At 42.2% G+C, this 555,037-nt stretch overlaps 3 protein-coding genes, 2 long non-coding RNA genes, 110 other non-coding genes and 11 pseudogenes across 115 annotated transcripts; 86 read left to right on the top strand and 40 right to left on the bottom strand.

Annotated features, from left to right (window-relative positions):
* Positions 1-19,572: 19,572 nt before the first annotated feature.
* LOC142391261 (caspase-1-A-like) lies at positions 19,573-29,049 on the bottom strand. The gene is made up of 3 exons (XM_075477032.1): positions 28,881-29,049; positions 25,012-25,082; positions 19,573-19,913 (listed from the first exon to the last, which is right to left on the bottom strand). Exons 1-3 carry the CDS (start codon positions 28,946-28,948, stop codon positions 19,573-19,575), a joined length of 480 nt encoding a protein of 159 aa, XP_075333147.1. The 5' UTR covers positions 28,949-29,049.
* Positions 29,050-79,162: 50,113 nt separating this feature from the next.
* On the bottom strand, positions 79,163-82,650 carry LOC142391260 (uncharacterized). The gene is made up of 3 exons (XM_075477031.1): positions 81,984-82,650; positions 81,496-81,845; positions 79,163-81,395 (listed from the first exon to the last, which is right to left on the bottom strand). Exons 1-3 carry the CDS (start codon positions 82,648-82,650, stop codon positions 79,200-79,202), a joined length of 3,213 nt encoding a protein of 1,070 aa, XP_075333146.1. The 3' UTR covers positions 79,163-79,199.
* A 10,008-nt stretch (positions 82,651-92,658) lies between these two features.
* On the top strand, positions 92,659-92,777 carry LOC142393432 (5S ribosomal RNA). The gene has a single exon (XR_012772037.1). It is a non-coding gene; the product is annotated as a 5S ribosomal RNA (ribosomal RNA).
* A 298-nt stretch (positions 92,778-93,075) lies between these two features.
* LOC142393548 (5S ribosomal RNA) lies at positions 93,076-93,194 on the bottom strand (annotated as a pseudogene).
* Positions 93,195-93,552: 358 nt separating this feature from the next.
* On the top strand, positions 93,553-93,671 carry LOC142392374 (5S ribosomal RNA). The gene has a single exon (XR_012771029.1). It is a non-coding gene; the product is annotated as a 5S ribosomal RNA (ribosomal RNA).
* Positions 93,672-93,969: 298 nt separating this feature from the next.
* LOC142392614 (5S ribosomal RNA) lies at positions 93,970-94,088 on the bottom strand. Its single transcript, XR_012771257.1, has one exon. It is a non-coding gene; the product is annotated as a 5S ribosomal RNA (ribosomal RNA).
* Positions 94,089-94,442: 354 nt separating this feature from the next.
* On the top strand, positions 94,443-94,561 carry LOC142392977 (5S ribosomal RNA). Its single transcript, XR_012771603.1, has one exon. It is a non-coding gene; the product is annotated as a 5S ribosomal RNA (ribosomal RNA).
* Positions 94,562-94,859: 298 nt separating this feature from the next.
* Positions 94,860-94,968, bottom strand: LOC142393618 (5S ribosomal RNA; annotated as a pseudogene).
* Positions 94,969-95,326: 358 nt separating this feature from the next.
* LOC142393559 (5S ribosomal RNA) lies at positions 95,327-95,445 on the top strand (annotated as a pseudogene).
* Positions 95,446-95,743: 298 nt separating this feature from the next.
* Positions 95,744-95,862, bottom strand: LOC142393468 (5S ribosomal RNA). The gene has a single exon (XR_012772072.1). It is a non-coding gene; the product is annotated as a 5S ribosomal RNA (ribosomal RNA).
* A 357-nt stretch (positions 95,863-96,219) lies between these two features.
* On the top strand, positions 96,220-96,338 carry LOC142393561 (5S ribosomal RNA; annotated as a pseudogene).
* Positions 96,339-96,636: 298 nt separating this feature from the next.
* Positions 96,637-96,755, bottom strand: LOC142393064 (5S ribosomal RNA). The gene has a single exon (XR_012771686.1). It is a non-coding gene; the product is annotated as a 5S ribosomal RNA (ribosomal RNA).
* A 357-nt stretch (positions 96,756-97,112) lies between these two features.
* On the top strand, positions 97,113-97,231 carry LOC142392975 (5S ribosomal RNA). Its single transcript, XR_012771601.1, has one exon. It is a non-coding gene; the product is annotated as a 5S ribosomal RNA (ribosomal RNA).
* A 298-nt stretch (positions 97,232-97,529) lies between these two features.
* Positions 97,530-97,648, bottom strand: LOC142393750 (5S ribosomal RNA). Its single transcript, XR_012772162.1, has one exon. It is a non-coding gene; the product is annotated as a 5S ribosomal RNA (ribosomal RNA).
* A 358-nt stretch (positions 97,649-98,006) lies between these two features.
* LOC142392976 (5S ribosomal RNA) lies at positions 98,007-98,125 on the top strand. The gene has a single exon (XR_012771602.1). It is a non-coding gene; the product is annotated as a 5S ribosomal RNA (ribosomal RNA).
* A 298-nt stretch (positions 98,126-98,423) lies between these two features.
* On the bottom strand, positions 98,424-98,542 carry LOC142392116 (5S ribosomal RNA). The gene has a single exon (XR_012770785.1). It is a non-coding gene; the product is annotated as a 5S ribosomal RNA (ribosomal RNA).
* A 358-nt stretch (positions 98,543-98,900) lies between these two features.
* Positions 98,901-99,019, top strand: LOC142393558 (5S ribosomal RNA; annotated as a pseudogene).
* A 298-nt stretch (positions 99,020-99,317) lies between these two features.
* On the bottom strand, positions 99,318-99,436 carry LOC142393063 (5S ribosomal RNA). Its single transcript, XR_012771685.1, has one exon. It is a non-coding gene; the product is annotated as a 5S ribosomal RNA (ribosomal RNA).
* Positions 99,437-99,793: 357 nt separating this feature from the next.
* On the top strand, positions 99,794-99,912 carry LOC142392974 (5S ribosomal RNA). The gene has a single exon (XR_012771600.1). It is a non-coding gene; the product is annotated as a 5S ribosomal RNA (ribosomal RNA).
* Positions 99,913-100,210: 298 nt separating this feature from the next.
* LOC142393746 (5S ribosomal RNA) lies at positions 100,211-100,329 on the bottom strand. Its single transcript, XR_012772161.1, has one exon. It is a non-coding gene; the product is annotated as a 5S ribosomal RNA (ribosomal RNA).
* Positions 100,330-107,180: 6,851 nt separating this feature from the next.
* LOC142393049 (5S ribosomal RNA) lies at positions 107,181-107,299 on the bottom strand. Its single transcript, XR_012771671.1, has one exon. It is a non-coding gene; the product is annotated as a 5S ribosomal RNA (ribosomal RNA).
* A 357-nt stretch (positions 107,300-107,656) lies between these two features.
* Positions 107,657-107,775, top strand: LOC142393530 (5S ribosomal RNA). The gene has a single exon (XR_012772128.1). It is a non-coding gene; the product is annotated as a 5S ribosomal RNA (ribosomal RNA).
* A 5,923-nt stretch (positions 107,776-113,698) lies between these two features.
* Positions 113,699-113,771, bottom strand: trnak-uuu (transfer RNA lysine (anticodon UUU)). The gene has a single exon. It is a non-coding gene; the product is annotated as a tRNA-Lys (tRNA).
* An 8,247-nt stretch (positions 113,772-122,018) lies between these two features.
* Positions 122,019-122,100, top strand: trnas-aga (transfer RNA serine (anticodon AGA)). Its single transcript has one exon. It is a non-coding gene; the product is annotated as a tRNA-Ser (tRNA).
* Positions 122,101-122,402: 302 nt separating this feature from the next.
* Positions 122,403-122,484, top strand: trnas-aga (transfer RNA serine (anticodon AGA)). Its single transcript has one exon. It is a non-coding gene; the product is annotated as a tRNA-Ser (tRNA).
* A 302-nt stretch (positions 122,485-122,786) lies between these two features.
* trnas-aga (transfer RNA serine (anticodon AGA)) lies at positions 122,787-122,868 on the top strand. The gene has a single exon. It is a non-coding gene; the product is annotated as a tRNA-Ser (tRNA).
* A 303-nt stretch (positions 122,869-123,171) lies between these two features.
* trnas-aga (transfer RNA serine (anticodon AGA)) lies at positions 123,172-123,253 on the top strand. The gene has a single exon. It is a non-coding gene; the product is annotated as a tRNA-Ser (tRNA).
* Positions 123,254-123,555: 302 nt separating this feature from the next.
* trnas-aga (transfer RNA serine (anticodon AGA)) lies at positions 123,556-123,637 on the top strand. Its single transcript has one exon. It is a non-coding gene; the product is annotated as a tRNA-Ser (tRNA).
* Positions 123,638-123,940: 303 nt separating this feature from the next.
* On the top strand, positions 123,941-124,022 carry trnas-aga (transfer RNA serine (anticodon AGA)). Its single transcript has one exon. It is a non-coding gene; the product is annotated as a tRNA-Ser (tRNA).
* Positions 124,023-124,325: 303 nt separating this feature from the next.
* On the top strand, positions 124,326-124,407 carry trnas-aga (transfer RNA serine (anticodon AGA)). The gene has a single exon. It is a non-coding gene; the product is annotated as a tRNA-Ser (tRNA).
* A 303-nt stretch (positions 124,408-124,710) lies between these two features.
* trnas-aga (transfer RNA serine (anticodon AGA)) lies at positions 124,711-124,792 on the top strand. The gene has a single exon. It is a non-coding gene; the product is annotated as a tRNA-Ser (tRNA).
* A 300-nt stretch (positions 124,793-125,092) lies between these two features.
* On the top strand, positions 125,093-125,174 carry trnas-aga (transfer RNA serine (anticodon AGA)). The gene has a single exon. It is a non-coding gene; the product is annotated as a tRNA-Ser (tRNA).
* A 302-nt stretch (positions 125,175-125,476) lies between these two features.
* trnas-aga (transfer RNA serine (anticodon AGA)) lies at positions 125,477-125,558 on the top strand. The gene has a single exon. It is a non-coding gene; the product is annotated as a tRNA-Ser (tRNA).
* Positions 125,559-125,861: 303 nt separating this feature from the next.
* On the top strand, positions 125,862-125,943 carry trnas-aga (transfer RNA serine (anticodon AGA)). Its single transcript has one exon. It is a non-coding gene; the product is annotated as a tRNA-Ser (tRNA).
* Positions 125,944-126,241: 298 nt separating this feature from the next.
* On the top strand, positions 126,242-126,323 carry trnas-aga (transfer RNA serine (anticodon AGA)). Its single transcript has one exon. It is a non-coding gene; the product is annotated as a tRNA-Ser (tRNA).
* A 1,325-nt stretch (positions 126,324-127,648) lies between these two features.
* Positions 127,649-129,468, top strand: LOC142391444 (uncharacterized). Its single transcript, XR_012770569.1, has 3 exons — positions 127,649-127,776; positions 128,679-128,902; positions 129,095-129,468. It is a non-coding gene; the product is annotated as an uncharacterized LOC142391444 (long non-coding RNA).
* A 1,323-nt stretch (positions 129,469-130,791) lies between these two features.
* Positions 130,792-130,873, top strand: trnas-aga (transfer RNA serine (anticodon AGA)). The gene has a single exon. It is a non-coding gene; the product is annotated as a tRNA-Ser (tRNA).
* A 302-nt stretch (positions 130,874-131,175) lies between these two features.
* trnas-aga (transfer RNA serine (anticodon AGA)) lies at positions 131,176-131,257 on the top strand. The gene has a single exon. It is a non-coding gene; the product is annotated as a tRNA-Ser (tRNA).
* Positions 131,258-131,558: 301 nt separating this feature from the next.
* trnas-aga (transfer RNA serine (anticodon AGA)) lies at positions 131,559-131,640 on the top strand. The gene has a single exon. It is a non-coding gene; the product is annotated as a tRNA-Ser (tRNA).
* A 15,951-nt stretch (positions 131,641-147,591) lies between these two features.
* LOC142392982 (5S ribosomal RNA) lies at positions 147,592-147,710 on the bottom strand. The gene has a single exon (XR_012771608.1). It is a non-coding gene; the product is annotated as a 5S ribosomal RNA (ribosomal RNA).
* Positions 147,711-148,068: 358 nt separating this feature from the next.
* LOC142393465 (5S ribosomal RNA) lies at positions 148,069-148,187 on the top strand. The gene has a single exon (XR_012772069.1). It is a non-coding gene; the product is annotated as a 5S ribosomal RNA (ribosomal RNA).
* A 2,040-nt stretch (positions 148,188-150,227) lies between these two features.
* Positions 150,228-150,300, bottom strand: trnak-uuu (transfer RNA lysine (anticodon UUU)). Its single transcript has one exon. It is a non-coding gene; the product is annotated as a tRNA-Lys (tRNA).
* An 11,595-nt stretch (positions 150,301-161,895) lies between these two features.
* Positions 161,896-161,969, top strand: trnat-agu (transfer RNA threonine (anticodon AGU)). Its single transcript has one exon. It is a non-coding gene; the product is annotated as a tRNA-Thr (tRNA).
* A 303-nt stretch (positions 161,970-162,272) lies between these two features.
* Positions 162,273-162,347, top strand: trnat-ugu (transfer RNA threonine (anticodon UGU)). The gene has a single exon. It is a non-coding gene; the product is annotated as a tRNA-Thr (tRNA).
* Positions 162,348-164,562: 2,215 nt separating this feature from the next.
* trnai-aau (transfer RNA isoleucine (anticodon AAU)) lies at positions 164,563-164,635 on the bottom strand. The gene has a single exon. It is a non-coding gene; the product is annotated as a tRNA-Ile (tRNA).
* Positions 164,636-166,407: 1,772 nt separating this feature from the next.
* trnai-aau (transfer RNA isoleucine (anticodon AAU)) lies at positions 166,408-166,480 on the bottom strand. Its single transcript has one exon. It is a non-coding gene; the product is annotated as a tRNA-Ile (tRNA).
* A 344-nt stretch (positions 166,481-166,824) lies between these two features.
* trnaq-uug (transfer RNA glutamine (anticodon UUG)) lies at positions 166,825-166,896 on the bottom strand. Its single transcript has one exon. It is a non-coding gene; the product is annotated as a tRNA-Gln (tRNA).
* Positions 166,897-168,947: 2,051 nt separating this feature from the next.
* trnav-aac (transfer RNA valine (anticodon AAC)) lies at positions 168,948-169,020 on the bottom strand. The gene has a single exon. It is a non-coding gene; the product is annotated as a tRNA-Val (tRNA).
* A 1,692-nt stretch (positions 169,021-170,712) lies between these two features.
* Positions 170,713-170,785, bottom strand: trnav-cac (transfer RNA valine (anticodon CAC)). The gene has a single exon. It is a non-coding gene; the product is annotated as a tRNA-Val (tRNA).
* An 851-nt stretch (positions 170,786-171,636) lies between these two features.
* On the bottom strand, positions 171,637-171,709 carry trnav-cac (transfer RNA valine (anticodon CAC)). The gene has a single exon. It is a non-coding gene; the product is annotated as a tRNA-Val (tRNA).
* Positions 171,710-172,559: 850 nt separating this feature from the next.
* On the bottom strand, positions 172,560-172,631 carry trnav-cac (transfer RNA valine (anticodon CAC)). The gene has a single exon. It is a non-coding gene; the product is annotated as a tRNA-Val (tRNA).
* A 4,769-nt stretch (positions 172,632-177,400) lies between these two features.
* On the bottom strand, positions 177,401-177,482 carry trnas-aga (transfer RNA serine (anticodon AGA)). The gene has a single exon. It is a non-coding gene; the product is annotated as a tRNA-Ser (tRNA).
* Positions 177,483-182,233: 4,751 nt separating this feature from the next.
* trnat-cgu (transfer RNA threonine (anticodon CGU)) lies at positions 182,234-182,307 on the bottom strand. The gene has a single exon. It is a non-coding gene; the product is annotated as a tRNA-Thr (tRNA).
* Positions 182,308-199,193: 16,886 nt separating this feature from the next.
* Positions 199,194-199,312, bottom strand: LOC142393360 (5S ribosomal RNA). Its single transcript, XR_012771968.1, has one exon. It is a non-coding gene; the product is annotated as a 5S ribosomal RNA (ribosomal RNA).
* Positions 199,313-199,669: 357 nt separating this feature from the next.
* On the top strand, positions 199,670-199,788 carry LOC142393161 (5S ribosomal RNA). Its single transcript, XR_012771780.1, has one exon. It is a non-coding gene; the product is annotated as a 5S ribosomal RNA (ribosomal RNA).
* A 189-nt stretch (positions 199,789-199,977) lies between these two features.
* On the bottom strand, positions 199,978-200,096 carry LOC142393601 (5S ribosomal RNA; annotated as a pseudogene).
* A 358-nt stretch (positions 200,097-200,454) lies between these two features.
* On the top strand, positions 200,455-200,573 carry LOC142393047 (5S ribosomal RNA). Its single transcript, XR_012771669.1, has one exon. It is a non-coding gene; the product is annotated as a 5S ribosomal RNA (ribosomal RNA).
* Positions 200,574-200,762: 189 nt separating this feature from the next.
* LOC142393637 (5S ribosomal RNA) lies at positions 200,763-200,881 on the bottom strand (annotated as a pseudogene).
* Positions 200,882-201,238: 357 nt separating this feature from the next.
* LOC142393560 (5S ribosomal RNA) lies at positions 201,239-201,357 on the top strand (annotated as a pseudogene).
* A 189-nt stretch (positions 201,358-201,546) lies between these two features.
* LOC142393528 (5S ribosomal RNA) lies at positions 201,547-201,665 on the bottom strand. The gene has a single exon (XR_012772126.1). It is a non-coding gene; the product is annotated as a 5S ribosomal RNA (ribosomal RNA).
* Positions 201,666-202,022: 357 nt separating this feature from the next.
* Positions 202,023-202,141, top strand: LOC142393046 (5S ribosomal RNA). The gene has a single exon (XR_012771668.1). It is a non-coding gene; the product is annotated as a 5S ribosomal RNA (ribosomal RNA).
* Positions 202,142-202,330: 189 nt separating this feature from the next.
* Positions 202,331-202,449, bottom strand: LOC142393553 (5S ribosomal RNA; annotated as a pseudogene).
* A 357-nt stretch (positions 202,450-202,806) lies between these two features.
* LOC142393480 (5S ribosomal RNA) lies at positions 202,807-202,925 on the top strand. Its single transcript, XR_012772081.1, has one exon. It is a non-coding gene; the product is annotated as a 5S ribosomal RNA (ribosomal RNA).
* Positions 202,926-203,114: 189 nt separating this feature from the next.
* On the bottom strand, positions 203,115-203,233 carry LOC142393622 (5S ribosomal RNA; annotated as a pseudogene).
* A 357-nt stretch (positions 203,234-203,590) lies between these two features.
* LOC142393512 (5S ribosomal RNA) lies at positions 203,591-203,709 on the top strand. Its single transcript, XR_012772111.1, has one exon. It is a non-coding gene; the product is annotated as a 5S ribosomal RNA (ribosomal RNA).
* Positions 203,710-203,898: 189 nt separating this feature from the next.
* LOC142393462 (5S ribosomal RNA) lies at positions 203,899-204,017 on the bottom strand. The gene has a single exon (XR_012772066.1). It is a non-coding gene; the product is annotated as a 5S ribosomal RNA (ribosomal RNA).
* Positions 204,018-204,374: 357 nt separating this feature from the next.
* LOC142393045 (5S ribosomal RNA) lies at positions 204,375-204,493 on the top strand. The gene has a single exon (XR_012771667.1). It is a non-coding gene; the product is annotated as a 5S ribosomal RNA (ribosomal RNA).
* Positions 204,494-204,682: 189 nt separating this feature from the next.
* Positions 204,683-204,801, bottom strand: LOC142393461 (5S ribosomal RNA). Its single transcript, XR_012772065.1, has one exon. It is a non-coding gene; the product is annotated as a 5S ribosomal RNA (ribosomal RNA).
* Positions 204,802-206,936: 2,135 nt separating this feature from the next.
* LOC142393044 (5S ribosomal RNA) lies at positions 206,937-207,055 on the top strand. The gene has a single exon (XR_012771666.1). It is a non-coding gene; the product is annotated as a 5S ribosomal RNA (ribosomal RNA).
* Positions 207,056-207,244: 189 nt separating this feature from the next.
* LOC142393460 (5S ribosomal RNA) lies at positions 207,245-207,363 on the bottom strand. The gene has a single exon (XR_012772064.1). It is a non-coding gene; the product is annotated as a 5S ribosomal RNA (ribosomal RNA).
* Positions 207,364-207,720: 357 nt separating this feature from the next.
* LOC142393043 (5S ribosomal RNA) lies at positions 207,721-207,839 on the top strand. The gene has a single exon (XR_012771665.1). It is a non-coding gene; the product is annotated as a 5S ribosomal RNA (ribosomal RNA).
* Positions 207,840-214,685: 6,846 nt separating this feature from the next.
* On the top strand, positions 214,686-214,804 carry LOC142393628 (5S ribosomal RNA; annotated as a pseudogene).
* A 298-nt stretch (positions 214,805-215,102) lies between these two features.
* On the bottom strand, positions 215,103-215,221 carry LOC142392985 (5S ribosomal RNA). The gene has a single exon (XR_012771611.1). It is a non-coding gene; the product is annotated as a 5S ribosomal RNA (ribosomal RNA).
* A 358-nt stretch (positions 215,222-215,579) lies between these two features.
* LOC142393724 (5S ribosomal RNA) lies at positions 215,580-215,698 on the top strand. The gene has a single exon (XR_012772159.1). It is a non-coding gene; the product is annotated as a 5S ribosomal RNA (ribosomal RNA).
* A 6,410-nt stretch (positions 215,699-222,108) lies between these two features.
* trnak-uuu (transfer RNA lysine (anticodon UUU)) lies at positions 222,109-222,182 on the bottom strand. The gene has a single exon. It is a non-coding gene; the product is annotated as a tRNA-Lys (tRNA).
* Positions 222,183-256,081: 33,899 nt separating this feature from the next.
* Positions 256,082-256,155, top strand: trnat-agu (transfer RNA threonine (anticodon AGU)). The gene has a single exon. It is a non-coding gene; the product is annotated as a tRNA-Thr (tRNA).
* A 259-nt stretch (positions 256,156-256,414) lies between these two features.
* Positions 256,415-256,488, top strand: trnat-agu (transfer RNA threonine (anticodon AGU)). The gene has a single exon. It is a non-coding gene; the product is annotated as a tRNA-Thr (tRNA).
* A 589-nt stretch (positions 256,489-257,077) lies between these two features.
* Positions 257,078-257,151, top strand: trnat-agu (transfer RNA threonine (anticodon AGU)). The gene has a single exon. It is a non-coding gene; the product is annotated as a tRNA-Thr (tRNA).
* A 4,364-nt stretch (positions 257,152-261,515) lies between these two features.
* Positions 261,516-261,597, top strand: trnas-gga (transfer RNA serine (anticodon GGA)). The gene has a single exon. It is a non-coding gene; the product is annotated as a tRNA-Ser (tRNA).
* Positions 261,598-262,268: 671 nt separating this feature from the next.
* On the top strand, positions 262,269-262,350 carry trnas-aga (transfer RNA serine (anticodon AGA)). The gene has a single exon. It is a non-coding gene; the product is annotated as a tRNA-Ser (tRNA).
* Positions 262,351-262,654: 304 nt separating this feature from the next.
* trnas-aga (transfer RNA serine (anticodon AGA)) lies at positions 262,655-262,736 on the top strand. The gene has a single exon. It is a non-coding gene; the product is annotated as a tRNA-Ser (tRNA).
* A 305-nt stretch (positions 262,737-263,041) lies between these two features.
* Positions 263,042-263,123, top strand: trnas-aga (transfer RNA serine (anticodon AGA)). The gene has a single exon. It is a non-coding gene; the product is annotated as a tRNA-Ser (tRNA).
* A 304-nt stretch (positions 263,124-263,427) lies between these two features.
* On the top strand, positions 263,428-263,509 carry trnas-aga (transfer RNA serine (anticodon AGA)). The gene has a single exon. It is a non-coding gene; the product is annotated as a tRNA-Ser (tRNA).
* A 305-nt stretch (positions 263,510-263,814) lies between these two features.
* trnas-aga (transfer RNA serine (anticodon AGA)) lies at positions 263,815-263,896 on the top strand. Its single transcript has one exon. It is a non-coding gene; the product is annotated as a tRNA-Ser (tRNA).
* Positions 263,897-264,581: 685 nt separating this feature from the next.
* On the top strand, positions 264,582-264,663 carry trnas-aga (transfer RNA serine (anticodon AGA)). The gene has a single exon. It is a non-coding gene; the product is annotated as a tRNA-Ser (tRNA).
* A 9,561-nt stretch (positions 264,664-274,224) lies between these two features.
* trnak-cuu (transfer RNA lysine (anticodon CUU)) lies at positions 274,225-274,297 on the top strand. Its single transcript has one exon. It is a non-coding gene; the product is annotated as a tRNA-Lys (tRNA).
* A 529-nt stretch (positions 274,298-274,826) lies between these two features.
* On the top strand, positions 274,827-274,937 carry trnal-caa (transfer RNA leucine (anticodon CAA)). The gene is made up of 2 exons: positions 274,827-274,864; positions 274,892-274,937. It is a non-coding gene; the product is annotated as a tRNA-Leu (tRNA).
* A 714-nt stretch (positions 274,938-275,651) lies between these two features.
* trnak-cuu (transfer RNA lysine (anticodon CUU)) lies at positions 275,652-275,724 on the top strand. The gene has a single exon. It is a non-coding gene; the product is annotated as a tRNA-Lys (tRNA).
* Positions 275,725-276,251: 527 nt separating this feature from the next.
* On the top strand, positions 276,252-276,362 carry trnal-caa (transfer RNA leucine (anticodon CAA)). Its single transcript has 2 exons — positions 276,252-276,289; positions 276,317-276,362. It is a non-coding gene; the product is annotated as a tRNA-Leu (tRNA).
* A 5,957-nt stretch (positions 276,363-282,319) lies between these two features.
* trnat-ugu (transfer RNA threonine (anticodon UGU)) lies at positions 282,320-282,393 on the bottom strand. The gene has a single exon. It is a non-coding gene; the product is annotated as a tRNA-Thr (tRNA).
* A 2,191-nt stretch (positions 282,394-284,584) lies between these two features.
* On the top strand, positions 284,585-284,656 carry trnaq-cug (transfer RNA glutamine (anticodon CUG)). Its single transcript has one exon. It is a non-coding gene; the product is annotated as a tRNA-Gln (tRNA).
* Positions 284,657-285,298: 642 nt separating this feature from the next.
* Positions 285,299-285,370, top strand: trnaq-cug (transfer RNA glutamine (anticodon CUG)). The gene has a single exon. It is a non-coding gene; the product is annotated as a tRNA-Gln (tRNA).
* A 336-nt stretch (positions 285,371-285,706) lies between these two features.
* Positions 285,707-285,779, top strand: trnav-uac (transfer RNA valine (anticodon UAC)). The gene has a single exon. It is a non-coding gene; the product is annotated as a tRNA-Val (tRNA).
* A 441-nt stretch (positions 285,780-286,220) lies between these two features.
* Positions 286,221-286,292, top strand: trnaq-cug (transfer RNA glutamine (anticodon CUG)). Its single transcript has one exon. It is a non-coding gene; the product is annotated as a tRNA-Gln (tRNA).
* Positions 286,293-286,628: 336 nt separating this feature from the next.
* trnav-cac (transfer RNA valine (anticodon CAC)) lies at positions 286,629-286,701 on the top strand. The gene has a single exon. It is a non-coding gene; the product is annotated as a tRNA-Val (tRNA).
* A 2,722-nt stretch (positions 286,702-289,423) lies between these two features.
* Positions 289,424-290,031, bottom strand: LOC142391443 (uncharacterized). Its single transcript, XR_012770568.1, has 3 exons — positions 289,891-290,031; positions 289,714-289,802; positions 289,424-289,620 (listed from the first exon to the last, which is right to left on the bottom strand). It is a non-coding gene; the product is annotated as an uncharacterized LOC142391443 (long non-coding RNA).
* A 10,488-nt stretch (positions 290,032-300,519) lies between these two features.
* On the top strand, positions 300,520-300,592 carry trnak-uuu (transfer RNA lysine (anticodon UUU)). Its single transcript has one exon. It is a non-coding gene; the product is annotated as a tRNA-Lys (tRNA).
* Positions 300,593-306,850: 6,258 nt separating this feature from the next.
* On the top strand, positions 306,851-306,932 carry trnas-aga (transfer RNA serine (anticodon AGA)). Its single transcript has one exon. It is a non-coding gene; the product is annotated as a tRNA-Ser (tRNA).
* A 690-nt stretch (positions 306,933-307,622) lies between these two features.
* Positions 307,623-307,704, top strand: trnas-uga (transfer RNA serine (anticodon UGA)). Its single transcript has one exon. It is a non-coding gene; the product is annotated as a tRNA-Ser (tRNA).
* Positions 307,705-309,936: 2,232 nt separating this feature from the next.
* On the top strand, positions 309,937-310,018 carry trnas-uga (transfer RNA serine (anticodon UGA)). Its single transcript has one exon. It is a non-coding gene; the product is annotated as a tRNA-Ser (tRNA).
* Positions 310,019-311,867: 1,849 nt separating this feature from the next.
* On the top strand, positions 311,868-311,949 carry trnas-uga (transfer RNA serine (anticodon UGA)). The gene has a single exon. It is a non-coding gene; the product is annotated as a tRNA-Ser (tRNA).
* A 1,847-nt stretch (positions 311,950-313,796) lies between these two features.
* trnas-uga (transfer RNA serine (anticodon UGA)) lies at positions 313,797-313,878 on the top strand. The gene has a single exon. It is a non-coding gene; the product is annotated as a tRNA-Ser (tRNA).
* Positions 313,879-315,727: 1,849 nt separating this feature from the next.
* Positions 315,728-315,809, top strand: trnas-uga (transfer RNA serine (anticodon UGA)). The gene has a single exon. It is a non-coding gene; the product is annotated as a tRNA-Ser (tRNA).
* A 1,075-nt stretch (positions 315,810-316,884) lies between these two features.
* On the top strand, positions 316,885-316,966 carry trnas-uga (transfer RNA serine (anticodon UGA)). Its single transcript has one exon. It is a non-coding gene; the product is annotated as a tRNA-Ser (tRNA).
* Positions 316,967-317,270: 304 nt separating this feature from the next.
* Positions 317,271-317,352, top strand: trnas-uga (transfer RNA serine (anticodon UGA)). Its single transcript has one exon. It is a non-coding gene; the product is annotated as a tRNA-Ser (tRNA).
* A 1,849-nt stretch (positions 317,353-319,201) lies between these two features.
* On the top strand, positions 319,202-319,283 carry trnas-uga (transfer RNA serine (anticodon UGA)). The gene has a single exon. It is a non-coding gene; the product is annotated as a tRNA-Ser (tRNA).
* A 689-nt stretch (positions 319,284-319,972) lies between these two features.
* trnas-aga (transfer RNA serine (anticodon AGA)) lies at positions 319,973-320,054 on the top strand. Its single transcript has one exon. It is a non-coding gene; the product is annotated as a tRNA-Ser (tRNA).
* A 691-nt stretch (positions 320,055-320,745) lies between these two features.
* On the top strand, positions 320,746-320,827 carry trnas-aga (transfer RNA serine (anticodon AGA)). Its single transcript has one exon. It is a non-coding gene; the product is annotated as a tRNA-Ser (tRNA).
* Positions 320,828-321,517: 690 nt separating this feature from the next.
* trnas-aga (transfer RNA serine (anticodon AGA)) lies at positions 321,518-321,599 on the top strand. Its single transcript has one exon. It is a non-coding gene; the product is annotated as a tRNA-Ser (tRNA).
* A 304-nt stretch (positions 321,600-321,903) lies between these two features.
* trnas-uga (transfer RNA serine (anticodon UGA)) lies at positions 321,904-321,985 on the top strand. The gene has a single exon. It is a non-coding gene; the product is annotated as a tRNA-Ser (tRNA).
* A 690-nt stretch (positions 321,986-322,675) lies between these two features.
* trnas-aga (transfer RNA serine (anticodon AGA)) lies at positions 322,676-322,757 on the top strand. Its single transcript has one exon. It is a non-coding gene; the product is annotated as a tRNA-Ser (tRNA).
* A 304-nt stretch (positions 322,758-323,061) lies between these two features.
* On the top strand, positions 323,062-323,143 carry trnas-aga (transfer RNA serine (anticodon AGA)). The gene has a single exon. It is a non-coding gene; the product is annotated as a tRNA-Ser (tRNA).
* Positions 323,144-323,834: 691 nt separating this feature from the next.
* trnas-uga (transfer RNA serine (anticodon UGA)) lies at positions 323,835-323,916 on the top strand. The gene has a single exon. It is a non-coding gene; the product is annotated as a tRNA-Ser (tRNA).
* Positions 323,917-324,992: 1,076 nt separating this feature from the next.
* Positions 324,993-325,074, top strand: trnas-aga (transfer RNA serine (anticodon AGA)). Its single transcript has one exon. It is a non-coding gene; the product is annotated as a tRNA-Ser (tRNA).
* A 304-nt stretch (positions 325,075-325,378) lies between these two features.
* Positions 325,379-325,460, top strand: trnas-aga (transfer RNA serine (anticodon AGA)). The gene has a single exon. It is a non-coding gene; the product is annotated as a tRNA-Ser (tRNA).
* A 13,125-nt stretch (positions 325,461-338,585) lies between these two features.
* Positions 338,586-338,659, top strand: trnat-cgu (transfer RNA threonine (anticodon CGU)). Its single transcript has one exon. It is a non-coding gene; the product is annotated as a tRNA-Thr (tRNA).
* A 262-nt stretch (positions 338,660-338,921) lies between these two features.
* Positions 338,922-338,995, top strand: trnat-agu (transfer RNA threonine (anticodon AGU)). Its single transcript has one exon. It is a non-coding gene; the product is annotated as a tRNA-Thr (tRNA).
* Positions 338,996-342,212: 3,217 nt separating this feature from the next.
* Positions 342,213-342,294, top strand: trnas-aga (transfer RNA serine (anticodon AGA)). Its single transcript has one exon. It is a non-coding gene; the product is annotated as a tRNA-Ser (tRNA).
* Positions 342,295-353,934: 11,640 nt separating this feature from the next.
* trnaw-cca (transfer RNA tryptophan (anticodon CCA)) lies at positions 353,935-354,006 on the top strand. Its single transcript has one exon. It is a non-coding gene; the product is annotated as a tRNA-Trp (tRNA).
* Positions 354,007-354,342: 336 nt separating this feature from the next.
* Positions 354,343-354,415, top strand: trnav-cac (transfer RNA valine (anticodon CAC)). Its single transcript has one exon. It is a non-coding gene; the product is annotated as a tRNA-Val (tRNA).
* A 441-nt stretch (positions 354,416-354,856) lies between these two features.
* Positions 354,857-354,928, top strand: trnaq-cug (transfer RNA glutamine (anticodon CUG)). Its single transcript has one exon. It is a non-coding gene; the product is annotated as a tRNA-Gln (tRNA).
* A 2,257-nt stretch (positions 354,929-357,185) lies between these two features.
* Positions 357,186-357,259, bottom strand: trnat-cgu (transfer RNA threonine (anticodon CGU)). Its single transcript has one exon. It is a non-coding gene; the product is annotated as a tRNA-Thr (tRNA).
* Positions 357,260-362,762: 5,503 nt separating this feature from the next.
* Positions 362,763-362,836, bottom strand: trnat-agu (transfer RNA threonine (anticodon AGU)). The gene has a single exon. It is a non-coding gene; the product is annotated as a tRNA-Thr (tRNA).
* A 9,281-nt stretch (positions 362,837-372,117) lies between these two features.
* On the top strand, positions 372,118-372,191 carry trnat-cgu (transfer RNA threonine (anticodon CGU)). Its single transcript has one exon. It is a non-coding gene; the product is annotated as a tRNA-Thr (tRNA).
* Positions 372,192-405,594: 33,403 nt separating this feature from the next.
* LOC142391259 (NLR family CARD domain-containing protein 3-like) lies at positions 405,595-420,317 on the top strand. Its single transcript, XM_075477029.1, has 10 exons — positions 405,595-405,708; positions 405,796-406,015; positions 406,436-406,588; positions 406,672-406,781; positions 407,193-407,292; positions 412,480-414,274; positions 414,496-414,669; positions 419,965-419,978; positions 420,048-420,141; positions 420,302-420,317. The coding sequence occupies exons 1-10, from the start codon at positions 405,646-405,648 to the stop codon at positions 420,315-420,317; spliced, it is 2,739 nt and encodes a 912-aa protein (XP_075333144.1). The 5' UTR covers positions 405,595-405,645.
* Positions 420,318-487,551: 67,234 nt separating this feature from the next.
* trnat-ugu (transfer RNA threonine (anticodon UGU)) lies at positions 487,552-487,625 on the bottom strand. The gene has a single exon. It is a non-coding gene; the product is annotated as a tRNA-Thr (tRNA).
* Positions 487,626-555,037: the final 67,412 nt, after the last annotated feature.

The raw sequence follows: 555,037 nt of genomic DNA, 5'->3' as shown, positions 1-555,037 counted from the left end.
ACTTCTTGGATCTCCTAAAATCCACAATAAGTTCCTTATTCTTGGAAGTGTTTAGGCCCAGATTGTTGTGGAGACACCGGTGGGTCAGGTGCTGGACCTCCTCCCTGTTGGCCGGCTCGTCATCGTTTGTCCTACAGCGGTGGTGTCGTCAGCTAACTGGGTGGGTGGGTTTACTTCAGAACTAGTTGCCACACAGTTAAAATGCAAAGAGGTCTTTAACTTGGCGCTTTAGTCCCTGGGCTACAATAAAGCACTGGTTTGAAAGTTGGACGAGCTTCCAGTGGCCTGATAGTGTAACCATGGCTAATGGTGAACATGCTTCTTTCCCTTTTCTGACTCTTTCTACATTAAAGTCAACATTTGAAGTTGGTCAGAGAAACACTGTCAAGTTATTTCTGTCACATTTTAGAGAAACAAAATCCAAACTTTTCTGGAAAATGAAATCTAATGAAAACATTATTCCATTCTGGTTAAATGTGATGATTAAAAAGGTCAAACTTCCTCAGTACTGACTCAACTTGCTGCACTCTGACCTGTTATTGTGCAGCTGAATCATGGATTTTCTGTCAGTTATGGCTGACAATCTGACATTTTTAACATTGATCGGAACAATCTTTGAGTTTGGTTTTAATGTCAGAAATAAACAACAATGCATCACTTCTGCCAGACCACATTTAAATGATTTACAGTGTTTTTCTTTTTAATCTGGGACATCTGGAAATTCATCAGTGAATGGGTGGAGCCTTTCTGTTCGGAACTTCAGATGAAATGTTGAACAGAACCTGCTTCAGAGCAGGTCATGTGATCACCATCTGTTACCACGGTGATCTGACACTGAAAACTCTGACTGACTTTAGGCCCAACAGTCCTCGGTAAGCCATCAATCTGACCTCGCAGCACAGCCCTCTGAAGAGGTGGCCCCATCTCTCTGTGCTGGCAGGGCTCTGCTGCACATCTGTTACTTCTGGATTTTTACATTTTTAAACACAAATCAAAAAGCTTCTTCTTCTTTGGTGTAATTCTGAATTCCACTCTGGTTTCTGCACTTTTTTATAGATTCTTTTAGCATGTGATCCTCTCAACTTTGGTGATTTTTCATCCTTCATGTTTAAAATAAAGTGCTGAGTCAGTGCTTTGCCATTTCCTCCAGTCTGTCACTAATTACTGGGTGATGGCTAAAACCCAAAGGAGACTGAGTCATTGTAGTTAAAGTGACTGAACTCTGCACATTTGTCATGTTCAAATGAGCAGCAGAACCAGCAGATCTGTCAGTTTGTGTTGCAGTTTAATCTTCATCCAGCTTTCCAAACTTTATTGATCAAACATCTCTCAGATGGACCCAGAAAGGTGAGTCAAAGCTACATTTCAGCTGCTCCATTTTTACTTCTGATCTAAAGTGTTTTCTCTCCTTTAATGACTTAAGAAAAAGGTTTTTTACCAGAATGATTTTCTAAGGAACAGCTCTGCTTCAGTCTATGAAAGTGAGAAAAGAATTGCTTTGGCAGGTGAAAAAGATGTAAGGGAAGATTAATTCAGACATGTGGAAACACTGAATATTTGGATATTTCCACGCATCACTAAATCATTTCAACTCAAACAAAAGAACGAAAAGAGAGATGATTTTAGTTTGAAGCTAACTTTGATTTGATATCAAATCTTCTCTTTTCTGTTATTCTTCATATTTTAGTGGCTGGCCTTGTCTTCTATGCGGTGGTGTGCTGGGAGGCAACTTTAAGAGGAGAGATGTCAGCAGACTGGACAGGCTGCTGAGGAAAGCTGGCTCTGTGGCTGCTGCAGAGCTGGAGTCCTTAACATCAGATGCAGGGAAAAAGGACTCTGAACAAGCTGCTGTCCATCATGGACGATGAGCATTTGTGCTGAGTGCTGACAGAAACAGCTGACATTAACAAAGTGTGTCAGTGCTGCAGGTTATTTTCACCAGCACTCATGGAAATATAGTGAGGAGGAGGAGTCTAAGAAAGGATTGCAGTTCCCATAGTCCCTGAAGGCAGCATGATGGGGGTCCCTTCAGCCTCCTCTGTTATTCTGTCAGTCAGGATTTAACACCCCTGTCAGCTGACGTCCTGGCTCTCAAAGCAGGTCAGCAGCAAAAGTTTGAAAGTGAAAAAACGGATCAGAAGGTGGAAAAAAGTTCAGAATCTGACATAAAGTTTGAATCTGAAAACAGAAAACATCTCAAATATGAAATGAGACTAAAGTGGAAATAAAAAAGCTGCTCACACACACTCACAACCTCCTTCCATCTGCTGTTACCTAGCAACAAGTTAGCTCACAGCTTTTCTTCCATCCATCGTCCAATCATGTTATTTTTCTTCTGATAAACTCTTCTTTGTATTTTCCTCACAGTCACTAAATGTCAGCTTCACTTTCAGTTGGACTTGGCATTGTGTAACAGAGGGAATTATTGATAGAATTCATGAAATAAAGCTCAACTGGACGTGATTTCCTCTCAGTTATTAGTGGGAGAAGGTTTTTGGCTGGATTTTGTCATCATGAATGACTCTGACTGAAGATAACTGCTGCTGTGATGAAAGCTGTTTTCTAACCAAGTCAAAGATTGTTCATTTCCAACAGAGTTGGAGGGGAGTTTGTTAGTATCAGCTGATTAACGGGCTTTTGGAGTTTTGCTGCTCCAAACTGTTGTTATTGTTTCAGCCAGAAATATTCACCAACTCTGGAGCTCTGGAAGCATCAGCCAGTGATTCTAGATTTGTTTCTGTCTGACAGATTCACTGTGTTTTCTCATTATTTAATGAATCATCATTTCATCAACTGAACTACTGAAGAAGAACACAGACTTTACCATGAAGACCAGCACAACTTTCACATCATATTAATCTGAACAAACAACTAAAACATGGTGTCTGACCTCAGAGTCTTCAGTCCACAGTGAGGACTCTGCAGAAAGCTGCACAGCTCCTTCTCTGCAGAGTCACTGATGCTGTTGAAGCTCAGGTCCAGTTCTGTCAGATGGGAGGGGTTGGACTTCAGAGCAGAGACCAGAGAAGCACAGCTGATCTTTGACAACCTGCAGTTCCACAATCTGAATAAAGAATAAAACATGTGAGCTGAAGCCAACAGGATGCAGGTTAAAACAGTCCAACAGAACAAGTGAAAAAGAGCTCTCATTAATATTAATGACAACATGCTGCTGCTTCAGTAAAGACGGAGTGACTTCAGCTCTTAAACTCTGCCAGCTCCACCAGTGGCTCCATCCATACAAACTCATGTTGTGCAGCCAAATGATTCAAGTTTCAAAGAAAACAAACATGTCAGGAGGAACTTTGGAGCAAATGGGAACAAACTGATAGAAATGGAGATCATGTTCACTGTTTTATTGAAGGTTAAAGGCACAAAAACATGGTGCAGTGATGTTTAATGTGATCATGGAATCAAACTTCTTTAAAGAGTCGACAGCAGCAGAACTTGTTACTGTGACTTGTTGTGTTTGAATATTTCAGTCAGTCCAAACATTACAGAGCCTTAGAAAAGTGTTGGAAGCATCCAGAGGTGGACTGATTGATCAGTTTGGCTGATTAATGGATGCTGATGGACGCTTTGACTAACTATCAGAATCAGTGGAGTTTGAGGCTGATGGTTGGGAGACCTCCCCCATCTCCAGCAGGAAGCTACAAAGCTGAAGCTACAGATCTGTTCTTCTTCAACTTAAATCTGAGTTTCTGCTCTCTGATAAACTGCTGAGCGTACAAATGTCTCCTTCATTCAGCCTCTGTGGAAACTGAGAAATGGATAAGGAGTTGGAGGAAAACATGAGGGAGAAGCACAGCTGAACCGGATACAAACGTGAAGCAAGTTCTCCCAAATAAAATAGGAAGTAAAGCTAACAAGATCCAGAAGAGGAGCTGATTTAATTGGAAACATGACTGGAATACAGAACATGGAAGTAGAGCAAAAACTGAGTCAACACAAAACAACAACTTTACAAAAGTAAAAGAAAGACAAACCAAACAGAAGCAGAAGATCTTAAAACCACAGAAACCACTAACCATGACACTGACGATGGAAAAGAAGATATTTGATAAAATTGTTTTCCTTCTTTTCCTTTAAAATCATTAACCTGGAGGAAGCTAATGTGGGACAATATTTGCATCAGGGTGTGCCTTGCAGCATCTGTTGGGGCAGCAGCATCAGAGCCAGAGAGACAAACAAACTGCTCTGGAGCCCCAGGAGCAGAGTATGGAAAGAAGAATGTTGCTGAGGCTGCTCAATAACCCGGAAAACACTTAACACACTCCACATAACACTGTGAACAAATCAGTTTTAATACACTATGTGCATTTCCAAAAGTCATATTTGAATCCAGCTCTGTCACTAGTGTGTCACTCACTTCTGCCACTTGTACGGTCACTTTATATTTTTAAATACTTTTTAGTTGTATAAATCATTTTATTGTTATGTTTTGCTACTGGATTTAAGGTAAACACAAGAAACTTGCGCTAAAGAAAAATGAACAACTCAGTGAATAATTCCCTATACTCCCTAGATCAGTGATCTATCAACTCCTTAACCAATTTCTCTAACGGCTTTTTGCCATCTAGACTAAACTAAATGTACTCTTTCAACTCTCTATCTTGTACCCCAAATCTTTCTACACCATAGGAGTAAATTATATATCCCATCTTCTCTAGCCTATCGCTTGTATTTCCTCCTAATCTATCTAATATTATCGACAAATCTTTATTGACTGCCTCCAATTCTTTGTTGCTATTTGCCCTAGGCCACAACTCTAGCTTTCCGCTCCATATTTCTCTCTATAACTGGCCTATTCCCCTCAGTATCAGCTGCATCCCTTCTTAGAACCTCCTCCTCCACCATCAGGATGCTCTCTATGGTGGTCCTGTAGAGGTTAACCAGCAGGTGATGAGGGAGGTGGGCATGGTTTAACTTCCTGAGGAAGTAAAGGCGCTGCCCTGCTTTCCACCTGCCAGGAGATGTTGGTGGACCAGGTCAGGTTAGCCCAGATGTGGACTCCCAGGAACTTAAAGCTCTCCACAGTCTTGACTTCCTCTCCCTTGATGGAGGGAGGGGAGCAGGGACTTCTTGGATCTCCTAAAATCCACAATAAGTTCCTTATTCTTGGAAGTGTTTAGGCCCAGATTGTTGTGGAGACACCGGTGGGTCAGGTGCTGGACCTCCTCCCTGTTGGCCGGCTCGTCATCGTTTGTCCTACAGCGGTGGTGTCGTCAGCTAACTGGGTGGGTGGGTTTACTTCAGAACTAGTTGCCACACAGTTAAAATGCAAAGAGGTCTTTAACTTGGCGCTTTAGTCCCTGGGCTACAATAAAGCACTGGTTTGAAAGTTGGACGAGCTTCCAGTGGCCTGATAGTGTAACCATGGCTAATGGTGAACATGCTTCTTTCCCTTTTCTGACTCTTTCTACATTAAAGTCAACATTTGAAGTTGGTCAGAGAAACACTGTCAAGTTATTTCTGTCACATTTTAGAGAAAAAATCCAAACTTTTCTGGAAAATGAAATCTAATGAAAACATTATTCCATTCTGGTTAAATGTGATCATTAAAAAGGTCAAACTTCCTCAGTACTGACTCAACTTGCTGCACTCTGACCTGTTATTGTGCAGCTGAATCATGGATTCTCTGTCAGTTATGGCTGACAATCTGACATTTTCAATATTGATCGGAACAATCTTTGAGTTTGGTTTTAATGTCAGAAATAAACAACAATGCATCACTTCTGCCAGACCACATTTAAATGATTTACAGTGTTTTTCTTTTTAATCTGGGACATCTGGAAATTCATCAGTGAATGGGTGGAGCCTTTCTGTTCGGAACTTCAGATGAAATGTTGAACAGAACCTGCTTCAGAGCAGGTCATGTGATCACCACCTGTTACCACGGTGATCTGACACTGAAAACTGACTGACTTTAGGCCCAACAGTCCTCGGTAAGCCATCAATCTGTCCTCGCAGCACAGCCCTCTGAAGAGGTGGCACCATCTCTCTGTGCTGGCAGGGCTCTGCTGCACATCTGTTACTTCTGGATTTTTACATTTTGAAACACAAATAAAACAGCTTCTTCTTCTTTGGTGTAATTCTGAATTCCACTCTAGATTTGTTTCTGTCTGACAGATTCACTGTGTTTTCTTATTATTTAATGAATCATCATTTCATCAACTAAACCACTGAAGAAGAAAACAGACTTTACCATGAAGACCAGCACAACCTTCACATCATATTAATCTGAACAAACAACTAACACATGGTGTCTGACCTCAGAGTCTTCAGTCCACAGTGAGGACTCTGCAGAAAGCTGCACAGCTCCTTCGCTGCAGAGTAACTGATGGTGTTCCCGCTCAGGTCCAGTTCTGTCAGATGGGAGGGGTTGGACTTCAGAGCAGAGACCAGAGAAGCACAGCTGATCTCTGACAACCTGCAGCCCCTCAATCTGAATAAAGAATAAAACATGTGAGCCGAAGCCAACAGGATGCAGGTTAAAACAGTCCAACAGAACAAGTGAAAAAGAGCTCTCATTAATATTAATGACAACATGCTGCTGCTTCAATAAAGACGGAGTGACTTCAGCTCTTAAACTCTGCCAGCTCCACCAGTGGCTCCATCCATACAAACTCATGTTGTGCAGCCAAATGATTCAAGTTTCAAAGAAAACAAACATGTCAGGAGGAACTTTGGAGCAAATGGGAACAAACTGATAGAAATGGAGATCAGGTTCACTGTTTTATTGAAGGTTAAAGGCACAAAAACATGGTGCAGTGATGTTTAATGGAATCATGGAATCAAACTTCTGTAAAGAGTCGACAGCAGCAGAACTTGTTACTGTGACTTGTTGTGTTTGAATATTTCAGTCAGTCCAAACATTACAGAGCCTTAGAAAAGTGTTGGAACCATCCAGAGGTGGACTGATTGATCAGTTTGGCTGATTAATGGATGCTGATGGACGCTTTGACTAACTATCAGAATCAGTGGAGTTTGAGGCTGATGGTTGGGAGACCTCCCCCATCTCCAGCAGGAAGCTACAAAGCTGAAGTCAAGGAGGAGTCAGAGTGTTAAGTTCAGTGTTTCCATTCAGTCTTTAAACATCACAGCTTCCATCAGTCACATGATTTAGAAGCAGACAGAAACACAGCCGGCAGCAGCTCCACTGAGAGACTCATCTTCAGGAAATCCAAACACTGGACTAATGAGCAGATCGGTACAGATGCTCGCTGCCAAAGCAGAAACTAAAAGATGAATCTTCTGCTGTTATCGGCTCATCCTGTTTTGTTACTGATGATAACACCAGCAGGGGGGGGGGGCTCTGTCACGCCTATGGACTCTTGTTTTTAGTTTCATGTTTTAAATCACGTTTTTGAGTTTGAGTCCATGTTTAGTTTTCAGTTCATTTCTTGGTTTTGAGTTTTTAGTTTTGCCATTGTAGTTTCCCTGCACTCTGTTAATTAAGTCCATTCATTTCACCTGTGTCTTTTCCCTCAGCTGCACTCACTCTCCAATAATTCTCACTCCCTATTTAGTTTTCTGCCTCCCCTGTCAGTTTTCCGGATCTTTGTTGAATGTCAAGTTTGTAAACCCCTGCTATGATTCCTGCGTCCGATGATTTCCACGTTTTGAAAGCTAAGTATTTATTCCATGACATGTTTTGTTTATAGTTACGTTCTTCTCCGGCTCTGCCGCGTTTTATGTTGTTACTTTGTTTTTTGTTAATAAATCTACCTTGTTTTTGGAAAGTCCGCATCCGTGTCCTCCCTTCCCCAAACCACCCTGACACACATTATCATTACTACTTCTGTGTAACTGCTTATGTTGACGCATGCATGAGACTGATAGCTGCACTCGGGAGATCACCACTGTCCGCTCTAAGAACTGAGTGTCCCACAGCCTGGGCGGTATCAACACCACTATCTGCTCCCAGCTGGACAGAAGGAAATGTCTCATGCATAGGCGCAAGCATCCGCCTTCTCTGCCCTATAAAAGCTTCCTGAGAACTCTGCATCTCTGAGCATTTGCATCACAGCTTCTGTATGTAAACGTTCCCTTGCTGCAGGATAGTTAATGTCCTCTGCTTTTGAATTGCAGACAGTATTCCTGAGTATTCTTCTTCATTTTCCTTACATACTGCAAACATGCAGTCATCATGAGTCTGAGGAGTCTGGGGAGGAAATATCTGATTAAAAACAGCAACATTTCTGTGGACTGTGTGGAGCTGCTTTTGGACAGCTTCTAGATTTAGTCTGATAAAAAGATGTAAAATATCCTTTTTTGTTCCATTTTAATATTAGGACTCAGAGAGGGAAATAAGGCGGGAACAGGAAGAATCTTGAACAGGTGGTGGAATGCTGGTTTTTCCAAGGCTCCGTGAAGTCATCTTTGCAGTAAGACGTGTTGCATCACTTCCTGTTACCTTGCTTGTGCACTGTGGAATTTCTTGCTCCGCTTGGAGTACTGATAATCACTTTATTTCTATCTATAACTTACAAAATTTTGCATTGTTAAACTCTGTAGATTACCGTTCTGTTCTAACACACTCCTACAGATCTTCAATCTTTATTCTCACTTTTTAACGGTGTGTCTGGTTCTCTAGCGTAGCATGGCTACCGGTTGTCTTCCTCCTTCTCCTGCTTTCACCTGCTCCGTGTGCCAGATGTTTAGTTACTCCTCTGCCTCCTTTAGCGATAATGGTACATGTAACAAATGTAGTCTTTTTGTAGTTTTGGAGGCGAGGTTATCTGAATTGGAAGCTCGGCTCTGCACTGTTGAAAATCTACCGATAGCGAGCCAGGCCCCTTTAGCCAGTGTGGAGCCACCTAGTGTAGCTAGCTCAATTAGCCTCCCCCTAGCAGAATCTGAGCAGCCAGGATTACAACGTGGCTGGGTGACTGTCAGGAAGAGGCATAGCTCTAAAGTCAAGCCCATTGTTCTAGCCTGATAAACCACCCTAAATGGATTGGATGTCTAATTTAGTCTGGCACCGATCAATGGATACAACGGAACATTGTTGATGAGCACAACCCGTTGTCTTTCAAACCGCGTCTGTGCCTATAGGCCAACGCTCTGACCAATCAGCGCAACTGACTGTGACGTAGTAAGCGCGACAGAAAGCTTTGGTGGGAGGGGACTCTTCCAAAACTGATGCCAAGCACAGATTCTATAATATGACAGATACGCCACTCACGGTGCATTTCCGGTTTCCAACGAGGCGATTTTGGTTGCAGTTCCATCCTCTTTCCACGTGGGGCGCCCAATTTTGGAGACCAGAATGAATGGAGTCCTATGGAGCTATACGCCCTTTCGTGCCCTTATCTCAAGATATAATTTTTTCTCTAGTAATTCGAATGTTGTTTTCGAAAAAGGGTGTTTAGAAAATACCCATGGCTGAGTTTTAGATTTTTAGAGCCACTCATTTGCTTAAAAAAAGGATTTGAAGTGTATATGACGTCATACATAGCGGGTCGACCAGCTGTCATTAGCACAATGCTAGCGCGTTGTGGACAACAAGAAGCCAACCAGTAAGAAATCAAAGGGATATATGTACTCGTTCAGTAGATTTTTTACTTGAAACCCATGTTGAGCTCTCAGAAACTACATTCAAATCTGAGCGCTCTTGAGGAGACTTAGGTGAAACTGACCATTTGTAGCATCTAGCTCCATAGGGCCCCATTCATTCTGGTCTCCACCGACGCTCCCAGTGGAATTCTGGTGGAACTGCAGCCAAAAAGCCGGTACAATGGGGCTTAATACAGAGTGGCAAGGCTGTTCGTTATAATGGCTGTGTGCCAAGGCTGAATCAAACGAGCACTGTTCCATTGCCGCCGCCATCTTTCTTGTTGTGCTTTCGCTTGTCTATGTTCGCTTCCACTGCCCAACGTCGCACTGCTCTGTCATCACTCTCTCAAAACCCCGCACCAGAACCCTCTGGCCCGCCCGCGTTGATTCAAAACACATCTCTGCGTTGTGATTGGTTTAGTTGCCATCTGCCAGATTCAGGGCAGTATTTTCAAAATGACAAGTGGATCGAGGCCAGACCCAACCGCAGGGAAAACATTTTGCCGTCCAGCAGTTGGCGCTGGTTTTCCAGGCTACCGTTGTTCACCATCGACCTGTCCACGCTTCTAACAGATTTTCCCCACTCAGTGACACACCCGCTGAGGACAAAACCCTGGTAATTGGCAGCTCTATAGTCAGAAACGTGGCATTAGAGACACCAGCGGCCATAGTTAAATGCATTCCAGGGGCCAGAGCGGGCGACGTAGATTCCTATTTAAAACTGCTGGCTAAGGATAAACGTAAATATGGTAAAATAGTTATTCACGTCGGCGTTAATGACACCCAGTTACGCCAGTCGGAGGTCACTAAAATTAATGTTGCATCGGTGTGTGATTTTGCCAAAACAATGTCGGACTCCGTAGTTTTCTCTGGACCCCTGCCAAATCTGACCAGTGATGACATGTTTAGCCGCATGTCGTCCTACAATCGCTGGTTGTCTAGATGGTGTCCAGCAAACAACGTGGGCTACATAGATAATTGGCAATCTTTCTGGAGAAAACCTGGTCTGATGAGGAGAGACGGCATCCATCCCACTTTGGAAGGAGCTGCTCTCATTTCTAGAAATATGGATGAATTTATTTGCCACCCTAAAACATGACAACCCAGGGCTCAGACCAGGATGCAGAGTTGTAGTCTTACACACTTCTCTGCAGTTTCCCACCTGCTGCTACCCCCCCAATCGATTAACACAAAAGGAGCAAATCCTCTTGTGCAAAAAGAAATTATTAAAACAAAAACTTTAACTGAACAAAAACATCAAACTATTAAATGTGGTTTGCTGAATATCAGATCTCTCCTTTCCAAGTCTCTGTTAGTGAATGAGTTGATTTGTGATCATCATATTGATATATTTTGTCTTACAGAAACCTGGCTGCAGCAGGAGGATCATGTTAGCATTAATGAAGCAACTCCCTGTGACTGTTTGAATGTTCACGTTCCTCGAACCACAGGCAGAGGAGGAGGAGTGGCAGCTATTTTCAGATCAGGGTTACTCATCAGTCCCAGACCCAAGATTAGTTTGAGCTCTTTTGAATCTCTGATTCTCAGTTTTTCCCACGCAAAGTGGAAATCCCAGAAACCTCTTGTGTTTGTTGTTGTGTATCGTCCACCTGGCCCTTATTCTGAGTTTCTGTCTGAATTCTCAGAGTTTTTATCCCAGTTAGTGCTGAGTACAGATAAAGTCATTGTAGTGGGTGACTTTAATATTCATGTAGATGTTGAAAATGATAGCCTGAATATGAACTTTAATTCTATATTGGACTCTATTGGATTTTCTCAGAGTGTTCACAGACCGACTCACTGCCTTAATCACACCCTTGATCTTTTGCTGACTTATGGCATTGAGAGTGAACAGTTAACAGTGTTCCCTCATAACCCTGTCTTTTCTGACCATTTTCTGATAACCTTTGAGTTTACATTACTTGACTATACAGTTTCTGAGAAGAAATTTACATATAGAAGGTGCCTAACAGAGGATGCTGTAACCAGATTTAAAGAATTAATTCCATCATCCTTTTCTTCACTGCCATGTGCAGATATGACAGAGGACGACTACCTAAACTTTACTCCAGCAACACTTGACTCTCTTGTTGACAGCACTATAGTTTCAATGCGTACAGCACTGGACAATGTTGCCCCTCTGAAAAGGAAGGTAATCAGTCAGAAGAGGTTGGCTCCTTGGTATAATTCACAGCTGCGTGCTTTAAAGCAGACTGCAAGAAAGCTGGAGAGACAGTGGCGTTCCTCTAATTTAGAAGAGTCTCAGTTAGTCTGGAAAGATAGTTTAACAATGTATAAGAAAGCCCTTCGTAAAGGTAGAACTGCTTATTATTCATCATTGATAGAAGAGAATAAGAACAATCCCAGGTTTCTTTTCAGCACTGTAGCCAGTCTGACTAAAGCCCTATTCGGACGGGACTAGTTCAATGGGGGGACGTATGGTAATGTTGGTTAACCAGACGACGCCAGGGAGAAGAAATGACCAATACGGACGGGACAAGAAATCCCTGTAATATTCATCTAACATGGGAGGAGTTTTCTTGAATATAAAGCATTCTGCTTCAAAATTATTGTATACAAACGCAGAAGACTTTTTTGTTTGTTTACCTGAATGATAAGTATTACTAAAACATATTGTACAGTATAACAGAACAGAAGATTTATTCATTTTTTACCTTCATGTAAAGTACTGTTCACCAAAAGTTTTGCTCAGGATACTTATTTTACCTGAATGTAAAGTATAGTTTAAAAAAAGGATTGCGCAACGAAACTTAAGTGTCATTTTCTATTTTACACCTAATTGTTTCTCTCTTTAAAAGGATGTGACGACATATTCCGTACTTATTACCGAAGGTCGCATTCGCACGGGATTAGTATTACCTATGGTAGATACTTCGGACCGTTTCACAGGAGGTAGAATTCTCGGCAAAGTTTACCGACATACTCCGCTATCTTTACTGACATGGTGCGTTCGGACGGGACTAGATTTCCCGGTTATTATTACTTTACCCCAGGTCCCCCCATTAAACTAGTCCCGTCCGAATAGGGCTTAAGAGTCCGAGCTCTGCTGAGCCAGTTATTCCTTTAACTCTCAGTAGTGATGATTTCATGAGCTTATTTATAAATAAAATTGTTTCTATCAGAGAGAAGATTGATGGAGTCCTTCCCACTATTATCAGTGATGTATCATCAAGTACAGCAGCTTTAGAAGTATCTTTAGAACCTTATTTATATTTAGACGGCTTCTGTCCAGTTGATCTCTCTGAACTAACGACAGCAATAGTCTCTTCTAAACCATCAACTTGTGTTTTAGACACAATCCCAACCAGACTGTTCAAGGAAGTTTTCCCCTTAATCTACACTTCCATATTGGATTTGATCAATCTGTCTTTGTTGACAGGATATGTACCTCAGACTTTTAAGGTTGCTGTAATTAAACCTTTACTTAAAAAACCTACTCTTGATTCAGAAGTGTTGGCTCATTATAGACCTGTATCCAATCTCTCTTTTATGTCTAAAGTTCTTGAAAAAATAGTTGCAGCTCAGCTTTGTGATCACTTACACAGAAATAATCTGTTTGAAGAGTTTCAGTCAGGATTCAGAGTGCATCATAGCACAGAAACAGCACTGCTGAAAGTTACCAATGATCTCCTCTTAGCCTCTGATAGCGGACTTGTGTCTGTGCTTGTCCTGTTGGATCTCAGTGCTGCATTTGATACGGTCGATCACAGTATCTTATTACACAGACTTGAACATGTTATTGGGATTAAAGGAACTGCATTAGGCTGGTTTAAGTCATATTTATCTGATAGATTTCAGTTTGTTCTTGTAAATGAAGAATCTTCCTCACACACCAGAGTAAGTCATGGAGTTCCCCAGGGTTCTGTGCTTGGACCGATTCTTTTCACTTTATACATGCTTCCATTAGGTAACATTATTAGACAGCATGGCATAAATTTCCATTGCTATGCTGATGATACTCAGCTGTACTTATCTATAAAACCAGATGAACCCAATAGGTTGGTCAGACTACAAGCATGTCTTAAAGACATAAAGACCTGGATGACTCAGAACTGTCTGCTTCTAAATTCAGACAAAACTGAAGTTGTTATCTTTGGACCTGAGCGTTTCAGGGAGAAATTGTCTAGCTACATAGTTACTCTAGATGGTATTTCCTTGGCAGAAATACAGAGTGATGCAGAAAAACTGCTCCATTCATTTGTTACTTCAAGATTGGACTACTGTAATTCTTTATTATTGGGCTGTCCCACATATTCTCTGAAAAGCCTTCAGTTGATCCAAAATGCTGCAGCCAGAGTTTTGATGAGAACTAACAGGAGAGATCATATTTCTCCAGTTTTAGCTTCTCTTCGTTGGCTCCCTGTTAAATTCAGAATAGAATTTAAGATTCTTCTCCTTACATATAAAGCTCTTAATGACCGAGCTCCATCATATCTTAAAGATCTCATTGTAAGATATTTTCCTAACAGAGCACTTTGTTCCCAAACTGCAGGTTTATTTGAGGTTCCCAGAGTTTCTAAAAGTAGAATGGAAGGCAGAGCCTTCAGTTATCAGGCCCCTCTCTTGTGGAATAAGCTGCCAGTAAATGTCCGGGAAGCAGACACCCTTTCCACTTTTAAGACCAGGCTTAAAACTTTCCTTTTTTATAAAGCTTATAGTTAGGTCTGTTGAATCTGATGGTGTATCTGCTAGTGTGTCTTGTTCTGCCTCCACCTCTGGCACCCTCTATACTTTCATTACCCCCTACCCGAACCAGGGTTTGAATCCCATTCCCGCCTATCTTACCTCTTTTATTTCTCCCCCTACCCGAACCAGGGTTTGCATCCCCACCCTGCTGTGACTGGTGTGCAGTTGGTGAGAGTGAGTTGTATGGCTTTGTTTTGCTGGTATTTTTAGTGAATATAGGACTGTTTAGGTGAATTTGTCTGCTGTATCTGCTAGTGTGTCTTGTCCTGCCTCCACCTCTGGCACCTTCTATACTTTCATTACCCCCTACCCGAACCAGAGTTTGAATCCCATTCCCGCTTATCTTACCTCTTTTATTTCTCCCACTGCCCGAACCAGGGTTTGCATCCCCACCCCGCTGTGACTGGTGTGCAGTTGGTGAGAGGCTGAGGTAGCTTGTGGCTGTAAAAAGATGGTTGTTGTGGTGTGAGGAGCAGATCTATATAGGGAGTATAGGGAATTACTCACTGAGTCTGGTCCTTTATTTATTTATTTTTTTGTTAGCACAAGTTTCTTGTGTTTACCTTGAATAGGGATGGCTCAGGTAATCCTGAAACATCCCATAGTTAAGCTGCTATATGCCTAGACTGCTGGGGGGCCTCATCTGTCACACCTTTCCTCACTTTACTCTCTTTATGTATATGTGATATTATTGTGGTCATTAACTCGTGTTTCCCTGTTCCAACAGATATCCTTTGAATGGTGTTACAGTGCCGCCGCCGCCGCTACGGCCCTCCCCCCCTTCTGTCTTCTCAAACCCCAGCTGGTGGAGGCGGATGGCCACCCTTCCTGAGTCTGGTTCTGCCTGAGGTTTCTTCCTGTTAAAAGGGAGTCGTTTCTCTCCACAGTCGCCTCAGGCACGCCGCTCAGGCCGGGAGATTGGACCGAAAAACAAAAAGTTTTCAGTGCAATCTGTTGGTTTTCTTAGCTAGGAAATTGTTTTTGAATTGGCTCTATATGAACGAATTGGATTATTTTATGAATTATGATTATTATTAATTAATTGAATTCCAATTGGCTTGAATTGGACTTACTATCTAAGTGCCTTGAGATGACATTTGTTGTATTTGGCGCTATATAAATAAAAATGAATTGAATTGAATTGAATTGGTGAGCAGCTAGGACTTGCAGATCCTGATTGTAGTCATCTACAGGCATCTGTTTATAAAAGTCACTTGGACATGATTTTTTTCCCCAGTGTGTTCAAACATGTCTTATTCACTTCCAGTAACACTTAGAAGGATTCTGTGTGTTTGGGAAATACATTCAGCTTCTGATTCACTAAAGGATTATGTGGCTTTGTTGCCCGTTAAATGGCAGCAAACCAGAGGCTGCACATCTGTCTAATTCACAGTCGCCTTCACAAAGGGTCAGGTTCACCTCAAACCAAATAACCATACAGATATCATCACTCTGCTCCAGTGCAGTGTGTCCACATTTAAAGGAGGTTTGATGCTCACATTTAGAGGAAAAAACAGCTCATATTTCTGTAAAGTAGTTTACTTTGGGTATGTGATGGATCTGTGTTTTAGGACAAACCTAAAGGAATGCAAAGGAGTTCAAGTAAAAGAGTACTTTGGTATTTCTTTAAGCTGTGTGTGTTATATTTCATTATTAGAGTTATTTAAGCCAGATAATCAAAAGGCAGAACAGATCAACCCGTTTCATTGATCAAGGTACCTGGAAGCTGTTTTTAATCCATTTAAGCCAGAATTATATCAGTTCTCAGCTGAAAAGGTCATGAATCCTTACCTGAGTTTTTTCAGTCTGCAGTTTGGACTCTTCAGTCCAGCAGAAAGCTGCTTCACTCCTGAATCCTGCAGGTTGTTGTTACTCAGATCCAGTTCTGTCAGGCAGGAGGACTGGGAGCTGAGAACTGAGGACAGAGCTTCACATCCTTCATCTGAGAGGTTACAGTCACTCAGTCTGAGGAGGAAATGAGATGGAAGGAAATAACTTGATCGACAAATCAATCAAACTACATTTGAATTTCATTAGTGGAAGAATTCTGTTTCCCTGTTTGTTTCTGTTTATATGTCCATGGAAATAAAGTAACATAAAATAAAAGAAGCTAAATAGAGTTTTTTTCTCTGTTAATAAGTAAAGAATGTATTTAAAAAGAAATATATCTATGTTGTACGTACAGAGCTTTGTTGGAGGCTTTGACCACTGGCAGCAGCCTCAGAAGAGCCTCCTCTGAAGCAGAGTATTTCTTCAGGTCAAACACATCCAGATCTTTTCCTGATGACAGTAAGATGAATACCAGAGCTGACCACTGAGCAGGAGACAGATTATCTGTGGAGAGACTTCCTGAACTCAGGGCCTGTTGGATCTCCTCCACCAGAGAACGATCATTCAGTTCATTCAGACAGTGGAACAGATTGATGCTTCTCTCTGCAGACAGATTCTCACTGATCTTCTTCTTGATGTAATCGACTGTTTCCTGATTGGTCTCTGAGCTACTTCCTGTCTGTATCAGCAGGTCTTGTAGGTCACTCTGATTGGTCTGCAGGGAAAGACCCAGGAGGAAGCGGAGGAACAGGTCCAGGTGTCCATTTGGACTCTTTAAGGCCTTGTTCACAGCACTCTGATGGAGATGTTTTAGACCTTGTTTATTGAACCATTTAAGCCACCAATGCTTCAGCAGGTTGACTCCAGAGTTGATGAAGGTCAGATGGACATGAAGAGCAGCCAGAAACTCCTGAACGCTCAGATGGATGAAGCAGAACACCTTCTTCTGCTTCAGCACTCTCTCCTCTCTAAAGATCTGTGTGAACACTCCTGAGTACAGTGAGGCTGCTGAGATATCGATGCCACACTCTGTCAGGTCTGATTTATAGAAGATCAGGTTTCCTTTCTGCAGCTGCTTAAAAGCCAGTTTTCCCAGAGACTCAATCATCTTCCTGCTCTCTGGACTCCAGTGTGGATCTGTCGCAGCTCCTCCATCATACTTGACCTTCTTCACTTCGACCTGAACCACCAGGAATTGAAGGTACATCTCAGTCAGGGTCTTGGGCAGCTCTCCTCCCTCTCTGGTTTTCAACACATCCTCCAGAACTGTAGCAGTGATCCAGCAGAAGACCGGGATGTGGCACATGATGTGGAGGCTTCGGGATGTCTGGATGTGGGAGATGATCCTGCTGGCCTGCTCCTCATCTCTGAATCTCTTCCTGAAGTACTCCTCCTTCTGTGGGTCAGTGAAACCTCTAACCTCTGTCACCATACCGACAGAGCCAGCAGGGATCTGATTGGCTGCTGCAGGTCGTGTGGTTATCCAGAGGCGAGCAGAGGGAAGCAGCTTCCCCCTGATGAGGTTTGTCAGCAGCACATCCACTGAGGTGGGCTCTGTAGCATCAGTCAGGGGCTCCTTGCTGTGGAAGTCCAGAGGAAGTCGACACTCATCCAGACCGTCAAAGATGAACACAACCTGGAACTCTTCAAAGCTGCAGATTCCTGCTTTTTTAACTTCATTAAAGAAGTGATGAACAAGTTCCACCAAGCTGAACTTTCTCTCTTTCAGCAGATTCAGATCTCTGAAAGTGAATGGAAACATGAAGTGGATGTCCTGGTTGGCTTTGCCTTCAGCCCAGTCCAGAGTGAACTTCTGTGTTAAGACTGTTTTCCCAATGCCAGCCACTCCCTTTGTCATCACTGTTCTGATTGGTTCTTTTCTTCCAGGTGGGACTTTAAAGATGTCTTCTTGTCTGATGGTTGTTTCTGCTCTGCCTGCTTTCCTGGATGCTGCTTCAATCTGTCTGACCTCATGTTCATCATTGACCTCTCCGCTCCCTCCCTCTGTGATGTAGAGCTCTGTGTAGATCTGATTCAGAAGGGTTGGCCTTCCTGCTTCAGGAATCCCCTCAAACACACACTGGAACTTGTTCTTCAGATTAGACTTGAGTTTGGTTTGACAACTGTTAAGAACCCCTTAATGACAAAATGGAAGATAAGAAGATTTCCTGTTACTGAGCAGCGTATGGAGCATAAATATAAAGAAAATAAAGTCTGAAATCACGTGCCTTTAAAGCTAGATTTCCCTCAATCTCTGATGAGACACTTATCTTAGTTACAGTCATGAATATAATCTATTATTGCAAATGAAAGACACAAATAATTTCGATGTTTTTGTCCCTATCAATTCATTCACTCAGTGTAGATGGGGAGGATCACATGTCTGCAAAGCCTATAACAAAACAACTTGTAACAGTTTGGTGTAAAACATTTGGAGTTGTGAATCACACACCCAATTCAAAGCTCTCAGTAAGGGAAGCAACTCAAGAACTTTCTCAGAAAAACCAGAACACAACTTTTCCACAAACTACCAACCATAACAACCATAAGAACAACACAAACCAAGAAAAACAAGAAGATAATCCCACTAAAAACACTCCAAGTGAAAAAAATAAATACATCAAACAATTTTGAGCAACTGCAGAAGATCCTCGACACCAAACTTTTCTGCAAACCCAACATTCACCTGCTGCTGCACAGGTGGAGCTTCCTTCTGAAACACACATCCAAACGCATCTTGAAATCACAGATTCTTTGCTACAAACACATTAGCAACCATAACCCTGTTCAAAGCCCTCAGAAAACAGACTACTCCAGACATTTCCTAACATAAACCAAGAGGTACACCCTCAGAAAATACCACTGAAGAGCATCTCCCAAACACGTCTTTCTCCCACTTCTACCGAGGTTAAAGATGGACTCCACTGTATCTATCATGCCTCACAGATGCAGCTACTACACAAACTAATGTGCAACTGAACTGGTGTTGGTTCAAGTCTGTAAAAATGACACTGCTCCCCTACTAATGGCCCTCTCTGACCTCATGAGAATCCCACCGCTTCACTCTGTAACCCATTCATTTCAACAGCTTGCGTCGTGTAATGATGGTTTATCGCTGTGCAGGAAAAGTGCACGTCAAGGCAAAAATGGAGGACAAGTTGGTTGTGTGGGTGAATTATTCGTGATGATCCCTCCTGCACCCACAGAATCACTGTCAGTGCAGCAGTGCATTGCAACATAGATGGGAACAGGACAGATTAACCCTCCTTATTGAGTACAAATAGCCTACAATACATAACACCCAATAGCTTCCTGCCTGCCTGCCAACAACAAAATAATGTGTCTATTTTGCTCTGTAATTTGCGACCAGTGTGCTGAACTAAGGCTAAGCACATGTCACACTTGGTCTTAAAGGGCCATAAGGGATGTCAGCTCTTTAAGAGAAGTTTAAATTATTAGTCCAAAAGACTAATTTGGTCAATATAACTGAATATAAAAATATAAGCCCTTATAACAGAAATATGTGGCCTTACCTTTTTGTGCTGATGGGCCAGACAACAAACCCAGCTGAGAGGAAAGTGTACAGTCTAATTTTTGAAGATGTTCCATCATCTTCCTGCTGGCTTCCTCTCCTTTTCTTCTTACATCATCGATGAGTCTTCGTGCCTGATCTGCTCTGATCTGGTTCTCCTCGATCATTGCTTCTTTCTCCAAATCACTGAAGACACCATCTTCTAAGAGGGCATCAAACAGCTGCTTGAGGATTTCTGCTGGCACCCTCTTCACAAACTCCGTCCGTATTCTGTTGAGTTCGCTCTCTGCAAGGTGTCATAGACATGAACACAAATCTCACTTTTCAGTAAATGTTGTTGAAATGTAAAACTAATGCGTGTGAATCATGACTACTTCAGGGGTCCATGTACATTTTGAAAGCTGACAGTCAGTGATGAATGATGTCTTGAACATAGCTTTCATTGTGCTTTTGTTGATCATATGGCTGTGAGGCTCAGGGAAGTGTGGAAGATTTCCCAAAAAGTGTTTCTTCCTAATATCACACACCCAAACCAAATGAGAAAATGGGACCAGGGTGTTAAACAATATTTTAATGACATAAAAGGTTGAAAGTCAAGGTATTCCAAAAATTGGGGTAAATCACAAGAAGAGTGCTTGTGATTTTATGAACCTTCCAGGCTGTCAGAGTCATTGCTGTTGTCCCTGTTTCAGAACAAAGATAACTTGATCAGAAATGGTTTGTTCTATATTTAACCAGATGGTTTTTGATGGGTGGATCTGTTTGAAGATAAATTAAAGCTATTGCTAAAAAAGTAGTGATGAAAATCTGAAGCATTTTCAAAATAAAGACAATTAGAACTAAAACATTTTTAGACTTTTGTTTCCAAAACCAAAATGAAAACTTGTATAATTTGTGCAAAGTTTATATCTATCTGCCATTAATATCCTGACAGCTGCACATAAAGTTCTGAACTTAATAAGCAGCGGAGTTCGTTCTGACAGTGACCAAAAATAATGTAGAGATTCAATGACCAAATCAAAATTAATTTTAATCTGATGTATACTCTCTGATATGAAGGCTGATGTGTTGGATCAGATATCAGCGGGATAGAACAGGCTTCTATATACTTGTTTCTGGTTATTCTGGAGAAGACATTACCTAAAAACTCATTCTACATTCTGTTTAATGATGGCCTCAAACCGATGCCAGGCTGCAGAGATCTTTAAATTAAAGGAATTTAAATCACACATGACTGTTAGGCGCTTATCAACATGGTAACTGGTGTTTTTCCTCACATATCAGAGTTGTGACTGACAGGTGAATGTGGGGTGTTGTACCCTGCCTCCTGCCCACTGCTGCACAGCCGCGGCCGCTGTATTTGGGCAGGATGGGTAGAGCCCCGCCTTCCACACCCCCAATCTTTCTTTTATTGATAAAATATAGATAATTATAAATTATAGATAAAATATTTATTTCAACCTCAATCACAGTGGGAATCGTATTACACCATATTGTGACTTGTGACGGACTTTGCGAGTGGAATCTGTTTTTATTTTTGCTGATATTTAGCCTACCCCCAGTGTGGCTGCTTAACGTTAGATCTACGGCCACTGGCCAGGGCAGATGCCTGGCTGCACTCAGCTAAGCCCGGCCCCGCCGCTCCTTCTTAGAACTCTCAGGCACATTCTACCTATCAGAATCACTGTAGGCCCCTACGTAGCATAATATCATGTAACATTTAGCGCGCCTGTATAGATGCTATTGGGGCAGGTGTATGATCTGCTCTGGACATGGAAAGGACTCAAAGGGTTTGAGAAATATATTACTCCGCCCATCTAGCCAGTGGGAACTTCAGTGCCGCCAAAATCCCCCTACAAACTTGTTGGATAAAACGGATAACTATGTCGGATTTGATGATGGATATTGGCTGTTTAATCCGGATTCACGTTTGTGGTAGGTAAATATTTTACTTTATAGTTGCTATCTTACAAAGTTTAAGTGATTGTGAACAAAGTCTTTGCAAAATGGGAAACTGTGAGTGATTTAATGAAATATCTTAGCTTGATGAGCAAAACAATGTTGAGACTGTAAACAATGTGTTGACAGCTTTGTACATGTTACTTGTTACTTCGTTGACATGCTGCCGTAGTCCAAACCGAGGTGGACCGCCCCCGCAACAGCACGGGAGAGGCAGTCTGCAACCTGGTTGTGCTTCCCAGAAAGGTGTGCAATGAACTCTGAGATGTAGGTCAGCTGCCGCTGTTGCCTGCTGGACCATGGCTGAGTGACTTTGGACATGGCGAAGGTCAGAGGCTTGTGGTCCACAAAAACGGTGAACTGGCGTCCTTCCAGCAGTGAACGAAAGTGTCGGATGGCGAGGTACACTCCAAGTAGCTCCCGGTCGAAAGTGCTATACTTCCATTCACTGGGACGTAACTGCCTACTGAAAAAGGCGAGAGGCTGCCAAGCATTACGCACCCACTGCTCGTAAACCGCACTGACCGCGTAGTCCGAGGCGTCCGTGGTAAGTGCGATTGGGCCAGAGGAGGCGGGATGGGCCAACATGGCAGCCTTAGCCAGGGCTGTCTTAGCGTCCACAAAAGCCTTGTCTCTTTCCGGGTTCCAGTCCACAGTGTGCTTAGGCTTGGCACCTTTCAGAGCCTCGTACAGGGGCCGCATGGTTTGGGCAGCCCTGGGGAGAAAATGGTGGTAAAAGTTAACCATGCCAAGGAACTCCTGTAAGGCTCTGACAGTGACTGGGCGTGGAAAAGTGGTGATGGCCTCCACTTTTGACGGAAGGGGAACAACCCCGTCCTTCGTGACTCTGTGCCCCAGAAAGTCTATGGTGGACCGACCAAACTCGCACTTGGCTGGATTGATGATGAGCCCCTGCTCGGTAAGTCGCTCGAACAGAGTGCGAAGGTGCGAAAGGTGCTCTGGAGGTGATGAACTGGCCACGAGGATGTCGTCAAGGTACACAAACAGAAAAGGCAGATCCCGTAACACAGAGTCCATAAGCCGCTGGAACGTTTGAGCAGCATTTTTTAGCCCAAATGGTGTGCGCAGGAACTCAAACAAACCAAACGGTGTGATTACAGCTGTTTTTGGAATGTCGCGAGGGTGTACGGGCACTTGACGGTATCCTCTGATCAGGTCCACCTTCGAAAACATGACCTTACCAGCCAGGTGCGCTGAAAAATCCTGGATGTGCGGCACTGGGTAGCGGTCAGGCGTTGTCGCGTCGTTGAGCCGTCGGTAGTCCCCGCAAGGACGCCAGCCCCCCCCTGGTTTGGGGACGAGGTGTAGGGGAGAGGCCCAAGGACTGTTGGAGCGTCAAACAATCCCCAGGCGCTCCATGGACTCAAACTCTGTCTTGGCTACGGCAAGCTTGTTCGGCTCGAGGCGTCAAGCGCGGGCGTACACAGGTGGGCCAGTGGTGTCGATGTGGTGCTCTACACCGTGCTTGGCTGTAGAAGAGGAGAAAGTGGGCTGGGTGAGTGCTGGAAACTCGGCGAGCAGCCGTTGGAAACTGTCCGTGACAGAGAGCAGGCTGGAGAGGTGTTCTGCGCCAGAGTCGCTGAGCGCGCAGGCATAAGAACAGAAAGTGACGGCGTCGATCAAGCGCTGATTTTTAACGTCCACTAACAGTCCAAATGCACACAAAAAATCTGATCCTAAGAGGGGAACAGCGACTTTGGCAGTCACAAAGTCCCAGCCGAAGCATTGGCCGTCAAAACACAGTTCAACATGCCTTGTGCCGTATGTACGGATAGGGCTTCCACTGGCGGCTTCCATGGGGGGGCCGTGGGTGTCAGCCACCACGTCCACCTGTGAAGCAGGAAGTAGACTCCGCTGTGCCCCTGTGTCGCAGAGGAATCGCCGGCCGGAGATGGAGTCGTGGATGAAAAGCAGCCCGCCGGCATGGCCGACGCTCACGGCCACGATTGAGCGCCGGCCTTGGCGTTTCCCGCTCCACTGAAGCTGCATGGAGAGCAGCATCGTTTGGCCTTGGGGCCAAACCTGGCATGGTAGTAGCACACACCTGAAGATTGCTGCCGACGTGGGGCTGCTGCTGCGATGAGCATGTGATCATCGGATATTTCTGATACAGCAACAGCACCAGCAGGAAGAAGGGCAGCTGCGCAGGGCTGTTGACTAGCCAGGAAACACTTGTCAGCCTCTACAATCAGTGCTGGCAGTGTTGGCCAAAGCAGCTCTCACATGAGCAGGCAGTTGGCGCAGGAAAAGGTGGAGGAAAAGGAAATCTGGCTTGTTGTCACCGAGCAGATCGAGCATTCGGTCCATTAGCTCTGAGGGCTTGCTGTCACCGAGCCCTTGAAGAGAGAAAAGCCTGCTAGCCCTCTCTGTGTCAGATAGTTTGAATGTTTTCAGTAAGTATTCTTTCAGAGTTTCATACTTTCTCGTCAGAGGAGGACGTTTAAGAAGGCTCACTACTCTCGATGCTGTAGAACTTCCGAGAGCAGATACCACATAGTAGTATTTCGTTTCGTCGGCCATTATCTGACGCAAGGCAAACTGTGCCTCAGTCGAACCAGGCAGAAGAAGACGATTCCCAGAATTCGGGGAGCTTGAGAGACACAGCGTTTGCGGTCATGGCGATCTGGATACATCCAGTAAACAAACGTCGGGGTCACCAGTGTGGAAGTTGTCTTTAGGCGAAAAGATGAGCCGAAAACTTCTCACATTAAGACTCTGTGAGTCGCGTTTATTAACTAACAAAAACTGACAACTGACAAAAACTGACAGTTCCAACTGACAAAAACTGACAGTTCCAACTGACAAAAACTGACAGTTCCAACTGACAGCTCGGTGCATCAACAGAACAGCTGTTATCATGAAACGTCACCGGATCTCTTAAAGAGACTGCAACTATTAAATGCATCATAACATTAAAGACGATGAACCACACAACATTAAAGACGATGAACCAACAACATAACAGAACACATATAAGAAAGTGAATTATGCCGTCAGTGTTGAGAGCACTACAGTAGTATTAATTCCTTTCACAAACTTTCTCTTCGCTCATTTTCACAGGGCTTTTGTGTTTGTTGTATGGCAGACTTTTATGCGAGTGCGCACATCACCCCCCCCCCCCCCCCCCCCCCCGTGTGGTTGCATAGACTATTGGCCTATTGCGTATGCTCCATAAAAGCTTTCATTTTGATAACGCAGATCATCTGCCCCACCTATTTTCCAGACCACGAGCCGCTACTGCTGCTGCAGTTGTATTAAGGGTTTATAACGTAGTTAAAGAGTCTAACGGTCACTGCTAACTGAAGGCTGAAGGAACCACACGGAAACAACCGGAGCTGTGATTGGTCAGTTTGAGCATCATGTGTCTTACTGGTGTCTCCATGCAGAAACTGTTGGACTCCTACCTGCTGAAGGGGGTGGAGCTGCCTGGGGTGGAGGGTCCTCCAGGTGCTCCACAGGTGTCTCCATCTTTGCTCTAAAAGAGAAAAAGAAGCCAGAAAGTTCTCTATAATGCAACGAAAACTAATAAAACTGATGCAAAAGTAAATTACTAAGTACGTAAGAAGAGTGTGTGTGAAGGTTTGAAATATTTCACCATGAAGCTAATCTGAGTAACTTTCAGCTTCAGTTTACTTCAGAGGCTGTCTTTCAAGAGCTGAATGCGGTCCAGACTCTAGTCTTGGCTCGACTGGTGGTTCATATTCAGGTTGAAGTCTGGATGTGACTGCTGGTGCTGGTTCACATACTTTGGGCTCATATTTAGCACAAGCTTCCGGATGTGAGGGAGGTTTAGGTTCAGAGGATGCTTCAGAAGGTGTTGTGTATCCTCCACCTGGCCCTTATTCTGAGTTTCTGTCTGAATTCTCAGAGTTTTTATCCCAGTTAGTGCTGAGTACAGACAAAGTCATTGTAGTGGGTGACTTTAATATTCATGTATATGTTGAAAATGACAGCCTGAATATGAACTTTAATTCTATATTAGACTCTATTGGATTTTCTCAGAGTGTTCACAGACCGACTCACTGCCTTAATCACACCCTTGATCTTGTTCTGACTTATGGCATTGAGAGTGAACAGTTAACAGTGTTCCCTCTTAACTCTGTCTTATCTGACCATTTTCTGATAACCTTTGAGTTTACATTACTTGACTATACAGTTTCTGAGAAGAAATTTACATATAGAAGGTGCCTATCAGAGGATGCTGTAACCAGATTTAAAGAATTAATTCCATCATCCTTTTCTTCACTGCCATGTGCAGATTTGACAGAAGACGACTTCCTAAATTTTACTCCAGCAACACTTGACTCCATTGTTGACAGCACTATTGTTTCAATGCGTACAGCACTGGACAATGTTGCCCCTCTGAAAAGGAAGGTAATCAGTCAGAAGAGGTTTGCTCCTTGGTATAATTCAATTCAATTCAATTCAATTCTATTCATTTTTATTTATATAGCGCCAAATACAACAAATGTCATCTCAAGGCACTTAGATAATAATGTCCAATTCAAGCCAATTGGAATTCAATTCATTGTAATCATAATAATTCATAAAATAATCCAATTCGTTCATATAGAGCCAATTCAAAAACAATTTCCTAGCTAAGGAAACCAACAGATTGCACTGAAAACTTTTTCTTTTTCGGTCCAATCTCCCGTCCTGAGCGTGCCTGAGGCGACTGTGGAGAGAAACTCCCTTTTAACAGGAAGAAACCTCTGGCAGAACCAGACTCAGGAAGGGTGGCCATCCGCCTCGATCAGCTGGGGTTTGAGAAGACAGAAAGGGGGGGAGGGAGGGAGGTTCACAGCTGCGTGCTTTAAAGCAGACTGCAAGAAAGCTGGAGAGACAGTGGCGTTCCTCTAATTTAGAAGAGTCTCAGTTAGTCTGGAAAGATAGTTTAATAACGTATAAGAAAGCCCTTCGTAAAGCTAGAACTGCTTATTATTCATCATTGATAGAAGAGAATAAGAACAATCCCAGGTTTCTTTTCAGCACTGTAGCCATTCTGACTAAGAGTCCGAGCTCTGCTGAGCCAGTTATTCCTTTAACTCTCAGCAGTGATGATTTCATGAGCTTCTTTATCAATAAATTTGTTTCTATCAGAGAGAAGATTGATGGAGTCCTTCCCACTATTATCAGTGATGTATCATCAAGTACAGTAGCTTTAGAAGTATCTTTAGAACCTGATTTGTATTTAGACGGCTTCTGTCCAGTTGATCTCTCTGAACTAACGACAGCAATAGTCTCCTCTAAACCATCAACTTGTGTTTTAGACACAATCCCAACCAGACTGTTCAAGGAGGTTTTCCCCTTAATTGGCAATTGATCAATCTGTCTTTGTTGACAGGATATGTACCTCAGACTTTTAAGGTTGCTGTAATTAAACCTTTACTTAAAAAACCTACTCTTGATTCAGAAGTGTTGGCTCATTATAGACCTATATCCAATCTCCCTTTTATGTCTAAAGTTCTTGAAAAAATAGTTGCAGCTCAGCTTTGTGATCACTTACACAGAAATAATCTGTTTGAAGAGTTTCAGTCGGGATTCAGAGTGCATCATAGCACAGAAACAGCACTGCTGAAAGTTACCAATGATCTCCTCTTAGCCTCTGATAGCGGACTTGTGTCTGTGCTTGTCCTGTTGGATCTCAGTGCTGCATTTGATACGGTCGATCACAGTATCTTATTACACAGACTTGAACATGTTATTGGGATTAAAGGAACTGCATTAGGCTGGTTTAAGTCATATTTATCTGATAGATTTCAGTTTGTTCTTGTAAATGAAGAATCTTCCTCACACACCAGAGTAAGTCATGGAGTTCCCCAGGGTTCTGTGCTTGGACCGATTCTTTTCACTTTATACATGCTTCCATTAGGTAACATTATTAGACAGCATGGCATAAATTTCCATTGCTATGCTGATGATACTCAGCTGTACTTATCTATAAAACCAGATGAACCCAATAGGTTGGTAAGACTACAAGCATGTCTTAAAGACATAAAGACCTGGATGACTCAGAACTGTCTGCTTCTAAATTCAGACAAAACTGAAGTTGTTATCTTTGGACCTGAGCGTTTCAGGGAGAAATTGTCTAGCTATATAGTTACTCTAGATGGTATTTCCTTGGCTTCTAGTTCTACAGTGAGGAACCTTGGAGTTATTTTTGACCAGAATTTATCATTTGACTTTATATAAAACGGGTTTCTAGGACTGCCTTCTTTCATCTTCGTATTATTGTTAAAATCAGGAACATCCTGTCTCAGAGTGATGCAGAAAAACTAGTCCATGCATTTGTTACTTCAAGATTGGACAACTGTAATTCTTTATTAATGGGCTGTCCCACATATTCTCTGAAAAGCCTTCAATTGATCTAAAATGCTGCAGCCAGAGTTTTGATGAGAACTAACAGGAGAGATCATATTTCTCCAGTTTTAGCTTCTCTTCATTGGCTCCCTGTTAAATTCAGAATAGAATTTAAGATTCTTCTCCTTACATATAAAGCTCTTAATGACCGAGCTCCATCACATCTCAAGATCTCATTGTAAGATATTTTCCTAACAGAGCACTTCGTTCCCAAACTGCAGGTTTACTTGAGGTTCCCAGAGTTTCTAAAAGTAGAATGGGAGGCAGAGCCTTCAGTTATCAGGCCCCTCTCTTGTGGAATAAGCTGCCAGTAAATGTCCGGGAAGCAGACACCCTTTCCACTTTTAAGACCAGGCTTAAAACTTTCCTTTTTGATAAAGCTTATAGTTAGGGATGGCTCAGGTGATCCTGAAACATCCCATAGTTAAACTGTTATAGGCCCAGACTGCTGGGGGGCCTCATCTGTCACACCTTTCTTCACTTTACTCTCTTTTTCCCCTGTTCAATTTCTCAAATAACATTATGATGTGACATTATTGTGGTCATTAACTCGTCTTCCCTGACCAAAAAAGAAAAAAGTTTTCAGTGTAATCTGTTGGTTTTCTTAGCTAGGAAATTGTTTTTGAATTGGCTCTATATGAACGAATTGGATTATTTTATGAATAATTATGATTACAATTAATTGAATTCCAATTTGCTTGAATTGGACTTTATTATAAGTGCCTTGAGATGACATTTGTTTTATTTGGCGCTATATAAATAAAAATTAATTGAATTGAATTGAAGGTCAATAATCAGGTTTGCTTTTAGGAACTGGTTCTTCAGGTTCATTTACAGGTGTAGTGAACAGCAATGTGAGTGCTGAGCTCTGACATGGAGAAGAGTCATGGACAGTTAGAGATGGTCCTCTCACCTCTGAGCTTTGCTCTGGCTCTCATGTTCCCCACACAGAGAGGTTTTAGTGTCCTCACACTGATCCATGCTGCTGAATTCACATCAGCTCACACACACTTTCTACCTTCATCTGCAGAGGAAACACAAATCATTCATCTGCACATCAACTCACATCCTCCTTTCCATCATTTGGGCTGTAAAAAGATCAGCTGCTGTTCTTCCATCAGTCCACTACATGGAGGAATGGAGCAGCACAGACATCATGATCCTGATGATGATGATGATGATGATGATGATGATGAAACATTTCCATTCACTGACACACACTGATGATCTGAACCTGCAGCATGATGATAAATCTGCTCTGAAACTCTCTGATGGGCTGAATGCAGGACTGAACTGTACATGAAGAGCTACACTGCAGATAAGTAGCAGCAGGACTCCAGAAATCCATCCTGCAGGATCACTGCAGACTGACAGGAACCACCAGGGGGCGCTCACTGCTCTCTCTTAAATATTATTTAACAATATTATCTATATTATTATATGAACCCACTGATGAGTCCACATGGTCACACCCAGAGGCTCCAGACACACCTGAATTATGATCCTTCATTAAACACGTTGAGTATCAGAGTCCAACAGGATCAGAGTCCAGGATTAAATTGGATCTCATATCAGGACTCCGAGTTTTACTGTGAGTGTGTTCAGAGAGCAGTGATGAACAGAGTGTGAGTGAACAGCACATTCCAGTAAGAGTTCTGTTGGAGGAGAAAACAGCAGCAGACTGAGTGGGAAACATTTCATTTTGCTAACAAGCTGCAGCTCCTACAGTACAATACAATCTCATTCATTGTCATTACACCTTACAGCATAACGAAATTTGGTTCCAGTACACCTATCCGGACAGACAACATGAAAAACAGACAGGGGAGACAGGTAACCATGGCCGTGCGCTCAATGCAGTGCGCTGCCAGAAGGAGAGGGCACGCAGCTCATTGATAAAAGAAAAAAAAAGGTACCACATTAGGTGAGAGGAGGAGAAAAAAAACATACTTCACACTTTACCCTTTATCAGGATACAGTTTGACATCGCAAAAAAAAAAAATCCTCATCAGCACACTGATTGTTGCTGTTTACTCTCGGCTTACATGACTTGTCTCTCATCAGCAGAGGAAATCTCTCTCTGCTCGGAGACTTTGTTAAATGAATCAAAGTGTCACTTACTCAGCTTCTTCCATGAACTTCTTCCCACTGCAGCTCTCTGCTGTCTGCACCAGGTCTGTGTAGAAGAAGAGGAAATCCTCTGCTCCTTCTCTGACACCAGTCCTCTGTGTCTGCAGGCTGCTGTCCCTCTGAAACTCTGCACACCGTAAAAGAGTCTTAAAGTGATCAGAGGTCAGCTGCTGCAGCTTTGTATGACGTTAATTCATCAATAAGTAACCTTCTGCTTAGTTACAGGGCCCGTTGGCCGAAGTCTGTGTTTGTTTTGATAGTCTGTCCGGACTAACAACTGCAGTTGCAGTTGCACTTTTCCCCTTTTTCTGTTGTTCAGATCATTTTCACTGTTCTTTCTTACAAACAGTACAGTAGCGTAATTAATTAACAGTAATTAATTCATGAATAAATCCATAATTTCGAATCGGATCATAATGATATGGAAACATGAAATTAAATGTGTTCATCAAAAAAAGGACAGCTTATTAAACATGACGCTGGAATAGATCTTACTTAATGTGTTGGATGGTGGGTGGTCCGTGGGGGGCATAGAATGCATTCCGTTTTTTGTCCCCACCACTTCTAAAACCAAACTGATGCCCTTGGCAGGAGCTCTGTAGCTTTAGTGCTGCTCCAGATGCACCAGATGTGTGCAGGTAGGCTAAAAACATCTGTCATCACTCTCTGGTCTGCACAGCAATCAGAGTCATCCTGGATGCAGCTGTCTGTGTGTAAAACTGATACTAATAAACTGTTAAAAGTCCTCTCTCCTGTGTTCATATATCAGCTCCAACAGTGCTGTTGTCATGGTGATGATGGGATGAGACATGAGTACCACAGTTTGTCATATTTACAGTAAACTGGAGTGGATTTATATTGATTTATCTATTGTCAGGAACAACAAAATAAAACCAGTTACAAAAATAAGATGATAAAGCAATAATTGGAGCCACAGCTGACATCATAAGTGCAGTGTCAGCAACACACTGACAGCAGCTCCTCTCCTCATCATGTGAGCTTCAGGGGATTCTCACTATCTTGTGTCAGAATACAGATAACAAGTTGGTCTGATTTGTTTTAAAGCACCAACAGTTTTCATTTGAAGGCTTGGCCGTGGCGGCGTGGTGAAGTCAGACACAGCGCCGTTACCATACGTTTGGCTCTAAATTCTACAGTTTTGAGCCGAGATGCACCAAACTCACTGGGGTCAATTCTAATCCACCCCCCAACAGGTGTGCAGTCCAATATTGGATGGGCGTGGCCTAATGCCTCCACAGCGCTCCCTAGAACATCTAAAAAAAAAAATAATCAGCCCCAAGCCATGCTTTCACCGACAATCATGAAACTCAGCACACCTGTGCGTCTTTTCAGGATCTACAAAATAGTGTGGGCGTGGCAGAATGGCAAATTCCAATCCCTCGCCGTTTGCATACGTTCGGCTCTAAATCTCACACGCATCATCCGATTTGCACCAAACTAGATAAGAATGACAATTGTTAACCTCTAAAGAGCCCAATAGGATTATATTGGACTATGACTCCAGTGCGCCCCCTAGATCATTTAAACAGCTATATCTCCCTGAGACATCATCCGATTTGCACCATATTTTTGTGCATCATTACGGAGCAGCGCTTGACACATTGGTGTTGTACATTTTTGATGTCACTAAACCCCGCCCCGACAAAACAGGAAGTGACGGTAACTCCTGTCTGGAGGGTGAGATATCGCTTCAACTTTGAACACGTGCCACTAGTGTCGTACTGACGTGGACTGAAGGCGATTTGGGAGATTCGTCATGTGCTCCGCTTGGTGGACGGGTGCAAGAGACGCGTGAGGGCGTTAATGACTGCGTTGGGGCGGCGGTGCCGGCACTCACGCGGTCGCAAGGCCGCAGCGGCTCTAGGCTGCGAGGGCCGATATCACTGCTCGCAGTTTTAATTCTATTTCTATTTCTATTTTATTTCATGCATTCTAAGAATTTGGTTAGATTTTCATCACCAGGGCAGCTCTTTACAGAGTTTTTATGAATGCAGCCCCGGATCTTAAACATCTCCTCTAAACTGACCTTTAAGCATCACCAGCAGGGGATGCATTTCTCCGCATAGCACCGCAAAGCACTCCAGCGGGTGGTAAAGACTGCCCAACGCATCACAGGCGCCCAGTTACCCACCATCCAGGATATTTAGCACAAACGCTGCCTGGGCAGGTTGAGAAACATCATCAGGGATGTTTCTCACCAAAGCCATGGTCTTTTCACCCTTCTCCCAGCTGGCAGACGTTACAGGAGTCTCCGCTCCCACATTAGCAGACTCAGGAAGAGCTTTTTTCCTGAAGCTGAGACCCTGCTGAATTCTGCACCGTCACTTTAACTGATACCATCATACTGTCACTTTACTGCATCCTTCTGCACTGCTTATGTGTCTTACTCAGGCCTTACGCCTATGTACATATTATTCATACCACATGCAGCTCTTAGCACATGTAATCTGCATTTTCCACTCACTGCGTGTGCATACCTCACATATATGCACTCTCTTAACAATGTACATATATTTAATATAGATATTTATTTCTATAAGATTTCCACTGCACTTTATGTAAATGATTCTGTATATCGCACTTCTGGTTAGATGCTAACTGCATTTCATTGGCTCTGCACCTATACTCAGCACATTGACAATAAAGTTGAATCTAATTTAATCTAATCTAAATCCCACAGCCAGATAAACTAAACACTGTCAGCGTTCATAGGTCGCCTTTATTTCTGTGTTATCTTTGGAGGAAGCAGAATTTCATTTATTACATGTAATACTGGCCTGCTGTGGGAGGACAAGGTGTCTGTAAAGTGGCACAGATATCTGTAACCGTGTTTTTTTTTTTTAAAGCTCTGACAGGAAGCTGCTCTTTCTGACTTTAAAGGTGGAGACGACACTTTGATTTCAGGAAATAAAAACATGAAGCAGTTTGTTTGTGAAGGAAACAAAAAAAAAAACATCAGCCGAACATCATGTTGATTTATTTCCAGTTAATCAATAATCTGATAATCATGTAGATTTGTCTGGCCTGCTGTGGGAGGACAAGGCGTCTGTAAAGTGGCACAGATATCTGTTATGGTGAATGATGTATAATTAGCCGTAATAATAAAAGGTGGCTTTAAAAGTCCTGAATTTGAGGAGCTGAAGGGGTGAATAGCTCTGTATTCACAAGTTTTCTTTTTCGGTATTATTTCTCATTTGTTTCACAATAAGAAATATTTACATCTTCAAGCTTTTTTGGGCATGTTATGTAAATTATGCTGATCTGAATACTGTGTCGTGCCAAACACATTCACTTTTCCAAGGGAAGTGCTCACATTTCTGTCAACACATTTTCCCAGAATCCTTCCTGCAGCCGACAGCTTCACACAGTTAAACACGGTGATGGGTGAGAACTGACCTCCTGCTCTGAATCTGCTGTGTGCACACTTCACTTTCATCATGTCATTAGTTACTGGCTCTTCCTGCTCAGTCTCTTCTTCTCTCTTTAGTTACTTTGCTGAGTCCCGTTACTGTCCCATCCATGTAGGCAGAACTCAGTCCTGATGTTGGGAAGGCTCACAGTGATGGAACAGAATAGGTCTGTTCGCTGATAATCAGCATCAAATATACCAAAACCAGGGTTTAAACTGGGATTTGTTCTGTGCAGGAGCTCTGGAGCTTTAGTGCTGCTCCAGATGCACCAGATGTGTGCAGGTAGGCTAAGAGACATGAGTACCACAGTTTGTCAGTTTGTCATATTTACAGTAAACTGGAGTGGATTTATCTATTGTCAGGAACAACAAAATAAAACCAGTTGCAAAAATAAGATTATAAAGCAATAATTGGAGCCACAGCTGACATCATAAGTGCAGTGTCAGCAACACACTGACAGCAGCTCCTCTCCTCATCATGGGAGCTTCAGGGGATTCTCACTTTGCCTTGTTATCCAGTGTACCTGCACACAAACAGAACAAGCAAAGACGGGCATGTCCACACATGGGAGGTCGGTTCAGTATAGAGCTGGTGACCTGCAGAGGGCACATCTCCAATGTGCAGCACGCAGAGATGAAAAGGAGATTTTCAGTGAGGGAAGTTCTGGATCATATTTTGGGTGAAAATGAGGGAGAGCACACAGAGCAGCGTGGAGATACGGATGAGCAGGTTTCTGAGGAGGAAGACCAAGTGCAATATCATCTGATGATTCTGATGAGGAGGTCACCGGTGCTGAAGCTGCTCCCGCTGAAAGGCCAAACATGGTCAGATCTGCTGGAGCTCAGGAGCTCCTGATGTACATGACGGCAGGGCAGCGGCTGCACACGCCGTCAGAATGACTCCTGGAATCACAAGGTGTGCTGTGACCAGAACCAGTCACATCAGCACATCTGAGCTGTTTATGCCATTGACACTAAAAAGAGTCATCGTTACTGTGACAAACCTTTAAGGGAAAAAGGTCCATGGCAGCATGTGGAAAGACATTAATGAGGAATACCTGGATGCTTATATTGGTGTTCTTCTTCTTTTTGCTGGAGTGTACAGATCCTGCAATGAGGCCACTGATCGTCTCTGGGAAGCTTCGACATGCAGAAACATTTTACGAGCAACGACGTCACTTCAGACCTTTCAAATGATATCAAGAGTCCTCAGACTCTACAACAGAGATACCAGAGCGAGATCTGACAGGCCTGCTCCCATCAGGGATGTCTGGGGCAGATGGGTGCAGCTACTTCCCCTGATGTTCAACCCGTGCAGAAGGTCACAGCGGATGAACATCTTCTCCCTTTCAGAGGAAAATGCCCTTTCTGGCAACACAAACCCAGTAAGCCAGGGAAGCACGGCACAGAAATCTGGGCAGCCTGTGATGCAACAACCAGCTACGCCTGGAATCTGCAGATTTACAGGCAAAGCTGCGAGTGGATCCCTGAGGGAAACCAAGGAGAACGCGTGGTCCTCCATATGACTGCTGGACTTCAGGCTCACAATATCACTTGTGACTATTTCTTTACCAGCTGTGGCCTCAGACAAGAACTTCTCAGGAGGAGACTTACCATGGTGGGCACAGTGAAGAAAAATAAAGCTGAGCTGAGGACAGGGCTCCTCTGACACTTTCCTCAGAGTTTGCTTTTACAGACACCACCACTGTTGTCTCATGTTTCTATTTAAGTTCTATTGCTGAAAAATACCTTTTTAGCCTTTTTCTAGCAGTAAATATATATAACAGCATAGATGTTATTATAGTTAATAATATTAAAATGAAAAAATGAATAAAGCAAATGTATTTTACAGATGTGTTCTAATACCCCTCAGTAATAGTCAGGTAACACAACAACCTTTTAATTCTTTATAGAATTCTCTTGAGCTTCATTTTATCTTTTTTTTTTTAATTGAAATTGAGGGGTAAATAAAAAAGGCTGAGAGGCCCACACCTATAATATTAAAACCAAAATGTTCATGGATAAGGAAGCCTAACAAGGGAACCAAGAGATGAGAATCAAACTGGATGATGGATAATTGTTTTTACTGTATTTTACAGCTGATTTAAGACATGAGTCAAAACCGGCCCATGAACATAAGAGGTGGTAACAGAAAGCTAACACAAGAGGAAGGTTAAAGGAAAATATTGTGAATGTTCATTAGAAAATAAGAGTAAAAAAGATGAAGAAACTAACAGAGTGAAGTTTAGTTTCAATGTGAGACGAGGCCCAAAAGAAAGCAGCTAATTCATCTTCATTAGTTCACGTTATAGCTGGGAGTTGATCTGATTAGCACACATCACATCATTACATGATGGGATGCTGAGAGGTTTAAAGCTAATCTGCCTCATAGGTTAGTTTGAGCTTGAATTCAGCAGCTAGATTCATGTAACAGTAAATAGAGGAAAGTTACAGAATAACTGAAGTTACATCATGATTTTGTAAAGTCTAAACATTGTTTAAGATGGATATAAACTGCTCTGATAAAGTATTTTTCCATCCAGCTCTCCCTCTGTCTGTCTCATGAGGGACGGGAGATTGCTGAGCAAAATGCTCTCTGTGATGGACAATCCATCCCATCATCTCCATGAAACTCTGCAGACTCAGCGGAGGTCACTCTCCAACAGGCTGATTCAATTCAATTCAATTCATTTTTATTTATATAGCGCCAAATACAACAAATGTCATCTCAAGGCACTTAGATAGTAAGTCCAATTCAAGCCAATTGGAATTCAATTAATTAATAATAATCATAATTCATAAAATAATCCAATTCGTTCATATAGAGCCAATTCAAAAACAATTTCCTAGCTAAGAAAACCAACAGATTGCACTGAAAACTTTTTGTTTTTCGGTCCAATCTCCCGGCCTGAGCGTGCCTGAGGCGACTGTGGAGAGAAACGACTCCCTTTTAACAGGAAGAAACCTCTGGCAGAACCAGACTCAGGAAGGGTGGCCATCCGCCTCAACCAGCTGGGGTTTGAGAAGACAGAAAGGGGGGGAGGGGGCTGCGGCGGCGGCGGCGGCACTGTAACACCATTCAAAGGATATCTGTTGGAACAGGGAAACACGAGTTAATGACCACAATAATGTCACATATACCTAAAGAGAGTAAAGTGAGGAAAGGTGTGACAGATGAGGCCCCCCAGCAGTCTAGGCCTATAACAGCTTAACTATGGGATGTTTCAGGATCACCTGAGCCATCCCTATTCAAGGTAAACACAAGAAACTTGTGCTAACGAAAAAATAAATAAATAAAGGACCAGACTCAGTGAGTAATTCCCTATACTCCCTATATAGATCTGCTCCTCACACCACAACAACCAATTCAGCTCTGCTTCTACAATGAACGCTTCAGGAAAACATTCCTAACATTCAGCATCTCTCTGTTCAACAGCTCACCTCTGCAACAGGTCAACTCACCACTGCAGTCCACATCTGTTTATATTGTTAACACACTCTTAATAACTTTGTCAGTCTTATTGTACCGCCATATTTATATAACTTTTAAATCTTGGGACACTCTGTAGATAAAGTTCTATATTTTTATGATATATTTTAACCTGTTCTGTCATTATTTATTATTATTGGTTATTTTATGTTTTGTATGTACTATTTTAACTTTTGCATTGTGTCTGCCTTGCTGCTTGCTGCCGTCATTGTCATGTGGACTGTAACTAAGATCATCACTGCCCTCCAGTGGCCACGGTCAGTAACTACAACTCCTCACATACAGTAACACTGATGCTCTCACCAACATTACTCCTCTTACTGCAGTATTTTGGCACTAATGTTCATCAGTCTGATTCTTCCTTCCACTTATCCTCTCTCCATCCTTCCCCCTTCTTTAATCCTTCTTTATCCCATCATCTTTTTTCCCTTCTTCACTCATTGCTCAAAGTTCAAAGTTCAAAGTTGCTTTATTGTCAATTTCTTCACATGCCGAAACATACAAAGGAATCGAGAGGTTCAGCTTCCAGTCAGTCTGGAGGATCTGGCTGGGGGGAGTGATGGGAGAGAGTTCAGTTTCCTGACAGCTTCATGTATGAAGCTGTTCCTGAGTCTGGCAGTGCGGCAACGGAGGCTTCTGTATCTTCTTCCAGAGGGAAGGAGGCTGAACAGACCGTGTGCACAGTGACTGGTGTCGTTCGCAATTGAGATTGCTTTCCGGGTGAGGCGGGTGGTGTATGTGTCTTGCAGGGAGGGGAGTGGGGCACCAATGATCTTTCCCGCTGTGTTCACAATGCGTTACAGTGTTTTCATGCTGTATGCAGTGCAGCTACCGCCCCACACAGTGATGCTGCTGGTCAGGATGCTTTCAATGGTGCCCCGGTAGAAAGTGTTCAGATATTTATTTATAATTTAGCTATTTCAAGCAACAAATAAAATATCAGTAACAAAACATGGTCATGGTTATCTTCATTTCACTTTGTGTTATTCAGTCATTTGAGTCCTCAGCCAGCTGCTGCTCTTCATCATCTTCATCATCATCATCAGTGTGGGGTCGAGTCACCAAAGAAATTATGAAACGCTTATCCGGAATAGATGAGGACTTTGATGCAGAGCGTGAAAAGTGCAAACTCTGTGGGCTACATGCTCATGACTATGCCCACTCCATATATGGCACTGCTTCTCAGTCAGCTAGCAGTCACCTCTCTGAAGCAACAGTCATGGCTGCAAAGAGGGCAGAAGCAGCCGCAGAGCTCGCTGCAAAGGAGGCTCAATGTAAACCAATGGAGGAAGAAAGGAAGCAGAAAGAAAAAAAAATCAGGATGATGGAGTCTGAATTAGAGCTTTTGCAAGCAGAAAGGGACATAGAGGTGGCACGTGTCAGACTGGAAAGCTACGACAGAGAAATCAGGCCGGAAACTGACAGTCAGGCCTTACAGCAACTAGAGAGCAGATACAACAGGCTGAACCCTGCCATCCCCTTTGTGTCCCACCAAAACCCTTCCATCGTCCCACCAAATCCCTCCGCTGACATCTCCTCTCGAGCCCAAGCGATACACGACGGCATAAGCATGAACAGACTCCCCATGCCAATGCCCACTCTGTTTGGGCGACACCAGAGCCGCACAAAGCAGAGCCACACCGCTGCAGCCTGGGGGTCCATTCCATGAGCAGGTGGGCCCTTTGCAGCATTGCTGAGCCCGTAAGATGTGTGAGGGACTCAGCTTTGTCACTTGCAAAACCAATAATTCACATTTAATATTTGAAAAGAAACTATCCATCTTCTGTTTCCCTCTAAGACGCTATATCAAGGGAGCAAAGAGGCACCGTATGAATGATAGAATATCTTCTCCTACTAAGCACATATCTATTCTAGGTTGTTTTCGTTCTCCGGTTACTATTTGCCTTCTTTAACATTCTTTCTTATTCATCTTTAACATTCTCCATGCATCTATTAAGTTTCCCCCTTTAATAATATCTATTAGGGCTGTACGGCGAGCATCATTTTTAAAAACATTTGCAGCAGAAACATCCATCTCACAGAGTGCCACATTTAAATCTCCTATAATAAAATTATTTGATGTTTTCCATTTATTCCATTCATATTCCAGGGAACAAACCTCCCTGTTCCCCCTCCTCCTCAGGCTCACTACATTCAGGGAATATAAAAGCAAAGGGAGAAGCAGGAAGATGTGCAGTCTGCTCATCTGTCCATCCCCTTTACTCTTGTTCTTGGTTCAGATTTCTGTGTGTGCCTTTCCTGACTGACCCTCTTTCTGACCTGGACCACCTGGAACTGCATTTCAGAGTGGGATCCCAGGAAGCATGTCCATGGTGCACGGAGCTGTGATCAGGCGAGCCTTCATCATTCAGAGGGGGCTTATCTGCTGCCGTCGGCTGCTTTCCTTTTTGCTCATTCACATTGTGAGACGCAGCTGATTTCACACGTTTCCACCTCTGCCTCTTCTTCTGCCCCCTCTTTATCCTGGGCCAGCTCTGCAGCTTGGGCTTTTTCTCAGGAGCAGGAGCCCTTGTGTGTCTCCCCTCCCTCGGATCTGCGGTGGAGCCCCTTTTTTGAGCCCTCCGCTTCTCCGAAGCCTGACCGGCAGTGCTTTTTATCACTGTGGGCTCCGGGGTAAGACCCGTTTTTCGAGCCTCCCCCATTCCCTGCTCCTCATCTCATCAGAGATCCTCTGGTGGGTCAGACAGGAAAAGTCCCACACCTCGCTGTCTGAACTCATATCTTTCCAAAAGCACCTGGAGGACAGACTGCAGCAAACTGCACACCTTTTCTCCCCACATACACTCTCTGCTGACCACATTTATGGCATTAATAGTCTGGGCTCTCTGGGATGATGTTCCCCGGCTGCAAACTGATCCTACAAACCTTTATCTGTCCATCATGAACCACTAAAAAACTGTGTTCCTGCAGCTGTGTTGAATCTAACCGAGTAGCAGAGAGACTGCAGCGTATCAGTACCCTGACACACCTGGTCCCATCGGTGATTGGAGCTCCTTCTACTCCCCATCCACGCAGCTCATCCAGGATTTCCTCATCGGTGATATAGACAGGTAGAGTCAGAAAAGAAGCTACGAGCTCATCATTTACAAGCCTCCGCCCAATTACCCTCGTGCTCCCAATTTTAAAGCCGTCCATTAATTAGAACGTCCTCTTTTCGTGTGTTGTGTAATCGGATGGATAACTTGGCAAATGAAAACATGGAACGACAGATGACAACGGCACTGAACAATGGAGAACGGCTGACTGATGACAGGCGAGTGAATGATGGTGAGAAAGAGAGAGAGAAAGGGAGAATGAATGGAGAAGTGAATGCGGAAATGCGGAAGGGAGAAAGTAGGAATGCGAGTTTGAATGAAGAGAATATGAAGAATATGAAGAATGAAAAGGAAAATGGGAAAGAAGGCGGCTTCAAAAAGGAGCTGACAGTGATTGTGGAGCTTGCGGGGGACGACAAAGTGACACTAATGGAGTTGCTGAGAGGCATAAAAGAAAGCTGTGGAATAGTTCTTGCCTGCAGAATAAAGGCAAAGAGCACATATATAATAACTATGCAGGACGGGAAAGGCAAGGCGCGCCTCATGGACGGCTTTTTTTAAAAAGGAGTGCGGATAATGGCCAAAGAAGTAAGAAGCAACGAACTGATTGTATCCTTTCTAAACTTGCCCCCGTACATCACTGACGAGGACATCTGCCATAAATTAGGAACCTGGGGGGTGATGTCATGTCTGTGGGTTTTTGCCACGTTTTTAGTTTCTGTTTAAGTTCTTAGTTTTACCATGTTTCAGTTTTTCATGTCTTAGTTTTGTGAAGTTTTAGGTTCAGGTCTTGTTTTTAGTTTTGGCCATGTTGTGCCACCTCAGTCTTTCTCCTGCCCTGCCATCAGCTTCCCTTCCCTCACCTGTGTTTTTCCCCATCAGCTTCCCTTCCCTCACCTGTGTTTTTCCCATCAGCTTCCCTTCCCTCACCTGTGTTTTCCCCATCAGCTTCCCTTCCCTCACCTGTGTTTTTCCCATCAGCTTCCCTTCCCTCACCTGTGTTTTCCCCATCAGCTTCCCTTCCCTCACCTGTGTTTTCCCCATCAGCTTCCCTTCCCTCACCTGTGTTTTCCCCATCAGCTTCCCTTCCCTCACCTGTGTTTTCCCCATCAGCTTCCCTTCCCTCACCTGTGTTTTCCCCATCAGCTTCCCTTCCCTCACCTGTGTTTTCCCCATCAGCTTCCCTTCCCTCACCTGTGTTTTCCCCATCAGCTTCCCTTCCCTCACCTGTGTTTTCCCCATCAGCTTCCCTTCCCTCACCTGTGTTTTCCCCATCAGCTTCCCTTCCCTCACCTGTGTTTTTCCCATCAGCTTCCCTTCCCTCACCTGTGTTTTCCCCATCAGCTTCCCTTCCCTCACCTGTGTTTTTCCCATCAGCTTCCCTTCCCTCACCTGTGTTTTCCCCATCAGCTTCCCTTCCCTCACCTGTGTTTTCCCCATCAGCTGCACTCACTCACCAATCACCCTCCTCAGTATTTAGTTTCCAGGTTTCCCCATGCACGGGGTCAGATCCTTGCACCTTCAGGCCACGTCTTCATGCCAAGGCTAAGTATTTTCATGTCAAGTCTTTTGGTTTTTTTTGTCACAGTCATGTTTAGTTTTCACAGTCTCCGGCTCAGCCGCGCTTTGTGTTAACTTTGTTTTTTTTAAATAATAAATCAGTTTTGCTTTCACTTCTGAAGTCCGCATCCTTCCTCGCACCCACCCTACCTGACAGCCAATTAAAAACAAGGAAATGGCCTGGAACAGACGTGGCTGACGGCACGCGATTCTGCAAAGTACAATTTAAAGACAAAGTACAATCGCTGCCGTATTCAACGAAGTTTGAAACCCTGGAGGGGGGAGAATACTTCAGAGTAATACACGACAGACAAGTGAAAGTGTGCCGGCTATGCATCCAGCCGGGACACATTCTGAGAGGATGTCCTGAATTTAAATGCCATAAGTGCCCAAAACAGGGGCATTACGCACAAGAGTGCAATAATGGGACAGACAAGGAGCAGCAAAAGGGAGAACAGGAGGAGCAGAGCGGAGGTGGAGCAGAGAGTCAGGAGCTCGTTGGTGGAGAGGAGGAGCAGAGCGGATGTGAAGGAGAGAACCTGGAGCTCGTTGACGGAGAGGTGGAGCAGATGGAGGAGGGAGGCGAGCGAGACGGAGAGGAGGAGGACCTGACGGTGGTGGAGGAGACACCAACGCAGATGAGAGGGGAGAAGGAGAGAGATGGCCACAACGGCAGCGAGCAAGGAGAGGACAGAGGAGGCAGCGGGGAGGGGGAGTAGGGGGGTCAAGGGAGGACTTGCGGGCAGGGCAGGAATGTGAATGGGCAATGGGAGAAGTAACAGACAGCAGTGGGGATAACATGGAGGAGGTGATGGCAACCAGAAAAAGGCCTTTGGGGAAAAGAGAAGTGAAAAGGATTGGGAAGGTGAAAAAGAGTTTAAAATGAAGAGAAAGATAATTGTGTATATAATACTATTTATGTTAAAAATTACATCTTTTAATGTAAATGGGATGCGTGACAAAAATAGAAGGCAACAGGCTTGGCAGGTGTGTGACGGGGATATTATGTGTGTGCAAGAGACACATTGGGATGAGGAGTGCATGAGAGAAGTAAAGAAGGAATGGATGGGAGAAATGTATGTGAACAACAGTGGGGCAAAGTCCAGAGGGGTGGCTATTCTAGTGAAGAGGGGAGTAGTCGGAAATATAAAGAAGTGTGTGGATGATGGGGAGGGACGAATGATAGGGGTCCTTGTTCCTTCCCTGTGATATGCAGTATGAAGGGATAATGAATAGCATAAAAAAACACTGGAGTTTTGGAAGAAGAGAGGGCTTACATTGCGGGGGAAGGTGGTGGTGGTGAATGCGTTAATAGTGAGTAAGATTGGTTATGTGATGAATGTGTTGGATGTGCCTGAGAGAGTGTTGAAGGAGATGGAGAGAATGGTGAATGAGTTTTTATGGGATGGGAAAGGAGTTAGGATAGCTAGGGAGGTGTTGGAGAATGAGTATGAGGATGGTGGGTTAAAACTAATAAATTTAGAAAGGAAAAAGAAAGCTATGAGAGTGAAAATGATGGTAAGATATTTAAAAAATAAAAAAGATCAAGTGTGGAAGGTGTTTCTAGGGAGGGCAATAGATGAATGTGGTGGATGTGGTGGGAGTGCGGTGTACATGGAGTTGAAGGAAGGTATGTTGAGCGGAGTGTCTGAGTTTCATAAGGAGGTGCTGGGAGCGTGGGGGGAGTTTGTGAAAAATGTGGAGTATGAATGTAAGAATGTGAGGCAGGTGTGGGAGCAGCCAGTGTTTTTAAACCCAAAAATCACCTTTCTGGGGAGCACAATATATAATAGGCTGATGTGGAGGGCAGGGATCAGGAAAGTGAGGAAAAACCTAAGGGTTAAATTTAACACCCCTGAATGCGAGAACTTTGATTTTATGTTGAGGCACAACAGAATTTTTAAGAATTTAGTAATAAGTAGATTTGATGTGAATGTAAGGAAAGAATGTGATGTGTGCGGTGTGGGGGTGGAAACGTGTATGCATGAGTTTGTGGAATGTGGGGAACTGGTAGAGTATTTTAAGAAAATGAGAAAACTCATAAATAGATGTTGGGATAAAGAAGTGTGGGGGGAAACGGGCTGGAGAGAGGTGTGGTTGTTTGGAGTGAGGGGAAGGATGGAAGGGAAGAATGCAAATTTGATAAATTATGTTTTAAGTCACGCCAGGTACGCGGTTAAAATGAGGAGGGACATAGCACATTATGAAAGAAAGAAAGTGGAGGTGTGGAGTATTTTTAAAAGCATCACGAAAAGGGACGTGCACAGGGTTTTAACACACTTGGGGGCAGAAGAGTTCACCGAGGGTTTTGTGGAGGGGAGCACGTTCATACAGATTGGGGATGGGGGCGTGAAGTTAGACTTTGGGTAGAGCAAGGGTGGCTTTTAATGTTTTTATTTATTTCAATGGTTTGGTGAGGGGGCCTGTGGGCGAGAGGAGAAGGAGAAGACCTACAGGCTGTCTCACTTGTCTAGTTTTGTCAAGTCGGTGTTTCTGTTAAAAGTTATATTTTTATTTTTTATTTTTATTTCTATGGTTTGGTGAGGGGGCCTGTGGGCGAGAGGAGAAGGAGGAGACCTACAGGCTGTCTCACTTGTTTTAGTTTTAGTTTTAGTTTTGTCAAGTTGTTTTTTCTGTTAATAGTTATATTTTTATTTTTTAAATTTTATTTTTATTTCTATGGTTTGGTGAGGGGGCCTGTGGGCGAGAGGGAAGTGAAGAACCACGGGCTGTCTCACTAATTTTTTGTTCTGTCATAACGGATTTCTGTCTTTTGGTTCCATTTATATGGTTTGGTGAGAAGGTCTGTGGGATGGAAGAGAGGGAGAAGACCCAATGATAGCCTCACAAATTTGTGTTTTTGCTTTGACTGTATTGTAAATAATATATGTGTATATAAGGTTCAAATGAGTATACATGTAAATATGTGATTTGATGTATGGTGAAATTTGTACTTTTTGATAATAAAAGAGAAAAAAAAAAAAAAACACGCCTGATCTCGTCAGATCTCAGAAGCCAAGCAGAGTCGGGCCTGGTTAGTACTTGGATGGGAGACCGCCTGGGAATACCAGGTGCTGTAAGCCTTTTGGCTTCTCCAGGCGCATGCAGTTTGGCTACGTCAAATGCAAAAGCAGTCCCTGTTTGACTTTTTGGAACTTGTCCTTTCTCAGGACAAAGTTAAATGTATGAGGATCAAAGCCAACAATGGCCTGGGACATCTCAGCAGATCCAGGATCAGCAACATGGAGACTGAGAGCCAAACAGAAACAGAGGTGTCTGCCAACCAATCAGCAGTGTGGGAGAAGGATGTCATGACATTCTCATGACTTCTGGCCTAGTTATATTGTGTGCCTTGCTGACTGGTTCAGAATATTGTTGATAGTTAGAATGAGTTGTTTAACATTAGGCACCTCCAGAGAGTGCCACGTACGCTTGTTTTGATAAGGACCAGCATAAAGATAGATCACAGAAGGAAGACGGCGGACATTTTGTACATTCTGAATGCACGTTTTGCTGTGACGGTTTGTTCAATAAACTCCCCAATGGACGGCTGACCAACGCGGGATTCGACTCTAATTTCTCCACAACATAATGGTGACCCCGAATTCGTGAGAGTTTGCATCTGGATCCCGGCGGAGCGTGTCCTCTGTGCCCCGACAACCGACATCAGCTGTAACAAGCCGGCAGGTGGGATTTTGTTCCTACCATTACGCAGTTAATCTCGGTTAGTGGAGCACAGCTGACGGCTTCTTCCGGCTTCCCCAAATTTAAAAGAACACAGGAGAGAGGCGGATCCTGCACACGGTAAGCTCTTCCATTGTTACCTCTGCGCAGGGGGGCTGCTGAAATTGTTGAAATTGTGGGCCAAGGGGAGCCAAGTGTTTTAATTGAGATAAAAATTGGGTAAACAGCAGCTTATGTGAGACGTGTTTTGTGAAGCAGACAGCTGTGAGCAGCTGGTCGGGCTATTGTGTTGTTGTATTTTTTTTGTTGGTAATTAAGAAGGACTATAGTCGCTGCGCTCCGGCCAATTGTGAATCGGATGAATTCAAACTGGATTAATTAATAGCTGTAAAGAAGCGGGTAGGCCGTTGAGCGACCACCAATAGTACCTCTTGCGTTCTATCAGCCATCCTTCAATGCATTGGGGGGAGGAACACTGACGGGAGTACGGGGTACACTAGACGCATTAAACATACGTGAAAATTATTTTCACTAGTCAAGGAGTAAAACGAATACTGATAATTGATTGACTGGCGAACATTAAAGTTCAACGATTGAATCAATCAGGCTTTCAAAAAAAACTCTGAAATGAAAAAATCCAGTTCTATGAGGAGCACATTTTAAGTATATATGTTTATATCATTTTATATATCTGCGTAGAACTCTTTGGAGTTATCCGAGACCTCAGTATAAAGACATTTTGAGAAGAAAATTCAAATTCGTTTATGAAATTGGCCACAGGAGATTATTATTGAGAGGTCACAGCGAAGCTGGTAAAGTACACGTCAGCATCTGTTGCTTTGGTCAGAGACCATATCACAAGGCTTGTAGGGAAAACACATTTTGTATTCCATATATTGCCGACACCAACATCTCCTGAAAAATTAAAAGTCTAAATGAAAGAAATTGATAATTTAAAAATGTGAAGATTTGAACGGTGACTGACAAAACTTTTGACCGACTTGGTGTGAGTGCGTGGGACCGGTCTCTGTTGTCTGTCAATGTGTGTGTGAAATCTGATGTTTGTGTGAATCAAGAAAGAGAAGAAAAGAGAAAAGGTTCTGACTCATATCATCCCTTGACTTTTGAGTATTCGTAGTATTTTAAGTTAAACTCAGATTTGCTTCATTTCGTTGAGTGCATCTTGTTATTATTGAATTATTGAATACTGCTGTGATTGGTGTTAAGTTTCTAAAGTTCTATTCTCAACAGGCGAGTGAAGGTGTTTTGGCTTTCAGGGGGACAGAGGGTGCTGCGCGTTCACGAGGCTGGTGCTCTGTCCTTGAGAGTTTCCTGCTGCTGCAAATGTTCGTGTGTGATCACATTTTCTTTCCTTGTGTCTTCCAGGGGCAATTTATGGTTGAACTGTAATAATTATTAGTTTTCTTTCGGTAATGTGCTAATTGCGGAGTTGTTATCAGTCGAGTAATGAGGGTTTCGCAATTCTAGAGGAGAGGTTGCTGTCTCTAGTCAGGTTGAATGTGACATTCCTGATAAAGAAAGTTTTTCGCTTATGCATTGTTTCTGTATCTTTTGATTTGTAGTTTCCCTGTCCACAGCGTGTTAAATTGTATTTCTCTCTCTTTCTTAACAAATGCCATTTCGAGGTGAAGAATAGTGCAACTGTTATTTCTGTGTTAAATTGTATTTCTTCTCTGTCCAGCTGAAAGTTTGTATTTCCTCCTTTTTCTCAACTTGTAATATAAGTGTGACAAACGCCATTTTGAGTTGGGGTGTGGTTCAATTGTTATGTCTGGTTCAATTGTTATGCTTGGGAGGAGTTAATAACAGTCTAGGAAGCAGATGTAATGATGTGTTCAGATTTGGTTGGTTAGAAATTCACGTGGTTCATTGGAGGCAGGCTTAGAGGTGTGTTCATATTTCATTGGTTAGAAGTTACTGTCGTAGACGTGTTTCATTGGAGTTAGATTTAGAGGTGTGTTCAGATTTCATTGGTCAAAAAATATTTTTATTTCATTGGTCAGAATTGACGTAGCTGTGACGTACATTAGATCATCTGGATTGGTGGAGGACATTGTGTGTGGATTGGATCGGAAGCATCCGGATGTGAGCAAAAGTTGGGGCAACGCCTTTAGCCTGAGTCACTTCAAACAGAGTAAGCATTAACTGAGCTTTCGATTAGCAATAAATTAACATTGGGTAGCATTAGCAATACAGCAAGTATTGATTAGCAATAATTAGTATTGATTAGCAATAACTAGCATTGTTTAGCATTGATTAGCATTGATTAGCAATCAATAGTATTGATTAGCAATAACTAGCATTGATTAGCAATCACTAGCGTTGAATAGCATAATTAGCATTCAATTAGCATTGGTCAACAAGGAAGCTAGTATTGATTAGCAATAAGTAGCATTGATTAGCAATAGTTAGCATTGGTTAGCAGTAGTAGCATTTGTTAGCATTTCGTTAGCCATAATTAGCATTGATCAGAAATACAATTAGCATTGATTAGCAATAGTTAGCATTGGTTAGCATTAGTAGCATTTGTTAGCATTTCATTAGCCATAATTAGCATTGATCAGAAAGACAATTAGCATTGATTAGCAATAGCAATAAGGCAAATATTGGTTTAAATCTTAATTAGCAATAGGTTAGCATTTATTAGCAACAGCTAGGAAGCTAACGTCAATTGGCATTGGTTGGCAAACATTAACATTAGCAATAATAGTAACCGAACTCCAAACCGGAAGTCAAAAAGCTAAATTAGCCTAACATTGAATTAACATTGGTTTAATTAAAAAAAAAAAAAAAAAAAAAAAAAAAAACCTAGAGCATAAGCTCTCAAAGCTAACGTAGGCTAACCTTAACATTAGCATTGACAACATCCAATCCAATAATTAGCTGCATCTAAGCTAAATTTAGCCGAGCATTAAATTAGCATTGATTAGAGTTAAAGGCATGGTTGGTAATCCTGTTCAGAAACACATTTTGTAATACTGGGTGAAATGGTCCGTCTGTCCTGAGAGAAATCTATACAAGATGTATTTAGAAAAAGGGACGAAAATAATCAGACCTCTGTGGCAGCTGCAGGACTGAGAAAAAGCTGACCAATCCGAGATCAGCGTCCCGCTGATCTCGGATTGGAGCGCCTACAAAAACCAATCAGATGCCTCTGCTTTCTGCCTACGCCCCCCTCTGTCGGCTCCCTGCTCCGTGTGCGCATGCGGTTCTACCGGCTTTGGATGAAGCACTGACGGAATGGGGAGGGGGGGGTGGAGCTTAGAGGAGGGGACACTTTCGAATCTTGCTAGCTCTCTTGCTAGCTCTCTAGGATTACCTACCATAGCTTTAAATAATTAGTGCATTTAAATTGACTTTCAAAAAAAAAAAAAAAAAAGGGGGAATACGAATAATAAATAAGGGAAATTTAGAAAATAGATAAGTAAATAAAAAGAAAAAGTCAAAAGACAATAGAAGGGAACTAACTAGGTGAAACAATGGATGTAACACCAACAATAATCATCAGCGCCAAACATCCTGAACATTCCAAAGATATTAAAAAGATATCTCTGAAATGGGAAAAACGAACAAAAAATAACGTCTCACCCTGGCCAAAAGGTGGCACTTTCAATGTAACTACCTGTAAGATTATGGAACAAAGGATTAAAGCTTACAAACCAAAGGACAAAAGCAAAAAGAGACAGGAAAAAAGAGAGCTTGAATTAAAAGTTTTACATTTCTTTGAAAATGCAGGGCTATTTCCAACACTGCCAGGAGCAGCAAACATAAAAGGAGATTCCGAAATAAAAGATCATAAAATATCTCATGAACGTTCAGAACTACAAATAGCTACATCAAGCAGTCATGGAGCTCCTGAGCCAGACGCCGTCTGTAATTCAGATCAGGCAAGGGGACAGCTCCCACAATACCAAAAATCACCAGAACTGGCACCTCCAGTTCAAAAGGCATCTTCTGAAGAACACAAGAGTCCAACAGCGTCAGCACCGAGTTTGATAGAAATGACGCAGGGATAGTATGTGCCGTGGCAGACGCTCGACCTAGGGGGGCTGGTTGCTCGATTGCCGGACATTCACAGAGGTGCAAGTAGATGGATAAGAGCTTTTGAACAAGAGACTGTGCATAAACTGTTGACTGTTGGACACATGAAGGCAGTGTGGGCACTGTGTTTGGGAACTTCTACCATGGAGGGCATTCTGAGACACAGTGAGAATGGCTGGATGTTGAGCCACCGAGCTGATGGAACTGATTTTAATGCATATCGAGCTGCACTCTGGAGAGCGTTACGAGCTGAGTTTCCTGTAGGAGTGGACCTCGAAGCATTAAAGGGGGAGCCACTGTCAGGAACAGAGAGTCCAGCTGTGTACATTGCACAACAATTGAAGAAATGGAGACAAGAGTCTGAGGGAGAAATCGAGAAGAGCCCAGCTTGGGTGACATTGTTCAGAGTTTCCATCAAAGAGGCTCTGCCTGCCCCAGTTCAGGGGAGGCTGGAGGAGGTGGTGGGGCTGAATTCAATGTCACATGGACAATTCCGAGACCACGTGGTGCATGCAGTAAACAAATACAGAAAAGAACTGAAACGGAATGAGCAGGAGAAGGATATGCAAAGGGAACTTGCACGGTTGCAGTTAGAAGAACTGCAAGCGAAGCAAGAAGTACGAGATGAGGCCATAACAGCGGGGGCCGCTGAACTGCCATCACAGGGGCAAGTCCATCGTCGACCCTGTCAAAGGTCAAGAAGAGGTGCACCTGGAGGACGAAGGTCCTCGGGGGCATGTTGGGCCTGTGGCGAGAGGGGACATTTTGTTTACAGCTGTCCGAGAGCACCGAGAAACCCGAGTGTTCGGCAGGACCGTGGCCAGTCCCTGCGGGGCGGAGCAAGTGGCCCGGCAGGTCCATGGCGTTCCTCTGGCAGAGGAATCCCAGTATTGGTTTACATTGACATATAGAGGTAAGAAGTACACTTACACCGGACGTACTCAAAAGGGTTTAAAAACCGCCCTCAGGTGTGTCATCAATACAAAACAAAACAAAGTTTTTAAGTTAAATGTATCACGACTACTAAGTTTCTAAAACTTGAATTTAAATATGTTACTATTACAAAACTATGACTAAGTTTCTAAAACTTGAATTTAAATAGGTCACTGTTACTAGGACAGAACAAAACAAAGTTTCTGAATTTAAACTATTACGAAGTTCTAAAATTTGAACGGAACAAAGTTTCTAATTTAAATTTTAGCATTGATAGTCTGAATTAGAGTATCTATTTAGCCCATAGGGAATTACTGATATCTCTCCATCCCACTTGGAGGGAGTAAGAAAAGCGCCATGTCCAAAATAAATAAATAAATAACTAATGAATAATAAGTAAAATTAAAATACAACAAGTATGATCTTCTTTTGGGAGGATTATGCAATAAAATGCGCTTCCTCTGGAAGGAATCATGAAAAATCCAAAGATCAAAGGTTGAAAGCACAGCTGGAGAGGACAACCGAGGCTAAGTTAGCCTTTGGAAATTTGAAACGAAATTGGCAAAAGTCATCCAAAACAGCCAACACTAGTCTATGAGAAGCCATTTTTCTTATATGTCTCCAATAAAAACCATAAGATTTCAGAACTAATAAATCAGAGTAGGTATGTTGTGACTCGGACAGGATGTTTGCAGGTTGTGCATCTTTTGACACATCCAGATGTGAGAATACAGAAGTGTACTACATCGGATCCTGCGGATGTCCTTTCACGTGAGTTTGAAGGAGAACCACATGAGCGTGTGTCAGAAGCTGTGAGATACTTTAAACTGTGACCTGACTTAGGAGCAACTCCACTTGTGCAGGCTGAGGTCACTTATGTTGTGCATGGTTCATGTTGTGAGATCATTTGGGTGATCATGAGGTTTTGCAGTTGTGAAACAGGAAGGTGGAGAACTTTGTGACGGTGAAAGCTGAGAAGTGTGAACGGCCATGTTCGGCACAGTTGGCTGAACTGAAGGCATTAATGGAAGCATGTTGACTGGTGGAAGGTAAGGTTACGAATGTGTACACAGATTCTGCATATGCTCATGATATTTGCTATTTGTTTGAAGCAGTTGTGAAGCAGAGAGGGTTCAGGAGGTCAGACGGAAGTCCAGCGCGACAGGAGGTCCAAATGAAGGAGCGGATTGCAGTCATGAAAATTGTAAATTGGCAGTGATACAGTGTCAAATAATCGTAAAGGTAACAAAATGGTTGGTAAAGTTAATATCGCGGCTGATGAAGCAGCGAAAGTAGCATCAAAGTGCCAGCTTTCTGTTTTGGCACCAATGGTGTTACTGGAGCCAGATGTCGCGCCATCACAAGGATATTGGTCATACATATTGGATAAATAGTCGTAAATTTTTTTTGATAAGAGAATTGATTCATCTGTTTGTCTTTCCATCAGAGATTAGCTCAAATAATGGTTAAAGGATAAGACCGGTTTTTTGACATTGGGCCCTTGATTTCACATTATAACATGATGTTCTACTCACCCCTGCTTGTTGTTGGTCATTTGGAGCTGTCCGAAGATATTCGCAAGGCGTCTGGCTGCTCTCTTGAGATATTCGGCCATGAATCGGTTTCCTATGGGCAAGTTTATACAGACACAAACTATGCTGTTTATAATTTATTAATTACTGTACACTAGCACTGATAACGTGGAGGTGCGTCGCTTACTTAAAAAAATCCGGGTTACTAATTTTGAATTTTAGCCGAATGAATAAATAGGCAGCAGGTCTGTGGGCTGTCTGTGGTAGTAGCACGACGATGACGTCAGTAACACCCACTTTACGACAAAAATTCAAAATTACAGTAACCCGGATTTTTTTAAGTAAGCGACGCACCTCCACGTTATCAGTGCTAGTGTAGAGTAATTAATAAATTATAAACAGCATAGTTTGTGCCTGGATAAACTTGCCCATAGGAAACCGTTTCATGGCCGAATATCTCAAGAGAGCAGCCAGACGCCTCTCGAATATCTTCGGAACAGCTCCAAATGACCAACAACAAGCAGGGGTGAGTAGAACATCATGTTATAATGTGAAATCAAGGGCCCAATGTCAAAAAACCGGTCTTATCCTTTAAGTGTTTGTTTATAAAGGTGCAAGAGGCATTCTGCAGCAGCTGCGAATCAAGCAGCGCTGTGGGGCCGTTTATCGTCCACAGAGTCAGGGGATGGTTGAGAGAATCAATGGAACCTGGAAAGTGAAATTGAATTGAATCTGTGCTTCAACTAAACTAACTAGATGCTCTGCCGCTTGCACTAATGAGCTTTCGTATGCAGACTCATAGAGTCATGCACTAACACCGCATTAAATGCTAACGGGTCGACCCATGCCGGCACCTCAGTTCCCACTTGAGCAGGTGCGAACAGAGTGGACAGCTTACATGAGGCAACTAACTGCAATCCACAGAACAATCTATCCACAGGAGGAGTTCAGAGACTCGAGTCTCAAACAGCTGGTTGAGAGACCAGTGGTGCCAGGCGACCAGGTGTACATCAAAGTGTTCCGGAGGAAGTGGCACGAGCCAAGACGGAAAGGACCGTACACAATGGTGCGAGCAACATCAACAGCAGTTCAAGTGGAAGGTAGCAACACATGGTACCATTTGAATCACTGCACTAAGGTTCGGACTAAAGACACAGACGGAGTTGAGTCCGAGGGAAAGGATGAACAAAAGGAAGAGGTTAAGATTTCTGGCACTGTGAGCATCCAGGTGTGGGTGTTGGCCGACAGCAGGGGCTCAGGAGAACAAAGCCTGGAGATGTTGGACAGGATCCCGCAGACTGGAGAGGCTGGAAGGGTCCCGTGATGAAGCCACCCCGCAGGGAAGTAGCCAGCCTGGGTCAGATGAGTATGATGCAACAATACACACCCACTCAGACCATGCCACGCCACAAACTTTGCCAGCAATACACACTAGAGCTAGTCGTGAAGAGGTATCTGCTAAGCTTGAATTTAAGTTCATGGAATAAACGATTTGAGGAGGGGTGGATCATGGGTCCGGTGGAGGAGACGACCAAATCACCCCCTCTGGACACCACGACAAAGGGGCAATCTGGTAAGATCATGTCAGATTGGGTCAGAAGTAGTTGTTCACAATGGTTGTAAGAATAGAAAGATTTTTCGGGGAAGACTAGGGGGACTTGATACCATTAGCACTACAGGATAGAATAATCATGTTAATCCAAGAACAGATGGAGTGTACATGCACAGGTGGAGTCGGGAAAACAGTGTAACGGTGGAAAATGGGTTAAGGCAGCACAGGATATGTGGTATAGATGGGCATGGTACACTACGAGAGAACTGACAGCGACGGAGTGTCTCATATGTGCAGACGCTCCGGGGGCATTGCCTGTTGTTGTTCCAGAGCCACACACCTTCAGGGACTGCAGTGGTCCAGCAACGGGAATGCAGAGAAGGTAGATTCACATCGGCAGAGGATAAATGGTTATTGTTTCCCATGTGTGGTAGTAAGTGCAGATTGATGTTTGGGCCAAATAAATTACATAGTTATTTTCAAAATAAGGGAGGGCCACAAATTGGAGTCTTCTTGTGCTGAATTTAATCTGGGTACATCACAGGATGGGCCTCCGACTGATGATAGAGTAGATTACGATGGTGAGTTTGGATGCTTTTGGAACTCGCGTAGGTAGTACTACTGTTAAATGAAAACAAGATTTATTGGGATTTATTTATTTGGATCAAAATGTGAAAATATAGAAATGATCATTTTAACTCTATATCTTTTTGGGGATCAGACACACCCAGTAGCTGAGAGTTACTGGATGTGTGGAGATGATGTTTTGTTAAATGTGCTACCCAACAGGGGGAGATAGGTCTTTGGGCACTGGTGAGGAGGAACACATCAGTTGTGTTAGTGTATGACAAGGTAAACGAGATGCGAGGTTTGGTTGTGGAAAAGGGAGAGTGAAAAGATCTAGTGATGGCTACATCAGGGATAAGCACGTTTACGTGGATGCAATAGGGCAGCCGAGAGGGATTCCTTTTGAGCTCAAAGCACGCAGGGAGATTGCAGCTGGATTTGAGGCTGGTTTGCAGGGAATCATATTTAACAAAATGGGGAATGGACTAATTACATATAAGACAACCAACAGGGAATTCTTAGCTACACGAGTGAAGGGTTTGCAGGCTTTGGAGAACAACTACATGAGACGAATATGATGGCTTGGTAGAACAGACAAGTTTTAGAATGGATATGAGAAGGGAAAATGGTGTGTGCCAGATGGTTGGGGAAATGTTGTACATTTATACCCGGGAACACTGCAGCTGATAGAACGTTTACAACGGCCGTGAAGGAGTTCAGAGAACGGAGAGAGGAGCTGACGTGTGATGCTGGTGGAGGTGAACGGTGGTGGACTGGTCTGTATGGGATTTTGGGAGAAGGGGAGCGATGGCAGTTAAGGCGGGAATAGCAATATTGTTGATAGTGAGGATGGTTTCCCTATTGGGGTGTTGCATTATACCCATTCTGAGAAGGTGGTTGCTGCAAGTGATGTTCAAACGAAGTATGGAACAAACCAGGAGGCAGATGACCATGCGAGACCAGGTCTGAGAACCAATGCATGGGAAGAGCGGGTCAACGAATGAAGGTTATCAACGGACGGTTCACAAGTTTCTTTCTTCGAGGGTGGAACCAAGTTTAGTCTGACAGGGAGAAGAGATGCTGAAGATCTCTTTGGTTGGGAGTGACGTACTGGCGACCTCTCCTCCCAGAGTTAGCTTAGCAGTTCCAGACCCAGCCGGACGGATGTTCGGCCAGAAGCAGATGACACCAGAGCACAGGAGATGGGACGGGACTGGAGGAGCTGCATTACATTGCATTTTATTACTATTGTTGTGTGATAATCCATAATTTTATGTATTGTACGTGATACAAAACGGTGATTAACTGATTTGAAGGTGGTGTATTCAGTTTATGTGTATTATCAATCAAAACTGATCACTGATATGTCCATTGCCAATTGTGTCAGTCAACTGTTCGGAGTGCGACCTTGGTAAAGTGGTCGGTCGCCAGTGGGGGGGGCCGTAGGTGAATTTTCCCAAGATAAGAACATGAGTTACGGAAGTAGCAGCCGGTGGGTTTTTCGCACCTATGCACTGCGAACAGTGGACAAGTGTGATGGCAATGTAAAACTTGTAGTGTTGTTGAAATCAATATCGTGTAATTTAAGTTAATCATTTAATATGATTCGAGTAGACACATATATATATTCCTTTTCATGTATTCAAAATGGTCCCGTTGATTGATATTGTAGAATTATTAGAATAATTTAGTGTTCATTATGTTAATTAATTCTTAATTAACTATGTGGGATGATTTTCTTTTATTTTAGATTATTTCTTTATTAAATCACTGATAAGTGATTTCAGGGGGGACTATGTGGGAGAAGGATGTCATGACATGTTCATGACTTCTGGCCTAGTTACATCCTGTGCCTTGCTGACTGGTTCATATGAATATTGTTGATAGTTAGAATGAGTTGTTTAACATTAGGCACCTCCAGAGAGTGCCACGTACGCTTGTTTTGATAAGGACCAGCGTAAAGATAGATCACAGAAGGAAGACGACGGACATTTTGTACATTCTGAATGCACGTTTTGCTGTGACGGTTTGTTCAATAAACTCCCCAATGGACGGCTGACCAACGCGGGATTCGACTCTAATTTCTCCACGACAAAGAAGGGATCCGTACCGGTTTACTTTTCTTGGAATGGGTACAAACTACCTGCGCCCAGACCAAGTGTCTGGGAACGGCGTCCGCGGGCTGAGAGTCCTGCCCCAGAGTCTGACTCGGACTCGGAGATGGAGACCGAAATGGCTCCAGATCACGATTACTGTGTAGTCCCTCAAACAGGAGCGAGGGCGAGTAATTTAGCCGATGAGAACGAAGCTCTACGTTGTCAGGTTAGGGAGTTACAGCAGCAATTAAAAGTCCTCAAACATCGTCAGCATTTTGGCATCGAGCGTCTGTCTGCATCAGATGATGACGTGCGGTTTTATACCAGGTTTGCGTCCTACAGGAGTTTCATGGCATTCTGGACATTAATCGAACCTGCCGTGACCCACAAGATGGTGCGCATAACTAGCGCCAAGACAGCCTCTGCCAGCAGCAGCACAGTCCATCACCCAGCAACGGTAGGTGATGACGTAACGTGACGTGATATTAAAAGGTGTAGGCCTTTTTTGTTCATATATTTTTTATTGCTTTCACATAAAAAAAAACAAATTACTCACCAAACATCAATGCATAATGTGAAACGTTACTGAAAACAAACAAACAAACAAAACAACAACACACAAAAACAAAACAAAACAAAACAAAACAAAAGTTTTCTGATTTATGCTTTGTAATAATAATGCCAATGTCAAGGTAACTAAACAGAGGCCTTTTGTTTTTATATCTCAACAGAAACTGAGTTTCTTCTTTTCCTGATGTACCTGTCAGTGGGTTTTCCTCCCAGGGATCTTGCAGAGGTTCAGCATTCACCGCACTGCTGCAAGTGGAATCATCTCCACATGGACTCATTTCCTGTACTGCCTGTTAGGAAGCCAGCGCCTTTGGATTCCTCCAGCGACAGTGAGAGCTCACCTGCCAGTTGAGTTTGCAGCTTTTTCTGACACACAGGCGGTCCTTTATTGTACGGAGATATTTTGTCAGGCGCCATCCTCTCTGCTCCTTCAGAGTGAGGTTTTTTCCACATACAAATCTCACACTACATTCAAGGCCTTGATTGGCATGGCACCCCACGGTGCTGTCACCTTTGTGTCCGGACTGTATGCAGGCTCTATGAGTGGCTGCCAGCCATTTTCAGTGCAGAGAGACCCATACTGCCAAGTGTTTTACAGTATTTTGACTGATTTTCCAAGACCCATAGAAAAGTGTGTCTTATGACTATGTACACACCGAAATTACCAAACGAAAGAGTAGACTCTCTTCTTTCATCAGGAAAAAAAAGTTTGTTTCTACCATTTTCAGTCCTTTAGTAATAGACAGTAGAACATAGGTTGGTTTCACGAAAAAAAAGAAAACAAAAGGGAAAACAAGCTTTTTTTTTGTGCAAAGTGGCACTGCTGCCACCTTGCGGGTAATTTTGCCAGTATATTCTCTGTTTAGTGTTTACAAGCCTAAGATTTAGTGACAAACTCTGCTAGATTGTCCCCCAGCCCGCTCCGTTAAAAAACGCAATTAACGTCTATAGACGTCTTTGGCAGTCAACGTTTTTTTTTTTAAATTGACGTCTATAGACGTCAGTGGCAGCCAATGAGTTAAGCAGTCCGGGATTGTAAAGCTGCTGGAGCCAGGAATGGCCATCATGGTGGACAAAGGGTTTGTTGTGGACAACCTTGCTCCTTGTAAGGTGTACCGGCCTGCCTTTTTCAGCAACAAACAACAAATGAGTCGAGAGGATGTCAGACAGACGCAGTCATTTGCATGGCTGAGAGTGCACGTGGAGAGGTGCATAAGGAGAGTGAAAGAGAACAAACTCTTCGACAAGGAGATACCACTGTCTATATGTGGTAACATTGACAAATTGTTCAGTGTGGCCTGCTTCCTGGTCAATTATCAGAATGGGCCATTAGTGAAGGCATGGGCAACTGAGCAAGGAATTGGGAGCACTTTCAATCAGTTCAATCAGCAGTTCTTTCAATCAGTTCAATCAGCAGTTCTTTCAATCAGTTCAACTGATCAGTTCTTTCAGTCAGTTCAAATGATCAGTTCTTTCAGTCAGTTCAAATGATCAGTTCTTTCAGTCAGTTAAAATGATCAGTTCTTTCAATCAGTTCAAATGATCAGTTCTTTCAGTCAGTTCAAATGATCAGTTCTTTCAGTCAGTTCAAATGATCAGTTCTTTCAGTCAGTTCAAATGATCAGTTCTTTCAGTCAGTTCAAACCATCAGTTCTTCCAATCAGTTATTGTTCATTTTTAGAAATCTATACAAAACCTGAACTGATCTTTATTGTTTGTTTGTGCAAATCTCTACCAGTGTAGAGGTTGTATTGTTCATTGTTGTAATGAGATGTGTGCATCTTTTGAATATGTAATAATAAATTATTAAAGCTGCAGTCGGCAGGTTTTCAAAATTCCGAGTCTAAAGTCGAAAAACTGATACAACTTTCAGGTCCCTCCCCCAACCTCTAACAAGCTCCGAATCGCCCCCCAAACCCCTCCCCCTCTGTGGACGAGGTTGTGCACGTGAGTTCACACCAGTGTGAGCGCACACAAGCTGGGGCAGACTCACGCTCAGCAGCGTGTGCACAAGCTGTGATTGACAGGTAGGATTCCTCCACCCTAACTTGATTGGTTAAAAACAGCCGGGAGCGCTCGGTTTTTGCAAGCATGATTACAGGCTTCAGAGGGAGCTACAGATTTCATTATTTTTTCTAAACAGCCTATTTAATATTCTACTTCCAGAATCCCATGATAGTTCAAGCTAATATGACAAAAAAAAGTTGCCGACTGCCGCTTTAATTCAAAAACAGTCTTGGTGTCATTGTCATCGTTACATTAGCTTTGGGTTTTTCCTGACTTGAAATTAAAATGAAAACGCACAGAGATGACATTACAACATGTAGAATTTACTAAGTAAATATTGAAAAACACTTATTCAATAATCCAATATCAACAATCCACATAGATTTTTACACTCGGGCTCTCATTTCAATGAGTACAAAAGGTATGGTCTCAGGTCAGTTGTAAGCCTTCATTGGTGACCATTATCACTTCAGGTTTTGTATAGATTTGTAAAGATGAACACCATCACAACCAAACTAGACTGTGCTTGTATAGCTGTGTAAACCTGATTGAATCGTTACCTCTAGTTCTGAAAAGTTTGTACTTTTCAGGGTGCTGAAAATCTACAAATCTAATCTACAGGACAACTGTCCTAAATGTTATCTACACACAGTACATAGTCACTACTATAAATATCAGAGAGACAGAGAGAGAGAGAGAGAGAGAGAGATCTAGCTATTACTTCTGGCTACTGCTAGCTAGTTAGCGATAGCACCGGAAGGAGTGGATCACACACTCCAGAGAGAGAGCGGAAGTAGAATGGGAGTAGAGTCTTGCACAGAGCGAATTATTCACAGAGCGAATTGGCTAACAGACGAGCCTGGGACGCAGTGCACGTGAGCAACATGTTTAGTGACAGCAAGTGGACAGTGACAACGGTGAGTTCATACACTAAGAGTGACTTTAGTTTTCTCTTCTGACCATCATGCAGCTATTCATGTAGTCATAGAGAGAAGTTAGTTGCATAGTTGAGCATCTAGTGCTAACTAATAGGCTACTAGACGAGCCTGGTGCTCACGGCGGCTGCGTGGGCCGGAGGACAGAGGGCAGCCGCGGCTGTCCTCCTCTGTTCTCCTGCCGACAACGATAACATTATTGACTCAGGGTTGCTAAAAGTTAACTTAGAAAGAATCATGCATGGGTTCGAATCCCATTCTCGTCAAGTTGTGTGCTGGTGTGTTGTTTGTAATTCTGATTCCACTTCTTACAAGAAGGCTTTTCAAACAATGCTTTTGTCGCAATATTTTTATTTGCTTGCACTAGGTTCATTTGGGCGATTGAATCTATCATGAAGAATTTTGAGTGTGACTTCAGGCTAATGTGAAAGAGCTGTCTTTCTTTCAGTTTGCACCCACCTTTGCTACGTCCAGCTGTTAATCATTTCCTCCACAGAGAACAAGAGAAAGACGACTGGAGAATGCGGGCGTCGATCCCGCTACCTCTCACATGCGAAGCGAGCACTCTATCATTTGAGCTAATTCCCCTTCGATTGATGTATTCTTAGAGCTTCCAAATTAACGAACCATTTCTGACCAAACGATCCATTGCTTGATGCATCAAAAGGAATAGATCTCACAACTGAAGCTTGTTGGTTTTTCTCAGAGTGTTTTTCAGTGGTTGAATGTATCAAGTCTATCGAGTCTTGCGTTGGATAACTGAGACATGGAAAATCCGTAGTGTTTCATGGTTTTGCAGATTCTTTTTTCTTTCCGTTTTAAAACATTAGTTGGTTTGTCTTTATAAGATGATCATTAAGGCCTCTCACCAGAAGAGCACCTAAAAAATTTCTGAGGAGTGCTGACATCAATCCCGCCACATTTCTCCTGGAAAGCAAGCCCTTTATAATTTGACATAGTTTGTCTTCCATATTTGGATATATTCTGAAGAGATTGTAATAACCCCAACCCTGAATTTGACTTATCCTAAGTGCAATTGCTTTTGTTTCGCCCAATTTTAAATCAAACAACCTCAAACATCCCTACATGGTACCACATTTAGATAATAATGATTCTATTTTTGTGAAAGGAGGATAAATTCATATCCTCTGCACGCAAGGCCATTGTATCTGATGAGGCTCCAATTTTGAGATCAAAATTATACCAGCTGTAGTTTAAGACGGAAATTTTTATGGTCAAAGGACGAGGTGGCCGAGAGGTTAAGGCGATGGACTGCATAATTTATATATATATAAATTATGATAGGCTACAAAAAAGTGATCGCAGCCAAATATGACAAAAGATTAGGCTAGCCTTTCATTTCTGACAGCTGAACATTGCACATCTACTAACCTTATAACAAAATAAACGAGAGCAACAACCGTCTTTTTTTTTCTTCTTAAAAGATGTTTTATATTATTTTCATATAATTTGCTGATGGCAATTATAGAATGTGAGTGCTTGTGTTATATTGAAAGCGAGACTGGGTGTGTCTATGAATATAGAGAACAGTGAGGGTTTTTTTTAGGTGCTGTACAAGCAAATCATAGTGTCTCTGTACAATGACAGAAGACTTTAGGTAACACTTCACAATACTGACTGTGTATTAGAGCAGGGGTCTTCAACGTTTTTCAGGCCAGGGATCCCCAAACTGATGGAGAGTTGGAGCAGGGACCCCCCTACTATTTATATGGCATACAATTGTGTTTTCTATTTAACGGGGCCTAGTGCCGTGTATAAACATAGCTACTCTGTTATTGTACATTAAATACTAAGCTATTCAAATAATACACAGGTTAATATATTCATGTTTTTATTTTAAACATGTGCAAGGTACAGGGTGGCCGTGCCACTGCCATTTATAAACAAACATCTTGCATACAACACTGAGCTATTCAAATAATCCACAGATTTTAACTTTAAACATGCATGTAGGTGGGACAATGAATCCTCAAAGCATCTGTGGATGGCACACGTTTGCACACAATTTGTGAGAAAAAACTGTTTGAAATTTTTTATTTATTTATTTTTTTGTTTTTTTAAATCGTCTAATCAACCAAAGATTTCGCGACCCCCCTGCAGTACCTCCGCGAACAGGTCTTCAACAGGGGGTCGCGGACCCCCTGTTGAAGACCTCTGTATTAGAGTGTACATTCCGTTCACTTATTTCCTACTTTGCCCGGACTTCCAGTGTAGCCTAACTCCTGGCCAATTCCCACCTTCTCCAGTCTTACAGCATAACTCGCCGCGACACTTACCATGTAATACACAAAACTACCCCAACTTTTGCTCTTTGCTCATGGCGGTTGTGTATGTATACATGTCAGCGGACAAGCTTCACCCTTATTCCAGGGATTTATTATGTTTGTCTTACAGCCTTGTATGATTGGGAATAAGAATATGTTGAGAAATGGACAAAACAAAGTGTCCCTGACATAAAATAACAGAGTTGCACTGATTTTTCTTATTCATGTTGTTCCTTCATTTAGCTAATACTACTACTGCTTTGATTACCCACTGAAGCCTCTTCCTGTCTGCCTCAGTGAAAGTCCCAGCGGGCTCTCAATACAAGGTCTTCAGCAGTTTGGTGTGTAGATTGTTCAATCTGGACAATGTGGTGGTCCTCCTCACTGTTGGGCCCATGTCAGGATTGCTGGAGATTACAGTAAAATACACCCTGACATAGCCTACAGTTAAGAGTGAACATGTCAGACCCTGTAATGTGACCTTGCATTTTGCTCCTTTGAGGCCAAAATGTTGCAGGTGTGCGGACAAAGTGGAGTACAATTTTAATGGTTTGAATGTGTTAAAACAAAACAACTCATGTCTGTGTGGCATGTGTTTAACTAATAGAACTAGCACTTGAACCCAAATGCACAACTCAGGAACCAAAGGAGTACCCAGTCAACAAAATAGTACAAACAACAACAAACATTTTTTTCAAAACACATTCTCAACAGAACTATATAACACGCACACACACTGGTAGCAATTCAAACATTCCCTTTCATAACTATAACTAACTTAACTAACTAACTAAGAGAATAACTACAAAAAGAAACCATTAACAATTATGAACCAAAAAAGAAAATATTTTCAGTTAACTAATCACGTCATCATGTGATTGGCTGTTGCAGAATCAAATGTCTTCAGGCTGCTCTGATTGGCTGTCGGGTCCGGGTACCAAAGTATAATCCCTTTTTCTGTCAAAACGAAAAAACGGAAATAGCTGTCCTTTTTCCATTTTTCGTTTTAAACCAAAAACGGATTTTTCTGCCTTCCTAAAAAAATCGAAAAACCCAAAGCAAATAACGGACAAAATTTGTTTTTGGAAATTACTTTTTTCATTTTTCGTTTCTTACATTCGAACATGACGGCGGGCAGACCGGAAGCGGAAGTAACGCCAAAATAAAAGTAGCGTGCTAATTTAATATCAAACATATTTTCCGCTTTTTATACACCCATTGTAGGTAGTAGACTGCATTTATTTTAGTTAAGTGAAACTATAACAGCTGGTTGTTTGGGAGAACGTCATAGGCTATATAAATTATGATAGGCTACAAAAAAGTGATCACAGCCAAATATGACAAAAGATTAGGCTAGCCTTTCATTTCTGACAGCTGAACATTGCACATCTACTAACCTTATAACAAAATAAACGAGAGCAACAAATTTGTCCTCTAATTTTTCCAGTCTGGGACATTGGACAAAGAGGTGGTAGACTGTCTCTGACCGAGGGCAGAACGGACAAGAGACATCCAGTGGAGGATCGTACATGGGGCCATAGCTACAAACAGGTATCTGGTGCACCTCGATCCTGGCACAGGGGATGGCTGTCCGTTCTGCCCTCGGTCAGAGACAGTCTACCACCTCTTTGTCCAATGTCCCAGACTGGAGGTGCTGTTCAGACAGCTGCAGAGGTGGTTTCAGGGGTTAAGTGAGGGTTTCTCCTCCAGCCTGTTCATCTTTGGGCCACATTATTGTGCAAGGAGGAAGGCTGTACTTCAGTTGATTAAAGGGATAATCCGGAGTAAAATGCACTTTAGCTCCATTTACGGGATGTTGGGAGTACATATGTTGAGTTGACATCAAAATCATGTCATTCGGATGTGTTCTGAGAATTTCGATTTGACCGTTTTTAGCCAAAAGTCGTTAGCCTGGAAGTGAGAGAGGCCCATCATGTCACCGCTACAAAACTCTATTTTTATACCTCTTCTACAGCTCCAAACAACATAACACTTACGTGGTAGTGAGTAGAGGGTCCCTAAAGCCAAACCGAAGTGTCCCGAGGTCTTCATGTGGTCGGATATAGAGTCCAGAATTAATTTAATCAAGCCAGTACCTTTCCGGAAATGTTGCTGCTGCAGCTGCTGCTGAAGACCGTGGTGAAGTTGGTTTGATATTGGATATTGGACAGATATTCAAAATAAGGAAATAAGGTGTCTTTTTTTTTCAAACCTGCTTTTACAGTTTTTCTCAGTCGCTTTTGGACAATTCTCAGATCAGAGTTGCAATTCTCAAAACTACGTGTTCAATTATCACATCATTGTGTCACTTGTGCACATCAAACAAGCAGTTTCTCTTTTCTTTTAGCAAGTTGCCAATGCTTTGGCACATCCATGCACATGATTATGTACAATTCTCTGCTGTTTCCTACATTATCAATTGGTTTTGTCATGTTGATCAAAATGTATTGTACAGGTCTCTGTTGAATAGTCTCACCCCCCACAACAATAAGGCATTAGTTCATAATATAGGTCTTTACATGCAAAATGGTTGAACAAGTTGTCATAATATGTCAAGCATATTTCTATACATTTCCATTAGACTTTTGTTCAAAATCTGTCCTGAATTGGTAAATTGCTCCCAGGTGAATGTTGACTTTCTCTAACGACCAATCAACTGACAAATATATATATAGCTGGAGCACAACTCAATGTTTCAATGTCTGACAATGGAAGGAATTAGACGGGGCCAACAGCCACAGAGAAGAGGAAGAGGAAGAGGAAGAGGAAGAGGAAGAGGAAGAGGAAGAGGAAGAGGAAGAGGAAGATGTAAGATGTAAGTCGCTTTGGATAAAAAGCGTCAGCTAAGTGTAATGTAATGTAATATAATGTAAAAGGAAGAGAAAGAGGAGTGAGGTTGCATGGCGGAGGAGTTGGGAGGCAGAACAGAGGAAGAGGCAGAAGAGGCCAAGGACATATGCGCGTTCCAGATGAGATCAGAGCCACCCTTGTGGACCATGTTCTCAATCATGGGCTTACAATGGCAGAGGCTGGTCGAAGGGTGCAGCCAAATGTTGGCAGAACAACTGTGTCCTCAATCGTTCAGACTTTTCGTCGAGAGAACAGGTATGTAATCCAACAATAGGCACTGTTCTCTAATGCTTCATACAATGTAACAGTATTCCACATTACAATATAAGTAAGTATACTTCATACAGTGACATTTTATCTTACTCAATTTTGTGTTTTGCATTGCTATATTGTTTCCACATAGGACTGCAAGACAACTTCACAGGGGTGGCAGAGGGCCCCTTTTCACACCTGAACAGGAGGAGGCCATTTGCACCATGGTTATAGAGAACAATGCCATAAGACTTAGGGAGATACAGAGTGCCATTATAGAGGACAACAACATCTCTGCAAACATCCAAACAGTCAGCATCTCAAACATTGACAGGGTACTGAAAAGACACCAAATGCATATGAAACAGCTGTACACTGTTCCCTTTGAAAGAAATGAAGAAAGAGTGAAGGAGCTGCGCTACCATTATGTACAGGTAAAACCTGTATGAGCCGTACTTCACAGTAAACAGTGCAACATTGCATAGTGATACACAGTACAGTAAGTGTGACCTTTACACATTTGCTATGGCTGTAGAAAAGAAGATATATAGAAGATAGAATATGTGCTGTATACATTTGATGTAACCTTATCAAAATGAAATTCTGGATATAACGTATAATGGAACTGGAAGCAAGCGAGCCACCGCACAGCTTCATCTACATGGATGAGGCTGGCTTCAACCTCACAAAACGCAGAAGGCGTGGGCGAAATATCATCGGGCACAGAGCAACAGTTGATGTGCCAGGCCAACAGGGCGGGAACATAACAATGGGTGCTGCCATCTCAGAAAATGGTGTGCTAACGCATATTCCCCTTATTGGTCCATATAACACAGAGCGTCTAGTCACCTTTTTAGACGCTCTTTACAGGGATCTCATGCCTGAACATGAGAGAGGTCAGATTGGAGATGACTTGCCAAAGCATGTGGTAATTTGTGACAATGTCAGCTTCCATCGCTCAAACATCGTCAGGCAATGGTTTGCAGCTCACAATATGCTGATGGAGTTCCTCCCACCCTACTCCCCATTCCTTAACCCCATTGAAGAGTTTTTCTCTGCGTGGCGTTGGAAAGTGTATGATCGCCAGCCACATACACAAATGACCCTTCTGGCTGCCATGGATGCGGCGTGTGAGGACATCACAGCAGATGCCTGCAGAGGCTGGATAAGACACTCAAGAAGATTCTTTCCACGCTGCATCGCAAGAGATAATATTCAATGTGACGTGGATGAGAATATGTGGTCCAACAGACAGGAACGTCAACAGGTCTAGGAAGACTGTCTGCACTGTAACTCCTACAGAACTGTATGTACAGTTTTCCCTTACTATATTGTAGGTTCACATTTCTACTTTTTCTTTGTGCTATGCAGTGCTGTCTTTTCTTTTTTGTACAAATTACAAACAGTAAAAGGGTAATTGTGAATCTTGTCTCTTGTAATCAATCTCACACATACACTAAGGTGTAAATTACAATACAGTTTTTCTCAGTCGCTTTTGGACAATTCTCAGATCAGAGTTGTAATTCTCAAAACTACGTGTTCAATTGTCACATCATTGTGTCACTTGTGCACATCAAACAAGCAGTTTCTCATTTCTTTCAGCAAGTTGCCAATGATTTGGCACATCCATGCACATGATTATGTACAATTCTCTGCTGTTCCCTACATTATCAATTGCTTTTGTCATGTTGATCAAAATGTATTGTACAGGTCTCTGTTGAATAGTCTCACCCCCCACAACATTAAGGCATTAGTTCATCGTATAGGTCTTTACATGCAAAATGGTTGAACAAGTTGTCATAATATGTCAAGCATATTTCTATACATTTCCATTAGACTTTTGTTCAAAATCTGTCCGAAATATCATCGGGCACAGAGCGACAGTTGATGTGCCAGGCCAACGGGGCGGGAACATAACAATGGGTGCTGCCATCTCAGAAAATGGTGTGCTAACGCATATTCCCCTTATTGGTCCATATAACACAGAGCGTCTAGTCACCTTTTTAGACGCTCTTTACGGGGATCTCATCCCTGAACATGAGAGGTCAGATTGGAGATGACTTGCCAAAGCATGTGGTAATTTGTGACAATGTCAGCTTCCATCGCTCAAACATCGTCAGGCAATGGTTTGCAGCTCACAACAGGATGCTGATGGAGTTCCTCCCACCCTACTCCCCATTCCTTAACCCCATTGAAGAGTTTTTCTCTGCGTGGCGTTGGAAAGTGTATGATCGCTAGCCACATACACAAATTACCCTTCTGGCTGCCATGGATGCGGCGTATGAGGACATCACAGCAGAGGCCTGCAGAGGCTGGATAAGACACTCAAGAAGATTCTTTCCACGCTGCATCGCAAGAGATAATAATCAATGTGACGTGGATGAGAATATGTGGTCCAACAGACAGGAACGTCAACAGGTCTAGGAAGACTGTCTGCACTGTAATTCCTACAGCACTGTATGTACAGTTTTCCCTTACTAGATTGTAGGTTCACATTTCTACTTTTTCTTTGTGCTATGCAGTGCTGTCTTTTCTTTTTTGTACAAATTACAAACAGTAAAAGGTTCATTGTGAATCTTGTCTCTTGTAATCAATCTCACATATACACTAAGGTGTAAATTACAATAATTGTCATCAAAACTTAGCCATAGTTTACATCAGAACATCCCTCCAGAGTACACTGTTATATTGACAACATGACTAAGCAATTTGACTGTCTTATCCGTACACAATGACACAAGGACTTGACATTCTGATGGCACTGACATGTTCATTGACACAGATATTTAGTTTTGAGAGATGAACTAAGGATTTTGAGCAAGAGAGTGGCTTTTGCAGGTCATCCATGGTGTTTTGCTATTTGTCCAAACAGTTTTGAGAAATGGCGTACTGTTTTGCAAATGGCGAGGATGATTCGAGAATTGTACCAAAGCGACTGAGAAAAACTGTAATTGTCATCAAAACTTAGCCATAGTTTACATCAGAACATCCCTCCAGAGTACACTGTTATATTGACAACATGACTAAGCAATTTGACTGTCTTATCCGTACACAATGACACAAGGACTTGACATTCTGATGGCACTGACATGTTCATTGACACAGATATTTAGTTTTGAGAGATGAACTAAGGATTTTGAGCAAGAGAGTGGCTTTTGAAGGTCATCCATGGTGTTTTGCTATTTGTCCAAATAGTTTTGAGAAATGGCGTACTGTTTTGCAAATGGTGAGGATGATTCGAGAATTGTACCAAAGCGACTGAGAAAAACTGTAAACATGTATAGCACTTTGTGCTACATGTTAATGTATGAAAAGTGCTTTATAAATAAAGTTTGATTTGATTTTGACCAGAGGCCCTACGGGTGGGGCGAGAAGCCTGTCTGCGTCTGCTTCTTCTAGAATAGAAAAATACTTTATCCATCCCCCAATGGGGGAAATTTAAATGAGTCAAGTAGCTCAAAAAGAAATGATTAATATTTACAATGATTGTATATCAAAATATTATATATAATACTAGATTCTCCGAAATGTTGGGTATGCATCATGAGGTTACTACTCATATTCAAACTACCCAAGATGCAACGTAACGTGACGTCGCTGATCGGTCTCACTTAGCATGTAGCAGTAGCATCAACAGATCCCTGATCAGGGTTTTGTGAGTCCGGGACTGCAGAGCTGTAGCTTCAGCTTCAGACATTCAGGCAGGTTTACTCTGCAAAGATTCCCTTTCTTTCCTTCAGCTGCTTTGATGTTTTAAATCATCAGGCTTTTTCTCTTAACGATTCCCTGTTATATTTTGGTGGGATAGCAGCACACCCACTATGCGCTTGGTCATCACAAAGAGTGACGCCACACTTGTGCTGACATAGGAAGTGTGCTTATGGAAGATGAGCCAGATGCAGACAGATGTTTTCTACCTGTGGACAGAACCAGAATTTATTGCCAAGTAGGTTTGCACTGACAAGGAATCTGACTTGGTGTCGTTGGTGCAGACGATATAGATATATATACAGAATCTATCTATCTATCTATCTATCTATCTATCTATCTATCTATCTATCTATCTATCTATCTATCTATATATCTAGATCTATATAAAAGTTTGGACCTCCCAAAACCTGCTCTCCAGTCATCGACCCACACAAACCCCTGATCAAGGATCTGTTGATGCTACTGCTACATGCTAAGTCATGGACAGAAACTGAGACATTTTTCAGTAAAACTGATCAACATGAATAACGGATTCATTCTCTGGAAAATCAATAACGGAGTGAAATAACGTTTTCAGTTCCACAATTGTGTGATGACAACAGCACAGAAATGTTATGACATCACAAAAGAAATATTCACAAGATGGAATGTCATAGATGACATCACAGCAATGTCATCAGTGACATCACCGTGATGTTATCATAGATGACATCACAGCGATGTTATCATAAGCCGCTTTCGGACAGACCGTTCTAAGAAAGTAGTTATCAGAACTACCCTCCTCGAATTTCGTTCTGATAACTATCCTTCCCCAGCGGAACTGTTTCAGTCTGCATTCGCACATGAGTCGGGACCTGATAGGGACTGATGCGCCACGCGCAGCCGTCTGCTTCAGTGACGTGTTAGCCGTTAGCCGTTTAGCGCTACATTCAAACACAAAACAAAACGGTAAAAGTAAGGAGAGTAGAAAAAACACCACCAAGAAGCTAATATGGAGAGTGGGGAGGCCAACGTGTTTATGGTCTGCATGATGGTGATATTAATCATGGACAATCACATCAGGCGTCTAATATCGAGGCTGGAAAAGCTCACAGAGAGAGTCAGGAGATACTTTTTTATTTCATGCAGGAAGAAAGGAGAGCAGAGCGCTGCAGACAAATGAGACAAAGTGTAAGTTAACTTATTAAACACCCACCGGTTGTGTCTGTGTCATATGAGGAGACATTTCAGCCGTGATAGAATTACATGGGGCGTGGCTACCGACCACCACACACCTCCGTCAGATTAGTTCTATAGAACTATGAAAAGACCCGACCTCGGAGAAGGAGCTAAATAGTTATAGGAACTAAGGGAGAAAGCCCCGAGTTCCTGTATGTCCGAACACGGGAGAAAACGGCCCCGCGGATTAAAAGGTTATTAGAACTGCCAAAGGTTCCTACAGTCCGAAAGCGGCCATTGATGACATCATCATGATGTTATCATAGATGACATCACAGCGATGTTATCATAGATGACATCACCGTGATGTTATCATAGATGACATCACAAAATGATATCTCCAGAGTTTATAAATAGAACCCCCTCCTCAAGATGTATACTAGCTTGCCTGCTTGCTTGCCCGCTTGTTCGCCCGCTTAGTTGTAGCTTGCTCGCACGCTTGAGCTCGCCCGCTTGCTCGCCCGCTTGCTCGCCCGCTTGCTCGCCCGCTTGCTCGCCCGCATGGTCGCCCGCTTGAGCTCGCCCGCTTGGTTGCCCGCTTGCTCGCCCGCTTGTTCGCCTGCTTGAGCTTGCACGCTTTGCCGCTTGTTCGCCCGCTTGCTCGCTCGCTCGCTCACTACTTGTTAGTTATTTGTCCTAACAAGTAGACGTTACGTGATCGAGATTCATGCTGCACAATCTTTCCAACAGTCATGGTATCTCTTTTGTTAGTAACAGTTAGTAAGATGGCGCCAGTGTGTGAGGCGCTCTGTCAGCCGTTCCGACTTTTGTGTCTTTTTATACTGTTTGTACTATGTGTTGCACATCATGTTGACTGCCTGACGGTGTATAGTCGCCAAACGTTGCTTGAACTAAGAATTTCCGCCAAAGATTGGCGCAATTCAGATCGCGATGGCCATCAAAATCTGCCTCCTTTCCATTCCATTAAAAAGCAGGCAGCATAAAGTTAAACCAGAGCCCTGGTTGAATGAAACAACTCGCACTGCGAGACAGGTGTGTCGCAGAGCTGAGCGCAAGTGGAATAAGGATAAACTGGAAGTGTCTCTGCAAATATTGGGTGACTGTTGGCGTCGATATCAGTCCTCTGTGAAATAGGCCAAAAGAAAATATTTCTCTGATCTTATTGCTTCAAATTCCCACAAACCTCCTGTGTTTTTTAAAGTTTTAAATTTTGAGTTTTGTGGGTGTTTTATTTGACATTTTGTACTGGATGTTCGTTGATACTACTCCGCCACCGCTAAGAAAATAGTGCGAGCGTGAACGAGCTGCCAAATAAAACACGACAGAAGCAACTTTTCGCAACGAAATTTGATTTGGATTACCAGTGCACACCAGTAACCACTCCGGTGAGTTGATTATTTTGAAAACGGACGTTTATGGCAAACAGTCAAGACAGCCCCTCAGGCATCGCCAACATTACAGGTACGACTACAGGAGAGGACAACCTCAGAAATGGACATGAAGAAACCATTGAAGGACCGAAAGGATCCTTCTGCTGAAGGATTGGCAGATACTTCTGACCAAAAGGATCCTTTTCTCTCTATATCCTCAGCATTAAAGTTGGGAACCTGCGCACCCTGCTAGGTTTAAAGGCATCAAAGTGGAAGGAGTTTTTTGGCATGGGACCTTCCCCTGAAGGCTGTTGGCGGTCCCTGTACAAACCTCCTGTTGACAAACGGACAGGAGACATCCAGTGGAGGATCGTACATGGGGCCATAGCTACAAACAGGTATCTGGTGCACCTCGATCCTGGCACAGGGGATGGCTGTCCGTTCTGCCCTCGGTCAGAGACAGTCTACCACCTCTTTGTCCAATGTCCCAGACTGGAGGTGCTGTTCAGACAGCTGCAGAGGTGGTTTCAGGGGTTAAGTGAGGGTTTCTCCTCCAGCCTGTTCATCTTTGGGCCACATTATTGTGCAAGGAGGAAGGCTGTACTTCAGTTGATTAAAGGGATAATCCGGAGTAAAATGCACTTTAGATCCATTTACGGGATGTTGGGAGTACATATGGTGAGTTGACATCAAAATCATGTCATTCGGATGTGTTCTGAGAATTTCGATTTGACCGTTTTTAGCCAAAAGTGGTTAGCCTGGAAGTGAGAGAGGCATATCATGTCACCGCTACAAAACGCTATTTTTATACCTCTTCTACAGCTCCAAACAACATAACACTTACGTGGTAGTGAGTAGAGGGTCCCTAAAGCCAAACCGAAGTGTCCCGAGGTCTTCATGTGGTCGGATATAGAGTCCAGAATGAATTTAATCAAGCCAGTACCTTTCCGGAAATGTTGCTGCTGCAGCTGCTGCTGAAGACCGTGGTGAAGTTGGTTTGATATTGGATATTGGACAGATATTCAAAATAAGGAAATAAGGTGTCTTTTTTTTTCAAACCTGCTTTTAAACATGTATAGCACTTTGTGCTACATGTTAATGTATGAAAAGTGCTTTATAAATAAAGTTTGATTTGATTTTGACCAGAGGCCCTACGTGTGGGGCGAGAAGCCTGTCTGCGTCTGCTTCTTCTAGAATAGAAAAATACTTTATCCATCCCCCAATGGGGGAAATTTAAATGAGTCAAGTAGCTCAAAAAGAAATGATTAATATTTACAATGATTGTATATCAAAATATTATCTATAATACTAGATTCTCCGAAATGTTGGGTATGCATCATGAGGTTACTACTCATATTCAAACTACCCAAGATGCAACGTAACGTGACGTCGCTGATCGGTCTCACTTAGCATGTAGCAGTAGCATCAACAGATCCCTGATCAGGGTTTTGTGAGTCCGGGACTGCAGAGCTGTAGCTTCAGCTTCAGACATTCAGGCAGGTTTACTCTGCAAAGATTCCCTTTCTTTCCTTCAGCTGCTTTGATGTTTTAAATCATCAGGCTTTTTCTCTTAACGATTCCCTGTTATATTTTGGTGGGATAGCAGCACACCCACTATGCGCTTGGTCATCACAAAGAGTGACGCCACACTTGTGCTGACATAGGAAGTGTGCTTATGGAAGATGAGCCAGATGCAGACAGATGTTTTCTACCTGTGGACACGTAATCAGAACCAGAATTTATTGCCAAGTAGGTTTGCACTTACAAGGAATCTGACTTGGTGTCGTTGGTGCAGACGATATAGATATATATACAGAATCTATCTATCTATCTATCTATCTATCTATCTATCTATCTATCTATCTATCTATCTATCTATCTATCTATCTATCTATCTATCTATCTATCTATATATCTATATCTATATAAAAGTTTGCACCTCCCAAAACCTGCTCTCCAGTCATCGACCCACTCAAACCCCTGATCAAGGATCTGTTGATGCTACTGCTACATGCTAAGTCATGGACAGAAACTGAGACATTTTTCAGTAAAACTGATCAACATGAATAACGGATTCATTCTCTGGAAAATCAATAACGGAGTGAAATAACGTTTTCAGTTCCACAATTGTGTGATGACAACAGCACAGAAATGTTATGACATCAGAAAAGCAATATTCACAAGATGGAATGTCATAGATGACATCACAGCGATGTCATCAGTGACATCACCGTGATGTTATCATAGATGACATCACAGCGATGTTATCATAGATGACATCATCGTGAGGTTATCATAGATGACATCACCGTGATGTTATCATAGATGACATCACAAAATGATATCTCCAGAGTTTATAAATAGAACCCCCTCCTCAAGATGTATACTAGCTTGCCTGCTTGCTTGCCCGCTTGTTCGCCCGCTTAGTTGTAGCTTGCTCGCACGCTTGAGCTCGCCCGCTTGCTCGCCCGCATGCTCGCCCGCTTGAGCTCGCCCGCTTGGTTGCCCGCTTGCTCGCCCGCATGGTCGCCCGCTTGAGCTCGCCCGCTTGGTTGCCCGCTTGCTCGCCCGCTTGTTCGCCTGCTTGAGCTTGCACGCTTTGACGCTTGTTCGCCCGCTTGCTCGCTCGCTCGCTCACTGCTTGTTAGTTATTTGTCCTAACAAGTAGACGTTACGTGATCGAGATTCATGCTGCACAATCTTTCCAACAGTCATGGTATCTCTTTTGTTAGTAACAGTTAGTAAGATGGCGCCAGTGTGTGAGGCGCTCTGTCAGCCGTTCCGACTTTTGTGTCTTTTTATACTGTTTGTACTATGTGTTGCACATCATGTTGACTGCCTGACGGTGTATAGTCGCCAAACGTTGCTTGAACTAAGAATTTCCGCCAAAGATTGGCGCAATTCAGATCGCGATGGCCATCAAAATCTGCCTCCTTTCCATTCCATTAAAAAGCAGGCAGCATAAAGTTAAACCAGAGCCCTGGTTGAATGAAACAACTCGCACTGCGAGACAGGTGTGTCGCAGAGCTGAGCGCAAGTGGAATAAGGATAAACTGGAAGTGTCTCTGCAAATATTGGGTGACTGTTGGCGTCGATATCAGTCCTCTGTGAAAAAGGCCAAAAGAAAACATTTCTCTGATCTTATTGCTTCAAATTCCCACAAACCTCCTGTGTTTTTTAAAGTTTTAAATTTTGAGTTTTGTGGGTGTTTTATTTGACATTTTGTACTGGATGTTCGTTGATACTACTCCGCCACCGCTAAGAAAATAGTGCGAGCGTGAACGAGCTGCCAAATAAAACACGACAGAAGCAACTTTTCGCAACGAAATTTGATTTGGATTACCAGTGCACACCAGTAACCACTCCGGTGAGTTGATTATTTTGAAAACGGACGTTTATGGCAAACAGTCAAGACAGCCCCTCAGGCATCGCCAACATTACAGGCACGACTACAGGAGAAGACAAACTCAGAAATGGACATGAAGAAACCATTGAAGGACCGAAAGGATCCTTCTGCTGAAGGACTGGCAGATACTTCTGACCAAAAGGATCCATTTCTCTCTATCTCCTCAGCATTAAAGTTGGGAACCTGCGCACCCTGGTAGGTTTAAAGGCATCAAAGTGGAAGGAGTTTTTTGGCATGGGACTTTCCCCTGAAGGCTGTTGGCGGTCCCTGTACAAACCTCCTGTTGACAAACGGACAGGAGACATCCAGTGGAGGATCGTACATGGGGCCATAGCTACAAACAGGTATCTGGTGCACCTCGATCCTGGCACAGGGGATGGCGGTCCGTTCTGCCCTCGGTCAGAGACAGTCTACCACCTCTTTGTCCAATGTCCCAGACTGGAGGCTCTGTTCAGACAGCTGCAGAGGTGGTTTCAGGGGTTAAGTGAGGGTTTCTCCTCCAGCCTGTTCATCTTTGGGCCACATTATTGTGCAAGGAGGAAGGCTGTACTTCAGTTGATTAAAGGGATAATCCGGAGTAAAATGCACTTTAGATCCATTTACGGGATGTTGGGAGTACATATGGTGAGTTGACATCAAAATCATGTCATTTGGATGTGTTCTGAGAATTTCGATTTGACCGTTTTTAGCCAAAAGTCGTTAGCCTGGAAGAGAGAGAGGCATATCATGTCACCGCTACAAAACGGTATTTTTATACCTCTTCTACAGCTCCAAACAACATAACAGGCTGCTCTGATTGGCTGTCGCAGGATGAAACATCTTCAGGCTGCTCTGATTGGCTTTCGCAGGATTAAAGGTCTTCAGGCTGCTCTGATTGGCTGTCGCAGGATCAAAGGTCTTCAGGCTGCTCTGATTGGCTGTCGCAGGATCTAACATCTTCAGGCTGCTCTGATTGGCTGTCGCAGGATCAAAGGTCTTCTGGCTGCTATGATTGGCTGTCGCAGGATCAAAGGTCTTCAGGCTGATCTGATTGGCTGTCGCAGGATCAAAAGTCTTCAGTCTACTCTGATTGGCTGTCGCAGGATCAAAGTTCTTCAGGCTACTCTGATTGGCTGTCGGGTCCGGGTACCAAAGTATAATCCGTTTTTCCGTCAAAACGATAAAATGAAAAAACGGAAATAGCTGTCCTTTTTCCATTTTTCGTTTTAAACCAAAAACGGATTTTTCTGTCTTCCTAAAAAAACGGAAAACCAAAATCAAATAACGGACAAAATTTGGTTTTTGGAAATTACTTTTTTCACTTTTCGTTTCTTACATTCGAACATGACTGCGGGCAGACCGGAAGCGGAAGTAACGCCAAAATAAAAGTAGCGTGCTAATTTAATATCAAACATATTTTCCGCTTTTTATACACCCATTGTAGGTAGTAGACTGCATTTATTTTAGTTAAGTGAAACAACAACAGCTGGTTGTTTGGGAAAACGTCATAGGCTATATAAATTATGATAGGCTACAAAAAAGTGATCACAGCCAAATATGACAAAAGATTAGGCTAGCCTTTCATTTCTGACAGCTGAACATTGCACATCTACTAACCTTATAACAAAATAAACGAGAGCAACAACCGTCTTTTTTTTCTTCTTAAAAGATGTTTTATATTATTTTCATATAATTTGCTGATGGCAATTATAGAATGTGAGTGCTTGTGTTATACTGAAAGCGAGGCTGGGTGTGTCTATGAATATAGACAACAGTGAGCTTTTTTTTTAGGTGCTGTACAAGCAAATCATAGCGTCTCTGTACAATGACAGAGACCTTTCGGTAACACTTCACAATACTGACTGTGTATTAGAGTGTACATTCCGTTCACTTATTTCCTACTTTGCCCGGACTTCCAGTGTAGCCTAACTCCTGGCCAATTCCCACCTTCTCCAGTCTTACAGCATAACTCGCCGCGACACTTACCATGTAATACTCGAAACTACCCCAACTTTTTGCACATGGCGGTTGTGTATGTATACATATCAGCGGACAAGCTTCACCCTTATTCCAGGGATTTATTATGTTTGTCTTACAGCCTTGTATGATTGGGAATAAGAATATGTTGAGAAATGGACAAAACAAAGTGTCCCTGATATAAAATAACAGAGTTCCACTGATTTTTCTTATTCACGTTAAAGTTCATGTTGTTCCTTCATTTAGCTAATACTACTACTGCTTTGATTACCCACTGAAGCCTCTTCCTGTCTGCCTCAGTGAAAGTCCCAGCGGGCTCTCAATAGAAGGTGCTCAGCAGTTTGGTGTGTAGATTGTTCAATCTGGACAATGTGGTGGTCCTCCTCACTGTTGGGCCCATGTCAGGATTGCTGGAGATTACAGTAAAATACACCCTGACATAGCCTACAGTTAAGAGTGAACATGTCAGACCCTGTAATTTTTTCAAAACACGTTCTCAACAGAACTATATAACACGCTCACACACTGGTACCAATTCAAACATTCCCTTTCACAACTATAACTAACTTAACTAACTAACTAACTAACAGAATAACCACAAAAAGAAACCATTAACAATTATGAACCAAAAAATAAAATATTTTCAGTTAATTAATCACGTCATCTTGTGATTGGCTGTTGCAGAATAAAACGTCTTCAGGCTGCTCTGATTGGCTGTCGCAGGATCAAACATCTTCCGACTGCTCTGATTGGCTGTCGCAGAATCAAACATCTTCAGGCTGCTCTGATTGGCTGTCGCAGGATCAAACATCTTCCGACTGCTCTGATTGGCTGTCGCAGGATCAAAGGTCATCAGGCTGCTCTGATTGGCTGTCGCAGGATCAAAGGTCTTCAGGCTGCTCTGATTGGCTGTCGCAGGATCAAAGGTCTTCAGGCTGCTCGGTCTGTGTATCATCCGATCATTCAACTATTCCATTGAATCTGGCAAACGAAAAACTAAATAACGACTCCATATTTTGTTTTCCCGTTTTTCTGTATGACCAAAAAAAGGGAATTGGTGTTTGTTCTCCCTTTTTCCAACACAAAAAAAAACATTTAATAAACAGGAAAACTAAAACGAAATAATAAATCTAATTTACGTTCTTAGGTTATTGGTTTCCCGGTCATCCGCTCCACTCAGTGCAATCTGGCTGGCTGGTGCAATGAAGTGCCAGCTCATCAATCATAACTCGCTTGAATACAAAACGAAAGTTACGTATGTAACTACGGTTCTATGAATCCTGGATGACCGCCAGAGGCGGTGCTTTCAAGCACTGGATGATACATCTTGCGCATGCGCAGGTCGAGTGTTAATACCAACAACGTCACTCGTGACCCCCTGCTGACCCCGGAGAGCCTATATACTTCCGGCAACATCAGCAGGTCAGTCCTTACAGAATCTTCTCGCGAGTATACGAGGATTCTGAGTGACAGAACGCTCTGGCGGTCATCCAGGATTCATAGAACCTTAGTTACATACGTAACTTTCGTTCTATTTCATCCTTACTGACCGCCAGAGGTGGTGCTTTCAACCACTGGATGACTAATACCAGAAGAGTCACGAGGAATCCGGCACTTACTCACTTTATTGAGAGGAAGCAGCAGAGTCGGGCAGCAGGACCACAGCCAACGGGTTGGGAGTGGCAACATTCACCCGATAGAACCTGGAGAAGGTACTCGGTGACGCCCATGACGCTGCCTCACAGATGTCTTCCAGGGGAACGCCCCGTAGGGCTGCCCATGAGGTCGAGACAGCTCTGGTGGAGTGGCAGCTCACCCCAGCTGGCTGGGGGAGCCCACTTCCCTCATATGCCTGGGTGATGGCGTCCACCACCCAGTGAGACAGTCGCTGTTTAGAGAGCGCACAGCAGTAGAGGAAGAGCTGGTCCGACTGCCTGATACCGGCAGTCGCGGCCACGTAGGCTCTCAGAGCCCACACAGGGCACAGTAGGCGTAACCTGTCCTCCCCCTCCGGGGGAACAAACTGTGCCAGGTGGATAGGTCTGTTAGATGAAGACAGCACCTTCGGGAGAAAAGCGGGGTTCGGCCATAGGGAAACCCCTGAGCCATCCGAGTTCCACCTCATGCAGGAGTCGCTCACCGACAGAGCATGCAGCTCCCCGACGCGCTTCGCTGACGCGATAGCGAGTAGAAAGGCGGTCTTAGCGGAGACCCACCTCAGCCCTGCCTGAGCAAGGGGTTCAAAGGGAGGCGCGCACAGGGCACCGAGCACCAGGTGCAGATCCCATGGCGGGGTGCGCCGCACTCGTGGGGGGCGCAGCCGCCGCGCACCTTTCAGGAAAAGGGACACCAACCTGTGGCTTCCCACCATGCCGTTATCCGCTCGAGCATGCCGAGAGGAAATGGCCGCCACATACACCCTCAGGGTAGCGGGGGACCGGCCGTCATCCAGGAGTGACTGGAGGAACTCCAGAATCCTAGGGACAGGACAGTGCACAGGGTCCTCACCCCTGTCCAAGCACCATGTAGTGAACAGCCGCCACCACTGTTTATAAAGCGCCCGGGTAGAAGGCGCCCTCGCGTTTAGGATGGTATGGCATACCTCGCCAGAGCACTCAGTCAGCATCGGGTCGGGCCCTGCAGTGGCCAGACCCACAGCTGCAGGCGGGACGGGTCGGGATGCCAGATCCGACCCTGCCACTGAGACAGGAGATCCCTCCTGTCGGGGAGGCGCCATGGGGAACCGCTGCAGAGCCTGTGCAGCAGTGGAAACCACGTCCTCCCTGGCCAAAAGGGGGCTACCAACAGCAGCCTGTGGCCCTGCTGGAGGACCCTCTGTAGCGTAGGGACTATCAGAGGGATCGGCGGGAAAGCATAGAGGAGAACCTCTGGCCAGTCGTGGGCCAGAGCATCCTGTCCCAGGGGACTGCTCTCCTCTGTCAGGGAGAACCAGAGGGGGCAATGGGTCGACTCTTCTGAGGCAAAGAGGTCCACGTTTGCTCTGCCGAAGGTGGCCCAGATATTGAGCACCACCTCCGGATGGAGCTGCCAATCCCCCGGTGGAGGCTTGCCACGGGAGAGCAAGTCCGCCGTCTGGTTGCGTTCCCCGGGCAAATACATTGCCCTTAGGCTGGCTAAGCGTGGTGCTGCCCACAGCAGGAGGTCCCGGGATGCCTGCAGTAGTAGTGCAGACCTGGTGCCACCTTGGTGGTTTATGTGGGAGACGGCCGAAACATTGTCCGACCGCACGAGTACATGTCGGCCCCTCAAGAAAGGGAGGAAAGCCTGCAACGCTCTGTGTACAGCCCGCAGCTCTAGTGCGTTGATGTGCTGTGAGCGGTCCCGCGCCGGCCACAGCCCCTGAGTTGTCCGGTTCTGCCACACGGCGCCCCACCCCGAGAGGGAGGCGTCCGTCGTGACTGCCTCGCGACGGGATGCAATGGAGCCCATGGGCATGCCCTGGAGGAGAAACGAGCGCTTCTTCCACGGGGCCAGGGCAAGAAGGCAACGGTGGGACACCGCGAGCCTCCTGTGCCGGTGTCTCTTGGCGTCCAGGTGAAAGCTGTGCAACCACCTCTGGAGGGGACGCAGCGACAGCAATCCTAAGGGGACCACAGTAGCCGCAGCTGTCAGTTTCCCCAGGACGCGTAGGAACTCCACGTAGTGGAACCGCCTGCCTTCCCGAAACGGGAGGAGGTGGCGGAGGATGTCGTCTACCCGCCGCGGCGACGGGCAGGCCATCATGGTGACCGCATCGAGGGTCACCCCAAGAAAAACTGTGCTCTGTGATGGGACAAGGCCACTCTTTGTAAAATTCACCCTGAGGCCCAAACGGGCCACATGGGAAAGAAGACACGTCGTGTCGAGGGCCGCCTGAGACTGGGACGGCGCACAGACGAGCCAGTCGTCCAGATACGGCAAGATCTTCATGCCCCGCGACTGTAGGCGCGAGAGGGCTGCCGTCACACACCTGGTGAACACCCGTGGGGAGAGGGAGAGACCAAACGGGAGCACCCTGAACTGGAAATGACGCCCCTGAAAGGCGAATCGCAGAAACTGCCGATGGTGTGGCGCCACAGGAACGTGAAAGTAGGCATCCTCCAGGTCTATGGAGGTAAACCACTCCCCTCTGGAGACCGTACGCAGAACCTCTGCAGTGGTCAACATATGGAACCTCAAGACCTTAAGGAACCTGTTGAGGTTCCTGAGGTCGAGGATAGGTCGGAATCCGCCATCTTTCTTTGCTACCAGAAAGTAAGTCGAGTAGAACCCCCCGGGGTGCACCTGGGGGTCTACCGGTTCGATAGCACCCTTGCCCAGGAGGGTGTACAGCCCCTGGGCGAGGGCTCGGGCTTTCGCCGGGTCGCGGATGACAGTCATCCTGACTCGGCCATGGATCGGGGGCCGACGTCGGAACTGAAGTTCGTACCCGTGGGTCAAGGTGGAAAGAACCCACGGGTCCCTGGTGGAAGCAGCCCAGTAGCTGAGCTGCTGCTGGGAAAAAACGCCAACGGTCGGCCCCGTGGCCTCAGCGTCGGGCCCCCCGACCTCTAGAGGCTCCAGGGGCACGACGGTCGGTACGTGAGACCTGAGGACGCCCAGGGGGCAGTCGCTCAGGTGCCCGAAAGGGCTGCGCCTGCCGCTGAGCAGGCTGTGGGCGTGAGTACTGGGGCCGAAGGAGGCCCCTGGCCCGTGAGTGGGTGCCGCGCTGCGGGGCAGCTGGACGACCCCTAGGGTTGCCAGGCGGCGGCGCGCTTCTGTGAAGCTCAGACAGCTGCTGTCGGGTCTTCCCAGCTTGGACCGTGCGCTCGAGGGCTTCCAGAGCCGCGGAACCAAACAGCTCCCCCGGTTCCACCGGAACACTGCGGAGGGTTCTCCTGCAGGCCTCCGAGAGAGGGGACTGCGCCAACCAAACCTGGCGGCGAGCCTGTACGAGAGTAGCCATTACTCGTCCCAACTTCCTGGACATCAGTGCAAAGGCCTGTAGAGAGGCGTCAGTAATACCGTGGACAGAAGTGTCCAGCTCAGTCTCCTGCAGGGATGACGACAGGGCGAGCAGCAGGTGGGACATGGAATTACCCATGCGAGCCATACGTGCTGCCGCCTCATAGGCCTTCGACAGCAATTCGTCCGTAACCCGGCACTGGGGGCGAGGACACCTCGCCTCCTGTCTCAGAGCCTCATTGGGTGAGACGATCAGGGCGGCAATAGTGGGCTCAACCGCTGGCATGCGGTCCAGGCCGAACTTGGAGGCATCCTGCATGGCTGCCAGGGTCCGAGCATCAGCTGTCGGACGGGCAGGGGCCCTAGGGTCCCTCCAGAACTTCTGTAATTCCCTCAGATACTCTTCTGATGGAGGTACAGTTAGTTCAGCGGGGGTTGAGGAGCGCCTGAAAAAGGCACTGGCCGAAGCTGGCTGAGCCTGCGGCACGTCCAGCTGTAGCCTGGCTAGAGCTGTACGGATGGCGGCTCCCACAGAGCCGTCCTCACTACCACCCGCAGAGCCACGGGCTGAAGAAAGGGAGCCCGCTGCAGAAGGATGGGAGGCTTCGTCTCCCAGGAGCACGTCCGGAGCGTAGTCCTGAAACATAGTAGCCGAAGCTGCTATGGAAAACGCATCCTCCTCCGGCCCGAAGGAGGCCGCTGGAGGAACAAGGGCACCTGGCAGGGTTGCTCCAGCCCCAGGCTGGAGAGCCAGGAGTAGGGACTTCATGCTGTCAAGCTCCGCTGTCAGCTGATCCACTCTAGAAGTAAGCCCGGACCCCTTGGCCCTCTTCCCGGAGGTGGGGCCTGCAGTCTCAGCAGGCCGACGCCGTGGTTGGGTAGACCGAGACGGGGCCAGCCGCTGGTCAGGGGTCAACTGAGGAGACAAGGGAGGGCCCAACAGGCGCTCTACCTCGGCCAGCCTTGCAGCCCTGACAGCATGAGGCAAAATGCCACAATTCATGCAGGACTCGTCTGAGAGACCCTGCCTCAGATGTCCGAGGCCGAGGCACGAAGGACACAGATCATGGCCATCCTCAAGCTGTAGAGGAGCCATACAGGCCGAGCAGGAGTGGTTGTGATCCATGTCGGGACCACCTCTAGCTCATATATATATATATATATATATATATATATACACACACACACAGTGTACATGACGATAGTATGTATTTATGAATTCTTATTCATATATGTCTTCTTCTTAGTTATAGATGAATGCTGGGAGAGGGAGCCGTAAACGGTGCCTTCGCCATCAATCAACTATAGGCCCCTTGGAGAGGGGCAAGTGAAGGTTTTATTTATTTATTTTAAAAGAAAATTCTTCACTTATAGATTTTCATACAAAAGAAAATCCTGTACTCATAGATGAATGCTGGGAGAGGGAGCCATAAACGGTGCCTTCGCCAACAATCAACTATAGGCCCCTTGGAGAGGGACAAGTGAAGGTTTTATTTATTTATTTATTTATTTTTTTTTTTTAAAGAAAATTCTTCACTTATAGATTTTCATACAAAAGAAAATCCTGTACTCATAGATGAATGCTGGGAGAGGGAGCCGTAAACGGTGCCTTCGCCAACAATCAACTATAGGCCGCCTGTTCTGGGAGCGGGGGGCGCACACACCGCCGTGCACCAGGAGAGGGGCTGCTGTAATTATACAATGTCTATAGTTGGATGCCGGGAGCGGGAGCCGCACACGGTGCCTTCACTGACAACCACTATAGGCCACCTGTTCTGGGAGCGGGGGGCGCACACGCCGCCTTACACCAGGAGAGGGGCTATTGCTGTATTTATACACCGTCTATAGGTGGATGCCGGGAGCGGGAGCCGCAAACGGTGCCTTCGCCGACAACCACTATAGGCCGCCTGTGCTGGGAGCGGGGGGCGCACACGCCGCCTTACACCAGGAGAGGGGCTAGTGCAAGTTCTATTAGCTATAGCTGGATGCCGGGAGCGGGAGCCGCACACGGTGCCTTCACCGACAACCACTATAGGCCACCTGTTCTGGGAGCGGGGGGCGCACACGCCGCCGTGCACCAGGAGAGGGGCAGAACAATAGCAGCAACAAAATCAAAGAACCGGCACAACGAGTTGGCCGCTTAACATAAGTAGGTTACAGATGCCGGGAGAGGGCTAGCAATGTAGCTTCACCGACAATGCAACTATAAACAGACTGTTACTCACGTGCAGCGCACAGCACCGGGAGAAGGAGCGAGCATGCTACCTAGACCGGCGCTTGTAACAGCTGGTCAGTAAACTTCATCAGCCGAGGGAAAAAAAGGTTACATACCTCTCGGCAGTTCGCCGCGGTCTCTGAAGGGCGAGCAGCTCGCAGCCTCGACGGGACGTCGCGAGACCACCAGCAGCGAACGATGAAGTAGAATTGGTTTTAGAATTTGTCTCATATGCAGACGCAGTACTTACCTTGCGCAGCGAGAAAATGAAAAAGGACTGACCTGCTGATGTTGCCGGAAGTATATAGGCTCTCCGGGGTCAGCAGGGGGTCACGAGTGACGTTGTTGGTATTAACACTCGACCTGCGCATGCGCAAGATGTATCATCCAGTGCTTGAAAGCACCGCCTCTGGCGGTCAGTAAGGATGAAATAGAACTGATTTTCACGGGGGTTTTGTTTCTGCAAAATTCATATATGTAGGCATGATAAGAGACACATGATTCAGCGTATTTTAATATTCATGGTAGGCTTAACAGTAATATAATATCCTGGTAACATATGTGATGTAAAATAGGTTATTTTGCAAAAGACATACGATATGTAAAATATAATACATACGATAACGTGGAGGTGCGTTGCTTACTTAAAAAAATCCGGGTTACTGTCATTTTGAATTTTAGCCGAATGAATAAATAGGCAGCAGGTCTGTGGGCTGTCTGTGGTAGTAGCACGAGGATGACGTCAGTAACACCCACTTTAGGACAAAAAATCTAAATTACAACTTCCTACTTCTTCCTCATATCTTTGTCTTTGGGAAACCTTCAAAATATAAACGTGATTTTCGACAAAGTCAACACAAAAACATTTTAAAAAGGAGGTCAAGCTTATTTTCTTCCTTCTTCTGCCTTCACATTTCTTAAGAGGGTTAGGGTCAACAAACTGTTGATAATAAACCAAAGCTGCTGAAAGTGTTAGTAAGCTTGTTTGCAAACTATTCTACAGTCAGATGTTGTGTTGTCTGTATTTTTAAGTAAGTGGGGTGGGTGTGAGACATGAGAGGTATCTTACTCTTGTTAGGATAAAAGAATTACATGTGAACAATACAGCCTGTGTCAGCTGTAAAATTTGCTGGTCAATGTCATACCACCAATATTTGCATTATTTCTACAATAGCATTCTTGTGTCAGTTGTAATCTAAGCCTGTGTTATGGAATTTATGATTTATAAAGTCTCCGTTGGCCTAATAGCCAGGTGAACACCGGCTATAACCATAGCTTAGCTTAATGTTTGCTGGCTACGATTTCGCTGGCGGACATAAGTACAGTACAATAATATTTTATTCACAAAATACAACCAATAATAATGTTGAATCTTACTTGTGAAAAGTAATCCCCCGACCCTGTTCGCAATCGTCTGCCGATTTGCACAGGAATATGCCGCACAGTGCTCTGGCATGTTGAATACTTTATGGGTGTCTATGGGTAGGATGGCCGCTCCAAGAATGCTGTTTTAAGCAAGCAGTCTCCGGACACTGCTCTTAGAGCATCCCCGCTGCACACCCATTTCTTGCCATTTCTGTGAGATATCATGATGTGTCTCTCCATTCATGAACATATCATTGATTATATGGATGTATGGCTGGAGTGAGGCCATTATAACGTGCTCTGGACCATACCGTGGAACTTTCTGTAGCTTCCACTTTTGGTGCGAGGACCGGTCTGTTTCATCTTTCCCCATGGTAACTGTCGCTGAGGATCATGGGAACGCTAATACAGCCTTCATGCACGTATGCGCAGAATGTGCGCACGCAACCAGAGAATGTCTAAGGCACCGCGGGAAATGGGGAAACCAATAACCCAATAACCCAACAAGGCAGGAGCTCCTGGTCTTGTTGGCCAAGTTTTTCCCCCAAAAGTGTATTTTATTTCCTATATGATGCTTTTCTAACTTTAACCCAGTACTTTTAATGTTTTACACCTTTCAACCAAGTAGTTCTGGAAAAAAGATCAAAATAAGGAGGAAATGAATGAAGGAAACAACAGGTAAACTTGAACAGCAGTTCAAAGTCTGGTCTTAACATTTACCACATTTCACTGACAGGCTGGTTCTGACCTGGTTATAGCTCCCCATCTTCCGTGGGTGTTCTGATGTGGAGTGAAGTCCTGGAATGTGCAACACTTTAGTGGATTCTCTGCTCATCTCTTTGTAATTCTGGCCCACTGACTTGGAGCTCATATATATTGCATTCTGATGGACACTTGTTGCTTGCTTATATGACCCTGAATGGTTCTTTGGTGTTTGTGTGATTTGTAAATATTAAAGTGTGTATAAAAACTGTTTTGCAGGACTTGCAGTATTTAGTGTGTAATAGGCCCTGATCTACATTTCATGGGTTCCTCCAACTCCAGTTTCTGACCGATTGTTTTGCATTAAAGGGGAAGTTTTTTTTTTCTTTAAACCTGGACCTTATTTCTGGCATAGAATACGTTCATCTACTCACCGATAACAGTTTGGTGAAAGTCGGCATCCTTCGGAAGAGTATTAGATATCCATATAACGGGAGAGAACGGGCCATAGACAATACAATCAATCAATCAATCAATCAATCAATCAAACTTTATTTATATAGCCCTTTACAATAGCCAACTGGTACTCAAAGTGCTTTACAACAGGATAAAAACAACAATACATAAAACAAAACATAAAACACGATTCAGAAATGGTAAAAGTGCTGAAAGTGCTGCAGGGCATTAAAAGCCTTCCACAAGTGCAATAAAATGGATTGAATAAACTTTGTGTAAAATTACTATAATTAAAAAAGAGCGGATAGAATGGATGCATAGTGGCCCTAATCAGAGTTCGAACGCCAGTCTAAAAAGGTGGGTCTTAAGCTTCGATTTAAAAAAGGCCGAGATCAGTGATGGTGCGGATGCCAGGGGGCAGTTTGTTCCACAGTCTATGGCAAAGGAACGATCACCCCACTGTTTAGATCTCGACCTTGGGACCTCTAAAAGAAGCCTCTTTATTTCACTATGGTCACGCCATCTGCGCTTCGGAGAGGCACGGTCTCGCTATCTACACTTTAAAATCGAATCAGAGACGGACAAAGTTCCTACTGGCTCCTGAAGCCGGTGTAGCGGAAGTGGTTCTGGAGGCAGCAGCGACACTTGTAATGTTCACAGCTTCTGTTTGACACCTCAGAGTTTATAAAACTCATACAACACTATCAGAACACATGGTCACCATAGGAACCTTTATAAGTTCAGGCTTTCTAAAGTAACGGGACACACACACATCAGTCCAATCCAGATGTTTTTCTCATCTTTTCATAGTTTCCTGTTTTGCCTTCATAACTCAGATGGAATCAGTCAGTGAAAAACACAGCAGGCTGTGAGAGAAAGTAAAGGTGTTCACTAGACCAACCAAGCCTGAACCTGAGGGATGTATCACTGAAATTACTGAGCACATCATCAGACAGGAGAAGAAGAAGCCCATTTTCACTGATATCAGCATCAGACAGCAGACCTGGAGGTGCTTTTCTCTCTACAGCTGGCCTTCACTCCTCTGTGTCTTCTCTCCAGCCATCTTTGTCCCAACCATTGCATCTGTGGTGTTCAGCACATCTGGAGCATCAGGCCCGCTGGCTCCGTTCTGCTCGTCTTCTGCAGACGGAGCTTTTTCATGGCAGGAAACCATCCAGTGAGTCAGGATTCTGCAGGAACCACTGGAAGACTTTCACTTCCTCCTTTAGTCGAACGCTTCATCAAACTGACATCATATAGTTCCTCTATTCGCCACCAGAGGGAGACACATCTCCATCAATGCAGAGTCCCGCTCAGTATTACTGACAGTACTTCACAGCCACTGAGAGGACACATTTAAATCAGTGACATACAAAGAAATGATTTCTATATTTGAGCCAGGCTTCCACCTCCATATAAGACACACACTGTGTCCTCATACAACAAGCAGCTCTCCTGTCTGAGCTTCACATCTTTACAGTTAGCATCAGCACACACAGCATGTTGATGAAGATTCTCACTCATCCAGGTCATGGTAATCCTAAGAGCTCACATCCTCTGGCCTAAAAGGCCTCTAGCAAAGAGCCAGATAAGACCAGAGCCACCCACTCTCCAGATAAAGTGCCTTATGAGCTGCTGAAGTTCTTCAGGTAAATAAGTTTATATTAGTTTCTCTTTTGGTCAGAGGCTCTGGTGCTCTGGAGTTACACCAAGTGTTTCTGAATGTTAGCTGCAACACCTTTAAAACCTGTTTTATCTCCATGCAAACAACAGCTAATCCTAACTGTCCTGTAGTTCGTAATGTGTCAGATCTCCATTTATTCCATCTCTTTCGCTGCAGTTTTAAAACTTTATTACATTTGTTTTGTTGTTGAACCACCAAACCAGCTCAGAAGACACAGTATTTAATGGCTATCAGGTTGAGTGGAGGATGTAAATGAACAAGTGGTTCACTTCAAGGCAAGTAAGAACATTCATCTTGAAAATCAACAGATATCAGCTTGCTGCACTTTTGCATGAAAGGATAACAAATCCAAGCCTGCAATTGTTATTAAGTTTTAAACAAGAGGCACAAGACTGAAGCGTTGAAACAGATAATTATAGCAGATAATAAAACATGTGTGATCTGTGGTGATTTCAACATGGACCTCTTAAAGGTACATACTCCTAAACAAACTTGTGATTTCTTGGCTGCGTTATACGGTAGAGGCTTGTATCCACTGATCACAAAGCCGAGCAGAGGAGCCACAGATAGTGCAACATTAACTGACAACATTTTTACACATTCCTTGGACACTGGTATAAATAGTGGTTTGGTAATAAGTGATGTGAGTGATCATTTAGCTGTATTTGCAACATTTAATGATCAGCTACAGAGGAAGAAAACAGAAAAGCGTAGATATGAAAGGGTAAGGACTGTTAAAGCAATTAATGCTTCAGAAATGAGCTTTAAAACAAGAGTGGAATGAGTTTCATACAGATGAAGTAAACACTGCAGACAATTCATTCTTCAACTGTTATTTATCTCTCTATGATAAACACAGTCCAACAGGTTTATGTTCACATAAGCATAGTTATGCTGAGAAACTTCGGATAACAAAGGCATTAAAAAATGCATGTAAGAAGAAAAATAAACTTTATGGAGACTTCATCAAAACTAGAACAGAGGTTGCTGAAAAACGCTGAGATGTACAAAAACAGGCTGACCAACATGTTGAGGCGAGCAAAGAAGCAACATTATGATAAAATGTTACGAATAAATCAAAATAATATGAAGCGCCCATGGAACATCCTAAATAATGTAATGGTGAATAAGCCTTGATCACCAGATCAACCTAAGTGTTTCATAAAGGACAATAAGGTGTTTGGCAATCTGACTGAAGCGGCTGATGAATGTAACTCAGTACAGCGGCTCGTGAATCCTCTGGTGCACGTTCAGCATCGTCATGCTCTTGAATTCCTTCCCGCAGTCGTCACATTTCATGAGGTCCCTCATTTCCACGAGGTTCTCCTGGTGCTCCTTCAGGGCGGACGCGTACTGGAAGTGTTTGCCGCAGTTTGAGCACCACACGGGTATCTTCAGCGACGACCCCTGTTGGTGGTCGGTGCCGCTCACTTCTGCTCTTGACTCTTTTCTCCAAAAGAAACGGGAGCTCTTCTTCTGGCAAATGGCGTAAATCTGGTGTCTTTTCAGCCGTGCATGTGTTTAAAATGCTTGTTGCAGTGGATGCAGTGATAGGGCCGATCGTCCGTGTGGCACTGTATGTGTCTGTTCAGTGTTCTGACACAATCAAATGCTTTAGAGCAAACGGGGCACACTTTGAGGGCTTTCTTTGCCACGTTTTGAACAGGTGCAGATGGGCTCTCCTCAGACGTCCCAGGAGGTGTTTCTAAATGAGCTTCCTTTGTGTCGCTGTCACAGTTCTGAGCGTCAGCGCCTGCCAGAATCTGCTCCAGCCTCTTGCTCTGCAGTGTGTCCTTAAAACATCTGAGGAAACTGGACAAGTGGAGGACAAAAGAAGAAGTGTCAGACCTAAAAAACTATCTACAGAAGATGAACAATATCTGAAAGTGATGTCCTTAAGAAAGAGGAAAAAATCCAGCAAAGACCTGACACAGGAGCTGAGAGATGCATCTGGAGCTTCAGCTGATCCATCGGCTGTTGGCCCGAGCCTCATCAGAGATGGGCTCCATGGAAGGGTGGCTGTCAGGAAGCCGTTCTTAAGGAAGGGAAACAGTAAGCGTTGTTTCTAAATGCTTGTTAAAATGACTTTTTAAGATAGTAATTAAGTGTTTTTAGGCGATGTGAAAACCGTTTGCTGTGACTTTCAAATCTGCTTCAGAAACTGGACGTGTTTCTTCAGATAAACTCCTGACCAGCTGTGAAAAAGCAGTGAAAATGTCTGGCCTGTATAAACTTTGTGATGTCAAACAAGATCAGAGATGAAATCGATTGTGATGTCACTACAGTGATGACATCACAGCTTTGTGAAGGCTTCTGTTCTGTCTCTTCTGGTCTGTGGTTCCAACCACAGATTCTGGATGGAAGTGAAGTCCGGATTCCAGAATGTTGATTTGTGTTCTCTGTTAATCTCTGGACGACTTCAGCTGATTACTTCCTGTCACTGTCACGTTGGAAGGTCCACTTCTGCCAGTTTTTCAGCAGCCAGTATCATGTTTTCCACCAGCAGTGTTTCCCAAGACAGAATAATGTCAGTTTGTTTCAAATGTTGCCAAAATAAACTATTACAATTACAACAAAAGTCATCTCAGGACACTTCAGTAATAAAGTCCAATTCAGGCCAATTGGAGTTCAATTCATTGTAATTATAATTAAATTCATTCAATTCAGAATGAATCCAATTCATTCATACAGAGCAAATCTGAGAATACAAGCTGGAAGAGTATCTCTTTCCGCTTGCAACAAAACGTACCTCATTGTTTGTCTTCCAGAACACTAGTGAATGGGCATGGTGCCAGTTTCAGTAGTGTAGTGGTTATCACGTTCGCCTCACACGCGAAAGGTCCTCATTTCGAAACTGGGCGGAAACATTACTTGCTCCTCCATTATTTATTTCATCCTTGTGTGAAGATGACTGCACGTTAATGATAGCAACATCAACATATTCATAATTATGGATAGGAGGGGAGCCTCATCTGCTATTCTTGACATGTAAAGTCAATTTTTGCAGGTTTTTAAAAGATTTTCTGATGCTATGGTGTGAAAGGGACTTTGGCAAATCCCTAGCTGCTGAGCGAAAATGGCAGCCTTCCATCAAGGAATCGACCCCTGTTCCTCCGCTTGACAGGCGGATTCTAACCTTTGACCATTGAAGAAGATACAGAATGTGTTGCCTGACTGTCGTGCCAATTCTGAGAATACAAGCTGTAAGAGTATTACTGAAAAATTGACAAAAAAACACGTTGCTAAAACCCTTTCATTGTCAAGCATTTGCATGACTGAGAGCGTAAATTGACTGTGGAAGGGGTTCCATGGTGTAAAGGTCAGCACTCTGGACTCTGAATCCAGTGATCCGAGTCCAAATCACGGTGGAACCTTCAGGTGTGTGCTGTCATGGTTGTGTTCTGGAAAGAAGATGAGTTGAGTAAAAACCTCTGTAAAACAAAGCACATGGTCAATTAGCTTTTTAAAATTGTTTATTTTAAAGAAAACGATCAAAACAAGAGTTTTCCTGGAAGAGATTTAAATAAGTTCTGAATATGCATTGAAGAGAGGTTACATTTGAGTTTATTTTCTTTGTACAAAACTTAAAACAAAAACCTGAAGTCTGCACACTGAGGAAAACTGGTTTTGAGGATATTTATAAAATTTCCTCCTAATAACCAACTTGGGTCGGTGTCCCCAGTGGAACATTTTATGTGTAGTCTGCAGGTTTCATGTTTTCAGCTGGAGATGTGTGCTTTTTGTTCTGTATGTTACATATTTTTATCTTGATCAGGACATTCAGAACGCTTGCATGCACAGGTAAGTCCAGCTTCAGTTCCAGGTGTACTCGTCCATTTAGGTGGACCACCATGTTGTCCCAGCGTACATGCACGGGATAGACTGTGTAGGAAACCTTCATGACATTCTGCTGCCTCTAACTTTCTAGGTGGGACTATTAATCTGTGGGTCCAGGGTTCACGTCCCTGTTCAGGTGTAGAAATGTAATATCCCACTTAACCTGTACTTCCCTCTATGCCTGCACTCTGTTTCTACACTGTCACCTCTGACAGAGCCTGGCTGATGCTTTTCCTTCTATGTAGCTCATTGTTAGCTTTGCTGTTAGCTGCATCGTTATATCCTCATTTGTAAGTTATATAAACTATGGAAATTACCTTAAATACACCAGCTGCAGAGTGTTGATCACATTCACTGAAACTACAACAGGTTAAGAGCATTTATCATGAATAGCTCTGCTTTATATCAGGGCTTCTTTTCTCTTAGATTTCACTATTTGGACAATCTGTAATGAATGAACACCCACAACAGAACACAACACAAAGATACAAGTAAAAACCAGGCCAGACCTTGCTTGGCTTCACAGTCCCTGTGACAAATATATGTTATATGGGTGCTGGAACCATACGTTTCCCCTATTTTTACCAGAGAGCTGGCTTGAGAGGCTGCTGTTGAGCCTGCACGTTGACTTCCCTGATGTGATTGTTCTCTGCAGCTGAAAATGGGACTCTCAGATAACTGTCTGTCAAGCTCCTCTGTTCCCTGTGTGTAGTTTTGTGTCCGTTGTCATAGAGAGAAACCAGGGAAGCTCAATCCCACGACATGCTCATAAACTGCGTCTTCTCTAAACAGTATAGTTCTATTTTAGAAGTCGGAATACAATAACAGATTCTGTTTCAGAATCTATAAAAAGCTGGTTTGGGATTCCTTTGCTGGCTTACGGCCACACGACCCTGAACACGCCTGATCTCGTCTGATCTCAGAAGCCAAGCAGAGTCGGGCCTGGTTAGTACTTGGATGGGAGACCGCCTGGGAATACCAGGTGCTGTAAGCCTTTTGGCTTCTCCAGGCGCATGCAGTTTGGCTACGTCAAATGCAAAAGTAGTCCCTGTTTGACTTTTTGGAACTTGTCCTTTCTCAGGACAAAGTTAAATGTATGAGGATCAAAGCCAACAATGGCCTGGGATATCTCAGCAGATCCAGGATCAGCAACATGGAGACTGAGAGCCAAACAGAAACAGAGGTGTGTGCCAACCAATCAGCAGCAGTCCAAGCTGGTTAACTTCCTGGTGTCTGTGTGGCAAACGGTGATGGTCAGATGTTACATGCAGGCCGCAGAGAGAAGAGAAAAAAGCGTACAGCACCTGGTATTCCCAAGAGGTCTCCCATCCAAGTACTAACAAGGTCCTACCCTGCTTGGCTTCTGAGATCGGACGAGATCGGGCGTGTTCAGGGCGGTGTGGCCGTAAGCCACAGTCCCTGTGACAAATATATGTTATATGGGTGCTGGAACCATACGTTTCCCCTATTTTTACCAGAGAGCTGGCTTGAGAGGCTGCTGTTGAGCCTGTACGTTGACTTCCCTGATGTGATTGTTCTCTGCAGCTGAAAATGGGACTCTCAGATAACTTAGTGTCTGTCAAGCTCCTCTGTTCCCTGTGTGTAGTTTTGTGTCCGTTGTCATAGAGAGAAACCAGGGAAGCTCAATCCCACGACATGCTCATAAACTGCGTCTTCTCTAAACAGTATAGTTCTATTTTAGAAGTCGGAATACAATAACAGATTCTGTTTCAGAATCTATAAAAAGATGGTTTGGGATTCCTCTGCTGGCTTACGGCCACACCACCCTGAACACGCCTGATCTCGTCAGATCTCAGAAGCCAAGCAGAGTTGGGCCTGGTTAGTACTTGGATGGGAGACCGCCTGGGAATACCAGGTGCTGTAAGCCTTTTGGCTTCTCCAGGCGCATGCAGTTTGGCTATGTGAAATGCAAAAGCAGTCCCTGTTTGACTTTTTGGAACCTGTCCTTTCTCAGGACAAAGTTAAATGTATGAGGATCAAAGCCAACAATGGCCTGGGACATCTCAGCAGATCCAGGATCAGCAACATGGAGACTGAGAGCCAAACAGAAACAGAGGTGTCTGCCAACCAATCAGCAGCAGCCCAAGGTGGTTAACTTCCTGGTGTCTGTGTGGCACACGGTGATGGTCAGATGTTACATGCAGGCCGCAGAGAGAAGAGAAAAAAGCTTACAGCACCTGGTATTCCCAAGCAGTCTCCCATCCAAGTACTAACCAGGCCCGACCCTGCTTGGCTTCCGAGATCGGACGAGATCGGGCGTGTTCAGGGCGGTGTGGCCGTAAGCCACAGTCCCTGTGACAAATATATGTTATATAGGTGCTGGAACCATACATTTCCCCTATTTTTACCAGAGAGCTGGCTTGAGAGGCTGCTGTTGAGCCTGCACGTTGACTTCCCTGATGTGATTGTTCTCTGCAGCTGAAAATGGGACTCTCAGATAACTGTCTGTCAAGCTCCTCTGTTCCCTGTGTGTAGTTTTGTGTCCGTTGTCATAGAGAGAAACCACGGAAGCTCAATCCCACGACATGCTCATAAACTGCGTCTTCTCTAAACAGTATAGTTCTATTTTAGAAGTCGGAATACAATAACAGATTCTGTTTCAGAATCTATAAAAAGCTGGTTTGGGATTCCATTGCTGGCTTACAGCCACACCACCCTGAACACGCCTGATCTCGTCAGATCTCAGAAGCCAAGCAGAGTCGGGCCTGGTTAGTACTTGGATGGGAGACCACCTGGGAATACCAGGTGCTGTAAGCCTTTTGGCTTCTCCAGGCGCATGCAGTTTGGCTACGTCAAATGCAAAAGTAGTCCCTGTTTGACTTTTTGGAACTTGTCCTTTATCAGGACAAAGTTAAATGTATGAGGATCAAAGCCAACAATGGCCTGGGACATCTCAGCAGATCCAGGATCAGCAACATGGAGACTGAGTGCCAAACAGAAACAGAGGTGTGTGCCAACCAATCAGCAGCAGCCCAAGCTGGTTAACTTCCTGGTGTCTGTGTGGCACACGGTGATGGTCAGATGTTACATGCAGGCTACAGAGAGAAGAGAAAAAAGCTTACAGCACCTGGTATTCCCAAGCGGTCTCCCATCCAAGTACTAACCAGGCCCCACCCTGCTTGGCTTCCGAGATCGGGCGTGTTCAGGGCGGTGTGGCCGTAAGCCACAGTCCCTGTGACAAATATATGTTATATAGGTGCTGGAACCATACGTTTCCCCCATTTTTACCAGAGAGCTGGCTTGAGAGGCTGCTGTTGAGCCTGCACGTTGACTTCCCTGATGTGATTGTTCTCTGCAGCTGAAAATGGGACTCTCAGATAACTTAGTGTCTGTCAAGCTCCTCTGTTCCCTGTGTGTAGTTTTGTGTCCGTTGTCATAGAGAGAAACCAGGGAAGCTCAATCCCACGACATGCTCATAAACTGCGTCTTCTCTAAACAGTATAGTTCTATTTTAGAAGTCGGAATACAATAACAGAGTCTGTTTCAGAATCTATAAAAAGCTGGTTTGGGATTCCATTGCTGGCTTACAGCCACACCACCCTGAACACGCCTGATCTCGTCCTATCTCAGAAGTCAAGCAGAGTCGGGCCTGGTTAGCACTTGGATGGGAGACCGCCTGGGAATACCAGGTGCTGTAAGCCTTTTGGCTTCTCCAGGCGCATGCAGTTTGGCTACGTCAAATGCAAAAGTAGTCCCTGTTTGACTTTTTGGAACTTGTCCTTTCTCAGGACAAAGTTAAATGTATGAGGATCAAAGCCAACAATGGCCTGGGACATCTCAGCAGATCCAGGATCAGCAACATGGAGACTGAGAGCCAAACAGAAACAGAGGTGTCTGCCAACCAATCAGCAGCAGCCAAAGCTGGTTAACTTCCTGGTGTCTGTGTGGCACACGGTGATGGTCAGATGTTACATGCTGGCCGCAGAGAGAAGAGAAAAAAGCTTACAGCACCTGGTATTCCCAAGCGGTCTCCCATCCAAGTACTAACCAGGCCCGACCCTGCTTGGCTTCCGAGATCGGACGAGATCGGGTGTGTTCAGGGCGGTGTGGCCGTAAGCCACAGTCCCTGTGACAAATATATGTTATATAGGTGCTGGAACCATACGTTTCCCCTATTTTACCAGAGAGCTGGCTTGAGAGGCTGCTGTTGAGCCTGCACGTTGACTTCCCTGATGTGATTGTTCTCTGCAGCTGAAAATGGGACTTTCAGATAACTTAGTGTCTGTCAAGCTCCTCTGTTCCCTGTGTGTAGTTTTGTGTCCGTTGTCATATAGAGAAACCAGGGAAGCTCAATCCCACGACATGCTCATAAACTGCGTCTTCTCTAAACAGTATAGTTCTATTTTAGAAGTCGGAATACAATAACAGAGTCTGTTTCAGAATCTATAAAAAGCTGGTTTGGGATTCCATTGCTGGCTTACAGCCACACCACCCTGAACACGCCTGATCTCGTCAGATCTCAGAAGCCAAGCAGAGTTGGGCCTGGTTAGTACTTGCATGGGAGACCGCCTGGGAATACCAGGTGATTTAAGCCTTTTGGCTTCTCCAGGCGCATGCAGTTTGGCTACGTCAAATGCAAAAGTAGCCCCTGTTTGACTTTTTGGAACTTGTCCTTTCACAGGACAAAGTTAAATGTATGAGGATCAAAGCCAATAATGGCCTGGGACATCTCAGCAGATCCAGGATCAGCCACATGGAGACTGAGAGCCAAACAGAAACAGAGGTGTCTGCCAACCAATCAGCAGCAGCCCAAGCTGGTTAACTTCCTGGTGTCTGTGTGGCACACGGTGATGGTAAGATGTTACATGCAGGCCGCAGAGAGAAGAGAAAAAAGCTTACAGCACCTGGTATTCCCAAGCAGTCTCCCATTCAAGTACTAACCAGGCCCGACCCTGCTTGGCTTCCGAGATCGGACGAGATCGGGCGTGTTCAGGGCGGTGTGGCCGTAAGCCACAGTCCCTGTGACAAATATATGTTATATGGGTGCTGGAACCATACGTTTCCCCTATTTTACCAGAGAGCTGGCTTGAGAGGCTGCTGTTGAGCCTGCACATTGACTTCCCTGATGTGATTGTTCTCTGCAGCTGAAAATGGGACTCTCAGATAACTTAGTGTCTGTCAAAAGCCTCTGTTCCCTGTGTGTAGTTTTGTGTCCGTTGTCATATAGAGAAACCAGGGAAGCTCAATCCCACGACATGCTCATAAACTGCGTCTTCTCTAAACAGTATAGTTCTATTTTAGAAGTCGGAATACAATAACAGATTCTGTTTCAGAATCTATAAAAAGCTGGTTTGGGATTCCTTTGCTGGCTTACGGCCACACCACCCTGAACACGCCTGATCTCGTCAGATCTCAGAAGCCAAGCAGAGTCGGGCCTGGTTAGTACTTGGATGGGAGACCGCCTGGGAATACCAGGTGCTGTAAGCCTTTTGGCTTCTCCAGGCGCATGCAGTTTGGCTACGTCAAATGCATAAGTAGTCCCTGTTTGACTTTTTGGAACTTGTCCTTTCTGAGGACAAAGTTAAATGTATGAGGATCAAAGCCAACAATGGCCTGGGACATCTAAGCAGATCCAGGATCAGCAACATGGAGACTGAGAGCCAAAAGGAAAAAGAGGTGTCTGCCAACCAATCAGCAGCAGCCCAAGCTGGTTAACTTCCTGGTGTCTGTGTGGCACACGGTGATGGTCAGATGTTACATGCAGGCTGCAGAGAGAAGAGAAAAAAGCTTACAGCACCTGGTACTCCCAAGCGGTCTCCCATCCAAGTACTAACCAGGCCCGACCCTGCTTGGCTTCCGAGATCGGACGAGATCGGGTGTGTTCAGGGCGGTGTGGCCGTAAGCCACAGTCCCTGTGACAAATATATGTTATATAGGTGCTGGAACCATACATTTCCCCTATTTTTACCAGAGAGCTGGCTTGAGAGGCTGCTGTTGAGCCTGCACGTTGACTTCCCTGATGTGATTGTTCTCTGCAGCTGAAAATGGGACTTTCAGATAACTTAGTGTCTGTCAAGCTCCTCTGTTCCCTGTGTGTAGTTTTGTGTCCGTTGTCATATAGAGAAACCAGGGAAGCTCAATCCCACGACATGCTCATAAACTGCGTCTTCTCTAAACAGTATAGTTCTATTTTAGAAGTCGGAATACAATAACAGATTCTGTTTCAGAATCTATAAAAAGCTGGTTTGGGATTCCATTGCTGGCTTACAGCCACACCACCCTGAACACGCCTGATCTCGTCAGATCTCAGAAGCCAAGCAGAGTCGGGCCTGGTTAGTACTTGGATGGGAGACCACCTGGGAATACCAGGTGCTGTAAGCCTTTTGGCTTCTCCAGGCGCATGCAGTTTGGCTACGTCAAATGCAAAAGTAGTCCCTGTTTGACTTTTTGGAACTTGTCCTTTATCAGGACAAAGTTAAATGTATGAGGATCAAAGCCAACAATGGCCTGGGACATCTCAGCAGATCCAGGATCAGCAACATGGAGACTGAGTGCCAAACAGAAACAGAGGTGTGTGCCAACCAATCAGCAGCAGCCCAAGCTGGTTAACTTCCTGGTGTCTGTGTGGCACACGGTGATGGTCAGATGTTACATGCAGGCTACAGAGAGAAGAGAAAAAAGCTTACAGCACCTGGTATTCCCAAGCGGTCTCCCATCCAAGTACTAACCAGGCCCCACCCTGCTTGGCTTCCGAGATCGGACGAGATCGGGCGTGTTCAGGGCGGTGTGGCCGTAAGCCACAGTCCCTGTGACAAATATATGTTATATAGGTGCTGGAACCATACGTTTCCCCCATTTTTACCAGAGAGCTGGCTTGAGAGGTTGCTGTTGAGCCTGCACGTTGACTTCCCTGATGTGATTGTTCTCTGCAGCTGAAAATGGGACTCTCAGATAACTTAGTGTCTGTCAAGCTCCTCTGTTCCCTGTGTGTAGTTTTGTGTCCGTTGTCATAGAGAGAAACCAGGGAAGCTCAATCCCACGACATGCTCATAAACTGCGTCTTCTCTAAACAGTATAGTTCTATTTTAGAAGTCGGAATACAATAACAGAGTCTGTTTCAGAATCTATAAAAAGCTGGTTTGGGATTCCATTGCTGGCTTACAGCCACACCACCCTGAACACGCCTGATCTCGTCCTATCTCAGAAGTCAAGCAGAGTCGGGCCTGGTTAGCACTTGGATGGGAGACCGCCTGGGAATACCAGGTGCTGTAAGCCTTTTGGCTTCTCCAGGCGCATGCAGTTTGGCTACGTCAAATGCAAAAGTAGTCCCTGTTTGACTTTTTGGAACTTGTCCTTTCTCAGGACAAAGTTAAATGTATGAGGATCAAAGCCAATAATGGCCTGGGACATCTCAGCAGATCCAGGATCAGCCACATGGAGACTGAGAGCCAAACAGAAACAGAGGTGTGTGCCAACCAATCAGCAGCAGCCCAAGCTGGTTAACTTCCTGGTGTCTGTGTGGCACACGGTGATGGTCAGATGTTATATGCAGGCCGCAGAGAGAAGAGAAAAAAGCTTACAGCACCTGGTATTCCCAAGCAGTCTCCCATTCAAGTACTAACCAGGCCCGACCCTGCTTGGCTTCCGAGATCGGACGAGATCGGGCGTGTTCAGGGCGGTGTGGCCGTAAGCCACAGTCCCTGTGACAAATATATGTTATATGGGTGCTGGAACCATACGTTTCCCCTATTTTACCAGAGAGCTGGCTTGAGAGGCTGCTGTTGAGCCTGCACATTGACTTCCCTGATGTGATTGTTCTCTGCAGCTGAAAATGGGACTCTCAGATAACTTAGTGTCTGTCAAAAGCCTCTGTTCCCTGTGTGTAGTTTTGTGTCCGTTGTCATATAGAGAAACCAGGGAAGCTCAATCCCACGACATGCTCATAAACTGCGTCTTCTCTAAACAGTATAGTTCTATTTTACAAGTCGGAATACAATAACAGATTCTGTTTCAGAATCTATAAAAAGCTGGTTTGGGATTCCTTTGCTGGCTTACGGCCACACCACCCTGAACACGCCTGATCTCGTCAGATCTCAGAAGCCAAGCAGAGTCGGGCCTGGTTAGTACTTGGATGGGAGACCGCCTGGGAATACCAGGTGCTGTAAGCCTTTTGGCTTCTCCAGGCGCATGCAGTTTGGCTACGTCAAATGCATAAGTAGTCCCTGTTTGACTTTTTGGAACTTGTCCTTTCTGAGGACAAAGTTAAATGTATGAGGATCAAAGCCAACAATGGCCTGGGACATCTAAGCAGATCCAGGATCAGCAACATGGAGACTGAGAGCCAAAAGGAAAAAGAGGTGTCTGCCAACCAATCAGCAGCAGCCCAAGCTGGTTAACTTCCTGGTGTCTGTGTGGCACACGGTGATGGTCAGATGTTACATGCAGGCTGCAGAGAGAAGAGAAAAAAGCTTACAGCACCTGGTACTCCCAAGCGGTCTCCCATCCAAGTACTAACCAGGCCCGACCCTGCTTGGCTTCCGAGATCGGACGAGATCGGGTGTGTTCAGGGCGGTGTGGCCGTAAGCCACAGTCCCTGTGACAAATATATGTTATATAGGTGCTGGAACCATACATTTCCCCTATTTTTACCAGAGAGCTGGCTTGAGAGGCTGCTGTTGAGCCTGCACGTTGACTTCCCTGATGTGATTGTTCTCTGCAGCTGAAAATGGGACTTTCAGATAACTTAGTGTCTGTCAAGCTCCTCTGTTCCCTGTGTGTAGTTTTGTGTCCGTTGTCATATAGAGAAACCAGGGAAGCTCAATCCCACGACATGCTCATAAACTGCGTCTTCTCTAAACAGTATAGTTCTATTTTAGAAGTCGGAATACAATAACAGAGTCTGTTTCAGAATCTATAAAGAGCTGGTTTGGGATTCCATTGCTGGCTTACGGCCACACCCCCATGATCACTTGTGACAGTCGGTGCCCTGCAGCAATTTGATTGAGAGAGAGCGCGTGCTTTTGAAAGAGTGAGTGAAAGTGTTTGGTGAGTGTTTTGACTGATCGTGTGTGAGTTAGATTTGTTTGTATAGTTGTGTGTTTTGTTATATTCCCCCAGCAGCTCCGCTGTTCGGGGGAACGTCCTCGTTTCGTGTGTTTTTGTAACCGGACGGATACCATGGCAAACGAAACAATGGAACGGAAAATGACAACGATACTGAACAATGGAGAACGGCTGACGGATGACAGGCGAGTGAATGATGGTGGGAAAGAAAGCGAGATTAGGAGAGTAAATGAAGGTATGAATAAAGGAGGAAATGAAAATGGAGGAGAGAAAGTGAGAAAGAATGGAGAAGTGAATGCAGCAATTTGGAATGGAGAAAGCAGAAGTGCGAGTTTGAATGAAGAGAATATGAAGAATGACAGAGAAAATGTGAAAGACGGTGGCTTCAAAAAGGAGCTGACCGTGATTGTGGAGCTAGCAGGGCCAGACAAAGTGACTTTGATGGAGTTGCTGAGAGGCATAAAGGAAAGCTGCGGTATAGTTCTTGCCTGCAGAATGAAGGCAAAGAGCACATATGAAATCACCATGCAGGACGGGAAAGGCAAGGCGCGCCTCATGGACGGCTTTCTATTAAAGGGAGTGCGGGTAATGGCAAAGGAAGTTCGAAGCAATGAACTGGTTGTATCCTTCCTTAACTTGCCCCCGTACATCACTGACGAGGAAATATGCCAAAAATTAGCAACTTGGGGGGTGAAGGCAACTTCGCCGATTAAAAGGAGGAAATGGCCTGGAACAGACGTGGCCGACGGCACGCGATTTTGCAAGGTTCAATTCAACGACAAAGTGCAATCGCTGCTGTATTCGACCAAATTTGAAACCCTGGAGGGGGGAGAATACTTTCGCGTAATACATGACAGACAAGTTAAAGTATGCCGGCTATGCATCCAGCCGGGACATATTCTAAGAGAATGTCCTGAATTTAAGTGCCATAAATGCGCAAAACAGGGGCATTACGCACGAGAGTGCAATAATGGGACAGACAAGAAGCAGCACAACGGAGAACAGGAGGAGCAGAGCGGAGGTGGAGGAGCGAGTCAGGAGATTGTTCGTGGAGAGGAGGAGCAGAACGGAGGTGGAGCAGTGAGCTTGGAGCTCGTTGGTGGAGAGGAGGAGCAGAGCGGAGGTGGAGCAGTGAGCTTGGAGCTCGTTGACGGAGAGGAGGAGCAGAGCGGATGTGAAGGAGAGAACCTGGAGCTCGTTGACGGAGAGGTGGAGCAGATGGAGGAGGGAGGCGAGCGAGACGGAGAGGAGGAGGACCTGACGGTGGTGGAGGAGACACCAACGCAGATGAGAGGGGAGAAGGAGAGAGATGGCCACAACGGCAGCGAGCAAGGAGAGGACAGAGGAGAGGAGAGGAGAGGAGAGGAGAGGAGAGGAGAGGAGAGGAGAGCCATAGTGGAGAGAAGAAGACGGCAGACGAGTGGAGCAAGCAGAGGACTGAGGAGGCAGCCGGGGGGGGGGGGTAGGGGGGTCAAGGGAGGACTTGCGGGCAGGGCAGGAATGTGAATGGGCAATGGGAGAAGTAACAGACAGCAGTGAGGATAACATGGAGGAGGTGATGGCAACTAGAAAAAGGCCTCTGGGGAAAAGAGAAGTGAAAAGGATTGGGAAGGTGAAAAAGAGTTTAAAATGAAGAGAAAAATAATTGTGTATATAATACTATTTATGTTAAAAATTACATCTTTTAATGTAAATGGGCTGCGTGACAACAACAGAAGGCAACAAGCCTGGCAGGTGTGTGACGGGGATATTATGTGTGTGCAAGAGACACATTGGGATGAGGAGTGCATGAGAGAAGTAAAGAAGGAATGGATGGGAGAAATGTATGTGAACAACAGTGGGGCAAAGTCCAGAGGGGTGGCTATTCTAGTGAAGAGGGGAGTAGTCGGCAACATAAAGAAGTGTGTGGATGATGGGGAGGGACGAATGATAGGGATCACGTTCGATTATGTGGGGAAAGAATACAGACTAATAAATGTGTATGCACCAAATGAGGAGAAGGAGAGAAAGGTATTTTTTGAGGGAATAGGAGGAATGTGTGGGGAGAACTGCATGGTGGTGGGAGACTTTAACGTATGGTGTGGGAGATTGGATGCATCTGCGAGTGTGTGCTTTAAGAGCGACTCTACAAGAGGTGTGTTGAAAGAGGTAATGAGAGTGAACGGATTGATAGATGTATGGAGGGAGAGGAATCCAGAGAAGAGGGAGTTCACAAGGAGGCAAGTGGTGAGAGGGGTGTTAAAGCAGAGCCGGATAGATTTAGTGCTCAGTACGAGGGACATAGAGAACAAGATAGGTAAGATAGAATATAGGGTAACTGCACTGAGCGACCACATGATGGTAGGGTTTAGTTTAGGACAAGGCATAGAGAGGAGGGGGGGAGGAGTGTGGTGTTTGAATGGTGAGTTGCTGAAAGAAAGAAAGTATAAGGAGAAAGTGAGAGAATGTATTGCAAGGAGAATAAATGAAAACATGTATGAGGATGACATTGGGAGGTGGTGGGAAAGCTTTAAAGAGGAGATAAAGGATTTGAGCATAGCTTATAGTAGAAACAGGAGTAGGGAAGAGAAGGAAAGAGAACAGAGGTTAAAGCGAGAATTAGACAGAGAAGCAGAGAGAGCAGATAGGGAAGCAGGACATGATTTAGCGAGGTATATAGGAATTAAGGAGGAGCTGAAAGGGATAGAGCAGAAGAAGTGTATGGGAGCGATAGTTAGAAGCAGGGCCAGATACGCCATTGAGGGAGAGAAGTGCACAGGGTTTTTTTTAGGGTTAGAGAAGACAAAGCAGAAGAGGAATTTCTTAGAACAGGTAGAAGGGAAGAAGGGAGAGAAGATAAAAGATTTTGTAGGGATAGCGGATAGGGTAGAAGAGTTTTATAGGGATTTATTTAGGAAAGAAGAGGTAGATGAGGAGAGCATAAGGCAGATAATAGCAAAGGTGAGGGCTAGGCTAACAGAGGAGGGCAGGGACATGTGTGAGGGTGAGATAGGGACGGGAGAAATAGAGAAAGCGATAGGGGGGTTAGGGAGGAATAAGAGTCCAGGGTTAGATGGGTTGACAGGGGAATTCTACAGAGAGTTTAGAGAGGATTTAGTGCCTGTGTTAGATAAGCTATTTAAATGGATAGAAGAAAAGGGAGAGATGCCAGTTAGTATGATGACAGGATTAGTTAGTATAATACACAAGAAAGGGGATAGGGACAGATTAGAAAACTACAGACCACTGAGCATGTTAAATGGAGATTATAAAATATTAGCCCGGGTGCTAGCAAACAGGATCAAAAGAGTAATAGGGACGGTGGTGGGAAGCACACAGGCTTACAGCATACCAGGTAGGGACATAGCAGACACAATAAGTAGCATCAGGGACACGATAGATTACATGAAGGGAGGAACAGGAGGGTTAGTGGTTAGTTTAGATCTGAACAAAGCATTTGACAGAGTAGACCACACATACTTGTACAGGGAGTTAGAAAAGGTAGGGTTTGGGGAGAGGTTAGTGGGATGGATTAAGAGGTTATATGATAGGGCAGTTAGTTGTGTTAAAATAAATGGGATAATCACAGACACGTTTAGATTAGAGAGGTCAGTTAGGCAAGGGTGTCCGCTATCGGCGCTGCTGTACTCGATATCTGCAGAGCCTTTAGCGGCGATGCTGGAGAAAAACGACAGGATCAGAGGCATAGAGTTGCCAGGGGGGCACAGAAGTTTAGTTTATCAGTACGCAGATGACACGACAGTTACAGTTAGGGACAGGGAGAGCGTAGCTGAGGTTTTAGAGAGTGTAGAGCTGTATGGTAGGGCATCAGGGGCAAAATTGAACAAAGAAAAGTCAGAGGTCATGTATATAGGGGCAGGTAGAGCAGGGCAAACAGAACTAGGGTTGAAGGAGAAGAAGGATTATTTTAGAGTGTTAGGTGTAAACTTAGGGATAGAGGCCAGAGAAGGGAGAGATATGCAGTATGAAGGGCTAATGAATAGCATCAAAAAAACACTGGCGTTTTGGAAGAAGAGAGGGCTTACACTGAGGGGGAAGGTGGTGGTAGTGAATGCGTTAATAGTGAGTAAGATTGGTTATGTGATGAATGTGTTGGATGTGCCTGAGAGAGTGTTGAAGGAGATGGAGAGAATGGTGAATGAGTTTTTATGGGATGGGAAAGGAGTTAGGATAGCTAGGGAGGTGTTGGAGAATGAGTATGAGGATGGTGGGTTAAAACTAATAAATTTAGAAAGGAAAAAGAAAGCTATGAGAGTGAAAATGATGGTAAGATATTTAAAAAATAAAAAAGATCAAGTGTGGAAGGTGTTTCTAGGGAGGGCAATAGATGAATGTGGTGGATGTGGTGGGAGTGCGGTGTACATGGATTTGAAGGAAGGTATGTTAAGCGGAGTGTCTGAGTTTCATAAGGAGGTGCTGGGAGCGTGGGGGGAGTTTGTGAAAAATGTGGAGTATGAATGTAAGAATGTGAGGCAGGTATGGGAGCAGCCAGTGTTTTTAAACCCAAAAATCACGTGTGGGGGGAGCACAATATATAATAGGCTGATGTGGAGGGCAGGGATCAGGAAAGTGAGGGATATAGTGTATGAATATGTACCAGGATTTATGAGGGCACAGGTGATGGTGGACGAGGTGAGAGAAAGGGGGGATGAGATGGCGCTGAGAACGGCAGAAGGGGTTATGGGGAAAATAAGGGAGGGAATGCCGAGTGAATGGGTGAGAATGATTGAGGGTGAGGTGGGGGAAAATGAAAATGAAGCTGGAGAAATGGGAATGTATGTGGGGGAAGGGGAGGGGAGGATGAATGTAATGAGTGTGAAAGCAAGGGTGATATACAGAAGTCTGAGAAGGAAAGAAATGAAGAGACCGGCAGCGGAGAAAGTGTGGGAGAGGGTGATGGAGGACATGGATGAAAAAGGAATATGGAAAAACCTAAGGGTTAAATTTAACACCCCTGAATGCGAGAACTTTGATTTTATGTTGAGGCACAACAGGATTTTTAATAATTTATTAATAAGTAGATTTGATGTGAATGTAAAGAAAGAATGTGATGTGTGCGGTGTGGGGGTGGAAACGTGTATGCATGAGTTTGTGGAATGTGGGGAACTGGTAGAGTATTTTAAGAAAATGAGAAAACTCATAAATAGATGTTGGGATAAAGAAGTGTGGGGGGAAACGGGCTGGAGAGAGGTGTGGTTGTTTGGAGTGAGGGGAAGGATGGAAGGGAAGAATGCAAATTTGCTAAATTATGTTTTAAGTCACGCCAGGTACGCGGTTAAAATGAGGAGGGACATAGCACATTATGAAAAAAAGAAAGTGGAGGTGTGGAGTATTTTTAAAAGCATCACGAAAAGGGACGTGCACAGGGTTTTAACACATTTGGGGGCAGAAGAGTTCACCGAGGGTTTTGTGGAGGGGAGCACGTTCATACAGATTGGGGATGGGGGTGTGAAGTTAGACTTTGGGTAGAGCAAGGGTGGCTTTTAATGTTTTTATTTATTTCAATGGTTTGGTGAGGGGGCCTGTGGGCGAGAGGAGAAGGAGGAGACCTACAGGCTGTCTCACTTGTCTAGTTTTGTCAAGTCGGTGTTTCTGTTAAAAGTTATATTTTTATTTTTTATTTTTATTTCTATGGTTTGGTGAGGGGGCCTGTGGGCGAGAGGAGAAGGAGGAGACCTACAGGCTGTCTCACTTGTTTTAGTTTTAGTTTTAGTTTTGTCAAGTTGTTTTTTCTGTTAATAGTTATATTTTTATTTTTTAAATTTTATTTTTATTTCTATGGTTTGGTGAGGGGGCCTGTGGGCGAGAGGGAAGTGAAGAACCACGGGCTGTCTCACTAATTTTTTGTTCTGTCATAATGGATTTCTGTCTTTTGGTTCCATTTATATGGTTTCGTGAGAAGGTCTGTGGGATGGAAGAGAGGGAGAAGACCCAATGATAGCCTCACAAATTTGTGTTTTTGCTTTGACTGTATTGTAAATAATATATGTGTATATAAGGTTCAAATGAGTATACATGTAAATATGTGATTTGATGTATGGTGAAATTTGTATTTTTTGATAATAAAAGAGAAAAAAAAAAAAAAAAGCACGCCTGATCTCGTCAGATCTCAGAAGCCAAGCAGAGTCGGGCCTGGTTAGTACTTGGATGGGAGACCGCCTGGGAATACCAGGTGCTGTAAGCCTTTTGGCTTCTCCAGGCGCATGCAGTTTGGCTACGTCAAATGCAAAAGCAGTCCCTGAGAGCCAAAACCAAACAGAGGTGTGTGCCAACCAATCAGCAGCAGCAGCCCAAGCTGGTTAACTTCCTGGTGTCTGTGTGGCACACGGTGATGGTCAGATGTTACATGCAGGCCGCAGAGAGAAGAGAAAAAAGCTTACTGCACCTGGTATTCCCAAGCGGTCTCCCATCCAAGTACTAACCAGGCCCGACCCTGCTTGGCTTCCGAGATCGGACGAGATCGGGCGTGTTCAGGGCGGTGTGGCCGTAAGCCACAGTCTCTGTGACAAATATATGTTATATAGGTGCTGGAACCATACGTTTCCCCTATTTTACCAGAGAGCTGGCTTGAGAGGCTGCTGTTGAGCCTGCACGTTGACTTCCCTGATGTGATTGTTCTCTGCAGCTGAAAATGGGACTCTCAGATAACTTAGTGTCTGTCAAAAGCCTCTGTTCCCTGTGTGTAGTTTTGTGTCCGTTGTCATAGAGAGAAACCAGGGAAGCTCAATCCCACGACATGCTCATAAACTGCGTCTTCTCTAAACAGTATAGTTCTATTTTAGAAGTCGGAATACAATAACAGAGTCTGTTTCAGAATCTATAAAAAGCTGGTTTGGGATTCCATTGATGGCTTACAGCTACACCACCCTGAACACGCCTGATTTAGTCAGATCTCAGAAGCCAAGCAGAGTCGGGCCTGGTTAGTACTTGGATGGGAGACCGCCTGGGAATACCAGGTGCTGTAAGCCTTTTGGCTTCTCCAGGCGCATGCAGTTTGGCTACGTCAAATGCAAAAGTAGTCCCTGTTTGACTTTTTGGAACTTGTCCTTTCTCAGGACAAAGTTAAATGTATGAGGATCAAAGCCAATAATGGCCTGGGACATCTCAGCAGATCCAGGATCAGCCACATGGAGACTGAGAGCCAAACAGAAACAGAGGTGTCTGCCAACCAATCAGCAGCAGCCCAAGCTGGTTAACTTCCTGATGTCTGTGTCTGTGTTGAAGTAAATGGAACTGTAATTTTGTAAAGAGAATGTCGCTGTTGATAAAAATAATGTGATTAACATGGATTTGTCAGACGGAAGTTAATCATGAGTCGTGTTGTTTTGACAGCTGCACCGTCACTGTGAATGAGAGAGTACGAGAGTGTTATAAATAGTGCATACTGTTGTGATGACCTCCCTCAGGGGTTAGGTGTCTTTAAGAAAGTGAATCTGATGCAACATTTCCCCAGCTATGTTCAGGTAATATAGTCCATTACACAAACACTTTTACATATTGATTACATAAACCACCCCAGTCAGAACATCATCTGAGACGTCTACCCTGTGAGGGACAGCTGTGGTTTAAGCTGTGGGAGTTAGAGGCAGCTGGAAGCTCTAACAGTCAACCAGCCACAGAGGATGAAGCTCTGATCACTTTTTTCATCTCATTGCTTTACAACTTCACCGCTTGACTAGGCTCATGGATTATCTATGTACAATACATCTTCACTGTAAAATCCATAGCTGCCCTGACATTTGTTAACTTTACTAGGTTAATTACAATATGCACTTATGACTGATATTTATGAAGTAACAGTTAGTTGCATGGTGAAAAAGGCAAAAAACTTAGTGTTTAGAGTGAAGATGACTTTATTTAGAGTGAAGCTCACTCAACAATATGTAGGAACATAGTCTCACTCCCACTGCGCATTCAAAGAAGAAGAAGTGTGCATGCGCAGTAGCAACATTCAGTCTCTCCCGCTCAGCAACGTATATTATGTCTATGTCAGCAACGCAGCAGTCCAGCACACAGGCCGGGGCACTGAGGGGAGCCTGCTGAGTCCACTTTTTCAGTTTTTTTAAAATTCGTTTGAAAAAGAATAAATAAGGTAAGTTATCAAGCAAGTATGTTTCTTAATATGTTTTAATTACTGCTCCGACTGTTAGCGTTCATGAGCTAACGTTAGCGTTAGTTAGCTAGCTAACGAACCAAACAGGCATAACGTTAGCCTGTTCAGGCCATGGTTAAGGTGAGTTTGGGCGGTTTCCCACCATAGTCCTGTGATTATCTTAAAACCTTTTAACAGTTCCAAAGTCTAATTACTTTGAAAGTCTCACATTTGAAATGTTGTAGCATGAGTTTTCCGTTTTCCCCAAATTGACAACGATGGCATTTTGGCCTGACTTTCAAATTTGCAACGTGGAAATTACAGTTTTCAGTTAAGGCAGCATGAATGTGTTTGATGCAGAGAGGAGGATACATTAGGTTCATAATGCACTGGCGCTGTCTTTCTTTGGGGAAATGGTGAAGGCTGGTTTAGTAGCATAGATGCTTTCGCATCCTATGATCAGACATCCCAAGTCTCCCGGAAGTTCTGGGAGTCTCCCTGATATTGATAGTTAATCACGGATGCCCGCAAGTCGGATAAAATATCCCGGATTTTAGACTATGCTAGGGAGTGTTTTTTTTTTTTTTTTCAATGCGAGTGAGAGCGTGCAGGCAATACAATAACTCGTGCACCATGCGCGTTTCGACTGCGCAGGCACGAGAGAGAGAGGGGTGTGGGGAGAGGTGTGAAACCTGTGCGTATCTGTCCAAAGCGATGCTCTGTTCAACCAGCGCTCAGGGCGACTGCTGGTCAGAGGGCGCGCTGATTGGTTTAGTCAGCAAAATAAGCCAATAACGTTCGGTGTGGGAGGGCTTCGATTTACTCTCTGACAGTTACCTAAGTTACCACTCAAATCTGTGCATCCTGCGAAATGGCAGAGGGTGAATCCTTGAGTAAAAAACGAAAATATAAGACTCACTTTACAGCAGAATATGCTAAAGTATATCCATGTCTGGTGAAGGTTAGGAATGATGCCACCGTGCGAGGTGCATTGTATGCAGCAGTGACTTCAGTATTGCCCACGGCGGACTTAATGACTGTAAAACATGTGGAGGTAGGCTAAGTTGAACGCGCCATCATCTGCATTTTATTTCTGTAGGTTAAATGCTGTTATAAAATAAAGCAAAACGTATCAAAGACTTATTTAAAGTATCAAACACATTTAGTTACTAAATTTGTAGGCCTATATCTAACTAGCCAGCTACAGTATCTAACTATCTATATCCAGCCTGTCTAAGCCTTTTAAAAAATCCCAATTTAATATAGGGCCGGGGGGGGGGGGGGGGGGGGGGGGGGCAAACAGAATGGCACACCGGTGTAGCCATTTACTGCAGGTGGGATGGACTAAATAGCCCAGTTACCTCCTCATCTCTCCTAATTTAGAGAAAATTAAATTCGGTATGAAGTTCCAAATTGAAGATGTGTTCTTGATAAATTGTTTAAGCCAATTTATTTTGAAAGTATTATTTAAAGTGTAAAAGTCTAAAAAGCTAAGGCCACCATTATCGTATCAGTTCATTATTACAGATTTTTTTAACATAGTGGTTTTTGTTCCTCCATATAAATTTTAATGAATTTTTAATTTGCCTTTGTCGCTTTCTCTTTTGCCGTTGTGATTTGCACTTCAGGGCCACCGTAGCACCTCCTCACCCAAGCAAGCGAGCAAGTGCAGCGCCGAGTTCAGGGCAACATGTTTTTCTGTGTGTTTCTTACACGAGTAACTGAGTGAGTTTACTATGTGTGTGAGGGATGTTTCCATCAGCTGAGACGTTGGGAGAGAGCAAACAGTTGACACCATAGATGTTGGAACTGTTCTGTTTGGGGTGGCGGGGTTTTTGTTGGGAGGGGCGGCGGAAGCACGCACACTTATCAATGATTGAGGATTTGATTTGAAGTTATTTTATAATAACATGCAGTTACTCCTTGATTTAATTTAGTTACATCAACATTTAATTTCCCTCTGGGATAAATAAAGTATTTTTGAATTTGAATTGAATTATAAGAGAAATAGAATATATGATCACGGCATCTTTATTGTTCAGTAAATAAAAATTTGATAACCAAATCAAGCCATTTAAGGAACATAACAGCATAAAATACACCACAAATGAAAAAAGAAAAGTCTGCGCTCCTGACTCATACATTTCCAAAAGTGGACCTTCTCTCAGTTGACCTACTAATGAAAATTCTAAGCAGGGTCGAGACATGGCTTTCATCCATAAGGTCGCTGTGAGCGTTCATAATGGCCAAATGTGTTAAGTCTCTCCTGCGTCATGGTGCTGCGCAGCCAGGTTTTCAGGCTGAGAAAGAGCGCTCGGATGCCGCCACAGATATGGGCGGGGCCAGAGAAAGCCTAATGAGCTTCTCCACCTCTGACAGCATGGAGCGGGGTTGGTGCTGCAAGGTTTGCAGGATGGACCCCCACACACATCCCTCAGTATGCCCAGCTCAAGGCTTAGCCGCTCTCGTGGAAAGGGGGTCAGTTCCGGGAACCCACATCCACTCGTTTCCCCTGAACTGCCTGCTCTCGCCCTGCAGCTCCGCGGAGTCCCTCCGATCAAAACGCCGCTCCACCTCTGAGCGCACCAGGTCCAAGCCTCAAACACTTCTCTCTTCCACAGGCTTTGATGTTCTGCAATATTAGATATAACATCAAATAAACAACTTCTCTAACCGACCAATACTGCCCATATGGGCTACCTATTTAAGCTGGATCCAACTTATATTTTCCCATTCAAGTTCAAAATCCTATTATGAATATGGTTTGTTATTTCTGTCATTATTTCTGTCCATATTCTTTTTTTTCCTTTAGTTGTCTCATGAAAGTTGCATGAGTGTACGTTCTTAGTCAGTTGATAGGCTAGTGCATACCGTTGTTTGTGTATTATGAATGATTCATTACAGGTTACAGGTACATTAATGTTTAATAAATAGGCCTACATGGATGTACGGTATTGTTGAACTTGTTCGGTTTTTAATGTCATAATCTATGGATAGTGTCAGGTTCAAATACCTAGAAATTCATAAAGATAGAGAGAGAGACGTCAAGGATTTTTACTCCTGAGGAGAGCTGGTGAGGAGAAAGCTCCTTACAATCTCCTAACCACTCTGAAGCTTCTCCATCACGCCTCCTCCATTTTATTCGGAAATGGGTGTGTACAAAAAGCTCTCAAAAGAAGGGAAGGGGGATTCAGTTTCAGGCCGGACCAGACCACATTCCTAACAGTGGAATTTACCACCTTCACACAAATAAGCAAGGCACAACTTTGCTCAAAACTCCTATAAGAAAACAGAGTATATATGGGATAACTACATAAAATGTATTTACAACTCAACAGATAGATACTTTAAAAGCGTCTGTCCGCAATAAGCTTTATGGAAAGTGTTGTCAGGCCCAGGAACTCAGGACGCAGATGCAGGGAGAAGGTTTTCCAATAACAAGCTTTATTGAAAAGCAGAGGATCAATTCTCCGAGAGAGAAGAAAATACGGGCTATGGAATGATCTAAATATACTTCTCCCAAAAATGGAAGAAGTATAGCTATAAAAATGATCAAAACCAAAAACTCTCTCTAAGAGAAACAGAACAAACCACGAAGGTTGCTTGGAACAAGGCTGTGACCAGACTTGGGAAGGCCGGAGTGAACGCACGTAGATACTGACGAATACGACCCACTGGCACAAGACAAGGGGGGACGCAGACTCTTATACACTGGGTTAACAGGGAACAGGTGGAAACATTCATCCCACAATCAGACCGAGACACACGAGGAAGGGCAAGTGACCTGAAACAAGAGTTATAAACTCATTTATCACCAGCTCTATCAGCATGGAGAGAATCCCCTTTTCTCCCAAAAGATCCCCGGTGCTGCTCCTGAGCTGTTTCTGTAAGTTTATCACACCAGCTGGTGAAATGATATGAGTCCCTCTACAGTTGTTGGAGATATCAGCTGAGATTCACACTAAAAGACACATTTTGTGTCTGAAACTGTGAGAGACTGTTCAAGTGGGCCTGAAAGCAGATTCAGAGGGTTGTGATGTATGTGTTTCCACCCAAATGATCTGATAACTGTCAGAGATGCAGCAGTGCTATGAAATCCACTTTAGAAGCTGCAGTTATTGGACACAATGAAAGCTGAGCATCTCTGTGGCTCAGAGGAAAACTGAGCAACAAATGTTGTCAGTCTAAAGCTGAAATACTAAAGAATACTGCTCCTTATGTGGAATAAACCAAACTCCAGAGAAGCTGGAAGCACCACTGCGACTGAACTTGTGACATCATCACAGTTTACGCAACTTCCTCCAACATCTATGTCTCTTGAGGCCTTTACAAAATATATTTCTGACACTGATTCTGATGAAGTGCTTTGTTTTATTGCCACTTAAATGAAGCAAACAATGCCTTGTTGTTTAAACTGCACCAACGTTGATTTATCTTTGTAATGTCTTGTGTTCTGTTCCATTCATTACAGATTGTCCAAATAGTGAAATCTAAGTGAAAAGAAGCCCTGATATAAAGCAGAGCTATTCATGATAAATGCTCTTAACCTGTTGTAGTTTCAGTGAATGTGATCAACACTCTGCAGCTGGTGTATTTAAGGTGATTTCTATAGTTTCTATAGAATTATTCTATAGTTTATATAACTTACAAATGAGGATATAACGATGCGGCTAACAGCAAAGCTAACAATAAGCTACATAGAAGGAAAAGCATCAGCCAGGCTCTGTCAGAGGTGACAGTGTAGAAACAGAGTGCAGGCATAGAGGGAAGTACAGGTTAAGTGGTAGATTACATTTCTACACCTGAACAGGGACTTGAACCCTGGACCCCCAGATTAAAAGTCTGATGCTCTACCAACTGAGCTATCCAGGCCCTATGAGAGTGTGTCTGAGTGACAGCTGACATCTGAAACACTTCCTGAGTCCAAAGCTGTGACGCTGTTTTCTGAACAAACGCCTGGTTGATGTGAACTTGTGTTGCAGCCACTGAGCATAAAGAAGAAGGCCTTCATGGAGGGAAACAGGGAGTTAAGGAGGAGTGTGAAGAAAAAAGGAAGAGAGCAAGTCGGTGGGAAACTATCTGCAGCAGAACAGTGTGAGGGATGTGTGGTCAGGAATGGAAAAGCTCACAGGCTTTGGGATAATGTGGGATCAGACAGATGGAAGAGTTCAGACAAACTCAGCATGCTGCTGCCTCCTGCTACAGACCTCACATCCTCCATGTACCAACAGCTTCCCTGTCACACCTCAGCACATCTACATGAAACTATCACATCTATAGGAAAATAAACTATCGCCTCATCTGAATACAAACAAAAGAGATGATTGTGGATTTTAGGAGGAGCAGCAGTCAGCTGAACAGCGTCTCCATCCTCGGTGAAGAGGTGGTTGAGGATTACAGATACCTGAGGGTTCACCTGGACAGCAGACTGGACTGGAAATGCAACACTGAGGCTGTCTACAAGATGGGACATTCAGTAAACTGTTCCTATAACTGTATGTATGCTAACTGAGTTGGCATGGGTTGGTGCACTAAACACATGTTACAGAGTTTAATATTTCTGCATCTTTTAGTAAAAACAGGAAAGAATGAGTGTATATTTCCAGCCAAATTCCCAATAAAGCTGCTCTCATCCACATATTTTTCTGTTTCTTCTGTCAGACGGCTAAACTGAAAATCAGCCCATTGAGACTACGGGTCAACTCGTGGTCACTTAAAGCATGTCCAGCCTGTCGCTCTGCTCTAATAAAATCCTGATTTCGTCCTGAATGTCCTGATCAAGATAAAAATATGTAATATACAGAACGAAAAGCATCCATCTCCAGCTGAAAACATGAAACCTGCAGACTACACATAAAATGTTCCACTGGGGAGACCGACCCAAGTTGGTTATTAGGAGGAAATTTCATAGATATCCTCAAAACCAGTTTTTCTCAGTGTGCAGACTTCAGGTTTTTGTTTTAAGTTTTGTACAAAGAAAATAAACTCAAATGTAACCTCTCTTCTATGCATATTCAGAACTTATTTAAATCTCTTCCAGAAAAACTCTTGTTTTGATCATTTTCTTTAAAATAAAGATTTTTAAAAAGCTAATTGACCATGTGCACTGTTTTACATAGAACATCAGTTTGTTATAAATTGGCTTTATTCTTAGACTTTATGTATTCATATTCTGTAGTTCTCTAGATAATCTATGTTCCTAGTTTGTACGGTACACTCTGCTCATACAACGCAAATGTATGTCCAACACTTTAAGATGACGTAGCGGGATAAAATAACTGGGTCAGATATAGCAATCTTAAGACAAATAGGTCTGGTGCAGTAGATGCACGCCTGAAACAACACTCACACAGACACATCGCTTATCACATCCAAACAACATGACAAAGACGGTGGATGGCCTGCTCACAGCATGAGTAAATATTCAATGATGCGTCGTCAAATGTAGGTACAACCTCTGAGATAAGGGTGAACATAAATATTAAATGTTTCCAGATCTCGGGACTTGGTCGGACGGATTTCATGCGAGAACTCTGTCTCTCCAAGTCCAGCGCTGATACTTGACCTGTGACCTCCAATTAATACTTTGTTTAACTTAAGACTGCTCCAACTGGTTCTTGGGCTTCCAATATAAAGAATCGGATCTAACACCCAATAGGTTGGTCAGACTACAAGCATGTCTTAAAGACATAAAGACCTGGATGACTCAGAACTGCCTGCTTCTAAATTCAGACAAAACTGAAGTCGTTATCTTTGGACCTGAGCGTTTCAGGGAGAAATTGTCTAGCTATATAGTTACTCTAGATGGTATTTCCTTGGCTTCTAGTTCTACAGTGAGGAACCTTGGAGTTATTTTTGACCAGAATTTATCATTTGACTCGCATATAAAACAGGTTTCTAGGACTGCTTTCTTACATCTTCGTAATATTGTTAAAATCAGGAACATCCTGTCTCAGAGTGATGCAGAAAAACTAATTCATGCATTTGTTACTTCAAGATTGGACTACTGTAATTCTTTATTATTGGGCTGTCCTACATATTCTCTGAAAAGCCTTCAGCTGATCCAAAATGCTGCAGCCAGAGTTTTGATGAGAACTAACAGGAGAGATCATATTTCTCCAGTTTTAGCTTCTCTTCATTGGCTCCCTGTTAAATTCAGAATAGAATTTCAGATTCTTCTCCTTACATATAAAGCTCTTAATGACCGAGCTCCATCACCGAGCTTAAAGATCTCATTGTAAGATATTTTCCTAACAGAGCACTTCGTTCCCAAACTGCAGGTTTACTTGAGGTTCCCAGAGTTTCTAAAAGTAGAATGGGAGGCAGAGCCTTCAGTTATCAGGCCCCTCTATTGTGTATTAAAACTTTCCTTTTTTACAAAGCTTATAGCTAGGTCTGTTGAATCTGATAGTGTGTCTGCTAGTGTGTCTTGTTCTGCCTCCACCTCTGGCACCCTCTATACTTTCATTACCCCCTACCCGAACCAGGGTTTGCATCCCCACCCCGCTGTGACTGGTGTGCAGTTGGTGAGAGGCTGAGGTAGCTTGTGGCTGTAAAAAGATGGTTGTTGTGGTGTGAGGAGCAGATCTATATAGGGAGTATAGGGAATTACTCACTGAGTCTGGTCCTTTATTTATTTATTTATTTATTTTTCGTTAGCACAATTTTCTTGTGTTTACCTTGAATAGGGATGGCTCAGGTAATCCTGAAACATCCCATAGTTAAGCTGCTATAGGCCTAGACTGCTGGGGGGACTCATCTGTCACACCTTTCCTCACTTTACTCTCTTTATGTATATGTGATATTATTGTGGTCATTAACTTGTGTTTCCCTGTTCCAACAGATATCCTTTGAATGGTGTTACAGTGCCGCCGCCGCGGCCTCACCGAGATGCAGCTAAAATATCTTTGAGGAACGACTTAAGGCTTAAATGGGAGATGGCGCTAGTTCAAGCGACGCTTACCAGCTATAGCCTGGCTTACTTTAGCTACTTTCTAGGAAAACCCCCCTGGTCTCTGAGGATTCCCCATCTCTCCTCAAACAGTAAACAACGAAGCGGAAAAAGAACAACCCCAGGTCTCTGGGACAAATTGTCGACAAAGCTGAAGCCGAGGTTTGAAAACAGCGTGTACAATGTGCGGATCCGCCTGGAGTCAGCAACGGGTCTGCTGAACACTGTGTGGAGGCGGGATGAGCAGCTGATCAGGACGGCGGATCCGCCCCGGAGTCCACTGCTATCTGGGGAGTTATTTGTGTTGTGGACATTATTGCATTTTCAATGCCTTGAACTTTATCATTAAAGAATATTGCAAACTCATTACACTCATGAGTTCTAAAGGCAGTGAAACTGGAGGGTTTGTTAATCTGTTTACTGTAGCAAACAGGACACGAGAGTTGTTACTGCAGTTTGTAATGATTTCAGAAAAATAACTCTCCCTTGTTCTACGCAAAGTCTGGTTGAACACACATAGCTTTTCTTTGTAAGTCTCATAATGAACCTGGAGCTTTGACTTGCGCCATTTCCGTTCGGCTCTCCGGCACTCCCTTTTCTGTGCCCTGACCGACTCTTCTTTCCTCCATGGCGCCCTTTGCCTACTTTTAACCATTCTAACCTTGACAGGTGCAATGGTATCCAAATCATTTAAGAGACTTGAAGTGTAAGAGTTCAAAAGATCATCAACATGAGAACTACGGGGTGTTCTCAAACCTAATCATTTCCATAAACTGTGTCCCTGTTCTGTCATTTATGAGTCTTCCCCGAACAACTGCAGACCCAGCTGGTGTTTTGGGTGTAACAGACAGGTCAAAGAAAACACAGGAATGATCAGATAAAGCAACATCCACGACATCATCAATAAAACTATTCTTTTGTTGTTTGTAAATGATGATATAAAGTATGGAAGATTGTTTTTTTTATTTGTTATATTGTCCCTGAACATGGCACAAACACCCCCACCCCTCTGGTTTTCTCCTGTTTCAGACACAAAATTGAAGTGAGGTGGACTAGACTCAATCAGGACTGCATTAGCTGTGTTTTTGTCGAGCCACGTCTCAGTTAAAAACATAAAATCAAGATTGTGAGAGGAAATAAAACTATTTATCAAGAATGATTTGTTACTTAAAGATCTGAGATTGAACACTGCGTGTTTGAGATTAGCTAGAGTTGAACTGGATGCTGTGTTCTTGCAAGGGATATGGATGAGATTTCTCTGATTGGACAGTCTGATTGTCCCTCTCTTCACTCCATCCTTGGACCTCAGGTTGAGATGGTGTTTACCAACACAGAGGCCCTTAGCATCCTAGACAACAGCATTGACGCTGTTGGAAATAACAGCTGTGGGCACCGATGGTGGGGGCCGAGCTGGGGGGCTTTGGTCGATGGAGTAGGCTGAGGAGGGAGAGGGGCTCCATGCTTCTTTAAGGATAGAATTCTTGATCTTGCCATGTTTGGCGTGAGAGGAACCATTTTAATCCCTGATTTCACCAAGCTTTCAAGGTGATCAGGAAATCTCATGAGTGATGGTGGAGAAGAGAAAGATAGTGAAACATTTCTGAAGGGTGTAGATGCAGCAGAGGGGTCCCAGGCCTGTGGTGGGCAGTGTTGGTCCAGTTACTTTTAAAAAGTAATTAGTTATAATTACTAGTTACTGCTTCCAAAAAGTAATTGAGTTAGTAACTCAGTTACCACAGTGTAAAAGTAAGTAGTTACTCAGCAAAGTGACTGTGACATTAACGTTCTATAACATCTTTAACATCAAATATGTTTATATTAACTGACTGAAGAATAAAAACACTATATACAGTCATTTAGAACATTCGGTATTTATTTGAACTAGATTGCAGCCTGCCATATGATGCATAGAAATAAAAACATAAATATTGAATATAAAATGGTGATGGTGGTCACCTGTTTCTGACCTGAAAAATCAAGTGTGAGCTAGCTGCATTTGGGCCTGGGGTTGGGTTAGCTAGCTGCCTTTGGGCCTGGGGTTGGGTTAGCTAGCTGCATTTGGGCTTGGGGTTGGGTTAGCTAGCTGCATTTGGGCTTGGGGTTGGGTTAGCTAGCTGCATTTGGGCTTGGGGTTGGGTTAGCTAGCTGCATTTGGGCCTGGGGTTGGGTTAGCTAGCTGCATTTGGGCCTGGGGTTGGGTTAGCTAGCTGCCTTTGGGCCTGGGGTTGGGTTAGCTAGCTGCCTTTGGGCTTGGGGTTGGGTTAGCAGCTGCCTTTGGGCCTGGGGTTGGGTTAGCTAGCTGCCTTTGGGCCTGGGGTTGGGTTAGCAGCTGCATTTGGGCTTGGGCTTGGGTTAGCTAGCTGCCTTTGGGCCTGGGGTTGGGTTAGCAGCTGCCTTTGGGCTTGGGGTTGGGTTAGCAGCTGCCTTTGGGCTTGGGGTTGGGTTAGCAGCTGCAGAAGCAACAAGTGTCATATTCGTATGGGTTGATGTAAGATGCTTCATTAGATTTGAGTTACTTGAGGCAGACGTGGATAAAGTTTTTTCCCTGGGCATAGCGTGCATGTTACATACACATTCTTGCCTTTTATCTCCACGAGTGAGAAGTACTTCCAGTTAGAGAACGCTACCTTTGAACTTCCCTGGCTCGTCGCCATTGTCGCTGTCTTGTGTGTTTTTAGTCGTAGTCGTCGGCGCGTGCAGTGAGACAGCGTGAGCAGGGCATCCGCCCACACAGCCAATCATCATCTCATTTGCAACGGTGTCATCATCCCCACCCCTGCTCTCTCCAGGCAGCATGCAGCTGATGTGTAGCCGAAAGCCTACAACCAAATTGTAGTAACACTCAGTGATGATAACGATAACAACGTTGTAACGATGGGAAAGGTAATTAATTAGATTACTCCGTTACTGGAAAAATAACGTCGTTAGTAACGCCGTTATACTTAAACGCTGTTACTCCCAACACTGGTGGTGGGGGCCGTGGTGAAGCTGATGGAGGAGCTTCTGAATCCTGTGTTCGGGATGCTGGAGGTGCTGCTGTGGCTGCTGCTGTGGCTGAATCCTTTGCTGGCTCCTCTTTTCTTGCTCGTCTTCTCTCTCAGCGGCAGCACGGGACCCTGGCCCCTGGCCCTTTCTGATGCCTCAGAGCGTGGAGGAGATTATCTGTCAGTCGTCTCACTCCACCTCTGTTCAGGTGTGGGCCTTTTACTTGAAACAGAATTCATTCCAAATTGCACCTTCGACCCGCGTCGAGCAATGTGAACGCTTGGCGTGTTGGTGACCTGTGTCGCCTGAAGCCGAGTTCAGGGGGTGTTGCTTAGTGGCAGAGCGTCACACGAAACACATAAAATGCTGGGCGTGTACAATGACGTAGGCACAAGCCATGCGTCGGAGGTAGGGTTAAATACACCTGTCTGCATCAAATTTTTCAAACAAACGATGGCGGGACACCTTGACATATCGTTCATAAAATTGTATATGCAGTTCATGGAGATGTTACTTTACGGTTTGTGGATGGTTACAACGTGGGATGCCGCCGATGAACATACGGGAGCACTATAACCTCCAAATTGAGGAAATCCAGCTACAATTTGAAGCAGAAGAACGCAAACACCGTCCCCGAAATGTGGCGGTAAATAACGTCCTCTGCTCGGAGGCTGAGGAGCTCGCGGACCTCCTTGTCTCCCCAGTTGGCCATCTTCAAAAATGTCTCGAACTTGATGTAGGCTAAAACAGAGTAAAACTTGTCCTCACCTGTCGCTGTTGTTCTGAATCAGCTGTCCATTCTGTCTTTTAAACTCCTCACGCCACGCCACGCCCACGTCCGACCCGTGTCGATTGCGTTCACACCAAACTCGGCTCGGCAAAAAGACTAGGGTCCGACGCGGGTCGAAAGGCGAGTCGAGTTGACGCGGCAGCCCGGGTCGGCAGTGTGAACGCAACAGCGGACACGCTAAATTCGCGGATTAAACGCGGGTTATTCGGCAGTGTGAAAGGGGATATTGTCTCACACATGGTACTTGCTTATTCTCATAGTATAACTTATATATTTTTCTAACATTCCCCTCCTGTTTATACTAGAGGAAAAGAGGGTATAAATTCACAGTAGATTCATATATACACGTGCATTTGTTCTTTTTTTGTGTATTTTTTTATACTTTGCAATACCTTGTATATCTTCAACATCATTGTTTAACACTTCAGGGAGATTTCAGTTAAACAAATCATTGAGAATTTACTCAGGTTCATGCAAGGCACTGCTTTGCACTTTAAATATCATCTGCATCCTCGTCTCCATCATCCTCATCACTCTCTACCTGTTGATACATTGTGCAGGTAAGGGTGGTCTCTGTCTTTGGAACAGTCCTCTCAAGCATGGGATACAACAACAACCACAGGTGACTAGTATGGCTGCTAGCAGTACTGAAGCAAGGAGTCCGCTCCACCGGCCAAACCACTTCTCCATCATGCCAGTGAAGGGGTCGTTGATCCCAGAGTTCTCTGCTAGCTCTGCAGAGAGTGATGTGAGTCCCTCTAAGGCAGGGGTCTCCAACCTTTTTCCCTCTGAGAGCTACTTTACTGTCCAGAGTCAGGAAACGGGCAGGTTACATCTCTGCAGACCCATCACACCCTGGACACAAACTGTTTACACATGCACAAGGAAAAAGAATTTTACTGACCTGAAGGAGTGTACTTTTGAAGTAAGGTGTAGCATAGGCAGAATTTTGGTAATGTAATGAGAGGTCAGGTGTAGAGGTCATCTTAAGGAATTTAAAGTGCCCGTCATACTTTATTATAGATAGCCATATAAGGTACATATTGCATCAAATTGCCAAGTCTTAACACATGTATATCCATCCAACATTTCTCTTATTCTTACTCAGGGTTGTGAAAAGTTAATCTGGAAAGAAGCACAAGTTCCTTAGACCATTTGATGAAATAAAACAATGGCCAGACGATTCGTTCATCACATGAACTTCTGCACAGATTGATCTCTGAAGACACAACTCCTTCCTCTGACCCTTTTCGAAGACTGACCATTTCTAACAAACAAACAAAAAAGCTTTTTCTTGATCGCCATGACTTAGGTCTGTCTTAGGAGTTGAAGTACTTCATGAAAATGATGATTTGTAACCGTTGCATGTCAAAGGTGAACAAGCGTGTATGTCGTTGTCGTGGCCGAGAGGTTAAGGCGATGGATTAGAAATCCATTGGGGTCTCCCCGCGCAGGTTCGAGTCCTGCCGACAACGATAACTTTACTGACTCAGGGTTGCGAAAAGTTAACCTGGAAAGAAGCACAAGTTCCTTAGATCATTTGATGAAATAAATCAAAGGCCAGACGTGTCGTTGATCACATGAACTTCTGCACAGATTGATCTCTGAAGACACAGCTCCTTCCTCTGACCCATTTCGAAGAGTGACCATTTCTAACAAACAAAAAAAGAGCTTTTTCTTGATCGCCATAACTTAGGTCTGTCTTAGGAGTTGAAGTACTTCATGAAAATGATGATTTGTAACCGTTGCATGTCAAAGGTGAACAAGCGTGTATGTCGTTGTCGTGGCCGAGAGGTTAAGGCGATGGATTAGAAATCCATTGGGGTCTCCCCGCGCAGGTTCGAGTCCTGCCGACAACGGTAACTTTACTGACTCAGGGTTGTGAAAAGTTAATCTGGAAAGAAGCACAAGTTCCTTAGACCATTTGATGAAATAAAACAATGGCCAGACGATTCGTTGATCACATGAACTTCTGCACAGATTGATCTCTGAAGACACAACTCTTTCCTCTGACCCATTTCGAAGAGTGACCATTTCTAACAAACAAAAAAAGAGCTTTTTCTTGATCGCCATAACTTAGGTCTGTCTTAGGAGTTGAAGTACTTCATGAAAATGATGATTTGTAACCGTTGCATGTCAAAGGTGAACAAGCGTGTATGTCGTTGTCGTGGCCGAGAGGTTAAGGCGATGGATTAGAAATCCATTGGGGTCTCCCCGCGTAGGTTGGAGTCCTGCCGACAACGATAACTTTACTGACTCAGGGTTGCGAAAAGTTAATCTGGAAAGAAGCACAAGTTCCTTAGACCATTTGATGAAATAAAAAAAAGGCCAAACGTGTCGTTGATCACATGAACTTCTGCACAGATTGATCTCTGAAGACACAACTCCTTCCTCTGACCCTTTTCGAAGACTGACCATTTCTAACAAACAAACAAAAAAGCTTTTTCTTGATCGCCATGACTTAGGTCTGTCTTAGGAGTTGAAGTACTTCATGAAAATGATGATTTGTAACCGTTGCATGTCAAAGGTGAACAAGCGTGTATGTCGTTGTCGTGGCCGAGAGGTTAAGGCGATGGATTAGAAATCCATTGGGGTCTCCCCGCGCAGGTTCGAGTCCTGCCGACAACGGTAACTTTACTGACTCAGGGTTGTGAAAAGTTAATCTGGAAAGAAGCACAAGTTCCTTAGACCATTTGATGAAATAAAACAATGGCCAGACGATTCGTTGATCACATGAACTTCTGCACAGATTGATCTCTGAAGACACAACTCTTTCCTCTGACCCATTTCGAAGAGTGACCATTTCTAACAAACAAAAAAAGAGCTTTTTCTTGATCGCCATAACTTAGGTCTGTCTTAGGAGTTGAAGTACTTCATGAAAATGATGATTTGTAACCGTTGCATGTCAAAGGTGAACAAGCGTGTATGTCGTTGTCGTGGCCGAGAGGTTAAGGCGATGGATTAGAAATCCATTGGGGTCTCCCCGCGTAGGTTGGAGTCCTGCCGACAACGATAACTTTACTGACTCAGGGTTGCGAAAAGTTAATCTGGAAAGAAGCACAAGTTCCTTAGACCATTTGATGAAATAAAAAAAAGGCCAAACGTGTCGTTGATCACATGAACTTCTGCACAGATTGATCTCTGAAGACACAACTCCTTCCTCTGACCCTTTTCGAAGACTGACCATTTCTAACAAACAAACAAAAAAGCTTTTTCTTGATCGCCATGACTTAGGTCTGTCTTAGGAGTTGAAGTACTTCATGAAAATGATGATTTGTAACCGTTGCATGTCAAAGGTGAACAAGCGTGTATGTCGTTGTCGTGGCCGAGAGGTTAAGGCGATGGATTAGAAATCCATTGGGGTCTCCCCGCGCAGGTTCGAGTCCTGCCGACAACGGTAACTTTACTGACTCAGGGTTGTGAAAAGTTAATCTGGAAAGAAGCACAAGTTCCTTAGACCATTTGATGAAATAAAACAATGGCCAGACGATTCGTTCATCACATGAACTTCTGCACAGATTGATCTCTGAAGACACAACTCCTTCCTCTGACCCTTTTCGAAGACTGACCATTTCTAACAAACAAACAAAAAAGCTTTTTCTTGATCGCCATGACTTAGGTCTGTCTTAGGAGTTGAAGTACTTCATGAAAATGATGATTTGTAACCGTTGCATGTCAAAGGTGAACAAGCGTGTATGTCGTTGTCGTGGCCGAGAGGTTAAGGCGATGGATTAGAAATCCATTGGGGTCTCCCCGCGCAGGTTGGAGTCCTGCCGACAACGATAACTTTACTGACTCAGGGTTGCGAAAAGTTAATCTGGAAAGAAGCACAAGTTCCTTAGACCATTTGATGAAATAAAACAATGGCCAGACGATTCGTTCATCACATGAACTTCTGCACAGATTGATCTCTGAAGACACAACTCCTTCCTCTGACCCTTTTCGAAGACTGACCATTTCTAACAAACAAACAAAAAAGCTTTTTCTTGATCGCCATGACTTAGGTCTGTCTTAGGAGTTGAAGTACTTCATGAAAATGATGATTTGTAACCGTTGCATGTCAAAGGTGAACAAGCGTGTATGTCGTTGTCGTGGCCGAGAGGTTAAGGCGATGGATTAGAAATCCATTGGGGTCTCCCCGCGCAGGTTCGAGTCCTGCCGACAACGGTAACTTTACTGACTCAGGGTTGTGAAAAGTTAATCTGGAAAGAAGCACAAGTTCCTTAGACCATTTGATGAAATAAAACAATGGCCAGACGATTCGTTCATCACATGAACTTCTGCACAGATTGATCTCTGAAGACACAACTCCTTCCTCTGACCCATTTCGAAGACTGACCATTTCAAACAAAAAATAAACTTTTTCTTGATCGCCATAACTTAGGTCTGTCTTAGGAGTTGAAGTCAATCATGAAGATGATGAGTTGTAACCATTGAATGTTAAGGGTGAACACACATGTGTATGTGGTTGTCGTGGCCGAGAGGTTAAGGCGATGGAGTAGAAATCCATTGGGGTCTCCCCGCGCAGGTTCGAGTCCTGCCGACAACGATAACTTTACTGACTCAGGGTTGCGAAAAGTTAACCTGGAAAGAAGCACAAGTTCCTTAGATCATTTGATGAAATAAATCAAAGGCCAGACGTGTCGTTGATCACATGAACTTCTGCACAGATTGATCTCTGAAGACACAGCTCCTTCCTCTGACCCATTTCGAAGAGTGACCATTTCTAACAAACAAAAAAAGAGCTTTTTCTTGATCGCCATAACTTAGGTCTGTCTTAGGAGTTGAAGTACTTCATGAAAATGATGATTTGTAACCGTTGCATGTCAAAGGTGAACAAGCGTGTATGTCGTTGTCGTGGCCGAGAGGTTAAGGCGATGGATTAGAAATCCATTGGGGTCTCCCCGCGTAGGTTGGAGTCCTGCCGACAACGATAACTTTACTGACTCAGGGTTGCGAAAAGTTAACCTGGAAAGAAGCACAAGTTCCTTAGACCATTTGATGAAATAAAAAAAAGGCCAAACGTGTCGTTGATCACATGAACTTCTGCACAGATTGATCTCTGAAGACACAACTCCTTCCTCTGACCCTTTTCGAAGACTGACCATTTCTAACAAACAAACAAAAAAGCTTTTTCTTGATCGCCATGACTTAGGTCTGTCTTAGGAGTTGAAGTACTTCATGAAAATGATGATTTGTAACCGTTGCATGTCAAAGGTGAACAAGCGTGTATGTCGTTGTCGTGGCCGAGAGGTTAAGGCGATGGATTAGAAATCCATTGGGGTCTCCCCGCGCAGGTTCGAGTCCTGCCGACAACGGTAACTTTACTGACTCAGGGTTGTGAAAAGTTAATCTGGAAAGAAGCACAAGTTCCTTAGACCATTTGATGAAATAAAACAATGGCCAGACGATTCGTTCATCACATGAACTTCTGCACAGATTGATCTCTGAAGACACAACTCCTTCCTCTGACCCATTTCGAAGACTGACCATTTCAAACAAAAAATAAACTTTTTCTTGATCGCCATAACTTAGGTCTGTCTTAGGAGTTGAAGTACTTCATGAAAATGATGATTTGTAACCGTTGCATGTCAAAGGTGAACAAGCGTGTATGTCGTTGTCGTGGCCGAGAGGTTAAGGCGATGGATTAGAAATCCATTGGGGTCTCCCCGCGTAGGTTCGAATCCTGCTGACAACGATAACTTTACTGACTCAGGGTTGCGAAAAGTTAATCTGGAAAGAAGCACAAGTTCCTTAGACCATTTGATGAAATAAAACAATGGCCAGACGTGTCGTTGATCACATGAACTTCTGTACAGATTGATCTCTGAAGACACAGCTCCTTCCTCTGACCCATTTCGAAGAGTGACCATTTCTAACAAACAAAAAATAAGCTTTTTCTTGATCGCCATAACTTAGGTCTGTCTTAGGAGTTGAAGTCCATCATGAAGATGATGAGTTGTAACCATTGAATGTTAAGGGTGAACACACATGTGTATGTGGTTGTCGTGGCCGTACCCGCCAGTTTCTGGACTGTCTCTGAGGTCGAACATATCCTAACATTTTCCGAACATATTGCTACATTTCCTAACAGGTCCTAACCAAGGTCCTAACACATCAGAGAGTTTCAAACGAGGTCCGAACACAATTCCGAACAACTCCTAACAAATCCTAACAAAGTCACGTGATGTAGAAGTCGGGGTTATCTTTTTAGAATATCGGCCATGTTTTTTCATCCGCACCGCTTAACACCAGAGCAATGAGTGCAAGTAAAGGTTGGGAAACTTTGTTAATACTCATAAAAGCAGCGCCATGTCAAAGCCGAATGGTAAACCGTGTGCCAAAACAATATGAGGTGTAATCTTACCATCCCGTTAGCGCGTAATTCAACTTGTATTTCAACTTTCTTGTTACGTAGCCGTTTTGCTAACGGAGCTTCTGCCTGTAATAACGTCGCTGTACACATAGCGCTGTGTGGCGATGGTGGGGATAATGGTGATATGACAGAATCAGAAGACCAATAGTAACTTATTTGTTTGTTTATTTGTTCTATAAATGCTGCCGATTTCTAGGGGAAAGCCTTAAGATGTGAAAGACTGGTGCCAAGTTTCATTGTCCGTCAGTGGAATCGTAATTTATCGGCAATCTATGGTGGTTTCTCTTCTCCTGCAATGGAGCCTGGTTATGTGTTTGAGCAGAGCAGACAGACGTGTCCAGATGTTTTGAACATGCTTAATAATTATTATTACTTCATTATATAGCACATTTTAAAACATACATTTACAAAGTGCTTCACAACAATAATAAAACAGTAATGCAAAACATGCCTTTATACATACATACATACATACATCCTGTATATACATACATACATGTATAATTTCCTCCACTCTGTCTGTACACATAGCCTAGCTTTACATTAACCTGTTTTATTAATGTTTGCAGATGACTAAGAGAGGGAAACCTGATGCTATACTGGAGGGACATCAATGTAAAATATGCCCAGGGCCAGTACCACTTCTCTACTGGCAAACGTCCAGGGGCCAAGAAGTGGAAAAGAGCCCTGGAGAAAATAAAATGCTTGTCCCCTGCAGAACCACACAAAGGATCTGTTTGGGAGAAGCCTTCTGTGCTCCTGTGGGTTCCACAAGGTAGGTGAAATGATTTTCTAAGTCCTGATAAGTCACTGCAGCATGTGGATTTATTTATTGAACAATATATATCTGCACAATTCTGGAGAAAACTGTGAGTGTAGGATTCTTAGTTGCATGTAGCAACCCCCCCAGCCAGCAAATCTGTCATCAGTCCCCGGCTCCAGTAAGGCAGCAGAGGTTCAGATGGAGGCAGGTCGAGTCTGAGTCGGCGCAGAGACAGAGAGAGGGGACACAGAGACAGAGAGAGGAGACACAGAGACAGGGAGAGGAGACACAGAGGCAGGGAGAGGAGACACAGAGACAGGGAGAGGAGACACAGAGGCAGGGAGAGGAGACACAGAGCCAGGGAGAGGAGACACAGAGGCAGGGAGAGGAGACACAGAGGCAGGGAGAGGAGACACAGAGGCAGGGAGAGGAGACACAGAGGCAGGGAGAGGAGACACAGAGGCAGGGAGAGGAGACACAGAGACAGGGAGAGGAGACACAGAGGCAGGGAGAGGAGACACAGAGACAGGGAGATGAGACACAGAGACAGGGAGAGGAGACACAGAGACAAGGAGAGGAGACACAGAGGCAGGGAGAGGAGACACAGAGACAGGGAGAGGAGACACAGAGGCAGGGAGAGGAGACACAGAGACAGGGAGAGGAGACACAGAGGCAGGGAAAGGAGACACAGAGGCAGGGAGAGGAGACACAGAGACAGGGAGAGGAGACACAGAGGCAGGACAAACTAAGCAACACTGATTGACCAGAGTATTCCATCCCCTCCTCCTCTCTTCCTTAGGCTGCCCCCTACTCAGAGGACATGCATTTCTGCTGTGTGATGATTGTGCTACTCATGTTGGAGATGGATGTGTATGCATGTCCTTTCTTCATCTTTGTGTTTATACTGGTTACAGGCGAGCGCATAGGAGTGGAACATTTATTGGCCCAGACCAACAGAGGTGACCTCCTGGCTCCATCGCAGGTCCCTGAAGTCCCCTCGCAGGTGCCTGAGGAGGAGGAGGAGCCGGATGACACCTTCAGCACGCCTGACATTGTGGGCCAGTCAGCTGCGATAGGGGCTGGTGATCCTCCGAGTGCTGTGATGGGTGACGCTGAACCCGGACCCCTCGTCACAGAGGTCAATAACACTTTCTGTAACACCTTACTCTAAAGCACAATATTTAACTGAAGTAAATGTGGTTACATTTTAATAAGATAAATGAATGTAAAATCAGCATGGCTCACATATTAGAAACAAGAGCAAGCTCCCTTTTCATATGCTCCCTCATTTCTCCACTTACAATCTACACATGCTCCTCCTTTTTCTCAGGCTCCTCAACCACAAGCTCCTCCAGAGGGCCTTCCAGGTGCCCAGCCAAGGCAACCTGCCTGGAGGCTGAACAAAGCTGCCCAGGAGGATGAGGAGCGAATGGCAAGGGGGGAACAGCCCCGGAAGAGGCTGAAAAAGGAGACATACCACTACACCTGCAAAGTGTGTGGCCAGGACAAAAACAAACAGACTGGACACACCCAGCTAAAGGGGCGGTGGTACTGTCCAGAGTCAGGACAGACCCTGGATGGCTGGAGGAAGAGTGGAGGCCTAAAGTCACCATTACTTGTCTCTCTCTGGTGTTTGTCTGTCTGTCTCTGGGTTGTTCCGGTCCGTCTTTCTGTCTGTTGGCGTGGATATATGACAGGGCCAGAGCTGAGGTGCACAGTGTGGGAGCTGCTGTGTGTGTGTGTGTGTGTGTGTGTGTGTGTGAGTGAGTGAGTGAGTGAGTGAGTATGTGTGTGAGGGTGCCAATAGTTCTGTTCTGTTCGGTTCGGTTTCAGTGAGACAGGAGGGACGGCCATGTACATACTTAATGCACTCCTGACCTCCTGAACGATATGTATATAGTGTTTGTTAAATTAAAGTTAATAATTTTTGCCAACAACAGCCTTCATGTTTTTATTTAATTTCCTCTTGAATAACAGGACAGTGAGTGTCATCCACTGAATGTGATTGTGAAAACCAAAGCCAGAATCATTTACATTTATTCACAAAACACAACACTCTTCGCTGCTCAATTTGGAATTTGTTTTATTCATTTGTGCTGCACAGATGTAGTCTATCAAATAATTGAGATTACAATAAAGAAGGAGGGGAAACATGATGGGGAGTTATTTACATTTACAGTTATAGACTGTTAATACTGTTTTAACTTCAAATGTAGCACATGGCAATTTGAGTTAATTATTTGAATATTATATCATATTCATTTCATCATATTTAATGCATTCATGTGCGTAATTGCATAATAACAGGGTTATTACTTTGGTGATTTGTATGGAAAAAGAGTTACTGTGTTAAAAATGACTACGTTACCCAAAATACATTGCGAGACGAGAGAGCAAGCTAAGATGCAAGTGATATTGCCACAGCACCGGTTCGTATCCCGCCAGAGACATGACACTTAAAGTGATGATAAACCTTGCAATAAGTGCAGAACTGTGTGTAAACAATGTTGAGAAGATAGAAGAGTAGATAAAAAATATATACAGTGTACATTCTCCTCATTTTTCCTCCTTTTCTTTCTCTCTCTTTCCCCCCCTTTTCCTCTCTTTTTTTTTCTTTCCCCTCGCCGGGCAGTCCCTTTTGCCCCATTTTTGGCCGAGAGGTTAAGCCGATGGATTTGAAATCCATTGGGGTCTACCCGCGCAGGTTCGAGTCCTGCTGACAACGATAACATTATTGACCCAGGGTTGCGAAAAGTTAATCTGGAAAGAAGCACAAGTTCCTTAGATCATTTGATGAAATTAATCAAAGGCCAGACGTGTCGTTGATCACATGAACTTCTGCACAGATTGATCTCTGAAGACACAGCTTCTTCCGCTGACCCATTTCGAAGAGTGACCATTTCTAACAAACAAAAAATAAGCTTTTCCTTGATCGCCATAACTTAGGTCTGTCTCAGGAGTTGAAGTACTTCATGAAAATGATGATTTGTAACCGTTGCATGTCAAAGGTGAACAAGCGTGTATGTCGTTGTCGTGGCCGAGAGGTTAAGGCGATGGATTAGAAATCCATTGGGGTCTCTCCGCGTAGGTTCAAATCCTGCCGACAACGATAACTTTACTGACTCAGGGTTGCGAAAAGTTAACCTGGAAAGAAGCACAAGTTCCTTGGACCGTTTGATTAAACAAAACAAAGGCCAGACGTGTCGTTGATCACATGAACTTCTGCACAGATTGATCTCTGAAGACACAACTCCTTCCTCTGACCCATTTCGAAGACTGACCATTTCTAACAAACAAAAAAAAAGCTTTTTCTTGATCGCCATAACTTAGGTCTGTCTTAGGAGTTGAAGTACTTCATGAAAATGATGATTTGTAACCGTTGCATGTCAAAGGTGAACAAGCGTGTATGTCGTTGTCGTGGCCGAGAGGTTAAGGCGATGGATTAGAAATCCATTGGGGTCTCCCCGCGCAGGTTCGAGTCCTGCCGACAACGATAATTTTACTGACTCAGGGTTGTGAAAAGTTAACCTGGAAAGAAGCACAAGTTCCTTAGACCGTTTGATTAAACAAAAAAAAGGCCAGACGTGTCGTTGATCACATGAACTTCTGCACAGATTGATCTCTGAAGACACAACTCCTTCCTCTTACCCATTTTGAAGACTGACCATTTCTAACAAACAAAAAAGCTTTTTCTTGATCGCCATAACTTAGGTCTGTCTTAGGAGTTGAAGTCCATCATGAAGATGATGAGTTGTAACCATTGAATGTTAAGGGTGAACACACATGTGTATGTGGTTGTCGTGGCCGAGAGGTTAAGGCGATGGATTAGAAATCCATTGGGGTCTCCCCGCGCAGTTTCGAGTCCTGCCGACAACTATAACTTTACTGACTCAGGGTTGCGAAAAGTTTATCTGGAAAGAAGCACAAGTTCCTTTGACCATTTGATGAAATAAAACAATGGCCAGACGTGTCGTTGATCGTATGAATTATTGCACAGATTGATCTCTGAAGACACAACTCCTTCCTCTGACCCATTTTGAAGACTGACCATTTCTAGAGGTTGTCAAATACTGACAGTAGGACACAGACTGGTGCAAATTGGCGCTCCCTGTGCGGCGATTGCGCTGTTTGCGCAGCCTGTCATGCTAGCCAAATACGTGGTGGCCAATGGGCAATAATAAACCTTCCACGTAAAACAACAACTTGGACACTGCAGAAACGTCACACCACTTTATAAACCATCCGACAATAAAGTCACAAGCCTTACCATCAAAACCATATGCATGGTTCTCACATTACTGGCATGGGGACGTTACAAAACAACTTTATAAACAGCATGTCACTTACCTCTTGTCGGTATGCGCACGCATGTGAAAGCCCAAAAGAGTCAATGGACAATAATCCCATATAAAAAACAATTATCTTCTCTAGAAAAACTGCGTTCAAGTATTTAAAACATTACAACAATATATGGTCAAACTTACAAGCGAGAGGACGAGGTGGCGGAGTGGTTAAGGCGATGGACTGCTAATCCTTTGTGCTTTGCACGCATGGGTTCGAATTCCGTTCTTGTAGGCTTTGCATGTTGTTTTGTTTGTTAATATTAATTATTGCATTTATTAAAAGCAGGCTTTTCAAACAATGCTTTTGTTGCAATATTTTTATTTGCTTACACTAGGTTCATTTGGGCGATTGAATCTATCATGAAGAATTTTGAGTGTGACTTCAGGGTAATGTGAAAGAGCTGTCTTTCTTTCAGTTTGCTACATCCAGCTGTTAACCATTTCCTCTACAGAGAACAAAGGAAAGACAACTGGAGAATGCGGGCGTCGATCCCGCTACCTCTCACATGCGAAGCGAGCACTCTACCATTTGAGCTAATTCCCCTTCGGTTGATGTATTCTTAGCGCTTCCAAATTAACTAACCATTTCTGACTAAACGATCCATTCCTTGATACATAAAAAGGAATAGATCTCACAACTGAAGCTTGTTGGTTTTTCTCAGTGTTTTTCAGAGTGGTTGAATGTATCAAGTAGAGTCTTGAGTTCAATCAGTGAGACATGGAAAATCCGTAGTGTTTCATGGTTTGGCAGATTCTTTTTTCTTTCCGATTTTAAACAAATTTGAATTTGCACATTAGTTGGTTTGTCTTTATAAGATGATCATTAAAGCCTCTCACCAGAAGAGCACCTAAAAGATTTCTGAGGAGTGCGGACATCAATCCCGTCACATTTTGCCTGGAAAGCAAGCCCTTTATAATTTGACATTGTTTGTCTTCCATATTTGGGTATATACTGAAGAGATTGTAATAACCCCAACCTTAAATTTGAGTTGTCCTTAAGTGCAATTGCTTTTGTTTCGCCCCATTTTAAATCAAACAACCTCAAACATCCCTACATGAAACCACATTTAGATAATAATGATTCTATTTTTGTGAAAGGAGGATGAATTCATATCCTCTGCACGCAAGGCCATTGTATCTAATGAGGCTCCAATTTTGAGATCAAAATTATACCAGCTGTAGTTTAAGACGGAAATTTTTTTGGTCAAACTTACAAGCGAGAGGACGAGGTGGCCGAGCGGTTAAGGCGATGGACTGCTAATCCATTGTGCTGTGCACGCATGGGTTCGAATCTCATTCTTGTAGGCTTTGCATGTTGTTTTGTTTGTTAATATTAATGATTGCACTTATTAAAAGCAGGCTTTTCAAACAATGCTTTTGTTGCAATATTTTTATTTGCTTACACTAAGTTCATTTGGGCGATTGAATCGATCATGAAGAATTTTGAGTGTGACTTCAGACTAATGTGAAAGAGCTGTCTTTCTTTCAGGCTGCGGCTACACGGAAACGTTTTTCACTGTAAACGATACTTTTTCTTATCGTTTCGCTGTCGCGGCCACACGGAGCCGGCGTTCCCACTACCCCAAAACGATAGTTTTTGAAAACGGGTTCCAGAGTGGGAAAGTTTGAAAACGGCCTCGTTTCGTTTCCATTGTTACAGCTAAAACGTTTTTGCGTCAGTCACACGTTGACGCTGGGAGCCAATTTTAACACTTCTCTATTGTCTCACAGCGTGGCGTGACACAGTGGCGTGTGTACTGCCTCGTTTCATCGTTTTCGTCTGGACAGCAGCGCGTTTCCGTGTGGTCGCAAGAATTTTCGAACCCGTTTTAAAAAAAAAAACCTCGTTTCGTTTTCGTGTAGCCGTAGCCTCAGTTTGCATCCACCTTTGCCACATCCAGCTGTTAATCATTTCCTCCACAGAGGACAAGAACAAAGGAAAGACAACTGGAGAATGCGGGCGTCGATCCCGCTACCTCTCACATGCTAAGCGAGCACTCCACCATTTGAGCTAATTCCCCTTCGGTTGATGTATTCTTAGAGCTTCCAAATTAACGAACCATTTCTGACCAAACGATCCATTCCTTGATACATCAAAAGGAATAGACTCACAACTGAAGCTTGTTGGTTTTTCTCAGTGTTTTTCAGAGTGGTTGAATGTATCAAGTAGAGTCTTGCGTTCGATCAGTGAGACATGGAAAATCCGTAGTGTTTCATGGTTTTGCAGATTCTTTTTTCTTTCCGTTTTTAAACAAATTTGAATTTGCACATTAGTTGGTTTGTCTTTAAAAGATGACCATTAAGGCCTCTCACCAGAAGAGCACCTAAAAGACACCTGACAAGTGTGTAACACAGCAGCCATAGTACATGACTGGACGGTCCCCACTTGATCAGTAAAACCCAACTGTGCTTGGAAACATATTTGACATCTGAGCGGGACTGATCTAAACTAAATCAAAACAAACAGTATGCACAATAGTAAACTTTGCACATATTTCACTAAAAAAAGAAAAAAACAATATTGAAATACAACTGATTCTTACCTCCATGATGGCAGGTGAATGTCTCTCAGCAGTCTGCTCTGCTGTTTTGGAGACTTCGGTATCAGAGGACTTGTCAGCACATAACTGAAATAATGACATACTATTAATGCAAAGCTCTTCAACAGGAACACATTCATCAATTAAACAAATATTTTTGCATCGATACAACTTGGCTATGAATGATGTGACACGTATGTAGCCTGCTGTAGCACTGCAGTGAATGTAAAGATCTGACAATAAGCCATTTTTTGCAATCATTACACTTTCTTGACTTCACACTGACTATCATTCATAACAAACCTGTTTCCTCCATGGCCAGTTGCTGTCACCATAGTCATATGTCATTTCTTCTTCCGGTAGAATGTCCCTCAAGGCAAATAAACAGAGGTATGGTTTGCCCTCTGATAAGATCTTCTTTATTTTGTAATTGGGCTGTCTGTGGTCATCATTGACAAGTCGTCCAAGACTGTCATCTTCTTGAGATGCATCAATACTTGAGAAAGATACAAAATGAATGATTATACTCAGAAATATTTAATTACTAATTACATTACCTCATGTTTTTTTTCCACAACTCCATTTTACTAATAGCTGCAGATCGCTAACTTGAAAAAAAAATATCACATTTGTTTTTGTTATGAAAAAACTCAATTGTGCAGAAATCTCACAATCAACCAAAACCTTAGCACCACTTCTTTTCTTTCCAGTGGAAATCAAACAGCACATGATCTGTGACAGGTCCTCCTCCTTACTGATTCTTCAGAGGTTATTAGTTGTCCTCTGTACTCCACCACAAAGTCACCTTTACTGAAAGGAGCTTTTGCAAACACCCTTCGACCTGGTTAGACAGATTACATGTTATTTTAGCATACCTTAAAAATGGTGAAGCTATTTATTCTAAACAAATCAATGACCACATGAACATGAAAGAACGAGAGCTCTCATTAATAAAGGGCTACTACATAGATAACATTTTTATTTAACATGCATCTCTCTAAAGATATGGGAAAAAATGCTATTAAATGGGCTCTACGACAACTCAGCAAACATCAGCTAGTATTCAGTCTGATAAGGTCATGCAAGGCTGCCGGTCAGAAACACTAGCCCCTTTCACACTGCCGAATAACCCGCGTTTAATTCACGAATTTAGCGTGTCCGCTGTTGCGTTCACACTGCCGACCCGGGCTGCCGCGTCAACTCGACTCGCCTTTCGACCCGCGTCGGACCCTAGTCTTTTTGCCGAGCCGAGTTTGATGTGAATGCAATCGACGCGGGTCGGACGTGGGCGTGGCGTGAGGAGTTTAAAAAACAGAATGGACAGCTGATTCAGAACAACAGCGACAGGTGAGGACAAGTTTTACTCTGTTTTAGCCTACATCAAGTTCGAGACATTTTTTAATATGGCCAACTGGGGAGACAAGGAGGTCCGCGAGCTCCTCAGCCTCCGAGCAGAGGACGTTATTTACCGCCACATCTCGGGGACGGATGGACCTCTGCTGGAAGGGCTGGCGAGAAAGATGGGAGAGCGCGGTTTCCCACGCAGCAAGACGCACCGTAAAGTAACATCTCCATGAACTGCATATACAATTGCAAAAACGAGTTCTCAAGGTGTCCCGCCATCGTTTGTTTGAAAAATTTGATGCAGACAGGTGTATTTAACCCTACCTCCGACGCATGGCTTGTGCCTACGTCATTGCACACGCGCAGCATTTTATGTGTTTCGTGTGACGCTCTGCCACTAGGCAACGCCCCCTGAACTCGGCTTCAGGCGACACGGGTCACCCTGACACGCCAAGCGTTCACATTGCTCGACGCGGGTCGAAGGTGCAATTTGGACATGCTAAGGTAGCGGGTCGCAGTGTGAAAGGGGCTTATGATTACAGATTGGAGGGGTGAAAATGCACCACATTTAAAGTGTGCTGGATTCATACCGCAACACAAAACAAAGAGAATGTTTTACATTTTATACCAGCGAGGTCATCTACCTGCCTATTGCAGGTGGCTGGTTTTCATTTTGGACCCTGAATGTATAATATAAACACACAAATAGAGTACCTTTAAAGGAATGGATGTATTTTACGTCCAGTTCTGCTGTCTTGTCCTGTGCCTTGACAGCAGGTTCTATTTCATCTTGTAATGGCGGTTTCCTCCTCCTCCTCGCAGCCATTGGAAATCCTGTGATTAAACACAAAACAATTATAATAAAGGTGCAAGCAGCAATGATGGGCCCCACACAAGCTGCCATCAGGGTCGCACTGGGCACCGTCAGACATGCACTGTGCAGCTGTCTGTCAAGTGTAGAGGAGTGAGAATCCCATTCATATAAATACATCATCAGCAGGTATTTAAAATGTCTAAGGGACGCAGCTTCGCCCACACATGAGACCCATCACATAAATACGAGCTTCTTTGCGTGGACATGTGTGGCAAGTTTCAAGACCGTACAATGATGTTAAGGCTGTCAATGCAGCAAAGCAAAAACATAACCTTCGCCACCTGGCCACGCCCACACCCGGATGAGGTGGCGTCGTTGTTTTCAACATGCAGCATCACCAATGCCTGAAGCTCTTCTGAGCCAAACTGATGAGGCTGCAGCAAACTCGCTGGGCCTGACACTGTGATGTATTTTCATTCCAAAATAACGCACGCGGAAACAGCCAGCTCTTTTGCTGTGAGTTGTCTTTACTTGGGGGTCAAAACAGGAAGTCAGTACAGGTGTCCCAGGTGTCCTTAAATAGACTTAGAAATTACCCAATCCCCAATCATGTTTAATACATCACATCACCCCCCTTTTAAATAAAAGGACTTTGTGTTACCAAAAAGCAGTCCAATGTAAAATCCATCCCTGCAAAAGTAACTATGCAGCTTAAGGAACATAACGCTCAGGTGGCTTCCGTTCTCTGCCTGAGCGACGCAAGCCTGGAGATGCAGTTGGCACCTCATCACTGTCCATGTGCAGAGGACCATCATCTGCTGGCATGTCCAGCTGAACACTGGGCTGGTCGGATATGGGCTGGTCGGATATGGGCTGGTCGGATATGGGTTGGTCAGCAATGTCAGCAGGTGTACAGTCCGTATTCAGATCCAGCTCCTCGGCTGTGACACGAGATCTCAACTGATCCCCATGTCTCCTGTAGGTAATGTCTCTGTCTGTCCCCTGAACTCTGTAAGACACTGGTCCTGTTTGCTCCACTATCACTCCTGGAATCCATTTCTCTCTTCCCCCTGCTGTATTTTGCAGATACACAGGGTCATCCTGAGAAAAAGATCTACTCACTGCTCGTCGATCATGGTAGAACTTCTGCATGTACTGCTTCTTGCGAACTGTGAGTGCTGTATCGGGATGAATCAGGTCCAGGCGGGTGCGCATGTGCCTGTTCAAAAACAAATCTGCAGGCGACTGGCCTGTAGTACAGTTAGGAGTACAGCGGTATTGCATTAGAAACACAGAGATCTTGTCCTCTAAATCCATGGAAGTCTGTCCAAGTTTCTTAATTCCATTTTTAAATGTTTGCACGTACCTTTCGGCGAGGCCATTGCTGGCAGGGTGACCAGGGGCACTGGTGGAGTGTAGGATTCCATTCTGTCTCATGAAGGTTTTGAATTCCTCAGATGTGAACTGTGTTCCGTTGTCCGTGACAACATGCTCAGGAAGGCCGTATGCTGCAAACAGTCTACGCAGTCTGGTGATGGTGGCTTGTGAGGTGAGGGATGGCATTTTGAACACCTCCAGCCACTTGGAATAGGCATCCACCACTATCATAAAAGTGTGACCTAGGAAGGGGCCAGCAAAGTCTATGTGTAGTCTTTTCCAGCTCTGGCCAGGAAACTCCCATGGATGTAATGGTACCTGGCGAGGCATCCGTTGTTCCATCAGGCAAGACTGGCAGGCTTTGCATACCTGTTCTAGATCTCCATCGATCTTGGGCCACCACACGTACTGGCGTGCGAGGGCTTTCATCTTCACAATACCCTGGTGTCCAGAGTGCAACTCCTTTAACACGTTTTTTTTCTGTTTCTCTGGTAGCACGACCCTGGTTCCCCATAGGACGCATCCACGTTCAATGGACAGTTCACATCGGCGTGAGTGAAAGGCTTTCAAAGTAGCATCCACGATCACTGGCCAACCATTCATGATGAATTTCAGAACTTTGGACAGCACCACGTCTGTCCGTGTGGCGCGTGCTACTTGGTCAGCATCCAAGGGTGCTTGCTCTAGGTGCTCAGTTAACAGTGCATGAATGCTCTCTGAGATGGCTGCTGTTCCGGCATCACTTGTCTCTGGTAAAGGGACTCTTGACAGTCCATCTGCATTGCTGTGTTTCTCAGATCCACAGTACTCAATGGTATAGTCATAAGCAGACAGTATGATTGCCCATCTTTGAATTCGTGCTGCAGCCATAGTGGGTAAACATTTGTGCTCTCCAAAAAGAGTCAGCAAGGGTTTGTGGTCAGTAACTATTTTAAATCTCCTTCCCCATAAGTACTGGTGGAACTTTTTTACTCCAAATATCACAGACAATCCCTCTTTTTCTATTTGGGAGTAGTTTCTTTCAGCAGGGGCCAGCGTACGAGATGCATATGCAATGGGCCTCTTCTCTCCTGATGGCAATTCATGTTGAATGACAGCCCCTATGCCGTAGGCTGATGAATCACAGGCCAGTACAAGAGGTAAGTCTGGATTGTAGTGCATGAGTACCTGATCACTTGCTAACAATTCTTTGCACTTCTCAAAGGCTTTTTGCTGTGGTTTCTTCCACTCCCAGCTAACTTGTTCTTTTAACAGTCTGTAGAGGGGAGCCAACACGGTGCTTTGGTTTGGCATAAAACGCCAATAGTAATTGACTAGGCCTAGAAATGCTCTGAGTTCCCTCATTGAGGAGGGCGCTGGGGCCTCCTTGATGGCCTTTACCTTATCTGGAGATGGATGAAGGCCTTGGCTATCCAGTACATGGCCCAGGTATTCAATCTCCTTTTTCCCAAACTCGCATTTGGATTTCTTCACTCTTAGGCCACATTCCTGAAGTCTCTGTAACACCTTTTGTAGCTTCTGCAAGTGGTCTCGTTCATTTCTTCCCGTTACAAGTAAATCATCCAAATAAGTAACTACATCAAGATCTTTTAGGAGATTCTCCATAATACGTTGAAAAATGGAGGGGGCAGAGCTGACTCCAAAAGCTAACCTATTGTACACAAAGAGACCTCGGTGTGTGTTGATGGTCAGTAGCTTTTTTGACTCCTCTTCCAGCAGCACTTGCTGGTATGCTGCAGCCAGATCAATTTTTGAGAATATTTTTCCTCCACTTAAGGTCGCCATCAGCTCCTCAACGCGAGGCAGGGGGTAAGTTTCAGTATTAGCAGCTTGATTAACTGTTAATTTGTAATCCCCACACAGGCGAATTGTATTGTCTTTCTTGACTACAGGCACTACTGGTGCAGCCCACTCGCTATGCTTAACTGGTGATATTATGCCGGTCTTCTCCAGCCGGTCTAGTTCTGCATCCACCCTGGCTTTCATGGCAAACGGCAATGAGCGGCTCTTGCAAAACTTTGGGGGGGACATCTGGATTTACAAGAATCTTAGCTTTGAAGTCACGCAGCGTGCCCAGTTCTTCGTTAAACACTTCTGAGTGTAACTGAAGCACATCCTCTATGGACCTTGGTTCATGCATCTCACTCACATGTTTTATTTCCTTCCAATCCAGTATAATTTTCTGTAGCCAGTTTCTGCCACATAGTGCAGGGCCAGGACCTTTCACTACAATAAGTGGTAGCTGCTCTCTTTGCTGCTTATAGCCAACTGTGGCTTCAAACTGACCTACCACAGGCATAGTTTCTCCGGTGTACGTTTTTAGCTTAACACTAGCGACATCTAGAGGTTGCTCTGGGAAATGCGTCAAGTACATGGTTTCAGAAATAATACTCACGGCAGCGCCAGTGTCGATTTCCATCTCGATGTCTTGGCCATTCACTTTAAAGTGCGTGTTGAAAGGTTGTTTGCAGTCTCCACTGGCTAGTGTGAAAATTGGCAATTCATCATCTTCTGCTTCCACATACTTTGTGTTCCTTTCGGCTTCATGGCGTCTCCTATTTGGTTGGGCAGCAGTAGTTGTAGCTCTGCAAGCCTTTTTAATATGTCCGGTTTTCCCACACCCGTGGCATTTCGCGTCTTTGAAGTAGCACACACTATGACTGTGATTTGTACCGTGGCACCGGTAACACCGGTTTCTCCCCATCGAGTTGAAGGAACGTGTCTCCACCCTGTGCACGGTCTCCGCGCAGGAGTCTGGTCTCTGGAGCTGCTCGGCGTCCTTCGCGGCTGTCTCCATACTTACAGCAATCTCGAACGCTCTGGCAAAAGTTAATTTATCTTCCGAAAGCAATTTTCGCTGGCACGCTTCATTCCTTATGCCACTCACTAATCGATCCCGTAGCGCGTCATCTAGCGTGGCACCAAACTGACAATGTAATGCGCACTGCTTCAGCTCAGCTGCGTAATTAGTGACACTTTCGTCTGGCTTCTGATTACGGCGATTGAAACGGAATCTCTCCGCTATCAGTAGGGGCTCAGGCTCAAAATGCGTGGTCAATGTACTCACAATTTCGGCAAATGTTTTGTCCTTCGGTTTAGCTGGCTGCACTAAATTTCTTAAAAGTCCATAGGTGGTTGGTCCCATTACGCTCAGCAATGTGGCCACCTGTTTCTCCTCTTTAATTCCATTCGCCTGGAAGAACTGCTCCAGTCTTTCCGTATACGCCGTCCAGGACTCCGACTTCGGGACAAATTCTCCTATTGTCCCAATTAAAGCCATCCCTTTGACTTTCCGTTTTTATTCTCGTCGCCAGTTTTCTGTGATGTATTTTCATTCCAAAATAACGCACGCGGAAACAGCCAGCTCTTTTGCTGTGAGTTGTCTTTACTTGGGGGTCAAAACAGGAAGTCAGTACAGGTGTCCCAGGTGTCCTTAAATAGACTTAGAAATTACCCAATCCCCAATCATGTTTAATACATCACAGACACCTCCACATATAACAATGCAGAAACATGTGCTTACAGACGTATATACATGCTGTTACATAACATGTACAAATGTTTAATGCAAGTAGCTCTCTCTCAACACTAAAGATTTCACTCTTTTACCAAATGTTTAACTTTTTAAAAACAACTACCCATACATTTTCAGCTTCTCAATAGCTGCGTGATGCTCTGAACAAGAGCAAGTCAGTCTCAGTGTGTCACCTCACCCTTTCACTCGCTGTCACTGTGCGTGGAGCTCACGCTCCGTGGCTCCGCGGCTGCCCTCCTCTGTCCGCCAGTCCTCCTCTGTCCGCCTGTCCTCCTCTGTCCGCCTGTCCTCCTCTGTCCGGCTGTCCTCCTCTGTCCGCCTGTCCTCCGGCTCACGGAGGCGGCGCGTCTCCATCGGTAGCCCATCGATGGCTCGCAACGGAGCCGCCGAGGAGCGTGAGCCGCGGGGCCGAGCCTGGTGCTCCACGCAGCCGCCGCGAGCACCAGGCTCGTCTAGTAGCCTATTAGTTAGCACTAGTTGCTCAACTATGCAACTAATTTCTCTCTATGTCTAAATGAATAGCTGCATGATGGTCAGAAGAGAAAACTAAAGTCACTCTTAGTGTATGAACTCACCGTTGTCGCTGTCACTAAACATGTTGCTCACGTGCACTGCGCCCCAGGCTTGTCGGTTAAGGCTGATTAAATATTTCATGTTAACTTTGGGTATCTGATGTGGGCTTTTAACGGTATTAAAACGTTTCTTTGTGATTTGATGACTTGCAGATTGAATAATAGCAAATTGTCTCACTGAAATGAATCTTAAGTCATGACTTACCTTTAGCAGCCAACAGCAGCCTGCACATGCGCAGATGAACCAAGTGTGTGTCAAGTGTGTGTTCGATCCTACCTAGGTCCGACCAGTTGGTGGCAGTACTGAGTTAACCTCATGTAAGCACACTTAAAGGTAGGGTAGGAGATCCTGGATTTTGAGTCCAGCGAAGCTGCATTTTGAAAATACACAGGTAAAAAGTCCCAACCCTTTTCTTCACTTTCCCCCCGAAGGCACGCCTCTAGAGTACATGGACGCGCACGAGCACGAAGGTGCACGAGCGCTGTTCTGACAGCAAGCATCGATCGTTGCCATATTTAGTATTTAGTATTTAGTTTATGCTAACTATACGTTTAATAATGCTAGGTGCTAGCCAAGCTGGCTCTAGTTTAGCTTCCTGCCAAGCTTCTGGATGCGTAATTCGTTCACGAAGCAGGGTACGCGCACAGGGGGAGGGAGGGGGAGGGAGGAGCAGATTGCAGTTTGATAGACGGCATCAGAATCCAATCATTGTTAACGGTCCGTTCAGTATGATTGGATAGTGTTTTTCCTAGATTGTACGTTCTAGAGGCAGAGCTACCAACTCTCACGGTTTCACCGTGTGACACACTCTTTTGCCTGTTTTCACACGCACACACGCCACACATCACATTTCACACGGCAAAAACTAATAATGCGACCTTGAGCCGCGAATACTCCTCCCCGCCGCTAGTCGGCGCTAATGAGCGCCACTGAACCCTCTGCGCTGCATCCAGAGTCAGCAGCAGAAGAAGAGAAACAGCGGTACAGCTTGAGAAAGTCTGATGGATGAGAGTAATACCACAGCCCTTTTACAGACAGCCGTTCCACTTCCTATTCGCCCCATTATAAAAAATGTGGCTGCAGTTCAGTTGATTTTCTCTGGGGGCGCTGGCGAGCGAGTGCAGAATGACCATTTTCCATAGGGCTGGCGCTAATAACTCAAAAAATGTCCCCGCTAGCGACTGAAACCTGAAAATATTACTGTGATTTCTGACAGAGCGATGTGGATTTATATCAAAAGTACAATAACCTGGGAGTTATATCTTTCTGTTTTCTTACAGGTCTGGCATTTGCGAGTCAGTCTCCGCTAGCATTTTGCTAACGGAATCTGAAGAACGCACAGCAGATTACGACCGGCTGCTTTACGGCACTCGTCCACTGTGCCAGAGTGCTAACCTGGTGCCGCTAACAACAACCAAAGTTAAACCAGAGGCTAGTCAGAGAGTATGTAAAAGGGCTGTGCTGAAATCTGTAACTATTTGAGCTAACACCTCTCTGCTAGCTCAGCGCTAGGACTGACCATGCCGTAAAGTGATGCCACATGCGTGACGTCACTCTGGATGCAATACTGACAATAAATGTGTATTTTAAACAAATCTAGTGAGTCTAAAAAAATCAAACCAAGTGCCGTTTGAAAGGATAATTTATCCTTCCTTTAGGAAAATGAAAATGAAAAAATATAAAAAATTCTATCCAAAGCAATGGCTGGATCTAAGGTGGATTTCATAGTACCACCATAGAGTTCGGCGTGCTCTGCACTGCTTCGTTGGCGCCCCTAGAGTGCAGTACCACCCGGAAATAGCCGCCAGTTTCCCCTCTCCTCATAATAGAGACTCTCTGGTAATACATTTACAAGGTATGTTATTGTTAAAGGCATATTCCGGTTTTTAGCACTTTGAGCCTTATTTTGAGTTTGTTTATGATGAACTATATCAGTTCTGGTGCTAACTTGCACAAAAGTCTGTGTTTGGCGAAATGCATTATTTTCGTTAGCTACTTTTGACAGCTGGTGTTTTATTTTTGTGGGAACTGTGCAGAGCTAATAAATGCTTGTTGCTAATGCTAAGTAGTCATCCGCCTACATTTTTCAAAAATTGTACATTTCCACTTTTATTGTTCACACTTTTCACACTTATCTTTGCAGTGTGCACTTTCAAAACTTCATCAGTTGATATTTTATATAAAATGCACCCAAACTCATCAACTTACAGATCCTGAAATTTCAGAAACACATAACACACATAACACACATTAAACATCTTTCTGTGGCAATGTCTGCTTGGGCCTGGGATAATGTTGAAGTCACCAGAAACTTGAATGACTTGCATAAAAAAATCAATTCTCAATCTTGCCATTATGGTTTACATTAAAAAAAAATCAGAGGGCTGTGAATCAGATGGGATTTGCCATTATTCACCCCAGAATTGGTTAAAATGCAGGAAATTGCATCTAAGAAATAAAAAAATTTCTGGGGGAGGACCCCCAGACCCCCCACACAAATGAGATGTCCCTCAAACTTAGTTGGTGGTGGAGTGGCAAATTATGTCCCCACCAATGTCAACACCATTATTACGCCCTTGCAGCAGAGTGTCTAATCCCTCTCTGAGTGTTGATTTGCTGGAAATGGCTTGTCATTACGTCAGTCGGTACGTCAGTCGGTACGTCAGTGACGTTGGTTTGCCAAGGCGAAATCTGATTGGTAACGCAGCGCTGTCTCACTACAGCAATGTAGTGTTATTCGATTCAAGCGAATTTAGGATTTGCCATGTCTAAATAGTAGTGGTGGGCCGTTATCGGCGTTAACGTGCTGCGATAATTTGAGAGTCTTATCGGGCGATATAAAAAATATCGCCGTTAATCTATTCTCAAAGTTGGGTTGGGAACTGGGTCAAAATAGGTAGCCTAAGCAAACTGTGATGACTTTTACCTTGATATTTTAGCTCGGGTGTAGGCCGATGTACTTTGTCTGCCGTTAGGTGTGATGAAAACAGAAGAACGCCACTTTGCAGATCCTGTGCTAGGCAGTTTATGGAGGTCGCTAATCTGTGGGGGATAGTTGACAAAATCTGCTCTGTTGGAACAGACAGCGCTCCTAATATGGTGGCCGCAGGGAGGATACTGCGCGTGTGGCGCAACAGAGACGCACTGCACACAACGCAACAGCAGCACCACCTGGCCCTCCCAACAAGTGCTGAATATGAGAAGTTGGCGAAGCTAGAGAAACTGCTGGAGCCATGCATGTGAATAAAGGCTGATTCATACTCGGCGCAAACGCGCAACTGTTCTGGCTCGAGAACCATTAATGACGTCATCGAAAGCGCCAGCCCCTTCACAGTTCCTTCAGCTCATAAGCGCAGTTTGCGCCGAGAATGCGTCACATTTGCAGTTCTCTCCAGACCAGCGAGCGTCACTGTTGAGGAAACAAGCTGAAAAGCATATGAAGAAAGCACACACAATGCCACCTGTGGTGTCACGTCAGCAGAGGCTGGCACATCTGATGCGGAATGAATTTACTCTGGGTGTAGAACTGTATATGTATCTCAGAGCTAAGCGGCTGCGGCAAAAACAGAAGAGAAGGTGGAATGTTCGTCCTTTGCAACAAGACGAACTTTGTCAAACGTTGTCCCAGTGTAACTTCATAGACGTGTCATACAGATGTTTGTAGAGGGGCACCCTCTCGGTCACCGCGGTCTCTGCAGTGTTCATTTTTTCTTTTTCTTGGTCAGCTGTTTCCGGTTGAGCGCGCGTGAAGTCAGAAAAAAAGTTGTGTGCGCGCCCTTGCGCCGCGCGAGGATTTTCTAGCTTGCGACGGGGGGCGTGGCGGAATTTTGGGACACGTGACCGTTTGCGCCATTTGCGACCAGCTAGTATGAGCGAGGTCGCGCCGAGTAAGAATCAGCCTTTAGCTGGTCTGCCTGCTGCGTGTACACCAAGAGCGACCTCGCTGGAGAAGCTTCGCTTGAGAATTTGCTTTGGTAGCTTTGGTAGCTTTGGTAGCTCGTGACGTCACATTTAGAATGTTCAATTCTTAAAGGCGGCTGTGCAGCACCCCCGCAAGAAAAAAACACGAGGAAAGTGAGGGCAGGGACACGAATAAACGTGTTGTTATTTACAATTTGTTATACAAGATATACATCACGTTACAAATTAATTAAAACTACATTATGTACACCTGAGAAGAGCAGGAATAGCAGAGGCAGCTGTGAAAAAGAAACTAAATTCAAAATAAAATCCGAAATAAATCCGAAATAAAACTTAATTCCAGTGAGAAAGGTATGCGTGGGGTTACTACACTATTGTATATAAGCACTCGACACGACAATTGCAACAGTCTCAGGAATAAACGACTATTGTTTGGATAGGAACTAAAGTTTACACGTCTGTTTCCGCGAACCCCACGGATTGTCGGACCCCTGAATGAGCCATTTTAATCTAGATTAATATAGATTAATTTCAAGATTTCAGTGAGATTAATCTAGATTAAAAAAATTAATCTATGCCCACCACTACTAAATAGTCACCCTAAAATCGACTAGAATGGAAGAAATTGCATTTAAGAAATGCTAAATTTTCTAGAGGAAGGCTCCACACTCTGCACTATTGCATATTCATAAAATGTATACATGTATCTAGATCATATCATACAGATATATATATATCTGTAATGTGGAACAACTTCTGAGATGCGTGTCGCGAACCGACCCGCTGAAATCTCACTCCAAGGTTTTTGGAAAAGTTGGCAACCCTGTAGAGGCCACTAAAACTTTTCATATTTGTGTCAAAACTTTTAATTAATTGGTTGCAATGGGGGTGTGAAGAGTATTTCAAGCAATATGTAAAAAAATGTTCCAGAAAAAGATCCCCTACCCAACCTTTAAACACACAAAACCGGTTTTCATTCATGTGGGGTAGACCCTAAAAATTTGACAGGGCCTTTTTTTCTAAGGATTCAATGCTCTTCTTGGTGGGGACCAGCATTTTGGTCCCCACGAAGATTATGGTCCCCACGCTGTGAGTGTGCTGTCAGGTGGTGGTTCCCACGATGTGACAGACACACACACAGACACCAGGAAGTTAACCAGCTTGGGCTGCTGCTGATTGGTTGGCAGACACATCTGTTTCTGTTTGGCTCTCAGTCTCCATGTTGCTGATCCTGGATCTGCTGAGATGTCCCAGGCCATTGTTGGCTTTGATCCTCATACATTTAACTTTGTCCTGAGAAAGGACAAGTTCCAAAAAGTCAAACAGGGACTAGTTTTGCATTTGACGTAGCCAAACTGCATGCGCCTGGAGAAGCCAAAAGGCTTACAGCACCTGGTATTCCCGGGCGGTCTCCCATCCAAGTACTAACCAGGCCCGACTCTGCTTGGCTTCTGAGATCTGATGAGATCAGGCGTGTTCAGGGTGGTGTGGCCGTAAGCCAGCAAAGGAATCACAAACCAGCTTTTTATAGATTCTGAAACAGAATCTGTTATTGTATTCTGACTTCTAAAATAGAACTATACTGTTTAGAGAAGACGCAGTTTATGAGCATGTCGTGGGATTGAGCTTCCCTGGTTTCTCTATATGACAACGGACACAAAACTACACACAGGGAACAGAGGCTTTTGACAGACACTAAGTTATCTGAGAGTCCCATTTTCAGCTGCAGAGAACAATCACATCAGGGAAGTCAACGTGCAGGCTCAACAGCAGCCTCTCAAGCCAGCTCTCTGGTAAAAATAGGGGAAAGGTATGGTTCCAGCACCTATATAACATATATTTGTCACAGGGACTGTGGCTTACGGCCACACCGCCCTGAACACGCCCGATCTCGTCCGATCTCGGAAGCCATGCAGGGTCGGGCCTGGTTAGTACTTGGATGGGAGACCGCTTGGGAATACCAGGTGCAGTAAGCTTTTTTCTCTTCTCTCTGCGGCCTGCATGTAACATCTGACCATCACCCTGTGCCACAGACACACTGCAGTTTTTCATTTAGTTTCAGACTTGTTGTTGGATTCAAATGTTGATGAGTTTCTGTGGCAGATAGGCTCCAGCCCCCCCGAAACCATGTAAAGCAAATGGAAGGATGGAGAGTTTGTTCCATTGAATGTAACGTTATCCTGAAGATAACAGGCAGGATTTGAACCAGCTGTTGCACCACTGGCAAGTTATGGTCTCTGTGAAACTCACCAAGCCACCTTCACACTTGAAGATGTTTCTGGAGTGTTTTTCAAATCATATTTTTAGTGTTTGGAGCTGAAACTTCACTGAGTCATAAGGTTTGATCCCAGAACCTCTGAGGTTGAAAACATTCTCCAAACAGTCTGAGCTATTCTTCCAGACGCTCAGATGTGCTGTCCTACAGCTCTTCTCTCTGGAACAGCAAATGAAGAAGTAAAGGAAGTAAATCAGATCCTCTATGTGTCCAATGAGTGTGATCCTGACCGTATCCAAACCAGTCAAACTTGTGCTTAGTTCAGGTTAAAGTTGAAGGTTTAGTCAGTGGTGTTATTTATTTAGTCCTCTGAAAAGCAGATCATAAAGCAACTGAAGTTTGGTGGATTAAAGCCTGCTGTTTAAAGCACAGAGCAACGTCACCTCCCAAAGCCAACCCTGCCACTGGCTCTAAAGGAGAGGAGCCTGTTAGCGGAGGGCCCTGCTCAGAGTCCTGCTTTAGTGAAATACAGCAACCAAGTAAACCTGCCAGACTTCTGTTGGGATCAGACTGATCTATGAGGGCTTAAAGATTCCATAAAGAGAAACATGCAGCTGAACCTAAATAAAACTTGAACAGAGAACTTACAGGAGAGGTTTTTAATGCTTTTATGCATCAATCTTTACTTCATTGGCTCCCTCCATGGGATTCAAATTTGTAACATTTTTCTAATAAAAGAAAAAGATGTCAAGGCTCAGAAAGCACCTTTATTATTGTTTTACTCTGTAATATGTAGGATCCATAAACTCATTTATCACCAGCTCTATCAGCATGGAGAGAATCTCCTTTTCTCCCAAAAGATCCCCGGTGCTGCTCCTGAGCTGTTTCTGTAAGTTTATCACACCAGCTGGTGAAATGATATGAGTCCCTCTACAGTTGTTGGAGATATCAGCTGAGATTCAAACTAAAAGACACATTTTGTGTCTGAAACTGAGAGACTGTTCAGGTGGGACTGAAAGCAGATTCAGAGGGTTGTGATGTATGTGTTTCCACCCAAATGATCTGATAACTGTCAGAGATGCAGCAGTGCTATGAAATCCACTTTAGAAGCTGCAGTTATTGGACACAATGAAAGCTGAGCATCTCTGTGGCTCAGAGGAAAACTGAGCAGCAAATGTTGTCAGTCTAAAGCTGAAATACTAAAGAATACTGCTCCTTATGTGGAACACACCAAACTCCAGAGAAGCTGGAAGCACCACTGCCACTGAACTTGTGACATCATCACAGTTTACGCAACTTCCTCCAACATCTATGTCTCTTGAGGCCTTTACAAAATATATTTCTGACACTGATTTTTCTGATGAAGTGCTTTGTTTTATTGCCACTTAAATGAAGCAAACAATGCCCTTGTTGTTTAAACTGCACCAACGTTGATTTATCTCTGTAATGTCTTGTGTTCTGTTCTGGGTGTTCATTCATTACAGATTGTCCAAATAGTGAAATCTAAGTGAAAAGAAGCCCTGATATAAAGCAGAGCTATTCATGATAAATGCTCTTAACCTGTTGTAGTTTCAGTGAATGTGATCAACACTCTGCAGCTGGTGTATTTAAGGTGATTTCTATAGTTTCTATAGAATTATTCTATAGTTTATATAACTTACAAATGAGGATATAACGATGCAGCTAACAGCAAAGCTACATAGAAGGAAAAGCATCAGCCAGGCTCTGTCAGAGGTGACAGTGTAGAAACAGAGTGCAGGCATAGAGGGAAGTACAGGTTAAGTGGTAAATTACATTTCTACACCTGAACAGGGACTTGAACCCTGGACCCTCAGATTAAAAGTCTGATGCTCTACCAACTGAGCTATCCAGGCCCTATGAGAGTGTGTCTGAGTGACAGCTGACATCTGAAACACTTCCTGAGTCCAAAGCTGTGACGCTGTTTTCTGAACAAACGCCTGGTTGATGTGAACTTGTGTTGCAGCCACTGAGCATAAAGAAGAAGGCCTTCATGGAGGGAAACAGGGAGTTAAGGAGGAGTGTGAAGAAAAAAGGAAGAGAGCAAGTCGGTGGGAAACTATCTGCAGCAGAACAGTGTGAGGGATGTGTGGTCAGGAATGGAAAAGCTCACAGGCTTTGGGATAATGTGGGATCAGACAGATGGAAGAGTTCAGACAAACTCAGCATGCTGCTGCCTCCTGCTACAGACCTCACATCCTCCATGTACCAACAGCTTCCCTGTCACACCTCAGCACATCTACATGAAACTATCACATCTATAGGAAAATAAACTATCGCCTCATCTGAATACAAACAAAAGAGATGATTGTGGATTTTAGGAGGAGCAGCAGTCAGCTGAACACGTCTCCATCCTCGGTGAAGAGGTGGTTGAGGATTACAGATACCTGAGGGTTCACCTGGACAGCAGACTGGACTGGAAATGCAACACTGAGGCTGTCTACAAGATGGGACATTCAGTAAACTATTCCTATAACTGTATGTATGCTAACTGAGTTGGCATGGGTTGGTGCACTGAACACATGTTACAGAGTTTAATATTTCTGCATCTTTTAGTAAAAACAGGAAAGAATGAGTGTATATTTCCAGCCAAATTCCCAATAAAGCTGATCTCATCCACATATTTTTCTGTTTCTTCTGTCAGACGGCTAAACTGAAAATCAGCCCATTAAGACTACGTGTCAACTCGTGGTCACTTAAAGCATGTCCAGACTGTCGCTCTGCTCTAATAAAATCCTGATTTTATAACCGCAGCCTCATGTGAGAAAATCCCCCTTCAGGTGACTTAAAGACAACATGTTGGCAGCGATTTCAGCTGCACTTACATGCAGCGTGATGTCCCACAGAGAAAGTTAGAGGCAGCAGAATGTCATGAAGGTTTCCTGCACAGTCTATCCCGTGCATGTACGCTGGGACAACATGGTGGTCCAGTTAAATGGACGAGTACACCTGGAACTGAAGCTGGACTTACCTGTGCATGCAAGCGTTCTGAATGTCCTGATCAAGATAAAAATATGTAACATACAGAACAAAAAGCATCCATCTCCAGCTGAAAACATGAAACCTGCAGACTACACATAAAATGTTCCACTGGGGACACCGACCCAAGTTGGTTATTAGGAGGAAATATCATAAATATCCTCAAAACCAGTTTTCCTCAGTGTGCAGACTTCAGGTTTTTGCTTTAAGTTTTGTACAAAGAAAATAGACTCAAATGTAACCTCTCTTCAATGCATATTCAGAACTTATTTAAATCTCTTCCAGAAAAACTCTGTTTTGATCGTTTTCTTTAAAATAAAGATTTTTAAAAAGCTAATTGACCATGTGCTCTGTTTTACATATAACACCAGTTATAGAGGTAAACACGCAAAGTTAGCATATTGACAGGTTTCAAATATATGTTTCAGTGGCGGCCGTGCTTTGGCTCACTGGGCCTTCAGTGCGGGTTTACCGTCCATTCAGAGTCGCTATTTAAATCCGTCCTGAGTGCCCACATGGATCTGGATCTCACTAACCGTGCTGTATGCCAATAAACACAGAGAGACAGCTGTTAGAAGACTTTCTTCTGCAGGTTTCCTTCTGATTTATTTATTTTTTAAACACATATTCAGCAGCAGGATGTTTATTCATCAATTAGCCTACTAATAATGAACTATGAGAGAGATTTCACTGTTGAGAGCAGCTACCGTTGTTATTGTTATTATTATCACGTATATCAGCAGTTCAGAATATTTGATAATTTATTTTTATAATATAATATTTATACATGTAAATAAAATACATAATACTCACAAGAGTTCCTGATTATTATCTATTTATTGACATAACACTGAGATGCTCCATATGTTAGTCCATTGTTGCCAGTTAACTGCAGCCTTGCAGCTTTCAGCAGCAGCTGTTACCGCTGAGCAATCAGTTCCCTCTGCACTGAGGATCATATGAAAGCAGCTCCTGCAGCTTCAGGTTAGTGTCACAGGGCTCTGAACTTTGTGTTAGTGCAGTTTGGCAGCAGCAGGTCCCAGGCAAGCTTTAATTATATTGCACCAGAATGAGGTGAGTAACTTCTAGTCTATCCCAGTGCTTCTAAGTGGTGGCACTGAACCTCTGCTGCCTTAAATGTCTGAGGCAAGCAGAACCTCATTTGGTGGCAGCATTACACTATGAATATGCAGCTAAGCTCAACAGGACTGGGCATGTTAAGGGGAGGTGGTGGTTGGACCCCACTGGTCTCTAAATGTACTCAGAACTTCATATGAGATGTCCCTGTTTCTGCAGGGTTTTGTGGATTTCTTGTGTGCTGATTGGAAGCATCACCTGCATTCCTGCACAAAGCGGTAAGCTAATCCCAATCAAAGCTCAGCAACTAAAAGCAGTTTAATTTGACTCGGGGTGTAAATGGAAGGCTGATCTTAATTCTCCGTTTCCTCACCCATGTATTCAGTTTATGGGCAAGCTCTATCTAAGCCAACGTATCAGAAAGCAGCTGGAACCAGTGGTTCTGCAGCACAGCAGCATGGCGCTCAGGGAGGTCAGTCTGGAGCTCCTGGCAGCAATTACCAGTTTGAAGATGGGAGCTGGAGCCTTTCATCTGACACCAGCGGCGAGGACGAGCCAGTCTTCACTCCTGTGACCGACGAGGATCAAGTCTACGCTTACAAATCTCGGTCCCGCTACAACCAGAAGCGTGTGCTGTTCAGCCAGTTCCGCTACAGCCCAACAGAATCTGAGCCAGACCACGGCAAAACATCTCAGCACAAGGTTCCAGTTCAGAGCGGCTTCTGAGGATCTTTCTGGTGAGGCTCATTTTACTCTGCATGTGTGCTCTCTGTAGCTGCTGGTAGGTGACTGACTTTCTTTGTCTTGCAGATCTGCATATTCTAGAGGCATCGCTGCTGCTGCCGCTTGAATAAATGGCTTTAACTTGAATACCTTGTTGCTCCATCAAATGGCTCCTAGCTGTCTCTGGGTCATCCAGTTGTGGGTTGGAGGGGATAGTTGAGGGCCTGACAGGTTGACATGACTTAATCCTATAAATAAGGTGTTGGCATTAACTTAAGGACAGTAGCTGCTCAAAGGTGAGCTTGTGAAGGTCTTGACGGCTTCAGCTTGGAATGCATTCCCAACTAAAAATGGCTGAAAAGCCAACTGCAGCTCTCCCACAGCAGTGGGTAAAGGTGTGGCCTTGAGCTCTATCAGAAGATTCCACTGCTGCATATTGTGCTGAGGGGGAAACCTTTTGAATACTTGTAATGAAGCTTGTGCTGTACAAGTGAAAAGATGTGGCAGCTACTTTAAGGCCACATTTATAGAAACATATCCCCCCCCCCTGTTTTCAATAATAACATCGTGCACACAACATCGTTTTAAAAAAAACTTGTCATTTACAGCAACCCGCATAACTACGCCGTCAAGCGCCATAACTATGCCAAACCTATTGGCGGCAGTTTAGGGAAAGGAATAAGGCCATGCAAGCCAATAAGAATAAGTCATCCGGAAGGAAATGTCTCACAACAGTTCCGTCCATAGTGTGTAAGCATACATATGAAAAAGTAGATGAAGAGAAGTCACATCAGTCGTCCTCGTGCACTGTTAAAAAAAAAAAAAATAAATGTAATTTTACAGGAAACATTCTGTAATTTTTCACAGATTTTTTCCTGTTTTCCAATAAAACAATGGAATTCCAGTAGATTTACAGATATTTTTTAGTAATTTTAGGTTTTTTGTTTAAAATTACAGTTAATTATCCGCAATGTAAGATTACATTAATATGATGTTTTTTAATGACAATTTATTGTATTTGTAGATCTTATCTTTAATTTTACATACAATTTTCTGGATGTTTTTACGGGTTTATCACCATTTTCCTTAAAACAATGTAATAACTGTAAATTAACGGATACTAGTAGTAATTTCAATATTTACCTTTAGAATTACATGTAATGACCAATAATATAATTTACATTATTTCTATGTTTTTTACATGTAATTTAACATGTTTCTTTCATATTCAAATTTAATTTTACATCAAATGTGATGTCATTTTACAGATCTTTCCTAATAATTTTAATCAAGAAATGTATATAAAATTACAGAAATCTATAATTATTTCCACAAAATTTCAGGTTATTTAGCATTTATTTGAAGTGATTTCATGTTTTTTAACTGTACATTACTGAAGAAATACAATTGAAAATGTTATTTTACGGAACGTGTACTTTAAATAATGCAGTTTTACAGAAAGTATTCCTAGTGCTGACCAACATATCATTGGGGTCATCAGGTGGGACCCTCTTTTCATTAGTGTTTCGTCTAGTTGCCTTCATTTTTCTTCAATACCTGCAGCTAAGCTTCTTAATACTTAGTTATGTCGCCACATATACCAGCCTTGTGACAGACTAACCTTACAACCTGACAAAATATGCCTTAGAGTTGCAGTACCTGAACATAACGGGTCTCCATTTACCCAGAGTTTTAGGTTCTGGGGAGATGGCAATACATCATATTTTGCCCCTATCAAAAATCTAATACTCCTTTCCTACATACTCCACAGCTCTTTCCAACTAAGCTTTGTCTTCTCTACACCTTCCCAATTCAACCACCGTCCCTGCTTAGCCTGAGCCACAGCCTTTGTGCCCCATAACATTTCCTCCTGTCTACGAACCTGCTCAACAACTAGCTTTCTCTTCTCCTTGGGACCTGCTCTACTCCCCGGGCCAAGCCTCCCTGGCCAAGCCTCCCCGGCCTATTTGCACATTACCCACAATCTCTGCATGTCTAAGAGCAACCACTACAGGCACTGTAGTAAACATTTGCTACATCCAGAAATATAACATGCAAGTCTTTCTTCTCAATCTTGGCTGTCTGAATCTGATGCCAAATCATGCTAGTGTGCTCTAAACACCCTGCGAAACCTGGTATTCCTGCCTTCTGCATAGTAGTATCTATTAAGCTGAAAACCCTAGTTCACAGCTTCAGAAGTTTTTTTCCCTTTTATTTTATTTGACTATATTCGCTACACTGTAACTTGGTAAAACTCTGTCAGTTTAACTGGTCAAAATGCATGGTAGAATGTAAATAACTACTATGTCCTGGACATAATTTTATTTGTGTATATAAATAGGTATGGTTGTCCTTTACTTTGATTCAAAGTAAAAGACTGAGGAAGAGTGTCATGTTTAATGTAAAGATACTGCATTTGAAAAAAAAAGAAAAAGAACTCAAGTCATTGTGTACCAGTTGTATGCAGAATGTATGTTATAATGTTAAAATAATAATGATAATATATATATATATATATATATATATATTGTGTGTGTGTTAGGGAGAAGGAGTTGCAATGTTTCCTTTTTTTAAAATAATAATAATGTGTGTGTGTATATAATATATAATAAAAATAAATTATTTTCATTTATGTATTTATTTTCATTAGAAACGCACTTCATTCACTTCATGCAATCAATCTATGCAGATTTTTCTGTTCAAATTTCAAAGTTGGCGCCTATTTCCAGTTAGCTTCGTCCCGCCCAAAACGACCAACCGGCCAAGTTTGAAGAACACAACGCTCCTTCAAACGGGTTCGTAGCGGGCATGTCATGAGTCAATCACATGAAAGACGTGCCCTAATAGGAATTGGGCTCATGATCTCCAAGGAGGAGTATGAGACACCCACAATGGACATTGTCAACCAAACGCTTTTATAGGTAAGTGTCCCAGATAACGCATGTGAACGATATTTTAATTCATTTTCATACCTCGAGTGGACAGCATTGAAACTAACGTTAGCAGCCCTCGAGTGGACAGCATTGAAGCTAACGTTAGCAGCCCTCGAGTGGATAACATTGAAGCTAACGTTAGCAGCCCTCTGATAAATTGTTACCATTAAATAAGCTGTTAGCAGATAACTATCGTTTTGTATAGTTTTGAGACTAAGTGACTGATGGCAACCAGGTCATTTTATTTGACAGCTGAAGTATTTATTGTTAACATGCGCTTTCGGTCAAAGCCTTTTCTAACATGGCCAGATGTTAGTCGTAATTGTGTTGCTCTTTGCTGATATATGTTCATAAAAGTTGTTATCCGTGATATGAATGCGGTCAAACTGCTGTATGCTGCTCTGTGTAATGTCCCACTCATCCTGCATGAGATCTAAGTTTTTTTTAAAATTTTTTTTTGTTTTGTTTAAGTAGTTTTGTTCGAGCATTAGCATGCTAAATTAGCCTGTTCACTGCTGTCTTCCCTCGCAAGAGTCTACTCTGTTTTTTCACCATAAAAGTTTATTTCTTTCTATCGCCCCAGGTGTGGAGATGTTTGTTCGCTTGTGTTTAAAATAATGTTGTTAATCTCTGGCTCTGCCCTGTACAAGTTTGTTGATGCTAAATTATACAGATGCCTGCTGAATGTGATATTAGTCTATTTGGATTTAAACGTTAAACTGAGATTTTTTTTTTTAAAGCAGAACTTTAAATACTGAAGCATTGAAAGCAGAAACTTAACCTGTTTAAAGGACCAATGTATGTTATTTCTTGTAATTTAATTTTACTGTACTAAATTGATTATTTTATTGTAAGATTTAAGTTAAAAAGCCTTTTCTAGCTCACACACAGCTCACGATTTCTGTGTTTCTGTTTCTGTTGTCACCGCAGTTGCCAAGTAAAGATTTAGAGATCCAGTCCTGACTCATACGTCTCCTTTCCAACTCGGGACACAACAGAGACATACAATGGAGATGGGTACATATATTTAATATATGATAGAGGATGACTCCCAGTGATAATGACTACTCAACCCAATGAGACACAACAAAGACTGTGCTTCTCTTAAGTGGAATTACTGTCCTATTTCCTTGGAGATGGTAAGGACAAATAACATTTTTCCAATCCATAAAACTAGATTCGAGCTTGCAATTAAAGCCTGTGCAGATGGACATACTTCCTACCTGTGTCAGCGGAGATGCACTGGCTGTCATTACCACCAGAGGTGCAGCAAGACTACGATGTCTATAGATAAATTACATTTTTGGTACATGTTAATTTGTGAGCTTTTGTTAGCTTTGGACAGAGCCAGGCTGACCTTTTTTCTCCTGTTTCTCCATATGTGTGTGCGAGCTGCTCGTATTGATGTCATGCCTGTAAAAAAGCAGACTTCGACCTGGAGAAGGTAAGACCATATTTATTTCTCAGTAAAACTCAGTATATAACTGCATGAATCTATTTCGGAAAGAGAAGTGTTATCAAGATCTGTGATTGACATGTTTAATGTTTTAATTTGAGCAAATCTTACTTTTAAGAATATAATGTTGATGGGAGTAATGTGCTGAGTGTAATCTCTAAAGAGAATATTTATCACTCTTTATTTCTGCTCTTCTGTGTCTCTTAGTTTGGAAATAAAGTGGCACATTGTTGGCTTTGCTAGAAGTGCTCAGTGGCTTGTGGATCACAAGGCAGACCCCAGCAGCCGAGCAAGTGAACAGACCCCAGCAGCCGAGCAAGTGAACAGACCCCAGCAGCCCAGCAAGTGAACCGACCCCAGCAGCCCAGCAAGTGAACAGACCCCAGCAGCCCAGCAAGTGAACAGACCCCAGCAGCCCAGCAAGTGAACCGACCCCAGCAGCCCAGCAAGTGAACAGACCCCAGCAGCCCAGCAAGTGAACAGACCCCAGCAGCCCAGCAAGTGAACAGACCCCAGCAGCCCAGCAAGTGAACAGACCCCAGCAGCCCAGCAAGTGAACAGACCCCAGCAGCTCAGCAAGTGAACAGACCCCAGCAGCCCAGCAAGTGAACAGACCCCAGCAGCTCAGCAAGTGAACAGACCCCAGCAGCTCAGCAAGTGAACCGACCCCAGCAGCCCAGCAAGTGAACAGACCCCAGCAGCTCAGCAAGTGAACCGACCCCAGCAGCCCAGCAAGTGAACCGACCCCAGCAGCCCAGCAAGTGAACCGACCCCAGCAGCCCAGCAAGTGAACCGACCCCAGCAGCCCAGCAAGTGAACCGACCCCAGCAGCCCAGCAAGTGAACAGACCCCAGCAGCCCAGCAAGTGAACAGACCCCAGCAGCCCAGCAAGTGAACAGACCCCAGCAGCCCAGCAAGTGAACCGACCCCAGCAGCCCAGCAAGTGAACAGACCCCAGCAGCCCAGCAAGTGAACAGACCCCAGCAGCCCAGCAAGTGAACAGACCCCAGCAGCCCAGCAAGTGAACAGACCCCAGCAGCCCAGCAAGTGAACCGACCCCAGCAGCCCAGCAAGTGAACCGACCCCAGCAGCCCAGCAAGTGAACCGACCCCAGCAGCCCAGCAAGTGAACAGACCCCAGCAGCCCAGCAAGTGAACAGACCCCAGCATCTCAGCAAGTGAACCGACCCCAGCAGCCCAGCAAGTGAACAGACAGTTTGAAATGATCTGACGATGATCCACGCACAGTATGTATTGCCCAAATTGAATGTATTCTAAAATTATTTTTTACATTTGTTTGATTTGCAAGAAATGGTTACAAAGTTTAATGGCCATGACCTAAGTCCAAATATTGCTGATCGTCTTCATAAGCTCCTCCTGTACTTCACAATTGTGGAACAGAGTCCAGCTCCCAATCCACATTCATTGCATTGAGAAAAAGGGCTCAAAATTACTAGGGATGCACCGATGTATCGGCTCCTCCGTAACTCAGTGGGGTTAAGCACTTTGGATCGCCTTGTTGCTGAAAAGTGCTATATAAATACACTTCACTTCACTTCACTACACTATATGGCACTGAAAGGATCAGATATTTGGCTAAATTACAATAAGACTGAGTTATTAAGTGCATATAGACACCTTAATCTGACAAGAAATTGGATTGATACTGTTACTCGGATCGGATTAAGACCCCGAGATAACTTGGTTGAAAGTCAAATTAAACTTGCTTGTAGGCGCTGAAGCACGTGGTGAATTAGACTTCGCGTTCTGCGCATGCTCGAGATTTTTTTCCCGGGGTTGGGAACCGTAAGTCGCCATCAGTTCCCTGTTGTAGTCGCCATCGGAAAAAAAAACACCGCGATTGAGAATGCGCCGTTGTGCATCGCATTTGTGCAATAAGCAGCTCATCACAAATTAAATATACGAAATATAGAGGGACGTAGCTTCATCTTGCTCTTCATTCACCATTTTCTCGAATGCCTGAGTTTGGTGTTGAAGGGGTCAACCGGAAGTGGCTCTATCGATTTTGGAAGTAAAACACTATATTGAACAATTATATAAAGTAACTGCTGAATACCTTACATTTACAGAGATTGCCTTGTGTTTTTCTTTCAAATTAAATTGTTAAACAGTTTTTGTTCAGTTTACTAAAATGATTGTTTAATACCAAAAATTTACAGATATTATCTTTAAATACACATAATGTATTTTGATGTACAGTGTTTAAGTTTCCATTGTCCAATTCACTGAAATAACTAATACTGTAAATGTGCAGAAATTCCTATTTGATTAAAGATGCATATTTAGTTTATACATGTGTCATTGTTGTTTTACTTGGGGAAACCACATTTATGCAGCAAATCAGTGTAGATGGACAAGACGGTTTCATGAAATGACTACTAAATACCCTTAATTTACAGGGATTGGCCTTAAATACAGCTATCTTTGATGTATTTTTAATGTACTCTGCTTTTTTACCCACTGTCCAATGAACATTTTTAAATCTTGTAATTCTTAAAAATTACAGAATAATACTGTAAATGGGCAAACGTTTATCGTTGGTTTAATGCATTTATAGCATTTTTATACATTATTTCTCAGTCATTGTACATGAAAGAACAATATTTAAACAGGAAATTACTCTAGATAGATGAGGCCATTCCATGAAAAAAATACTAAAATACCCTTAATTTACAGGGACTGACCTTAAATGTAGCTATTTTTTATGTATTTGTAATGTATTTAGCTTGTTTTTCCACTGCCTAATGGTTGTTTTTTAATATACTAATTCTCTAAAATGACAGATTAATACTGTAAATGGGCAGACATTTACCTTTAGTTTTATGAACCTAGTTCGTTTTTATATGTTAAAACTTTGTTATTGTACATGGAAAACATAGTATTTTAACATGAAATTACTGTAGATGGACTGGGCTGTTTCCTAAAATAAATGATGTATACCGCAAAATTACAGAGATTAATCTGAAAGTTATCTTATTTTAATGTTTTTTGACATAAAATGTATGTTATTTTACAGTATGATGGCATTCATCAACTATAATATACTGTATTTTAAGTCATTTTGACTGTAAAATTTATTCTGTATTTTTACAGTTATTGTATGTAATTCTGTGATCCAGTTATTTACTGTAAATTTACGGTATCCGTTTGGAATCTTTGCTGCCAGTGCTTTTACCGTTTTTTTACCGTTTTTTTTTTTACAGTGTAGCCTACCCACATTTTACCCATTATTAATGCCTAAGGTAGTTTAGTAAATAGGCTATAATTGGCAGAATAGGATATTGTCTCGAGTTTTTCATGTGCCATGGAACCAGACACTGTTTATTTGGTGTAAGAAATTAGAGTGGCCTATAGGTAGGGGTGGGCGTCGACACAACAGAAAACAAATCTCTCACCTCCCTCCACTTCATGCTCAGTTCTCCTTGTTGCTTCTGATTCTGTAAGAATTTCCTCATGTCCATGACCACGATGACAGCAACCCATCAGTGTGTAGTGGTTCATATAGCCTACTACGCTTCAATTGGCAAAATGTGTGGGCTACTATCCGCTGATAAATATGACGAGCAGGGCCGCAGCATCTTAACTTACAAATCGCGCGCTACGCGTCACACACGGTCCATTCGCTGAACAGGCGACGCACCCAATGCCTGCGAATACAACCTCCTCACTTCACTCTTTGGTAGACCTATGCAGCATTGGCTAAAGTAGGATACGTGGTTGAAGTAGGGAAAATCGTGCCTATGTTATTCATCCTTGGCACATATCAGTCTTAGCGTAGTCTGAAGGATGTATTTGGGAATTTTTACAGGGGCACAACGCATGTTTACAGAGGAACGTGCACCGGTAAAAAGTGTCTGGTGACGTGCCTCCATTAGATTACCAAAAGTATGACTATGCTACATACACCTTACTTCAAAAGTACACTCCTTCGGGTAAGTAAAATTCTTGTGCCTTGTGCAAACCTCTGTGCCAGTGAGGATGCTCGGAAGATCCTAGAATCATGAACAGTGCTTCAGGAGTGCTGGACTTCCAAAGCAGTCTGTACTTGGAGGCACTTCATCTCATGGCTTTAACTATTCTTGAGTTACAGAAGATTGAACTCGGACTATATCCAATGTTTTCACATATGGAGATAATTTGAATAACATCAAGCCTTGATTTATGCAGAGATTACATGAATTTCAGAAATAAATCACAAAAACCACTTCCTGAGGTGGTTCCAGTTCCTGCTCTTTATTCTTTCATCAGTTTTATGAGCTATGTGGCGCTGTGGCTTAGTTGGTCAAAGTGCCTGTCTAGTAAACAGGACATCCTGGGTTCAAATCCCAGCAGTGCCTTAAGGTGTTGTTATGTACATCAACATGGTGCCATAACTGTGTACAGCAGTGCTTCAGGAGTGCTGGACTTCCAAAGCAGTCTGTACTTGGAGGCACTTCATCTCATAGCTTTAAATATTCTTGAGGTACAGAAGATGGAACTGGGACTTAATCCAATGTTTTCACATGTAGAGATTATTTGAATAACATCAAGCCCTGATTTATGCAGAGATCACATGAGTATTGGAAATAAATCACAAAAACATTTCCTGAAATGGATCCAGTTCCTGCTCTTTATTCTTTCATCAGTTTTATGAGCCATGTGGCGCTGTGGCTTAGTTGGTCAAAGTTCCTTCTCTTGTAAACAGGAGATCCTGGGTTCAAATCCCAGCAGTGCCTGTGGGCCTTCAGAGTTAGCTATAACTTAGCAAAGAAAACAGCTTATTATCAGCTTTCTACTAAATCATTTTCACTGGTCCACTTAATGAAAGTGCGTATAAATAGCACACAGCTTTTAAAGTCTCATTTATACCTATTTTATGCTTTCAGAGTTTAATTTTCCTCCGTTCACACAACACGTCAAATGGTTAGGGCAGGGGTATCCAACCTTTTTCCCTCTGAGAGCTACTTTAACAAAATAAAAAACGGCCGAGAGCTACTCGTGTTTTGTAACATTTATTATCATCGCTCATTTTGAACAAACAAACTCAATAAGCCTTCCTTTCACTTATCCTTGTTATATATGTCCATGTCACTGTATCACACTTCACAAAACTATTTACATGCACCAAGACATCTGAAAATGAAATGTTATTATGGATCACTTACAATTTCTACAAACCAAGAATCAAAAACTTGACCCAACATAACCTTTTAAATCATCAATATATCAGTAAATGGCAAAATCCACATAAAGAACCACATAAAGAACAATAAAAACCATTTAGTTCAGTTCAATATTCAGCAGTGAAGGTGTGTGTGTGTGTGTGTGTGTGTGTGTGTGTGTGTGTGTGTGTGTGTGTGTGTGTGTGTGTGTGTGTGTGAGTGTGTGTGAGAGTGTGTGTGTGTGTGCATATTAGTACACATGCTAATTATGATAAATCTATTCTGCCATTAACCAACAGCAAACAGCAGCGAGTGCTGCTCAGGGGCCCACACAGCAACGAGCTGCAGCGGGGGGGTCTGACCCAGAGCAGCACTTCAGCAGCCGGTCCGGTACAGAGTACCATGGGGCAGCAGAGTCCAGCTGTGGGACAGGTTCTGGGAGCAGGAGGACCGAAGCAGCGGCCATCATTAAATTTGGCAATGGTATTTGGACACTTACACACTCATAACTGACCATGGATGTCTGACTCACTGGATTATAGTTACACAATATAGTCCTCTAATGACACAGTCCTTTGTTTTTATTTCCTTCCAGTTCAGCAAGCAGAGATTTGGTGGTGCTCATGTTGCTGCTGCAAAGCCAGATCTGAGCAGAGCCCAAAAAGCAACCCAGATAAGTAGAGATCAAAGAGCAACCTGTTTTATTAATGCAGCTGTGTTCTAATGCAAGTTACTTATGACTGAATGCTTTACAGAGCCAAGTCACAGACTCTGCTGAAGCAGGCTCCAGTTCAGCAGCCAGCATTGCTGTCTCAGTGAGTAATTACACCTGTTTGAATACAGTCTATTACAGTGTTTCTATACCAGATTATTAAGAATTGGAAAACAAAATTAAAATATAAAAGTACATAAGCTAAATAATCATGTAGATGTGTAGAATAATAAATGAAGGTTTTATTGTGTGTGTTCCTTGCATTGCTGTTACAGGGTCCAGACCCTCAGACAGCTGCTCAGGTGGCTGTACCGGTTCCTGCAGCAGTGTGTGCTTCTGTGTCAGTAAGTCATTTAAGATTTTTATAAAGCATAGAGCATCTGCAGTGATTTTTACAAGTATCAAGTATGTTCATGTGTTGTTTTCTCATTGCCAAGACTGCAGACCCCAGGACTGACACACCTGAAGCTTCAGCGACTCCCCAGCTGCCCCGCCGGTGGGCAGAGGGCTTGCCAACTGCAGATCACAAATGGATGGCAAAGAGCGTCCTGAAGGTGGGACCCCAGGGGAAACTGGAGCTTCAGCAAAACCTGAAGCTCTGGTATTATCCTCCAAAGCCAAGCCAGCTGTACCACCAGGCTCCTACACCGGACGGCTTCTTTGTGCATCCACTGCTGGCCTGGATGGCGTATAAGTTGTGGAAGGTGAAGGTGGTCTGTCCCAACCCTGCCTGTGGCCAGCACCAACTCACAGAAACAGGGTTGCATAAGAGGGCACGACAGGTCCTGGACGTGGACAGGATGTACAACATCCTGAGACATCACATACCACAGATCCTCTCAGCAGGAATTGATCAATCATGCAATCTGGTGTCATTTCACAACTGACTAGCCTACTCAACTCATCTTCTTTCCAGAACACAACCATGACAGCACACACCTGAAGGTTCCACCGAGATTTGAACTCGGATCATTGGATTCAGAGTCCAGACCTTTATACCATGGAACCATTGCTATCATTAACGTGCAGTCATACATCTTCACACAAGGATGAAATAAATAATGGAGGAGCAAGTAATGTTTCCGCCCAGTTTCGAACTGAGGACCTTTCGCGTATTAGGCGAACGTGATAACCACTACACTACGGAAACTGGCTCCATACCTGTTCACGAGTGTTCCTCAAGCCAAAGAATGAGGTAAGTTTTCCCAAATTTTGTTACTCGCGGAAAGAGATTGTGGAGTTGCAACAAATTGAGTCAGAAGTGGGATTGTAACACACTCCTGTGGGAGAGCATGGATAAATAGAAGCATCGTAAATGAATATGCAAGAGGAAACCAAAAAAGATTCAACTATCAACACAGAGGTGTGACATCACATACCACAGATCCTCTCAGCTGGAATTGATCAATCGTGCAATCTGGTGTCATTTCACAACTGACTAGCCTACTCAACTCATCTTCTTTCCAGAACACAACCATGACAGCACACACCTGAAGGTTCCACAGAGATTTGAACTCTGATCACTGGATTCAGAGTCCAGAGTGCTGACCTTTACACCATGGAACCCCTTCCACAGTCAATTTACGCTCTCAGTCATGCAAATGCTTGACCATGAAATGGTTTTAGCAACGTGATTTTTTTTGTCAATTTTTCAGTGATACTCTTACAGCTTGTATTCTCAGAATTGGCACGATAGTCAAGCAACACATTCTGTATCTTTTTCAATGGTCAAAGGTTAAAATCCGCCTGTCAAGCGGAGGAACAGGGTTCGATTCCTTGACCGAAGGTTGCCATTTTCGCTCAGCAGCTAGGGATTCGCCAAAGTCCGTTTCAAACCATCAGAAAATCTTTTTAAAACCTGCAAAAATTGACTTTACATGTCAAGAATAGCAGATGAGGCTCCCCTCCTATCCATAATTATGAATATGTTGATGTTGCTATCATTAACGTGCAGTCATACATCTTCACACAAGGATGAAATAAATAATGGAGGAGCAAGTAATGTTTCCGCCCAGTTTCGAACAGAGGACCTTTCGTGTGTTAGGCGAACATGATAACCACTACACTACGGAAACTGGCTCCATAACTGTTCAAGAGTGTTCCTGAAGCCAAAGAATGAGGTAAGTTTTCCCAAATTTTGTTGCTCGCGGAAAGAGATTGTGGAGTTGCAACAAATTGAGTCAGAAGTGGGATTGTAACACACTCCTCTGGGAGAGCATGGATAAATAGAAGCATGGTTAATGAATATGCAAGAAGAAACCAAAAAAGATTCAACTAGCAACACAGAGGTGTGACATCACATACCACAGATCCTCTCAGCTGGAATTGTGCACTCTGGTGTCCTTTCAAAACTGACTAGCCTACTCAACTCATCTTCTTTCCAGAACAAAACCATGACAGCACACACCTGAAGGTTTCACTGAGATTTGAACTTGGATCACTGGATTCAGAGTCCAGAGTGCTGACCTTTACACCATGGAACCCCTTCCACAGTCAATTTACGCTCTCAGTCATGCAAATGCTTGACCATGAAATGGTTTTAGCAACGTGTTTTTTTGTCAATTTTTCAGTGATACTCTTACAACTTGTATTCTCAGAATTGGCACGACAGTCAAGCAACACATTCTGTATCTTCTTCAATGGTCAAAGGTTAGAATCCGCATGTCAAGCGGAGGAACAGTGTTCGATTCCTTGACCGAAGGCTGCCATTTTCGCTCAGCAGCTAGGGATTCGCCAAAGTCTGTTTCACACCATAGCATCAGAAAATCTTTTGAAAACTCTCAAAAATTGACTTTACATGTCAAGAATAGCAGATGAGGCTCCCCTCCTATCCATAATTATTAATATGTTGCTGTTGCTATCATTAACGTGCAGTCATACATCTTCACACAAGGATGAAATAAATAATGGAGGAGCAAGTAATGTTTCTGCCCAGTTTCGAACTGAGGACCTTTCGCGTATTAGGCGAACGTGATAACCACTACACTACGGAAACTGGCGCCATACCTGTTCACGAGTGTTCCTGAAGCCAAAGAATGAGGTAAGTTTTCCCAAATTTTGTTACTCGCGGAAAGAGATTGTGGAGTTGCAACAAATTGAGTCAGAAGTGGGATTGTAACACACTCCTGTGGGAGAGCATGGATAAATAGAAGCATCGTAAATGAATATGCAAGAAGAAACCAAAAAAGATTCAACTAGCAACACAGAGGTGTGACGTCACATACCACAGATCCTCTCAGCAGGAATTGATCAATCGTGCAATCTGGTGTCATTTCACAACTGACTAGCCTACTCAACTCATCTTCTTTCCAGAACACAACCATGACAGCACACACCTGAAGGTTCCACCGAGATTTGAACTCTGATCACTGGATTCAAAGTCCAGAGTGCTGACCTTTACACCATGGAACCCCTTCCACAGTCAATTTACGCTCTCAGTCATGCAAATGCTTGACAATGAAATGGTTTTAGCAAGGTGTTTTTTTGTCAATTTTTCAGTGATACTCTTACAGCTTGTATTCTCAGAATTGGCACGATAGTCAAGCAACACATTCTGTATCTTTTTCAATGGTCAAAGGTGAAAATCCGCCTGTCAAGCAGAGGAACAGAGTTCGATTCCTTGACCGAAGGCTGCCATTTTCGCTGGGAGCAGGTCGTTTAGGCCATTAGCGTTTAGGCCGCAGTCGTTTAGGCCCCCCTGCAGTCGTTTAGGCCAAGCTACCTGCAGCTGAAATCTTTATTATTGTACATTCGTTATTATTTGAAGTGGGCGTTTTATTTTGAAGACGGTTTGTGCAGTTCCTCTTCCTTTCTTCACGTTCACCAATCGACATGTTTACACCGGTGCGGCACTCACTGACGATGTAAGTTATGTTCATACTGATGTGAAATGAATGTGTACATATTACTTACCTTTCTTGCTCCTGGTGTGTATTTGCACTCTTTAAAATGTCCGTTTCTGCTCGTTAGCTTGATCGCGATTTAGCATTGTTAGGCTAACCGAATTTGTATTATACAGCATTATTGTCCAATGAATGTGGCAATGCGGATGATTATTTCCACAATTTTATGAATTTATAAATCACCATTTATTTAATAAAAAAAAAAACGTTTCCACACTAAAGTTGGTTATTAAATAATTTACCATAGTTATGTAGGCTACCCAGACAGACCAGTAGAGCTGACTTATATCTTATAATAACGAATGTACAGTAATAAAGATTTCAGCTGCTCAGGTAGCCTGGCCTAAATGACTCCTCTGTTGGCCTAAACGACTTCAGGGGGTCCTAAACGACTGCGGCCTAAACGCCAATGGCCTAAACGACCTGTATCCTTTTCGCTCAGCAGCTAGGGATTCGCCAAAGTCTGTTTCAAACCATCAGAAAATCTTTTTAAAACCTGCAAAAATTGACTTTACATGTAAAGAATAGCAGATGAAACTCCCCTCCTATCCATAATTATGAATATGTTGATGTTGCTATCATTAACGTGCAGTCATACATCTTCACACAAGGATGAAATAAATAAAGGAGGAGCAAGTAATGTTTCCGCCCAGTTTCGAACAGAGAACCTTTTGTGTGTTAGGCGAACTTGATAACCACTACACTACGGAAACTGGCTCCATATCTGTTCAAGAGTGTTCCTGAAGCCAAAGAATGAGGTAAGTTTTCCCAAATTTTGTTGCTCGCGGAAAGAGATTGTGGAGTCGTAACAAATTGATTCAGAAGTGGGATTGTAACACACTCCTCTGGGAGAGCATGGATAAATAGAAGCATCGTAAATGAATATGCAAGAAGAAACCAAAAAAGATTCAACTATCAACACAGAGGTGTGACGTCACATACCACAGATCCTCTCAGCAGGAATTGTGCACTCTGGTGTCATTTCACAACTGACTAGCCTACTCAACTCATCTTCTTTCCAGAACACAACCATGACAGCACACACCTGAAGGTTTCTCCGAGATTTGAACTCGGATCACTGGATTCAGAGTCCAGAGTGCTGACCTTTACACCATGGAACCCCTTCCACAGTCAATTTACGCTCTCAGTCATGCAAATGCTTGACCATGAAATGGTTTTAGCAACGTGTTTTTTTGTCAATTTTTCAGTGATACTCTTACAGCTTGTATTCTCAGAATTGGCACGACAGTCAAGCAACACATTCTGTATCTTCTTCAATGGTCAAAGGTTAGAATCCGCCTGTCAAGCGGAGGAACAGGGTTTGATTCCTTGACCGAAGGCTGCCATTTTCGCTTAGCAGCTAGGGATTCGCCAAAGTCTGTTTCACACCATAGCATCAGAAAATCTTTTGAAAACTTGCAAAAATTGACTTTACATGTCAAGAATAGCAGATGAAACTCCCCTCCTATCCATAATTATGAATATGTTGATGTTGCTATCATTAACGTGCAGTCATACATCTTCACACAAGGATGAAATAAATAATGGAGGAGCAAGTAATGTTTCCGCCCAGTTTCGAACTGAGGACCTTTCGCGTGTTAGGCAAATATGATAACCACTACACTACGGAAACTGGCACCATACCTGTTCACGAGTGTTCAGGAAGCCAAAGAATGAGGTAAGTTTTCCCAAATTTTGTTGCCAGCGGAAAGAGATTGTGGAGTCACAACAAATTGAGTCAGAAGTGGGATTGTAACACACTCCTCTGGGAGAGCATGGATAAATAGAAGCATCGTAAATGAATATGCAAGAGGAAACCAAAAAAGATTCAACTAGCAACACAGAGGTGTGACGTCACAAACCACAGATTCTCTCAGCTGGAATTGATCAATCGTGCAATCTGGTGTCATTTCACAACTGACTAGCCTACTCAACTCATCTTCTTTCCAGAACACAACCATGACAGCACACACTTGAAGGTTCCACCGAGATTTGAACTCGGCTCATGGATTCAGAGTCCAGAGTGCTGACCTTTACACCATGGAACCCCTTCCACAGTCAATTTACGCTCTCAGTCATGCAAATGCTTGACAATGAAATGGTTTTAGCAACGTGTTTTTTTGTCAATTTTCAGTGATACTCTTACAACTTGTATTCTCAGAATTGGCACGACAGTCAAGCAACACATTCTGTATCTTCTTCAATGGTCAAAGGTTAGAATCCGCCTGTCAAGCGGAGGAACAGGGTTCGATTCCTTGACCGAAGGCTGCCATTTTCCCTCAGCAGCTAGGGATTTGCCAAAGTCCGTTTCACACCATAGCATCAGAAAATCTTTTGAAAACTCTCAAAAATTGACTTTACATGTCAAGAATAGCAGATGAGGCTCCCCTCCTATCCATAATTATTAATATGTAGTTGTTGCTATCATTAACGTGCAGTCATACATCTTCACACAAGGATGAAATAAATAAAGGAGGACCAAGTAATGTTTCCGCCCAGTTTCGAACTGAGGCACTGTCGCGTGTGAGGCGAATGTGATAACCACTACACTACGGAAACTGACACCATACCTATTCATTAGTGTTCCGGAAGCCAAATAATGAGGTAAGTTTTCCCAAATTTCGTTGCTCGCAGAAAGAGATTGTGGAGTTGCAACAAATTGAGTCAGAAGTGGGATTGTAACACACTCCTCTGGGAGAGCATGGATAAATAGAAGAATCGTAAATGAATATGCAATCTGGTGTCATTTCACAACTGACTAGCCTACTCAACTCATCTTCTTTCCAGAACACAACCATGACAGCACACACCTGAAGGTTCCACCAAGATTTGAACTCGGATCACTGGATTCAGAGTCCAGAGTGCTGACCTTTACACCATGGAACCCCTTCCACAGTCAATATACACTCTCAGTCATTCAAATTCTTGACCATGAAATGGTTTTAGCAACGTGTTTTTTTGTCAATTTTTCAGTGATACTCTTACAGCTTGTATTCTCAGAATTGGCACGACAGTCAAGCAACACATTCTGTATCTTCTTCAATGGTCAAAGGTTAGAATCCGCCTGTCAAGCGGAGAAACAGGGTTCGATTCCTTGACCGAAGGCTGCCATTTTCGCTCAGCAGCTAGGGATTCGCCAAAGTCTGTTTCACACCATAGCATCAGAAAATCTTTTGAAAACTCTCAAAAATTGACTTTACATGTCAAGAATAGCAGATGAGGCTCCCCTCCTATCCATAATTATTAATATGTTGATGTTGCTATCATTAACGTGCAGTCATACATCTTCACACAAGGATGAAATAAATAATGGAAGAGCAAGTAATGTTTCCCCCCAGTTTCGAACTGAGGACCTTTCGCGTGTGAGGTGAACGTGATAACCACTACACTACGGAAACTGGCACCATATCTATTCACGAGTGTTCCAGAAGTGAAAGAATGAGGTAAGTTTTCCCAAATTTCGTTGCTCGCGGAAAGAGATTGTGGAGTCTTAACAAATTGAGTCAGAAGTGGGATTGTAACACACTCCTCTGGGAGAGCATGGATAAATAGAAGCATCGTAAGTGAATATGCAAGAAGAAACCAAAAAAGATTCAACTATTAACACAGAGGCGTGACGTCACATACCACAGATCCTCTCAGCTGGAATAGATCAATCGTGCAATCTGGTGTCATTTCACAACTGACTAGCCTACTCAACTCATCTTCTTTCCAGAACACAACCATGACAGCACACACCTGAAGATTCCACTGAGATTTGAACTCGGCTCACTGGATTCAGAGTCCAGAGTGCTGACCTTTACACCATGGAACCCCTTCCAGTCAATTCACTCTCTCAGTCATTCAAATTCTTGTCAATGAAATGGTTTTAGCAACGTGTTTTTTTGTCAATTTTTCAGTGATACTCTTACAGCTTGTATTCTCAGAATTGGCACGACAGTCAAGCAACACATTCTGTATCTTCTTCAATGGTCAAAGGTTAGAATCCGCCTGTCAAGCGGAGGAACAGGGTTCGATTCCTTGACGGAAAGTTGCCATTTTCGCTCAGCAGCTTGGGGTTTGCCAAAGTCCGTTTCACACCAAAGCATCAGAAAATCTTTTTAAAAACCTACAAAAATGTACTTTACATGTCAAGAATAGCAGATGAGGCTCCCCTCCTATCCATAGTTATGAGTGTACATATTGCTATCATTAACGTGCAGTCATACATCTTCACACAAGGGTGAAATAAATAATGGAGGAGAAGTAATGTTTCCACCCAGTTTCGAACTGAGGACCTTTCGCGTGTGAGGCGAATGTGATAACGACTACACTACGGAAACTGGCTCCATGCCTATTCACTAGTGTTCCGGAAACCAAATAATGGGGTAAGTTTTCCCAAATTTTGTTGCTAGCGGAAAGAGTTTGTTTATTCGCAACAAATTGAGTCAGAAGTGGGATTGTAACACACTCCTGTGGGAGAGCATGGATAAATAGAAGCATCGTAAATGAATATGCAAGAAGAAACCAAAAAAGCTTCAACTATTAACACAGAGGTGTGACGTCACACAACACAGATCCTCTCAGCTGGAATTGAGCACTCTGGTGTCATTTCACAAGTGACTAGCCTACTCAACTCATCTTCTTTCCAGAACGCAACCATGACAACACACACCTGAAGGTTCCACTGAGATTTGAACTCTGATCACTGGATTCAGAGTCTAGAGTGCTGACCTTTACACCATGGAACCCCTTCCACAGTCAATTTACGCTCTCAGTCATGCAAATGCTTGACAATGAAAGAGTTTTAGCAACATGATTTTTTTTGTCAATTTTTCAGTGATACTCTTACAGCTTGTATTCTCAGAATTGGCACGACAGTCAAGCAACACATTCTGTATCTTCTTCAATGGTCAAAGGTTAGAATCCGCCTGTCAAGCGGAGGAACAGGGTTAGATTCCTTGAACGAAGGCTGCCATTTTAGCTCAGCAGCTAGGTATTCGCCAAAGTCCGTTTCACACCATCGCATCAGAAAATCTTTTTAAAAACCTACAAAAATGTACTTTACATGTCAAGAATAGTAGATGAGGCTCCCCTCCTATCCATAATTATGAATATGTTGATGTTGCTATCATTAACGTGCAGTCATACATCTTCACACAAGGATGAAATAAATAAAGGAGGACCAAGTAATGTTTCCGCCCAGTTTTGAACTGAGGACCTTTCGCGTGTGAGGCGAACGTGATAACCGCTACACTACGGAGCAAAAGTTGGGGTAGATATGCGTATTACATGTAAGTGTCACGGCGAATTATGCTGTAAGACTGGAGAAGGTGGGAATTTGCCAGGAGTTAGGCTTCACTTGAAGTCCGGGAAAAGTAAGAAATAATTGAATGGAATGTACACTCTAATACACAGTCAGTATTGTGAAGTGTTACCTAAAGTCCTCTGTCATTGTACAGAGACGCTATGATTTGCTTGTACAGCACCTAAAAAAAAAACCTCACTGTTGTCTATATTCATAGACACACCCAGCCTCGCTTTCAATATAACACAAGCACTCACATTCTATAATTGCCATCAGCAAATTATATGAAAATAATATAAAACATCTTATGAGAAGAAAAAAAAAGACGGTTGTTGCTCTCGTTTATTTTTTTTAAGGTTAGTAGATGTGCAATGTTCAGCTGTCAGAAATGAAAGGCTAGCCTAATCTTTTGTCATATTTGGCTGTGATCACTTTTTTGTAGCCTATCAGAATTTATATAGCCTATGACGTTCTCCCAAACAACCAGCTGTTGTAGTTTCAATTAACTAAAATAAATGCAGTCTACTACCTACAATGGGTGTATAAAAAGCGGAAAATATGTTTGATATTAAATTAGCACGCTACTTTTATTTTGGCGTTACTTCCGCTTCCGGTCTGCCCGCCGTCATGTTCGAATGTAAGAAACGAAAAATGAAAAAAGTAATTTCCAAAAACCAAATTTTGTCCGTTATTTGATTTTGGTTTTTTGTTTTTTTAGGAAGACAGAAAAATCTGTTTTTGGTTTAAAAAAAATAATTGAAAAAGGACAGCTATTTCCGTTTTTTCGTTTTGACAGAAAAACGGATTATACTTTGGTACCCAGACCGGACAGCCAATCAGAGTAGCCTGAAGACCTTTGATCTTGCGACAGCCAATCAGATCAGCCTGAAGACCTTTGATCCTGCGACAGCCAATCAGAGCAGCCTGAAGACGTTAGATCCTGAGACAGCCAATCAGAGCAGCCTGAAGACCTTTGATCCTGCGACAGCCAATCAGAGCAGCCTGAAGACCTTTAATCCTGCGACAGCCAATCAGAGCAGCCTGAAGATGTTTGATCCTGCGACAGCCAATCAGAGCAGCCTGAAGACCTTTGATCCTGCGACAGCCAATCAGAGCAGCCTGAAGACCTTTGATCCTGCGACAGCCAATCAAAGCAGCCTGATGACCTTTGATCCTGCGACAGCCAATCAGAGTAGCCTGAAGACCTTTGATCCTGCGACAGCCAATAAGGGCAGCCTGAAGACCTTTAAACCTGCGACAGCCAATCAGAGCAGCCTGAAGACATTTGATCCTGCGACAGCCAATCAGATCAGCCTGAAGACCTTTGATCCTGCGACAGCCAATCAGAGATGCCTGAAGACATTTGATCCTGCGACAGCCAATCAGAGAAGCCTGAAAACCTTTGATCCTGCGACAGCCAATCAGATCAGCCTGAAGACCTTTGATCCTGCGACAGCCAATCAGATCAGCCTGAAGACCTTTGATCCTGCGACAGCCAATCAGAGATGCCTGAAGACATTTGATCCTGCGACAGCCAATCAGAGCAGCCTGAAGACCTTTAATCCTGCGACAGCCAATCAGAGAAGCCTGAAGACCTTTGATCCTGCGACAGCCAATCAGATCAGCCTGAAGACCTTTGATCCTGCGACAGCCAATCAGAGCAGCCTGAAGACGTTAGATCCTGCGACAGCCAATCAGAGCAGCCTGAAGACCTTTGATCCTGCGACAGCCAATCAGAGCAGCCTGAAGATGTTTGATCCTGCGACAGCCAATCAGAGCAGCCTGAAGATCTTTGATCCTGTGACAGCCAATCAGAGAAGCCTGAAGACGTTCGATCCTGCGACAGCCAATCAGAGCAGCCTGAAGACGTTTGATTCTGCAACAGCCAATCACATGATGACGTGATTAGCTAACTGAAAATATTTTCTTTTTTGGTTCATAATTGTTGATGGTTTCTTTTTGTGGTTATTCTGTTAGTTAGTTAGTTAGTTAGTTATAGTTATGAAAGGAAATGTTTGAATTGCTACCAGTGTGTGTGTGCGTGTTATATAGTTCTGTTGAGAATGTGTTTTGAATAAAGTGTTTGTTGTTGTTTGTACTATTTTGTTTACTGTGTATTCCTTTTGTTCCTGAGTTGTGCGTTTGGGTTCAAGTGCTAGTTCTATTAGTTAAACACATGCCACACAGACATGAGTTGTTTTGTTTTAACACATTCAAACCATTAAAATGGTACTCCACTTTTTCCGCACACCTGCAACATTTTGGCTTCAAAATAGCAAAATCCAAGGTCACATTACAGGGTCTGACATGTTCACTCTTAACTGTAGGCTTTGTCAGGGTGTATTTTACTGTAATCTCCAGAAATCCTGACATGGGCCCAACAGTGAGGAGGACCACCACATTGTCCAGATTGAACAATCTAGACACCAAACTGCTGAAGACCTTGTATGGAGAGCCCGCTGGGACTTTCACTGAGGCAGACAGGAAGAGGCTTCAGTGGGTAATCAAAGCAGTAGTAGTATTAGCTAAATGAAGGAATAACATGAATAAGAAAAATCTGTGGAACTCTGTTATTTTATGTCAGGGACACTTTGTTTTGTCTATTTCTCAACATATTCTTATTCCCAATCATACAAGGCTGTAAGACAAACATAATAAATCCCTGGAATAAGGGTGAAGCTTGTCCGCTGACATGTATACATACACAACCGCCATGTGCAAAAAGTTGGCGGCGAGTTATGCTGTAAGACTGGAGAAGGTGGGAATTGGCCAGGAGTTAGGCTACACTGGAAGTCCGGGCAAAGTAGGAAATAAGTGAACGGGATGTACACTCTAATGCACAGTCAGTATTGTGAAGTGTTACCTAAAGTCCTCTGTCATTGTACTCTGTACAGCACCTAAAAAAAAACCCTCACTGTTGTCTATATTCATAGACACACCCAGCCTCGCTTTCAATATAACACAAGCACTCACATTCTATAATTGCCATCAGCAAATTATATGAAAATAATATAAAACATCTTTTAAGAAGAAAAAAAAAGACGGTTGTTGCTCTCGTTTATTTTGTTTTAAGGTTAGTAGATGTGCAATGTTCAGCTGTCAGAAATGAAAGGCTAGCCTAATCTTTTGTCATATTTGGCTGTGATCACTGTAACTGTCACATTTCTATTTCTACATGTTTTCTGTATTTTTATATTTATTTTGCGAAGCGCCACTAGAGGGCACTGTGATGTCAGATTGTGCTTGTGCTGAGTAGCAATAAGTCAAGAAGAAGCGATCTCGAAAGGTAAAAGAAAAGGAAAAGTATGGACACGGGTTTAAGAAACGAAGCAAGCCAAGCAAAATAAGAAGAAAGCCTAATTCCTTATGTGGTACTCAGCCAACGAGGTATTTTGTCGGTTTTATGTTGTAGAAGTAGTTTTATTTGCCAACTGTCTTTTATTTCAAGCAAGCTAATTGTTGTCCTCTCTGTGTTTTTAGTTTTCACGGTGTGTTTATGATTCTAAAACAAGATGGATTCAATAAATTGCATCAGTTGGGAAACCACTTGTGTCTGTCGGTACCTGGAGGAATTACAATCACTTTTTTGTAGCCTATCATAATTTATATATATATATAAATTATGCAGTCCATCGCCTTAACCTCTCGGCCACCTCGTCCTCTCTCTTATAAGTTTGACCATAAAAATTTCCATCTTAAACTACAGCTGGTATAATTTCAATCTCAAATTGAAGCCTCATTAGAAACAATGGCCTTGCGTGCAGAGGATATGAATTTATCCTCCTTTCACAAAAATAGAATCATTATTATCTAAATGTGGTACCATGTAGGGATGTTTGAGGTTGTTTGATTTAAGATTGGGCGAAACAAAAGCAATTGCACTTAGGATAAGTCAAATTTAAGGTTGGGGTTATTACAATCTCTTCAGAATATACCCAAATGTGGAAGGCAAATTATGTCAAATTATAAAGGGCTTGCTTTCCAGGCAAAATGTGGCGGGATTGATGTCCGCACTCCTCAGAAATCTTTTAGGTGCTATTCTGGTGAGAGGCCTTAATGGTCATCTTATAAAGACCAACCAATGTGCAAATTCAAATTTGTTTAAAAAGGGAAAGAAAACAGAATCTACAAAACCATGAAACACTACGGATTTTCCACGTCTCACTGATCGAACGCAAGACTCTACTTGATACATTCAACCACTCTGAAAAACACTGAGAAAAACCAACAAGCTTCAGTTGTGAGATCTATTCCTTTTGATGTATCAAGGAATAGATTGTTTTGTCAGAAATGGTTCGTTAATTTGGAAGCGCTAAGAATGCATCAACAGAAGGGGAATTAGCTCAAATGGTAGAGCGCTCGCTTAGCATGTGAGAGGTAGCGGGATCGACGCCCGCATTCTCCAGTTGTCTTTCCTTTGTCCTCTGTGGAGGAAATGATTAACAGCTGGATGTGGCAAAGGTGGATGCAAACTGAAAGAAAGACAGCTCTTTCACATTAGCCTGAAGTCACACTCAAAATTCTTCATGATAGATTCAATCGCCCAAATGAACCGAGTGCAAGCAAATAAAAATATTGCGACAAATGCATTGTTTGAAAAGCCTGCTTGTAAGAAGTGGAATCAGAATTAACAAATAACACACCAGCACACAACTTGAATGGGATTCGAACCCATGCATGTTTCTTTCTAAGTCAACTTTTAGCAACCCTGGGTCAATAATGTTATCGTTGTCGGCAGGACTCGAACCTGCACGGGGAGACCCCAATGGATTTCTAATCCATCGCCTTAACGTCTCGGCCACGACAACCACATACACTTGTGTTCACCTTTGACATTCAACGGTTACAAATCATCATTTTCATGAAGGACTTCAACTCCTGAGACAGACCTAAGTAATGGCGATCAAGAAAAAGCTTATATTTTGTTTGTTAGAAATGGTCAGTCTTCGAAATGGGTCAGAGGAAGGAGCTGTCTCTTCAGAGATCAATCTGTGCAGAAGTTCATGTGATCAACCACACGTCTGGCCTTTGTTTTGTTTAATCAAATGGTCTAAGGAACTTGTGCTTCTTTCCAGGTTAACTTTTAGCAACCCTGAATCAATAATGGAGCCTCTCCGTCGGTAGCCTATCGATGGCTCGTGACGGAGTCGCCGAGGAGCGTGAGCCACGGGGCCGAGCCTGGTGCTCCGCGGAGTCTCTGTGAGCCGGAGGCCAGGAGAACAGAGGAGGACAACCGCGGCTGTCCTCTGTCCTCCGGCCCACGCAGCCGCCGCGAGCACCAGGCTCGTCTAGTAGCCTATTAGTTAGCACTAGATGCTCAACTATGCAACCAATTTCTCTCTATGACTAAATGAATAGCTGCATGATGGTCAGAAGAGAAAACTAAAGTCACTCTTAGTGTATGAACTCACCGTTGTCACTGTCCACTTGCTGTCACTAAACATGTTGCTCACGTGCACTGCGTCCCAGGCTCGTCTGTTAGCCAATTCGCTCTGTGCATAATTCGCTCTGTGCAAGACTCTACTCCCGTTCTACTTCCGCTCTCTCTCGAGTGTGTGATCCACTCCTTCCGGTGCTATCGCTAACTAGCTAGCAGTAGCCAGACACGTATAGCTTGATAGATCTCTCTCTCTCTCTCTCTCTCTCTCTCTCTCTCTCTGTGATATTTATAGTAGTAACTATGTACTGTGTGTAGATAACATTTAGGACAGTTGTCCTGTAGATACTTTAGATTTGTAGATTTTCAGCACCCTGAAAAGTACAAACTTTTCGGAACTAGAGGTAACGATTCAATCAGGTTTACACAGCTATACAAGCACAGTCTTGTTTGGTTGTGGTGGTGTTCATCTTTACAAATCTATACAAAACCTGAAGTGATAATGGTCACTAATGAAGGCTTACAACTGACCTGAGACCATACCTTTTGTACTCATTGAAATGAGTGCCCGAGTGTAAAAATCTATGTGGATTGTTGATATTGGATTATTGAATAAGTGTTGTTCAATATTTACTTAGTAAATTCTACATGTTGTAATGTCATCTCTGTGCGTTTTCATTTTAATTTCAAGTCAGGAACAACCCAAAGCTAATGTAACGATGACAATGACACCAAGACTGTTTTTGAATGAATAATTTATTATTACATATTCAAAAGATATACACATCTCATTACAACAATGAACAATACAGCCTCTACACTGGTAGAGATTTGCACAAACAAACAATAAAGATCAGTTCAGGTTTTGTATAGATTTCTAAAAATGAACAATAACTGATTGGAAGAACTGATGGTTTGAACTGACTGAAATAACTGATCATTTGAACTGACTAAAAGAACTGCTGATTGAACTGATTGAAAGTGCTCCCAATTCATTGCTGAGTTGCCCATGCCTTCACTAACGGCCCATTCTGATAATTGACCAGGAAGCAGGCCACACTGAACAATTCGTCAATGTTCCCACATATAGACAGTGGTATCTCCTTGTCGAAGAGTTTGTTCTCTTTCACTCTCCTTATGCACCTCTCCACGTTCACTCTCAGCCATGCAATTGACTGCGTCTGTCCGACATCCTCTCGACTCATTTGTTGTTTGTTGCTGAGAAAGGCCGGCCGGTACACCTTACAAGGAGCAAGTTGTCCACAACAAACCCTTTGTCCACCATGATGGCCATACCTGGCTTCAGCAGCTTTACACTCCCGGACTGCTTAAAGATCTGGGATCACTCATAGAGCCTGCATACAGTCCGGACACAAAGGTGACAGCACCGTGGGGTGCCATGCCAACCAAGGCCTTGAATGTAGTGTGAGATTTGTATGTGGAAAAAACCTCACTCTGAAGGAGCAGAGAGGATGGCGTCTGACAAAATATCTCCGTACAATAAAGGACCACCTTGTGTCAGAAAAAGCTGCAAACTCAACTGGCAGGTGAGCTCTCACTGTCGCTGGCGCTGGCTTCCTAACAGGCAGTACAGGAAATGAGTCCATGTGGAGATGATTCCACTTGGAGCAGTGCGGTGAATGCTGAACCTCTCTGCAAGATCCCTGGGAGGAAAACCCACTGACAGGTACATTAGGAAAAGAAGAAACTCGTCAGTGGGTCTCAGTTTCTGTTGAGATATAAAAACAAAAGGCCTCTGTTTAGTTACTTTGACATTGACATTATTATTACAAAGCATAAATCAGAAAACTTTCGTTTTGTTTTGTTTTTGTGTGTTTTTGTTTTGTTCGTTTGTTTGTTTTCAGTAACGTTTTACATTATGCATTGCCGTTTGGTGTGTATGTTTTTTTTTTTATGTGAAAGCAATAAAAAATATATTAACAAAAAAGGCCTACACCTTTTAATATCACGTCACGTTACGTCATCACCTACCGTTGCTGGGTGATGGACTGTGCTGGTGCTGGCAGAGGCTGTCTTGGCGATAGTTATGCGCACCATCTTGTGGGTCACAGCAGGTTCGATTAATGTCCAGAATGCCATGAAACTCCTGTAGGACGCAAACCTGGTATAAAACCGCACGTCATCATCTGATGCAGACAGACGCTCGATGCCAAAATGCTGACGATGTTTGAGGACTTTTAATTGCTGCTGTAACTCCCTAACCTGACGACGTAGAGCTTCGTTCTCGTCGGCTAAATTACTCGCCCTCGCTCCGGTTTGAGGGACTACACAGTAATCGTGATCTGGAGCCCTTTCGGTCTCCATCTCCGAGTCCGAGTCTGACTCTGGGGCAGGACTCTCGACCCGCGGACGTTGTTCCCAGACACTTGGTCTGGGCGCAGGTAGTTCATACCCATTCCAAGAAAAGTAAACCGGTATGGATCCCTTCTTCAACCTCCTCAGTCCCCCGGCAGTCACGTTGAAATCAGCCTGCTTAAAGATGCCTCTCCTGGTGGCAAGTCCAGAAATGTTTTACAAGAACAATGGGGACACGCAACATTTGGTACCAATTGGCGAATTATTCTGTTAAATCTGTCACCGATGCTTGTTGTGTGGTTTGTATGAAAGACGCACAGCCTGTAGCTTTTTCAGGAGTGCCTGGGGAAGTTGATCCTTTAACTTGTACTGCCTATGCCATCTGCTCTAAAGGCAGTCGTAATGTGACGCTGTACCTGCCTGAAGTTGCCCCTGAGATGACAACGTCTCCATTCCGTGGTATGAATTGTACTTATCACCTGTGTTTGACACATTGTTGGCTGATGAGAGGAAGTTATTTTAAGGGCGTGGATGGCAAATATCATAGTAAGGGAGACCATTATCCTTGGAGTACTGAATGTCGCATTATTCCACCACCGCCACAGTTTAAGTTATCTAGAGCACAAAATACTTATATAGTTTGCTATGAATCCCAACCTGAACCTGCAAATGAATTCAGCAGACATGCCCTGGGCAGTGTCCCACCTGACATGTGTAATGTTACTACTCCGTCCCTGTCACATGGGGAAGGAGTACTCAGAATTCAGTAGCTTTTCATTGTATTTTTACTAATTGCCTATTTGATTCTCCCTCCACGTCTCATTGCATTTTTAATGACACTTTGCATTCCACTCGCCCTGTCCCTGACATGTTTTGGCTGTGTGGCCGTCACAGTAAGCTACATTCCAGTTTGCCTGCCAATTGGACTGGTAGGTGTGTCCATGTGATGTTGGTGTATAATGTCCGTATTGCTGTTGACCCTTTTGCTCCTCAACCCACCCGCTCAGTACGCAAACACTCTATTCCTGGCAGTTTTGATGATCGTGTCCATGTTGATGCAATTGGAGTTCCCAGAGGTGTCCCTGACAAATACAAAGCCACAAATCAGATAGCTGCTGGTTTGAGTCCATTTTCTTATGGCCTACTATTAACAAAAATGTGGACTGGATCAATTATCTTTTTTATAACCAACAGCGTTTTATTAATTACACTCATGATGCCATTGCCAGGATCTCCTGTTTACTAGACAGGCACTTTGGCCAACTAAGCCACAGCGCCACATGGTTCATAAAACTGATGAAAGAATAAAGAGCAGGAACTGGATCCATTTCAGGAAATGTTTTTTGTGATTCTGTACCGCAAGAATAGTTAAAGCCATGAGTAGAAGTGCCTCCAATTGGTTCAAAACTTCATCATATCTTGCAGATATTGTTGGGTTTTCAAGTCAGACCCTGGTGTTCATGAGGAAGGCACTTTCACCAGTTACAGCCAGATCTCATGAAGCGGTGTACTTATTACACGCCAAGTCATTTACTGTGTTTTTACAAGGCTTTTTTATGCTTTTGCGCATTATTTTCCGCTACATATTTCAAGGAAATGACGTCCTGCCCTCAGCTTTTACTCTAACTCTGACTATTTCACGGTTTGTACGTTTATTTTGATGTTATGTAGTGTGACAGAAAGAGAACCTCCACCGTACTGTACCCTAACCATTTGACGTGTTATGTGAACGGAGGAAAATTACACTCTGAAAGCAGAAATGAGACTTTAGAAGCTGTGTGCTATTTACATGCACTTTCATTAAGTGGACCAGTGTAACGGATTTAGTAGAAAGCTGATAAGTCATAGCTTGCTTTGAAGGACCACAGGCACTGCTGGGATTTGAACCCAGGATCTCCTGTTTACGAGACAGGCACTTTGACCAACTAAGCCACAGCGCCACATGGTTCATGAAACTGATGAAAGAATAAAGAGCAGGAACTGGATCCACCTCAGGAAGTGGTTTTTGTGATTTATTTCCAATATTCATGTGATCTCTGCATAAATCAGGGCTTGATGTTATTCAAATTATATCTATATGTGAAAACATTGTATTAAGTCCCAGTTCAATCTTCTGTACCTCAAGAAAAGTTAAAGCCATGAGATGAAGTGCCTCCAAGTACAGACTGCTTTGGAAGTCCGGCACGAAGCACTGCTGTAAACAGCTATGGCACCATGTTGACGTACATAATAACACCTTAAGGCTCTGCTGGGATTTGAACCCAGGATCTCCTGTTTACAAGACAGGCACCTCCTGTGGGATCAAATAAGGGTCAGAAAGATTTTGTACTTGTACAATGATGTTCACATGTGTAATAAAGTTTTGAAGTTGTAAAAATATTTTGTGTCTATGTAAAAACATTTTGTGCATGTGTAACAAAGTTTTGAAGTTGTAAAAACATTTTGTGCATGTGTAACAAAGTTTTGAAGTTGTAAAAATAGTTTGTGCATGTGTAACAAAGTTTTGAAGTTGTAAAAATAGTTTGTGCATGTGTAACAAAGTTTTGAAGTTGTAAAAACATTTTGTGCATGTGTAAAACTAAATCCGACGGACACACAAATTTCCCACCTTCAAGTACGACCCTGAAGTTACAAGTTTACAAAACTCAAGTTACGAGTACGAATTTTGACCCTGTTTTGACACCTGAGTGAATAGCCAATCAGCACGTTGCATACTGACTTGCATTATTTTGGTTACAGATACATCAGCTTTTGTGGATGAAAAAAACAAAACATACAAGTATATTTTACAATAAGTTTATTGGTTTAATTAAGTTCATTATACAATTATGTATTCTTTCAGACAAGTTACTTTGAGTTTAATTTGTGGCCCAGGAACAAAAGGAGGAAGCACTCCATACTGCCTGCTTTTATAACCTTGGTGACATCATCAGGAGAAACAATCTATGATGATGGTGGTAATGTGAAGTTTGAATTAATTATTTATTGTTCGTATGATTTTTTTGGATTGTTAAAACCAGATGTGCATTAGGATGTAAAGTGATTTGCTAGAATGTGCATTGAAGGGGAAGTAATGATAGTTTGTGTTACAGGTCCCAGGCTATGGGCACTGTACACAGATAAGATTCTCTACAAAACAGTGTCTCAACCTTACCTTATGGTTCCTGTCGTAGTTCATGAATGCTCTCTACATAGTTTACTACTGCAGTATATATGTCTGCCCCAAAACACGAGGAAGGTGCAGTTGGATTGAACAGTTCATCCAATCGTTCCAGTTCTTGCATACTCAAGGGACATGCCAGTTCAGGCACCTGCACTCCAGTTTGACCAATGTCTGTCATTGCCACGTCTGGAAGATGGGGCACCTAAAACAGTGCAAAATTTGTCATGGCTGTTGTCCACAACATTGGTAAATAAAATATTGTTTTCCCTTTACCTCATTGAGAAACTTTTGCTACATCGTGAAATTGCCGATATCTATAATTAACTTACTTGAGCAGAAGCGTTTGACCTGTTTTTCCTCCATCAGTACCAACGTGTACCCACTGAGTGTCGTTGGCGCTCAGATCCCGGCCGGCAAAAATTGCTGCTCCTTGATTGGATGGTTGGTTGGCGCGTGGGTGGGCACCGGGTTGATTGGCAAGTCAGTAAGCAACGTGCTGATTGCCTATTCACTCAGGCGTCAAAACAGGGTCAAAATTCGTACTCGTAACTTGAGTTTTGTAAACTTGTACTTGAAGGTTGGAAATTTGTGTGTCCGTCGGATTTAGTTTTACACATGCACAAAATGTTTTTACAACTTCAAAACTTTGTTACACATGCACAAAACGGTTTTACATAGACACAAAATATTTTTACAACTTCAAAACTTTATTACACATGTGAACATCATTGCACAAGTACAAAATCTTTCTGACCCTTATTTGATCCCATACATTTTGACCAACTAAGCCACAGCGCCACATGGTTCATTGAACTGATGAAAGAATAAAGCAAACATTTAGCTTGTTGTTTGAAGTACTTAAAAACAAAATTACTTTTTAAGATAGTAAGTAAGCGTTGTTTCTAAGTGATTGTTGAAATGATTATTTAAGATAGTAATTAAGGTTTTTTTAGGTGATGTGAAAACCGTTTGCTGTGACTTTCAAATCTGCTTCAGAAACTGGACGTGTTTCTTCAGATAAACTCCTGACCAGCTGTGAAAAAGCAGTGAAAATGTCTGGCCTGTATAAACTTTGTGATGTCAAACAAGATCAGAGATGACATCGATTGTGATGTCACTACAGTGATGACATCACAACTTTGAGAAGGCTTCTGTTCTGTCTCTTCTGGTCTGTGGTTCCAACCACAGATTCTGGATGGAAGTGAAGTCCGGATTCCAGAATGTTGATTTGTGTTCTCTGTTAATCTCTGGACGACTTCAGCTGATTACTTCCTGTCACTGTCACGTTGGAAGGTCCTCTTCTGCCAGTTTTTCAGCAGCCAGTATCATGTTTTCCACCAGCAGTGTTTCCCAAGACAGAATAATGTCAGTTTTTTTTAATGTTGCCAAAATAAACTATTACAATTACAACAAATGTCATCTCAGGGCACTTCAGTAATAAAGTCCAATTCAGGCCATTGGAGTTCAATTCATTGTAATTATAATTCAATTCATTCAATTCAGAATTAATCCAATTCATTCATACAGAGCAATTCAAAAACTATTTCCTCGCTAGAGAAACCAACAGATGGCACCGAACTTGCACTATTTCTAATTAGATAGAACTTTTTAATAGTTCTAAGATCATATCTTTCTGGTTTTATTTGCATTTTACAAAGAGTCCCGAGTAATTATGAAAGTGGGGTTTTAATTAGAAGAAAAAGCCTCAAAATAAAGTGATTTTTAGGAGTATGCAGGGATTCATTTCCATCTAATGAACAGGTCAGTTATATTAAACAGTGGGCCGTGTGAGCAGCAATCAGGGGAGTAAGGAGTTCACAGATCATAGACAGAGGCAACCGTCCAACTATTCAAAGCTTTTAAAATGAGTAATAAAATCTGACAGGTAACCAGGGAAGGAAGTCCTTTAATCCTGGAAATATTCTCCAGGTGATAGTCGGCTGACTTCCTAACTGACCTGATCTGGCTGCTGAAGTTCAGCTCTGAGTCCATAATAACACCAGATTCCTGCTTGGTTTGTGCTTTTTAACATCACAGCCTGAAGCTGAGCTCAGATTTTTAACAGCTGACAATGACCTCTGTTTTCTCTTTGTTTAGCTGCAGGAAGTTCTGGATCATCCGGTTGGTTATTTGTTGGAGGCTCTTTGCTGGGCCAGTTATTCCTCTGTGCCAGCAGCTGAGCACCAGTTCTGCCAAAACTAACAGGAAACATCATCCTGCACCGCTGGATTATCAACAAGTAACACTGACCAAGTCAGGAGATTAAAAAGGATGCAGAGGACAGTCAGCCATCTCCTAAACACGGGACTTGTGTTTGACACCAGTCTTTGAACTGCTGTGAGACCGTTGTTTCCTTCATTTGTTTTTCACCTTTTTTTCCAAAACTACTTGGTCAAAAGGTGTAAAACATTAAAAGTACTGGGTTAAAGTTAGAAAAGCATCATGTTTAGGAAATAAAATACACTTTTGGGGGAAAAACTTGGCCAATAAGACCAGGAGCTCCTGACCTGTCTCACACATTTCAGTAAGACCTCGGGAAATTGTACCAAAAAGGGCAAAACATGTCTCCTTTAAAGGACCAATAAGAGCTACATCTCAGGCCTCAGTTAACTTGTTAAATGTGTGAGTGGGTCGGTGTGAAAACTCAACATCTAGGATGTTATTTCCAGCTTCTACGTTTAACTGAAATAGAAAATCTGAGAATTACGACCATTTGGGTAGAGCTATATTACGACAGTAAAATATTTGGCAGTGACTAAGTGCCTTTAGCACAGACAGGAGGGTGGAGGCCAGAGGAGACAATGGGGCTGATACCAGAGCAACCAGATGAGCCTCCAGCGTCCACCTGTCCTGATAGTCCCTCACAAGCAGCTGTCTGTTGTTAGCTCGTTAAGCTTTGATTGGTCTGGGCTGGTCTGTGGCATTATTTATAAACCTTCACCCTTGCTGTTTCCTCTCATAGCTTGTTTTCACCATGACAGCTGCTGGGTTCTTCCTGAGGTATATTCACATAAGCTGCCTTTTACAGTTTTTGTTTGTTTGACTGGAAACATTAGTTAATATTGCATTCTTACTCTTTGTTGTACATAATTTCAGGGTTTCCCTCTTTGCCTTGTTGACTGCTGCTACATGGGGTTTTCCCACTAAAGGTGTGCTATCATCTGTTGTGGTAAAACATTACATGCTTGCTTGAATCAGCTTCTGCTAAACTTGTTCTCATGCACCCAGGTTCAAAATCAGCAGGCCAGAGCAGCAGCGGCACAAGAGCTGCAGGTCATTTTGGCTCTTACCAGGGAGCAGCCGCTGGCCGCCCGGTGACCGTGCCCTACACTGCTTCCAGTGACGTTTATATGGCAACACCTGTGCTATCCTCTGGCCTAAGTCAACCTGTTCTTCAGGCAGACCCAAGATTCAGTGGCTATGGCTCACTTGTGCCAACGCAACTGGTTGTCCAAGCTCCCGGCCTTGTCCAAGGTGCTCTTCAGGCAGACCCAAGATTCAGCAGCTCTGGCTCCGTTGTGCCCGTGCAAATGGCTGTGCAAGCTTCTGGTGTCCCACAGGCTGTTCAGACGGGTCCAGCATTGAGCAGCTTGAGCTCTGGCCTTCCTGCAACAGGATACTCTACTGTCACTTATGTGCCTGTTGATGTAGGATCTGACGCTGGCGCTCTGCAACCTGGCGCTGCCCAATCTGGACCACAAGGTAAATCTTCTGCTTGGAGTGTAGATGGCCCAAAAAATATTTGGAAGCCTAAAGGTGTCTGTGTGTTTTCATGTAGTCACTAGCAAATCTTGCTTAGTTAAGAATATGTTAAGACTCAGTTGTTTCAGAACTTCTGCTGTGAAAAGGACTAATTGTGAAATGTCTCCACACAGAAACCCAGTGGGCTATTGCTCCCTCAGTCTTTGAGGATGCGTCAGCCCAAGCCCTCAGCCTCACTAACGTTCTCCCTGCAGCCCCTCTGTCACCACCTGGCCCTGTCCTCCAGTCAGGGGAGACCTCCAGTGTCACAAAGGAAGCTGAACTCGGGAATTACCAGCAGCAGACGGAGGAATTCAGCTACCCGGATGACCGCCAAGGGTCTGGACTGGGATCCGCAACCGTACTGGTGCCACGCTTTGGTGTGGGTGGGTCTCCTGACTTTGACTACAGGCTTTTGTATGGCTTGTACCCCTCTGGAACCTTCAGCACCTTCAGCCAGCAGCATGAGAAGGGCAAAGACTACTTTCAGGACGTCCACTACTTGAAGGAGCATATAACTGACAGCCATGGTTCTGGGCAGCAGAAAAAGTTCTTCCCAAGTGCCCACTAGAGCTGAACATGATGTGCAGAGGGTATGTTGAGTGGTACCTGCAAATGTCTTTATCTCAATGCTCTAACTAATCTGGTTCTGTTTCAGATTGGAAAGCTGAATCCCAATTGCACAAGATTCTTTTTAGTCTTTGAATAAAATCTTGTTAAATGATCTCGCTTCAGAATGACTGACTAAGGGAAACAATGGCCTGTGTACGCCATCTGGGTTCAAGCCAAATGGCAGGCATCACCTGTCATATTTGACTCGGACGTTCTGCTTTTGGTTTCAAACATGGCTTCTCAAAGCGCTGCATCTTGAGAGGAATTGCTATGGAAGTGTTAAATAGTTGCTCAATTGACTATAGCGATCAGCTACAGCATCCTTTACAGCCATTTCTCTAAATCTATACATGGCAGCCAGACACAACCCCTTCTATAGATTGCAGAGTGCATAGTAGCCAACCTGAAGGCTTGCCAAACCAACGTTGTGCTTGAAATACTTGGCTGGATACTCCTTAAATATTCTTCTACAGTTGAGCCACAGCCAGTGCTGTCTTTGGCAGTCTTGCCATATGATGACCTTGTCTGGGTTTTTTTTCCCCAAACCCTGCAGACGGAATGCTAAAGTAATGGCTAGACAGTGGATAATGAACATTCTTTCTATTTTTGTCTCTGGGTATCCCTATACTAGCGCTGTCAAATGATTGAATATTCCTTCTAAAACGGTGTATACAGACCTCTGTATTAGCACATGTCAATGACATTGGGCCATGTTGCCAGGCAACGGCAGCTTTACATTATTAACGGTGTGACAGTTTTCAAAAGTGTTTCATTAAAAAAAAAAACACAATTCTGGGGTGCCAGTCAGGTATCCCTCCTGACAAATAGGATCATTTAATTGCAATACTTTTCCTTATATTATACGGCCACATAAGGAGCAAACACACAAAGGTGTCGACCTTTAATTGGTTAAATGACAAACAAAAAAAGAACAATCAAGTCCTTAAAGGGGGGGAAAAAAAACATCTTTACGTGTCTCCTCTAAGGAGGTACAGGCTCTTGCACAACTCTCTTCCGCTCCACAGCAAGAGCTGCAGAACAACACAACAAAAAAACCATCAGGCTACATAAGCCACACACCTTCATATATATATAAATAAACACTTACAGTGCAGAATTCAGATGATAGGTATGGAAATACGAGATGGTTCCTCCGTTTCTGTGCTGGATGAACATCATTTTCAAAATAAATACAGAGCGTAATAAATATCACTTATGAAATTTGAAAGATGTCGCCATATGCAACGGACCTACCGGAGTTTCAGCCTCAGCGCTGTGCCAAAAATAAGTTTTTATCTTGAATGTCCGCTTGTGACAGTAAGTATGTTTGTCCGCCTCGCGTGTCAAAAGTAAACTGCCATTTAAAAAGAAAAATGAGGCGTCAACTTAAACACGGACCACTCAGGTGAGTACACGACCATGTTTGGGGCGTGTTCGTAATGGCAATAAAAAAAAAGAAAACAAGAGAAACGAAAACTGGGCAACATAGCTCCAGAACTGAGCGGGTTGTCACAACGGGACAAACCGACTTCACTACTTGTATAGGTAGTTTATTCAAGTTTAAACATTTAACAATTTGTTTCATGTTATGCCGAGTCCATTTGGGTGAACATTTTCAAGATGTAACCTCATGTTGCTGGTGGTCGAATGATAAGCTAACTGTAGCTCGTATGCAACTTTGTCTCAAGGCTCAAATTTTTCCATCAACTGACCAAAATCTGAAGTATTTCCAGGCGGGGCTTTATATATATTTTGGGGGTTAAAATCACTTTCTTTGTGCCTGTGGTCGAGTTGGGCCCTGAACTTTCTGCCATCTTCATGTGAATCAACTTTCAGCAGTGACGCTTTACCAGACAGTGTGACTCCTGTGACCTGTCCCTGACCCCGTCATGCAGTGTGCCGACTCAAGGCAGACGGCGGCTGCGCAGATGTTTTTCAACATTCGAATATTCATTTTCACCTTTGTCTTTTTTTTTTAAAAACCTATTCAAATTTAGAATATTCTTTGACAACCCTACCCTGTACCACTCTACTATTGTGCTTTAATAGGCAACTTGTTGCCTTTCCACTCTGTAATGGCAGGTTCTGCAGTTGTGCCAGAACATGCATATTGATGTTGCATCCTCTGAATTTACAACTTCTAAATGGGAAGTCAAATTTCCTAGTTGGTATCCTGGGTAAGCTTTATCAAGTCCTTGTACAGTTGGAAGTGTACATGGTTTACTGAGTAAACGTGAAATCTTTCATTTGCTATTCTGCTCTAACTCACTGAGCAAAGTATTGGTAGAACTAATGGTGCTCTCCCAGTACCCAGCTCCTTATCTGGCTTTCAAATTTCTATCCAGCAGTTTTTGCTCATAAATGGTCTAGGAAAGATGTTGGAGCAACTCTAAGCGAGAGGATGTGTTGCTGATGCATTTAAGAAAAATAAATTTGATTTGAAGACCGGTTTGTCTATGAAAATATAAAAACAATCTTTCGTATTTTAATCCTCCATAGATTCCTCAATTGGCCTGTTTGCCTTGTTTTAATGTGCTCTTTTCATGTCTTGTACACGGTTTGTTTTTATTGCTGAGTTAATATTTTACTGTTTTCTGCAAATGCTTTTATTAATGTGGTCATTTTACAATCCTTGTATTTTGTTTCATTCCATGTTTGTTCTTTTTAATTGCTATATCAAACATTGAGTTACATTTTGCTTGAAAAATGCTCTAAAGTCACAAGCCCTGCAAATCCCTGAGATGCTCAGAGAAAATCTTAAAGGGGACATATATGGTAAAATAACTTGTTTTTCCCGCCTGTGCTTTTAGAGCATGATTTGGCTGTCTGAAGTCTTCAGAGCTTTATGTGAGAAGAATCTTAAATTTTATTCTGAATTTAACAGGGAGCCAATCAAGCTAAGTGTCAAGTGTGACGGTGGTTTAAGCGGGCTGCGTTGCCAGGTTTAACAGAGCCCCCTTTAGGAAACGCCATTAAGCCTTAATAAAAATGCTTAATACTGTGGAGTATTCGCTGTATGTTATTTGACAAAATTTGTTACCATATTGTTATAAACTACTATGAGAGTGTCAGCCACCAATTAAAGCTTGAGGAGCCGCATAATGAGTATCTCTGCTTTAGCCTATCCCTGCTGCCAATTGAAAAAGTCAAGGTACACCCTGGACAGCTCTCCAGTCCATCACTCAGCAAAAGGTCTAATAATTTCCACACTTCCATTCACTGAGACTCTGCTAGAACTGTTTGGAGACCTTTTCTAGAGGGCCGTATCAGAGAGCCTACTGTGGGAGAGTACTTTGAAAGTTTCATTGTGCCAACTATTGCTAGTTTAATAGCAAGTGATCTGAATCGAAGGAGTTAAAAAATATTTTGCAAAATCATGTAGCTTTGCACGAGGGAATTTGAAAAGGCATCTTCCACATGTGGTAGAATCAGGAAAACAAAAGCAGAGGAGATATTTAAGTCTTGTGTAGGATGAAAACCAACATGGGTAGATGTGATGCCATGTTAAGGGCCGAGTCTGTATAAAGCACAGTGGCCACACACACAGAAGGCAAGTTGATTTAGACGGATGTATGGCTCTGATGAGGCACACAGAAGACACCAAGTGGTGCCAAGCAGAGGGGCAAGGCTACGTAGCATAGGCTAATGAGTCACATGCAATAAAAGCTTGGAAAAGGCCAGCGAGTGCAGATTTAACTGAAGCACCTTCATGGCACAAGGTCAAGCAGGGCCACTGTATTGAGCTTCAAGTTATTTTGGTCTGGGTTTGTGTAATGCAATTCAACCATGAGGAGAAGGAAACATGTAGTGGTGGAATTTAAAGCAGCAGTACTCAGTTTGCCCTTCAAAAGCAGAGTCAGCCTCAGTGGGTGTGGTGAAGACTCAAAGCTATGAAGTGAAAACAAACCTCGAGTTAAAGTATTCAATACACAGACCTCATTTTATTGGTCAAGTTTATTTTGCCAGAGTTCAGCCACATGTTGGAATCTCCATGGAAGTGTCCATGAGAGTCACCTGCAGAAAACAGAAGGGGTCAGTATTGATACAGGAGTCTCAATACTTCAGACATGAGTCCAGCTTTACCTTAGTACCACTTCTGCCCTTTAGACCCAGTCTTGGCATCAGCGTGATCAAAAGCATCCTGGGAGTATTTGGCGTACGAACTAGAGTCGCGGGCTCGTTGGTAGCCATTGCTGGACTGGACGACGTGGGATGAAGGGTATACAGCGCGCATCTCAGATGTGTCCTTAGGGACCTGGTCGGAGGTCCAGACAGACTGTGGGAAAGAACTGTCGATCTTCAAGTTCATTAGGGCAGCAAGGAAACGAGCAAAGTCTGCGTCCTGCGCAGTAAAGCCAGCATTAGACCCAGAGGAGCCGCTGCCGTAGCCAGAGGAGCCGCTGCCGTAGCCAGAGACAGAGGAGACGCCGCCGTAGCCAGAGACAGAGGAGCCGCTGCCGTAGCCAGACCCAGAGGAGCCGCTGCCGTAGCCAGACCCAGAGGAGCCGCTGCCGTAGCCAGACCCAGAGGAGACGCCGCCGTAGCCAGACACAGAGGAGCCGCTGCCGTAGCCAGACCCAGAGGAGCCGCCGCCGTAGCCAGACCCAGAGGAGCCGCCGCCGTAGCCAGACCCAGAGGAGCCGCCGCCGTAGCCAGACACAGAGGAGCCGCCGCCGTAGCCAGACCCAGAGGAGACGCCGCCGTAGCCAGACCCAGAGGAGCCGCTGCCGTAGCCAGACCCAGAGGAGCCGCTGCCGTAGCCAGACCCAGAGGAGCCGCCGCCGTAGCCAGACCCAGAGGAGCCGCCGCCGTAGCCAGAGAAAGAGGAGCCGCTGCCGTAGCCAGAGACAGAGGAGCCGCTGCCGTAGCCAGACCCAGAGGAGCCGCTGCCAGACCCAGAGGAGCCGCTGCCGTAGCCAGAGAAAGAGGAGCCGCTGCCGTAGCCAGAGACAGAGGAGCCGCTGCCGTAGCCAGACCCAGAGGAGCCGCTGCCAGACCCAGAGGAGCCGCTGCCAGACCCAGAGGAGCCGCTGCCAGACCCAGAGGAGCCGCTGCCATAGCCAGAGGAGCCGCTGCCGTAGCCAGACCCAGAGGTGCTACTACCAGAGCCAGAGGACCCACTGTTTTGACCTGAGCCCAGAAATTAGTTGAAGCAAAGTATGACAGCATGGTTAGTCATGCTGTCAGTAGCCTCTGTATCACTGCCAATATGTTTAGTAAAAAAAAAAAAAAAAAAGCTAAAGGAGTATCTGCAGTTTAAGTGGGTCATTAAACCTGAAGTCTAATATATTGTAAGATTTGGTGCTGCATGATTAATATAGTACTGGCCTCCTTACACTGGCTCCCCATTTGCTTTAGAATCCACTTTAAAGTCCTGCTGATTGTATATAAGGCACTGCATGGGTTGGCTCCCTCATATATCTCAGACATCCTCCATCCCCTCTCAGCATCCAGGTCCCTTAGATCTGCCGACAAGGGTCTTCTCTCTGTGGCCCGCACCCGCCTCAAGCAAAAAGGCGATAGAGCTTTTGCAGTAGCAGCCCCACGTCTGTGGAATTGTCTTCCCCCAGATGTTAGACTGTCTCCCTCTGTGACCACCTTTAAATCAAGGCTCAAGACCCACCTATACTCCCTGGCCTTCCCTGCTTCCTAGCTTTCCATCTCTCTCCTCTCTTTATATTCAAGTGTCTTCTGTTCTGTTGCTATTTATTTGTTAGTGCTGTCTATTTGTCAATTGTATTTCTGTATTTGTCTTTCTTACTCTCTTTGTGTTTGCTTTTATATTTTGCTTGTTCTGATTTGCTTTTATTTTTTCAATTTTTTTTAGCCATATCATATGTACAGCACTTTGGTCAGTGGAAACTGTTTTAAACGTGCTCTATAAATAAAAATTACTTTACTTTACTTACAAAGCCAGGAAATCCTGTTTGGATTTCAAAAGAAAAGAGAGAACTTTAGTATATAGGAGAACAAAAACCTAAACCATTAAACATGAAGACTCACCTGAAGAAAACCTTAAACAACATGTTGAACAAGACAAAACAAAAGCAACACAATTCAGATAAAACTGGTCAAAAACAGCAATCTGGTGACTGCTGTTGAGAGAAGATTTGTGCTGTAACTCATCTGAGGCTGCAGCTGACTTTATATTGGTGCTCTACCTGCTCTAATTACACTCATAAACCTCACCTGGGACCCAGTCAGATTGTGCTGCATTCAATTCAGCTCTGAAAATGAACACTTCTGACATTTAAAAAGGTTTGTTGCAACATGTGAGGAATGAACATGGGATGTTTTAAAGAAGGTGAATTACGCTTGGTCAGATACGGTGTTAAACATCTGGACCAAAGTCCTGCAGATCACTGTGGGCCCCTAATCTCTGGCTTGAGATTAGACAACCCGGTGAGTTGACCTTTTCTTTAAAATTAACATTGGTATTGTTTTAAGGACATTGAACAGAGTGCCCAATGGAACCCTGTCTGTAGCAGCAGGATGGACCAGCGAAAACAGCCAAAATGGATAGAAATGAGCTATTGTTGTGAAAATGGTCTCCTCATTTCTTATTCTTGATAAACAAGCTGGAACTGGGAATCAAGGTCTTAAATAGTGAACTTCTTCTTTAAAATGTTTTAAGATAATCACAGGACTATGGTGGGAAACCGCCCAAACTCACCTTAACCATGGCCTGGACAGGCTAACGTTATGCCTGTTTGGTTCGTTAGCTAGCTAACTAACGCTAACGTTAGCTCGTGAACGCTAACAGTCGGAGCAGTAATTAAAACATATTAACAAACATACTTGCTTGATAACTTACCTTATTTATTCTTCTTCAAAAGAATTTTTAAAAAAAACTGAAAAAGTGGACTCAGCAGGCTCCCCTCAGTGCCCCGGCCTGTGTGCTGGACTGCTGCGTTGCTGACATAGACATAATATACGTTGCTGAGCAGGAGAGACTGAATGTTACTACTGCGCATGCACACTTCTTCTTCTTTGAATGCGCAGTGGGAGTGAGACTGTGTTCCTACATATTGTTTAGTGAGCTTCACTCTAAATAAAGTCATCTTCACTCTAAACACTAAGTTTTTTGCCTTTTTCACCATGCAACTAACTGTTACTTCATAAAAATCAGTCATAAGTGAATGTTGTAATTAACCTAGTGAAGTTAACGAATGTATCCCAGATAGCAAGCTGACATCTAAATGATATTGTTTTTCCATCTGAATCATCAGAATGGTTGACATTGAAATCTTGATGCAAAATAAATGTTGAATCAATATTGGCAAACTGATGAAAACCCGACACAACATAATGTTGACCGCAGTGATATTGAAACAACATTGATACATAGTTATCCTTAGTATGATTGATGCATCATTGATATTTGGTTTCCCGGGTGATAATAGTAATGTTGAAAAGTCATTGGGCCTCATGCAAGAACATTTTCGTACTTTTATTCTAAATTTCTCTTACTTTTTTCGTACGAAGGTCTCGTACGAACACGCCACGTCAGATTCAACAAGCGCTCTGAACTTCGGAAAAAGTGTGTAAACGACCTGCGTAAATGATGAATCACACCTGTGCGTATCTTAAGTTCACGTGCACGAGGATAGTAGATTTGCATACTGCACGCCCTAAATGATACCATATAAGGCTGTGCTTCCTCGCTGCTGTGCCAGGAAGTGTTGAGTGCTGAGAATACGGGCTCTGAGATTAAAGTTCTGCTTTCAGAGATCCAAAAAGGAAAATCTGTCATTTTTAGCAGTGCAAGCAGTGGACGGGACCTGCTAAAAGTGAGATATGGGAAGCAATTACGAGTGCTGTTAATACCATGTCAGCGAAATAAAAAAATAAATGGTTTGATATGAAAATGGCTTAAAAAAAACGTCTCGCCCTGGGCAGGCGCTCGATGACTGCAACTAAAGCCGTGCAATCAGTTGTTGCCTCATCATGATGGCACTTTGATGGGGTGGTCCACGAGGGTCTTCTGGCACCACACCTTCTGGTCTGTTCAGGTAGTGGGAGACCCTCGTTCATGGCAATAATGCGCAAATCTGGCATGCCTTATCTGGGCTATTTTGCCCCCCGCTGCATCGAGACACACTCACCTGGCCTTCAGCAGTGCGCTCCGCAACGGCACGGGTGTTTTGATGCGTATATGTGTCTCGTGCTCTAATTATGATTGGCAGTCCAGCCACAGCATGAAAGTCCCTCTTAATTTGTACTTGTTGGACAGCGGTTTATGGGAATTTGATGTACCGTGGGTGATAAACTGATGAGAGCTTTGATGACCAAGGGGAGCGCACGACTCACAGAGGACTGGGACACCCCCGATCTGTCTCCAGTCTCTCTCTGAAAGGTTCCAGTGGCCAAAAATCCAAAGATGGACGTGTGGTGGAATTGGGTTTGATCGGCGTGTTTTTCTCTGGAGTTGTGGCTCTAGCAATTAAGCTGCATATTTGTAGCAGCACAGTCCTTGGCAATCTAAATCGCGATCTCAGCCATTCGTCTGTCTCCACACGCTCAAGTCAGCCGCTGGTTACGCTTCCCGTTATATACAGATTCAAATTAACCTTTGATTAGTGCATATTTTAAGTAAAACAGAATAATGTCAGCATCATTGTTGGGTATAATGTATATATTTATTTATGTTTTCTTCAAAGTAATTAAATATACAATCCATTAGTCAAGCAAACTTGATTTGAATAACAGCGGACTATTTTACGAAACTCCTGCGACAGGTCTGGATCACTCGTAAATTCTGTTCGTACCTGAAAGAAAACGTAAAATACGAAAAGATTGGTGAATGCGCAAATTCTCTTAAATCACTCGTACGGACGATTTAAGAACAAATCTGTGCGTACGAACGGTTCTTGCATGAGGCCCATTGATTTTGAGTTGACCGGGAAAGATGATTGAAAAGTCATGGATTCATAGTTGACCGGGAAAGATGATTGAAAAGTCATGGATTTATAGTTGACCGGGAAAGATGATTGAAAAGTCATGGATTTATAGTTGACCGGGAAAGATGATTGAAAAGTCATGGATTTATTGTTGACCGGGAGACCATCATGTGGTAGACCGGCGGTACTGCACCCCATCCCATTCATTTCGGAATCAATTTCAGGTAAGAAAGCACTTTGATTTAATCTTTTGAATGCTGAACTGCACTACACAGTTAAATGTATAGTTTACATGGTGCATAGGCTAGATACTGTCATAGCATTCTGTTATAAATCAAGCAGAATTCCTCCGATCAACAACCCTGCAAGTTGTCAAAAGCAAGTTAACTGCAGGCTTCATAAACACCCTGACGAAATCGTCAGTTAGCTAGCAATGCTTTATTCACCGGTTTATTTCCCAGCAAGGGGTGTTACATTATATCTGCATATCCTTGCCCTAGCTAGGATCAGCGATCGAAGAGGCAAGGTGTCTAATAAAACGATTGAATAGGCTACTTAACAATCAGAAGATTGACGTGAATTCAACGTTGTCTGGATGAATAAGTTAGCATGCGCTAGCAACACGTCAGCTTGCGTGATGCCTGGAGGCTGTCACTATCTTCTCGTCGTTTTTTTTTAATTAGTGGTTTATTGATTCAGAATTAAATTGCTGTTTACTGACATTGTGATTTACTTTTTCTCTTTTTTCAGATCATTAATCCACATCGTCAAGTAAGTCCTCAGTTTAATAAGCTTCGTCTTAAAATATGGATAGGATTCTATGTCTATATTTGAGAGGGAAAGATATACCACACACACACACACACACATAGTGTTTCTGTCACAGGCAGAAATCTGCTATGCTAAACTGAAATGTATTTTTTGCTTGTTTTTTTTATTTTAGATGCCCTGACTCAACGACTGAGTACTGCAAATACATGAATTCGCACAAGCTGTGCAGAGCGCTGCGCTACGCTCCAGACCGGGCGGGGGGATCTGGACGACGGCCACTGCAGGAGATAGCCTCACGCATTAAAAGAAAAAAAAGAAAAATGCAATAAAAACGATGTTTGATTTAAAAAAAAAAAAAATGCATGGGGTGTTATTTGTGCTAGGCGATATAGCCTACAGGCTTAGTCTGCTATAGTTTCTATATTTTGCTCATAGCCCATCCTGGCTGTAGATAGCAGGATTAATAATAATAATAAATTTGTTTTATATAGCGCCTTTCATGGTACTCAAGGTCGCTTTACAAGATATTAATGTTAATGGTCTAATAATAATGTTTTTAATATTTTAATTTTTAGACCTTTTTAGATTAAACCTGTGGTATAGGCATAAATACCATTGAAGTTTCGTTGATGATTTCAACATTGTTTCAATATCCATTGTAATCGAAATATCATTGAAATCTTGTTGATCTCTAGGTATGATTTCAACGTTGTTTCAATGATAATAGAGGGTGCAAAATGTCATTGAATCAACGTCAGAGTTCGACGTTGATTCAATGACTTTATCATTGACAGCGGGATGTTGATTTAACATCGTTTCAATGACTATTTGCTATCTGGGATGTATGTCAGGGCAGCTATTGGATTTTACAGTGAAGATGTATTGTACATAGATAATCCATGAGCCTAGTCAAGCGGTGAAGTTGTAAAGCAATGAGATGAATAAAGTGATCAGAGCTTCATCCTCTGTGGCTGGTTGACTGTTAGAGCTTAAAGCAGCCTCTAACTCCCACAGCTTAAACCACAGCTGTCCCTCACAAGTTAGACGTCTCAGATGATGTTCTGACTGGGGTGGTTTATATAATCAATATGTAAAAGTGTTTGTGTAATGGACTATATTCCCTGAACATAGCTGGGGAAATGTTGCATCAGATTCACTTTCTTAAAGACACCTAAACCCTGAGGGAGGTCATCACAACAGTATACACACCATCAGTAACTATTTATAACACTCTCATGCTCTCTCCTTCACAGTGACGGTGCAGCTGTCAACAAAACACGACTCATGATTACCTTCCGTCTGACAAATGGATGTTAATCACATCATTTTTATCAACAGCGACAATTCTTTGCAATTGTTACAAAATTACAGTTCCATTTACTTCAACACAGACACAGACACCAGGAAGTTAACCAGCTTGGGCTGCTGCTGCTGATTGGTTGGCACACACCTCTGTTTGGTTTTGGCTCTCAGTCTCCATGTTGCTGATCCTGGATCTGCTGAGATGTCCCAGGACATTGTTGGCTTTGATCCTCATACATTTAACTTTGTCCTGAGAAAGGACAAGTTCCAAAAAGTCAAACAGGGACTGCTTTAGCATTTGACGTAGCCAAACTGCATGCGCCTGGAGAAGCCAAAAGGCTTACAGCACCTGGTATTCCCAGGCGGTCTCCCATCCAAGTACTAACCAGGCCCGACTCTGCTTGGCTTCTGAGATCGGACGAGATCAGGCGTGCTCAGGACGGTGTGGCCGTAAGCCAGCAAAGGAATCACAAACCAGCTTTTTATAGATTCTGAAACAGAATCTCTTATTGTATTCTGACTTCTAAAATAGAACGATAGTGTTTAGAGAAGATGCAGTTTATGAGCATGTCGTGGGATTGAGCTTCCCTGGTTTCTCTATATGACAACGGACACAAAACTACACACAGGGAACAGAGGCTTTTGAAAGACACTAAGTTATCTGAGAGTCCCATTTTCAGCTGCAGAGAACAATCACATCAGGGAAGTCAATGTGCAGGCTCAACAGCAGCCTCTCAAGCCAGCTCTCTGGTAAAATAGGGGAAACGTATGGTTCCAGCACCTATATAACATATATTTGTCACAGGTACTGTGGTTTACGGCCACACCGCCCTGAACACGCCCGATCTCGTCCGATCTCGGAAGCCAAGCAGGGTCGGGCCTGGTTAGTACTTGGATGGGAGACCGCTTGGGAATACCAGGTGCAGTAAGCTTTTTTCTCTTCTCTCTGCGGCCTGCATGTAACATCTGACCATCACCGTGTGCCACACAGACACCAGGAAGTTAACCAGCTTGGGCTGCTGCTGCTGATTGGTTGGCACACACCTCTGTTTGGTTTTGGCTCTCAGGGACTGCTTTTGCATTTGACGTAGCCAAACTGCATGCACCTGGAGAAGCCAAAAGGCTTACAGCACCTGGTATTCCCAGGCGGTCTCCCATCCAAGTACTAAGCAGGCCCGACTTTGCTTGGCTTCTAAGATCGGACGAGATCAGGCGTGCTCAGGGCGGTGTGGCCGTAAGCCAGCAAAGGAATCACAAACCAGCTTTTTATAGATTCTGAAACAGAATCTGTGATTGTATTCTGACTTCTAAAATAGAACGATAGTGTTTAGAGAAGACGCAGTCTATGAGCATGTCTTGGGATTGAGCTTCCCTGGTTTCTCTATATGACAACGGACACAAAACTACACACAGGGAACAGAGGCTTTTGACAGACACTAAGTTATCTGAGAGTCCCATTTTCAGCTGCAGAGAACAATCACATCAGGGAAGTCAATGTGCAGGCTCAACAGCAGCCTCTCAAGCCAGCTCTCTGGTAAAAATAGGGGAAACGTATGGTTCCAGCACCTATATAACATATATTTGTCACAGGGACTGTGGCTTACGGCCACACCGCCCTGAACACGCCCGATCTCGTCCGATCTCGGAAGCCAAGCAGGGTCGGGCCTGGTTAGTACTTGGATGGGAGACCGCTTGGGAATACCAGGTGCAGTAAGCTTTTTTCTCTTCTCTCTGCGGCCTGCATGTAACATCTGACCATCACCGTGTGCCACACAGACACCAGGAAGTTAACCAGCTTGGGCTGCTGCTGCTGATTGGTTGGCACACACCTCTGTTTGGTTTTGGCTCTCAGGGACTGCTTTTGCATTTGACGTAGCCAAACTGCATGCGCCTGGAGAAGCCAAAAGGCTTACAGCACCTGGTAATCCCAGACGGTCTCCCATCCAAGTACTAAGCAGGCCCGACTCTGCTTGGCTTCTGAGATCGGACGAGATCCGGCGTGCTCAGGGCGGTGTGGCCGTAAGCCAGCAAAGGAATCACAAACCAGCTTTTTATAGATTCTGAAACAGAATCTGTGATTGTATTCTGACTTCTAAAATAGAACGATAGTGTTTAGAGAAGACGCAGTTTATGAGCATGTCGTGGGATTGAGCTTCCCTGGTTTCTCTATATGACAACGGACACAAAACTACACACAGGGAACAGAGGCTTTTGAAAGACACTAAGTTATCTGAGAGTCCCATTTTCAGCTGCAGAGAACAATCACATCAGGGAAGTCAATGTGCAGGCTCAACAGCAGCCTCTCAAGCCAGCTCTCTGGTAAAATAGGGGAAACGTATGGTTCCAGCACCTATATAACATATATTTGTCACAGGGACTGTGGCTTACGGCCACACCGCCCTGAACACGCCCAATCTCGTCCGATCTCGGAAGCCAAGCAGGGTCGGGCCTGGTTAGTACTTGGATGGGAGACGGCTTGGGAATACCAGGTGCAGTAAGCTTTTTTCTCTTCTCTCTGCGGCCTGCATGTAACATCTGACCATCACCGTGTGCCACACAGACACCAGGAAGTTAACCAGCTTGGGCTGCTGCTGCTGATTGGTTGGCACACACCTCTGTTTGGTTTTGGCTCTCAGGGACTGCTTTTGCATTTGACGTAGCCAAACTGCATGCACCTGGAGAAGCCAAAAGGCTTACAGCACCTGGTATTCCCAGGCGGTCTCCCATCCAAGTACTAAGCAGGCCCGACTTTGCTTGGCTTCTGAGATCGGACGAGATCAGGCGTGCTCAGGGCGGTGTGGCCGTAAGCCAGCAAAGGAATCACAAACCAGCTTTTTATAGATTCTGAAACAGAATCTGTGATTGTATTCTGACTTCTAAAATAGAACGATAGTGTTTAGAGAAGACGCAGTCTATGAGCATGTCGTGGGATTGAGCTTCCCTGGTTTCTCTATATGACAACGGACACAAAACTACACACAGGGAACAGAGGCTTTTGACAGACACTAAGTTATCTGAGAGTCCCATTTTCAGCTGCAGAGAACAATCACATCAGGGAAGTCAATGTGCAGGCTCAACAGCAGCCTCTCAAGCCAGCTCTCTGGTAAAATAGGGGAAACGTATGGTTCCAGCACCTATATAACATATATTTGTCACAGGGACTGTGGCTTACGGCCACACCGCCCTGAACACGCCCGATCTCGTCCGATCTCGGAAGCCAAGCAGGGTCGGGCCTGGTTAGTACTTGGATGGGAGACCGCTTGGGAATACCAGGTGCAGTAAGCTTTTTTCTCTTCTCTCTGCGGCCTGCATGTAACATCTGACCATCACCGTGTGCCACACAGACACCAGGAAGTTAACCAGCTTGGGCTGCTGCTGCTGATTGGTTGGCACACACCTCTGTTTGGTTTTGGCTCTCAGGGACTGCTTTTGCATTTGACGTAGCCAAACTGCATGCGCCTGGAGAAGCCAAAAGGCTTACAGCACCTGGTAATCCCAGGCGGTCTCCCATCCAAGTACTAACCAGGCCCGACTCTGCTTGGCTTCTGAGATCGGACGAGATCCGGCGTGCTCAGGGCGGTGTGGCCGTAAGCCAGCAAAGGAATCACAAACCAGCTTTTTATAGATTCTGAAACAGAATCTCTTATTGTATTCTGACTTCTAAAATAGAACGATAGTGTTTAGAGAAGATGCAGTTTATGAGCATGTCGTGGGATTGAGCTTCCCTGGTTTCTCTATATGACAACGGACACAAAACTACACACAGGGAACAGAGGCTTTTGAAAGACACTAAGTTATCTGAGAGTCCCATTTTCAGCTGCAGAGAACAATCACATCAGGGAAGTCAATGTGCAGGCTCAACAGCAGCCTCTCAAGCCAGCTCTCTGGTAAAATAGGGGAAACGTATGGTTCCAGCACCTATATAACATATATTTGTCACAGGGACTGTGGCTTACGGCCACACCGCCCTGAACACGCCCGATCTCGTCCGATCTCGGAAGCCAAGCAGGGTCGGGCCTGGTTAGTACTTGGATGGGAGACGGCTTGGGAATACCAGGTGCAGTAAGCTTTTTTCTCTTCTCTCTGCGGCCTGCATGTAACATCTGACCATCACCGTGTGCCACACAGACACCAGGAAGTTAACCAGCTTGGGCTGCTGCTGCTGATTGGTTGGCACACACCTCTGTTTGGTTTTGGCTCTCAGGGACTGCTTTTGCATTTGACGTAGCCAAACTGCATGCACCTGGAGAAGCCAAAAGGCTTACAGCACCTGGTATTCCCAGGCGGTCTCCCATCCAAGTACTAAGCAGGCCCGACTCTGCTTGGCTTCTGAGATCGGACGAGATCAGGCGTGCTCAGGGCTGTGTGGCCGTAAGTCAGCAAAGGAATCACAAACCAGCTTTTTATAGATTCTGAAACAGAATCTCTTATTGTATTCTGACTTCTAAAATAGAACGATAGTGTTTAGAGAAGACGCAGTTTATGAGCATGTCGTGGGATTGAGCTTCCCTGGTTTCTCTATATGACAACGGACACAAAACTACACACAGGGAACAGAGGCTTTTGACAGACACTAAGTTATCTGAGAGTCCCATTTTCAGCTGCAGAGAATAATCACATCAGGGAAGTCAATGTGCAGGCTCAACAGCAGCCTCTCAAGCCAGCTCTCTGGTAAAATAGGGGAAACGTATGGTTCCAGCACCTATATAACATATATTTGTCACAGGGACTGTGGCTTACGGCCACACCGCCCTGAGCACGCCCGATCTCGTCCAATCTCGGAAGCCAAGCAGGGTCGGGCCTGGTTAGTACTTGGATGGGAGACCGCTTGGGAATACCAGGTGCAGTAAGCTTTTTTCTCTTCTCTCTGCGGCCTGCATGTAACATCTGACCATCACCGTGTGCCACACAGACACCAGGAAGTTAACCAGCTTGGGCTGCTGCTGCTGATTGGTTGGCACACACCTCTGTTTGGTTTTGGCTCTCAGGGACTGCTTTTGCATTTGACGTAGCCAAACTGCATGCGCCTGGAGAAGCCAAAAGGCTTACAGCACCTGGTATTCCCAGGCGGTCTCCCATCCAAGTACTAAGCAGGCCCGACTCTGCTTGGCTTCTGAGATCGGACGAGATCAGGCGTGCTCAGGGCGGTGTGGCCGTAAGCCAGCAAAGGAATCACAAACCAGCTTTTTATAGATTCTGAAACAGAATCTCTTATTGTATTCTGACTTCTAAAATAGAACGATAGTGTTTAGAGAAGACGCAGTTTATGAGCATGTCGTGGGATTGAGCTTCCCTGGTTTCTCTATATGACAACGGACACAAAACTACACACAGGGAACAGAGGCTTTTGACAGACACTAAGTTATCTGAGAGTCCCATTTTCAGCTGCAGAGAACAATCACATCAGGGAAGTCAATGTGCAGGCTCAACAGCAGCCTCTCAAGCCAGCTCTCTGGTAAAATAGGGGAAACGTATGGTTCCAGCACCTATATAACATATATTTGTCACAGGGATTGTGGCTTACGGCCACACCGCCCTGAACACGCCCGATCTCGTCCGATCTCGGAAGCCAAGCAGGGTCGGGCCTGGTTAGTACTTGGATGGGAGACCGCTTGGGAATACCAGGTGCAGTAAGCTTTTTTCTCTTCTCTCTGCGGCCTGCATGTAACATCTGACCATCACCGTGTTTCACACAGACACCAGGAAGTTAACCAGCTTGGGCTGCTGCTGCTGATTGGTTGGCACACACCTCTGTTTGGTTTTGGCTCTCAGGGACTGCTTTTGCATTTGACGTAGCCAAACTGCATGCGCCTGGAGAAGCCAAAAGGCTTACAGCACCTGGTATTCCCAGGCGGTCTCCCATCCAAGTACTAAGCAGGCCCGACTCTGCTTGGCTTCTGAGATCGGACGAGATCAGGCGTGCTCAGGGCGGTGTGGCCGTAAGCCAGCAAAGGAATCACAAACCAGCTTTTTATAGATTCTGAAACAGAATCTGTGATTGTATTCTGACTTCTAAAATAGAACGATAGTGTTTAGAGAAGACGCAGTTTATGAGCATGTCGTGGGATTGAGCTTCCCTGGTTTCTCTATATGACAACGGACACAAAACTACACACAGGGAACAGAGGCTTTTGACAGACACTAAGTTATCTGAGAGTCCCATTTTCAGCTGCAGAGAACAATCACATCAGGGAAGTCAATGTGCAGGCTCAACAGCAGCCTCTCAAGCCAGTGTGGTGCACCCAAATATGTGCAACCACATTTGGTATTATTGGATTAAGTAAGAGACCAAAGGTTTATAAGCACTTAGTGTGTGTTAATATATTTTGATAATTAAAGCAATTATTTTACATTGATCAATATAGACCTGTGTGGATATTGTTGAGTAAGGGAGAGAACTTGGTGAGCGGAACATTTGGCACTGTAGATGCCGCTCCCAGTTGCCTATTGCGGACGGACTTCCTGTTTCCCTTTAGACGCAAAGGCCGTTTCTCAATACCAAGAATGCAAAGAACAGACTTGTGTTCTTGAGGAGAATGTTCTTGCTAGTCAACCTCGGAAGAATGAACTCGGGAGATCACAAGTACACATGCTCCGTTTTCAGTTTTGAGACGATGCGTTCTTCGTGCCCGAGGCAGCCTGCTCTCATTAAACAGCTGGGCTTTTTCATCCAAGCGCTGACAAGTTTGAGGCGCAGAATTCTTCCGAACAAAATTGTAAATAGCTGGTATTAAGACAAATTAACGATAAAATCGGGATCTAAAGGGTTACTTTCTCGCCTCAAAATGTTTTAAACGTGGATAAAGTGATATATTTAAAGAGTTTAGAGCTAAAATGAAATCAGCTTCAGCCTGTTGATTTCGGCTCAGGTAGGAGCACAGTGCATTGTGGGATATTTGCGCTGACAAGTTAGCACAAGTTAGCTACCGATGCATCCTCTGTAAAATGGGCGTGTCGAGAACACATCCGGGAACTTTCACCGTTCTCGGCGAAATGCGAACTTGTGTATTGGGACAGTACTTGGGCTGCGACTGATGACGTTTCACAAGAACACAAGAACACAAGTACGGACAAGAACGTATATTGAGAAACGGCCAAACTGGAGAAAGAGACGAGTGTTACAGTGTTTCTTGCTCTTAAGACTCCACCTTTATTTTGCAGGTCAGTACTGGGTTAAAACTGCCATAAATGACAGCCTTAAGCTTCGTATTGGTTCTATAAGTGATGAACAGTAATTGTGTGGTGATTTATGTGTCTTTCGAAACAGTTGTAAAAGTTTATTGAACCGTGTCAAAGTATTAGCGGTAAAACCGAGCCACATTGCGCTCGTAGTCTCGCGTGAGTTCCGGTTGTTATCGCGAGAGTTCGCCAGCTCAAGCTTAATGCATTGCTTTTCACAGTAAACTCTATTCGAGTTTTGCACTTTGTATATTGCTCCAATTTATTTGACAAGACTCCTGATGTGACTTAATATGTGTTATATGAACCTAGAATGTAATATTTGTTCAGTATGTAGAGAAAGTAATGTAAATTTGCTATGTTGTACACATTTTGGTTGATTATATGGGAATATGGTTTGGTTAAGTCATATTGAGTTCATTGGTATACATTCTAAAGTACATGTCCATAATTGAATAAGTTTTATACACTTATGTAAGAAAACAGATGAGCAAGTGTTAGTTTTGCACTATGTTTATGGCAGTCAGTGAGGTGTTGAAGGATCCCTTATGTAGTCCGTAAGTCAACTGAAACTGTATTGGGCAGTAATTACAGATGCATATTGCTGTAAATGGACATTTATTTAGACCGTCATCTAGGCTTTAGCTATGATTTAAACAGGACAAGAAAATGCACTGGTTGTAATTTGTATGTGTTGAATCAATGAAGAGACGCAAACTGGAGAAAGAGACGAGTGTTACAGTGTTTCTTGCTCTTAAGACTCCACCTTTATTTTGCAGATTTAATTCCTTTTGTTATTGTGGTCATCGTGCCCGAGACCCGTAACACCAGCTCTCTGGTAAAATAGGGGAAACGAATGGTTCCAGCACCTTTATAACATATATTTGTCACAGGGACTGTGGCTTACGGCCACACCGCCCTGAACACGCCCGATCTCGTCCGATCTCGGAAGCCAAGCAGGGTCGGGCCTGGTTAGTACTTGGATGGGAGACCGCTTGGGAATACCAGGTGCAGTAAGCTTTTTTCTCTTCTCTCTGCGGCCTGCATGTAACATCTGACCATCACCGTGTGCCACACAGACACAAGGAAGTTAACCAGCTTGGGCTGCTGCTGCTGATTGGTTGGCACACACCTCTGTTTGGTTTTGGCTCTCAGGGACTGCTTTTGCATTTGACGTAGCCAAACTGCATGCGCCTGGAGAAGCCAAAAGGCTTACAGCACCTGGTATTCCCAGGCGGTCTCCCATCCAAGTACTAAGCAGGCCCGACTCTGCTTGGCTTCTGAGATCGGACGAGATCAGGCGTGCTCAGGGCGGTGTGGCCGTAAGCCAGCAAAGGAATCACAAACCAGCTTTTTATAGATTCTGAAACAGAATCTCTTATTGTATTCTGACTTCTAAAATAGAACGATAGTGTTTAGAGAAGACGCAGTTTATGAGCATGTCTTGGGATTGAGCTTCCCTGGTTTCTCTATATGACAACGGACACAAAACTACACACAGGGAACAGAGGCTTTTGACAGACACTAAGTTATCTGAGAGTCCCATTTTCAGCTGCAGAGAACAATCACATCAGGGAAGTCAACGTGCAGGCTCAACAGCAGCCTCTCAAGCCAGCTCTCTGGTAAAATAGGGGAAACGTATGGTTCCAGCACCTATATAACATATATTTGTCACAGAGACTGTGGCTTACGGCCACACCGCCCTGAACACGCCCGATCTCGTCCGATCTCGGAAGCCAAGCAGGGTCGGGCCTGGTTAGTACTTGGATGGGAGACCGCTTGGGAATACCAGGTGCAGTAAGCTTTTTTCTCTTCTCTCTGCGGCCTGCATGTAACATCTGACCATCACCGTGTGCCACACAGACACCAGGAAGTTAACCAGCTTGGGCTGCTGCTGCTGATTGGTTGGCACACACCTCTGTTTGGTTTTGGCTCTCAGGGACTGCTTTTGCATTTGACGTAGCCAAACTGCATGCGCCTGGAGAAGCCAAAAGGCTTACAGCACCTGGTATTCCCAGGCGGTCTCCCATCCAAGTACTAACCAGGCCCGACTCTGCTTGGCTTCTGAGATCTGACGAGATCAGGCGTGCTTTTTTTTTTTTTTTTCTCTTTTATTATCAAAAAATACAAATTTCACCATACATCAAATCACATATTTACATGTATACTCATTTGAACCTTATATACACATATATTATTTACAATACAGTCAAAGCAAAAACACAAATTTGTGAGGCTATCATTGGGTCTTCTCCCTCTCTTCCATCCCACAGACCTTCTCACGAAACCATATAAATGGAACCAAAAGACAGAAATCCATTATGACAGAACAAAAAATTAGTGAGACAGCCCGTGGTTCTTCACTTCCCTCTCGCCCACAGGCCCCCTCACCAAACCATAGAAATAAAAATAAAATTTAAAAAATAAAAATATAACTATTAACAGAAAAAACAACTTGACAAAACTAAAACTAAAACTAAAACAAGTGAGACAGCCTGTAGGTCTCCTCCTTCTCCTCTCGCCCACAGGCCCCCTCACCAAACCATAGAAATAAAAATAAAAAATAAAAATATAACTTTTAACAGAAACACCGACTTGACAAAACTAGACAAGTGAGACAGCCTGTAGGTCTCCTCCTTCTCCTCTCGCCCACAGGCCCCCTCACCAAACCATTGAAATAAATAAAAACATTAAAAGCCACCCTTGCTCTACCCAAAGTCTAACTTCACACCCCCATCCCCAATCTGTATGAACGTGCTCCCCTCCACAAAACCCTCGGTGAACTCTTCTGCCCCCAAATGTGTTAAAACCCTGTGCACGTCCCTTTTCGTGATGCTTTTAAAAATACTCCACACCTCCACTTTCTTTTTTTCATAATGTGCTATGTCCCTCCTCATTTTAACCGCGTACCTGGCGTGACTTAAAACATAATTTAGCAAATTTGCATTCTTCCCTTCCATCCTTCCCCTCACTCCAAACAACCACACCTCTCTCCAGCCCGTTTCCCCCCACACTTCTTTATCCCAACATCTATTTATGAGTTTTCTCATTTTCTTAAAATACTCTACCAGTTCCCCACATTCCACAAACTCATGCATACACGTTTCCACCCCCACACCGCACACATCACATTCTTTCTTTACATTCACATCAAATCTACTTATTAATAAATTATTAAAAATCCTGTTGTGCCTCAACATAAAATCAAAGTTCTCGCATTCAGGGGTGTTAAATTTAACCCTTAGGTTTTTCCATATTCCTTTTTCATCCATGTCCTCCATCACCCTCTCCCACACTTTCTCCGCTGCCAGTCTCTTCATTTCTTTCCTTCTCAGACTTCTGTATATCACCCTTGCTTTCACACTCATTACATTCATCCTCCCCTCCCCTTCCCCCACATACATTCCCATTTCTCCAGCTTCATTTTCATTTTCCCCCACCTCACCCTCAATCATTCTCACCCATTCACTCGGCATTCCCTCCCTTATTTTCCCCATAACCCCTTCTGCCGTTCTCAGCGCCATCTCATCCCCCCTTTCTCTCACCTCGTCCACCATCACCTGTGCCCTCATAAATCCTGGTACATATTCATACACTATATCCCTCACTTTCCTGATCCCTGCCCTCCACATCAGCCTATTATATATTGTGCTCCCCCCACACGTGATTTTTGGGTTTAAAAACACTGGCTGCTCCCATACCTGCCTCACATTCTTACATTCATACTCCACATTTTTCACAAACTCCCCCCACGCTCCCAGCACCTCCTTATGAAACTCAGACACTCCGCTTAACATACCTTCCTTCAAATCCATGTACACCGCACTCCCACCACATCCACCACATTCATCTATTGCCCTCCCTAGAAACACCTTCCACACTTGATCTTTTTTATTTTTTAAATATCTTACCATCATTTTCACTCTCATAGCTTTCTTTTTCCTTTCTAAATTTATTAGTTTTAACCCACCATCCTCATACTCATTCTCCAACACCTCCCTAGCTATCCTAACTCCTTTCCCATCCCATAAAAACTCATTCACCATTCTCTCCATCTCCTTCAACACTCTCTCAGGCACATCCAACACATTCATCACATAACCAATCTTACTCACTATTAACGCATTCACTACCACCACCTTCCCCCTCAGTGTAAGCCCTCTCTTCTTCCAAAACGCCAGTGTTTTTTTGATGCTATTCATTAGCCCTTCATACTGCATATCTCTCCCTTCTCTGGCCTCTATCCCTAAGTTTACACCTAACACTCTAAAATAATCCTTCTTCTCCTTCAACCCTAGTTCTGTTTGCCCTGCTCTACCTGCCCCTATATACATGACCTCTGACTTTTCTTTGTTCAATTTTGCCCCTGATGCCCTACCATACAGCTCTACACTCTCTAAAACCTCAGCTACGCTCTCCCTGTCCCTAACTGTAACTGTCGTGTCATCTGCGTACTGATAAACTAAACTTCTGTGCCCCCCTGGCAACTCTATGCCTCTGATCCTGTCGTTTTTCTCCAGCATCGCCGCTAAAGGCTCTGCAGATATCGAGTACAGCAGCGCCGATAGCGGACACCCTTGCCTAACTGACCTCTCTAATCTAAACGTGTCTGTGATTATCCCATTTATTTTAACACAACTAACTGCCCTATCATATAACCTCTTAATCCATCCCACTAACCTCTCCCCAAACCCTACCTTTTCTAACACCTTGTACAAGTATGTGTGGTCTACTCTGTCAAATGCTTTGTTCAGATCTAAACTAACCACTAACCCTCCTGTTCCTCCCTTCATGTAATCTATCGTGTCCCTGATGCTACTTATTGTGTCTGCTATGTCCCTACCTGGTATGCTGTAAGCCTGTGTGCTTCCCACCACCGTCCCTATTACTCTTTTGATCCTGTTTGCTAGCACCCGGGCTAATATTTTATAATCTCCATTTAACATGCTCAGTGGTCTGTAGTTTTCTAATCTGTCCCTATCCCCTTTCTTGTGTATTATACTAACTAATCCTGTCATCATACTAACTGGCATCTCTCCCTTTTCTTCTATCCATTTAAATAGCTTATCTAACACAGGCACTAAATCCTCTCTAAACTCTCTGTAGAATTCCCCTGTCAACCCATCTAACCCTGGACTCTTATTCCTCCCTAACCCCCCTATCGCTTTCTCTATTTCTCCCGTCCCTATCTCACCCTCACACATGTCCCTGCCCTCCTCTGTTAGCCTAGCCCTCACCTTTGCTATTATCTGCCTTATGCTCTCCTCATCTACCTCTTCTTTCCTAAATAAATCCCTATAAAACTCTTCTACCCTATCCGCTATCCCTACAAAATCTTTTATCTTCTCTCCCTTCTTCCCTTCTACCTGTTCTAAGAAATTCCTCTTCTGCTTTGTCTTCTCTAACCCTAAAAAAAACCCTGTGCACTTCTCTCCCTCAATGGCGTATCTGGCCCTGCTTCTAACTATCGCTCCCATACACTTCTTCTGCTCTATCCCTTTCAGCTCCTCCTTAATTCCTATATACCTCGCTAAATCATGTCCTGCTTCCCTATCTGCTCTCTCTGCTTCTCTGTCTAATTCTCGCTTTAACCTCTGTTCTCTTTCCTTCTCTTCCCTACTCCTGTTTCTACTATAAGCTATGCTCAAATCCTTTATCTCCTCTTTAAAGCTTTCCCACCACCTCCCAATGTCATCCTCATACATGTTTTCATTTATTCTCCTTGCAATACATTCTCTCACTTTCTCCTTATACTTTCTTTCTTTCAGCAACTCACCATTCAAACACCACACTCCTTCCCCCCTCCTCTCTATGCCTTGTCCTAAACTAAACCCTACCATCATGTGGTCGCTCAGTGCAGTTACCCTATATTCTATCTTACCTATCTTGTTCTCTATGTCCCTCGTACTGAGCACTAAATCTATCCGGCTCTGCTTTAACACCCCTCTCACCACTTGCCTCCTTGTGAACTCCCTCTTCTCTGGATTCCTCTCCCTCCATACATCTATCAATCCGTTCACTCTCATTACCTCTTTCAACACACCTCTTGTAGAGTCGCTCTTAAAGCACACACTCGCAGATGCATCCAATCTCCCACACCATACATTAAAGTCTCCCACCACCATGCAGTTCTCCCCACACATTCCTCCTATTCCCTCAAAAAAGACCTTTCTCTCCTTCTCCTCATTTGGTGCATACACATTTATTAGTCTGTATTCTTTCCCCACATAATCGAACGTGATCCCTATCATTCGTCCCTCCCCATCATCCACACACTTCTTTATGTTGCCGACTACTCCCCTCTTCACTAGAATAGCCACCCCTCTGGACTTTGCCCCACTGTTGTTCACATACATTTCTCCCATCCATTCCTTCTTTACTTCTCTCATGCACTCCTCATCCCAATGTGTCTCTTGCACACACATAATATCCCCGTCACACACCTGCCAGGCTTGTTGCCTTCTGTTGTTGTCACGCAGCCCATTTACATTAAAAGATGTAATTTTTAACATAAATAGTATTATATACACAATTATTTTTCTCTTCATTTTAAACTCTTTTTCACCTTCCCAATCCTTTTCACTTCTCTTTTCCCCAGAGGCCTTTTTCTAGTTGCCATCACCTCCTCCATGTTATCCTCACTGCTGTCTGTTACTTCTCCCATTGCCCATTCACATTCCTGCCCTGCCCGCAAGTCCTCCCTTGACCCCCCTACCCCCCCCCCCCCCCCCGGCTGCCTCCTCAGTCCTCTGCTTGCTCCACTCGTCTGCCGTCTTCTTCTCTCCACTATGGCTCTCCTCTCCTCTCCTCTCCTCTCCTCTCCTCTCCTCTGTCCTCTCCTTGCTCGCTGCTGTTGTGGCCATCTCTCTCCTTCTCCCCTCTCATCTGCGTTGGTGTCTCCTCCACCACCGTCAGGTCCTCCTCCTCTCCGTCTCGCTCGCCTCCCTCCTCCATCTGCTCCACCTCTCCGTCAACGAGCTCCAGGTTCTCTCCTTCACATCCGCTCTGCTCCTCCTCTCCGTCAACGAGCTCCAAGCTCACTGCTCCACCTCCGCTCTGCTCCTCCTCTCCACCAACGAGCTCCAAGCTCACTGCTCCACCTCCGTTCTGCTCCTCCTCTCCACCAACAATCTCCTGACTCGCTCCTCCACCTCCGCTCTGCTCCTCCTGTTCTCCGTTGTGCTGCTCCTTGTCTGTCCCATTATTGCACTCTCGTGCGTAATGCCCCTGTTTTGCGCATTTATGGCACTTAAATTCAGGACATTCTCTTAGAATATGTCCCGGCTGGATGCATAGCCGGCATACTTTAACTTGTCTGTCATGTATTACGCGAAAGTATTCTCCCCCCTCCAGGGTTTCAAATTTGGTCGAATACGGCAGCGATTGCACTTTGTCGTTGAATTGAACCTTGCAAAATCGCGTGCCGTCGGCCACGTCTGTTCCAGGCCATTTCCTCCTTTTAATCGGCGAAGTTGCCTTCACCCCCCAAGTTGCTAATTTTTGGCATATTTCCTCGTCAGTGATGTACGGGGGCAAGTTAAGGAAGGATACAACCAGTTCATTGCTTCGAACTTCCTTTGCCATTACCCGCACTCCCTTTAATAGAAAGCCGTCCATGAGGCGCGCCTTGCCTTTCCCGTCCTGCATGGTGATTTCATATGTGCTCTTTGCCTTCATTCTGCAGGCAAGAACTATACCGCAGCTTTCCTTTATGCCTCTCAGCAACTCCATCAAAGTCACTTTGTCTGGCCCTGCTAGCTCCACAATCACGGTCAGCTCCTTTTTGAAGCCACCGTCTTTCACATTTTCTCTGTCATTCTTCATATTCTCTTCATTCAAACTCGCACTTCTGCTTTCTCCATTCCAAATTGCTGCATTCACTTCTCCATTCTTTCTCACTTTCTCTCCTCCATTTTCATTTCCTCCTTTATTCATACCTTCATTTACTCTCCTAATCTCGCTTTCTTTCCCACCATCATTCACTCGCCTGTCATCCGTCAGCCGTTCTCCATTGTTCAGTATCGTTGTCATTTTCCGTTCCATTGTTTCGTTTGCCATGGTATCCGTCCGGTTACAAAAACACACGAAACAAGGACGTTCCCCCGAACAGCGGAGCTGCTGGGGGAATATAACAAAACACACAACTATACAAACAAATCTAACTCACACACGATCAGTCAAAACACTCACCAAACACTTTCACTCACTCTTTCAAAAGCACGCGCTCTCTCTCAATCAAATTGCTGCAGGGCACCGACTGTCACAAGTGATCATGGGGGTGTGGCCGTAAGCCAGCAATGGAATCACAAACCAGCTCTTTATAGATTCTGAAACAGAATCTGTTATTGTATTCCGACTTGTAAAATAGAATTATACTGTTTAGAGAAGACGCAGTTCATGAGCATGTCGTGGGATTGAGCTTCCCTGGTTTCTCTATATGACAACGGACACAAAACTACACACAGGGAACAGAGGCTTTTGACAGACACTAAGTTATCTGAGAGTCCCATTTTCAGCTGCAGAGAACAATCACATCAGGGAAGTCAACGTGCAGGCTCAACAGCAGCCTCTCAAGCCAGCTCTCTGGTAAAAATAGGGGAAACGTATGGTTCCAGCACCTATATAACATATATTTGTCACAGGGACTCTGGCTTACGGCCACACCGCCCTGAACACGCCCGATCTCGTCCGATGTTGGAAGCCAAGCAGGGTGGGGCCTGGTTAGTACTTGGATGGGAGACGGCTTGGGAATACCAGGTGCTGTTAGCTTTTTTCTCTTCTCTCTGCGGCCTGCATGTAACATCTGACCATCACCGTGTGCCACACAGACACCAGGAAGTTAACCAGCTTGGGCTGCTGCTGGTTGGTTGGCAGGCACCTCTGTGTCTGTTTGGCTCTCAGTCTCCATGTTGCTGATCCTGGATCTGCTGAGATGTCCCAGGCCATTGTTGGCTTTGATCCTCATACATTTAACTTTGTCCTCAGAAAGGACAAGTTCCAAAAAGTCAAACAGGGACTAGTTTTGCATTTGACGTAGCCAAACTGCATGCGCCTGGAGAAGCCAAAAGGCTTACAGCACCTGGTATTCCCAGGCGGTCTCCCATCCAAGTACTAACCAGGCCCGACTCTGCTTGGCTTCTGAGATCTGACGAGATCAGGCGTGTTCAGGGCGGTGTGGCCGTAAGCCAGCAATGGAATCACAAACCAGCTCTTTATAGATTCTGAAACAGAATCTGTTATTGTATTCCGACTTGTAAAATAGAACTATACTGTTTAGAGAAGACGCAGTTCATGAGCATGTCGTGGGATTGAGCTTCCCTGGTTTCTCTATATGACAACGGACACAAAACTACACACAGGGAACAGAGGAGCTTGACAGACACTAAGTTATCTGAGAGTCCCATTTTCAGCTGCAGAGAACAATCACATCAGGGAAGTCAACGTGCAGGCTCAACAGCAGCCTCTCAAGCCAGCTCTCTGGTAAAAATAGGGGAAACGTATGGTTCCAGCACCTATATAACATATATTTGTCACAGGGACTGTGGCTTACGGCCACACCGCCCTGAACACGCCCGATCTCGTCCGATCTCGGAAGCCAAGCAGGGTCGGGCCTGGTTAGTACTTGGATGGGAGACCGCTTGGGAATACCAGGTGCTGTAAGCCTTTTGGCTTCTCCAGGCGCATGCAGTTTGGCTACGTCAAATGCAAAAGTAGTCCCTGTTTGACTTTTTGGAACTTGTCCCTTCTCAGGACAAAGTTAAATGTATGAGGATCAAAGCTAACCTGGCCTGCTGGGACATCTCAGCAGATCCAGGATCAGCAACATGGAGACTGAGAGCCAAACAGAAACAGAGGTGTCTGCCAACCAATCAGCAGCAGCCCAAGCTGGTTAACTTCCTGGTGTCTGTGTCTGTGTTGAAGTAAATGGAACTGTAATTTTGTAACAATTGCAAAGAAAATGTCGCTGTTGATAAAAATGATGTGATTAACATGGATTTGTCAGACGGAAGTTAATCATGAGTCGTGTTGTTTTGACAGCTGCACCGTCACTGTGAATGAGAGAGTACGAGAGTGTTATAAATAGTGCATACTGTTGTGATGACCTCCCTCAGGGGTTAGGTGTCTTTAAGAAAGTGAATCTGATGCAACATTTCCCCAGCTATGTTCAGGTAATATAGTCCAGTACACAAACACTTTTACACATTGATTATATAAACCACCCCATTCAGAACATCATCTGAGACGTCTACCCTGTGAGGGACAGCTGTGGTTTAAGCTGTGGGAGTTAGAGGCAGCTGGAAGCTCTAACAGTCAACCAGCCACAGAGGATGAAGCTCTGATCACTTTTTTCATCTCATTTCTTTACAACTTCACCGCTTGACTAGGCTCATGGATTATCTATGTCCAATACATCTTCACTGTAAAATCCAATAGCTTCCCAGACATTTGTTAACTTTACTAGGTTAATTACAATATGCACTTATGACTGATATTTATGAAGTAATAGTTAGTTGCATGGTAAAAAAGGCAAAAAACTTAGTGTTTAGAGTGAAGATGACTTTATTTAGAGTGAAGCTCACTCAACAATATGTAGCAACACAGTCTCACTCCCACTGCGCATTCAAAGAAGAAGAAGTGTGCATGCGCAGTAGTAACATTCAGTCTCTCCCGCTCAGCAACGTATATTATGTCTATGTCAGCAACGCAGCAGTCCAGCACACAGGCCGGGGCACTGAGGGGAGCCTGCTGAGTCCACTTTTTCAGTTTTTTTAAAATTTGTTTGAAAAAGAATAAATAAGGTAAGTTATCAAGCAAGTATGTTTCTTAATATGTTTTAATTACTGCTCCGACTGTTAGCGTTCATGAGCTAACATTAGCGTTAGTTAGCTAGCTAACGAACCAAACAGGCATAACGTTAGCCTGTTCAGGCCATGGTTAAGGTGAGTTTGGGCGGTTTCCCACCATAGTCCTGTGATTATCTTAAAAACTTTTAACAGTTCCAAAGTCTAATTACTTTGAAAGTCTCACATTGGAAATGTTGTAGCATGAGTTTTCCGTTTTCCCCAAATTGACCACGATGGCATTTTGGCCTGACTTTCAAATTTGCAACGTGGAAATAGTACAGTTTTCAGTTAAGGCAGCATGAATGTGTTTGATGCAGAGAGGAGGATACATTAGGTTCATAATGCACTGGCGCTGTCTTTCTTTGGGGAAATGGTGAAGACTGGTTTAGTAGCATAGATGCTTTCGCATCATATGAGCAGACATCCCAAGTCTCCCGGAAGTTCTGGGAGTCTCCCTGATATTGATAGTTAATCACCGATGCCCGCGAGTCGGATAAAATATCCCGGATTTTAGACTATGCTAGGGAGTGTTTTTTTTTTTTTTTTCAATGCGAGTGAGAGCGTGCAGGCAATACAATAACTCGTGTACCATGCGCGTTTCGACTGCGCAGGCACGAGAGAGAGAGGGGTGTGGGGAGAGGTGTGAAACCTGTGCGTATCTGTCCAAAGCGATGCTCTGTTCAACCAGCGTTCAGGGCGATTGCTTGTCAGAGGGCGCGCTGATTGGTTTAATCAGCAAAATAAGCCAATAACGTTCGGTGTGGGAGGGCTTCGATTTACTCTCTGACAGTTACCTAAGTTACCACTCAAAACTGTGCATCCTGCCAAATGGCAGAGGGTGAATCCTTGAGTAAAAAACGAAAATATAAGACTCATTTTACAGCAGAATATACTAAAGTATATCCATGTCTAGTGAAGGTGAAGAATGATGCCACCGTGCGAGGTGCATTGTATGCAGCAGTGACTTCAGTATTGCCCACGGCGGACTTAATGACTGTAAAACATGTGGAGGTAGGCTAAGTTGAACGCGCCATCATCTGCATTTTATTTATGTGAGTTAAATGCTGTTATAAAATAAAGCAAAACGTATCAAAGACTTATTTAAAGTATCAAACACATTTAGTTACTAAATTTGTAGGCCTATATCTAACTAGCCAGCTACAATATCTAACTATCTATATCCAGCCTGTCTAAGCCTTTAAAAAAAATCCCAAATTTAATATAGGGCCGGGGGGGGGGGGCAAACAGAATGGCACACCGGTGTAGCCATTTACTGCAGGTGGGATGGACTAAATAGCCCAGTTACCTCCTCATCTCGCTCTTTTTGCGCTCCGTGCCCATATTATTTCCCAGCAGAGTGGCTGAGCTCAGGTGTCTTGCTCCGTGTGCGACACATAACCCAGTTGGTTTGAGGTGGTATTAATGTTTTCAAAATAAATTGGCAATTGGCAACAATTTATCAAGAACCCATTTTAAATGTGGAACTTCATACCACTATTGTTCCATATGTTGTATCTATGTGGGGAAAAATTATGTTTGTAGATCAATGACCAAGAAAGAAGCATCTGTTTATGAAAGTAGGATAGCTTTGAGGGGATTTTTTCTACATTATAATTACAAAGTCAAAAGAAATTTAGGCCTCCTAATTTAGAGAAAATTAAATTCGGTATGAAGTTCCAAATTGAAGATGTGTTCTTGATAAATTGTTTAAGCCGATTTATTTTGAAAGTATTATTTAAAGTGTAAAAGTCTAAAAAGCTAAGGCCACCATTATCGTATCAGTTCATTATTACAGATTTTTTTAACATAGTGGTTTTTGTTCCTCCATATAAATTTTAATGAATTTTTAATTTGCCGTTGTCGCTTTCTCTTTTGCAGTTGTGATTTGCACTTCAGGGCCACCGTAGCACCTCCTCACCCAAGCAAGCGAGCAAGTGCAGCGCCGAGTTCAGGGCAACATGTTTTTCTGTGTGTTTCTTACACGAGTAACTGAGTGAGTTTACTATGTGTGTGAGGGATGTTTCCATCAGCTGAGACGTTGGGAGAGAGCATACAGTTGACACCATAGATGTTGGAACTGTTCTGTTTGGGGTGGCGGGGTTTTTGTTGGGAGGGGCGGGGGAAGCACGCACACTTATCAATGATTGAGGATTTGATTTGAAGTTATTTTATAATAACATGCAGTTATAAGAGAAATAGAATGTATGATCACGGCATCTTTATTGTTCAGAAAATAAAAATTGATAACCAAATCAAGCCATTTAAGGAACATAACAGCATAAAATACACCACAAATGAAAAAAAGAAAAGTCTGCGCTCCTGACTCATACATTTCCAAAAGTGGACCTTCTCTCAGTTGACCTACTAATGAAAATTCTAAGCAGGGTCGAGACATGGCTTTCTTCCATAAGGTCGCTGTGAGCGTTCATAATGGCCAAATGTGTTAAGTCTCTCCTGCGTCATGGTGCTGCGCAGCCAGGTTTTCAGGCTGAGAAAGAGCGCTCGGATGCCGCCACAGATATGGGCGGGGCCAGAGAAAGCCTAATGAGCTTCTCCACCTCTGACAGCATGGAGCGGGGTTGGTGCTGCAAGGTTTGCAGGATGGACCCCCACACACATCCCTCAGTATGCCCAGCTCAAGGCTTAGCCGCTCTCGTGGAAAGGGGGTCAGTTCCGGGAACCCACATCCACTCGTTTCCCCTGAACTGCCTGCTCTCGCCCTCCGCGGAGTCCCTCCTGATCAAAACGCCGCTCCACCTCTGAGCGCACCAGGTCCAAGCCTCAAACACTTCTCTCTTCCACAGGCTTTGATGTTCTGCAATATTAGATATAACATCAAATAAACAACTTCTCTAACCGACCAATACTGCCCATATGGGCTACCTATTTAAGCTGGATCCAACTTATATTTTCCCATTCAAGTTCAAAATCCTATTATGAATATGGTTTGTTATTTCTGTCATTATTTCTGTCCATATTCTTTTTTTTCCTTTAGTTGTCTCATGAAAGTTGCATGAGTGTACGTTCTTAGTCAGTTGATAGGCTAGTGCATACCGTTGTTTGTGTATTATGAATGATTCATTACAGGTTACAGGTACATTAATGTTTAATAAATAGGCCTACATGGATGTACGGTATTGTTTAACTTGTTCGGTTTTTGACGTCATAATCTATGGATAGTGTCAGGTTCAAATACCTAGAAATTCATAAAGATAGAGAGAGAGACGTCAAGGATTTTTACTCCTGAGGAGAGCTGGTGAGGAGAAAGCTCCTTACAATCTCCTAACCACTCTGAAGCTTCTCCATCACGCCTCCTCCATTTTATTCGGAAATGGGTGTGTACAAAAAGCTCTCAAAAGAAGGAAAGGGGGATTCAGTTTCAGGCCGGACCAGACCACATTCCTAACAGTGGAATTTACCACCTTCACACAAATAAGCAAGGCACAACTTTGCTCAAAACTCTTATAAGAAAACAGAGTATATATGGGCTAACTATCATAAAATGTATTTACAACTCAACAGATAGATACTTTAAAAGCGTCTGTCCGCAATAAGCTTTATGGAAAGTGTTGTCAGGCCCAGGAACTCAGGACGCAGATGCAGGGAGAAGGTTTTCCAATAACAAGCTTTATTGAAAAGCAGAGGATCAATTCTCCGAGAGAGAAGCAAATACAGGCTATGGAATTATCTAAATATACTTCTCCCAAAAATGGAAGAAGTATAGATATAAAAATGATCAAAATAATACTCGCTCCACTATTAGGAGGAAAAACAAAAAGACTTTCAAAAGTTATAAGTAACGCAAAATCCCTCCCACTACGGAGGAAAGACTGAGAAGACTATGGTTAGTAATCAACTGAAAAACAGTCCTGCAAAGCAGAGGCACTAGGCTATGAAAAACATTTAAGAAAACAAAGAATCACTCCACTCGGAGGAAACAAAAGAGCTCTGAAACATATACTATGGTTTAACCAATCAGTGATATAAAAATGACCAAAACTAAAAACTCTCTCTAAGAGAAACAGAACAAACCACGAAGGTTGCTTGGAACAAGGCTGTGACCAGACTTGGGAAGGCCGGAGTGAACGCACGTAGATACTGACGAATACGACCCACTGGCACAAGACAAGGGGGGACGCAGACTCTTATACACTGGGTTAACAGGGGACAGGTGGAAACATTCATCCCACAATCAGACCGAGACACACGAGGAAGGGCAAGTGACCTGAAACGAGTTAGAAACTCATTTATCACCAGCTCTATCAGCATGGAGAGAATCCCCTTTTCTCCCAAAAGATCCCCGGTGCTGCTCCTGAGCTGTTTCTGTAAGTTTATCACACCAGCTGGTGAAATGATATGAGTCCCTCTACAGTTGTTGGAGATATCAGCTGAGATTCAAACTAAAAGACACATTTTGTGTCTGAAACTGTGAGAGACTGTTCAAGTGGGACTGAAAGCAGATTCAGAGGGTTGTGATGTATGTGTTTCCACCCAAATGATCTGATAACTGTCAGAGATGCAGCAGTGCTATGAAATCCACTTTAGAAGCTGCAGTTATTGGACACAATGAAAGCTGAGCATCTCTGTGGCTCAGAGGAAAACTGAGCAGCAAATGTTGTCAGTCTAAAGCTGAAATACTAAAGAATACTGCTCCTTATGTGGAACACACCAAACTCCAGAGAAGCTGGAAGCACCACTGCGACTGAACTTGTGACATCATCACAGTTTACGCAACTTCCTCCAACATCTATGTCTCTTGAGGCCTTTACAAAATATATTTCTGCCACTGATTTTTCTGATGAAGTGCTTTGTTTTATTGCCACTTAAATGAAGCAAACAATGCCCTTGTTGTTTAAACTGCACCAACGTTGATTTATCTTTGTAATGTCTTGTGTTCTGTTCCGTTCATTACAGATTGTCCAAATAGTGAAATCTAAGTGAAAAGAAGCCCTGATATAAAGCAGCACTATTCATGATAAATGCTCTTAACCTGTTGTAGTTTCAGTGAATGTGATCAACACTCTGCAACTGGTGTATTTAAGGTGATTTCTATAGTTTCTATAGAATTATTCTATAGTTTATATAACTTACAAATGAGGATGTAACGATGCAGCTAACAGCAAAGCTACATAGAAGGAAAAGCATCAGCCAGGCTCTGTCAGAGGTGACAGTGTAGAAACAGAGTGCAGGCATAGAGGGAAGTACAGGTTAAGTGGTAGATTACATTTCTACACCAAACAGGGACTTGAACCCTGGACCCTCAGATTAAAAGTCTGATGCTCTACCAACTGAGCTATCCAGGCCCTATGAGAGTGTGTCTGAGTGACAGCTGACATCTGAAACACTTCCTGAGTCCAAAGCTGTGACGCTGCTTTCTGAACAAACGCCTGGTTGATGTGAACTTGTGTTGCAGCCACTGAGCATAAAGAAGAAGGCCTTCATGGAGGGAAACAGGGAGTTAAGGAGGAGTGTGAAGAAAAAAGGAAGAGAGCAAGTCGGTGGGAAACTATCTGCAGCAGAACAGTGTGAGGGATGTGTGGTCAGGAATGGAAAAGCTCACAGGCTTTGGGATAATGTGGGATCAGACAGATGGAAGAGTTCAGACAAACTCAGCATGCTGCTGCCTCCTGCTACAGACCTCACATCCTCCATGTACCAACAGCTGCCCTGTCACACCTCAGCACATCTACATGAAACTATCACATCTATAGGAAAATAAACTATCGCCTCATCTGAATACAAACAAAAGAGATGATTGTGGATTTTAGGAGCAGCAGCAGTCAGCTGAACACCGTCTCCATCCTCGGTGAAGAGGTGGTTGAGGATTACAGATACCTGAGGGTTCACCTGGACAGCAGACTGGACTGGAAATGCAACACTGAGGCCGTCTACAAGATGGGACATTCAGTAAACTATTCCTATAACTGTATGTATGCTAACTGAGTTGGCATGGGTTGGTGCACTAAACACATGTTACAGAGTTTAATATTTCTGCATCTTTTAGTAAAAACAGGAAAGAATGAGTGTATATTTCCAGCCAAATTCCCAATAAAGCTGCTCTCATCCACATATTTTTCTGTTTCTTCTGTCAGACGGCTAAACTGAAAATCAGCCATTAAGACTACGTGTCAACTCGTGGTCACTTAAAGCATGTCCAGACTGTCGCTCTGCTCTAATAAAATCCTGATTTTATAACCGCAGCCTCATGTGAGAAAATCCCCCTTCAGGTGACTTAAAGACAACATGTTGGCAGCGATTTCAGCTGCACTTACATGCAGCGTGATGTCCCACAGAGAAAGTTAGAGGCAGCAGAATGTCATGAAGGTTTCCTACACAGTCTATCCCGTGCATGTACGCTGGGACAACATGGTGGTCCAGTTAAATGGACGAGTACACCTGGAACTGAAGCTGGACTTACCTGTGCATGCAAGCGTTCTGAATGTCCTGATCAAGATAAAAATATGTAACATACAGAACAAAAAGCATCCATCTCCAGCTGAAAACATGAAACCTGCAGACTACACATGAAATGTTCCACTGGGGACACCGACCCAAGTTGGTTATTAGGAGGAAATTTCATAAATATCCTCAAAACCAGTTTTCCTCAGTGTGCAGACTTCAGGTTTTTGCTTTAGGTTTTGTACAAAGAAAATAAACTCAAATGTAACCTCTCTTCTATGCATATTCAGAACTTATTTAAATCTTCCAGAAAAACTCTTGTTTTGATCGTTTTCTTTAAAATAAAGATTTTTAAAAAGCTAATTGACCATGTGCTCTGTTTTACATATAACATCAGTTATAGAGGTAAACACGCAAAGTTAGCATATTGACAGGTTTCAAATATATTTTTCAGTGGCGGCCGTGCTTTGGCTCACTGGGCCTTCAGTGCGGGTTTACCGTCCATTCAGAGTCGCTATTTAAATCCGTCCTGAGTGCCCACATGGATCTAGATCTCACTAACCGTGCTGTATGCCAATAAACACAGAGAGACAGCTGCTAGAAGACTTTCTCCTGCAGGTTTCCTTCTGATTTATTTATTTTTAAACACATGTTCAGCAGCAGGATGTTAATTCATCAATTAGCCGACTAATAATGAACTATGAGAGGCATTTCACATATTGAGAGTAGGGGTGGATGTTCTCATCAAGTTAATACTGCCTTAATTACTGGCTTTTTAGAAAAAAAAATCCCAAAGAATTAAATTAGCTCATTAACTTTCACTCATTTGAAATATGGGCAAAAAAAATTATGTCGATATTTTTTAGGAGTTTCACGATAAAGATATTTTGACGATATTTAAAAAAAAAATTAAAACTTGCGTTAAGATCACAATAAAATGAACACAAGCATGCAAGTCTAAGTATACACGGCCGGTACAGTGAAACTGCGAATGGCTCATTAAATCAGTTATGGTTCCTTTGATCGCTCTACCGTTACTTGGATAACTGTGGCAATTCTAGAGTTAATACATGCAAAACGAGCGCTGACCTTCGGGGATGCGTGCATTTATCAGACCCAAAACCCATGCGGGGTGCCTCTCGGGGTGCCCCGGCCGCTTTGGTGACCGATAACCTCGAGCCGTTTCTCAGGCTACTTCTCCCTCCGGAGAGGGAGCCTGAGAAACGGCTACCACATCCAAGGAAGGCAGCAGGCGCGCAAATTACCCACTCCCGACTCTGGGAGGTAGTGACCAATGGCTTTTTAGGTAGTGGCCAAGGGTGGCCAGGGCCACCACTGAAATGTCATTGGTCACCCCGATGGCCACCCTAGATCTGATAGGTAATTGATCAAGTTCGTCCACACAACAAACAAGAGAAACGCTGTCAGTCAATGGTGATGGCTGGCTGACGGATCAGTTTTACATTTTGAACTAACAGTATAATAATGGTCGGACTGATGCTGCAGAGAGCTGATTTCTGATCAGTTTTTCGAGTGACCATGCAGGTCTGGGCGGCTATGGCTTATTTTATCGTTCAACATCTGGCAACCCTGCTCAGTAGAGCCAACGCGAGATGAACACTGCCTGTCACCTGCAGCTCCCGCAAAACAGGATCAGAGAGCCCGCATCCATTAACTGGATTTATCGGATTCATACAATAAGGTATGGTAATATAATGATTTATGTCGTAATTTGCTCTGAGTGTGCAGGGGAACTTTATTCAACAAACTTTATGTGAGAGGAACAGCTAAAAGACGAGAGGAGGGCACACGTTTTAGCTAAAACCGCAGCCTGCAAACCAGTTAGTCAGTTTCTTTTTTGTTGTTGCTAACAGGATAAATTGAATATGAAACCGTTCAGGACAGGAGCAACATACGTTTCTCGAAAGTTGGGTACTTTCATGAGTAGGATACAGACAGCAGTAGGCTAGCAGCTAATTTATCCTGCTGTATGTCGAAACCTAGCACATGAAGTCAACGTTTGAAGTATGCCGGACTCTTAAGTTGTGGTGACTTTGAGAGTGAGGAGCCTCTTGTCCGTGTCTTCAACCCATTTGAAGAAGTAACAACTATAGTTTAAGTAAAGTTGGAGTGAATCATTGAAGTGAAGTCCAGATCACGGTCACCAGCCCCCTGTAACCCACAGCGCAGGTCTACTTCAGAGTGTGACTTCACCCACCCATAGCTAAACATGACTGGTTGCATTATTGAGTAATTGAATTACATTTCATCCAGAGATATTAAGAGAATATGAAGAGAGGAAAAGATTCAGAGCTTCTTTCTAAAAAGAAGAAAAGAGTCAGAGTCAGCGACAGCTTCTACCAGCAGCAGCAGTGCAGAGGCCCACACAAGGCAGCAGCGTAGTGATGGTGATGATGAGCAGTCCACTCCCTCAATACAAGATGGTAGGTTATGTATGGAAAGTTTGAATTACAGTTACATCTGTCTGAAGTACTACCACTACACACAATTTAAAAAGCTGACAAATGTTAAGACAGAAGAAGATGAGTAAGATTTGTATGTATGTGTGTGAGCACGTGTCTGTCTGTCTGTCTGTTATTTTAAACCATCCTTGTATTCCCACAGTTGACCAGCCACACTTGGAGGAGGAGACTGACTGTGTCCCAGTATTGTCTGGAACTCCACCTACTAAGCATGGTATGTCAGGTTCAGATGTCATTCATGAACATGTTACTTCAAGTTGTTGTGTACTCTCTCATACTGAGTTATTTTACGAAAATTGTTTATGATATTTATATGTGAATATATAGCATTTAACCGGATTACACCGCGCTCTCGATTAAAAGGTGCCAAACATAAACAAAAACTGTGAAATGTATTGAACAAGGTCAGCAGACTGAAAGCTTGGCGAATTAAAATAACACAACAAGGATTTAACTTAAGTGTGCAGACATTTTTCTTTCATTTTTGTGGATACATAGAAAACGCCAGACCTAAACATAAAAACTCTCAAGACAATATGAAGGACAATATGTGACACTGATCTGTCCACATTCAGTCTATGTATGTAATGGTTATTGTTTTCACTGCTTCAGGTACTAGCATGTCAATAGGTGACACTGATGACCGAGAGCTTGTTGTACATGCTGCTCCACCTGGACCTCACGGTATGTTGTGACATTTTATCTTTTTAGTTCACACAGAATTATGATTTCCCTCTATTTTAAGTAACATTGAAACATGGATCACATATTCACTTTGCAACTTGTCATTGTAAATAAAACCTTGTAAAAACTGACTTATGATTCTTTATATTTTACAGACATTTCACAGTCCAGAGAAGCAGGTCCTACACAGCCTCATCTCAGCATTTCCCACGAACCCTGCAAGGAGACAGGAAGAGGTCCTTCAAAGACGAGTGGTACAAACAGCACCCATGGCTTGAATACTCACAATGTCAAAACGCTGCCTACTGTTTTGCGTGCAGACATTTGTCTTTGCCAAATACCCAGGCATCTGTATTTGCATTTTCTCTGGGATTCTCCCATTGGAAAAAGGCAACGTTTAAAGGATAAGACCGGTTTTTTGACATTGGGCCCTTGATTTCACATTATAACATGATGTTCTACTCACCCCTGCTTGTTGTTGAACATTTGGAGCTGTTCCGAAGATATTCGCGAGGCGTCTGGCTGCTCTCTTGAGATATTCGGCCATGAAACGGTTTCCTATGGGCAAGCTCATACAGGCACAAACTATGCTGTTTATAATTTATTAATTACTCTACACTAGCACTGATAACAGGAATACAAGCTTTGGACCCCAAAAGCAAAACTTTCCTTCAAGAGGCAGCAGTCTTCCGCTTAGGAGAAATTTATGCAAGTGATCCTGAAGATCTGGGTCATGAACTCCACCAAACAAGAAGGCTTTTGCAAAGGAAACAACAAAGCAGCATGCCAAATTTGTCTGGTATTGTTGGACTTGCAATCTTTCTAGAGCCTCATAAAGATGTTTTTCACGAGCTTTTCCGTCTGTGCAAGATTGCCATAGCCCTCCCAGTGAGTAGTGCAGCATGTGAGCGGAGCTTCTCTGCTCTGAAACTCATCAAGACCCATTTGCGCACAACTATGAATGATGACAGATTGAGCAACCTGGATGTCCTCAGCATTGAGTCGAGAGGAGCAAAGTCACTTGACATGGACAAGTTTATTAAAATCTTTGCTACCAACCATCAAAACAGGAGAATTCATCTGATGTAAGATGGATAAACACAGAATTGCCATGTGTTCTAAATTTTGTTTTGAGATTTTGTTTGGTTTATGTTAGAACCATAATGTGCCATTTTCACCTCTTATATTATGAAGAAGCACCTTTATACTGAAGTTATAATTTTGTTTTTCAGGCATGGTATTGCACTTGATGTGAAGTGTTTTATAGTGTCTTATAGTGTCTTATAATTTTACGCCATACATACAGTGTGTTTCAGGATTTTGAGGCAGAAGAATGAGAAAAATCTACAAATGGCTACCTCTTTTGCACTTTGTTTAAAATATACTACTATGTAAGTTTTACATTACATTTCTTTTTTTGTATATAATTGTATACAGTTTTGTTTGTTGCAATCTTGACAATTTTATGTAAATAAAGTTGTATGCTGAATGCAAAGTCAGTGTTTCAGTTTGTCTTCTAAAGAACATGTTTAAAAAACAATTGTCAATATAAATGATAACACAGTAAGCATGTAAAGCTTAGTTTACCTTTTGCATAAAGTTTTAAGAAGATCTATCCTTATGTATTTGTTCTGTGGCCTGCATTGCTGTGTTTTATTTGACAACAAGGTGGCTCCTCAATTGGTAAAGACAATTCATTTAACAACTGATAACTCTATAGCCCTAGATAGGTTTTCCGTTTGCAAACATTCGCGATGTGAGGAGGGGCAAGATGCTAAGCAGCCAACCACGTGAGCACATTTTTTGAGTGACAGCAATTTCCAACAATCAGAGGTTGAACAGTGCGCAGCAAGGTCGCGCAGCCAGGGATCGTTTACAAAACAAACGGTAAACCCATGTATTGAATGAGTTACTACCCTTTTTCTCTCTCACTGTATCTGTCTATATTATATACACACACACACACACACGTGTGTGAGGTGTGTATAATTCCGTGATTCCATGGCCACCTCAGACTATTTTTGTGCCACATCTTGGCCACCCTAGTAAAAATGTTCTGGATACGCCACTTGTAGTGACGAAAAATAAAAAAGCTCGATCTCGGGATCGAGCTGACGGTCCGCCGCGAGGCGAGCTACCGTCTGTCCCAGCCCCTGCCTCTCGGCGCCCCCTCGATGCTCTTAGCTGAGTGTCCCGCTGGGTCCGAAGCGTTTACTTTGAAAAAATTAGAGCGTTCAAAGCAGGGCGTGGCGTTGCGCTGTGGTAAGGGCAGAGGACCACTGGCGCCGCACTTTTTAGCGATTGGAAAAAAAAAAAAAATTATTATTATTTTTTTTTGCCTATATCTCGATGTTGCAAAATTACTCATCGTCAAAACAACATTCACGATAATTTCGCAAACGATACATATCGCCCACCCCTAATTGAGAGCAGCTTCCATTGTTATTGTTATTATTATCACGTATATCAGCAGTTCAGAATATTTGATGATTTATATTTATAATTTAATATTTATACATGTAAATATAATACATAATACTCACAAGAGTTCCTGATTATTATCTATTTATGGACATAACACTGAGATGCTCCATATGTTAGTCCATTGTTGCCAGTTAACTGCAGCCTTGCACCTTTCAGCAGCAGCTGTTACCGCTGAGCAATCAGTTCCCTCTGCACTGAGGATCATATGAAAGCAGCTCCTGCAGCTTCAGGTTAGTGTCACAGGGCTCTGAACTTTGTGTTAGTGCAGTTTGGCATGAGCAGGTCCCAGGCAGGCTTTAATTATATTGCAGCAGAATGAGGTGAGTAACTTCTAGTCTATCCCAGTGCTTCTAAGTGGTGGCACTGAACCTCTGCTGCCTTAAATGTCTGAGGCAAGCAGAACCTCATTTGGTGGCAGCATTACACTATGAATATGCAGTTAAGCTCAACAGGACTGGGCATGTTAAGGGGAGGTGGTGGTTGGACCCCACTGGTCTCTAAATGTACTCAGAACTTCATATGAGATGTCCCTGTTTCTGCAGGATTTTGTGGATTTCTTGTGTGCTGATTGGAAGCATCACCTGCATTCCTGCACAAAGCGGTAAGCTGATCCCAATCAAAGCTCAGCAACTAAAAGCAGTTTAAATTGACTCAGGGTGTAAATTGAAGGCTGATCTTAATTCTCTGTTTCCTCACCCATGTATTCAGTTTATGGACAAGCTCTATCTAAGCCAACGTATCAGAAAGCAGCTGGAACCAGTGGTTCTGCAGCACAGCAGCATGGCGCTCAGGGAGGTCAGTCTGGAGCTCCTGGCAGCAATTACCAGTTTGAAGATGGGAGCTGGAGCCTTTCATCTGACACCAGCGGCGAGGACGAGCCAGTCTTCACTCCTGTGGCCGACGAGGATCAAGTCTACGCTTACAAATCTCGGTCCCGCTACAACCAGAAGCGTGTGCTGTTCAGCCAGTTCCGCTACAGCCCAACAGAATCTGAGCCAGACCACGGCAAAACATCTCAGCACAAGGTTCCAGTTCAGAGCGGCTTCTGAGGATCTTTCTGGTGAGGCTCATTTTACTCTGCATGTGTGCTCTCTGTAGCTGCTGGTAGGTGACTGACTTTCTTTGTCTTGCAGATCTGCATATTCTAGAGGCATCGCTGCTGCTACCGCTTGAATAAATGGCTTTAACTTGAATACCTTGTTGCACCATCAAATGGCTCCTAGCTGTCTCTGGGTCATCCAGTTGTGGGTTGGAGGGGATAGTTGAGGGCCTGACAGGTTAACATGACTTAATCCTATAAATAAGGTGTTGGCATTAACTTAAGGACAGTAGCTGCTCAAAGGTGAGCTTGTGAAGGTCTTGATGGCTTCAGCTTGGAATGTATTCCCAACTAAAAATGGCTGAAAAGCCAACTGCAGCTCTCTGACAGCAGTGGGTAAAGGTGTGGCCTTGAGCTCTACCAGAATATTCCACTGCTGCATATTGTGCTGAGGGGGAAACCTTTCCACTCTGTAGCAATCCTCACCCTACAGCTCTGGGTAAGGGCAGACCCATCAGATGCTGGGGCCATGTGAAACCTGGACAGTAGTTTCTGTGAGTCCATGGCCGAGGATGGCTTCATAAATATCTTATGTGGTTGCAAAGGTCTGTTACTTTGAATACTTGTAATGAAGCTTGTGCTGCACAAATCAATAGATGTTGCAGCTACTTGCATCTAGTGGCTTGGGAACAAAATTTATAGGCTCAACTACTCACTACCTGGAAGTAAGTTGGCTCAGGTGGTGGGGGAAAACATCTAGTGGAGGACCCTGTTCATGACATCTGAAACCCAAAGGAGAGTATTTTTTTGTTAAATATATACATTACCACTGAGGTTGGGTCACGGAAACTGAAAGGAGCCTCTCAGCATCAATAGCAGAGGTGTGGCCAGAAGGTCATTTCCTATCAGGACAGCAGCATAGGACCTGCTTGTGAATATTAGCATGTAGGGAAAAATTAAAGCTGAAGAAAAAGGCCTTTTGTGTTGGGTTGTTCAGGAGGTTGACCTGAAGCAGGTACCAGGTAGCCAAAAGGGCTGCATCATCAGTAGCTGCTCAAGCTAAAATTCAGGGATGGGAAGAATTTGTCATCTGTTCCCATTTCTCTGGTTGCATCTATAAAATAAGTTTGACATGCATGAAATAGCATTTCTGCAGAAAACGGGTGATTCCCAGGGATGCATCTGGACCTTCAGCTGTTCAATGAAGCCTCATCAGAAATGGTCTCCATGGAAGGGTGGCTGTCAAGAAGCCGTTCTTAAGGAGGGGAAACAGAGAGAAAAGGCTGAGCTGTGCCAAATGACACGAGAAGTGGACTGAAAATCAGTGGCAACAGGTCTGATGGAGGGATGAATCCTCCCCAGAGCCCGGGAAGGGTTAGAATAAACGTATTAAATAAATCAAACCAGTCTCATGGGTTCTGTTGATTACATCAGATTTTACAGATCAAACATCTATTTTGTTCTACATTTGGATGCAAGAAGGCGAGCCATATACTGACATATAATTAAAAGAAAAACATCTGTGGACTTGTTTCCACACTTTAAGTCACTCACATTGTTAACCTGCAGGTTGCAGTTTAAATATGAACATGATAAAGTCTGGTCTTTGTTGGATTTTATGAAAGTAATTATGAGGACAGATGATGTGAACTACTGTAACAAATGTTAGTTTTCAGAATTAAAACAACCTGGGGATATAAATATTCTCATTTTCATAAATAAATATGAAGTTCAGGTGTGACAGTCAACATTTTACAGTAAAAAAAGACTTTCTCAGACACTTAGACCCATATTAAAAAAGAGCATTATTCAAATTGACACATTTTCCCTTTTAAATGAGTTAAAAATGTAACTTTAACTTCAGTGTATTTTCAGTACAGTTCCACCTCACTGAGAAACATTTGAGAAACACTTCCAGATATGAACAAAATGAAGGCACAAGGTGCTTTAAACATTTAACCTCCGTTATGTCCTGTTTAATCAAGTTCATCTGAAATAAATGTAAGATCTCCTCCATATCACTTAATAAAAGAGCAGCTCTGCATCATGTTGTCTCACGTTTCTACATCTCAGCTCAGATATTAATCTGAGCTTTAAACATCTCAGAGTGCGCAGAAGGCAGTTAGCGTGACTTTAGGAAGAATACACCCTCTGCTATGTTCCAAACACATCCATGCTTCTAGATCCTCTGGATGAGAGAGCTGCAGAGCTCCTTATTCCTGCCAAGGAGTCAACATTATGTTAGAGTTATTTCCAGAACTCAGCAGGTTAACTTACTAAGACTCCAGTCTTATGTCACGCTGAGCTCACTTTTTTCCCCTTTGAAACCCAACTAGCAGCTCCCACTAGTGAAGTGGACAAGTGATGTGTTGGACCCCAATTTCATGACTGTGACGTCTTTGTGACGTATTAGAACCGAGGTTATAACCTGGAGTCCTTCAGACCAAATCTCTCTCACTCCCCTCACACTCCCCAGCCAGAGATTAGGGGCCCACAGTGATCTGCAGGACTTTGGTCCAGATGTTTAACAGCGTATCTGACCAAGCGTAATTCACCTTCTGTAAAACATCCCATGTTCATTCCTCACATGTTGCAACAAACCTTTTTAAATGTCAGAAGTGTTCATTTTCAGAGCTGAATTGAATGCAGCACGATCTGACTGGGTCCCAGGTGAGGTTTATGAGTGTAATTAGAGCAGGTAGAGCACCAATATAAAGTCAGCTGCAGCCTCAGATGAGTTACAGCACAAATCTTCTCTCAACAGCAGTCACTAGATTGCTGGTTTGGACCAGTTTTATCTGAATTGTGTGGCTTCTGTTTTGTGTTGTTCAACATGATGTTTAAGGTTTGCTTCAGGTGAGTCTTCATGTTTAATGGTTTAGGTTTTTGTTCTCCTATATACTAAAGTTTCTTTCTTTTCTTTTGAAATCCAAACAGGATTTCCTGACTTTGTGTCCTGCTCTTCAGCATTGGAACATGTTATCCCCCCCAGAAAAGCAAGTATATCAACATTTAGGTGCAGTTTATATAAAGGCAGCCAACATGGGAAGCTGTTTAGTCTGGACATGCTCAACCCATGATGTTGGTAGGAATGAGAGGGAAGAGGGTCTGCAACTATATTAATCATGCGGCACCAAATCTTACAATATATTAGACTTCAGGTTTAATGACCCACTTGAACTGCAAATACTCCTTTAGCTTTGTTTATTGTTACTAAACATATTGGCAGTGATACAGAGGCTACTGACAGCATGACTAACCATGCTGTCATACTTTGCTTCAACTAATTTCTGGGCTCAGGTCAAAACAGCGGCTCCTCTGGCTCTGGTAGTAGCACCTCTGGCTACGGCAGCGTCTCCTCTGGGTCTGGCTACGGCGGCGTCTCCTCTGGGTCTGGCTACGGCGGCGTCTCCTCTGGGTCTGGCTCCGGCGGCGTCTCCTCTGGGTCTGGCTCCGGCGGCGTCTCCTCTGGGTCTGGCTCCGGCGGCGTCTCCTCTGGGTCTGGCTCCGGCGGCGTCTCCTCTGGGTCTGGCTCCGGCGGCGTCTCCTCTGGGTCTGGCTCCGGCGGCGTCTCCTCTGGGTCTGGCTCCGGCGGCGTCTCCTCTGGGTCTGGCTCCGGCGGCGTCTCCTCTGGGTCTGGCTCCGGCGGCGTCTCCTCTGGGTCTGGCTCCGGCGGCGTCTCCTCTGGGTCTGGCTCCGGCGGCGTCTCCTCTGGGTCTGGCTCCGGCAGCGTCTCCTCTGGGTCTAATGCTGGCTTTACTGTGCAGGACGAAGACTTTGCTCGTTTCCTTGCTGCCCTAATGAACTTGAAGATCGACAGTTCTCTCCCACAGTCTGTCTGGACCTCCGACCAGGTCCCTAAGGACACATCTGAGATGCGCACTGTATACCCTTCATCCCACATCGTCCAGTCCAGCAGTGGCTACCAACGAGCCCGCGACTCCAGTTCGTACGCCAAATACTCCCAGGATGCTTTTGACCACGCTGATGCCAAGACTGGGTCTAAAGGGCAGAAGTTGTACTAAGGTAAAGCTGGACTAGTGTCTGAAGTATTGAGACTCCTGTATCAATCCTGACCCCTTCTGTTTTCTGCAGGTGACTCTCATGGACACTTCCATGGAGATTCCAACATGTGGCTGAACTCTGGCAAAATAAACTTGACCAATAAAATGAGGTCTGTGTATTGAATACTTGCTCTCAAGGTTTGTTTTCACTTCATAGCTTTGAGTCTTCATCACACCCACTGAGGCTGACTCTGCTTTTGAAGGGCAAACTGAATACTTCTGCTTTAAATTCCACCCCTACATGTTTCCTTCTCATGGTTGAATTTCATTACACAAACCCAGACTAAAATAACTTGAAGCTCAGTACAGTGGCCCTGCTTGACCTTGCACCTTGAAGGTGTTTCAGTTGAATCTGCACTCGCTGGCCTTTATCAAGCTTTAATTGCATGTGACTCGTTAGCCTATGCTACGTAGCCTTGCCCCTCTGCTTGGCACCACTTGGTGTCTTCTGTGTGCCTCATCAGAGCCATACATCCCTCTTAACCAACTGTCTCGACTTGCCCTCTGTGTGTGCGGCCTTTGTTCATCTCACCTGGGACACCAGCTGGAGGGCTATGACACTGCTTCATACAGACTCGGTCCTTAACATGGCATCACATCTTCCCATGTTGGTTTTCATCCTACACAAGACTTAAATATCTCCTGCTTTTGTTTTCTTGATTCTACCACGTGGAAGATGCCTTTTCAAATTCCCTCGTGCAAAGCTACATGATTTTGCAAAATATTTTTTAACTCCTTCGATTCAGCTCAATTGCTATTAAACTAGCAATAGTTGGCACAATCAAACTTTCAAAGTACTCTCCCACAGTAGGCTCTCTGATACGGCCCTCTAGAAAAGGCCTCCAAACAATTCTAGCAGAGTCTCGGTGAATGGAAGTGTGGAAACTATTAGACCTTTTGCAGAGTAGACTGGAGAGCTGTCCAGGGTGTACCCTGACTTTTAATTGGCAGCAGGGATAGGCTAAAGCAGAGATACTCATTATGCGGCTCCTCAAGCTTTAATTGGTGGCTCGCACTCGCATAGTAGCTTATAATAATATGGTAACAATAACAAATTTTGTCAAATAACATACAGCGAATACTGCCCAGTATGAAGTATTTTTATTAAGGCTTAATGGTGTTTCCTAAAGGGGGCTCTGTTAAACCTGGCAACGCAGCTCGCTTAAACCACCGTCACACTTGACCGCAGTGCACGCTGTTGTGGAGAAATTAGAGTCGAATCCCAGCCGTCCATTGGGGAGTTTATTGAACATCTCTCTTTATGCTGGTCCTTATCAAAACAAGCGTACGTGGCACTCTCTGGAGAGGTCGCCAGTACGTCACTCCCAATCAAAGAGATCTTCAGGATCTCTTCTCCCTGTCAGACTATACTTGGTTCCACCCTCGAAGAAAGAAACTCGTGAACCGTCCGTTGGTAACCTTCATTCGTTGACCCGCTCTCCCATGCGTTGGTCCTCAGACCTGGTCTCGCATGGTCATCTGCCTCCAGATTCCTTCCACTGTTTGTTCGAACATCCCTTGCAGCAAACACCTTCTCAGAATGGGTATAATGCAACACCCCAATAGGGAAACCATCCTCACTATCAACAATATTGATATTCCCGCCTTAACTGCTATCGCTCCCCCTTCTCCCAAAATCCCAAACAGACCAGTCCACCACCGTTCACCTCCACCAGCATCACACGTCAGCTCCTCTCTCCGTTCTCTGAACTCCTTCACGGCCGTTGTAAACGTCCTATCAGCTGCAGTGTTCCCGGGTATAAATGTACAACATTTTCCCCAACCATCTGGCACACACCATTTTCCCTTCTAATATCCATTCTAAAACTTGTCTGTTCTACCAAGCCGTCATACTCGTCTCATGTAGTTGTTCTCCAAAGCCTGAAAACCCTTCACTCGTGTAGTTAAGAATTCCCTGTTGGTTGTATTATATGTAATTAGTCCATTCCCCATTTTGTTAAATATGATTCCCTGCAAACCAGCCTCAAATCCAGCTGCAACCTCTCTGCGTGCTTTGAGCTCAAAGGAATCCCTCTCGGCTGCCATATAGCATCCAAGTAAACGTGCTTATCCCTGATGTAGCCATCACTAGATCTTTTAACTCTCCCTTTTTCCACATCCAAACCTCGCATCTCGTTTACCTTGTCATACACTAACACAACTGATGTGTTCCTCCTCACCAGTGCCTCAAAAACCTATCTCCCTGTTGGGTAGCACATTTAACAAAACATCATCTCCACACATCCAGTAACTCTCAGCTATCAGGTGTGTCTGATCCCCAAAAAGATATAGAGTTAAAATGATCATTTCTATATTTTCACATTTTGATCCAAATAAATAAATCCCAATAAATCTTGTTTTCATTTAACATTAGTACTACCTATGCGAGTTCCAAAAGCATTCAAACTCACCATCGTAATCTACTCTATAATCAGTGGGAGGCCCATCCTGTGATGTACTGTGATTAAATTCCGCGCAAGAAGACTCAAATTTGTGGCCCTCCCTTATTTTGAAACTAACTATGTAATTTATTTGGCCCAAACATCAATCTGCACTTAATACCACACATAGGAAACAATAACCATTTATCCTCTGCTGATGTGAACCTACCTTTCCTGCATTCCCGTTGCTGGACCACCGCACAGTCCCTGAAGGTGTGTGGCTCTGGAACAACAACAGGCAATGCTCCTGGAGCGTCTGCGCATATGAGACACTCCGTCGCTGTCAGTTCTCCCGTAGTGTACCATGCCCATCTATACCACATATTCTGTGCTGCCTTAAACCATTTTCCACAGTTACACTGTTTTTCTGACTCCACCTGTGCATGTACACTCCGTCTGTTCTTGGGTTAACACGATTATTCTGTCCTGTAGTGCTAACGGTATCAAGTCCCCCTAGTCTTTCCCGAAAAATCTTTCTATTCTTACAACCATTGTGAACAACTTCTTCTGACCCAATCTGACATGATCTTACCAGATTGCCCTTTTGTCGTGGCGTCCAGAGGCGGTGATTTGGTCGTCTCCTCCACCGGACCCATGATCCACCCCTCCTCAAATCGTTTATTCCATGAACTTAAATTCAAGCTTAGCAGATACCTCTTCACGACTAGCTCTAGTGTGTATTGCTGGCAAAGTTTGTGGCGTGGCATGGTCTGAGTGGGTGTGTATTGTTGCATCATACTCATCTGACCCAGGCTGGCTACTTCCCTGCGGGGTGGCTTCATCACGGGACCCTTCCAGCCTCTCCTGTCTGCGGGATCCCGTCCAACATCTCCAGGCTTCGTTCTCCTGAGCCCCTGCTGTCGGCCAACACCCACATCTGGATGCTTACAGTGTCAGAAATCTTAACCTCTTCTTTTTGTTCATCCTTTCCCTCGGACTTAACTCCGTCTGTGTCTTTAGTCCGAACCTTAGTGCAGTGATTCAAATGGTACCATGTGTTGCTACCTTCCACTTGAACTGCCGTTGGCGTTGCTCGCACCATTGTGTACGGTCCTTTCCGTCTTGGCTCAAGCCACTTCCTCCGGAACACTTCGATGTGCACCTGGTCGCCTGGCACCACTGGCCTCTCAACTAGCTGTTTGAGACTCAAGTCTCTGAACTCCTCCTGTAGATAGATTGTTCTGTGGATTGCAGTTAGTTGCCTCATGTAAGCTGTCCACTCTGTTCGCACCTGCTCAAGTGGGAACTGAGGTGCCGGCATGGGTCGACCCGTTAGCATTTTATGCGGTGTTAGTGCATGACTCTGTGAGTCTGCATACGAAAGCTCATTAGTGCAAGCGGCAAAGCATCTAGTTAGTTTAGTTGAAGCACAGATTCAATTCAATTTCACTTTCCAGGTTCCTTTGATCCTCTCAACCATCCCTTGACTCTGTGGATGATAAACGGCCCCACAGCGCTGCTTGATTCGCAGCTGCTGCAGAATGCCTCTTGCACTTTTATAAACAAACACTTAACCATAATTTGAGCTAATCTCTGATGGAATGACAAACAGATGAATCAATTCTCTTACCAAAAAAAATGTACGACTATTTATCCAATATGTAAGACCAATATCCTTGTGATGGCGCGACCTCTGGCTCCAGTAACACCATTGGTGCCAAAACAGCAAGCTGGCACCTTGATGCTACTTTCGCTGCTTCATCAGCCGCGATATTACCTTTACCAACCATTTTGTTACCTCTACGATTATTTGGCACTGTATTACTGCCAATTTACAATTTTCATGACTGCAATCCGCTCCTTCATTTGGACCTCCTGTCGGGCTGGACTTCCGTCTGACCTCCTGAACCCTCTCTGCTTCCAAACTGCTTCAAACAAATAGCAAATATCATGAGCATATGCAGGATCTGTGTATACATTCGTAACCTTACCTTTCACCAGTCAACATGCTTCCGTTAATGCCTTCAGTTCAGCCAACTGTGCCGAACATGGCCGTTCACACTTCTCAGCTTTCACCGTCACAAAGTTCTCCACCTTCCTGTTTCACAACTGCAAAACCTCATGATCACCCAAATGATCTCACAACATGAACCATGCACAACATAAGTGACATCAGCCTGCACAAGTGAAGTTGCTCCTAAGTCAGGTCTCAGTTTAATGTATCTCACAGCTTCTGACACACGCTCATGTGGTTCTCCTTCAAACTCACGTGGAATGACATCCGCAGGATCCGATGTAGTACACTTCTGTATTCACATCCGGACGTGTCAAAAGATGCACAACCTGCAAACATCCTGTCCGAGTCATAACATACCTACTCTGATTTATTAGTTCTGAAATCTTATGGTTTTTATTGGAGACATATAAGAAAAATGGCTTCTCATAGACTAGTGTTGGCCGTTTTGGATGACTTTTGCTAATTTCGTTTCAAATTTTCAAAGGCTAACTTAGCTTCGGTTGTCCTCTCCAGCTGTGCTTTCAATCTTTGATCTTTGGATTTTTCATGATTCCTTCCAGAGGAAGCGCATTTTATTGCATAATCCTCCCAAAAGAAGATCATACTTGTTGTATTTTAATCTTACTTATTTATTCATTAGTTATTTATTTATTTATTTTGGACATGGCGCTTTTCTTACTCCCTCCAAGTGGGATGGAGAGATATCAGTAATTCCCTATGGGCTAAATAGATACTCTAATTCAGACTATCAATGCTAAAATTTAAATTAGAAACTTTGTTCCGTTCAAATTTTAGAACTTCGTAATAGTGGCACATTTAAATTTTAAATTCAGAAACTTTGTTTTGTTCTGTCCTAGTAACAGTGACCTATTTAAATTTTAAATTCAGAAGCTGGGCTCTTCTCGATTTCTCCCTCAGACTCTTGTCTCCATTTCTTCAATTGTTGTGCAATGTACACAACCGGACTCTCTGTTCCTGACAGTGGCTCCCCCTTTAATGCTTCGAGGTCCTATCCTACAGGAAACTCAGCTCGTAACGCTCTCCAGAGTGCAGCTCGATATGCATTAAAATCAGTTCCATCAGCTCGGTGGCTCAACATCCAGTCATTCTCACTGTGTCTCAAAATGCCCTCCATGGTAGAAGTTCCAAAACACAGTGCCCACACTGCCTTAATGTGTCCAACAGTCAACAGTTTATGCACAGTCTCTTGTTCAAAAGCTCTTATCCATCTACTTGCACCTGTGTGAATGTCCGGCAATCGAGCAACCAGCCCCCCTAGGTCGAGCGTCTGCCACGGCACATACTGTCCCTGCGTCATTTCTATCAAACTCGGTGCTGACGCTGTTGGACTCTTATGTTCTTCAGAAGATGCCTTTTGAACTGGAGGTGCCAGTTCGGGTGATTTTTGGTATTGTGGGAGCTGTCCCCTTGCCTGATCTGAATTACAGACGGCGTCTGGCCCAGGAGCTCCATGACTGCTTGATGTAGCTATTTGTGGTTCTGGACGTTCATGAGATATTTTATGATCTTTTATTTCAGAATCTCCTTTTATGTTTGCTGCTCCCGGCAGTGTTGGAAATAGCTCTGCATTTTCAAAGAAATGTAAAACTTTTAATTCAAGCTCTCTCTTTTCCTGTCTCTTTTTGCTTTTGTCCTTTGGTTTGTAAGCTTTAATCCTTTGTTCCATACTCTTACAGGTAGTTACATTGAAAGTGCCACCTTTTGGCCAGGGTGAGACGTTATTTTTTTGTTTGTTTTTCCCATTTTAGAGATATCTTTTTAATATCTTTGGAATGTTCAGGATGTTTGGCGCTGATGATTATTGTTGGTGTTACATCCATTGTTTCACCTAGTTAGTTCCCTTCTATTGTCTTTTGACTTTTTCTTTTTATTTACTTATCTATTTTCTAAATTTTCCTTATTTATTATTCGTATTCCCCCCCTTTTTTTTTTTTTTTTTTTTTTTGAAAGTCAATTTAAATAAAACTAATTATTTAACTCTAATCAATGCTAATTTAATGCTCGGCTAAATTTAGCTTAGATGCAGCTAATTATTGGATTGGATGTTGTCAATGCTAATGTTAAGGTTAGCCTACGTTAGCTTTGAAAGCTTATGCTCTAGGTTGTTTTTTTTTTTTTTTTTTAAATTAAACCAATGTTAATTCAATGCTAGGCTAATTTAGCTTTTTGACTTCTGGTTTGGAGTTCGGTTACTATTATTGCTAATGTTAATGTTTGCTAACCAATGCCAATTGATGTTAGCTTCCTAGCTGTTGCTAATAAATGCTAACCTCTTGCTAATTAAGATTTAAACCAATATTTGCCTTATTGCTATTGCTAATCAATGCTAATTGTCTTTCTGATCAATGCTAATTATGGCTAACGAAATGCTAACAAATGCTACTAATGCTAACCAATGCTAACTATTGCTAATCAATGCTAATTGTATTTCTGATCAATGCTAATTATGGCTAACGAAATGCTAACAAATGCTACTAATGCTAACCAATGCTAACTATTGCTAATCAATACTAGCTTCCTTGTTGACCAATGCTAATTGAATACTAATTATGCTATTCAACGCTAGTGATTGCTAATCAATGCTAGTTATTGCTAATCAATACTATTGATTGCTAATCAACGCTAATCAATGCTAAACAATGCTAGTTATTGCTAATCAATACTAATTATTGCTAATTAATACTTGCTGTATTGCTAATGCTACCCAATGTTAATTTATTGCTAATCGAAAGCTCAGTTAATGCTTACTCTGTTTGAAGTGACTCAGGCTAAAGGCGTTGCCCCAACTTTTGCTCACATCCGGATGTTACCGATCCAATCCACACACAATGTCCTCCACCAATCCAGATGATCCAATGTACGTCACAGCTACGTCAATTCTGACCAATGAAATAAATTTGTTTATTTATTTATTTATTTTTTATATTATTTTATTTTTTTGACCAATGAAATCTGAACACACCTCTAAATCTATCTCCAATGAAACACGTCTGAGACACGTAACTTCTAACCAATAAAATATGAACACACCTCTAAACCTGCCTCCAATGAACCACGTGAATTTCTAACCAACCAAATATGAACACACCATTACATCTACTTCCTAGACTGTTATTAACTCCTCCCAAGCATAACAATTGAACCAGACATAACAATTGAACCACACCCCAACTCAAAATGGCGTTTGTTAGGGAAGAGAAAGAAATACAATTTAACACGCTGTGGACAGGGAAACTACAAATCAAAAGATACAGAAACAATGCATAAGCAAAAAACTTTCTTTATCAGGAATGTCACATTCACGTCGAACGACGTGATGAATCACTGGCCTAAGGACAGAAACTCTCCCTTAGGAATTGCGAAACCAACATTTACTCGACTGATAACAACTCTGCAATTAGCACATTACCTAAAGAAAACTAATAATTATTACAGTTCAACCATAAAGTGCCCCTGGAAGACACAAGGAAAGAAAGTGTGATCACACACGAACATTTGCAGCAGCAGGAAGCTCTCAAGGAAAGAGCCCGCTCCTTCACACCGGCCTCGTGAACGCGCAGCACCCTCTGTCCCCCTGAAATCCAAAACACCTTCACTCGCCTGTTGAGAATAAAACTTTAGAAACTTAACACCAATCACAGCAGTATTCAATAATAACAAGATGCACGCAACGAAAATACAGAATCTTAAAGAAATAAACACTCAGCGTTTAAAAATCACAGCTCTTCACTGTAACAATCCCTTATTTCAACAAACTATCAATGCGGCAATTATAACAATGAAGCAAATTATAACAATGAAGCAAATTATAACAATGAAGCAAATCTGAGTTTAACTTAAAATACTACGAATACTCAAAAGTCAAGGGATGATATGAGTCAGAACCTTTTTTCTTTTCTTCTCTTTCTTGATTCACACAAACCAGCAGGACTCCACACACATTGACAGACAAACAGAGACCGGTCCCACGCACCCACACCAAGTCACTCGATCACCAAGTCGTCGATCAAAGTTTTGTCAGTCACCGTTCAAATCTTCACATTTTTAAATTATCAATTTCTTTCATTTAGACTTTTAATTTTTCAGGAGATGTTGGTGTCGGCAATATATGGAATACAAAATGTGTTTTCCCTACAAGCCTTGTGATATGGTCTCTGACCAAAGCAACAGATGCTGACGTGTACTTTACCAGCTTCGCTGTGACCTCAATAATAATCTCCTGTGGCCAATTTCATAAACAAATTTGAATTTTCTTCTCAAAATGTCTTTATACTGAGGTCTCGGATAACTCCAAAGAGTTCTAGGCAGATATATCCATCCATCCATCCATCCATCATCTTCCGCTGGTCCGGGGATCGGGTCGCGGGGGCAGCAGCTTGAGCAAAGAGACCCAGACGTCCCTGTCCCCGGCCACTTCCTCCAGCTCTTCTGGGGGGACCCCGAGGCGTTCCCAGGCCAGCCGAGAGACATAGTCTCTCCAACGTGTCCTGGGTCTTCCCCGGGGCCTCCTCCCAGTGGGACGGGCCCGGAACACCTCACCGGGGAGGCGTCCAGGAGGCATTCTCACTAGATGCCCGAGCCACCTCATCTGACTCCTCTCGATGCGGAGGAGCAGCGGTTCTACTCCGAGCCTCTCCCGGATGACCGAGCTTCTCACCCTATCTCTAAGGGAGAGCCCAGACACCCTGCGGAGGAAACTCATTTCGGCCGCTTGTATTCGCGATCTCGTTCTTTCGGTCACTACCCACAGCTCGTGACCATAGGTGAGGGTAGGAACATAGATTGACCGGTAAATCGAGAGCTTCGCCTTCTGGGTCAGCTCCTTCTTCACCACGACGGGCCGGTCCAGAGCCCGCATCACTGCAGACGCCGCACCGATCCGTCTGTCAATCTCCTGCTCCATTCGTCCCTCACTCGTGAACAAGACCCCGAGATACTTGAACTCCTCCACTTGGGGAAGGATCTCATTCCCGACCCGGAGAGGGCATTCCACCCTTTTCCGGCCGAAGACCATGGTCTCGGATTTGGAGGTGCTGATTCTCATCCCAGCCGCTTCACATTCGGCTGCGAACCGCTCCAGTGAGAGCTGAAGGTCATGGCCTGAGGACGCCAACAGAACCACATCGTCCGCAAAGAGCAGAGACCCGATTCTGAGGTCGCCAAACCGGACCCCCTCAACGCCCTGGCTGCGCCTAGAAATTCTGTCCATAAAAATTAGGAACAGAATCGGTGACAAAGGGCAGCCCTGACGGAGTCCAACCCTCACAGGAAACATGTCCGACTTACTGCCGGCAATGCGGACCAAACTCTGACACCGGTCATACAGGGACCGAACAGCCTGTATCAAAGAGTCCGGCACTCCATACTCCCGGAGCACCCCCCACAAGAGTCCCCGAGGGACACGGTCGAACGCCTTCTCCAAGTCCACAAAACACATGTAGACCGGTTGGGCGAACTCCCATGCACCCTCCAGGACCCTGCGGAGGGTATAGAGCTGGTCCACTGTTCCACGGCCAGGACGAAAACCACACTGCACCTCCTGAATCCGAGATTCGACTATCCGTCGGATCCTCCTCTCCAGTACCCCCGAATAGACCTTACCAGGGAGGCTGAGGAGTGTGATCCCCCTATAGTTGGAACACACCCTCCGGTCCCCCTTTTTAAAGAGGGGGGACCACCACCCCAATCTGCCAGTCCAGAGGCACTGCCCCCAATGTCCACGCAATGCTGCAGAGGCGTGTCAACCAAGACAGCCCCACAACATCCAGAGCCTTGAGGAACTCAGGACGGACCTCATCCACCCCCGGGGCCTTGCCACCGAGGAGTTTTTTGACCACCTCGGCGACCTCAGCCCCAGAGATGGGAGGTCCCACGTCCGAGCTCCCCAACTCTGCTTCCTCATCGGAAGGCGTGTCGGTAGGATTGAGGAGGCCCTCAAAGTATTCCCCCCACCGACTCACGACGTCCCTTGTAGAAGTCAGCAGAGCCCCGCCCTCACCATACACGGTGTTGACGGTGCACCGCTTCCCCCCCCTGAGCCGCCGGATGGCGGACCAGAATCTCCTCGAGGCCGTCCGGAAGTCGTTCTCCATGGCCTCCCCGAACTCTTCCCAAGCCCGAGTTTTTGCCTCAGCAACCGCCGAGGCCGCGTTCCGCTTGGCCTGTCGGTACCCATCAGCTGCTTCCAGAGTCCCACTGGCCAAAAAGGCCCGATAGGACTCCTTCTTCAGCTTGACGGCCTCCCTCACCACTGGTGTCCACCAGCGGGTTCGGGGATTGCCGCCACGACAGGCACCAACCACCTTACGGCCACAGCTCCGGTCGGCCGCCTCAACAATGGAGGCACGGAACATGTCCCATTCGGGCTCAATGTCCCCCACCTCCCTCGGGACATGGTTGAAGCTCTGCCGGAGGTGGGAGTTGAAACTCCTCCTTACAGGGGATTCCGCCAGCCGTTCCCAACAGACCCTCACAATACGTTTGGGCCTGCCAGGTCTGACCGGCTTCCTCCCCCACCAGCGGAGCCAACTCACCACCAGGTGGTGATCAGTTGACAGCTCCGCCCCTCTCTTCACCCGAGTGTCCAGGACATACGGCCGCAAGTCTGACGATACAACCACAAAGTCGATCATCGAGCTGAGGCCTAGGGTGTCCTGGTGCCAGGTGCACATATGGACACCCTTATGCCTGAACATGGTGTTCGTTATGGACAGTCCGTGACGAGCACAGAAGTCCAACAACAAAACACCACTCTGATTCAGATCGGGGGGGCCGTTCCTCCCAATCACGCCCCTCCAGGTCTCACTGTCATTGCCCACGTGAGCATTGAAGTCTCCCGGCAGGACGAGGGAGTCTCCCGGAGGAGCACTCTCCAGTGCCTCCTCCAGGGACTCCAAAAAGGGTGGGTACTCTGAACTGCCGTTCGGTGCATAAGCACAAACAACAGTCAGGACCCGTCCCCCCACCCTAAGGCGGAGGGAGGCTACCCTCTCGTCTACCGGGGTGAACCCCAATGTACAGGCGCACAGCCGGGGGGCAATAAGTATGCCCACACCTGCTCTACGCCTCTCACCACGGGCAACTCCAGAGTGGAAGAGAGTCCAACCCCTCTCGAGGAGGCTGGTTCCGGAGCCCAAGCCATGTGTCGAGGTGAGTCCAACTATATCTAGCTGGAACCGCTCAGCCTCGCGCACCAGCTCAGGCTCCTTCCCCAGCAGAGAGGTGACGTTCCACGTCCCAAGAGCCAGCTTCAGTAGCCGAGGATCAGACCGCCAAGGTCCCCGCCTTCGGCTGCCGCCCAGCTCACACTGCACCCGACCCCCATGGCCCCTCCCACGGGTGGTGAGCCCGTGGGAAGGGGGACCCGTGCCGTTTCTTCGGGCTGCGCCCGACCGAGCCCCACGGGCACAGACCCGGCCACCAGGCGCTCGCCAGCGGGCCCCACCCCTGGGCCTGGCTCCAGGGGGGGGCCCCGGTAACCCACGCCCGGGCAAAGGAACACGGTGTCCAATAGTTTCATCCATCATAGAGGTCTTGTGATATATAGGCAGATATATAAAATGATATAAACATATATACTTAAAATGTGCTCCTCATAGAACTGGATTTTTTCATTTCAGAGTTTTTTTTGAAAGCCTGATTGATTCAATCGTTGAACTTTAATGTTCGCCAGTCAATCAATTATCAGTCTTCGTTTTACTCCTTGACTAGTGAAAATAATTTTCACGTATGTTTAATGCGTCTAGTGTACCCCGTACTCCCGTCAGTGTTCCTCCCCCCCATGCATTGAAGGATGGCTGATAGAATGTAAGAGGTACTATTGGTGGTCGCTCAACGGCCTACCCGCTTCTTTACAGCTATTAATTAATCCAGTTTGAATTCATCCGATTCACAATTGGCCGGAGCGCAGCGACTATAGTCCTTCTTAATTACCAACAAAAAAAATAAATACAACCACACAAGCCAGACCAACTGCTCACAGCTGTCTGCTTTACAACTGACATCAGCTGCTGTTTACCCAATTTTATCCCAATTCACACATATGGCACCTCTTGGCCCAAAATTTCCCAAACAATTTCAGCAGCCCCCCTGCGCAGAGGAAAGCAATGGAAGAGCTTACCGTGTGCAGGATCCGTCTCTCTCCTGTGTTCTTTTAAATTTGGGGAAGCCGGAAGAAGCCGTCAGCTGTGCTCCACTAACCGAGATCAACTGCGTAATGGTAGGAACAAAATCCCACCTGCCGGCTTGTTACAGCTGATGTCGGTTGTCGGGGCGCAGAGGACACGCTCCGCCGGGATCCAGATGCAAACTCTCACGAATTCGGGGTCACCATTATGTTGTGGAGAAATTAGAGTCGAATCCCGCGTTGGTCAGCCGTCCATTGAGGAGTTTATTGAACAAACCGTCACAGCAAAACGTGCATTCAGAATGTACAAAATGTCCGCCGTCTTCCTTCTGTGATCTATCTTTATGCTGGTCCTTATCAAAACAAGCGTACGTGGCACTCTCTGGAGGTGCCTAATGTTAAACAACTCATTCTAACTATCAACAATATTCTGAACCAGTCAGCAAGGCACACGATGTAACTAGGCCAGAAGTCATGAGCATGTCATGACATACTTCTCCCACAACGCTAGCTCCATTAGCGAGATGCAGGCACAATGGGTCTGTTTTTAATTAAAAAAGGACTAAACCATGCTCATCTTGAATGTCTCACTATGATTGCAACAAACTACAAATACAACATGAAGAAAGTCAAGGACATGCATGCCAGCTTCCAGTATTGAGTATTAAGGATTCCAGTATTCAGGTAAATGCGGTCTTAATTGAAAATGTATTGGCTGTGTTGTTTCTTTTTTTTGTGGGATGTTTTATATGTAGAAATGCATATATGCAAAAGGGGACTTAGTATGTTGTCATAAAAGTGGCTCTTCCCTTGATTTTGCTCTGCCAATGTGGCTCTTGTGGAAAAAAATAGTATCACTGGGCTAAAGGCTTCCACTACCCTAAACTGGATACATTGAGTAAAATAAATGGATGATAAGATAGTTCCAGTGAGGAACCTTGGAGTTATTTTTGACCAGAATTTATCATTCAATGCACATACAACAGGTTTCTAGGACTGCCTTCTTTCACCTTCGTAATATTGTTAAAATCAGGAACATCCTGTCTTAGTGATGCAGTAAAACTGCTCCATGCATTTGTTACTTCAGGATTTGACTACTGTAATTCTTTATTGCATTCAGAGGATGCAACATCAATAGGCATGTTCTGGCACAACCTGCCATTACAGAGTGGAAAGGCAACAAGTTGCCTATTAAAGTACAATAGTAGAGTGGTACAGGTTAGGGTGGTCAAAGAATATTCTACATTTGAATAGGTTAAAAAAAAAAAAAGACAAAGGTGAAAATTAATATTTGAATGTTGAAAAACATCTGCACAGCCGCCGTCTGCCTTGAGTCGGCACACTGCATGACGGGGTCAGGTCACAGGAGTCACACCGTCTGGTAAAGCGTCACTGCTGAAAGTTGATGGCAGAAAGTTTAGGGCCCAACTTGACTGCAGACACAAAGAAAGTGATATTAACCCCCAATAAAGGATTTCCGCCTGGAAATACTTCAGATTTTGGTCAGTTGATGGAAAAATTTAGAAGCCTTGACAGTTGTATACGAGCTACAGTTACTGTATCAGTTGATCACCAGTAACATGAGGTTACATCCAGAGGCGCAGCTTGTCAACAGGCAAGGCAGGCAACTGCTTGGAGCCCCGAGCCACTAGGGGGCCCCCGAGAGCTGAGGTGCCAGGGTCTCCGCGGATCCTTAAAAAGTATTAAAAAGTCTTAAATAAAAAATACGTTTTTTAAGGTCTTAAAATGTCCGATTTTTGAAGAGTGGCATTAAATTTCATCTGGGCGGAATGAAAGAAAGATATGTCTAGAGAGACGTTCGAACTTTTGTGTGTGCGCCAGTACTTCCGGTGATTTGAGCACGTCTGGTTAGTAACCTGACTCAGGTCATCTGGCTGCATTCACCAACTACACGCGGGGGCGTTCCCTTTCCTCAACAAAGGTTAACTTATAGCCGAGAAGAAAGATGATAATATAACGTAGCTAAAAAGACTAGCTTTCTTCAGTAGCCTAATGCTTACCGATTTAGCAAGCCTAGCAGCCTCGTTGCTAATGCTAGCCGCAGTAACGTTACCAACCATACCCGAAGTCAAGGAGTTGGCTGAGCAGGAGCAAGATTATGGAGGATCTGGCAGAGTTAACTTCATAATGGGTGAGTGCAGGTTTCATTCACTTGTTTTCATTCTTTCACAGGATTGATTCACTTCGTTGGTTTATCCGATTGCTGGCCGCCGAGCCATTATGTGTCTGGGTTTGTGTAGGTTACTGATCATGGTTGTTAGCAGCCGATAGTCAGGTTGTGTGATGTGTGGGTGAGTGTGTATTTTTTCTATGGGTACGTGCCATTGACTGTATGAGCGGTCTGTGCGTGTTTTTTAATTTAATTAATTTTTATTCTTAGAGGTCTTAAAAAGGTCTTAAAAGTCATTAAATATGTTGATAAAAAATGTGCAGATACCCTGGGTGCATTCAATCAGAAATTTTCTAGTTACTTTATAAACTGTCTCAAACAGTGGCGAACGTTCGTGGTGAACATGTTTTCTTTGAACAGTTCAATTTAAATTATTTAGTCAAAGGTTGTCTAGTTAACATGCCATTCTATAATTGCATTGTTGACTTCGTAAAACTCACATAGAGTTCCACTGTAGGCTATGTTCGCGGAGAACTAGCCCCTCAGAGTGTTTGCGATTGTTGGCAACGTTCAACGGAAATTCAAGGCTAGTGGAAAATAAGAACCACACTTATGAAATCGATATCATGAATAGCTTTACTTGTCACAGAATCTTTAAATTAACAATTATTTTTGGATGGCCAGCTACACCCGGTAGATAAATAGCAACAGGCGAATATCAAGTGCCAACGTAGTCTTTTTTATTTATTCTTTACATGTATATTTAAAAACAACAATGTTTCTCATGTTTGTAATAAAAAGGTTTTATTTCATACACTTGTGTCAGATGTTTTGGTGATGAACACTGGTCGGTAGGGCCCCCTACAGACTCTAGAATCGCCACTGGTTACATCTTGAAAATAGTCAAGAAAATAGACTTTGCATAACATGAAACAAAAATTGTTAAATGTTTCAAATTGAATAAACCACCTATACAAGTTGTTAAGTCTGTTAACTTTAGCAAAAAAAAAAAAAAAAAAAAAAAAAAACCCTTGGCAAGGTCATCATTTGACAAGACTGCTGAAGACAGCACTGGCTGTGGCTCAACTGTAGAAGAATATTTAAGGAGTATCCAGCCAAGTATTTCAAGCACAACGTTGGTTTGGCAAGCCTTCAGGTTGGCTACCGTGCACTCAGCAACCTATAGAAGGGGTTGTGTCTGGCTGCCATGTACAGGTGTAGAGAAATGGCTGTAAAGGATGCTGTAGCTGATCGCTATAGTCAGTTGAGCAACTATTTAACACTTCCATAGCTATTCCTCTCAAGATGCAGAGCTTTGAGAAGCCATGTTTGAAACCGAAAGCAGAATGTCCGAGTCAAATATGACAGGCGATGCCTGCCATTTGCCTTGAACCCAGATGGTGTACACAGGACATTGTTTCCCTTAGTCAATCATTCTGAAGCGAGATCATTTGACAAGATTTTATTCAAAGACTAAAAAGAATCTTGTGCCATTGGGATTCAGCTTTCCAATCTGAAACAGAACCAGATTAGTTAGAGCATTGAGATAAAGACATTTGCAGGTACCACTCAACATACCCTCTGCACATCATGTTCAGCTCTAGCGGGCACTTGGGAAGAACTTTTTCTGCTGCCCAGAACCATGGCTGTCAGTAATATGCTCCTTCAAGTAGTGGACGTCCTGAAAGTAGTCTTTGCCCTTCTCATACTGCTGGCTGAAGGTGCTGTAGGTTCCAGAGGGGTACAAGCCGTACAAAAGCCTGTAGTCAAAGTCAGGAGATCCACCCACACCAAAGCGTGGCACCAGTACGGTTGCGGATCCCGGTCCAGACCCTTGGCGGTCATCCGGGTAGCCGAACTCCTCCGTCTGCTGCTGGTAATTCCCGAGTTCAGCTTCCTTGGTGACACTGGAGGTCTCCCCTGACTGGAGGACAGGGCCAGGTGGTGACAGAGGGGCTGCAGGGAGAACGTCAGTGAGGCTGAGGGCTTGGGCCGACGCATCCTCAAAGACTGAGGGAGCAATAGCCCACAGGGTTTCTGTGTGGAGACAGTTCACAATTAGTCCTTTTCACAGCAGAAGTTCTGATGGCACAGAGTGTTGACATCAGTTTCCTAGGATGTAAAGTTAAAAGCTCAACCCCCTCGCCAGAGATTTTGAGCAGGCCAAATGAAAAGTACAGGTGCAATGCTCGGGTTCTCTTGGGTGCCCCAGTAAGGCTGCTTAAAGTGAAGGGCCTTTCCTCCAAGCAGAAGGGAGCCATTACACACCTGAGCATCATTTTGTTTTAATACACATGTTCTGAATTTTTTACAATTCAGACACAGCAGGTTTCAGCTTCAGAATAGAGCTCGGCAAAATTTGCTAGTGACATGAAAACGCACAGACACCTTTAGGCTTCCAAACATATTTTGGGCTATCTACACTCCGAGCAGAAGATTTACCTTGTGGTCCAGATTGGGCAGCTCCAGGTTGCAGAGCGCCACCGTCAGAGCCTATGTCAACAGGCACATAAGTGACAGTAGAGTATCCTGTTGCAGGCAGGCCAGAGCTCAAGCTGCTCAATGCTGGACCCGTCTGAACAGCCTGTGGGACACCAGAAGCTTGCACAGCCATTTGCACGGGCACAACGGAGCCAGAGCTGCTGAATCTTGGGTCTGCCTGAAGAGCACCTTGGACAAGGCCAGGAGCTTGGGCAACCAGTTGCGTTGGCACAAATGAGCCATAACCACTGAATCTTGGGTCTGCCTGAAGAACAGGTTGACTTAGACCAGAGGCTTGCACAGGTGTCGCCATATAAACGTCACTGGAAGCAGTGTAGGGCACGGTCACCGGGCGGCCAGCGGCTGCTCCCTGGTAAGAGCCAAAATTACCTGCAGCTCTTGTGCCGCTGCTGCTCTGGCCTGCTGATTTTGAACCTGGGTGCATGAGAACAAGTTTAGCAGAAGCTGATTCAAGCAAGCATGTAATGTTTTACCACAACAGATGATAGCACACCTTTAGTGGGAAAACCCCATGCAGCAGCAGTCAACAAGGCAAAGAGGGAAACCCTGAAATTATGTACAGCAAAGAGTAAGAATGCAATATTAACTAATGTTTCCAATCAAACAAAAACTGTAAAAGACAGCTTGTGCTTATACCTCAGGAAGAACCCAGCAGCTGTCATGGTGAAAACAAGCTATGAGAGGAAACAGCAAGGGTGAAGGTTTATAAATAATGCCACAGAGCAGCCCAGACCAATCAAAGCTTAACATGCTAACAACAGACAGCTGCTTGTGAGGGACTATCAGGACAGGTGGACGCTGGAGGCTCATCTGGTTGCTCTGGTATCAGCCTCATTGTCTCCTCTCGCCTCCACCCTCCTGTCTGTGCTAAAGGCACTTAGTCACTGCCAAATATTTTACCGTTGTAAAATAGCTCTATCCAAATTGTTGTAATTCTCAGATTTTCTATTTCAGTTAAACGTAGAAGCTGGAAATAACATCCTAGATGTTGAGTTTTCACACCGACCCACTGACACATTTAACAAGTTAACTGAGGCCTGTAGAGTCTGAGATGTAGCTCTTATTGGTCCTTTAAAGGAGACATGTTTTGCCCTTTTTGGTACAATTTCCCGAGGTCTTACTGAAATGTATGAGACAGGTCAGGAGCTCCTGGTCTTATTGGCCAAGTTTTTCCCCCAAAAGTGTATTTTATTTCCTAAACATGATGCTTTTCTAACTTTAACCCAGTACTTTTAATGTTTTACACCTTTCAACCAAGTAGTTTTGGAAAAAAAGCTGAAAAACGAATGAAGGAAACAACGGTCTCACAGCAGTTCAAAGACTGGTGTCAAACACAAGTCCCGTGTTTAGGAGATGGTTGACTATCCTCTGCATCCTTTTTAATCTCCTGACTTGGTCAGTATTACTTGTTGATAATCCAGCGGTGCAGGATGATGTTTCCTGTTAGTTTTGGCAGAACTGGTGCTCAGCTGCTGGCACAGAGGAATAACTGGCCCAGCAAAGAGCCTCCAACAAATAACCAACCGGATGATCCAGAACTTCCTGCAGCTAAACAAAGAGAAAACAGAGGTCATTGTCAGCTGTTAAAAATCTGAGTTCAGCTTCAGGCTGTGATGTTAAAAAGCACAAACCAAGCAGGAATCTGGGTGTTATTATGGACTCAGAGCTGAACTTCAGCAGCCAGATCAGGTCAGTTAGGAAGTCAGCCGACTATCACCTGGAGAATATTTCCAGGATTAAAGGACTTCCTTCCCTGGATACCTGTCAGATTTTATTACTCATTTTAAAAGCTTTGAATAGTTGGACGGTTGCCTCTGTCTATGATCTGTGAACTCCTTACTCCCCTGATTGCTGCTCACACGGCCCACTGTTTAATATAACTGAGCTGTTCATTAGATGGAAATGAATCCCTGCATACTCCTAAAAATCACTTTATTTTGAGGCTTTTTCTTCAAATTAAAACCCCACTTTCATAATTACTCGGGACTCTTTGTAAAATGCAAATAAAGCCAGAAAGATATGATCTTAGAACTATTAAAAAGTTCTATCTAATTAGAAATAGTGCAAGTTCGGTGCCATCTGTTGGTTTCCTTAGCGAGGAAATAGTTTTTGAATTGCTCTGTATGAATGAATTGGATTCATTCTGAATTGAATTAATTGGATTATAATTACAATGAATTGAACTCCAATTGGCTTGAATTGGACTTTATTACTGAAGTGCCCTGAGATGACATTTGTTGTAATTGTAATAGTTTATTTTGCCAACATTTTGGAAAACACTGCTGGTGGAAAACATGATACTGGCTGCTGAAAAACTGGCAGAAGTGGACCTTCCAACGTGACAGTGACAGGAAGTAATCAGCTGAAGTCGTCCAGAGATTAACAGAGAACACAAATCAACATTCTGGAATCCGGACTTCACTTCCATCCAGAATCTGTGGTTGGAACCACAGACCAGAAGAGACAGAACAGAAGCCTTCACAAAGCTGTGATGTCATCACTGTAGTGACATCACAAGCGATGTCATCTCTGATCTTGTATGACATCACAAAGTTTCTACAGGCCAGACATTTTCACTGCTTTTTCACAGCTGGTCAGGAGTTTATCTGAAGAAACACGTCCAGTTTTTGAAGCAGATTTGAAAGTCACAACAAACGGTTTTCACATCGCCTAAAAAACACTTAATTACTGTCTTAAATAATCATTTTAACAAGCGCTTAGAAACAACGCTTACTTACTATCTTAAAAAAACGTGATTTTAAGTACTCATAAACAACAAGCAAAATGAGTCAAACCAAGAAACCATCTCCTCCACTTCAGTGGTGTGACATGGCAGACGAGGGTTTCTACACGTGTCCCATTACTTTTGGCAGTAAGGAAAGTTATGAGGAACCCAGCAACTGTTGGAAAAAGAACAATCCCAGGTCTCTGCTGCAGCTGGGACTCCTCACTCAGAGGATGTCCAGCTCCTGCAGGATCATCTCCAGGCCTCCGTAGTTCCTTCAGTCAAGTGGAAGTTTCCAGTTTCACAAACCGAGGGGATTCCCTCTAACGCCTCTGCTGCCGACCGAGATTATGGATCAGAGAAATGCAATGCCGGTTTGGCAATGGTATTATCCGGGACCCATCCCGGCCCAAACCATCGACCTAGGCTGCTTGGCCCATGGGGAAAATAGTTGTAACTAATTTTTGTCACTTATCTTATTCTTGCATTAATATCAATTCAACTGTAGTCTGCATAAATTCACCATTGCAGCGCAGCCGCCTGCTGCATCACAGCAGATTAAATAGGTTCTAATCTACCATGTAAGGGAATTCTCTCCTCCCAAATGTTTCAGATGGTTTGGCCCATGGCTCGTCTTTTAAATAACAATGGCGCGACACAGAGCGCGTCAGTGATGGAGGGTAGAAAGAGGCCAGGTGGAACAGAGAGGGCTAAGCTAAAAAAAAGACAGGAGGTGGCAGCCAAATTGACAGATATCTTCTCAAGACAAGCTGGTAGGTTACTGAGAGATATGGATAATAGGCCTGGTTGTGAATTTCATCAAATAGGCTATAACGTGGCGAACGTTTGCAATGTCAACTCAACTGTCATCTGACAGCTTTTGTTGTTAAAGATGTAAAATCTCACAATTTATATGATTTAGAAGTGTATTCCTATATTCAAAGAAGAACCGAACACTTTCTTTGCATTCCAGTTCTGATGAACAATTGCTTAACGCTTTATCACGCTTTATCTCCTCATCAACTGTAGCCTGCATTCCCACAGGCGCGCACATGTGGTTACTAACGCAATATTAAATAGGGGCAATCACATTTGTTGTTTGGTATTTGCTATTAAATGCATCTCAAACATGCAATTAAAATAAATATAATTATTTAGAAGGGCTGTATGCAAATATTGTACATGGTTCGCGTGCGCAGGGACAGGGGCAGTATGGCAGGGCAGGGCTAAGCGCGAGCACGTTGGGGTGTTTAGTTGCCTTTTTTAATTACTGGAGAGTCTGCATACGCGTTCTATCCGCGGGAATCAGCATCATGTTTCATGTTCAAGCCTTCCCCTCCTATTTATTATAATGTGAGCTGAGCCCGCTCACGCCCGTGCAGGGAATAGGCTGTTCTATTTTCAAGTTGCAATGAGCACTTATCCGGACACCGCGCGGGCACGACGCTTTGATGTGAAAGGAAGAATTTGTTTTCTTGTTGATTTCTATCCATTTTGGACTGAACACGAATGTTTTTTGTTTGTTTTATCTTTTTTCATGGACTCAAATTCCTCCTCCATATCAGAGTGGCCTGACTTTGAATTAAATTCCCGGACTGAGAAAATGGCCCACCCCAGCCCTGGAGAAATGACAGAACTCTTACCGACAGAAGAATGACGAGATCAGCTATTTATAGCATGGGATGGATATTCTCAGGACAAAGCTGCTGAAGAAACATTTCTTTCTGACAGGAGAAAAAGACAGAAGAGTGGCAGCAGAGAGCGGCTGCTCCATGACTGAGGAAAAACTAAAGAAGGTGAAAACTGTTTGATGTGTGAGCGGCATCTCCGTCAAAAGTGTGAGCAGGAGCTCAAGCAGTGCAACCGAGTCACTGCAGGATTGTGTGAAACTCTGAAAGCAGCAGCAGCAGAAAGTGAATATCAGTCAGTTCTGAAAGAGGCAGAGAGCTGGAGAGAGCAACTGAAAGAAAAGAGCCACGTTGGTGGAGCGGAACTCTCTCTTTGATTAGCCAGAACTATCGAGAAAAGCCAGGCTTTCTGCGAATCCAGCTTCGTGGAACACCCCTCAGGACTTCCAAAACTTCCAGACTTCTGAACTGGGTTTCAGTTCCTGCTCTTTATTCTTTCATCAGTTTTATGAACCATGTGGTGCTGTGGCTTAGTTGTTCAAAGTGCCTGTCTAGTAAACAGGAGATCCTGGGTTCAAATCCCAGCAGTGCCTGTGGTCCTTCAGAGTTGGCTGTGACTTAGCATGAGAAACTGGTTGTTATCAGGTTCTACTGAATGCTTTGCATTGTTGCTCTTCATCAAATGATGGACCTTTAATTGAGCATCATGGTTATTATGAGTCTGTTCTTTGGTCAGACTTGATAAAAATGTTTTTTAGAAGTCCCAGTTAGTTTTGGGAGTCTCTGGCGTTCTTTTCCTGAAATGGATCCAGTTCCTGCTCTTTATTCTTTCATCAGTTTTATGAACCATGTGGCGCTGTGGCTTAGTTGGTCAAAGTGCCTGTCTAGTAAACAGGAGATCCTGGGCTCAAATCCCAGCAGTGCCTGTAGGATTTATTGTCAGCTTTCTACTAAATGCTTCTTACTGGTCCACTTAATGAAACTGTGTATAAATAGCATGCAGCTTTTAAAGTCTCATTTATGCCTATTTTATACTTTCAGAGTGTAATTTTCCTCTGTTCACATAACACGTCAAATGGTTAGGGTACAGTACGGTGGAGGTTCTCCTCCTGTCACACTACATAACATCAAAATGAACGTACAAACCGTGAAATAGTCAGAGTTAGAGTAAAAGCTGAGGGCAGGACGTCATTTCCTTGAAATATGTAGCGGAAAATAATACGCAAAAGCATAAAAAAGCCTTGTAAAAACACAGTAAATGACTTGGCGTGTAATAAGTACACCGCTTCATGAGATCTGTAGCAGCTGTAACTGGTGAAAGTGCCTTCCTCATGAACACCAGGGTCTGAGTTGAAAACCCAACAATATCTGCAAAATATGATGAAGTTTTGAACCAATTGGAGGCACTTCTACTCATGGCTTTAACTATTCTTGAGGTACAGAATCACAAAAACCACTTCCTGAAGTGGATCCAGTTCATGCTCTTTATTCTTTTATCAGTTTTATGAACCATGTGGCGCTGTGGCTTAATAGGTCAAAGTGCCTGTTTAGTAAACAGGAGATCTTGGGTTCAAATCCTAGCAGTGCCTTAAGATGTTATTATGTACGTCAACATGGGGCCATAACTGTTTTCAGGAGTGCTGGGCTTCCAAAACAGTCTGTACTTGGAGGCACTTCATCTCATGGCTTTAATCAGTGCTTCTCAAAGTGTGGGGCCCAGCTGTTCACCTGGGGCCCGTTGCACAAAAGTAGGATAAGGGATTAAGCCGGGATATGTTGGCTATCCTGGATCAACTTATCCGTGATCCGGTTGCAAAAAAGTAGGATAAGGGAAGTGGGATATGTTCAGACCTAAGTTACCATGGAGATTTATTCTGTGAAGCTAGCCTGTTCCAGACCAGGCTAAGTTCCAGGATCTATTTAATCTCATTCCTTATCTCAGTCAGCGGTCGCCACAAATGGAAACCAAATTTATTCCACTGCCTAGAACATATTGTTAAAATATTTAACTATACCTACTATCATTATTGAAACATTTGTGATCATTAATTACAATCATTTTAGATAACTGATGATTTTAGATGAACCACTAGATAATTTAGTTTCCCACAGACTACACATAAAGTACATCACCATATAAATACACATTAGAGAGTACCATGATGTTCCTTTATTGAACAAGGATGAATCAAAGCAAGTAAACCATCAACTCCTTTCAAAACTGAAGTCACACAGTGCTCTACAAGACAAAAAGCACAGAATCAAAGCATGTAGTTTGAGACAAACTGTTTGTAAAAATGGTAATACAAATAAAATTGCCTTGCCTATACAGCACAAAAATCTTCTGCCATTGCAGGCCCAACTTAAATAAACATGCAATATTAATTAAAATAATTTAACACATAATGGTCTCTGACCAGCCGACCACAGTCGTCATCCGGGAAGATGGCAGGAATGTCCCAGTCTATGAGAGCTGGCACTCTGGGGGCCCTCTCCTTTCTCAGGCAGGCCACATTGTGGAGGACAGCACAGGCCACAGTGATATCACATGCCCTGTCTGGGCTGACTCTCAGGTGGGTCAGACACTGAAAGCGTGCCTTCAGTAGGCCAAATGTCATTTCTATCCGGGCCCTTGTTCTGGCATGGGCATGGTTGTATGCCAGTTGTGCCTCCAGAGGGTCTGCAAATGGCGTGAGCAGAAAAGGCTGGCAGGCATACCCTCTGTCACCCAGCAATACACCCAGGAATTCATCTGTGAATACAAAATGTTACCATCACAACCTCATAAGTAGTGACCAGGGGCGTATCTAGACATTTTGGGGCCCTAGGCAAAATATAGACATGGGCCCCTCATTTTTTAAATACACACATAAAACAAATTACCATCCCAATACCCTTACTTTAAATTGAGATTAAAGAATCGCAATAAACCAATACTGCACTGCCACTAACAATGGTATCAACTCTCCACAGTAAAATCAGTTTCAGATTTCTCCAGCATTTGCGAAAATTAGATGTTTATTATTCAGATCAAACGAGAGAGAGAGCACGAGAGAGAGAGAGATTAGAATTTCCATGACACAAGTAAGTTACATGTGAAAATCAAATAATGTTTTCACTGCCAGAGATACAAAATGATCTTATGCTTAACAGAACTAAAATACAAAATGGACATGAGTAAAACCACCATTTACATTTACCAATGAAAGGACCAATGAAAAGATTTTGTGTGTGGACAGGAATAACAGTGGTTCAGTGTTTGCTTTGAAAGCAATATCAAGCCATAGGAATGATTTAGAAATTTGAGGACTTCCCAGCACTTTACAAAATTCCAGCATTATCCTAGAAGTAAAGTCCTCCCTCAAAGGCCTGCCTGCCAAAGTATTTTGTGAGTGCATGTGTACAGAATAACAACAATATATCAACATAGTAAATTGGGGATTTTTTAAAAGGCTTAGACAGGCTGGATATAGATAGTTAGAGCAAGCAACCTCTCCCCACACCTCTCTCTCTCTCTCTCTCGTGCCGGCGCAGTCCAAACGCGCATGGTGCACGAGTTATTGTATTGCCTGCACGCTCTCACTCGCATTGAAAAAAAAAAAAAAAAAAAAAAAACACTCCCTCGCACTGGGATGGCAGACCCCTTTTCAGGGGTGGCGGCTGCCACCCCGTGCCGCCCTGGTAGTTTCGCGCGTCTGAGAGTTTCTCACAGTCTGTTACTACGGTAACTGACCAAGAGGTTAAGTTACCTCCCTTTGTGAAACAGGCTAGAGTTAGCCCTCTTTCTCGGGGTTGAGTTACCTCCCTTTGTGAAACGGAAAACTCAGGGTTTCCCTCATTTCAGGGTTAACCAACTCAGAGTTTTCACTAAACCTGCTACGTGAAACGGACCTCTGATCAATCATGGTGCATTATAAATAAATATAGCTTTAGAAATAAATATCCAAGTCAAGTATGTTTTGTCTCTTTCTCTCTTTCTCCCTATCTTCTTTTTCTCTGTCTGTATCCCTGTTACTCTTCATCTGTGTCCCTGGTTTGCCTTAAGCTCCTCTGCTTCACACCTGTCTCACTCATCTCTTCTTCATGTGCTTTTCCTGCCCTTTATCAGGTCTCATTCTCTCATTTTTTCAGCAGTGCATCTGCAATTCTTTTGTTCTCTGTCCGTTTCTTTCATTTAGCATTACCACTATCATAACTCCGCTTCATTTTTCACCGAGTCGCACACAGTTCCCTCGCTTTGATTTGAAATCATGTTATGTCGCACATTGCTACGTCATCATATTCTGGACTAGTCCAATGCACAATGGATGGGGGCATGTGTGCTTGGACAATTATTATTTAGGCATTAGTTCGGTGTTATGCTGATATGTCTGGGTTTTTTTTCATAGAAAAATGTTTTTTTACTTTACATAAGTAACAAATTAACATTGTTTTTTTTGTGTATTTACTTTGGCTGGGACGGTCAGATTTGGGGGCCCCTATGAAAGACAGATTTGGTTGGGGCCCTAGGCAAATGCCTAGGTTTGCCTAATGGGAGTTACGCCACTGGTAGTGACATTCTTAACACAGCCATGATGTTAAAAGTGGTTATCAATAGAGGTTCTGTGGCTCACCTTGTGATAGGCGCCGATAGATCTCTGAGTTCCGAAACACTCGGGAGTCGTGGACCGAGCCGGGCCACTTTGCCACAACATTACTGATCAAATAGTCAGCATTGCAGACCATCTGAAATGATAAGATGTTAAACCAATTAATGCACATCACAGGCAATGTACAGTGTTCATTAATTAACTTTATCAAAAGTCATGTTCACCTGTACATTGATGCTGTGGAAGTTTTTCCTTTTCACAAAATCCCCCTCATGGCCACCTGAGGGGGATTTTATTTTGATGTGTGTGCAGTCCACTGCATCAATGACAATGGGGAAACCTGTAATACGATGCAATGAGTATCTTACTCTGAATGTTAACATTGTAATTGTAACTGTAATTTAAAAAAAATGTGTGGGCAGGCACATTCTTAATAAAAAGTTGCTGCCATGTCCATTTTGGTTGCTTGCTTGCGCTTGACTCAGAGCGCGGATCTCGAAAACACATGAGAAGCTATACAGAATCATACGCGGCGGACAGCACAGCTTTATGCCAATTACGCACACAGGCTCCACACCTCCACACGCATCGCGTCTGCAATCATAACTCATCAGGGAAAATCACATTTTGCCAATATTTTAGAGACCCCCCCAACATTTCCCAAATCATGTTTTCAGGGGGGTCTCTTGTCAGTTTCAGGGGGTCTCGAATCCCCCGAGTCCCCCGTACTTCGAACACTGCCTAATTGTGATAATTTCAGTGGAGTGGTGAGTGTGATTTGTGCACTACTTACGCATTCAGGCGGTCAGCAATGGTTTGCCAAGCTTGCTCCCTTTGTTTTTTAACTGTGGCAGTATTTCCTTTTTGTTTTATTTTCTCCGTCACCTCTTCATATGCTTCCATTAATAATTATTGCTCAGCTGGGGAGAAATACGCCGCCCTTGTTGCCATGGTGAATCAGTGAATCTATGACCGATCGTGGGGTCTATTTAAGAAAGCCGTGTGCAGCACTTATCCAGGATCGCTTTCAGCTGGCTTAATGAATCCGTGTCTGCTCATCCTGGATTGGCCTTTGTGCAACCAACTAAGCCTGGGCGCCCATGTTTTGGATTCCTTGAACCTGGCTAAGTAATTCATCCTGGATGTCTAAATCCTACTTTTGTACAACGCGCCCCTGCACAGATTGATCTCTGAAGACACAACTCCTTCCTCTCACATATTTCGAAGACTGACCATTTCTAACAAACAAACAAAAAAGCTTTTTCTTGATCGTCATATCTTAGGTCTGTCTCAGGAGTTGAAGTCCTTCATGAAAATGATGATTTGTAACCGTTGAACGTCAAAGATGAAGATACATGTATGTCGTTGTCGTGGCCGAGCGGTTAAGGCGATGGATTGGAAGTCCATTGGGGTCTCCCTGCGCAGGTTCGAGTCCTGCAGACGACGATAACATTAGTGACTCAGGGTTGCGAAAAGTTAACCTGGAAAGAAGCACAAGTTCCTTGGACCATTTGATGAAACAAAACAGAGGGCAGACGTGTCTTTGATCACATGAACTTCTGCACAGATTGATCTCTGAAGACACAGCTCCTTCTTCTGACCCATTTCGAAAGATTGACCATTACAAACAAAAAAGCTTTTTCTTGATCGCCATAACTTAGGTCTGTCTCAGGAGTTGAATTCCTCCATGAAAATGATGATTTGTAACCGTTGAATGTCAAAGGTGAACACGAGTTTATGTTGTTGTCGTGGCCGAGAGGTTAAGGCGATCCATCAGGGTCTCCCCGCGCAGGTTCGAGTTCTGCCGACAACGATAACATTATTGACTCAGGGTTGCTTAAAGTTAACCTGGAAAGAAGCACAAGTTCCTTGGACCATTTGATTAAACAAAACAAAGGCCAGATAACATGTTGATCACATGAACTCTTGCACAGATTGATCTCTGAAGACACAGCTCCTTCCTCTGACCCATTTTGAAAGAGTGACCATTTCTAACAAACAAACAAAAAAGCTTTTTCTTGATCGCCATAACTTAGGTCTGTCTCAGGAGTTGAAGACCTTCATGAAAACGATGATTTGTAACCGATGAATGTCAAAGGTGAACACGAGTGTATGTCGTTGTCGTGGCCGAGAGGTTAAGGCGATGGATTAGAAATCCATTGGGGTCGCCCCGCGTAGGTTCAAATCCTGCCGACAACGATAACATTATTGACTCAGAGTTGCGAAAAGTTAACCTGGAAAGAAGCACAAGTTCCTTAGACTATTTGATGAAACAAAACAGAGGGCAGACGTGTCTTTGATCACATGAACTTCTGCACAGATTGATCTCTGAAGACACAGCTTCTTCCTCTGAGCCATTTTGAAAGATTTACCATTTCTAACAAACAAACAAAAAAGCTTTGTCTTGATCGCCATATCTTAGGTCTGTCTCAGGAGTTGAATTCCTTCATGAAAATGATGATTTGTAACCGATGAATGTCAAAGGTGAACACGAGTATATGTCGTTGTCGTGGCCGAGAGGTTAAGGCGATGGATTAGAAATCCATTGGCGTTTCCCCGCGTAGGTTCGAGTCCTGCCGACAACGATAACATTATTGACCCAGGGTGGCAAAAAGTTAATCTGGAAAGAAGCACAAGTTCCTTAGACCATTGAATTAAATAAAACAAAGGCCAGACGTGTCGTTGATCACATGAACTCCTGCACAGATTGATCTCTGAAGACACAGCTTCTTCCTCTGACCCATTTTGAAATATTGACCATTTCTAACAAACAAACAAAAAAGCTTTTTTCTTGATTGCCATAACTTAGGTCTGTCTCAGGAGTTGAAGTCCTTCATGAAAATGGTGATTTGTAACCGTTGAATGTCAAAGGTGAACACATGTGTATGTCGTTGTCGTGGCCGAGCGGTTAAGGCGATGGATTAGAAATCCATTGGGGTCTCCCCGCGTAGGTTCAAATCCTGCCGACAACGATAACATTATTGACTCAGAGTTGCGAAAAGTTAACCTGGAAAGAAGCACAAGTTCCTTAGACTATTTGATGAAACAAAACAGAGGGCAGACGTGTCTTTGATCACATGAACTTCTGCACAGATTGATCTCTGAAGACACAGCTTCTTCCTCTGAGCCATTTTGAAAGATTTACCATTTCTAACAAACAAACAAAAAAGCTTTGTCTTGATCGCCATATCTTAGGTCTGTCTCAGGAGTTGAATTCCTTCATGAAAATGATGATTTGTAACCGATGAATGTCAAAGGTGAACACGAGTATATGTCGTTGTCGTGGCCGAGAGGTTAAGGCGATGGATTAGAAATCCATTGGCGTTTCCCCGCGTAGGTTCGAGTCCTGCCGACAACGATAACATTATTGACCCAGGGTGGCAAAAAGTTAATCTGGAAAGAAGCACAAGTTCCTTAGACCATTGAATTAAATAAAACAAAGGCCAGACGTGTCGTTGATCACATGAACTCCTGCACAGATTGATCTCTGAAGACACAGCTTCTTCCTCTGACCCATTTTGAAATATTGACCATTTCTAACAAACAAACAAAAAAGCTTTTTTCTTGATTGCCATAACTTAGGTCTGTCTCAGGAGTTGAAGTCCTTCATGAAAATGGTGATTTGTAACCGTTGAATGTCAAAGGTGAACACATGTGTATGTCGTTGTCGTGGCCGAGCGGTTAAGGCGATGGATTAGAAATCCATTGGGGTCTCCCCGCGTAGGTTCAAATCCTGCCGACAACGATAACATTATTGACTCAGAGTTGCGAAAAGTTAACCTGGAAAGAAGCACAAGTTCCTTAGACTATTTGATGAAACAAAACAGAGGGCAGACGTGTCTTTGATCACATGAACTTCTGCACAGATTGATCTCTGAAGACACAGCTTCTTCCTCTGACCCATTTCGAAGACTGACCATTTCTAACAAAAAAAAAAGCTTTTTCTTGATCGCCATAACTTAGGTCTGTCTCAGGAGTTGAAGTCCTTCATGAAAATGATGATTTGTAACCGTTGAATGTCAAAGATGAACATACATGTATGTCGTTGTCGTGGCCGAGAGGTTAAGGCGATGGATTAGAAATCCCTTGGTGTTTCCCCGTGTAGGATCGAGTCCTGCCGACAACGATAACATTATTGACTCAGGGTTGCGAAAAGTTAACCTGGAAAGAAGCACAAGTTCTTTGACCATTTGATTAAACAAAACAAATGCCAGATCACATGTTGATCACATGAACTCTTGCACAGATTGATCTCTGAAGACACAGCTCCTTCCTCTGACCCATTTTGAAATATTGACCATTTCTAACAAACAAACAAAAAAGCTTTTTTCTTGATTGCCATAACTTAGGTCTGTCTCAGGAGTTGAAGTCCTTCATGAAAATGGTGATTTGTAACCGTTGAATGTCAAAGGTGAACACATGTGTATGTCGTTGTCGTGGCCGAGCGGTTAAGGCGATGGATTAGAAATCCATTGGGGTCTCCCCGCGTAGGTTCAAATCCTGCCGACAACGATAACATTATTGACTCAGAGTTGCGAAAAGTTAACCTGGAAAGAAGCACAAGTTCCTTAGACTATTTGATGAAACAAAACAGAGGGCAGACGTGTCTTTGATCACATGAACTTCTGCACAGATTGATCTCTGAAGACACAGCTTCTTCCTCTGACCCATTTCGAAGACTGACCATTTCTAACAAAAAAAAAAGCTTTTTCTTGATCGCCATAACTTAGGTCTGTCTCAGGAGTTGAAGTCCTTCATGAAAATGATGATTTGTAACCGTTGAATGTCAAAGATGAACATACATGTATGTCGTTGTCGTGGCCGAGAGGTTAAGGCGATGGATTAGAAATCCCTTGGTGTTTCCCCGTGTAGGATGGAGTCCTGCCGACAACGATAACATTATTGACTCAGGGTTGCGAAAAGTTAACCTGGAAAGAAGCACAAGTTCTTTGACCATTTGATTAAACAAAACAAATGCCAGATCACATGTTGATCACATGAACTCTTGCACAGATTGATCTCTGAAGACACAGCTCCTTCCTCTGACCCATTTTGAAAGATTGACCATTTCTAACAAACAAACAAAAAAGCTTTTTCTTGATCGCCATAACTTAGGTCTGTCTCAGGAGTTGAAGTCCTTCATGAAAATGATGATTTGTAACCGTTGAATGTCAAAGATGAACATACATGTATGTCGTTGTTGTGGCCGAGAGGTTAAAGCGATGGATTATTAATCCTTTGGGGTGTCCCTGCGTAGGTTCAAATCCTGCGGACAACAATAACATTATTGACTCAGGGTTGCGAAAAGTTAACCTGGAAAGAAGCACAAGTTCCTTGGACCATTTGATTAAACAAAACAGAGGGCAGACGTGTCTTTGATCACATGAACTCCTGCACAGATTGATCTCTGAAGACACAGTTCCTTCTTCTGACCCATTTTGAAAGATTGACCATTTCTAACAAACAAACAAAAAAGCTTTTTTCTTGATTGCCAATACTTAGGTCTGTCTCAGGAGTTGAATTCTTTCATGAAAATGATGATTTGTAACCGTTGAATGTCAAAGGTGAACACTAGTGTATGTCGTTGTCGTGGCCGAGCGGTTAAGGCGATGGATTAGAAAACCATTGGGGTCTCCGAGCGTAGGTTCAAATGCTGCCGACAACGATAACATTATTGACTCACGGTTGTGAAAAGTCAATGTCATCTCTGATCTTGTACGACATCACAAAGTTTATACAGGCCAGACATTTTCACTGCTTTTTCACAGTTGGTCAGGAGTTTATCTGAAGAAACACCTCCAGTTTTTGAAGCATATTTGAAAGTCACAGCAAACGGTTTTCACATCGCCTAAAAAACACTTAATTACTATATTAAATAGTCATTTTAACAAGCACTTAGAAACAACGCTTACTGTTTCCCTTCCTTAAAGCTATGGTAGGTAATCCTAAAGAGCTAGCAAGAGAGCTAGCAAGATTCGAAAGTGTCCACTCCTCTAAGCCCCACCCCCCCCTCCCCATTCCGTCAGTACTTCATCCAAAGCTGGTAGAACCGCATGCCACATGGAGCAGGGAGCCGATAGAGGGGGGCGTAGGCAGAAAGCAGAGGCATCTGATTGGTTTTTTGTAGGCGATCTCTATCTCTATGTGTCTATCTCTCAGGATAGACGGACCATTTCACCCAGTATTACAAAATGTGTTTCTGAACAGGATTACCAACCATGTCTTTAAGAACAGCTTCTTGAAAGCCACCCTTCCATGGAGCCCATCTCTGATGAGGCTCGGGCCAACAGCCGATGGATCAGCTGAAGGTCCAGATGCATCTCTCAGCTCCTGTGTCAGGTCTTTGCTGGATTTTTTCCTCTTTCTTCAGGACATCACTTTACACGTCCAGTACGCGTCCGCCCTGAAGGAGCACCAGGAGAACCTCGTGGAAATGAGGGACCTCATGAAATGTGACGACTGCAGGAAGGAATTCAAGAGCATGACGATGCTCAACGTGCACCAGAGGATTCACGAGCCGCTGTACTGAGTTCCATTCATCAGCCGCTTCAGTCAGATTGCCAAACACCTTATTGTCCTTTATGAAACACTTAGGTTGATCTGGTGATCAAGGCTTATTCACCATTACATTATTTAGGATGTTCCATGTGCGCTTCATATTATTTTGATTTATTTGTAACATTTTATCATAATGTTGCTTCTTTGCTTGCCTCAACATGTTGGTCAGCCTGTTTTTGTACATCTCAGCGTTTTTCAGCAACCTCTGTTCTAGTTTTGATGAAGTCTCCATAAAGTTTATTTTTCTTCTTACATGTATTTTTTAATCCCTTTGTTATCCGAGGTTTCTCAGCATAACTATGCTTATGTGAACATAAACCTGTTGGACAGTGTTTATCATAGAGAGATAAATAACAGTTGAAGAATGAATTGTCTGCAGTGTTTACTTCATCTGTATGAAACTCATTCCACTCTTGTTTTAAAGCTCATTTCTGAAGCATTAATTGCTTTAACAGTCCTTACCCTTTCATATCTACGCTTTTCTGTTTTCTTCCTCTGTAGCTGATCATTAAATGTTGCAAATACAGCTAAATGATCACTTACATCACTTATTACCAAACCACTATTTATACCAGTGTCCAAGGAATGTGTAAAAATGTTGTCAGTTAATGTTGCACTATCTGTGGCTCCTCTGCTCGGCTTTGTGATCAGTGGATACAAGCCTCTACCGTATAACGCTGCCAAGAAATCACAAGTTTGTTTAGGAGTATGTACCTTTAAGAGGTCAGTGTTGAAATCACCACAGATCACAAGTGTTTTATTATCTGCTATAATTGTCTGTTTCAACGCTTCAGTCTTGTGCCTCTTGTTTAAAACTTAATAATAATTGCAGGCTTGGATTTGTTATCCTTTCATGCAAAAGTGCAGCAAGCTGATATCTGTTGATTTTCAAGATGAATGTTCTTACTTGCCTTGAAGTGAACCACTTGTTCATTTACATCCTCCACTCAACCTGATAGCCATTAAATACTGTGTCTTCTGAGCTGGTTTGGTGGTTCAACAACAAAACAAATGTAATGAAGTTTTAAAACTGCAGCGAAAGAGATGGAATAAATGGAGATCTGACACATTACGAACTACAGGACAGTTAGGATTATCTGTTGTTTGCATGGAGATAAAACAGGTTTTAAAGGTGTTGCAGCTAACATTCAGAAACACTTGGTGTAACTCCAGAGCACCAGAGCCTCGGACCAAAAGAGAAACTAATATAAACTTATTTACCTGAAGAACTTCAGCAGCTCATAAGGCCCTTTATCTGGAGGCTCTGGTCTTATCTGGCTCTTTGCTAGAGGCCTTTTAGGCCAGAGGATGTGAGCTCTTAGGATTACCATGAGCTGGATGAGTGAGAATCTTCATCAACATGCTGTGTGTGCTGATGCTAACTGTAAAGATGTGACGCTCAGACAGGAGAGCTGCTTGTTGTATGAGGACACAGTGTGTGTCTTATATGGAGGTGGAAGCCTGGCTCAAATATAGAAATCATTTCTTTGTATGTTACTGATTTAAATGTGTCCTCTCAGTGGCTGTGAAGTACTGTCAGTAATACTGAGCGGGACTCTGCATTGATGGAGATGTGTCTCCCTCTGGTGGCGAATAGAGGAACTGCATGATGTCAGTTTGATGAAGCGTTCAACTAAAGAGGAAGTGAAAGTCTTCCAGTGGTTCCTGCAGAATCCTGACTTACTGGATGGTTTCCTGCCATGAAAAAGCTCCGTCTGCAGAAGACGAGCGGAACGGAGCCAGCGGGCCTGATGCTGCAGATGTGCTGAACACCACAGATGCAATGGTTGGGACAAAGATGGTTGGAGAGAAGACACAGAGGAGTGAAGGCCAGCTGTAGAGAGAAAAGCACCTCCAGGTCTGCTGTCTGATGCTGATATCAGTGAAAATGGGCTTCTTCTTCTCCTGTCTGATGATGTGCTCAGTAATTTCAGTGATACATCCCTCAGGTTCAGGCTTGGTTGGTCTGGTGAACACCTTTACTTTCTCTCACAGCCTGCTGTGTTTTTCACTGACTGATTCCATCTGAGTTATGAAGGCAAAACAGGAAACTATGAAAAGATGAGAAAAACATCTGGATTGGACTGATGTGTGTGTGTCCCGTTACTTTAGAAAGCCTGAATTTATAAAGGTTCCTATGGAGACCATAGCCACTTTCGGACAGACCGTTCTAAGAAAGTAGTTATCAGAACTACCCTCCACGAATTTCGTTCTGATAACTATCCTTCCCCAGCGGAACTGTTTCAGTCTGCATTCGCACATGAGTCGGGACCTGATAGGGACTGATGCGCCGCGCGCAGCCGTCTGCTTCAGTGACGTGTTAGCCGTTAGCCGTTTAGCGCCACATTCAAACACAAAACAAAACGGTAAAAGTAAGGAGAGTAGAAAAAACACCACCAAGAAGGTAATATGGAGAGCTAGGAGGCCACTGTGTTTATGGTCTGCATGATGGTGATATTAATCATGGACAATCACATTAGGCGTCTAATATCGAGGCTGGAAGAGCTCACAGAGAGAGTCAGGAGATACTTTTTTATTTCATGAAGGAAGAAAGGAGAGCAGAGCGCTGCTGACAAATGAGACCAGTGTAAGTTTAACTTATTAAACACCCGCCGGTTGTGTCTGTGTCATATGAGGAGACATTTCAGCCGTGATAGAATTACATGGGGCGTAGCTACCGACCACCACACACCTCCCTTAGATTAGTTCTATAGAACTATGAAAAGACCCGACCTCGGAGAAGGAGCTAAATAGTTATAGGAACTAAGGGAGAAAGCCCCGAGTTCCTGTATGTCCGAACACGGGAGAAAACGGCCCTGCGGATTAAAAGGTTATTAGAACTGCCAAAGGTTCCTACAGTCCGAAAGAGGCTCATGTGTTCTGATAGTGTTGTATGAGTTTTATAAACTCTGAGGTGTCAAACAGAAGCTGTGAACATTACAAGTGTCGCTGCTGCCTCCAGAACCACTTCCGCTACACTGGCTTCAGGAGCCAGTAGGAACTCTGTCCGTCTCTGACGTCATAATTAATAACCAATGGGAGAGCAGCTGAGCGTTTGGAACAAGCCCCGCCCCCTCACTGTCTGCTTCTGCCGGGGTGAAGCACAGAGATAAATCCTCGTTCCCTCTGTTAAAGACACCTTTATGCCCACTGAATACAGTCTGAGGAGAACTCTGAAATGTTTCAGCTAACAGGAAAGTTGTCCACAAGAACAAACACAAGAGGCTTCATGTTTTTAAGTGTATACAGTAGAAAGTTTTCAGCCGTTTGGAGGGGCAGACAGGAGTCCAGCAGCTGAGGAGTGAACCCCAAAAAACTGATTCAACACGCCTAAAAAGACAACAAATAGAAACTCAAGTGTCCGCTACATGTGGGATGTTTCCTCTGCTGTACTGACACCTTCGCTCTCAGAGAAAAGCCCTCATTCCTCCTTTAGGCTCCCTGGACACCGCAGCTGTTGGTCTGTTTTCTCTGTGTGACTCTGGTGTTTATTAAACACTGTTTAACATGTTAGTTAAAACATCAAAGCCACACATTAAAGCAATACTATGTAACATTTCTACCTTAAAATAGCAGCTTGAAAAAAATTGTGCGGCTAGAATGAGTTTTAATATTACGATTGGCCTGTCTCCTATGCCCTTCGGGGGTCTCAGTTGGAAAAACTGCGCTATGTAACTTTGCTGGACCGGCCCGGGAGTACTTCGACTTGCTTTCTGGCACACCTACCGCAAAAACAAATAGACCCCTCTCACGCTCCCAGGTACATTTGATTACTCTTACCTTCTCGGTCGACATAGCTTGCACCTTCTGACTCCTCGCCGGTTCGTCAACAAACGTGAAACGTGAAAGTGAAAGGGTGTTGTATTTACGACAGTGTAACCGTACATTACCTCCAAGCCTGTAGGGGGAGCTCCATAATGGGCTTTTTGAGGAGTTACATTGTATTGCTTTAACGCGGACACTAAAAGATGGAGGCAGCGGTAGAACAACAGCAACAGGGTTCGGTAAAGTTTGACACATATTGACAGATTCGCACTTGCTGAATAAATACCTCCAAAATAAAGCGTCGTTCCAGATCAAATCACACCTCTCTCCATCAGATAAACATTTGAATCCAAAGAAGCTGTCCTTGGAGCAGGAAAATAACATTAGTCTCCATGTGCAGCCAGCTGCAACACCTGCTGCAGAAATATTCAATAACTCCGCTCTAACGAGTCTTAATGCCAATAAAATCACTGCAGACATCAACGGCCTCCTGTTGGTTCCACAAACACAGCTTGTGCTTCATTTGATGCGTGTGTGTGTGAGTATGTTGTTCTGAACAATTGACCAACATCTGTATTCCAGACTGTGGTGTCACCTCAGGAGACTCTGATATCCTGCTGCTTATACTACAACAGGTGTGTGCAGCAGGAACAGGGAAAGGATGGATGAGATCTTTATGATATGATGGAGGCTGGAGCTTCAACAAGAAGATGAGAAAAGTCTTTATATTTCCACATTTATTTTTTTCACGGAGTTTCTGCATCATGAAACTGACATCATGCAGTTTATATTTACACCACAAGAGGGCGAAATCACCATAAATGAAGAGTCCCCTTCCGTCACAGTTCCAGCAGATATTAGTTACATTAGAGCTGAACTGAACATGGATCAGTAACATTTATTCAGTCCTGATCATCAGTGTTTTTCCAGTTATGGTAACAAAGACAAACTGAACACATGTGGCACCATTAAAGATGATTTACAGCCCTTAAATGACCTCTCCGTCTCTTCTTTAAGTGATGAGTTCAACATGTTGAAGAGCTGTTTGAACCATCTCTGAACTCATTCATTCATTCATATCGTCTCACACTTTGATGGAAACGTGTCCCACAAAGAAAAGTGATCATTCATTTCTTTAGATCTAAAATAATCAGTGTTGATAATCTGAGGCTCTTTTGTACAAATCTAACATGTTTTTAATCCTATAAATGATGTGGTCATGTGACCGGCACTAAATCAGCTGTCTTCAGATCAGAGGTTATCGTTTTATTTGAATAAAATACTTTATAAAGAATCATTTCAGATGTAGAATATCTAAGTTACACAAAGAGCAGAGAGACCTCGATAAAATGACAAACTGACTTTTCAACAACATATCTTCTTCTTTTGTGGAGACTCAGAATGTGTCCAAAGTTTTGGTGGACTTTCTTTAAAGAGTGATACATCAGCTATATTCCTGAGGAGCCCTCTCCACATCTGCTGAATACAGAAAGTTTGGACGTGTTTGTGGCTGCTGCTGCTGTCCCAGCCATGATGTGTCCACTCTGTGTGTTGTGTTCAGAAAGAAGCATGCACATGCACATGCACATGCACATGCACATGCACATGCACATGCACATGCACATGCACATGCACATGCACATGCACATGCACATGCACATGCACATGCACATGCTAAAACAAGGGCACAGATAGAAATGACCTTTGGCCAAATTAAATACAGGTTCATTGCTTAAACTTCTCAGGCACCATGGCTGACTTCTGACTGAGCCATCTTAAATTAATAGTATACTTCATATTTTATACATTTTGTCTTGTGGACAACTTTTCAGGCTGAAGTCTTTTCTTCGTTGAGTCCCTGCAGGTTCTAGTGCCTGAAAGGACTCAGTTTTTCCTGACACAGTGAGGGACCTATACAGGGACACATATTTCCTTTGATCCTTATTGTTGTGACCTTTGAGTTAGAACTTCTTTTCATAATTTAGCATTGACACAGTAGCAGTTTAAGTCAGAGCAAGTGTAAGAAGGCTAAATGGACAGAGATGATTTATAACTTTCCACACGTTTAGGTCATGGCACCCCACTGTGAATATAAATGTAAAAAACACATTTCTAACACGTTGCATGAACCGCACAATAATGACAAGTTTGAGTTCAAGTTGTGTTGAATTGTTTAATTATTATTACATGTTTCTCAAGCTGTGGAGAGAAAACAGAATTAAATACAGTTCACAACATGAAATTCTCCTTTATCTGAATTTATACTAACATCCCTCTCCAGTTTCATAATCTCTAGCTTGATCTTTTTTATTTTCAGTTTCTTGTATTCCATATCTAGTTTGCTGCTCTCTTTATTGGACAAACACATTTCTTCAAAGGCTACTTACCACTCTGAAATATTTTCCTGTACTTTACCTTCACCTGCTGCCAGGTACGCTTTTGGCTGTTAAGATTGCTCCTGTTGAGATGTAAAAGTGAAAAATTAATATCTGGGTCACACACACAGGATAATATGGTCACAAAGTATGATGATGCATGTCGATTATTGGGTTATTAATAAAGTGAGCAGGGCCAGTATATGTGTGCTGTACATCTCATACAGAGACAATTCAGCATGCTTTATGTAAACAAATTATAACACCAAGAGGAGAGCATAAATACATGAGGACAGTGAAATAAATGTCTAACAATTGACAATGGTATGAAACTTTCAGAACTTATTTAGTCTGTCTGCAGGTGTTAGCCATGCCGTTTCTTCGCTTTATTGATCACAGCTGTATTACCATTTCTGGTGATGAACTTTTAAAATCCTCATACAGCTCCATAAGCATTATTTGTTCAGCTGCCGAAAAAATAAAAGCTCTTGTCTCGCTCTCCTTTTCTACCATCTCTGTTTTTCCACCATCCACTCGTCAGGGCTTCTTACGTTCCTCGTACACTCGCACTTAGCTAGGCTATGTAAGCCTCGCTTGGATTAGCCTCACTGAGATGCAGCTGAGCTGGCTTCATGGAACGACTTGAGGCTTAATTGGAAGATGGTGTCAGTTAAAGCGACGCTTTCCGGCTACAGCCTGGCTTTCTTTAGCTACTTTCTAGGAATACCCCCCTTGAGTGCCTATGAAAGGTGCCTATAAATAAAATGTATTATTATTATTATTAATTCTAATGTGCGATGAGGCAGTTCTCCAGCAACATTAAGCTCTTTTCCGCCAGTACTTACTCACAACCACCTCAATGTGGGTGGGGTCGTTATAGCAAGGAGGTCCAAAAGTCCTGTGATGTCAGTCTTATGTGACACAAACATGACACAACAATTTAGGACATCGAGGTAAAGGTTTACCTGCTGCTTGGTCTATGTCTTTGCGTCTAGCAATCCACCTCGTTGACGATCACAGAATACATCAAATCCAACTGTTGCTGTTGCCGGTTCTTGTTAAGGAGTGGCTTTCATGACTCATCCAGTGACATCAATCCCTGGCCAATCAGTGGCCTGCAGTCTGTAGATGTCACATTTTCGGCTCAACTCAACTCGACCCCGACCGAGTAGGTGCTAAAAATGTACCACCTGGTGCCAGGTGGTGTTACCTCATGGAAAACCCTAAAAGCTGAGTGGGATCCAGTCGAGTGGAGTAGGTAGAGGTTGAAAAGGAGGAATGTGTTCTGATGTCATTCTAAATCTCTGAAAGTTGACTTAGGCTTGTATTATCTCGTCTTTTTTTTTCTTAAGGCATATTTTATAACATGCGATTAGCCCGGCTAGCTCAGTCGGTAGAGCATGAGACTCTTAATCTCAGGGTTGTGGGTTCGAGCCCCACGTTGGGCGTAGCAGTTTTAATAATCAACAGATGTTTGATCCAGCCCTTAAAGTCAAAGTTCAGCTCTGTTACCACCATCACAGCGTCCTCAGTGGTGCCTCTTTGAATGATCACAAACCTCCTGAAATGCACAATATGAATCAAAAAAATTCAAACTTGCGCAAGAGCCTTATGTTTACCTTTCTTTGGGCTTACGCCATTTCTGTATTTCCTTTTTGCTCAAGTATGATCATTCACTTTAAAACAAAATAAGAAAAATCTGAATAACGACCCATGGCCTCTGGCCCTCTCTTGCCTTCATTACTCATCCAGTGACATCACTCCCTGGCCAATCAGTGGCCTGCAGTCTGTAGACGTCACATTTTCGGCTTGACTCAACTCGAATCCCTGCCGTGTAGGTGCTAAAAATGTACCTGCTACCAGCTGTTACTCCCTCATGGAAAACCCTAAAACCTGAGTCGAATATAGTCAAGTGGAGTAGCGTTTTGAATTTTGGTTCACGTTTGTCGTATTTTACACAGTCAGGGAAGTAATGGTGTCAGGATGGCCGAGCGGTCTAAGGCGCCAGACTCAAGGCTTCATTCCTTCCTTAGCACAGGGACTTCTGGTCTCCCAAAGGAGATGTGGGTTCAAATCCCACTCCTGACATTAATTTCATGCTTAAATCTTACTTGCATATTAGAAGACCATGAAGAAAGCCATGTCAGGCCATGGTGAAAAAGGGCATTTATCTCTGAAGACGGGCCTTCAGTTCCTCGCATTAACATACACAATTCTGATGTGCGATGAGGCAGTTCTCCTGCAACATTAAGCTCTTTTCCACTAGTACTTACTCACAACCACCTCAATGTGGGTGGGATCGTTATAGCAAGGAGGTCCAAAAGTCCTGTGATGTCAGTCTTATGTGACACAAACATGACACAACAATTTAGGACATCGAGGCAAAGGTTTACCTGCTGCTTGGTCTATGTCTTTGCGTCTAGCAATCCACCTCGTTGACGATCACAGAATACATCAAATCCAACTGTTGCTGTTGCCGGTTCTTGTTAAGGAGTGGCTTTCATGAATCATCCAGTGACATCACTCCCTGGCCAATCAGTGGCCTGCAGTCTGTAGATGTCACATTTTGGGCTCAACTCAACTCGACCCCGACCGAGTAGGTGCTAAAACTGTACCACCTGGTGCCAGGTGGTATTACCTCATGGAAAACCCTAACAGCTGAGTGGGATCCAGTCGAGTGGAGTAGGTAGAGGTTGAAAAGGAGGAATGTGTTCTGATGTCATTCTAAATCTCTGAAAGTTGACTTAGGCTTGTTTTATCTCGTCTTTTTTTTCAGAAGGCATGTTTTATAACATGCGATTAGCCCGGCTAGCTCAGTCGGTAGAGCATGAGACTCTTAATCTCAGGGTCATGGGTTCGAGCCCCATGTTGGGCGTAGCAGTTTTAATAATCAACAGATGTTTGATCCAGCCCTTAAAGTCAAAGTTCAGCTCTGTTACCACCATCACAGCGTCCTCAGTGGTGCCTCTTTGAATGATCACAAACCTCCTGAAATGCACAATATGAATCAAAAACATTCAAACTTGCGCAAGAGCATTATGTTTACCTTTCTTTGGGCTTACGTCATTTCTGTATTCCCTTTTTGCTCAAGTATGATCATTCACTTTAAAACAAAATAAGAAAAATCTGAATAATGACCTATGGCCTCTGGCCCTCTCTTGCCTTCATTACTCATCCAGTGACATCACTCCCTGGCCAATCAGTGGCCTGCAGTCTGTAGACGTCACATTTTCGGCTCGACTCAACTCGAATCCCTGCCTTGTATGTGCTAAAAATGTACCTGCTACCAGCTGTTACTCCCTCATGAAAAACCCTAAAATCTGAGTCGAATATAGTCAAGTGGAGTAGCGTTTTGCATTTTGGTTCACGTTCCTGGTATTTTACAGTCACGGAAGTAATGGTGTCAGGATGGCCGAGCGGTCTAAGGCGCTAGACTCAAGGCTTCATTCCTTCCTTAGCACAGGGACTTCTGGTCTCCCAAAGGAGACGTGGGTTCAAATCCCACTCCTGAAATTAATTTCATGCTTAAATCTTACTTGCATATTAGAACACCATGAAGAAAGCCGTGTCAGGCCATGGTGAAAAAGGTTATTTATCTCTGAAGACGGGCCTTCAGTTCCTCCCATTAACATACACAATTCTGATGTGCGATGAGGCAGTTCTCCTGCAACATTAAGCTCTTTTCCACCAGTACTTACTCACAACCACCTCAATGTGGGTGGGGTCGTTATAGCAAGGAGGTCCAAAAGTCCTGTGATGTCAGTCTTATGTGACACAAACATGACACAACAATTTAGGACATCGAGGCAAAGGTTTATCTGCTGCTTGGTCTATGTCTTTGCGTCTAGCAATCCACCTCGTTGACGATCACAGAATACATCAAATCCAACTGTTGCTGTTGCCGGTTCTTGTTAAGGAGTGGCTTTCATGACTCATCCAGTGACATCACTCCCTGGCCAATCAGTGGCCTGCAGTCTGTAGATGTCACATTTTCGGCTCAACTCAACTCGACCCCGACCGAGTAGGTGCTAAAAATGTACCACCTGGTGCCAGGTGGTATTACCTCATGGAAAACCCTAACAGCTGAGTGGGATCCAGTCGATTGACTGAAAAGGGAGGAATGTGTTCTGATGTCATTCTAAATCTCAGAAAGTTGACTTAGGCTTGTTTTATCTCTTCTTTTTTATCGGAAGTCATATTTTATAACATGCGATTAGCCCGGCTAGCTCAGTCGGTAGAGCATGAGACTCTTAATCTTAATCTTAAAAGCCACAGGTTCCTCTCTCAGTGACAGTCAGCCAGACTCCACCTGATCTGTACAAAGAAGAGAAGCAAACAGTCGAAGTGATCTACTTTTTTTGTACTTTACGTTCAACAGACACTGAGAGTGGGGGTATTTCTACATGCATTCACTTCTTTTATATTTCATTTAGCAGACGCTTTTACAAATTAGGATTATTAGGATATGATGACAGACAGTCATCATTAAAAAAAATAAACGTGCACAATCGGCCTCCTATAATTCAATTCAATTTCAATTCAATTCAATTCAATTCAATTCATTTTTATTTATATAGCGCCAAATACAACAAATGTCATCTCAAGGCACTGAGATAGTAAGTCCAATTCAAGCCAATTGGAATTCAATTAATTAATAATAATCATAATTCATAAAATAATCCAATGCGTTCATATAGAGCCAATAATGCAATCTATGCGGTTTCGAAGTATGGAATCGAGTGTAGGAGCGAGTGAAATTAAAGAATTCCCGATTTCCATGTCTTTTTTTAAAATTTAAAGAAAAAAAAATGTAATTTTAAAACATTTTTTTTATTTTTTTCATTTTCCCGGTTTGGAATGTCTCGCGGACCGGTACTGATTTAAGAGATCAGTATTTAACAACTTTGTTGCACAAAGGCTGGGTGACCTCTCGCGGCCCAGTTTCCCTTTTTAAATTAACATTCCAATCATTCGTATTGAATGTTGACCCCGTGGTTGAACATCAAACATTTAGATGCAAACCTTGAAGACGTAGAACGTTTCAAACTGGATGTTTCAGCTGTTGTCTCGAAGCAAATTCATCAACAGTTTCAAGTTCTCGGCCCGACTGATGTACTTAGAAGGTTTTGGATCAACATCAAATGAATCCCTGGAGTCAAAAGAACCACCACTTTTATTATGGGTTGTCCAACAGATAATGGTGAGAATATAGAGGGGGATGGCCACTATATAACGCTGTTTTCACATAGTTGTTAGCTGCTCACTGGTGTGAACTGTGAACCTGAACGAGTGTGTACAAGTAAAGCAGATTTTCAGCTTCCCACATGAGAAGCCTGGACAGAAATGTTTGTTTTGATTTAAAAACCTCTTTACTCCATGACCCTTTCTCTTAGTGCAGAATTAGAACCCCAGAATGTTCTAATTTATTCGCTGAGCCCCCTGTGACATCACACAGAACCCCCCTTAATGTCCAGAATACGGAACCCGTGGCAGTCGGATCCTTACCAGACCGGTGCAGAGTAACACCTGTTTCAGTAGTTTGTGAAAGCCTTTAACTAACTTCAACACTGTTGATATACAGCTTGCAGACAGCCATTGCATCTCTCAGTGTTGAATGAAGATGATGCCCTTCAGTGATGATGACATAACGTGAGTACAACCAACTGCTCGATGCTGTAAATTGTCTCTTTGGGTCTTAAAATTCTTTTGGGTCTATCATAAAGGAACATAAACTCGAGAGTGATATTACAGTTCTTAAATGGTGCGCCTATGACTCAGAGTTTACACCTAACAAGTTGGACTCTAGATTCAAAGATTGGATAGCTAAGGGTATAACAGCCTTATGCAGGGTAATGAAAGATGGAAAAATGCTCAGTTTTGAAACGCTTAAAAGGACACATTTAGTCGAAAAACAAGACTTCTATGGATATCTGCAGCTGCGGCACTAAGTTCATACGAAGATGAAAAATGTAACAAAGACTGGCACATGTTTGATTGAACTGTTTACAAAAGCCTATAATTCAGAAACTATTGATAGAACTGTTTCCTGCTTACATAAGAGTCTGTCGAATTTGAAATCACATTCAACTTCATATATTAAAACAAAATGGGAGAAGGAAGAAGGAATAATTATATCTGAAAAAGAATGGACAACAATATGGAGGTATCAATGGATGTGTACCAGCTCACAGAAGTGGAGGGAGTTTGGCTGGAAAAGCCTGATTAGGTGCTTTATTACACCCTCCCAGAAATCTCACTATGACAATAACTCCTCAGTCTGCTGGAGGAAGTGTGGAAATCAAAATGCAAACCATTATCACATTTTCTGGGACCGCCCGCTCATGAAGGACTATTGGAAAAAGATACACAACGCCCTACAGGACATCTTCAAATGTGAAATACCCCTCGACATTAAGACTATGTTTTTCAGACACATACCTGAGGGATGGCTGAAAGGAGATAAGCACCTCATAAATATCCTGCTAATGGCTTGCAAAAAGAATATCACCAGGAAATGGCATCACAAGAGAGCCCAACTGTCAACATCTGGATGGACATCACAATGGACACATATAAAATGGAGAGAATAACAGCATTTGTTCATTTTAAACTGGAGAAATTCACCTCATACTGGGAAAACTGGGTCAACTATGTCACGCCCCATAGGCCTGATTTTATTTTTACAGATCAATAACTATGCCATATAAAAAGGATCACTCCCCACTTTGTACACATTCTTGTGTGTTTTTGTTGTTGTTTGGTTCTTTTTTTTTTTGTTATCGTTTAGACATAAAATAAAAATATCACTTTGGCATTTAGGACAGACAAGAGATGTAAGATGTATGCACATGTACCGGATGTGAATGTTTGTTTCTGAATGTCAATAAAAAAAGAATCATTCTTTTGGGTGGGCATTGATGACAGATAAGCCACAGAAATGTATCACTGCAGTAATGGACAACTGTCGGCCCGGTTAAAGTACATTACAATAATTTGTCTGAAATCACTAAATTCTTGACATTTACCATTTATCATTATCTAAAATGTTCTATTGTCTTTCTGTTTCCAGCTGTTAGTCTGGGTCTTGAGGTCCGTCAGTCTCCCTCTGATCTCATCAGAAATCCTGGTGCCAAAATGCAGATTTTCTGCAGCCACAGTAAAAGTGACTACAGAGTGATGCTCTGCTACCAGCAGTCACCTGGAGACACAGCTATGAAACTCATTGGATATTTGAACTACAAAGCTGTCACAATGGAAGGCAAATATAAAGATGGTTTCAGTCTCGCTGGAGATTTGGGTGGAGACGCAGCAAAGAATGGATCTGTGCACATCCCAGATGCAGGAGTGAATTCCAGTGCAGTTTACTACTGTGCAGCACCAGAAGCACAATGACACAAATCCCCTCTGAACTCTACAAAAACTGCACACCAGTTTTTTTCTGCAGGCTCCCAAAGCAGCTGCTATGTGGTTGCCTTTCAGTTTGATGCATTCGCAGCACACTTCTGTAACTCTGTTTCTGTACACTTTAACTTGGTGTCTCACTTTAGCACGATTTATACATCCAGGAAGGCGATCTACAGCAGCAAGAATATGTGAAGCCACTCCCTCCTTCCACTTCATCAGTTACAGTGATGGTGTTTCTTCATCCTCTTCATTCCTCTTTAAACCTCACTCATCTCATTTCAGCCTTAACACAAGTATAGATGCTTAGACTTTTCTGACTTTATAAACATCTGCAAAACTCTGTGAAACATAGTTTTATAAGGTTTATTTTTCAAGGCTTTTAAACAAATCATCTGTGCTGCACCAGATGCACAATGACACAAATCCCCTCTGAACTCTACAAAAACTGAACACGACTTATCAACTTCAGTGGTTTTGACTGAAAATGAAAAAAACTGCTCTGGGACACCTGCTGAAGATCTCACTACACAAGGCAGCACTTTGGGTTTTAAAAAAGTGTAATGAGCCTTTTTCATGTTTTCTGAAAAAGCAAAAGTTTAAGAATGCAGGTAAATGATGGATAACTGCAGCAACAATGGGAGCCATCAGTCTGCTTTACAGCCACAGGAAGCCATTCCTCTCTTGACATCACATCGGTTGGCTCATAAAATCCCTCTCAGTTCAGTTAAAAGGAGAAACCCTGTCATGATTTCACTCCTGTGTTTCATTGCTGACGTCAGAGTGACTGCACTCATGTCAGACTTCTACAGGATCATCATATTTCTTATTTATCATTTCCTCACAGGTAGCGATTGTTTCATTGTGAATTAAGATGTCTTCTACACCAACGGTGAGTCATTCACAAACTTAACTTCACGGTGAAGAAAACTGGTGAATGTGCAGACAGTGAAACAAACAAAATAGACAAAAAGCTCAGAAGTTCTGTGACAAACCCCAAATAGTATATCTATATCTGTAGTATATCAGATAGTATATCTATATCTGTAGTATATCAGATAGTATATCTATATCTGTGGTATATCGGATAGTATATCTATATCTGTAGTATATCAGATAGTACATCTATATCTGTAGTATATCAGATAGTATATCTATATCTGTAGTATATCAGATAGTACATCTATATCTGTAGTATATCAGATAGTATAGCTGCCTCTGTCTTTAAAGCACCATCAGCTCCGTCAACATGTCCAAAGACACTGACGAACTCCTGTACCGACCACACACAAACCCGCCTCCGTTTAACGTGTTTGAATATTTGTTAAGGACAGAAAAATGTTCATTCCAATATTTCAAAGTGTTACAAGTGTGCACGTCAATATCAGAACGGATCACATGGTGGAACTTCTCCATCAGCTGATTCTTTGATCAACTAAGCCACAGCGCCACATGGCTCATAAAACTGATGAACGAATGAAGAGCAGAAACTGGCTCCACCTCAGGAAGTGTTTTTTGTGATTCTGTACCTCAAGAATAGTTAAAGCCATGAGTAGAAGTGCCTCCAATTGGTTCAAAACTTCATCATATTTTCCAGATATTGTTGGGTTTTCAACTCAGACCCTGCTGTTCATGAGGAAGTCACTTTCACCAGTTACAGCCAGATCTCATGAAGCGGTGTACTTATTACACGCCAAGTCATTTACTGTGTTTTTACAAGGCTTATTTATGCTTTTGCGTATTATTTTCCGCTACATATTTCAAGGAAATGACGTCCTGCCCTCAGCTTTTACTCTAACTCTGACTATTTCACGGTTTGTACGTTCATTTTGATGTTACGTAGTGTGACAGGAGGAGAACCTCCACCGTACCGTACCCTAACCATTTGACTTGTTATGTGAACGGAGGAAAATTACACTCGGAAAGCATTAAAGAGGCATAAATGAGACTTTAAAAGCTGTGTGCTGTTTATACGCACATTCATTAAGTGGTCCAGTGAAAATAATTTAGTAGAAAGCTGATAATCAGCTGTTTTATATGCTAAGTCATAGCTTGCGCTGAAGGTCCACGGGTACTGTTGGGATTTGAACCCAGGATCTCCTGTTTACAAGACAGGCACTTTGACCAACTAAGCCACAGCGCCACATGGTTCATAAAACTGATGAAAGAATAAAGAGCAGGAACTGAAACCCAGTTCGGAAGTCTGGAAGTTTTGGAAGTCCTGAGGATTCGCAGCTGGATTCGCAGAAAGCCTGGCTTTTCTCGATAGTTCTGGCTAATCTAAGAGAGAGTTCTGCTCCACCAACGTGGCTCTTTTCTTTCAGTTGCTCTTTCCAGCTCTCTACCTCTTTCAGAACTGACTGATATTCACTTTCTCCTGCTGCTGCTTTCAGAGTTTCACACAATCCTGCAGTGACTCGGTTGCACTGCTTGAGCTCCTGCTCACACTTTTGACGGAGATGCCGCTCACACATCAAACAGTTTTCACCTTCTTTAGTTTTTCCTCAGTCATGGAGCAGCCGCTCTCTGCTGCCACTCTTCTGTCTTTTTCTCCTGTCAGAAAGAAATGTTTCTTCAGCAGCTTTGTCCTGAGAATATCCATCCCATGCTATAAATAGCTGATCTTTTCATTCTTCTGTCGGTAAGAGTTCTCTCATTTCTCTGATCCATAATCTCCGTCGGCAGCATAGGTGTAGAGGGAATCCCCTCGGCTTCGCATTTTTCGTTTTCACATTGGAAACGGAAAATGCGAAGCCGATGATATGTCCTTCTACAAATCCCGTAGTTTTAAAATGGCGGAGCAACATGGAGACATTCATTGGGGTGTAACACTCATATGTACATTCGTATGCTGAATATAAAGAATATAAGAACATTGCACTTTTGTGATGGAGGTAATTAATAACGATTGAGGTAATACTTGTGAATGATAAGACTCAAATTTGTTAATAGACAACGTGAAATATTACACATTATGGCTTTAAGTACTTTAAAAAAAAAAAAATTTTTAAGATAGCAAGTAAGCGTTGTCTCTAAGCGCTTGTTAAAATGACTATTTAAGATAGTAATTAAGTGTTTTTAGGCGATGTGAAAACCGTTTGCTGTGACTTTCAAATCTGCTTCAGAAACTGGACGTGTTTCTTCAGATAAACTCCTGACCAGATGTGAAAAAGCAGTGAAAATGTCTGGCCTGTAGAAACTTTGTGATGTCAAACAACATCAGAGATGACATGGATTGTGATGTCACTACAGTGATGACATCACAGCTTTGTGAAGGCTTCTGTTCTGTCTCTTCTGGTCTGTGGTTCCAACCACAGATTCTGGATGGAAGTGAAGTCCGGATTCCAGAATGTTGATTTGTGTTCTCTGTTAATCTCTGGACGACTTCAGCTGATTACTTCCTGTCACTGTCACGTTGGAAGGTCCACTTCTGCCAGTTTTTCAGCAGCCAGTATCATGTTTTCCACCAGCAGTGTTTTCCAAGACAGAATAATGTCAGTTATTTTTTAAAATCTGACAGGTAACCAGGGAAGGAAGGACAAGAGGCAGGGAGGTGGGCAGCCACTGTGTGGCCTGGTGTGGGAATAATCACCTCAGCTGCTGATTGTAGGAGGAGCACCAATAAGCCAAACAGCATCTCCATCCCAGCCGAGGAAGCCGGACTACCCAGAGAGAACCCACGCATACACGGGGAGAACATGCAAACTCCACACAGAAAGGCCCCGGCTGGGTGTTGAACCTGGAACCTTCTTGCTGTGAGGCGACGGTGCTAACCACCACACCACCGTGCAACCCCATCCATCAACTCCTTATTTTTATTTATTTATTTTTGTTACAATACTAAACATGATGTGATAGTGTGATAGTGCCGAACCGGACCGGGGGACAGAGAGAGAAGGAGAGCGAAGAAGGGAAATAAAAGAACAGAAATATAAAGAGACAAACATAGAAAACAATTAAAAATCAGAAAACCAGCTGCTACACCTGTAAAAACAAAACTGAAGACAATCCAATAACTTTGTGGGGAATCCAGCCTTAGAGGCACCAGGAGCACCTGTAAGCAGACAAGCAGAGAACAAACAAACAAAAAAGCACAAGCAGCAGCAATCACATGGCAACCTTCCATCAAGGAATCCTGTTCCTCCGCTTGACAGGCGGATTCTAACCTTTGACCATTGAAGAAGATACAGAATGTGTTGCTTTTCTGTCGTGCGAATTCTGAGAATACAAGCTGTAAGAGTATCACTGAAAAATTGACAAAAAAAATCACGTCCTTAAAATCCTTCCATTGTCTAGCATTTGCATGACTGAGAGCGTAAATTGACTGTGGAAGGGGTTCCATGGTGTAAAGGTCAGCACTCTGGACTCTGAATCCAGTGATCCGAGTTCAAATCTCGGTGGAACCTCCAGGTGTGTGCTGTCATGGTTGTGTTCTGGAAAGAAGATGAGATAAGTAGGCTAGTCAGTTGCGAAAGGACACCAGAGTGCACGATTCCAGCTGAGAGGATCTGTGGTATGTGACGTAACACCTCTGTGTTGCTTATTCAATTTTTTTTGGTTTCTTCTTGCATATTCATTTACGATGCTTCCATTTATCCATGCTCGAAACTGGGCGGAAACATTACTTGCTCCTCCTTTATTTATTTCATCCTTGTTTGAAGATGTATGACTGCACGTTAATGATAGCAACATCAACATATTCATAATTATGGATAGGAGGGGAGCCTCATCTGCTATTCTTGACATGTAAAGTCAATCATTGCAGGTTTTCAAAAGATTTTCTGATGCTATGGTGTGAAACGGACTTTGGCGAATCCCTAGCTGCTGAGCGAAAATGGCAGCCTTCGGTCAAGGAATCAAACCCTGTTCCTCCGCTTGACAGGAGGATTCTAAGAAGATACAGAATGTGTTGCTTGACTGTCGTGCGAATTCTGAGAATACAAGCTGTAAGAGTATCACTGAAAAATTGTAAAAAAATAATAACGTCCTTAAAACCCTTTCATTGTCAAGCATTTGCATGACTGAGAGTGTAAATTGACTGTGGAAGGGGTTCCATGGTGTAAAGGTCAGCACTCTGGACTCTGAATCCAGTGATCCGAGTTCAAATCTCGGTGGAACCTTCAGGTGTGTGCTGTCATGGTTGTGTTCTGGAAAGAAGATGAGTTGAGTAGGCTAGTCAATTGTGAAATGACACCAGAGTGCACGATTCCAGCTGAGAGGATCTGTGGTATGTGACGTCACACCTCTGTGTTGCTAGTTGAATCTTTTTTGGTTTCTTCTTGCATATTCATTTACGATTCTTCTATCTATCCATGCTCTCCCGGAGGAGTGTGTTACAATCCCACTTCTGACTCAATTTGTTGCGACTCCAAAATCACTTTCTGTGAGCAACAAAATTTGGGAAAACTTACCTCATTCTTTGGGTTCCAGAACACTCGTGAACAGGAATGGCGCCAGTTTCCGTAGTGTAGTGGTTATCACGTTCGCCTTACACGCGAAAGGTCCTCAGTTTGAAACTGGGCGGAAACATTACTTGCTCCTCCTTTATTTATTTCATCCTTGTGTGAAGATGTATGACTGCACGTTAATGATAGCAACATCAACATATTCATAATTATGGATAGGAGGGGAGCCTCATCTGCAATTCTTGACATGTAAAGTCAATTTTTGCACGTTTTCAAAAGATTTTCTCATGCTATGGTGTGAAACGGACTTTGGCGAATCCCTAGCTGCTGAACGAAAATGGCAGCCTTCGGTCAAGGAATCGAACCCTGTTCCTCCGCTTGACAGGCGGATTCTAACCTTTGACCATTGAAGAAGATACAGAATGTGTTGCTTGACTGTCGTGCCAATTCTGAGAATACAAGCTGTAAGAGTATCACTGAAAAATTGTCAAAAAAAATCACGTCCTTAAAATCCTTCCATTGTCGAGCATTTGCATGACTGAGAGCGTAAATTGACTGTGGAAGGGGTTCCATGGTGTAAAGGTCAGCACTCTGGACTCTGAATCCAGTGATCCGAGTTCAAATCTCGGTGGAACCTTCAGGTGTGTGCTGTCATGCTTGAGTTCTGGAAAGAAGATGAGATGAGTAGGCTAGTCACTTGTGAAATGACACCAGAGTGCTCAATTGCAGCTGAGAGGATCTGTGGTATGTGACGTCACACTTCTGTGTTGCTAGTTGAATCTTTTTTGGTTTCTTCTTGCATATTCATTTACGATGCTTCTATTTATCCATGCTCTCCCAGAGGAGTGTGTTACAATCCCACTTCTGACTCAATTTGTTGCGACTCCAAAATCACTTTCTGTGAGCAACAAAATTTGGGAAAACTTACCTCATTCTTTGGCTTCCGGAACACTAGTGAATAGGCATGGCTTCAGTTTCCGTAGTGTAGTGGTTATCACGTTCGCCTCACACGCGAAAGGTCCTCAGTTCGAAACTGGGCGGAAACATTACTTGCTCCTCCTTTATTTATTTCATCCTTGTGTGAAGATGTATGACTGCACAATAATGATAGCAACATCAACATATTCATAATTATGGATAGGAGGGGAGCCTCATCTGCTATTCTTGACATGTAAAGTCAATTTTTTCAGGTTTTAAAAAGATTTTCCGATGCTGTTGTTTGAAACGGACTTTGGCAAACCCCAAGCTGCTGAGCGAAAATGGCAACCTTCCGTCGAGGAATCGAACCCTGTTCCTCCGCTTGACAGGCGGATTCTAACCTTTGACCATTGAAGAAGATACAGAATGTGTTGCTTGACTGTCGTGCCAATTCTGAGAATACAAGCTGTAAGAGTATCACTGAAAAATTGACAAAAAAAAATCACGTTGCTAAAATCCTTCCATTGTCAAGCATTTGCATGACTGAGAGCGTAAATTGACTGTGGAAGGGGTTCCATGGTGTAAAGGTCAGCACTCTGGACTCTGAATCCAGTGATCCGATTTCAAATCTCGGTGGAACCTTCAGATGTGTGCTGTCATGGTTGTGTTCTGGAAAGAAGATGAGTTGAGTAGGCTAGTCAGTTGTGAAAGGACACCAGAGTGCACGATTCCAGCTGAGAGGATCAGTGGTATGTGACGTCACACCTCTGTGTTGCTAGTTGAAGCTTTTTTGGCTTCCTCTTGCATATTCATTTACGATGCTTCTATTTATCCATGCTCTCCCAGAGGAGTGTGTTACAATCCCACTTCTGACTCAATTTGTTGCGACTCCACAAACTCTTTCCGCGAGCAACAAAATTTGGGAAAACTTACCTCATTCTTTGGCTTCCGGAACACTAGTGAATAGGCATGGCTTCAGTTTCTGTAATGTAGTGGTTATCACATTCGCCTCACACGCGAAAGGTCCTCAGTTCGAAACTGGGCGGAAACATTACTTGCTCCTCATTATTTATTTCATCCTTGTGTGAAGATGTATGACTGCACGTTAATGATAGCAACATCAACATATTCATAATTATGGATAGGAGGGGAGCCTCATCTGCTATTCTTGACATGTAAAGTCAATTTTTTCAGGTTTTAAAAAGATTCTCCGATGCTGTTGTTTGAAACAGACTTTGGCGAATCCCTAGCTGCTGAGCGAAAATGGCAGCCTTCCATCAAGGAATCAAACCCTGTTCCTCCGCTTGACAGGCGGATTCTAACCTTTGACCATTGAAGAAGATACAGAATGTGTTGCTTGACTGTCGTGCCAATTCTGAGAATACAAGTTGTAAGAGTATCACTGAAAAATTGACAAAAAAAAATCATGTTGCTAAAATCCTTCCATTGTCTGCTTTTGCATGACTGAGAGCGTAAATTGACTGTGGAAGGGGTTCCATGGTGTAAAGGTCAGCACTCTGGACTCTGAATCCAGTGATCAGAGTTCAAATCTCGGTGGAACCTCCAGATGTGTGCTGTCATGGTTGTGTTCTGGAAAGAAGATGAGATAAGTAGGCTAGTCAGTTGCGAAAGGACACCAGAGTGCACGATTCCAGCTGAGAGGATCTGTGGTATGTGACGTCACACCTCTGTGTTACTAGTTGAATCTTTTTTGGTTTCCTCTTGCATATTCATTTACGATGCTTCTATTTATCCATGCTCTCCCAGAGGAGTGTGTTACAATCCCACTTCTGACTCAATTTGTTGCGACGCCACAATCTCTTTCCGCGAGCAACAAAATTTGGGAAAACTTACCTCATTCTTTGGCTTCCGGAACACTAGTCAATAGGCATAGTTCCAGTTTCCGTAGTGTAGTGGTTATCACGTTCGCCTAACACACGAAAGGTCCTCAGTTGGAAACTGGGCGGAAACATTACTTGCTCCTCCTTTATTTATTTCATCCTTGTGTGAAGATGTATGACTGCACGTTAATGATAGCAACATCAACATATTCATAATTATGGATAGGAGGGGAGCCTCATCTGCTATTCTTGACATGTAAAGTCAGTTTTTTCAGGTTTTAAAAAGATTTTCCGATGCTGTTGTTTTAAACGGACTTTGGCAAACCCCTAGCTGCTGAGCGAAAATGGCAACCTTCCATCAAGGAATCGAACCCTGTTCCTCCGCTTGACAGGCGGATTCTAACCTTTGACCATTGAAGAAGATACAGAATGTGTTGCTTGACTGTCGTGCCAATTCTGAGAATACAAGCTGTAAGAGTCACTGCACGAAAAGAGGGATTTGTGTCACTGTGGACGGCAGTGAACATCCGCGAATTTGCCTAATTTTCGGACGCACCTGGGCGCTTGCAGGCAGACAAACTTTAAGTTTGTTGAGCGAGAAAATCGTCGGAAACGAACCCGACTCGCGGCGGGCTCTCACAGCGGGGTGCTAATGGCCCAGCGATTAGCATCCCGCTGTGAGAGTGCCTGGACCTCTCACTGGCCTCGCTGGTATTGGACAAAAAAGGCACGTGATTACATAAAAAAGCTCCTGTAAAGCTGTCCGCCCATTGGCCAATAAGGTTAATATATGCATACTTTATATGGGCATATCATTCAGCAATTATGATTAATAATTGTGATCATGATTACTAATATTCTTGGGATGTTTGTGTACTTCATATATTCACGTCATTCTTATAAGCTGCACTATGACTAGGCTAATGCAGGCATGAATGACGTGAATCTATTGAGAATGAAAAAGGAAACTTTTTTTTTTAAAGCGCTTTTATTGCCACACCACACAATGTACATAGCTTACATTGTAATAAGAACCATGTTGATAATAAAGAATTGAAAACTATATACACACACACTGCTGTAGCCTACAATATACACAATAAGCCTAAACGCCACCGTTTGGAATCCGCATTCTTCGCATTACTCCGGTCCCTGCAGGGTCTGCGGAGTTGTCAGACGTCCTCATCCTGGATCAGAAGCTGGCTTCTGGGAGCTGTTGGAATAACAAATAAATAATCAAAACATAGTCTATCCATGCACAGCATATTGACAACTTGTCTACAGCGTATATGTTCTTACTCTCTTTCACTCTTCTGTGGTGAGACTGTGAGTATTTCGGGTTGGCTTCAAGACGCGCCTGTAGCACAGCACACAGGTCCGTCACGCTGCTGAAAACAAACAAACAAGAGGAATGAATAAAATGACCAGTGCTTAAAAGTATCAGTGCCAGCCGTGGTAAAAGCCAGCGCCGCTCACCCTCGATAGTGTCCCCGTCTGCCTCTCTGAAGTTCGGACTGTTTGCCACCGCCTCCTTCAAGCGACTCGTTACATCCATATTGTGAGGTGACAGTAGCCTGTAAAAACAATAGATTCACTTATTCTTACCCTTGATCTGGATTATAATGCCACGGTGAGTTATGCAGGCGGCGAACTGCTGCCTATAAATTGAAAACACGAAATTAATTTTTTTTAAATAAAGCAACTCACACTGGTTTTCACGTGATGGACACAATTAAGTTGAGTTTAGCGTAAAGCCACAGTCAATAACCTACTCTTACCGCGATTTTCGGATTCTGTATCCGCCTTCTCTTGGGGGTGCGCTCTTCAACTTCTCTGGAATGTAACTCCAGTGCGTTCTCGACGGCCATCTTGCCTCCAACCTAGCGAATCTCTGGTCGATTCCCTCCAGAACCCTCTCCACGACCGTATCCACAGTGCTGGCCACCATACGAGACATCCCGGTCATAGCATTCAACAGGACTTTCATTTTATCTGCCTGTAAGCAAATGAGTAAGTAAGTTTAATATACAGCACATTTAAAATCAGCGAGAACTGTCCCAAGTGCTGTACAGTGTCAACAAGACTAAAATTAAACAATCAAATGGTCATGTGCAAGTAGAAAAAAACACACAAACCTGTAGACCCGCAGAGAGTTGCTGGGGAGTTGAAAGCTAGTCGTCTTCCAGCCATTGTATTCTGCAAACCAGGGCAGTTTTCACAGCACGGGACCTCAGCGATTTCTGTCTGCCTTTCTGCCGCCAGATCTGCTCCTTAAACTTTTTGTTTACACTGCACGACACAATGTTTCTCATACGTGATTGAACGAGAGCTTATGCGAGCCGTTAAGCTCCACCAATCATATGCGTATACGTCATTACACGGAATACTCGCGAGACAACCTCCCGTCCTTTTGCTATTTAATGTTGTCTGACCACAGCTGGCAATTTGCACTGTTTTGACACAAAAATGGACTCTGCAAGGACAAAGAAAAGACCTCGGCGATATTGTGACCATTGTGACACCGAATTAAGCCATACACAATAAAACACTGTGCACTACTGCACATTATGTATACAGGCCAGATTTCTATATTTTTATTTCTATATTTCTATTTTATTTAAGAAACCTTTTAGAATATTGCTGTTGCATGCTTATTTTATCTTTATCTTATCTTTATTATTATACATTTGGACATCCAGTGCGGGCAACAAAGAAAAGAATTTCATTGTTCAGGGAAACACGTTTCTAACTGCACACATGACAATTAGGGTTGCGACCCGTCCCTTGAAATACGGAATCGTCCCTTATTTGGCAACAAAATGTTGCGTCCCGTATTGAACCAATACGGGACGCGATTTGTTCCGTATTTTCACAAATGTCCAATACACTTGTCTGTACAACACGCATCCACACAAAGCCCCGCCTCCCCGGCTGCGCACCTCTGTGAGCCTGGCTCCCTGCGCGCGGTGCTGTCGCTCACAGTTATTTAGGCTACGGCTACACGAAAACGAAACGAGGTTTTTTTTGAAAACGGGTTCGAAAATTCTTGCGACCACACGGAAACGCGCTGCTGTCCAGACGAAAACAATGAAACGAGGCAGTACACACGCCACTGTGTCACGCCACGCTGTGAGACAATAGAGAAGTGTTAAAATTGGCTCCCAGCGTCAACGTGTGACTGACGCAAAAACGTTTTAGCTGTAACAATGGAAACGAAACGAGGCCGTTTTCAAACTTTCCCACTCTGGAACCCGTTTTCAAAAACTATCGTTTTGGGGTAGTGGGAACGCCGGCTCCGTGTGGCCGCGACAGCGAAACGATAAGAAAAAGTATCGTTTACAGTGAAAAACGTTTCCGTGTAGCCGCAGCCTTAGAGAGACACACACACACACACACACCAGCGCGGCACAAAACCCGCGCATTTTTAATAATGTCCACTACACCCGACGCTCGACAACAACCTCAGAAGCGAAAACGCTTACAAAGTACAGGCGTGAATGGGAAGAGGCACATCTATGGCTGGACAGAGTCAGTGGCGATGAATATAAAGCCAATTGTAAAACGTGTCGGCGAGTGTTTTCTGTGGCTCACGGTGGGCTGTCTGATATCAGGTAACATGCATCAGGAGAGCAACACTGCAGACACATAAGAATGCAGACCCAAGCCTCAGTGTCACAGTTGTTCATTCCCCAATCGTCTGCTGAGACTGATAAGGTATGGAACAGTAAATAAATACATTTTGTTCGGAGAAAACGTATATATATATTTATATACATATATATTTATATATAGACAAAGAGTTACTCCGCAAGGAGTAACAAAAAGTACATCTGGAAAAAGAGGTAACAGATTCTGATTAAGATGGTTGAGGGAATAAGGAACATTTTGCACTTCCTTTTTTCTAACTGAATGAGAAGAAAAGTTTACAAATGTTTTTTTTTGTTTTTTTTCTGTTTTTTCCCCTCTGTAAGTAAAAATGTCCTAGAGGTTCATATGGTTTTGCACTTAAAAAGTTACATTAAGTTATCAATTTATTTTTTTTATAATTTAAAAGTTCATTGTTCCACACTCCACACAGATTTGATTTAAGATTTAATTCACTGTACTTTATAAGAGAATATGTTTATTGGTAATAAATTGGCATTTCAAGCTTTAACTATCAATCAAGTTGCTTTTTTTTATCACCACTGTACTTAAGAGATTGGCACAAAATAACATATTACTGCTGCGAGCAGTGGCCAATGGAGTCGGCGGTGGTGGTCATAGCCCAGACGAGCCATGGTGGGCGTCCCTTATTTTCATTTCTGAAAGGTGGCAACCCTAATGACAATAAACCTTTGAAACCTTGAATCCTTGAATTTTGCCCACAAAAAGCGGTTACAAAAGAGGTGTTTGGGAGAAAAAAAAACAGATATGCATCACCTGTCACCAGCAGACAGCGTGCACCTCTTCTTTTTCAAGACAACACAGCAACAAACTTGGCTGGAGTTGGAGGTGATAGTGAACGTGTAGAAACAGGCCTGCCCACCCCCCACCTCACCTCACCTCACCCCACCCCACTTGAAAATGACTGTGGCAGCTCCTGACCTGATCACTGGCATTTACATATTAAAGGCTCTCCTAAGTAGGGGAGGGGAGGGGGGCATGGGGGAGCAGTTGCCAGGTCAATTTGCGACAATTTGGGCCAAGTTTTCACTTTTACCACCGCAAATGCAGGGGCTCAACGTATGCGGACATGTAAGGGGCCACATACATCCGCAAATCCCTCTTTTCATGCAGTGTAATTGTTTTATTTGGCCTGCTCAAAATCTCCGGAGAGGGGGTTGAGCTTTTAACTTTACATCCTAGGAAACTGATGTCAACACTCTGTGGTTTCAGAACTTCTGCTGTGAAAAGGACTAATTGTGAACTGTCTCCACACAGAAACCCTGTGGGCTATTGCTCCCTCAGTCTTTGAGGATGCGTCAGCCCAAGCCCTCAGCCTCACTGACGTTCTCCCTGCAGCCCCTCTGTCACCACCTGGCCCTGTCCTCCAGTCAGGGGAGACCTCCAGTGTCACCAAGGAAGCTGAACTCGGGAATTACCAGCAGCAGACAGAGGAATTCGGCTACCCGGATGACCGCCAAGGGTCTGGACCGGGATCTGCAACCGTACTGGTGCCACGCTTTGGTGTGGGTGGATCTCCTAACTTTGACTACAGGCTTTTGTACGGCTTGTACCCCTCTGGAACCTCAGCACCTTCAGCCAGCAGCATGAGAAGGGCAAAGACTACTTTCAGGACGTCCACTACTTGAAGGAGCATATTACTGACAGTCATGGTTCTGGGCAGCAGAAAAAGTTCTTCCCAAGTGCCCGCTAGAGCTGAACATGATGTGCAGAGGGTATGTTGAGTGGTACCTGCAAATGTCTTTATCTCAATGCTCTAACTAATGTGGTTCTGTTTCAGATTGGAAAGCTGAATCCCAACGGCACAAGATTCTTTTTATTCTTTGAATAAAATCTTGTCAAATGATCTTGCTTCAGAATGATTGACTAAGGGAAACAATGGCCTGTGTACACCATCTGGGTTCAAGGCAAATGGCAGGCATCACCTGTCATATTTGACTCGGACATTCTGCTTTTGGTTTCAAACATGGCGTCTCAAAGCTCTGCATCTTGAGAGGAATTGCTATGGAAGTGTTAAATAGTTGCTCAACTGACTATAGCGATCAGCTACAGCATCCTTTACAGCCATTTCTCTACACCTGTACATGGCAGCCAGACACAACCCCTTCTATGGGTTGCTGAGAGCGCGGTAGCCAACCTGAAGGCTTGCCAAACAAACGTTGTGCTTGAAATACTTGGCTGGATACTCCTTAAATATTCTTCTACAGTTGAGCCACAGCCAGTGCTGTCTTCAGCAGTCTTGTCAAATGATGACCTTGCCAAGGGTTTTTTTTTTTTGCTTAAGTTAACAGACTTAACTACTTGTATAGGTGGTTTATTAAAGTTGAAACATTTAACCATTTTTGTTTCATGTTATGCAAAGTCTACTTTCTTGACTATTTTCAAGATGTAACCTCATGTTGCTGGTGGTCGACTGATACGGTAACTGTAGCTCGTATACAACTGTCAAGGCTTCTAAATATTTCCATCAACTGACCGAAATCTGAAGTATTTCCAGGTGGGCCTTTATATATTATTGGGGGTTAAAATCACTTTCTTTGTGTCTGCAGTCAAGTTGGGCCCTGAACTTTCTGCCATCAACTTTCAGCAGTGACGCTTTACCAGACAGTGACTCCTGTGACCTGACCCCGTCATGCAGTGTGCCGACTCAAGGCAGACGGCAGCTGTGCAGATGTTTTTCAACATTCGAATATTAATTTTCACCTTTGTCTTTTTTTTTTTTTTTTTTTTTTTTTTTAAACCTATTCAAATGTAGAATATTCTGACAACCCTACCCTGTACCACTCTACTATTGTACTTTAATAGGCAACTTGTTGCCTTTCCACTCTGTAATGGCAGGTTGTGCCAGAACATGCCTATTGATGTTGCATCCTCTGAATGCAATAATAAAGAATTACAGTAGTCAAATCCTGAAGTAACAAATGCATGGAGCAGTTTTACTGCATCACTAAGACAGGATGTTCCTGATTTTAACAATATTACAAAGGTGAAAGAAGGCAGTCCTAGAAACCTGTTTCATGTGCATTGAATGATAAATTCTGGTAAATAACTCCGAGGTTCCTCACTGGAACTCTTTCCATCCATTTACTTTACTCAATGTATCCAGTTTAGGGTAGTGGAAGCCTTTAGCCCAGTGACACTATTTTTTTCCACAAGAGCCACATTGGCAGAGCAAAATCAAGGGAAGAGCAACTTTTATGACAACATACTAAGTCCCCTTTTGCAAATATGCATTTCTACATATAAAACATCCCACAAAAAAAGAAACAACACAGCCAATACATTTTCAATTAAGACCGCATTTACCTGAATACTGGAATCCTTAATACTCAATACTGGAAGCTGGCATGCATGTCCTTGACTTTCATGTTGTAGTTGTAGTTTGTTGCAATCATAGTGAGACATTCAAGATGAGCATGGTTTAGTCCTTTTTTAATTAAAAACAGACCCATTGTGCCTGCATCTCGCTAATGGAGCTAGCGTGCACTGCGGTCAAGTGTGACGGTGGTTTAAGCGGGCTGCGTTGCCAGGTTTAACAGAGCCCCCTTTAGGAAGCACCATTAAGCCTTAATAAAAATACTTCACTGTGCAGTATTCGCTGTATGTTATTTGACAAAATTTGTTATTGTTACCATATTGTTATAAATTACTATGCGAGTGCGAGCCACCAATTAAAGCTTGAGGAGCCGCACAATGAGTATCTCTGCTTTAGCCTATCCCTGCTGCCAATTGAAAGAGTCAGGGTACACCCTGGACAGCTCTCCAGTCCACTCTGCAAAAGGTCTAATAATTTCCACACGTCCATTCACTGAGACTCTGCTAGAACTGTTTGGAGGCCGTATCGGAGAGCCTACTGTGGGAGAGTACTTTGAAAGTTTGATTGTGCCAACTATTGCTAGTTAAATAACAAGTGATCTGAATCGAAGGAGTTAAAAAATATTTTGCAAATTGATCATGTAGTTTTGCACTCGAGGGAATTTGAAAAGGCATCTTCCACATGTGGTAGAATCAGGAAAACAAAAGCAGAGGAGATATTTAAGTCGTGTGTAGGATGAAAACCAACATGGGAAGATGTGATGCCATGTTAAGGACCGAGTCTGTATGAAGCAGTGTCATAGCCCTCCAGCTGGTGTCCCAGGTGAGATGAACAAAGGCCGCACACACAGGGGGCAAGTCGAGACAGTTGGTTAAGAGGGATGTATGGCTCTGAGGCACACAGAAGACACCAAGTGGTGCCAAGCAGAGGGGCAAGGCTACGTAGAATAGGCTAACGAGTCACATGCAATTAAAGCTTGGAAAAGGCCAGCGAGTGCAGATTTAACTGAAACACCTTCATGGTGCAAGGTCAAGCAGGGCCACTGTACTGAGCTTCAAGTTATTTTGGTCTGGGTTTGTGTAATGCAATTCAACCATGAGGAGAAGGAAACATGTGGTGGAATTTAAAGCAGAAGTATTCAGTTTGCCCTTCAAAAGCAGAGTCAGCCTCAGCCTCTTTGTTTGGTCAAGACTCAAAGCCTCTATGAAGTGAAAACAAATCTTGAGATCAAGTATTCAATACACAGACCTCATTTTATTGGTCAAGTTTATTTTGCCAGAGTTCAGCCACATGTTGGAATCTCCATGGAAGTATCCATGAGAGTCACCTGCAGAAAACAGAAGGGGTCAGTATTGATACAGGAGTCTCAGTACTTCAGACACGAGTCCAGCTTTACCTTAGTACAACTTCTGCCCTTTAGACCCAGTCTTGGCATCAGCGTGGTCAAAAGCATCCTGGGAGTATTTGGCGTACGAACTGGAGTCGCGGGCTCGTTGGTAGCCATTGCTGGACTGGACGATGTGGGATGAAGGGTATACAGTGTGCATCTCAGATGTGTCCTCAGGGACCTGGTCGGAGGTCCAGACAGACTGTGGGAAAGAACTGTCGATCTTCAAGTTCATTAGGGCAGCAAGGAAACGAGCAAAGTCTGCGTCCTGCGCAGTAAAGCCAGCATTAGACCCAGAGGAGCCGCTGCCGTAGCCAGAGGAGCCGCTGCCGTAGCCAGACCCAGAGGAGCCGCTGCCGTAGCCAGACCCAGAGGAGCCGCTGCCGTAGCCAGACCCAGAGGAGCCGCTGCCGGAGCCAGAGCCAGAGGAGACGCTGCTGTAGCCAGACCCAGAGGAGCCGCTGCCGTAGCCAGACCCAGAGGAGCCGCTGCCGTAGCCAGACCCAGAGGAGCCGCTGCCGTAGCCAGACCCAGAGGAGCCGCTGCCGTAGCCAGACCCAGAGGAGCCGCTGCCGTAGCCAGACCCAGAGGAGCCGCCGCTGTAGCCAGACCCAGAGGAGCCGCCGCCGTAGCCAGACCCAGAGGATCCGCCGCCGTAGCCAGACCCAGAGGAGCCGCTGCCGTAGCCAGAGACAGAGGAGCCGCTGCCGTAGCCAGACCCAGAGGAGCCGCCGCCGTAGCCAGAGCCAGAGGAGACGCTGCCGTAGCCAGACGTGCTACTACCAGAGCCAGAGGAGCCGCTGTTTTGACCTGAGCCCAGAAATTAGTTGAAGCAAAGTATGACAGCATGGTTAATCATGCTGTCAGTAGCCTCTGTATCACTGCTAATATGTTTAGTAACAATAAACAAAGCTAAAGGACTATTTGAATTTCAAGTGGGTCATTAAACCTGAAGTCTAATATATTGTAAGATTTGGTGCCGCATGATTAATATAGTTGCAGACCCTCTTCCCTCTCATTCCTACCAACATCATGGGTTGAGCATGTCCAGACTAAACAACTTCCCATTATGGCTGCCTTCATATAAACTGCACCTAAATGTTGATATACTTGCTTTTCTGGGGGGGATAACATGTTCCAATGCTGAAGAGCAGGACACAAAGCCAGGAAATCCTGTTTGGATTTCAAAAGAAAAGAAAGAAACTTTAGTATATAGGAGAACCAAAAAACCTAATCCATTAAACATGAAGACTCACCTGAAGAAAACCTTAAACAACATGTTGAATAAGACAAAACCAAAGCAACACAACTAAGATAAAAACTGGTCAAAAACAGCAATCTAGTGACTGCTGTTGAGAGAAGATTTGTGCTGTAACTCATCTGAGGCTGCAGCTGACTTTATATTGGTGCTCTACCTGCTCTACTTACACTCATAAACCTCACCTGGGACCCAGTCAGATCGTGCTGCATTCAATTCAGCTCTGAAAATGAACACTTCTGACATTTAAAAAGTTTGTTGCAACATGTGAGGAATGAACATGGGATGTTTTACAGAAGGTGAATGACACTTGGTCAGATACGCTGTTAAACATCTGGACCAAAGTCCTGCAGATCACTGTGGGCCCCTAATCTCTGGCTGGGGAGTGTGAGGGGAGTGACAGAGATTTGGTCTGAAGTACTCCAGGTTATAACCTCGGTTCTAATACGTCACAAAGTCGTCACAGCCATGAAATTGGGGTCCAACACATCACTTGTCCACTTCACTAGTGGGAGCTGCTAGTTGGGTTTCAAGGGGAAAAAAGTGAGCTCAGCGTGACATAAGACTGGAGTCTTAGTAAGTTAACCTGCTGAGTTCTGGAAATAACTCTAACATAATGTTGACTCCTTGGCAGGAATAAGGAGCTCTGCAGCTCTCTCATCCAGAGGATCTAGAAGCATGGATGTGTTTGGAACATAGCAGAGGGTGGATTCTTCCTAAAGTCACGCTAACTGCCTTCTGCGCACTCTGAGATGTTTAAAGCTCAGATTAATATCTGAGCTGAGATGTAGAAACGTGAGACAACATGATGCAGAGCTGCTCTTTTATTAAGTGATATAGAGGAGATCTTAGATTTATTTCAGATGAACTTGATTAAACAGGACATAACGGAGGTTAAATGTTTAAAGCACCTTGTGCCATCATTTTGTTCATATCTGTAACTGTTTCTCAAATTTGTCTTGATGATTTCTGTGGATTTCCATCATTCCTGCTGAAAACTTGTTGCCTTGTGAGAACAACCACAGACTCCCACAGACTCCCTGTGACACAGCAAACTTCCAACATGGGAAATGTGACATTTGAGCACTTTATAGTCTGTAGGCGACTGTTTTCTGTTCTTTGTACTGTGGAGGCTTTACCAGCCATCAGTGAGGTGGAACTGTACTGAAAATACACTGAAGTTAAAGTTACATTTTTAACTCATTTAAAAGGGAAAATGTGTCTATTTGAATAATGCTCTTTTTTTAATATGGGTCTAAGTTTCTGAGAAAGTCTTTTTTTTACTGTAAAATGTTGACTGTCACACCTGAACTTCATATTTATGTATGAAAATGAGAATATTTATATCCGCAGGTTGTTTTAATTCTGAAAACTAACATTTGTTACAGTAGTTCACATCATCTGTCCTCATAATTACTTTCATAAAATCCAACAAAGACCAGACTTTATCATGTTCATATTTAAACTGCAACCTGCAGGTTAACAATGTGAGTGACTTAAAGTGTGGAAACAAGTCCACAGAAGTTTTTCTTTTAATTATATGTCCACTATGTGCAAGTAGTCCCCACAGGCAGTGTCCTTGCTGTAGGGACGACCAGGTAAGACATCTGATTCTCACATATAGATGGAACATTTGATGTTGCATTATGCCCAGTATTAATCAGACATGTTTGTTCATGTTCCAGACAGGATAGTGAATGCTTTTGTGCAGTCCACTGTGTGGTTGTACAGCTCACGACTTAACTGAATATATTCCAACACCTGGCTCGCCTTCTTGCGTCCAAATGTAGAACAAAATTGATGTTTTCCCAAACTTACTTCCAGGTAGTGAGTAAGTGACAACATTGAGCCTATAAATTTTGTTCCCAAGCCACTTAGGCCCCGTTTACTCGTTTATGTTGTCTTTAAGTCACCTGAAGGGGGATTTTCTCACATGAGGCTGCAGTTACAAAATCCGGATTTTATTAGAGCAGAGCGACAGTCTGGACATGCTTTAAGTGACCACGAGTTGACCCGTAGTCTTAATGGGCTGATTTTCAGTTTAGCCGTCTGACAGAAGAAACAGAAAAATATGTGGATGAGAGCAGCTTTATTGGGAATTTGGCTGGAAATATACACTCATTCTTTCCTGTTTTTACTAAAAGATGCAGAAATATTAAACTCTGTAACATGTGTTTAGTGCACCAACCCATGCCAACTCAGTTAGCATACATACAGTTATAGGAATAGTTTACTGAATGTCCCATCTTGTAGACAGCCTCAGTGTTGCATTTCCAGTCCAGTCTGCTGTCCAGGTGAACCCTCAGGTATCTGTAATCCTCAACCACCTCTGCACCGAGGATGGAGACGGTGTTCAGCTGACTGCTGCTCCTCCTAAAATCCACAATCATCTCTTTTGTTTGTATCCAGATGAGGTCACAGCTTTGGACTCAGGAAGTGTTTCAGATGTCAGCTGTCACTCAGACACACTCTCATAGGGCCTGGATAGCTCAGATGGTAGAGCATCAGACTTTTAATCTGAGGGTCCAGGGTTCAAGTCCCTGTTCAGGTGTAGAAATGTAATCTCCCACTTAACCTGTACTTCCCTCTATGCCTGCACTCTGTTTCTGCACTGTCACCTCTGACAGAGCCTGACTATGTAGTGCCTTCTATGTAGCTTTGCTGTTAGCTGCATCTTTATGTCCTCATTTGTAAGTTATAGAAACGATAGAAATCACCTTAAATACACCAGTTGCAGAGTGTTGATCACATTCACTGAAACTACAACAGGTGAAGAGCATTTATCATCATTTACAATCATTAATGAATGAACACCCAGAACAGAACACAAGACATTACAAAGATAAATCAACGTTGGTGTAGTTTAAACAACAAGGGCATTGTTTGCTTCATTTAAGTGTCAATAAAACAAAGCACTTCATCAGAAAAATCAGTTGCGGAAATATATTTTGTAAAGGCCTCAAGAGACATAGATGTTGGAGGAAGTTGCGTAAACTGTGATGATGTCACAAGTTCAGTCGCAGTGGTGCTTCCAGCTTCTCTGGAGTTTGGTTTGTTCCACATAAGGAGCAGTATTCTTTAGTATTTCAACCCTCTGAATCTGCTTTCAGTCCCACCTGAACAGTCTCTCACAGTTTCAGACACAAAATGTGTCTTTTAGTTTGAATCTCAGCTGATATCTCCAAGAACTGTAGAGGGACTCATATCATTTCACCAGCTGGTGTGATAAACTTACAGAAACACCTGTTATGGTAAATTCGATGTCTGCTAACCTTTTCTCTCTTAGATGACACCTTGTTGTAAATCCAATATCTGCAGACCATGTGTCTCTTGATTAACACATAGACAATAATCATTTAAATGACCATTGTCTCCGGATTCTGCATCTCCCCAAAGTGCGAGACTTTCCCCCAGGGGGTGTGGCAAGGAGACAGTTTGAATAATACACACCTGAAAGAACAAAGCTACTTCCTCCTGTATAAATGCTTTTGATTCCCTTTGTGCTGGGTCTTTCTTCACCATGAACGGTGACTGGTGAGGACTGACCTCTTTTGCAGAAGAAAATAAACACGTGGCCGGCCAGCAGAAACATTGAAAGTCTCTATTTCACTTCTCATCAGATGCAATAGGAAGGTAATCAAAATCTTAATAGGGAGTTAAGACAAAATTTCCACGACAGTTTTGGCGTTGTCTCGGCAGGATTCACGCGCAATCGTTCGGGGCAAGACACGGGAAGCGATTGGCCGTCCTGGATTATATAATTCAGCCTCCGAACGTCTGTTTAGTTTTTAAGACGGGAGGGCTTAACCGTGTAGTGTCCTAAATCGTTGCCGCTGAGATTGCACGAATATAGTTCAGCGAAAAACCATCTGGTGAGTACTGAAATATTGACTTCTAAATTATTATTTCAAATTTGGGTTTTAGCATTTCCATTTCTCATGATCTTAGCAGGTGGCAAAGTTTTTTGCTGCTTGTGAACTTAAGAAAAACGAAGCAGAAGGGTGGATGTGTTTGTAAGCAGAAGGGTGAATGTGTTTGTTTGTAGTTTTTTGCTGCTTGTAAACTTTAAGAAAAAACGAAGCAGGCAGGTCAGTCGTACGACGCTTCCTATTTGGAATGGGGGGCAGGGTCCCCGTTGAGGGAGCGCGGCCTCCGGGGAGGGCCACTTGTTGACGTTATGAGAAAGAAATGTGGGGGGAAAAGGTTAAAATATCTAAATGTTTGGGTTCCCAATAGGAGGTCCCTTAGTTTAAAAGACATATCAAAGTTAGAAGAAAAACTGAAGAAAAGGGAACGGGAAATAATAAGACAGAACAAAATTCAAAGAGATTGTTTACAAAGGTGGAGGGCAGAGACACGAGGTGAGAGATATACACAGATAAGATACAGATTCCATTTACATGCGAAGGAGTTGAAACCAATGGTGGCTGGATTCTAATCTCAACGCACCAACTCCTTCACACACCACGTCTACCACACCCTGAACATGACTTTTGCTAACCAATGGAAATTGCAAACTTTAACATGCTTCTGAGTTTTGTTTCAGCCAAGAAAAGCAAACGACTTTAAGACACCAGAGGACCTGGAATGCATTCCTTATGTGCCACCTGAGGAATCAAATGAGGAAGGCTGGTTAAAGGAGAGGTTTGACAAACTCGCATTGAAACACATTTATTGGACACAACATAAATGTGCAGCACTAGTCTCATTCAGGCCCACACATCCCACTAGAAAAACACACATCAGATAGTTGGGAAGATTTAAGCCCCGTTATGAAATCATGTAAGCGTGCAGCCGAGTAGCAAGAAAATCTGATCAATCTGGTTTATGTTTCTCACCTACACTGCAGTGGTACAAGACAAAAAAAAAAAAAAAAGAGAAAAAGTGATATCTATGTGTACACCCAAAGGAAAATCCAGCTGGTAACTAAAAGCACTTCTAAAAAACTTTTGTTGTTTGTCCAAAGAAAACACTGTACTCAAACAGCCTTACAGGAGGTCTCCAAGTCACAGTGGACTGTCGGTAAGTATGATGTTCTTCAAAGTTTGTGAAAATGTTGTCATCACTCCAAAATCAGACTTTAAACTTTGTAATTCAGTTAAACAAGAAGTCATCGATTCTTTGAGTCTCTTAAGACAGCAGGAGGCGTGTTGTTCAGGGTCTGCAAACAGCACACGAGGCCATAAATTCACACGTCTGTTTCAAGAATACTGTGAAAGCCAATGAAGCGCTCAGACAGCCTTGAATCCTTTGTTTTCTCCCCAGACACTACTTCATTACAATATGCTGATGACCTAAAGATTTGCATCCCACTTTGCAGGTCTATTCTGATGTAACTCTCCTGGTCCCATGCTGTGTCCAGGATTTCACTTGAACAAAAGACTTCCCAGCTCTTCACAGCATGATGGCTACAATACAACACAATGCTTTTAGATAATCTGATGACAAACCCATTTTTCCATCATGACAGAAATTTCAGGTTGCAAATGCCATGCTCACACTAACAACTCAGATCCGGTCTCTCTCTAGGAAATGCAGGCGCGAATGCCGCTGGCTGCAAACAGAGCGACACTCCAACACACTGATCCTTTATTTGTATCAATTCCTGTTACTATTCCCAACTTTCTTACAGCGATACAGTCCTTTGCCACACCACAGGAAAAGACGGTGTGGAGACATTGCAGTGCCACACAAAAGGAAGCTGTGTGGTGGGGACCTGACAATAAACCGTGCTGCCTAAACATTTCTTTCCTCACTTTGCATAACTGACACATGGGTTGAACCATGTGTCAAAAGGGGGAAATAATGCTATAACCCAACACTGTTTTCACGAAAGGATTTTCAGATTTTCTTCAAGTTTTGTCAATCATGAATGGAACACCTGACGATAGATTTAATAATTGCTTAGTAATAGATCGACATGTGGTCGAACTGAATTAAAGTATTCCCAGCAAAATACCAAAAAGGCTCTGCTAACAGAGATTATTCCCAGCTCACTTTGTCAATTCTGCAATAACCCAAATTAATACATTTCTTGCTATTTAACCTCAAACAACATTGTTTATAACACCCTGCCAGAAAATGACACTCTTAAAATCAAATTAGCGTAGTGTTGTGAGGAAACAGGACTGCCAGGGACAAAAGCCTATTGTCATTATGCATATTAGAAAAAAGAAAACATCTAACATATACATAAGACCTTTTGCAATTCTTTTACACACGGAGTTTGTAACCAGGCCACTCCATTCCACTCACACAGGGAAATATGTTACAATATTGCAAAACTTAATCTGTCTCTCTGTGTCAGCAGGTAAAATCACCATCAGCTTCCACATCACGCCATGACTTCCAGCCTGACGACTGGGTGGGGGTGGAGGGCCTGAAAAGGAAGCACCGGCATTCCAAATGGTAACGAGATCCATTCCAGGGCCTTCTGATGACGCATACCGCTGTGAAGATGGCAGAGAACGACGCGGGTCCACGCCAACCACTGAAGGAAGATCCCCGAGCCAATGGAGGAGCCAAGCTGCCAACCGGAACGACAAGGAGGAACACACGCCAAGGATGAACAACACGAGGACAAATGGTGCAAGGACGCACAGACGCCAAGGAAGATGGATGACATCAGGAACGAACGGTGCAAGGACGCACAGACGCCAGAGAGGACGACGCAAGGAATCAACTCAATAAACGCCAACTAGACGTGTTTCAACAAACTACACCATGGCACGCATTGGTGTGGAATTATATATCCAAGCTCGGATATGCACAAACAACTCAGTTATAGTCAATGGGTCACTCGACCCACATGGCTCCCAACTTAACATGCTGTTAAAATTTAAGACGGTCAAGCGGACCTCTGGAACTGAAGACAATCACTCTGATGAATAGGAGAACATTACCAAAATCATCAAACATATGCAAGATGCCATTCAACCCCCACCAGCAGTGAATGACTTTCTAGGCTAAAATCTTAGAGCTAAGGATGGCCAGCACGGTTTTTAATAATTAATTTTCTTTTTGCTCTGCATCTTAATTCCATGCGTGTTAAAATGGCTGTTTGATGTGCTCATAACAAAGATAATTTACTACTCCACGTATGTTCATGTGTATGCCAATAAGGCCGACCAAAATTCAACCTCTGTTCACATTCCTGACACCAAATCAGACTCTGATGATAACATTTTGTAAATGTTTATTTTTATTTTTTATTTTCTTTGTTTGGCTTTATGTTGGTTTGGTTTGGTTTGTTTGTTTGTTTTTATATTCCCATTATTACTTTCTCTCTTGTAGACAACCGCCAGGATGATATATTTTTCAATCTGTGTGTATTAGTGATAATCAGATACTTAAGTTATAACTATTTTTTTATTTTTGTTTCCCCTTTCATTTTTTTTATCCTTTTCTATTTTTAATTGTTTTTATCTTCTTCCCTTATTTTTTTTTTAAGGTTGTTTTGCTTTCTGTTAGTGATTGGTTAATACCAATTGAAAGAAGTGATTGATTTTAATTTTTGTTCCCTTTCATTTTTTTTTAATTCTTTTTATTTTTTATTTTTAAGGTTGTTTTCTATCAAATGATTAATTTAATCACAAGAGGGGAGTGTTATGGTAAATTCGATGTTCATTTTTTTTAATTCTTTTTTTTTTCTTTAAGGTTGTTTTGTTTTCTATTAGTGATTAGGTCTACTCAATTGAAAGAAAGTGGTTGATTTCTAATTTTTATCTTTTTAAAATTCTATTTCAATATTGTTTTCCTTTAGTTTTACATTATTTCATTTTATTCTTTTTTTATTTTTTTTATGGTTGTCTCCTATTAGTGATTAATTAATAATCAAAAGGGACAAGTGTTATGGTAAATTCGATGTCTGCTAACCTTTTGTCTCTTAGATGACACCTTGTTGTAAATCAAATATTTGCAGACCATTTGTCTTTTGATTAACACATAGACAATAATCATTTAAATGACCATTGTCTCCGGATTCTGCATCTCCCCAATTATTGAAGAATTACACACCTGAAAGAACAAAGCCCCTTCTGCCTGTATAAATGCTTTTGATTCCCCTTGTTCTGGTTCTTTTCTCACCATGAACGCTGACTGGTGAGGACTGACCTCCTTTGCAGAAGAAAATAAACACGTGGCCGGCCGGCAGAAACATTGAAAGTCTCTATTTCACTTCTCATCAGATGCAATAGGAAGGTAAGCAAAATCTTAATAGGGAGTTAAGACAAAATTTCCACGACAATGGCAACAAGTGAAGTATCTCAGCGCTGTTCTCGGTATGACAGAACTCTCGCAGGAATACGTCAGACAGAGCCGTGATTTCCGGTTGTAATTTGTATTTATAGCCTCATAGGTTGGACTCACACTCGACATGAGAAGGTTCAACATGCTTCGTCATATTCTCTGGATCAGCCCAAAACAATGTGTGTGTGTTGAATCTGTCCTTGCTTTCCCAGGCATTCCCAATTGTTTTGTCTTTCTACTCCTTGATCACTTTAGGTCATCATGGAAAAGTACTAAGACTTATTTTGTTCATAATGTCTAAGAACAAAGCCAATTTTTACAATTTGATGAAACAAAACAGAGGGCAGATGTGTTGTTGATCACATGAACTTCTGCACAGATTGATCTCTGAAGACACAGCTCCTCCCTCTGACCCATTTTGAAAGATTGACCATGTCTAACAAACAAACAAAAAAGCTTTTTCTTGATCGCCATAACTTAGGTCTGTCTCAGGAGTTGAAGTCCTTCATGAAAATGATGAGTTGTAACCGTTGCATGTCAAAGGTGAACATACATGTATGTCGTTGTTGTGGCCGAGAGGTTAAGGCGATGGATTAGAAATCCATTGGGGTCTCCCCGTGTAGGTTCAAATCCTGCCGACAACGATAACATTATTGACTCAGGGTTGCGAAAATTTAACCTGGAAAGAAGCACAAGTTCCTTGGACCATTTGATGAAACAAAACAGAGGGCATATGTGTCGTTGATCACATGAACTTCTGCACAGATTGATCTCTGAAGACACAACTCCTTCCTCTGACCCATTTTGAAAGATTGACCATTTCTAACAAACAAACAAAAAAGCTTTTTCTTGATCGCCATAACTTAGGTCTGTCTCAGGAGTTGAAGTCCTTCATGAAAATGATGAGTTGTAACCGTTGAATGTCAAAGATGAACATACATGTATGTCGTTGTCGTCGCCGAGAGGTTAAGGGGATGGATTAGAAATCCATTGGGGTCTCCCCGCGTAGGTTGAAATCCTGCCGACAACGATAACATTATTGACTCAGGGTTGCGAAAAGTTAACCTGGAAAGAACCACAAGTTCCATGGACCATTTGATTAAACAAAACAAAGGCCAGATCACATGTTGATCACATGAACTCTTGCACAGATTGATCTCTGAAGACACAACTCCTTCCTCTGACCCATTTTGAAAGATTGACCATTTCTAACAAACAAACAAAAAAGCTTTTTCTTGATCGCCATAACTTAGGTCTGTCTCAGGAGTTGAAGTCCTTCATGAAAATGATGAGTTGTAACCGTTGAATGTCAAAGGTGAACACAAGTGTATGTCGTTGTCGTGGCTGAGAGATTAAGGCGATGGATTTGAAATCCATTGGGGTCTCTCCGTGTAGGTTCAAATCCTGCCGACAACGATAACATCATTGACTCAGGGTTGCGAAAAGTTAACCTGGAAAGAAGCACAAGTTCCTTGGACCATTTGATTAAACAAAAAAAAGGCCAGCTCACATGTTGATCACTCAAACTCTTGCACAGATTGATCTCTGAAGACACAGCTTCTTCCTCTGACCCATTTTGAAAGATTGACCATTTCTAACAAACAAACAAAAAACCTTTTTCTTGATCGCCATAACTTAGGTCTGTCTCAGGAGTTGAAGTTCTTCATGAAAATGATGATTTGTAACCGTTGAATGTCAAAGATGAACATACATGTATGTCGTTGTCGTCGCCGAGAGGTTAAGGGGATGGATTAGAAATCCATTGGGGTCTCCCCGCGTAGGTTGAAATCCTGCCGACAATGATAACATCATTGACTCAAGGTTGCGAAAAGTTAACCTGGAAAGAACCACAAGTTCCTTAGACCATTTGATGAAACAAAACAGAGGGCAGACGTGTCGTTGATCACATGAACTCTTGCACAGATTGATCTCTGAAGACACAGCTCCTTCCTCTCACCCATTTTGAAAGATTGACCATTTCTAACAAACAAACAAAAAAGCTTTTTCTTGATCGCCATAACTTAGGTCTGTCTCAGGAGTTGAATTCCTTCATGAAAAGGATGATTTGTAACCGTTGCATGTCAAAGGTGAAAACTAGTGTATGTCGTTGTTGTGGCCGAGAGGTTAAGGCGATGGATTAGAAATCCATTAGGGTCTCCCCGCGTAGGTTCAAATCCTGCCGACAACGATAATTTACTGACTCAGGGTTGCGAAAAGTTAACCTGGAAAGAAGCACAAGTTCCTTGGACCATTTGATTAAACAAAACAAAGGCCAGATCACATGTTGATCACATGAACTTCTGCACAGATTGATTTCTGAAGACACAGCTTCTTCCTCTGACCCATTTTGAAAGATTGACCATTTCTAACAAACAAACAAAAAACCTTTTTCTTGATCGCCATAACTTAGGTCTGTCTCAGGAGTTGAATTCCTTCATGAAAATGATGATTTGTAACCGTTGAATGCCAAAGGTGAACACAAGTGTATGTCGTTGTCGTCGCCGAGAGGTTAAGGGGATGGATTAGAAATCCATTGGGGTCTCCCCGCGTAGGTTGAAATCCTGCCGACAATGATAACATCATTGACTCAAGGTTGCGAAAAGTTAACCTGGAAAGAACCACAAGTTCCTTAGACCATTTGATGAAACAAAACAGAGGGCAGACGTGTCGTTGATCACATGAACTCTTGCACAGATTGATCTCTGAAGACACAGCTCCTTCCTCTCACCCATTTTGAAAGATTGACCATTTCTAACAAACAAACAAAAAAGCTTTTTCTTGATCGCCATAACTTAGGTCTGTCTCAGGAGTTGAATTCCTTCATGAAAAGGATGATTTGTAACCGTTGCATGTCAAAGGTGAAAACTAGTGTATGTCGTTGTTGTGGCCGAGAGGTTAAGGCGATGGATTAGAAATCCATTAGGGTCTCCCCGCGTAGGTTCAAATCCTGCCGACAACGATAATTTACTGACTCAGGGTTGCGAAAAGTTAACCTGGAAAGAAGCACAAGTTCCTTGGACCATTTGATTAAACAAAACAAAGGCCAGATCACATGTTGATCACATGAACTTCTGCACAGATTGATTTCTGAAGACACAGCTTCTTCCTCTGACCCATTTTGAAAGATTGACCATTTCTAACAAACAAACAAAAAACCTTTTTCTTGATCGCCATAACTTAGGTCTGTCTCAGGAGTTGAATTCCTTCATGAAAATGATGATTTGTAACCGTTGAATGTCAAAGATGAACATACATGTATGTCGTTGTCGTGGCCGAGAGGTTAAGGCGATGGATTAGAAATCCATTGGGGTCTCCCCAAGAAGGTTGAAATCCTGCCGACAATGATAACATTATTGACCCAGGGTTGCGAAAATTTAACCTGGAATGAAGCATGAGTTCCTTGGACCATTTGATGAAACAAAACAGAGGGCAGATGTGTCGTTGATCACATGAATTATTGCACAGATTGATCTCTGAAGACACAGCTCCTTCCTCTCACCCATTTTGAAAGATTGACCATTTCTAACAAACAAACAAAAAAGCTTTTTCTTGATCGCCATAACTTAGGTCTGTCTCAGGAGTTGAATTCCTTCATGAAAATGATGAGTTGTAACCGTTGAATGTCAAAGGTGAACACAAGTGTATGTCGTTGTCGTGGCTGAGAGGTTAAGGCGATGGATTTGAAATCCATTGGGGTCTCTCCGTGTAGGTTCAAATCCTGCCGACAACGATAACATCATTGACTCAGGGTTGCGAAAAGTTAACCTGGAAAGAAGCACAAGTTCCTTAGACAATTTTATGAAACAAAACAGAGGGCAGATGTGTCGTTGATCACATGAATTATTGCACAGATTGATCTCTGAAGACACAGCTCCTTCCTCTCACCCATTTTGAAAGATTGACCATTTCTAACAAACAAACAAAAAAGCTTTTTCTTGATCGCCATAACTTAGGTCTGTCTCAGGAGTTGAATTCCTTCATGAAAAGGATGATTTGTAACCGTTGCATGTCAAAGATGAACATACATGTATGTCGTTGTCGTCGCCGAGAGGTTAAGGGGATGGATTAGAAATCCATTGGGGTCTCCCCGCGTAGGTTGAAATCCTGCCGACAACGATAACATTATTGACTCAGGGTTGCGAAAAGTTAACCTGGAAAGAACCACAAGTTCCTTGGACCATTTGATTAAACAAAAACAAAGGCCAGATCACATGTTGATCACATGAACTTCTGCACAGATTGATTTCTGAAGACACAGCTTCTTCCTCTGACCCATTTTGAAAGATTGACCATTTCTAACAAACAAACAAAAAAGCTTTTTCTTGATCGCCATATCTTAGGTCTGTCTCAGGAGTTGAATTCCTTCATGAAAATGATGATTTGTAACCGTTGAATGCCAAAGGTGAACACAAGTGTATGTCGTTGTCGTGGCCGAGAGGTTAAGGCGATGGATTAGAAATCCATTGGGGTCTCCCCGCGTAGGTTGAAATCCTGCCGAAAACGATAACATTATTGAATCAGGGTTGCGAAAAGTTAACCTGGAAAGAAGCACAAGTTCCTTGGACCATTTGATGAAAGAAAACAGAGGGCAGATGTGTCCTTGATCACATGAACTCTTGCACAGATTGATCTCTGAAGACACAGCTTCTTCCTCTGACCCATTATGAAAGATTGACCATTTCTAACAAACAAACAAAAAAGCTTTTTCTTGATCGCCATATCTTAGGTCTGTCTCAGGAGTTGAATTCCTTCATGAAAATGATGAGTTGTAACCGTTGCATGTCAAAGGTGAACACTAGTGCATGTCGTTGTCGTGGCCTTGAGGTTAAGGCGATGGATTAGAAATCCATTGGTGTCTCCCCGCGTAGGTTCGAATCATGCTGACAACGATAACATTATTGACTCAGGGTTGCTTAAAGTTAACCTGGAAAGAAGCACAAGTTCCTTGGACCATTTGATTAAACAAAAAAAAGGCCAGCTCACATGTTGATCACTCAAACTCTTGCACAGATTGATCTCTGAAGACACAGCTTCTTCCTCTGACCCATTTTGAAAGATTGACCATTTCTAACAAACAAACAAAAAACCTTTTTCTTGATCGCCATAACTTAGGTCTGTCTCAGGAGTTGAAGTTCTTCATGAAAATGATGATTTGTAACCGTTGAATGTCAAAGATGAACATACATGTATGTCGTTGTCGTCGCCGAGAGGTTAAGGGGATGGATTAGAAATCCATTGGGGGCTCCCCGCGTAGGTTGAAATCCTGCCGACAATGATAACATTATTGACTCAGGGTTGCGAAAAGTTAACCTGGAAAGAAGCACAAGTTCCTTGGACCATTTGATTAAACAAAACAAAGGCCAGATCACATGTTGATCACATGAACTCTTGCACAGATTGATCTCTGAAGACACAGCTCCTTCCTCTGACCCATTTTGAAAGATTGACCATTTCTAACAAACAAACAAAAAAGCTTTTTCTTGATCGCCATAACTTAGGTCTGTCTCAGGAGTTGAAGTCCTTCATGAAAATGATGAGTTGTAACCGTTGAATGTCAAAGGTGAAAACAAGTGTACGTCGTTGTCGTGGCCGAGAGGTTAAGGCGATGGATTTGAAATCCATTGGGGTCTCCCCGCGCAGGTTCAAGTCCTGCCGACAACGATAACATCATTGACTCAAGGTTGTGAAAAGTTAACCTGGAAAGAACCACAAGTTCCTTAGACCATTTGATGAAACAAAACAGAGGGCAGACGTGTCGTTGATCACATGAACTCTTGCACAGATTGATCTCTGAAGACACAGCTCCTTCCTCTCACCCATTTTGAAAGATTGACCATTTCTAACAAACAAACAAAAAAGCTTTTTCTTGATCGCCATAACTTAGGTCTGTCTCAGGAGTTGAATTCCTTCATGAAAAGGATGATTTGTAACCGTTGCATGTCAAAGGTGAAAACTAGTGTATGTCGTTGTTGTGGCCGAGAGGTTAAGGCGATGGATTAGAAATCCATTAGGGTCTCCCCGCGTAGGTTCAAATCCTGCCGACAACGATAATTTACTGACTCAGGGTTGCGAAAAGTTAACCTGGAAAGAAGCACAAGTTCCTTGGACCATTTGATTAAACAAAACAAAGGCCAGATCACATGTTGATCACATGAACTTCTGCACAGATTGATTTCTGAAGACACAGCTTCTTCCTCTGACCCATTTTGAAAGATTGACCATTTCTAACAAACAAACAAAAAACCTTTTTCTTGATCGCCATAACTTAGGTCTGTCTCAGGAGTTGAATTCCTTCATGAAAATGATGATTTGTAACCGTTGAATGTCAAAGATGAACATACATGTATGTCGTTGTCGTGGCCGAGAGGTTAAGGCGATGGATTAGAAATCCATTGGGGTCTCCCCAAGAAGGTTGAAATCCTGCCGACAATGATAACATTATTGACCCAGGGTTGCGAAAATTTAACCTGGAATGAAGCATGAGTTCCTTGGACCATTTGATGAAACAAAACAAAGGCCAGATCACATGTTGATCACATGAACTCTTGCACAGATTGATCTCTGAAGACACAGCTCCTTCCTCTGACCCATTTTGAAAGATTGACCATTTCTAACAAACAAACAAAAAAGCTTTTTCTTGATCGCCATAACTTAGGTCTGTCTCAGGAGTTGAATTCCTTCATGATAATGATGAGTTGTAACCGTTGAATGTCAAAGATGAACATACATGTATGTCGTTGTCGTGGCCGAGAGGTTAAGGCGATGGATTAGAAATCCATTGGGGTCTCCCCAAGAAGGTTGAAATCCTGCCGACAATGATAACATTATTGACCCAGGGTTGCGAAAATTTAACCTGGAATGAAGCATGAGTTCCTTGGACCATTTGATGAAACAAAACAGAGGGCAGATGTGTCGTTGATCACATGAATTATTGCACAGATTGATCTCTGAAGACACAGCTCCTTCCTCTCACCCATTTTGAAAGATTGACCATTTCTAACAAACAAACAAAAAAGCTTTTTCTTGATCGCCATAACTTAGGTCTGTCTCAGGAGTTGAATTCCTTCATGATAATGATGAGTTGTAACCGTTGAATGTCAAAGATGAACATACATGTATGTCGTTGTCGTGGCCGAGAGGTTAAGGCGATGGATTAGAAATCCATTGGGGTCTCCCCAAGAAGGTTGAAATCCTGCCGACAATGATAACATTATTGACCCAGGGTTGCGAAAATTTAACCTGGAATGAAGCATGAGTTCCTTGGACCATTTGATGAAACAAAACAGAGGGCAGATGTGTCGTTGATCACATGAATTATTGCACAGATTGATCTCTGAAGACACAGCTCCTTCCTCTCACCCATTTTGAAAGATTGACCATTTCTAACAAACAAACAAAAAAGCTTTTTCTTGATCGCCATAACTTAGGTCTGTCTCAGGAGTTGAATTCCTTCATGAAAATGATGAGTTGTAACCGTTGAATGTCAAAGGTGAACACAAGTGTATGTCGTTGTCGTGGCTGAGAGGTTAAGGCGATGGATTTGAAATCCATTGGGGTCTCTCCGTGTAGGTTCAAATCCTGCCGACAACGATAACATCATTGACTCAGGGTTGCGAAAAGTTAACCTGGAAAGAAGCACAAGTTCCTTAGACAATTTTATGAAACAAAACAGAGGGCAGATGTGTCGTTGATCACATGAATTATTGCACAGATTGATCTCTGAAGACACAGCTCCTTCCTCTCACCCATTTTGAAAGATTGACCATTTCTAACAAACAAACAAAAAAGCTTTTTCTTGATCGCCATAACTTAGGTCTGTCTCAGGAGTTGAATTCCTTCATGAAAAGGATGATTTGTAACCGTTGCATGTCAAAGATGAACATACATGTATGTCGTTGTCGTCGCCGAGAGGTTAAGGGGATGGATTAGAAATCCATTGGGGTCTCCCCGCGTAGGTTGAAATCCTGCCGACAACGATAACATTATTGACTCAGGGTTGCGAAAAGTTAACCTGGAAAGAACCACAAGTTCCTTGGACCATTTGATTAAACAAAAACAAAGGCCAGATCACATGTTGATCACATGAACTTCTGCACAGATTGATTTCTGAAGACACAGCTTCTTCCTCTGACCCATTTTGAAAGATTGACCATTTCTAACAAACAAACAAAAAAGCTTTTTCTTGATCGCCATATCTTAGGTCTGTCTCAGGAGTTGAATTCCTTCATGAAAATGATGATTTGTAACCGTTGAATGCCAAAGGTGAACACAAGTGTATGTCGTTGTCGTGGCCGAGAGGTTAAGGCGATGGATTAGAAATCCATTGGGGTCTCCCCGCGTAGGTTGAAATCCTGCCGAAAACGATAACATTATTGAATCAGGGTTGCGAAAAGTTAACCTGGAAAGAAGCACAAGTTCCTTGGACCATTTGATGAAAGAAAACAGAGGGCAGATGTGTCCTTGATCACATGAACTCTTGCACAGATTGATCTCTGAAGACACAGCTTCTTCCTCTGACCCATTATGAAAGATTGACCATTTCTAACAAACAAACAAAAAAGCTTTTTCTTGATCGCCATATCTTAGGTCTGTCTCAGGAGTTGAATTCCTTCATGAAAATGATGAGTTGTAACCGTTGCATGTCAAAGGTGAACACTAGTGCATGTCGTTGTCGTGGCCTTGAGGTTAAGGCGATGGATTAGAAATCCATTGGTGTCTCCCCGCGTAGGTTCGAATCATGCTGACAACGATAACATTATTGACTCAGGGTTGCTTAAAGTTAACCTGGAAAGAAGCACAAGTTCCTTGGACCATTTGATTAAACAAAAAAAAGGCCAGCTCACATGTTGATCACTCAAACTCTTGCACAGATTGATCTCTGAAGACACAGCTTCTTCCTCTGACCCATTTTGAAAGATTGACCATTTCTAACAAACAAACAAAAAACCTTTTTCTTGATCGCCATAACTTAGGTCTGTCTCAGGAGTTGAAGTTCTTCATGAAAATGATGATTTGTAACCGTTGAATGTCAAAGATGAACATACATGTATGTCGTTGTCGTCGCCGAGAGGTTAAGGGGATGGATTAGAAATCCATTGGGGGCTCCCCGCGTAGGTTGAAATCCTGCCGACAATGATAACATTATTGACTCAGGGTTGCGAAAAGTTAACCTGGAAAGAAGCACAAGTTCCTTGGACCATTTGATTAAACAAAACAAAGGCCAGATCACATGTTGATCACATGAACTCTTGCACAGATTGATCTCTGAAGACACAGCTCCTTCCTCTGACCCATTTTGAAAGATTGACCATTTCTAACAAACAAACAAAAAAGCTTTTTCTTGATCGCCATAACTTAGGTCTGTCTCAGGAGTTGAAGTCCTTCATGAAAATGATGAGTTGTAACCGTTGAATGTCAAAGGTGAAAACAAGTGTACGTCGTTGTCGTGGCCGAGAGGTTAAGGCGATGGATTTGAAATCCATTGGGGTCTCCCCGCGCAGGTTCAAGTCCTGCCGACAACGATAACATCATTGACTCAAGGTTGTGAAAAGTTAACCTGGAAAGAACCACAAGTTCCTTAGACCATTTGATGAAACAAAACAGAGGGCAGACGTGTCGTTGATCACATGAACTCTTGCACAGATTGATCTCTGAAGACACAGCTCCTTCCTCTCACCCATTTTGAAAGATTGACCATTTCTAACAAACAAACAAAAAAGCTTTTTCTTGATCGCCATAACTTAGGTCTGTCTCAGGAGTTGAATTCCTTCATGAAAAGGATGATTTGTAACCGTTGCATGTCAAAGGTGAAAACTAGTGTATGTCGTTGTTGTGGCCGAGAGGTTAAGGCGATGGATTAGAAATCCATTAGGGTCTCCCCGCGTAGGTTCAAATCCTGCCGACAACGATAATTTACTGACTCAGGGTTGCGAAAAGTTAACCTGGAAAGAAGCACAAGTTCCTTGGACCATTTGATTAAACAAAACAAAGGCCAGATCACATGTTGATCACATGAACTTCTGCACAGATTGATTTCTGAAGACACAGCTTCTTCCTCTGACCCATTTTGAAAGATTGACCATTTCTAACAAACAAACAAAAAACCTTTTTCTTGATCGCCATAACTTAGGTCTGTCTCAGGAGTTGAATTCCTTCATGAAAATGATGATTTGTAACCGTTGAATGTCAAAGATGAACATACATGTATGTCGTTGTCGTGGCCGAGAGGTTAAGGCGATGGATTAGAAATCCATTGGGGTCTCCCCAAGAAGGTTGAAATCCTGCCGACAATGATAACATTATTGACCCAGGGTTGCGAAAATTTAACCTGGAATGAAGCATGAGTTCCTTGGACCATTTGATGAAACAAAACAAAGGCCAGATCACATGTTGATCACATGAACTCTTGCACAGATTGATCTCTGAAGACACAGCTCCTTCCTCTGACCCATTTTGAAAGATTGACCATTTCTAACAAACAAACAAAAAAGCTTTTTCTTGATCGCCATAACTTAGGTCTGTCTCAGGAGTTGAATTCCTTCATGATAATGATGAGTTGTAACCGTTGAATGTCAAAGGTGAACACAAGTGTATGTCGTTGTCGTGGCTAAGAGGTTAAGGCGATGGATTTGAAATCCATTGGGGTCTCTCCGTGTAGGTTCAAATCCTGCCGACAACGATAACATCATTGACTCAGGGTTGCGAAAAGTTAACCTGGAAAGAAGCACAAGTTCCTTAGACAATTTTATGAAACAAAACAGAGGGCAGATGTGTCGTTGATCACATGAATTATTGCACAGATTGATCTCTGAAGACACAGCTCCTTCCTCTCACCCATTTTGAAAGATTGACCATTTCTAACAAACAAACAAAAAAGCTTTTTCTTGATCGCCATAACTTAGGTCTGTCTCAGGAGTTGAATTCCTTCATGAAAATGATGAGTTGTAACCGTTGAATGTCAAAGGTGAACACAAGTGTATGTCGTTGTCGTGGCTGAGAGGTTAAGGCGATGGATTTGAAATCCATTGGGGTCTCTCCGTGTAGGTTCAAATCCTGCCGACAACGATAACATCATTGACTCAGGGTTGCGAAAAGTTAACCTGGAAAGAAGCACAAGTTCCTTAGACAATTTTATGAAACAAAACAGAGGGCAGATGTGTCGTTGATCACATGAATTATTGCACAGATTGATCTCTGAAGACACAGCTCCTTCCTCTCACCCATTTTGAAAGATTGACCATTTCTAACAAACAAACAAAAAAGCTTTTTCTTGATCGCCATAACTTAGGTCTGTCTCAGGAGTTGAATTCCTTCATGAAAAGGATGATTTGTAACCGTTGCATGTCAAAGATGAACATACATGTATGTCGTTGTCGTCGCCGAGAGGTTAAGGGGATGGATTAGAAATCCATTGGGGTCTCCCCGCGTAGGTTGAAATCCTGCCGACAACGATAACATTATTGACTCAGGGTTGCGAAAAGTTAACCTGGAAAGAACCACAAGTTCCTTGGACCATTTGATTAAACAAAAACAAAGGCCAGATCACATGTTGATCACATGAACTTCTGCACAGATTGATTTCTGAAGACACAGCTTCTTCCTCTGACCCATTTTGAAAGATTGACCATTTCTAACAAACAAACAAAAAAGCTTTTTCTTGATCGCCATAACTTAGGTCTGTCTCAGGAGTTGAATTCCTTCATGAAAATGATGATTTGTAACCGTTGAATGCCAAAGGTGAACACAAGTGTATGTCGTTGTCGTGGCCGAGAGGTTAAGGCGATGGATTAGAAATCCATTGGGGTCTCCCCGCGTAGGTTGAAATCCTGCCGAAAACGATAACATTATTGAATCAGGGTTGCGAAAAGTTAACCTGGAAAGAAGCACAAGTTCCTTGGACCATTTGATGAAAGAAAACAGAGGGCAGATGTGTCCTTGATCACATGAACTCTTGCACAGATTGATCTCTGAAGACACAGCTTCTTCCTCTGACCCATTTTGAAAGATTGACCATTTCTAACAAACAAACAAAAAAGCTTTTTCTTGATCGCCATATCTTAGGTCTGTCTCAGGAGTTGAATTCCTTCATGAAAATGATGAGTTGTAACCGTTGCATGTCAAAGGTGAACACTAGTGCATGTCGTTGTCGTGGCCTTGAGGTTAAGGCGATGGATTAGAAATCCATTGGGGTCTCCCCGCGTAGGTTCGAATCATGCTGACAACGATAACATTATTGACTCAGGGTTGCTTAAAGTTAACCTGGAAAGAAGCACAAGTTCCTTGGACCATTTGATTAAACAAAAAAAAGGCCAGCTCACATGTTGATCACTCAAACTCTTGCACAGATTGATCTCTGAAGACACAGCTTCTTCCTCTGACCCATTTTGAAAGATTGACCATTTCTAACAAACAAACAAAAAAGCTTTTTCTTGATCGCCATAACTTAGGTCTGTCTCAGGAGTTGAAGTTCTTCATGAAAATGATGATTTGTAACCGTTGAATGTCAAAGATGAACATACATGTATGTCGTTGTCGTCGCCGAGAGGTTAAGGGGATGGATTAGAAATCCATTGGGGTCTCCCCGCGTAGGTTGAAATCCTGCCGACAATGATAACATTATTGACTCAGGGTTGCGAAAAGTTAACCTGGAAAGAAGCACAAGTTCCTTGGACCATTTGATTAAACAAAACAAAGGCCAGATCACATGTTGATCACATGAACTCTTGCACAGATTGATCTCTGAAGACACAGCTCCTTCCTCTGACCCATTTTGAAAGATTGACCATTTCTAACAAACAAACAAAAAAGCTTTTTCTTGATCGCCATAACTTAGGTCTGTCTCAGGAGTTGAATTCCTTCATGAAAATGATGAGTTGTAACCGTTGAATGTCAAAGGTGAACACAAGTGTATGTCGTTGTCGTGGCCGAGAGGTTAAGGCGATGGATTTGAAATCCATTGGGGTCTCTCCGTGTAGGTTCAAATCCTGCCGACAACGATAACATCATTGACTCAGGGTTGCGAAAATTTAACCTGGAAAGAAGCACAAGTTCCTTAGACAATTTTATGAAACAAAACAGAGGGCAGATGTGTCGTTGATCACATGAATTATTGCACAGATTGATCTCTGAAGACACAGCTCCTTCCTCTGACCCATTTTGAAAGATTGACCATTTCTAACAAACAAACAAAAAAGCTTTTTCTTGATCGCCATAACTTATTTCTGTCTCAGGAGTTGAATTCCTTCATGAAAAGGATGATTTGTAACCGTTGCATGTCAAAGATGAACATACATGTATGTCGTTGTCGTCGCCGAGAGGTTAAGGGGATGGATTAGAAATCCATTGGGGTCTCCCCGCGTAGGTTGAAATCCTGCCGACAACGATAACATTATTGACTCAGGGTTGCGAAAAGTTAACCTGGAAAGAAGCACAAGTTCCTTGGACCATTTGATTAAACAAAACAAAGGCCAGATCACATGTTGATCACATGAACTCTTGCACAGATTGATCTCTGAAGACACAGCTTCTTCCTCTGACCATTTTGAAAGATTGACCATTTCTAACAAACAAACAAAAAAGCTTTTTCTTGATCGCCATAACTTAGGTCTGTCTCAGGAGTTGAATTCCTTCATGAAAAGGATGATTTGTAACCGTTGCATGTCAAAGGTGAACACTAGTGTATGTCGTTGTCGTGGCCGAGAGGTTAAGGCGATGGATTAGAAATCCATTGGGGTCTCCCCGCGTAGGTTCAAATCCTGCCGACAACGATAACTTTACTGACTCAGGGTTGCGAAAAGTTAACCTGGAAAGAACCACAAGTTCCTTGGACCATTTGATTAAACAAAAACAAAGGCCAGATCACATGTTGATCACATGAACTTCTGCACAGATTGATTTCTGAAGACACAGCTTCTTCCTCTGACCCATTTTGAAAGATTGACCATTTCTAACAAACAAACAAAAAAGCTTTTTCTTGATCGCCATATCTTAGGTCTGTCTCAGGAGTTGAATTCCTTCATGAAAATGATGAGTTGTAACCGTTGCATGTCAAAGGTGAACACTAGTGCATGTCGTTGTCGTGGTCTTGAGGTTAAGGGGATGGATTAGAAATCCATTGGGGTCTCCCCGCGTAGGTTTGAATCCTGCTGACAACGATAATATTATTGACTCAGGGTTGCGAAAAATTAACCTGGAAAGAAGCACAAGTTCCTTAGACCATTTGATTAAACAAAAAAAAGGCCAGCTCACATGTTGATCACATGAACTCTTGCACAGATTGATCTCTGAAGACACAGCTTCTTCCTCTGACCCATTTTGAAAGATTGACCATTTCTAACAAACAAACAAAAAAGCTTTTTCTTGATCGCCATAACTTAGGTCTGTCTCAGGAGTTGAAGTTCTTCATGAAAATGATGAGTTGTAACCGTTGAATGTCAAAGGTGAACACAAGTGTACGTCGTTGTCGTGGCCGAGAGGTTAAGGCGATGGATTAGAAATCCATTGGGGTCTCCCCGCGTAGGTTCGAATCCTGCTGACAACGATAACATTATTGACTCAGGGTTGCTTAAAGTTAACCTGGAAAGAAGTACAAGTTCCTTGGACCATTTGATGAAAGAAAACAGAGGGCAGATGTGTCGTTGATCACATGAACTCTTGCACAGATTGATCTCTGAACACACAGCTCCTTCTTCTGACCCATTTTGAAAGATTGACCATTTCTAACAAACAAACAAAAAAGCTTTTTCTTGATCGCCATAACTTAGGTCTGTCTCAGGAGTTGAATTCCTTCATGAAAATGATGATTTGTAACCGTTGAATGTCAAAGGTGAACACAAGTGTATGTCGTTGTCGTGGCCGAGAGGTTAAGGCGATGGATTAGAAATCCATTGGGGTCTCCCCGCGTAGGTTGAAATCCTGCCGAAAACGATAACATTATTGACTCAGGGTTGCGAAAAGTTAACCTGGAAAGAAGCACAAGTTCCTTGGACCATTTGATGAAAGAAAACAGAGGGCAGATGTGTCGTTGATCACATGAACTCTTGCACAGATTGATCTCTGAAGACACAGATTCTTCCTCTGACCCATTTTGAAAGATTGACCATTTCTAACAAACAAACAAAAAAGCTTTTTCTTGATCGCCATATCTTAGGTCTGTCTCAGGAGTTGAATTCCTTCATGAAAATGATGAGTTGTAACCGTTGAATGTCAAAGGTGAACACCAGTGTATGTCGTTGTCGTGGCCGAGAGGTTAAGGCGATGGATTAGAAATCCATTGGGGTCTCCCCGCGTAGGTTCGAATCCTGCTGACAACGATAACATTATTGACTCAGGGTTGCGAAAAGTTAACCTGGAAAGAAGCACAAGTTCCTTGGACCATTTTATTAAACAAAAAAAAGGCCAGCTCACATGTTGATCACATGAACTCTTGCACAGCTTGATCTCTGAAGACACAGCTTCTTCCTCTGACCCATTTTGAAAGATTGACCATTTCTAACAAACAAACAAAAAAGCTTTTTCTTGATCGCCATAACTTAGGTCTGTCTCAGGAGTTGAATTCCTTCATGAAAATGATGATTTGTAACCGTTGAATGTCAAAGGTGAACACGAGTGTATGTCGTTGTCGTGGCCGAGAGGTTAAGGCGATGGATATGAAATCCATTGGGGTCTCCCCGCGTAGGTTCGAATCCTGCTGACAACGATAACATTATTGACTCAGGGTTGCTTAAAGTTAACCTGGAAAGAAGTACAAGTTCCTTGGACCATTTGATGAAAGAAAACAGAGGGCAGATGTGTCGTTGATCACATGAACTCTTGCACAGATTGATCTCTGAACACACAGCTCCTTCTTCTGACCCATTTTGAAAGATTGACCATTTCTAACAAACAAACAAAAAAGCTTTTTCTTGATCGCCATAACTTAGGTCTGTCTCAGGAGTTGAATTCCTTCATGAAAATGATGATTTGTAACCGTTGAATGTCAAAGGTGAACACAAGTGTATGTCGTTGTCGTGGCCGAGAGGTTAAGGCGATGGATTAGAAATCCATTGGGGTCTCCCCGCGTAGGTTGAAATCCTGCCGAAAACGATAACATTATTGACTCAGGGTTGCGAAAAGTTAACCTGGAAAGAAGCACAAGTTCCTTGGACCATTTGATGAAAGAAAACAGAGGGCAGATGTGTCGTTGATCACATGAACTCTTGCACAGATTGATCTCTGAAGACACAGATTCTTCCTCTGACCCATTTTGAAAGATTGACCATTTCTAACAAACAAACAAAAAAGCTTTTTCTTGATCGCCATATCTTAGGTCTGTCTCAGGAGTTGAATTCCTTCATGAAAATGATGAGTTGTAACCGTTGAATGTCAAAGATGAACACCAGTGTATGTCGTTGTCGTGGCCGAGAGGTTAAGGCGATGGATTAGAAATCCATTGGGGTCTCCCCGCGTAGGTTCGAATCCTGCTGACAACGATAACATTATTGACTCAGGGTTGCGAAAAGTTAACCTGGAAAGAAGCACAAGTTCCTTGGACCATTTTATTAAACAAAAAAAAGGCCAGCTCACATGTTGATCACATGAACTCTTGCACAGCTTGATCTCTGAAGACACAGCTTCTTCCTCTGACCCATTTTGAAAGATTGACCATTTCTAACAAACAAACAAAAAAGCTTTTTCTTGATCGCCATAACTTAGGTCTGTCTCAGGAGTTGAATTCCTTCATGAAAATGATGATTTGTAACCGTTGAATGTCAAAGGTGAACACGAGTGTATGTCGTTGTCGTGGCCGAGAGGTTAAGGCGATGGATTAGAAATCCATTGGGGTCTCCCCGCGTAGGTTCAAATCCTGCCGACAACGATAACTTTACTAACTCAGGGTTGCGAAAAGTTAACCTGGAAAGAACCACAAGTTCCTTGGACCATTTGATTAAACAAAAACAAAGGCCAGATCACATGTTGATCACATGAACTTCTGCACAGATTGATTTCTGAAGACACAGCTTCTTCCTCTGACCCATTTTGAAAGATTGACCATTTCTAACAAACAAACAAAAAAGCTTTTTCTTGATCGCCATAACTTAGGTCTGTCTCAGGAGTTGAATTCCTTCATGAAAATGATGAGTTGTAACCGTTGAATGTCAAAGGTGAACACGAGTGTATGTCGTTGTCGTGGCCGAGAGGTTAAGGCGATGGATTAGAAATCCATTTTTGTCTCCCCGCGTAGGTTCGAATCCTGCTGACAACGATAACATTATTGACTCAGGGTTGCTTAAAGTTAACCTGGAAAGAAGCACAAGTTCCTTGGACCATTTGATTAAACAAAAAAAAGGCCAGCTCACATGTTGATCACATGAACTCTTGCACAGATTGATCTCTGAAGACACAGCTTCTTCCTCTGACCCATTTTGAAAGATTGACCATTTCTAACAAACAAACAAAAAAGCTTTTTCTTGATCGCCATAACTTAGATCTCTCTCAGGAGTTGAAGTTCTTCATGAAAATGATGATTTGTAACCGTTGAATGTCAAAGGTGAAAACGAGTGTATGTCGTGTTCGTGGCCGAGAGGTTAAGGCGATGGATTTGAAATCCATTGGGGTCTCTCCGTGTAGGTTCAAATCCTGCCGACAACGATAACATCATTGACTCAGGGTTGCGAAAAGTTAACCTGGAAAGAAGCACAAGTTCCTTAGACAATTTTATGAAACAAAACAGAGGGCAGATGTGTCGTTGATCACTCAAACTCTTGCACAGATTGATCTCTGAAGACACAGCTTCTTCCTCTGACCCATTTTGAAAGATTGACCATTTCTAACAAACAAACAAAAAAGCTTTTTCTTGATCGCCATAACTTAGGTCTGTCTCAGGAGTTGAAGTTCTTCATGAAAATGATGATTTGTAACCGTTGCATGTCAAAGGTGAACACTAGTGTATGTCGTTGTCGTGGCCGAGAGGTTAAAGCGATGGATATGAAATCCATTGGGGTCTCCCCGCGTAGGTTCTAATCCTGCTGACAACGATAACATTATTGACTCAGGGTTGCTTAAAGTTAACCTGGAAAGAAGTACAAGTTCCTTGGACCATTTGATGAAAGAAAACAGAGGGCAGATGTGTCGTTGATCACATGAACTCTTGCACAGATTGATCTCTGAACACACAGCTCCTTCTTCTGACCCATTTTGAAAGATTGACCATTTCTAACAAACAAACAAAAAAGCTTTTTCTTGATCGCCATAACTTAGGTCTGTCTCAGGAGTTGAATTCCTTCATGAAAATGATGATTTGTAACCGTTGAATGTCAAAGGTGAACACAAGTGTATGTCGTTGTCGTGGCCGAGAGGTTAAGGCGATGGATTAGAAATCCATTGGGGTCTCCCCGCGTAGGTTGAAATCCTGCCGAAAACGATAACATTATTGACTCAGGGTTGCGAAAAGTTAACCTGGAAAGAAGCACAAGTTCCTTGGACCATTTGATGAAAGAAAACAGAGGGCAGATGTGTCGTTGATCACATGAACTCTTGCACAGATTGATCTCTGAAGACACAGATTCTTCCTCTGACCCATTTTGAAAGATTGACCATTTCTAACAAACAAACAAAAAAGCTTTTTCTTGATCGCCATATCTTAGGTCTGTCTCAGGAGTTGAATTCCTTCATGAAAATGATGAGTTGTAACCGTTGAATGTCAAAGGTGAACACCAGTGTATGTCGTTGTCGTGGCCGAGAGGTTAAGGCGATGGATTAGAAATCCATTGGGGTCTCCCCGCGTAGGTTCGAATCCTGCTGACAACGATAACATTATTGACTCAGGGTTGCGAAAAGTTAACCTGGAAAGAAGCACAAGTTCCTTGGACCATTTTATTAAACAAAAAAAAGGCCAGCTCACATGTTGATCACATGAACTCTTGCACAGCTTGATCTTTGAAGACACAGCTTCTTCCTCTGACCCATTTTGAAAGATTGACCATTTCTAACAAACAAACAAAAAAGCTTTTTCTTGATCGCCATAACTTAGGTCTGTCTCAGGAGTTGAATTCCTTCATGAAAATGATGATTTGTAACCGTTGAATGTCAAAGGTGAACACGAGTGTATGTCGTTGTCGTGGCCGAGAGGTTAAGGCGATGGATTAGAAATCCATTGGGGTCTCCCCGCGTAGGTTCAAATCCTGCCGACAACGATAACTTTACTAACTCAGGGTTGCGAAAAGTTAACCTGGAAAGAACCACAAGTTCCTTGGACCATTTGATTAAACAAAAACAAAGGCCAGATCACATGTTGATCACATGAACTTCTGCACAGATTGATTTCTGAAGACACAGCTTCTTCCTCTGACCCATTTTGAAAGATTGACCATTTCTAACAAACAAACAAAAAAGCTTTTTCTTGATCGCCATAACTTAGGTCTGTCTCAGGAGTTGAATTCCTTCATGAAAATGATGAGTTGTAACCGTTGAATGTCAAAGGTGAACACGAGTGTATGTCGTTGTCGTGGCCGAGAGGTTAAGGCGATGGATTAGAAATCCATTTTTGTCTCCCCGCGTAGGTTCGAATCCTGCTGACAACGATAACATTATTGACTCAGGGTTGCTTAAAGTTAACCTGGAAAGAAGCACAAGTTCCTTGGACCATTTGATTAAACAAAAAAAAGGCCAGCTCACATGTTGATCACATGAACTCTTGCACAGATTGATCTCTGAAGACACAGCTTCTTCCTCTGACCCATTTTGAAAGATTGACCATTTCTAACAAACAAACAAAAAAGCTTTTTCTTGATCGCCATAACTTAGATCTGTCTCAGGAGTTGAAGTTCTTCATGAAAATGATGATTTGTAACCGTTGAATGTCAAAGGTGAAAACGAGTGTATGTCGTTGTCGTGGCCGAGAGGTTAAGGCGATGGATTTGAAATCCATTGGTGTTATGCAGCTGTATGCTCAGGGAAAGTTCAAGTTTTCCACTGGGAAGAGATCTGGAACCAGAAGATGGAGGGCTGTCATTCAGCGGATAGACGCTTGTCCACTGACTCCTGTCTTCAACCAGAAAGTCCGGACAACCGACATATTTGGAAAAGAAATCCCCTGCAATTGTGGTTATCATCAGGTGAGTTAAACTTTTTTATTTATTTACAATAGATGGAAAAAAAAGCTATTTTTCACACTGCAATATGTGACTGTTAAAGTTGTGAGTGTTTCACAGATTTTTACCTTTCTGAATATATAAGACACAAAATCTAATTAGAAATTGTTCTAAAATTGATTGTTCTAAAACACTGGAAAGAATTTAATGTTTTATTACAAAAGTTTTTCAAGCTTTAGCAACAAATTCAATGTTGTTTTTCCACAGTCAGGTGAGCAGGCAGGTTCAACAAGGGTTCAATCCGAAAACGTGTCAGGTGCAGGGACAGCGTCAGATTTCCAGGCCAACCAGAGCAGCCAAGGTGTACCCAGGGCCCCAGCAGATCCTGCTGCACAGAGCAGTTTAAATGTAAATCCGACCATGCACAGGAGCTCAAGTGTAGCCGCAGCTGCAGCAGATCCAGCCGCACAGAGCAGTTCAAATGTAGGCAAAGTTCCAGCTGACCCCACAGCACAGAGGAGCTCAAGTTCAGGAAGCTGTCAACCTCAAAGCATCTCAGTCAGTCAAACCCCAGAGCAGATACAGTGTGCATTATGTAGTGCAAACATCAACGTGGAACATTTTAATGAACACTTGTCTGACTTTCATGCAGAACAATGTTGTGAGCAATGTGGGAAAAAGGTCAAGGGTGCAGTTGGGCTGCTTCAACATATTGAAGAAGGTCATGACCCACCACACCAAACATCAGCATCTCAACCACACCAACTACCAGCATTCAAACCACCACAACATGGGAAACCAGCAACACCACCCCAACAACCACCACTTCAGCCACAGCAGTGCCTTCCACCAGTGCAACGCCCGCCGCCAATTCCTCCAGCTGCTTCTTCTCCTGTTGTCCACCTTAGGCCTCCAGAGGTGAATTGGGTGAGTTTTCTTCCCAAGCAGTTTTTGCAGGTCATCAAGCCGGCAGACCAGGAGTGGATTGCACAGTGCCTTTACCACCCCACAGGCCAGTTTAGACAACGGTTCTCCCAAAACTGGTTTCATCCACCCAGTCCACCAAAGGTAGTGACTGCACCTCCAGATCCCCTGGTCTACTTCAGGCAGCGGATGTTTCTGTGGGCACCTATGCGGATGTGGGGTATTTCACTGAAATGTCAACAGTGCAACACCAAGATGCACCACTCTGGGATCTACACAAAGGTCAGAGAAGTCGTTGACCTGAATTCAAGGTACTATTTGATTGGAGGAGATTATCCACGATGCAGTAAATGCATGATTCCTGTCTGTCCGTGGAGCACCGAGGTTTTAAGCCAATTAGATCCAGCCAACAGAAACAAGTTTCCAGCTACTCTCACCACACAGCTGGCCCTGGACAAAAGGTGCGTGACTTTGCTGAAACCGCGGACTGTTGGAAATAGCTCCAGTTATGTGCAGCAAGCTTTAGAAGAGCTGCACAGTGAGGAGTGGGCAAAGCGCACCATTGAGTATATGTCTGACTGTGAGCGTCACAAAAAAAAGAGTGTCTTAGCCAGGAGCCATAAAGTTGCCTACCAGAATCCGCCACGGTTTTGCCCTCTTCCTCTTGCACAGTGGTTTCAGACTGTGCATGCCAATGAAATACTGAGTCACTTGTCTGAGATGAAGGGTGTCATCACCTCAACATACGGCAGGATTTTAAAGCTTGACTCTACCAAAAAGGTACAGTAAAACACCTCTAAAATTTTGTCAATTCTAATTATTATTTGCATTCTGATGTTCTTGCTTTTCATTTTCTTTACACTAAACAGATCACCAAAAAGCTTGCTGGTGGCATTTCTGAGACTACGTGGATGACGAACATCACCAACGAACATGGCCAAGCTCTGAACTGTGTGCTGACCACAGGTGAGGGAGCAGGTTTGGAGGAACTGTGCCAAGGGATTGTCCTGCGCTATCAGAATGCTGGAGAACCAGAGCCAAAGATCCTTTACGTTGACAGAGACTGCTGCAGTGCATCAGGTTTGTGATCTTCAGACTTTGTTGCACTTCATTGTAACATCAGTTTACAGTTCAAAGTTTAAAACATTTTAAACTTTAAATTGAAAACCTGATTCAAAAGAAAGAAATGTGTTTTTAACAAGGTATAATCTGGCAACAGTTATGTTTTATGTCACAACTTTAATACCATAAGCCCTGAGTCATCATGAAAAAGGAATAAAGAAATACTGTAGAATGTATTTGTGTTTTATTTTGCTTATTTTTTGTCTAAGCAGGTGGGCCTCCAGTGCTTGAGTGGTTTCGGCCGTGGAAGACTACAGTGAGACTGGACATCTTTCACTACATGAGACGATTCCCAACCGGTCTCACCACAGAGCATCATCCTCTTGATGGCACATTCTGCTCCAAGTTGTCCTCCTGCATTTTCGAATGGGATCAAGATGATGTCAGCCGCCTTAAAGAAGCCAAGAGCTCAGAGCTGAGGAAAAAGTATCGTGGTCATCCTCCCACAGAAGCACAAGTTTTGGCCAACATTAGCTCCAGTGAGCTTGCTAAACATTGTAGAAGAAGAACCAGAGGAGTAGAAGAAACCCGGAAATTCATTCAGGGATTATTAAAGTCCATGTGGGAACTGACTGACACCACAGGTTTACGCTTGATCAACCCTGAGAGCATGACTCGTGTGTGGCGAGTGCAGCAGAAGCACCTACCATGCATCCAAGACCCACCTGGTGTTGAACTATATACTAAGCTTGGCTCAACACAAAAGGGAGACAAAGAAGTTCAAACCTTCAGATGTGGCAGGGGGTCGTCTTCAGTTGAAAGCTTTCATCGACATCAGTGCTCCTTCATCCCAGGTAAACAGTAAATTGCTATATTTGATGTCATTCATTGCTGTCACACCTTCCAGATTTTTATCTGTACATCTAAAATGGTTAAATCAGCATCATTTCTGAAAAGAAAATGCAAAGAATATTTGTCATTTCATAAATGCAGCTAACCTTTGCCACATTGTTTTTTTTTAAGGATGGAGAAGCAATGCCATGCACACTCAGATGTATATGCTTGAGGGTGGATCCAGATGGAACATGAAAAGAGCCCAAGAAGCTTTAGATGCGAGTCGCAGATCTCACACTAAAGTCTACGATGTTCGTCTGATGTCCAACATTAACACCCTGAGCATCAGAGTGCTGGGTCATGCCCTCTTGCCAGAGCTCATTCCCCCAGGCTGTCCAACTGGTATTGGACCTTTATCTCACAAATTCCACAAAAATACTAATTTTAGTACAGCAAATTTGTAAACTTAAAAATGGTTGTAAGTGTACTTAATGATTGACTTTGTAGGTGAGCGGATTGCTGCGGAGTATCTTCTTGCTCAGTCAGACAGGAGAGACCTGTTAGGTCCCCAGCAGGACAGCGAACTGGAAGTTGTTTTGCCAGAGATGCAAGCCGATGTTCAGGAGGAGGACAGTGCTGATGGTACCATCAGTGACGTCACTGACATCGTCTTGGAGAGCCCCTCCAGGGTGCTGCAGTATGAGCAGTTGGAGATATCGGCCCCTAATATTCCTTTTCTCCAGGAAGGGTCATCTCCCATGTCATCTCAGGTAATGTGATCATTTCATTAGAATGATTTGATTTATTTTTAATTACAAATATTCACTTGCATGTATTGTGAATAATTTGTCTCATTAACAGAACCAATAAGCATCACGTGTTGCGTGCTTATATATGGGCCTTTCCCCTTGTTCTAATTGACCAGATTTTGATGGTTGGCTGTCATCATGACTGTTAGTGAACAGTTTATGATGATCATTTGAATGATGAAAAAAAAAATTTCAATCTTTTATGTTAGAAAGACCTTGACATCAGGGACCAAAATCTGAAATGGATATCATGAATACAGAGAAAAGTTTTTTTTTTGCAGTCCAAGGATATGAGGAATCTTTGCTGTCTTTTCTGTATGTTTTCAGGAAACTAGTCTCGATGCAAGCCCTGCTTCTCCCACTCGCACTGTTGATCCAGTCAGAGATCTGCTTACTGATGACAACTCCTTTGGTGGACCAAGCAGCAGTTCATCCCAGGTGTTATGAGACCCCTATGGGTCCATTGTGTTTGGTTAGAATATGAACCACTTTGTTTCGTAGCTGGTTTATGTTATATGGACAATTAGGGGACGTAGTTAGTCTTGCTTAGAAATCAGGCTTTGGCTCTGCTTGATCTACAGGTTCTTTTCCACTTTTATTATTTGGGTTAGTGTTTGTTGGCTTGCTTGCTATTCTCAGCAGCTACACCTGCATACTTCATTCATGCACACCACGGACAGCACTTGATGTTACGCTTTGATTTACTTTATTTTTATTGAACAAGATATTTCTCTTTTTTTTCTTTGCTACAAATATGGATTATCCAGTCCGATACCAGTGGTGCATTCACAGAAGATGACTCGTTCAGCAGTCCCAGGAAATTGTTTCAGGTAACATTAAAAATCAGTATTTTTATACATTTACTGTGTGCATGTGTATCTGTATATAAATTAATTTTCCTTTAAGGAGACCCGGTGTGACTCCAGAGGTTTTCCTGGATGGGAGGCTGTTGACAACTTGGCAGAGTATCTTTTGAACCTCAATCGGCTCATCAGCTTCTCGGAAACGCAGTGGGTCTGCACCTGGTCAGCAAGCAGCTGAAAGGTAACCTGTCTGATATTTGACACAATGCATAATTTGTTTGCCTACTGACTAGTAAAAGCCAAGTCAAGTTTTGCAATTCCTATTTTTATGTCTTAGCATTTTAGTTTTAAGATTAGGAGATTAATACAGTAATAATAATTAATACTATTGCATTTCATGGCTGCTCCATTCAAATTAGTTTAAAGGAACTTGCATTTTTCTGCACTTTTAATGACCTGTTTTTCACACAGACTGTTCATGACCCATGGCCAGGCTGCCCAGAGACCTGACACCAACAGAATCTCTGAGTGCATTTGCCTCAAGCTGTTAAAAGAATACCAACAAGCGAGAAACTGACCAAAAGACTGCAAGGGAAAAGTTCTGCCCATTCCACAGTCAATCGTGCAAACTTACTGTCATGTCAAACAGCTGCTTGAAGACTCCTAGCACATACAAGACCAGACCAACTTGTTGTTAGTCACCATCAACAACACCACTGTGTGTGCTTGGTAAGATGCCTTTTTTATTTTGACTAGATGTTGCACTTTACACTTCACTTCACTTTGAAAAGTAAAAATGTTTCTATTGTACTATTTTTCAGGTTACATGAGCGACAGAAAAGAACAGACCGGGACACTCTACTCCAAGGTGTGCAGCTTCCTCAGAAGGTGTCTGTGGCTGAATCTTTCCTGCCAGAAGCAAGACAGCTTCCCTCCATTCCTGTGGAACATGGACATAAACGCATGGAGTTTCAGGAACCTGAAAACAGAGAAGGCGAGGCACTGATCTGTTCACACGTTGGTGGTAGAACTGGCTCTGCACAGCATTATCCTCCTTATTCAAACACTGTTTCATCATCCTCACACCAGTCAGGCCACTTTTTTCAAGCCCCAGCTCCTGACTGCTGTTTGTATGCACAGAGTCAGCAGCCACCATCACCTGCTTGGTCCTACTATGAGCAGAATCAGATGCCACAAACTCTGCCCACTTCTTCGGGTTTCTGCTACAGTCCATCAGCCCCAGTCTTGCCCCCATTTAGACAAGGACAGTTCCCACCCCTGCCATCTCCTCTGGCTCCATGGTATCAGCACCATACACCACCACTTCATGTATCAGCTCCAGCAGCTCCAGCAGCTGCAGCAGCATCACCATCAGATCTGCTTTCAGCACGAATCGCTACAGGAGGTGGAGACAGAATAGGGCAGAACAAGAAGAGCAGGATCGCCTGGCAAGAGGGGAACCTCCCAAAAAACGGCAGTGGAAACCGGACTACCACTATCAATGTTCAGTTTGTGGTCAGGCCAAAAATAAAAGCACTGGCCATACACAGACTAAAGGGAAATGGTATTGTCCAGCCTCTGGACAGACCATTTTGGAATGGAGAGAATCTCTTGCAAAGAAATGATTTTCTTTGTTACAGTTTGTTTGTTTGTTTGTTACTCTGTTGTTTTAATGTAAAACTTTTTTGAAGAATATGATTGACACTGTGTTTTGATTTAACACTGGTTTGTACTAGATGTGATCAGTCTAAAGAAAAACGTTTGATCTGGAATATTCTCCCAGTTGTTTTGTTTTAGTCAGCCTTTACACATGTCCAGAAGAAACTACAGATCAGTGTATGCAGCTGTGTAAGACTAAAAAAATTTCACTGATCATAATTTGTTTGTGTTGTATCATATAAATTCTGTTGGACCTCAATAGTAATAGTATAAACAGAAAACAACCAAAATAGTCATAATTCTGATTCTCTGCTAAATTTAACATAAATTTAAAATGTAAAAAGTATTAAGTAAAGGGTAAATCAGTTTAATTAAAAATTGAAAGATATTGCCACAAAGACACTAATGTGGTTGAAACATGTTTAATTGGTGTAGAAGTGTGATAATTATCTGTTTTTCCTTTCCTCATTTCTCCTTCCTCTTTTTCCCCCTCTGTAAAAGTTCCTTTTTGCCCCATCTTTGGCCGAGAGGTTAAGGCAATGGATTAGAAATCCATTGGGGTCTCCCCTCGCAGGTTCAAGTCCTGCAGACAACGATAACATTATTGACCCAGGGTTGCGAAAAGTCAACCAGGAAAGAAGCACAAGTTCCTTTAACCATTTGATGAAATAAAACAAAGGCCAGATGTGTCGTTGATCACATGAACTTCTGCACAGATTGATCTCTGAAGAGACAGCTCCTTCCTCTGACCCATTTCAAAGACTGACCATTGCTAACAAACAAAAATAAGCTTTTTCTTGATCGCCATAACTTAGGTCTGTCTTAGGAGTTGAAGTCCTAAATTATTCCAATAATTCTACATTCTAAGTCAAAGGGAACATATTGAATAAATGAAAATGAATATATATATGTACCCGAATCACATTAAATCATTAAATGATGAAATTAAACGATACTGATTTCAACAACAATACAAATTTTAACATTGCCATCACACTTGTCCACTGTTCGCAGTGCATAGGAGCGAAAAACCCACCGGCTGCTACTTTCGTAACTCATGTTCTTATTTTGGGAAAACTCACCTACGGCCCCACCCCACTTGGTGACCGACCACTTTACCAAAGGTCGCACTCCGAACAGGTGACTAACACAACTGGCAATGGACATATCAGTGATCAGTTCTGATTGATAATACACATAGAATGAATACACCGCCATCAAATGAATTGATCACAGTTTTGTACCTAATACAATACAAAAAAATATGGATTATCACACAACAATAGTTATAAAATCCAATGTAATGCAGCTCTTCCAGTCCCGTCCCATCTCCTGTGCTCTGGTGTCATCTGCTTCTGGCCGAACATCCGTCCGGCTGGGTCTGGAACTGCTAAGCTAACTCTGGGAGGAGAGGTCGCCAGTATGTCACTCCCAATCAAAGAGATCTTCAGCATCTCTTCTCCCTGTCAGACTATACTTGGTTCCACACCCGAAGAAAGAATTTTGTGAACCGTCCGTTGATAACCTTCATTCGTTGACCCGCTCTCCCATGCGTTGGTCCTCAGACCCGGTCTGCATGATCATCTGCCTCCTGGTTTCTTCCACTGTTTGTTTGAACATCACTTGCAGCAAACACCTTCTCAGAATGGGTATAATGCAACACACCAATAGGGAGACCATTATCACTATCAACAATATTGCTATTCCCGCCTTAACTGTCATCGCTCCCCAATCTCCCAAAATCCCATCCAGACCAAAACAAAATTTTGAATAATGCACATTGACCAAATTTCTACCCCTAATCTGGCACCGTATCTCAGGGGATACATACATTTCAAAAGCTGCTAAGTAGCACCACAAACACAGAAACATTTTTTCTTCATCAGAATGTTTAGACAAATGTCCTAATTAATATTAGGAATTTAAATTGTTGTTTGATTGAAAATAAGTATGACTAATATATGATTACTTACCCCAAAGGAAGCAGGTTCTCCACCACTGGCGGCAATTTTGTTTTCTGATCAGGCTGACAAAACGATGAAAGATAGCCTGAACCAAATCATGTGATCTAGATGCTAATACTGGACAAGACTTTTGATAAATGCCAACTTGGTTAGCAAAAACCTCCCAGCACACCCCTTACAGGATGTTAAAGAGTGTGTATCTCCTGGTGCACGTTGCCTGTTTCAGGGTTTTTAAGGGTGGCAGCTTCATGACACTTTCTCCAGTCTGACCCTCACTTGGAACACAATCAGACATACTGGGACATGTGGGGAAGGATCACAGTGTTCATACAGTACACATCTGAGAACATCCACAGGAAGACACTTTATCATTTACATCTTGATTCTGTCTTTCAAAGTCAGATTCTTACTGGAATCCATGTTATACACTGTATGCTGACACGTAGAAATAATCCCATTCTGCTTGTAAGCAGCTCCTAATAGAAACCAGCATGCCTACACTGTTATTACTGTATTATGTTGATGCATGAAAGCAGCTGAATGATTGTGCTGTAAACACTGAGAACAAGCTGCAGATGTGGCTGTTGTGTTACTTTTGCTTCACAGTCAGTGTAGACAACATACAAAACAGCTTCAAAGACACTTCCAGAGGTCCGTTTCACGTAGCAGGTTTAGTGAAAACTCTGAGTTGGTTAACCCTGAAATGAGGGAAACCCTGGGTTTTCCGTTTCACAAAGGGAGGTAACTCAACCCAGAGAAAGAGGGGTAACTCTAGCCTGTTTCACAAAGAGAGGTAACTTAACCTCTCGGTCAGTTACCGGAGTAACAGACTCTCTGAACCTAACCTGGTCGGGACCAGGTTTTATTCAAGAAACCTTGAGTTTCTTTCTGTCTCCGCCCTCATTCAGCCACACACGCCATTTGATTTCCTCATTCAGTCAGCAGAGCGAGTTCTTCTACTTCTAGAAGTCCATTAGGCACAGTAGGAGATGACCTTTTTCACGAACATGTCCTTTTGACAACGATCCCGTGGATGAAGGTGCAGCATTATTGCGCAGAGAAATAAATATTCGTCGGAGATGGTTATCAGACCGCGCATTTACAGACAATTATCTTTTTGAGCGGCACCATCAGAATGTGTTGGGACAAAAGAAAAAAAGACATAAAAGACAAATAAATATTTGTATCAATAGGCTTAAAAAAGACATATATAGGCCTATTATATTTTATAAAGGCACTCGTGTCTTGGGGGTGGACTCCCTCTGGGGATTCCCTCAGCCACTGGCTGTAAAACAGGTGGTGGCCACCACCTGTTTTACGGGCATCTGCCTTCTTTCTATTGGCTCAGTAGAAGTCTGTGTTAGTTTAAATAGGCTTAATTTTTTAACAGAACATGATATAGATGATGACTCTAAATTGTCCTTCGGAGTGACTGTGAGTGTGCATGGTTGTTTGTCTCTATGTGGCCCTGTGATGGACTGACGGCCTGTCCAGGGTGTACCCCGCCTCTTGCCCATTGACCGCTGGGATAGGCTCCAGCCCCCCCGCGACCCGACTGACGGATTCAGCGGTGTATAGATAATGGATGGATGGATGGTATAGATGAGAAGACATAGTTTATGTGTGTGAAAACAGCATTATGTTGGGAATAAAATAACTGCACAGTCAAATAGCCACTTAATATTTATTTTACAGTGTAAAACGTGATCAAAATGAGGTACCTCCATGCCGAGGTCTCACCTGTTTGAACAATGTTTTTATATTTCATCTTAAACTGCTGCCAAGAGCGCTTCTCCCCCGCGGGATTGCACCTAAATGAAATAAATGAATGGGCTACCATTCAAGCAGTTTCCCTGTAATATTATTGTGATTGCAAAGGACTACATTTAAACTTACACTTTTGCTGCTGCAGCGGTGTTGCACTTATTTCTAAAAACGTATTGAAACTCGCCGTATGAGCGCATTAAGATTTCCAATTCGAGGTTGGTGAAAAACGTAGCCCCTCCTCTTCCCCGTTGCCAAGGTGACTCGTCGAATCGGGGCTCCATTGATGCTGGCTTTTTAAAGTTGTGGTGCACGCGCTAAACTCAAGGTGAACTTACTCAGAGTTGATTAACCTCACTCAAATCAGCGTTTGTGGAACCGAAAACCCAGGGTTTTCTATCTCAGAGTAGATCAACTCAGAGATCAGGAATAGACTCAGAGTTGGTTGAACCTGCTACGTGAAACGGACCCCAGGACTTCTGCTTCTGTTTTCATTTACATCTCATACAGCATTCATACAACCCATGTTTGCCACCATTGCCTGGGCTCTATGAACATGTGTTGCATATTATTTACAGTTCAGATCAGAAAGCTGAAAAAGAGAGCAAAACAGCACACGTGATGACAGCTGACTGAGAACAGAGCACCACTGCTTCTGACATCACAAGAAGTGATGTCATCACTGATTATGACTTCACAGTTTTGCATGACATCACAGTGGAAACATGACATCAGAGGACATGACATCACTGTAGTTTCTAAAAGCCTGAAAGACAAAGCGCCTGAAAAACAACACGTACTTAAAAAGTCATTTAGACAAACGCTAAAAAACAACAAGCAAAACGAGTCAAAGCAGAATATCCTCTCCTGCACTTCTGTGGGGTGACCACAGTAACAGAGCTACAGGCTAAGCAAATAAAAACACCTGAGTTCAGCCATTTAGCTTTTCAATTCCTCCTTCTGTAGCTCATCAAACATAATCAAGTAAGCCTTTTACAAGAGGCAACATTACTAAAAAACACAGTATGCACAGTGTTGCAACTTTCAACAGATCAACAGATACAAAATAATGAACAATATTTCAGTCCAGAAACTGAACATGTTTTAATCTCACTGTGGCACAGTCAATAAATACTTCTACAAGAGGGAATATTGCTAAATAAAAAGTCAAAATCTTAAATTAAGAGTTCCTTATATGCTCTGAGAAGTTATATCATCTTAACTTCCAAATTGCGCGCTATGTGTCACACGCGGTCCATTCGCTGATCAGGCGACGCACCCAATGCCTGCGAATACAACCTCCTCACTTCACTCTTTGGTAGACCTATGCAGCATTGGCTAAAGAAGGTTACCTGGTTGAAATAGGGAAAATCGTGCCTATGTTATTCTTCCTTGGCACATATCAGTGGTAGCGTAGTCTGAAGGATGTATTTGGGAATTTTTACAGGGGCACAACGCATGTTTACAGAGGCACGTGCCCCGGTAAAAAGTGTCTGGTGACGTGCCTGTATTAGATTACCAAAAGTATGACTATGCTACATACAGCTTACTTCAAAAGTGCACTCCTTCGGGTAAGTAAAATTCAAGCACCTTGTGCAAACCTCTGTGCCAGTGAGGATGCAGAGATTACATGAATATCAGAAATAAATCACAAAAACCACTTCCTGAGGTGGATCCAGTTCAGGCCCTTATTCTTTCATCAGTTTTTTTAACCATGTGGTGCTGTGGCTAAGTTGGTCAAATTGCCTGTCTTGTAAACAGGAGATCCTGGTTTCAAATCCCAGCAGTGCCTGTGGTCCATCTGAGCTAGCTATGACTTAGCATATAAAACAGCTTATTATCAGCTTTCTACATAATTATTTTCACTAGTCCACTTAATGAAAGTGCGTATAAATAGCACACAGCTTTTAAAGTCTCATTTATGCCTATTTTATACTTTCAGAGTGTAATTTTCCTCCGTTTACATAACATGTCAAATGGTTAGGGTACAGTACGGTGGAGGTTCTCCTCCTGTCACACTACATAACATCAAAATGAACGTACAAACCGTGAAATAGTCAGAGTTAGAGTAAAAGCTGAGGGCAGGAAGTCATTTCCTTGAAATATGTAGCTTAAAATAATATGCCAAAGGATAAAAAAGCCTTGTAACAACACAGTAAATGAGTTGGCGTGTAATAAGTACACCGCTTCATGAGATCTGGCTGTAACTGGTGAAAGTGCCTTCCTCATGAACACCAGGATCTGAGTTGAAAACCCAACAATATCTGCAAAATATGATGAAGTTTCGAACCAATTGGAGGCACTTCTACTCATGGCTTAACTATTCTTGAGGTACAGAATCACAAAAAAAAATTCTGAGGTGGATCCAGTTCCTGCTCTTTATTCTTTCATCAGTTTTATGAACCATGTGGCGCTGTGGCTTAGTTGGTCTAAGTGCCTGTCTCGTAAACAGGAGATCCTGGGTTCAAATCCCAGCAGTGCCTGTGATCCATCAGAGCAAACTATCACTAATTATGAGAAACTGGTAGTTATCAGTGTTCTACTGAATTCTTTGCATTGCTGGTCTTCATCAAATGATGGACCTTTCAATGAGCATCATGGTTATTATGAGTCTGTTCTTTGGTCAGACTTCATAAAAATTGTTTTTTGAAGTCACAGTTAGTTTTGGGAGAGTCTCTGGAGCTCATTTTCTGAAATGGATCCAGTTCCTGCTCTTTATTCTTTCATCAGTTTTATGAACCATGTGGTGCTGTGGCTTAGTTGGTCAAAGTGCCTGTCTAGTAAACAGGAGATCCTGGGTTCAAATCCCAGCAGTGCCTGTGGGCCTTCAGAGCAAGGTATGACTTAGCATATGAAACAGCTTTCTACTAAATCCTTTTCACTCGTCCACTTAATGAAAGTGCGTATAAATAGCACACAACTTTTAAAGTGTCATTTATGCCTATTTTATGCTTTCAGAGTGTCTCTGCCAGCAGCAGCACAGTCCATCACCCAGCATCGGTAGGTGATGATGTAACGTGATGTGATATTAAAAGGTGTAGGCCTTTTTTGTTCATATATTTTTTATTGCTTTCACATAAAAACAAATTACACACCAAACAGAAATGCATAATGTAAAACGTTACTGAAAAAAAACAAACAAACAAAACAACAACACACAAAAACAAAACAAAAGAAAAGTTTTCTGATTTATGCTTTGTAATAATAATGTCAATGTCAAGGTAACTAAACAGAGGCCTTTTGTTTTTATATCTCAACAGACACTGAGTTTCTTCTTTTCCTGATGTACCTGTCACTGGGTTTTCCTCCCAGGGATCTTGCAGAGAGGTTCAGCATTCACCGCACTGCTGCAAGTGGAATCATCTCCACATGGACTCATTTCCTGTACTGCCTGTTAGGAAGCCAGCGCCTTTGGATTCCTCCAGCGACAGTGAGAGCTCACCTGCCAGTTGAGTTTGCAGCTTTTTCTGACACACAGGTGGTCCTTTATTGTACGGAGATATTTTGTCAGGCGCCATCCTTTCTGCTCCTTCAGAGTGAGGTTTTTTCCACATACAAATCTCACACTACATTCAAGGCCTTGGTTGGCATGGCACCCCATGGTGCTGCCACCTTTGTGTCCGGACTGTATGCAGGCTCTATGAGTGATCCCAGATCTTTAAGCAGTCCGGGATTGTAAAGCTGCTGAAGCCAGGTATGGCCATCATGGTGGACAAAGGGTTTGTTGTGGACAACCTTGCTCCTTGAACGGTGTACCGGCCTTTCTCAGCAACAAACAACAAATGAGTCGAGAGGATGTCAGACAGACGCAGTCATTTGCATGGCTGAGAGTGCACGTGGAGAGGTGCATAAGGAGAGTGAAAGAGAACAAACTCTTCCACAAGGAACCACTGTCCATATGTGGGAACATTGACGAATTGTTCAGTGTGGCCTGCTTCCTGGTCAATTATCAGAATGGGCCGTTAGTGAAGGCATGGGCAACTCAGCAATGAATTGGGAGCACTTTCAATCAGTTTAATCAGCAGTTCTTTCAGTCAGTTCAAACCATCAGTTCTTTCAGTCAGTTCAAATGATCAGTTCTTTCAGTCAGTTCAAATGATCAGTTCTTTCAGTCAGTTCAAACCATCAGTTCTTCCAATCAGTTATTGTTCATTTTTAGAAATCTATACAAAACCTGAACTGATCTTTATTGTTTGTTTGTGCAAATCTCTACCAGTGTAGAGGTTGTATTGTTCATTGTTGTAATGAGATGTGTGCATCTTTTGAATATGGAATAATAAATTATTAAAGCTGCAGTCGGCAGGTTTTCAAAATTCCGAGTCTAAAGTCGGAAAATTCAAACTGATACAACTTTCAGGTCCCTCCCCCAACCTCTAACAAGCTCCGAATCGCCCCCCAAACCCCTCCCCCTCTGTGGACGAGGTTGTGCACGTGAGTTCACACCAGTGTGAGCGCACACAAGCTGGGGCAGACTCATGCTCAGCAGCGTGTGCACAAGCTGTGATTGACAGGTAGGATTCCTCCACCCTAACTTGATTGGTTAAAAACAGCCGGGAGCGCTCGGTTTTTGCAAGCATGATTACAGGCTTCAGAGGGAGCTACAGATTTCGTTATTTTTTCTAAACAGCCTATTTAATATTCTACTTCCAGAATCCCACGACAGTTCAAGCTAATATGACTAAAAAAAAGTTGCCGACCGCAGCTTTAATTCAAAAACAGTCTTGGTGTCATTGTCATCGTTACATTAGCTTTGGGTTTTTCCTGACTTGAAATTAAAATGAAAACGCACAGAGATGACATTACAACATGTAGAATTTACTAAGTAAATTTTGAACAACACTTATTCAATAATCCAATATCAACAACCCACATAGATTTTTACACTCGGGCTCTCATTTCAATCAGTACAAAAGGTATGGTCTCAGGTCAGTTGTAAGCCTTCATTAGTGACCATTATCACTTCAGGTTTTGTATAGATTTGCAAAGATGAACACCACCACAACCAAACAAGACTGTGCTTGTATAGCTGTGTAAACCTGATTGAATCGTTACCTCTAGTTCTGAAAAGTTTGTACTTTTCAGGGTGCTGAAAATCTACAAATCTAATCTACAGGACAACTGTCCTAAATGTTATCTACACACAGTACATAGTTACTACTATAAATATCAGAGAGAGAGAGAGAGAGAGAGAGAGAGAGAGAGACAGAGAGAGAGAGAGAGAGATCTATCTAGCTATTACTTCTGGCTACTGCTAGCTAGTTAGCGATAGCACCGGAAGGAGTGGATCACACACTCGAGAGAGAGCGGAAGTAGAACGGGAGTAGAGTCTTGCACAGAGCGAATTATTCACAGAGCGAATTGGCTAACAGACGAGCCTGGGACGCAGTGCACGTGAGCAACATGTTTAGTGACAGCAAGTGGACAGTGACAATGGTGAGTTCATACACTAAGAGTGACTTTAGTTTTCTCTTCTGACCATCATGCAGCTATTCATTTAGTCATAGAGAGAAGTTAGTTGCATAGTTGAGCATCTAGTGCTAACTAATAGGCTACTAGACAAGCCTGGTGCTCGCGGCGGCAGCGTGGGCCGGAGGACAGAGGACAGCCGCGGTTGTCCTCCTCTGTTCTCCTGGCCTCCGGCTAACGGAGACTCCGCGGCGCACCAGGCTCGGCCCCGTGGCTCACGCTCCTCAGCGGCTCCGTCACGAGACGTCGATGGGCTACCGACGGAGAGGCTCCATTATTGATTCAGGGTTGCTCAAAGTTAACCTGGAAAGAAGCACAAGTTCCTTAGACCATTTGATTAAACAAAACAAAGGCCAGACGTGTCGTTGATCACATGAACTCCTGCACAGATTGATCTCTGAAGAGACAGCTCCTTCCTCTGACCCATTTCGAAGACTGACCATTTCTAACAAACAAAATGTAAGCTTTTTCTTGATCGCCATAACTTAGGTCTGTCTCAGGAGTTGAAGTCCTTCATGAAAATGATGATTTGTAACCGTTGAATGTCAAAGGTGAACGCACCTGTATGTGGTTGTCGTGGCCGAGAGGTTAAGGCGATGGATTAGAAATCCATTGGGGACTCCCCGCGCAGGTTCGAGTCCTGCTGACAACGATAACATTATTGACTCAGGGTTGCTAAAAGTTAACTTAGAAAGAATCATGCATGGGTTCGAATCCCATTCTCGTCAAGTTGTGTGCTGGTGTGTTGTTTGTAATTCTGATTCCACTTGTTGCAAGAAGGCTTTTCAAACAATGCTTTTGTCGCAATATTTTTATTTGCTTGCACTAGGTTCATTTGGGCGATTGAATCTATCATGAAGAATTTTGAGTGTGACTTCAGGCTAATGTGAAAGAGCTGTCTTTCTTTCAGTTTGCATCCACCTTTGCTACATGCAGCTGTTAATCATTTCCTCCACAGAGAACAAGAGAAAGACGACTGGAGAATGCGGGCGTCGATCCCGCTACCTCTCACATGCGAAGCGAGCGCTCTACCATTTGAGCTAATTCCCCTTCAATTGTTGTAGTCTCAGAGCTTCCAAATTAACGAACCATTTCTGACCAAACAATCCATTCCTTGATACATCAAAAGGAATAGATCTCACAACTGAAGCTTGTTGGTTTTTCTCAGTGTTTTTCAGAGTGGTTGAATGTATCAAGTCTATCGAGTCTTGCGTTGGATCACTGAGACATGGAAAATCCGTAGTGTTTCATGGTTTTGCAGATTCTTTTTTCTTTCCGTTTTAAAACATTAGTTGGTTTGTCTTTATAAGATGACCATTAAGACCTCTCACCAGAAGAGCACCTAAAAAATTTCTGAGGAGTGCGGACATAAATCCCGCCACATTTTGCCTGGAAAGCAAGCCCTTTATAATTTGATATAGTTTGTCTTCCATATTTGGATATATTCTGAAGAGATTGTAATAACACCAACCCTGAATTTGACTTATCCTAAGTGCAATTGCTTTTGTTTCGCCCAATTTTAAATCAAACAACCTCAAACATCCCTACATGGTACCACATTTAGATAATAATGATTCTATTTTTGTGAAAGGAGGATGAATTCATATCCTCTGCACGCAAGGCCATTGTATCTGATGAGGCTCCAATTTTGAGATCAAAATTATACCAGCTGTAGTTTAAGACGGAAATTTTTATGGTCAAACTTATAAGAGAGAGGACGAGGTGGCCGAGGGGTTAAGGCGATGGCCTGCATAATTTATATATATATAAATTATGATAGGCTACAAAAAAGTGATCACAGCCAAATATGACAAAAGATTAGGCTAGCCTTTCATTTCTGACAGCTGAACATTGCACATCTACTAACCTTAAAACAAAATAAACGAGAGCAACAACCGTCCTTTTTTTTCTTCTTAAAAGATGTTTTATATTATTTTCATATGATTTGCTGATGGCAATTATAGAATGTGAGTGCTTGTGTTATATTGAAAGCGAGGCTGGGTGTGTCTATGAATATAGACAACAGTGAGCTTTTTTTTTCGGTGCTGTACAAGCAAATCATAGCGTCTCTGTACAATGACAGAGGACTTTAGGTAACACTTCACAATACTGACTGTGTATTAGAATGTACATTCCGTTCACTTATTTCCTACTTTGCTCGGACTTCCAGTGTAGCCTAACTCCTGGCCAATTCCCACCTTCTCCAGTCTTACAGCATAACTCGCCGCGACACTTACCATGTAATACGCGAAACTACCCCAACTTTTGCTCTTTGCTCATTGGCGGTTGTGTATGTATACATGTCAGCGGACAAGCTTCACCCTTATTCCAGGGATTTATTATGTTTGTCTTACAGCCTTGTATGATTGGGAATAAGAATATGCTGAGAAATGGACAAAACAAAGTGTCCCTGACATAAAATAACAGAGTTCTACTGATTTTTCTTATTCATGTTGTTCCTTCATTTAGCTAATACTACTACTGCTTTGATTACCCACTGAAGCCTCTTCCTGTCTGCCTCAGTGCAGGTCCCAGCAGGCTCTCAATACAAGGTCTTCAGCAGTTTGGTGTGTAGATTGTTCAATCTGGACAATGTGGTGGTCCTCCTCACTGTTGGGCCCATGTCAGGATTGCTGGAGATTACAGTAAAATACACCCTGACATAGCCTACAGTTAAGAGTGAACATGTCAGACCCTGTAATGTGACCTTGCATTTTGCTCCTTTGGAGCCAAAATGTTGCAGGTGTGCGGACAAAGTGGAGTACCATTTTAATGGTTTGAATGTGTTAAAACAAAACAACTCATGTCTGTGTGGCATGTGTTTAACTAATAGAACTAGCACTTGAACCCAAACGCACAACTCAGGAACCAAAGGAGTACCCAGTAAACAAAATAGTACAAACAACAAAAAACACAACAGAACTATATAACACACACACACTCTGGTAGCAATTCAAACATTCCCTTTCATAACTATAACCAACTTAACTAACTAACTAACAGAATAACCACAAAAAGAAACCATTAACAATTATGAACCAAAAAAGAAAATATTTTCAGTTAACTAATCACGTCATCATGTGATTGGCTGTTGCAGAATCAAACATCTTCAGGCTGCTCTGATTGGCTGTCGCAGGATCAAACATCTTCAGGCTGCTCTGATTGGCTGTCGCAGGATCAAAGGTCTTCAGGCTGCTCTGATTGGCTGTCGCAGGATCAAACATCTTCAGGCTGCTCTGATTGGCTGTCGCAGGATCAAAGGTCTTCAGGCTGCCCTTATTGGCTGTCGCAGGATCAAAGGTCTTCAGGCTACTCTGATTGGCTGTCGCAGGATCAAAGTTCTTCAGGCTGCCCTTATTGGCTGTCGCAGGATCAAAGGTCTTCAGGCTGCTCTGATTGGCTGTCGGGTCCGGGTACCAAAGTATAATCCGTTTTTCTGTCAAAACGAAAAAATGAAAAAACGGAAATAGCTGTCTTTTTTCCATTTTTCGTTTTAAACCAAAAACGGATTTTTCTGTCTTCCTAAAAAAACGAAAAACCAAAATCAAATAACGGACAACATTTCGTCTTTGGAAATTACTTTTTTCATTTTTCGTTTCTTACATTCGAACATGACGGCCGGCAGACCGGAAGCGGAAATAACGCCAAAATAAAAGTAGCGTGCTAATTTAATATCAAACATATTTTCCGCTTTTTATACACCCATTGTAGGTAGTAGACTGCATTTATTTTAGTTAAGTGAAACTACAACAGCTGGTTGTTTGGGAGAACGTCATAGGCTATATAAATTTTGATAGGCTACAAAAAAGTGATCACAGCCAAATATGACAAAAGATTAGGCTAGCCTTTCATTTCTGACAGCTGAACATTGCACATCTACTAACCTTAAAACTAAATAAATGAGAGCAACAACCGTCTTTTTTTTTTTTTCTTAAAAGATGTTTTATATTATTTTCATATAATTTGCTGATGGCAATTATAGAATGTGAGTGCTTGTTTAAAAGCGAGGCTGGGTGTGTCTATGAATATAGACAACAGTGAGTTTTTTTTTAGGTGCTGTACAAGCAAATCATAGCATCTCTGTACAATGACAGAGGCCTTTAGGTAACACTTCAAAATACTGACTGTGTATTAGAGTGTACATTCCGTTCACTTATTTCCTACTTTGCCCGGACTTCCAGTGTAGCCTAACTCCTGGTCAATTCCCACCTTCTCCAGTCTTACAGCATAACTCGCCGCGACACTTACCATGTAATATGCAAAACTACCCCAACTTTTTGCTCATGGCGGATGTGTATGTATACATATCAGCGGACAAGCTTCACCCTTATTCCAGGGATTTATTATGTTTGTCTTACAACCTTGTATGATTGGGAATAAGAATATGTTGAGAAATGGACAAAACAAAGTGTCCCTGACATAAAATAACAGAGTTCCACTGATTTTTCTTATTCATGTTGTTCCTTCATTTAGCTAATACTACTACTGCTTTGATTACCCACTGAAGCCTCTTCCTGTCTGCCTCAGTGCAGGTCCCAGCGGGCTCTCAATACAAGGTCTTCAGCAGTTTGGTGTCTAGATTGTTCAATCTGGACAATGTGGTGGTCCTCCTCACTGTTGGGCCCATGTCAGGATTGCTGGAGATTACAGTAAAATACACCCTGACATAGCCTACAGTTAAGAGTGAACATGTCAGACCCTGTAATGTGACCTTGCATTTTGCTCCTTTGAAGCCAAAATGTTGCAGGTGTGCGGACAAAGTGGAGTACCATTTTAATGGTTTGAATGTGTTAAAACGAAACAACTCATGTCTGTGTGGCATGTGTTTAACTAATAGAACTAGCACTTGAACCCAAACGCACAACTCAGGAACCAAAGGAGTACCCAGTAAAAAAAATAGTACAAACAACAAAAAACACTTTATTCAAAACACATTCTTAACAGAACTATATAACACGCACACACACTGGTACCAATTCAAACATTCCCTTTCATAACTATAACTAACTTAACTAACTAACTAACAGAATAACCACAAAAAGAAACCATTAGCAATTATGAACCAAAAAAGAAAATATTTTCAGTTAACTAATCACGTCATCATGTGATTGGCTGTTGCAGAATCAAACGTCTTCAGGCTGCTCTGATTGGCTGTCGTAGGATCAAAGGTCTTCAGGCTGCTCTGATTGGCTGTCGCAGGATCAAAGCTCTTCAGGCTGCTCTGATTGGCTGTCGCAGGAGCAAAGGTCTTCAGGCTGCTCTGATTGGCTGTCGCAGGATCAAAGGTCTTCAGGCTGCTCTGATTGGCTGTCGCAGGATCAAAGGTCTTCATGCTGCTCTGATTGGCTGTCGCAGGATCAAAGGTCTTCAGGCTGCTCGGTCTGTGTATCATCCGATCATTCAACTATTCAATTGAATCTGGCAAACGAAAAACTAAATAACGACTCCATATTTTGTTTTCCCGTTTTTCTGTATGACCAAAAAAAGGGAATTGGTGTTTGTTCTCCCTTTTTCCAACACAAAACAGAACATTTAATAAACAGGGAAACTAAAACGAAATAATAAATCTAATTTACGTTCTTGGGTTATTGGTTTCCCGGTCAGCCGCTCCACTCAGTGTTATCTGGCTGGCTGGTGCAATGAAGTGTCAGCTCATCAATCATAACTCGCTTAAATACAAAACTGATTTTCACGGGGGTTTTGTTTCTGCAAAATTCATATATGTAGGCATGATACGAGACACATGATTCAGCGTATTTTAATATTCATAGTAGGCTTAACAGTAATATAATATCCTGGTAACATATGTGATGTAAAATAGGTTATTTTGCAAAAGACATACGATATATAAAATATAATACATACGATAACGTGGAGGTGCGTCGCTTGCTTAAAAAAATCCGGGTTACTGTCATTTTGAATTTTAGCCGAATGAATAAATAGGCAGCAGGTCTGTGGGCTGTCTGTGGTAGTAGCACGAGGATGACGTCAGTAACACCCACTTTAGGACAAAAAATCTAAATTACAACTTCCTACTTCTTCCTCATATCTTTGTCTTTGGGAAACCTTCAAAATATAAACGTGAGATTCGACAAAGTCAACACAAAAACATTTTAAAAAGGAGGTCAAGCTTATTTTCTTCCTTCTTCTGCCTTCACATTTCTTAAGAGGGTTAGGGTGAACAAACTGTTGATAATAAACCAAAGCTGCTGAAAGTGTTAGTAAGCTTGTTTGCAAATTATTCTACAGTCAGATGTTGTGTTGTCTGTATTTTTAAGTAAGTGGGGTGGGTGTGAGACATGAGAGGTATCTTACTCTTGTTAGGATAAAAGAATTACATGTGAACAATACAGCCTGTGTCAGCTGTAAAATTTGCTGGTCAATGTTATACCACCAATATTTGCATTATTTCTACAATAGCATTCTTGTGTCAGTTGTAATCTAAGCCTGTGTTATGGAATTTATGATTTATAAAGTCTCCGTTGGCCTAATAGCCGGGTGAACACCGGCTATAACCATAGCTTAGCTTAATGTTTGCTGGCTACGATTTCGCTGGCGGACATAAGTACAGTACAATAATATTTTATTCACAAAATACAACCAATAATAATGTTGAATCTTACTTGTGAAAGGTAATCCCCCTGTTCGCAATCGTCTGCCGATTTGCACAGGAATACGCCGCACAGTGCTCTGGCATGTTGAATACTTTATGGGTGTCTATGGGTAGGATGGCCGCTCCAAGAATGCAAGCAGTCTCCGGACACTGCTCTTAGAGCATCCCCGCTGCACACCCATTTCTTGCCATTTCTGTGAGATATCATGATGTGTCTCTCCATTCATGAACATATCATTGATTATATGGATGTATGGCTGGAGTGAGGCCATTATAACGTGCTCTGGACCATACCGTGGAACTCTCTGTAGCTTCCACTTTTGGTGCGAGGACCGGTCTGTTTCATCTTTCCCCATGGTAACTGTCGCTGAGGATCATGGGAACGCTAATACAGCCTTCATGCACGTATGCGCAGAATGTGCACACGCAACCAGAGAATGTCTAAGACACCGCGGGAAATGGGGAAACCAATAACCCAACAAGGCAGGAGCTCCTGGTCTTGTTGGCCAAGTTTTTGCCCCAAAAGTGTATTTTATTTCCTATATGATGCTTTTCTAACTTTAACCCAGTACTTTTAATGTATTACACCTTTCGACCAAGTAGTTCTGGAAAAAAGATCAAAATAAGGAGGAAATGAATGAAGGAAACAACAGGTAAACTTGAACAGCAGTTCAAAGTCTGGTCTTAACATTTACCACATTTCACTGACAGGCTTGTTCTGACCTGGTTATAGCTCCCCATCTTCCGTGGGTGTTCTGATGTGGAGTGAAGTCCTGGAATGTGCAACACTTTAGTGGATTCTCTGCTCATCTCTTTGTAATTCTGGCCCACTGAGTTGGAGCTCATATATATTGCATTCTGATGGACACTTGTTGCTTGCTTATATGACCCTGAATGGTTCTTTGGTGTTTGTGTGATTTGTAAATATTAAAGTGTGTATAAAAACTGTTTTGCAGGACTTGCAGTATTTAGTGTGTCTACATTTCATGGGTTCCTCCAACTCCAGTTTCTGACTGATTGTTTTGCATTAAAGGGGAAGTTTTTTTTTTCTTTAAACCTGGACCTTATTTCTGGCATAGAATACGTTCATCTACTCACCGATAACAGTTTGGTGAAAGTCGGCATCCTTCGGAAGAGTATTAGATATCCATATAACGGGAGAGAACGGGGCATAGACAATACAATCAATCAATCAATCAAACTTTATTTATATAGCCCTTTACAATAGCCAACTGGTACTCAAAGTGCTTTAACACAGGATAAAAACAACAATACATAAAACAAAACATAAAACACCATTCAGAAATGGTAAAAGTGCTAAAAGTGCTGCAGGGCATTAAAAGCCTTCCACAAGTGCAATAAAATGGATTGAATAAAATTTTTGTAAAATTAAGATAATTAAAAAAGAGCGGATAGAATGGATGCATAGTGGCCCTAATCAGAGTTCGAACGCCAGTCTAAAAAGGTGGGTCTTAAGCTTCGATTTAAAAAAGGCCGAGATCAGTGATGGTGCGGATGCCAGGGGGCAGTTTGTTCCACAGTCTATGGCAAAGGAACGATCACCCCACTGTTTAGATCTCGACCTTGGGACCTCTAAAAGAAGCCTCTTTATTTCACTATGGTCACGCCATCTGCGCTTCGGAGAGGCACGGTCTCGCTATCTACACTTTAAAATCGAATCAGAGACGGACAAAGTTCCTACTGGCTCCTGAAGCTGGTGTAGCGGAAGTGGTTCTGGAGGCAGCAGCGACACTTGTAATGTTCACAGCTTCTGTTTGACACCTCAGAGTTTATAAAACTCATACAACACTATCAGAACACATGGTCACCATAGGAACCTTTATAAGTTCAGGCTTTCTAAAGTAACGGGACACACACACATCAGTCCAATCCAGATGTTTTTCTCATCTTTTCATAGTTTCCTGTTTTGCCTTCATAACTCAGATGGAATCAGTCAGTGAAAAACACAGCAGGCTGTGAGAGAAAGTAAAGGTGTTCACCAGACCAACCAAGCCTGAACCTGAGGGATGTATCACTGAAATTACTGAGCACATCATCAGACAGGAGAAGAAGAAGCCCATTTTCACTGATATCAGCATCAGACAGCAGACCTGGAGGTGCTTTTCTCTCTCCAGCTGGCTTTCACTCCTCTGTGTCTTCTCTCCAACCATCTTTGTCCCAACCATTGCATCTGTGGTGTTCAGCACATCTGCAGCATCAGGCCCGCTGGCTCCGTTCTGCTCGTCTTCTGCAGACGGAGCTTTTTCATGGCAGGAAACCATCCAGTGAGTCAGGATTCTGCAGGAACCACTGGAAGACTTTCACTTCCTCCTTTAGTCGAACGCTTCATCAAACTGACATCATGCAGTTCCTCTATTCGCCACCAGAGGGAGACACATCTCCATCAATGCAGAGTCCCGCTCAGTATTACTGACAGTACTTCACAGCCACTGAGAGGACACATTTAAATCAGTAACATACAAAGAAATGATTTCTATATTTGAGCCAGGCTTCCACCTCCATATAAGACACACACTGTGTCCTCATACAACAAGCAGCTCTCCTGTCTGAGCTTCACATCTTTACAGTTAGCATCAGCACACACAGCATGTTGATGAAGATTCTCACTCATCCAGGTCATGGTAATCCTAAGAGCTCACATCCTCTGGCCTAAAAGGCCTCTAGCAAAGAGCCAGATAAGACCAGAGCCACCCACTCTCCAGATAAAGGGCCTTATGAGCTGCTGAAGTTCTTCAGGTAAATAAGTTTATATTAGTTTCTCTTTTGGTCAGAGGCTCTGGTGCTCTGGAGTTACACCAAGTGTTTCTGAATGTTAGCTGCAACACCTTTAAAACCTGTTTTATCTCCATGCAAACAACAGATAATCCTAACTGTCCTGTAGTTCATAATGTGTCAGATCTCCATTTATTCCATCTCTTTCGCTGCAGTTTTAAAACTTCATTACATTTGTTTTGTTGTTGAACCACCAAACCAGCTCAGAAGACACAGTATTTAATGGCTATCAGGTTGAGTGGAGGATGTAAATGAACAAGTGGTTCACTTCAAGGCAAGTAAGAACATTCATCTTGAAAATCAACAGATATCAGCTTGCTGCACTTTTGCATGAAAGGATAACAAATCCAAGCCTGCAATTGTTATTAAGTTTTAAACAAGAGGCACAAGCCTGAAGCGTTGGAACAGACAATTATAGCAGATAATAAAACACTTGTGATCTGTGGTGATTTCAACATGGACCTCTTAAAGGTACATACTCCTAAACGAACTTGTGATTTCTTGGCTGCGTTATACGGTAGAGGCTTGTATCCACTGATCACAAAGCCGAGCAGAGCAGCCACATCAACAGTGTCAGACCTAAAAAACTATCTACAGAAGATGAATAGGATCTGAAAGTGATGTCCTTAAGAAAGAGGAAATTATCCAGCAAAGACCTGACACAGGAGCTGAGAGATGCATCTGGACCTTCAGCTGATCCATCGGCTGTTGGCCTGAGCCTCATCAGAGATGGGCTCCATGGAAGGGTGGCTGTCAGGAAGCCGTTCTTAAGGAAGGGAAACAGTAAGCGTTGTTTCTAAGTGCTTGTTAAAATGACTGTTTAAGATAGTAATTAAGTGTTTTTAAGGCGATGTGAAAACCGTTTGCTGTGACTTTCAAATCTGCTTCAAAAACTGGACGTGTTTCTTCAGATAAACTCCTGACCAGCTGTGAAAAAGCAGTGAAAATGTCTGGCCTGTATAAACTTTGTGATGTCAAACAAGATCAGAGATGACATTGATTGTGATGTCACTACAGTGATGACATCACAGCTTTGTGAAGGCTTCTGTTCTGTCTCTTCTGGTCTGTGGTTCCAACCACAGATTCTGGATGGAAGTGAAGTCCGGATTCCAGAATGTTGATTTGTGTTCTCTGTTAATCTCTGGACGACTTCAGCTGATTACTTCCTGTCACTGTCACGTTGGAAGGTCCACTTCTGCCAGTTTTTCAGCAGCCAGTATCATGTTTTCCACCTGCAGTGTTTCCCAAGACAGAATAATGTCAGTTATTTTTTTAAATCTGACAGGTAACCAGGGAAGGAAGGACAAGAGGCAGGGAGGTGGGCAGCCACTGTGTGGCCTGGTGTGGGAATAATCACCTCAGCTGCTGATTTTAGGAGGAGCCCCAATGAGCCAAACAGCGTCTCCATCCAAGGAGAAGAGGTGGCTGAGGAACACCTGGGAGTTTACCTGTTGCATATCTCTTATAAGTCTGTGGTGCAGAGTGCATCTTTCTTCAGCACCATCTGCTGTGGCAGCAGCATCAGAGCCAGCGACTCAAAGAAACTGAGCAAACTGCTAAAGAAGGCTGGCTCTGACCTGGGGACTGCTTTGGAGCTGTGTTTGATGAGCACTCACTTCTTTTTTTTTTTTTTTTTCCTTGTCCTGTCCAGCATTATGGCAGCAGAATTGTAATTTGAATACCGTTTATGCCAAACACATTTGCAATGCCAAGGGAAGGTTTATGAATGTAATGCTCCCCTTCATGCCCATCAACTCCTTATTTTTATTTATTTATTTTTGTTACAATACTTAACATGATGTGAAAGTGGGATAGTGCCGAACCGGACCGGGGGACAGAGAGAGAGGGAGAGCGAAGAAGGGAAAAAAAGGAACAGAAATATGAAGAGACAAACATAGAAAACAATGAAAAATCAGACAACCAGCTGCTACACCTGTAAAAACAAAACTGAAGACAATCCAAGGCTTTTTTGCGGAATCCAGCCTTAGAGGAACCAGGAGCACCTGTAAACAGATAAGCAGAGAACAAACACACAAACAAAAAAGCACAAGCAGCAGCAATCACATGGCAACCTTCCATCAAGGAATCGAACCCTGTTCCTCCGCTTGACAGGTGGATTCTAACCTTTGACCATTGAAGAAGATACAGAATGTGTTGCTTGACTGTCGTTCCAATTCTGAGAACACAAGTTGTAAGAGTATCACTGAAAAATTGACAAAAAAACACGTTGCTAAAACCTTTTCATTGTCAAGCATTTGCATGAATGAGAGCGTAAATTGACTGTGGAAGGGGTTCCATGGTGTAAAGGTCAGCACTCTGGACTCTGAATCCAGTGATCCGAGTTCAAATCTTGGTAGAACCTTCAGATGTCTGCTGTCATGGTTGTGTAGTGGTTATCACGTTCGCACAACACACGAAAGGTCCTCAGTTCAAAACTGGGCGGAAACATTACTTGCTCCTCCTTTATTTATTTCATCCTTGTGTGAAGATGTATGACTGCACGTTAATGATAGCAACATCAACACTCATAATTATGGATAGGAGGGGAGCCTCATCTGCTATTCTTTACATGTAAAGTCAATTTTTGCAGGTTTTTAAAAGATTTTCCGATGCTTTGGTGTGAAACAGACTTTGGCAAACCCCTAGCTGCTGAGCGAAAATGGCAGCCTTCCGTCAAGGAATCGAACCCTGTTCCTCCGCTTGACAGGCGGATTCTAACCTTTGACTATTGAAGAAGATACAGAATGTGTTGCTTGACTGTCGTGCCAATTCTGAGAATACAAGCTGTAAGAGTATCACTGAAAAATTGACAAAAAAACACGTTGCAAAAAACCCTTTCATTGTCAAGCATTTGCATGACTGAGAGCGTAAATTGACTGTGGAAGGGGTTCCATGGTGTAAAGGTCAGCACTCTGGACTCCAAATCCAGTGATCCCAGTTCAAATCTCGGTGGAACCTCCAGGTGTGTGCTGTCATGGTTGTGTTCTGGAAAGAAGATGAGTTGAGTAGGCTAGTCAGTTGTGAAAGGACACCAAAGTGCACGATTCCAGATGAGAGGATCTGTGGTATGTGACGTCACACTTCTGTGTTGCTAGTTGAATCTTTTTTGGTTTCTTCTTGCATGTTCATTTACGATGCTTCTATTTATCCATGCTCTCCCAGAGGAGTGTGTTACAATCCCACTTCTGACTCAATTTGTTGCGACTCCACAAACTCTTTCCGTGAGCAACAAAATTTGGGAAAACTTACCTCATTCTTTGGCTTCAGGATCACTAGTGAATAGGCATGGCTTCAGTTTCCGTAGTGTAGTGGTTATCACATTCGCCTCACACGCGAAAGGTCCTCAGTTTGAAACTGGGCGGAAACATTACTTGCTCCTCCATTATTTATTTCACCCTTGTGTGAAGATGTATGACTGCACGTTAATGATAGCAACATCAACATATTCATAATTATGGATAGGAGAGGAGCCTCATCTGCTATTCTTGACATGTAAAGTCAATTTTTGAGAGTTTTCAAAAGATTTTCTGATGCTATGGTGTGAAACGGACTTTGGCGAATACCTAGCTGCTGAACGAAAATGGCAACCTTCCATCAAGGAATCGAACCCTGTTCCTCCGCTTGACAGGCGGATTCTAACCTTTGACCATTGAAGAAGATACAGAATTTGTTGCTTGACTGTCGTGCCAATTCTGAGAATACAAGCTGTAAGAGTATCACTGAAAAATTGACAAAATAAATCACGTTGCTAAAACCCTTTCATTGTCAAGCATTTGCATGACTGAGAGCGTAAATTGACTGTGGAAGGGGTTCCATGGTGTAAAGGTCAGCACTCTGGACTCTGAATCCAGTGATCCGAGTTCAAATCTCGGTGGAACCTTCAGGTGTGTGCTGTCATGGTTGTGTTCTGGAAAGAAGATGAGTTGAGTAGGCTAGTCAGTTGTGAAATGACACCAGATTGTCCAATTGATCAATTCCAACTGAGATGATCTGTGGTATGTGACGTCACACCTCTGTGTTGCTAGTTGAATCTACAATCCCACTTCTGACTCAATTTTTTGCGACTCCACAAACTCTTTCCGCGAGCAACAAAATTTGGGAAAACTTACCTCATTCTTTGGCTTCAGGAACACTCGTGAATAGGCATGGTGACAGTTTCCGTAGTGTGGTGGTGTTAGCCCGATTCTTTATATTGGAAGCCCAAGAACCAGTTGGAGCAGTCTTAAGTTAAACAAAGTATTTATTGGAGGTCACAGGTCAAGTATCAGCGCTGGACTTGGAGAGACAGAGTTCTCGCATGAAATCCGTCCGACCAAGTCCCGAGATCTGGAAACATTTCACATTTATGTTCATCTTCATCTCAGAGGTTGTACCTACACTTATGCATCATTGAATATTTACTCATGATGTGAGCAGGCCATCCACCGTCTTCGTCATGTTCTTTGGATGTGATAAGCGATGTGTGTGCGTGTTGTTTCAGGCGTGCATCTACTGTATCAGACCTATCTGTCCTAAGAGACGCTTTATCTGACCCAGTTATTTTATCCCGCTACGTCATCTTAAAGTGTTGGACATACATTTGCGTTGTATGAGCAGAGTGTACCGTACAAACTAGGAACATAGATTATCTAGAGAACTACAGAATATGAATACATAAAGTCTAAGAATAAAGCCAATTTATAACACTGGGGTTGATTTAGTTCAGAATCAGAATCAGAATTCGTTTTATTGCCATTGTTAGTGAACAGTGTTCACTAACTAGGAATTTGCTGCGGCGTAAGGTGCGAACATGTAACATAGAATATAATAATAAAAAATAAAGAATAAAAATATATGAATATAAAATATACAAGGTGTGTACAACAATACACATTATCCAATATACAGAGCAACAACAGTGCAGCTTCATTAGTGCAGTTTTAATGATGGTAAAGTGACTGGGGCAGGTTACGAGGTGATTATGAAGTGTTCATAAGTCAAACTGCAAGGGGAAAAAACTGTTTTTGTGACGGGAGGTTCTGGTCCGAATGGACCGAAGCCTCCTGTCCGAGGGGAGTGGAGCAAGTAGAGAAGGGTCAGCTGTGATCCGAGCTGCTCGCCCCATAGTCCTGGAGACGTACAGGTCATGGATAGATGGGAGACGTGCAGCCGATCACCTTCTCAGCGGAGCGCACAGCTCGCTGCAGTCTGTCTGTCCCTGTCGGAACTGACCCTCTACTGAGCAAAATTCCGACTGAAGCCTGCTCGGAATCGTGCAAAGTTTGTGAAACTGTAGTCCGTGAAATGCGCAGCGCAAAGGAAAAGTCGGCGGCTGTATGTTTCTGGGGGATATTCGAAAAAGGGGAGTACTTGAAACAGAGGTTCTGACACTTGCTGGCGCTTCGTGTGTACTCCCCACAGCGGGGAGACTCAGAACTAACACCAAAAACGGGAAAAAGATATCCCCTTTAACAAAATTTTGGAGCGTCCTCCTTTCCAAATGATATGTTCTGTTTCTTGTGAAAATATAATTTGCCATGAAGACGCCCATCCCCATATATTCTGTAGTCTGTGCTTACTTTTTAGGACCTGGACTTATGCCAGCGTTAATTATGCAAATGAGGTGATGTCATCATTTGGGTGCTAATAGTTGAGATTTTACGGACATTTATGAATTTTATTAAGTCTTTATTTAAACTTTATTAAGACAACTCTTGATCACGACAATGGATCCAAAATAATGTGAAAAAATTGTTCAATACAAGCTCAAAGGCATGTATCCAGCTCTTTCACACAGGAGAGACAAACTTCTCCTTCCACTAAATCTCCTTGTGGTAATTAAGCCGACTCCAGTGCAAGTTTTTCTGTGTTCTTATCTTGTCTTTGTTTCCCAATGTTCGCTTCCCCATTCCCCGTGCTCTAGTTTCCTCGTGCCGGTGTTGTGGCAAAAAGTGATTGTCTGTCAGAATCTGATTTGCCGCTGCGGGAGCGCACACAGCAGCCCGTTAAGCGCAACACCGTCTGCTTTTCTCTGGATTAAGAGGTCATAATATGCAGATACACACAACTGCATTATAATGTAGACCTAATTATAGCTTCGAAAGTTTATCACGTGAACACAGTTACTTGATAAGTCATAGCTAGCTCTGGAGGACCACGGGCACTGCTGGGATTTGAACCCATGATCTCCTGTTTACGAGACAGGCACTTTGACCAACTAAGCCACAGCACCACATGGGTCATAAAACTGATGAAAGAATAAAGAGCAGGAAATGAGCTCCAGAGACTTTCCCAAAACTAACTGTGACTTCTAAAAACATTTTTATGAAGTCTGACCAAAGAACAGACTCATAATAACCATGATGCTCATTTAAAGGTCCATCATTTGATGAAGAGCAACAATGTAAAGCATTCAGTAGAACCCTGATAACTACCACACTGCACGAAAAGAGGGATTTGTGTCACTGTGGACGGCAGTGAACATCCGAGAATTTGCCTAATTTTCGGACGCACCTGGGCGCTTGCAGGCAGACAAACTTTAAGTTTGTGGAGTGAGAAAATCATCAGAAACTTTGGCTACGGCTACACGAAAACGAAACGAGGTTTTTTTTGAAAACGGGTACGAAAATTCTTGCGACCACACGGAAACGCGCTGCTGTCCAGACGAAAACGATGAAACGATGCAGTACACACACCACTGTGTCACGCCACGCTGTGAGACAATAGAGAAGTGTTAAAATTGGCTCACAGCGTCAACGTTTGACTGACGCAAAAACGTTTTAGCTGTAACAATGGAAACGAAACGAGGCCGTTATCAAACTTTCCCACTCTGGAACCCGTTTTCAAAAACTATCGTTTTGGGGTAGTGGGAACGCCGGCTCCGTGTGGCCGCGACAGCGAAACGATAAGAAAAAGTATCGTTTACAGTGAAAAACGTTTCCGTGTAGCCGCAGCCTAACCCGGCTCGCGGCGGGCTCTCACAGCGGGGTGCTAATGGCTCAGCGATTAGCACCCCGCTGTGAGAGTGCCTGGACCTCTCACTGGCCTCGCTGGTATTGGACAAAAAAGGCACGTGATTACATAAAAAAGCTCCTGTAAAGCTGTCCGCCCATTGGCCAATAAGGTAAATATATGCATACTTTATATGGGCATATCATTCAGAAATTATGATTAATAATTGTGATTATGATTACTAATATTCCTGGGATGTTTGTGTACTTCATATATTCACGTCATTCTTATAAGCTGCACTATGACTAGGCTAATGCAGGCATGAATGACGTGAATCTATTGAGAATGAAAAAGGAAACTTTTTTTTTTTTTAAGCGCTTTTATTGCCACACCACACAATGTACATAGCTTACATTGTAATAAGAATCATATTGATAATAAAGAATTGAAAACTATATACACACACACTGCTGTAGCCTACAATATACACAATAAGCCTAAACGCCGCCGTTTGGAATCCGCATTCTTCGCATTCCTCCGGTCCCTCCAGGGTCTGCGGGAGTTGTCAGACGTCCTCATCCTGGATCAGAAGCTGGCTTCTGGGAGCTGTTGGAATAACCAATAAATAATCCATGCACAGCATATTGACAACTTGTCTATAAAGTAACAAGAGGCAGTAACAAGAGGCAGACGGGGACACTGGATAGTGTCCCCGTCTGCCTCTCTGAAGTTCTGACTGTTTGACACCGCCTCCTTCAAGCGACTCGTTACATCCACATTGTGAGGTGACAGTAGCCTGTAAAAACAATAGGCCTATGGTTTATAAAAAAAACTGCATTAACGTAACATCGGGTCCAACTCAACTAGATATTAGAACATTCACTTATTCTTACCCTTGACCTGGATTATAATGCCACGGTGAGTTATGCAGGCGGCGAACTGCTTCCTATAAATTGAAAACACAAAATTAATTTTTTTTAAATAAAGCAACTCACACTGGTTTTCACGTGATGGACACAATTAAGTTGAGTTTAGCCTAAAGCCACAGTCAATAACCTACTCTTACCGCGGTTTTCGGATTCTGTATCCGCCTTCTCTTGCGCTCTTCAACTTCTCTGGAATGTAACTCCAGTCCGTTCTCGACGGCCATCTTGCCTCCAACCTAGCGAATCTCTGGTCGATTCCCTCCAGAACCCTCTCCACGACCGTATCCACAGTGCTGGCCACCATACGAGACATCCCGGTCATAGCATTCAACAGGACTTTCATTTAATCTGCCTGTAAGCAAGTGAGTGAATAAGTTTAATATACAGCACATTTAAAATCAGCGAGAACTGTCCCAAGTGCCGTACAGTGTCAACAAGACTAAAATTAAACAATCAAATGGTCATGTGCAAGTAGAAAAAAACACACAAACCTGTAGACCCGCAGAGAGTTGCTGGGGAGTTGAAAGCAAGTAGTCTTCCAGCCATTGTATTCCGCAAACCAGGGCAGTTTTCACAGCACGGGACCTCAGCGATTTCTGTCTCCCTTTCTGCCGCCAGATCTGCTCCTTAAACTTTTTGTTTACACTGCACGACACAATGTTTCTCATACGTGATTGAACGAGAGCTTATGCGAGCCGTTAAGCTCCACCAATCATATGCGTATACGTCATTACACGGAATACTCGCGAGACAACCTCCCGTCCTTTTGCTATTTAATGTTGTCTGACCACAGCTGGCAATTTGCACTGTTTTGACACAAAAATGGACTCTGCAAGGACAAAGAAAAGACCTCGGCGATATTGTGACCATTGTGAATTAAGCCATACACAATAAAACACTGAGCGCACTACTGCACATTATGTATACAGGCCAGATTTCTATATTTTTATTTCTATTTTATTTAAGAAACCTTTTAGAATATTGTTGTTGCATGCTTATTTTATCTTTATCTTATCTTTATTATTATACATTTGGACATCCAGTGCGGGCAACAAAGAAAATAATTTCATTGTTCAGGGAAACACGTTTCTAACTGCACACATGACAATAAACCTTTGAATCCTTGAATCCTTGAATTTTGCCCACAAAAAGCGGTTACAAAAGAGGTGTTTGGGAGAAAAAAAACCAGATATGCATCACCTGTCACCAGCAGACAGCGTGCACCTCTTCTTTTTCAAGACAACACAGCAACAAACTTGGCTGGAGTTGGAGGTGATGGGGATGAACGTGTAGAAACAGGCCTGCCCACCATAGACATATTATAGGTAGACGCCCCTTTCGCCTCTGGGTCGCGTTAAATGTCGCCGCCATCTTGCTAGGGAGTCAGTTGCGTCAAGATCGCCGGTCTGTATCAGGGCAAGCTGTCAGTGTGTCGGTAAAAGAGCAGTTTGTTCGGGCTGAAATTGGCTCAGATGATGTGTTTCTGCTCGAGGAGCACATTCTAGTGCCCTGCACGGGCCTATTATCTGGGCCCGAGCCCGGCCCTGGCCCGAGGGGGTGGAGCCCCAGCCCGGCCCGGTCCGACAGGTTTTCAGAATTCTCAGGCCCGACTTTTTTTTTTTTTTTTTAACCTCCCATAACAATGTTTTAACGATAGAACGCTATATTCAATGTGTGCCTTCGTAAATTCAATCTGCCGCTCTGAAAATGGGATAACGCTCTGCAGATAGAAAAAAACAGCATTCTATTTTTCTGTGAATAAGCAAACGGTTTCTGACAGATCAAAATGGACATGAAAGAGCAGGTTAAAATAGGGGCTCATGTTTCGATCAGCAGCTTGAGAACTCGTAGACACAGACCATCTGGGGAGACATCACGCAATCGTGCGCTCTCACCACGGCTCGGAGTAGATTCACCCGGGTCATTTGACCCGTGATATCCAGCCAAGTAGCCCACCCGAAGTTTTTCCGATCTTGGCTGAACATCAGCTGAGTTACCGAGTTATCCAGAATAGCTTAGTACAAGCGCTAACGGACCCTGGTAGTATCTCCAAAATGACCACACTAAAATCACATGCCATGACACCAAACTTCTACAGTAGAACAAATATGGTCTGTACTCACAAAACGATGCATTTGGAAGTTTGTACATAGTCCAGGAGTTTATTATTATCAACACAAGCCTAATAGCTTCGGTGATGCTAAAGCTGCGTCGACGTCACTTAAGGTGCTGTGAGCTTCAAAGTAAGATGAGGGTTGATCTACTACTGTGGACAACAAAGTATATGCTATATTCTACATGAATTTTTACGTTGTAGAGTTGTGAATTTATTTTATCAATGGAGAAATTGAGCAGCCTTGCTTTGTTGTTGCTACTGGGACTACTTCAGCCAGCTCATCTGTGTTTAAGACATGTCGGAGTACTGTGTGAGTCCGTATGCCTATATAAGGGAGGTGCTGGCGCGGGGCAGAGCAGCTGCTGCTGCGTTCAATTGTTTTCAGGGCCGTCGGGCCCCACGGGCCTCGGGCTCCAGTGCAGGACTCTATTCAGGACACATAGTTTGGTATATACAACCACCACTTTTCACTGTTGTCATTGGTTGTGTCCACATTTCACAAACTCAGGCTGCACCAGCCAGACTCAAAACACTGGAATTACAGAGTGGCAACAGCCAAAAAAGGCTTAGCAAAACTATACTTTTTGAAGGGTTCTAGCTCCAAGATACAAGCCTAGTCACAAGCTTATATATACATACATATTTAAATTATTATATTTTATATTACTATATGTGTATTAGAATTAAACTATTGAAATATTATGGTATTTATTTATAATAGCAGCAGGTGTTTTGATGTTTGTTTACATTTGTCTTCTGTATCAGAAGTTTTTGTTTGGGAAATTAATTTTTATTGTCAATTGCACTGTTGCTTAGATGTGAAAATCTTATGAGCATGATTGTATATATATATGTATAGTCAAGCCCGAAATTATTCATACCCCTTGCAAATTTTGGATTAAATGTACTTTTATTCAACCAGCAATTTTATTTTTGACCGTAAATGACACAGGCATCTCCCGGGAGATAATACGGAAACTAAAGGCAATAAAGGCTTTTCTATTAATTATTGAGAAGGGTATGAATAATTTTGGACATGCGACTTTTTGTTTAAATGTGAATAAAAGCTGAGGAATATTTTTTTCCACAATGATGCCTCTTGTACATCTTTGTATTATCTAACTAAGCCACAGCGCCACATGGTTCATAAAACTGATGAAAGAATAAAGAGCAGGAACTGGATCCACTTCAGGAAGTGGTTTTTGTGATTCTGTACCTCAAGAATAGTTAAAGCCATGAGTAGAAGTGCCTCCAATTGGTTCAAAACTTCATCATATTTTGCAGATATTGTTGGGTTTTCAACTCAGACCCTGGTGTTCATGAGGAAGTCACTTTCACCAGTTACAGCCAGATCTCATGAAGCGGTGTACTTATTACACGCCAACTCATTTACTGTGTTTTTACAAGGCTTTTTTATGCTTTTGCGTATTATTTTCCGCTACATATTTCAAGGAAATGACATCCTGCCCTCAGCTTTTACTCTAACTCTGACTATTTCACGGTTTTTACGTTCATTTTGATGTTATGTAGTGTGACAGGAGGAGAAGCTCCACCGTACTGTACCCTAACCAATTGACGTGTTATGTGAACGGAGGAAAATTACACTCTGAAAGTATAAAATAGGCATTAATGAGACTTTAAAAGCTGTGTGCTATTTATAGTGGACCAGTGAAAAGGATTTAGTAGAAAGCTGATAATAAGCTGTTTTATATGCTAAGTCATAGCTTGCTCTGAAGGCCTACAGGTACTGCTGGGATTTGAACCCAGGATCTCCTGTTTACTAGACAGGCACTTTGACCAACTAAGCCACAGCACCACATGGTTCATAAAACTGATGAAAGAATAAAAAACAAAAAAATTTAGCTTGTTGTTTGTAAGTACTTAAAATCAAAATTACTTTTTAAGATAGTAAGTAAGCGTTGTCTCTAAGTGCTTGTTAAATTGATTATTGAAGACAGTAATTACTGTTTTAGGCGATGTGAAAACCGTTTGCTGTGACTTTCAAATCTGCTTCAAAAACTGGACGTGTTTCTTCAGATAAACTCCTGACCAACTGTGAAAAAGCAGTGAAAATGTCTGGCCTGTAGAAACTTTGTGATGTCATACAAGATCAGAGATGACATCGATTGTGATGTCACTACAGTGATGACATCACAGCTTTGTGAAGGCTTCTGTTCTGTCTCTTCTGGTCTGTGGTTCCAACCACAGATTCTGGATGGAACTGAAGTCCGGATTCCAGAATGTTGATTTGTGTTCTCTGTTAATCTCTGGACGACTTCAGCTGATTACTTCCTGTCACTGTCACGTTGGAAGGTCCACTTCTGCCAGTTTTTCAGCAGCCAGTATCATGTTTTCCACCAGCAGTGTTTCCCAAGACAGAATAATGTCAGTTTGTTTCAAATGTTGCCAAAATAAACTATTACAATTACAACAAATGTCATCTCAGGGCACTTCAGTAATAAAGTCCAATTCAGGCCAATTGGAGTTCAATTCATCGTAATTATAATCCAATTAATTCCATTCAGAATGTATCCAATTCATTCATACAGAGCAATTCAAAAACTATTTCCTAGCTAAGGACACCAACAGATGGCACTGAACTTGCACTATTTCTAATTAGATAGAACTTTTTAATAGTTCTAAGATCATATCTTTCTGGTTTTATTTGCATTTTACAAAGAGTCCCGAGTAATTATGAAAGTGGGGTTTTAATTTGAAGAAAAAGCCTCAAAATAAAGTGATTTTTAGGAGTATGCAGGGATTCATTTCCATCTAATGAACAGCTCAGTTATATTAAACAGTGGGCCGTGTGAGCAGCAATCAGGGGAGTAAGGAGTTCACAGATCATAGACAGAGGCAACCGTCCAACTATTCAAAGCTTTTAAAATGAGTAATAAAATCTGACAGGTAACCAGGGAAGGAAGTCCTTTAATCCTGGAAATATTCTCCAGGTGATAGTCGGCTGACTTCCTAACTGAGCTGATCTGGCTGCTGAAGTTCAGCTCTGAGTCCATAATAACACCCAGATTCCTGCTTGGTTTTTGCTTTTTAACATCACAGCCTGAAGCTGAGCTCAGATTTTTAACAGCTGACAATGACCTCTGTTTTCTCTTTGTTTAGCTGCAGGAAGTTCTGGATCATCCGGTTGGTTATGTGTTGGAGGCTCTTTGCTGGGCCAGTTATTCCTCTGTGCCAGCAGCTGAGCACCAGTTCTGCCAAAACTAACAGGAAACATCATCCTGCACCGCTGGATTATCAACAAGTAACACTGACCAAGTCAGGAGATTAAAAAGGATGCAGAGGACAGTCAGCCATCTCCTAAACACGGGACTTGTGTTTGACACCAGTCTTTGAACTGCTGTGAGACCGTTGTTTCCTTCCTTCGTTTTTCACCTTTTTTTCCAAAACTACTTGGTCGAAAGGTGTAAAACATTAAAAGTACTGGGTTAAAGTTAGAAAAGCATCATGTTTAGGAAATAAAATACACTTTTGGGGGAAAAACTTGGCCAATAAGACCAGGAGCTCCTGACCTGTCTCACACATTTCAGTAAGACCTCGGGAAATTGTACCAAAAAGGGCAAAACATGTCTCCTTTAAAGGACCAACAAGAGCTACATCTCAGACTCTACAGGCCTCAGTTAACTTGTTTAATGTGTCAGTGGGTCGGTGTGAAAACTCAACATCCAGGATGTTATTTCCAGCTTCTACGTTTAACTGAAATAGAAAATCTGAGAATTACGACCATTTGGGTAGAGCTATTTTACGACAGTAAAATATTTGGCAGTGACTAAGTGCCTTTAGCACAGACAGGAGGGTGGAGGCGAGAGGAGACAATGAGGCTGATACCAGAGCAACCAGATGTGCCTCCAGCGTCCACCTGTCCTGATAGTCCCTCACAAGCAGCTGTCTGTTGTTAGCACGTCAAGCTTTGATTGGTCTGGGCTGGTCTGTGGCATTATTTATAAACCTTCACCCTTGCTGTCTCCTCTCATAGCTTGTTTTCACTATGACAGCTGCTGGGTTCTTCCTGAGGTATAAGCACAAGCTGCCTTTTACAGTTTTTGTTTGCTTGGAAACATTAGTTTATATTGCATTCTTACTCTTTGTTGTACATAATTTCAGGGTTTCCCTCTTTGCCTTGTTGACTGCTGCTACATGGGGTTTTCCCACTAAAGGTGTGCTATCATCTGTTGTGGTAAAACATTACATGCTTGCTTGAATCAGCTTCTGCTAAACTTGTTCTCATGCACCCAGGTTCAAAATCAGCAGGCCAGAGCAGCAGCGGCACAAGAGCTGCAGGTAATTTTGGCTCTTACCAGGGAGCAGCCGCTGGCCGCCCGGTGACCGTGCCCTACACTGCTTCCAGTGACGTTTATATGGCGACACCTGTGCTATCCTCTGGTCTAAGTCAACCTGTTCTTCAGGGAGACCCAAGATTCAGTGGCTATGGCTCACTTGTGCCAACGCAACTGGTTGTCCAAGCTCCTGGCCTTGTCCAAGGTGCTCTTCAGGGAGACCCAAGATTCAGCAGCTCTGGCTCCGTTGTGCCCGTGCAAATGGCTGTGCAAGCTTCTGGTGTCCCACAGGCTGTTCAGACGGGTCCAGCATTGAGCAGCTTGAGCTCTGGCCTGCCTGCAATAGGATACTCTACTGTCACTTATGTGCCTGTTGACGTAGGATCTGACACTGGCGCTCTGCAACCTGGAGCTGCCCAATCTGGACCACAAGGTAACTCTTCTGCTTGGAGTGTAGATGGCCCAAAATATGTTTGGAAGCCTAAAGGTGTCTGTGCGTTTTCATGTAGTCACTAGCAAATCTTGCCGCGCTCTATTATGAAGCAGAAACCTGCCATGTTTTGTTTGAATTAAATTTTTAATTTTTTTTTCTTTAAGAACGTGTGTTTTAAAACGCAACTCGAAATGCACTCAGAGTGCAGACCTCCGCCAAGGAAGCTTTGTTTTATAAGGGCAATTTTTTTTTTTTTTTTTTTTTTTATCCACCCATATATTGTAGTGAATGGTCTGAAACGATTAACGTCGTAATCCACCACGTCCGAGAGAAAGCGATGAGTCTGCTTAAAGTTGTGCATAGATTCAGCTGGCTCGTGTTCCGATTGAAAAGGTTTACAAAGTTAAGATGCTATCTTTCAGATGCGACTTCTCAGAAACGGCAAAGACGGCTTCCGTTTGTGTTTAGAGCTGTAACAAAATCCGGGTTATCCGGTTTTCAACCCGGATAAATACGTCACCCGGGCAGACCGGATGGTGGCATGCATTTGATCCGCCTTAAAAAAACAATAAAAAAAATTATTCGCCCAAGTCGAGCCAGATGGCATTTCATCATGTCAACAAATGGCAGTTACAGCGCTCTTGCACCTTAGTCGTGAGAGAAATGATGACACTGGAATATATATTCCTCTTTAGTTGCCTACTAGGCTACAATCATTCTCTAGCATGGTGTTCAGTCACGAACACACAGTCACACACTGAGTGAAACGAAACCTAACTCCCGCCCCGTTTGTCACGAGCCTGTTTGTCGGTTAAGTGAGCCATGCCTCCTACTGATCCGTCCTGACTTGCGATCCGTCCGTTACTGCCTGAGTCTGGCGACTCATGCTGGCTCTGGGTGACTCACGGCCTGACAGCGAAAATCCTTGCTGCCGCAACTGGGCGCTTGCTTGTCAAGTCACGCGACAGTCGAGGCTTGGGGGGCTCCGAGTTGGCTTGGCTTCGCTGCTTGCCCGTCTGACCGCTGGGTCACCCAGAGCCAGCGATTCGGCAGGTGGCGAGTCAATGCCGGCTCGGAGCTTTTTAAGTTTCGATTCTGTCTCGCCCAGTCGGCAGCAAGGATTGTCGTCAACCCATCTGACTGCTGAAGCCTCTGTACCTTGCTACAGGCTCGGGTAAGCTTTCCCCCTGCGCCTCCTACCCCTCCCTCAACAACAACGAAACAACCAAGCCCCGCCACCTTGTGGCAGGTCGCAAGATTGCAGCGAACAGACAAGCAAACATCCAGACAAACCAACAGACTCGGGTGATCACATAACCTCCTTGGCGGAGGTAATGATGCTCAGTGGTGTAATAATGGCTCCCTTCTGCTTGGAGGAAAGGCCCTTCACTTTAAGCAGGCTTCCTGGGGCACCAAAGGGAACCCGAGCATTGCACCTGTGCTTCTCATTTCGTCTGCTCAAAATCTCTGGAGTTGTGGAGCTTTTAACTTTACGTCCTAGGAAACTGCAACGTTAAGACTCTGTGCTATCAGAACTTCTGCTGTGAAAAGGACTAATTGTGAAATGTCTCCACACAGAAACCCAGTGGGCTATTGCTCCCTCAGTCTTTGAGGATGCGTCAGCCCAAGCCCTCAGCCTCACTGACGTTCTCCCTGCAGCCCCTCTGTCACCACCTGGCCCTGTCCTCCAGTCAGGGGAGACCTCCAGTGTCACCAAGGAAGCTGAACTCGGGAATTACCAGCAGCAGACGGAGGAATTCAGCTACCCGGATGACCGCCAAGGGTCTGGACCGGGATCCGCAACCGTACTGGTGCCACGCTTTGGTGTGGGTGGATCTCCTGACTTTGACTACAGGCTTTTGTACGGCTTGTACCCCTCTGGAACCTACAGCACCTTCAGCCAGCAGCATGAGAAGGGCAAAGACTACTTTCAGGACGTCCACTACTTGAAGGAGCATATTACTGACAGCCATGGTTCTGGGCAGCAGAAAAAGTTCTTCCCAAGTGCCCGCTAGAGCTGAACATGATGTGCAGAGGGTATGTTGAGTGGTACCTGCAAATGTCTTTATCTCAATGCTGGAACTAATCTAGTTCTGTTTCAGATCGGAAAGCTGAATCCCAATGGCACAAGATTCTTTTTAGTCTTTGAATAAAATCTTGTCAAATGATCTTGCTTCAGAATTCTTGACTGAGGGAAACAATGGCCCGTGTACACCATCTGGGTTCAAGGCAAATGGCAGGCATCGCCTGTCATATTTGACTCGGACATTCTGCTTTTGGTTTCAAACATGGCTTCTCAAAGCTCTGCATCTTGAGAGGAATTGCTATGGAAGTGTTAAATAGTTGCAGCCTTTGCTCAATTGACAATAGCGATCAGCTACAGCATAAAACTGTATTTGCACCTCATGTCTGACGCACATACACATCTGGGTGCTTTCAATCAGCCAGGCGACGACAGCCTTGTCAATTGCAAGGCGAACTGCAACGAGACATGACTACTTGTATAGGGAGATTAAGTTTAAACTTAAGTTCCAGACTAAACATGGAGAAGCAGCATTTAGCTGTTATGCTGCCAACAAGTGGAACAAACTGCCAGTGGAGATTAAACTTTCACCAAATATAGACATTTTTAAATCCAGGTTAAAGATTTCTTTTCTCATGTGTCTATGCATGAAATATCTTAACTTATCTAGACTGTTGCCTGTTAAATTAATTTAAATTATTTTATTTGTTTCTCTTTATATTTTGTATTTTAATGCTTCTTGCACTCCCTGCTGCAATACTTTTATTTTACGTAAAGCACTTTGAACTGTTTGTACATGAAATGTGCTATATAAATTTGCTTTGATAAACACATTTGACAATGTATTTGAGTTTAATTTTATGCCATGTTCATTTGGGTGAACATTTTCAAGATGTAACCTCATGTTGCTGGTGGTCGACTGATAAGCTAACCGTAGCTTCCATACAACTTTAACTTGAGGCTCCAAAATTTGTCAAATGACCAAAATCTGAAGTATTTCCAGAAAGGACTTTTCATATTTTTGGGGGTTAAAATCACTTTCTCTGCGCCTGCAGTCAAGTTGGGCCCTGAACTTTCTGCCATCTTCACAAGTCAACTTTCAGCAGTGACGCTTTACCAGAGTGCGACTCCTGTGACCTGTCCATGACCCCGTCATGCAGTGTGCCGACTCAAGGCAGACGGTGGCTGCGCAGATGTTTTTCCACATTCGAATATTCATTTTCACCTTTGTCTTTTTTTTTTTTTTTAAACCTATTCAAATTTAGAATATTCTTTGACAACCCTACACTGTACCACTCTACTATTGTGCTTTAGTAGGCAACTTGTTGCCTTTCCACTCTGTAATGGCAGGTTCTGCAGTTGTGCCAGAACATGCCTATTGATGTTGCATCCTCTGAATTTACAACTTCTAAATGGGAAGCCAAATTTCCTAGCTGGTATCCTGGGTAAGCTTTATCAAGTCCTTGTACAGTTGGAAGTGTACATGGTTTACTGAGTAAACGTGAAATCTTTCATTTGCTCTAACTCACTGAGCAAAGTATTGGTAGAACTAACGGTGCTCTCCCAGTACCCAGCTCCTTATCTGGCTTTCAAATTTCTATCCAGCAGTTTTTGCTCATAAATGGTCCAGGAATGATGTTGGAGCAACTCTAAGCGAGAGGATGTGTTGCTGATGCCATTTAAGAAAAATAAATTTTATTTGAAGACTGGTTTGTCTATGAAAATATAAAAACAATTTTGAATTTTAAGCCTCCATAGATTCCTCAACTGGCCTGTTTGCCTTGTTTTAATGTGCTCTTTTCATGTCTTGTACACAGTTTGTTTTTATTGCTGAGTTAATATTTTACTGTTTTCTGCAAATGCTTTTATTAGTGTGGTCATATTACAATCCTTATGTTTTGTTTCATTCCATGTTTGTCCTTTTTAATTGCTATATCAAACATTGAGTTACATTTTGCTTGAAAAATGCTCTAAAGTCACAAGCCCTGCAAATCCCTGAGATGCTCAGAGAAAGTCTTAAAGGGGACATATATGGTAAAATAACTTTTTGTTTTTTCCACCTGTGCTTTTAGAGCATGATTTGGGTGTCTGAAGTTTATATCTTTATATCACGAGTGTTTTGGGTATATCTGGAAGAATGGACTCGCATGTGTTTACTGCATTAAATTGCACATCAGATGCCCAGGTTTTGATGACGGGAAGCAGCATCAAAGCTGAATAATGTGAACTTTAAATCTTATAGGATGTGAAATAAAATGTGCTGAAGAGCAGGATTTCTCCACACGTCAGTCATCATGATGTGAGGAGAAATCAAAGTGCTTTACAGCTACATAAAATCACAAGAAGGCAATAAAATCATTAAAAAGAAATAAAAAATTAAAATAATCATTAATTAATTAATTAAAAAGTGAAGAGTGCAGATAAAATACTTTCAGGTGTCATATGCACAGCTAAACAGATCTGTTTTCAGCCTGGATTTAAACATTGTCAGAGTTGAGGCCTGGCTCACATCTTCTGGAAGGCTGTTCCAGATGTTAGAAGCATAAAACTGAAACGCAGCCTCACCTTGTTTAGTCCTGACTCTGGGCACCAGCAGGAGACCCCTCCCTGAGGTTCTCAGAGCCCGAGTTGGTTCATACGGCTTTAGCATGTCAGAGATGTACTTTGGCGCTAGACCATGAAGAGACTTGTACACAAGCAGAGCTGTTTTAAAGTCTATTCTCTGAGCGACAGGAAGCCAGTGCAGAGACCTGAGCGCTGGACTAATATGGTCGTATTTCCTGGTTCTAGTCAGGACTCGAGCAGCAGCGTTCTGGATGTACTGCAGCTGTCTTACAGCCCGTTTAGAGAGCCCAGTGAGCAGGCCGTTACAGTAGTCTAACCTGCTGGAGACAAACGCATGGATCAGTCTTTCTAAGTCTGCTTTAGACACTATTCCTTTGATTCTGGCAATGTTTTTTAGATGGTAAAAAGCTGCTGATGTTACTGATTTAATGTGGCTGTTAAAGTTCAGGTCTGAGTCCAATATTACCCCGAGATTTCTAACCTGATTATTAGGTTTTAGAGAAAGAGTCTCAAGGTGACTGATAACACTTTCTCTTTGTTTCTGTGGGCCACAGACAATGATTTCAGTTTTGTCTGAGTTTAGCTGGAGGAAATTGTTTTGCATCCACACACTTATCTGTTCGATGCAGCGACACAGTGTATCTACAGGCCCGTGTTCTCCTGCCGTCAGTGACACGTAGATCTGAGTGTCATCTGCATAGTTGTGGTAGGACACATTATAGCTGCATATTAGCTGGCCTAATGGAAGCATGTACAGATTGAACAATAGGGGTCCCAGGATTGACCCCTGGGGAACCCCACAGAAACAAAATATTTCCTGTCCTCCAGATAGGACTTGAAGCAGTTTAAAGCACAACCAGAGATTCCCCAGAGTCAGAAAAGTGCTGATATATTGGAATCCCATTAAAGACATGGTTGGTAATCCTGTTCAGAAACACATTTTGTAATACTGGGTGAAATGGTCCGTCTATCCTGAGAGAAGTCTATACAAGATGCATTTAGAAAAAGGGACGAAAATAATCAGACCTCTGTGGCAGCTGTAGGAATGAGAAAAAGCTGACCAATCCGAGATCAGCGTCCCGGGGTGGAGCTTAGAGGAGGGGACACTTTCGAATCTTGCTAGCTCTCTCGCTAGCTCTCCAGGATTACCTACCATAGCTTTAATCATTGTTGATTTAAACAGAAAGTTTAAGGCATAATCTTAAAGGTAGAGAGGGTGTCAGCTTCCAGCTCCAAATTGATCATGTAGCTTTGCACCCAAGGGCATTTGAGTGCATCTTCCACATGTGTGCACTTCAGGTGGTAGAGTCAGGAAGACAAAAGCACAGGGGAGAGATTTAAGTCTTGTGTAGGATGAAAATCCCAACATGGGAAGATGCGACGATGCCATGTTTAGGACCTTGTCTGTATGAAGCACAGTGGCATAAGCCCTCCAGCTGTTGTCCCAGGTGAGATTAACAAGGCCGCACACACAGAGGGCAAGTTGAGACTGTTGGTTTAGGGATGTATGGCTCTGATGAGGCACACAGAAGACACCAAGTGTTGCCAAGCAGACGAGGGGCAAGGCTACGTAGCATAGGCTAATGAGTCATATGGAATTAAAGCTTGGAAAAGGCCAGCGAGTGCGGATTTAACTGAGGCACCTCCATGAATAACATCAAGCCCTGATTTATGCAGAGATCAAATGAATAGTGGAAATAAATCACAAAAACCACTACCTGAGGTGGATCCAGTTCCTGCTCTTTATTCCTTCATCAGTTTTATTAACCATGTGGCGCTGTGGCGCTGTGGCTTAGTTGGTCAAAGTGCCTGTTTCGTAAACAGGAGATCCTGGGTTCAAATCCCAGCAGTGCCTGTGGTCCTTCAGAGCTTGCTATGACTTATCAAGTAACTGTCTTCATGTGATAAACTTCAAACTCTCGAAGCTATAATTAGGTCTACATTTTAATGCAATTGTGTGTATCTGCATATTATGACCCCTTAATCCAGAGAAAAGCAGACTGTTTTGCGCTACCGCTTAACGGGCTGCCGTGCGCGCTCCCGCAGCCGCAAATCAGATTGTGACAGACAATCACTTTTTGCCACAACACCGGCACGAGGAAACTAGAGCATGGGGAATGGGGAGGCGAACATTGGGAAACAAAGGCAAGATAAGAACACAGAAAAACTTGCACTGGAGTCGGCTTAACTACCACGAGGAGATTTAGTCGAAGGAGAAGTTTGTCTCTCCTGTGTGAAAGAGCTGGATACATGCCTATGGGCTTGTATTGAACAATTTTTTCACATTATTTATTATTATTCGAGTAGTGGACATCCTGAAAGTTTAAATAAAGACTTAATAAAATTCATAAATATCCGTAAAATCTCAACTATTAGCACACAAATGATGACATCACCTCATTTGCATAATTAACGCTGGCATAACTCCAGGTCCTAAAAAGTAAGCACAGACTACAGAATATATGAGGATGGGCGTCTTCATGGCAAATTATATTTTCACAAGAAACAGAACATATTATTTGGAAAGGAGGACGCTCCAAAATTTTGTTAAAGGGGATAGAGAATCAAAATCATCTTTTTCACGTTTTTGGTGTTAGTTCTGAGTCTCTGTGGGGAGCACACACGAAGCGCCAGCAAGTGTCAGAACCTCTTTTTCAAGTACTCCCCTTTTTTGAATTGCCCCCAGAAAAAGTGCCAATCCGTGTTTGTGAAAAAGTGATGTCACTTTTTCAGCAATCGCCCCCCCCCCACACATCCAAATCCACAGCCATCCCCTTTCAGACACGCCCCTAGTGTTCCGGAAGCCAAAGAATGAGGCAAGTTTTCCCAAATTGTGTTGCTAGCGGAAAGAGATTGTTGAGTTTCAACAAATTAGAGTCAGAAGTGGGATCGTAACACACTCCTCTTACAGCTTGTATTCTCAGAATTGGCACGACAGTGAAGCAACACATTTTGTATCTTCTTCAATGGTCAAAGGTTAGAATCTGCCTGTCAAGCGGAGGAACAGGGTTCGATTCCTTGACCGAAAGTTGCCATTTTCCCTCAGCAGCGAGGGATTCGCCAAAGTCCGTTTCACACCATAGCATCAGAAAATCTTTTGAAAACCTGCAAAAATTGACTTTACATGTCAAGAATAGCAGATGAGGCTCCCCTCCTATCCATTATTATGAATATGTTGATGTTGCTATCATTAACGTGCAGTCATACATCTTCACACAAGGATGAAATAAATAAAGGAGGAGCAAGTAATGTTTCCGCCCAGTTTCGAACTGAGGACCTTTCGCGTGTGAGGCAAAAGTGATAACCTCTACACTACGGTAACCATGGTAATTTATGCCCCTGAACTAGCCTGCTCCTTGGCAGGCTAACGTTCAAGCTTAGCTTAGCTGTGTCTCAAAGAATGTCTGACCGGCTGAAACAGACTCCCGGAAAAAACTTTCACCTAATAAAGTTCCGCGCTGTATAAAAAACAAAACAAAAAAAATTGTGGTCATCATATCACCACTTTCACTGTCTCGGAAAATCAATATCAATCAGTAAAGAAACACAAGTAGTTAACATGAAATTAAATTAAAAAGAACATGGAAGTTATTAAAACTAATTGATACCTTATTACATCTCGGTCCCACATTTCACAAAATCCCGATCTACACCCACCCAGGACCAGACTCAGAAAAATGGGGGGCAGGTCCTTTCAGGCTGCAGCTCCACATTTACAATAGCCAATAATGTAAAACAACCTACTTGCTGAAGTATTTGTATTAAGTTCATCATCTCCCTCAGGTTTCCCCAATGTTATCGGTGCACTAGACTGTACACATGTACGCATCCAGGCCCCTGCTGGACCTGTGGAGGCTGACGAGTAAACAGAATTTTTTTCCTGAACTGGATGTCTCGTTTTGAAAAACACCACATCAACCCCTTTGAGTAATGCTGAGCAATGTTACATTTTTGCCCTGTGAATCCAAGTACCTCATCATTGACTCCTGTCCTCCGAGCATACAGATGATCTGTGATGGAGGTCATTTCATTTCCAACACTGAGGCTAAATGGCCGGGATCAGTTCATGATTCTAGGATCTTCCGAGCATCCTCACTGGCATTGAGGTTTGCACAAGGCGCAAGAATTTTACTTACCCGAAGGAGTGTACTTTTGAAGTAAGCTGTATATAGCATAGTCATAATTTTGGTAATCTAATGCAGGCACGTCACCAGACACTTTTTACCGGGGCACGTGCCTCTGTAAACATGCGTTGTGCCTCTGTAAAAATTCCCAAATACATCCTTCAGACTACGCTTTGACTGATATGTGCCAAGAAAGAATAACATAGGCACGATTTTCCCTATTTCAACCACGTAACGTACTTTAGCCAATGCTGCATAGGTCTACCAAAGAGTGAAGTGAGGAGGTTGTATTCGCAGGCATTGGGTGCGTCGTCTGTTCAGCGAATGGACCGTGTGTGACGCGTAGCGCGCGATTTGGAAGTTAAGATACTGCGGCCCTGCTCGTCATATTTAGAGAGAGGTGAGAGATTTGTTTTCTGTTGTGTCGACGCCCACCCCTACCTATAGGCCACTCTAATTTCTTACACCAAATAAACAGTGTCTGGTTCCATGGCACATGAAAAACGCGAGACAATATCCTATTCTGCCTATTATAGCCTATTTACTAAACTACCTTAGGCATTAATAATGGGTAAAATGTGGGGAGGCTAGTTTAAAAGGCTACTCAATCAGGGGAATAACTTATCAGACCATATAAGGAACTCTTAATTTAAGATTTTGACTTTTTATTTAGCAATATTCCCTCTTGTTGAAGTATTTATTGACTGTGCCACAGTGAGATTAAAACATGTTCAGTTCCTGGACTGAAATATTGTTCATTATTTTGTATCTGTTGATCTGTTGAAAATTGTAACACTGTGCATACTGTGTTTTTTTTTTAGTAATATTTCCTCTTGTAAAAGGCTTACTTGATTATGTTTGATGTGCTACAGAAGGAGGAATTGAAAAGCTAAATGGCTGAACTCAGGTGTTTTTATTTGCTTAGATAGCCTGTAGCTCTGTTAAACCTGTTGAGTTGAGGTTCGTGCACATTTGAATAAATGTTCTTGTACTTCCAGTACAGGCTCATTTTCTGTATACAGTAAGGCAGTGTTGGTGGAGGGGTTCTGGAACCCTGGTTCAAAGAAGACTCCTGAATCCTGAAGACTCTATAGCCCCTTTCACACTGAGGAATAACCCGCGTTTAATCCGTGAATCCCCCCCATGAGCTGTCACCTTACCGTGGTGCCCCAATGAGTCTGGGAGCTATGTTGCCCGGGGCTTTAAGCCCTTGGTAGGGTCACCCATGGCAAACAGATCCTAGATGAGGGACCAGACAAAGAACAGCTCACAAGAACCCCCTAAGATGTTTAAGAAAAATGGACACCGTGTACCCTTGCCCGGACGTGGGTTACCGGGGCCTCCCCCTGGAGCCAGGCCCAGGGGTGGGGCCTGCTGGCGAGCGCCTGGTGGCCGAGTCTGTGCCCGTGGGGCTCGGTCGGGCACAGCCCAAAGAAACTACATGGGTCCCCCTTCTGACGGGCTCACCACCCGTGGGAGGGGCCAAGGGGGTCGGGTGCTTTGTGAGCTGGGCGGCAGTCGAAGGCGGAGACCTTGGCGGTCTGATCCTCGGCTACTGAAGCTGGCTCTTGGGACGTGGAACGTCACCTCTCTGCTGGGGAAGGAGCCTGAGCTGGTGCGCGAGGCTGAGCGGTTCCGGCTAGATATAGTCGGACTCACCTCGACGCATGGCTTGGGGTGGGGGGACGGGTCCTGACTGTTGTTTGTGCTTATGCACCGAACAGCAGTTCAGAGTACCCACCCTTTTTGGAGTCCCTGGAGGAGGCACTGGAGAGTGCTCCTCCGGGAGACTCCCTCGTCTTGCTGGGGGACTTCAATGCTCACGTGGGCAATGACAGTGAGACCTGGAGGGGCGTGATTGGGAGGAACGGCCCCCCCGATCTGAATCAGAGTGGTGTTTTGATATTGGACTTCTGTGCTCGTCATGGACTGTCCATAACGAACACCATGTTCAGGCATAAGGGTGTCCATATGTGCACTTGGCACCAGGACACCCTAGGCCGCAGCTCGATGATCGACTTTGTGGTTGTATCGTCGGACTTGCGGCCGTATGTCCTGGACACTCGGGTGAAGAGAGGGGTAGAGCTGTCAACTGATCACCACCTGGTGTTGAGTTGGCTCCGCTGGTGGGGGAGGAAGCCGGTCAGACCTGGCAGGCCCAAACATATTGTGAGGGTCTGTTGGGAACGGCTGGCGGAATCCCCTGAAAGGAGGAGTTTCAACTCCCACCTCCGGCAGAGCTTCAGCCATGTCCCGGGGGAGGTGGGGGACATTGACCCCGAATGGGCCATGTTCCGTGCCTCCATTGTTGAGGCGGCCGACCGGAGCTGTGGCCGTAAGGTGGTCGGTGCCTGTCGTGGCGGCAACCCCCGAACCCGCTGGTGGACATCAGTGGTGAGGGAAGCCGTCAAGCTGAAGAAGGAGTCCTATCAGGCCTTTTTGGCCAGTGGGACTCTGGAAGCAGCTGATGGGTACCGACAGGCCAAGCGGAACGCGGCCTCGGCGGTTGCTGAGGCAAAAACTCGGGCTTGGGAGGAGTTCGGGGAGGCTATGGAGAACGACTTCCGGACGGCCTCAAGGAGATTCTGGTCCACCATCCGGCGGCTCAGGGGGGGGAAGCGGTGCACCGTCAACACCGTGTATGGTGAGGGCGGGGCTCTGCTGACCTCAACTAAGGATGTCGTGAGTCGGTGGGGGGAATACTTCGAGGGCCTCCTCAATCCTACCGACACGCCTTCCGATGAGAAAGCAGAGTTGGGGAGCTCGGACGTGGGGCCTCCCATTTCTGGGGCTGAGGTTGCTGAGGTGGTTAAAAAACTCCTCGGTGGCAAGGCCCCGGGGGTGGATGAGGTCCGTCCTGAGTTCCTCAAGGCTCTGGATGTTGTAGGGCTGTCTTGGTTGACACGCCTCTGCAGCATCGCGTGGACATCGGGGGCAGTGCCTCTGGACTGGCAGATCGGGGTGGTGGTCCCCCTCTTTAAAAAGGGGGACCGGAGGGTGTGTTCCAACTATAGGGGGATCACACTCCTCAGCCTCCCTGGCAAGGTCTATTCGGGGGTACTGGAGAGGAGGATCCGCCGGATAGTCGAATCTCGGATTCAGGAGGTGCAGTGTGGTTTTCGTCCTGGCCGTGGAACAGTGGACCAGCTCTAAACCCTCGGCAGGATCCTGGAGGGTGCATGGGAGTTCGCCCAACCGGTCTACGTGTGTTTTGTGGACTTGGAGATGGCGTTCGACCGTGTCCCTCGGGGACTCTTGTGGGGGGTGCTCCGGGAGTATGGAGTACCGGACTCCTTGATATGGGCTGTTCGGTCTCTGTATGACCGGAGTTTGGTCGGGATTGCCGGCAGTAAGTCGGACATGTTTCCTGTGAGGGTTGGACTCCGTCAGGGCTGCCCTTTGTCCCCGATTCTGTTCATGATTTTTATGGACAAAATTTCTAGGCGCAGACAGGGCGTTGAGGGGGTCCGTTTTGGCGACCTCAGAATCGGGTCTCTGCTTTTTGTGGACGATGCGGTTCTGTTGGCGTCGTCGGGCCGTGACCTTCAGCTCTCACTGGAGCGGTTTGCAGCCGAGTGTGAAGCGGCTGGGATGAGAATCAGCACCTCCAAATCTGAGACCATGGTCCTCAGCCGGAAAAGGGTGGAATGCCCTCTCCGGGTCGGGAATGAGATCCTTCCCCAAGTGGAGGAGTTCAAGTATCTCGGGGTCTTGTTCACGAGTGAGGGACGAAGGGAGCAGGAGATTGACAGGCGGATCGGTGCAGCGTCTGCAGTGATGCGGGCTCTGCACCGGCCTGTCGTGGTGAAGAAGGAGCTGAGCCAGAAGGCGAAGCTCTCGATTTACCGGTCAATCTATGTTCCTATCCTCACCTATGGTCACGAGCTGTGGGTAGTGACCGAAAGAACGAGATCACGAATACAAGCGGCCGAAATGAGTTTCCTCCGCAGGGTGTCTGGGCTCTCCCTTAGAGATAGGGTGAGAAGCTCGGGCATCCGGGAGGGGCTCGGAGTAGAACCGCTGCTCCTCCGCATCGAGAGGAGTCAGATGAGGTGGCTCGGGCATCTGGTGAGAATGCCTCCTGTACGCCTCCCTGGTGAGGTGTTCCGGGCCCGTCCCACTGGGAAGAGGCCCCGGGGAAGACCCAGGACACGTTGGAGAGACGATGTTTCTCGGCTGGCCTGGGAACGCCTCGGGGTCCCCCCAGAAGAGCTGGAGGAAGTGGCCGGGGACAGGGACGTCTGGGTTTCTCTGCTTAGGCTGCTGCCCCCGCGACCCGATCCCCGGAAAAGCGGAAGATAATGGATGGATGGATGGATAATCCGCAAATTTAGCGTGTCAACGACCCGGGCTGCCGTGTCAACTCGACTCGCCTTTCGACCCGCGTCAGACCCTAGTCTTTTTGCTGAGCCGAGTTTTGACTATGTCTAAACTGGGTTGGAAAAGGGATACATGCAGCCGCGAGCGAGCAGAGAGATAGAGCCGAGCGCGAGCAGAGTGAGCCGTTCGAGCGAGCAGTTTGTCAGAGTTGAGCGCGTGTCCGAGCACCTATGAGCGAGCTTGTGTGAGATTCATACGGACACGCTTAAAATTATTGTTCCTTCAGACAGATCTGTGCCCTCAAATCAGTGCCACTGCGCGCTCAACCTGGTGGCACAAAGATCACGCCATATGCAACGCCCCCTGAACTCGGCTTCAGGTGACACGGGTCACCAAATACGCCAAGCGTTCACATTGCTCGACGCGGGTCGAAGGTGCAATTTGGACCCGCTAAGGTAGCGGGTCTCAGTGTGAAAGGGGCTTATGGCTCTCAGTCTCCATGTTGCTGATCCTGGATCTGCTGAGATGTCCCAGGCCATTGTTGGCTTTGATCCTCATACGTTTAACTTTGTCCTGAGAAAGGAGAAGTTCCAAAAAGTCAAACATTTGACGTAGCCTATCATGCCGGTGTTCATTTGGACCTGCAGTTTTTCATTTAGTTGAAGACTTGTTATTGGATTCAAATGTTGTTCCATTTAATGTAAAGTTATTCTGAAGAAAACAAATATGAGCACAGACCAACATCCTCCCCCAGAGCTGTTTTCCCTCCTAGGTGCTCCTCTCCACATACACAACTTCATGCTCCAGTGTCTTGCTCTGCAGTGTGTCCTTAAAACATTTGAGGAAACTGGACAAGTGGAGGACAAAAGAAGAAGTGTCAGACCTAAAAAACTATCTACAGCAGATGAACAGGATCTGAAAGTGATGTCCTTAAGAAAGAGGAAAAAATCCAGCAAAGACCTGACACAGGAGCTGAGAGATGCATCTGGAACTTCAGCTGATCCATCGGCTGTTGGCCCAAGCCTCATCAGAAATGGGCTCCATGGAAGGGTGGCTGTCAAGAAGCCGTTCTTTAGGAATGGAAACGGGGAGAAAAGGCTGAGCTGTGCCAAATGACACAAGAAGTGGACTGAAAATCAGTGGCAACAGGTCTGATGGAGGGATGAATCCTCCCCAGAGCCCGGACCTCAACATTATTGAAGCAGTGTGGGATCATCCTGACAGAGAACGGAACAAAAGGCAGCCCACATCCAAAGAAGAGCTTTGGGATGTCCTTCAAGAAGCCTGGAGAACTATTCCTGAAAACTCCTTAAAGAAATGACAGAAAGCTCGTCTCAGAGGGTTCAGGCTGTGTTGGAGAATAAAGGAGCTCAGACCAAACGCCCACATTCAGTCTTGTTGGAATTATACAAATATATTGTCTTCTATGCTGTATTTCCATTCATGCTTGCATGTGTTACAATAAATTGCTCCATCTTTTTTTCCCATTTTCCTGGCAAAACATGAAGGAATGAGGTGAGTTTTAAGACTTTTGACCACTTTTAGAGGACTTTATAAAAGCACATACTTTATGCTTTATCAAATCAAATCAAATTTATTGATATAGCACATTTCATGTACAAACAGTTCAAAGTGCTTTACATAAAATAAAAGCATTGCAGCAGGGAGTGCAAGAAGCATTAAAAATACATAAAAGAATATTAAGAGAAACAAATAAAATCATTTAAATGAATTTAAAAACAGGCAACAGTCTAGATAAGTTAAAAGATATCGTGCAGATTTCATGCATAGACACATGAGAAAAGAAATGTCTTTAACCTAGATTTAAAAATTTCTACATTTGGTGAAAGTTTCATCTCCACTGGCAGTATGTTCCACTTGTTGGCAGCATAACAGCTAAATGCTGCTTCTCCATGTTTAGTCTGGACTCTGGACTGGACCAGCTGACCTGAGTCCTTGGATCTAAGAGCTCTGCTGGGTTTATATTTTCTGAACATATCACAGATGTATTTTGGGCCTAAACCGTTCTGGGATTTGTAAACCATCAGCAGGCTTTTAAAATCTATTCTGTAACTGACTGGAAGCCAGTGTAAAGATTTTAAAACTGGTGTGATGTGTTCAGATCTCTTAGTCCGGGTTAAAACTCTAGCAGCAGCGTTCTGGATGAGCTGCAGATGTTTAATGCTCTTTTTGGGAAGTCCAGTTAAAGGAATGGTTCGGCGTAAAATGATAATTTGAGCATCACATGGTCATGCCACATAATTTATATGGGTGATGAGCCTTTCTCCGAAAGACCGCGGCATTCCGAAGTTGGCTATTTTGAAGTGTTTTGTTAGAAACGCAGCCAATGCAACTGTACGGGGCCAATTTGGAAAATATAAGAAATCGGTTCTTTGTCCGCGATAAACAAGCTCAAAAGCACTACATACTTCAGCTGTGTCATAACAAAGGCCTCGTCAAGCAAACTGAGGCACAGAGAAGTTCATCGGACCACACAGCCTTTCACTGGCTAGTGTTTTTTGCAAGAGAGTCTGCAGCCAGACGCCTCTCGTTTTTTGAGGCATCACCGGTAGTTCCAACTCCTAGTCTGACCCGGATGTTGGCCTACTGCTACGCAAATATGGCAGAAGACGACCATAGTTTTTTATACATTTTTTAAAATACCGGCTATTTACAATTTTGTTCCGACGAATTCGGCGCTACTAAAGCTAGCCGCAGTGAGCAACGCACTTCCGGTTATTTTGACAAAACAAAATACCCGTTGCTTTATATCATAGGGAAAGCCATTACGATAAAAAGGTGCTTTTGTTTTGAAAACAGGAAGTGAACCTACCCTCGTTGTAGCTAGCTGAAACTCAGGGCCAGACTACGACAACCGGTGAAAACACAAGCCAGTGAAAGGCTGTGTGGTCCGATGAACTTCTCTGTGCCTCGGTTTGCTTGACGAGGCCTTTGTTATGACACGGCTGAAGTATGTAGCGCTTTTGAGCTTGTTTATCGCGGAAAAACAACCGATTTCTTATATTTTCCAAATTGGCCCCGTACAGTTGCATTGGCTGCGTTTCTAACAAAACACTTCAAAATAGCCAACTTCGGAATGCCGCGGTCTTTCGGAGAAAGGCTCATCACCCATATAAATTATGTGGCATGACCATGTGATGCTCAAATTATCATTTTACGCCGAACCATTCCTTTAAAAGAGCATTACAGTAATCGAGTCTACTGGAGATGAATGCATGAATGAGTTTTTCCTGGTCTTTTTGGGAGAGGAAACCTTTAATTCTGTTGATGTTTCTGAGATGGTAAAAAGCTGCCTTGGTGACAGCTTTGATGTGGCTGCTGAAATTCAGATCTGAGTCTATCAACACTCCGAGGTTACGAACCAGGTCAGTGATTGTAAGGTCCCGAGTCTCAAGATATTTACCAACGCTGACCCTCTTCTCTTTGCTACCAAACAGAATGATCTCAGTTTTGTCTTCATTTAATTGTAGAAAATTCTCTCTCATCCAGGTGTTTACTTCCTCCAGACACTGACACAGTACGTCTGCTGGGCTGCAGTCGTCCGGTGACAGAGACACATAAAGTTGTGTATCGTCTGCATAACTGTGATAATTGATGTTAAAATTCTGCAATATCTGACCCAAAGGGAGCATATACAAGTTAAACAGAAGAGGTCCAAGAATTGACCCCTGGGGGACTCCACAAGTCATGGCCACTCGCTCAGATTCATAGCTGCCAATTGTAACAAAATAACTCCGGCCTTCTAAGTAGGACCTGAACCAGTTAAGGACCGCTCCAGAAAGTCCAACCCAGTTTTCCAGCCTGTGCAACAGGATTCTGTGATCTACAGTATCAAACGCAGCGCTGAGGTCCAACAGAACCAGGACTGAAACATTACCAGAATCAGTATTCAACCTGATGTCGTTTAACACTTTGACCAGAGCTGTTTCAGTGCTGTGATGACGTCTGAAGCCTGATTGAAAGTTATCAAGACTTCCACTTTCGTTCAGAAAGTCGTTGAGCTGGTTGAATACAACTTTCTCAATAATCTTAGATATAAAAGAGAGATTAGAGACAGGTCTGTAGTTGTTCATCATAGAGGCGTCTAGAGTTCTCTTCTTTAGGAGTGGCTTAATGGCAGCTGTCTTTAGTGACTTGGGAAAAATGCCTGATGCCAGTGAGCTGTTAACTATTCGTAGGAGATCACTTTCTACTGAGGTAAAAAAAGTTTTTAAAAAGTCGGATGGTATTATGTCCAGAGAACAAGTTGTTGATTTCAGATGCCGAACTGTTTCCTCTAGGATTTTTAAATTAACAATATTAAATTGTGACATAACGTCAGAGTTATTTCTAGGTTTTAGACACAGATTAGTTTTCTTGTTTGTCTGTGTTGCGTGAATGTTTTGTCTAATTGTTTTGATTTTTTGGCTAAAAATGTTGGCAAATTTGTTGCATTTCTCAGTGGAGAGGAGGTCTAGGTTTGACTGTTTAGGAGGATTTGTGATTTTTTCAACCACAGCAAACAGAGTTGGAGAATTGTTGACATTCTTATTAATCATTTCAGATAAATGCAGCTGTCTGGCCTTGCACAGCTCATTGTTATAACTACGCAGGCTTTGTTTGTACAGCTCATAGTGAATCTGAAGCTTTGTTTTCCTCCATTTACGTTCAGCTTTCCTGCATTCTCTTTTCAGGTCTTTGACCGTAGTGGTGTTTCTCCATGGGGTTTTCTGTTTGATCAAGGTGCTCTTGATTCTTATCGGTGCAACAGCTTCCATTACATTAAAAATTTTCAAGTTAAAATGATCCAGCATTCCTTCAACAGACTCTGCGCTCATTGTTGGTAACATAGCTATGGCCTCCCTAAACTGAGCACTTGTTTTCTCATTAATGTACCTCTTCTTAACTGAGAAGCTGGTTGTTTGAACATTCTGAGTAATATGTAAATCAAATAAAATACAAAAATGGTCAGACAAGGCCAAATCAATAACCACAACAGAAGAAATATCAACACCTTTAGAAATTAGCAGGTCCAGAATGTGACCTCGAAGGTGGGTTGGTTCTGTTACATGTTGCCACAAACCAAACATGTCCAGCACAGAAGAAAATTCTTTGGCATTACCATCCGTCATATTATCTATGTGAATGTTAAAATCCCCGGTCAAGATAAAATGTACAGCTCAGAATAGCTCTACAGCTAAGCTATTTCAGACCTCACCCAGCAACAAGAAATTCTGTTTTCTGATTGGCTGAGAAATTCTATTTTGTGATTTGCCGATGGGTTGCTAAATCAAGACAGCTGTACCAGAGCTATAGTTCTGAGCTGTACAAGCGCACAGTAACCTGCCAGTGACTCGTTTATAGTATAGGCCATTAGAATTTCTGTGCGACGAAGTTGATAATTTCTCAGCGTGAGAAATGGCATGTGTGGCGTGTGAGCGTATGAACTTGTTGAAATGCGTGTTTCACGCTCATTGCGTGAGACTTGAGAGCCCTGGTGTGTGTGTGTGTGTGTGTGTGTGTGTGTGTCTGCGCGTTTCTGTCACAGAGATCATTCAGTCTTTATTTTCAACTAATGCTATGAGTAGATTTACTTTATTTGAAGGGTTAAAAGTGACATGCGCCTGTCATTAGCATTACAGTACTTAAACCATCATTAATGTAGGCAAGGCTATAACGTATCTAGCAGGGGCGTCGAGAGACCTGGTCATTCGGGGCTTCAGCCCCGAATCTCTCTGGACTGACATAGAGACCAATAAAAGAAGCGGGAGAGTATTTATTTTATGTTTGCATCGGTAAAGTTTAATGTTCCTGTTGCATTTGAATGCACCACACAGTTCGTATAACCCCATGTGGGGAGTGCCTCAACAGCCAATCAGGGGCTACGCAGGCCACGTTCAGCCTCTCAGCTCGGAGGTGAACTGCAGGCGCGCGATTTTTACGTTATTTTCTGACCTTAACCAGAGAAGTAAAGCGCAGCTACTTGTGAAAAGGACAGAAAAAGGAGAAAAATCCTGAGTTACACTGAAAGAAAGTCAGAGCACATACCGATTGGAAGTCCGGAGACAAGTACGTCGGTAAGACGAGTCAGTTATCAAAATAAAGGCTTGTTAACGCTTACCGTCGTCCATGCTAATGCTAGCTCTGTGTTTAACAGGCTAACACTCACCTGTCACCTGTAGAGCCGCTGCAAGCTCTGTGGTCGGGGTACTTTGAAATACAGAGAGCAACGGTGAGAAACTTGTCTTTGTAGCTGCTCTGAGGCTATTTTTCTGTTGTTTCTTGGTGTGCTAAAGAAAGTTCTGGTGATATAAAAGTCTATGAGAATGAACTGAGGTTGTTAATGGTGTGATATTTTGGAACTTGTGTGTATTGAGTCTTTTATTTTATGCCGATATATAGACATATATTTAAGGGGAAGTTGTTTTGTTTTCCTAATGCCAATTTAAAAGGAAAAAGAAAGCAATTTGATATGTCATGATGAATGTAAAAGAATATTTCGCTATAATCGTCCTGTTGATTAAAAGCCAACAAGGCTTTTTTAATTAACACCCCCTTTTTTAATTTTTTTCCCGGGGGAGAAACCCCCGGACCCCCGTTAAAAATGATTTTCATGTCTGGGCTACAGCCCCGAATGTTTGCTCAAGCTACAGACGCCCCTGGTATCTAGTGTCCTTCGATTTTGTAGGCTTATGTAAAGTTGACTGGTGTGCAGATATTGCAAATACCCAATGACATCAGTCATAGATATCAAGTGTGTCATTAATGTTTATGACACTCTCATGTAGACACCAAAGTGTTCAGTGTTATTTTAGCTTGTTATAACTATATTGTTTTGCAGGTGTTATAGGTTACAGTTGGCCATGTAATATTAGTGAAACATTACTTTGCTGAAATGGAATGGTAGATAACTGGAGAAATACGAAATTAATATTCCTGCCTCTGTCATTTTTGGTCATTTTCAACCCTCCGCTACATCAAACACAGACTGAGGAGTTGCCTTTCTGCCAGCAAACTGGAAGCCTTTATGTTGATGGCCACCGAGAAAGATGTTCTTGTGTCCCTTGATACTGACACAGTGATGGACAGAGTGGCAGAGAAGAGCGATTTAATGACAAAACTGCTTTAGTAAGGTGAGGAGATTTATTTAAATGAATACATTTGTGTTAGGATTTAATTGCATTTTTCACAGAAAGTGATGAGATTACTTGTGTGATCGTATAAATATTCATTGTGGGCCGCCATGGGCAAAAATGCCCAGGCCATCTTTTGGTCTCAGTCCAGCCCTGCCCTGGCCCTGCACTTGATGGCCCTGCACACGGTGCTGTGGTCGTGGTGGAAGCACTTGCAAACATGTCAGTAAGTTTCGCACATTTTGCTGCTTGAAGGCTTTTAGCCTTTTATCTCGCAGCTTCTGTGCACCACCCTTTCGTTTCTATTGTTTATCCATTTCGGTTTTTGACTGTTCTCTCCTAGTCCGTTCAGCTCAAATGGTAGGATTGATGGACCTGGGTCAACGTTGAGGGGAGGGGCGGGCCAAAGAGGTGCTGAGAGATTTCATTGGACTAGCCCATTGTCCTTCGAGAAATTCTACCAATGGCCGCATTTTGTGTTGCAATTACCGTCACGACCGATAAAATAATAATAATATGTTTTTCAAAATAAAATAAGGACGGCCCCGGCCCAAAAATATGCGTCGGCCCACCGGGCATTGCCCAGTAAGCCCTATAGCCAGTCCATGCCTGGTTAAGTGGTAGGAAATAGTGCAAAGGAGTGTTTATCAGTGTGAAAAGGTTGGAACAAATCTCTTTTCACATTTTTAAAGCAAAATATAGTTTAGGCGAAAGCCAGTTGCAGAAATCCTGGTTGAACAGTTTGATTGTGAAAATAAAATAGTGGAATAATGTAAACTTTTTTTGACCAGAATTTATCATTTGACTCGCATATAAAACATGTTTCTAGGACTGCCTTCTTTCATCTTCGTAATATTTTTAAAATCAGGAACATCTTGTCTCAGAGTGATGCAGAAAAACTAGTCCATGTTGTGTTACTTCAGGATTGGACTACTGTAATTCTTTATTATTGGGCTGTCCCACATATTCTCTGAAAAGCCTCTAGCTGATCCAAAATGCTGCAGCAAGAGTTCTGATGAGAACTAACAGGAGAGATCATGTTTCTCCAGTTTTAGCTTCTCTTCATTGGCTCCCTGTTAAATTCAGAATAGAATTTAAGATTCTTCACAATGACCGTTGGCTTGAATATGGTTGTCACAAACATCAATTCTCCAAACAGGCAGTTTATGTAAAGAATTGCAATGGTAACCATTATGAAAACGTAGTGTGTGTTCAACAGCCTGAAACACAGGCGTGTTATGGTTATTGTAAAGTGCAGACGTGATGGATACAATTTCAGACACCAAACACCGTATGTATTTAACGAGCAACCTGCAGAACAGGCAAGACAAAGAGTGTTTACATATACAGGAAAGCTTTGGGTGAAGGAAAGCCAGAAGGAAAGAAGTAAAAGAAATTATGCTCAAAATAGTTTGTATAAGGAAAAGCACAAGGCTATGAGTAAATTGAAATATAGGTTACATAGACAGAGTGTCAAGGAAATGAATAGGACCATGTACAGGACTAATGTCACGTATCAAGCTAAGAAGAAGGAAATGAGTGAGACCATGTACAGGACTAATGTCAAGTATCAAGCCAAGAAGAAGGAAATGAGTAAGACCATGTATAGGACTAATGTCACGTATCAAGCCAAGAAGAAGGAAATGAGTGAGACCATGTACAGGACTAATGTCACGTACCAAGCCAAGAAGAAGGAAATGAGTGAGAACATGTACAGGACTAATGTCACGTACCAAGCCAAGAAGAAGGAAATGAGTGAGAACATGTACAGGACTAATGTCACGTACCAAGCCAAGAAGAAGGAAATGAGTGAGAACATGTACAGGACTAATGTCACGTATCAAGCCAAGAAGAAGGAAATGAGTGAGAACATGTACAGGACTAATGTCACGTATCAAGCCAAGAAGAAGGAAATGAGTGAGAACATGTACAGGACTAATGTCACGTATCAAGCCAAGAAGAAGGAAATGAGTGAGAACAGTGGCGGACTTAGCAATTTGGGGGCTCAAGGCGAATTTAGCTAGGGGGCCCATCAACATTAATATGCGAGAAATAAGTTTACTGTATATGGAACTGTCATCTAGCGTAGATCTATAGAGTAATACAGAGTTGCGACACGCTTTGAAGTCGCTGCCAGGGCTGTCACGTGGTTCATGTAAGCCTCCGGAGTTCGCGCTGTCAGTCAGTTTGAACGGGTCTTAGCGGGACGGAGCACAAAAAGGATAACTTCAACATTTACGACGCAATTTTCGGTAAATATTGACCCATAATGTGCATTGATCACTTCACTGACGATGTATTTTATCAACGTTTTTCTTTTTTGGAGCGCAGAGACACATTTATCACCATTTTAAATCATAGAGCAGAGGTCTTCAACAGGGGGTCCGCGGAGGTACTGCAGGGGGGTCGCGAAATCTTTGGTTGGTTAGACGATTTTTAACATTTAAAAAAAATATATATTTTTTTTATTTTTTTCAAACAGTTTTTTCTCACAAATTGTGTGCAAACGTGTGCCATCCACAGATGGTTTGAGGATTCATTGTCCCATCTACATGCATGTTTAAAGTTAAAATCTGTGGATTATTTGAATAGCTCAGTGTTGTATGCAAGATGTTTGTTTATAATGGCAGTGGCACGGCCACCCTGTACCTTGCACATGTTTAAAATAAAAACATGAATATATTAACCTGTGTATTATTTGAATAGCTTAGTACAATAACAGAGTAGCTATGTCTATACACGGCACTAGGCCCCGTTAAATATAAAACACAATTGTATGCCATATAAATAGTAGGGGGGTCCCTGGCCTGAAAAACGTTGAAGACCCCTGTCGTAGAGGGTACCCCAGCATGCTAGCAGGGGCCAGCTACCTTGTCCTCCTTTATACTGAATCATGCCAGTGGTCCAGCTTACCTTCAGATCTACATCCTTCAACAGAACCTGAGGTCCGTTTCACGTAGCAGGTTTAGTGAAAACTCTGAGTAGGTTAACCCTGAAATGAGGGAAACCCTGAGTTTTCCGTTTCACAAAGGGAGGTAACTCAACCCCGAGAAAGAGGGGTAACTCTAGCCTGTTTCACAAAGAGAGGTAACTTAACCTCTCGGTCAGTTACCGGAGTAACAGACTCTCTGAACCTAACCTGGTCAGGACCAGGTTTTCCTCAAGAAACCTTGAGTTTCTCTCTGTCTCCGCCCTCTTTCAGCCACACACGCCGTTTGATTTCCTCATTCATTCAGTCAGCAGTGCGAATTCTTATACTTTTAGAAGTCCATTAGGCACAGTAGGAGATTACTTTTTTCACGAACATGGCATGTCCTTTTGACAACGGTCCCGTGGATGAAGGCGCAGCATTATTGCGCAGAGAATTAAATATTCATCAGGAGATGGTTATCAGACCGCGCATAGATGTTTTTGCATTTACAGACAATTATCTTTTTGAGCGGCACCATCAGAATTTTGTTGGGACAAAAGAAAAAAAAGACATAAAAGACAAATAAATATTTGTATGAATAGGCTTAAAAAAAACATATATAGGCCTATTATATTTTATAAAGGCAGTCGTGTCTTGGGGGTGGATTCCCTCAGCCACTGCCCTCCCGTTAGAGGTGGTGGGCACCACCCTATTCACGGGCATCTGCCTTCTTTCTGTTGGCTGAGTAGAAGTCTGTGTTAGTTTAAATTGGCTTAATTATTTAACAGAACATGATATAGATGAGAAGACCTAGTTTATGTGTGTGAAAACAGCATTATGTTGGGAATAAAATAACTGCACAGTCAAATAGCCACTTAATATTTACTTTACAGTGTAACACATGATCAAAATGAGGTACCTCCATGCCGAGGTCTCACCTGTTTGAACAATGTTTTTATATTTCATCTTAAACTGAGCCAAGTGCGCTTCTCTCCTGCGGGATTGCACCTAAATGAAATAAATGAATGGGCTACCATTCAAGCAGTTTCCCTGTGATATTATTGTGATTGCAAAGGACTACATTTAAACTTATGCTTTTGCTGCTGCAGCGGTGTTGCACTTACTTCTAAAAACGTATTGAAACTCGCCGTATGAGCGCATTAAGATTTCCAATTCGAGGTTGGTGAAAAACGTAGCCCCTCCTCTTCCCCGTTGCCATGGTGACTCGTCGAATCGGGGCTCCATTGATGCTGGCTTTTTGAAGTTGTGGCGCACACGCACAACTCAAGGTGAACTTACTCAGAGTTGATTAACCTCACTCAAATCAGCGTTTCTGGAACCGAAAACTCAGGGTTTTCTATCTCAGAGTAGATCAACTCAGAGATCAGGAATAGACTCAGAGTTGGTTGAACCTGCTTTGTGAAACGGACCCCTGATGTTACTGTCTGTTCCCAGGATCTACTCCTGTTGTCCCAAACACTCCATCTGTAGAAGATGTCATTCAGTCTGTCTGTTCTCTCTGGTGTCAGATGGACAATGAGCCCCCCCCCCCCTGCGACCCGATCGACGGATTCAGCGGGTATAATGGATGGTTGGATGGATTAAAATATGAATTTAACTTTTTTCTGGTTAAAACCATATTAATGACAAAATAAATGTGTCAGTTGTGAAAAAAATAAACAAAACAGATTTAAACCAAACATTTTATTATAAAATGTCATCATGGAAAATGTAAAACAAGCCTTATTAAAGAAGTTATTTTACTGCTATTTATACTGTTGGGTAGATTAATCTGCAACAATGAACTGTATTTGATCAAATCTAAGCGTTTGGACATTGTAGAAATCGGCTGAAGCCCTAATAAGGGATAGGCTAATCCATGGCAGCATGACAGCAGCGACCACCACATCTGCTGGCCACCCTGACAACAACAACAGAGAAATTAATAAATTCATTATCACAGCTGCAAAGTCATGCTGAAAAAAACTTACTTAATTAAAGACCAGTCAGCTAATGCCTCACTATGCCAAAAATGTTGTAATTTTATCAATTTACCGGAGAAAATGCGTCAGAAATACCAAAAATGTATTAAATATATTATTACTATAGGCCTATATAGTATTTTGGTAATGTTTTAAAACCTAACAATAAAAACAACTTTACATAATATCACCTGACAATAAAAAGTTAACGGACTTTAGTGAAATGATCTCGTTAATTACCTCACGTTAGCCTCCGTTACCTAGCTTTAAGCTAGGTCCCTAAATCCATTCCATTTTTAACAACATCGACATTTCATGCAAAACAAATGTAAAGATAACGATGTCTAAGAGTATACTTCTGATAGATAATGTTTAAAAATGTAAAAAACGTTTAAAATGCTGTTATTTTATTAACTTACCAGTAATTGTTCTTGACGAGTAATTGAGGTTAACGGAGCTGCATCTCTTGTTTGGAACTCTTTTTACACCACTCTGGTCTAGGGCACATGGCATGGATGGAATATTCCATTTTAACGCGAATAAGAGGGGGTGTGCACGTAATCTGTATTTCTTTGTAATTTATTGAGTTGTTTTTGTTTCCAATTTAAACATACAAAAATCACCATTTATGAACGCACTATCTGTGAATTACTGTCCAAAGGGCCCCAATTACGAGCTGTAGGCCTATGGGACGTTTGCAGCTAGTCAGGGGGCCCCTAGAGTGGAGGGGCCCAAGGCGGTTGCCTAGCTATGCCTCTATGCAAAGACCGCTTCTGAGTGAGAACATGTACAGGACTAATGTCACGTATCAAGCCAAGAAGAAGGAAATGAGTGAGAACATGTACAGGACTAATGTCACGTATCAAGCCAAGAAGAAGGAAATGAGTGAGAACATGTACAGGACTAATGTCACGTTTCAAGCCAAGAAGAAGGAAATGAGTGAGAACATGTACAGGACTAATGTCACGTATCAAGCCAAGAAGAAGGAAATGAGTGAGAACAGTGGCGGACTTAGCAATTTGGGGGCTCAAGGCGAATTTAGCTAGGGGGCCCATCAACATTAATATGCGAGAAATAAGTTTACTGTATATGGAACTGTCGTCTAGCGTAGATCTATAGAGTAATACAGAGTTGCGACACGCTTTGAAGTCGCTGCCAGGGCTGTCACGTGGTTCATGTAAGCCTCCGGAGTTCGCGCTGTCAGTCAGTTTGAACGGGTCTTAGCGGGACGGAGCACAAAAAGGATAACTTTAACATTTACGACGCAATTTTCGGTAAATATTGACCCATAATGTGCATTGATCACTTCACTGACGATGTATTTTATCAACGTTTTTCTTTTTTGGAGCGCAGAGACACATTTATCACCATTTTAAATCATAGAGCAGAGGTCTTCAACAGGGGGTCCGCGGAGGTACTGCAGGGGGGTCGCGAAATCTTTGGTTGGTTAGACGATTTTTAACATTTAAAAAAAATATTTTTATTTTTTATTTTTTTCAAACAGTTTTTTCTCACAAATTGTGTGCAAATGTGTGCCATCCACAGATGGTTTGAGGATTCATTGTCCCATCTACATGCATGTTTAAAGTTAAAATCTGTGGATTATTTGAATAGCTCAGTGTTGTATGCAAGATGTTTGTTTATAAATGGCAGTGGCACGGCCACCCTGTACCTTGCACATGTTTAAAATAAAAACATGAATATATTAACCTGTGTATTATTTGAATAGCTTAGTACAATAACAGAGTAGCTATGTTTATACACGGCACTAGGCCCCGTTAAATATAAAACACAATTGTATGCCATATAAATAGTAGGGGGGTCCCTGGCCTGAAAAACGTTGAAGACCCCTGTCGTAGAGGGTACCCCTGCATGCTAGCAGGGGGCAGCTACCTTGTCCTCCTTTATACTGAATCATGCCAGTGGTCCAGCTTACCTTCAGATCTACATCCTTCAACAGAACCTGAGGTCCGTTTCACGTAGCAGGTTTAGTGAAAACTCTGAGTAGGTTAACCCTGAAATGAGGGAAACCCTGAGTTTTCCATTTCACAAAGGGAGGTAACTCAACCCCGAGAAAGAGGGGTAACTCTAGCCTGTTTCACAAAGAGAGGTAACTTAACCTCTCGGTCAGTTACCGGAGTAACAGACTCTCTGAACCTAACCTGGTCAGGACCAGGTTTTCCTCAAGAAACCTTGAGTTTCTTTCTGTCTCCGCCCTCTTTCAGCCACACACGCCGTTTGATTTCCTCATTCATTCAGTCAGCAGTGCGAATTCTTATACTTTTAGAAGTCCATTAGGCACAGTAGGAGATTACTTTTTTCACGAACATGGCATGTCCTTTTGACAACGGTCCCGTGGATGAAGGCGCAGTATTATTGCGCAGAGAAATAAATATTCATCAGGAGATGGTTATCAGACCGCGCATAGATGTTTTTGCATTTACAGACAATTATCTTTTTGAGCGGCACCATCAGAATTTTGTTGGGACAAAAGAAAAAAAAGACATAAAAGACAAATAAATATTTGTATGAATAGGCTTAAAAAAAACATATATAGGCCTATTATATTTTATAAAGGCACTCGTGTCTTGGGGGTGGATTCCCTCAGCCACTGCCCTCCCGTTAGAGGTGGTGGGCACCACCCTATTTACGGGCATCTGCCTTCTTTCTGTTGGCTGAGTAGAAGTCTGTGTTAGTTTAAATTGGCTTAATTATTTAACAGAACATGATATAGATGAGAAGACCTAGTTTATGTGTGTGAAAACAGCATTATGTTGGGAATAAAATAACTGCACAGTCAAATAGCCACTTAATATTTACTTTACAGTGTAACACATGATCAAAATGAGGTACCTCCATGCCGAGGTCTCACCTGTTTGAACAATGTTTTTATATTTCATATTAAACTGAGCCAAGTGCGCTTCTCCCCTGCGGGATTGCACCTAAATGAAATAAATGAATGGGCTACCATTCAAGCAGTTTCCCTGTGATATTATTGTGATTGCAAAGGACTACATTTAAACTTACACTTTTGCTGCTGCAGCGGTGTTGCACTTACTTCTAAAAACGTATTGAAACTCGCCGTATGAGCGCATTAAGATTTCCAATTCGAGGTTGGTGAAAAACGTAGCCCCTCCTCTTCCCCGTTGCCATGGTGACTCGTCGAATCGGGGCTCCATTGATGCTGGCTTTTTGAAGTTGTGGCGCACACGCACAACTCAAGGTGAACTTACTCAGAGTTGATTAACCTCACTCAAATCAGCGTTTCTGGAACCGAAAACTCAGGGTTTTCTATCTCAGAGTAGATCAACTCAGAGATCAGGAATAGACTCAGAGTTGGTTGAACCTGCTTTGTGAAACGGACCCCTGATGTTACTGTCTGTTCCCAGGATCTACTCCTGTTGTCCCAAACACTCCATCTGTAGAAGATGTCATTCAGTCTGTCTGTTCTCTCTGGTGTCAGATGGACAATGAGCCCCCCCCCCGCGACCCGATCGACGGATTCAGCGGGTATAATGGATGGTTGGATGGATTAAAAGAAGGAAATGAGTGAGAACATGTACAGGACTAATGTCACGTATCAAGCCAAGAAGAAGGAAATGAGTAATACCAATGAACAGGACAAATGCCATGTATCAAGCCAAGAAGAAGGAGATGAGTAGAACACAGTATGCAAATGTTGAATATAAACAGCGTGTTGCAGCAGGTATGAAGCTGAATAGGCAGCAGTTGAAAGAAAAGCGCCTGCAATTTGACTTTGTTATGCAGCTTTTAGAGAAAGTCAGAGATGGACCAGATTTTGTGTGTTGTGTTTGCTACAGGTTGTTGTTCAAACATCAGGTTTTAACCTGTAAAAGGGCAGATTATAATAAGACTGGAGTTGTAGCTGCTGTAGCCGCTGTAGCCGCAAAGTGCATTACTGACCATTATTACGCTTTGCTTTGCGGTAAGACGTATTGCATCATTTAGAGAAGATTAGGAATAATATCGATTATGATGGACTAGTGGAAAATGCAATGGTGTGAGCTGTGTCCAGAACAGGAGCTAGAACGTTTAGAGTTTCTGGAGGAAAGAGTAGAGCAGCAACAGATACTGGTAGAGGATGTTGAAGATATTCCAGATTTGCAGCCCGGAAGTGTAGAGTCAAGAAATGTAGAGAGGAGAAGTAATGTCATGTGTAGAAGTGATGGTTTGGCTTTAATTAGGTCTCTGAATGACACCCAGATGTCTGATTTTTATCAGGTTAGGCAATGGTGTTTAGATAGGATACATGGCAAAACTCCTGCACCGTTGCATGTATTTATTACAGGCGGTGCAGGTACTGGCAAGAGCCATTTGATAAAGGCGATTCAGTACGAATCAATGAGGCTGTTGCCGTCATCCAGACAACATATGTGTGTTGTTGATGGCTCCTACAGGGATTGCAGCATTCAATTTGCAGGCGGCAACAATCCATTCAACATTTGGTATAGGAAAGGATGTACGCTTACTGTACACTCCTTTGGGGGAGGAGAAACTTAAAGGTGGGGTAGGGGTTCTTTTTCTGGAGCATTTTTTTTACATATTGCATGAAATACTCTTCACACCCCCATTGCAACCAATGAATTAAAAGTTTTGACACAAAAATGAAAAGTTTTAGTGGCCTCTAGAACGAACAATCCAGGAAAAACACTATCCAATCATACTGAACGGACTGTTAACGATGATTGGATTCTGATGCGTCTATCAAACTGCAACCTGCTCCTCCCTCCCCCTCCTTCCCCCTGTGCGCGTACCCTGCTCCGTGAACGAATTACGCGTGCCCAGAAGCTTGGCAGGAAGCTAAACTAGAGCCAGCTTGGCTAGCACCTAGCATTATTAAACGGTTCATTATGATGTTGAAAGGTATTTTCTTACCTGTGAATCCGCCATGAGAAAAAGTTAGCAAAAGTTAGCCAAACCAATCGATGCTTGCTGTCAGAACAGCGCTCGTGCACCTTCGTGCTAGTGAACAAGCATTGCGCATTCATGTACTCTAGAGGCGTGGCTTCGGGCGGAAGTCTGAAGAAAGGGGTTGGGACTTTTGACCTGTGTATTTTCAAAATGCAGCTTCGCTGGACTCAAAATCCAGGATCTCCTACCCTACCTTTAACTCGTTGCGTGCCAAATATTGTGATCTGCAGCTGTTGATAATAGATGAGATGGTGATTTTTCACCATTTAGCAATGTTAGTGTAGTTGCAGTAGGGGACTTTTTCCAGTTGCCGCCTGTAAAAGGCAAGCCGTTGTATGTTGAGGACGTTAGTAACACCTTGTGGTCGAGCTTGTTTAAAGTTGTTGAGCTAACTGAAATAGTTAGACAGAAAGACAAAGTCTTTGCTGAGTTGTTAAATCGGGTTAGGGGTCGTAGCAAAAAGACTCCGATCTTGAAAAGTGATTTGGATGTGTTGAGACGCTGTGAAACTGCTGAGGAAAGCTCTGCCTTGCACATATTTGCAACTAATAGACAAGTAAATGAGCATAACATGCAACAGCTATTTAAGGCTTGTCCTGAATACGTTGAAGTAAATGCGCAGGATTTTATTAATGATGCGAAAACAGGACAACTGAGGTTGTTAGATGGCCATCATGCCAAAGCACAAAACACCTGTTTGGCAGAGACGCTGTTCTTAGGGAAGGATGCGCGTGTAATGCTGTGTAAAAATGTTGATGTGGCAGATGGCCTTGTCAATGGTGTCTGTGGTGTAGTTACTGAAGTGCTTATGTCAGAAAAGAGCAAGTTTCCACTAAAAGTCTATGTAAAATTTGATGACAATTTGGTTGGACAACAGAGGAGAAAACAGTGCCCTAACTTGGCATTACATTTGCAAGGCTCTATAGGTATTGAACCTGAAGAAGACAGAGCCACAAAAAACGGTGGATTGCGGCGGCAATTCCCACTGAAACTAGCGTGGGCCTGTACAGTACACAAAGTTCAAGGCCTAACTGTTGATAATGCTGTAGTTAATTTAGCAAAGATATTTTCCTCTGGCCAAGCATATGTGGCATTAAGTCGTGTTAGGACTCTTTCAGGGTTAATCATTCAGGAGTTTGAAGAGAAGCGCATATATTGCAGGGAAGATGTTAAGGATGCCATTAACAGTATGGCTCCTTTTGTGACAGGCACTATACCTCGGCACACATTGAGCCAAAACAGTTTCACTGTGTTTTCAATGAATGTGCAAAGTTTGACAAGACATGTAGTGGATTTGGCATTGTGTGCACAGCCCTTGCAGCCTAACTGTATTGCTGTCACAGAAACGTGGCTGCCTGCAGCCTTCACATCGGAGACAACTAAGATTGCTGGGTTCACTTTTCACAACTGTCCACGAAGTTTATCCTATAGTAGCAGCCATCCTGCCTTGCTCGCACTTCAAGACCAACAACATGGTGGAGTTGGCATGTATAGCGCTGACAGTGTGGAATGTGACATTTTAGATGTCCCACGTGTCAATTTGGAATGTGTAGTGTGTAGGTTTGCTACTTACAACATAGTTCTGGCAGTTGTTTATCGACCACCATCTTATCCCATCTCTTTGTTTAAGGAAAATCTAGGGCAGTTGGTTGATTGGCTCGATTCACTGAGTAACACAGTTGCTGTCATGGGAGATTTCAATGATGACATTTTGAAATCATCAACAATCTCCCAGTTTCTAACAAGTAGAGGGTATGTCCAGTTAGTGACAGAACCCACAACAGAGAGAGGGACGCTAATTGATCACGTATATGTGAAAACCACTCAGTATAATGTAGAGGCTTCGGTGGTGCCCACATATTTTAGTGATCATGAGGCAATAGTGTTTCGTTGTTGGTAATGTGTGAATTCAGACAAGAACTTTACCCAATTCTACATGTGTGAGGCCAGGGTGATGTTGTAAATTTGGACATGGCATGATTTTATGTTGTAAAGGTTTGGCACTTGTATTTATTATGTATGTGTGTACATGAAATAATTATGTATCATTATTAAAGGCACATGTGTATATATTGTCAATATTTATATAATAATGTATTTTGTGTTTGTAATCAATTGTAACATGTACAGTGAACCCTCGCTATAACGCGGTTCACCTTTCACGGTCTCGCTGCTTCACGGATTTGCATCGTGCATTGTGTTCTGCATTCTGATTGGCTAAACAGTCTCTCCGCTTCTTCTCTACCTGTGTGTCAATAACGTTGCGGTTTAAAATATACACGTACACGTTCATTACAGTTCTCAAACATAATCGATGGTGGCATGTCGGTATATATAAATCTTTTTGCCCAGAAGAAAAAAGAGCAACAACAACTACCGATAACTATGTTCTTCTCTCGAAAAAACACACCTGCACCGCGGGCTTTAGAAGAAAAAAACGCTACAGAGCGGAGTCAGGATGCAGCAGCTCAGTCAGAAGAGCAGTGAAATACACGTGAGTCACTATTTGTCCCACTGTACTTTGTATTTTTTTTCAAAATCATTTTTAATTTTCTCCCGTTCTAATCCAATGACTCGGGTCGCGGTGAGGCGGTGCTGATCTCCGCAATTTGAAGCCTTCAGTTCATATTGATGATGAAAATGATTATTTTACAGTAGGCTACAGTAGTTATTTGTAAAAAAAAAAAAAACGTTTCTACTTCACGGATTTCGCCTATCACGGGTTCTTTTTGGAACGTAACCCCCGCGAAAAACGAGGGTTCACTGTATTTGCTGTTTAAAATTATGAATGAATTTATTGTAAATTGTAAGTACTGATACCATCATTTAATATTTTAGTGATTATGAGGTGTTACTTAATAGGTTTGAATAACTCTAAAGAGTGATGGTGTCAGTGTTTATAACTGTCCAAAGTTTATTGTATATAGCTTACAAAGGTTTCGTTTCCTGCATTAGGACATCATTGAAGTAATATGTGTATTCATAACCACTTTATAGCCCAATTCTAAACACATGTGACCATTTAATTATACACATTTCATCAACAATATATAGTGTAGTTAATCACAGTAAAACATAAAATTCTGACACTGATATGCTGTTCCTAATGCAGGTTTTGCTTTACCTTTTCATGTAGTGTTAAAAAGCAAAAGATACCGGTAGTGGTACTCCTGGTTTACCAGGATGGGGTTCAATTCCCTCCGGTGTCAATCTCCTTTTCACATCTACATGAAAGGTTGTATAAGTGATCATGCAACAATACTTTGTACTTTCAGGTAATAATCATTATGTTGGAAATGTTTTTCACTTGTATTTATTAAATTTATGTGTACATGAAATAAATGTATATTATTAATAAATGCACACGTGTAAGTTTGTGTAGTTTCAGGTAATAATCATTATGTTGGAAATGATTGTCACTTGTATTTATTATGTATATGTGTACATGAAATAAATGTATATTATAAATAAATGCACACATGCTAAGCTATTTCAGACCTCACCCGGCAACAAGAAATTCTGTTTTCTGATTGGCTGAGAAATTCTATTTTGTGATTTGCCGATGGGTTGCTAAATAAAAACAGCTGTACCAGAGCTATAGTTCTGAGCTGTACGAGCGCACAGTAACCTGCCATAGACTCGTTTATAGTATAGGCCATTAGAATTTCTGTGCGACGAAGTTGATCATTTCTCAGCGTGAGAAATGGCATGTGTGGCGTGTGAGCGTGTGAACTTGTTGAAATGCGTGTGTCTCGCGCTCATTGCGTGAGACTTGAGAGCCCTGGTTCTGCCACACTGAAATGCTGATGCAGAGAGGGTTTTTTCCATGGTGGGGCTCAATAAAACCAAGACCAGGAACACGTTGGCTCTGAATGGAACTCTGTCATCCATCATGACTGTGAAAATGGCTGTGCTTTAAATGGGAGCCCCCAATATCAGTCATCAAGCATCAAAATCTGCCACAAACACTTACAACAACACTTTGCATAAGACTTTGCAACCTAAAACAATTTATTTTAAAATATAGCAGAATTTAGTGTAAGTGAAGATTTGTGATTTTGGTATAAATAAAACTTTTTCTTTGTTCTTTAAGTAGCTAGTTTATGGCGATGGGATACTGCAAGGGACCAGGCCAGCCCCCCCTAAAAAAAAACCCGAAAGAAACCCCCCGCGCACACGGCCCGGCCCCTCCCCCGCCCAAATCTCACTCCAAGCAAACTTGAAAACTTGAGAGCCCTGGAGGTTACTGTGACCTCGTACAGCTTAGAACTATAGCTCTGGTACAGCTGTCTTGATTTAGCAACCCATCGGCAAATCACAAAATAGAATTTCTCAGCCAATCAGAAAACAGAATTTCTTGTTGCTGGGTGAGGTCTGAAATAGCTTAGCTGTACCAGAGCTATTCTGAGCTGTACGAGCGCACAGTACCTGCCATTGACTCGTTTATAGTATAGGCCATTAGAATTTCTGTGCGACGAAGTTGATCATTTCTCAGCGTGAGAAATGGCATGTGTGGCGTGTGAGCGTGTGAACTTGTTGAAATGCGTGTGTTTCACGCTCATTGCGTGAGACTTGAGAGCCCTGATATTGAATATAAAATGGTGATGGTGGTCACCTGTTTCTGACCCGAAAAATGGAGTGTTGTTTGTTTTCGAGTGGCTCCCTCTCCTTCGCTGGGGCTCACGCTAGCTGCATTTGGGCTTGGGCTTGGGTTAGCTAGCTGCATTTGGGCTTGGGCTTGGGTTTGCTAGCTTCATTTGGGCTTGGGGTTGGGTTTGCTAGCTGCATTTGGGCTTGGGGTTGGGTTAGCAGTCGCATTTGGGCCTGGGGTTGGGTTAGCTAGCTGCATTTGGGCTTGGGGTTGGGTTAGCTAGCTGCATTTGGGCTTGGGGTTGGGTTAGCTAGCTGCATTTGGGCTTGGGGTTGGGTTAGCTAGCTGCATTTGGGCTTGGGCTTGGGTGAGCTAGCTGCATTTGGGTTTGGGGTTGGGTTAGCTAGCTGCATTTGGGCTTGGGCTTGGGTTAGCAGTTTCAGAAGCAACATGTTTGCATGGGTTGATGTAAGGTGCTTCATTAGATTTGAGTTACTTGAGGCAGATGTGGATAAAGTTTTTTTCCCTGGGCATAGCGTGCATGTTACATACACATTCTTGCCTTTTATCTCCACGAATGAGAAGTAGTGCCGGTACTTCCAGTTAGGGAACGCTACCTTTGAACTTCCCTGGCTCGTCGCCATTGTCGCTGTCTCGTGTGTGTTTAGTAGTAGTCGTCAGCGCGTGCAGTGAGACAGCGTGAGCAGGTCATCCGCCCACCCAGCCAATCATCATCGCATTTGCAACGGTATCATCATTCCCACCCCTGCTCTCTCCAGGCAGCATGCAGCTGATGTGTAGCCGAAAGCCTTCAACCAAATTGTAGTAACGCGCCACTTTATATTCTCTGTAACGATAACGGCGTTGTAACGATGGGAAAAGTAATTAATTAGATTACTCCGTTACTGGAAAAATAACGCTGTTATACTAAAACGCCGTTACTCCCAACACTGGTCCTGAGGTGTGGCAGGACGTGGATACGCAGGACGTGGAGATGAGCTGATGGAAAAGCGCTGACAAGAGAACTCCAGGGACCCGGCCACTTGGCGTCTGATTGCGCACTGGACCTTGAAGCCCATTTGAAGACTCCTTGGGCTGTTGACTCCTGCACTTTATTTGTTTAGCCTCTTGCCTTTTTATCCTCTTATTTGTTATTTTAATGGTTTTGACCCATGGCTTTTTATTTTTGATTGGCGCATTTTACTCTACTGTCTTTTATCTTTGGTCTGAAATAAATATCACTGTGAATCCCAAATTTCTGTGTCTGCCCATTCCTCAACAGTGGAATCCTATGCTGATGTTACTTATCCACAATATTTAATTTTGGGATGCGCGTTTGACGCATTCAGTAATGTCCATGGCTGTATTATGTTTCCAAGGCGTTCTGTCCATTACTATTCCATCCTTTACTAATAATAATGGCACAGAGTCCTTTTATCCATCAATATATTACAGAAACGATAAATAAAACTTGTGATAAAATGGAGTATTTTTATTTTTTTTGGGCAGACATGGAATTAAACTGCAACCTCAGAATTCTGGATGCCAGTGACTCAAGCAAGGTTTTCATTCTTCCTGCTTCATGATGTAATTCTTTGGCACTTTTACACTGATTAAATACAGTACATGACACATGAATGAATAAACATGTTTTTACTCGTCAGTTCTTTCAAACACCTGATTCAGCTGCTGAAAGCGACAGGTTTATTTCACAGAATAATTATCGTGGTGAGGGATATTTTGCCACTCGAAAAAGATCTTCTGAGGAAGAAACCTGGGATCCGGTTACCTGAAAGCCAAAGCTTTCAAAAGGGATCAAAGAAAATCGAAAATGGTCTTGGAGATATGGTTAACCTGTTTGTACCACGACGAAAACTAAAGGTTTTATGGACTGACAAGTGTGTTAAGTTGGTTAAATCTGAATGATAAGATTGTTGTTTGATACAATCTCATAATGTGGTTCGTGAAAAAGTCCTCATCTGTTGCAGCATACAGCAGCTGGCAGAGCTAGCTACTGCTAACCAGTGCTAATGCTAACCAGTGCTAATGCTTGCAGCTCATTATTGCAGCAGTTTACCTGCTGAGCAAATAATAACGCTCAGACTTTTAAAGAATAAAGTACTTTGTCTCTTTTTCTGTATGAGACAAAGGATATAAAAATATATATTTACAGGAACCATACGTGAACTCTAAGTCTAAACATTAAGCATGTTTGGGGTAAGCTATGAGGCCACAGCAATTGATCCACAACAGGTCAACAATCTGATTCCTCTGTAACTTATAACTTGAACTTTTACTATTTTCATTCTATTTTTATATAATTTAGATATATCTATACTGTGTGTCTTGTGTCTTTTTGTGTATTCTAAGCCAAGAGCTCCTGAACAAAATTTCATTACTCAGCTGCATAGTGATTCTGAAACAGCTGTTTACCAACATTTGCTATTTTTTGACAGTGCAATTGACATTTTGTGGGTATATTGTGTAATTGTCAGTGTAGGGGAGATAAATGTTAATTAAAGGATAAGTTATTCTCTGGGGGGGGGGGCTATCCCAGCTCTCATTGGGTGAGAGGCAGGTTACGCCCTGGATAGGTCACCAGGGCTTGGTTTATGCAACATGTAAATTAATATTTACCACATAATTATGATGATCACAAGTAATGGCTGCTGGCTTCTATCCCCTGAGTCCTATCTATAGTGAACACAAACAGTGAGTTAGTAAATAAGTAGGGCTGGGCGAATTAACTCGTTATTATTGCGCTAACTTGTTAATTATTTAACGCAGATAAATATTTTATCGCACATTAATGCAGGTTTTTTATTTTTTTTAAATTATTTTTAAATTGTTTTTTGGGGCTTTTGTGCCTTTAATAAATAGGAAAGTTCAGAGAGACAGGAAGCAGGGGGCAGAGAGAGGGGGAACGACATGCAGCACAGGGCTGTCCGATGCGGGACTCAAACTGGGTTTTTATTTTGGCTTTTGTTTTGTAAAAGTCTGTTGCTCACAGGCTTTTATTTTGTAAAACTCTGTTGCTGTCTGCTGCGGAACAGGAAAAGAAAGTAATCGGCGGATCCACCAAACATGGAGAAGGGTACGGAACTTTTACTCGGCCATTTTCATTTTAAAGTTCTTCCAGACGGCGGAGTCGACAGAACCAAAGTCATCTGTAAACACTGCCAAGTTGAATTGTCTTCTCACCGTAGTAGTTCCAGTCTAAAATATCACTTAAAGGCAAAACACACAACTGATAGCAGCAAGTCATTCAAGGAAACAGACAGTGGAGCGAGGCTTCGACATAAAAACTACAGAAAGATGCTGATGTTAAAAGTGTGTTTGCACAACAAATGTTATGGCACTTTCATTCATATGGCAGCACATTTAAAATAAAACTAAATGCTAAAGGCTATACGCTCCTTTTGAATTCATTTTTGGATTTTGCGTACAAATGTGATTAATCGTGATGAATCAGGGAAATGATGTGATTAATTAGATTAAACATTTTAATCATTGCCCAGCCCTAATTTAAATACAATATTAATGTGAAATACAATACTCTTTGCTGTACTTTGGAAAATTTGAATTGCAGTTTCTAACATCTGGTCTTGATCAGACTGCAAGAAAGCTGGAGAGACAGTTGCGTTCCTCTAATTTAGAAGAGTCTCAATTAGTCTGGAAAGATAGTTTAATAACGTATAAGAAAGCCCTTCGTAAAGCTAGAACTGCCTATTATTCATCATTGATAGAAGAGAATAAGAACAATCCCAGGTTTCTCTTCAGCACTGTAGCCAGTCTGACTAAGAGTCCGAGCTCTGCTGAGCCAGTTATTCCTTTAACTCTCAGCACTGATGATTTCATGAGCTTCTTTATCAATAAAATTGTTTCTATTGGAGAGAAGATTGATGGAGTCCTTCCCAATATTATCAGTGATGTATCATCAAGTACAGCAGCTTTAGAAGCATCTTTAGAACCTGATTTGTATTTAGACGGCTTCTGCCCAGTTGATCTCTCTGAACTAACAACAGCAATAGTCTCTTCTAAACCATTAACTTGTGTTTTGGACCCAATCGCAACCAGACTGTTCAAGGAGGTTTTCCCATTAATTGACACTTCCATATTGGATTTGATCAATCTGTCTTTGTTGACAGGATATGTACCTCAGCCTTTTAGCCTGAACAATCTGTAAGTTCAAACTTTCCTGTTTGTTTCTGCTCTGTAATGTTGGAGAAAAGGGTTCACTTCTTATTTCAGAACAAACTTTGATCAGTTTGTGTTTGAAGACAAATCTACATGATTATCAGATTACTAATGAACTGGAATCAATCAACGTGATGATCGGCTGATGTTTTTTGTTTGTTTGTTTCCTTCACAAACAAACTGCTTCATGTTTTATTTCCTGGAATCAAAGTGTCGTCTCCACCTTTAAAGTCAGAAAGAGCAGCTTCCTGTCAGAGCTTCCGTTATTAAACTGTGATGCAGTGCATGTATGAAGATGTGAAGAGTTCATTGTGGTTCAGTCTTTTCACTTCCTGCATTTTGCTGCAGGATCCAGTTGGACCAATCAAAACCTGCCGTGTGGGATTCTGTCGCTTTTTCAGTCAGACTTCACATTCAGACTGAAATCATTCTTTAACATAATCCTTTAGTTTCTGTTGTTGATATCTATTCATTACATTCAGAGTACAAATGCTGCTGTTTTCAGGTGTCAGCAGGAAAAGAAACTCTGAAGTGTCTAAAAGTCAGTTTAGAGGAGATGTTAAAGTGATACTCCGGAGTAGATTCAACCTGGGGTCATTTGAACCGTGATATCCAGCCAAGTAGCCCACCCGCAGTTTTTTCGATATTGGCTGAACATCAGCTGAGTTACTGAGTTATCCCGAATAGCTTCGTACAAGGGTTAATGGATCCCGGTCCGTATCTCCAAAATTACCACACTAAAATCACATGCCATGACACCAAACTTCTACAGTAGTACAAATATGGTCTGTACTCACAAAGCGATGCATTTGGAAGTTTGAAAATAGTCCAGGAGTTTATTATTATCAACACAAGCCTGATAGCTTTTCTGCTGCTAAAGCTACGTCGACGTCACTCCAAGGAGCTGGGAGCTTCAAAGTAAGATGAGGGTTGATCTACTACTGTAGACAACAAAGCAAGGCTGCTCAATTTCTCCATTGATAAAATAATTTCACAACTCTACAACATAAAAATTCATAAAAAAACATGTAGAATATAGCATATATTCTACATGTTAATATACAATTCACCGGATTTAATCTCAGCAACAGACGTGGAGCTGAGAAAGACGGGGAGGCCATGCAAAACCTGCTCACTTATCTAGGATATGAAGTGGTGAATTATAAAGATTTGACTGCAGAGGTAGTTTTTAAAGATAAAAAAACAACTTTTCCTCACTTTAAAAGAACTGATTCAGTGAGTGATGCGTGTCTCTTTTTGTTCTCACAGGGGATCAACAATGCTCTAATTCAGTTCTCCAAACATCCAAAACTGGACCGCACAGACAGTGTGTTTGTGGTTATCATGACTCATGGAAAATTGGGAGTTATTTATGGCACAGATGAGAAAACATATAACATTGACCAATTTTATGAGCACTTGGGCACCAAAGATTGTCCTGCACTGCTGCACAAACCAAAGATCATCATCATTCAGGCCTGCAGAGGAGGTGATTCTCTTTTTACTCAATAAAACATCAGCATGCATATATTTGCTAGTAATTTTCATATAAGAATACCTCCTCCAGGTCAGTCTGTAGACCTTGTTGAGGACATCCTGTTGAACAAACACTTTGTGCATCCAAAGCAGTTCTGAGTAATATGGGTTGCTCAGGCTATATCTTCTGTCTGTCTTTGCAGCATCAGAAAATAAGGTAAAATAGTAAAATAGTCTGTGTCCAAGTGTTTGGGTACAGAGGTCTTTGAAGCAGTCTTCAACATTTGTGTAGAATGTATCCAGAGTTTTTTTTTCCCTGGTTGGATACTGTACATGTTGGTAATATGGTGCATCTGGACACGCTGTACTCAGGACTAATTATGTTGATGTATAACCAACACTTCTGAGTAAACTTATGTATTGTTTGTTGCAGTAAATGAAGGGCAAGTGAATGTAAAACCCAATATGCCTTTGGATGATAAAACAGAGTCTGACTCACCAAAGGTTTTAGGGAAAGTGGAAATCACAACAGATGCTTTTGCACACGAAGAAAAGGACTTCATCTCTCTTCTGTCCACCACACCTCGTAAGCGTATTACCTTTTAATAACCAGTCACGTTTGAGCAAACATCAACAATGAAACTGATGTTTTTATCTATTTGCTTCCAGATACTCTGTCCTATAGATCAACTAAAGATGGAGCCTTTCTTATCCGATATATTGTTGAGGTATTTAACACTTGGTCCCATAAGGATGAAATTGAAGAACTGTTCAGAAAAGTAAGTAAACTTTTGTTTTTAGTCATGTGAAATAGGGACCAGGAGAGCCAATGTAACTCATATAGAGAGAAAAGAAAATGTGGTATCCAGCTAATCACTCTCAAGAAAACTATTTGATCAGGTAACCTAATCATAGTTTAGGTTAAATATGCCTTTACATCATTCAACTAAGTAAAACTTCTTCCATATTGCAAGGGTTAGGGTTACTTGTTAACACATGTGTTGTTTTAGCCCCCTTAAGCAATTGACCACTGTTGTAATTATTTAGCATTAGCCTACAGCTATGAACTGATTCAGTATCCATCAGCTCTTCTGTTGAAATGGGATACAAATTACTGTGTAGGAAGGAACAGGTTTTTTTTGGTTGTTTATCTTTTTAAGCAATCTGGACCTTCTGTCTCAATCCCACAGGTCATGCAACGCTTTGAAAGTTGCCTCACTCCTATTGGCAAAACACAGATACCTACCAAAGATAGATGCACTCTGACAAAGCGCTTCTTCCTGTTTCCAAGTGAGCAGCTCAGATTTCATGAATATCCCATATTGTTTTTCATATTGTGAGAAATGTATAGCACAGCACAAACTGTGCAGTGCAGAACTACCCCTTTGATCCTACACCTTTCTAATTTATTGATTAATATGTTGTGTGAAATATTGTCCAGGAATATCCAGCTGCATATTTCTTCTGATCAATAGCATCTGTAATATCCTAATTGAGTCAGATAATTCCAGTGAACTGTTTGTTCTGAGTCTGAGCAAAATCTCAGAATTTTTCAGCATGAATGATGATTGGTTGATACTTTGTTAGACTATGAAGAATGACTTTAATAGGAATGAGTTGGATCAAGACTGAATGTTAGAGAAACCAAGTTCTGATTGCTGCTGTTGAAAATAGACTTATCACATCTTGTATCTGTATGTGCCGAGTTTCTTTCAATGTTGCCATGTGGCTGCCCCTACTGCTTTATACCACATGGACATTTCTCGCTTTATGGCACAATATCAGCAAAAGAAGAGTACACATCCTCATTAACTCTTTCGGTGCCATTGACGTCTATTGTCGTCATTAAAAAAAAACGCTGACTGCCAAAGACGTCTGTAGATGTCAATTGCGTTTTTTAACGGAGCGGGATGGGGGACAATCTAGCGGAGTTTTTCACTAAATCTTAGGCTTGTAAACACTAAACAGAAAATATACTGGCAAAATTACCCGCTAGGTGGCAGCAGTACCACTTTGCACAAAAAAAAATAAAGCGTGTTTTCTCCATTTTTTGGGTCAAACCAACCTATGTTCTACTGTCTATTACTAAAGGACTGAAAATGGTAGAAACAAACTTTTTTTTCCTGATGAAAGAGGAGAGTCTACTCTTTCTTTTGGTAATTTCGGTGTGTACATAGTCATAAGACACACTTTTCTGTGGGTCTTGGAAAATCAGTCAAAATACTGCAAAAACACTTGGCAGTATGGGTCTCTGTACTGAAAATGGCTGGCAGCCAATGAGTTAATGACTTGCTAAAGAGAAATGTGAGAGTTCCCCTTTAGAAGATGGCCTCATGGCTCATACTTTGCTAATATAGCTGCAACACGTCTTTTTTTTTTTAAAGAATTGTTTTATTTTTTGTTAGATTCGGTTCTTTAATTGGAAGCTCAAGAACGGACCGGAGTAATTCAAGTGAAAATTAAGTGTTTATTTGTAGTCACACGTCAAAGCATATCAGCGCTGGGCTCAGTGGGAAAGAGTTCCCGAAGGAAGCCCGTCAGACTGCACCCAGACTTCCGGGTATCATTTGTATTTATAGCCTCATAGGTTGGACTCACTCTCGACCGAGTATGATTGGACATGAGTAGGTTCAACATGCTTCGTCATATTCTCTGGATCAGCCCAAAACAATATGGGTGTGTGGGTGAATCTGCCCTTGCTTTCCCAGGCTTTCCTAATTGTTTTGTCTTTCTATTCCTGGATCACTTTAGGTCATCATGGAAAAGTACTGAGACTTATTTCATTCATAATGTCTAAGAACAAAGCCAATTTTTACACTCTATGCATCTTCCCTCAACAGGAAATACTTCAGGAGTCATCCTGAAAAGTCAGTCACCAGATGCAGCTTCAACAGCAGGTATGAGTGTTTGAGGAGTCAGAAATACATGAAGCCTGAGTGAACCAAATGTAGTTATTTTTTTTCAAAGAGTGCCTCATTGTGTACATGACAATATATTATATTAATTTAGCAGATGTTTTTCTCCGAAGAACTTAAGAATGAGGCATTGTGGGGGACATCAACTTTAACATGGTAAATAAAAATGTTGGTAATCAATCCAGCTACCTTCCAGTTGAAGGATGGCTATCCTATCTCCAGACCCACAGCCACCCATTCCATATTCATTTAGATTGGCTATCGGTTCTGTAAAGCTTAAACAAAACCATACAATCTTCCATAATGTGTCACAGGTCAAAATTCATCCAAATAGCTCATCATCTTCTGTTTAATTGCAATATACGACAGTCATTTCCCCCAAATCTTGAATTTTATTTCAATTTAACATCTAGCATTACTTGATAAAATATAAGGATTTACCAGAAGTTCTCACTATCTCAATAAACCTTATTTAACCTCAGATTAAACAAGGCACCACCTTCAAAGAAGGAAAAACAATCTTACGATTCTGGTATGTTAAGTTAATGTTTCAATTAATAATCAGTCTCATATCTCGCTACTTTCGTGAATTCTCGTTTGGTTTGACAGACATTACGTAAAGAAAGCATTCACATAACCTGTTGATTTTATATATATATATATATATGAAATGAACAGGTTATGTGAATGCTTTCTTTACGTATATATATATATATATATATATAGATCTATTTATTAAAACGATATGACCAAAGACATGAACCTTAAAACAAACCGGAGATGCGTTGAATATGGGTGATTATATACAACACTTAGTAAATTGAAAATAAAATATGGGGAATGGAGATATACCGGATTTATTCAAATAGTTTTGGTTGGTTTACTATTTGAAGCTAAAGACTGACATCTTGGATTCATTTCTCATTCTAACAGTGAAAGTCTTGAGACACCCATCTAACCGTCTTTAAGATGAAAAACGGGTCGACCTTACTTTACTGAAGTTCTGTTTAGTCAGCTGGGAACACAGCAGGTGGTGGCCACGCGGTCGGAGTGGATTTCTCTCAGTTCCGCTCTCAGGGCCTTCCTTGGCTGTGGATGACTTTCGTAGACTTTGCAGTTGCCTGGACGGTCGCTTCTTTCCACCGGGAAATGGGAACTAGCTGGTATCAAGGACTTCACCGTACAGAATAACAAAATCGTCCAAGTGTCAGAGTTGGTTAGTTGCTGATCACTGATGAGGTGAGCTTACGTTCACAAAATGCTAAAGCAATACTATGTAACATTTCTACCTTAAAATAACAGCTTGAAAAAAATTGTGCGGCTAGAATGAGTTTTAATATTACGATTGGCCTGTCTCCTATGCCCTTCGGGGGTCTGAGTTGGAAAAACTGCGCTATGTAACTTTGCTGGAGCGGCCCGGGAGCTGAGCGGAAGTACTTCGACTTGCTTTCTGGCACACCTACCGCAAAAACAAATAGACTCCTCTCACGCTCCCAGGTACATTTGATTACTCTTACCTTCTCGGTCGACACAGCTTGCAACTTCTGACTCCTCGCCGGTTCGTCAACAAACGTGAAACGTGAAAGCTAAAGGGTGTTGTATTTACGACAGTGTAACCGTACATTACCTCCAAGCCTGTAGGGGGAGCTCCATAATGGGCTTTTTGAGAAGTTACATTGTATTGCTTTAACAAAAGGTTACTTGACGCTGGTAGGAAAACTATGTGATGACGTGCAGCAGCGGAGGTTAAAGGTAGGGTATGAGATGTTGGAAAAACGGTTCCTGCAAGCTATATTTTTGAAAATACACAACCTTGCCTCTCCTTCAGCCCACCCCTCGAAACCACGCCTTCAAAACACATGAACGAGTCACGAGTCTGTGAACGCGCAGGGGGGAGGGGGCTGACGGTTGATGGGCGTGTCAGAATCCAATAGAAGTAACTCTCATCAGTACTTTTATTGGTCAGACATTTCCTCTTGCTACACCCTCTATAATGGACTAAAAAATTTTGTTTTTTTTCCAAACATTCTATTTTAGTGGGTGCAATGGGGTCGTGAGGAGGTTTTCAGACAATATGATAAAAAATGCTCCAGAAAACATCTCATACCCCACCTTTAAAACGGTGATGTAAAAAGACATGGATGACGATGGATGAACAAAAACACAGAAAGCGTGTATCTTTAGACTACTTCATTCTGTTTCTATCTTTGTTAGGATTTTCTTCTTCTTCCTCATCTTTCTATCCTGTCTTAGTCTTTTCATCTTCTTCTGCATCATTCATCCTCTCCACATCATTCTGAAGACTTCTTCTTCATTCCATTGTCTTCCGTCTCGTTTCTCTGGCTCATGGATGTATGGCTACTCCATGGTTTTCTCTTTCTGCTCTCTCTCGTTTCAAAGTAGATAAGCCGATTTTGGATCGCGGGTTCCGTGGTTTGACTCGCGGAGGCAAGGCATGACGTAGGCTTACGCTACACTTTCAGCCAATGATATGGCTGAAACTGTTGTGACGTCTGCCTGGGTGTATTTGTAAGGCGATATGTTCTAACGTTTATAGATTTGGGATAAAACAAAGAAACTCTATTTCTCTGTCTCATAAAATATTTGTCTCGATGATTCTGAAAACACCACAACTTGTTAAGATATGCAGATTAAATATATAACATAGACTTATGATATAAAGACACAAATAACACATAACATGACATAGACAATGATTATGAGTCTCAAAATTGAAATGAATATCTGTAAAGTTATGACATATGAATAGCGAACCAAACAATGTTATTTTCCTATGTTAACAATGGAGTACAAAAAGATACAAAAGGGACATCGTTTAACAGTTGCATACCTGCATATAACTTGTCCAGTTTACTGACTCCGTTTGGATTTAACTATTCAACACTACAGACCACTAGGGGGCAATGTGGTTCCATAGGCGAGTTAGTCAATTTTCCAACAGGATTATTTCTTCGTCATACTTTCAGTTACGATCATGGAAAGAGCCTTTAAATGCAGCTCGTGATTTCGCTGAAAACCTGAAAGAACCTGTACAAAGATATTAAACACATTTAATACAGTTTTAAGATTAGGCTGAAAGTGAATCTAAGAAAAGTCATTTCAGTTTTATTTAGGCATCTGGTTCTCTTATCTGGGGGGATGAGGGTAAAATGTCAACTTTGATTTATTGGTCCAGATAAGATAGGGCATGGGTTAGTCTCCCATCTCTCCGAAAAGGGTTCTTTGTTTTTTCAGTTTTGTCAATGCATTCCTCAAGTTTATGGCAAATGTCTGTTGCTAAATCCACTCCCAAAAGCTTTCATAGGCCGAAGGTGGTTGTAAATTAGGCTATTTCAGTCCCTTTCCTTTGTGTAGACTTCCCACATCTGAAAAACATCCCCCACAGGAATGTTTGTATCTTCCAAAGGTTTTAAGGTATATTAATTCCACACGGGAGTTTGTTACAAACATGTCAGTTCCAAAATAACCATGCTCTCAAATCCCCAGAGCTCCCCAGAAACTACTTTGAAAATGGCAGTTGATTAACTTTTTTGTCTTTCAGAGTCTCTGTGTCAACTTAAACTCAAGTCTGCTCTGAAGAAGAAGTTCCAGTGTGTGTTTGAGGGGATTCCTAAAGCAGGAAAGCCAACCCTTCTGAATCAGATCTACACAGAGCTCTACATCACAGAGGGAGGGACCGGAGAGGTCAATGATGAACATGAGGTCAGACAGATTGAAGCAGCATCCAGGAAAGCAGGCAGAGCAGAAACAACCATCAGACAAGAAGACATCTTTAAACTCCCACCTGGAAGAGATGAACCAATCAGAACAGTGATGACAAAGGGAGTGGCTGGCATTGGGAAAACAGTCTTAACACAGAAGTTCACTCTGGACTGGGCTGAAGGCACAACCAACCAGGACATCCAGCTCATGTTTCCATTCACTTTCAGAGAGCTCAATCTGCTGAAAGAGGATAAGTTCAGCTTGGTGGAACTTGTTCATCACTTCTTTAATGAAGTTAAAAAAGCAGAAATCTGCAGCTTTGAAGAGTTCCAGGTTGTGTTCATCTTTGACGGTCTGGATGAGTATCGACTTCCTCTGGACTTCCACAGCAAGGAGCCCCTGACTGATGCTACAGAGCCCACCTCAGTGGATGTGCTGCTGACAAACCTCATCAGGGGGAACCTGCTTCCCTCTGCTCGCCTCTGGATAACCACACGACCTGCAGCAGCCAATCAGATCCCTCCTGGCTGTGTTGGCATGGTGACAGAGGTCAGAGGGTTCAGTGACCCACAGAAGGAGGAGTACTTCAGGAAGAGATTCAGAGACAAGAAGCAGGCCAGCAGGATCATCTCCCACATCCAGACATCCCGAAGCCTCCACATCATGTGCCACATCCCGGTCTTCTGCTGGATCACTGCTACAGTTCTGGAGAATGTGTTGGAAACCAGAGAGGGAGCAGAGCTGCCCAGCACCCTGACTGACATGTACATCCACTTCCTGGTGGTTCAGGCCAAAGTGAAGAAAGTCAAGTATGATGGAGGAGCTGCGACAGATCCACCCTGGAGTCCAGAGAGCAGGGAGATGATTGAGTCTCTGGGAAAACTGGCTTTTGAGCAGCTGCAGAAAGGAAACCTGATCTTCTATGAATCAGACCTGACAGAGTGTGGCATCGATATCTCAGCAGCCTCAGTGTACTCAGGAGTGTTCACACAGATCTTTAAAGAGGAGAGCGGGCTGTACCAGGAGAAGGTGTTCTGCTTCATCCATCTGAGTGTTCAGGAGTTTCTGGCTGCTCTTCATGTGCATCTGACCATCTACTCTGGATTCAACCTGATGGAGGAACAACAACAAAGAGCCCCCAAGAAATCTAAAACAAGAGATGGAAACTTAGCAGAGCCAAAGTTCTACCAGAGTGCTGTGAACAAGGCCTTAAAGAGTCCAAATGGACACCTGGACCTGTTCCTCCGCTTCCTCCTGGGTCTTTCCCTGCCGACCAATCAGAGGCTCCTACGAGGCCTGCTGACACAGACAGGAAGTAGCTCACAGACCAATCAGGAAACAGTCCGTTACATCAAGAAGAAGATCAGTGAGAATCTGTCTGCAGAGAGAAGCATCAATCTGTTCCACTGTCTGAATGAACTGAATGATCGTTCTCTGGTGGAGGAGATCCAACAGTCCCTGAGTTCAGGAAGTCTCTCCAGAGATAAACTGTCTCCTGCTCAGTGGTCAGCTCTGGTCTTCATCTTACTGTCATCAGGAAAAGATCTGGATGAGTTTGACCTGAAGAAATACTCTGCTTCAGAGGAGGCTCTTCTGAGGCTGCTGCCAGTGGTCAAAGCCTCCAACAAAGCTCTGTACGTACAAACATAGATGTATTTCTTTTTAAATACATTCTTTACTTATTAACAGAGAAAAAACTCTATTTAGCTTCTTTTATTTTATGTTTTTACTTTATTTCCATAGACGTATAAACAGAAACAAACAGGGAAACAGAATTCTTCCACTAATGAAATTCAAATGTAGTTTGATTGATTAGTCGATCAAGTTATTTCCTTCCATCTCATTTCCTCCTCAGACTGAGTGGCTGTAACCTCTCAAAGAGAAGCTGTGCAGCTCTGTCCTCAGTTGTCAGCTCAGAGTCCTCCAGCCTGACAGAACTGGACCTGAGTGAGAACAACCTGCAGGATTCAGGAGTGAAGCAGCTTTCTGCTGGACTGAAGAGTCCAAACTGCAGACTGGAAAAACTCAGGTAAGGATTCATGAGCTTTTCAGCTGAGAGCTGATATAATTCTGGCTTAAATGTTAAAAACAGCTTCCAGGTACCTTGATCAATGAAACGGGTTGATCTGTTCTGCCTTTTGATGATCTGGCTTAAATAACTCTGATAATGAAATATAACACACACAGTTTAAAGAAATACCAAAGTGCTCTTTTACTTTAACTCCTTTCCATTCCTGTAGATTTTGCCTAAAACACAGATCCATCACATACCCAAAGTAAACTACTTTACAGAAATATGAGCTGTTTTTTCCTCTGAATGTGAGCATCAAACTTCATTTAAATGTGGACACACTGCACTGGAACAGAATGATGATATCTGTATGGTTATTTGGTTTGAGGTGAACCTGACCCTTTGTGAAGGCGACTGTGAATTAGACAGATGTGCAGCCTCTGGTTTGCTGCCATTTAACGGGCGACAAAGCCACATAATCCTTTAGTGAATCAGAAGCTGAAAGTATTTCCCAAACACACAGAATCCTTCTAAGTGTTACTGAAAGTGAATAAGACATGTTTGAACACACTGGGAAAAAAAATCATGTCCAAGTGACTTTTATTAACAGATGCCTGTAGATGACTACAATCAGGATCTGCAAGTCCTACTGCTCACCAAGTCTGAGTTCTAATATTAAAATGGCACAAAAAAGGATATTTTACAGCTTTTTATCAGACTAAATCTAGAAGCTGTCCAAAAGCAGCTCCCCACAGTCCACAGAAATGTTGCTGTTTTTATCAGATATTTCCTCCCCAGACTCATGACTGCATGTTTTCAGTATGTCAGGAAAATTAATAAGAATACTCAGGAATATTCAAAAGCAGAGGACATTAATTATCCTGCAGCAAGGGAACGTTTACATACAGAAGCTGTGATGCAAATGTTCAGAGATGCAGAGTTCTCAGGAAGCTTTTATAGGGCAGAGAAGACAGATGCTTGCGTCTATGCATGAGACATTTCCTTCTGTCCAGCTGGGAGCAGATAGTGGTGTTGATAGCACCCAGGCTGTGGGACACTCAGTTCTTAGAGCGGACAGTGGTGATCTCCCGAATGCAGCTATTAATCTCATGCATGCGTCAACCTAAGCAGTTACACAGAAGTAGAAATGATAATGTGAGCATAAAGGATCAGATTTTTTCTATCACAGTACGTCCTGAAGTAGATTTAGTTTCTCTGTCGGTTTTGAACATGAAACTTTAAAAATAAATAACCAAAGTGCAGTTTAAGCTTTTTAAACTCCAACGGTAGTGAACCGGGCATGGACAATACAGTGGGATGAAATCATTGACGCGTGAAATGTACTTCTGTGGAAACTTTTTTTTTTTTTTTTAAGTATTTTTTTGGGCTTTTTATGCCTTTAATGATAGGACAGTGTGAGAGAGACAGGAAGCAGGGGGCAGAGAGATGGGGAAGACACGCAGCAAAGGGCCGCTCGGTGCGGGAGTCGAACCGGGGCCCGCTGCAGCGAGGACTAAGCCTCTGTACATGGGGCGGCTGCTGTACCCACTACGCCACCGACCGCCCCATCTGTGGAAACTTTTTAAAGTGAGAAAAAAAAAAGTTGTCCTTTATGTATTAATATCTTGGAAGAAAGGTCGGTCAGTCCTACAGAAAGCATGGTGGTCTGCAGAGTGACACACAAAGGCTGCAGCTACAGAGCCCCGCTCGGCTTGGGTTAGAGAAGAGGAACATGAAATTTTTCCACATGCCAAGTTGGAGTTTAAAGGTTTATTGAGGGAACAAGGGGATCAAAAAAAACAAGATAAACCTGAGGAATTTAGGGCAGAAGGGCTAAAAGAGCCAATCCTTACTGGGTGATGACACACTTGAGTTTGCATGAAGGAGGGAGGTGTCAGGTTTGGGTTTTAGGGAGGACACGGATGCAGATTTTCCAAAATGTAAAGGATGATTTATTAACAAAAAAAACAAACAAAGTTCAAACGAAAGGCCGGATTCAAAAAACAAGCTGTGAATAAACAAAGAACTAAGCATGGAATAAATACTTAGCTAGGGAAGATACGGGTTGTGGCATGGCACGGAGGGCAGGTGACAAACAACGAACCAACAAACAGACAGGGGAGACAAGAGACTAAATAGAGGGCTGGGAGTGATTGGAGAGTGAGTGCAGCTGGAGACAATGGACAGGTGAGGGGAATGAACTAATTAACTGAGTGAGGGAAGTGAGGGGAAAAACCATGGCAAAACTAAAAACTCAAAACCAAGACATGAACTGAACACAAAAACATAACCTAAAACATGAAACTAAAAATGAGTCCCTGGGCGTGACAGAGCCCCCCCCCCCTCAAGGGGTGGATCCCAGACAACCCTTAACAGTCTGAGGGTGGGAGGGAGGGGCTCGAAGCCGGTCAGGCGGGGGACCAGAAACTGGCATGTGGTACCGGCTTCGGGCAGGAGGAGGCAGTGATCTGGCGGACGCCCAGACTGCAGACAGTGGTCTGGCGGACGCCCAGACGGCGTGGCGGCAGGAAACGGCGGTCCGGCGGACGCCCGGACCCCCGATGACGTGGCAGCAGGCGGTGATCCGGTTGGCACGGCGGCAGGAGACGGTGGTCCGGCGGACACCCGGACCCCCGACGACGTGGCAGCAGGCGGTGGTCCGGTTGGCACCCAGACTTCCGTCTGCGTGGCGGGAGGAGGAGCCGGGGACCGTCCGACAGTCGGCCAGACATCCGGCGGGGGGGGAGCCCCCCCTTCAAGGGATGGATCCCAGACATCCCCTCCAACGTCTGGGGGTGGGAGGGAGGGGCCCAAAGAGGTGAGTCCATGGGCCGGGGCCCCATGGGCTCTGAGGCTTTGTCAGGCCCTGTGGCCTCTTGGTTGGGTCCCTGGTCAGGTTCTGGGTCAGACTCGTGGTCAGACTCGTGGTTAGGCCCTATGGCCTCTTGGTCAGGCACTATGGCCTCCTGGTCAGGCTCGTGGTCAGGCCCTGCGGCCGCTTGGTCGGCCTCGTGGTCAGGCCCTGCGGCCTCGTGGTCAGGCCCTGTGGCCTCTGTGGCTGGGGCCAGCTCTTGGACGGCTGGGGCCAGCTCTTGGACGGCTGGGGCCAGCTCTTGGACGGCTGGGGCCAGCTCTTGGACGGCTGGGGCCAGCTCTTGGACGGCTGGGGCCAGCTCTTGGACGGCTGGGGCCAGCTCTTGGACGGCTGGGGCCAGCTCTTGGACGGCTGGGTCGTTGGACACTGTGGCTGCTGGGTCGCTGGACACTGTGGACTGACATATTGAAGAGGTGAGAGAGGAGGAGTATCGTGCAGCTACCTGCTGTGGCTCCATGCCAAAGATGTCCTTCGTTGCAGCGCGCTGCATGGTCCTTGCCCTCCCCCAGAGGCGAGACAGGTCCACAGGCCAGGTCTGGAGAATTTTCTTTTCCAAAAAGAAATCAATAACATTATTGGCCACGTCCAATTTTTCCCAGGAGGTGCGGTCTTGCTCCCAGCAGGAACAGAGGTCCTCGGCCAGCCGCATAGCAGCTTCAAAATCCGCCGCGTCCATTTTCTGTTTGGTTCGTTCTGTCAGGTTTGGGTTTTAGGGAGGACACGGATGCGGATTTTTAAAAAGGTAAAGGATGATTTATTGACAAAACAAAGTTCAAACGAAAGGCGCAGCTTAGCCGGATTCAAAAAACAAGCTGTGAATAAACAAAGAATTAAGCATGGCATGGAATAAATACTTAACTTGGGAAGATACGGGTTGTGGCATGGCACGGAGGGCAGGTGACAAACAACGAACCAACAAACAGACAGGGGAGACAAGAGACTAAATAGAGGGCTGGGAGTGATTGGAGAGTGAGTGCAGCTGGAGACAATGGACAGGTGAGGGGAATGAACTAATTACCTGAGTGAGGGAAGTGAGGGGAAAAACCATGGCAAAACTAAAAACTCAAAACCAAGGCATGAACTGAACACAAAAACATAACCTAAAACATGAAACTAAAAATGAATCCCTGGGCGTGACAGGAGGTTGAGTGACTTCTCCAGAGGCCGAGGGCCTTAAAGGGGAAGTTCGTTTTTTAAACCTGAACTTTATTTCTGGCATAAAATACGTTCATCTACTCACCGATAACAGTTTGGTGAAAGTCAGCGTCCTTTGGACACTATATCACTCGAGATCCGCGTGGAGAACCGGGCTTAGACAATACAGTGGGATGACATCATCGACGCGTGCCGCGCCCCTAGACGCTTGTATAGAAAGCCCCCGATAGCCCCAAATAACAACAGCATGGCAGCTCTGAGCTAACAGTGCAATAGTACGCGTTCATTCAGTCATTGGTCTTAAAGTATTGGTGAAATAAAGACAGATAATGCCTTATTTAGAGGCCGTATTGTCTGCCCTGATCACTCCGGCAAAACAGCTGACTGTCAGTGTGAGAAGATGCTTTGCTCACATGGTGTTCTTTGCTGAGCTGAGATCATCAGTAACAAAACAGGATGAGCCAATAACAGCAGAAGATTCATCTTTTAGTTTCTGCTTTGGTAGCGAGCATCTGTACTGATCTGCTCATTTGTCCAGTGTTTGGATTTCCTGAAGATGAGTCTCTCAGTGGAGCTGCTGCCTGCTGTGTTTGTCTGCTTCTAAATCATGTGACTCTGATGGAAGCTGTGATGTTTAAAGACTGAATGGAAACACTGAACTTAACACTCTGACTCCTCCTTGACTTCAGCTTTGTAGCTTCCTGCTGGAGATGGGGGAGGTCTCCCAACCATCAGCCTCAAACTCCACTGATTCTGATAGTTAGTCAAAGCGTCCATCAGCATCCATTAATCAGCCAAACTGATCAATCAGTCCACCTCTGGATGGTTCCAACACTTTTCTAAGGCTCTGTAATGTTTGGACTGACTGGAATATTCAAACACAACAAGTCACAGTAACAAGTTCTGCTGCTGTCGACTCTTTAAAGAAGTTTGATTCCATGATTCCATTAAACATCACTGCACCATGTTTTTGTGCCTTTAACCTTCAATAAAACAGTGAACCTGATCTCCATTTCTATCAGTTTGTTCCCATTTGCTCCAAAGTTCCTCCTGACATGTTTGTTTTCTTTGAAACTTGAATCATTTGGCTGCACAACATGAGTTTGTATGGATGGAGCCACTGGTGGAGCTGGCAGAGTTTAAGAGCTGAAGTCACTCCGTCTTTATTGAAGCAGCAGCATGTTGTCATTAATATTAATGAGAGCTCTTTTTCACTTGTTCTGTTTGACTGTTTTAACCTGCATCCTGTTGGCTTCAGCTCACATGTTTTATTCTTTATTCAGATTGGATGGCTGCAGTTTGTCAAAGATCAGCTGTGCTTCTCTGGTCTCTGCTCTGAAGTCCAACCCCTCCTCCCATCTGACAGAACTGGACCTGAGCGGGAACTACCTGAAGAAATCAGCTGTGAAGGAGCTGTCTGATCTTGTGAAGAGTCCACACAACAAACTGCAGACTCTGAGGTCAGTAGAGGGTTGGAGGTCCATGCAGCTCTCAGCAGTATTTTATTAGACTTTATTTATTATTTATTCTATTATATTTATTAAAGCTGATGGCAGCTGACAGCTGAGGAAGAAACGCTCTGAAACACTTTATCTCCTCTCTCCTTACTTCTCTCTACAGGTGGAAGGCATGGTGATGAACAGGACGATGTGAGCTGAGAGGATGAAGCAGCAGCAGCTTGTGTGCAGAGAGACTCTGACTGGATGATAATGTATATTGTGCTGATGTGTTTATATTCTGTGTTTTTCTTCCTTTGGAATAATAAAGTTAAAGTTGTTAGAAATGATCAGAAATGAAATGATCCATAAACACAGCTGCCATCACTACCTGCAGTTCCAGATGAATTTAAAGAAAAGCCACCGTGTAAAATCTGTCACCTGTTTTATTCTCTTTGCTTCCAACTTGACCTGGTTACATCTCACTTTGTTTGATTCGGATGGATTTGATAAAAATCCATCAGTGGAAATGAGAAGCTGTCAGTGTGATTGCCTTCTTTTATGATTGTATTGCCTTCTTGTGATTTTATGTAGCTGTACAGCACTTTGAATTGCCTCGTGTACGAATTGTGCTCTGGAAATAAAATTGCCTTGCCTTGATTCAGTCAGAGACGAGCAGCTTTAGAGACAACTAACCTGAATGAAATGTGGGGACCTGGAAGGAAGATTTTTCTCTCTTTTCACTTTGGATGTTTTCATCTGAAGGTTTTTGTACAGGCTGCAGGGATCATTTCTCACTATGGAGACCAGACTTCCAACACCTGCAGCAGTAGGTGGCTGAATGATCGAGTTTAACGTTCTGTTTAGCTGCTCTGTTTATTCACAGCTGAGAAATCATCTTCCTGGGGATGACCATAACCTTTATAAACATCACCACTATCTTTATGAATATCAATAATCAGTCTGAATGTTTCTGGTTCTTTCTTCTGGTACCAGAATACGTCACCATTAATCACACTGGTCAGTTCCACAGCTGACGGAGACACTTTGACCAACTCTCCTGGTCAGTGTTAACTGGTCCTGAATCAGCTCTGCTGCCATGGCAACCAGCGCTGTAGAGACACAGACAAACAGATGAAGTGACAGTGTTTGCTCCAGGTGGAGTTTGTTGGCTCCTGATTGGCTGGAAACACTCACCTGAACACAGACAGCACTGAGCAGCGGCTGGGAGGAAAAGCATTTTGTGCAGCGCTGTTTCCTCTGGTGAACCTGGGGAGAAGTGACGCTCTGATGCAGCTCAGGCCAAACAAGGACGAGCTGTGAGATCAGAGCAGGGCCACGTGCTTTCGAACAGCTCCTCAGAGCTCCCATCAGCCCCTGCGGCCCACAGAGAAGTCCGCTGCTGCTGATTGACAGCTCAGCTGAAGCTGCTGTGTGGTTTCATGGTCTTCATTTGAATCTGACGGCAGATGAAAAAAAAAAATCGGGGTCACATGATGCAGAAAGACTAAAAAACATTCTTGTTCCCACAAACACATTCAGCTTGGTGGTGAATTTAGTAACACACTCTGTTATCTGTTGTTTAACAGCTGGGATGAAAATGCGCAACTACAAATCCACACAGCTCCTCAACTCTGAATGAACTCTTCAATGTGTTTGACTTCATTCAATAATGGGGCTGAATTTCTATCGACTCATTCTTTTCCCACTCTGTCTTCTGACATGATGGATTTAGTTTGTCATGTTGTTCTTCATCGTGTTTCCATCATGCAAACAAAGTGCTGTCAGTGTTCAGCTCTCAGACAGTTCAGTTCCCACGACACACTGATGCTGGGAATTCATTTTTATCAGTGCTGCAGTCTGTCCTTCACTCACATGGTGGGAACCTGAGATTTCCTCTGACTCACAAACACAACTACATTGCTGTCACTGTGCTGCTTATTGGGCTGTGAATGTTGTCAGAGCAGCTTTTCAGCAACAAGCTGCAGATGTGGCTGTTGTGCTGCTTCTGATTCACAGTCAGTGTGGACAATATGGAAAGTAGAGCTCAGGAGGTGCAGCTGAAGCTTCTGCTTCTTCCATCATTACTTAGAGAGATGACACTGGAATGACACTGAGATGCTTTGGTATTCAGAGCTTTTATTGATTCTTTAAGGGTGACCCTCACTTGGAACACAATCAGACATACTGGGACGTGGGAAAGGATCACAGTGTTCATACTGTACATATCTGAGAACATCCACAGGAAGACACTTTATCATTTACATGTTGATTCTGTCTTTCAAAGTCAAATTTTTACTGGAATCCATGTTATACACTGTATGCTGACATGTAAAAATAATCCCATTCTGCTTGTAAGCAGCTCTTAATAGAAACCAGCATGACAACACTGTTATTACTGTATTATGTTGATGCATGAAAGCAGCTGAATGATTGTGCTGTAAACACTGAGAACAAGCTGCAGATGTGGCTGTTGTGTTACTTTTGCTTCACAGTCAGTGTAGACAACATACAAAACAGCTTCAAAGATACTTCCAGGTGAGGCATGAAGAAAGCAGCTGTGAGCACCGTAACATACAATAAATACATTATTACTGACCTGGACAATGATGCATTCAGGTTCAGTTACTGTTGTCCCATTTTTAATCACATATATATATAAAGGATCCCTGCTTCTGTTTTCATTTACATCTCATACAGCATTCATACCACCCATGTTTGCCACCATTGCCTGGGCTCTATGAACATGTGTTGCATATTATTTACAGTTCAGATCAGAAAGCTGAAAAAGAGAGCAAAACAGCACACGTGATGACTGCTGACTGAGAACAGAGCACCACTGCTTCTGAAATCACAAAAAGTGATGTCATCACTGATTATGACTTCACAGTTTTGCATGACATCACAGTGGAAACATGACATTAGAGGACATGACATCACTGTAGTTTCTAAAAGCCTGATGAAAGACAAAGCGCCTGAAAAACAACACGTACTTAAAAAGTCATTTTGACAAACGCTAAAAAACAACAAGCAAAACGAGTCAAAGCAGAATATCCTCTCCTGCACTTCTGTGGGGTGACATAGTAGATGAAGAGATTCTGGAAAATGAGTCTGAGGGTTTCTACATATTTCCCTTTGAAAGGGGCAAAGAGGAAAGTTGTGAGGAACCCGCCAACAGGCCAGAAGCTGTAACAGCGAGCTCAGAACACCATCAATCCCAGGTCTCTGCTGCTTCCAACACACCCAACACAGAAAATCTGCTGTTGTTAGAGGAGCAGTCAGAGGTCTCTGCTGCTGCTGTGACTCCTCACTCAGAGGATGTCCAGCTTGTGCAGAATCATCCCCAGGCCTCTGCAGCTCATCACGGCAAGAGGAAGGTTACAGATTCAGGAAGCAATCCCACTCCCTCTGTGGGCAGCACTCAGAGGGAGTTTTGTTGTCACCTCAGAGAGCTGGACTGGACAGAAACAGTCAGGTCAGAAATACAGATCAGGTTTCTACACATACTTCTGCAGCTGTCACTGAGCACTGATGTTAAAGATGATGGTCCTGTTGTGACCAGTTGTGGGTCAGACTAAATACAGAGCACCTTGAACAAATACACATCATCCCTTTCTTCAGTAAAGCATAAAGTATGTGCTTTTATAAAGTCCTCTAAAAGCCCCTAAAAAAGATGGAGCAATTTATTGTAACACATGCAAGCATGAATGGAAATTCAGCATAGAAGACAATATATTTGTATAATTCCAACAAGACTGAATGTGGATGTTTGGTCTGAGCTCCTTTATTCTCCAACACAGCCTGAACCCTCTGAGGCTACGTTGCAGCAGGCATTCGTTCAATCAGTTAGCCAACTCTTTTTTTAAAACATTCTGATGTGATATTTAACTAGCACGAAGATACAGCACAGACAGCTACCAACTGCAAACTCGTTGCACTCAGAATGACACGATTTGATGAGAAAATCTCGGACGCGCATGTTGCACTGCCTGCCTGGCTGGATTGAATAATGCTAACTGTGATGTCATGGCTCTGCGCATGTGCACAGTGCTGTAATTCACCTAAACTTGCTTTTATTTTCAGCGTCATTTTTGACAAACCTTCCTGACAATTGTAATATTTTTTAGAAGACTTGAAAAATGAATTTAATCACATTAAAAAAAAAAATTTTTTTTTTAAATATGAACACTGGAGCAGGCGGAGCGGAGCTCCATTTGCCGGTCCATCATTTCTAAACATTACTGATTGGTTAAGGGAACTCCAATGAATTTAAGTTGCTGAGTAAGGTCCCACCCTCCATGGGAACGGATTCCTCTTGGGTTTTTCCAGACTGTTTGACGGAGTCAACAGTCGGCTATCGCCCAGGCTAGACTTTCCCTACCACGTCTGGCCAATTTGATGTCCCTCCTCCTTCCTTGTCAAATTTAACCCTCCTGTTGTCTTGCGGGTCAAAAGTGACCCACTACCATGTTTAGCAGTAGTTTAAATACCTTAAACTATCTATTTCCAACTTGAAATGTTATGACTTTTCCTAAAGGGACCCCATCATTAGAAAAAGTCCACCACTAGGGTACAAAGATTGTCTTATGGGTCATTTTTGACCCGTGAATTGTAAAAACATTTAAACACCAGAAAAAAGTTCACTGTTTTTTTTCCCTTTCAATATCATTCATTCAGAAGTAATTACTTCACAATTATATAATAGCAATAATAAACCTTTATTATGTAAAAGAAAACTGAGAAAAAGAGAAAACTGTTGGTCCAACTGACAGTTGGTTTGTGGTAAAAAAAAAAAAGAAGTAGTTCTGAAAACTGTTGATTGTCTTTTTGTATTGTGTAACAAAAAATACACGATAAAAATGTATTGAATTGAGTTGAATAGATAAATAACAGGTGGTTTCATCATACAAAATAGATTTTGGATTTAAAATTCAATTAAGTTGTTTTATTTTGGGGCTTTGGTAGGGCGGGTTATTTTTGACCCATAGGACAAAGGGGAGTAAACAGAATGTTAAGACCGCACAAGGGTTAATCCCCAGTATTTTCTGATTAGTCTGGGTTATAGTCACGGGGAGTCCTGTTGTCTCAGTCGCTGTCCATGGCCCATAAAATTGGGCTCGGGTCTTGTTTCTGTTTAGTTTTGCCCCAGAGGCCCGTCCAAACCAGTCAGTCAAATCCAGAGTCCTATTGATAGATAACAGGTCGGTGCATAAAATGTTCACGTCGTCCATATATAAAACACACTTTGTCGATAGTCCTCCGCTCCCCGGGACTCTCACCCCATTGATTCGGTGGTCCCTTCTCAAGCTCTGCCAGTGGTTCAACACAGATGATGTAGAGGAGGGCAGATAACGGACAACCCTGACAGACACCGCAGTGGATGTTTACTGCTTTTGTCATTGCCGGTATAAAGAAATTTGCTGGTAATGCCCCGGTACAGCAGACCCACCCAAGCTATAAACCTTTCTGGGAACCCCATTTTTGGCAGTACCTGGAAAAGGTACTGGTGCGAGACCTGATCAAAGGCTTTCTCAAAGTCTAAATTTAGGACTGCTAGCCGAATGTTTCTATCTCTTGCATAACAGATGGTGTCTCGGATCAGTACGAGGCTGTCGGTTATCTTCCTCCCCGGGATGGCACAGGCCTGATCCGGGTGAATCAGGTCTTCTAAAAACAAAGACATACGTGAGGCTAAAAGTTTACTAAAAAGTTTATAGTCAAAGTTTAAAAGTGTAATCGGTCTCCAATTCTTCAAGTTAGTCTTGTCTTTTTTTTTTGTGAAGAAGAGTCACTATCCCTGCTCTAAAACTGTCAGGAAGTCGGTCAAGTTGCTCAAATTCCATAACAACAGTAAGCAAGTCAGGTGCTAAAATATCCCAAAAAGTCAAATAAAATTCTACGGGAAGTCCATTTTGTCCTGGGGACTTCCCTTTCTTAAAATTTGTAATACATTTATTTAACTGTGAAATTGTAAAATCTTGGGTTAAAAGCACAATGTCTTTTACTGCTTTTTCTTTGAAATTTAAAACTTCTGTCATGGTGTCCATTTCAAAAGGTTTTTGTTCATAAAGTTCACGATAAAATTGTTCAACAGCTTGTTTAATTTCTTCCATTGTATCAACTGTGCACCCGTTCTCTTTTGTTAGCTTTAAAATGGCCCCCCCTTATTCAAAATTTTCTTAAAAAACCTTGTGCACTTCTCTCCTTCCTCTATTTCTTGTTACCTGCTTCTTAAAATGACACCCTTACTTTTAATGTCTGCTAAAACCGACATCTCTGTTTTCACTTGTTTAATTTCATCATTAAAATCCATCCCTTGTTGGTTTAATTTAAAATAGCGCTGTAGTCACTTCTGCAGTCCCATCATGCGTCTGTTTTCCCTATTCTTTTTTCTCCTACCTGCCTGTCTAAAGAAAGTCTAGGTCTTTTCCTTCACCATTTCTCACCAGTGTGCACGTGTATCCTAAAAGTCTTGAAGGGTCTGCCACTCGTGGTACTGCTCCCGGTACTGACTAACTATTTCATTTTCTTCTAAAAGGGAGCAGTTCAGTTTCCACAGACCACTTCCGGAAGTCACACCCGAAGAGACTGATAGGGTGCAGGAAAGCATAAGGTGATCAGAAAAAAAAACGGGGGTCAATCTAGCATCGGTTGGTGGGCAGTCCCGTGTAAAAAGGTAATCTATACGAGAGGCTCTGGTGCCATCACCACTGAACCAGGTGAAGCCCTCCTCTCTGGGATGTTTAAAATCCTTGCATGTGCCCTATAATAAAACCGATGTTTTGTCAACTTTAAAAAATTCCCCTGCTCTTTTTCTGCCTACTTAAAATACAGTTAAAATCACCCCCTAAAGCTAGTGGTGCCCTACCTAGCATGTGGGACTGCAGTAGATGGTCAGTTCCAACAGGGACAGACAGACTGCAGCGAGGTGTGTGCTCCGCTGAGAAGCTGATCGGCTGCAGCCTCCCATCTATCCATGACCTGCACGTCTCCAGGACTATGGAGCGAGCAGGTCGGATCACAGCTGACCCTTCTCTATTTGCACCACTCCCCTCGGGCAGGAGGCTGCGGTCCATTCGGACCAGAACCTCCCGTCACAAAAACAGTTTTTTCCCCCTTGCAGTTGGACTTATGAACACTTCATAATCACCTCATAACCTGCCCCAGTCACGTTACCATCATTAAAATTGCACTAATGAAGCTGCACTGTTGTTGCTCTGTATATTGGATACTGTGTATTGTTGTACACACCTTGTACATTGAAAGTTTTTGGGGAGTCAAACTCGCAACAGACGCTCGCCATAAATTGGGATAAACTCGAATGAACAAAGAATCTTTATGTTGGAGAGGTGGGAGACTTACTATCTTATCTTCACCACAAATCGAACTTGACACTTTAACACCCTTTCCCACAAGAGAACCGACCAGATGGCTACACACGAACTGAGAAGACTTCACTAAGACTCACTTTTAGTCGAACCTTAAAACTATATTAAATGTGTTTGATAACCGTATACAATTTCTTTCAGGTTTCCAGCTTGATTACAAGACGCATATAGAGACAATTTGTACGATTCTGGCTTAAATATTGACAAAGAACTGATCTTGGTGGAAAATGCCCAACCTGCCTGATGGAACCACATTGCCCCCTAGTGGTCTGCAGTGTTGATTAGTTGAACATTTAAATCCCCGAGGACTCAGTAAAATGGACAAGACATATGCAACTATTAACTTTTAACGATGTCCCTTCGGTATCTATTTGGTATTTGTTTGGTGTCCCCATTGTTAACACAGAAAATTAACATTGTGTGGTTCACTATTCATATGTCACGATTTCATAGATATTCATCTGAATTTTGAAAGTCATAATCATCAATTACGTTGTGTGTTATTTTGATGTCTTTATATTGCAAGTCTATGTTATATCTTTAATCTGCATATCTTAACAAGATGTAGTGTTTTCAGAATCACCGAGACAAATGTTCTATGAGACAGAGTAATGGAGAAATAGAATTTCTTTGTCTCATCCAGAAATCCCCACATAAAATGATGACTAAGATCGTCTTACACAAAGACACACAGGCAGACGTCCCCACAGTTCAGGCATATCATTGGCTGAAAGAGTAGTGTAAGCTTACGTCATGCCCCGCCTCTGAGAATCAAAACCCGGAGCCCGCGAAAAACACACGCTTTTGTTACAGAAGAGTTTCAACCCAGAGTTTCAGAACAGAACAGAGAACACAGTTGCTCAGAGAGATTTGGAGATGAATTGAGAAGGAAAGAAGAGCTCACCAGAGTTTGGGAGTTTTCCCATAATCTCAGGAGAGAGCGGAAGGACGTGAGGATGAGCGATGCAGAGGACAACCGGAAGGAAGCCCTCCAGAACCCAGTGAGACCCCGGAGACGAGAAAGAAAGACCCGAACAAAGATAAGAACAGAATGAAGTTTTCCTACCCAGAAAGCCAACTCAAGCAACCTTTTATTAATCTTCTGTGAACTTAAGTTCACTTCATCAGCAACGGACCAACTCTGACACTCGGAGGATTTGATCATCTAACCACAGCCCTCGGCACCATCGTTCCCGTTTCCCAGTGAAAGAAGCAACTGAGAAGACCGCTAAAGTCAGCCACCACAACCAGGAAGGCCCAGAGAGCGGAAGAGAAATCCCCTCGGACCCCGCGTGGCCGCTGCCGTGTTCCGAGCTGACTAAGCAGAACTTCAGTACAGTAAGACTGACCCGTTTTCACCTTAAAGTGGGTTTGATGGATGCCTCGAGGCTTTCACAGAATGATAAATTAATCCGAAATGTCAGTGTTTAGCGTCAAATAGTCAGCCAACCTAAACTATTTGAATACATCCAGTATCTCCCCATTCCCCATATTTTATTTTCCATTCACTTAGTGTTTTATATAATCACCCATATTCAATGCATCTTCTGTTTGTTTTAAAGGTTCATGTCTGAGATCATATCATTGTAATAAACAGTTCATATATCTATATATATATGTTATAATCACAGATTGTGTCGTATGCTTTCTTTACGTAATGTTTGTCCAACCAAACGAGAACTTTCACGAAAGTAGCGAGATATGAGACTGATTATTAATTGATTATTAATTGATTATTAAATTGATTATTAATTTAACATACCAGGATCGTAAGATTTTAACAGTTTTCCCCCCTGACTGTAACTTAAAGCAAGTTAAAATAATGGAAGGTGGTGCCCTAAATTCGAGGTTTAAGGCTTATTTGAGACAGTGAGAACGTCTTATAAATCCTTATATTTGATGCATATATAAATGCCCAATAACGCTACATATTTTATATTCATATATTTTTATTCTTTATTTTTTATTATTATATCCTATGTTACATGTTTGCACCTTACGCTGCAGCAAATTCCTAGTTAATGAACACTGTTCACTAACAATAGCAATAAAACTAATTCTGATTCTGATGAGCTTTCTTTTCAGTCAATGTATTACTCTATAGCTCTGTTTTCAGTGAGAGCAAGGGCAGCCAGTCAAGCAACGGCAACCGAATAGCGCCAACACCTACCTGCATTTCATAATGAGGTTGCCAGATAAGCTCTGAAACGACGCCAATAAGGGCAAACGACGCATTCTAAACCCAGCATAGTAACATAGCTGTTTCAGAGAGCCTTTTAGGGAGGTTCTGAGCCATTACAGACCCAACCAATTTTTTTTGGGCTACATATCACATCACAGAACAAGGATTAATGCCCCATTCAACCATTCTCTATCACCTTTAATAGTTGAGAGAGTGAGTGTCATGAGTATGGTTAAAAACAACAGGTATGACATCTTAAAAGACTAAAAGAGGGTTCAAACATTTAAAATGTCTTATAAGCAGTTATGTAATTTCTTATGAATGGAGCTCTTCCTTCACTTCTACAGGTGAGAGGCGAGGGTGTTGAGCTCTATTCCCCGGTCGGACTCTGGGGGTTGGCCTCTGTTGCAAAGTTGCGTTAAACTTTGAGTCTCTAGGGGTTGATTGCAGAACTACATTTAAAAAAGAGACCTCCTTTGGTGAATTGGAGGGGAAGACTCTGGGCTCCTCCACCGATGAATTGTCTGAGGGAGTTCCAGCTCTTCCCCTCTTCTCTGAGGCTACGTGCCCACGACAACGCTCTGAAGCATAAAACGCAGATGTCCGTTTTTTTCCTCCACAATTTATCTGCGTTCTCACGAGCGTCTTGGGGGTGGATATCTGTCTATCCATGAGAACAGGGAAAACGTATAAAACTCATAAAACTCGCAGTTTGCCGATGTGGTATGCACGCCCCGGACGTAGGTGGCAAAAAAAAACGTGTGCAAAAAATGCACTTCTGCGTTTTGAACTGTTCACACATCTGTCGAAATGTTCTACGTTTATCTGTCGTTACCGTTGTCGTGGGCACGTAGCCTGAGACTATAGGAGAATCAGAGGACAATTCTGATGCAAGCCTCTTTGTTTGCTGGGCATCGGGGAGGGAGGCATCCTCGCTATCATCCTGTGAATGGACTTCTTCACATTCTGAAATAGCTCTGCCTTCTGCCTGCATCACCTCCTCCTCTCCAGAACTCTCCATTGGTGGGGGTGTAGCAGGCCCCTCCCCCTCCCCCTCCCCCTCCTCTGCCTCACCTGACTGCTGTCCACCATTCAGGAGTTTTGGCGGGAAGTTTGAATTTTCCAGCCCAGCTGTTTCAAGTAGCTCGTTAACTGCCTCAGACTGCCCTCCACTTCCTTCCCGTGTTTTTAAGGATTTCAATTTGTTGGCAAAGGATTTTGGGCAATCTCTGAAGAGGTGGTTTGATTCTTCTCCACAGAGATTGCACTTTCTGCCATTTGTACACTCTTTGAAGGTGTGACCGATTTCTCTACATTTGCCACAAAATACCTTCGTGCAGGCCTCCACCAGGTGCCCATGCTCCCCACACTTGCGGTAGAGTTTGGGCTGTCCCTGGGAATTCCCATGCTGCTTTGCACGCGATTTCATTCACACTGCAAAGGCAGCCTGGAAACCACTGCCCTTATTTTTGTCTGAGTTAGGGAACCAATCACAGAATGGGGGGGCAGCAAGACCATGATGACGTCTATGCGCGACACCGAAGCTTGTAGAATGTTAATCCAACATGGCAGCGGACACAACGTTACCATTCGATGCAGCATTAGAAAGTGTTTTAAGTAGCTTAGATCGCAAGTTTACTTTTAAAAAAGAGCAACGTTTGGCGTTGAAAGATTTAATTGCCAAGAAGGATGTATTTCCTCATCGAATTTCTGTTGCTCTACATACGTCATCTGGTATAAGTGATACAATTGGCTATGAATCGCGGGCAAAGCAGCATGTGAAGAACCAGACGCCATTTGATAGACATTCGTAGCGCCCAATAAACGGCTCTAGGCATTTGTAAACCACGCCTCAAATAAGAGAAAATGCACACCTAGTTCCCAGACCACCATCTCATCGAGATGTGGACACGTCAGCCAGGCTAGCTGTCCCTGGTAGTGGATGTAGCCTGTTTTCTCCCAAGACAATCATTGGTGGGAGATGTTTCAGGCCCTGGAAGCCCTGGGGGTCTTTCCATTGTTGGATGGGGACCCTCCAGGCGCAATTCCAGATGCCATCGACATCCCTCACCTTCATCGCTTGGCCTTTAACAGTGCAGAATCTTCCCAACCATATACAGATATCTTCTGCGTTCACCATTTCATTGAACATTCTGACAATTACTGTCTTCAGAGTATTGTGTAGAGTTATTGGTTACCAAATATAAGGATTTATGAGGGTTCTCACTGTCTCAAATAAGCCTTAAAACCTAGAATTCAGGGCACCACCTACCGTTATCTTAAAGCGGAACTCCGGGGCATTTGAAGCGTGTTTCCATTGCTAGAGGTTGTCAAATACTGCCAGTAGGACACAGAGAGATGCGTATCTGCGCTCCCTGTGTGGAGATTGCTCTGTCCGCACACCCTGTCATGCGAGGCTAATACGTGGTGGCTAAGGGGCAAGCGCTAACCCTTCCACGTAAAACAACAACTTGCACACTGCAGAAACGTCACACCACTTTATAAACCATCCGACAATAAAGTCACAAGCCTTACCATCAAAACCATATGCATGGTTCTCACATTACTGGCATGGGGACGTTACAAAACAACTTTATAAACAGCATATAACTCACCGGCTGGTTGTAGGCTCGCGCATGTGAAAGCCCAAAAGAGTCGATGGAGGATAATCCCATATACAAAACAATTATATTCTCTAGAAAAACTGCGTTCAAGTATTTAAAACGTTACAACAATACATGCCCAGTAATATTGTTGTAATGTTTTAAATACTTGAACGCAGTTTTTCTAGAGAATATAATTGTTTTGTATATGGGAGTATCGTCCATCGACTCTTTTGGGCTTTCACATGCGCGAGCCTACAACCAGCCGGTGAGTTATATGCTGTTTATAAAGTTGTTTTGTAACGTCCCCATGCCAGTAATGTGAGAACCATGCATATGGTTTTGATGGTAAGGCTTGTGACTTTATTGTCGGATGGTTTATAAAGTGGTGTGACGTTTCTGCAGTGTGCAAGTTGTTGTTTTACGTGGAAGGGTTAGCGCTTGCCCCTTAGCCACCACGTATTAGCCTCGCATGACAGGCTGTGCGGACAGAGCAATCTCCACACAGGGAGCGCAGATCTGGACCTCTCTGTGTCCTACTAGCAGTATTTGACAACCTCTAGCAGTGGAAACACGCTTCAAATGCCCCGGAGTTCCCCTTTAACTTTAACTTACAGTCAGGTAGGAAAATTGTTAAAATCTTAAAATGGGTAGTCTCATTCTGATTCGTACGTTCTGTTTGAAGTGACAACCGACTTAGTAACTGTCCGTGACGCTCTTAAATGGATTAATACAAACATTTATTCAACATTGCACAGGTATATAGGTGTATAAACAATTGATAAGAGACAGAATATGGGTATTTTGCAATAGTTATAGGGAAACACGGTTGAAAGGGAGAGATGACTTAGCTAAACGGGAGGACTAGTGACCTGGGGTTAAAACGTCAATACTGAGTCTGGGCCTTCACACGGAGCTGCTATGGCTAATCACTTCGACCGGTTATTTCCTACGGATCTCTGCACAACCATCACCTCCAGAGGAAGGATTTAGCACTCCGAGTTCAGCAGAGTTCCACTGCTCCAAAGATATCAGACTTTATGCACCTTACTTTTGCCGTAGAGTAGGTGGTTCTTTACAAGGTGAGCGTCAGTCCTTGGAGACCACGTTTCCTTGGTTACCAGCGGCTGGGCGTCGTTGTTGGAGACCACGTTTCCTTGGTGACCGGCTGGGTGACGTTGAGTCGGCTGTTCTTCTGGGGCCGGGCGGTGTGATTTAGCAAACACTCGCGTGTATCGGACCAGACTTTTATAAAAAAAAAAGGGAAGTCTAAAAAAAATGGGAATTAATAGTTACGGAGTAAAATAGAGAGAGGACAGAAGAGTTGCGGGGAAAGGCAAGATTACAAAAGGTCAAAAATTGTAAGCATAAGCAGAGGGGACAAAGGGAGTGGTCAAGGCTTGGAGGACCACCGGGAGGTCCCAGAGTTGCGGATTTTGAGAGTAAGCAGTAAGAGCGAGCTAAGAGGTGAGAGATGAGAGATATGAGAGATTGAATCTCTGGTGCGCCTCGGGTTTTAAACTCGAGGTCACATGTCAGCTTTCGTCCAATCAGCGTTTCACTGACCCCCAACCCAAAAAGCTAAAAAGGGGGATGGAACTGAGAACAAAAGGGAAAATTCTCTCTTTCAAACGCATTTACCTACGTTACACTGATTTATACAATATAATGTTCCTAACAGACAATAATGTCGCATAAAAGCAGGCATAAACACAAATATGAGCATGAAACAGTTATTAGCATACAATACTTTATGTTATCATGACAAAAATGGTAATGACAACTTTGCTTGCTGTTAACTAGAATGATCTGCGGCTCCTTGAGTGATACCTGTGGGATTAACACCATTGGGTTATGCATTGTACATAATGAGAACATTAAAATATCCTTAGTTATGAGTGTCCTTGGTCATTAGGCTGACAGAGTGGAAAGTGTCCGTCATCTATGTCCACTGGGTGGTGCTGTGGTTCCATGGCAGAGTTTCTATTAAATCCAATATTCCATAACTTGGTAAATACTCCATGTAAAAGAATGGCGAATGTTTCAAAATGATCTGTAGATTTATGCAGTTCCGATTTTAACAGTTTTATTCCAGGAGAAAGTGAGGATTATGGTGAAAGTTCTACTTTCTAGGAAATAGAGAGTTGAACATTCCTTCGTAACAGGCCAGGAAAGAGAAGCAAGCCTGATTTGTTTCTCTGTCAGAGGGTGTCAGTTTGCATAATTTATTATGCGTGGCTGGCGTGGAGGAGAGAATCTCACAAAGAGACTCCAGTTGGTCGGAATTCACATCTGGGTCCTTATCTTCTTTAGGTAATCCGTTGAAAGGGTCATAAACAGTGAAATGTTTTCGATGTCAAGACATTTGAAAAAGGGGGAAAGGTTAATGTAAACATCTCCGTTCTCTGTCTTTCCTGAGAGCACGCTACATATCCCCCACTTGATTCGGAGGTGTCCTGGGGAGATCTCGGAATCACGGAGGAGTAATCCCAGTGGTCTCAGGTCCAAGAGGCTGAGGTCTTCTCTGAGGTGGTTATGTTGGCTTTTATATCCCTAGCTTGTAGTACTGTTTTACTGTAAGACTTATAGAATTAGAAAAACATATCAAAAGATATAACGAATTTAACTACGCTTTCTTAAGGGACTATAGTCGTAGCCTGAAACTAATGTCTAACCTATCTTCTAGCTAATTCTTTATAAAAGGGTAAATGGACTAAGTAACAAAAGAAAAATCAAAAAGGGGAAGAGGTGACAGAAGAGTTGGCTTAGAGCTATACTTCGTTCGCTAGTTCATGGACTGCGGGGGAATATATGACTCGGGCTTCTTCCGATTCTGTCTTCTCATCAAAAGTCACTAGATCGGTGGTGTTTTTGTTCTGATCTGGCTTCTTACGTTTGTTACGTCTCGTGGTCCATTTAAGTTGGTTAATTTGGCCCTGGAGGGCGTTAGTGCGTCGAGAATATAGGTACGCGATTCCGAAGGTGAGGAGGTAGCCCAGGGCAACCAGGGTCGCGGTGACTGTATCGGGGCCTGACCAGTAGTTGGTCGGGGAGGTTTGTTGCTGGAGGTTATTTCTTTCAGCACGTTCTCTATGGGACTGACGTCAATGGTTTTAAAACCTTCAAATTGGAGTTGAGTGACCGTGTCTGCCTCAAGCTCCTGGGATTGCTTCGAGTAGAAATCGGAGATTTCTATTTCCCCGTCGTATTGGTCAGGATTAAGGTGGTAAAGGGCCAGGTCTCCTACGTGAAGGATTGCGCCTTCAGGAACTGTGACCCACAATGTGCGGTTTGGTAGTTCCATTTTGGTAGACGTGTCATGTTGATCGTAACTAATAGTGGCGGTCTTCGCTGGAGTGTTAACCAACCAGCGACTTCCCACAGTTTCTGCTTGGGTGTTAGTTACTTGGTATTTTGGTGTGAGAGTTGTTTGGCACTGGGAGTCTTCTGTAAGAAGTTTAAGTCCACAGAGGCCCCCAGTGTCGTCTCTAATGAATGGTTTGCTGGGGCAGAGATAATTAATGTCTCTGGTAAGGGTACACATTTTTAAATTGGACGCGAGGTACAAGTCTGGAGAGCTATCGTGGTACGCTACCACTGTTGGTGTGTGCACTTTAACATGGGTTTCACCTTTCCAGATTCCTACGTTGAGGACGTCCTTTAGTCGGTAGATGTTGTCGAGGGTAACTATGGGAATATTAATGAGGAAGGCTATTTTGCGGGCTTCGGGATTCACGTGAATGGGAACTGCACTGCCTAGTGTATAAGCTAGATGTGCTTGCAAGGGGTTAACAATTTCTCTAGTGGCCGTGGACAGAATGTCCTGTACTACGGCTAGCGACACTAGGTACGGAGGGATTTTTCCCATAGCTAGAGTATCAACTGAGGAGCTAACATCAGGTCAGACATGAGCATAGTTACCAGCTGTGTGTGAGCATAATCAACCTTTAAAACTCCCAGCAGTGTTTCTTCTGCTGCGACTGTCTTCATCAGGGTTTCACTATGGGAGTTCAAAACCAAGACCGTGCCTTCCACAGTTTTGGTCACCGTGCTGAGCTGTCCTCTCTGCAAATCTAGTTGCTGTTGGATGCCCGGGATTTCACCCTGTAACTCACCCATATGACGCTTTATCGCGGCGATGTTTACGGCATTCCCGGCTGACGCCCCCAAACTGAATAGGGAGCCGACGGCGGATGCGGCTGCCAGTAGTCCCCCAATGAAGCGTTTCTCCCTTCTGTTCGCCCCACTCAGTTCTGATTGAGTGATGGTGAACTTCTGGAGTTGTTGCAACATATGGGTGATGTCTACCTCCGCATGAGTGATGACTTCTCTCTTCCACCGAGCGCCGGCCCACGAAGTCAGTTTGGCGGAGCTAGGCACGTTCCTCATGCACAGCACACTAGGACTGAACCGGACATACACCTTCTGGGTGTGTAGCCGGCAGTTGGTGATCAGGAGTCCGGGTTGTTCCGTTAGAACAATTCCGGAGTCTGGTCCGGGTTCAACGATCTCAGTCCAAGTGGGAATAGTTGCCAGTCCCATCGTCGCAAGTATGAGCCAGAGTGTCATCATCCTGGTGAAAAACAGTGATGGATATTAGGGCTTATTTCAAATTGATACACTTTTGGTTGGACGGAGGTTAGAGTTAGCTAGTTCACCCCCACTTGCAGTTAGTGTGTTAGTAGCATTTGTCAGACAGGCAGTCGTATCGGGAACACGGACTTGAGTTTGAACTATTCTGGTTTTGCCTATTTTGATTTTAGTTCCTTGCTAATAATATTGTTTAGGAGGGAGCTCTGCGTTTTTCTTTTATCGTTTTTGTTAAGGCTTTTGCTCCCCCCATTGTGGAACTCGGTTTTATGGGTTTGCTGAGACCTGATTGTCCTCAGCGAGTACCCTAAAGCTTTTATGTGGTCTAATTTGGTTTCTGTGGACCCATTTGGACTTGGCTTCTTTCTGTCCTTGGCTGATTTTTATCTGATACACCACTGGTGACAGTTTTTCGGTGATCAGGTGGGGTCCTGTCCATCGAGGAAGGAACTTTTTGGCCAGCTTTCCAACCTTGTGACTCGTCTGTTCACCGGTTTTGGTGAAGAGGTAGTACCAGACCTTGTCCCCCACTTGGAGTTCCTCCTGTGAGACTTTTTGGTCATAATAGCTCTTTCTTTCCTCGACCGATTTTTTCAGGTGTTTCTGAGCGAATGCAAAGGTGTCTGCTGAGGTCCTTCATGTACTGGTGAGTGGTGTACGCTGTTGCTACACTGGCTTCACCTGGTTGGTAGAGCACATGTAGTGGCATTGTCATCTGTCTGCCTGTCATCATTTCAAACGGGGAGATTCCCGTTGCTTCATGTGGTGTTGCTCTGATGGCCATTAAGACCAACGGCAATTTTACATCCCAATCTCGTTGGTTGGATGCAACGTACTTCTTAAGTATGTTCACCACAGTTCGGTTGGCTCGCTCTACTTGACCTGAGGCTCGCGGGTGATAACTGATGTGAAGGTTTGCTTTCACACCCAGAGCTTGCCACAACTGTTGCATGACTTCAGCCGTGAAGTGTGTTCCTCTGTCTGAGTTGACACGACTTGGAAGGCCGAATCTTGAGAACACATGGTTCATGAGCAGGTAGGCGGTGGTTTCAGCTGTATCGTTTGCAGCTGGGAGGCATTCTACCCATTTGGTGAATGCACATGTAACCGTGAGGAAATATTTGTTGCCTCTGGTTGATTTGGTGAGAGGTCCCACCCAGTCAATTTGGAGGTCTGACCCTGGGAATGAGATGCCTCTCCTCTGCAACGGAGCCCGGTGTATCGGGTTTGTCGGCTGAAACTGACAACACACAAGGCATCCTTTGATGTAGTAGGCTACATCTTTTCTAATTTTTGGCCGGTATGCCACTTGTTTTAACGCGCTGTATGTTGCTTTGACACCTTACGGGCAGGTCGTGTGCGTGCACGAGCATCACCCCCCTTAGGTTTCGAGGGACCACGAACGCAGGTGAAGAGAGTGCGTCGGAAACATGAACTAAGACACCTTTGACCAACCGCAGGGCTGATCGAGTGGCAAAGAGTTTCTTTAAATCAGGGATGTCATTGAGGTCAGACTCAGAGGGTGTGTTTGAGTCGTCAGACACGAACGACACCATTTTATTGATGACAGGGTCGAGAGATTGAAGGGTGACCAGATCAGTGTCGGTGAACGCTGGTTCCACTGACACTGATCCATCGTTAGATGTCTGGGCGGGAGGGTTCGTTTTGGAACGCGTCACCACACAGACCTGTGGTTCGGAGGAGTCCGCGGTGGCTGCGGTTAGCCACGAGGGATCCAGTGACCAGGGGATGCCATGCATCGCTCCCTGTTTTGCCAAGGAATCAGTTAGATCGTTCAGTTCTTTGTCTTGCCCCGGTACACGTGAGTGGCCTCTGACCTTTTTCCAGTAGATCTGCATGTCGTTGGACTCAATGGCATGGTTACATGCCAAGAACAATTCTTTATTTTTCACAGGTTTTCTGCTGGAAATCAGGAAACCATTGCATTTCCACGTGGCAAGGTGGCAAGAGAAACTGAGACGAGCGTAGTTAGAATCAGTACAAATCAATAATTCTTTCACACCTTTTTCTGCGGCGAGTTGTACCGTGATCAGGACACCTGCCACTTCTGCGTATTGGGACGACTGTGAACCAAGCTGAAAGCTTTGAGGTTCATAGGGGTTGATTTGGAGCCAAACGACGCCTGCACCTGCTCATGTAACCGTGTCGTGATGAAAAGATCAATTCTTTGCATTATAGGCTTCAGTTATGGTTTTGATTATTGAATTTGTGTCCAAGTTTACACAGTTTTTTATTTCTTTATTGAAAAAGTTCCTCATCTGCAAGTATCTAAAATGATCTTGGTTACTTAAATCATATTTTTTTTTAATCTCCTGGAAGCTCATGAAATTCCCATTTTTAATTGTTGCACATATCGCTGTTAATCCATTAGGAATCCATTGTTTAAATCTTTGGTCAAGAGAACCAGGGATAAAACCCTTGTCATAAGCTATCCACCGAAGCAGTCCGAGCTCTTTCTCTTATTTATATTTTCGAACCAGATTAAACCATAATTTTAACGTAAACTGAGTGACTGTATTCACCTGTTTAATTACACTCATTGCTTCTTCTCTGTCTCCAATAAGACATTGAATTTCTCTTCCTTGTACCAATTTTTCTAAATTCTTCAATTTGGCCACATAATCTTTGTCACACCAACAAATTACATATCTAATTTGTGCTGCATGAAAATATCCCTTGAGGTTTGGCAGTGCCAAACCCCCTTTATCCTTTCCAATCTGTAATGATTCAAATTTGATTCTCGGTCTGTGACCAGCCCCGTCACTCAGGGGTCCCTGCGCACGATCGACACGGTCACGGCTTTTCTCTGTTCTGGCACCCCGATGGTGGAACGATCTCCCGACTGATATCAGGACAGCTGAGTCGCTGCCCATCTTTCGCCGTGGGCTGAAAACCCACCTCTTCAAGAAAAACTACCCTGATCCGCCCTCTTAGGACAGCACCTGCGCCGTCCTAGTTCCTTACGCACTTATTGTTTCCTCCACCACTGGCACCCTCTATATTTTCAGTACCCCCTACCCGAACCAGGGTTTGAATCGCAGTCCTGCTTTTCTTACCTCTTTTATTTCTTCCCCTACCCGAACCAGGGTTTGCATCCCATTCCTGCTTTTCTTACCTCTTTTATTTCTTCCCCTACCCGAACCAGGGTTTGCATCCCCACCCCGCTGTGACTGGTGTGCAGTTGGTGAGAGGCTGGTTGGTTATCGCACTTACTCTAGCACTAGTTTTACTCTTAGCTGTTTGGTATTAGAAGGAAATGCACTTATGATTTTTTGTGACCTGAAGTTCTTTTGCCTACCGATGTTGAACGCACTTATTGTAAGTCGCTTTGGTTAAAAGCGTCTGCAAAATGACCGTAATGTAATGTAATGTAATGTAATGACCATTCCATATAAACCTTGAAATGATTTTGTCCCACAATCTGAATTGTTTTTCGGGTATCTCAATGGGTAGTGACTGTAACAGGTAAAGAAGTTGGGGTAGAACACTTATTTTTATGGTCTCTATTCGTGAACCAATGTCTAACGGTGCATTCACACCAAACGCGGTCGGGCGACGCGATTACATACAAAGTCAATGCAAAGACGCGATTAGACGCGGATTCGAGCCGGAGGCGCGATGAGCCGCGGTGGGGCGGTGCGGTGAGGTGCGGTGAGGTGCGGTGAGGTGCGGTGAGGAGCGGTGAGGTGATGCGGTGGCCGCCGCGCGAGTGAAAATATGCGATCCCCGCGAGTTCAAAAAATCCAACTTTGGCGAAATGGTCGCGTCAGACAGCCTATCAGCTTTGAGATCCTGGACGACAGTGACGTGGAGACAGATGGACAGGCGCTCCGCAGCTGAAACGGAGTCGTGTCTGTGACATGCACATGGGACTGCAGATGGAAATTAGCTTCTAAGCTACAATCTGGTGCAGGTCATCTCTTTACTTTGTAATTAATGTACTTTGCACATGGTCCCTGACTAAATAAAATAAAAAAATTAAATCACCGCCTTCTCCAGGAGTTCCGTCTGGATGACGGCCGCCTCCAGCGGCACCCCAGGCCCACCACAACCCAGCCCAACGACTCGCTCAGGAGGACCAGCGCCGCGATCTCTCGGCAGGACACCAACCACAGGCGCCCCGCAGCTGAAACGGAGCCACGGCCCAGCTGCGGAGCGCCTGCAGCCGGTGTCCCGCCGAGAGATCACAGCACCGATCCTCCCGAGCAGGCCACCAAACTGGGTCCCGGCGAGCCCGAAACACCGCTGGAAGCGGCCGCCACTGTAGGATCGGTGCCGTGATCTCTCGGCGGGACGCCGGCTGCAGGCGCTCCGCAGCTGGGCCGTGGCTCCGTTTCAGCTGCGGGGCGCCTGTGGCATGGTGTCCTGCCGAGAGATCGCGGCGCCGGTCCCTCTGAGCGGGTCGTCGGGCTGGGTCCTGGTGGGCCTGGCGTGCCGCTGGAGGCGGCCGTCATCCAGACGCAACTCCTGGAGAAGGCGATGAAATTATCCAAGCTGAATGCTCCACCGGATGATGTCACTGATCCAGACACGACGGCGTGTGCGTTTCAGACGAATCTCGGACTGCCACAGCAGGTACAAGGACGCGGTCAGCCATGGATAGCCCCTTGAGCTATTCACTCGTTTTTTACTCGCGCGAAAGAGGCGTTTGAGGCGATGGAATTTAATTTACACCTGCGGCAACGATCGTGCGATGAAGGCGGTGCGATCGCTCGCATCGCGTTTGGTGTGAACGCACCGTAATGGAAGGATAGCCCACCTGTCCAAATCGCTCTTAATTTCCTTATCCAGCTTTACATAATTAGCTTCATATAGATCATCAATGTTTTGTGTTAAAGTGACCCCAAGATATTTCATTTTTGTTGCTCTCCAATTCAGATTATGTTTTTGTTGTATGATCTTGGATGGGGAGTAGTTGAATCTGTGTTTTGGTCAAGTTAAGCTTGTATCCAGAACAAAAGCCAAACATCTCTAGTTGGTTGATTAGTATGGGAATGCATGTGTCTGGAGCCTCCAAAAAACAAACCACATCATCAGCAAAAAGTCCAATGGTATGTTCCTCTCCCCCAACCTCTATTCCTTTAAGATCGCTATTTTGCCTGATTGCTTGTGCCAGGGGCTCTATGAAAATTGCAAACAAGGTTGGGGAGAGGCAGCAGCCCTGTCTAGTAGATTGTCCCAAAATTATGCTCTCAGTCAGGCTGCCATTTATTCTTATCCTTGCGGTCAAGTTTTAGTAAAGTGTTTTAATACATCTGACAGCTTTGTCGTTAAGTCCAAATTTCTCAAGTCCCTGATATAGAGAAGTCCAATTTACACTATCAAAAGCCTTTTCTGCATCAAGGCTTATTAAGGCTGCACATGTTTTCTTTTTTAGAATATGGTTAATAATATGTAAAGTTCTCCTTATGTTATCTTAGGCTTGATGAAGCCTGTCTGGTCTTCATCAATAATGTCACTGATAAAGTATTCATACCTTTTGGTAATGATTGGGGTATACAATTTATAATCAACATTGAGTAGTGATATGGGTCTATAATCTGAGCAAGTCTCACTGTTATTTTTCTTGGGAATCACTAGGGCTGTCCACGACCAAGGATTTTGTTGGTCGACCAGTGGTCGTCATTTTCTCCGATTAATTGACTAATCGACGACCCCCCCCCCCCCAAAAAAAAATATATAAATAAATTAAAAAAAAACATTTACCTTTAATGCCCAGCTGCCGCATCTATGCGCATTTACCACTAAGGCCCGGAGTAACCTTGTGTGACTAAAAAATGTTTCCTGGTTCATCTAAACACTAGGCCTAGTGTTTAGATGAACCAGGAAACATTTTGCCTATAGCCTACACAAAAATCAATTGACTGCTCAGTTCTTCTCTGTCGGAGAGTGAGAAAAAACCCGACGTTAGTTACCATTGGCTGATAAGCAGAATTTTACAAGCGCACAAACCGTGTGCTTTAAGTCTGCCCTCTCTTTACACGGGCAAATTATTTCAGATTTTGACATTCTGAATGTGTCACAAAAATAATCAGAAAGACAGACGGACTTTGAATATTCTGACCGCGATTTGGATCTCACCACGGTCCAATGGAGGATAACAGAAGACATAGTGTCGGTGCTGAAGCCGATGGTCACACTTACCGAGTTGCTTTCACAAGATGTTAATGCATCTCTCTGCCACGCTGCCCATGCTCATAAACATGAAAAGACACCTGTTGCTGCGCGATGATGACAGCACGGCCGTGATCTGTGTGTGGTAACGGGGTCGGAAAGTACAGCGATGACCGGTCACCTCTGTTCCAGAAGGCGCTCCAACATGCAGTGGAGTTCCATCTCGTTGAGACATCCTGGATGAGTTTGTGTTCAACGACGTTCTGTTGTATTTGTTTTTCAGTGAGAGCCGCTGTAGCCTTGGCACTTTTCTTAAAATGTCCAACAAGATGTCTGGCAGCTGCTATGACACGGCAAATGGGATAAGAGCCGCATTGATGCACAGCTGCAAAGTGTGCCCTGCGCAACGAACTCCTTGGACGTTACCCCAGGACGGGTTACACGCTAACTGATCGTTCTGTCCTTGTGACACGAATTTACTGTTTTGATTTGTTTGACGTCTTCCTTTGTCAAGCCCATCCATCCATCCATCCATCCATCCATCCATCCATCCATCCATTATCTTCCACTGGTCCGGGGATCGGGTCGCGGGGGCAGCAGCTTGAGCAAAGAGACCCAGACGTCCCTGTCCCCGGCCACATCCTCCAGCTCTTCTGGGGGGACCCCGAGGCGTTCCCAGGCCAGCCGAGAAACATAGTCTCTCCAACGTGTCCTGGGTCTTCCCCGGGGTCTCCTCCCAGTGGGACGGGCCCGGAACACCTCACCGGGGAGGCGTCCAGGAGGCATTCTCACCAGATGCCCGAGCCACCTCATCTGACTCCTCTCTCTTTGTCAAGCCCTTCAAATTAAAAGTCCCGGGAGCCCTTTGACGAGACGCGGCTTTTTTTTTCCCTGCGACCAATCAACCAATGGAATTTGGTCGACTGGTAATTTTTTTGGTCGACCAAAGACCAATCGATTATTTGCCGTGAGCCCTAGGAATCACTGATATCACAGCTTCTTTCCAGGAGGGGCGCATTTCACCATATTCAAGTGTATAGTTGAATGATTTTTCCAGTAGAGGTACAAGCTGTATATTAAATTTTTTGTACCACTCGGAGGGTAGACCGTCACTGCCAGGAGATTTGTTTGTTTTTAGTTTATTAATTGCTTTTTCTATCTCTGCTTTTGTGATGGGTGAAGTCAGATGATAATTTTGATTTTTCCCAATTGATGGTAAGTCCAGTTTCACAAGGAAAGCTTTCATTTGGTCGATGTCAGCAGAGGGAGGCTGGCTGTACAAGTCTCTGTAGTAGTTCATAAACTGAGTTCCAATCTCTTTGGGGTCATGAATTATTTGATTCATACTTGTATCCCTTAACTTGTGAATTGTCCGATCTGCTTGCTGTTTTTTTAATCGTTTTGCCAGTAATTTGGTTGCCCTTGGTCCCACTTCATAATAGGATTGTTTTAGAAATCTACTCTTCTTTTCAATTTCTGTGGCTAGCATTTTTTCTATATTATCCCTAATTTCCTTAAGTTTTGGGAGTAGTGAGGGGTCTTGTGTAGTTTTGTGTTGCTGTTCAGTTGTAAACAGCTTCTCCTTTTCCTTTTTATAGACCTCCTCTCTGTTTTTTTTAATTGCTGCTGTCTTAGCAACCAGTTTTCCCCTTGTAACTGCTTTAAGAGCATCCCAGAAAATAACAGGGGTAACCTCTCCATTGTCATTTTCATTTTGATAGGTTATGATGTCCTTCTTAAGTTCCTCCACATTTGACTCGTTATTTAGTATTCCCACGTTTAGCCTCCATAACGTATTTTTCTCCTGCACTTTCAAATTGACTTCAAGGTGAACCGCACAGTGATCGGATACATCTGCTTGTTGGATTTCACACTTCTTTACCCTATATAAATCCTTCTTATTCATAAAGAAGTAGTTGATTCTAGCATAGCTGTTGTTAGGGGGTGAATAATGTGTGTATTCTCTTTTAGAAGGATGTAACTCCTTCCATGTATCAACTATCCCAAATTCTTTAAGTGTTCTCTTGACCATTCTTGTGACATGGTTGGTATGTTTATTCTTGTTTGTCGTGTCTAGATTACTATTCATCACAATATTAAAGTCACCACCACATATTAATATTCCTTCCATATTATAATATTCCTAAAATCATGGTATCTAATAAGATTTTAAAGAATTGTTTTGCACTATTAGTTGGAGCGTATACATTTACCAAAAATGTTTTACATTTTTCAAACGATCAAATCTGAGGTATCATCAGAGGCTTCATACTGGAGAGAAGCCATACAGCTGTGGTCAGTGTGGGGCAGCTTTCACTGCATTAAGTAGTCTAAAGACGCACCAACGTATTCACACAGGAGAAAAACCTTTCATCTGTGGTCAGTGTGGGGCAGCTTTCACTAGATTATCTCATCTAAAGACACACCAACGTATTCACTCAGGAGAGAAGCCATACAGCTGTGGTAAGTGTGGGGCAGCTTTCACTGCATTATCTAGTTTAAAGACGCACCAACGTACTCACAAAGGAGTGAAACCTTTCATCTGTGGTCAGTGTGGGACAGCTTTCACTAGATTATCTAATCTAAAGGAACACCAACGTATTCATTCAGGAGAGAAACCTTTCATGTGTGGTCAGTGTGGGGCAGCTTTCACTAGATTATCTCATCTAAAGAGACACCAACGTATTCACTCAGAAGAGAAGCCATACAGCTGTGGTCAGTGTGGGGCAGCTTTCACTCAATTAGGTAGTCTAAACACTGCATGAAAAGAGGGATTTGTGGATGTATGTGTCCCCTTACATGTCCGCATACGTTGAGCCCCTGCATTTGCGGTGGTAAAAGTGAAAACTTGGCCCAAATTGTCGCAAATTGACCTGGCAACTGCTCCCCCATGCCCCCCTCCCCTCCCCTACTTAGGAGAGCCTTTAATATGTAAATGCCAGTGATCAGGTCAGGAGCTGCCACAGTCAATTTCAAGTGGGGTGGGGTGAGGTGAGGTGGGGGGTGGGCAGGCCTGTTTCTACACATTCATCGCCATCACCTCCAACTCCAGCCAAGTTTGTTGCTGTGTTGTCTTGAAAAAGAAGAGGTGCACGCTGTCTGCTGGTGACAGGTGATGCATATCTGTTTTTTTTTCTCCCAAACACCTCTTTTGTAATACCGCTTTTTGTGGGCAAAATTCAAGGATTCAAGGATTCAAAGGTTTATTGTCATGTGTGCAGTTAGAAACGTGTTTCCCTGAACAATGAAATTATTTTCTTTGTTGCCCGCACTGGATGTCCAAATGTATAATAATAAAGATAAGATAAAGAGAAAATAAGCATGCAACAGCAATATTCTAAAAGGTTTCTTAAATAAAATAGAAATAAAAATATAGAAATCTGGCCTGTATACATAATGTGCAGTAGTGCGCTCAGTGTTTTATTGTGTATGGCTTAATTCGGTGTCACAATGGTCACAATATCGCCGAGGTCTTTTCTTTGTCCTTGCAGAGTCCATTTTTGTGTCAAAACAGTGCAAATTGCCAGCTGTGGTCAGACAACATTAAATAGCAAAAGGACGGGAGGTTGTCTCGCGAGTATTCCGTGTAATGACGTATACGCATATGATTGGTGGAGCTTAACGGCTCGCATAAGCTCTCGTTCAATCACGTATGAGAAACATTGTGTCGTGCAGTGTAAACAAAAAGTTTAAGGAGCAGATCTGGCGGCAGAAAGGCAGACAGAAGGAGACAGAAGGAGACAGAAGGCGACAGAAGGAGACTGAGGTCCCGTGCTGTGAAAACTGCCCTGGTTTGCGGAATACAATGGCTGGAAGACGACTTGCTTTCAACTCCCCAGCAACTCTCTGCGGGTCTGCAGGTTTGTGTGTTTTTTTTCTACTTGCACATGACCATTTGATTGTTTAATTTTAGTCTTGTTGACACTGTACAGCACTTGGGACAGTTCTCGCTGATTTTAAATGTGCTGTATATTAAACTTACTTACTCACTTGCTTACAGGCAGATAAAATGAAAGTCCTGTTGAATGCTATGACCGGAATGTCTCGTATGGTGGCCAGCACTGTGGATACGGTCGTGGAGAGGGTTCTGGAGGGAATCGACCAGAGATTCGCTAGGTTGGAGGCAAGATGGCCGTCGAGAACGGACTGAAGTTACATTCCAGAGAAGTTGAAGAGCGCACCCCCAAGAGAAGGCGGATACAGAATCCGAAAATCGCGGTAAGAGTAGGTTATTGACTGTGGCTTTAGGCTAAACTCAACTTAATTGTGTCCATCACGTGAAAACCAGTTTGAGTTGCTTTGTTTAAAAAAAAATAATTTCGTGTTTTCATTTTATAGGAAGCAGTTCGCCACCTGCATAACTCACCGTGGCATTATAATCCAGGTCAAGGGTAAGAATAAGTGAATGTTCTCCCAATATCTAGTTGAGTTGGACCCGATGTTACGTTACGTCAATGCAGTTTTTTTTTTTTATTATTAACCATAGGCCTGTTGTTTTTACAGGCTACTGTCACCTCACAATATGGATGTAACGAGTCGCTTGAAGGAGGCGGTGTCAAACAGTCCGAACTTCAGAGAGGTAGACGGGGACACTATTGAGGGTGAGCGGCGCTGACTTTTACCACGGCTGGCACTGACACTTTTAAGCACTGGTCATTTTATTCATTTCTCTTGTTTGTTTGTTTTTAGCTGCGTGACGGACCTGTGTGCTGTGCTACAGGCGCGTCTTGAAGCCAACCCGAAATACTCCCAGTCTCACCACAGAAGAGTGAAAGAGAGTAAGAACATATACGCTGTCAATATGACTTTCGTTACTTTATAGACAAGTTGTCAATATGCTGTGCATGGATAGACTATGTTTTGATTTATTGGTTATTCCAACAGCTCCCAGAAGCCAGCTTCTGATCCAGGATGAGGACGTCTGACAACTCCCGCAGACCCTGCAGGGACCGGAGGAATGCGAAGAATGCAGATTCCAAACGGCGGCGTTTAGGCTTATTGTGTATGCAGTGTGTGTGTATAGTTTTCAATTCTTTATTATCAACATGGTTCTTATTACAATGTAAGCTATGTACATTGTGTGGTGTGGCAATAAAAGCGCTTTAAAAAAAAAAAGTTTCCTTTTTCATTCTCAATAGATTCACGTCATTCATGCCTGCATTAGCCTAGTCATAGTGCAGCTTATAAGAATGACGTGAATATATGAAGTACACAAACATCCCAGGAATATTAGTAATCATAATCACAATTATTAATCATAATTGCTGAATGATATGCCCATATAAAGTATGCATATATTAACCTTATTGGCCAATGGGCGGACAGCTTTGCAGGAGCTTTTTCATGTAATCACGTGCCTTTTTTGTCCAATACCAGCGAGGCCAGTGAGAGGTCCAGGCGCTCTCACAGCGGGGTGCTAATCGCTGGGCCATTAGCACCCCGCTGTGAGAGCCCGCCGCGAGTCGGGTTCGTTTCCGACGATTTTCTCGCTCAACAAACTTAAAGTTTGTCTGCCTGCAAGTTCGCGGAAGTTCACTGCCGTCCACAGTGACACAAATCCCTCTTTTCGTGCAGTGAAAGACACACCAACGTATTCACACAGGAGAGAAGCCTTACAGCTGTGGTCAGTGTGGGGCAGCTTTCACTAGATTATCTAATCTAAAGAAACACCAACGTATTCACACAGGAGAGAACCCTTTCATCTGTGGGCAGTGTGGGGCAGCTTTCACTCAATTATCTAATCTAAAGAAACACCAACGTATTCACACTGGAGAGAAGCCATACAGCTGTGGTCAGTGTGGGGCAGCTTTCACTACATTAGGTAATCAAAAGAGACACCAACATAGTCACAGAGGAATGGTTGGCTGAAATCAACATCAATTTTTACGGCAGATAAGCAAACATTCACCTGGGAGCAGCAACGGGAACTACCTATCAGAAGCCCTGACTTTGTTCAGATTAAAAATCTTCTTTGTGGATTACCACCTTCTCTTGTCAGGACTTTAGTTCTGAATGTTCTGTGGGGAGCACATGTTTGAAGAACGATTGAAAGTGCTTTATAATTTGTTGGGATTGCTTTAACTGGGGACGGATCTCCCGACGTTCAAGACAAACATGGCATCAATTGTGAGTTGGTGGACAACAAAATGCAGTCTGTTTGAAAGTAGAAACATGTTTATTCTGTTATACTGAACATATTTGTTTTGTTTAAAGTTAAGATCCACAAAGTAGCTTTGCACCAGCTGTGGGTATTCATGTAAACATCTGAAGAAGCAATATATCATTTCAGTTTGATGTAAAGTCTAGCTTTACACTCGTCTGTATTTCATTGCTCTGCGTTTCATTAAAAGGTCAGATGTTAACTTTTCTCATGCTTATCATGTTCTTGCTACACAGATGTTTTTGAAGAAAATGTGTGTTTGGTTACGAGGGAAAGTTGACCCTTATCATCTTCCCCAAAGACCCAGAAATCTTTAACACAGTCTGAAAAAGTTTTGGAGTTGTTCCCTGTACTTCCCAGACAGCTGTATGATGCTCATGACTGAAGCCGAAAGTTAAGACTGTTCCAACACTAAAGCCTGATTTATGGTCGGAAACCAGGTCGTCTGCGTGTGTGTCGCAGTTAACGCAGACATGCCCCCGCCCCTTACGCAGACACTACGCAGACACTCTGGTGCACCTCCTCAAAATTGTAACTCACCGCAGACAGTGCCGCAGACATCGCCGCAGGGAGGAGAGAAAGGAGGCCTCTGATTGGTCAACTCTACATCCGCTCTGCACTATGCGTATTTCCGGTTTGCTAACCGGCTGACGCTAACCGTGCTAACCGTGACGATTCTTTCGCCTCTCTGCCAGCTCCAGTAGTAGCAATATTTCTTCTATTTCTAGATCAATCAGCTGCATCTCAATCAAAGTGCGCATTCGTCCAGTCGCCATTGTTGTTGAATGACCTCCGTAACCGTAACACCCACAATCCTAGCTTGTTCGTGATTGTCCCTCTTGCGTTGTGGCGTGGGATTAACATAGCGCAGACAGCGCTTCAAGGCATAAATCAAAAATAACTGCGTCGTGTCTGCGACAAGCTCACTGCGACACACTGCTGCGAAGTATACACGAGCCTTAAAAGGGCACAAGGCTCAACTTCAAGCTGTGAAACTCTTTCAAATGTCTGTTGTGTTGGAATCAGATGTGTAAACGGATTTTAGTCCAAACGTCATGACTGCACTGAGGGAAAGGAAATCTCACTGACAAATCCCACTTTGGCCTAAAGATGTGATCAGCGGTGACTTTAGTGTGTTAGCGACTGGCGCCACAGTCCTGGCTGAACAGGAAGTAGCCACCAGAAATGCAAGACAGTCCCGACTGAATGTTACGCAGGACTGTCTTCCTGTATGCAGATGGTCATCAGGGAAGTCACCTCCCCCGAATGAACCCTGTCATGTTGTGTATATGTGGCAAAACATGGCGAGCCAGCCGGGGGGGCTGTTAGCGTGACAGAGACAGTCCCTCAGTCAGAGACAAACCTCAGAAGTTAAACCCAGTTTGTAACTGAGCTGACTCACAGTCGAAGTCACACGTTAGATCTGGTTCTCAGTGAGTGTTTCCTGTTGAGATCCAGCCCTGTCTGATCAGTGCTGAAGTTTCTTGTTTTGCATTATTCTCTCCTCTTACTCAGACTACACCTGAAACTAATCAAAATCAGGAAGCAGCATGAAGAATTGTCACATCAGCCAATTCAAAGAAGTAATAACAAGTGCTTCAAAAAGGCAAATGAATGAAGGGACGTAAAAATGAGGAAAATACCCTCAGTCCCCAGAAGTCTTTCTGGGGTTCCTGCTCCCAATGCACACTGAGCGCTGCTTCTGGGCTTCAGTGTTTTTCACTAGTTTGTGTTTACTTTTTCAACCTCCGTAATGATCTGTAAAACTGAAGGTTGTTGAAGAACACAGTGCTGGATCCAAACAATAGTGTAATGTTCCAATCTGACCTCCTGGTGGCAGTGTCGTCTCACTGGGGATTTTTCATTGATTCTTTTAAAAGCAGGAATCAATGTGAGATATTCATGGTCTGAAGAGGATGAACTCCTGTGCTTCTGCAGAATACCTGAGTTTCCTCCAGTGCGACCATGAAGTTAGTGTTTTTCGCCATATATATTTATATTTACACTAACTTATAGATTTAATCTGCTGTAACTCCTGGCTAAATGGAGGTTTTCCTCTTTCTTTAACTGCAGAATTCCACCGTAATATAATTCTAGTTTAAAAAATAAAATAATAAACTCATAAGTCAGCTTTAGTTATTTAGAAATGTAGACTGATAATACAAATTGGATGGAAGCTTTTGGCTCCGGATGAAATGTTTTGGGTTCAGGTGGAACCGAACCAGGTCAGCACTATTATTCTAGAGTTCTTTGCATCTTCTTCAGATTTTCTCTGTGAAAACAGAGACTTCTGAAACATGTTTCTGAGCTGGTGTGGATGCTGCTGGAAGGACCTCTGCTGGTCACTCTGGTAGTTTTTCCACATCTGTTATGATGTGTTACCGTAGCAACGGAAAAGTTGTTCACCTGTTGGTGCAGGTAACTGAGCTTCACAAAAGCCCAAGAAATGGCTGGAAAAATACCCCAAATCTGGATGAGCTGAAGAGGAGACATCTAGGATGCAGAGCAGGAACAAACTGGAGGAAAAGGAGGAGGAAGTTTAAAGCATTTCTTCCCTCGATCATCAGGGGAAATGTGAGGTCACTGGTGGATAAGACAACTACATGGATCAACTACACACTGAAAGGTTGAATCCTAAACTTTCTCTTTTCATAGGGACTGAGTTCAAGCCTTTTCCAGGTTCCACTCAATTTTTCTCAGTCTTCAAAGTTTGAAACCAACAAGTCTGAGACTTTATTGGGATACAGAGCATGAGACAGAACACCAAGCAGCTGAACAAACCAGAGACAGTTGATGAGCAAAGCTGCTTCACAGGAAACATGTTGGAAGACTAAAAGATAGTGTCTGTGCTCATCAGTCTCAGGTAAAAACTGCCAAGAAAGCAGCACAAAGCAGCAGAGGCATCGCTCAGAGGGTCAATAAACTGCTTTAGGACTCGGAGATCATATGTTCAAGTCCTGTGAGAGCTGCTTAAAGAGTTTAAATGTCTCCAGGTTTTAGAGGCCAAAACAAAGAGTGAAAAGCTTTAAGGTGGAAAGTTTCATTCTCTGATTTAATGGCTCAAACTGGTACTGAGCAGCTTTTAGTTTGTCAAGATGAGGGATGAAAGCTCCTAAAGAAATAAAGTCTGCAGTTCAGCATCTCAACAGAAGAATGGAAGCAGCTCAGAAAGGAGGCTGAAGCTGTGATTGGGCGGTTCAGGCAGATGCAGAGCAGCTTCTGGAAGCAGAGGGAGGCGCTTCAGCTCCTGTGGATGCTGATGGCTGTTAGGAAAGGAAGGGCAGGTTGTTCAGCTCAGAGCAGGCTGGGATTTATGAAGCCAAAATGAAAAGAGAAACTTTAGGATTCAACCCTTCAGTGTGGAGTTGAACAGCTCAGGCTGTCGGCTGAAAGCTTTGAGCCTCCGAGAACGTGGAAACTATGACCAGACCACTCATTGGCTGCCATTGCAGAGAGACCCATACTGCCAAGTGTTTTACAGTATTTTGACTGATTTTCCAAGACCCACAGAAAAGTGTGTCTTATGACTATGTACACACCAAAATTACCAAACGAAAGAGTAGACTCTCTTCTTTCATCAGGAAAAAAAGTTTGTTTCTACCATTTTCAGTCCTTTAGTAATATACAGTAGAACATAGGTTGGTTTCACCAAAAACAGCTGTTTGACCAAAAAACGGAGAAAACAAGCTTTTTTTTTGTGCAAAGTGGCACTGCTGCCACCTTGCGGGTAATTTTGCCAGTATATTCTCTGTTTAGTGTTTAAAAGCCTAAGATTTAGTGACAAACTCCGCTAGATTGTCCCCCAGCCCGCTCCGTTAAAAAAGGCAATTGACGTCTATAGACGTCTTTGGCAGTCAACGTTTTTTTTTTTAAATTGACGTCTATAGACGTCAATGGCACCGAAAGAGTTAAAGTTCAACAACGCTGCTCAAAAGGAGCAGCTCAGGATGATGGGACGCTGACTGGGGTTGGACTCATCATGGGTTCAATTCCCTCAGATGCTCTGAGTCACAGCTGTCTTTCAGCTCGGAGCCCAAGCCGTGCGCCCAGATGCTCAGTTATACATCAGTTAAAGGTAGATGATTTATCTGATCTGATTATTGACAACATGTTTGTTCAGCTTTGGACATATTTCTGGAATTAATGGTTTATCGCTTGTATCTTTAAAAACTTTTCCCCCTGGTATATGATGAGAAGAAGAAAGCACAGGGACCCACACAGGAAGAGGGTGGGCTTTATTTGGGGCTTCAACAACAAGCTCAAACTGGCCAAATGAGTGAGAGACACAACGATGGAAAGAAGTGTTCAGCAGCTGCTCTGTAAGTAGAGAAGCTGTGTTTTTCTGCTTTAGCTGAAATACTTTAACTGTTCCTGCTCTGTGGAGAACTTCTGATAGTGGAGGGGACATTAAAACAGGTCAGGCTGAGGTCCGATGGAAAACACATGATGATGAGCTGCTTTAGGAGGAACTTTACACAACTCAGAGCGTACAGAAACTAAGTGAAAAGAATGCAAAATAAATGCTCAGTTTGATCCAAACTCATGCAGCTGAGCGTGTAAAGAATAAACGGTGTGAGTGGTATGTGTGGGGGGCAGCAGGGCTTTACCACTGCTCGGCCCACCTTGTTTCAGCTCAGGTGTTTTCTGCTAAAGTCGACAACAGAAAATGTTTGAGGAAATCTAAGAGACAGTGGTGTCAGATAGAGATGGGCTTTAGGCCACGCCCACACAGAACGTTATCAGAAAGTAGAAATGGACTGTTCTTGTACAGCACTTTTCTGATCTTAATGAGCACTCAAAGCTTCAACACTACATGTCACATTCAGCCACACTCACACAGCACGTCTTAGTCTGTAACTACAGGCTTTCTACTCATTCACACACATTCATACACCCATGGATGCGTCGCTAGGCAACGTGGGGTTCAACATCTTCCACCTGTGGCCGGGGAAGCCGGAGTGGAACCACCAACCTCCCCATTGGCGCCTGCTCTTCCTCCTGAGCTCCAGCTGCTCTTTCTCTGCATATCAGAGAATAGCACAACCTACTGTGGTTGGTATGTTACAGTTATGTGTGTGCTGCCATGGAATATGTTTCTATGCTGTTCCTGTTCGTGATAGCTCTGTAAGAGGCTGCCTACATGAGTCTTTGGTCTTTTCTCCACCGCATCAGCAGTTTGGGATTTAGCAGTTAGTTAGTTTTGTTATTGAGTGCCTAACATTTCAGATAAAGGACATAACAGCAGTATTTACTGCACATGGAGCAGCTTCACATCAGGACATGAAGATGTTTGTATTCATCGCTGGTTTGATCTGAGCTCTGCGTTTCTCAGGTTGTCAGGTTTATAGAGTTAAATGACTTTATTTGTCTGATTCAAAGCAACCTTAGTCTCATTTCTCTTCAGTTCTGACGTCACTGCTGAGCTCCACAGCTGATCCAGGTCAGCTGGGATCAAGGTTTTATCACCATTCAGATATTTGAACTCTTTATCAGTGACTTCAGTAGGAAGCTCTGATATGAAAGAGATGGAATAATGAATAAGTAAATCCAGCTTTTTGCTCCTCATGTCAGCGCTCACAGCTGGTCTGACTGTGAGTCCCAGCAGCTCTCAGCTGTCTGAAGGAGACTCTGTGTCTCTGAGCTGTGAGGAGGACCACAGCTCTGCTGGATGGACTCTGAGGAGGAACACAAGCAGAGGAACCAGGACTCATTGTGGATCAGGATGGGACAAAGCAGCCGGTTCCTCCTGTAACATCAGCTCCACATAGCCATCAGACAGTGGAGTTTAGTGGTGTGAGTCCAGAGAGGGAGCAGCCAGTAACAGCATCAGCCTCCCTGTCTCTGGTGAGATCAGACTGTGGAGTTAGTGCTGATGAAGCTGTGTGGAAATGGATGAAATGCTGTAGTTTGTCTCTTTGTTGAGGTGGATCAGTAATCCTGCAGAGTCCTGTCCTCCCTGTGATGGAGGGAGGTGACGTCACTCTGAGCTGTCAAACAAAGACCCCCCAGCTGCTTTCTATAAAGGTGGCTCCCTCATCAGCACTGAGCCTACAGGTCACATGACCCTCCACCATGTTACTAGCTCTGATGAAGGCCTCTACAGGTGTAGCATCAGCAGTCATGGAGAGTCTCCACCCAGCTGGATCTCTGTCACAGGTGAGGGTTACTCAGGTGACTCTCTGTGATTCCTGAGCTGAGTTTAAAGAGTTTAAACATTCATAATATGAGTGATGTGATAAATGTCTTTATTCCAGATAAACCCACCATCACACCTCTCCCACATCTATCTCTCCAGCTGGTTCCTCTCCTCTTCTCTTCCTGGTGTTGCCTCTTGTCTGTGCCTGTGTTGTGGTTCTTCTGCTGGTTCTGCTGGGGAGACGATGCATCTGCAACAAGTCTGAAGGTGAGACAGATTTCTGGAGTTATGTTTCCAGGTTTTATTACATGTGTCCTATCATTCATTAAGATATTTTTATTTCTGTATTTTCATTATAATATCTCAAAATACATGTTAAAATATTTCAGCTGATAAAGAACATGTTGTAGAGGATGATGTCACGTACAGCGATGTTAAGATATCACGTCGTAAACAACAGAAAATCAAAACAACTCAAGGTAAAATGTGTGTATGAACGGAGATATTCTGATGGACGGAGATCACTTTTTAAGACTTTTATACAAAATTAGTTGAGTTATATTTTAGAGGCTGAATGCAGTTTGGAATGATCAGAAAACATCAGGAAGTTGAAACATTTTCAGTAAAGTGAATTTTATCTTAAATGTGGAAGAAGAAGTCTGCAAACATGTAAAACTGTTATTCAGAAATGAAAGAATATTTTCACTGTAATTAGATTTATATCAAAGAATACAATGTTCATTTTAACTGGAATTTCTATTTAAATTGTAGTTAAACACTGAATTATTCAATTCAACAGATCTAACACTTTGATAATGAAACCTTTTTATTTTTGTTGTTTCTCTTGATCCTTTCTGGATTAAATTACTAAATAACTTTATAAAGTTAAACTAATAAAATCAAAATCTCTGCGTAAACCAGCTGTGTGTTTGAGTGTCAGCGAGCGCTGGGCTGCGCGCGCTAATTTGCTACCTTCAGCACCATGGACAGAGGAGCCACGGAGGCCGCAGCTGAGGGTTCATTAAAGGACTTATGAAACAAATTTAATTGTTGGAATTTTACAGTTTTTGCTGCTGATTCTAAAGGTTCCAAGCCTTGCGATTAAAATGAGATATTGTCTGGAGAATAATTTATCCGGGAAGTCATGTTAAAACGGGCTCAAAAGGAGCCACATTTTGTCTTTTTGTGCAAATTAATTTTTTTATGCGTGACGTCATAGGGTTGACACAGAAGTTCTGGTAGTCTAACTGTAATGGCGGCGTCTATGGCTAAGACATCAAAGCACGGTGGAAAATATTGTGTTGCTGGAGGGCCAAATGGTGTTAGTTGCAAAAATAACAGCTTCACTGAAGGCATCTCTGCACTTGTTTCCCAAACTAAGAAATACTGGAACTGAGGCTGACAAGGAGAAGGCAAAGACAAGAGCACGGTGGATCGTATCACTGCCTGCTGCCGCCTGCCGATAGCTGCACCTGTTACGGTGTCTGCACTTCGGTCTGCACACATATCCAGCTATAATTTAGGGCCGTTGTTAGTGGCTGGCCGTCTACCTCTGCTAGCTTTTTTTGAGTTTTGTCATGTTTTTATCGTTTTCATCACTACTGATGCATGATCGCCTGAGTCTCTGGAAAATCAGAGATTCTGTGGACATAATATCGATCACGTCAACGATCAGACAAACCCACCGCCACCTGTTTTGGCATCTGTACCCTCTTACTTATGGCATCTACCTGGTCGGTTGCCACACAACAGCCGTCGCAGAAGACGTGGAAAGAGAGGTGGAGTAATATGCTGGCTGAAAGCCCACCTGGCTTTGCCCTCCACCAACAACGCTCGCCATCTGCTGTCTGGTCTCTCCGGTGAATGCGCCGGCTACAACATCCGAGGCTCCGTGGATCAGTCCTACCGATGGCTGCTGTCAGTCGTGCCGAGGCCGAGTGCCCATCTCCCTGCCGCGGGAGATTTCCAGAGGCTGGATTTCAAAGTGCCCCTTCGTTAGGTTTCAATGTGTCAAAGACAGCGCAGCAGAATGCCATATCTGCGAAACCGGCATGTTCAAATCTTTTCCAGTTTACCACAGCAAACATACACTATTGTGTCATTTGATTGATAACATCTTAATAATAATCAGCGTGTAGTAGGAGCGATGGCTGTTTTGTGCCCGCCGATCCTGTGCCGAAAATGGTAACTTTCATTTCTATTACCCATACGGGAAGTGCAGAGAGCCTCTACAATAGATACTAAATCAATTTGTGTGGCTTAAATTCAACGAAAGTTTTTCCACATAATGTTAGAGGTGTGTTCTTTCGACATGCTGATGTTTGTATCAGAATTTTGTTTCCTTTATGAGATATAAGTCCATCAAATGTATGTTGTTTTCACAGCCAGCCATACTAGCAAATAAGGGAGTCAACCCTATGACGTCACGGTCATGTGGCCAATTTCGCACCAAAGGCCATATAATTCACACTTTTAAATGGCCGTTTTAACAAGTTATGCCCGGAAAATTTAGTTCAAGTTGGATTGATGGTTTTAGAAAAAGACAAAAATTTCATTTGAATGATTGAGAATGAGGAGTTGTCGTCATAGTACAGAGCCCCGCCCCTATCCGCCATGTTGGCAGAATGCTAGCGAGAAAACGCCGTTCTCTCCGTTAGTTTACATTGTACGCGTGTGTTTTTAAATCAGTTAGTGTTAACATTACGGAATTGCAAGAACATGCCTGGAAATCAATGCTGTGTGAAGAACTGTTACAGTACCTCACACAATACGTTTGGGAAACATAGGAACAACGAAATTCGTTATTTTAGGTTTCCTAAATGGATGCAGTATCAGGGAGAGCAGGTTTCTGACCTGACCAGGAGACGCCGGGTTGCTTGGTTGGCTGCAATAAGAAGAAAGGACCTTACTTTCGATTGCGCCCCTCCGTGGTTGAGAGTGTGTTCTCTGCATTTTCACTCGGGTAAGTCATCTAAAAATCTCTTTATGTTGTGGTCTCTTAAAGCTACGAAGTTACCTTATGTTGTTGCAACCGTTGCAACCGTTGTTTTACCGTTGTTTTACCGTTGCTGCCTAGCTAACTAGCGAACTGTTGCCTCTTCGAAAATGCTCAATTTGCAAACTGTTGCCTCTTCGAAAATTAATGTTAACTACCCCCTAATGTGGTTAATGTGTTAATGTGTACCCCCTCAGCCCTTTAGTCATACCATGAGCAGCGTTACCCTCTCAGTCTGTATCTTTATTTTGCATGTGTTCTGTGATGGGTTTGCCATTGATTGCATAGATTTTTTCACAAACTATTTATTCTGTTGTAGGTCATCATATGAGATGTTGGAGAACCATCCTGACTGGACACCATCCCTGCAATTAGGCCACAATCATGTTAAAGAGACAGATGTAGCGCGATATCAGCGGCAAGCACAGCGCAGGACCCAGCATCTGGAGCAGCAGCCGCCAGCCCAGGACCAGCAGCAGCCTCCATCGCCAGCCAAGGAACAGCAGCAGCCTCCATCGGCAGCCCAGGACATGGGATGTGGACTCTGCACATCTAGACAAGATGTTATCAACAGTCTTATGGAAGAAAACAGAGAGCTGAAGAGGGAGCTTGATGAATATCGGATGAATGAGAACTTTCTGAGTGGTGACGATAACGCAGTGAAGTATTACACGGGGCTTCCAAACTTTGCATTGTTCCAGACACTTCTACTCACCCTCACTTCATATCTGCCTCAAGGTCGGATGAAGAAGCTCTCACCCTTCCAGCTTGTCCTATTGACTTTAATGCGCCTCAGACTAGACCTTCCAACACAGCACCTCAGCCATCTGTTTAGAGTACACAGGACAACAGTCGGCGATGCCTTTCACCATACCCTTGGAGTGATGTACGCACAGCTGAGTCCATTGGTGCTCTGGCCAAGCAGGGAATGCTTATTGACCAGTATGCCACACGAGTTTGTGGAGTCATTTGGGAAAAATGTGGCTGCCATTGTGGACTGCTTTGAGGTGTTCATCAAGAAACCCTCAAATGTACTGGCAAGGGCACAGACTTTCTCAGTACAAACACGCATACACCATGAAATACCTAATTGTGATCACGCCCCAGGGTGTCATTTCCTTCATATCTAACGGGTGGGGTGGGCGCACAAGTGATAAGCATATAACTGAGCAAAGTGGTTTTCTGAACAAACTGTTACCAGGTGACATTGTGCTGGCAGATAGGGGCTTTAATATAAGAGAGAGTGTGAGTATGATGTGTGCTGAAGTGAAAATACCTACATTCACAAGGGGTCGTGCACAGCTGGAGGCGAAAGATGTGGAGGAGACTCGGGCCATAGCACATCTCAGAATTCACGTAGAGAGGGTGATTGGTGTTGTGCGCAACAAATTCAGATTTTTACATTCAACTGTACCTGTGCAGATGCTGCTCAAATGTGAGGGTGAAAACCTAATGCCTTTAGATAAGATTGTCACTGTTTGCTGTGCCTTAAAGGCAGGGTAGGGGATCTTTTTCTGGAACATTTTTTTTACATATTGCTTGAAATACTCTTCACACCCCCATTGCAACCAATTAATTAAAAGTTTCGACACAAATATGAACGTACAATCTAGGAAAAACAGTATCCAATCATTGTGAACGGACCGTTCACAATGATTGGATTCTGATGCCGTCTATCAAACTGCAATCTGCTCCTCCCTCCCCCTCCCCCTCCTTCCCCCTCCTTCCCCCTGTGCGCGTACCCTGCTCCGTGTACGAAGCTTGGCAGGATTCAGCTGAACTAGAGCCAGCTTGGCTAGCACCTAGCATTATTAAACGTATAGTTAGCATAAACTAAATACTAAATACTAAATACTAAATACGGCAATGATCGATGCTTGCTGTCAGAACAGCGCTCGTGCACCTTCGTGCTCATGCGCCTTCATGTACTCTAGAGGCGTGCCTTCGGGGGAAAAGTGAAGAAAAGGGTTGGGACTTTTTACCTGTGTATTTTCAAAATGCAGCTTCGCTGGACTCAAAATCCAGGATCTCCTACCCTACCTTTAACAAACATGTGCAAAAGTGTTGTTTGAGTTAATTCCTCATTGTTCATTACTTTTGAATTTGTTTGAAATAAATGCTTGAAACAACTTGATATGGCTTAACAATGTTTATTACCAGAACAGGAAAAAAGAATAAGGGCGCAAGGTGCAATGCAATATACCTCTAGGAAAAGTTAACAGTGCAAAAGAACATGTGTGCAATCAAAATATAAAAATTTCCAGCATGTAAACATTGACAACAAGCAATAATAAAATAATACTGTTACTAATGCAAAGGAACAAAAAAACACTATTCAGCACAAGAAGAGCTAAACCATGGCGTGTCAGCGGAGGGTCTGTCCACAAGCCCCACACAACTGAAGTGATACCACTGGACTGGGCAGTTCTGGTTGTCACAGGCCACCATGTCCCCCTCCTGTGGTCTGGCACAGAGGAACCACACTTCCTTTGTTCTCTTGGCTGCTTTTTTGACAGGCTTCTTTCTCGGCCTCTTCCCACCTACTTGTTGTGGCTGTGGCTGTTGTAGTTCCCGTAGTACGCTGGGACCAGATGATGCTTGAGAGAGAGGTGGGATTGTGAAATATTGCACAGCAAGTTCAGGAAGAGCCACCTTCACAAAGAAGTCCTGTCCCTTTTGTAGTCGTGCATTCCAAAAAGCACTATCAGGAGCTATGCGCAAAATCACAGCATCCCTCAAGGTCCACACTACAAAGTCGCAGTAGGAGCTCTCCGTCACAAACAGCTGGGTCTGGACTTGTGTGTAGTACTGGTGATTCTTTTTGAGGTGCACCTGACCATCGACTACATGTAAGCGGAAGTTGCGGTCATCTGATGAACAAGCTTCATGGATTGTGCAGTTCTTGTATTTTGCTGGGCATTTCACCTCCACACAGCCTTTCCCACAACAGGTGCAGGTTACAATGGCATCTGGCGAGGCTCCTACCTGTGGGAAGGCCGGGTTGACAAAAAAACCACAGGTTTGCACTTGTTGATCTGTGTGCTGGTGTGCTGTGTGGGCAGTGTATGCCTGCCTCGCTGTCTCCTCGTGTCTGATTCCCCAACTGGTGGCAGCTGTTCATGGCCCACGAGTTGGGTAACACACCCTCTTCACGATGGAGAGTGCTGGAGAACTGTTCCATAGACACTATGCATCGAGGAGGCCGTGACTCTCCCTGCCCGTGCAGCAAACCAAAGGGATGATGTGTGCTGTCTTCTGGTCCGTCTCTCTATCTTCGCTGCCTGTTCCTCAGACACATCTGCAACGATCTTTATGGTCTGACAGTGCTGTTGCAGTGCAGGTAGGTCACTCCTATTAAGGCCAGTTCCATTAATCAGAGACTGTAGGCTCTGAATGGGCAGAACAGGATCTCTAAACAGCTCACAGTATGCAGGGAGCACACTCAAATTGGCAGATCCTGTGCCTGTCATGCTGATTTGCCGGTAGAATATTGCCAGCTTTTCTGGTGTTGGTGGTAGTGTTGTTTTGGCCATACGTGTTCTCTGCGCTGGACTATTGCTGGTCTCCCCATCAATCTATCTGTCCAGAGATCTGCGTGTGGCTGCTGCAGATAATAAAATTGATCTGGTGACCAACCTCTGGTTGCACCTTGTTAATGCTGCTTGGGAGCTTCCAGTACGCTGGCTCATCTGTGACCGTGGCCTTCTCCTTTAGCCGAACACAGGCATCGACCATGAAGAGCAAGGCTCCAACATGGGTGCACGACTCCGCTACACCGGCCATACAGGTGCAGTGGGCCGAACAGACTTGCCCCGATGGTGTTAGGATCACCCATGGAGTAAGTGGAGGCTCACAGAGTCTCCGTGAATGCAGGACCTGTAAAATAAATAAAGGTAAATAAACTAAACAGTAAAAAGCATTTATTTCAAGTTACTACACTTTAGACACATTGATAATGGCTGTAATCTAACCAGGACATGTACACCTTGCAATCACAATGTTAATGGCTTAAATGTTAAAACATATTGAATTTTGACATTAGAACCAACTTACTAATACTGTACTAAACACCAGATTTTATTTGGCATAAACTTAACTTTGAAGTCCGCGTTAGGAAGCTTTTAAAAAAACAAAAAACATATTTAAGTTAATTCGATTTTTTTTTGTTTAATGAGCGGACAAAAAGCGCTGTTTGTGGTACATATAATAAGTAATTCAATAAGCTGCTTTTTCAGCTCCCAAGAGGGACGTTGAATTAAATGTGCCGTTGGGCTAAAATAAAATGACAACTAAATACCTAAACATAAGCTTTAGCATACATCAAAACATTTTAAACGTTTGTGTACATTGAACATCTCGTTAATCTAGTGTTTACAAAACAAGTCGCAGTTAATTACGTTGTCATTTTGGTCAAGAAGTGTCTAAATGCAATGTAATTACAACACACTAAAACGCATGACAAGAACCTTACCTTTGCCAGTACAACGCTGTTATCATCACCAGAGCCACTGGTGATGATAACTGGTCCAGGTCTCTGTGCCATTCTGCTGCAGGGAGCTCGTAAGGATCAATATTTTGGATGCTGGACAGTTTCTCCAAATACCGCTGCTTTGCGCTTGTCCCTGTAAGGTCCCTTTTCTTTCGCCTTATCTCTCTGCATTGCTTTGCTTTCTTTCTTTCTTTTGTATTAGTCTCTGCCCTGCTGAAATGAAAAATGCGGGAAGATATTCGTTAAGATATCCGTTAAGATATCCGTTAAGTTAATGGCGTTGCCCCTGGCAACCAATAGATTCTTCTGCCAACATGGCCGACCGGAGTCACGTGACTCCTCATTCTCAATAGATGAACATTCGTTTCAGTTCATCTTTAAGGGCTGATGTGCCACACCTGCGAGCAGCCACACAGAAACGCCACTCTCGCCACCACAGAACTTTTACCACCTACCCTTTCCCCTGATTTTATATAGGAATTTGTTAAGTAAATAAAGTATCCATTTTTATTCTTCCAAACCTTGACTCCTCATATATCCGCATCTAACACCCTGAGTTTTAAAGCAGAGAAGCTTCTCTTTCAGGAAGCAGTACTGACTGGAGTAACAACAGCTATCTTGCAAAGTCTGAATACCTCATGGAAAACCTCTTTGTATGGTTCAAGAAACACAATAAAATCAAGCAAAGGAAGTGGTCTGTCCAATCCACTTTTCATTTTCCTTTCAAGAAGTCGCTTGGTTTGGTGAACCTCATGTTTGAGATCACCGAGCTCTGACTCAAAGGTCTGTGCAAAGGCAAAAAAGAGGCTCCCCATTTAGGAAAGTTGCACTCTTTGGGTTCAGAGACTGCACACCTTGCATGATCTCACAACGTTTCTTCTTCAGCTCAGTTATTAGACAGTCAATCACCTGATAAAAGAGTGATCTGGGGAAGCCCTCATCATTATGAAGACAGGAGGTTTTGGTAAAATGATTTTTTGACCACTTTTTGAGCTTGTAAAATCAGATTAAGTTAACTTTCGTTTGTTTAGTTATTGTTTTGTTCATATTTTTTGTTGGAAATAAACTATTTTAAACAATCAAGTCGGAAGTGCGTGCAAGAATCAAACCACCTGTTGCCACCCACGGCCTTTCTTAGAAAATTTATTTTGGAAACTTAGAAGGCTGCGACAGATTTACTTAAACATGTCTCTCACGACAACCAAAATGAGGTGAAAACGTTCATCAAACAGGAAAAGAAGAGCAGAAAACATGCGAATGAACTGATTGTGTTGATAAAACACGCATCCCTTCACATACTCACATTACACCACATGGACATGTGATGACAGAGTGCACGCACCGAAACGAACTGCGCACACAGACCAGAATAAAAGAGCAGATGAGAGAAATGATGGTACGTGAGAGAAAAACTGCTCTTTTTCAGTCGGTTTAGTGTGTGCTGCTGTGAGCTCTCAGGCCGGGTGCTGTATGTAATGACATGCTTCAGGGTTACTGACCGTAGTTTGAGTCCAACGTGTGTTTGCATGGTGGCACAGAGCTGTGAGACAGATCTCAGTTCAGGCACACCTGCAGAAGAGCGAGAGCTGAAAACACAGAAGCATCTGGACACATGTTCATACCACAGAAAACACAAAGGCAGGAGGCAGGAGGATAAAACGATCTTATCAAGCAGAGCATTTGAAAAATCCCGAGGTTCAGTATGATCACTCTAAATCATGTGAGCCATTTAGCTAAATGTGTTTAAATGACAGGAGCTGGAAGTGTTGCTGAGTGACGAGGCGTTTAGGAGCCGATGGAGCCGACTCTTCTTTTGTTCTGAGCCGAATGATCTGGATCTCTAAAAAGAGCCAAAGTTCACCTCACTGATCCAGAGCTGGAAAACCTGAGTTAACTTACCGAGCTGATGACCAGCGTTCGGACACTGCTTGGTAGGATCCGACTGTTCGGGTTAGTGGAAGCAGATAACCAGAGGATGCCCTGAGGGGTGAACCATGAAGCCAGATTCCTGTATTAGCAGGTCAGCTGAGCCCAGAATCAGAGTTTTCAGGGGTGTGTTTAACCCTCCGGATCACCATGGTAACATAGACTGAAGACAGGCAGGTTATGTTCAGTTTGGAGATTCCTGATGATAAAGTCCAATCAGACTGAAACAATTAAATAAATGAATCTGTGTCGACGCCCGACATCAAAACCAGACCCAAAGCACTCGTTATGAAAAAGTCTCCAGTATGAAGCAGTTTGAGTCTCAGCCTGGTTGTCCTGGTCCTGATGCTGCTTAGCTTCTTCCTGAGGGGGGGCGAACAGACGGTGAACAGGGGGGGAGGAGTCCTTCATGACACCAACAGCCCCGCTCCTACAGCAGCTGATAGAGATGTTCCCAGCTGTTTTCCAGCTGCTGCTGATCTTCTGTGCAGACTCACCTACTTGCTGCCTCCACAGAAATGTGAGAGAAATCAAACACGAGTGTGAACATGAAGCAGGCGGACACACAACATGTGTGTGACACACAGAGGAAGAAGAAGCTGCTCCAGGGAGCACAGACAGTGGATGTTAAAGGAAGAAATAAATGTAGAGGAATGGAAATGTGAAGCAGCATCAAATATAATCACACAGTTATTGAAGTGGGAAAAGAACACGCTCACACCACAACACGTAGTGAAAGTTAGACACATGTTTGTGTGTCCTCCATCAAATCTGCTCTTTGTAGCAACAAGTGAGCTGAGTGAGTGCACAGAATAATCAGGAGTGTGCATGAACGTGGACATTTTCGTGGACACTCTTTCGTGGACATTTCTTGTGGACATTTTGTGGCATTTTCGTGGACATTTTCGAGGACATTCCCTCAGGCTGTCTCTGTGTTAAACAGCTAAAACCGGACTTCAGTGTTGCACCATGCACCAATTTGCACTTCTGATTTAATCTTGTTCTATGTCTATTTTTTTGTAATTGTTGCACTAAAGAGAGTGAGGTGTAACCGGAGTCAAATTCCTCGTGTGTGTCCACATACCTGGCAAAAAAAAAGCGATTCTGATTCTGATTTTGTCCGTCAGTGAGGTGCAGATGCAGCAAAATGAGTGTCAGACAGCAGCAAGAAGCCTCACACAGCAGCGACCCAGAAGGAGCTCTGAGATGTGACGTCAGCACTGATGCAGTTGGTTGGTTTGGACAGCAAGTGGTGCTGCTGCACCAACACAAACAGGAAGCTCTGACATGTTCTGAACTCCTCACAGCCACCTTCCCTCAAATGTCCCCCAAAGCAGCTTTCAGGTTAAAAACTGCTGCAGCTGGATGAGACTGAAACCCAAAGCACCATCTTTGTGTAGTTTCTGCTCCACAGAAGAGTGAGCAGCACTGATGTCCCTGTAGCTCCAACAAAAAGGGAGAAACGAGGACAAACAGCAGTCTGATACCTTCTGAATGTGAGCGACAGCTGGAAGTCACCTCCATACAAGGTTTGCTTCCTGACTGAACAATTGTTATAAATTGGCTTTATTCCTAGACTTTATGTATTCATATTCTGTAGTTCACTAAATAATCTATGTTCCTAGTTTGTACGTGTACACTCTGCTCATACAAACGCAATGTATGTCCAAGACTTTAAGATGACGTAGCGGGATAAAATAACGGGGTCAGATAAAGCGCCTCTATTAGGACAGATAGGTCTGGTACAGTAGATGCACGCCTGAAACAACACACACACATCGCTTATCACATCCAAAGAACATGACGAAGATGGTGGATGGCCTGCTCACATCACTAGTAAATGTTCAATGATACGTTGTCAAGTGTAGGTACAACCTCTGAGATGAAGATGAACATAAATATGAAATGTTTCCGGATATCGGGACTTGGTTGGACGGATTTCATGCAAGAACTCTGTCTCTCCAAGTCCAGCGCTGATACTTGACTTGTGACCACCAATAAATACTTTGTTTAACTTAAGACTGCTCCAGCTTGTTCTTGGGCTTCCAATAAAAGAATTGGGCTAACACTATAGTTTTCCTGCATTGAGGGCATCTGTGATCTGTGATCAGTCACCTGATCCTTCAGTAGATCCAGGCAGATCCAACAAGAGAAGGTTTCCAGATCCAGTTGAAGCCTTTTCTGAGCCATTTCCTTCATTTGGCAGAGCAGTGTGTGACTCTCAGAGCAGAAACACCGTCTGTGCTGTGATCCAAAACAAATTCCACCTCCTTTTGTTGCAGCTGATCTTCATTTAAGAGCTCCTCTACTGTCACACAATGGTTTCACACATCCTCCCACCTTCAGATCAGTTTGGGGAGGGAACAAGGAAGCTTCCTTCACTGAAAGGGACAGTGCTGGTTTCACCTCAGTCCAGGCAGGATTGTTCAAGTTGTTGAATTCTTATTTGTTCTCTGTTGAAGGGAATGATCATCAACCTTCCACTGAAAGTTCAACATGAAGAAAATCTGTTTTCTCTGCATCTATCAGATCAACATTGTCAGATACTTTTAGCAGGCAGCTGGACAGGAAATGTAAATGTTGCTATGTTACATAGTATTTTTATGCTTTTCATTTATATTCATAGAATCAGCCCTGCTCTGCAGCAGCTTGAAATTCATAAATAATGATCTTCTGCTGAAATGCTCACCTAAATCTTCTGCCTGATGCGTTCAGGTGCATGACATGAAACGTGAACTCTCAGTCGGCTGTAGGACTTCAGAAGAGGTAAAAACCTGCAGAGTTGAGCTACCTGAAAACTGAAGCTGAGCCCTAAGCTGCAAACTTTCTGTACTCCTGGCTGGAACAGAGTCCAGAGAAGAGTCAAATATTAGCTCTTAATTCACATGTAGATATGACCCATTAAAGGTTCCTTAAGACTGCATCAGACATGTTTGATCATCATCTATCTGTGGAGCTCTGTGTGCTGACTGCCGTCTTCAGGTTGAGCCTGATAGAAACCCTCTTTTGGCGCTTTTCCACTAGCTCGCCATGGCTGGTTTGGTTGTATTTCCATTACAAACGAGTATACTTCGTGCCTCCTCGACGTGGGCTGGGTCGAGGAGGCTGCGCGTGTTGCTGCTCACCCTGTGGCTTTTTGTCGCACAGAAGGCAAGAGAAGAGAGCCAGACAAAACAGTATTGAAAAGTACCGGAGAGTTTTGTTACGAGCTTCAAAAACACGACGTTTGGAGGTAAGCTAACGGTTGCTTTTATTATCCGTGTTATGACGCTTCCAGTGACGACACTCATCGCCCAATCAGTGGAAGGCAGTCGGCTGACGTCATGTTTGAGGCCGGCTTTACACGACAACGCTCCCGGGTGAAACCGACAAAATATTTTATCAGATGTGCCTTTCGTTTAGACGCGACAGTGTTTTTGGGGCTTAAAAACGCAAAAAAATGAACCCACCCTCCAGAGTGGAAATCTTAAAGACGCTCCACCGTCGCGTTCCCGTCTAAAGGGTTGAAAAAGCAAATGTGTGCTCTGAGCTGCTCACACTGGGTATCCTCGCATACGCGTTGACGTCATAACCATGTGCAGTACAGCCAAACAATAACAAACATGTCGGATTATTTCCATCAGTCAGACATTCAAGTTGTCTTAGCTGCTTTGATAGCTATTCAGGTGTCCTTTCAGCAAATAAGCCTATATCTTAAATATCTGATGTAAGATATATCAGAACAGAGAAGGCAATTTAATTACCTACGGCAATTGTTGGATGCTCCAATTCGTTGTAGGCGAACCAGACAGGTAGCGCGCGCTTTTGGTGTTGTATGGCAGTGCTTCACAGTACCACCTAGCCACCTGGCATGCATACTACATCAAATTTCACACACTTTTGCGTCATCGTGTGCATGCAGATTTCCACCCAAAGACGCTCGTCTAAACGCGAAACAAAAAGTGGGAACGCAACGCCACTTTTGCGGATTGTGTTCAGAGCGTTGTTGTGTAAAGCTAGCCTCCGTAACGCTTCGGCCCGCTTGGAACCAGGGCTGAGGTGATACGGAAAATCATCCTGGTTGCAAGTACTGCGTGCTAGTGGAAACACGCAATAGCGCGCCGAGCCGAGCCAAAGCGAGCTAGTGGAAAAGCGCCATTTGTCTCTTTGTCTTTGTGTATGAAAGAAGCTGCATCTTAAGATGGAGTTCCTGTGGTGTTTTGTCCACTCTTGTCCACACTGAAAACACAAACAACATAAAACAGCAGAATGACTTATTTTCCAGCCTTTTTCAGCTGGCAGGAAACAACAAAACACTTCACAGCAAACATCTGTTCAGAAGTGAGAAAAGCCAGCTGAGCAGATCAGTGTGATCAGTGATTTCTGTGTGGTTGAGATAGTATTTCATGTTCGGCTGCAGTCTGAGGTGCTGATAAAGTCTTTATTCTATCATCATGCTGTTATGCAGCATGCTGTTATGCAGCTAAGTCAATATCCATCCTGAGTAGTGAGGGTATTTAAACTGAGGAGGCAGGATCACATTTACCTCTGATGAGCTCAGTTATTAGGCGGAGAAAAGCATCATTTTTATCTGGACAGAGGGATGAACCTAATGAATGAACTGAGAGAAAAAGTGGCTTTAATATATGAACCTCAATAACGTGACTGTGCTCTGACAACATCATGGTCCATCTGATGCCATTTTCAACACAGTCAGCATGTGCTATGAAAACCTGAATGTCAGAAATAAAGTGAAATGATAGAAAATATTCATAAGAGCTTGAATAAGGGCAGCTGGACCTTTTAGATCTTGAAGACGCTGAAGTTTGATGAGACAGCAGCTTCCTCTTTGGTTTTTGTAGAGAAGCCAAAAGGCTTACAGCAGTTGGTATGTTGTGTTTGCAGCCTGGATACGGTGTCGTGGATGACGTCACACGCGGTCGCGGGATGAGCCCGCGGAGGAACGTATACACAAACAACAATGGCGTGGGAAAACTCTATGGGCATGTAATACGGTCTGAGTCCTACCGCCAGCAACTCGATGTCCCTGTTGCACGCAGTCTCCTTCACCGTAACATGTCCCGGGTTGCACCATCTGTTGTTAATAAACTGTGCGAGACCCCCACCTTTGCGTTTGCCGCTGCGTCCGTCCCTGTCCGCGTTGTGAATCCAGGTACATCCACATTAGCATCTGGTGTGTTCTGGGTGAGCCAAGTTTCAGAGAAACACAGTAAACTGCTCTCTCTGAATGTCCTGTCGGTCCTCACGAGGGCAGCCAGCTCGTCCGTCTTGTTGGTCAGACAGTTAACATTTCCCATGATAAACGAGCAGTGGCGGTTCTAGAATCTGTGGGGGCCTCAAGCAAAAAAATCCTAGGGGGCCCTACCGACCAGCGTTCGTCACCAAAACATCTGACGCCAACGAAAAATGTATAAAATAAAACCTTTTTATTCCAAACATGAAAAACATTGTTATTTTTAAAATATACAGTACATGTAAAGAATAAATAAATAACTAAAAAAGACTAATAATAAAAAAAACAATTGAATAAAATACCGCAAATTACTTTGAAAACCCAATATAAACTTTGTACAAAATATTTACAGTACATATTTACAAAGTATATACAGTAGTAAGTTCCTCATAACTCCAATTTACAGTATGCACTGCTTTTAGAAAGGCTGCTTACGGGCCTTGGCTTGTGCAAACGCTGATACTATGTCCTCCAGATCCAAAGACATGTTAACTAGACAATCTTTGACTAAATCATTTAAATTTAACTGTTCAAAGAAAACATGTTCACCACGAACGTTCGCCACTGTTTGAGCCAGTTTATAAAGTAACTAGACAATCTTTGATTGAATGCACCTCAGCTCTCGGGGGCCCCCTAGTGGCTCGGGGCTCCAAGCAGTTGCCTGCCTTGCCTGTTGACAAGGTGCACCTCTGTAAACGAGGGAACCGGGGGCTTGTATTTCCACCGCTTAGCCGCGAGCCTAGCCTTCACCTTCGCGCCGGCTCTGCGGCCTCGTCGCCTCCTCCTCAGCTCCTCAGGAATGGGGTGAACAATGCCAGCTCGTCCCGCTGTTTGGAGTGCAAGCAGCTTCTCCCTTGAATAAATATGTTTAAATATGAACATGATAAAGTCTGGTCTTTGTTGGATTTTTATGAAAGTAATGAGAACAGATGATGTCAACTACTGTAACAAATTTTAGTTTTCAGAATTAAAACAACCTGGGGATATAAATATTCTCATTTTCATAAATAAATATGAAGTTCAGGTGTGACAGTCAACATTTTACAGTAAAAAGAATTTCTCAGAAACTCAGACTCATATTAAAAAATAGACGCATTTTCCCTTTTAAATGAGTTAAAAATGTAGCTTTAACTTCAGTGTATTTTCAGTACAGTTCCACCTCACTGATGGCTGGTAAAGCCTCCGCAGTAAAACTAACAGAAAACAGTCGCCTACAGACTATAAAGTGCTCAAATGTCACATTTCCCATGTTGGAAATTTGCTGTGTCACAGGGAGTCTGTGGGAGTATTTGGTTGTTCTCACAAGGCAACAAGTTTTCAGGAGGAATGATGGAAATCCACAGAAATCGTCAAGACAAATTTTGAGAAACAGTTACAGATATGAACAAAATGAAGGCACAAGGGGCTTTAAACATTTAACCTCCATTATGTCCTGGTTAATCAAGTTCATCTGAAATAAATCTAAGATCTCCTCCATATCACTTAATAAAAGAGCAGCTCTTCATCATGTTGTCTCACGTTTCTACATCTCAGCTCAGATATTAATCTGAGCTTTAAACATCTCAGAGTGCGCAGAAGGCAGTTAGCGTGACTTTAGTAAGAATACACCCTCTGCTATGTTCCAAACACATCCATGCTTCTAGATCCTCTGGATGAGAGAGCTGCAGAGTTCCTTATTCCTGCCAAGGAGTCAACATTATTTTAGAGTTATTTCCAGAACTCAGCAGGTTAACTTACTAAGACTCCAGTCTTATGTCACACTGAGCTCAGTTTTTTCCCCTTGAAACCCAACTAGAAGCTCCCACTGATGAAGTGGACAAGTGATGTGTTGGAGCCCAATTTCATGACTGACGACTTTGTGACATATTAGAACTGAGTTTATAACCTGGAGTCCTTCAGACCAAATCTCTGTCACTCCCCTCACACTCCCAAGCCAGAGATTAGGGGCCCACAGTGATCTGCAGGACTTTGGTCCATATGTTTAACACCGTATCTGACCAAGCGTAATTCACCTTCTTTAAAACATCCCATGTTCATTCCTCACATGTTGCAACAAACCTTTTTAAATGGGATGTCAGAAGTGTTTATTTTCAGAGCTGAATTAAATGCAGCACGATCTGACTGGGTCCCAGGTGAGGTTTATGAGTGTAATTAGAGCAGGTAGGGCACCAATATAAAGTCAGCTGCAGCCTCAGATGAGTTACAGCACAAATCTTCTCTCAACAGCAGTCACTAGATTGCTGTGTTTGACCAGTTTTATCTGAATTGTGTTGCTTCTGTTTTGTCTTATTCAACATGTTGTTTAAGATTTTCTTCAGGTGAGTCTTCATGTTTTTGATAGATAGATAGAAAGATAGATAGATAGATACTTTATTGATCCTGACGGAAATTCAAGATTCTCCTGTATACTAAAGTTTCTTTCTTTTCTTTTGAAATCCAAACAGGATTTCCTGGCTTTGTGTCCTGCTCTTCAGCATTGGAACATGTTATTCCCCCCCCAGAAAAGCAGGTATATCAACATTTAGGTGCAGTTTCTTTAAAGGCAGCCAACATGGGAAGTTGTTTAGTCTGGACATGCTCAACCCATGATGTTGGTAGTAATGAGAGGGAAAAGGGTCTGCAACTATATTAATCATGCAGCACCAAATCTTACAATATATTAGACTTCAGATTTAATGACCCACTTGAAATGCAAATACTCCTTTAGTTCTGTTGTTACTAGCCATATTGGCATTGATTAAAGAGGCTACTGACAGCATAACTAACCATGCTGTCATACTTTGCTTCAACTAATTTCTGGGCTCAGGTCAAAACAGTGGGTCCTCTGGCTCTGGTAGTAGCTCGTCTGGGTCTGGCCACGGCAGCGGCTCCTCTGGGTCTAATACTGGCTTTACTGCGCAGGATGCAGACTTTGCCCATTTCCTTGCTGCCCTAATGAACTTGAAGATCGACCGTTCTTTCCCACAGTATGCCTGGACCTTCGACCAGGTCCCTAAGGACACATTTGAGATGCGCACTGTATACCCTTCATCCCACGTCGTCCAGTCCAGCAATGGCTACCAACGAGCCCGCGACTCCAGTTCGTACGCCAAATACTCCCAGGATGCTTTTGACCACGCTGATGCCAAGACTGGGTCTAAAGGGCAGAAGTTGTACTAAGGTAAAGCTGGACTCATGTCTGAAGTATTGAGACTCCTGTATCAATACTGACCCCTTCTGTTTTCTGCAGGTGACTCTCATGGACACTTCCATGGATATTCTAACATGTGGCTGAACTCTGGCAAAATAAACTTGACCAGTAATATGTGGTTTGTGTATTGAATACTTTAACTCAAGGTTTGTTTTCACTTCATAGAGGATTGAGTCTTCACCAAACCCATTGAGGCTGACTCTGCTTTTGAAGGGCAAACTGACAGTGTTGTGCCAGTTCACAGCTTTTCTGAACTAGTTCAGTTCATTTTACTATTTTCGTGAGATTCAAATACTTTTTTTCACACTGCGAGCTAGATATCACTATACGTTCTTTGAAACTGCTCATTGTAGACATTTGCTCATGACTTCAATTGTGGGTTTTCTTACCAGGTGATGAAACTTCCAGCAGTACAGACAAGGTAGACCAGTTCTATACTTAGTGCAATGAAATCTACCAGCATTTAATTAAAAGAATATATATAATATGAAATGCCGTCTGTCTTGGTTTGCAAGAGTGTAAAATTGTTTTAAATGTTCATAAGGAGAATTGGTGTCTGTCTCTGTGCTATCACTTCCACTAGCCTTTTTTTAATTGCAGCGCATTCTCTTTCACTCGCTCCTCCAGCCTTCCGCTCTCGTCGTTGCCTGCTACGCAGCGTTGTTATGCCTACCTCGCTCTGCTGCAATTCGTCACGGGTAAAGTCGTGCCTAAACTAGTATGTTATTCAATTATTTTCAGCCGGACACTACGTTGCCCGCAATGCATTGCACACACAGTCAAAACCATTTCTGTCTGGTGATACATGATTTAAGCGGCACCAGCGAGAATACAGGAGGGAGGAACTTTCTCTCATTGCGTTTCAAAAGAGAAAACAGATGTCACTCAGTTTTCAATGGAAAACAAATTCCAACGTTCATTTAGTGATGTCTGCCGTCCATGACACAATGTGAACTAATTCACGTTCAAGTTCTTTATTAAAAAATGTGTTGCGTTCAGTTCAACGTTCACGAAAAAATGAGCGTGTTCAATGAACGCGTTCTTTTTAACTTGTTCACGCACAACACTAGCCTGGCTGACGCGTCCAATCTCGATGAGATGGTGGTCTGGGAACTAGGTGTGCATTTTCTCGTATTTGAGGCGTGGTTTACGAATGCCTGGAGTCGTTTATTGGGCGCTACGAATGTCTATCAAATGACGTCAGGTTCTTCCCATGCTGCTTTGCGCGCGATTCATAGCCAATTGTATCACTTATACCAGATAACGACAGAAATTCGACAAGGAAGAAGAAAAAAATGGAAAATAAAAGTAAACTTGCGCTCTAAGCTACTTAAATTGACAAAGTAGGCCTATATGCTATATTCTACATGAATTTTTATGTTGTAGAGTTGTGAATTTATTTTAATAATGGAGAAATTGAGCAGCCTTGCTTTGTCTACAGTAGTAGATCAACCCTCATCTTACTTTGAAGCTCCCAGAAGTGACGTCAACGCAGCTTTAGCAGCAGAAAAGATATCAGGCTTGTGTTGATAATAATAAACTCCTGGACTATGTACAAACTTCCAAATGCATCGTTTTGTGAGTACAGACCATATTTGTACAACTGTAGAAGTTTGGTGTCATGGCATGTGATTTTAGTGTGGTAATTTTGGAGATACTGCCAGGGTCCATTAGCGGTTGTACTAAGCTATTCGGGATAACTCAGTAACTCAGCTGATGTTCAGCCAAGATCGGAAAAACTGCGGGTGGGCTACTTGGCTGGATGTCACAGTTCAAATGACCCCAGGGTGAATCTACTCAAACACTTTCTAAGGCTGCATTGAACGGTAACGTTGTGTCCGCTGTCACGTTGGATTAACGCTCTACAAGCTTCGGTGTAGCGCATAGACGTCGTCATCGTCTTGCTGCTGCTGCCCTCCCCCCCGTTCTGTGATTGGTTCCCAAACTCTGGCAAAAATAAGGGCGGTGGTTTCCAGGCTGACTTTGCAGTGAGAATGAAATCGAGCGCAAAGCAGCATGGGAATTCCCAGGCTAGCACAACACTGCAAACTGAATACTTCTGCTTTAAATTCCACCACTAAATGTTTCCTTCTCCTCATGGTTGAATTGCAATACACAAACCCAGACCAAAATAACTTGAAGCTCAATACAGTGGCCCTGTTTGACCTTGTGCCATGAAGGTGTTTCAGTTAAATCTGCTCTCTCTGGCCTTTTCCAAGCTTTAATTGCATGTGATTCAGTAGTCTATGCTACGTAACCTTGCCCCTCATCTACTTGGTGTCTTCTGTGTGCCTCATCAGAGCCATACAATGTTGGTGTTCATCCTACACAAGACTTAAATTTCTCCTGTGCTTTTGTTTTCTTGATCTTCTACTACGTGGAAGATGCATTTTCAAATGCCCTTGAGTGCCAACCTACATTTTCAATTTCCAAAATATTTTCTAACTTAGTTTCAGATCACTTGCTATTAAACTAGCAATAGTTGACACAATGAAAGTGTAATTCTTTATTATTGGGCTGTCCCACATATTCTCTGAAAAGCCTTCAGTTGATCCAAAATGCTGCAGCCAAGAGTTATGATGAGATCTAACAGGTCATATTTCTTCAGTTTTAGCTTCTCTTCATTGGCTCTCTGTTAAATTCAGAAGATAATTTAAGATTCTTCTCCTCACACATAAAGCTCTTAATGACCGAACTTCATATCTTATAGTTGGATATTTTCCCAACAGAGCACTTTGTTTTCAGACTGCAGGTTTACTTGTGGTTCCCAGAGTTTCTAAAAGTAGAGAGGTAGAGCCTTCAGTTATCAGGCCCCTCTCTGTGGAACCTTTAAGATTTGGCTTAAAACTTTCTATTTAAATCAGAACAATGGCTAATGAGATTACAATATATCAGCACTTTTCTCCTTTAATCAGTCCAACATAGACAGCTGGGAGAAGACAGAATTACATGCAGTTCAGATCAGTAAAATGTATCATAGAAATCTGATAACTGGGACATCTTGTGTGCAGATGTTTACTTTCTGTGCACTAAATGGACTTAGTTTTGGTCCCTTCATTGTGTTAGTTAGCACATGGCTTGATGATGTCATTTCCTGTTGGTCGTGTCACTCGCGGTTTATTTTCTTATACTACATTTAATTGTTTTGGTGAAACAATTGTTCAGGCTGTCTCTGTGTTAAACAGCTAAAACTGGACTTCAGTGTATCATTCTTGCACCATGCACCAATTTGCACTTCTGATTTAATCTTGTTCTATGTCTATTTTTTTGTACTTGTTGCACTAAAGAGAGTGTGGTGTAACCGGAGTCAAATTCCTCGTGTGTCTACATACCTGGCATTAAAAAGCGATTCTGATTCTGAAAGGGTTGAATGTGTTGAGGGACAATACTTGCTCTGAAGGAAATATGTTGATTGTTGGAACAAGAATTATGTATCAAAAGCAAAATAAATGTGTCAAAAACTGACTTTAGCTTCTGAGATCAGGCATGAATGGCCGTACGCGAGAGAAGTGATCCCAAACAAGTTTTTAAAAGATGGAGAAATAACATTTATTATGGTATTCTCACTTCTAAAATATGACTATACTGCTTAAAAAAGACGCAGTTTATGATAATGTCATGGGATTAAGCTTCCTTGGTTTCTCTGTGTGACGATGAACACGAAACTACACACAGGGAACAGAGGAGGTTGACAGCCACATCTGGTGTGCACACCATCTAATGTGCAATTTAATGCAGTAAACACATGTGAGTACATTCTTCCAGACATACCCAAAACACTCGTGGTATAAAGATATAGACTTCAGACACCCAAATTATGCTCTAAAAGCACAAACGGAAAAAACAAAAAATTATTTTACCATAATATGTCCCCTTTAAGGGCCTGTCCAGGGTGTTCCCAGCCTCTCGCCCAATGACCACTCGGATCACCCCCCCCCCCGCGACCCGCCCGATAGATTCAGCGGGTATAGAAAATGGATGGATGGATGGATATTCCCTTTAAGACTTTCTCTGAGCATCTCAGGGATTTGTAGGGCTTGTGACTTTATAGAGCATATTTCAAGCAAAATGTAACTCAATATTTGATATAGCAATTAAAAAGAACAAACATGGCCACACCTATAAAAGCCATTTGCAGATAACAGTAAAGTATTAACTCAGCATTAAAAACAAACCGTGAACCAGACATGAAAAGAGCACATTAAAACAAGGCAAACAGGCCAATTTAGGAATCTATGGAGGATTAAAATTAAAAAGATTGTTTTTATATAAAAGACAGCTTGTGCTTGTGAGGGACTATCAGGAAAGGTGGAGGCTGGAGGCTCATCTGGTTGGTCTGGTATCAGCCTCATTGTCTCCTCTTGCCTCCACCCGCCTGTCTGTGCTAAAGGCACTTAGTCACTGCCAAATATTTTACTGTCGTAAAATAGCTCTACCCAAATTATCGTAATTCTCAGATTTTCTGTTTCAGTGAAACGTAGAAGCTGGAAATAACATCCTAGATGTTGAGTTTTCACACCAACCCACTGACACATTTAACAAGTTAACTGAGGCCTGTAGAGTCTGAGATGTAGCTCTTATTGGCCCTTTAAAGGAGACATGTTTTGCCCTTTTTGGTACAATTTCCCGAGGTCTTACTGAAATGTATGAGACAGGTCAGAAGCTCCTGGTCTTATTGGCCAAACTTTCCCCCCAAAAGTGTATTTTATTTCCTACATGATGATTTCTAACTTTAACCCAGTACTTTTAATGTTTTACACCTTTCGACCAAGTAGTTTTGGAAAAAAAGGTGAAAACGAATGAAGGAAACAACGGTCTCACAGCAGTTCAAAGACTGGTCTCAAACACAAGTCCCGTGTTTAGGCGATGGTTGACTATCCTCTGCATCCTTTTTAATCTCCTGACTTGGTCAAATATTACTTGTTGATAATCCAGCGGTGCAGGATGATGTTTCCTGTTACTTTTGGCAGAACTGGTGCTCAGCTGCTGGCACAGAGGAATAACTGGCCCAGCAAAGAGCCTCCAACAAATAACCAACCGGATGATCCAGAACTTCCTGCAGCTAAACAAAGATAAAACAGAGGTCATTGTCAGCTGTTAAAAATCTGAGCTCAGCTTCAGGCTGTGATGTTAAAAACCACCAGAAGGGAACCCTCAGGGCCTTCTACTCCTTAAAAAATTCAGAACAAAAACATATTAGTATTAAATAATAATATATGTATACAGAAAAACAACTCAATCACTCTCATTTAATTTAATACAATACATTTAATAGTACATTCTCGCTAATCTATGTTCCAAAGTTAAGTTTACTGTCAAATTCACATCGGCAATGAAAGGGTTACTGTCCTGAAACATACTATCCAATCAGAATCGTCCATTTCTATCGAAGCAAGATTAACCGGCTCATTAATTGGTTAGGACTTCACGCATCTCGGGGAAGGCCAAGCTATGTGTTTTGGTTTGGAGAGTGATGGGAAAATTGACCAATCATGGTTTGATTTGAAGTGGGTGGTACAAAAAAAAAAGATTGTAGGCCTTCGTGAAGTCTGAAAAGCGTGCAGCCCCAGGTGAGCATTAGAGTAGGCTCTCTTGCATCCACACCCCAGTCCAGCAGGTGGCACCTTTTCCGTTAAGCCACCAACTGCCATAACAACCCAAGAAGAAGAAGAAGAAAAGCGTGCAGAGGAATCATTCTCAAACTGGTTAACAAAGTTTGGGACAAGGGCAAATTGCCAAACGCATGGAAGAGCTCAACAATCCTCCCATTTCCAAAACCTGGAAAAGATGCAAGTAACCCAAGTTGCTATAGACCTATATCTCTTACCTCACATTTAGGGAAACTGATGGAAAAAATGATTGTGTCGCGTTTGAATTATTATTTAGAATATAAATGCCCACTCCATAAGTATCAAACTGTTTTTTTGGAAACAGAAATCAACAACTGATGCACTAGTTAAACTAAGTAATGAAATTGAAAAAAACTAGTTATGAAAGAGGTTATGGTAGATGCATTTGTAGATATTGAGAAAGCTTATGATACTATGTGGAGGGAAGGTTTGCTAATCAAATTGAGAAAAATAGGTATCAAAGGAAGAATGTATAACTACATACTGGACTTTCTGTCCCAGCGTACCTTGAGGGTTAGAGTAGGAGAAGCAATATCAAAGGAATTCATAGTGGAAAATGGAATACCCCAAGGAAGTGTAATCAGCCCAATTTTATTTAACATAATGATTAATGATATCTTTGAAAAACTGGGAGAGATGAATGAAGGGTTATCATATGCGAATGATGCGGTCATTTGGAGAAGGGGGTGTAATATTTCATATATTACAGGTAAAATTCAGAAGGATATAAACACTCTAGAGCAGGGGTCTTCAACGTTTTTCAGGCCAGGGACCCCCAAACTGATGGAGAGTTGGAGCAGGGACCCCCCTACTATTTATATGGCATACAATTGTGTTTTGTATTTAACGGGGTCCAGTGCCGTGTATAAAAATAGCTACTCTGTTATTGTACATTCAATACTAAGCTATTCAAATAATACACAGGTTAATATATTCATGTTTTTATTTTAAACTTATGCAAGGTATAAGGTGGCCGTGCCACTGCCATTTATAAACATCTTGCATACAACACTGAGCTATTCAAATAATCCACAGATTTTAACTTTAAACATGCATGTAGATGGGACAATGAATCCTCAAAGCATCTGTGGATGGCACATGTTTGCAAACAATTTGTGAGAAAAAACTATTTGAAATTTTTTTTTTTTTTTTTTTATTTATTTATTTTTTTAAATCGTCTAATCAACCAAAGATTTCGCGACCCCCCTGCAGTACCTCCGCGGACCCCCTAGGGGTCGCGGACCCCCTGTTGAAGACCTCTGCTCTAGAGCAATTGGGAGTGAATTGGGGTTTTTAATTCTCTGTTAAAAAAATCACAAATTGTATATTTTACAAGAAAGTTTCAGGAAATCATAAAGTAATACTATACAAGCAACCACTTGAAAGAGGAGAGACATTTAAATACTTAGGAATATGGTTTCATAGTAAACTTACATGGAAACATCACATTGAGTACATAGAAACAAAATGCAAAAAGGTGTTAAATGTAATGAGGATGGTCTCTGGTCTTAGTTGGGGAGCAGATAGACAATCTATGTTGAATATTTACAAATCCCTGATAAGATCTACTATTGACTATGGCTGTATAGTATATAGTCCAGCTTGTGTAAATGTGTATGTACCCATGTCATCACTGTGGTGACATCACAATCAATGTCATCTCTGATCTTGTTTGACATCACAAAGTTTATACAGGCCAGACATTTTCACTGCTTTTTACAGTTGGTTTTAGGAGTTTATCTGAAGAAACACGTCCAGTTTTTTAAGCATATTTGAAAGTCACAACAAACGATTTTCACATCGCCTAAAAAACAACGCTTAATTACTTAACCTTACATAGTCATTTTAACAAGCGCTTAGAAACAACGCTTACTTACTATCTTAAAAAGTCATTTTAGCAAGCACTTAGAAATAACGCTTACTTACTATCTTAAAAAGTCATTTTGATTTTAAGTACTAACAAACAACAAGCAAAATCATTCAAACCAAGAAATCATCTCCTCCACTTCAGTGGTGTGACATGGTAGACGACGATTTGCCTGAGGGTTTCTACATGTATCCCATTACTTTTGGCAGTAACGAAAGTTATGAGGAACCCACCAACCTGTTGGAAAAAGGCAAGGCAAGGCAAGTTTATTTCTATGGCACAATTCAACTACAGGGCGATTCAAAGTGCTTTACAGATACATTAAAACAGTAGAAATAAAAAGCATGATTTTAATTTTTAACAAAAAAAAAGAAATAAGAACAATAGATAAAATCAGTAGTTAAAATGTGTAAAACTAAAATACACTGAGTGTTTCAGCTGATCTGAGGCTTTGTGGGAGTTTGTTCCAGACATGTTGGGCATCGAAGCTGAATGCAGCTTCTCCATGTCTGGTTCTGACTCTGGGAACTGATAGAAGACCGGTTCCAGATGACCTGAGGGTTCTGGAAGGTTCATACTGGGTCAGGAGGTCACTGATGTATTTTGGTCCTGGACCATTCAGAGCTTCATAGAGCAGCATCAGAACTTTAAAGTCTATCCTCTGATGGACAAGCAGCCAGTGTAAAGAACTCAGAGCTGAACTGATGGTCCACGTTTTTTGGTCTCAGGGGCACTTTACACGGAAATGAAAACGGGTTAAAAACGCAAAACCTTTTTGCGGATGCACTATATCGTAGATGGAAACGGCGTTTTGGGGGCATGAAAACGCAAAAAAGTGAAACCGCCCTCCAGAATGGAATTCTTGAAAACGCTCCACTGTTGCGCCACCGTGTAAAGGATGAAAACGCAAAACTGCGTTTCTCGTCACATAGAAATGATGTGACAAGTATAATAATGCGCCAGAAAACCGTGGGAAACACATCAGTAGGCTATCAACATGTCCGTCCCTGCGGACTTGCAACTTGCGGTAATTGACGTTCAAGAGTCATTTCATCAACAGCAATGATGAGCGAGAGTAGTAAAGAACAGACCAAAAATATGAACTATATTCTCGAAATTCTTGAAGTTCATAGAGAGAGCAGGCGACCTAGACAGCTGTGGGTGAGACCTGGGTGGACTTCTCAGTGGTGGGAGCCATCTGGCGTGTTTACTGCATCGATAAATATGAAACATCACACACTTTTGCGTTTCCGTATGCACGCAGATTTTCACCCTGAAACGCTCGTCTAGATGCAGATTTAAAAGTGAAAACGAAACCCCACTTTTAGTTTCAGATCGTTTCCGTGTAAAGGTAGCCTTAGTGAGGACTCGAGCAGCAGAGTTCTGAATAAGCTGCAGTTGTCTCACTGACTTTTTAGGTAGACTTGGTAAAGATGCTGTTACAGTAATCAAGCCTACTAAAGATGAATGCATGGACTAGTTTTCCCAGGTCCTTCTGACACATCAGATCTTTTAACCTTGATATATTCTTAAGGTGATTGTTGGCTGACTTTGTTATTGCCTTAATGTGTTTTTCCAAATTTAGGTCTGAGTCCATCACTACATCCAGATTTCTGGCCTGGTTGGTAGTTTCTAGGTGTATAGATTGAAGTTCTTTGGTGACCTGTAATTGTTTCTCTTTGGCTCCAAAGACAATTACCTCAGTTTTGTTTTTGTTTAGCTGGAGAACGTTGTGGCACATCCAGTCATTAATCTCCTCAATGCATTTACCAAGAGCCTGTACAGGGCCTCGGTCTCCTGGTGACATTGTAATGTATATCTGCGTGTCATCTGCATAGCTATGGTAGTTTATATTGTTGTTTTTTATAATCTGTGCCAGTGGGAGCATATAGATTTTAAACAGAAGAGGTCCCAGGATGAAACCTTGGGGAACTCCACATGTGATTCTTGTGTGCTCAGATGTAAAGTTACCTATTGACACAAGGTACTTCCTGTTCTCTAAGTATGTTTTGAACCAGTTTAGTACAGTACCGGAAAGACCCGCCCAGTTCTCCAGTCGTTTGAGTAATGTATTGTGGTCAACTGTAACAAATGCAGCACTAGAATCCAGTAAAACTAAGACTGACATTTTTCCACTGTTTGTATTCAGACATATGTCATTAAACACTTTGATCAGAGCAGTCTCAGTGCTGTCTAAAACCTGACTGGAAGGTATCATAGCAAAAAATGCTTTTTTTAATGATCTTACTTAAAAATGGGAGATTTGAGATGGGCCTGTAGTTGTTCATTTGTGTCTTGTCAAGATTGTCCTTTTTCAGCAGAGGTTTGATTACAGCTGCTTTTAGTGGCTCTGGAAACACACCTGACATCAAGGACAAGTTCACGATCAGTAACAAGTCTGACTCCAAAATCTTTGAGACCCTTTTGAAGAAAGCTGTTGGCAGGATGTCTAAACAGCAAGAGGAGTTCAGCTGACGTAATATGTCCCCCAGGTCTTAATGGGTTGGAACTGTGTCATTGTGTTTAAACGGGTTTTCGGTGGAGACGGTACATATGCTGAACCTGCTACTGATGTACCAACTGCTTGTCTGATATTTTGGATTTTGTCTGTGAAGAATTTGGCAAAGTCATTCTAGGCCATGGTGGAATGAAGTTCAGTTGCCACTAACACAGGAGGGTTTGTTAGCCTGTCAACTGTAGCAAATATGGCCCGAGCATTATGACTGTTTTTGTTGATGATGTCAGAGAAGTAGGACTTCCTTGCATTCCTCAGTTGTAAATTATAAGAGTGAAGTTTCTCTTTATAGATGTTATAATGAACCTGGAGATTTGTTTTTCTCCATCTGCGCTCAGCTTTCCGACACTCTCTTTTCCCATTTTTCACCAGTGTGGAATTTGGCCATGGAGACTTCTTCCTTCCAGAGATAACCTTCACCTTAATGGGAGCAATAGCATCCATAACATTTAATATTTTAGCATTGAAGCTACTGACAAGCTTATTGACTGAACCCCCGAACAGGGCAGGTGTTAAAGAGAAGACCTGGTTAAAGATCTCACTACTGTTTTCAGTTATACACCGTTCAGAGATCGCTGCTGTTGAAACGTTTGTGTGCAGTGAAGTCGTACTCTCAAAGAAAACACAGGAATGATCAGACAGGCCCACATCAGACACAGTAACCTGCCCAGGGCTCTGTTGAATGCTGAGTCAGCCCAAAGTTGTCCAGAGTGTTCCTCAGGTCTTTAGTCCCTTTGTCCTGAGGGTCGTCCACATGGATGTTAAAATCACCAACAATAATTACACAGTCAAAATTAACAAAGATAATAGAGAGCAGTTCACTGAGGTCATCAAAACAGTCTGCACAGTATTTGGGGGGCCTGTAAACATTCAGAAACTCGGTTTCACATATTCAAAGGACTGAAAACTTCCAGGAGATAACTGCTTAAATTGAAATGATTCATTAAATAAGACTGCCACCCCTCCTCCTCTCCTGCTCACTCTGGCCTCGCTGATAAAACTGTAACCAGGAGGGGTCGACTCAATGAGAACAGCAGCACTGTTATTTTGGTCTCACCAAGTCACCATGTTTTCCCAGCTAAAGACCTAACATTTAATAAAGCCAACTTGAGTATTTTAGAGGTATTATTTGCCCCCTCGTGTTCGGGAGCAGTCTGTGGCACACAAGGTATGTTTACTTTATTTAAAGATCTTTTAGAGTGCAACTTTCTGTGTTTTGACCGGGCCACATTTCTCCTTTTGTCACCTAAAAGTACATAAATGTTAAAACCTTCTAACAAACCGGGTTCCAGCTTGTCCTGGGTAAAGTCACAACTGCCATAATCCTCGCAGCCCGAACCCTCTACACATCACACATCAGACTGCGGAGACAGAACATGATGGCAGCGTGGAGGGACAGGAGGGGCTGGGGCTGGGCGCCGTTGCTTCGGCTGCTCTGCTCGGGGAGGGTTTCGGTGGCGAAACTTTGGCTGCTCTGGTGGTGGGTTTATGGGGGTCAAAAAGGGATTGGGCTGGGGGGTAGATCTGAGCCCAGCGTTGACCTGCTCCATCAACTGCTCAGTGAATTTCAGGTGAAGGGAGGAGGGAGAAAGGGAGGGTGAGGAGCGCGATGACCTGTCAGGGCTTTGGGGGCCTGGGGAAGGTCCTGTTCCCTGGTCCCTGGTCCTGGTCAATGGTGCTGTCGAGAGGGTTGGGGGCGAATAAGAACCCCTCTTCTTGCCTCTGATGTCTCTCCTTTCCGAAGCTCTTCCCAGGTGGGGGCAGATGGAGTTCCTCCTCAGGGTTTCTGCTGGGCTTTGTTTGTTCCTCTCTATGAGATAACTCCTGGTTTATTTTAGTCTTGGCACCGAGCACAGATGGATGACGTAGGAAGTAAAATAAGTTGGAGGTGAACAGTTTCACCCATGTCTTGTTAAAATTAAATCCATTAGGGGCAGTCTGGTTGGTACAGCAGGCCGCCCAATGTACAGAGACTACAGTCCTCGTTGCAGCTGGCGCCGGTTCGGATCCCGCATCGGACGGCCCTTTGCTGCGTGTTATTCCCTGTCTCTCTCCACTGTCCTATACAACAAAGGCATAAAAAGCCCCAAAAAATATTTAAAAAATATTTAAATCCATTTGCCTTAAAAAGATGCCTGCGTTCCCAAAAAATGTTAAAATTATTAATAAAATGCACTGAGTGGTCAGCACATGCCGATAAAAGCCATTTATTCAGTGCCAACAACCTGCTGAATCTTTCCTCTCCTCCTCTGACGGGTGGTACAGGTCCACTGATGAATACAGCTTACATTCAGTGAGCTCACTGGCCCTCATTTATCAAGCCGTTGTAGAAAGCATCGTATATATGAGCGGAGAACTCGTCGTACGCAGAGGCTCAAGTGAGATTTACAGAACATGCGTACCACACCAATCCCATCGTAAAACCGAGCGGCTGTTGATAAATCCGGCGGCTGAAATCCATCGTAATGATCCTAACCACGCCTTCTACAAAAGGCTGCACCTCTAGAGTTTGCGACATGGATAGACGAAAGGCGGCAAAGAAACGCTGTTGACAGCCGTCCCAGCTGTCAACAGCGTTGGCGATGTAAATCGCAGACCGGATGAGTTATGTATTTTCCCCTACTGTGATGGTCAATAAAATGTGATAAACTCCAGATTAAATGAAATCTAAAATTGAACGATGTTTTACTTTTTCTCCAATAAGATCAGGAAGAAGTGGTCCGATATGAAATTGGCCAAAAAAAGAGGGGGGGGGGGGTCCGATCCAGGTTTGGATTTGAGTGCCTTGGAGGAGATAATTAATATTCAACACAAATGAGGTTCCTAATCAAACTAATATTTTTCATTTACAGGTGAATCCGAAGTGGCATCCGGGCAAAACTGACCCGCGCGACGAATATGCGGCCCCGTCAACATCCGAAGCCTCAGGTTTACTACCCCCCGGTCTGCAGCGTCACACCGGCCACCCGTGTTGACCACAGAGGTCCTAGAAAGACAAACAGAGATTGTGAAGTGGATGATGGCTTTAACACACACCATGCAATCTATCGACAGTACATTGAAAGACATAAATAAAACACTGAAGTCACAGAATAAATGCTGAAAGAAATCGTTGTTCTCCTTTCTTTTTTCCTTGAATAACAGAATGCTTACCAAAAGTCAGAATCGCTGAATAAGTTCCTCTCTCCTCCTGAGCGCTCTGTGCAGGCAGGTGGAAGGGATCTCTGGGTGCGGGGTCCTCTGGATGTACATGTGAAAATGGCACTCCATTTTTTTGGGCAATGTTATGGAGATCCCCGCATGCAATAATAATATTGCATACCTTTTCGGGCGTATAGGGTTCCCCCCACAGCTGAGAGACAGATCCAGCTTTAGGAGCCCTATACATCTCTCCACAGTGGCATGCGTGCGCGTATGCGCAGTGTTAAAGCTCCTCTCCTGTTCGGTGTGAGGGTGCGCGGTTGAATAATGAGCCATCACTCTTCCAATTACGGAGTTGTACTTGTTTAATTTATTTCATTTGCGTTTATGTTTATATTTATGTTGAAGTCAAATAAAACATGGACCTTCTTTGAAGTGATAAGTCTGTAATTTTAACCTAGAGATTTGTTGCGACTCCTGAGGCACGCACTAGTGACGCTGCTGTGTTGCAGTCACCGCAAGTCAAAATTGAGTGGCTTAATGGCAGCTGTCTTCAGTGACTTGGGAAAAATGCCTGATGCCAGTGAGCTGTTAACTATTTGTAGGAGATCACTTTCTACAGAGGTAAAAACAGTTTTTAAAAAGTCAGATGGTATTATGGCACCATGTTGACTTAAAGGCAGGGTAGGGGATCTTTTTCTGGAACATTTTTTTACATATTGCTTGAAATACTCTTCACACCCCCATTGCAACCAATTAATTAAAAGTTTTGACACAAATATGAAAAGTTTTAGTGGCCTCTAGAACGTACAATCTAGGAAAAACAGTATCCAATCATTGTGAACGGACCGTTCACAATGATTGGATTCTAAAGCCGTCTATCAAACTGCAATCTGCTCCCCCCTCCCCCTCATTCCCCCTCCTTCTCCCTTTGCGCGTACCCTGCTCCGTGAACGTCCAGAAGCTTGGCAGGAAGCTAAATTAGAGCCAGCTTGGCTAGCACCTAGCATTTTTAAACGTATTGTTAGCATAAACTAAATGCTAAATACTAAATACGGCAACGATCGATGCTTGCTGTAAGAACAGCGCTCGTGCACCTTCGTGCTCGTGCGCGTTCATGTACTCTAGAGGCGTGCCTTCGGGGGGAAAGTGAAGAAAAGGGTTGGGACTTTTTACCTGTGTATTTTCAAAATGCAGTTTCGCTGGACTCAAAATCCAGGATCTCCTACCCTACCTTTAAATAATAACATCTTAAGGCACTGCTGGGATTTGAACCCAGGATCTTCTGTTTACAAGACAGGCACTTTGACCAATTAAGCCACAGTGCCACATGTTTCATAAAACTGATGAAAGAATAAAGAGCAGGTCCTGGATCCACCTCAGGAAGTGGTTTTTGTGATTTATTTCCGAAATTCATGTGATTTCTGCATAAATCTGGGCTTGATGTTATTCACATTATCTCCATGTGTGAAAACATTGGATTAAGTCTCAGTTCAATCTTCTGTACCTCAAGAATATTTAAAGCCATGAGAGTAAGTACAGACTGTTTTGGAGGTCCAGAGGGGTGTTCCACGATGCTGAATTAGCGGAAAGCCTGGCTTTTCTCAATTGTTCTGGCTAATCTAACAGAGAGTTCCGTTCCACGAATGTGGCTTATTTGAATGCCCGCTGAGTAACCATGGTAATTTATCCTGCTGAACTAGCCTGCTCCTTGGCAGGCTAACGTTCAAGCTTAGCTTGGCTGTGTCTCAAAGAATGTCTTACCGCCTGAAACAGACTCCCTGAAAAAACTTTCACCTAGTAGAATTCCGCGCTACCGCAACTCATGTCCATCCATCCATCCATCCATCCATTTTCTATTCCGCTGAATCCGTCGGTCGGGTCGCAGGGGGGCTGGAGCCTATCCCAGCGGTCAATGGGCGAGAGGCAGGGTGCAACTCATGTCTTGTATAAAAAATAAAACAAAAAAAATTGCGGTTATCATGTCACCACTTTCACTGTCTCGGAAAATCAATATCAATCAGTCAGTGCAACTAAGGAAACACAAGTAGTTAACATGAAATTAAATGAAAAAGAACATGGTATTCATTAAAACTAATTGATACCTTATTACATCTCGGTCCCACATTTCACAAACACCCAACCTATACCCACCCAGGACCAGACTCAGAAAAATGGGGTACAGATCCTTTCAGGCTGCTGCTCCACATTTACAATAGCCAATAATGTAAAACAACCTACTGGCTGAAGTATTTGTATTAAGTTCATCATCTCCCTCAGGCTTCCTCAATGTTATCGGTGCACTAGACTGTTCATATGTACACATCCTGGCCCCTGCTGGACCTGTGGAGGCTGACGAGTAAACCCAAACTTTTTACAAAGCCTAAATGTACAGGTACACTTGTGGATAATTGTCCATAGACTCTGAACTGGATTTCTCATTTTGAAAAATACCACATTAACCCCTTTGAGTAATGCTGAGCATTGTTACATTTATGCCCTGTGAAACCAAATACCTCTTCATTGACTCCTATGCTCCATGCATACAGATGATCTGTGATGGAGGTCATTTCATTTTCAACATTGAGGCTAAATGGCCGGGTTCAGTTCGTGATTCTAGGATCTTCCGAGCTTCCCAGATTTTGCCAATTGAAGCGTAGTAGGCCATATGAACCACTACACACTGATGGGTTGCCGTCATCATGGTCATGGACATAAGGAAATTCTTACAGAATCAGAAACAACAAGGAGAACAGAGCATGAAGTGGAGGGAGGTGAGAGATTTATTTTCTGTTGTGTTGACGCCCACCCCTATCTATAGGCCACTCTAATGTCTTACTCCAAATAAACAGTGTCTGGTTCCATGGCACATGAAAAACGCTAGACAATATCCTATTCTGCCTTTTATAGCCAATTTACTAAACTACCTTAGGCATTAATAATGGGTAAAATGTGGGTAGGCTAGTTTGAAAGGCTACTCAATCAGGCGAATAACTTATCAGACCATATAAGGAACTCTTAATTGAAGATTTTGACTTTTTATTTAGCAATATTCCCTCTTGTAGAAGTATTTATTGACTGTGCCATAGTGAGATAAAAAACTTGTTCAGTTCCTGAACTGAAATATTGTTCATTATTTTGTATCTGTTGATCTGTTGAATATTGTAACACTGTGCATTCTGTGTTTATTAGTAATATTGCCTTTTGTAAAAGGCTTACTTGATTATGATTGATGAGCGACAGAAGGAGGAATTGAAAAGCTAAGTGGCTGAACTCAAAAGTGTTTTTATTTGCTTAGATAGCCTGCAGCTCGGTTAAACCTGTTGAGGTTCGTGCACATTTGAATAAATGGTCTTATACTTCCAGTACAGGCTCATTTTCTGTATACAGTAAGGGAGTGTTGGTGGAGGGGTCCTGGAATCCCGATTCAAAGAAGAGCTTTGGGATGTCCTTCAAGAAGCCTGGAGAACTGTTCCTGAAGACTCCTTAAAGAAAGGACAGAAAGCTTGTCTCGGAGGGTTCAGGCTGTGTTGGAGAATAAAGGAGCTCAGAGCAAACGTCCAAATTCAGTCTTGTTGGAATTATACAAATATATTGTCTTCTATGCTGTATTTCCATTCATGCTTACATGTGTTACAATAAATTGCTCCATCTTTTTTCCCATTTTCCTGGCAAAACATAAAGGAATGAGGTGTGTTTTAAGACTTTTGACTTTTACTTTATGCTTTACTGAAGAAAGGGATGATATGTATTAGTTCAAGGTGCTCTGTATTTAGTCTGACCTACAACTGGTCACAACAGGACCATCATCTTCAACATCAGTGCTCAGTGACAGCTGCAGAAGCATGTGTAGAAACCTGATCTGTATTTAGACTGTTTCTGACCAGTCCAAATCTCTGAGCTGACAACTAAACTCCCTCTGAGTGCTGCTCACAGAGGGAGTGGGATAGCTTCCTGAATCTGTAAACTTCCTCTTGCAGTGTTGAGCTGCAGAGGCCTGGGGATGATTCTGCACAAGCTGGAAATCCTCTGAGTGAGGAGTCCCAGCAGCAGCAGAGACCTCTGACTGCTCCTCTAACAACAGCAGATTTTCTGTGTTGGGTGTGTTGGAAGCAGCAGAGACCTGGGATTGATGGTGTTCTGAGCTCGCTGTCACAGCTTCTGGCCGTCATCACGTGTGCTGTTTTGCTCTCTTTTTCAGCTTTATGATCTGAACTGTAAATAATATGCAACACATGTTCATAGAGCCCAGGCAATGGTGGCAAACATGGGTTGAATGAATGCTGTATGAGATGTAAATGAAAACAGAAGCCGTGATATAGGTGATTAAAAATGGGACAACAGTAACTGAACCTGAATGCATCATTGTCCAGGTCAGTAATAATGTATTTATTGTATGTTACTTTATTGTATGTTGTTCCGCTGTTTTCCTGCATCAACATAATACAGTAATAACAGTGTAGTCATGCTTGTTTCTATTAAGAGCTGCTTACAAGCAGAATGGGATTATTTCTACGTGTCAGCATACAGTGTATAACTTGGATTCTAGTAAAAATCTGACTTTGAAAGACAGAATCAACATGTAAATGATAAAGTGTCTTCCTGTGGATGTTCTCAGATATGTACAGTGTGAACACTGTGATCCTTTCCCACATGTCCCAGTATGTCTGATTGTGTTCCAAGTGAGGGTCAGACTGGAGAAAGTGTCATGAAGTTGTCACCCTTAAAGAGTCCATAAAAGCTCTGAATACAAAGCATCTCAGTGTCATTCCAGTGTCATCTCTCAAAGTAATGTTGGAAGAAGAAGAAGCAGAAGCTGTACCTCCTGAGCTCTGCTTTCCATATTGTCCACACTGACCGTGAATCAGAAGCAGCACAACAGCCACATCTGCAGCTTGTTGCTGAAAAGCTGCTCTGACAACATTCACAGCCCAATAAGCAGCACAGTGACAGCAATGTAGTTGTGTTTGTGAGTCAGAGGAAATTGCAGGTTCCCACCATGTGAGTGAAGGACAGACTGCAGCACTGATAAAAATGAATTCCCAGCATCAGTGTGTCAGTGGAACTGAAGGTGAACTGTCTGAGAGCTGAACACTGATAGCACTTTGTTTGGATGATGGAAACACGATGAAGAACAACATGACAAACTAAATCCATCATGTCAGAAGACAGAGTGGGAAAAGAACGAGTCGATAGAAATTCAGCTCTATTATTGAATGAAGTCAAACACATTGAAGAGTTCATTCAGAGTTGAGGAGCTGTGTGGATTTGTAGTTGTGCATTTTCATCCCAGCTGTTAAACCACACAGCAGCTTCAGCTGAGCTGTCAATCAGCAGCAGCAGACTTCTCTGTGGGCCGCAGGGGCTGATGGGAGCTCTGAGGAGCTGTTAGAAAGCACGTGGCCCTGCTCTGATCTAATAGCTCGTCCTTGTTTGGCCTGAGCTGCATCAGAGCGTCACTTCTCCCCAGGTTCACCAGAGGAAACAGCGCTGCACAAAATGCTTTTCCTCCCAGCCGCTGCTCTGTGCTGTCTGTGTGAATGCCTGTGCAGAGCAGCTCTGTGGGATTCTGCAACACCTTTTCAACCTTAGCTTGACCCAAGAGAAGGTACCACTGTTGTGGAAGACATCCTGTCTGGTTCCGGTACCAAAGAAAACTCACCCTTCAGACATCAATCACGCTTTGAAGTCATGGACTCACCCCTCCCCACCCCCCACACCACTCCGATCTCAACCACGTTGGATTGCCCCCCTGCCCCCTCTGCCCTCTCACCCCACCCCTTACACCACCCTGAACTCATCCACCTTGGATTGCCCCCCTCCCCCCTCTGCCCTCTCAGTCCGAGAAGAGGACGTTGACAGGCTGTTCAGGAGGCTGAATCCACACAAGGCTGCGGGCCCTGACTCTGTGTCTCCCTCCACCTTGAGACACTGTGCTGAGGAGCTGACCCCGGTCTTCACAGGGATCTTCAACTCTTCCCTGGAGTCATGCCACGTCCCAACCTGCCTCAAGTCCTCCATCATCGTCCCTGTCCCCAAAAAACCACATGTCACAGGACTCAATGACTACAGGCCTGTGGCTCTTACGTCTGTAGTCATGAAGAGTCAACGGGTGCGGCTGGGGAAGAGTGTCTCTGCAAATCAAACATTAAGCACAGGATCTCCACAGGGCTGTGTACTTTCACCTCTACTGTTCTCCCTGCACACTAACTGTTGCACCTCCAGCCATGACTCCGTTAAGCTTCTTAAGTTTGCGGACGACACCACCCTCATCGGACTCATCTCGGGCGGCGATGAGACTGCCCACAGGAGGGAGGTGGACCGGCTGGTGACCTGGTGCAGCAGCAACAACCTGGAGCTCAACGCCCAGAAGACAGTGGAGATGGTTGTAGACTTCAGGCAATCCACAGCCCCACTGCCCCCCGTCACCCTCACTGACACCCCCATCACCACTAGGGACTGTCACCGGTTCCTCGGCACCACCATCACCCGGGACCTCAAGTGGGAGCCGACCATCAGCTCCCTCACCAGGAAGGCCCAGCAGAGGATGTACTTCCTGCGACAGCTGAGGAAGGCCAAGCTGTCGGCCCAGCTGATGGTGCAGTTCTACCTGGCCATCATCGAGTCCATCCTCTGCTCCTCCATCACGGTGTGGTATCCCGGGGCCTCTGCCAGGGACAGACACAGACTGCAGCGAGTTGTGCTCTCCGCAGAGAAGGTGATCGGCTGCAGCCTCCCCTCGATCCATGACCTGCACGTCTCCAGGACTATGGGGCGAGCAGGTCGGATCACAGCTTACCCTTCTCACCCTGCACATGGACTATTTGAACCACTCCCCTCAGGCAGGAGGCTTCGGTCCATTCGGACTAGAACCTCCCGTCACAAAAACAGTTTTTTCCCCCTTGCAGTCAGACTTATAAACACTTCATAATCACATCATAACCTGCCCCAGACACTTTACTTCACTTTACCATCATTAAAATTGCACTAACGAAACTGCACTGTTGTTGCTCTGTATATTGGTTACTGTGTATTATTGTACACACCTTGTACATTTTGTATTCATATATTTTCATTCTTTATTTTTTATCATTATATCCCTGTTACATGTTTGCACCTTACGCTGCAGCAAATTCCTAGTTAGTGAACACTGTTCTCTAACAATGGCAATAAAAACGAATTCTGATTCTGATTCTGATTCAATGACTACAGACCTGTTGCCCTGACATCCCACATCATGAAGGTCCTGGAGAGACTCCTGTTGACCCACCTGTGTAAGCAAACTAAGGCTGTCCATGACCAAGGATCTTGTTGGTCAACCAGTGGTCGTCATTTACTCCGATTAATCGACTAATCGACACCCCCCCACCAAAAAAAAAAAAAAAAAAAAAATTTGAATTTTAAAAAAACAAAAAAAAAACAAATAAAAAAAAAACAAACATTTACCTTTAATGCCCAGCTGCCGCATCTATGCGCATTTACCACTGAGGCCGGGAGTAACCTTGTGTGACTAACAAAATGTTTCCTGGTTCATCTAAACACTAGGCCTATAGCCTACACAAAAATCAATTGACTGCTCAGTTCTTCTCTGTCGGAGAGTGAGAAAAAACCCGCCGTTAGTGACCATTGGCTGACAAGCAGAATTTTACAAGCGCACAAGCCGGGTGCTTCAAGTCTGCCCTCTCTTTACACGGGCAAATTATTTCAGATTTTGACATTCTGAATGTGTCACAAAAATAATCAGAAAGATAGGCGGAGTTTGAACATTCTGACCGCGATTTGGATCTCACCACGGTCCAATGGAGGATAACAGAAGACATAGTGTCGGTGCTGAAGCCGATGGTCACACTTACCGAGTTGCTTTCACAAGATGTTAATGCATCTCTCTGCCACGCTGCCCATGCTCATAAACATGAGAAGACGTCAACAAAATAAAATAAATAAACCTGTTGCTGCGTGAGGATGACAGCGCGGCCGTGATCTGTGTGTGGTAACGGGTCGGAAAGTACAGCGCTGACCGGCCACCTCTGTTCCAGAAGGCGCTCTAACATGCAGTGAGTGGAGTTCCATCTCGTGGAGACATCCTGGATGAGTTTGTGTTCAACGACGTTCTGTTGTATTTGTTTTTCAGTGAGAGCCGCTGTAGCCTTGGCACTTTTCTTAAAATGTCCAACAAGACGTCTGGGCTGGCAGCTGCTATGACTCGGCAAATGGGATCTTTTTTACGATCCGCATTGATGCACAGCTGCAAAGTGTGCCCTGCGCAACAAACTCCTTGAACGTTACTCCAGGACGGGTTACACGCAAACTGATCGTTCTGTCCTTGTGACACTAATTTACCGTTTTGATTTGTTTGACGTCTTCCTTTGTCAAGCCCTTCAAATTAAAAGTCCCGCGAGCAAATTGACGAGACACGGCTTTTTTTTTTCCTGCGACCAATCAACCAATGGAATTTGGTCGACTGGTAATTTTTTTGGTCGACCAACAACCAATCGATTATTTGCCGTCAGCCCTAAAGCAAACCAGCACATATCAGGACCCCCTGCAGTTTTCTTATCCCCATGGAGTTGAAGACGCTATCATACACCTGCTTCAACAAACCCACTGTCATCTGGACAAAGCAGGCAGCACTGTGAGGATCAGGTTCTTTGATTTCTCCAGTGCATTTAACACAATCCAGCCTGATCTGCTTCGTCTGAAACTCCAGAAGACTCAGGTGGAGGCCTTAACAATCACCTGGATTAATGACTACCTGACAAACAGACCACAGTTTGTCAGACTGAAGATTTGTGTGTCTAACCAGCTGATCAGCAGCACAGGAGCACCACAGGGGACTGTACTCTCACCATTCCTTTTCATTCTGTACACTTCAGACTTCCAGTACAAGTCAGACTCCTGTCATCTACAGAAATATTGAGATGACTCTGCAGTTGTCGGGTGTATCAGAGATGGACAAGAAGCTGAGTACAGAGAGCTGGTGGACCGCTTTGTGGCATGGTGTGGGAACAATCATCTCATCTTGAATGTTAACAAAAGTGGATAAATAAAGTATTTTTGAATTTTCAATAATAACATCGTGCACACAACATCGTTTTCAAAAAACTGGTCATTTACATCAACCCGCATAAATACGCCCAGGGGCAGAGCTACAGGGGTGGCTACGGGGGCATTTGACCCCCTTGAAATCTGATTGGCTACCCCAAGTGCTCCCCCAGATGATTGACATGTTACCGCACCGCAAAAAGCCGATTGGCGATTTATAACTACTTTAAGAGAAACAGATCAGGCTCAGAACAGGTCAGCAGCCCTGGCAGCCCTCATCCAGAGACTAGTCAGGAAAGCCAGACAGAATCCAGTCTGCCATCACCACCAGGTTTGAACATGGAAAAGCAGTCACATGTTCAGATATTTAAAATTATATTTGACATTATTTCAGATGTTCAATTCAGTCATTTTAAAGCTGCAGTCTGCAGGATTTGTTGTTGTCATACGTAAAGTCCTACTTTTTGGCATTTTAAGAGTTTACATGATCTATCAGAACGCTTGAAGTTGAAAACGGTGACCTCCGTAGTCGCAAAATGCAAGAAATGCTTATTTTTTAACCAAAAAATAAAAAGTTATTCAACTTCCTGTCCCGCCCCTTCAAAACACATGAGAACTCGTGCACGTCTATGTGCACGCCAGATGCGCCTACACGACTCCTCATTCATCAACTCACCTGTCATTTGCGATCATGGAAGACACAGTAAGTAGACTAGCCCGTAATGAAGTTCAATAGTCTAGATAAATAGAGAAATAAGTCCAATTGGAGTGCTACCTGGAACTAATACTTAGTAGAGATGGTGCTCTTTGGTGACAGGCTTAGTTAATTCCTAAAGTAGTAGAATTCCAAGGCACTCATCTTCTTAATAGTAAAATGCCTTTATTTTATGGGCAAAACATGATAAAAGACACTTCGACGCGTTTCGGCATGAAGCCTTCGTCAGGAAGTGAACAGTTTCTTGTGTGGTAAAACTGCATTAAAAGACATCCATTCCATTAGTATTCTCAGGTGTGTGAATGGGACCAATTAGCCAATGGCAAATCACTTGTTAACAAAGGTAATCCACAAAAAAAAAAAAAAAAAAAAAAAAAAAAAAAAAAAAAAAAAAAGATATCAATGGTGGTCAGCAGGGGGCCTCATTCTGCAGTCTCTACAAATATAACAAAGTATTAGATAACATCAAAGAACATAAAAAATACATGCATGTGATATACATATAAAAATAAACATTTGTGCTTACAGAAAATGACAATATTCTAAATCATCATTTAAACCCGGATATAAAGTAGCTTTTAATTTGAAGATCCAGTAGCTCTCTCGCTGGTTTAATTGTTTTAATCTATCGCCCCCTCTCATTGTTAGTGGTATATGATCAATACCTATAGCTTTTAAAATAGCAGGGTTACTATTGTGCTGGTCTTTGAAATGACGAGCCATAGGATAGTTCTCATTTTTTGTTCTAATCGCATACTTGTGCTCTGAGACTCTATCTTGTAACCTGCGTTTGGTTCTGCCGATGTAAAAGACATTACAGAGGGGACATTCCAGTTTATAAATCACAAATGTTGTTTTACAATTAATAAAATGCTGTATCTCATATGTTCTTTGACTATGTGTATCTTCGAAAGTTTTTCCTTGAACTATAGAAGGGCAGTGATTGCAATGACCACATTTAAAGCTACCTTGCGGTCTCTTTGACAGCCAAATGTTTTTAGAAGGTGGTGGTAAATAGCTATGTACAAGTTTGTCATTTAAGGTAGGAGCCTTTTCAAAGCTGAAAATAGGAGGCTCTTGAAAAACATTTGTCAGAGAAGTATCACAGTGTAATAAATTCCAATTTTTCCTGATTATGTTTTTGATGTGATTTGCTTCCGTGCTGAACCTTGTGGAAAAGACAACTCTCCCAGAATTTTGTTTGGATTTCCCACTTGTTAACAGAGATTGTCGGTCTAGGTTCTTAGCTCTGTCTTTGGCACTCTGAATGGTTTTCTTTTTGTAACCTCTTTTAATAAATCTATTTTCCATTTAATTTGCCTTTACCTCAAAAGAATATGTTTCATCACAAATTCTTTTCAATCCCTGGAATTGACCATAGGGTATGTTATTCTTTAAATGTCTGGGGTGGAAGCTTTTTGCATGTAAAATAGTGTTGCGAGAGGTAGGTTTTCTATAGATGGTGGAATGCAAGAAACTTTCCTTGTCTTTGTATATTTCCAAATCTAGAAAGCAAATGCTTTGTTTGTCAAACTCCAGAGACAGTTTGATGTTTTTGTTGATGCCATTGAGATAAGCATGGAAAGCCAATAATTCAGTTTCAGATCCATCCCACAGTAGAAGTATATCATCAATATATCTCCCATAATAGATTATTTTATTCAAATAAGAATTTTTAGTAGAGTTAAACACAAAATCGTGTTCCCATTTACCCATGTGTAACCCTGCATATGAGGGACTATAGTAAGCTCCCATAGCACATCCTTTAGCTTGCTTGAAAAGGCAATCTTGAAAAATAAAGATATTATTATTTAATGTCCATTTTGTTAAATTTATAAGAAAATGCGCAGGGGGAGTTTCTGTTTGTAGCTGCTCCTGTAGAAAAAACTCAAGCGCTGCTGGTCCTTCTTCATGTACAATTGAAGTGTAAAGTGACTCCACATCCATAGTTGCTAATAAAGTATCTTGTCCAATATTCCCTAGTTCCTGGATCTTATTAAGGACAGCTGTGGTGTCTTGTATATATGCTGGGAGCAGAGGTAAAATGGGCTTAATAAAATAATCTATGTATTTAGAAATAGGTTCAGTAAGGCTGTCATTTGCAGAAATGACTGGTCTTCCTGGGGGATTTTCTAAGTTTTTGTGTATCTTAGGGAGAAGGTAAAAAGATGCTAGTTTAGGATGCTCATTGAAAAGAAATTTACATTCACCATCAGAAATCCAGTCTTTTTCTTTAGCTTCAGTCAGTATGTTTTTCAATTCCATTTTCAAGACCTCTGTAGGGTTGTATTTCAAAACCTCATAGTATTCAGGATCATTCAGTTGTCTATTTGCCTCTTTTATGTATTTATATTTTTCCCAAACAACCACAGCTCCTCCCTTATCAGCTCTTTTAATTATCAAATCATCATCTTTCATCATCTGTTCAAGTGCACAACGCTCCTGCTTTGTTAAATTATAGTACTTAGATATATTTTGTCTTTGTCGGTGCATTTTATCTACTTCAAAATCCACTTTTTTAGTAAAAGTACTCAGAGTAGCATTTACAATGACAGGGCAAAAGGTAGATTTAGGTTTAAAGGGAGTTCCTTGTGGAATAGTGCTATCAGAGTCAATATGAGTCTTTGAGGTTTGACTGTTCATACTGTACCAGGCTTTAAGGTGCAAGTTCCTGTAGAACCTGTAGAGGTCGATCTTGGTGTCAAATTCTCTGGATGAGTAGGTTGGAGCAAAAGACAAGCCCTTGGATAACACATCGATGCAGTTTTCTGAAAGAGGTTTTCCTGATATGTTGATTACTGTGTCCCTTTGTAACTCCTCGTAGGTCGTCTGGCGGTGTTTCTTTTTTCTTCCTCTTCTTGTTGGTTTCTTTTTGCATGTTGGGGTTTTCCTCCTGGTTTGGTGACGGTGGTGGCCTTCTGTTGTAGTTGCTTCTGCCTCTGGTCTAAAAAAGAGCCCCTTTCTTCAGTTTTAGAGTTGGTGCTCGAATATGCTTCATCTTCACTGCTGGTGATGTTAAAGGAGACTGTCCTTGGTCTTCTACGAGGCTGAGAGGAGTCTCTGTGTCTGTAGGTTTGGTTTTTCCATGTATAAACATTTCCCTTCTTGTAATCCATATCATCTCTTTTGAACTTTCTAATTTTTTCTTGTTTGAGTTTTTGTGTGAATAGCTCTAATTCTTCCTTCATTTTTTGCTCCAGGTGAGTGAAATGTTCCCGATCTTCATTGTAGCGTTACCGGGTATTTATATACCTATTAAATATAAGGATTTATGAGATGTTCTTACAGTCTCAAATAAACCTTACCTCGAATTCAGGGCACCACCTACCTAGGTTTTGACTTAATTTAAGTCACAGTCAGGTAGGAAAACTGTTCGAAATCTTACGATCCTGGTGTTAAATTAATAATCAATTAATATTCAGTCTCATATCTCGCTACTTTCGTGAAGTTCTCGTTTGGTTGGACAGACATTACGTAAAGAAAGCATACGACACAATCTGTGATTATAACATATATATATAGATATATGAGCTGTTTATTACAATGATATGATCTTAGACATGAACCTTTAAACAAACAGGAGATGCATGGAATATGGGTGATTATATAAAACACTTAGTGAATATAAAATAAAATATGGGGAATGGAGAGATACTGGATGTATTCAAATAGTTGAGGTTGGCTGACTATTTGACGCTAAATACTGACATTTCGGATTAATGTATCATTCTGTGAAAGCCTCGAGACATCCATCAAACCCACTTTAAGGTGAAAACGGGTCGGTCTTACTGTGCTGAAGTTCTGTTCAGTCGGTCCGGACCACGGCAGCGGCCACGCGGGTCCGAGGGGATTTCTCTTCCGCTCTCTGGGCCTTCCTGGCTGTGGTGGCTGACTTTAGCGGACTTCTCAGTTGCTTCTTTGATGAAGTGAACTTAAGTTCACAGAAGATTAATAAAAAGGTTGCTTGGAGTTGGCTTTCTTGGTAGGAAAAGGTGATGGTGGCGTGAAACAGCGGAGGTTAGGACGTGCGACGTAGAAGGACGTGGATGGCGAGGGACGAACAAAAACACGTAAAACGGGCATCTTCAGAGTATTTCAATCTGTTTCTTTGTTCGGGTCTTTCTTTCTCGTCTCCGGGGTCTCACTGGGTTCTGGAGGGTCTCCTCCGGTCGTCCGCTGCATCGTTATCCACACGTCCTTCCGTTCTCTCCTGAGATTATGGGAAAACTCCCAAACTCTGGTGAGCTCTTCTCTTCTGCTCAAACCATCTCCAAAACTCTCTGAGCAACTGAAACTCTGGGTTGGAACCCTTCTGGAACAAGAGGCAAGAAGCAAGAGGGCAGACGCCTGAAGCGAGCCAGCAAACGAGAGAACTAGAGAGAGAACTAGAGAGAGCGTGTTTCTCGCGGGTTCTGGGTTTTGACTCTCGGAGGCGGGGCTTACACTACTTTTTCAGCCAATGACATACTTGAACTGTGTGCATGTCTGTGTAAGGTGATCTGTGCTAAAGGGGATTTCTGGATTTAGACAAAGAAAACTCTTATTTCTCCATTACTCCCATCTCATAGAACATTTGTCTCGGTGATTCTGAAAACACCACATCTTGTTAAGATATGCAGATTAAAGATATAACATAGACTTGTAATATAAAGACATCAAAATAACACACATGATAAAGACAATTATGACATTCAAAATTCAGATGAATATCTATGAAATCGTGACATATGAATAGTGAGCCACACAATGTTCATTTTCTGTGTTAACAATGGGGACACTAAACAAATACCAAATAGATACCGAAGGGACATCGTTAGAAGTTACTAGTTGCATATATTGTCCATTTTACTGAGTCCTCTGGGATTTAAATGTTCAACTAATCAACACTGCAGACCACTAGGGGGCAATGTGGTTCCATCAGGCAGGTTGGGCATTTTCCAACAAGTTTGTTTCTTTGTCAATATTTAAGCCAGAATCGTACAAATTGTCTCTATATGCGTCTTGTGATCAAGCTGGAAACCTGAAAGAAATTGTACACGGTTATCAAACACATTTAATATAGTTTTAAGATTCGACTAAAAGTGAGTCTTAGTGAAGTCTTCTCAGTTTGTATGTAGCCATCTGGTCTCTTTCTCTGGGGGAGAGGGTGTTAACATGTCAATTCGATTCATGGTGAAGATAAGATAGTGAGGTCTCCAACATTTCCAACAGAAAGGTTCTTTGTTCATTCGAGTTTTCCAATTTTTATGGCAAGTGTCTGTTGCTTATTTTTCACTCCCAAAAAGCTTTTAAGAGGGCAGGAAGTGAACGTAAATTAGGCAGTTTCTGTCTCTTTTTCCTTTGTGGAAAGAAAATGAAGATCTGGTTTATATCCACATACGTAAACATCCCCCACAGGAATGTTGGTTTTGTCAAAGTTTGAAAAACTCTTAATCCACACGGCACTGTGACTGCTACATCATATTGGGCAACAATCTTTGTGAGGTCTTCTATTTCACTCTTGAGGACTTCTCTGTCTTTTTTGGTCTGTTCTATGAGTAACAACATAAGGTCAAATGAACACTTGTTCAAAATAGCTTCCCACTTGTTCTTAAAGTCAGTGTTGTCTGTTCCTCCATAAGCTGGAAATTTTCTAAGTCTTAGGCCTCTTGGAATTAGGTTTTTCCTCCAGTAGTCTGAGAGTGTGATTCCATGTAGATCTAGTTTGGTATCCTTGATCATCAGGTTCTTGAGGTCAAGGAAAATCTTCTCAATGTCTGGGTCAGGAGAGGCTGTAGAGTCCAGTTCTTCTAGGAGGGAGGAGGTACTGATGATCTGTCGGCCTTCTTCTGGGGTGTAAGAGAAAATGGTCGACATATTTGGTCCCAAAAAAGTATAAAAAGTTCCAGAAAACGTAGTTGGTGTCTGCGGAGCAACTCCTTCAAAAACACTGCCTTAGTGTTTCAAAATATCAGAGAAATAAGTCCAATTGGAGTGCTACCTGGAACTAATACTTAGTAGAGATGGTGCTCTTTGGTGACAGGCTTAGTTAATTCCTAAAGTACTAGAATTCCAAGGCACTCATCTTCTTAATAGTAAAATGCCTTTATTTTATGGGCAAAACATGCTAAAAGACACTTCGACGCGTTTCGGCATGAAGCCTTCGTCAGGAAGTGAACAGTTTCTTGTGTGGTAAAACTGCATTAAAAGACATCCATTCCATTAGTATTCTCAGGTGTGTGAATGGGACCAATTAGCCAATGGAAAATCACTTGTTAACAAAGGTAATCCACAAAAAAAAAAAAAAAAGATAGAAAAAAAGATACTTGTACTTGTACATAGCTATTTACCACCACCTTCTAAAAACATTTGGCTGTCAAAGAGACCGCAAGGTAGCTTTAAATGTGGTCATTGCAATCACTGCCCTTCTATAGTTCAAGGAAAACTTTCGAAGATACACATAGTCAAAGAACATATGAGATACAGCATTTTATTAATTGTAAAACAACATTTGTGATTTATAAACTGGAATGTCCCCTCTGTAATGTCTTTTACATCGGCAGAACCAAACGCAGGTTACAAGATAGAGTCTCAGAACACAAGTATGCGATTAGAACAAAAAATGAGAACGATCCTATGGCTCGTCATTTCAAAGACCAGCACAATAGTAACCCTGCTATTTTAAAAGCTATAGGTATTGATCATATACCACTAACAATGAGAGGGGGCGATAGATTAAAACAATTAAACCAGTAAGAGAGCTACTGGATCTTCAAATTAAAAGCTACTTTATATCCGGGTTTAAATGATGATTTAGAATATTGTCATTTTCTGTAAGCACAAATGTTTATTTTTATATGTATATCACATGCATGTATTTTTTATGTTCTTTGATGTTATCTAATACTTTGTTATATTTGTAGAGACTGCAGAATGAGGCCCCCTGCTGACCACCATTGATATCTTTTTTTTTATTTTGTTTTGTTTTGTTTTGTTTTTTTTTTTTTTTTGTGGATTACCTTTGTTAACAAGTGATTTGCCATTGGCTAATTGGTCCCATTTACACACCTGAGAATACTAATGGAATGGATGTCTTTTGGCCATGTCTGCCCAACCTCTTTAAATGACCTTGTATGAGAAAGAAAAACAGGAATATCCTTACTTTTGCGAGTTAAGACGAATTTCGGATTTTTGCTTATAAACACCAATTCCTTCAGTCAAAACAAGTTAAAACTCCTTTGTCCTTCATTTATATCCATTCTAACTAGGATCCATGCATAAACTTCTTTAAATGACCTTTTATGAAAAAGAAAAACAGGAATAGCCTTACATTTGCGAGTTAAGGCCAAATTGTTATTTTTGCTATAAAATGAATTCCTTCAGTCAAAAATAGGTCAAACTCATTTGTTCCTCATAAATATAAATTCTAAGTAGGTTCCATGCATAAAGCTCTTTAAATGACCTTGTATGAGAAAGAAAAACAGGAATAGCATTACTTTTGCAAGTTAAGACGAAATTCGGATTTTTGCTTATAAAAAAACAATTCCTTCAGTCAAAACAAGTTCAAACTCCTTTGTCCTTCATATATATCCATTCTAAGTAGGTTCCATTCATACACTTCTTTAAATGACCTTGTATGACAAAGAAAAACAGGAATAGTCTTACTTATGCGAGTTAAGACGAAATTCGGATTTTTGCTTATAAACACCAATTCCTTCAGTCAAAACAAGTTCAAACTCCTTTGTCCTTCATATATATCAATTCTAACTAGGTTCCATGCATAAACCCTTTTAAATGAGCTTGTATGACAAAGAAAAACAGGAACATCATTACATTTGCGAGTTAAGTCCAAATTGGTATTTTTGCTATAAACTGAATTCCTTCAGTCAAAACAAGTTCAAACTCCTTTGTCCTTCATATATATCCACTCTAAGTAGGTTCCATGCATAAAACTCTTTAAATGACCTTTCATGACAAAGAAAAACAGGAATAGCCTTACTTTTGCGAGTCAAGACGAAATTCGGATTTTTGCTTATAAACACCATTTCCTTCAGTCAAAACAAGTTCAAACTCCTTTGTCCTTCTTATATATCCATTCTAACTAGGTTCCATGCATAAACCTCTTTAAATGACCTTTTATGACAAAGAAAAACAGGAACATCATTACATTTGCGAGTTAAGGCCAAATTGGTATTTTTGCTACAAAATGAATTCCTTCAGTCAAAACAAGGTCAAACTCATTTGTCCTTCATAAATATAAATTCTAAGTAGGTTCCATGCATAAAGCTCTTTAAATGACCTTGTATGAGAAAGAAAAACAGGAATAGCCTTACTTTTGCGCGTTAAGGCCACATTGATATTTTTGCTATAAAATGAATTCCTTCAGTGAAAACAAGTTCAAACTCCTTTGTCCTTCATATATATCCATTCTAAGTAGGTTCCATGCATAAAACTCTTTAAATGACCTTGTATGACAAAGAAAAAATGTAAATAGCTTTACTTTTGCGAGTTAAGACGAAATTCGGATTTTTGCTTGTAATCACCAATTCCTACAGTCAAAACAAGTTCAAACTCCTTTGTCCTTCATATATATCCATTCTAACTAGGTTCCATGCATAAAGCTCTTTAGAGGACCTTGTATGACAAAGAAAAACAGGAATAGTCTTTATTTTGCGAGTCAAGGCCAAATTGGTATTTTTGCTATAAAATGAATTCCTTCAGTCAAAACAAGGTCAAACTCTTTTGTCCTTCATATATATCCATTCTAACTAAATTCCATGCATAAAGCTCTTTAAATGACCTTGTATGACAAAGAAAAACAGGAATAGCCTTACTTTTGCGAGTAAAGGCCAAATTGGTATTTTTGCTATAAAATGAATTCCTTCAGTCAAAACAAGTTCAAACTCCTTTGTCCTTCATATATATATATCTATTCTAACTAGGTTCAATGCATAAACCTCTTTAAATGACCTTGTATGACAAAGAAAAACAGGAATAGTCTTACTTTTGCGAGATAAGTCCAAATTGGTATTTTTGCTATAAAATGAATTCCTTCAGTCAAAACAAGTTCAAACTCCTTTGTCCTTCATATATATCCATTCTAACTAGGTTCCATGCATAAACTTATTTAAATGACCTTGTATGAGAAAGAAAAACAGGAATAGCCTTACTTTTGCGAGATACGACGAAATTCGGATTTTTGCTTAGAAACACCAATTCCTTCAGTCAAAACAAGTTCAAACTCCTTTGTCCTTCATATATATATATCTATTCTAACTAGGTTCAATGCATAAACCTCTTTAAATGACCTTGTATGACAAAGAAAAACAGGAATAGTCTTACTTTTGCGAGATAAGTCCAAATTGGTATTTTTGCTATAAAATGAATTCCTTCAGTCAAAACAAGTTCAAACTCCTTTGTCCTTCATATATATCCATTCTAACTAGGTTCCATGCATAAACTTATTTAAATGACCTTGTATGAGAAAGAAAAACAGGAATAGCCTTACTTTTGCGAGATACGACGAAATTCGGATTTTTGCTTAGAAACACCAATTCCTTCAGTCAAAACAAGTTCAAACTCCTTTGTCCTTCATATATATCCATTCTAACTAGGTTACATGCGTAAACCTCTTTAAATGACCTTGTATGACAAAGAAAAACAGGAATAGCCTTACTTTTGCGAGTTAAGTCCAAATTGGTATTTTTGCTATAAACTGAATTCCTTCAGTCAAAACAAGTTCAAACTCCTTTGTCCTTCCTATATATCAATTCTAACTAGGTTCCATGTGTAAACCTCTTTAAATTACCTTGTATGACAAAGAAAAACAGGAATAGCCTTACTTTTGCGAGTTAAGGCCAAATTGGTATTTTTGCTATAAAATGAATTCCTTCAGTCAAAACAAGTTCAAACTCCTTTGTCCTTCATATATATCAATTCTAACTAGGTTCCATGCGTAAATCTCTTTAAATTACCTTGTATGACAAAGAAAAACAGGAATAGTCTTACTTTTGCGAGTTAAGTCCAAATTGGTATTTTTGCTATAAACTGAATTCCTTCAGTCAAAACAAGTTCAAACTCCTTTGTCCTTCATATATATCAATTCTAACTAGGTTCCATGCATAAACCCTTTTAAATGAGCTTGTATGAGAAAGAAAAACAGGAATAGCCTTAGGCTGCGGCTACACGAAAACGTTTTTCACTGTAAACGATACTTTTTCTTATCGTTTCACTGTCGCGGCCACACGGAGCCGGCGTTCACACTACCCCAAAACGATAGTTTTTGAAAACGGGTTCCAGAGTGGGAAAGTTTGAAAACGGCCTCGTTTCGTTTCCATTGTTACAGCGAAAACGTTTTTGCGTCAGTCACACGTTGACGCTGGGAGCCAATTTTAACACTTCTCTATTGTCTCACAGCGTGGCGTGACACAGTGGCGTGTGTACTGCCTCGTTTCATCGTTTTCGTCTGGACAGCAGCGCGTTTCCGTGTGGTCGCAAGAATTTTCGAACCCGTTTTCAAAAAAAACCTCGTTTCGTTTTCGTGTAGCCGTAGCCTTACTTTTGCGAGATACGACGAAATTCGGATTTTTCCTTATAAACACCAATTCCTTCAGTCAAAACAAGTTCAAACTCCTTTGTCCTTCATATATATCCATTCTAACTAGGTTCCATGCGTAAACCTCTTTAAATGACCTTGTATGACAAAGAAAAACAGGAATAGCCTTACTTTTGCGAGTTAAGGCCAAATTGGTATTTTTGCTATAAAATGAATTCCTTCAGTCAAAACAAGTTCAAACTTCTTTGTCCTGCATATATATCCATTCTAAAAAGGTTCCGTGCATAAAGCTTTTTAAATGACCTTGTATGACAAAGAAAAACAGAAATAGTCTTACTTTTGCGAGTTAAGTCCAAATTGGTATTTTTGCTATAAAATGAATTCCTTCAGTCAAAACAAGTTCAAACTCCTTTGTCCTTCATATATATATATCTATTCTAACTAGGTTCCATGCATAAACCTCTTTAAATGACCTTGTATGACAAAAAAAAACAGGAATAGTCTTACTTTTGCGAGATAAGTCCAAATTGGTATTTTTGCTATAAAATGAATTCCTTCAGTCAAAACAAGTTCAAACTCCTTTGTCCTTCATATATATCCATTCTAACTAGGTTCCATGCATAAACTTCTTTAAATGACCTTGTATGAGAAAGAAAAACAGGAATAGCCTTACTTTTGCAAGTTACGACCAATTTCGGATTTTTGCTTATAAACACCAATTCCTTCAGTCAAAACAAGTTCAAACTCCTTTGTCCTTCATGTATATCCATTCTAACTAGGTTCCATGTGTAAACCTCTTTAAATTACCTTGTAGGACAAAGAAAAACAGGAATAGCCTTACTTTTGCGAGATACGACGAAATTCGGATTTTTGCTTAGAAACACCAATTCCTTCAGTCAAAACAAGTTCAAACTCCTTTGTCCTTCATATATATCCATTCTAACTAGGTTACATGCGTAAACCTCTTTAAATGACCTTGTATGACAAAGAAAAACAGGAATAGTCTTACTTTTGCGAGTTAAGTCCAAATTGGTATTTTTGCTATAAATTGTATTCCTTCAGTCAAAACAAGTTTAAACTCCTTTGTCCTTCATGTATATCCTTTCTAACTAGGTTCCATGCATAAACCTCTTTAAATGACCTTGTATGACAAAGAAAAACAGGAATAGCCTTACTTTTGCGAGATACGACGAAATTCGGATTTTTGCTTAGAAACACCAATTCCTTCAGTCAAAACAAGTTCAAACTCCTTTGTCCTTCATATATATCCATTCTAACTAGGTTACATGCGTAAACCTCTTTAAATGACCTTGTATGACAAAGAAAAACAGGAATAGCCTTACTTTTGCGAGTTAAGTCCAAATTGGTATTTTTGCTATAAAATGAATTCCTTCAGTCAAAACAAGTTCAAACTCCTTTGTCCTTCATATATATCCATTCTAACTAGGTTCCATGCATAAACCTCTTTAAATGACCTTGTATGACAAAGAAAAACAGGAATAGTCTTACTTTTGCGAGTTAAGTCCAAATTGGTATTTTTGCTATAAACTGAATTCCTTCAGTCAAAACAAGTTCAAACTCCTTTGTCCTTCCTATATATCAATTCTAACTAGGTTCCATGCATAAACCCTTTTAAATGACCTTGTATGAGAAAGAAAAACAGGAATAGCCTTACTTTTGCGAGATACGACGAAATCCGGATTTTTCCTTATAAACGCCAATTCCTTCAGTCAAAACAAGTTCAAACTCCTTTGTCCTTCATATATATCCATTCTAACTAGGTTCCATGCGTAAACCTCTTTAAATTACCTTGTATGACAAAGAAAAACAGGAATAGCCTTACTTTTGCGAGTAAAGGCCAAATTGGTATTTTTGCTATAAAATGAATTCCTTCAGTCAAAACAAGTTCAGACTCCTTTGTCCTTCATATATATCAATTCTAACTAGGTTCCATAAATAAACCCTTTTAAATGACCTTGTATGAGAAAGAATAACAGGAATAGCCTTACTTTTGCGAGATACAACGAAATTCGGATTTTTCCTTATAAACACCAATTCATTCAGTTAAAAAAAGTTCAAACTCCTTTTTCCTTCATATATATCCATTCTAAAAAGGTTCCGTGCATAAAGCTCTTTAAATGACCTTGTATGACAAAGAAAAACAGGAATAGCCTTACTTTTGCGAGTAAAGGCCAAATTGGTATTTTTGCTATAAAATGAATTCCTTCAGTCAAAACAAGTTCAAACTCCTTTGTCCTTCATATATATCCATTCTAACTAGGTTCCATGCAAAAACCTCTTTAAATGACCTTGTATGACGAAGAAAAACAGGAATAGTCTTACTTTTGCGAGTTAAGTCCAAATTGGTATTTTTGCTATAAACTGAATTCCTTCAGTCAAAACAAGTTCAAACTCCTTTGTCCTTCATATATATCCATTATAACTGGGTACATGCATAAACCTCTTTAAATGACCTTGTATGACAAAGAAAAATAGGAATAGCCTTACTTTTGCGAGTTAAGGCCAAATTGGTATTTTTGCTATAAAATTAATTCCTTCAGTCAAAACAAGTTCAAACTCCTTTGTCCTTCATATATATCCATTCTAACTAGGTTCCATGCATAAACCTCTTTAAATGACCTTGTATGACAAAGAAAAACAGGAATAGTCTTACTTTTGCGAGTTAAGTCCAAATTGGTATTTTTGCTATAAAATGAATTCCTTCAGTCAAAATAAGTTCAAACTCCTTTGTCCTTCATATATATCAATTCTAACTAGGTTCCATGCATAAACCCTTTTAAATGAGCTTGTATGAGAAAGAAAAACAGGAATAGTCTTACTTTTGCGAGTTAAGTCCAAATTGGTATTTTTGCTATAAACTGAATTCCTTCAGTCAAAACAAGTTCAAACTTCTTTGTCCTTCATATATATCCATTCTAAAAAGGTTCCGTGCATAAAGCTTTTTAAATGACCTTGTATGACAAAGAAAAACAGGAATAGTCTTACTTTTGCGAGTTAAGTCCAAATTGGTATTTTTGCTATAAAATGAATTCCTTCAGTCAAAACAAGTTCAAACTCTTTTGTCCTTCATATATATCAATTCTAACTAGGTTCCATGCATAAACCCTTGTAAATGACCTTGTATGAGAAAGAAAAACAGGAATAGCCTTACTTTTGCGATATACGACGAAATTCGGATTTTTCCTTATAAAAACCAATTTGTTCAGTCAAAACAAGTTCAAACTCCTTTGTCCTTCATATATATCCATTCTAACTAGGTTCCATGCGTAAACCTCTTTAAATTACCTTGTATGACAAAGAAAAACAGGAAAAGAATTACTTTTGCGAGTTAAGGCCAAATTGGTATTTTTGCTATAAAATGAATTCCTTCAGTCAAAACAAGTTCAAACTCCTTTGTCCTTCATGTATATCCATTCTAACTAAGTTCCATGCATAAAGCTCTTTAAATGACCTTGTATGACAAAGAAAAACAGGAATAGCCTTACTTTTGCGAGATACGACGAAATTCGGATTTTTCCTTATAAACAATGAATTCCTTCAGTCAAAACAAGTTCAAACTCCTTTGTCCTTCATATATATCCATTCTAACTAGGTTCCATGCGTAAACCTCTTTAAATTACCGTGTATGACAAAGAAAAACAGGAATAGCATTAGTTTTAAGAGATACGATGAAATTCGGATTTTTCCTTATAAACACCAATTCGTTCAGTCAAAACAAGTTCAAACTCCTTTGTCCTTCATATATATCCATTCTAACTAGGTTCCATGCGTAAACCTCTTTAAATTACCTTTTATGACTAAGAAAAACAGGAGTAGCAGTACTTTTGCGAGTTACGGCCAAATTGGTATTTTTGCTATAAAATGAATTCCTTCAGTCAAAACAAGTTCAAACTCCTTTGTCCTTCATGTATATCCATTCTAACTAGGTTCCATACATAAAGCTCTTTAAATGACCTTGTATGACAAAGAAAAACAGGAATAGTCTTACTTTTGCGAGTTAAGGCCAAATCGGTATTTTTGCTATAAAATGAATTCCTTCAGTCAAAACAAGTTCAAACTCATTTGTCCTTCATGTATATCCCTTCTAACTAGGTTCCATGCGTAAACCTCTTTAAATAACCTTGTATGAGAAAGAAAAACAGGAATAGCCTTACTTTTGCGAGATACGACGAAATTCGGATTTTTGCTTATAAACACCAATTCATTCAATCAAAACAAGTTCAAACTCATTTGTCCTTCATATATATCCATTCTAAAAAGGTTCCGTGCATAAAGCTCTTTAAATGACCTTGTATGACAAAGAAAAACAGGAATAGCCTTACTTTTGCGAGTTAAGTCCAAATTGGTATTTTTGCTATAAAATGAATTCCTTCAGTCAAAACAAGTTCAAACTCCTTGGTCCTTCATATATATCCATTCTAACTAGGTTCCATGCATAAACCCTTTTAAATGACCTTGTATGACAAAGAAAAACAGGAATAGCCTTACTTTTGCGAGTTGAGTCCAAATTGGTATTTTTGCTATAAATTGTATTCCTTCAGTCAAAACAAGGTCAAACTCCGTTGTCCTTCATGTATATCCATTCTAACTAGGTTCCTTGCATAAACCTCTTTAAATGACCTTGTATGACAAAGAAAAACAGGAATAGCCTTACTTTTGCGAGTTAAGGCCAAGTTCGTATTTTTGCTATAAAATAAATTCCTTCAGTCAAAACAAGTTCAAACTCCTTTGTCCTTCATATATATATCAATTCTAACTAGGTTCCATGCATAAACCCTTTTAAATGACCTTGTATGACAAAGAAACACAGGAATAGTCTTACTTTTTTGAGTTAAGTCCAAATTAGTATTTTTGCTATACAATGAATTCCTTCAGTCAAAACAAGTTCAAACTCCTTTGTCCTTCATATATATCCATTCTAACTAGGTTACATGCGTAAACCTCTTTAAATGACCTTGTATGACAAAGAAAAACAGGAATAGCCTTACTTTTGCGAGTAAAGGCCAAATTGGTATTTTTGCTATAAAATGAATTCCTTCAGTCAAAACAAGTTCAAACTCCTTTGTCCTTCATATATATCCATTCTAACTAGGTTCCATGCATAAACCTCTTTAAATGACCTTGTATGACAAAGAAAAACAGGAATAGTCTTACTTTTGCGAGTTAAGGCCAAATCGGTATTTTTGCTATAAAATGAATTCCTTCAGTCAAAACAAGTTCAAACTCATTTGTCCTTCATGTATATCCCTTCTAACTAGGTTCCATGCGTAAACCTCTTTAAATGACCTTGTATGAGAAAGAAAAACAGGAATAGCCTTACTTTTGCGAGATACGACGAAATTCGGATTTTTGCTTATAAACACCAATTCATTCAATCAAAACAAGTTCAAACTCATTTGTCCTTCATATATATCCATTCTAACTAGGTTCCGTGCATAAAGCTCTTTAAATGACCTTGTATGACAAAGAAAAACAGGAATAGCCTTACTTTTGCGAGTTAAGTCCAAATTGGTATTTTTGCTATAAAATGAATTCCTTCAGTCAAAACAAGTTCAGACTCCTTTGTCCTTCATATATATCAATTCTAACTAGGTTCCATGCATAAAACCTTTTAAATGACCTTGTATGAGAAAGAATAACAGGAATAGCCTTACTTTTGCGAGATACGACGAAATTCGGATTTTTCCTTATAAACACCAATTCATTCAGTTAAAACAAGTTCAAACTCCTTTTTCCTTCATATATATCCATTCTAAAAAGGTTCCGTGCATAAAGCTCTTTAAATGACCTTGTATGACAAAGAAAAACAGGAATAGCCTTACTTTTGCGAGTTAAGGCCAAGTTGGTATTTTTGCTATAAAATAAATTCCTTCAGTCAAAACAAGTTCAAACTCCTTTGTCCTTCATATACATATCAATTATAACTAGGTTCCATGCATAAACCCTTTTAAATGACCTTGTATGAGAAAGAAAAACAGGAATAGCCTTACTTTTGCGAGATACGACGAAATTCGGATTTTTCCTTATAAACGCCAATTCCTTCAGTCAAAACAAGTTCAAACTCCTTTGTCCTTCATATATATCCATTCTAACTAGGTTCCATGCGTAAACCTCTTTAAATTACCTTGTATGACAAAGAAAAACAGGAATAGCCTTACTTTTGCGAGTAAAGTCCAAATTGGTATTTTTGCTATAAAATGAATTCCTTCAGTCAAAACAAGTTCAGACTCCTTTGTCCTTCATATATATCAATTCTAACTAGGTTCCATGCATAAAACCTTTTAAATGACCTTGTATGAGAAAGAATAACAGGAATAGCCTTACTTTTGCGAGATACGACGAAATTCGGATTTTTCCTTATAAACACCAATTCATTCAGTTAAAACAAGTTCAAACTCCTTTTTCCTTCATATATATCCATTCTAAAAAGGTTCCGTGCATAAAGCTCTTTAAATGACCTTGTATGACAAAGAAAAACAGGAATAGCCTTACTTTTGCGAGTTAAGGCCAAATTGGTATTTTTGCTATAAAATGAATTCCTTCTGTCAAAACAAGTTCAAACTCCTTTGTCCTTCATGTATATCCATTCTAACTAAGTTCCATGCATAAAGCTCTTTAAATGACCTTGTATGACAAAGAAAAACAGGAATAGCCTTACTTTTGCGAGATAAGACGAAATTCGGATTTTTCCTTATTAACACCAATTCCTTCAGTCAAAATAAGTTCAAACTCCTTTGTCCTTCATATATATCCATTCTAACTAGGTTCCATGCGTAAACCTCTTTAAATTACCGTGTATGACAAAGAAAAACAGGAATAGCATTAGTTTTAAGAGATACGACGAAATTCGGATTTTTGCTTATAAACACCAATTCATTCAATCAAAACAAGTTCAAACTCATTTGTCCTTCATATATATCCATTCTAAAAAGGTTCCGTGCATAAAGCTCTTTAAATGACCTTGTATGACAAAGAAAAACAGGAATAGCCTTACTTTTGCGAGTTAAGTCCAAATTGGTATTTTTGCTATAAAATGAATTCCTTCAGTCAAAACAAGTTCAGACTCCTTTGTCCTTCATATATATCAATTCTAACTAGGTTCCATGCATAAAACCTTTTAAATGACCTTGTATGAGAAAGAATAACAGGAATAGCCTTACTTTTGCGAGATACGACGAAATTCGGATTTTTCCTTATAAACACCAATTCATTCAGTTAAAACAAGTTCAAACTCCTTTTTCCTTCATATATATCCATTCTAAAAAGGTTCCGTGCATAAAGCTCTTTAAATGACCTTGTATGACAAAGAAAAACAGGAATAGCCTTACTTTTGCGAGTTAAGGCCAAGTTGGTATTTTTGCTATAAAATAAATTCCTTCAGTCAAAACAAGTTCAAACTCCTTTGTCCTTCATATACATATCAATTATAACTAGGTTCCATGCATAAACCCTTTTAAATGACCTTGTATGAGAAAGAAAAACAGGAATAGCCTTACTTTTGCGAGATACGACGAAATTCGGATTTTTCCTTATAAACGCCAATTCCTTCAGTCAAAACAAGTTCAAACTCCTTTGTCCTTCATATATATCCATTCTAACTAGGTTCCATGCGTAAACCTCTTTAAATTACCTTGTATGACAAAGAAAAACAGGAATAGCCTTACTTTTGCGAGTAAAGTCCAAATTGGTATTTTTGCTATAAAATGAATTCCTTCAGTCAAAACAAGTTCAGACTCCTTTGTCCTTCATATATATCAATTCTAACTAGGTTCCATGCATAAAACCTTTTAAATGACCTTGTATGAGAAAGAATAACAGGAATAGCCTTACTTTTGCGAGATACGACGAAATTCGGATTTTTCCTTATAAACACCAATTCATTCAGTTAAAACAAGTTCAAACTCCTTTTTCCTTCATATATATCCATTCTAAAAAGGTTCCGTGCATAAAGCTCTTTAAATGACCTTGTATGACAAAGAAAAACAGGAATAGCCTTACTTTTGCGAGTTAAGGCCAAATTGGTATTTTTGCTATAAAATGAATTCCTTCTGTCAAAACAAGTTCAAACTCCTTTGTCCTTCATGTATATCCATTCTAACTAAGTTCCATGCATAAAGCTCTTTAAATGACCTTGTATGACAAAGAAAAACAGGAATAGCCTTACTTTTGCGAGATAAGACGAAATTCGGATTTTTCCTTATTAACACCAATTCCTTCAGTCAAAATAAGTTCAAACTCCTTTGTCCTTCATATATATCCATTCTAACTAGGTTCCATGCGTAAACCTCTTTAAATTACCGTGTATGACAAAGAAAAACAGGAATAGCATTAGTTTTAAGAGATACGACGAAATTCGGATTTTTCCTTATAAACACAAATTCCTTCAGTCAAAACAAGGTCAAACTCCGTTGTCCTTCATGTATATCCATTTTAACTAGGTTACATGCATAAACCTCTTTAAATGACCTTGTATGACAAAGAAAAACAGGAATAGCCTTACTTTTCCGAGTTAAGTCCAAGTTGGTATTTTTGCTATAAAATGAATTCCTTCAGTCAAAACAAGTTCAAACTCCTTTGTCCTTCATATATATATCAATTCTAACTAGGTTCCATGCATAAACCTCTTTAAATGACCTTGTATGAGAAAGAAAAACAGGAATAGCCTTACTTTTGCGACATACGAAGAAATTCGGATTTTTCCTTATAAACACCAATTCCTTTAGTCAAAACAAGTTCAAACTCCTTTGTCCTTCATATATATACATTCTAACTAGGTTCCATGCATAAACCTCTTTAAATTACCTTGTATGACAAAGAAAAACAGGAATAGCATTACTTTTGCGAGTTAAGGTCAAATTAGTATTTTTGCTATAAAATGAATTCCTTCAGTCAAAACAAGTTCAAACTCCTTTGTCCTTCATATATATCCATTCTAACTAGGTTCCATCCATAAACCTCTTTAAATGACCTTGTATGACAAAGAAAAACAGGAATAGTCTTACTTTTGCGAGTTAAGTCCAAATTAGTATTTTTGCTATACAATGAATTCCTTCAGTCAAAACAAGTTCAAACTCCTTTGTCCTTCATATATATCCATTCTAACTAGGTTCCATGCATAAACCTCTTTAAATGACCTTGTATGACAAAGAAAAACAGGAATAGCCTTACTTTTGCGAGTTGAATCCAAATTGGTATTTTTGCTATAAATTGTATTCCTTCAGTCAAAACAAGTTCAAACTCCTTTGTCCTTCATGTATATCCCTTCTAACTAGGTTCCATGCATAAAGCTCTTTAAATGACCTTGTATGAGAAAGAAAAACAGGAATAGCCTTACTTTTGCGAGATACGACGAAATTCGGATTTTTGCTTATAAACACCAATTCCTTCAGTCAAAACAAGTTCAAACTCCTTTGTCCTTCATATATATCCATTCTAACTAGGTTCCATGCATAAACCTCTTTAAATGACCTTGTATGACAAAGAAACACAGGAATAGCCTTACTTTTGCGAGTTAAGTCCAGATTGGTATTTTTGCTATAAAATAAATTCCTTCAGTCAAAACAAGTTTAAACTCCTTTGTCCTTCATGTATATCCATTCTAACTAGGTTCCATGCATAAACCTCTTTAAATGACCTTGTATGACAAAGAAAAACAGGAATAGTCTTACTTTTGCGAGTTAAGTCCAAATTGGTATTTTTGCTATAAAATGAATTCCTTCAGTCAAAACAAGTTCAAACTCCTTTGTCCTTCATATATATCCTTTCTAACTAGGTTCCATGCATAAACCCTTTTAAATGAGCTTGTATGACAAAGAAAAACAGGAACATCATTACATTTGCGAGTTAAGTCCAAATTGGTATTTTTGCTATAAACTGAATTCCTTCAGTCAAAACAAGTTCAAACTCCTTTGTCCTTCATATATATCCACTCTAAGTAGGTTCCATGCATAAACCTCTTTAAATGACCTTGTATGACAAAGAAAAACAGGAATAGCCTTACTTTTGCGAGATACGATGAAATTCGGATTTTTCCTTATAAACACCAATTCCTTCAGTCAAAACAAGTTCAAACTCCTTTGTCCTTCATATATATCCATTCTAACTAGGTTCCATGCATAAACCTCTTTAAATGACCTTGTATGACAAAGAAAAACAGGAATAGTCTTACTTTTGCGAGTTAAGGCCAAATTGGTATTTTTGCTATAAAATGAATTCCTTCAGTCAAAACAAATTCAAACTCCTTTGTCCTTCATATATATCCATTCTAACTAGGTTCCATGCATAAACCTCTTTAAATGACCTTGTATGACAAAGAAAAACAGGAATAGTCTTACTTTTGCGAGTTAAGTCCAAATTGGTATTTTTGCTATAAAATGAATTCCTTCAGTCAAAACAAGTTAAAACTCCTTTGTCCTTCATATATATCAATTCTAACTAGGTTCCATGCATAAACCCTTTTAAATGACCTTGTATGAGAAAGAATAACAGGAATAGCCTTACGTTTGCGAGATAAGACGAAATTCGGATTTTTCCTTATAAACACCAATTCCTTCAGTAAAAACAAGTTCAAACTCCTTTGTCCTTCATATATATCCATTCTAACTATGTTCCATGCATAAACCTCTTTAAATGACCTTGAATGACAAAGAAAAACAGGAATAGTCTTACTTTTGCGAGTTAAGTCCAAATTGCTATTTTTGCTATAAAATGAATTCCTTCAGTCAAAACAAGTTCAATCTCCTTTGTCCTTCATATATATCCAGTCTAACTAGGTTCCATGCATAAACCTCTTTAAATGACCTTGTATGAGAAAGAAAAACAGGAATAGTCTTACTTTTGCGAGTTAAGTCCAAATTGATATTTTTGCTATAAAACGAATTCCTTCAGTCAAAACAAGTTCAAACTCCTTTGTCCTTCATATATATCCATTCTAACTAGGTTCCATGTGTAAACCTCTTTAAATTACCTTGTAGGACAAAGAAAAACAGGAATATCATTACTTTTGCGAGTTAAGGCCAAATTGGTATTTTTGCTATAAAATGAATTCCTTCAGTCAAAACAAGTTCAAACTCCTTTGTCCTTCATGTATATCCCTTCTAACTAGGTTCCATGCATAAAGCTCTTTAAATGACCTTGTATGAGAAAGAAAAACAGGAATAGCCTTACTTTTGCGAGATACGACGAAATTCGGATTTTTGCTTATAAACACCAATTCATTCAATCAAAACAAGTTCAAACTCCTTTGTCCTTCATATATATCCATTCTAAAAAGGTTCCATGCGTAAACCTCTTTAAATTACCTTGTATGACGAAGAAAAACAGGAATATCATTACTTTTGCGATTTTAGGCCAAATTGGTATTTTTGATATAAAATGAATTCCTTCAGTCAAGACAAGTTCAAACTCCTTTGTCCTTCATGTATATCCCTTCTAACTAGGTTCCATGCATAAAGCTCTTTAAATGACCTTGTATGACAAAGGAAAACAGGAATAGTCTTACTTTTGCGAGTTAAGTCCAAATTGGTATTTTTGTTATAAACTGAATTCCTTCAGTCAAAACAAGTTCAAACTCCTTTGTCCTTCATATATATCCATTCTAACTAGGTTCCATGCATAAACCTCTTTAAATGACCTTGTATGACAAAGAAAAACAGGAATAGCCTTACTTTTGCGAGTTAAGGCCAAATTGGTATTTTTGCTATAAAATGAATTCTTTCAGTCAAAAAAAGTTTAAACTCCTTGTCCTTCATGTATATCCATTCTAAAAAGGTTCCATGCATAAACCTCTTTAAATGACCTTGTATGACAAAGAAAAACAGGAATAGCCTTACTTTTGCGAGATACGATGAAATTCGGATTTTTCCTTATAAACACCAATTCCTTCAGTCAAAACAAGTTCAAACTCCTTTGTCCTTCATATATATCCATTCTAACTAGGTTCCATGCATAAACCTCTTTAAATGACCTTGTATGACAAAGAAAAACAGGAATAGTCTTACTTTTGCGAGTTAAGTCCAAATTGGTATTTTTGCTATAAAATGAATTCCTTCAGTCAAAACAAGTTAAAACTCCTTTGTCCTTCATATATATCAATTCTAACTAGGTTCCATGCATAAACCCTTTTAAATGACCTTGTATGAGAAAGAATAACAGGAATAGCCTTACGTTTGCGAGATAAGACGAAATTCGGATTTTTCCTTATAAACACCAATTCCTTCAGTAAAAACAAGTTCAAACTCCTTTGTCCTTCATATATATCCATTCTAACTATGTTCCATGCATAAACCTCTTTAAATGACCTTGAATGACAAAGAAAAACAGGAATAGTCTTACTTTTGCGAGTTAAGTCCAAATTGCTATTTTTGCTATAAAATGAATTCCTTCAGTCAAAACAAGTTCAATCTCCTTTGTCCTTCATATATATCCAGTCTAACTAGGTTCCATGCATAAACCTCTTTAAATGACCTTGTATGAGAAAGAAAAACAGGAATAGTCTTACTTTTGCGAGTTAAGTCCAAATTGATATTTTTGCTATAAAACGAATTCCTTCAGTCAAAACAAGTTCAAACTCCTTTGTCCTTCATATATATCCATTCTAACTAGGTTCCATGTGTAAACCTCTTTAAATTACCTTGTAGGACAAAGAAAAACAGGAATATCATTACTTTTGCGAGTTAAGGCCAAATTGGTATTTTTGCTATAAAATGAATTCCTTCAGTCAAAACAAGTTCAAACTCCTTTGTCCTTCATGTATATCCCTTCTAACTAGGTTCCATGCATAAAGCTCTTTAAATGACCTTGTATGAGAAAGAAAAACAGGAATAGCCTTACTTTTGCGAGATACGACGAAATTCGGATTTTTGCTTATAAACACCAATTCATTCAATCAAAACAAGTTCAAACTCCTTTGTCCTTCATATATATCCATTCTAAAAAGGTTCCATGCGTAAACCTCTTTAAATTACCTTGTATGACGAAGAAAAACAGGAATATCATTACTTTTGCGATTTTAGGCCAAATTGGTATTTTTGATATAAAATGAATTCCTTCAGTCAAGACAAGTTCAAACTCCTTTGTCCTTCATGTATATCCCTTCTAACTAGGTTCCATGCATAAAGCTCTTTAAATGACCTTGTATGACAAAGGAAAACAGGAATAGTCTTACTTTTGCGAGTTAAGTCCAAATTGGTATTTTTGTTATAAACTGAATTCCTTCAGTCAAAACAAGTTCAAACTCCTTTGTCCTTCATATATATCCATTCTAACTAGGTTCCATGCATAAACCTCTTTAAATGACCTTGTATGACAAAGAAAAACAGGAATAGCCTTACTTTTGCGAGTTAAGGCCAAATTGGTATTTTTGCTATAAAATGAATTCTTTCAGTCAAAAAAAGTTTAAACTCCTTGTCCTTCATGTATATCCATTCTAAAAAGGTTCCATGCATAAACCTCTTTAAATGACCTTGTATGACAAAGAAAAACAGGAATAGCCTTACTTTTGCGAGATACGATGAAATTCGGATTTTTCCTTATAAACACCAATTCCTTCAGTCAAAACAAGTTCAAACTCCTTTGTCCTTCATATATATCCATTCTAACTAGGTTCCATGCATAAACCTCTTTAAATGACCTTGTATGACAAAGAAAAACAGGAATAGTCTTACTTTTGCGAGTTAAGTCCAAATTGGTATTTTTGCTATAAAATGAATTCCTTCAGTCAAAACAAGTTAAAACTCCTTTGTCCTTCATATATATCAATTCTAACTAGGTTCCATGCATAAACCCTTTTAAATGACCTTGTATGAGAAAGAATAACAGGAATAGCCTTACGTTTGCGAGATAAGACGAAATTCGGATTTTTCCTTATAAACACCAATTCCTTCAGTAAAAACAAGTTCAAACTCCTTTGTCCTTCATATATATCCATTCTAACTATGTTCCATGCATAAACCTCTTTAAATGACCTTGAATGACAAAGAAAAACAGGAATAGTCTTACTTTTGCGAGTTAAGTCCAAATTGCTATTTTTGCTATAAAATGAATTCCTTCAGTCAAAACAAGTTCAATCTCCTTTGTCCTTCATATATATCCAGTCTAACTAGGTTCCATGCATAAACCTCTTTAAATGACCTTGTATGAGAAAGAAAAACAGGAATAGTCTTACTTTTGCGAGTTAAGTCCAAATTGATATTTTTGCTATAAAACGAATTCTGTCAGTCAAAACAAGTTCAAACTCCTTTGTCCTTCATATATATCCATTCTAACTAGGTTCCATGTGTAAACCTCTTTAAATTACCTTGTAGGACAAAGAAAAACAGGAATATCATTACTTTTGCGAGTAAAGGCCAAATTGGTATTTTTGCTATAAAATGAATTCCTTCAGTCAAAACAAGTTCAAACTCCTTTGTCCTTCATGTATATCCCTTCTAACTAGGTTCCATGCATAAAGCTCTTTAAATGACCTTGTATGAGAAAGAAAAACAGGAATAGCCTTACTTTTGCGAGATACGACGAAATTCGGATTTTTGCTTATAAACACCAATTCATTCAATCAAAACAAGTTCAAACTCCTTTGTCCTTCATATATATCCATTCTAAAAAGGTTCCATGCGTAAACCTCTTTAAATTACCTTGTATGACGAAGAAAAACAGGAATATCATTACTTTTGCGATTTTAGGCCAAATTGGTATTTTTGATATAAAATGAATTCCTTCAGTCAAGACAAGTTCAAACTCCTTTGTCCTTCATGTATATCCCTTCTAACTAGGTTCCATGCATAAAGCTCTTTAAATGACCTTGTATGACAAAGGAAAACAGGAATAGTCTTACTTTTGAGAGTTAAGTCCAAATTGGTATTTTTGCTATAAAACGAATTCCTTCAGTCAAAACAAGTTCAAACTCCTTTGTCCTTCATGTATATCCATTCTAACTAGGTTCCATGCATAAAGCTCTTTAAATGACCTTGTATGACAAAGAAAAAAAGGAATAGCCTTACTTTTGCGAGATACGACGAAATTCGGATTTTTGCTTATAAACACCAATTCATTCAGTTAAAACAAGTTCAAACTCCTTTGTCCTTCATATATATCCATTCTAAAAAGGTTCCGTGCATAAAGCTCTTTAAATGACCTTGTATGACAAAGAAAAACACGAATAGCCTTACTTTTGCGAGGTAAGGCCAAATTGGTATTTTTGCTATAAAATGAATTCCTTCAGTCAAAACAAGTTCAATCTCCTTTGTCCTTCATATATATCAATTCTAACTAGTTTGCATGCATAAACCCTTTTAAATTACCTTTTATGAGAAAGAAAAACAGGAATAGCCTTACTTTTGCGAGATACGACGAAATTCGGATTTTTGCTTATGAACACCAATTCCTTCAGTCAAAACAAGTTCAAACTCCTTTGTCCTTCATATATATCCATTCTACCAAGGTTCCATGCAAAAACCTCTTTAAATGACCTTGTATGACAAAGAAAAACAGGAATAGCCTTACTTTTGCGAGTTAAGGCCAAATTGGTATTTTTGCTATAAAATGAATTCCTTCAGTCAAAACAAGTTCAAACTCCTTTGTCCTTCATGTATATCCATTCTAACTAGGTTCCATGCATAAAGCTCTTTAAATGACCTTGTATGACAAAGAAAAACAGGAATAGCCTTACTTTAGCGAGATACGACGAAATTCGGATTTTTGCTTATACACACCAATTCATTCAGTCAAACCAAGTTCAAACTCCTTTGTCCTTCATATATATCCATTCTAAAAAGGTTCCGTGCATAAAGCTCTTTAAATGACCTTTTATGACAAAGAAAAACAGGAATAGCATTACTTTTGCGAGTTAAGGCCAAATTGGTATTTTTGCTATAAAATGAATTCCTTCAGTCAAAACAAGTTCAAACTCCTTTGTCCTTCACGTATATCCATTCTAACTAGGTTCCATGCATAAACCTCTTTAAATGACCTTGTATGACAAAGAAAAACAGGAATAGTCTTACTTTTGCGAGTTAAGTCCAAATTGGTATTTTTGCTATAAAATGAATTCCTTCAGTCAAAACAAGTTCAAACTCCTTTGTCCTTCATATATATCAATTCTAACTAGGTTGCATGCATAAACCCTTTTAAATGACCTTTTATGAGAAAGAAGAACAGGAATAGCCTTACTTTTGCGAGATACGACGAAATTCAGATTTTTGCTTATGAACACCAATTCCTTCAGTCAAAACAAGTTTAAACTCCTTTGTCCTTCATATATATCCATTCTAACTAGGTTCCATGCATAAACCTCTTTAAATGACCTTGTGTGACAAAGAAAAACAGGAAAAGTCTTACTTTTGCGAGTTAAGTCCAAATTGGTATTTTTGCTATAAAATGAATTCCTTCAGTCAAAACAAGTTCAAACTCCTTTGTCCTTCATATATATAAATTCTAACTAGGTTGCATGCATAAACCCTTTTAAATGACCTTTTATGAGAAAGAAAAACAGGAATAGCCTTACTTTTGCGAGATACGACGAAATTCGGATTTTTGCTTATGAACACCAATTCCTTCAGTCAAAACAAGTTTAAACTCCTTTGTCCTTCACGTATATCCATTCTAACTAGGTTCCATGCATAAACCTCTTTAAATGACCTTGTATGACAAAGAAAAACAGGAATAGTCTTATTTTTGCGAGTTAGGTCCAAATTGGTATTTTTGCTATAAAATGAATTCCTTCAGTCAAAACAAGTCCAAACTCCTTTGTCCTTCATATATATCCATTCTAACTAGGTTCCATGCATAAACCTCTTTAAATGACCTTGTATGACAAAGAAAAACAGGAATAGCATTACTTTTGCAAGTCATGGCCAAATTTGTATTTTTGCTATAAAATGAATTCCTTCAGTCAAAACAAGTTCAAACTCCTTTGTCCTTCATATATATCCATTCTAACTAGGTTCCATGCATAAACCCTTTTAAATGACCTTGTATGAGAAAGAAAAACAGGAATAGCCTTACTTTTGCGAGATACGACGAAATTCGGATTTTTGCTTATGAACACCAATTCCTTCAGTCAAAACAAGTTTAAACTCCTTTGTCCTTCATATATATCCATTCTAACTAGGTTCCATGCATAAACCTCTTTAAATGACCTTGTATGACAAAGAAAAACAGGAATAGTCTTACTTTTGCGAGGTAAGGCCAAATTGGTATTTTTGCTATAAAATGAATTCCTTCAGTCAAAACAAGTTCAAACTCCTTTGTCCTTCATATATATCCATTCTAACTAGGTTCCATGCATAAACCTCTTTAAATGACCTTGTATGACAAAGAAAAACAGGAATAGTCTTACTTTTGCGAGGTAAGGCCAAATTGGTATTTTTGCTATAAAATGAGTTTCTTCGGTCAAAACAAGTTCAAACTCCTGTGTCCTTCATATATATCCATTCTAACTAGGTTCCATGCATAAAGCTCTTTAAATGACCTTGTATGACAAAGAAAAACAGGAATAGCCTTACTTTTGCGAGATACGACGAAATTCGGATTTTTGCTTATACACACCAATTCATTCAGTTAAACCAAGTTCAAACTCCTTTGTCCTTCATATATATCCATTCTAAAAAGGTTCCGTGCATAAAGCTCTTTAAATGACCTTGTATGACAAAGAAAAACAGGAATAGTCTTACTTTTGCGAGTTAAGTCCAAATTGGTATTTTTGCTATAAAATGAATTCCTTCAGTCAAAACAAGTTCAAACTCCTTTGTCCTTCATAAATATCCATTCTAACTAGGTTCCATGCATAAAGCTCTTTAAATGACCTTTTATGACAAAGAAAAACAGGAATAGTCTTACTTTTGCGAGTTAAGTCCAAATTGGTATTTTTGCTATAAAACGAATTCCTTCAGTCAAAACAAGTTCAAACTCCTTTGTTCCTCATATATATCAATTCTAACTAGGTTGCATGCATAAACCCTTTTAAATGACCTTTTATGAGAAAGAAGAACAGGAATAGCCTTACTTTTGCGAGATACGACGAAATTCAGATTTTTGCTTATGAACACCAATTCCTTCAGTCAAAACAAGTTTAAACTCCTTTGTCCTTCATATATATCCATTCTAACTAGGTTCCATGCATATACCTCTTTAAATGACCTTGTATGACAAAGAAAAACAGGAATAGTCTTACTTTTGCGAGTTAAGTCCAAATTGGTATTTTTGCTATAAAATGAATTCCTTCAGTCAAAACAAGTTCAAACTCCTTTGTCCTTCATATATATCCATTCTAGCTAGGTTCCATGCATAAACCCTTTTAAATGACCTTGTATGAGAAAGAAAAACAGGAATAGCCTTACTTTTGCGAGATACGACGAAATTCGGATTTTTCCTTATAAACACCAATTCCTTCAGTCAAAACAAGTTCAAACTCCTTTGTCCTTCATATATATCCATTCTAACTAGGTTCCATGCATAAAGCTCTTTAAATGACCTTGTATGACAAAGAAAAACAGGAATAGTCTTACTTTTGCGAGTTAAGTCCAAATTGGTATTTTTGCTATAAAACGAATTCCTTCAGTCAAAACAAGTTCAAACTCCTTTGTCCTTCATATATATAAATTCTAACTAGGTTGCATGCATAAACCCTTTTAAATGACCTTTTATGAGAAAGAAAAACAGGAATAGCCTTACTTTTGCGAGATACGACGAAATTCGGATTTTTGCTTATGAACACCAATTCCTTCAGTCAAAACAAGGTTAAACTCCTTTGTCCTTCACGTATATCCATTCTAACTAGGTTCCATGCATAAACCTCTTTAAATGACCTTGTATGACAAAGAAAAACAGGAATAGTCTTATTTTTGCGAGTTAGGTCCAAATTGGTATTTTTGCTATAAAATGAATTCCTTCAGTCAAAACAAGTCCAAACTCCTTTGTCCTTCATATATATCCATTCTAACTAGGTTCCATGCATAAACCTCTTTAAATGACCTTGTATGACAAAGAAAAACAGGAATAGCCTTACTTTGGCGAGTTAAGTCCAAATTGGTGTTTTTGCTATAAAATGAATTCCTTCAGTCAAAACAACTTCAAACTCCTTTGTCCTTCATATATATCCATTCTAACTAGGTTCCATCAAAAACCTCTTTAAATGACCTTGTATGAGAAAGAAAAACAGGAATAGTCTTACTTTTGCGAGTTAAGTCCAAATTGGTATTTTTGCTATAAAATAAATTCCTTCAGTCAATACAAGTTCAAACTCCTTTGTCCTTCATATATATCCATTCTAGCTAGGTTCCATGCATAAACCCTTTTAAATGACCTTGTATGAGAAAGAAAAACAGGAATAGCCTTACTTTTGCGAGATACGACGAAATTCGGATTTTTCCTTATAAACACCAATTCCTTCAGTCAAAACAAGTTCAAACTCCTTTGTCCTTCATATATATCCATTCTAACTAGGTTCCATGCATAAAGCTCTTTAAATGACCTTGTATGACAAAGAAAAACAGGAATAGTCTTACTTTTGCGAGTTAAGTCCAAATTGGTATTTTTGCTATAAAACGAATTCCTTCAGTCAAAACAAGTTCAAACTCCTTTGTCCTTCATATATATAAATTCTAACTAGGTTGCATGCATAAACCCTTTTAAATGACCTTTTATGAGAAAGAAAAACAGGAATAGCCTTACTTTTGCGAGATACGACGAAATTCGGATTTTTGCTTATGAACACCAATTCCTTCAGTCAAAACAAGTTTAAACTCCTTTGTCCTTCACGTATATCCATTCTAACTAGGTTCCATGCATAAACCTCTTTAAATGACCTTGTATGACAAAGAAAAAAAAGGAATAGTCTTATTTTTGCGAGTTAGGTCCAAATTGGTATTTTTGCTATAAAATGAATTCCTTCAGTCAAAACAAGTCCAAACTCCTTTGTCCTTCATATATATCCATTCTAACTAGGTTCCATGCATAAACCTCTTTAAATGACCTTGTATGAGAAAGAAAAACAGGAATAGCCTTACTTTTGCGAGTTAAGGCCAAATTGGTATTTTTGCTATAAAATGAGTTTCTTCGGTCAAAACAAGTTCAAACTCCTGTGTCCTTCATATATATCCATTCTAACTAGGTTCCATCAAAAACCTCTTTAAATGACCTTGTATGAGAAAGAAAAACAGGAATAGTCTTACTTTTGCGAGTTAAGTCCAAATTGGTATTTTTGCTATAAAATAAATTCCTTCAGTCAATACAAGTTCAAACTCCTTTGTCCTTCATATATATCCATTCTAGCTAGGTTCCATGCATAAACCCTTATAAATGACCTTGTATGAGAAAGAAAAACAGGAATAGCCTTACTTTTTCGAGATACGACGAAATTCGGATTTTTCCTTATAAACACCAATTCCTTCAGTCAAAACAAGTTCAAACTCCTTTGTCCTTCATATATATCCATTCTAACCAGGTTCCATGCATAAAGCTCTTTAAATGACCTTGTATGACAAAGAAAAACAGGAATAGTCTTACTTTTGCGAGTTAAGTCCAAATTGGTATTTTTGCTATAAAACGAATTCCTTCAGTCAAAACAAGTTCAAACTCCTTTGTCCTTCATATATATCAATTCTAACTAGGTTGCATGCATAAACCCTTTTAAATGACCTTTTATGAGAAACAAAAACAGGAATAGCCTTACTTTTGCGAGATACGACGAAATTCGGATTTTTGCTTATGAACACCAATTCCTTCAGTCAAAACAAGTTTAAACTCCTTTGTCCTTCACGTATATCCATTATAACTAGGTTCCGTGCATAAACCTCTTTAAATGACCTTGTATGACAAAGAAAAACAGGAATGGCCTTACTTTCGCGAGTTAAGTCCAAATTGGTATTTTTGCTATAAAATGAATTTCTTCAGTCAAAACAAGTTTAAACTTCTTTGTCCTTCATGTATATCCATTCTAACTAGGTTCCATGCATAAACCTCTTTAAATGACCTTGTATGACAAAGAAAAACAGGAATTGTCTTACTTTTTCGAGTTAAGTCCAATTTGGTATTTTTGCTATAAAATGAATTCCTTCAGTCAAAACAAGTTCAAACTCCTTTGTCCTTCATATATATATATATCAATTCTAACTAGGTTCCATGCATAAACCCTTTTAAATGACCTTGTATGAGAAAGAAAAACAGGAATAGCCTTACTTTTGCGAGATACGACAAAATTCGGATTTTTCCTTATAAACACAAATTCCTTCAGTCAAAACAAGTTCAAACTCCTTTGTCCTTCATATATATCCATTCTAACTAGGTTCCATGCGTAAACCTCTTTAAATTACCTTGTATGACAATAAAAAAACAGGAATAGCCTTATTTTTGCGAGTTAGGTACAAATTTGTATTTTTGCTATAAAATGAATTCCTTCAGTCAAAACAAGTCCAAACTCCTTTGTCCTTCATATATATCCATTCTAACTAGGTTCCATGCATAAACCTCTTTAAATGACCTTGAATGACAAAGAAAAAAAGGAATAGTCTTATTTTTGCGAGTTAGGTCCAAATTGGTATTTTTGCTATAAAATGAATTCCTTCAGTCAAAACAAGTCCAAACTCCTTTGTCCTTCATATATATCCATTCTAACTAGGTTCCATGCATAAACCTCTTTAAATGACCTTGAATGACAAAGAAAAACAGGAATAGCCTTACTTTTGCGAGTTAAGGCCAAATTGGTATTTTTGCTATAAAATGAATTCCTTCAGTCAAAACAAGTTCAAACTCCTTTGTCCTTCATATATATCCAATCTAACTAGGTTCCATGCATAAAACTCTTTAAATGACCTTGTAAGACAAAGAAAAACAGGAATAGTCTTACTTTTGCGAGTTAAGTCCAAATTGGTATTTTTGCTATAAAATGAATTCCTTGAGTCAAAACAAGTTCAAACTCCTTTGTCCATCATATATATCCAATCTAACTAGGTTCCATACATAAACCTCTTTAAATGACCTTGTATGAGAAAGAAAAACAGGAATAGTCTTACTTTTGCGAGTTAAGTCCAAATTGGAATTTTTGCTATAAAATTAATTCCTTCAGTAAAAAACAAGTACAAACTCCTTTGTACTTCATATATATCCATTCTAACTAGGTTCCATGCATAAACCCTTTTAAATGACCTTGTATGAGAAAGAAAAACAGGAATGGCCTTACTTTTGCGAGATACGACAAAATTCGGATTTTTCCTTATAAACACAAATTCCTTCAGTCAAAACAAGTTCAAACTCCTTTGTCCTTCATATATATCCATTCTAACTAGGTTCCATGCAAAAAACTCTTTAAATGACCTTGTATGACAAAGAAAAACAGGAGAAGCCTTACTTTAGCGAGTTAAGTCCAAATTGGTATTTTTGCTATAAAATGAATTCCTTCATTCAAAACAAGTCCAAACTCCTTTGTCCTTCATGTATTTCCACTCTAACTAGGTTCCATGCATAAAGCTCTTTAAATGACCATGTATGACAAAGAAAAACAGGAATAGCCTTACTTTTGCGAGATGCGACGAAATTCGGATTTTGGCTTATAAACACCAATTCGTTAAGTTAAAACAAGTTCAAACTCCTTTGTCCTTCATATATATCCATTCTAAAAAGGTTCCGTGCATAAAGCTCTTTAAATGACCTTGTATGAGAAAGAAAAACAGGAATAGTCTTACTTTTGCGAGTTAAGTCCAAATTGGTATTTTTGCTATAAAATGAATTCCTTCAGTCAAAACAAGTTCAAACTCCTTTGTCCTTCATATATATCCATTCTAACTAGGTTCCATGCGTAAACCTCTTTAAATTACCTTGTATGACAAAGAAAAACAGCAATAGCATTACTTTTGCTAGTTAAGGTCAAATTGGTATTTTTGCTATATAATGAATTCCTTCAGTCAAAACAAGTTCAAACTCCTTTGTCCTTCATATATATCAATTCTAACTAGGTTCCATGCATAAACCCTTTTAAATGACCTTGTATGAGAAAGAAAAACAGGAATGGCCTTACTTTTGCGAGATACGACAAAATTCGGATTTTTCCTTATAAACACAAATTCCTTCAGTCAAAACAAGTTCAAACTCCTTTGTCCTTCATATATATCCATTCTAACTAGGTTCCATGCATAAAGCTCTTTAAATGACCTTGTATGACAAAGAAAAACAGGAATAGCCTTACTTTTGCGAGTAAAGGCCAAATTTGTATTTTTGCTATAAAATTAATTCCTTCAGTCAAAACAAGTTCAAACTCATTTGTCCTTCATATATATCCATTCTAACTAGGTTCCATGCATAAACCTCTTTAAATGACCTTGTATGACAAAGAAAAACAGGAATAGCCTTACTTTTGCGAGTAAAGGCCAAATTGGTATTTTTGCTATAAAATGAATTCCTTCAGTCAAAACAAGTTCAAACTCATTTGTCCTTCATATATATCCATTCTAACAAGGTTCATTGCATAAAACTCTTTAAATGACCTTGTATGAGAAAGAAAAACAGGAATAGCCTTACTTTTGCAAGTTAAGGCCAAATTGGTATTTTTGCTATAAAATGAATTCCTTCAGTCGAAACAAGTTTAAACTCCTTTGTCCTTCATGTGTATCCATTCTAACTAGGTTCCATGCATAAACCTCTTTAAATGACCTTGTATGACAAAGAAAAACAGGAATAGCCTTACTTTTGCGAGTTAAGGCCAAATTGGTATTTTTGCTATAAAATGAATTCCTTCAGTCAAAACAAGTTCAAACTCCTTTGTCCTTCATATATATCCATTCTAACTAGGTTCCATGCATAAACCTCTTTAAATGACCTTGTATGACAAAGAAAAACAGGAATAGTCTTAATTTTGCGAGTTAAGTCCAAATTGGTATTTTTGCTATAAAATGAATTCATTTAGTCAAAACAAGTTCAAACTCCTTTGTCCTTCATGTATATCCATTCTAACTAGGTTCCATGCATAAACCTCTTTAAATGACCTTGTATGACAAAGAAAAACAGGAATAGCCTTACTTTTGCGAGTTAAGTCCAAATTGGTATTTTTGCTATAAAATGAAATCCTTCAGTCAAAACAAGTTCAAACTCCTTTGTCCTTCCTATATATATATTCTAACTAGGTTCCATGCGTAAACCTCTTTAAATTACCTTGTATGACAAAGAAAAACAGGAATAGCCTTTCTTTTGCGAGTTAAGGCCAAATTGGTATTTTTGCTATAAAATGAATTCCTTCAGTCAAAACAAGTTCAAACTCCTTTGTCCTTCATATATATCCATTCTAACTAGGTTCCATGCATAAACCTCTTTATATGACCTTGTATGACAAAGAAAAACAGGAATAGTCTTAATTTTGCGAGTTAAGTCCAAATTGGTATTTTTGCTATAAAATGAATTCCTTCAGTCGAAACAAGTTTAAACTCCTTTGTCCTTCATGTGTATCCATTCTAACTAGGTTCCATGCATAAACCTCTTTAAATGACCTTGTATGACAAAGAAAAACAGGAATAGCCTTACTTTTGCGAGTTAAGGCCAAATTGGTATTTTTGCTATAAAATGAATTCCTTCAGTCAAAACAAGTTCAAACTCCTTTGTCCTTCATATATATCCATTCTAACTAGGTTCCATGCATAAACCTCTTTAAATGACCTTGTATGACAAAGAAAAACAGGAATAGTCTTAATTTTGCGAGTTAAGTCCAAATTGGTATTTTTGCTATAAAATGAATTCCTTTAGTCAAAACAAGTTCAAACTCCTTTGTCCTTCATGTATATCCATTCTAACTAGGTTCCATTTATAAACCTCTTTAAATGACCTTGTATGACAAAGAAAAACAGGAATAGAATTACTTTTGCGAGATACGACGAAATTCGGATTTTTGCTTATAAACACCAATTCATTCAGTTAAAACAAGTTCAAACTCCTTTGTCCTTCATGTATATCCATTCTAACTAGGTTCAATGCATAAACCTCTTTAAATGACCTCGTATGAGAAAGAAAAACAGGAATAGCCTTACTTTTGCGAAATACGACAAAATTCGGATTTTTCCTTATAAACACCAATTCCTTCAGTCAAAACAAGTTCAAACTCCTTTGTCCTTCATATATATCCATTCTAACTAGGTTCCATGCGTAAACCTCTTTAAATTACCTTGTATAACAAAGAAAAACAGGAATAGCCTTACTTTTGCGAGTTAAGTCCAAATTGGTATTTTTGCTATAAAATGAAATCCTTCAGTCAAAACAAGTTCAAACTCCTTTGTCCTTCATATAAATCCATTCTAACTAGGTTCCATGCGTAAACCTCTTTAAATTAACTTGTATAACAAAGAAAAACAGGAATAGCCTTACTTTTGCGAGTTAAGTCCAAATTGGTATTTTTGCTATAAAATGAAATCCTTCAGTCAAAACAAGTTCAAACTCCTTTGTCCTTCATATATATCCATTCTAACTAGGTTCCATGCATAAACCTCTTTAAATGACCTTGTATGACAAAGAAAAACAGGAATAGTCTTAATTTTGCGAGTTAAGTCCAAATTGGTATTTTTGCTATAAAATGAATTCCTTTAGTCAAAACAAGTTCAAACTCCTTTGTCCTTCATGTATATCCATTCTAACTAGGTTCCATTTATAAACCTCTTTAAATGACCTTGTATGACAAAGAAAAACAGGAATAGAATTACTTTTGCGAGATACGACGAAATTCGGATTTTTGCTTATAAACACCAATTCATTCAGTTAAAACAAGTTCAAACTCCTTTGTCCTTCATGTATATCCATTCTAACTAGGTTCAATGCATAAACCTCTTTAAATGACCTCGTATGAGAAAGAAAAACAGGAATAGCCTTACTTTTGCGAAATACGACAAAATTTGGATTTTTCCTTATAAACACCAATTCCTTCAGTCAAAACAAGTTCAAACTCCTTTGTCCTTCATATATATCCATTCTAACTAGGTTCCATGCGTAAACCTCTTTAAATTACCTTGTATAACAAAAAAAAACAGGAATAGCCTTACTTTTGCGAGTTAAGTCCAAATTGGTATTTTTGCTATAAAATGAAATCCTTCAGTCAAAACAAGTTCAAACTCCTTTGTCCTTCATATAAATCCATTCTAACTAGGTTCCATGCGTAAACCTCTTTAAATTAACTTTTATAACAAAGAAAAACAGGAATAGCCTTACTTTTGCGAGTTATTTCCAAATTGGTATTTTTGCTATAAAATGAAATCCTTCAGTCAAAACAAGTTCAAACTCCTTTGTCCTTCATATATATCCATTCTAACAAGGTTCCTTGCATAAACCTCTTTAAATGACCTTGTATGACAAAGAAAAACAGGAATAGCCTTACTTTTGCGAGTTAAGGCAAAATTGGTATTTTTGCTATAAAATGAATTCCTTCAGTCAAAACAAGTTCAAACTCCTTTGTCCTTCATGTATGTCCATTCTAACTAGGTTCCATGCATAAAGCTCTTTAAATGACCTTGTTTGACAAAGAAAAACAGGAATAGCCTTACTTTTGCGAGATAGGACGAAATTCTGATTTTTCCTTATAAACACCAATTCCTTCAGTCAAAACAAGTTCAAACTCCTTTGTCCTTCATATATATCAATTCTAACTAGGTTCCATGCGTAAACCTCTTTAAATTACCTTGTATGACAAAGAAAAACAGGAATAGCCTTACTTTTGCGAGTTAAGGCCAAATTGGTATTTTTGCTATAAAATGAATTCCTTCAGTCAAAACAAGTTCAAACTCCTTTGTCCTTCATATATATCCATTCTAACTAGGTTCCATGCATAAACCTCTTTAAATGACCTTGTATGACAAAGAAAAACAGGAATAGTCTTAATTTTGCGAGTTAAGTCCAAATTGGTATTTTTGCTATAAAATGAATTCCTTTAGTCAAAACAAGTTCAAACTCCTTTGTCCTTCATGTATATCCATTCTAACTAGGTTCCATGCATAAACCTCTTTAAATGACCTTGTATGACAAAGAAAAACAGGAATAGCCTTACTTTTGCGAGATAGGACGAAATTCTGATTTTTCCTTATAAACACCAATTCCTTCAGTCAAAACAAGTTCAAACTCCTTTGTCCTTCATATATATCAATTCTAACTAGGTTCCATGCGTAAACCTCTTTAAATTACCTTGTATGACAAAGAAAAACAGGAATAGCCTTACTTTTGCGAGTTAAGGCCAAATTGGTATTTTTGCTATAAAATGAATTCCTTCAGTCAAAACAAGTTCAAACTCCTTTGTCCTTCATGTATATCCATTCTAACTAGGTTCCATGCATAAACCTCTTTAAATGACCTTGTATGACAAAGAAAAACAGGAATAGCCTTACTTTTGCGAGTTAAGTCCAAATTGGTATTTTTGCTATAAAATGAAATCCTTCAGTCAAAACAAGTTTAAACTCCTTTGTCCTTCATATATATCAATTCTAACTAGGTTCCATGCGTAAACCTCTTTAAATTACCTTGTATGACAAAGAAAAACAGGAATAGCCTTACTTTTGCGAGATACGACGAAATTCTGATTTTTCCTTATAAACACCAATTCCTTCAGTCAAAACAAGTTCAAACTCCTTTGTCCTTCATAATATCAATTCTAACTAGGTTCCATGCGTCAACCTCTTTAAATTACCTGGTATGACAAAGAAAAACAGGAATAGCCTTACTTTTGCAAGTTAAGTCCAAATTGGTATTTTTGCTATAAAATGAAATCCTTCAGTCAAAACAAGTTTAAACTCCTTTGTCCTTCATATATATCAATTCTAACTAGGTTCCATGCGTAAACCTCTTTAAATTACCTTGTATGACAAAGAAAAACAGGAATAGCCTTACTTTTGCGAGTTAAGGCCAAATTGGTATTTTTGCTATAAAATGAATTCCTTCAGTCAAAACAAGTTCAAACTCCTTTGTCCTTCATATATATCCATTCTAACTAGGTTCAATGCATAAACCTCTTTAAATGACCTTGTATGACAAAGAAAAACAGGAATAGCCTTACTTTTGCGAGTTAAGTCCAAATTGGTATTTTTGCTATAAAATGAAATCTTTCAGTCAAAACAAGTTCAAACTCCTTTGTCCTTCATATATATCCATTCTAACAAGGTTCGTTGCATAAACCTCTTTAAATGACCTTGTATGACAAAGAAAAACAGGAATAGCCTTATTTTTGCGAGTTAAGTCCAAATTGGTATTTTTGCTATAAAATGAATTCCTTCAGTCAAAACAAGTTCAAACTCCTTTGTCCTTCATGTATATCCATTCTAACAAGGTTCGTTGCATAAACCTCTTTAAATGACCTTGTATGACAAAGAAAAACAGGAATAGCCTTACTTTTGCGAGTTAAGTCCAAATAGGTATTTTTGCTATAAAATGAATTCCTTCAGTCAAAACAAGTTTAAACTCCTTTGTCCTTCATGTATATCCATTCTAACTAGGTTCCATGCATAAACCTCTTTAAATGACCTTGTATGACAAAGAAAAACAGGAATAGTCTTAATTTTGCGAGTTAAGTCCAAATTGGTATTTTTGCTATAAAATGAATTCCTTTAGTCAAAACAAGTTCAAACTCCTTTGTCCTTCATGTATATCCATTCTAACTAGGTTCCATGCATAAACCTCTTTAAATGACCTTGTATGACAAAGAAAAACAGGAATAGCCTTACTTTTGCGAGATAGGACGAAATTCTGATTTTTCCTTATAAACACCAATTCCTTCAGTCAAAACAAGTTCAAACTCCTTTGTCCTTCATATATATCAATTCTAACTAGGTTCCATGCGTAAACCTCTTTAAATTACCTTGTATGACAAAGAAAAACAGGAATAGCCTTACTTTTGCGAGTTAAGGCCAAATTGGTATTTTTGCTATAAAATGAATTACTTCAGTCAAAACAAGTTCAAACTCCTTTGTCCTTCATGTATATCCATTCTAACTAGGTTCCATGCATAAACCTCTTTAAATGACCTTGTATGACAAAGAAAAACAGGAATAGCCTTACTTTTGCGAGTTAAGTCCAAATTGGTATTTTTGCTATAAAATGAAATCCTTCAGTCAAAACAAGTTTAAACTCCTTTGTCCTTCATATATATCAATTCTAACTAGGTTCCATGCGTAAACCTCTTTAAATTACCTTGTATGACAAAGAAAAACAGGAATAGCCTTACTTTTGCGAGATAGGACGAAATTCTGATTTTTCCTTATAAACACCAATTCCTTCAGTCAAAACAAGTTCAAACTCCTTTGTCCTTCATAATATCAATTCTAACTAGGTTCCATGCGTAAACCTCTTTAAATTACCTGGTATGACAAAGAAAAACAGGAATAGCCTTACTTTTGCAAGTTAAGTCCAAATTGGTATTTTTGCTATAAAATGAAATCCTTCAGTCAAAACAAGTTTAAACTCCTTTGTCCTTCATATATATCAATTCTAACTAGGTTCCATGCGTAAACCTCTTTAAATTACCTTGTATGACAAAGAAAAACAGGAATAGCCTTACTTTTGCGAGTTAAGGCCAAATTGGTATTTTTGCTATAAAATGAATTCCTTCAGTCAAAACAAGTTCAAACTCCTTTGTCCTTCATATATATCCATTCTAACTAGGTTCAATGCATAAACCTCTTTAAATGACCTTGTATGACAAAGAAAAACAGGAATAGCCTTACTTTTGCGAGTTAAGTCCAAATTGGTATTTTTGCTATAAAATGAAATATTTCAGTCAAAACAAGTTCAAACTCCTTTGTCCTTCATATATATCCATTCTAACAAGGTTCGTTGCATAAACCTCTTTAAATGACCTTGTATGACAAAGAAAAACAGGAATAGCCTTATTTTTGCGAGTTAAGTCCAAATTGGTATTTTTGCTATAAAATGAATTCCTTCAGTCAAAACAAGTTCAAACTCCTTTGTCCTTCATGTATATCCATTCTAACAAGGTTCGTTGCATAAACCTCTTTAAATGACCTTGTATGACAAAGAAAAACAGGAATAGCCTTACTTTTGCGAGTTAAGTCCAAATTGGTATTTTTGCTATAAAATGAATTCCTTCAGTCAAAACAAGTTTAAACTCCTTTGTCCTTCATGTATATCCATTCTAACTAGGTTCCATGCATAAACCTCTTTAAATGACCTTGTATGACAAAGAAAAACAGGAATAGTCTTACTTTTGCGAGTTAAGGCCAAATTGGTATTTTTGCTATAAAATGAATTCCTTCAGTCAAAACAAGTTCAAACTCCTTTGTCCTTCATATATATCAATTCTAACTAGGTTCCACGCGTAAACCTCTTTAAATTACCTTGTATGACAAAGAAAAACAGGAATAGCCTTACTTTTTCGAGTTAAGGCCAAATTGGTATTTTTGCTATAAAATGAATTCCTTCAGTCAAAACAAGTTCAATCTCCTTTGTCCTTCATATATATCCATTCTAACTATGTTCCATGCATAAACCTCTTTAAATGACCTTGTATGACAAAGAAAAACAGGAATAGTCTTACTTTTGCGAGTTAAGTCCAAATTCGGATTTTTGCTTGTAAACACCAATTCATTCAGTTAAAACAAGTTCAAACTCCTTTGTCCTTCATATATATCCATTCTAAAAAGGTTCTGTGCATAAAGCTCTTTAAATTACCTTGTATGACAAAGAAAAACAGGAATAGTCTTACTTTTGCGAGTTAAGGCCAAATTGGTATTTTTGCTATAAAATGAATTCCTTCAGTCAAAACAAGTTCAAACTCCTTTGTCCTTCATATATATCCATTCTAACAAGGTTCGTTGCATAAACCTCTTTAAATGACCTTGTATGACAAAGAAAAACAGGAATAGCCTTACTTTTGCGAGATACGACGAAATTCGGATTTTTCCTTATAAACACCAATTCCTTCAGTCAAAACAAGTTCAAACTCCTTTGTCCTTCATATATATCCATTCTAACTAGGTTCCATGCGTAAACCTCTTTAAATTACCTTGTATGACAAAGAAAAACAGGAATAGCCTTACTTTTGCGAGTTACGGCCAAACTGGTATTTTTGCTATAAAATGAATTCCTTCAGTCAAAACAAGTTCAAACTCCTTTGTCCTTCATGTATATCCATTCTAACTAGGTTCCATGCATAAACCTCTTTAAATGACCTTGTATGACAAAGAAAAGCAGGAATAGCCTTACTTTTGCGAGATACGACGAAATTCGGATTTTTGCTTATAAACACAAATTCATTCAGTTAAAACAAGTTCAAACTCCTTTGTCCTTCATATATATCCATTGTAACTAGGTTCCATGCATAAACCTCTTTAAATGACCTCGTATGAGAAAGAAAAACAGGAATAGTCTTACTTTTGCGAGTTAAGTCTAAATTGGTATTTTTGCTATAAAATGAATTCCTTCAGTCAAAACAAGTTCAAACTCCTTTGTCCTTCATATATATCCATTCTAAAAAGGTTCGTTGCATAAACCTCTTTAAATGACCTTGTATGACAAAGAAAAACAGGAAAAGCCTTACTTTTGCGAGTTAAGTCCAAATTGGTATTTTTGCTATAAAATGAATTCCTTCAGTCAAAACAAGTTTAAACTCCTTTGTCCTTCATGTATATCCATTCTAACTAGGTTCCATGAATAAACCTCTTTAAATGACCTTGTATGACAAAGAAAAACAGGAATAGTCTTACTTTTGCGAGTTAAGTCTAAATTGGTATTTTTGCTATAAAATGAATTCCTTCAGTCAAAACAAGTTCAAACTCCTTTGTCCTTCATATATATCAATTCTAACTAGGTTCCATGCGTAAACCTCTTTAAATTACCTTGTATGACAAAGAAAAACAGGAATAGACTTACTTTTGCGAGTTAAGGCCAAATTGGTATTTTTGCTATAAAATGAATTCCTTCAGTCAAAACAAGTTCAAACTCCTTTGTCCTTCATGTATATCCATTCTAACTAGGTTCCATGCATAAAGCTCTTTAAATGACCTTGTTTGACAAAGAAAAACAGGAATAGCCTTACTTTTGCGAGATAGTACGAAATTCTGATTTTTCCTTATAAACACCAATTCCTTCAGTCAAAACAAGTTCAAACTCCTTTGTCCTTCATATATATCAATTCTAACTAGGTTCCATGCGTAAACCTCTTTAAATTACCTTGTATGACAAAGAAAAACAGGAATAGCCTTACTTTTGCGAGTTAAGGCCAAATTGGTATTTTTGCTATAAAATGAATTCCTTCAGTCAAAACAAGTTCAAACTCCTTTGTCCTTCATATATATCCATTCTAACTAGGTTCCATGCATAAACCTCTTTAAATGACCTTGTATGACAAAGAAAAACAGGAATAGTCTTAATTTTGCGAGTTAAGTCCAAATTGGTATTTTTGCTATAAAATGAATTCCTTTAGTCAAAACAAGTTCAAACTCCTTTGTCCTTCATGTATATCCATTCTAACTAGGTTCCATGCATAAACCTCTTTAAATGACCTTGTATGACAAAGAAAAACAGGAATAGCCTTACTTTTGCGAAATACGACGTAATTTGGATTTTTCCTTATAAACACCAATTCCTTCAGCCAAAACAAGTTCAAACTCCTTTGTCCTTCATATATATCCATTCTAACTAGGTTCCATGCATAAACCCTTTTAAATGACCTTGTATGAGAAAGAAAAACAGGAATAGCCTTGCTTTTGCGAGTTAAGGCCAAATTGGTATTTTTGCTATAAAATGAATTCCTTCAGTCAAAACAAGTTCAAACTCCTTTGTCCTTCATATATATCCATTCTAACTAGGTTCCATGCATAAACCTCTTTAAATGACCTTGTATGACAAAGAAAAACAGGAATAGTCTTACTTTTGCGAGTTAAGGCCAAATTGGTATTTTTGCTATAAAATGAATTCCTTCAGTCAAAACAAGTTCAAACTCCTTTGTCCTTCATATATATCCATTCTAACTAGGTTCCATGCATAAACCTCTTTAAATGACCTCGTATGAGAAAGAAAAACAGGAATAGCCTTACTTTTGCGAAATACGACGAAATTTGGATTTTTCCTTATAAACACCAATTCCTTCAGTCAAAACAAGTTGAAACTCCTTTGTCCTTCATATATATCCATTCTAACTAGGTTCCATGCGTAAACCTCTTTAAATTACCTTGTATGACAAAGAAAAACAGGAATAGCCTTACTTTTGCGAGTTAAGGCCAAACTGGTATTTTTGCTATAAAATGAATTCCTTCAGTCAAAACAAGTTCAAACTCCTTTGTCCTTCATGTATATCCATTCTAACTAGGTTCCATGCATAAACCTCTTTAAATGACCTTGTATGACAAAGAAAAGCAGGAATAGACTTACTTTTGCGAGATACAACGAAATTCGGATTTTTGCTTATAAACACCAATTCATTCAGTTAAAACAAGTTCAAACTCCTTTGTCCTTCATGTATATCCATTCTAACTAGGTTCCATGCATAAACCTCTTTAAATGACCTCGTATGAGAAAGAAAAACAGGAATAGCCTTACTTTTGCGAAATACGACGAAATTTGGATTTTTCCTTATAAACACCAATTCCTTCAGTCAAAACAAGTTCAAACTCCTTTGTCCTTCATATATATCCATTCTAACTAGGTTCCATGCGTAAACCTCTTTAAAGGACCTTGTATGACAAAGAAAAGAGGGAATAGACTTACTTTTGCGAGATACGACGAAATTCGGATTTTTGCTTATAAACACCAATTCCTTCAGTCAAAACAAGTTCAAACTCCTTTGTCCTTCATATATATCCATTCTAACTAGGTTCCATGCATAAACCCTTTTAAATGACCTTGTATGAGAAAGAAAAACAGGAATAGCCTTACTTTTGCGAGATACGACGAAATTCGGATTTTTCCTTATAAACACTATTTCCTTCAGTCAAAACAAGTTCAAACTCCTTTGTCCTTCATATATATCCATTCTAACTAGGTTCCATGCGTAAACCTCTTTAAAGTACCTTGTGTGACAAAGAAAAACAGGAATAGCATTACTTTTGCGAGTTAATGCCAAATTGGTATTTTTGCTATAAAATGAATTCCTTCAGTCAAAACAAGTTCAAACTCCTTTGTCCTTCATATATATCAATTCGAACTAGGTTCCATGCGTAAACCTCTTTAAATTACCTTGTATGACAAAGAAAAACAGGAAAAGCCTTACTTTTGCGAGTTAAGTCCAAATTGGTATTTTTGCTATAAAATGAATTCCTTCAGTCAAAACAAGTTTAAACTCCTTTTTCCTTCATGTATATCCATTATAACTAGGTTCCATGCATAAACCCTTTTAAATGACCTTGTATGAGAAAGAAAAACAGGAATAGCCTTACTTTAGCGAGTTAAGGCCAAATTGGTATTTTTGCTATAAAATGAATTCCTTCAGTCAAAACAAGTTTAAACTCCTTTGTCCTTCATGTATATCCATTCTAACTAGGTTCCATAAATAAACCTCTTTAAATGACCTTGTATGACAAAGAAAAACAGGAATAGTCTTACTTTTGCGAGTTAAGTCTAAATTGGTATTTTTGCTATAAAATGAATTCCTTCAGTCAAAACAAGTTCAAACTCCTTTGTCCTTCATATATATCAATTCTAACTAGGTTCCATGCGTAAACCTCTTTAAATTACCTTGTATGACAAAGAAAAACAGGAATAGACTTACTTTTGCGAGTTAAGGCCAAATTGGTATTTTTGCTATAAAATGAATTCCTTCAGTCAAAACAAGTTCAAACTCCTTTATCCTTCATGTATATCCATTCTAACTAGGTTCCATGCATAAACCTCTTTAAATGACCTTGTATGAGAAAGAAAAACAGGAATAGCCTTACTTTAGCGAGTTAAGGCCAAATTGGTATTTTTGCTATAAAATGAATTCCTTCAGTCAAAACAAGTTCAAACTCCTTTGTCCTTCATATATATCCATTCTAACTAGGTTCCATGCATAAACCTCTTTAAATGACCTTGTATGACAAAGAAAAACAGGAATAGCCTTACTTTTGCGAGTTACGACGAAATTCGAATTTTTGCTTATAAACACCAATTCCTTCAGTCAAAACAAGTTCAAACTCCTTTGTCCTTCATATATATCCATTCTAAAAAGGTTCGTTGCATAAAGCTCTTTAAATGACCTTGTATGACAAAGAAAAACAGGAATAGTCTTAATTTTGCGAGTTAAGTCCAAATTGGTACTTTTGCTATAAAATGAATTCCTTCAGTCAAAACAAGTTCAAACTCCTTTGTCCTTCATATATATCAATTCTAACTAGGTTCCATGCATAAACCCTTTTAAATGACCTTGTATGAGAAAGAAAAACAGGAATAGCCTTACTTTTGCTAGATACGACGAAATTCGGATTTTTCCTTATAAAAACCGATTCCTTCAGTCAAAACAAGTTCAAACTCCTTTGTCCTTCATATATATCCATTCTAACTAGGTTCCATGCATAAACCTCTTTAAATGACCTTGTATGACAAAGAAAAACAGGAATAGTCTTACTTTTGCGAGTTAAGTCCAAATTGGTATTTTTGCTTTTAAACAAATTCCTTCAGTCAAAACAAGTTCAAACTCCTTTGTCCTTCATATATATCCATTCTAACAAGGTTCGTTGCATAAACCTCTTTAAATGACCTTGTATGACAAAGAAAAACAGGAATAGCCTTACTTTTGCGAGTTAAGTCCAAATTGGTATTTTTGCTATAAAATGAATTCCTTCAGTCAAAACAAGTTTAAACTCCTTTGTCCTTCATTTATATCCATTCTAACTAGGTTCCATGAATAAACCTCTTTAAATGACCTTGTATGACAAAGAAAAACAGGAATAGTCTTAATTTTGAGAGTTAAGTCCAAATTGGTATTTTTGCTATAAAATGAATTCATTCAGTCAAAACAAGTTCAAACTGCTTTGTCCTTCATATATATCCATTCTAACTAGGTTCAATGCATAAACCTTTTTAAATGACATTGTATGACAAAGAAAAACAGGAATAGCCTTACTTTTGCGAAATACGACGAAATTTGGATTTTTCCTTATAAACACCAATTCCTTCAGCCAAAACAAGTTCAAACTCCTTTGTCCTTCATATATATCCATTCTAACTAGGTTCCATGCATAAACCCTTTTAAATGACCTTGTATGAGAAAGAAAAACAGGAATAGCCTTACTTTTGCGAGTTAGGCCAAATCGGTATTTTTGCTATAAAATGAATTCCTTCAGTCAAAACAAGTTCAAACTCCTTTGTCCTTCATATATATCCATTCTAACTAGGTTCCATGCATAAACCTCTTTAAATGACCTTGTATGACAAAGAAAAACAGGAATAGTCTTACTTTTGCGAGTTAAGTCCAAATTCGGATTTTTGCTTATAAACACCAATTCATTCAGTTAAAACAAGTTCAAACTCCTTTGTCCTTCATATATATCCATTCTAAAAAGGTTTTGTGCATAAAGCTCTTTAAATTAGCTTGTATGACAAAGAAAAACAGGAATAGTCTTACTTTTGCGAGTTAAGGCCAAATTGGTATTTTTGCTATAAAATGAATTCCTTCAGTCAAAACAAGTTCAAACTCCTTTGTCCTTCATATATATCCATTCTAACAAGGTTCGTTGCATAAACCTCTTTAAATGACCTTGTATGACAAAGAAAAACAGGAATAGCCTTACTTTTGCGAGATACGACGAAATTCGGATTTTTCCTTATAAACACCAATTCCTTCAGTCAAAACAAGTTCAAACTCCTTTGTCCTTCATATATATCCATTCTAACTAGGTTCCATGCGTAAACCTCTTTAAATTACCTTGTATGACAAAGAAAAACAGGAATAGCCTTACTTTTGCGAGTTAAGGCCAAACTGGTATTTTTGCTATAAAATGAATTCCTTCAGTCAAAACAAGTTCAAACTCCTTTGTCCTTCATGTATATCCATTCTAACTAGGTTCCATGCATAAACCTCTTTAAATGACCTTGTATGACAAAGAAAAGCAGGAATAGCCTTACTTTTGCGAGATACGACGAAATTCGGATTTTTGCTTATAAACACCAATTCATTCAGTTAAAACAAGTTCAAACTCCTTTGTCCTTCATGTATATCCATTCTAACTAGGTTCCATGCATAAACCTCTTTAAATGACCTCGTATGAGAAAGAAAAACAGGAATAGCCTTACTTTTGCGAAATACGACGAAATTTGGATTTTTCCTTATAAACACCAATTCCTTCAGTCAAAACAAGTTCAAACTCCTTTGTCCTTCATATATATCCATTCTAACTAGGTTCCATGCATAAACCTCTTTAAATGACCTCGTATGAGAAAGAAAAACAGGAATAGTCTTACTTTTGCGAGTTAAGTCTAAATTGGTATTTTTGCTATAAAATGAATTCCTTCAGTCAAAACAAGTTCAAACTCCTTTGTCCTTCATATATATCCATTCTAACAAGGTTCGTTGCATAAACCTCTTTAAATGACCTTGTATGACAAAGAAAAACAGGAAAAGCCTTACTTTTGCGAGTTAAGTCCAAATTGGTATTTTTGCTATAAAATGAATTCCTTCAGTCAAAACAAGTTTAAACTCCTTTGTCCTTCATGTATATCCATTCTAACTAGGTTCCATGAATAAACCTCTTTAAATGACCTTGTATGACAAAGAAAAACAGGAATAGTCTTACTTTTGCGAGTTAAGTCTAAATTGGTATTTTTGCTATAAAATGAATTCCTTCAGTCAAAACAAGTTCAAACTCCTTTGTCCTTCATATATATCAATTCTAACTAGGTTCCATGCGTAAACCTCTTTAAATTACCTTGTATGACAAAGAAAAACAGGAATAGACTTACTTTTGCGAGTTAAGGCCAAATTGGTATTTTTGCTATAAAATGAATTCCTTCAGTCAAAACAAGTTCAAACTCCTTTGTCCTTCATGTATATCCATTCTAACTAGGTTCCATGCATAAAGCTCTTTAAATGACCTTGTTTGACAAAGAAAAACAGGAATAGCCTTACTTTTGCGAGATAGGACGAAATTCTGATTTTTCCTTATAAACACCAATTCCTTCAGTCAAAACAAGTTCAAACTCCTTTGTCCTTCATATATATCAATTCTAACTAGGTTCCATGCGTAAACCTCTTTAAATTACCTTGTATGACAAAGAAAAACAGGAATAGCCTTACTTTTGCGAGTTAAGGCCAAATTGGTATTTTTGCTATAAAATGAATTCCTTCAGTCAAAACAAGTTCAAACTCCTTTGTCCTTCATATATATCCATTCTAACTAGGTTCCATGCATAAACCTCTTTAAATGACCTTGTATGACAAAGAAAAACAGGAATAGTCTTAATTTTGCGAGTTAAGTCCAAATTGGTATTTTTGCTATAAAATGAATTCCTTTAGTCAAAACAAGTTCAAACTCCTTTGTCCTTCATGTATATCCATTCTAACTAGGTTCCATGCATAAACCTCTTTAAATGACCTTGTATGACAAAGAAAAACAGGAATAGCCTTACTTTTGCGAGTTAAGTCCAAATTGGTATTTTTGCTATAAAATGAAATCCTTCAGTCAAAACAAGTTTAAACTACTTTGTCCTTCATATATATCAATTCTAACTAGGTTCCATGCGTAAACCTCTTTAAATTACCTTGTATGACAAAGAAAAACAGGAATAGCCTTACTTTTGCGAGATAGGACGAAATTCTGATTTTTCCTTATAAACACCAATTCCTTCAGTCAAAACAAGTTCAAACTCCTTTGTCCTTCATATATATCAATTCTAACTAGGTTCCATGCGTAAACCTCTTTAAATTACCTTGTATGACAAAGAAAAACAGGAATAGCCTTACTTTTGCGAGTTAAGGCCAAATTGGTATTTTTGCTATAAAATGAATTCCTTCAGTCAAAACAAGTTCAAACTCCTTTGTCCTTCATATATATCCATTCTAACTAGGTTCCATGCATAAACCTCTTTAAATGACCTTGTATGACAAAGAAAAACAGGAATAGTCTTAATTTTGCGAGTTAAGTCCAAATTGGTATTTTTGCTATAAAATGAATTCCTTTAGTCAAAACAAGTTCAAACTCCTTTGTCCTTCATGTATATCCATTCTAACTAGGTTCCATGCATAAACCTCTTTAAATGACCTTGTATGACAAAGAAAAACAGGAATAGCCTTACTTTTGCGAAATACGACGTAATTTGGATTTTTCCTTATAAACACCAATTCCTTCAGCCAAAACAAGTTCAAACTCCTTTGTCCTTCATATATATCCATTCTAACTAGGTTCCATGCATAAACCCTTTTAAATGACCTTGTATGAGAAAGAAAAACAGGAATAGCCTTGCTTTTGCGAGTTAAGGCCAAATTGGTATTTTTGCTATAAAATGAATTCCTTCAGTCAAAACAAGTTCAAACTCCTTTGTCCTTCATATATATCCATTCTAACTAGGTTCCATGCATAAACCTCTTTAAATGACCTTGTATGACAAAGAAAAACAGGAATAGTCTTACTTTTGCGAGTTAAGGCCAAATTGGTATTTTTGCTATAAAATGAATTCCTTCAGTCAAAACAAGTTCAAACTCCTTTGTCCTTCATGTATATCCATTCTAACTAGGTTCCATGCATAAAGCTCTTTAAATGACCTTGTATGACAAAGAAAAACAGGAATATCCTTACTTTTGCGAGATACGACGAAATTCGGATTTTTGCTTATAAACACCAATTCATTCAGTTAAAACAAGTTCAAACTCCTTTGTCCTTCATATATATCCATTCTAAAAAGGTTCTGTGCATAAAGCTCTTTAAATTACCTTGTATGACAAAGAAAAACAGGAATAGTCTTACTTTTGCGAGTTAAGGCCAAATTGGTATTTTTGCTATAAAATGAATTCCTTCAGTCAAAACAAGTTCAAACTCCTTTGTCCTTCATATATATCCATTCTAACTAGGTTCCATGCATAAACCTCTTTAAATGACCTCGTATGAGAAAGAAAAACAGGAATAGCCTTACTTTTGCGAAATACGACGAAATTTGGATTTTTCCTTATAAACACCAATTCCTTCAGTCAAAACAAGTTCAAACTCCTTTGTCCTTCATATATATCCATTCTAACTAGGTTCCATGCGTAAACCTCTTTAAATTACCTTGTATGACAAAGAAAAACAGGAATAGCCTTACTTTTGCGAGTTAAGGCCAAACTGGTATTTTTGCTATAAAATGAATTCCTTCAGTCAAAACAAGTTCAAACTCCTTTGTCCTTCATGTATATCCATTCTAACTAGGTTCCATGCATAAACCTCTTTAAATGACCTTGTATGACAAAGAAAAGCAGGAATAGACTTACTTTTGCGAGATACAACGAAATTCGGATTTTTGCTTATAAACACCAATTCATTCAGTTAAAACAAGTTCAAACTCCTTTGTCCTTCATGTATATCCATTCTAACTAGGTTCCATGCATAAACCTCTTTAAATGACCTCGTATGAGAAAGAAAAACAGGAATAGCCTTACTTTTGCGAAATACGACGAAATTTGGATTTTTCCTTATAAACACCAATTCCTTCAGTCAAAACAAGTTCAAACTCCTTTGTCCTTCATATATATCCATTCTAACTAGGTTCCATGCGTAAACCTCTTTAAAGGACCTTGTATGACAAAGAAAAGCAGGAATAGACTTACTTTTGCGAGATACGACGAAATTCGGATTTTTGCTTATAAACACCAATTCCTTCAGTCAAAACAAGTTCAAACTCCTTTGTCCTTCATATATATCCATTCTAACTAGGTTCCATGCGTAAACCTCTTTAAATTACCTTGTATAACAAAGAAAAACAGGAATAGCCTTACTTTTGCGAGTTAAGTCCAAATTGGTATTTTTGCTATAAAATGAAATCCTTCAGTCAAAACAAGTTCAAACTCCTTTGTCCTTCATATATATCCATTCTAACAAGGTTCGTTGCATAAACCTCTTTAAATGACCTTGTATGACAAAGAAAAACAGGAATAGTCTTACTTTTGCGAGTTAAGTCTAAATTGGTATTTTTGCTATAAAATGAATTCCTTCAGTCAAAACAAGTTCAAACTCCTTTGTCCTTCATATATATCAATTCTAACTAGGTTCCATGCGTAAACCTCTTTAAATTACCTTGTATGACAAAGAAAAACAGGAATAGACTTACTTTTGCGAGTTAAGGCCAAATTGGTATTTTTGCTATAAAATGAATTCCTTCAGTCAAAACAAGTTCAAACTCCTTTATCCTTCATGTATATCCATTCTAACTAGGTTCCATGCATAAACCTCTTTAAATGACCTTGTATGAGAAAGAAAAACAGGAATAGCCTTACTTTAGCGAGTTAAGGCCAAATTGGTATTTTTGCTATAAAATGAATTCCTTCAGTCAAAACAAGTTCAAACTCCTTTGTCCTTCATATATATCCATTCTAACTAGGTTCCATGCATAAACCTCTTTAAATGACCTTGTATGACAAAGAAAAACAGGAATAGTCTTACTTTTGCGAGTTAAGTCCAAATTGGTATTTTTGCTATAAAATGAATTCCTTCAGTAAAAACAAGTTCAAATTCCTTTGTCCTACATATATATCAATTCTAACTAGGTTCCATGCATAAACCCTTTTAAATGACCTTGTATGAGAAAGAAAAACAGGAATAGCCTTACTTTTGCGAGATACGACGAAATTCGGATTTTTCCTTATAAACACTATTTCCTTCAGTCAAAACAAGTTCAAACTCCTTTGTCCTTCATATATATCCATTCTAACTAGGTTCCATGCGTAAACCTCTTTAAAGTACCTTGTGTGACAAAGAAAAACAGGAATAGCATTACTTTTGCGAGTTAATGCCAAATTGGTATTTTTGCTATAAAATGAATTCCTTCAGTCAAAACAAGTTCAAACTCCTTTTTCCTTCATATATATCAATTCTAACTAGGTTCCATGCGTAAACCTCTTTAAATTACCTTGTATGACAAAGAAAAACAGGAATAGACTTACTTTTGCGAGTTAGGTCCAAATTGGTATTTTTGCTATAAAATGAATTCCTTCAGTCAAAACAAGTTCAAACTCCTTTGTCCTTCATATATATCAATTCTAACTAGGTTCCATGCATAAACCCTTTTAAATGACCTTGTATGAGAAAGAAAAACAGGAATAGCCTTACTTTTGCGAGATACGACGAAATTCGGATTTTTCCTTATAAACACCAATTCCTTCAGTCAAAACAAGTTCAAACTCCTTTGTCCTTCATATATATCCATTCTAACTAGGTTCCATGCGTAAACCTCTTTAAATTACCTTGTATGACAAAGAAAAACAGGAATAGCATTACTTTTGCGAGTTAAGGCCAAACTGGTATTTTTGCTATAAAATGAATTCCTTCAGTCAAAACAAGTTCAAACTCCTTTGTCCTTCATATATATCCATTCTAACTAGGTTCCATGCATAGACCTCTTTAAATGACCTTGTATGAAAAAGAAAAACAGGAATAGTCTTACTTTTGCGAGTTAAGTCCAAATTGGTATTTTTGCTATAAAATGAATTCCTTCAGTCAAAACAAGTTCAAACTCCTTTGTCCTTCATATATATCAATTCTAACTAGGTTCCATGCATAAACCCTTTTAAATGACCTTGTATGAGAAAGAAAAACAGGAATAGCCTTACTTTTGCGAGATACGACGAAATTCGGATTTTTCCTTATAAACACCAATTCCTTCAGTCAAAACAAGTTCAAACTCCTTTGTCCTTCATATATATCCATTCTAACTAGGTTCCATGCGTAAACCTCTTTAAATTACCTTGTATGACAAAGAAAAACAGGAATAGCATTAATTGTGCGAGTTTAGGCCAAACTGGTATTTTTGCTATAAAATTAATTCCTTCAGTCAAAACAAGTTCAAACTCCTTTGTCCTTCATGTATATCCATTCTAACTAGGTTCCATGCATAAACCTCTTTAAATGACCTTGTATGACAAAGAAAAACAGGAATAGCCTTACTTTTGCGAGTTACGACGAAATTCGAATTTTTGCTTATAAACACCAATTCCTTCAGTCAAAACAAGTTCAAACTCCTTTGTCCTTCATATATATCCATTCTAAAAAGGTTCGTTGCATAAAGCTCTTTAAATGACCTTGTATGACAAAGAAAAACAGGAATAGCCTTACTTTTGCGAGTTAAGTCCAAATTGGTATTTTTGCTATAAAATGAAATCCTTCAGTCAAAACAAATTCAAACTCCTTTGTCCTTCATATATATCAATTCTAACAAGGTTCCTTGCATAAACCTCTTTAAATGACCTTGTATGACAAAGAAAAACAGGAATAGCCTTACTTTTGCGAGTTAAGGCAAAATTGGTATTTTTGCTATACAATGAATTCCTTCAGTCAAAACAAGTTCAAACTCCTTTGTCCTTCATATATATCCATTCTAACTAGGTTCCATGCATAAACCTCTTTAAATGACCTTGTATGACAAAGAAAAACAGGAATAGTCTTACTTTTGCGAGTTAAGTCCAAATTGGTATTTTTGCTTTTAAACAAATTCCTTCAGTCAAAACAAGTTCAAACTCCTTTGTCCTTCATATATATCCATTCTAACAAGGTTCGTTGCATAAACCTCTTTAAATGACCTTGTATGACAAAGAAAAACAGGAATAGCCTTACTTTTGCGAGTTAAGTCCAAATTGGTATTTTTGCTATAAAATGAATTCCTTCAGTCAAAACAAGTTTAAACTCCTTTGTCCTTCATTTATATCCATTCTAACTAGGTTCCATGAATAAACCTCTTTAAATGACCTTGTATGACAAAGAAAAACAGGAATAGTCTTACTTTTGCGAGTTAAGTCTAAATTGGTATTTTTGCTATAAAATGAATTCCTTCAGTCAAAACAAGTTCAAACTCCTTTGTCCTTCATATATATCCATTCTAACTAGGTTCCATAAATAAACCTCTTTAAATGACCTTGTATGACAAAGAAAAACAGGAATAGTCTTACTTTTGCGAGTTAAGTCCAAATTGGTACTTTTGCTATAAAATGAATTCCTTCAGTCAAAACAAGTTCAAACTCCTTTGTCCTTCATATATATCAATTCTAAGTAGGTTCCATGCATAAACCCTTTTAAATGACCTTGTATGAGAAAGAAAAACAGGAATAGCCTTACTTTTGCGAGATACGACGAAATTCGGATTTTTCCTTATAAACACCAATTCCTTCAGTCAAAACAAGTTCAAACTCCTTTGTCCTTCATATATATCCATTCTAACTAGGTTCCATAAATAAACCTCTTTAAATGACCTTGTATGACAAAGAAAAACAGGAATAGTCTTACTTTTGCGAGTTAAGTCTAAATTGGTATTTTTGCTATAAAATGAATTAATTCAGTCAAAACAAGTTCAAACTCCTTTGTCCTTCATATATATCAATTCTAACTAGGTTCCATGCGTAAACCTCTTTAAATGACCTTGTATGACAAAGAAAAACAGGAATAGCCTTACTTTTGCGAGATACGACGAAATTCGGATTTTTCCTTATAAACACCAATTCCTTCAGTCAAAACAAGTTCAAACTCCTTTGTCCTTCATATATATCCATTCTAACTAGGTTCCATGCGTAAACCTCTTTAAATTACCTTGTATGGCAAAGAAAAACAGGAATAGCATTACTTTTGCGAGTTAAGGCCAAAATGGTATTTTTGCTATAAAATGAATTCCTTCAGTCAAAACAAGTTCAAACTCCTTTGTCCTTCATGTATATCCATTCTAACTAGGTTCCATGCATAAACCTCTTCAAATGACCTTGTATGACAAAGAAAAACAGGAATAGCCTTACTTTTGCTAGATACGACGAGATTCGGATTTTTCCTTATAAACACCGAGTCCTTCAGTCAAAACAAGTTCAAACTCCTTTGTCCTTCATATATATCCATTCTAACAAGGTTCGTTGCATAAACCTCTTTAAATGACCTTGTATGACAAAGAAAAACAGGAATAGTCTTACTTTTGCGAGTTAAGTCTAAATTGGTATTTTTGCTATAAAATGAATTCCTTCAGTCAAAACAAGTTCAAACTCCTTTGTCCTTCATATATATCCATTCTAACTAGGTTCCATGCATAAACCTCTTTAAATGACCTTGTATGACAAAGAAAAACAGGAATAGTCTTACTTTTGCGAGTTAAGTCTAAATTGGTATTTTTGCTATAAAATGAATTCCTTCAGTCAAAACAAGTTCAAACTCCTTTGTCCTTCATATATATCCATTCTAACAAGGTTCCTTGCATATACCTCTTTAAATGACCTTGTATGACAAAGAAAAACAGGAATAGCCTTACTTTTGCGAGTTAAGTCCAAATTGGTATTTTTGCTATAAAATGAATTCCTTCAGTCAAAACAAGTTCAAACTCCTTTGTCCTTCATATATATCAATTCTAACTAGGTTCCATGCATAAACCCTTTTAAATGACCTTGTATGACAAAGAAAAACAGGAATAGCCATACTTTTGCTAGATACGACGAAATTCGGATTTTTCCTTATAAACACCGATTCCTTCAGTCAAAACAAGTTCAAACTCCTTTGTCCTTCATATATATCCATTCTAACTAGGTTCCATGCGTAAACCTCTTTAAATGACCTTGTATGACAAAGAAAAACAGGAATAGTCTTACTTTTGCGAGTTAAGTCTAAATTGGTATTTTTGCTATAAAATGAATTCCTTCAGTCAAAACAAGTTCAAACTTCTTTGTCCTTCATATATATCAATTCTAACTAGGTTCCATGCGTAAACCTCTTTAAATTACCTTGTATGACAAAGAAAAACAGGAATAGCCTTACTTTTGCAAGTTAAGTCCAAATTGGTATTTTTGCTATAAAATGAAATCCTTCAGTCAAAACAAGTTCAAACTCCTTTGTCCTTCATATATATCAATTCTAACAAGGTTCCTTGCATAAACCTCTTTAAATGACCTTGTATGACAAAGAAAAACAGGAATAGCCTTACTTTTGCGAGTTAAGTCCAAATTGGTATTTTTGCTATAAAATGAATTCTTTCAGTCAAAACAAGTTTAAACTCCTTTGTCCTTCATATATATCCATTCTAACAAGGTTCCTTGCATAAACCTCTTTAAATGACCTTGTATGACAAAGAAAAACAGGAATAGCCTTACTTTTGCGAGTTAAGGCAAAATTGGTATTTTTGCTATAAAATGAATTCCTTCAGTCAAAACAAGTTCAAACTCCTTTGTCCTTCATATATATCAATTCTAACAAGGTTCGTTGCATAAACCTCTTTAAATGACCTTGTATGACAAAGAAAAACAGGAATAGCCTTACTTTTGCGAGTTAAGGCCAAATTGGTATTTTTGCTATAAAATGAATTCCTTCAGTCAAAACAAGTTCAAACTCCTTTGTCCTTCATATATATCAATTCTAACTAGGTTCCATGCATAAACCCTTTTAAATGACCTTGTATGAGAAAGAAAAACAGGAATAGCCTTACTGTTGCGAGATACGACGAAATTCGGATTTTTCCTTATAAACACCAATTCCTTCAGTCAAAACAAGTTCAAACTCCTTTGTCCTTCATATATATCCATTCTAACTAGGTTCCATGCGTAAACCTCTTTAAATGACCTTGTATGACAAAGAAAAACAGGAATAGTCTTACTTTTGCGAGTTAAGTCTAAATTGGTATTTTTGCTATAAAATGAATTCCTTCAGTCAAAACAAGTTCAAACTCCTTTGTCCTTCATATATATCAATTCTAACTAGGTTCCATGCGTAAACCTCTTTAAATTACCTTGTATGACAAAGAAAAACAGGAATAGCCTTACTTTTGCAAGTTAAGTCCAAATTGGTATTTTTGCTATAAAATGAAATCCTTCAGTCAAAACAAGTTCAAACTCCTTTGTCCTTCATATATATCAATTCTAACAAGGTTCCTTGCATAAACCTCTTTAAATGACCTTGTATGACAAAGAAAAACAGGAATAGCCTTACTTTTGCGAGTTAAGTCCAAATTGGTATTTTTGCTATAAAATGAATTCTTTCAGTCAAAACAAGGTTAAACTCCTTTGTCCTTCATATATATCCATTCTAACAAGGTTCCTTGCATAAACCTCTTTAAATGACCTTGTATGACAAAGAAAAACAGGAATAGCCTTACTTTTGCGAGTTAAGGCAAAATTGGTATTTTTGCTATAAAATGAATTCCTTCAGTCAAAACAAGTTCAAACTCCTTTGTCCTTCATATATATCCATTCTAACTAGGTTCCATGCATAAACCTCTTTAAATGACCTTGTATGACAAAGAAAAACAGGAATAGTCTTACTTTTGCGAGTTAAGTCCAAATTGGTATTTTTGCTATAAAATGAATTCCTTCAGTCAAAACAAGTTCAAACTCCTTTGTCCTTCATATATATCAATTCTAACTAGGTTCCATGCATAAACCTCTTTAAATGACCTTGTATGAGAAAGAAAAACAGGAATAGCCTTACTTTTGCTAGATACGACGAAATTCGGATTTTTCCTTATAAACACCGATTCCTTCAGTCAAAACAAGTTCAAACTCCTTTGTCCTTCATATATATCCATTCTAACTAGGTTCCATGCATAAACCTCTTTAAATGACCTTGTATGACAAAGAAAAACAGGAATAGTCTTACTTTTGCGAGTTAAGGCCAAATTGGTATTTTTGCTATAAAATTAATTCCTTCAGTCAAAACAAGTTCAAACTCCTTTGTCCTTCATATATATCCATTCTAACTAGGTTCCATGCGTAAACCTCTTTAAATGACCTTGTATGACAAAGAAAAACAGGAATAGTCTTACTTTTGCGAGTTAAGGCCAAATTGGTATTTTTGCTATAAAATTAATTCCTTCAGTCAAAACAAGTTCAAACTCCTTTGTCCTTCATGTATATCCATTCTAACTAGGTTCCATGCATAAACCTCTTTAAATGACCTTGTATGACAAAGAAAAACAGGAATAGTCTTACTTTTGCGAGTTAAGTCCAAATTGGTATTTTTGTTATAAAATGAATTCCTTCAGTCAAAACAAGTTCAAACTCCTTTGTCCTTCATATATATCAATTCTAACTAGGTTCAATGCATAAACCCTTTTAAATGACCTTGTATGAGAAAGAAAAACAGGAATAGCCTTACTTTTGCGAGATACGACGAAATTCGGATTTTTCCTTATAAACACCAATTCCTTCAGTCAAAACACATTCAAACTCCTTTGTCCTTCATATATATCCATTCTAACTAGGTTCCATGCATAAACCTCTTTAAATGACCTTGTATGACAAAGAAAAACAGGAATAGTCTTACTTTTGCGAGTTAAGTCCAAATTGGTATTTTTGCTATAAAATGAATTCCTTCAGTCAAAACAAGTTCAAACTCCTTTGTCCTTCATATATATCCATTCTAACT

This window comes from Odontesthes bonariensis, chromosome 11 (assembly GCF_027942865.1).
Source record: "Odontesthes bonariensis isolate fOdoBon6 chromosome 11, fOdoBon6.hap1, whole genome shotgun sequence".
In the NCBI taxonomy this organism is placed as follows: Eukaryota; Metazoa; Chordata; class Actinopteri; order Atheriniformes; family Atherinopsidae; genus Odontesthes; species Odontesthes bonariensis.
The sequence above is the reverse complement of the archived record's forward strand: the minus strand, read 5'-3'. Positions and strand labels throughout refer to the sequence as shown.

Coding starts and splice junctions, on each gene's coding strand:
- LOC142391261 (XM_075477032.1), bottom strand. CDS start 28,948: ATGGATCAGTGTGAGGACACTAAAACCTCTCTGTGTGGGGAACATGAG. Junction 25,083..28,880: donor AGCCAGAGCAAAGCTCAGAG/GTGAGAGGACCA, acceptor TTTCTCTTTTAG/AGCAAAGATGGAGACACCTG. Junction 19,914..25,011: donor AGCTCCACCCCCTTCAGCAG/GTAGGAGTCCAA, acceptor GACACCTTGCAG/AGAGCGAACTCAACAGAATA.
- LOC142391260 (XM_075477031.1), bottom strand. CDS start 82,650: ATGGATCACAACCACTCCTGCTCGGCCTGTATGGCTCCTCTACAGCTT. Junction 81,846..81,983: donor GGCTCAGCCAGCTTCGGCCA/GTGCCTTTTTCA, acceptor GGACCCTGGCAG/CCATGCAGGATGCCTCCAAG. Junction 81,396..81,495: donor TCGTACAGGCTCGCCGCCAG/GTTTGGTTGGCG, acceptor CGGCTCTGGAAG/CCCTCGAGCGCACGGTCCAA.
- LOC142391259 (XM_075477029.1), top strand. CDS start 405,646: ATGCAAAACCTGCTCACTTATCTAGGATATGAAGTGGTGAATTATAAA. Junction 407,293..412,479: donor GCGCTTCTTCCTGTTTCCAA/GTGAGCAGCTCA, acceptor TTTGTCTTTCAG/AGTCTCTGTGTCAACTTAAA. Junction 414,275..414,495: donor AAAGCCTCCAACAAAGCTCT/GTACGTACAAAC, acceptor TTTCCTCCTCAG/ACTGAGTGGCTGTAACCTCT.